The 553,075-nt window shown below is 39.7% G+C and overlaps 3 protein-coding genes, 1 long non-coding RNA gene, 1 other non-coding gene and 5 pseudogenes across 21 annotated transcripts; 6 read left to right on the top strand and 4 right to left on the bottom strand.

The window, feature by feature from the left end:
- Positions 9,504–10,645, top strand: Gm21030 (predicted gene, 21030; annotated as a pseudogene).
- Positions 38,294–42,263, top strand: Gm18474 (predicted gene, 18474; annotated as a pseudogene).
- Phkb (phosphorylase kinase beta) lies at positions 92,547–315,945 on the bottom strand. Of its 11 annotated transcripts, NM_001364411.1 has the most exons (34): positions 315,695–315,810; positions 313,686–313,794; positions 308,067–308,124; positions 281,720–281,781; positions 281,075–281,164; positions 278,550–278,688; positions 276,988–277,087; positions 260,261–260,368; positions 254,841–254,921; positions 234,556–234,671; positions 221,327–221,390; positions 215,862–215,957; positions 214,409–214,606; positions 210,689–210,746; positions 209,586–209,663; positions 199,144–199,302; positions 185,801–185,895; positions 145,726–145,781; positions 145,135–145,228; positions 139,856–139,939; positions 139,302–139,406; positions 138,247–138,329; positions 137,672–137,762; positions 135,352–135,413; positions 135,093–135,255; positions 133,979–134,060; positions 132,460–132,517; positions 130,251–130,341; positions 127,114–127,316; positions 112,954–113,088; positions 106,979–107,108; positions 100,243–100,350; positions 98,113–98,253; positions 96,156–97,493 (listed from the first exon to the last, which is right to left on the bottom strand). In NM_001364411.1, exons 6-34 carry the CDS (start codon positions 278,675–278,677, stop codon positions 97,356–97,358), a joined length of 3,105 nt encoding a protein of 1,034 aa, NP_001351340.1. In that variant the 5' UTR covers positions 278,678–278,688; positions 281,075–281,164; positions 281,720–281,781; positions 308,067–308,124; positions 313,686–313,794; positions 315,695–315,810; the 3' UTR covers positions 96,156–97,355. The 11 variants fall into 11 exon arrangements, 8 of the variants coding, with proteins under 8 accessions (XP_006530595.1, XP_006530596.1, XP_006530597.1 ...); XR_878767.3 differs by lacking the exons at positions 281,720–281,781; positions 308,067–308,124; positions 313,686–313,794 and adding an exon at positions 92,547–93,408 and having other exon boundaries at positions 93,525–97,493; positions 315,695–315,940; XM_006530532.4 differs by lacking the exons at positions 281,720–281,781; positions 308,067–308,124 and having other exon boundaries at positions 92,547–97,493; positions 313,686–313,777; positions 315,695–315,939.
- Positions 200,003–200,738, top strand: Gm19171 (predicted gene, 19171; annotated as a pseudogene).
- On the top strand, positions 302,148–305,551 carry Gm16167 (predicted gene 16167; annotated as a pseudogene).
- Positions 315,849–439,241, top strand: Itfg1 (integrin alpha FG-GAP repeat containing 1). The gene is made up of 18 exons (NM_028007.3): positions 315,849–316,264; positions 317,798–317,870; positions 320,307–320,452; positions 321,720–321,777; positions 325,541–325,615; positions 346,159–346,253; positions 376,221–376,282; positions 380,577–380,658; positions 389,746–389,840; positions 392,391–392,563; positions 416,420–416,570; positions 418,573–418,681; positions 420,630–420,673; positions 424,347–424,425; positions 430,508–430,632; positions 431,202–431,284; positions 434,050–434,167; positions 437,871–439,241. Exons 1-18 carry the CDS (start codon positions 316,060–316,062, stop codon positions 437,928–437,930), a joined length of 1,833 nt encoding a protein of 610 aa, NP_082283.2. The 5' UTR covers positions 315,849–316,059; the 3' UTR covers positions 437,931–439,241.
- Atp5k-ps1 (ATP synthase, H+ transporting, mitochondrial F1F0 complex, subunit E, pseudogene 1) lies at positions 332,195–332,501 on the bottom strand (annotated as a pseudogene).
- Gm39214 lies at positions 390,342–430,399 on the bottom strand. Its single transcript, XR_879039.3, has 5 exons — positions 425,883–430,399; positions 424,313–424,489; positions 402,123–402,294; positions 395,715–395,776; positions 390,342–392,733 (listed from the first exon to the last, which is right to left on the bottom strand). It is a non-coding gene; the product is annotated as a predicted gene, 39214 (long non-coding RNA).
- A 16,535-nt stretch (positions 439,242–455,776) lies between the features above and the next one.
- On the bottom strand, positions 455,777–455,893 carry Mir8109 (microRNA 8109). The gene has a single exon (NR_106189.1). It is a non-coding gene; the product is annotated as a microRNA 8109 (primary transcript).
- Neto2 (neuropilin (NRP) and tolloid (TLL)-like 2) lies at positions 455,846–520,080 on the top strand. 7 transcript variants are annotated; one of them, XM_030243818.1, is made up of 10 exons: positions 455,846–456,157; positions 465,781–465,963; positions 482,668–482,724; positions 486,268–486,408; positions 487,016–487,264; positions 493,367–493,411; positions 493,492–493,619; positions 508,854–509,082; positions 514,272–514,385; positions 515,682–520,080. In XM_030243818.1, the coding sequence occupies exons 2-10, from the start codon at positions 465,825–465,827 to the stop codon at positions 516,260–516,262; spliced, it is 1,683 nt and encodes a 560-aa protein (XP_030099678.1). In that variant the 5' UTR covers positions 455,846–456,157; positions 465,781–465,824; the 3' UTR covers positions 516,263–520,080. The 7 variants fall into 7 exon arrangements, 6 of the variants coding, with proteins under 6 accessions (XP_030099678.1, NP_001344216.1, NP_001344217.1 ...); XM_006531437.4 differs by having other exon boundaries at positions 456,070–456,157; positions 493,367–493,390; NR_151665.1 differs by lacking the exon at positions 455,846–456,157 and adding an exon at positions 502,051–502,228 and having other exon boundaries at positions 465,789–465,963; positions 493,367–493,390.
- Positions 520,081–553,075: the final 32,995 nt, after the last annotated feature.

Genomic DNA, 553,075 nt, shown 5'->3' with positions numbered 1-553,075 from the left:
GTTAGATATCTAAAAGAGCAGAACCATTGTACATGCTTTAAAGCCATGGACATTCTTAACATAACACTAGTCTGGAATCTGAGCCAAATGTCCCCAGCAAAGTTCTTCCAGCAGAATGGTGACAATGCCAGCAGGGTGTTCGTTGTGTGTGCTCAGAACCAAGGTTGCCATGCACTCTCTGGAGGGAACATGGGTTCATAAGCACTTGATTTTAAGTTGTTCATCGTGGTGCACACCCACAGCTGTATGTTGGGGCCCCAACTACCCCAATGCAATGCTTGTGTGAACAGAGACAAGCTTTTCCAATTAGAATTTACTCGATGCTTGGCTCCACTGTTTGTTGTTTGGGTCCACCCACACTCACGTGGTCATCAACGCTGATGATGTGGCCGCCTTCAGAGAAGGGTTAAAAACCTGGTCCCAGCTTTCTGTGTTTTGTCTTCATGCTCATATTGCCATAAGATTAGCAATGTGTGCATGTACTTCGATTTTACTTTGTTTTGTAAAAACAAGTAGACTGTTTTACATCCTTATGTCTTACTCCACACTAAGTGGCAGACAAAACCACCCCTGTAGCTCTCAATCATTCACTTTACTGACTGGCTCAGTGGAATGTTGCGTGTGTGCAGTAGAGCTTACTGGATATTTACCTGTTGATGGACACCCACTGTCATCTGGTTTTGTGCTGTTAAACACAGCACAGCAATAAACATTTTATTGTGTCAGTATGTCTATTTTGATTTCCATTGGTATTCTCAGTAGGGACCAAGTAAGGTTAAATGATACATGTGATGTGATTTTATTTTTCATAGATGTTAGATTATTTCTGCCGAAGACCATGACATGGAACACTTCTATCATTCTATGAGAGAGAGAGAGAGAGAGAGAGAGAGAGAGCAAGAGAGAGAGAGAGAGAGAGAGGGAAGGAGGGAGAGAGAGAGAGAGAGGGGTTTTCCTTTTAGTCCTAGGAGTACAAAGTGCTAGAGCTTTTTCTAATATAATAAGTATAAATTGCCCTTTGAACCTGTATTCTTCTGGCTATCAGTGACTTTAGTCATCCCTTCATATGCCTTTAGCCTTCTGAATTTGCTCCTCTGTTAGACCTCCTTAGCTGGTTTTTAAATGGTTCGGGGTATTTTCTGGTAGTTTGGACAAGTATTTTGAATATATGGATTACTTACATCTCTGTCATTCATACTACATGATATTTTTCTTGATAGTCTTGTTTTGTAATTTTAATTGTGTTTAGTCATATAAAAATAATTATCATTTCTTCCACTATGCTCTCCCCAGCTCCCCATAGTAGAGGCTAAGTCTAAGGCACTGTCAATGCTCAGTGAGCATTTTACCCCTAAGCTATATCCTCAGGCCTCCCTTTTCACTTCGTGAGACAGGTTGTCCTGAAGTTGCTCCAGCAGGCCTTGAAATCACAAATAGTGGGAATTAGAGTAATAACATCATATTCTTATTTTAGCTAAGAACTTCCTCCTGACTCTTAAATTGCAAGATTTCCTTGAGTTTGTTTGGTTTTTCAAACTATAGTACTTTGGTAATATGAAGTTTACTTTCCTCTTTTAAAATTAAGGTATTAATTGTATAAAATAAACCACCCTTTTTAAGTGCACTGTGTGATAACCTCTGATTACTGGGTAAGGTCAGGCAATCATAGTCAATTCGAAACAGTTCCAAATCAAGTGTTTTTCTTGCCCTTGTACCTCCAGCACTCAATCTAGATGATCGCCACTTTGCCTTCGGCTGCTATGGTTTCATGATTTTTCTAGAGTTTCATATAAGGGGATCACTCAGCATGCATGTGCATGTTGACTTTTTCACTTACAACATTCTTCAGATCCAAACATAATGTAGAATACATTCTTAGCCTTTGTTTCTTGTTAAAGCCAGAATTCCATGGAACAAATAAACGATCCACAATTAGTGCACTGCTTGACAATTACAAACCACTTCCCTATCAGCTTTTGTGTGTTTATCTTTGTGCAACTATTTTTATTTCTCTTGGGTAAATACATAGGGATGGAATTTTCTGGATCACAAGGTAAAAGACGCTATCATAATTTTTTTTTTAGTATTATTTTGAAATTAATTTATTCTTTGAAAATTTCACAAACATGTTGACATTGGCCCTAGTCTCTAGGTTCCCCTTGGCCATGGACCTTTGAACAGGTGCACAGTATTAAACGTAAGCTCCCTCCCCCATAGTAGGCCTTATGTCTAATAAGAAAATAGATGGTTATCTCTGTCACAGGCATCTTACTATTACATCAATAAGCAGGTTGGTGGCATAATATGCAAAAATGTAAAGCTAAGGAAATTCACTGCTAATTTTTGTCTTCCAGCTGCCAGCACAAAAAGTAACTCCGTACTGTGAAAGCTAGCCATGTTCATATTCTGCAACCAAGTTATATGGTAAAACAGGATCTTACTATCCAGTTTTGGTTGGTTATCAACATAAATGGCCTCAACTTTTATAGTGTATGGGGCTTCTGGAGCTGGAGCAACAAATCCCGGCCAACAGCTTCTACGGAGGTGCCCCACTGCTGGCATAGGATTTCTGTGTAATAACCTTGGCTTCTGGAACTGCAATTATCCACCCATGCATAGCATCTCAGTTCAAAGTCCTTTATTATGTTTTATTAGTGTATAAAGTAGTGGATTTCATGTGGCTTCTTTATCCCTCCTGTACCCAGTATTTGCCAGCATTCCTGTTTAAAGCATGCCACCCCAGGATTTCCCTCTAGTCTCAGAGCACATATGTCCTCAAAACTTCATACTCATTAGGACCTTGGCCACCCCCACGACCCCATTCTCACTTCTAGGTCTCCACAGTCATCACAACCTAAACAAACAAACCCAAAAATTCATAAAATATATTCATGTATAAGGGGTGTGAGAGTCTGACTTTCTGGGATGGAGATAACCTCACTAGGGGTAATTTTTGTAGTTCCAGCCATTTCCATGCAAATTTCACCAGGTCAGGTTTCTTTACAAGTGAATAAAATGCCATTGTGTATATGGACCACGCTTTCATTATCTGTTCATCTATATATAGGTGTGGTCTGTTTCCCAGCTATTGTGAGTAGGATGGCAAAGAATTGGGATGTGCAAGTACCTCTAGCTGATAAAGAGGTAGACACAGAGTCCTTTGAGCATCCTCAGTGGTGTTGGGGATTGCCACCTTTTCTCAGTGAAATCAGATGTGGGATTTAATAGTTGTTTCTGTGGTAAAGAGTGATGTGGAGAATTCTTCCATGACCTTTTTAGTTATCTTTACATATCTTCATTTGTACAATATTTGTTTACAAATCTGGTCCTTGTTTCACAAAGTACATTCTGGTTTTGTTGTTGAATAATTATTTTATTTTTCAGTTATAATTCTTGGTGTTTTCTAGGTCCAAGTCTGTCATCTGTTACAGGATTTCCAAAGCTTTTCTCCTACTCTACAGGTTGCCTGTTTATACGCCTGATTTTTTTTAATTCAAAAGCATTTACCCTATACAAAGTTCAAGTTTTTCTATTTTAATTTACATCTTATGCCTTTTTGTATCCTATTCACAAGATTTCCATCTATGTTTTTCTCCTCAAGTTTTATAATTTAAGTTCTTACATTGTGATTCACCTGGAGTTAATTTTGTATAGTGTGGGCAAGGGTGTTAGTTCATATTTTTACATGTGAATATACAACTGCTTTATCACCGTTTGAAAAGATTATCTCCTCTCATCTGTCTTGATACTCAACTGACTACACAAACATGGACTGTCCTGAGCTTTGTCCCATTCTGATGGTCACATGACCATCTTTATCACAAACTTCAATTGCTATGTTTTACTGTAAGTCTTTCATTCAGATACTACGGATTTTTTTAAAGATTGCTCTTGCTTTTCAAGATTATATTAGCTACTAAGTCCATTGCCTTTCAACATTAGGTTTTAACTCTGCTTAATATCTATTTAAAAGCCTATTAGTTTCCAAAAGAAAGAAACTGAGCTCTCACATACAGTGTCTGGGTGACAGAGCTCAGCACTAGGGGCATGTGCTAGTGGTGGAGTGGAAGGGAACAGATTTACCTTCTTGCCTGAAACGACTAACAATTGGACAAAACACCGTGGAAGAGCCTCAAGGTGTCAGCCTCTTGGTAGAAGGCAGGCTACGAGCAGGAGGGGCCCTACAGCTGTCCTGGGTGGTCTGGAGAGACGTTTTTTAGTAGACATGCAGGGGCAACCTGGGAAGGGTACATTTTTCTCTCTGTGCTGCAGAAATTGGAATGGAAGGGGGTGGCTTAGATTCACCAGGTAAGGTGCTAAAGGGGAGAGAGCTGTGTAGCAAAAGGAGTCCAGAGAGCTGCCAAAGTCTCAGTACTGCTGATCACACGGGAGTAAGAACCTTCAAAGAACTGTAAATAAGACTCTTACAGAGTCAAGTCTCTGTTCTCACTATCTGGAGTGGAAATCCTCATAATCCTAAGGATTTTTGCCTCATAGAGGAGAAATTTTACACTAAACCAGATGATACTCTTTTCAAACCTTAAGTCAGACCTGGCAGGACCCAATTGTTTTCAGGTAACAGAACTATACCTTCAAATGTGGCTCAAGCATATGTGAAAATATAAAAATAATGTAAAGGACCCAAGAAGGAAAATTTGAAAAAGCTTGGCAAATATTTAAAAATTAAGAAGTGAGCAAAGTAGGACACGTACAACCCATAATGAGGAAAGTCAATCAAACTGACCCAGAAATGACACTGACAATAAAGCTACTGAACAAAAGCCTTATGACTGCATTCCGAGTAGGCCAAAAAGACTGACCATACTGCAGTATGTGGACAACATTTAAAAATAAAGCATACAGATCAGCTCAGCAGGTAAAGGCACTGCTCCCAATCCTGATGACCTGTGTTCCATGCCTGGAACTCACAGGGTGGAAACAGAGAACTGACTCCCACACACAAGTTGTCCTCTGACTGACTCTCTCTCTCTCTCTCCCTCCCTCTCTCTCTCTCTCTCTCTCTCTCTCTCTCTCTCTCTCTCACACACACACACACACACACACACACACCAAATAAGTACAAGTGAATACGTGAAATATATAAGTCAAACAGTTTGCTTTCTTCCAATCTTTTTATTCCCCAATTTTTATCACTCAAGCTTAGCACTCTGTCTTCAATTTCATTTAACTCCCTTTTGCCAAATCTGTTTAGATTTTAAATCTAACCAATGATTTCTAAATATTTTATTTTTTTCAATTCTAGAAAACTCCTACTTTTATATTTCCTTGTCCATCTGAGACTTTCATTCACTGACACTCTGAATTTCACTTAAGACAAAATTATCATCATAGAATAGTCACAGATTCTTAAGATTGTGATCTGTTTTCTTGGTTCTTTTGTGATTGTTTGGGGGTGATTAGTTTATTCTTTTTGAGTAAAAATCTTCCTATAGTGATGGTGGCCAGGCTGGCCTTGAATGTTCTCTGGACTCAGACTCCAATGCAGGACTCACAGACCTACAGCACCACAAGTCATCATCTTAGTTCTCTGCATGTTACTTAATTTTTGGATTTTATCCAAAATTATTTAAATTATAGTAACAATTTTATTGTGAGCATTATAAAAACAATTCTAGATTATGTTTTTTTTCTCCTTTGTTCTTGCAGATTCTTCTTTGACTGTTTTAAAAATCCAACTTCTGGTTCTAGAGTCAGCCTTAGTCTCACTAAGTCCAGATCTCAGTCTCCATTGGTGTTGCTTTGAGTCTTCTGCATACTCATAATTTGGAAGCCAATCATAGCCACACAGAATCCTCTCCCGGATCCTCTTTAGTGTGTGGAGTAGTCCAGATTCAATTTTCTGGCTCCCTAGGCCAGAATGAAGACAGATTTGGCCACATGCACTGATCTTGTATTACTTATTTCCCTTCCTGCAAGTGGCTGCTCCCCACTAGAGTCTCATTCTCTGCTGCCTCAGGCTTTAAGGTCTTAGGTTTGCTTCCTTCAGTAGAGGGCCACTGCTTCTGTCCGTTGTCTCTTGTAAAAATCCCAAGGCTGGATACTTTATAAATAAAAGAGGTTTACTTAGCTCTGTAGGGGATCATCAGTCCTACAGATTCCACAGCCTCTCTGGTTGTGTCATAACCTAGAATATGGTATCATTACAGAAGTGCTTGACTATAGAGATTAGACACCAAGAGTGGAAGCTGGAGCAACTCCAGGGGTTAAGCTCACTCTTTATAGCATCCTCCTTTAAAACCCGTGCCTCCAATGACTTAATTATCGTGCACCAAACCCCATCTCTTAAAAGTCTCACAACCTTCCAGCATGACCCAGTACAGACTAGGCATCCAAGACATGAAGCACTAGGGGACACACTTAAACCATAGTAATGTGCAATCTAACATGACTCTATCCCATTATAACTAGAAACTTGGAAGAGCTGTGAGAATCTTATTTTTAAAGAGTATAAGAATTGATACAGATGTACAAGTATTCCAACACACTTAATAAACAGGCCATCCTCCTTGGCTCCACAGAACTAACCATTTTTGTCCTATGTCAGGTTTTCAAACACTAATATATACTTTGAAGTCTCTTTTTTTTCCTGTTGTCTATAAGTGTGGCACTGACTCACAGTGATTTTATTGCATAATATTTAGTTGTGTGTGTGTGTCTATGTGTGTTCATGCACATTCCACAATGCTCATGAGAAGATCAGAGGAAAATCTGCCAGAGTCATTTCCTGATTCCACCATGTACATTATGGAGGTAAAACTCAGGCCACCAGGTCAGGCGGCATCAGGACTTTAACCTAGTGAGCCATCTTGTCTACCCATATGAATATAATCCTAGAAGAAAAATTCTCCATCATGATTATTCTTTATGGTCTTCTAGGTTATTCCTAGAGACTTATTCTTTAACATATATTCTGAGATTCTATTTGAAGTTTCACAAAATATCTGTATTTAGAAGTTGCATAATATCCATATATTCATTTAAGAAGAGCTGACTTAAAATGAGTTCCCATTTAAGGATGAAAGATAGTTCCAATTTCACTACAGTTTTATACTTGTCATCAAATAGCTCCTGTAGCTTTAAATGTATACTTTATTCTAAACATTGTATAATTTTCTTTTTATAAATAATTTCTGCATATTTTGATGGACTTGTTTCTAGAGCAGTCTAATTTGTTTTTCTATACCTTTCCAAACTTTTGGGTTTTTTAAAATAACAATTTTTAATTGTTTCATGGTTTACAAGTAACTTTCAGCAATACAACTGTTAACTTTTCCCTCAACGTTTACATGGTTTATTTCTTGCTTTGTATTGTTGACTCTTTCTTTCTATTTTATTTTATTTTATTTTAAGATAGAGTTTCATGCTGGTTTCAAACATGTTATATAGTCAAAAATGGCCTTGAACTCTGCCTCCCAAGTACAGGGATCACAAGCCCTCAAGTCCAGTTTGTATGCTCACTCAATATTATGCCCTGGCTGTAATGGTCATTCTTTATCATTTGATTAGTTGAAATGTGTTTATTTGCTGTTTAAATTCACTTTCTACTGTTTATACCTTTGAAGCATTACTTATACTCATAATTATTTTCCCTTATTGCTTTTTTATTTATAAGTTCAACAGCTATTAAATTTTATCAAATATTTTTATATATATTGCTATGACTTTCTTCTTTGATTATTTGATTACTATTAATAAATCATACTGATAGGTGACAACACCAGTCTTTCCTTGAAAAAATCATTGCTTTGATATAAAATCCTGAACAAATTGTCAAAGGTCTAAAAATGCTTCTTTATTCATTAGTAACATTTTTAAAGCAAATTTTATGCAAAATTGTCAAAAATCAGGGTTAAAATTGCACTGACTTTATAAATTGAATGTGAAAGTTTGCATTTTTCCATGGCTTGAAATGTCTAACAAGCACTATGATAATTTATTCTTGGGGCTAGAGAGATGTCTCCAATAGTTAAGATTTGGATCCCAGCAGCCATGTAACAGGATGGGTGTCTTATCCATACTTGTAGCTTCCAAAGAGGGCAGAGACAAGACACTCACTGAGGCTTGTTAGCTTTGACTAGCTCAGGGAGAGACACTGCCTACAAGGAATAGTTATAGAAGAACTCCTCTGGCTAGTGCAGGCATAGACACCCTCACACACATGCAATTACATGCTCACAGACACATACACACAGAATGAATAAATAATTTTTAAGAGATATTTATCCTCTAGGAAATAAACTCATTTCAGCCATACTAAGCTTACCAGGATAGAATATGAAATAAAATTTTAGATTCTCCTACAGTCTTTGTTCAACTAACTGTTCCAACTCCTGGGTTATATTTAGTAACTTTATTTTTCTAAAAATTCCCTATTTCCTTAAGGCTCTGAATCTGAATGTCATAGTTACACACAATTCTTATTTGCAATTTTTCAAATGGATATAGCCTCTCGCTCATAGCAAATGTTGCCTATTTTTGTTCTTTATTGCCTTAATTAGGCTTGAAAGCTACGGTGTTTTTTCAAAGGAGCCAATTTCTCCAATTACCTTTTTTCACTTTCTGTTTCACTATTTCAATTTTCATCCCATTAATTCCCTCTTCTTAGTTACTTAGTTTATGTGGTTACTTTTCTTAATTTTAAATGCTGAGTGCTTTGCTTTTGAAGTGTTTTCGTCTTTTTTTTTCCTTTAACAATTAATGATTTTCTCCATGACTAACTCCAGTTTTTATGAAAACACAGAAAAGAAATGCCTTTTACAACTGAATGCCATAAACAGTTGATTGCAGTTACCAGGTCAAGCACATGTGATTAAGTTCCTTCTCATATTTCTGTTTTTCTTTTAAAGGCCATAGCAGAGGCCTGAGGGCCCAGCTTAGAGTTTCTAGGGACCCTAGGAGCTGTAGGTGCTCTGGAGGAAGTTCTGAGAGGCGGCCAGACATAGAGCTGAGACTGCAATACCAGGAACAGATAAGCCATTCTACATCATTTGCTCTCATCTGGCGGGTTCCTCCGGCCCCCTTTCCCGCCCCTCTCTTTCTTCCTGTTTGGCCTGTCATTTTGAAGAATTCTCCTCCCATTAGACCCGTTGTGGTAGAGTCCCATTTAACTACACCTTTAGCCCCCTTATCAGTTCAGCACCACTTCCTCCGGATCTCCCCTTTCAGAGCCCTTGGCCCCCAAGTCCCTAGGGCTTTTCCACAATGGTCTCTTTTCTAGGTTGCTTCCTTAACTTCCATAGTTCTGCCCTCAAGCCTGACCTCCAATCACAGCAGTATTTCTCCAAACTCCCACTGTTGCCTCTATTCCTGGAGACACGCCTCCAATCACCTGCTCTTCTTGCTTGCTCTTACTTGCCGGCACATCTATTGAAGCCTACTTCTACAGAAGACCAGCTTAAACAGCTAGCCTTGTGGGACTGAGCAACTACTAGATCCTTGGACTTCCAGTTTACAGCTGCCCATTGTTGGGTTAGTCGGACTACATACAGACTGGTTCAGATGATGAAGAAGAACAGAAAGTGCCTCCACCCCCAGAGCTTCCAAACCCCTTCCTCCAACTCCTGCTCCTGATGAGCATCTTGTATCCACCCCCACCCCCCCTCCCATCACTGGGAAGAAGATTCCTGCCAGCAAAATGCAAGAACACATTTGCATTGGGCTTCTTGACCCCCACTGGCTGGAGCAGCAGGATTGTTCCATCAGAGAGAAACAGGGTGATGATGAGGGTTATACACCAAGTCTGGATATTGAGAGCAGCTTAAAGACAGTTCGCTGAGCAATGTACTGACATCTTTGGGATAGAAGAGACAGCCATTGGTAAGAAGATTGGTGAACAGGAGATCTAGAAGCCAGAGGAAAATGTGACTTGGGATGGCCTTTCAGGCAGCATGGCCCTGACCCAGCAGGCTGCCCTGACCAACATCACCCTCCAGGAGCAGATCCAGCAAGAAGACCGGCCCTAGCAAGCCCAGTAAAATCCCTCAGCAGCCACCACCTTCATTGTTAGCCACCAATATCCCCAGCTCAGCAACCCCCATTGCATCAGTGCCCTGGCCACCTGCGATGCCATCTCTGGTCCCTACCATAGTACCTGCCATGCCTCCACCACCTATGGTATCTGTGGTCCGGCTGCCCCCAGGCTCACCTCTATGCTACCCAACATCCTCACGCCCAGGATCAACATGGTACCTATGCCTCCTGCAGCACCTCCCATCCTGGCCCCCCACCTATGATTGTGCCAACAGACTTTGTGCCTGCCCCCACCTATGGTTCTGGATCCAAACCCAGCTCCAATGTCTCCTGTACACCCCCTACCTCCTATGGAAGATGAGCCAAGAAACTAAAGACCAAGGACAGCTTAATGCCTAAGGAAGAGTTCCTGCATAATACGATGGAATGGAAGCTGAGTGGGCAGGGTCTGGTCTTCATTCTCCCATTCACATACCAGGTCTCTGCCATCAAAGTGAAGATTCATGAAGCCACGGGCATGCCTGCAGAGAAACAGAAACTATATTATGAAGGCATCTTCATCAAGGATTCCAACTCCCTTGATTACTACAACATGGCCATGGCCAGTGGTGCTGTCATCCACTTCACCCTCAAGAAGAGAGGCAGTCAGAAGAAGTAGCAAGAGATACCTGCAATTGGACTCCTGCCATTGTACATCTTTCCACCGCCAATTCCAGGAGTTTCCCTGGGACCTCAGGCACAGCCTGGACATTTGATTCCCTCTAAGCCACTCCATAGAATGAATTTCTTGTTTAGATTCTGGGTTGGAGGTCCTTCAAGGAAGTGCATTGAAAATTGAAAACCCAGGATTGTCTCACAGGACAGTTTCATAATGCCAAGCGATGCTTGGCTGATAGAATATGGATACTATTATTCATCATTTTGTATCATGTCTTGGTTTCCAATAAACCTGTTGAATCCAGGCATAGGACATGCATGCCTGTAATCCCAGGACCTGGGAGTTACATGCAGAAGAGTTAAAAGTTCAAAGCTAACCTCAGCTGTACAGCTTGAGGCCAGCCTGGGCCATGTACTGTGATATACTGTGTTTAAAAAAAATTATACTTAAACTAAAGCTATTAAACATAAAATAAATCTTTTTAAAAACATCACTACAGGTACATGCAGTTTTAATTTAAAGCTCTAATCCAATTTAATTCAGCGTTAGTAGAGAAAATGAAATACAATTAAGGGATTTGTTTAAAAAATTAAAACAAACAAAGAAAGCAGAGCGAGTCATGGGGACTAAGCTAATCAGCAGCATCGCTCCATAGGCTCTGCAGCATCGCTCCATAGGCTCTGCCTCCGCTCCTGACTTCATTCCTGCCAGCATCCCTCCATAGGCTCTGCCTCCGCTCCTGGCGTCAGGTTCCTGCCGGAGTTCCTGCCTTGGAGCTACAAGTGTGGAGTGAAATAAGGCTTCTCTGCCCCAAGTTCACTTTGATCAGTGATTTATCACAGCAACAGGTAACAAACTAGGAAAATTTTTAAAACAAATATAGAAAAAATTTGACCTGACTGAAAGTTTAAATTTTACATTCAAAGTTTGCTTGCAGAATGTAGCAAAAATCTGTGCCTAGGGAGAAAATGGTAATTCCAAATGCTTATTAACAGAAGGAGAATGGCCTAGATATTTTTATTTGCATTTTTGTTAGATATTTTCTTCATTTACATTTCAAATGCTATCCCGAAAGTCCCCTATACCCTCCCCCTGACCCTGCTCCCCAACCCAACCACTCCCGGTTCCTGGCCCTGGCATTCCCCTATACTGGGGTATATAATCTTCACAAGACCAAGGGCCTCTAATCCCACTGATGGCCTACTAGGCCATCCTCTGATTCATATGCAACTAGAGATACAAGCTCTGGGGGGTATTGATTAGTTCATATTGTTGTTCCTCCTATAGAGTTGCAGACCCCTTTAGCTCCTTGGGTACTTTCTCTAGCTCCTCCATTGGGGGCCCTGTGTTCCATCCAATAGATGACTGTGAGCATTCACTTCTGTATTTGCCAGGCACTGGCATATCCTCAAAAGAGACAGCTATATTAGGGTCCTGTCAGCAAAATCTTGCTGGTAAATACAATAATGTCTGAGTTTGGTGGTAATTTATGGGATGGATCCCTGGTTGAGGCAGTCTCTGGATGGTCCTTCCTTCTGTCTCAGCTCTGAACTTTGTGTCTGTAACTCCTTCCATGGGTATTTTGTTCCTCATTCTAAGAAGGAGTGAAGTATCCACACTTTGGTCTTCTTGAGTTTCATGTGTTTTGCAAATTATATCTTGGGTATTCTAAGTTTCTGGGCTAATATCCACTTATCAGTGAGTCATATCATGTGTGTTCTTTTGTGATTGGGTTACCTCACTCAGGATGATACCCTCCAGATCCAACCATTTCCTTAGGAATTTCATAAATTCATTCTTTTTAATAGCTGAGTAATTGTGTAAATGTACCACATGTTCTTTTTAATAGCTGAGTAATTGTGTAAATTACATATTCTTTCTAATAGCTGAGTAATTGTGTAAATGTACCACATGTTCTGTATTCATTCCTCTGTTGAGGGGCATCTGGGTTCTTTGCAGCTTCTGGCTATTATAAATAAGGCTGCTATGAACATAGTGGAGCAAGTGTCTTTCTTACTAGTTGGAACATCTTCTGGGTATATGCCCAGGAGAGGTATTGCTGGATCTTCCGGTAGTACTATGTCCAATTATCGAGGAACCACAAGACTGATTTCCAGAGTGGTTTTATCAGCTTGCAATCCCACCAGCAATGGAGGAGTGTTCCTCTTTCTCCACATCCTTGCCAGCATCTGCTGAGTTTTTTATCTTAGCTATTCTGACTGGTGTAAGGTGGAATCTCAGGGTTGTTTTGATTTGCATTTCCCTGATGATTAAGGATGTTGAACATTTTTTCAGGTGCTTCTCAGCCATTCAGTATTCCTCAGTTGAGAATTCTTTGTTTAGCTCTGTAGCCCATTTTTTAATAGGGTTATTTTATTTTCTGGAGTCCAGCTTCTTGAGTTCTTTGTATTAAGGAAAAGTAATTGTTGCTTCCTGTTATTTTTGTTGTTAGAGTTGGGAGGGATTCTGTTCTTGCAGCTATCTTCTTTTAGGTTTGCTGAAGGATTACTTTCTTGCTTTTTCTAGGGAGTAATTTCCCTCCTTATGTTGGAGTTCTCCCTTTAATATCCTTTGAAGGGCTGGATTCCTGGAAAGATATTTTGTGAATTTGGTTTTTTCATGGAATACTTTGGTTTTTCCATCTATGGTAATTGAGAGGTTTGCTGGGTATAGTAGACTAGGCTGGCATTTGTGTTCTCTTAGGGTCTGTATAACATCTGTACAGGATCTTCTGGATTTCATAGTCTGTGGTGAGAATTCTGGTGTAATTCTGATAGGTCTGCCTTTATATGTTACTTGACCTTTTTCCCTTACTGCTTTTAATATTCTGTCTTTATTTAGTGTATTTGTTGTTCTGATTATTATGTGTTGGGAGGAATTTCTTTTCTGGTCCAGTCTATTTGAAGTTCTGTAGGCTTCTTGTATGTTCATGGTCATCTCTTTCTTTAGGTTAGGGAAGTTTTCTTCTATAATTTTGTTGAAGATATTTACTTGCCTTTTAAGTTGGGAATCTTCACTCTCTTCTATACCTATTATCCTTAGGTTTGGTCTTCTCATTGTGTCCTGGATTTCCTGGATGTTTTGAGTTAGGATCTTTTTGCACTTTGCATTTTCTTTGATTGTGTGTCCATGTTTTCTATGGAATCCCCTGCACCTGAGATTCTCTCTTCCATCTCTTGTATTCTGTTGCTGCTGATGCTTACATCTTTGGTTCCAGATTTCTTTCCTAGGATTTATATCTCCAGAGTTGTCTCCCTTTGGGTTTTCTTTATTGTTTCTACTTCCATTTTTAGATCTTGGATGGTTTTGTTCAATTCCATCACCTGTTTGGTTGTGTTTTCCTATAGTTCTTTAAGGGATTTTTGTGCTTCCTCTTTAAGAACTTCTACCTGTTTAGCAGTGTTTTCCTTTATTTCTTTAAGTGAGTTATTAATGCCCTTCTTAAAACTCCTCTACCAACATCATGAAATATGATTTTAAATCTGAATCTTGCATGATTTTAAATCTGAATCTTGCTTTTTGAGTGTGTTGGGGGTATCCAGGACTCACTGTGGTGAAATTCTTGTTTGCCTTTTGCCATCTGGCAATCTCTGGTGTTAGATGTTCTAGCTGTCTCTGGCTAAAGCTTGTTCCTCCTGTGATTCTGTTAGCCTCTGTCAACACTCCTGGGAGTCCAACTCTCTCCTGAGTCCCAGTGGTCAGAGCACTCTCTGTGGGCAAGCTCTCCTCTGGCAGGGAAGGTGCACTGAGGTCTGGAGCTCAGCTCTGCCTCCTGGCTGAGGATGAAGGCTGAAGGGACCCTGTCCAAGAAACTGTTGCTTCTACAGTCCGTGTGCTCTCCTGCATGGACTGGTCTCTGGCATCGACCATTCTTTAGGATAAAGTTAATAGGTCTAAATAACTTTGAAAAGACTGAATGCATAAAAAGTATTTTTCTTATTGTTGTGGAAGGAAATTAGCAATAACTTGTCTTAGGATTTCATTGATATGAAGAGACAACCTCATTGAAGACAATTCTTATAAATAACAGCATTTAATTGGGGCTGGCTTACAATTTCAGAGGTTCAGTACATTCTCATCATGGTGGGAAGGATGGCAGCATGCAGACAGACTTGGTGCTAAAGAAGCAGAAAGTTCTACATCTTCATCCAAAGGAAGCCAGGAGGAGACTGTCTTTCAGGCAGCTAGGAGGGTCTCTTTCAAACTGGGTGGAATTTAAGCATAGAACCTCAAAGCCCACCCCCACAGTGACACACTTCCTTTAACAAAACCACATTTACTCCAAGAAGGCTGCACCTCCTAATAGGGCCACTTCCTATGGGCCAAGCATATTCCAAACACCACATGTCTGAAGGAAATTTGATGGATTCAAACTTGTGTGAAATAAAGGACAAAATTAAGGGTAAAAACAGAAAATACTTAGAATTGAATGAATTCACAATATGCAAAACACAATGAAAGTCAACATTTATAGTTCTGAAAAAGGATTTTAGAGCTGGAGACATGGCTCACTCAGAAAAGTGTCTGTCACACAAGAAGGCAGACATGATGTCAGATCTCCAAAAACCAGGTACAGTACCATGTACCTGTAACTCTAAGATGGATAGTAGGGAAGCAGAGATAGGAGGATTCATGCAGCCTGTCTAGTCTAGCTGACTAAATGATCTGATCTTTATGTTCAGAGAGAGATTGTGTTTCAAAAAACAAAGATGTAAAAAGATCAAGGAAAGACACTGGACATGAACCTCTGGTCTCCATGTGCTTTACACACGTCCATCCACATACATCTGCATACATCTACACTAATAAGTACATACGACATGTAAAGAAAGCACACTATGTACCCACATATACAAAATTATTTAAATCTATAATCTAACTCTCCACTTCAAAATTAGAATGTAAAGAGAAGATTAAAACCGAAACAACCAGGAAGAAGATAACGAGTGCTAAAGTTAAAATGATTAGTAATCAATTAAAGTAAAAGTTAATTTTTTGAAAAGATAAACAAAATTGAAAACTTTCAGTTAGGTTGATCAAGAAAAAGAGAGAATTCTAACTAATAAAAAAGGAAGTTAAAAAGATAATTGAAAGGGAAAAAAGAAAAGTTTTGTAAAAGAAGCTATAAACAATTACACACAACACATTGCATAATGTGTGAACAAATTTCCATAAAGATGTAAACTACCAAAGAAGAGAGGAAAACTTTGAATAGACCTATAAGAAAATGTTTAAGTTATAAATCAAAATCAAAGAGGGGGGAGAGGAAGAGGAAGAGGGACAGGGACAGGGAGAGAGAAAATCAAATAGTGTTAAGGAGGATGAGAAAGAGACAATCAAATAGTGTTGTTATTGTCTACTAAACACATAAATGTTCAGTCATGGATGAGACCTCTCTACTACACCTCCAAGCACCATGAATTTTAATGAAAGAAGGGACAGAATATAAGCTATAAGAGTTCTTTGGTAGAATTTTGGGGGTCACTTGTGTATACGATCATATCATCTGTGAATAGTGATGCTTTGACTTGTTCCTTTCCAATTTGTATTCCCTTGATCTCCTTTAGTTGTCTTATTACTCTAGCTAGAACTTCAAATACTTGAATAGGTAAGGAAAGAGTGAGGAGCCTTGTCTTGTCCCTCATTTTAGCAGAATTGCTTTACGTTTCTCGCCACTTAATTTGATGTTGGGTATTGACTTGCTGTACTGTGCTTATGTTTCTATTGTGTTTGAGTGTGCACGTTGTATCCCTGATCTCTCCAAAACTTTTAACATGAAGGGGTGCTGGATTTTGTCAAAGGCTTTTTCAGCATTTAATGAGATGATTGTGTGGTTTTTCTATTTCAGTTTTTTTATATGGTAGATTACATTGATGCATTTTTGCATATTAAACTATCTCTATATCTCTGGGATAAAGCCTACTTGATCATGGTAGATGATGTCTTTTGATGTGTTCTTAGATTTGGTTTGTGAGTATTTTACTATTTTTGCATCAATATTCATAAGGGAAGTTGGTCTGAAATTTCCTTTCTTTTTTGAGTCTTTGTGTGGTTTAGGTACCAGGGTAACTGTGACCTCATAGGATGAGTTTGGCAATGTTCCTTCTGTTTCTATTTTGTGGAACAGTTTGAGGAGTATTGGGGGTTTTGTTTGTTTGATTGGGTTTTGGTTTTTGTTTGTTGTTGTTGTTGTTGTTGGGAGACTTTTAATGACTGCTTCTTTTCCCTTAGGGCATATAGGACTACTTAAATCGTTTGCCTGATCTTGATTTAACTTTGGTAAATGGTATCTAACAAGACAATCATCCATTTCATTTAAAAGTTCCAATTTTGTGAAGTACAGGTTTTTTGATTTTTTTGGATTTCCTCAGTGTCTGTCATTATGTCCCTCTTTTCATTTCTGATTTTGTTGATTTGGATACTGTCTCTCAGCTTTTTAGTGAATTTGGCTAAGTGTTTGTCTCTCTTGTTGATTTTCTCAAAGAACAAGCTCTTGGTTTTGTTGATTCTTTCTATTGCTTTTTTTGTTTCTAATTTGTTGATTTCAGCCCTGAGTTTGATTACTTCCTGCCATCTACTCCTCTTGGGTGTGTTTACTTCTTTTTGTTCTAGAACTTTAAGGTGTGCTTTTAAACGACAAAAACATTAACTCTTAGAAGAAAGAAATCGAAGAAGATAACAAAAGATAGAAAGGTCTCCCATTTGTTAATTATGATGCTTTCCCTGTGCCTTCTAGTGAGTCTGGCTAAGGGTTTATCTATCTTGTTGATTTTCTCAAAGAACCAGCTCCTCGTTTGGTTGATTCTTTGAATAGTTCTTGTTTCCACTTGGTTGATTTCGCCCCTGAGTTTGATTATTTCCTGCTGTCTACTACTCTTGGGTGAATTTTCTTCCTTATTTTCTAGAGCTTTTGGGTGTGTTGTCAAGCTGCTAATGTGTGCTCTCTCTAGTTTCTTTTTGGAGGAATTCAGAGCTATGAGTTTCCCTCTTAGAAATGCTTTCATTGTGTCCCATAAGTTTAATGAAAAGAGAGACATAACAACAGATCCTGAAGAAATCCAAAATACCATTAGATCCTTCTACAAAAGGCTATACTCAACAAAACTGGAGAACCTGGATGAAATGGACAAGTTTCTAGACAGATACCACGTACCAAAGTTAAATCAAGACCAGGTTAATGATCTAAGCAGTCCTATGTCCCCTAAAGAAATAGAAGCAGTCATTAATAGTCTCCCAACCAAAAAAAGCCCAGGACCAGATGGGTTTAGTGCAGAGTTCTTCCACCTTCAAAGAAGAACTAATTCCAGTTCTTCACAAACTATTCCACAAAACAGAAACAGAAGGTACTCTACCCAACTCATTCTATGAAACCACGCTTACTCTGATACCTAAACCACAAAAAGACCCAACAAAGATAGAGAACTTCAGACCAATTTCCCTTATGAATATCGATGCAAAAATCCTCAATAAAGTTCTCGCTAACCGAATCCAAGAACACATCAAAACAATCATCCATCCTGACCAAGTAGGTTTCATCTCAGGGATGCAGGGATGGTTTAATATATGGAAATCCATCAATGTAATCCAGTATATAAACAAACTCAAAGACAAAAACCACATGATCATCTCCTTAGATTCGGAGAAAGCATTTGACAAAATCCAACACCGATTTATAATAAAAGTCTTGGAAAGATCAGGAATTCAAGGCCCATACCTAAACATGATAAAAGCATCCAAACGCTGACACCATTGCATACACTAGCAAGATTTTATCGAAAGGACCCAGATGTAGCTGTCTCTTGTGAGACTATGCCGGGGCCTAGCAAACACAGAAGTGGATGCTCACAGTCAGCTAATGGATGGATCACAGGGCTCCCAATGGAGGAGCTAGAGAAAGTACCCAAGGAGCTAAAGGGATCTGCAACCCTATAGGTGGAACAACATTATGAACTAACCAGTACCCCGGAGCTCTTGACTCTAGCTGCATATGTATCAAAAGATGGCCTAGTTGGCCATCACTGAAAAGAGAGGCCCATTGGACACGCAAACTTTATATGCCCCAGTACAGGGGAACGCCAGGCCCAAAAAGGGGGAGTGGGTGGGTAGGGGAGTGGGGGTGGGTGGGTATGGGGGACTTTTGGTATAGCATTGGAAATGTAAATGAGCTAAATACCTAATAAAAAATGGAAAAGGAAAAAAAAAAGACAATGTAATTAGGTGCCAGGCTCAAAAAAGTAGCTAAATATTGTAAACATTATTCTTGACGAACTATAACCCAATTAATCATAGTGATGAAATACTATGATTATTGAACTGACTTGGAAAATGGCTTTGAAATGAATACAAATAAAAATGTGTTATCCTCAAAAAAAAAAAGCAATCTACAGCAAACCAGTAGTCAACATGAAAGTAAATGGTGCGAAGCTGGAAGCAATCCCACTAAAATCAGGAACTAGACAAGGCTGTCCACTCTCTCCCTACCTATTCAACATTGTACTTGAAGTCCTAGCCAGAGCAATTCTACAACAAAAGGAGATCAAGGGGATACAAATTGGAAAAGAGGAAGTCAAAATATCACTTTTTGCAGATGATATGATAGTATATATAAGTGACCCTAAAAATTCCACCAGAGAACTCCTAAAACTGATAAACTGCTTCGGTGAGGTAGCAGGATATAAAATTAACTCAAACAAGTCAATGGCCTTTCTCTGCGCAAAGAATAAACAGGCTGAGAAAGAAATTAGGAAAACAACACCCTTCTCAATAGTCACAAATAATATAAAATACCTTGGCATGACTCTAACTAAGGAAGTGAAAGATCTGTATGATAAGAACTTCAAGTCTCTGAAGAAAGAAATTAAAGAAGATCTCAGAAGATGGAAAGATCTCCCATGCTCATGGATTGGTAGGATCAATATAGTAAAAATGGCTGTCTTGCCAAAAGCAATCTACAGATTCAATGCAATCCCCAACTCAATTCTTCAACGAATTAGAAAGGGTAATCGACAGATTCATCTGGAATAATAAAAAACCTAGGATAGCAAAAACTCTTCTCAAAAATAAAAGAACCTCTGGTGGAATCATCATGCCTGACCTAAAGCTGTACTACAGAGCAATTGTGATAAAAACTGCATGGTACTGGTATAGCAACAGACAAGTAGACCAATGGAATAGAGTTGAAGACACAGAGATGAACCCACACACCTATGGTCACTTGATCTTTGACAAGGGAGCTAAAACCATCCAGTGGAAAAAAGACAGCATTTTCAACAAATGGTGCTGGCACAACTGGCGGTTATCATGTAGAAGAATGCAAATTGATCCATTCCTATCTCCTTGTATTAAAGTCAAATCAAAGTGGATTAAGGAACTCCACATAAAACCAGAGACACTGAAACTTATAGAGGAGAAAGCAGGGAAAAGCCTCGAAGATATGGGTACAGGGGAAAAATTCCTAAATAGAACCACAATGGCTTGTGCTATAAGATCAAGAATCGATAAATGGGACCTCATAAAGTTGCAAAGCTTCTGCAAGGCAAAAGACACCATCAATAAGACAGAAAGATTACCAACAGATTGGGAAAGGATCTTTACCTATCCTAAATCAGATAGGGGAATAATATACAATATATATATATAAAGAACTCAAGAAGGTGGACTCCAGAAAATCAAATAACCCCATTAAAAAATGGGGCTCAGAGCTAAACAAAGAATTCTCACCTGAGAAATACCGAATGGCAGAGAAGCACCTGAAAAAATGTTCAACATCCTTAATCATCAGGGAAATGCAAATCAAAACAACCCTGAGATTCCACCTCACACTAGTCAGAATGGCTAAGATCAAAAATTCAGGTGACAGCAGATGCTGGCGAGGTTGTGGATAAAGAGCAACACTCCTCCATTGTTGGTGGGATTGCAAGCTTGTACAACCACTCTGGAAAGCAGTCTGGCAGTTCCTCAGAAAATTGGACATAGTTCTACCGGAGGATCTCACAATACCTCTCCTAGGCATATATCCAGAAGATGTCACAACCGGTAAGAAGGACACATGCTCCACTATGTTCATAGCAGCCTCATTTATAATAGCCAGAAGCTGGAAAGAACCCAGATGCACCTCAACAGAGGAATGGATACAGAAAATGTGGTACATTTACACAATGGAGTACTACTCAGCTATTAAAAAGAATGAATTCATGAAATTCCTAGGCAAATGGATGGACCTGGAGGGCATCATCCTGACTGAGGTAACCCAATCACAAAGGAACTCACACAATATGTACTCACTGATAAGTGGATATTAGCCCAGAAACTTAGGATACCCAAGATAAAAGATACAACTTGCTAAACACATGAAACTGAAGAACGAAGACCAAAGTGTGGACACTGTGCCCCTTCTTAGAATTGGGAACAAAACACCCATGGAAGGAGTTGCAGAGACAGATTTTGGAGCTGAGACGAAAGGATGGACCATCTAGAGGCTGCCATATCCGGGATCCATCCCATAATCAGCTTCCAAACGCTGACACCATTGCATACACTAGCAAGATTTTGCTGAAAGGACTCAGATAGAGCTGTCTCTTGTGAGACAATGCCGGGGCCTAGCAAACACAGAAGTGGATGCTCACAGTCAGCTATTGGATGGATCACAGGACCCCCAATGGAGGAGCTAGAGAAAGTACCCAAGGAGCTAAAGGGATCTGCAATCCTATAGGTGGAACAACAATATGTGTCTCTAGCTGCATATGAATCAGAAGATGGCCTAGTAGGCCATCAGTGGAAAGAGAGGCCCATTGGTCCTGCAGACTTTATATGCCTCAGTACAGGGAATGCCAGGGCCAAGAGGTGGGAGTGGGTGGGTGGGTAAGTAGGTGGTGGAGCGTGTGGGGGACTTTTGGGATAGCATTGGAAATGTAAATGAAATAAATACCCAATAAAATTAAAAAAAAAAAAGAGAAAGGTCTCCCATGCTTATGGATCATCCCGGTAAAAATGACCATTTACCAAAAGCAATATACAGATTCAATGCAATTCCCATCAAAATTCTTAAAAAATTCTTTACAGATCTTGAAAGAGCAATTCTCAAATTCATAAAAAACCAAGGTCACTGAAACAGTCCTGTACAAAAAAAGAATGTCTGGATGTATCACCATTCCAAGATGTACTACAAAGCAATAGTAATGAAAACCTCATGGTATTGGCATAAAAACAGACAGGATAATAAACAGAATCAAACCAAAGACCCAGAAATAAACCCACACCCCTACAGACACTTGATTTTTGACAAAGAATCCAAAACAATACAATGGAAAAATGAAAATATCTTCAACAAATGATGCTGGCTGGATGTTTGCATGTACAAGATGAAATAGACCCGTATCAGCCTGTACGAAACTCATATCCATTGAATCAAAGGTCTCAATATAAAATTGGATATACTAAATATAACAGAAGAGAAAGTAGGTGAATTAGTTTTGAATGCATTGGTACAGGAGACAACTTCATGAACAGAACAACAACAGTTCAGGCACCAATATCAACAGTTAATAAATGGGACCCCATGAAACCGAAAATTTTCTGTAAGGCAAAAGATACCATCAATACAACAAAACAGCAGCCTACAGAATGGAAAAGGGCCTTCATTAACCCTTCATCTGACAGAGGGCTAATATCCAAAGTATATAAAGAACTTAAAAAATTAAACCCAACAACCCAAATAACCCAATTAAAAATGGGGCACAGAGCTAAACAGAGAAGTTTCAACAGAGGAATCTCTAATGGCTGAGACACACTTAAAGAAATATTCAGTCTCCTGAGTCATCAGGGAAATGGAAATTAAAACAACTCTGAGATTCCAACTTCTACCTGTCAGAATGGCTTAAGATCAAAAACCCAAGTGACAGCATATACTGGTGAGGACGTTGAGCAAGGGGAACCCCCCCTCCATTGCTAGTGGGAGTGTAAACTTGTACAACCACTCTGGAAATCAGTCTGGAAGTTTCTCAGAAAACTGAGAATAGTTTTACCTCAAGATCCTCAATACCACTCCTGGGCATTTACCCAAAAGGTGCTCCACCATACCACAGGGACATTTGCTCAACTATGTTCATAGCAGCCTTATTCATAATAGAAAGAAACTGGAAGCAACCTCAATGGCCCTCAGCTGAAGAATGGGTAAAGAAAATGCCGTGTACTTACAAAATGGAATACTTCTTAGCTATTAAAAATAAACACATCATGAAATCTGTAGGTAAATGGATAGAACTTGAGAATATCATCCTGAGTGAGGTAATTCAGACCCAGAAAGACATGCATGGTATGTATTCACTTATGAGTGGATATTAGCCATAAAATTCAGACCCAGAAAAGCAAATAACAAGGAGGGCCCAAGGGAAGATTCTTGAATGTCACTCAGAAGGGGAAATAAAATTGACACTGGAAGTGGATTTGAAGAAGGAAACTAGGTGGGAAATGGGGTAGGAAACAGAGTAGGGAGGGGAATAGGAGCAGGGATCCGTTATGGAGAGAACAGGGGTGAGAGAGAGCTGGGAGAGAGAGAATAGAAATCGGTGGGGGACATCTCTGGGAAAGGGGAGACTCCCAGGAGTCTATAAAAGTGACCCTAGCTAAGACTCCTAGCAGCTGGGGATATAGAGACTGAAATGGTCACCTTCTATAGTCAGGCAGGACTTCCAATGGACAGAAGGAACACAACCCATTCACAAAACCTTTGATTCAGATTTTTTTTGACCTGCCTAAAAGATGTTCAGGGATAAAGACAAACCAGAAATTGAAGGAATGGATAACCAATGACTGACTGAACTTGAGACCCATCCCATGGGAGACAGCCAAACCCCGACAGTATTAATGATACTCTGCTTTGCTTTTGGACAGGAGCCTAGCATACCTGTCTCTTGAGAAGCTTCACCCAGCAGCAAATGGAAACAGATAAAGTGACTAACAGCCAAACAAGCTGGGCAGTGGTGGCACGCCTTTAATCCCAGCACTTGGGAGTCAGAGGCAGGTGGATTTCTGAGTTCGAGGCCAGACTGGTCTACAGAGGTCAGGACTATACAGAAAAACCCTGTCTCAAAACAAACAAACAAATCAAAACAAAAACAAAAAAACAGCCAAACAATAGGCAGAGCTCAGGTAGTCTTAGGGCAGAGTGAGGGACAGGATTTATGGAGCCAGAGAAGTCAAGGACATCACAAGACCTACGGAGTAAATTAACCTGGGCCCATGACAGCTCACAGAGACTGAACCACCAAATTTTTCTGAGGAGCATGGGGAAGGGTTGAAGGGAGGAGGGTAGAAGGGTGGAACTGGGAGGAGAAGACAGAGGGGGTTGTGGTCAGTCTGTAAAGTAAATAAAGTAATGGGAAAAAAGAAGAGACAGAATATAAGAGGCAAAAAGGAAAGGTATAGCAGGGAATGCTGAATGTTGGACATGCAATCCCTGTTGTGCTCCTGAATTCATATTAGCTGTTATTACCTGCACAAGACTGTGTTGGAGACTGATGCTAATGGTTTGAATCAGAGTGTCCAGATGCTGAAGGTCTTTGTGCACAATTGGTTTTTAATTTATCAATAAAGATGTCAGTGGCCAATGGCTGGGCACAGGACAGGACACTTAGAGTTGCATGGGTAGGGCACAGAGGAGATAACTATACTTGGGGAAGAAAGAATAACAGACTCAGAATTGGAGGAGGAATCTTCCAAAATGTAAGTGAGAAAGGAAAGTGGCCCACAGAAGGGCAACCCAGAAGCATCTTGGGCAGTAAAGACCAATGGATATCACAGAAGGTAACTGGGCATCAAAGTTAAAAGTACATTTGGAAGTTGTTTAGCCAAGAATATGGAGGGAAGAACTCCCTAGCTGCAGGAGACTTGAAAATGCCCAGCCACTGAGTCAACAAGGCATGTTAAAAATAAGCTAATGTGTGTGTATGTGTGTGTTTTATCAGTGAATCCAAAGAGCCCTGCTCGGGTGGCTGGTAGTGCTGCTCATAAATTCTGAATGACGTGGGAGTGAGAGATTATTTTTCAGTGGTGTAGCCCCTACTAAGGCACCTACACTCTTGACAAAAAGTCCTCACTGATGATCCTGGTAAACAACTATAATGAAACTCACTAGGCCATCAGGCATAGAGAGAGGTGGGGATGAAGGAGCACAAGATCACTGGGAAGAGGGAGGGGACTAATGGGAGTGGGAAAGGGACAAGGAAGAGTATGAGAGGCAAAAGTTACAGAGATACACTATATACATGTATGAGCTATCATAATGAAGTCATTTTATATAATTAATAAATAACATAACAACAAGAAGGAAATTTACAACAATCTTTTATAAATTCTCTCCTCCAAAAGAGAATATTTACTACCCTTATTCAAAAGTCAAACAAAGGCTTAAAATAAAATGGAAATATAGCAAAAATCCTTAGTAAAGTGCAGAAAAGTGAATCCAATTGCATACAAACAATAAAATGCCAAAGGGACCTTCATGGCCAGGTCAGATTAACTCAGATATCCATGGTTTGCTTAGCATTGGAAAATTAATCAATGTAATATACTATATGCAATGTGTCATATAAAAATAAGCTTAGACCACATGGTTGGCTCAATAGATGCAGAAAAGTGTTTTACAAAACTCCAATATCCTTTCATAGCAAACTAGAAATAGAAGGAGCTTCCCTCAAGTTAATAAATGAGAAACGACAACCAATACAAGACTGAAAGATTTCCCCAAAGATCAGGAGCAAGACATCAATTCTTATTTTTCTTGCTACATAATTTTGTTCCAGAAGTTCTAGCTAGGGCAAACTAGTCTAGAAAAAGAAATACAACCAGACTGAAAAAAAGTAAAACTTTAAATAACTATCATACACTCAAAATTGTTAGAGTGAGTTCAACAGAGTTACAAGATATAAAATCATGTTAATATTTGAATATGAAGTGTTCCACACGAGGCTTGTGTGATAAAGGCCTGACTTTCAGCTACTATGCTATTGTGAAGAATTGTGAACCCATTGATAAGCTTATCAATGAATGAGTTATCTGAAGGTCAGGCCTAGCAGGACGAAGTTAGTCGCTGACAGAGGAGTGACTTTGGAGAATATATGTAGTTAAATTCATGTGTAACCTTGTGTTGTTCTACACGAACACTTTTTCCCAGAAATAGCAACTCTCAGACTTCTTATATATGAATAACTGACTAGGCTAATAGCTTGGGCTTGTTACCAGACTAGTTTATAACTTAACTGCCCACTTATTCGATTCTAAGTCATGCCATGCGGCTGGCTATCTGGTTCTTAATGTTTATTCAACCTTCCTCCTCCATGTCTGGGAAAATCTGCCATGCCTTCTAATGTTGCCATTGGCCAAGGCTTTATTTTTTTAAATACTTTTTATTAGGTATTTTCCTCATTTACATTTCCAATGCTATCCCAAAAGTCCCCCATACCCTCCCACTCACTCCCACTTTTTGGCCCTGACGTTCCCCTGTACTGGGGCATATAAAGTTTGCAAGTCCAATGGGCCTCTCTTTCCAGTGATGGCCGACTAGGCCATCTTTTGATACATATGCAGCTAGAGGCAAGAGCTCTGGGGTACTGGTTAGTTCATAATGTTGTTCTACCTATAGGGTTGCATATCCCTTTAGCTCCTTGGGTACTTTCTCTAGCTCCTCCATTGGGGGTCCTGTGATCCATCCAATAGCTGACTGTGAGCATCCACTTCTGTGTTTGCTAGGTCCCGGCATTGTCTCACAAGAGACAGCTATATCTGAGTCCTTTCAGCAAAATCTTGCTAGTATATGCAATGGTGTCAGCGTTTGGAAGCTGATTATGGGATGGAACCCTAGATATGGCAGGCTCTAGCTGGTCCATCCTTTTGACACAGCTCCAAACTTTGTCTCTGTAACTCCTTCCATGGGTGTTTTGCTCCCAATTCTAAGAAGGAGCAAAGTGTCCACACTTTGGTCTTCGCTCTTCTTCAGTTTCATGCGTTTAGCAAATTGTATCTTATATCTTGGGTATCCTAAGTTTCTGGGCTAATATCCACTTATCAGTGAGTACATACTGTGTGAGTTCCTTTGTGATTGGGTTACCTCACTCAGGATGATACCCTCCAGGTCCATCCATTTGCCTAGGAATTTCATGAATTCATTCCTTTTAATAGCTGAGTAGTACTCCATTGTGTAAATGTACCACATTTTCTGTATCCATTTCTCTGTTGAGGGGCATCTGGGTTCTTTCCAGCTTCTGGCTATTATAAATGAGGCTGCTATGAACATAGTGGAGCATGTGTCCTCCTTACCGGTTGGAACATCTTCTGGATATATGCCCAGGAGAGGTATTTCGGGATCCTCCAGTAGTACTATGTCCAATTTTCTGAGGAACCGCCAGACTGATTTCCAGAGTGGTTGTACAAGCCTGCAATCCCACCAACAATGGAGGAGTGTTCCTCTTTCTCCACATCCTTGCCAGCATCTGCTGTCACCTGAATTTTTGATCTTAGCCATTTTGACTGGTGTGAGGTGGAATCTCAGGGTTGCTTTGATTTGCATTTCCCTGATGATTAAGGATGTTGAACATTTTTTCAGGTGCTTCTCTGCCATTCGGTATTCCTCAGGTGAGAATTCTTTGTTTAGCTCTGAGCCCCATTTTTTAATGGGGTTATTTGATTTTCTGGAGTCCACCTTCTTGAGTTCTTTATATATATTGGCCAAGGCTTTTTTATTGACAGGTGAATGTTCCAACACTTTGTACACAAGAGTCACCTCTACAAATACATCTTGCCCCTGGGCCACCTCCTGTTTGTCCACTCTGAAGTGAGCTGCTTTGTTCCATCACGTGTCATCTACTGTGATGCTCTGCCTCCACACGGGCCCAGGAGCAAAGTTTAGTGACTATGGACTAAAACTTCTGAAAGTGTGGTCCAAACTAAATCTGATGATTTTCAAAGTCATCAAAAACATGGAAACCATGAGAAACTGCTTCAGCCAAGAGAAGCCTGAGGAGCCATGTTGACTAAATGTAACGTGGTATCTCGGAAGAAACTCTGAAATAGAAAAGAACATTGGAAGAAACTAATGAAAAAAGAATAAAATGTATATTTAGTTACTATTAATTTATCAGTGTTGGTTCATTACTTATAACAAAACTACCACACTGTTGTATTATAAGATGTTAAGAGGATTCATAGGGGTTGTGTACAACCTTTACAATTTTTCTTTTATCTATAACTATTCTAAAATTATGGATATGAACTAGAGAGATAGTTCAATGGGTAAGAGCACTTGTTACTCTTACAGAAGACATGAGTTTGGTTGACTTACAAACCATCTTTAATGCCAGTTTCAGGGGATCTAATGCTCTCTTCTGACCTCCATGCATACCAGGCACATATGTGATACACAGGCATATATGTAGGTAAAACACTCACACACATTATATACATCTTTTTAAAAATTAATTTAGAAACCTGGTCCAGTGCATATCTCAGGCTTCTCTCCAACTCTGGGTGGGTGCTCTTGTTTCCTCCCTTAATGTTGAGGGACATGTGTGCCCCACAAACCCTTCATTGTCTAATTTAGCCAACTGTTCTCATGAGAGAAACGGGTCAGAAATGACACACTTTTGGGGACTTGCAGAATTTCAGAGGTAGAAAGGTTCCAATCTTCCTTTTTAAAAATAATCAAAAACAGTCTCCAAGAGACACATCACACAGCCATCCTCCTCTCTCTTCTAATCCCAAATGGCTTTTCAATAGTGGAACAGCAACTAGAACCTTGGTTCCCTGCTTCTAAAGATGGGCCTCTTTGTAGAAATTCTGATGATGTGATGGTTACCATAAATATATCTTCTTAAAAATTAGAAATAAAATAAAATTATAGAACTATAAAAATATAGTTATGTTCTAAGTTTACTTTCTATTGCTGTGATAAAACACCATAATCAGAAGCAGTTTAGAGAGGAAAGGATTTATTTCTGCTTACAGTTTTAGTCCATCATTAAGGGAAGTCAGAGCCTAGATTCAAGGCAGGAATCCAGAGGCAAGAACTAAAGCAGAGGTCCTGGAGAGATATTTTGTACTTGCTTGCTCTCCCTGGTTTGCTCAGCTTGCTTTCTTATACCACCCAGGACCACCTGCCCATGTGTGGCACCACTCCCAGGGATCTGGCTCTTCCTACATCATTAGTTAAAAAAAGGCCTCCCACATACTGGCCTACAAGCAATCTGATGGGGACATTTTTCTCAATGGAAGTTCATCTTCCCAAATAACTCTAGCTTGAGCCAAGTTACAGAAAAACAAACAAACAAACAAACAAACAAAAAAGCAACAGTAGCAACAACAACTAACCCAACAAAGTTATCTTTATCGATAATTCTTGTTGTTTAAGACAGGGTCTGTGTAACCCAAGCTGGCTGCAAACTCATAATCCTCTGGCCCTCAGCTGAGAGTATGGAAGTTAAAGTGGTACACACAACCACAGCCAATTCTGAAGGATGATTGAGATATCCACTGGTTAATTGTGATCAGCTCTCCCCGTTTCATGTGTTCAGCCTTCTGAGCTCTGTTCCACACAGATGTGATTTTCATTGCTTGAATATTGTAATTTTTAGTGTTTCTTCTTTACCTTATTTAGTGCCTTTGTCCTAAACTCCACACTAACTCTGTTAGAGATAAACCTGAAGTGAGTTAAACTGAAGAATGACTGAGGAAGAAGATTATTAAATAGCATTCCTTAATGAGGTCGAGTTATAATATCCCATCCTACCATAGGTGCAGACTATTTATAGTCAATAAAAGAAAAGCAACATACAGAAATATTCTGATTGGCTGCAGTTGACTTTTACCTTATATTGTCATAATGTGGTGTGCTGACTAGTTTTATGTCAACTTGCCATAAGTTACTGTCATCTGAGAGGAGGGAATGTCAATTGAGAAAATGTAAACATAAGATCAGGCTGCAGGCACACCTATAAGGCATTTTCTTAATTTGATTGATGGAGAAGGCCCAGCCCATGGTGGGTGGTTCTATCCTGGGCTAGTGGTTCTCAGATCTAGAAGAAGAAGAAGAAGGAGGAGGAGGAGGAGGAGGAGGAGGAGGAGGAGGAGGAGGAGGAGGAGGAGGAGGAGGAGGAGGAAGAGGAAGAGGAAGAGGAAGAGGAAGAGGAAGAAGAAAAGAAGAAGAAGAGGAAGAGGAAGAAGAGGAAGAAGAGGAAGAAGAGGAAGAAGAGGAAGAAGAAGAGGAGGAGGAAGAGGAGGAGGAAGAGGAGGAAGAAGAAGAGGAAGAGGAGGAAGAAGGGGAAGAAGAGGAAGAAGAGGAAGAAGAAAGAAGAAGAAGAAGAAGAAGAGGAGGAGGAGGAGGAGAAGGGAGAGGGGGAAGAAAAAGAAAAAAGAGAAAAAAGATAAGGCAGGCTGAGCAGCAACTCTCCCAGGCCTCTGCATCAGCTCCTGTCTCCAGGTTTCTGCCCTGTTTCATTTCCTGTCCCAACTTCATTCAATTATGAACAGTGATCTGGAAGTATAAGCCAAACAAACGCTTTCCTCCCCAACTTGCTTTGGTGACAGAGTTTCATCACATTAATGATCATAATACCTAAGACATGTGGCAACTGTTATTCTGGATTGGCCAAAGGTGTGACTGCTATGATTGGCAGAACTTCAACTACTTAGTTATTTAAGTATCCACTTTGATTAGGTTACAACTTGCCTGCAAATCAAGGTAGGTTGCTGCTCATTATATATGCAGGCAATTTTAATCCAAAGTTTATTACTTAATTGTAGAAAAAGATGAGGCCATATTAGTTAACATTTTTAACTGCCCATTTCCATGGGTCATGGCACATTGCTCATTAGCCCAGGAAAGAAGAATCTTGGAAAATTTGAGAGCTGTCCTCACTTCTTCATAACCTCATAGTCACGACAACTTTAGCAACTTTTTGGCTTCTCCCACACCTTCACCTCTCAATTCACCTCCTTCATTTCCACTCTGCTTTAAAGCCTTTGTCTTTGTTCTTTTTTCTTTCACAATGTCTACCTATTTGTATATATCTATAGGTATTTTGTTATTCATCTCTTTTTCTGGTTTTTCTTAGCCTGAGTGTGTGTGCATATATATGTGTGCATGTGTATGTGTGCATATGCGTGTGCAAATATGTATGTCTGTAGGTGCAAGCACATCCATGTGTACGTGCCTCTGTGTGTGTCCACTATTTTCTTAGTGTTCTCTTAAGGGAAAGCATTCTGGGGATATACTTAAACTTTTTCATGAAAACAAATCTTTTTAGATCCATTTTAAAACACTAAATACTTCATGAATCAAAAGGAATCTGAGGTTTATAAACTTAAGACCTCTCTTCTCTCTCTTTGCTCACAGACCCAGTTCCAGCCCCAGCTCTGCAGCAGAATGCCTATGCAGCCTTTCCTGCCCCCCCCCAATTCTCATCACCTATGATATAGGATCTCCACAGATGATCTCCTGCATATAACCTCCCTCCCCCACCTTGTCATCACTGTATCCCAAATCTAGATCATAGCAGGCACACCCCGGCTAACCCTCAGACTCTGCCTGGGAAAAACAAACAAACAAACAAACACCAGTAGTCTGCCTGTAGATCCTCTCTTCCTCTGTTCCCCAGATCCAATCCCACAGTCTCATCCTTGGCTCTGCAGAAGAACACCTGCTGTGCAGCCTTCTGCTCACATCTCCTGTGGATCCCACAGATCTGCCCCTCTTCACCTCCCTGTCCCCTTGCTGCTTTATCCCAGCCCCCAAATCCAGCAGGTATTCCATACTCACCCACAGACCACTCCTACCAAGAAAGCAGATAGACTGACTGTAGATTTTCCCCCCACGTTCTGCTCCATTAGATCTAAACCCAGAGTCTAATCCCAGAGCTATAGCAGACTCTCTGTTGTGACCTCTGTCTGTTGTGACATCTTTTCATTGGCTATCTAAACCCAATTCCACCACAGCAGGCACTGAGTATACCAAGCTGAAGCACAAAAAAAATACCTTAAAACTGCCTTATAAAGAGGATAGAGGTCCTTAAAGGGGAAAGAAAATCAGGAAAACACAGTGTAAGGAAATGAATAAAACTGTTCAAGATCTAAAAATGGAATGAAAATTAATAAAGAAAACTCAAAATGTGAGAATCCTGGAAATGAAAATTTAAGGGAAGGTGGGTCCAGTCAGGAGTGCACAGACGGCAGAAGTAGCAGAGCAGCTGGGATAGGGTTCTATGGACCTAGATCTGCACCCAGGAGATGGGGCTGTTCTGCAGCCCTATGTGCACTGGTCTTGCCAGGAGAGACCTGGTCTCCCAGGAGTGCTGACACAGGATTACAGACTCAAAGGAGAAACAAGCTCCAGCCAGAGACAGCAAGAACATCTAACACCAGAGATTACTAGATGGTGAAAGGCAAACTCAAGAATCTTAACAACAAAAACCAAGCCTACTTGGCATCATCAGGACCCAGTACTCCTACCACAGCAAGTCCTGGATACCCCAACACACTGGAAAAACAAGATTTGAATTTAAAATCACATCTCATGATGCTTGTAGAGGATTTTTAAAAGGACATAAAAAAAACTCTCCTAAAGAAATACAGGAGAACACAGCTAAACAGGTAGAAGCCCCTATAGAGGAAACACAAAAAATTCCTTAAAGAATTACAGGAGAACACAGTTAAACAGGTAGAAGACCTTAAAGAGGAAACACAAAAATTACTTAAAGAATTACAGGAAAGCAAAATCAAACAGGCAAAGGAAATGAACAAAACCATCCATGATCTAAAAATGGAAATAGAAACAATAAGGAAATCACAAAGGGATACAACCCTGGCGATAGAAAACCTAGGAAAGAGACCAGGAGACATAGATGCAAGCATCACCAACAGAATACAAGAGTTAGAAGAGAAAATCTCAGGTGGAGAAGATTCCATAGAAAACATTGACACAACAATCAAAGAAAATGCAAAATGCAAAAAGATCCTAACCCAAAACATCCAGGAAATCCAGGACACAATGAAAGACCAAACCTAAGGATAAAAGGTATAGATGAGAAGGAAGATTTCAAAATTAAAGGACCAGTAAACATCCTCAACAAAATTATAGATGAAAACTTCCCTAACCTAAAGAAAAAGGTGCCCATGAGCATACAAGAAGCCTACAGAACTCCAAATAGACTGGACCAGAAAAGAAATTCCTCCTGAAACATAATAATCAAAACACCAAATGCACACACACACAAAAAAGAAAGAATATTAAAAGCAGTAAGAGAAAAAGGTCAAGTAACATATAATTACACCAGACTTCTCACCAAAGATGATGAAAGCCAGAAGATCCCAGGCAGATGTCATACCGACCCTAAGAGAATACAAATGCCAGCCCAGGGTACTATACCCAGCAAAACTCTCAATTACCATAGATGGAGAAACCAAAGTATTCCATGACAAAACCAAATTTACACAATACCTTTCCATGAATCCAGCCCTACAGAGAATAAAAAAGAGAAAATGCCAACACACGGAGAAAAACTATTCCCTAGAAAACAGTAAGAAAGTAATCTTTCCACAAACCAAAAGGAAGATAGCCACAAGAACAGAATCCCACCTCTAACAACAAAAATAACAGGAAGCAGCAATTACTTTTCCTTAATATCACTTAATATCAGTGGACTCAATTCCCCAATTAAAAGACATAGACTAACAGACTGGATACTTAAATAGGACCCAGCATTTTGCTGCATACAGGAAACCCACCTCAGGAACAAAGATGGACACTACATCAGAGTAAAAGGTGGAAAACAAGTTTTGAAGCAAATGGTCCCAAGAAACAAGCTGGAGTAGCCATTCTACTATCAAATAAAATCTTCTTTCAACATAAAATTATCAAAAAAGACAAGGAGAGACATTTGATACTCATCAAAGGTAAAATCTACCAAGATGAACTCTCAATTCTGAGCATCTATGCTCCACATTCATGCACCCACAGTCATAAAAGAAACTTTACTAAACTTTACTAAAGATAAATGCACACTTTTAAAGCTAAATGCACACATTACACTGCATACAATAATGGTGGGAGAGTTCAACACTCCATCCACTCTCATCAATGGACAGATCATGGAAACAGAAACTAAACAGAGACACAGTGAAACTAACAGAAGATATGAAACAAATGGATTTACCATAACTATAGAACATTTTATCCTAAAATAAAAGGATATACTTTCTTCTCAGCACCTCATGGTACCTTCTCCAAAAGTAACCATAAATTTAGTCACGAAACAGGCCTCAATGGATATTTCAAAAATATTGAAATAATCCCATGCATCCTATCAGATCACCATGAACTAAGGCTGATCTTCAATGACAACATAAATAATAGGAAGCCCACATACACGTGGAAGCTGAACAGCATTCTACTCAATGATACCTTGGATAAGGAAAAAATAAAGAAATAAATTAAAGACATTTTAGAGTTTAATAAAAAATGAAGCCACATCATACCCAAGCTTATGGGACACACTAAAAGCAGTCCTAAGAGGAAAACTCATAGCTCTGAATGCCTCCAAAAAGAAAACAGAGAGAATACAAAAGCAGCTTGACAACACACCTGAAAGTTCTAGAACAAAAAGAAGCAAATTTATGCAAGAGGAATAGAAGGCAGGAAATAATCACACTCAGGACTGAAATCAACCAAATAGAAACAAAAAGCTCTATACAAAGATTAAGAAAAACAGGAGCTGGTTCTTTGAGAAAATCAACAAGATAGACAAACCCTTAGCTAGACTAACTACAGGGCACAGGGACAGTGTATTAAATAACAAACTCAGAAACGAAAGGGAGCTATAACAACAGAATCTGAGGAAATCCAAAAAAAAAAAAAAATCATCAGATCTTACTACAAAAGACTATACTCAACAAAACTGGAAAGCCTGGATGAAATATACAGTTTTCTAGACAGATACCAGGTACCAAAGTTAAATCAGGATCAGATTAATGATATAAACAGTCCCATATTCCCTAAAGTAATATAAACAATCATTAATTGTCTCCCAACCAAAAAAAGCCCAGTACCAGATGGGTTTTGTGCAGTTCTATCAGACCTTCAAAGGAGACCTAATTCCAGTTCTTCTCAAACTATTCCACAAAATAGAAACAGAAGGAATTCTACCCAATTCGTTCTATGAAGCCACAATTACTCTGATACCTATACCACACAAAGACCCAACAAAGAAAGAGAATTTCAGACCAATTTCCCTTATGAATATCGATGCAAAAATACTCAATAAAATTCTCAGGAAACTGAATCCAAGAACACATCAAAACAATCATCCAACATGATCAAGTAGGCCTTATTCCAGGCATGTAGGGATGGTTCAACATGTGGAAATCCATCAACATAATTCACTATATAAACAAACTCAAAGGCAAAAACCACATGATCATCTCATTAGATGCTGAGAAAGCATTTGACAAAATCCAAAACCCATTCATGATAAAAGTCTTGGAAAGACCAGGCATTCAAGTCCCATACCTAAACATAGTAAAAGCAATCTACAGCAAACCAGTAGTCAACATCAAACTAAATGGAGAGAAGCTGGAAGCAATCCCACTAAAATTGGGGACTAGTCAAGGCTGCCCACTCTCTCCTGACCTATTCAATATAGTACTTGAAGTCCTAGTTAGAGCAATTAGACAACAAAAGGAGATCAACAGGATATAAATTGGAAAGGAAGAAGTCAAAATATCAGTATTTGCAGACGATATTATAGTATACATAAGAGACCCCAAAAATTCCACCAGAGATCTCCTAAGCCTGATAAATAACTTCAGCGAAGAAGCTGGATATAAAATTAACTCAAACAAATCAGTGGCCTTTCTGTACACAAAGGATAAACAGGCTGAGAAAGAAATTAGGGAAACAACACCCTTCACAATAGTCACAAATAATATAAAATACCTTAGTATGAGTCTAACTAAGCATGTGAAAGATCTGTATGATAAAAACTTCAAGTCTCTGAAGAAAGAAATCAAAGAAGATTTCAGAAGATGGAAAGATCCCCCATGCTCATGGATTGTCAGAATTAATATAGTAAAAATGGCCATCTTGCCAAAAGCCATCTACAGATTCAATGCAATCCCCATCAAAATTCCAATTCAATACTTCACAGAGTTAGAAAGGGCAATTTGCAAATTTATCTGGAATAACAAAAACCCAGGATAGCAAAAACTATCCTCAACAGTAAAAGAATCTCTGGTGGAATCACCATTCCTGACCTCAAGCTGTACTACAGAGAAATCTTGATTAAAACTGCATGGTATTGGTACAGTTACAGGCAGGTAGATCAATGGAATAAAATTGAAGGCCTGGAAATGAACCCACACACCTATGGTCACTTGATCTTTGAAAAAGGAGCTAAAACCATCCAGTGGGGAAAAGACAGCATTTTCAACAAATGTTGCTGATTCAACTGGCAGTTAGCATGTAGAAGAATTCAAATCAATCCATTCTTATCTCCTTGTACAAAGTTGAAGTCCAAGTGGATAAAGGACTTCCACATAAAACCAGAGACACTGAAACTTATAGATGAGAAAGTGGGGAAGATCCTGAAACACATGGGCATAGGAGGAAATTCCTGAACAGAACACCAATGGCTTGTGCTGTAAGATCAAGAATTGACAAATGGGAACTCAGAAAATTACAAAGCTTCTGTAAGGCAAAGGACACTGGCAATAAGACAAAATGGCAACCAACAGATTGGGAAAAAATCTTTACCAATCCTAAATCCAATATAGGGCTAATATCCAATATATACAAAGAATTCCAGAAGTTAGTCTCCAGAGAACCAAATAACCCTATTAAAAACTGGGTACAGAGCTAAACAAAGAATTCTCAACTGAGAAATTCCAAATAGCTAAAAAGCACCTAAAAAAATGTTCAACATCCTTAATCATCAGGGAAATGCACATCAAAACAACCCTGAGATTCTACTTCTCAGGAGTCAGAATGGCAAAGATCAAAAACTCAGGTGACAGCCAATGCTTGCAAGGATGTGGAGAAAGAGGACCACTCCTTCATTGCTGGTGGGATTGCAAGCTGGTATAACCACTCTCAAATCAGTTTGGCAGTTTCTCAGAAAATTGGACATAGTACTACCTGAGGATCAAATTATACCACTCCTGGGCATGTCCCAGATGATGCTCCAACATGTTATAGGAATACATGCTCCACTATGTTCATAGCAGCCTTATTTACAATAGCCAGAAGCTGGAAAGAACCCAGATGTCCCTCAACAGAGGAATGGGTACTGAAAATGTGGCACATTTACCCAATGGAGTACTACTCAGCTATTAAAAACAATGAATTTATGAAATTCCTAAGCAAATGAATGGATCTGGAGGATATCATCCTGAGTGAGGTAACTCGATCACAAAAGAACACACATGATTTGCACTCAGTGATAAGTGGGTAAGTCCAGAAGCTTGGAATTCCCAAGATACAATTTGCAAAACACATGAAACTCAAGATGAAGGAAGACCAAAGAGTGGATACTTCAACCCTTCTTAGAAGTGAGAACAAAATACCCATGGAAGGAGTTACAGAGACAAACTGTGGGGCAGAGACTGAAGGAATGACAATCCAAAGACTGCCCTACCTGGGGATCCATCCCATATAAACCACCAAACCCAGACACTATTGTGGATGCCAACAAATGCTTGCTGACAGGATCCTGATATACCTGTCTTCTGAGAGGCTCTGCCAGTGCCTAACAAATACAGAAGTACATGCTCACAGCCATCCATTGGATGGAGCACAGGGTCCCCAATGAAGGAGTTAGAGAAAGTACCTAAGGAGCTGAAGGGGTTTGCAGCCCCATAGGAGGAACAACAATATGAACTAACCAGTAACCCCAGAGCTCCCTGGGACTAAACCGAAGAAAACACATGGTGGGACTCATGGCTGTAGCTGCATATGTATCAGAGGATCGCCTGATCGGTTATCAATGGGAGGAAACGCCCTTTGTCCTGTGAAGGTTCCATGCCCCAGTAAAGGGGCATTCCAGGGCCAGGAAGCAGGAGTGAGTGGGTTGGTGAGCCAGGGGGATGGGGAGGGGATAGGGGTTTTTTTGAAGGGAAACCAGGAAAGGGGATAACATTTGAAATGTAAATAAAGAAAATATCTAATAAAACAGAAGAAAAATAAAAATGTAGGAACTGGAACAGCAAGTACAGAGGTAAACTTCATGAGCAGAATACAAGACTTGTTAGATAGAATCTCAGACATTAGAGATAAGATAGTAGAAATATATAGTCTGTCAAAGAAAAGAAAATGTTGAATCAAAAAAATTCCTGACACAAAACACCCAGGAATATAAGACACTTATGAAAAAAAAAAAAACCTAAGTATTATAGGAATAGAAAAAGAACACAGCTCAAAGCCCAGAAATTTTTTCAACAAAATCAGAGAAGAAAAATTTTCCTAACCTAAAGAAGGAGATGCCTATAAAGGTAAAAATAGCATACAGAACACCAAATAGACCAGATCAGGAAAAAAATATCTTCAACACAAAATAATAAAAACATTAAATGTACGGAACAAAGAAAGAGTATTAAAAGATGCAGAGGATGAATGAGGCTGTATGCCTCACTGAGATAGGAAAATACACGTGTGTCTGTCCTCAAGACTATTCTGGTGTGAACTTTGAGCTTGGGATTGATGAATGTGGATCCCAGCCAAGTCTACATGGTGACATGTGTCAGGATGTTCTTGGGGCCTACTTCTGTGACTGTGCAACTTTCTTGGAGACCACTGTGAACTCAACTATGATGAATGTGCCAGTCAGCCATGTCTCTATGGAGGTCTATGTGTGGAAGGGGAAACAACTACACTTATTAATGCACAGGTAGTGCGTCACAGGGAATAATTGTGGGACCTCGATGCCTGTTTGTTGATCAAAGCCTTGTCACAATGATACATGTGAAGACGCTATTTTTTTTCTTTTTCCAATTTTTTTTTATTAGAAACTTTCTTCATTTACATTTCAAATGCTATTCCAAAAGTCCCCTATACCCTCCATTGATGTGTTCTTGGATTCGGTGAGTATTTTTGCATCTATATTCATAAAGGAAATTGGTCTGAAGTTCTCTATCTTTGTTAGGTCTTTCTGTGGTTTAGGTATCAGAGTAAATGTGACTTCATAGAATGAATTGGGTAGAGTGCCTTCTGTTTCTATTTTGTGGAATAGTTTGAGAAGAACTGGAATTAGATCTTCTTTGAAGGCTTGATAGAACTCTGCACTAAACCCATCTGGTCCTGGGCTTTTTTTAGTTGGGAGACTATTAATGACTGCTTCTATTTCTTTAGGGGATATAGGACTGTTTAGATCATTAACCTGATCCTGATTTAACCTTGGTACCTGGTATCTGTCTAGAAACTTGTCCATTTCATCCAGGTTTTCCTGTTTTGTTGAGTATAGCCTTTTGTAGAAGGATCTGATGGTGTTTTGGATTTCTTCAGGATCTGTTGTTATGTCTCCCTTTTCATTTCTGATTTTCTTAATTAGGATGTTGTCCCTGTGCCCTTTAGTGAGTCTGGCTAAGGGTTTATCTATCTTGTTGATTTTCTCAAAGAACCAGCTCCTCGATTGGTTGATTCTTTGAATAGTTCTTATTGTTTCCACTTGGTTGATTTCACCCCTGAGTTTGATTATTTCTTGCCATCTACTCCTCTTTGGTGAATTTGCTTCCTTTTGTTCTAGAGCTTTTAGATGTGTTGTCAAGCTGCTAGTGTGTTCTCTCTCTAGTTTCTTTTTGGAGGCACTCAGAGCTATGAATTTCCCTCTTAGAAATGCTTTCATTGTGTCCCATAAGTTTGGGTATGTTGTGGCTTCATTTTCATCAAACTCTAAAAAGTCTTTAATTTCTTTCTTTATTCCTTCCTTGACCAAGGTATCATTAAGGAGAGTGTTGTTCAGTTTCCACGTGAATGTTGGCTTTCTATTATTTGTGTTGTTATTGAAGATCAGCCTTAGTCCATGGTGATTTGATAGGATGCATGGGAGAATTTCAATATTTTTGTATCTGTTGAGGCCTGTTTTGTGACCAGTTACATGGTCAATTTTGGAGAAGGTACCATGAGGTGCTGAGAAGAAGGTATATCCTTTTGTTGTAGGATAAAATGTTCTGTAGATATCTGTTAAATCCATTTGTTTCATAACTTCTGTTAGTTTCACTGTGTCTCTGCTTAGTTTCTGTTTCCAGGGTCTGTCCACTGATGAGAGTGGGGTGTTGAAGTCTCCCACTATTATTGTGTGAGGTGCAATGTGTGCTTTGAGCTTTTCTAAAGTTTCTTTAATGAATGTGGCTGCCCTTGCATTTGGAGCATAGATATTCAGAATTGAGAGTTCATCTTGGAAGATTTTACCTTTGATGAGTATGAAGTGCCCCTCCTTGTCTTTTTTGATAACTTTGGATTGGAAGTCGATTTTATTCGATATTAGAATGGCTACTCCAGCTTGTTTCTTCAGACCATTTGCTTGGAAAATTGTTTTCCACCTTTCACTCTGAGGCAGTAATGTCTGTCTTTTTCCCTGAGATGGGTTTCCTGTAAACAGCAAAATGTTGGGTCCTGTTTGTGTATGTCTTTTTATTGGGGATTTGGGTCCATTGATATTAAGAGATATTAAGGAAAAGTAATTGTTGCATCCTGTTATTTTTGTTGTTAGAGGTGGGATTCTGTTTTTGTGGCTGTCTTCTTTGTTGAAGGATTACTTTCTTGCTTTTGCTAGGGTGCAGTTTCCATCCTTATATTGGTGTTTTTCAGTTATCCTTTGAAGGGCTGGATTCATGGAAAGATATTGTGTGAATTTGGTTTTGTCATGGAATACTTTGGTTTCTTCATCTATGGTAATTGAGAGTTTTGCTGGGTATAGTAGCCTGGGCTAGCATTTGTGTTCTCTTAGGGTCTGTATAACATCTGTCCAGAATCTTCTGGCTTTCATAGTCTCTGGTGAGAAGTCTGGAATAATTCTACTAGGCCTGCCTTTATATGTTACTTGACCTTTTTTCCCTTACTGCTTTTAATATTCTGTCTTTATTTAGTGCATTGTTGTTCTGATTATCATGTGTTGGGAGGAATTTCTTTTCTGGTCCAGTCTATTTGGAGTTCTGTAGGCTTCTTGCATGTTCATGGGCATCTCTTTCTTTAGGTTAGGAAAGTTTTCTTCTATAATTTTGTTGAAGATATTTGCTGGCCCTTTAAGTTGAAAATCTTCATTCTCTTCTATTATCCTTAGGTTTGGTCTTCTCATTATGTCCTGGATATCCTGAATGTTTTGAGTTAGGATCTTTTTGCATTTTGCATTTTCTTTGATTGTTGTGTCCATGTTCCCTATGGAATCTTCTGCACCTGAGATTCTCTCTTCCATCTCTTGTATTCTGTTGCTGATACTCGCATCTATGGTTCCTGATTTCTTTCTTAGGATTTATATCTCCAGAGTTATCTCCCTTTGGGTTTTCTTTATTGTTTCTACTTCCATTTTTAGATCCTGGATGGTTTTGTTCAATTCCATCACCTGTTTGGTAGTGTTTTTCTGTAACTCTCTAAGGGATTTTTGTGTTTCCTCTTTAAAGTCTTCTAGCTGTTTACCTGTGTTTTCCTGTATTTCCTTCTTAAAGTCCTCCATCATCATCATGAGAAGTGACTTTAGATCCATACCTTGCTTTTTTGGTGTGATAATGTATCCAGGAATTGCTATAATGGGAGAGTTTGGTTCTGATGATGCCAAGTAATCTTGGTTTCTGTTGCTTCTGTTCTTATGCTTGCCTCCTGCCTCAAGTGCTTGCTGCCCTCAATATATCTGATTGGAGCCTATCCTTCCTATAATCCCAGTTGATGCAGGACTCCTCAGAGTCCAGCTTTCTCTTTGATCCTTTGATTGTGGGCTCCTGTGAACCTGAGATTCTGGGTGTGTCAGAGTTCTTGGCAGTCAAGCTCCTCTGAGACCCTGAAATACTGGTTTGACCCAGCTCCTGTTATCCTGGGATCCTGTTGTTCTAAGATCCTGGGCGTGTTACAGTGCCTGGAAATGGTGTCTCCTTTGAGGACCGTGGAGCTGTCTGGTCTGTTTGAAACCAAGGTAAACAGAACTGATCAAAAGGAACCTGAGTGAGCCTCAGGTCAGGAAGGGCTTCAGAGTCCTTGTTCCTGCTGTCACAGGCCCATCACAACTGGATTGGAACTGATGCTGTGTTCTGCTCACCAGTGATCCTCAGAGTGCGTGGAGAGTCCTCTAGGAACTGTGGGGGTGTCCGCCGATTCTGTGCCCAAGGTGACCCAGTGCTGGCGCTGACCAGAAGGGCATGAAGACACTGTTGACAGTTATATTTGTCAGTGCTGGCCTGGATACACAGGTACCCTATGTGAGATGGACATAAATAAATACAATAGCAACCCCTGACAATTTGGGGTTGGGGGCAGAGGGAATAATGTACCAAGCTGTCCTAGGAGGATCAATAGAGACACATTGATGACCTGCCTTACTCTTTTGACTACCTTGGAGCCTCAGCCTATCTTTGTATCTGTCAACCTGGATGCACTTACAGGAGCCTAGCATAACTGTCCTCTGAGAGGCTCCACCCAACATCAGATTGAAACAGATATAGAGATCCATAGCCAAGCATTAGACCCAGTTCAGGAAGTGTTAAGAAAGAGTTAGAGGAAGGATTGAGGAACCCAGGAGGAATAGAGTCTCCACAAAAAGACCAATGAAGTCAGCTAATCCTTGGGCTTCCAAAAACTGAACCACCAAACAAAGAACATAAAAGGGCTGGACTTAGGTCCTCCTCATATATGTAGCAGATGTGCAGCTTGGTCTTCATGCAGGTCCCCCAATAACTGAAGTGGCAGTTTACCCTGAATCTGTTGCCTACCTGTGGATCCTGTTACCCTTACTGTGCTTCCTGTCGGACCTCAGTGGAAGAAGATGTACCTAGTTCTACAGTGCCCTGAGATGCCAGGCTGGGTTGGTACCCAGGGGTTACCTCCCCCTTCTCAGAGATAAAGGGAGAGGTAGGGGAAAGGCCATGTGAGGGGGAACTGGGAGGAGGGGGGATTGCAATCTGGATGCAAAGTGAATAAATTAATTTTAAAAAAGGATGCAAGGGTAAAAGACCAAATAATATATAAAGGCAGGCTAATTTTTTTAGTTCTTTTTTTCCATTTTTTATTAGATATTTAGCTCATTTACATTTCTAATGCTATACCAAAAGTCCCCCATACCCACCCACCCCCACTCCCCTACCCACCCACTTCCCCTTTTTGGCCCTGGCATTCCCCTGTACTGGGGCATATAAAGTTTGTGTGTCCAATGGGCCTCTCTTTCCAGTGATGGCTGACTAGGCCATCTTTTGATACATATGCAGCTAGAGTCAAGAGCTCCGGGGTACTGCTTAGTTCATAATGTTGTTCCACCTATAGGGTTGCAGATCCCTTTAGCTCCTTGGGTACTTTCTCTAGCTCCTCCATTGGGAGCCCTGTGATCCATCCATTAGCTGACTGTGAGCATCCACTTCTGTGTTTGCTAGGCCCCGGCATAGTCTCACAAGAGACAGCTACATCTGGGTCCTTTCGATAAAATCTTGCTAGTGTATGCAATGGTGTCAGCGTTTGGATGCTGATTATGGGATGGATCCCTGGATATGGCAGTCTCTAGATGGTCCATCCTTTCATCTCAGCTCCAAACTTTGTCTCTGTAACTCCTTCCAAGGGTGTTTTGTTCCCAATTCTAAGGAGGGGCATAGTGTCCACACTTCAGTCTTTATTTTTCTTGAGTTTCATGTGTTTAGCAAATTGTATCTTATATCTTGGGTATCCTAGGTTTTGGGCTAATATCCACTTATCAGTGAGTACATATTGTGTGAGTTCCTTTGTGAATATGTTACCTCACTCAGGATGATGCCCTCCAGGTCCATCCATTTGGCTAGGAATTTCATAAATTCATTCTTTTTTAATAGCTGAGTAGTACTCCATTGTGTAGATGTACCACATTTTCTGTATCCATTCCTCTGTTGAGGGGCATCTGGGTTCTTTTCAGCTTCTGGCTATTATAAATAAGGCTGCTATGAACATAGTGGAGCATGTGTCCTTCTTACCAGTTGGGGCATCTTCTGGATATATGCCCAGGAGAGGTATTGCTGGATCCTCCGGTAGAACTATGTCCAATTTTCTGAGGAACCGCCAGACTGATTTCCAGAGTGGTTATACAAGCCTGCAATCCCACCAACAATGGAGGAGTGTTCCTCTTTCTCCACATCCACGCCAGCATCTGCTATCACCTGAATTTTTGATCTTAGCCATTCTGACTGGTGTGAGGTGGAATCTCAGGGTTGTTTTGATTTGCATTTCCCTGATGATTAAGGATGTTGAACATTTTTTCAGGTGCTTCTCTGCCATTCGGTATTCCTCAGGTGAGAATTCTTTGTTCAGTTCTGAGCCCCATTTTTAATGGGATTATTAGATTTTCTGAAGTCCACCTTCTTGAGTTCTTGATATATGTTGGATATTAGTCCCCTATCTGATTTAGGATAGGTAAAGATCCTTTCCCAATCTGTTGGTGGTCTTTTTGTCTTATTGACGGTGTCTTTTGCCTTGCAGAAACTTTGGAGTTTCATTAGGTCCCATTTGTCAATTCTCGATCTTACAGCACAAGCCATTGCTGTTCTGTTCAGGAAATTTTCCCCTGTGCCCATATCTTCAAGACTTTTCCCCACTTTCTCCTCTATAAGTTTCAGTGTCTCTGGTTTTATGTGAAGTTCCTTGATCCACTTAGATTTGACCTTAGTACAAAGAGATAAGTATGGATCGATTCGTATTCTTCTACATGATAACAACCAGTTGTGCCAGCACCAATTGTTGAAAATGCTGTCTTTCTTCCACTGGATGGTTTTAGCTCCCTTGTCGAAGATCAAGTGACCATAGGTGTGTGGGTTCATTTCTGGGTCTTCAATTCTGTTCCATTGGTCTACTTGTCTGTCTCTATACCAGTACCATGCAGTTTTTATCACAATTGCTCTGTAGTAAAGCTTTAGGTCAGGCATGGTGATTCTTTTATCTTTGAGAAGAGTTTTTGCTATCCTAGGTTTTTTGTTATTCCAGATGAATTTGCAAATTGCTCCTTCTAATTCGTTGAAGAATTGAGTTGGAATTTTGATGGGGATTGCATTGAATCTGTAGATTGCTTTTGGCAAGATAGCCATTTTTACAATGTTGATCCTGCCAATCCATGAGCATGGGAGATCTTTCCATCTTCTGAGATCTTCTTTAATTTCTTTCTTCAGAGACTTGAAGTTTTTATCATACAGATCGTTCACTTCCTTAGTTAGAGTCACGCCGAGATATTTTATATTATTTGTGACTATTGAGAAGGGTGTTGTTTCCCTAATTTCTTTCTCAGCCTGTTTATTCTTTGTGTAGAGAAAGGCCATTGACTTGTTTCAGGTAATTTTATATCCAGCTACTTCACTGAAACTGTTTATCAGGTTTAGGAGTTCTCTGGTGGAATTTTTAGGGTCACTTATATATACTATCATATCATCTGCAAAAAGTGATATTTTGACTTCCTCTTTTCCAATTTGTATCCCCTTGATCTCCTTTTGTTGTCTAATTGCTCTGGCTAATACTTCAAGTACTATGTTTAAAAGGTAGGGAGAAAGTGGGCAGCCTTGTCTAGTCCCTGATTTTAGTGGGATTGCTTCCAGCTTCTCTCCATTTACTTTGATGTTGGCTACTGGTTTGCTGTAGATTGCTTGTATCATGTTTAGGTATGGGCCTTGAATTCCTGATCTTTCTAAGACTTTTATCATGAATGGGTGTTGGATCTTGTCAAATGCTTTTTCTGCATCTAACGAGATGATCATGTGGTTTTTGTCTTTGAGTTTGTTTATATAATAGATTACATTGATGGATTTTCGTATATTAAACCATCCCTGCATCCCTGGAATAAAACCTACTTGGTCAGGATGGATGATTGCTTTAATGTGTTCTTGGATTCGGTTAGCGAGAATTTTATTGAGGATTTTTGTATCGATATTCATAAGAGAAATTGGTCTGAAGTTCTCTATCTTTGTTGGATCTTTCTGTGGTTTAGGTATCAGAGTAATAGTGGCTTCATAAAATGAGTTGGGTAGAGTACCTTCTACTTCTATCTTGTGAAATAGTTTGTGCAGAACTGGAATTAGATCTTCCTTGAAGGTCTGATAGAACTCTGCACTAAACCCGTCTGGTCCTGGGCTTTTTTTGGCTGGGAGACTATTAATAACTGCTTCTATTTCTTTAGGTGATATGGGACTGTTTAGATGGTCAACTTGATCCTGATTCAACTTTGGTACCTGGTATCTGTCCAGAAATTTGTCCATTTCATCCAGGTTTTCCAGTTTTGTTGAGTATAGCCTTTTGTAGAAGGATCTGATGGTGTTTTGGATTTCTTCAGGATCTGTTGTTATGTCTCCCTTTTCAGTTCTGATTTTGTTAATTAGGATTTTGTCCCTGTGCCCTCTAGTGAGTCTAGCTAAGGATTTATCTATCTTGTTGATTTTCTCAAAGAACCAACTCCTCGTTTGGTTAATTCTTTGAATAGTTCTTATTGTTTCCACTTGGTTGATTTCACCCCTGAGTTTGATTATTTCCTGCCGTCTACTCCTCTTGGGTGAATTTGCTTCCTTTTTTCTAGAGCTTTTAGATGTGTTGTCAAGCTGCTAGTATGTGCTCTCTCCCGTTTCTTCTTGGAGGCACTCAGAGCTATGAATTTCCCTCTTAGAAATGCTTTCATTGTGTCCCATAGGTTTGGGTACGTTGTGGCTTCATTTTCATTAAACTCTAAAAAGTCTTTAATTTCTTTCTTTATTCCTTCCTTGACCAAGGTATCATTGAGAAGAGTGTTGTTCAGTTTCCATGTGAATGTTGGCTTTCCATTATTTATGTTGTTATTGAAGATCAGTCTTAGTCCATGGTGGTCTGATAGGATACATGGGACAATTTCAATATTTTTGTATCTGTTGAGGCCTGTTTTGTGACCAATTATATGGTCAACTTTGGAGAAGGTCCCGTGAGGTGCTGAGAAGAAGGTATATCCTTTTGTTTTAGGATAAAATGTTCTGTAGATATCTGTCAGGTCCATTTGTTTCATAACATCTGTTAGTTTCACTGTGTCCCTGTTTAGTTTCTGTTTCCACGATCTGTCCATTGATGAAAGTGGTGTGTTGAAGTCTCCCACTATTATTGTGTGAGGTGCAATGTGTGCTTTGAGCTTTACTAAAGTGTCTTTAATGAATGTGGCTGCCCTTGCATTTGGAGTGTAGATATTCAGAATTGAGAGTTCCTCTTGGAGGATTTTACCTTTGATGAGTATTAAGTGTCCCTCCTTGTCTTTTTTGATAACTTTGGGTTGGAAGTCGATTTTATTCGATATTAGAATGGCTACTCCAGCTTGTTTCTTCAGACCATTTGCTTGGAAAATTGTTTTCCAGCCTTTCACTCTGAGGTAGTGTCTGTCTTTTTCCCTGAGATGGGTTTCCTGTAAGCAGCAGAATGTTGGGTCCTGTTTGTGTAGCCAGTCTGTTAGTCTATGTCTTTTTATTGGGGAATTGAGTCCATTGATATTAAGAGATATTAAGGAAAAGTAATTGTTGTTTCCTGTTATTTTTGTTGTTAGGGTTGGCATTCTGTTCTTGTGGCTGTCTTCTTTTTGGTTTGTTGAGGGATTACTTTCTTGCTTGTTCTAGGGCATGATTTCCATCCTTGTATTGCTTCTTTTCTGTTATTATCCTTTGAAGGGCTGGATTTGTGGAAAGATATTCTGTGAATTTGGTTTTGTCGTGGAATACTTTGGTTTCTCCATCTATGGTAATTGAGAGTTTGGCCGGGTATAGTAGCCTGGGCTGGCATTTGTGTTCTCTTAGTGTCTGTATAACATCTGTCCAGGCTCTTCTGGCTTTCATAGTTTCTGGTGAAAAGTCTGGTGTAATTCTGATAGGCCTTCCTTTATATATTACTTGATATTTCTCCCTTACTGCTTTTAATATTCTATCTTTATTTAGTGCATTTGTTGTTCTGATTATTATGTGTCGGGAGGAATTTCTTTTCTGGTCCAGTCTATTTGGAGTTCTGTAGGCTTCTTGTATGATCATGGGCATCTCTTTCTTTATGTTTGGGAAGTTTTCTTCTATTATTTTGTTGAAGATATTAGCTGGCCCTTTAAGTTGAAATCTTCATTCTCATCAATTCCTATTATCCGTAGGTTTGGTCTCCTCATTGTGTCCTGGATTTCCTGGATGTTTTGAGTTAGGATCCTTTTGCATTTTGTATTTTCTTTGACTGTTGTGTCGATGTTCTCTATGGAATCTTCTGCACCTGAGATTCTCTCCTCCATTTCTTGTATTCTGTTGCTGATGCTTGCATCTATGGTTCAAGATCTCTTTCCTAGGGTTTCTATCTCCAGCGTTTTCTTGCTTTGGGTTTTCTTTATTGTGTCTACTTCCCTTTTTAGTTCTAGTATGGTTTTGTTCATTTCCATCACCTGTTTGGATGTGTTTTTCTGTTTTTCTTTAAGGACTTCTACCTGTTTGGCTGTGTTTTCCTGCTTTTCTTTAAGGGCCTGTAACTCTTTAGCAGTGCTCTCCTGTAATTCTTTAAGTGACTTATGAAAGTCCTTCTTGATGTCCTCTATCATCATCATGAGAAATGTTTTTAAATCTGGGTCTAGATTTTCGTTTGTGTTGGGGTGCCCAGGACTAGGTGGGGTGGGAGTGCTGCGTTCTGATGATGGTGAGTGGTCTTGATTTCTGTTAGTAGGGTTCTTATGTTTGCCTTTCGCCATCTGGTAATCTCTGAAGCTAGCTGTTATAGTTGTCACTGTTAAGAGCTTGCTCTTCAGGTGACTCTGTTAGCCTCTATAAGCAGACCTGGGAGGGTAGCTCTCTCCTTAGTTTCAGTGGGCAGAGTATTCTCTGCAGGCAAGCTCTCTTCTTGCAGGAAGGGTACCCAGATATCTGGTGTTCGATCCAGACTCCTGGCAGAAGTTGTGTTCCACTCACTAGTGGTCTTAGGATTCCGTGTTGAATCCTGTGTGGGCCCTTGCGGGTGTCAGGCGACTCCGCTGGCAAGGTACCCTGGGGCTCGAGTGGAGCGGAAGGGGCTTGTGCCCCAGGTCAGGCCCGGGTAGCCTGCTTCCCTATTTCCCTGCGGTCTCAGGTTCCGCGCGATTGGATTGGGGCAGGCGCTGTGTTCCACTCACCAGAGGTCTTAGGATCCCGTGGGGAATCCTGTGGGGGCCCGTGTGGGTGTCGGGCGAGTCCGCTGGCAAGGTACCCTGGGGCTTGAGTGGAGCGGAAGGGGCTTGTCAAGGCAGGCTAATTTTAATTATCCATGATTTTTCATCAGAGACTCTAAAAGCCAGAAGGTCATGGGCAGTTTTGCTGCAAACAATAAGAGTCCACAGATGCCAGCACAGAATATTATATACAGCAAAATTTTCAATCACCATAAATGAATAAAATAAAATATTCCATAATAAAGTCAAATCAATCTACAAATCCAGCCCCATAGAAGGTGCTAGAAGGAAAACTCCAACCTAAGGAGGTTAACTATACATATGAAAACATGGGGAATAAATAATCTCATGCCAGAAAAATCAAAAGAAGGGAAACACACACACATACCACCACCACCATCACTACCACCACAACCACCACCACGATTGTCACCAACAAAATAACAGAAATCAACAACCATTGGTATAGATACTGTTCAATATCAATAGTCTCAATTCCCCAGTAAAAAAAAAAAAAAAGACACAAAAATAATGGATTTGAAAACAGAATCCATCTTTCTGCTGCATGCAAGAAATATACCTCAACATCAAAGATAGACATTACTTCGGGGTAAAGGGTTGGAAAAATAATTCCAAGCAAAAGGACCTAAGAAGCAAGCTGATATAGCCATTTTAATATCTAATAAAATATGCCTTGAACCAAAATTAATCAAAAGAAATAGGGTAGGACACTACATGCTCATCAAACAAAAAGCCACTAAGATGACACTTTAATTATTTACGTCTATACCTTCAAACATAGAACACCCGAGTTTGTAAGAGAAACACTACTATAGCTTAAATCATACACTGACCCTCACACACCGACAATGGTAGGAGATTTCAGTACCCCATTCTCGCCATTGGGCAAGTCATCTAGACAAAAAAATAAACAGTGAAATGCTATACCTAACAGATGGTATAAACCAATTTGACCTTACAGATATTTACAGATCATTTTACTCAAACACAAAAAGAATGTACCTTTTACTCTGCACCTTATGAAACTTCCTCCAAACTTTACCACATACTCAGACACAAAGCAAATCTCTGCAGATATAAGAAAATTGAAATAACTCCCTGCATCCTATCAGGCCACCACAGATTAAAGCTAGATATCAACAACAACAGAAACAACAAAAAGGTTACAAACTCTTGGACACTGAGCAATGTTCTACTGAATGAAAAATATGTCACAACAAAAATAAGTAAAGAAATTAATAATAAATAATACTTTGTACAATTCAATAAAAATGAATACACAGCGCGCCCACACTTAATGGGATACAATGAAAGTCAATCTGAGAAGTAAGTTCACAGCACTAAGTGCCTACATTAAAACTGGAGAAACCTTATACTAGCAACTTAACAGCACACCTAAAAGCTCTAGAACACAAAGAAGTAATCACATCCAAGAGGAGTAAGTGTCAAAAAGTAACCAAACTAAGGGTTAAACCCAATAAAATAGAAACAAAGAAAATAATACAAAGAGCCAGTGAAATGAAAGGAATGGATAAAGAAAATGTGATATACTTACACAGTGGAGTACTGCTCAACTGCTTTAAAAAATGACATCATGAAATTTACATGCAAATGAATGGAACTAGAAAAAAGTCATTTTGAGTGAGGTAATTCAGACTCCTAAAGATAAATATGGTATATGTTTAATTATATGTAGCTATTAGACATTAAATAAACGATAACCAATCTCTAATCTGCACACCCAGAGGAGTTATATATAGAGGAATGGACTCAGGGAACACATGGACTTCCCTGACAGAGAGAAATAGAGTAGATTTTAGGGGTGGACTGGAGGGTGGGATGGGATGTGAATGGGAAGATAAGGTGGGGAGAGGAAGGGGAGATATGATTGAGGGAGGAAATGTGAAGAAAGACAAATAAAATTGAGGGGCATTTGAGGGATGGTATAGAAACTTAGAGCAGTGAAAATTCCCTAAAGTATGTCAAGATGATCCTAATGGGGTCCCCCAATAAGGGGGTGACTGAGTCACACCTGGCCCTCTCTTATCACCAAGTGAGTCTTCCAGTAGCAGGACTGGGTTACATTCAATTGAGTTTTTGGTCAAGGGACATCCCATGGAAGTCCCCAAACAACCCATTCTGTTACTAAGACAATGGGTTGCTCTCCAAAAAACTTGACTGTGGAGCCTCATTGTTGAGGATAGCACCTACTGTAGGGTTGAATTTGTCTACAACTATTGTCTAAATCTAGCTTTATTGTGGAGTACTTTATTTTATTCATCTATGGTGATTGAAAGTTTTGCTGGATATAATAATCTGTGCTGGCATCTCTGGTCTTTTATAGTCTGCAGCACAACTGCCCATGACCTTCTGGATTTTAGAGTCTCTGATGAGAAATCAGGTATAATCCTAATTGGTCTGCCTTTATATGTTACACAAAACTCATTGAATATGGAGAAGTCAAGCTGGTGCTTACATAGAGCCTTCACCCCTACACTCTAGTGTCTTTTGTTCAGGCAGGTACTCTGCAGGCTACCAAAAGAGAAACATAGACACCAACCCAGCCACAAAACCTTTGAACTACAATAAGTCCTGCCTGCAAGATATCCTAGGGCAATGGTGGCACAGAATTCATGGAAGTGGCCAACCAATGTCTGATTTGACTTAAGGTCCACTCTGTAAAATGAAACCCATAGCTGACACTGTTTGGGTGACCAAGATCCAAAGATTAGATAGCCCAGGGACATAGGGTAAAAACAAACATGACTCTGTCTTAAAAAAACAACAACAACAACAACAAAAAACAAACAAACAGTAAAATGATTCCTAATGATAGTCTGCTATACTCATAGATTAGTGCTTTATTCAGCCATCATTGGAGAGGTTTCCTCCTGCAGCAGTTGGGAATACAGAGACTAACAGTCATACTTTATACAGAAAGAAAGACCTTGGAACACATGACTCTAAATGGCTACATATAATCCTCCCCCTCAGAGCTCTGGGAACCCCACTGAAAAAGAGATGGAAAGAGTGTAAGAGCCAGAGGGGAGGCAAGACACCAAGAGAACAAGGCCTTCTGAATCAAATTAGTAAAGCACATATGAACTTACAGAGAGCAAAGCAGCAAAACCCAGAGCTTATGCAAGCTTGTACCAAGTGCTCTGAGTATGTATTATCGCTCTCAGCTTGGTATTCTTACGGGACTCCTAAGTGTGTGAACAAGTGGGTCTCTGATTCCTGTGCTTGCTCTTGGGGTTCTTACCCTATTGCCGAGTTGCCTTGTCTAGACTCGATGTATAGTTTTTGTTTTCTCGTACATTTTTGTCATGTTTCATTATTATCTGCCAGAAGCCTATTCTTTTACAATGAGAGACAGGAAAGGAATGAATCCAGAGGAGAGGGGAAGTAGGGAGGGGTTGAGAGGAGTAGAGAGAAGAGAAACTGTTACCAATATTTTATGAGAGAAGAATCTGTTTAAAATAAATGAAGAGAATAACAATGTAAGAAGTCAATAATCAAAATTCAGGGTGATTTAGTGGTCTTTACTGTCACTTGATCTCTGCAAAAGGATATTTCCTATCTTGTTTCTTACTTAATTCCTGGGGGAAAGGACAGAGGAACAGAGGGGCAACCTGGGACTGGAGCCTTCTGGTTTCCATCACCACTTATAGAAGATCCTCTGCCACAGGGTTCCATACCCCAATAGTGCTGGGAAGAAGCAAGCCCCCTAGGAGTGTGGACAGACCTAGAGTGCAGGTAAGACCACCACTGCTGCCCAGAAGAACCCTCCCGGAACCCTCAGGACACAGGAACTGTGGGGCTGCCTGGGATGGGAGTCTTTTGGTCTCTGTCTGCACACATAGCTGATCCTATACCACAGAGCTATATACCCAAATACTTCCAGAAGAGATCTGGTCTCCTAAGAGTTCCTATACTCCTACGAGCACAGGTAAGACAACCACTTCTCTTAAAAATCCTGGCCCAAGAGGGACCCTCACAGAGCCATCAGGACACAGGAACCAAGGATCAGCTGGAGACAGGATCCTTCTGTTCTCTGTCTGCACACCCAGAGCTGTCCCTGTTCCCAAATTTGATACACAAATTCCACATTGAAAGAACTCCCAGGAGTACTGACACAGAGGCTTGCAGGAGGAACAAGCCAAAGTCAGAGACAGCAAGACCAGCTAACACCAGAGATAACCAGATGTCAAAAGGCAAGTGCAAGAAAATAAGCAACAGAAACTAAGACTACTTAGCATCATCAGAACCCAGCTCTCCCACTACAGTGAACCCTGGTTACCCCAACACACCAAAAAAGCAAGACTCTGATTTAAAATCATGTCTCATTATGACAGTAGAGGAATTTAAGAAGGGCATAAATAACTACCTTAAAGAAATACAAGAGAACACAGGTAAACAGGTAAAAGACCTTAAAGAGGAAACACAAAAATCCCTTAAAGAGTGACAGGAAAACACAACAAAGCAGGTGAAGGAACTGAGCAAAACCATCCAGGATCTAAAAATGGAAATAGAAACAATAAACAAATCACAAAGGGAGAGAGATAGAACTAGAGATAGAAAAGTTAGGGAAAAGATCAGGAGTCATAGATGCAAGCATCACCAACAGAATACAAGAGATAGAAGAGAGAATTTCAGGGGCAGAAAATACCATAGAAAACATTGACACAAAATTCTAAGAAAACGCAAGATGCAAAAAAGCACCTAACCCAAAACATCCAGGAAATCCAGGACACAATGAGAAGACCAAACCTAAGGATAACAGGTATAGAAGAGAGTAAAGATTTCCAACTTAAAGGGCCAGTAAATATCTTCAACAAAATTATAGAAGAAAACTTCCCTAACCTAAAGAAAGAAGTGTCCATGAACATATAAGAAGCCTACAGAACCCCAAATACACTGGGCCAGGAAAGAAATTTCACCCATCACATAATAATCAGAACAACAAATGCACTAAATAAAGACAGAATATTAAAAGCAGTAAGGGAAAAAGATCAAGTAACATATAAAAACAGACCTGTGGGAATTACACCAGACTTCTCACCAGCAACTATGAAACATAGAAGAGCCTAGGCAGATGTCATACAGACCCTAAGAGAACACAAATGCCAACCCAGAATACTATACCCAACCAAACTCTCAATTACCATAGATGGAGAAACCAAAGTATTCCATGAAAAAACCAAATTTACACAATACCTTTCCAAAAATATCTAGCCTTACAAAGGATAATATATGGAAAATGCCAACACAAGGAGGGAAATTACACCCTAGAAAAAGCAAGGAAGTAATCTTCTTTCAACAAAACCAATAGAAGATAACCACACAAACATAAAAATAATATCAATAATAACAGCAAGCAACAATCACTATTCCCTAATACCTCTTAACATCAATGGACTCAATTCCCCAATAAAAAGATATAGACTAACAAATTGGATACATAAAAAGGACACAGCATTTTGCTGCATACAGGAAACCCACCTCAGTGACAAAGACACTTTACTATCTCAGAGTAAAGGGCTAGAAAAAAATTTCCAAGCAAATGATCCCAAGGAACAAGCAGGAGTAGCCATTCTAAATATTGGATAAAATCAACATTAAACCAAAAGTCACCAGAAAAGAAAAGGAAGGACAGTTCATACTCATCAAAGAAAAAAAGATCTACCAAGAATCCTCAATTCTGAACATCTATGCTCCAAATGCAAGGGCACACACATTCATAAAAGAAACTTTATGAAAGCTAAAAGCACACATTGCACCTCACACAATAATTGTGGGGGAGTTCAACACCACACTCTCATCAATAGGCAGATCAGGAAAAAACAAACTAAACAGAGACACAGTTAAACTAACAGAAGTTTTGCACCAAATTGATTTAAAAGATATCTATAGATCATTTCATCCTAAATCAAAAAAATATATCTTCTTCTCAGCACCTAAGTACCTTTTCTAAAACTGACCATATAATCCGTCACAAATAAGACCTCAACAGATATAAGAAGATTGAAATAATCCCATGCATCCTATCAGATCACCACACACTAAGGCCAGTCTCAAACTCCAACAAAAATGATGGAAAACACACATATACAAGGAAGCTGAACAACACTCTACTCAATGATAATTTGTTCAAGGAAGAAATAAAAAAAGAAATTAAAGACATTTTAGAGTTTAATGAAAATGAAGATACAATATACCCAAACTTATTGGACCCAGTGAAAGCAGTGGTAAGAGGAAAACTCATAGCTCTGAGTGCCTCCAAAATGAAACTGGAGAGAGCATACACTAGCAGCTTAACAGCACACCTGAAAGCTCTAGAACAAAAAGAAGCAAATACACCCAAGAGGATTAGACAGCAGGAAATAATCAAACTCAGGGCTGAAATCAACCAAGTAGAAACAAAAAGAACTACACAAAGAATCAACAAAACTAGGAGTTGGTTCTGAGAAAATCAACAAGATAAATAAACCCTTGGCCAGACTAACCAGAGGGCACAAAGTCAGTACCCAAATTAACAAAACCAGAAATGAAAAGGGAGCTATAACAACACAAACCAAAGAAATCCAAAAAATCATCAGATCCTACTGCAAAAGCCTATACTCAACAAAACTGGAAAATCTGGATGGAATGGACAATTATCTAGACAGATACCAGGTAACAAAGCTAAATCAGGATCAGATAAATGATCTAAACAATCTCATATACCCTAAAGAAATAGAAGCAGTCATTAATAGTCTCCCAACCAAAAAAAAAAAAAAAAGTTCAGAACCAGATGGGTTTAGTTCTATCAGACCTTCAAACAAGACCTAATACCAATACTCCTCAAACTATCCCACAAAACAGAAAGAAAAGGAACTCCGTTCTATGAAGCCACAATCACTCTAATCCCTAAACTACACAAAGACCCAACAAAGAAAGAGAACTTCAGACCAATTTCCCTTATGAATATCAATGCAAAAATACTCAATAAAATTCTCAAAAACTGAATCAAAGAACACATCAAAATGATCATCCAACATGAACAAGTAGGTTTCATCCCAGGGATACAGGGATAGCTCAATATATGGAAATCCAGCAATGTAAACCACTATATAAACAAACTCAAAGAGAGAAACCATATGATCATTTCATTAGATGCCAAGAAAGCATTTGACAAAAACCAACATCCCTTCATGATAAAAATCTTGAAAAGATCAGGCATTCAAGGCCCATACCTAAACACAGTAAAAGCAATACACAGCAAACCAGTAGCCAACATCAAACTAAATGGAGGGAAAATTTAAGCAATCCCACTAAAATCAGGGTCTACTCAAGGCTGCCCACTCTCTCCCTACTTATTCAATATAGTACTCCAAGTAATAGCCAGAGAAATTAGACAACAAAAGTAGGTCAAAGGGATACAAATTATAAAGGAAGAAGTCAAAATATCATGATTTGCAGATGATATGGTAGTATACTTAAGTGACCCCAAAAATTCCACCAGAGAACTCCTAAACCTGATAAACAACTTCAGCAAAGTAGCTTGATATAAAATTAACTCAAACAAATCAGTAGCCTTCCTCTACTCAAAGGATAAACAGGCTGAAAAAGAAATAATGGAAACAACAGCATTCACAATAGTCTCAAATAATATTGCAAATCTGGGTGTGACTTTAACTAAGCAAGTGAAAGATCTATATGACAAGAAGATCTCAGAAGATGGAAAGATCTCCCATGCTCATGGATTGGCAGAATTAATATAGTAAAAATAGCTATCTTGCTGAAAGCCATCTACAGATTCAGTGCAATCTCCATCAAAATTCCAACTCAATTTTTCACAGAGTTAAAAAGAGCAATTTGCAAACTCATCTGGAATAACAAAAAAACCTAGGATAGCAAAAACTATTCTCAACAATAAAAGAATTTCTGGTTTAATCACTATCCTTGATTAGTACCTCAAGCTGTATTACAGAGCAATGGTGATAAGAACTGCGTGGTATTGGTACAATGACAGGCCGGTAGATCAATGGAATAGAATTGAAGACCCAGAAATGAACCCACATACCTATGGTCACTTGATCTTTGACAAAGGAGCTAAAACCATCCAGTGGAAAAAAGACAGCATTTTCAACAAATGGTGCTAATTCAACTGGCAGTTAGCATGTAGAAGAATGTAAATTCATCCATTCTTATATGCTTGTACAAAGCTCAAGTCCAAGTGGATTAAGGACCTCCACATAAAACTAGATACACTGAAACTAATAGAAAAGAAAGTGGGGAAGAGCCTCAAGGACGTGAACACAGGGGAAATTTTCCTGAACAGAACACCAATAGCCTACACTGTTAAATCAAGAATTGACAAATGGGACCTCATAAAACTGCAAAGCTTCTGTAAGGCAAAGGACACTGTCAATAGGACAAAATGGCAACCACAAATTGGGAAAATATCTTTACAAATCCTATATCTGATTGAGGGCAAATGTCCAATATATACAAAAAACTCAAGAAGTTAGACTCCAGAGAACCAAATAACCCTATTAAAAATTGGGATACAAAGCTAAACAAAGAATTTTCAACTGAGGAATATCAAATGGCCATACTCACAGACTACATAAAGCTTAAGAAGGAAAACCAAAGTGTGGATACTTCAGTCCTTCTTGGAAGGGGGAGCAAAATACCCATGGGTAGAGTAACAGAGACAAAGTCTTGAGCAGAGACTGAAGGAAAGGCCATCCAGAGACTGCCCCACCTGGGGATCCATCCCATATACAACCACCAAACCCAGACACGCTTGTGGATGCCAACAAGTGCATGCTGACAGGAGCCTGATTTAGTTGTCTCCTGAGGGATCTACCAGTGCCTGACAAATACAGAGGTGGATGCTCTCATTCAACCATTGGACTGAGCACAGGGTCCCCAATGGAGGAACTAGAGAAAGTACCCAATGTGTTGAAGGGGTTTGAAGCCCCACAAGAGGAACAACCATATGAACCAACCAGTACCCCCAGAGCTTCCAGAGACGAATCCACCAACCAATGCATACACATGGAGGGACCCATGGCTCCAGCCACATATGTAGCAGATGATGATCTTGTAGGTTATCAATGGTAGGAGAGACCCTTTGTCCTGTGAAGGTTCTATGCTCCAGTGTAGGGGAATTCCACGGCCAGGAAATGGGAGTGGGTGTGTTTCTGAGCAGGGGGAGGGGGAGGAAATAGGGGGGTTGGAGAAGAAACTAGGAAAGGGGATAACATTTGAAATTTAAATAAAGAAAATATCTAATAAAAAAATTCTTGGGGAAAGGTGGAACTATTCTCTCCCAAGATACATTCCCAGTGTGAAAGGAGAAAGTGCAGGCTCTTACCTGCATCTGCCTGAAGCAATCAGAAAAAATTTTTTTTTTTTTTTTTTTTTTTGCTGAAGAACATAAGTAGTCTTGAAAAGTTTAGCCAGGAGATTTTTACCTCTGAACAAGTAGGTTATCCCCTCCCTACATATGATAGTCACTCTCTTGATCCCACATTCTGGCACCACTTGTCTGCGTCTCAAGGACTCCTTCTAATTTTAGTACAATTGCACTTTCTCAGGTCTCAAGGAAAAGCCCTGGAGGATATTTTTAATTACACAAGGTAGACTCAGCATTTGGGCTTGTGTAGTGTGAGACTCCTTGGTCAAAGTCAGACAGGTGAGTCCTGGGACCAGGTGGGAGCTTTCACACAGTCTGTGGATGGCAGTTCAGCTCCTCTTAGCCTCAGATGTGCCCTCGCCTCATCATTTGGATACGGTAACATCTGCACCACTGGTCTCAATTGCATCCTTTGATAGGAAGCTGTAGAAGTTGATGTCTTGGACAGTAGAGCTGTTGCATCAGGATTATCATTTCAAACAACAACAAAAAAGCATACTCCAGGATACCACATATTAAACATTTTATTTCTTCTCTTTAAAACTATCATAGCTAAATGTTTTTACAGGTAATCTGAGATCTCATTATGGAGAGTAAATGTTCACTTCTGCATTCACCTCCTCAGTAACCGGCTTTATTAACACTTAGTTCTTCTCTCCCTGTGTCTCATTTACACCATTTTTTTTAACCCACTGAAACACACGTGGAGCACCTCTGTTTGGTGTCACCTGAGCCCAAATCCAAAGACAGTTCCTATGAGCTATTTACTATTTACGACTTCCCATACAGCTTCACCCACAGCACGGAAGTTTCCTGTTAGGCTTGTCTTTATGTAATTCCCACAAGTTGCTTTGAACTGGGAAGTGGGAAGCAATCAATGCATCTAGTCACTGCTACCCTTGCCCTAACTTGAAGTATCATTATTACCGAGATACGATTGAGCCTGTAATCACTTCTTTCTTACTGTATTTATTTTTATATTTATTTAATGTATGTAATTATCTTTTCGTGCATGCATGTTTATGTACCACATATGTGGAAGAATTACAGATGGTTGTTACAGATAGCTGTGAACCTTCATGTAGATGCTGGGAACTGAACCCAGGTTCTTTGTAGGAACAACAATTTCTCTGAGCTACTCCAGCCCATATGCTCTTTTGGAAGATAAGTCACGTAGCCCAAGGGCTTGTCTCTTCTTTCCTACCTCTGAGGTAGGCTTGGGTTTAACTACCATGCTTCTTAGAACAGACAAAGGGTGTTGTGGAAAGCCCTGGGGTTAATTATATTTTATGTTAATTCTGTTCTCAGGTGAGTGGTTGTGAACAAGAAATGAGACAGCACTCAGGTGATTTCCTGTAAACCTGCTTCCCACCTTAATTTGTAAAATAAAGGACAGCTGATGATTGAGGAGATAAAAAGGAAGGTGGAACAGAAAGTAGAAAGTGAGAAGGAGAAAATGGAAGAGAGAGAGGACACAGGGGAGGAGGAAGAAGAAAAGCAGAGCAGAAGCACATGGCCTGGAGAAACCGCAATTTCTAAGAGGTCTCATAAGATGGGAAAGATAGTATAGTGGTATATCTGACCAATCTAGGTGTACAGCATATATTCATATTAACTGAGTCGTGTTTTCATTGCCGGGGCATATTTGGGAGATTTACCACAACAAAAGGGTTTTAGGATATCCTTAGCATCCTTTCAACAATACACAGTAACCATGGAACCCTCTGAAAATCATTAGCCTTTCTACCAGACTAGTTAGTATGATCTTGTCCTTGAGACCATGGTTTGGGACTTTATGGCAAGATCCTTGGCATGTGTCTTAGTCAGTATTCTATTGCTATGAAGAGGCATGACCATGACCATGACCACGGCAACTCTTACAAGGGAATACATTTAACTGGGGCTAGCTTACAGTTTCAGAGGCTTAATCCGTTATCAGCATGATAGTAAGCATGGTGGTAAGCAAGCAGACATGGTGCTGAAGAAGGAGCTGAGGGTTCTACCTCCAGATCCACAGGCAACAGGAAGAACTGTGCCTGGCTTGGACTTGCGAAACCTCAAAGACCACCCCTAGTGATACATTTCCTCCAAGGCCACACCTCCTAATCCTTTCAAATAGTGCCATTCCCTAAGCATTTAAATATATAAACTTATGGGGAAGGAGGGCATTCCTATTCAAACCACCACAGCCTGGAAACCCAGGGATTGCTGCTGACCACATATTCTGGAAAACAGAGGGAAAAAAGAGATGATGTGCTCAGAGCAGCTGAGATGAAGACAAAGAATGTCAAAATGCATCCCTGAGTTGTCATGGGTCTATGAGCCACCCCTATACATGTATATTAACTCTCCCTCATTTAGTTTTTCCTTCGAATAGCTCAGGTAGGCTTCTTGTATAACCAATAGAGTCCTTAATGAAACACATGTCTAAGTTTTCAGTCTGTGCCTCTGTCTGTGGTAATATGCATGTTGCATGTAGACATGCCAGAGTACACAGAAAATCAGAGAACCCTGTATCATATTCCTAGATAAGAAAAGAGAAGGCACTTCAGAGCAAGTCTCCCTGGTGACCGCTTTACGCTGCAGTCACTCTCCACCCTAGTCTATGTGAAAATGCAGAGCTGTGATTGTTGAATCTTTTATGATTTACCCAAAGGAAACCAAACATAAAATTTTAAAGCACTCTGTATTACTGACTCAAATCATGTTTTAAAACGTTGAAGGATCTGGATAGCACAGTGGGGCATCCCTGTAACCCGAGTACTCAGTGTCCTGAAACAGAAGGATCAGGACTTCAAGCCCATCCTCAGCTGCATATCTAATTTGAGGCTAGCCTGGGCTACATGAAACCTTATCTAAGAAAAACAGGATGATGGTGGGGGATATAGGCTCATAGGGAGTGGCAATCATAGGGAGGTGTGTCCCTGTTGGAGGAAGTCTGCCACTGGGGGCTGGGGGAAGGGCTTTGAGGTTTTTTTTTTTTTCTTTTTCCAATTTTTTATTAGGTATTTTCTTCATTCATATTTCAAATGCTATCCCAAAAGTCCCCTATACCCTCCCCCACCCTCCGCCCTGCTCCCCTACCCACCCACTCCCACTTCTTGGCCCTGGTGTTCCCCTGTATTGGAGCATATAAAATTTGCAAGACCAAGGGGCCTTTCTTCCCAATGATGGCCAACTAGGCCATCTTCTGCTACATATGCAGCTAGAGACAAGAGCTCTGGGGGTACTGGTTAGTTCATATTGTTGTTCCACCTATAGAGTTGCAGCCCCCTTCAGCTCCTTGGGTACTTTCTCTATCTCCTCCATTGGGGGTCCCGTGTTCCATCCACTGTGAGCATCCACTTCTGTGTTTGCCAGGCACTGCCTCAGAAGAGACAGCTATATCAGGGTCCTTTCAGCAAAATCTTGCTGGCGTATGCAATAGTCTCTGCATTTGGTGGCTGATTATGGGATGGATCCCCGGTGGGGCAGTCTCTGGATGGTCCATCCTTTCGTCTCAGCTTCAAACTTTGTCTCCTTCCATGGGTGTTTTGTTCCCAATTCTAAGAAGGGGCAAAGTGTCCACACTTTGGTCTTTGTTCTTCTTGAGTTTCATGTGTTTTGCAAATTGTATCTTGGATATTCTAAGTTTCTGGACTAATATCCAATTATCAGTAAGTACATATCATGTGAGTTCTTTTGTGATTGGGTTTTAGGTTGCTCAAATCAGGCCCAGGATCTCTCTCTTCTTGCTGCCTCTCCAAGATGTAAAACTCTCAGCTCCTTCTCCAGCACCATGTCTGCCTGGTTGCCACCATGCTTCCCATCATGATGACAACAGACTAAACCTCGGAAGCTGTAAAGCAGTCCCAGTTAAATGTTTTCCTTTATAAGAGTTAGTGTAGTCATGGTGTCTCCTCACAGCAATAGAAACCCTAACTAAAAAACCACCTGTCCTAATTAGGGTTATTATTGCTTTGATAAAACACTATGATCAAAATCAACTTGGGGAGGAAAGGGTTTATCTAGCTTACACTTCCATATCATAGTCCATCATTGAAAGAAGTCAGGGCAGGAATGCAAAGAGGGCAAGACCTAGAGGCAAGAACCGAGGCTGAGGCTACGGAGGACTGCTGAACACTGCCTTGCTTTCATGGTTTGGTAAACTTGCTTTCTTATAGAACCCAGAACCTCCAGCCCAGGAGTGGTGACATTCATAATGGGCTGGCCCTTACCCATCAATCACTAGTTAAGAAATGCTTTACAGAGAGATCTTACAGAGGCATTTTCTCAATTGAGGTTTCCTCTTTTCTGATGACTGTAGCTTGTGTCTAGTTGATATAAAACTAGCCAGGACATCACCCCTGTTGCCTCTTCCCCCCACTCTATATAAAGATCCTGTTCTTACTCTCCTACTTAGTTCCACCCCAGCCTGAGAGCTCCACTGTTGCTCCTTGCTATTTAAAAAAGAAAGGTGTTCAGCTGAGAATCTCAGGCCCACATCAGACACAAGGAACCTGGATCTGTATTTCAACAGTGTCCCCAGAATATTTGTTAACATACTCAAAATTAAAAAGTGCTGGATTAATTGACTTGTTACAAATTTGTATTGCACCTCAAAGTCACCTGGGGCACTTTAAAAACTATCAGTGCCTGGACCCTGCTCCCAGAGACTTTGAATATGTATAAAATGCAAAGTGCAGCCACACCGTGGTCTCTTTTTTTCTTTTTGCTTTTTCTTTTTTTAAATTGCCAAGTGATCTAAATGTGTGTTCATGAAGAACTACTGATCTACCTGTGTTTGCATGGAGCATCAAGAACTACTGGTCTACCCCAGAAACTACTCCTTCCGATTGCCTCTCGGGCAAGACACCCAGGAGGTCACTCAGATCCTTACTGCTGGCTAAACAAGAGCTGCATCTGAAATGATCTCAGGCACTGGAACATCCATCTCACTTGCAAATGTGGCTACAATAGAAGAAAGCAGCGATAGCAAAGTCACTAAAACTGAACCCTGAGGCAAGGAACACCTAAAATTCAAATGCAAAAAAAAATTCTGGTGCTTTCGCACATGTCTGGTGCACATACATGCAAGTAAATTAGACACGTAAAAATAATCTTAAAATTCTCTTGTCTCTTTGATCACCTTATAGAAGCTAAACCAAGCATCTTACTGATATCTCTGTAATGTACAATGTTCTCCTGGTGTGATAAGCCTTATTTAGGGAGAGGAATGGGACAGCAAAGAGGGAGACAATGGAGGATAATGGGAGTATATAGGGTCAGCTCACACTGCTCAGAAGTTTGAGATCATGACATCTTGTCAGTCGGGTTCTCCTATTGGGCTGCCTTGGCACTCCTTGGTTAGGCCACAGAGCTAAGCGAAAATGCCTCAGAGACCTAGTTGAAAGTTGTACATATTTAGGAAATAGGCATCTGCTCATTGCCCCTCTTACATCAATCACCTCTGCCATTCCTCCTCTATTTCTGGCCTAGTGGGTTGAGCATCTTAACCAAAGGAGAGAATTTAAATGAGAATCATGTTAAATTCTCAATAACACTAAGTAATAAAGTTTTGCCTTACGTATTTCCTAAAGCTAATGTGTTCAAGAATTCGTCCCCAGTCTTCAGTACTGTTTGGAAGTTCAGGACCTTTGGGAGGGCCAGGGGAAGGGAGTTACATCACTGGAGTGTGACCTTGAAAAGACATTGGTACCCTGGTACCCTTCCCTTCTTTTCTCACTTTCTGGCCACTGGGCACATTCATACCACATGTGCCATCACCATAATGTTCTATTGCACCACACCTCAAAATGGAGGAGTCAATGGGACTGAGGCATTTAATTCCAGGAGTCAAAATAAACTTTCCTTATTTTCAATTGCTTATCTTCGATATTTGTCACTGTAATAGAAATCTAACACACAGAATATAGGGATTCCTCATATAATAACTACTATCATCTCATAATTTTGTAAGAGAAAGGAGTATTACATACCCCAGGGTTTTCTGAAAATTTCTTAAGAATATTGAACCAACTTAAAGGAAACTCTTTTCAATAGTGTTGGAATTTCGGGAAATCACTTTAATAGGTAGTTTAAACGTGGTTCTCAACTTCCCTAATGCTGTGACCCTTTAATACAGTTCCTCATGTTGTGGTGACCCCCAACCATAAAATTATTTTGTTGCTACTTCATAACTGTACTTTTGCTATTGTTATGAATCATAATGTTAATATTTTTGGAGTTAGAGGTTTGCCAAAGGGGTTGAAACCCACTGATTTAAAAAGCCACCACATGCATCACAGACTCAGGCCTGCCTCCTTCCTGATAAATGAGTTCCATGGAAGAAGAACTTGTTCTTCATACAGCTCCCTATCAACAAACTGAAGGCTGGACTTTGGCAAACTTCTCCTTGCCTTCATAGCTGACTTAAGTTTACCCAAAAGAGAATAAGACCAACTCCATAATCCCATGCTGAAGCCAAGAGGGTTGGTAGCTGTACAAGACAAAAAAGCTTCCCTACAACTAGCAAAATTATAGAGAGATATCCTCCCACATAAGCAGAATTCTCATGTCCAGGTAAATAAAATGACTAACAAAGGAAGTTTACAAGTAGTTAAGTGCTTGGCTCTTTGATTAGAAATAAAGAAACCATCTTCCCATTGCTAGCGTTCTTCAGGAGCTGAATATGTATGGTGGGCATATCTGAGAACACAGCAGCAGAGATCAGTACTTTACACAGTCAGTGGTCCAGAGATACTAGAGCTGTTTTGCTATGAGCTAGGTAAGTTAAAGGAGGTCATGGAGAAGTCAAGAAACCAGTAGAAAGATTGAGATACCATTTATTAATTAGATACACTTTAGAAGTATGACCTGGCTGGATGACTTTATACACACACACACACACACACACACACACACACACACACACACTGTTGTATGTGCCTCAATGAACTGTCCTTGTCTTTTGGGAATCTCTAGGGAGACAGCACTATAGCCATTGCCATTTCTTCATGTTACCTTGAGCTAGAAACCACCTAGGACAGGCAGACTCCTAGAGAAAAAAATGGCCCCAACTGTTAACCATTGAGACAAGAGCATCCTATGCATGGGAATGAGGAAAAAACGGCACAAAAGCACCATAAAATCTTGTGGCATGTCCCTGTGAATAGGAGTTCTTAGAAAGCTTTGTATGAGATGCCATCTGGGTATAGCTATCACAGTGATAAAATAGTTCTTGCTCTGCCTCTATCTGTGATTATATCTTGAAATTATCTATGTTTCCAAGGTGTCTGAGCCAAGGTTTTTAAAAATTAAAGAAAACGTTATCTTTGCATACAGTTGGTTTGCGATACAATTGTAATCCATTTCCCCAAATTCCAAGAAAAGTATTTTGCATCTGAGCTAGGAAGGTGTGAACTTTTTAGGGTATTTTTTCTTCTTGCTTCCTGAACTATGCTCTCACTAATTGGATAGTGGAATTAGATTAGCTCTGTGTTCAAATAGGCGTGAGCTGAATGCAGGGAGGAGAGCTGGGAAACCTGGAAGGGAGCCACACTGATTCAAAAATGTATCACCAGATCCTTGAATTCCACACGGCGAGGATTTCTACCCTCCTCAAGACTCGGTCGCTGTCATCCAATGAGACACAATCCTCACGGGTGGAGTGAGGCGTTGGTCACTGACGATCCTCGGTGGAGGTTAAATTTAAATGCCACACTCTCATCATAACAGCACAGGCCAGTGTAGAGATGGCAATTGCCCCTTGCATGGTATTAAAAGGAGCCTCTCCCCCTTACTTTACTGAATAGACCACTGCCTGCCTAACTATGCCACAACCAAACTGAACCCTGGAGCATGTGGCTTCTAGCTGCCTCCATTAAAGTACATCAATCATGCAACTACACTGCAGGCTTCCTCACACCCCTCCAGAAATCAGACCCTAGAAAATTAGGAGAAAAATCAGATTGAAAGGAGGATTTCAACAGGCTTCACTTTGCTCTCAGGTATACAATGAGCAGCAAGGCTGTCACTCTTCTGTGGCAGGGGCTGCTCCTCAGCTGGAATGCTGCTCCACACCACTGTGTCGCTGCGTTGTTACAATTGGCTTCTCCACTCTTCCATTTCCTATAGGCTGACCTGGAGGCCTTATGTTGGCTACTAAATTATAAATCTTTGAGTGTCTATAGTGAATATCATTGACCATGTTGTTTACCAGCAAGACCATTCTTTATGCTTGATTACATGACCTGGGATCTTTTACAATTGTGCATGCAAATGTCTCTTTATAAAAAAGAAAAAGTGCCTGTGAGATAGCCTATCAGATAAAAGTGCTTTCTGCCAAGTCTGGCCTTCTTTATTTGATCCCAGAAACCCACATGGTATAAGAAAAGGACCAATTCCTAAAGTTGACTTCCATTTGCATGCCATGGCACACATAAGCATATACACACACACACTGTTAGATAAATAAAATGTAATAAGTGATTTGGTGGGGGATGTAGGGGCTAGAGAGATAGCTCATCAATTAAGAGAATTTGTTGCTCTTCCAGAGGACAAATGTTTGGTTCCCAGAATCTACACCTGTAACTCCATCTTCAAGGGACTTGACACTTCATTTTGGTCTTGGCCCTTGCATACATTTGGCATACATACACATAAATAAAAATAGAAATAAATCTTTAGAAACAGAAATATAAGTAAAACATTCTAGCACCAGGCTGGGGAGATGGCTCAGTGGTTAAGAGCACAGACTGCTTTTCCAAAAGTCCTGAGTTCAATTCCCAGAAACCACATGGCAGCTCACAACCATCTGTAATGGGATCTGATGCCCTCCTCAAGTGTGTCCAGAAACAGCTACAGTGTATGCATATAAATAAAATAAATCTTTTCAAAAAAAAATCTGGCACCACTGAGATCACTCTGAGAGCACCTAAATCACTCAATAAAGATGACCTTGTTCTGTTTTGAAGTTTTCACATTGAGACTTTGAAGTTTAGAGTCAATAATCAATGTATAAGATAATCAGAAATTCAGTCATCCTTCTTGACATAGAGAGTTTGAGACCAGCCTTGGCTGCATAACTGAAACATCTTAAAAAAAAAAAAAGAGGGCTGAGCATGGTGGGATGCACTTTTCATGCTACCATGTGAGAGACAAAGTTGGGTAGATCTCCAAGAGCTCAAAGCCAGCAGCATGTTCTAGGCTGGCTGGGGCTATGCAGTGAGACCCTGTATCAGGAAGAAAAGAAAGGAAGGGAGGAAGGGAGGAGTGGAGGAAGGGCGGAAGGAAGGAAGGAAGGAAGGGAGGGAGGGAGGGAGGGAGGGAGGGAGGAAGGAAGGAAGGAAGGAAGGAGAGAAAAAGTCAGAAAGAGAGAGAGGGAGGGAGAGAGAGAGAATACTGGCTGGAGGGATGGCCCAATGAGTAAAGCATTTGACCTAGAAGTATGAAGACCTGAGTTCAGATCCCCAGAATCCCATATAAAGCTAGAACCAGTGACACTTGTCTTTTATCCTAACATCCCTATGAGAAGATGAAAGGCCAAGACAAGAGAATCCCTAAAGTTCTCAAGTCAGTTGGTCTAGTACATGCAGCAGAGAACAATGAGAGACCTCATTTCAAACAAGGTTGAAGGCAAATACTGTACTGTCGTAGTTAGGGTTTTATTGCCATGAAGAGACACTGTAACCATGCAACTCTTATAAGGACGGCATTTAATTGGGACTGGCTTACAGTTTCAGACGTTCATTCCATTATTATCATGGCAGGAAGCATGGTAGTGGCCAGGGAAACATGGTACTAGAGGAGATGAGAGTTCTACATCTTGATCCCAAGGCAACCAGAAGAATGGCTTCTGTAGGCAGCCAGGTGGGGGCTTTCTCTTCCACAATGGGCAGAGCTTGAGCATAGGACCTCAAAGCCCACCTCCACAGTGACACACATTCCTCCAACAAGGCCACACCTACTCCAACATTGCCATACCTAATAGTGCCACTTCCCACGGGCCAAGCATATTGAAACCACTACAAATACACAAGGTTGTTTTTTAATTTCCAAGTGTGTGCTGAGCATGTACATACAACATGTATACACACAGAGACACATATGCACAGATATATGCAGGCACAACACACACACACACACCATACATACAAAAAAGAAAGATTGGTTGATTGAGGAAAGAAATCTAGATTCCACCCACTTCTTACCAAAAGACAGTGGGTGAGGTGTGGCTAGGTCCACAGATCAGCTGACAGTGCTTTCTTGCTCTCTAACCTCAACAAAGCTATTTCAACCCTGCTGAGCCATGATTTCTTCATCTCTAGGGTACAAATTAGATGAAGTAAAAAATGTATAGATAGTATCAGACACAATGAAAAGACCCAGCCAGTGCTTGCTGTTATTTCTTATACTATTTCCTTAGTTCAATCTCCTTCCAGTCTCCCAAGAGCATTAGGTAAGTGGCTTAAGACTAATTTGAGATCATTTTTCCATGGTGGTGATGTAGAGTTAATTAAATTGGAATTAGCACCCAAACTCAACCAGGCAGGAGGGATCTGGTAGAAAATCTAGCCTAGCAGAAGAGGAGCTGTGTTTATGGTGAAGCTGGAGCTGGAGGCAAAGATGTGGAGTTAGTCGGGGGTAAAGAACCTCATCAGCCACAGCTTTCATGTTGATTTTGGCTGCTTTTCCCACTGCACCCTTGAACAAGATGAACCTTGAAAGTGGGGTATGTGGCAAGAGACCCTGTTTCCATCTGCTGGCTCCCAAAGCCAGCCATCTGCCACATCTGACTGGGGAGTAGAGACAAAATTCTATTGCCCCAGCATAACTCCCTGCCTCAGTAAGAAATCTGAAGACAGCAGGCCAACATGCTATTAACTGACAGACAGTCCTATGTTTACAGAGTAGAAACAGGCAGAGCCACAGAAGTGAGAGACAGGTACCTCCCACAGCAAAGTGCATAAAAGAAACCTCTTTCCTGTTGGTATATCTCTGTTGGTATTGTCCAGGCTTTCCAAACCAGAAGTGTGCACAGCTTTCGATTTATGTATGAGGAGGAACCAGGAGTACACAAAATGACTTAACTACAAATCAGTTGCCAATAAATGTTCAGTCTGTTGCCAGCATGACACAGCCAGAGTGGAATGAAAGGGGTTCCAGGATCTGAAAGCCTCCACAGAACATAGACAGTTAGACCAGGAGCAACAAAACCTTCCTTTCTATCTGAAGGCACAATGGAACTAGTGGGGTTCTGAGAGAGACTGGTTCTGAAAGGGTGGTACTTTCTTGAGGTTGTTATCCATTTGTACTCTGTTGACACAGAAGAAAAGGACATTACAAAACAAGACCACCTGATGCTCAGAGAAAGACATGTGTTGGCTAAAGCCTCAGATACTGGGTGCCAGCCAGGTTAGTGTCTGCTTAACCATCCATGGCCGTTAAGTTCATTTTCATCCATCAGCTGCTACACTGCTGCCATTCTGACAGTGAACCTGGGAAGGGTTCTGAAGTTATCATCTGAGGCCATTGCTGATCATCTCCATGGCGGAATGAACAGAAGAGCAAATAACCTCCAGCTCAGAAAACAAGATTTGGCACCCACTCATCCTCTCTCCCAGTTGTTTTATAAGCGACAGTCATGGCTTAGGAAGGCTAGCTGACTCCTATTCAATTCTATTAAAGCAGGATCTACACAGATTTAGATGAATACGTTATTTTACAGTGAGGAAAGTTCATTGCTGGAGTGTGACTATGTGAGGTGTTTCTTTAAACCGAAGTCGTGCAAAACAGGACTGACTTTCTCACAACTGCGGCAGCCCACAAGGATCTCAAATTCCTTCCAAGCCAAGTCTTCACACTTTGAGAGGAGAATGTCAAATAGCCAGGTGAGCCCGAGCCGGGTCATCAGTCACAAATGAAGGCAGGAAGACAGGTCCTTGGAGAGTCCAGGTGGGCTGAAAGTTTATTTCAGTTTGGCTGAAATCAGAGAAATAAGAGTTTCAAATGCACAAAGAACCCTTATGGGTACTGTTGTGTGGACAGACATAGACTTCGGAATGCCACCAGAAGGGTAAGGAGAAGAATGAGAAGCAGAGGCCCATCTGGACAGAGCCACTGCTATAAGTATTACCTCATAGTAAGACAGTGAGCTAACTATTGTGTTTCCTATATTACCAAGAAATACATGGACAGCATCAAAAAAAAAAAAAAAAGCCAGTGCAATGTGCCTATAAATTTGCTCCCTGTCCCTTTTCTCAAGCCAACTAGAAATAGATTAATACGAAAATCATGATGTACATGTTAAAACAGGTCTTTTGACAAGTCTGAGCTGATGAATGGAAGAAGTAAGCAAATCCCCTGCATCTGCATCATAACCATCTCCACATGCTCAAAGGTGCTCTGCCTCTAAAGCACCTTTGCTCAGCCCTGGGCCAGTCAGAGAGTGGGACTCCCCCACCTCACCTCCTCCTCTCCACAGCAGACAGTCAGTGAGTTACAGAGTACAAGTTTCCTCAAGACATGGTTAGAGGAGTCTAGACTTCATTTTGTAAACAATGGGATACCAAGAAAGTTCCTGGGCAGAAGAGAAACCCAGGCTGAAGAAATGGCTCAGCAGTCAAGAGCATATACAAAGTTTTTGCAGAGAACCCACGCTCAGCCCCTTGCATTTATGTTGAGCATCTTGTAACCACCAGGGGGATTCAACACTTTAGGACGTCACAGATACCAGAGTCATGTGCTCATATCCACACATACATACACATATTGAAAATAAAATAAATCCAAAAAGAAGAAGAAGGAGGAGGATGAAGGAGGAGAAGGAGAAGGAGGAGGAGGAGGAGAAGGAAGAGAAGGAGAAGAAGGAGGAAGAGGGGGAGGAGGGTAAGGAGGTCGAGGAGGAGGAGGAGGAGTTCAGTTGGCTATGATGCTAAAGCATTGGAAGCTAGAGTGGAAAGAGAAAACTTGGGCTTGAAAAGCTGACGGGATGATGCACTTGTGAAAAGAGGTGGTAAAGGTGGAGGGAGGAAAAGGAGGAAGCTACCTTCAGTCCTCTTTTGGTTAGCTGGACTGTCAGCTTAATGTAACATAGAATTATGGTGGAAGGGAATCTCAACAGAAGAATTGTCTGGATCAGATTGGCCTGTGAGCATGTCTGTGGGGGATTGTTTTGACAGCTAGTATAGAAGGACCCAGCTCACTGTGGGCAGCACTATTCCCTAGAAAGGTGGTCCTGGACTGTATAAAATGGCAATTGAACATAAGCCTGCCTGTCAGCAAAGAGAATCCTCTATGGTTCCTGCCATACTTCTCTGATCCTCTGTAAGAGAAAGTGCTGTGTGGAACAGCAAACAGACCTGCTGTCAAGTTCCTGCCTCAACTTCCCTCAGTGACTCACTGTAACCTGAGATTGTAAGCCAAATAAATAAACCTCTCTGCCCCCTAAAGCTGCTTTTGTTCATGGTATTTTTTTTTCACAGAAACCATAGGACCGGCCCTACCATATATGGAACCATTAGTAATGTGCATAAATTTATCAAAAATCCAGAGATGGCTTCAGAGGACAGGGCTATTGTTTCATAAAATGGGCACCAGGATCGGAGACTAAGTATACTAGCTTGTTTCTTTGTTGCTGTGGTAGACACCATGACCAAAAGCAACTTCAGGAGGAAAGGGTTATTGAGATATCTTACAGTTTAGAGTCCATTGCTAAAGGTGGGGGGGGGGGGCAAGTCAGGAACCTGGAAGCGGGAACTGAAGGGGGCATGCAAGAAGCTGCTGCAGATGCTGCTCTCTGGCCTGCTTTCTATGACGTGCTTGGTTTGCTTTCTTATATAACCCATGACCACCTGCAGGAATTTTCTAAGCCATCTCTCTTCCCAGATGACTGCAGCTTCTGTCAAGTTGATAAAATACTAACCAACACACTGGGAAAGAGGAACTAGACGCTCTCAAACCCTAACCAATGTGTTTCTTACTTTCCTTTGCTAGGAGACTCACCATCAGAGAGAGACTTTATCAATTATATCAATCAGTGTTCCCATTTCTTTCCCCTCCTGCCAATACTCTAGTTCAGAGGTGGTAGTTAGCCTCTAAAGCTACCTTGCCGGCTCCCTGAAAAGATGGCGGAATGGTATCTTGCTTCTGTGGGGGTCATCATGAAAGCCTTTTATGATTAACACTTTATAAATGTGTAGAATAGACTTTAAAATTGTCAGCCCTATTATGAATCCCTAGGCATCACTCAGAGCTAACCCTGTGCCCTGCTTTCTCCATCCACTACAAAAATAAGAGCTGTTTAAAGATCTATTTCCTCTTCCTGCCCCCATTATTATCACGTTAACTCTTGCTGTCAAAATGCTACTGAAGAAAAACATGCTAGAATTCATTAGCAGCTTGGCAGGGCTGCTGCTGGGAGTCAATCAGTCACAAGGCAGCAAAGAATAATCAGCACCGAGATTCGTCATAAAAGCTGCACGCCCTTTGTGCACCACGACCCAGACGGTGACCCTTACTTATGAAGGACATGAAGGTTGGAGTCTGTACATCACAGGGAAATAGCACAATGGGCGCTGTTATTTTTAAGTGTCGAAATTTTCACTTCGTCCCTGCAAAAGGAACGGTGCATTTTAGAAATGATCTGACTTCTTATCTATAATCAGCAGAAAACAAAACATAATTTAGTTTACTTTCAGTAAATGGTATTTGGACCAGATTCCCAAAGTGGATGGTGTGGCTAATGGGCAATTCCCTGCCTCCGAGGACTGACAAGTGCTGCAGAAGAGCCTTGCCTGGCATTTGAAAATGTCTCTTGAAGCCATTAGGGACCTGCCCATGTCCTGACAGGGAGCCAAGGAGGAATGGCCTTTTAGAGGAGACTAGGCGGCTCCGGGAGCCTGGTGGTCTGATGGCAGTAGTTTTAAAGGCAGAAAGCTAACTCTGCAAATGTGGCCAAATAATTTTAATTAAGGCCAGAACCTCTTCATTAAAAGGAAATAGAACCTGAGTTCAGAAATCCAATATAAGTTGCCACAACAAAATCGAAAGGTCACTGGTTAAATATGGAAATGCATGTGTGCAGGACTTGGGGTGCTTTTCCTTACAGCTTGTCTCAAATGAAAAGTCAAGGGTCTAACTGGGAGCACAGGGGGAAGTTTGCTAAGAAACAGTGAGTCTAGAAAGTGATTTAGATGCTGCACAAACTCCCATTGTCCTTGGCGTGGGATGGGCTTGTCCCTCTGTTTCAGAACCCTGGCTTTAGCTCCCCAAGTTCCTTTTGCTCTAAGGCATCCACACCTCCCTCAGATGCTTAAATCCTTCCACCTGCTCTTTCAGCTAACAGATCACTAGCTAAGTCCTCACCCTCTGAGCACACACCTCCCAATCTCTGTTCACTCCACCTTAGCATCCATCGGCTCTTTTCTATTCATGAACACAGCCAGTCTGCTCCTGCCTGAGGAGTTTGGCACTATACTCCTCTATTGGGACTGGGTAGAATTTTCTCAAGAGCATGGCTAGGTCCTTCTGATTATTCAGTTCAAATATGTCCTGTTCATAGATTCCCTGGCTACATCTTGTCCCTCCATGAAGTACTAATCAGCCCTCCACTGTTGTTCTTGTTTCAGTCTCTGTCATCATTCTGTTTCTTTACTTGCCTATACTAGGGATATCACTAGATCCTTTATACCTACAACAGGGCTACCACTAGATAGTTTAGACCTATAACTGGGCTCAGTGGAAATTTTGGGATGAATGGGTTTGTTGAGAGACTCATTGTCACAATTTTGAACTTTTTATTTATGTGTACACATTCCCGCCTGAGTCTATGTGCTTCATGTCTGTCCACATGACCATTGCGGCCAGAGGTGGTCTGATCCCCTGAAAATAGAGCTACAGATGGTTGTGAGCTCCCTGATGTGGGTGCTGGGACCAAACTCTGGACCTCTGGAAACCCAGCCAGTGTTCTCTACTACTGAGTGGTCTCTCCAGCTGTTGTCACAAATGATTTGAACTCTAGAAACAAGTCACTAAAATCTCATGGCAATCTGCTGAGCACAATCAAGGTTATGCAACTGGCCACGTTATCAAGAAAGCTGTACCATTTGTACCATAGCCATCCCTGAAGCCCCAGCAACATTGTACTCCCCCTGGCTCTTACAGACGTACAGTGGACTCGGTATTCACTAGCTGGTGAATGAACAAGACAAGAACAGGGAAAACGGTTCATTGAATACACCACAAAAGGGCGACAGGCTGGAGAGTATAGAGATATAACTGGAAAGATAAGACACTTCGAGCACTGTGGAGCTTTCAACTGGGAGAAGTGGTTTTTTTATGGTTAATATAAGATTCTTTGTGGGATTTCCCGCCCATGTAGTTCATGCCATGTGAAGGTGCACAGTCCCAATTGTTTGAAATATAGACCCGGGAGGTTAGAATGGGAAACAGTGCACTTAGTTTTCAGTTGTCCAAACTCTGCTATGCAGATATGGGCCATACAAATCAGGATCATACAAATAAGAGTGGTTCTGATCAAAGCAGGAGTCTGAGAACAGAGGTAGCGGTAGCTCTGCTGCATTAGACAATAGAATCTCAGAGGCTGGCAGTTTGTAACACCTGGGCCATGCTTGTGAAGGTTCCCCAATGAGAGACTAGCTCCTTTTTCTGCTCTTGTGTTACCGGCTTTCCTCAACAAGAATTTCTAAGAAGTCATTTAGAGAAAACAAACAAAAAACCGTTCTCATTTTCACTACTCAGAGCTATTAGCATGAATTCTCCAGTGTTTGTGCCCAACGATGCATCTTGTAGCTGGCTTCTGTCTTATCATAGACCTGCCACTTGAAGACATTTGTCACTCCAAGACCAGGTCTGGCAGCCAGGAGAAATTAGGTCACACCCCCTGTAGCACTGTAGTCTCTCACTGATGGGATAAAATTAGTCCCAGTGGTCTGACTTGACCCCACATTGGGTATGATGGAGGTGAGTGATAGGTGTCAAGGAGTTAGTGTCAATTTTAAGCAACTGAGAGGTAAAGATGAGGTGGTTCTTAGGTCAGACATATCTGAAGTCTACTATGCTTGTCCTGTAGAGAATGTCCTAGCATCTCAAAAATATTTGTTCAGACTCTTTTGTTGGAAGTTGTCATACTCCAAATACATCCTCTGTGTTGTTATGTTGTTATTGAGACTGGGTCTTACAATGTAGCCCTGGCTGGCCTGTCCCTTGCTATGTAGACCAGGATGATCTCAAACTCACAGAGATCCTTCTTTTGTTTCTTTCTCAGAAGCATACCATAATAACGTTTCTGTGCTATGAAATTCTTCAAATCCATGAGACAAGAAGCAAAACCACTGGTTCTATGGATGTTGTGTGTGGCCATGAGCTTGGCACCTGAGATGAGAAAGTCTTCCTCGATTTCAAAGAACCCTACCTCTTCCTGCCTTGTCCTGTACCACGAGGGGTGGCTCAGAGCCCTTGTCTCGGGTCCTTCTCTGCCTGTCTGTCATATGTCTGTGTGTCTGTTTGTCTCATTAAACACAGATTTAGGAGAATCAGAGGCAAGCACAATCATCAGTGAGGAAGACTTTATTTGTTTTTCCTGCTCCTTTCTAAGTGATAAGTGTCTTTACCCCACACCCCAGCACAGACCTTGTTCTAAATTGAGACTTGGTTGTGCCACCCCTAGGGGGATTCCCTTGGTAGTAACTCCTTCTCCTGGACTCCCAGGGATTTCAGCCTTCTGTGACTAACTTCTTTTTTTTGTTTGTTTGGGTTTTTCTTGTTGTTGTTTTGTTTTTTGCTTGTTTGTTTGTTTTGTTTTGTTTTTGAGACAAGGTTTCTCTGTATAGCCCTGGCTGTCCTGGAACTCACTTTGTAGACCAGGCTGGCCTTGAACTCAGAAATCAGCCTGCCTCTGCCTCCCGAGTGCTGGGATTAAAGGTGTGCGCCACCACGCCTGGCTCTGTGACTAACTTCTATCCCAAGACTCTGGCCTAGCAGGTTCTGGTCTTCACTCTTAAAAGAAAAAAAAATGTAGCAAGAATTTTGACTATGTTGCTTTGGTTCCCATCTGTCTAGGAACTATTTCCAGATCCATGAATGAAACACACACACACACACACACACACACACACACACACACACCACAAGCTTATTTTTACATGCCTTGGCTATGTCAAAGGCTGGAAACTCCTAAACCTTCCCCTGCTATCCCAGGCCCAGTCAGGGAGGTGGCCAGTAGCTGGTTGGTTTTATCTCTTGTTGCTACTGCATTCCAGTCTTCTACCCCAAGTCCTGGCAAATCTCTCCCATTCCTTTCTCACCCTAGCCCATGCAACTCTAAGGGTAACACCCTGTGCCCATTGGCCGTTGGCATCTTTGTTGATTGATCAAAAACCAACTGGGGACATGGACTTGTAGCATTTGGTCATACAGATTCCTAATTGAATCAAAATATTAGAACCAATCTCTAACAGAAAAGCATCAGTAGAGGTATCCATACATTTTATACTACAGCTTTCTTTGAGACAGAGTTAAGTTGTCTGCGCTATGGCCTGACAGTAGCCCTTAACTTATGGGCCCAACCAGTATGTGGCTCCTCTATCTTCTTTATCACATACACTATGTTGAACAAAATCACATGATGTCAGGTCTTAAAGGGAAGGTTTTTCTTTCCTTTAAGTCCCCATTCTGTTTGCCCTTTCCCATACATTGTACCATTTTCTGTCTAATGGCTTCTGTCCTAGTTTGCTTTCTGTTGTGATAAATACTGAAACCGAAAGCAACTTGTGGAGGAGAGAGAGGGTTTACTTGGTTATACTTCTAGATCACAGTCCATCACTGAGGGAAGTCAGGGCAGACAAGAATTCAAGTCAGGAACCTGGAACCAGGAACCTGGAGCTGGCTCCTTAACAGAAGAGTGCTGCTTACTGGCTCCCTCCCAGACTTGTGTTCATCTAACTTTTTTTTTTAATACAGCCCAGGACTACCTGCTCAGGGATGGCACTAATTCACACCAACCATCAGTCAAGACAATTTCTCACAGACATAGCCATAGGCCAATCTGATCTGGGCAATCCTCTCCAACTGAGATCCACCCACCTAAGGATAGGCTGTGTCAAGTTGACCTTTGACAAGAACCCTCCCTCCTACCTTGAGGATCCTTGGCTGCTTCTCTCTGTGAATTCACTTCTGAATGGTAATTATGTGGCTTTTCCCTCCCTCGGACTGACTGCTGCTCCTTTGGAATTACTTTACTGTTACATATAACATCAGGATGATCGTGATGGGGTGGGGGTGGGGCGATATAGGGTTACCTTTGAAGTCTATATTGTATGTGTGGGAAGTAAGAAGAAGAGAATCGCCAGCATCATGGAGCCAAGGCTGACCTCCTTACTCAGAGGGCAGGACTGGATTTTGGATTTTGGATTTTGTTTCTATTTCCTACATAACCAGCAGAATGAAGGTGGATTCTGGGAAGAAAAGTGGTAACAGAGAAAGCAGCTGCCTCTCTGCCCATTCTGCCCTTAGGTCTCAGGAAGCCTCAGGCCTAAACCCACCATGCCCTTCCCACTCATGCTCGGGTCTGTTGCTGCACAGCCCTGACCAGCATCCAAACATAATGACAGTCGATATGCATCTCCACACAGTCAGGTGAGGTGAGGACAGAGCTGGGTGCTGCACCACACCTCCAGCAGGAAGAGAGTTTGGGTTCTGAGACTAACAGGGGATAAAGCTGTTAGCCTCAGCTGTGGAAAGATGTCAGCAGGTGACTAATACAGGGTGAATTGTTAGTGTTGGGAAGATGGGGCCAACCAGGAGGAACAGAGATTTCTGCTGGGAGATATGAGGTGACTGAAACTGGAAGACCATGTGATAGAAAAAGGCTAGTGTTGGATAGAAGCAAAATCACCATGCTTAAGTTTACATTCCAGCTGCTTGGAAAAGATGGGCCTGGGCTCACTCATTTTCTGCTTCTGGAAATGTGTTTTCTGCTGGAATCCCCACAACACCATGGCTACTAGTCTCAATGTTTACCACTAGTCTCTACTCTTGCCTTGGTCCCTAGTCACACCGTGGTCCCTAGTCACACAGTCCTTTTCCTTATTGAGGAACCAGGAGTTAAAAAGATTCTCCGGTAGGCAGAGTATGTTTTTTTTTTTTTTTTTTTTTTTTTAACATTTCAAAGAACTGTAGTGCTCAGATATAATATATAACCAAAAGGGAAGTTATTTGGACAACTATTTCTCACTAATGGTTCTCCTCTTGGTATATATATATATATATATATATATGACAAGCCTTAGCTTAATTCAGCACTGTAGTGTCTATCTGCAGCTGAGATAAACAAGTCTAGCTTCTTTTTATTTTCCCCCTTCTGTTGTGGATAGCCCTGGGGCTAATTACATTTGATGTTAATTCCGTTCTCCTGTGAGGGGCTGCAAACAAGGAATGAGTCAGCACTCAGGTGATTTCCTGTAAACCTGCTTCCCACCTTAACTTATAAAATAAAGGAGAGCTGATGATTGGGCAAATAAGAGGGAAGGTGGAGCTTAAGGTGAGGGAGAGAAGGAGAAAATGGAAGAGGTAGAGGACGCAGAGGAGGAAGAAAAAGAAGAAAAGCAGAGCAGAAGCACATGGCCTGGAGAAACCGCAAGTTCTAAGGGGTCTCATAGGTGTGGAAGATGGTAGTGGGAAGTAGGTTTACAGGAAGTCACCTGAGTGCTGACTCAGTCCTTGTTTGCAGCCCTTCACAGGAGAACGGAATTAACATCAAATATAATTAGCCCCAGGGCTATCCACAACACCCTTTCCATCTCCCTCTTGCTCCAGCCCCCGATTGCTCTGGCCTATAGGTTTTTTTTATTTGTTTCTTCAATATGGATGGTTGTAAGTCACCATGTGGTCTCTGGGGTTTGAACTCATGACCTCCAGAAGAGCAGTTAGTGCTCTTAACCGCTGAGACATCTCACCAGCCCACAAGTCTAGCTTCTTAAATACTGAAGTCAAATCTAAAAACCAAAGACCAAAACTGAAACCATTATTTACCAACTGTGGAACATTCTCTCTCTGGAAAAGTACTTCTCACAGCTGCAATGTTTCCCTTCCACCCTAATCACTATGTTCCTCAACTAAAGGAGGCTGTTGTCAAACTCACAGGTTTAAGGAAAATATTCAGGATATAGGAGCAGAATGTCAGCTTGTCAATTAGATACTGATGTCTGGTTGTGACCTCAACAAATAGAGTCTGGATTTCACTCAGGTTTGGCCCACAGTTTCCATTCCCACTGGCCATGATACCAGGTACACAAAGGACAGAGGCATCAATTGCTGGGGGAGGGCACTGCCAATGGCACAGCTATGTTAACTGACTTCTCTTATAAACTCTCCTGTCGATTGCTCCTTACACAGGAGTCTATCTTCCCAAACAGCTGATTTCACAGTTATACTTGATTTGTGAAATAAAACTCACATCAGTCTAGATATAGAGAGGACTATTTCTCTGACGTTATCCTGCTACAGGGCTCTAGCACAGTCTAGCCAGCTGCACAATTATGCTTCACCATACTAAGCCTTGTGCTAATCATAATATCAAAGAACTTTCCTCGTTAACTTTGTCTCTTAACATTCTCCGCAAGATTGTAATAGAGGAGACAGGAGGGTCGACTTTCTGAGCTTAGTAAAAAATATCATAAGTTCTTCAGCCTTCGTCAGGATTTATATCTTGTAATGGACATGTTCTTTTTCCCTAATAAAGGCAAAATGTCCCCAGCTATTTTCCTACCTATGCTCTCAGTAGGAATTATAGCAGTACTAATAATTTCACTTTCTGTGGGTTACAGGCGCTACCTCACATACATAGCATGCTCCAAGGATACAGCTATCTCCAAGTGTTTGTCTTGTGTTCTGAATCTTCATAATTATGTTCATGTTGTTGTATCACAGCAGATTAGATAGGCCCGCTTCTGAGATATTCCAGTGGCCACCCCTCATCATTCCTTCTGCCACTCAAAGAAGCTAACGTGGTCATCACCTCCAAATTTCTAGAAACGGGCGTGTGCGGAATGAAAAACTAAGAGCTAGACAGATTTCCTGCTAGGCAGACAGACAGGGAGAAAGACCATGACTAGAAAACAGAGGCGGCAAACCTCCAAGATGGTCAGCTTCTTCCTCACACTCCTGAGACAAAAGTCTGGCAGCTTACAATTAAGGTTTGGTGGGTTCTCTCACTTACCAGTAGGGTCCCATGTTGATGGGATGTCTAGACAAGTTCAAGACTCCATCAGGACATGTTTACACACACTTATAGGCTAATAAAGCATCCTGTCTTTCTTCAAATTGACCAACCCGAAATTAGGAGAAGATCCTTCAAAGACTTTAACCAAGCCCTCAAGGAGAAGCTGTCTTCCTGCTCATTGGTGCCCTCTCTGCTTTGCAGGGAGTTCTTTTCTCTGTGTGTCTTATGTATGTGTGATTCCTCATCCCTAATAAAAGGGGTATTTTACCAGCTGGTTCTGTCTGTACTTGTCTGCTGTGTTTGACATTTTCCCTGTTTGAAATTTTTCCTGCCCTTTAGTTCTTTAATTCTAAATAAACCTGATCAAGAACCTTAGATGTGCTGGTTAGTTTTCTGTCAACTTGACACACAGTGGAGTCATCTGAAAGGAGGAAACCTTAATTAAGAACATGTCTCCCTAAGATCTGGCTGTAAGGCATCTTCTCAATTAGTGATTAACTAATCACTAATTAATGGTGAGGGCCCTGTACATTGTAGGTAGTGCCATTTCTGGGCTGGTGGTCTTGGGTTCTGTAAGAAAGTAGGCTGAGCAAGCCATGAAGAACAAGTCAGGAAGCAGCACCCTCCATGGTTTCTGCATCAGCTCCTGCATCCAGATTCCTGCCCTGTTTGCGTTCTTCCAATGATGGACTATAATCTGGAAGTGTAAACCCTTTCCTCTCCACTTTGCTGTTTGTTCATGATCATGTTTCGTCACAGCACTAGATATACCCCAACTAAGATGTTAACATCGTCATGTAGGCTAAAACTTGAACTCGCCAATGTTGAAAAACGCAGAGAATGATGTTGTAAATATCCTGAGGGAACTGGAGCTGGAAATCAGGTTTTTAGGAGATTGTTTCCATGAGTCCACTGATGTGAATATGTTCTTTCAATTCTTCACTCAAGCTTCAGGTCTTGTTCTGAGAGCAGCATTTCCTGTTTCCCCAAGACAGTCACCATTGTTAACATAGCAGATATTCAGGCTCCCATTTTCACATTCATACTACCACAATGCCTGTTTGTGTGTATATTGAAAACTTGATTTCATATACTATTTAAAATTTGTGCAAACATATCTGATGCCAACAAAAGCTCAATAATTATATGGCAATGTGCCAATTAGTTGTTTTGGAATACAATTCTAGAAAAAAATAATCTCCATTTTCATCAGAGTAGTTTTGCCCGTTTACAAGAGTCCATCAGCATCAGGCCTCTTAACTATGGCATTCCTTTATAGAAGTAGATAAGGAAGTTCATTAGAATCCAGCAGCTCCTCCTAGCCATTTGTAGAACTCCTGCCTTAATTGGGCCGATGTGACCTCAAGGAGTCTTGGGAAGGGCATGGGTATGTAGAATGGGAAAGATTAATGGAGGGAGTTCCGTCAGTGGGGAAACCATACTCTATGCTTGGTGAATACATTTCAGTGAAGCTGATTTGTGGTCACCCATAAATCCTCATCCATGCTCTATAAGTAAGCAAATACATTCATTGACAGTCTCAAAGTACTCTTGGTTTGTTATTGGGACCCTAGGAGTGGGGGATAGCCCTTGTTTACATTTCCCCAGAGAAAGAATTCTTGAAGTATTCTTCAAAATACTTTCAGCACATTTTCTCATTTGTTACCCACATTTTGCTGTTCTCTGCTTGAGGATGGCAGTTTCTCATGAGGGAAGAATACATATATTTTTTCCAATTTGTAGTAAGGCAAGTTCCCAAAATAAATGCACATGGCACACTGCAAGCCTGGGTTTCTTCTTAGTTAACAAATCTAAGGAAATTTTCACTGGTACAATGTGTGTACAACAAATGGCTACCAGCCATCATCCTATAGAAGCTAGAGAACAAAAGCTGAGGAACTATGTTGATACCACCCTATATATCCCTGACAGAAAATGAATGGCGCAGTAGTTGATGCAGCTAGAACTATCTATGCTACCCTTTCTGAGGTTTAATGGGTATTGCAAGAGAGATTGCAAGGAGCAGGGGATGGGGGTGAACATAAAAGCCAGAAGGTAGGGAGATTTGAAACACAATCTTTAGGACATGCTACAGCCATTGGAATTATTATCTCATAGTAGCTATGGTCGCCTGCACTTGACCTGCACACACTAAGCCTGCCAACAGCCAATCATTGATCAAGGAGGAGCTCATGAGCCCTGTCCTCTCCTCACTAAACTTTTGACAACTAACAAATTCTAGGAGAGTCACTGCCTTCAGCTGTGTTCCAATTGTGAGCCCACCAGGCTCCAAGGGATCATTCTGAACCTATGGTCACATGGGTTGTCTTGCATAAAATCAGAGGGTCATGAAACAAATGCGAAGCACACTATTATGGATGTGGACAAGGCTCTGTAGTGAGGACATTGGGATAAAATGGATAGGAGGGAGATTCGAGTGTGTGAGTGAGATTAAACCGAAAGTACTATATACATGCACGAAACTGTCAAAGAACAAATTTAAACAATGAAAAAAGAGCTACTTCCTAGCTGCTGAATCTGCTGAATCTAGTCATTTACCTCGCAGTTCAATGGAAGTTGAAAAATCACCTATGGTATTAATTTGTGTAAAATCTCCCAACCTCAGATGTGATTCAAAAGCTATTTTTATGAAGCAAAGTTGGAATCCTCAGCTTTTTGCTTTCAAATGACTAAAGCCATTCATCAGCTGTTCTCATAAATGCCAAGTTTACATTTTTTTCCTAGATGAGATAAATATGTACAGGTTTGCTGAATTCCTCTAACAGTGCAGTCACATATAAGTCTCGGAAAACAGCCATTAGTCGCTTTCCTGCTTTGAGATGTGGTTTTCAATCATATCTCCTCTTAGAAAAGTCTCCATTCATTTTATTTATCATTTTATCTCTTTAAAAAATGCAATCAGCAAATATATATTCAGCTTCTGCTGCATGTTCAGCATGAACTGCAGGGTGCTAGATGCAGACCCCAGTTTACTTAACCTTTGTTGAGTTCTGGTCTCAGAGCTCTTACGTGTCCTATAAAGGGAAGTGGCTTTACAGAATGATGCCTGGAATAGTGGATCCCTGAGTCTACAATTGTAGGGAATGACTTGACATCTCAGTCATTTCAGGGTAGAAAGATACAGAATCTCAAGAGTTTAGAGGACAAGAGGACTTAATGATGCCTCTTTAGTAAAATCAAAGATGGTGACACATTTGAGATATGGGACCACAGCTGGAAGACTGTGACTAGCCTGAGCTGATTCACAGAGACAGATGTTAAAGACTATGGTTCATCTACAAACTAAACAAAGTGTTTACAGATATCTCATTCTGCTTCAGTGAGTGGAAGGAAATAGAGACTTGAGCCTAACCATGGATGGGCAAAGGGTAATTGTTTAGTAGTAGGGTATATTTTCTGGGTGACAAAAAGTGACCAGCTCAGCCTTTGTCTTGCTCTCCTGGGAGACCAAAAAATTCTAAAAGGATAAGCTATGAGAAGAAAGGGGAGCGAGCATAATAATTCCCAGTAGTACCAATAGGGGGGCCATTCCACTGTTCAATTACAATTAACATCAGGATCCCAATTCTCCATGAGAGCATCATCTTCTCTTCTATGGTAGTTAAAAAAAAAAAAGACTTTACAATGACTCTAGATCACTGTTCTTTTTTATGGTGTCTGAGAATGGTGGGCACAGTGAAGTGAAATAGTGTCTAATTGGAAAATAAGAAGTGACTTCTTCATGGATAGTGTGTGCTTCAGCACTGGTCCTCTGGGTTGAAAAGAACCATTTAGAAAAAGCACTACCATTGGCCCATCTAAAGTCGGCCACCTTCCCTGCTGCTTCCCTCCCTCAGGCCTCAGGCTTTTGATTCATGTTAACCTCTCTAGAATTAGTACAAGATCATCATTTGGAAAGCCCAAGATATGGTTTGAATGAGAATATCACTCAGAGGCTCATATGTTTGGATATTTGGTCTCCAGTTGGTGGCTGTTAGGGGAGAGTAGGAGGTTTAGGGGCCTTGCTGGAAAACGTACATCACTGGGATTGGGCTTTGCAGTTTCAAAGGACTTGTACCATTATTGTTAGTTCTTTCTGCCTGCTGCTTCTGGATCCAGATATTGGTTCTTAACTATTTCTGCTACTGTGTCCTTGCTCTTCCCATCATGGACTCTAGTACCATAACCCAAATTAAATGCTTTATTTTGTTAGTTGCCATGGTTGTGTTTTGACAGCAATGGAACAGTAATTAGGACAGAAACTGGTACCAGGTTATGGGTATTGCTATGACAGACATGACCATGCATTGCAAAGCAGTGTGGAAAGAGTTTGGTACTTTTAATAAGGAAAGCAGTTAAATGATTTAAGCAGAACTTAATGGGTTATTCCATTAAGAGCTTGGACGACAGTAGTGCTGAGAGCTATGCACTAGTTGGAGAGCTGCAACTCAAGAGGTTTCAGAAGAAAACAACATTAGCAATTGGGCTAGAGCACATATCTTGTGATATCTTGGCAAAAACTGTAACTGCTTTCTTTTCTTGTCCTAAGAATTTGCCTGAGGGTAAATTTAAATCATTTGTTTTTGAGGAGGATATTTCAAGGCAGAGTAATACTGACTCTGTTGCATAAATATTAATAATCACTCTTATACGGGAATACAAAGAGCAAGCTAGTAAGCAGCACCCCTCCACAGCCTCTGCTTCCAGGTTCTTGTCTTCCTTTGATGATGGACTGTGACCTGAGAAGTGTAAGCTGGGATAAACCCTTTCCTTCTCAGGTTGTTCAAGATCATGCTCTTTATCACAGCAAGTAAAAAAAAAAATATCTAAGATAACCTCCATCATATCTACTCCTGATCATGGCATGCAAACATATGGATGAACCAAATCCAGGAATTCCCTATACAGCCCAGGCTAGTCTTGAACTAAGATCTTCCTGCCTCTGATTCCTGAGTCTTAGGATTATAGGTGTGCACCAGCATGGTCGGTTAAGACCATGAATACTAATGTGCTTCTAGATAGGGAATAATATCTACAAGCCCTGCTGTCCCTATCAATCAAATGCACCAAGCACCTGGGAACTGTGGCTTTGGAAAGAATCAAACCCAAGACAACATCCACGATGCAAGACAACCAAATGTCCTGTTTCTAGGTGAGACTGTTCTTAAAGGTGCTAAGAAATGCCACTAAGAGCAAAGGAGGCCTTGAGATGCAGTGGAACTGAAACTGCAGAGACAGAAATGGAGAAACACTCCCATTTTTCCTTGTCTACAGCAAGGAATATTGTCCAGAACATCATTTCAGGATGGCTTTCTATTAGCCATGATTGTAATTTTCAAAAAGGGATGTAGATGGTGTAATGATGAACCTAAACTAGATGGCTTAAAATGGCTTAAAAGGTTAAGCCAATTAGTGAAGTTCAGAGTCCAGATCAGAATCCTACAGACTTGGTTCCAACCAGCTCTGTCCCTGTCCTCTCAGCTACACAGTTTCTTTTGTAGAAAGGAAGCAATACCACTGTCTTCATCATATCATTGATGATGCCTCAATGAGCTACATCACATAAAAAGTTAATGCTGGTGGTAGTGGTGGTGGGTAGCTCAAATTCCTAGTGTTCTTGGCAAGGAGTCCCAGGTCTGTGTTTAGCTAGACTCTGACAAAATTCCTGAAAGACACAAAAGGGGAAAGATGTGGTTCATCGATTCAGTCTATCACGATCCAGCAACTCAGCTCACAGTGGAGGAAGACTGTTGGTGAAAGGTATTTACATCGGAATTGACAGCAAGGCAGCAAACAGGAACTAGGTGTAACCTGCACAGTTCTTTTCCTGCTTATACCAGAAATGAAATGAAATGAAATGAAATGAAATGAAATGAAATGAAATGGGCAGTTACAGACAAACATGACAATGTGGATCTGGGCAACAGACAAGAGGCATATGGAAAACGTGGGAAGTTGAGGTGGCTTGGCAACTCCAGGAAAGGCTATAGAACAGGGTGGTAGGTTACAGAGCCATGTACCGCCACTGAAAAGACCTTGAAGTCAGAGCGCAGAATGTCTGCCAGGAAGAAACGAGTGCTACAAGAAAGTTATAAGACAACACTAAAAGGCATGCAAACATGGAGAGGGGAGAGTTTGTACACTCTTATTTTCACTGTGGTCTCAAAAAGAGCCAAACAAATGTGCTGTATGCTTCTGTGCTTATTTGGTGCTCTTTGGCAATTGAGCAAGATGGAACTGTGACCTGGCTTTCCTATCAGATACATCTCTGGTAATCTTTTTGCAAGAAGGACTGAATTGTCCTCCAGAGCCACCATACTGGGGTCAGACTTGAAAGGTTTCCACCAGATACCTCCATACCCAGCCTACTGTCTTCAAGAAAGCTCACGTTACAGAACAAAGCTGTTGTGAAGTGACTTAAGAGAGATGACAACAGGATCTCCCTAGCCCTATTCCAGTTTCTAGAGCAGTGGTTCTCAACCGTCCTAATACCCATTAACACAGTTTGTCATGTTGTGGTGACCCCCAACCATAAAATCATTTTCATTGCTATTTTATAACTGTAATTTTTCTACTATTCTGAATTGTAATGTAAATATCTGATATTCAGGATATCTGATATGTGATCCCTGTGAAGGAGTTGTTTGACCCCTGGAGGAGTCACAGATCACAGGTTGAGATTCACTGTTCTAGAGAAACAGATAAACTTACTTCTTTAGGAAGCCGTTTTGCTCCAATTTCATTACAAGGTTGAGAATTATCTAGCGCTAATGTGTATTTCTTATATTTAAATTTGTCTCTGCCCATGATGGCAACTTCTGAGTTCTGATTTTGTAATCTGCTCCAAAGAACCATTTAGAAACAGGTCCACTTCCCCCATATCCTTTCTTTTCTACTACCTCTTGTGGGTGGAAGGCTAGAAGGGAGCTTAAAGCATTTAAGAACTATAATTAAAAGTAGGTTTTGAAAAAATTTAAAGCTATAGGGTAGTTTCTGTTTACTGAACTCCAGCTCACCACTAGTGAGTAGGGGCAGAGTCTAGAGTAGTTACAGATTGCTCTCCAGCTGGGCACCGATTTAGTGTGTAGTTTCTATTACCCCACTTTAAGCTCTAGGAGGACCACACTACCAGCCCCTACCCAAGAGTCATCCCAGATCCAAGGATGAAGCGCACACACACACACACACACACACACACACACACACACACACACACACATTTTTATCATGCTTTTAGCTTAATTGCCAGGCTCTTCGAAGCCTCTCTTAGCTATCATGCACTTCTTTTTACTCCCAATTCAACACCTCTAAATCTTCCCTCAGCTCAGTTGCTCAGTTACCTTTAGTCCTAGTTCAGCACTCTAAATCTGCCCTCAGCTTAGCTACATTTCTAATCACCTGCCCTCTACCCCAGGCCCAGTCAGGGAAGTGGCCAATGGCCAGATCCACATGGCCGGAGGCTCTTTCTCCCTCCAAAGCATGCTAAACCAACCTTCTTTCCTTCTCCTGTGTCTGCTAGCCTGCCTGAAGGGAAACTGGATGCCCCCCTCCCCCCTTCTGCCTAGTCATTGGCCGCTAGCATCTTTGTTGACCAATCAAGAACCAATTGGAAAACTGGACCTTCAGCATTCATTTCTGATCAGAGCACCAGAACCACCCCTTATACAAGATGAAAATGGTTTGGCCATCTTCAACCCCTTCATTGTGCTGTCATTCCAGGCTGCAGGCATGGGGAAGAGCAGAAAGCAAGCATGGAGGGAGGGTTGACAGGACTAGGGGGCCACTTGGATTTCTGTTCCCATTTCACAGAATTCAGGCTAGCTGAGCAGTCAATGCTTAGCTGCAGTCCTGGCATACAGAAACAATAGTTATTCTGGCTAGTCAGCAGTTTCTACTACAGTGCTGTTCTGTATATAGATCCAGTCACATGCATTCTAGTTACAGGTTACACTATCTTTAATGCAACATCTGCTATTGAGCTACAAACTGCATTGGGTTAGGAGACGGTCATTTTTCTTTTATGTATCTTGAGCCTCTGCCTCCAGATATATTCCTGGTAATTTAAATTTTTCAATAGTATTTTTTTTCTTTTTATAGATTACATGATCATATCCACCCCTTCCCACCTTCAATTTCTTCTAAGTTCCTCTAACAAAGCTCCCTCCATAATTTGTGTCCTTTGGTTTTGGTAATGCAGAAAATCTAGTCAGTGCTGACCCTGAGTATGGGGGCCTCCACAGAAGCATGTGAACCCTACCAGTGGCCAACACATTCAAGCCGAATGATTCTCTATCCCTGGCACCTATTACCTACCAATAGCTCCTCAGGAAAGACTGGGGCCTGGAGAGCACCTACCATTTGTGCCAGAATTTTGGCTAGATCAGTGGCTAGTTCTGTACAGAAGACTGTGGCTCTAAGTTGATGAGTCTTGTCAAGTCCATTAGACTGATTTCACAGCATTCCTCCCAACCGTTATGTTCTTCTCATTTCTTCTCTAAGACATTCTCTGAGCTTTGGTGGTAGCATTGATGATGCGTGTGCATATGCATGCATGTGTGCATGAGTATGCATGCACACGAGTGTGAGTGCTTGCATGTGTTGTTAAAGACATCCTAACTTAGGGATGAGGACTCAGTCTCTTACCCTCAGCACTGTGAGTAGTTCTGTATCTCAGCATTAACTGCTGTCCACCACAGAAAGCAGCTGGAGCAATGACAGCCTATGGGTGTGAACGTGAATCTCCATAAGGTGTCTGATTTTGCTTTTTCTGCTCCTGTATGTCTTTGTTATGTTTCTACTGCTGTGATTAGCACCATGACCAAAAGCAACTGGGGAAGAAAGGATAAATCTCTTACAGCCTATAGGTCTCATTAAAGAGGATCAGGGTAGGATCCTGAAAGGCAGAACTGAAGTAGAGGCTGTGGAGGGGTGCTGCTCACTGCTTGTTCTCCATGGCTTGCTCAGCCTGCTTGCTTATAGAACCTAGGACCACCTGCCTAGAAGTAGGACCACCCACAATGGCCTGGGCCCTCCCACATCATTTCTGATCAGAGCACCAGAACCGCCCCTTATACAAGATGAAAATGGTTTGGCCATCTTCAACCCCTTCATTGTGCTGTCATTCCAGGCTGCAGGCGTGGGGAAGAGCAGAGAGCAAGCATGGAGGGAGGATTGATAGGACTAGATTCTTAAATCTCCTATTTAAGAAAATGCACATAAGCTTGCCCACAGGCCAGTCAGGTAGGGTAATTTCCTTAATTGTGGTTCTCTTTTCCCAAATAATTCTTGAGTCAAGTTGACATAAAATTAGCCAGCACACAGTGATTAACATCATGACCAAATATAACTTGGGGAAGAAAAGGATTTGTTTACTAGTGACAATGTATCTTTAAAGGAAGCTTAAGAAGTCCTTTAAGAAAGGAACCTGGGGGCAGGAATTGAAACAGAGACATGAAGGAAAGTTTCTTAAAGACTTGCTCAGCTGCCTTCTTTATACAGTCCAGCCCCACCTGCCTAGGGACGACAGTACCCACAATGAGTCTGGCCCTCCAACATTAATCAGAAATCAAAACAATGCCCCACAGATAAACATACCCACAGGCTAATCTGATAGAGGCAACTTCTCAATAGAGATCCCCTTTGTCTGTCTAGGTTTGTTTCAAGTTGACAAAAACTGTGACAGAAGGTAATTTCATAACATAACCATTTAGCAAAAAGAAAAAGCCACATGCTTCTCACCAGGATTACAGTAGCGGACATGATTCCCTTGTGAGTAGGCCTCAAATCCAACCAAATGCAGTCAATTACTTACTTTACAACAGCCATGCTATTATTATAGCAGCAGGGCATAGGTCAGTGTGATAATATGGAGGACCCAGTGCTGGAAGACCACTGATGTCTTCTTTAGCAGCCTATCCAGCACCTTACAGCGCTGTGGAAGTTAGCCAGAAGGGGGGCCTGGTCAGTTCAAGATTGCTTTCTCTTGGCTTTTAGCCAATGTGAGATGTTTGTAGCACTAGTATCTTACCATGCAGCTATGGTGGCCAAAAGCAATGGCAATCGCCTGTATGAATGTGGAGACTTCCAAGCCTACAATGGAGGACACGCCTGTGAGGAACTTTTGCTTCATTTGAAGTAGATCCACTTCTAACCCAGGTCTTTGAGGTAGGAAGACAGGCTTTTAATCCAGATCATTTGAGCTGGGAAACCCCACCTCTAATCTGGACCACACCTTCTGCTGGAAGCCCATACAAGGATGTGGAAGAAGGATGCTTTCACTCTTCACCTGTTTGCTCTGCTTCTGTATTCCTTCACTTTGCAAGTCCATTCCTTCACTGGCACTAGAGCCTGCTTCTTCAGGATTCCAGCGTATACTGAAGACCAGTAAGACATTCAGCCTTGTGGACTGAGTAACTACTGGATGTGTAGACCTTCCATTGACAGCCATCCATTGTTAGGTTAACTAGGTGTATCCTCCATCTGTAAGTCACTCTAATAAATCTATTTCTATACATAGACTCATGCTATAAGTTCTCTTACCTTAGAGAATCGTGACTGATACATGACCCTTAGGTAAGTCTTTTTGTAATGTACTAACAGACTACTTAGTTTCCATCAACCCAAAGGCAAAGACTGTTACCACATAGGACCTGAGGCTTGTGAAAGAGTGGATAAATTTCATAAATTTATTTTTATGTTATTTGTTTCGTTACTATTAAAACCAGGAAATTGTTACCTCAGTGAATCATGGTAATTTAGGGTAATCTGGCTTGCCATGGTCATTCATGTTTGGCTCCATAATAAACTCTCTTGTAACTTCTCCAAGATACCAATGCTGCTTGTTTCTTTCTCTTTTCTAGACCATTTTGGGTTCTCCTTTTCAATCTTAAAAAGAATATATGTATGAGTGTTTTGCCTGCATGTATGTAGGTATGTATATATACATGTACCACGTGCTTGTAGTGAATGGGGAGGTTAGAAGAGGGTGTTGGATATCTTGGAATTAGAGTTGCAGACAGTTGGGAGCCACCATGTGGGTGCTGGCAACCGAACCTGGTTCTCTGCAGAGCAACAGGTGCTTTTAACTGCTGAACATTCCAAGCCCATACTGGTTTATTCTTTAGAGAAAGGCTTATGGTATCCTCGACTGTGTGTATATGTGCATTGTGTGTGTGTGTGTGTGTGTGTGTGTGTGTGTGTGTGTGTGCATGTGTGTGTGTGTTGGCGAGTTTTCTCTATCCAGCATGTTTTCTTGTTGTTGAATCAAGCATGTATGCTCTGCTCCACTGTACCTTTTCCTGCCTGTGTTCATGTGATTGCCCTGCCTACTGTTTAGACACTCATTACCAGAGGCTTCTCACAGAAAAAAAAAAAAAAAAACCCTTAAATGCCTTGTAAATAAGAGTCATACAAAGCATGAACTCAAAGAATGAACCCTTAGGTGGTTGGTCAGGCAATGTTCTCTCTAAGGGCAAAGGGCAGTGTGGCTCTGGGCACTTTCAGAGAGGGGGCGTATGAAGAACGAATGATAGATGCAGCCAAGTTCACCAGGTCTGGATATAGCGTCAGCCCCAGCTTGTCTTCTGTGGAGTTACCTGGGAGGATTCTGCTTTAGGTAGAACTAGAAACTCCAGGAAAAGCCACATCTTTCCCTTAGTGCAGAAAGGGGCAGGGTAGTGGAAGTGCAGACAACCATGGTTCCACTGTAGTTCAAAGCACTTAGCATGCCAACATGTCATACTTTGAGGTATGTTTTTCTGGGCCCTGATACCCTCTTCCCACCTTATTCCTCTCAGTAGAATGTATCAATCCTTACCTTGTGTCTTTAAACCCAGGTAGAACACAAGCTCCACAGAGAACTGATGTAAAGGTCCGAAAAATCACTGAAGGAAGACCCAGACTCAGAAAGCATGCAAAAACAGAGAACATTTATTCTGCAAAAATAATCAGCATGTAGGGGTAAACTATTTTTTGACAAAGGCACACAGGCCTTCTTACAGGAAACCCAGGGAATTCTCTAGAAGGATTAGGGAATCTAAAATTTAATTGGTGGGTGTTAGAGAATCACAGGTGGCCAGTGGTCTACAACCCTATGTCATGGATGTTTAACCATAGGAGGAGATAGGGCTGCCCAGCACAGCTGGCCCATCCTGCGATAAGATATTTTCCCATTTTTGTGGTTATCCCCAGGCTGTTCTTTGGGAGGGGTTTTTACGACCTTGTTTCTGGATTTTATGGTTTCTTCCTGAAGTTGGTGTCTTATGGCCTAATTCCTAGGACTTAGGGTTTGTTCCTGGAGCTGTTGCCTATGGCCACCATTTTGAAATCAAGCTTGACCCTTAAATAGAGACAAATGGGATTTATGTTGTCTTTTCACTGATCTGTCTTTTCTTTCAGTCTCTGTACAGAACCAAGTCTGGTAGATGCTCAGCAGGCTGAATTAGCTTATGCAGGGTTTCAGCAATTCAAATGGAGCCGTGACCCTCTGAACCTCATCCTGTCTGAACCTGGCTTCTTTCCTGATGGCTACCAGCCTAGTCCTGCCACCTTGGCCATAGGACAACTGAGGAGAATGTAGCCCTCAGGAAGAAAGGGTCCATAGTAGTGGTTTGGTGCTGCTGAAGGCCAGGCATGGATTCACTCTTATCTACTCCTGTTTCTCAAGGCATGGAAGGGAGGTCCAGGCTGCTGCTTCTCTTCACTGGCGTGATGGGGGATGTGTGTGATGTTCATTGAGTGGGTCCCAATAAGGATCAGGAAGACATTTCACATTCTATTGATGGGGTAGATGAAAAGGAAGTAAGTTCAGTTTTATATGGGATAGGTGAAAACGGTGACCACAAAACATCTCCACAGAGATTTTCTAGGCAGAAACTCATCCCCACTCACCCCCATCTGTGTGGATGCACACCCTGAACCATCGTTAATGAGCCCTGGCAGAGGAAGGAGGAGGGAGTCCTGGAACTGCTGGGAGCACACTTTGTTGGAATATGCTCAGGACAATCACTCGCAGTTGGCGGAGAGTCGCTGACCTGTTAACTCTACAGCACCCACGACCAGTACCACCTCAGGTGAACCTCTGACAGCGAGGCTCTGCCAAGGAAGAAAAAGACAAAAATACCAACGTCCTAACACACAGATATGTAAGATAAAACACACACAAGGTGGCTTTCCTGAAACTAGAACTGGGTTAGTGTCAGGAAATTAAACATAGCCATCTCTAGAGATGGAGGAGAGCAGCTGGAAACCAAGCCAACCAAAGACTACAAAGCAAGCTGGGCTCAGCATCTTTCATTGCAGTTCTTTTCGTGGTTTTTCATAAGATACATCCCTTCTGCATGATTCTTAAATAAAATCGTCAGTGGAGAGTTCCTGAAGGGTTCTGATTCGATCATGTCATTTCTACAAACTAGCCTTTAAAAAGGTTTGTTGTTGTCTAAAAAACTGCTTTTCTAAACAGTTTGCTTATAATAACTTATGGATCTTGTTGGACTTTGTAACTGGACAAATGAGGACTATTAATGCTTGACATGGTAGTCTTATTTTAGTGGATGTGGAGATTCTGAAGGGAGTGTGGAGCCCCTTTCAAGCTGCCATCCAAATAGAGACAAATATCGAGCCTACAGTTGTTCCACAGTGTGTCCCATTGGGAGGCTTCTCATTCACACAAAGAATAACAACCAAATAATAACCAAAGGAGGAACCGCTTCCAATAAAACTGGAACACTGGCATTTCAGCTCTCTAGGATTCCTCTTGCAGTTTCTCTATGTTTCTCAACGGTGAGCTCTTTCCTTTTACTGAATCGATACCTATTTTAAAAAGAATAGAAACAGCACTGGGAGGAGAAAGGAAAGGTAGCTCAGGGGTACAGTGCTTTCCCCGCATGCACAGATCCCTAGGTTTGGTTCCCAGCACTGTGTAAAACAACGCCACACAACTGAGTTGGGGGAGGCTCATGCAAAGCCTACCAGCAAGTCCACACTGACACCGAGGAGCAGGGCGCAGTTTCCTCTACTAGCTGGGAGAAGAGAGATAACTTCTGGGAAAACAGAAGTGAAGGGATGGATACTCATCTGTAAGGGTGACTACGTATTACTACTAAAAAGCCACGGTTTAGTTTGTCAGAGAATATTTTAAACTGTGTGCCCTGCTCATGGCAACAAGATCTATGTCCTTGACGAAGCAAAACAAATGCAGACCTAACTAATTTCAAAGAACCTTATAGGAAAGAGAAAGAAGGGCAAGGAGTGTGATCACCAACCACATCCGCTCCTAAGGATCCACATCTTATCCTGCAGGTAACAGACACGGTGAGAGGTGCCATTTCTCAGTCTGTGTGCTGTCAGATGCCACAACTCTGGAGGGTTCACGGTCACTCTTGCTCATCTGCCTCCTCAGATAAAATGCCAAAATGCCCACTCTCAATAGTTTCCTGATCCCTGGGCAGCAAAATGGTGGTAGTCACTGGGGCAAAAACCCAGTTTATTCTGAGCTATTGTCCTAGTATGACTTAGTTGTACCTGTTCAAAGGATCGTGCATTTGGGGTCCATACAGTTCGGTGAGACTAGAAGAGGTCTTTTTCAACCCAGGGGCTGCTGCTGGGGAGTAAGTGGATGCTACAACACAGCTGCTGCGAGAAGAGCTCTCACTATTACAACAACATCCTCCATTCTTCCTTCCTGGAGTGAGCTCACACCATTCTCACCCCACTCTCTAATTGCATCAGGCTTTTTCTTCTTTTACCCATGGACCTGTCCTCATTTCTGTTCAGCTTCCGTGAGGCCAGAATATGAGGGTCATAGACAAACTCCTGCAGGCCGTTTGCTGCTTCTCTATGTTTATGTGGTGCCTGGCCCCTTCTGGGAAGGTTTCTGCTGCTTTAGGAGTCCAGCCTCCCTTGCTTCTCATTCACACGCTTAGTTTCTGACACAGGGCTCTCGCTATCCGGCTGTATACCACTATGCTGCTTCCAGACTCTTTAGTTTAGTTGGGATGGGTCTCTGCTGCCGGGGCGGTGCCCACCCCGTGGTATCTATTTAATACTTGGGGTGGTAAGTTGAATGTATTCAGTTATTCAGCAAATATTTGTTGGCACCCATAAGACATTGCAAGCTCATCGAAGATGACAGCAAGATGATCTCACATTTTGATTTTTAAAGGCTGAAATATGATTTTTTTAAAGTCATAAATAAAATGAAAGGAAGCCTGGAAAACATCATGCTTCTAACAGTGCTCTGGAAAAGCAGTTGAATTTGATATTCAGTCAGGAGTTCCAACAGACGTTGATTGTACTATAAACTTAGCACAGAGAACCTGCCAGTGTGACAGAGAAGGCTTTAGATCAGGTTTAAGGCTTGTCTTGCCTCGGTACATGTGCTAATATATCCAGTCAGCCTCTAGTGCCGCTGGTAAAACATGTGGACTCTGTAGATCAAATGGGACTTCTAAATTTCATGGGTTCTGTATTCTGATTCTTAGGATTATTTTGTTTCTCTAATTGGAAAGCAGACATTGCTTCTGATGGAGGAACATCAAGATTTATTGATCATCCCAAAATATCTTGCAGAACAATAAATTTTGCATTTCACAATTTAAAAAGCTGACGCACAGTTGCTGATTTCGAATGCTTTCAAGCAGCAGAAGAAAGCTCCAAACTTTGCATATGTAATAGGAAGCTAACTGCTCATTCAGAAACAGACTTGCAAGTGATGTCTATTTTAACTAAGACAGCGTTTCCCTTGCAACTTTGCTCAGCTAATCAAAAAATTTAATTCTTAAGGATACAAGTGTTTACTTTCTTCTGAATTTTAACAAGTTTTAAATATTTCAAGGGCTTTTCCTCCCTCTCGTTCTTTAATTTCTCTTCCCTGCCCATCAACCACCAGAAGTTACTCTTTCTGCATGGGCTTCATGACTGTTTTTTCAGGCTTAGGTTTTACAGATGGCTTCATCCGGACCATCTTATCATAACTTCTCTTAACACACTAAGACAAGTAATCTACTTCTTATCTTTGTCTAATTTTTAAGGCTGGATTGTATCATGATTCCCAGCTCTGTCTGACTGGCACTTCTGTATTCCTATATTTAACAGATGCTCAGAAAATGCTTGATATATTATATTTTAGTCCAACCCTTATATGCAGCTCAATACAAAACTACAGTCATGTTTACAAGGTAAAAACCATCTAACAGTTCTGTACAACATGGTATTATTAACAATGAAGCTTCTTAAGTTAAATACCAGGGGCTAATTTTGTTTTTCTGATGTGTGTTACACGTCTCGGTTTTGTGGTACAACAGAGGCATAGCCATCACCATCCTCCAGTACCTTGTGAGTCCCAGGACAGCATCAGCCCTTGCCAGGCTTGTTCTAATACAGGAAGGTCAAAATGAAGTCTAAAGAAGCGAAGACTCAGAATTTTGATGGAATATTTGATCACAAAACATGCAGTTGTGAATTTTCGATTCATAAACTATTTCTATGGTTCAGTGAAGATTAGAGTTGCTGGTACAAATCATGGAAACGGGTTCCGCTTGATTTCAATCATTGCTTACCATTCGAATGCCACCTGCATGCAAAGGTCCAATCATGACAAACAGAATACAGCACCCACCACACTAACACATCTGTTCACTCACTAATGGCTGTCTGGTTAATGTCAACACAAAAGGCACAGCTGGAAAACCATCACCTATGCTCCCTACAGGACCAGCCGCACTAGCTAACCAGGCAGGAGTCCTCATTGCTGGGCTTGACTTCTCCCTCGAGCAGTGAGTTCATCACAACCTTCGTCAAGTAGCTGCAGGTTCCTCTTTTTCCCAGTGGGGGCGTGTTGTAAAAGGAAGTCATATCATCCTAGAAATGAAGAGAGGAAACAAGTCCTTTGAACTGACAGGTGAAATCAGCAGCTGCCCAGGGGGGAGATAAATTTGCAGAGAGATTTCCTCATGGAAATTATGAGCTTCCTGTACTTGGCTTTTATTTTCTCGAGGCATCTTCTCAGCATATAAAACAAAAGCAGACATTTTTAGCAGCCTTCTCTTTGCTAGTAATTTTTATTTATGTAGGGAACCCTTTCACAGATGAGCATACAATATGAAGCAGGGAGCCCAGAAGGAATACATTAGACAGTACACAGCTCTGGTGATGCCTGTTCTACCCCCCATCTCCCTCTGAATTTATTTTACAGCCTTCTAGAATCAGTGGATCCTCCCTGGCAAACACATCTTAATTGTCAACCACATAAAAAAATTATCTCATCTTAGATTTCTTTTTTTTTCTTTGCCATAAGTTCCTAACTCAATTAATCAGTAATTAGCTAAAACGTAATATTAATTCATCTAGTAAGTCTGACTGCCTCTAAAGCATTCTATCTTGTGCTCTATACATATGTTTGGAAAGTGATAAGATTAGAGACTATTTCAGCAGCGGGGACATTGAGAACATTCTGCAGGGCATTGGCCTCTTGACTTACTTGTTTTTCGATTTCTTTTAGCCGACTCTCATCTTTTTGAAACTCATGAAACGCTTCTTTAACCAGTCTGTCCAGATCCACTTTGTCTTGAAACTCCAGTTCAGGGTTTCTTTCCAGCACAATGGATACGACCATTAGTAACTACAAGATATGGATATAAAAAGCCACTGACACGAACCACAACAGCAACATAGTCTGGCCAGGGTTTCATCAATGGATGTGATGGGCAGTGGATCTATGAATAGTATCCTAATTTTGAAAATTGGCAGCACACGTTCTGTTTGGAAAAATGCATGTTTATCACAGTATCCCTATAGCCATAGAGAGAGATCTTTTTAGTCACTGAAATAAAACTAATAACACAGGAAAGATAACATTTGGGGATAAAGAGGAAGCTCAGTTGGTCAAGTGTTTGTCTTCATCAACCTACTATTTGGCTGTACCATAATTTATCCCGGAAGCAATGCTCATTTTATTTTATTATTTTGATTGTATAATCACAATAATGAAACTCACAGAGATTCATCTGTGTCTGCCTCCCAAGTACTGGGATTAATGGCCTGAGTCACTATAACTGCTTATAACGCTCATTCTAGATGACAAATGTCCATGTATAGACTGTGGCTATGTATGTGGTAACTGGTAGGGGCCTTCTGAAGAACCTTATACATTGTACACTGACCAGGAAACAGAGTTCCTGATTCTACATTTAGAAATCTTACTGGGTGCATGTTATCTAAATACTGCAAGGCAAAACCTGAAGACCTAACAGTAAAGTTCAGGGGTCACAATGTGTTAGGCCCATGGGCAGGACAGTCTTTAGACAGGAGAATATGAAAGGTACCAAAGCCACCAGAGGTCAGTGAGAAGAAGCTCTAAGTCTACTATCTGTCCTGGACACTAAACACTGGACACTGGACACTAGGCATGAGAGGCCAAGAACACAGCACAAGGAAGGCATCCTTCTGATAATTCTGTCTTTCCATATCCCTTCTCCACATCCCTCTTCACACCTACTAAATGACTGGACCATACTATTCAACATGATAGGATATCAGAGATGAGCATGAATGTCACCCAGGTTTAGCTGTAGCTCCAGAAATAACGGGCTGATCAGGGGCCAAATCTAGCTTCTATGTCAACAAGACCTATAGCTTCCTTGCAAGAATAGAATGTCTGACAGAGACACTGCCAGAGAAAGAGGCAATGGGAGGATTGGCCACACACTCAGTTCTCCATTGAATTCACTGTACAACATCTCATGGAGGCAGAAGGGCAAGTGTGTGATTGTGTGTGCACAGGTGTATGACTGTGTGTGCACAGGAAGGGCAAGTGTGTGAATGTGTGTGCACAGGTGTGTGACTGTGTTGCACAAGCATGTGGCTGTGTGTGCACAGGTGTATGACTGTGTGTGTATAGGAAGGGCAAGTGTGTGAATGTGTGTGCACAGGTGTGTGACTGTGTGTGCACAGGTGTGTGAATGTGTGTGCACAGGAAGGGCAAGTATGTGACTGTATGTGCACAGGTGTGTGAATGTGTGTGCACAGGAAGGGCAATCGTGTGACTGTGTGTGCACAGGAAGGGCAAGCATGTGAATGTGTGTGCACAGGAAGGGCAAGTGTGTGAATGTGTGTGCACAGGTGTGTGACTGTGTGTGCACAGGTGCATGCACTCTAGTGTGCTACACAATGTCTTCTCTTCATAGGCTGATGTTCTGAAAGATGTCCTTCAAAACTTGAGCAGCCATGATCTCTTGCTCCCTGTATTGCTCTGAACTGTTGCAACATTCTACATTAGTACTGTATTATTTCTGTAATAGGAAAAAGCTAAAACTAAAAACTACCCCTGCTGTTGTGGCAATGCTGATGCAGTGGCTGCCTATGATGAGTGAAGCTGGGTGGCTGGTCTGTTTGGTTTTGTCACCTGATGGAGTTTAAGGTACTTGAATGGTAGGTATGCTCTGACCCAGGTCAAGGATATCCATCTTCTTGAGGACTTTATTGAAGGAGCTGACAGGTGATGGGCAGAGTTCTCAGTCTCTTGGAGGAGAGGGTAGTTTTCCATACTATTCTTCGGTGAGCAGACAGAAAGTAAGCCTTTGGTGATCTAATTTTTTTAAAAAATACAAACCTCAACTATGATCTGTCTATACTTTGGCTGGTCAATGTTTCCCAGCATATCTTCAACAAGGAGAGAAAAATTCATCTCATACATGGTCATATCCGACAAAGTTGGTTGCTGAAAAAGAAGAAAAACTCGACATTAACATGCTGAGTGTTACCCTCTGTGTCTCATTTAATAGAGGAATTTCATTTTCTAATCAATAATCTTTCCAGTTTCTATAAAACCAGAGAGAGCATTTTCACCTCTGTGATTAGGTTTTATATATGTCAAACTACTGAAGCCAGCCAGGTGACTATTGTGATAAATTAAGCTTCCCTCTTTTAGTAGTTATCTTCATTACATTAATAATTTTAGGGGAAAGGACTGTGTTAAAAGTTCATTCCATATATAAAAGTAACAGCTAAAAACTGAGACAATGAACAGAGTATATACTGCATTCAGAATTTACACGAGGGGTTACGCTTGCTGTTGACTTTAAGATCTAAGTCATTGCTACTGCATTTGTATCACTTTTCTGTTAATCTTTCCCAAGCAACCAGCAGAAAAATACTACAAATAAGCAAAAATTATATGGAGAAATGGCAGGAAACAGAAAAAAAAAGGCAAAACTAAAAGAAACTTTCTCTTCACCTTTTGTTTAAAACAAACAGCCTTTTATTCACTGTAGAACAATCAATCCCATCTAAATCAAGGCATGGAGACCATTATGCCCAACTGTGACTGGCAAGTTGGTTGAATTAAGCACACAGAGTACTAATAAGGCACAACTTTGCTTGTGTCTGTGAAGATGTTTCTAGAAAAGTGTGAGCAAAGAAGACCTACCCTAAATGTAGGAGGCTCGAGCTAGAGTCTGAATAAAAGGGAAAAGGCCTATTGTGCACAGGCATTCTGCTTCTCAGTCACCACCTTGAACCCAACTGTTCCCACTGTCATTTTTCCCTTGCCAGGATGGACTGTATTCCTCTGAACCATGTGCTACAATAAACCCTTCTTTCTGTGTTGCTTTGTGCGAGGTATTTGGTAACAATGATGAGAAATGTAAATATAATAGAGAGTAGCCCTCAAGGACAGGAGAGGAGACTCCTCGTGGTAGGACTGAGTGCCAGAAAGCAGATAAGGTCAGAAGAGTTATTCCAAGAGATGCAGAGAGAACAGGACACACTTGTTTTTGTTTCAGTATATATATATAAAGAACTCAAGAAGGTGGACTCCAGAAAATCAAATAACCCCATTAAAAAATGGGGCTCAGAGCTAAACAAAGAATTCTCACCTGAGGAATACTGAATGGCTGAGAAGCACCTGAAAAAATGTTCAGCATCCTTATTCATCAGGGAAATGCAAATCAAAACAACCCTGAGATTCCACTTCACACCAGTCAGAATGGCTAAGATCAAAAATTCAGGTGACAGCAGATGCTGGCTAGGATGTGGAGAAAGAGGAACACTCTTCCATTGCTGGTGGGATTGCAAGCTTGTACAACCACTCTGGAAATCAGTCTGGCAGTTCCTCAGAAAACTGGACATAGTACTACTGGAGGATCTCGCAATACCTTTCCTGGGCATATATCCAGAAGATGTTCCAACTGGTAATAAGGACTCATGCTCCACTATGTTCATAGCAGCCTTATTTATAATAGCCAGAAGCTGGAAAGAACCCAGATGTCCCTCAACAGAGGAATGGATACAGAAAATGTGGTACATTTACACAATGGAGTACTACTCAGCTATTAAAAAGAATGAATTTATGAAATTCCTAGGCAAATGGATGGACCTGGAGGGCATCATCCTGAGTGAGGTAACCCAATCACAAAAAAACTCACATGATATGTACTCACTGATAAGTGGATATTAGCCCAGAAACTTAGAATACCCAAGATACAAGATACAAAGCACATGAAACTCAAGAAGAACGAAGACCAAAGTATGGACACTTTGCCCCTTCTTAGAATTGGGAACAAAACTCCCATGGAAGGAGTTACAAAGTTTGGAGCTGAGATGAAAGGATGGACCATCTAGAGACTGCTGCACCCGGGGATCCATCCCATAATCAGCCTCCAAATGCAGACACCATTGCATACGCCAGCAAGATTTTGCTGAAAGGACCCTGATATAGCTGTCTCTTGTGAGGCTATGCTGGTGCCTGTCAAACACAGAAGTGGATGCTCACAGTCCGCTATTGGACGGAACACAGGGCCCCCAAAGGAGGAGCTAGAGAAAGTACCCAAGGAGCTAAAGGGGTCTGCAACCCTATAGGTGAAACAACAATATGAACTAACCAGTACCCCCAGAGCTCTTGTCTCTAGCTGCATATGTATCAGAAGATGGCCTAGTCAGCCATCATTGGGAAGAGAGGCCCCTTGGTTCTTGCAAACTCTATATGCCCCAATACAGGGGAACACCAGGGCCAAGAAGTGGGAGTGGGTGGGTAGGGGAACAGGGTGGGGGGAGGGTATAGGGAACTTTCGGGATAGCATTTAAAATATATAAAAAGAAAGTAATAAACTAAAAACATTTTTTTTAAAAAGAATTAATTTGATGGAAGGAACAGATGAAAAAACAAAAGCTAGGAAAGAACTGTCTAATAGTAAACCAACTAGAATGTCTACCAACAGCAATGCAGGAATTATACAGGAATCTACATAATAACCTTCAGTGTAAATAGCCTCAACTTACTAAGAAGGAGACACAAAGTATATGACTAGATTTAAAAATTGGACCTAATTATCTGTTGTCCCCAAGAAAGAGACCTCACTGGTACAGACACCCACAAACTAAGAATCAATGAACGGAGTCAATCTACCAGGTGAGCAGCAGCTGAGACTGAGCTGGTGTAACTATCATTACAGCTGAAAAATTACGCTCAAATCAAAATTAGAGGAGATCAATAGGTCACTATAGCAATACTAATAAAGGGAACATAAGACTATAAGACCATAGTTGCAAATGTGTATGCACCAAATGTTAGGACTCCCAATTCCACAAATAAATACTACCAAACATGAAAGGTAACAGAGTTGTAATATAATAGCAACTTCAACACCCAGTGCTCATCTTCAGTTAGGTCATGCACAACACTTCAGATTTTGTGATGGCTAGTTTTAACTATCAACTTGACATAATCCAGAACCATTTGGGAGTCTCAATGAAGGACTTTCTAGATTACGTCAGCCTGTAAGCATGTCTGTGGGGGATTATCTTGACTAGTGGGAAGACCTGTTCACTGTGGGTAGTACCTTTCCCTGGACTAAGGATTCTGGAATGTATATGAAATGGGAAAAGAGAGCTGAACACAAGCATGCACACATTAATTCATTGCTATGAGTATAATATGATTATCTGCTTCAAGTTCCTGTCCCCCAGACTTTCCTGTAATGATGGGCTATAGTAAACCCTTCTCTCTTAAGCTGCTTTTATCAGGATATTTCATCACAGCAGAAGGACGTGAAACCAAGACAGAATCAAACTATAATATAGATCAATAACTTAATAGATATGTCAGAACATTCCATCCAGGAGACATAGAATACATATTTTTTTGAGCAGCTTATGGAACTTCCTTTAAAATAGAACATATGTATGTATGTATGTATGTATGTATGTATGTATATATGTATGTATGTATGTATGTATGTATGTATGTTCTGTCACTCTGTAGAACTCTGATTAATACAATATAACTAGTTAAAATAATTTTAAAAAGTAAATGACTAAAAGATTTTAAGTAAATAAACTAATAATGCATCACAAGGCCTTAGAAAAAAGAATGTTCTAAGACCTAAAGCAATAAATACCAATAAACAATACAGAACAAGGAAGAAATTAATGAAATGAAGAGTAAAGAACAATACATAGAGCTGCCATCTCTAACAACCAATGATATTGAAGCAGTAGTCTCCAGCGCAGGAATGGACAGACTCACTGACAAATTCTCCCAAACCCTTAAAGAAGACCCAATGCTAGCATTTCATAAAATACACTTTTCTATTTTCAAATTTGTTCTAGGAAACTAGCATTACCCTTATAGCAAAACTAAAGATACAACAAAAATATATTAAAAACTGTCATAACACTTACAGCAAAATTGTTAAAACTACAAATGGTTTTGTTAAACAAGACTCAGAAAGACAAATCCTGAATAACTAAAAATAGAATAAAACAGGAATAAGGGGGGATGAGGAGAGGGGAGAAAGATGTAAGAGCCAGGGAAGCAGAGCAGGTAATGTAGCCCATGTACTGAAAAGCAGAAGGTGGAAGGAGAGGGAAGCAGCCAGGGGCACGGCTGAGTGTATGAGGGAGCGCAGCTGAGGAGAGGAACTAAGAACAAAGGATAACAATGCATGCCCCAAGATGTTGTGAAGAAACCGCTATGTGGTGTAGTAACCTAAAAATCAAAACAGGAAAAGACACAGAAAATGAAACCATGACACCTGCAGGGAAATAGAACAAAGAAGAAATGAGTTAAGGCTGACTTAGACCTCACGTGTGTATGTGTGTGCATGCCTGCACTCTCACACATAATGAAACTAGAAAGTGGATCATGAGAGGGGAGAAAGAAATCCTACCCAAGTGTGGAAATGGAGGGTGTGATAGATTACATGTGGCATAAGAGTAGAAAAGGAGTCTACTTGGGAGAAGGAGGGGAAGGGAATTAGCCAGAGAGAGCAGAAGGCATGGAAGAGGGCGCTAAGGGAAGGGAGTGAATTCAAAGTATACTGACACATATGCATGAAAATCTAATATTGAAACTCATAACTCTGTATCCTACCTTAAAATTTTAATAAAAAAATAAAGGTTTACACAGAATTATTATCAGAATTAAATGGCACTTCAGGAGTTTGTAAAATCAAACAATAAATAATGTATGTGTATGTATATATGTGTATATATACATAATGTATAATTATCTATCTATCTATCTATCTATCTATCTATCTATCTATCTATCTATCTATCTATCTATCTATCTATCTCAAAGCAAAGAGAGGCTAGTAAATGTAGCTGAGGCTATCAGAGGATCAAATGGAGTCTGGTAGGGTACTTTAGCCTTCTGATAGGTAGTTAGTAGGGTAAGGGTGGGGGTGAACTGAAACAAGTGTCAACAGGTACTAACAGGTGTCCACTGTGCACTGTCCATGCTGACAGGGATGAGGCCTAGGGGAAGCATGAGGGCCACCAGAAGAGACGATGTTATGGTTTTCAGGAGATAGGTTGGCTGGAGCAGTAGCTGCTACAGGGCATCTGAAGAAGGCTAGAATATCCATACAGGCCACTAAAGTTAACTGTGAGTACTAAGAAGAATACTGTTTTAAACTTCTGAATCAGTTTTTGAGTATGAAATAGACCTGTGACATAATCCGAACTTTGAATGGCTAAGAGGGTTTCCAATGGAGAGCTTGCAGCAGATCCTTAGACACCTCCTTCTGAGGAAAAGGACAGCACCAATTTCTGTGAGCTGCTCTACAGATGCTCTTCTGCTGACATAAGCAAAATACATACGGGTACATCTGAGACTATTTGTTTTTTCATATAAAGAGCTACCTCAAAATTAATGTAAAGTTTCAATACTAGAAGCAGATACAGTATTCTATTTCTGCCTTTGTATAAGCAGACCGAGTTGAATACTAGGACTAAATAAATGATAATCACATCAAAGAAGCAGGCTAATTTATACCATCCACACCAGTTCACCTGCACCATTAATAAGTCACAACACAAGGAACCTGAAAGTCAGCACTTCTCATCACAGTGCTTCCCATGATCCACACATCACAGGCCACTTTGCATTGCTAGGCTGGATCTATGCATGATTTTCAAGGCATCTTTCATGTTTGTGAGGCCCTAGCACCAACCCATCACTGCTCAGTGGTGAAGTACCACTAACTTGAGGTAAAGTTAATATAATCTGTGGGTTAGTTTTGGTCAACTTGGCACAGCCAGGGTAATTTGGGTTGAGGGAACATCAACTGAGGAATTGCCTCCATCAGATTGGTCTATAGGTAAGAAGTCTCTCTCTCTCTCTCTCTCTCTCTCTCTCTCTCTCTCTCTCTCTCTCTCTCTCTCTCTCTCTCTCTCTCTCTGTGTGGCGTGTGCGTGGTTTTTTTCCTGAGCAATCCCAGCTCACTGCAGGCAGTGCCACCCCTAGGCTGGTATTCCTGAGTTATGTATGAAAGCAGGCTGAGGCACCCATGGGAGCAAGGCAGTAAGCATCGCTCCCCTGTGTTTCTGTTTCAGTTCCTGCCTCCAGGTTCCTGCCTTGAGCTCCTGCCTTGACTTCACTTCATGATGGACCATAAACTGAAGACCCTTTGGTTATGGTGTTTATCACAGCAATAGAAGGCAAATTAGTACATGAAAAAAAGCCCTAAATTTGCAAATAAGTGAACAGAGCTAGGACAGCTTGCTCAATAAGAGGTTTCAGCATGTGGTATCCAGAGAGGGTTCTGGAAGCATTGTAAATACTCCAAAACAAGGACATAGATACTACTTCTCAGCAACTATACATTTGGTAAAGCTTTTTTCTGTCTACATGGACACTGAAATTTGGAAATAAAATAAACATGGGATGGATAAAAACAATTCTAAAACAAATGGCAACTCATTTTCTGGCATTTTATCCTGTCTTGAACCCCAGCTTTGAACATTCTTTTTGAACACAGGGAAGAAGAAAAGTTGTCAGTAGTGGAGAGGGAAAAAGCACCCCTCCCCTAGCCTTGGTCCTTTCTCCCAACATATGTGCACTTTACCTGTGGCAAATGCTTTCCAGCTACAACGATACCATTAGGTGTGCGTTCCAGGATCTGCCACACTCGGTCATAGAATTCCGGGGGTGTTCTATTCAATGACCCATCAATCTGACGTCTATTCAACCAACATCTGTAGACCAAAGGAAAGTCTTAGCACTGAAGATCAAGTTTGTTACTGGAAAGAGCAGGGTTAAGTGTGCCAACAGAGTGAGCAAGAGTGAGAAGTCTGTAGTGGTGTGTATCTGCATGTTTAGAGGGGTGAAGGCAGGCAGACTGACATTAGCAGGCCGAATGATGTTCTCTAGAAAGCTACAAATTGGTTACTACACCATTAGATGGCTTTCCCATATCAGAACCGGTACAACCAATCTCAGTTATTTTATATTGTTCTCACATTAATAAAATGTAAGCATTAAAAAGCCATGGAAATCCTATAGCTTGATTATATCTATAGCTCCTTCCCAGAGTGGGCTCAACAAACTGGGAAGAAATGAATAAGCTAATGTTCAGAAAAGTATTACTTTCATTGTCAACCAGATATTGAATCTTACTTATTAGAGTTATGGCCAGAGCCACAATAATAAACCCAAATTCTAGATTAGATATTACCCTAATATACCATCCACAATTGCCAAAGGTACAGAACTTGCTTTATTTTTAAAAATCACACAGTGACACAATATAATTTTGCAAAAGCTGAAAATTGTATATGTTTGTTTGTCTGTCTGTCTGTCTGTCTGTCTCTGTGTCTGTTTCCACTTGGTACTTAAAAAGACAGACTGAAAAGCACAATCATCATATGTGGAGCGTGTCAGGACCAAGCGACACTGTCCTAAGCAGGAGCATGCTATGCAGAGTAAACAGGTAAAGACACTTCTCTTTGCGGTAGAGAACCAGTGCAATCTGATACACTTAGTAATTAAGAAGAATCTTTTCTGGATGGAGTTCTGCCAGCAGACTCAATGGTGAAGACACACCACTGCCTTCAGCGTTTGCTAAAAGGCCAAGGATATACCTTGCTGTTGTTGTTGTTTTGGTAAACAAATTCCCTCTGCATTAATTTTTATCCATATCCTTTAAATGTGACAACAACACAAATACATTTCAGAGCTCTAAGAGGTTATGGCTAGCATTATCAAGGGAGCATTTGCTTAGAACATAAAAATAATATAAAAATATAATAGAGCTGGGAAATTATTTTAGATTATTATTATTATTATTATTATTATTATCATCATTATTATTAATCTGTATGGGTGACTTGCCTGTATGTATGCCTGTGTACTATGTGCATGCCTGGTGCTTGTGGAAGCCAGAAGAGGGCACTGGATCCCCTGAAACTGGAGTTACAGGTGGCTGAGCTACCACACAGTGCTGGGAATTGAAGTCATCACTGACTCATTTTTCCAAGTATACTTAAAACGCTGTCATTTTATTTTGAAAAACTTTACACTTAGAGAAACCAAAATATAATGCAAATTTCTTATGCCCTCTTCAATCATGTCCTCTCCCACTTTTACCATCCTATATAACCACAGCTTAACTATTGACACCAACAAATCAAAATAACATTAATTTCTTTTACTCTCCAATTCAGGATGGCATGTGTTATTTAGTTTCTATGTCCTGGAGGCTCCATGAATCTGTGGTATGTATTTCTTCACATTTCTTCTTCTTCCTTCCTTCCTTCCTTCCTTCCTTCCTTCCTTCCTTCCTTCCTTCCTTCCTTGCTTCCTCCTCCTCCTCTTCCTTCTTTTCTTCTGCTTTTCCTCCTTCTTCCTATTTATTAAGTTTTCATATCTTAGTAATATCTACTGTTTCATAGGATTTTTCTTGGTTTGGGTTTATGGTAGTTTCTTGTTTTAAAAAAATGCACTTTTGCCAAGAAAATTCAGAAGTGATATGCTGTCAGTGTCTATGGTACATGAAATTAAAGTCTTATTACTATTGATGCTAAACTTCATCATTTGGGTGATGGGAGTCTGAAAGGTTTTTCCTCAGCTGTTAGTAATTATGCTGAGCAGAAACACCCAGCTCCTGTGCCAGCTTTGCCCCCACGCTGCTTCTAACAGCGGTTCTTGCTGGCAGCCTCTGCTGCATTTGCTGTGGTCACTTTCTGCTCCCACCATCCGATCTGTACTGACTAGACTCTGCCTTAAGCACGACCCCCTTCTCTCCCAGTCACTGATCGCTATCAGCATGGACTCTATAATCTATTACTAGTATTTGTGTATTTCTTCTACATGAATGAGCAGGCACACACTTGGAAAAGAAAAAAACCAAAACCAAAACCAAAACCTCATCTCAATTGGAGTCCCAGGGGCCTGTTCCAATTTCTCCAGTGTCCACACCTCTGTCACATTTTGAGACTTTTGTGGGTTTTTTTTTTTTTTTTGTATTTCTGGCACAAAGATGCTCCTGGTTTTCCTTTGCATTTTTTTCCTTTCCTTTTCCTTTCCTTTTCCTTTCCTTTCCCTCTCCTTTCCCTCTTCTTTTCCTCTCCTCTCCTCTCCTCTCCCCTCCCCTCCCCTCCCCCCTCCCCTCCTCTCCTCTCCTCTCCCCTCTCTCCCCCCTCTCCCCCCTCCCCCTTTCCCCCCTCCCCTCCCCTCTCCTCTCCTTTTTCCTTTCCTTTTCCTTTTCCTTTCTTTTTCTTTCCTGCCTTCCTCTAGAGCTGATTCTTTTGTTACAGTGTTTAGAATGCAACTATTTTGGGTTTGCTCATTCTTATGGCAGTTTCACTGCTCCTGGGACATCTCAGGAGACAGATGTAGGAAACACAGATGCATATGCACAGGCACAGATCCATGTTCATTTCTCTATCTATCAACGGAAAACCATGACTTCATATTGGCTTAGCCTTTTCAATCAGCTCCCTTCTTTTCCTTAACAATGAGAAATCTGCTTTTTAGTCATAATACATTTATTCAATCTTACCGGAGACATGAAGTTCAGCTTAGATTGCTATTGAATATACACTGGTGAGAAACATGCTTTCACTAGAGATGGCATTTATGTGTGGTTGGTGTCTCTAATGGGCATGCCTTCAACAGGGGCTTTGCCTTTCCCACCCTCCCCAGTGTAGTGGTACTCATTTGTGTGAGCTGGCTTCAGCTGTTGGTTTCCACTCCACTCTGGACTCTTCCACATACAGACATGTTTTATTACATTACTTAATACTGCATGTATTCAACACTCCCACTATTTATGAGTTGGGAGCATGTGACACCCACTACTTAGGAGGAGGCGTTCCATACACTGCAGCCAGCTTGGGGAAGGCTTGCTCTGTGCCCAACTCTGTTATGCTGTATCTATCATTCACCATTTCCCATTTGTTTTTATCCTCTCTGAACAGCATACATCATACTCGTTTCTGATTTATCCCTCCTGGATTTTTTTCTACACAAGTGAATAAATACATTTAAAAAATAAGAATTCCATATAATAGACATTGTTTTGCACATTACTGTTTCATTTAATGATATAGCTTAGAAAGAATTCCCTTCTTCAAAGGTACACAGTACTCTGTTATGTGGGCACATCACATTTAGGTTATAGAAATACCATAAATGTTCGATTACAAGCAGTAATTTAGTCAGTGGTCTTATGCACGCACATTTTCATGTTGTTGGAAACATATTTTTAAAGTAGATTACTAAAAGGACCTGGCCAAAAGGAAAGAGTTCTGAGATATCAAATCCCACCAGGAAGGGCTGTACCCCTCAGTTATATATGCAATCCTTTCTTCCCACAGCCTTGGCAAATGATCCAGGTCTTGAGGCTGGAAGATACAAGTTTCTGACCTGGATCTTGGCATGGAGATCTTGAGGCACAGTGGCCATGAAAAGTTTAGATTCAGGCAAGGTAGTACATGCCTTTAATCCCAGGAGACTGAAGTAAGGAGATCTCTAAATTCAAGGTCAGCCTGGGACAAAGCAAGTCTCAGATCCAGGTGTGGTGGTATATACCTTTAATCTGGGCCACACCTTCTACTGGAGGCCTACATAAGGACATGAGAAGAAGGAAGATTCAGTCTTCTTCGTGTGCTTGCACTTACTTGCCAGGACATTTGTTAGAACCTACTTCTATAGAAGACCAGCTCAAACAACTAGCCTCATGGAACTGAGCAACTTCCCATCCACAGCTGCCCACTGTTGGGTTAGCTGGACTACAGACTCTAAGTCATCACAATAAATTCCCTCAATATAGAGAGACAGTCCATAAGTTCTGTGACTCTAGAGAACCCTGACTAATGAAATGCCCATGCATAGCTCTAATTGTATATTAATTTGAACATCTTTAGAAATATCCAAAGGGCACTTTTAATGAAATGTTCAGATTGTTCATGCTCTCTTCCAGTCTCCTCTTGGTTTTGGGTGGCTGGTTATCTTTCAGTTCTTAAGAATGCTGGGATACTAAGTCTTCAAAAAATGCATTGGTCCAGGTTCTTGGTTTTCTTTTGACATTATCTTTGCCATGAAAAAAGGTTATTTAAAATCTGATAGGCTTTATTAGTTGTTCCTTACCTTATCTTCGGTTGAATCATACTTAAGGCCTTTCCCACTCCAAGGTTAAAAAGAAATTTATCAATGTTTTCTATGTCCCATGTTTTACATGCAGATCTCTAATGTATATGGAATTGGTTCTCGTATGTCATAATGAGTGTTTGATTTTACCTTTTGCAAATAGCAATCTAGTTGTCAAAGGTATTTATTTTAAAAGCCCATTCTTGACCCAGTGACTTGGGATGGTAATATTATCATGTAGCAAATTCCTCATGTGTATTTACTGAGAGTTCATCTCTGGACTCTCTTTTCTCTCCGATGGCCTCTCTGTTAACACACCACTCTGTTTTAGTCATAGAAGCCATGGAACATGCTTTAAAACCATTGGGGAAAGTTTTCCTTTTGTTTGTCAGTTCTCTCATGTTAGTTTTTCCTCAAGAATCTCAGTATTAACTTGTCTGGCTCCAGAAGACATCGCTTGGGATGTCATTGGGATGCTGCTACATTTACAACTGACATTTGATAATGTTAACTGTTCTATAACAGGGATATGTGTAAGGCACATATTTGTAATTATATATATATATATATATATATATATATATATATGCATGCACATACATATATAACTTTATTATCTTGGGGATGCTAGGCAGAAATACACTAAATAAGTTCCTATGTAATATATATGTGTGTTATAAACACATACATACATACATACATATGTACACATGGATACACTTTTATAGACTAATCTTCTCTAGAAGATTCCAGTTAGAATCTCCTACATATATAACTTTGTTAGGGATACTAGATCCAAATACACTAAATAAGTACTTGCCTAAATAATTACACTACTCAGTGCTCATCCTGGCATTAAAAAAAAAACAATTTAAATTCAAGGCAATCCACAAACCCTTGTTTTGTTGTTATCTCTCCTAAGTGAAGTATATGGGAGGGTTTAGCTGATGCTTACTCTACAGAGACAGCATCAGGCAGCATATCTACATAATGTTACCAAACCTGATTTCTTCTGCCTAAGTGTTGGGAGGAAATGCCACACACTATAAAGTTCCATAAAGGAAATTTAGTCAAAAGTGTATGAAATGTTATATATTATATAGAATAATAAAAATGGGAAAGTGCTATAAACTATTCCTGGAGGAAGAACTCAAATCAACACAGACACATAAATTTGGACATTTCAACTTGTGACGTCATTGCTGTCTACCCGTGGCAAGGCAGCCTCGTGTTCTGCTGAAACTCCCTCTGGCCTGGTGTTCACTATGTAGCTCAGACACCTTTTTATCTCAGCCTCGAAAGTGCTGGGATTGTCGGTGTAAGCCACCATGTCTGACTTCTGAACTTTCTTATTAATATTGTAGTAAGGTCTTATCCATATCAGGTTAAAAAAAAAAGCAGATGTTTCTGTGTTTGCTGAGTGTCCTACAGGTGACGAAAGGGTCTGCTTACCTTCCACTCTGTTGAGGCTGGAGAATGTCTAGCAGCAGCTGCTTCACTTCACTGGGCGAGAGCTGGTACAAGTCCACAGCTGGCTTATCCCCGCCCCGGACCTGCAGTTCATACTCCATGGCGTGGATGATCCACCTGAAGCAAGAGCAAAGATCTCCTCAACCACCTCATGCCTCGGCAACGCCCTCCACAGGACTGACGTATCCAGGGTGAAATGAAGACAAGGTCATTTAAATGTCCTCCATCCAGACTGAAACCTGATCAGAATCTCAAGGCTGCTCTTGAACAGGTCGTTAGTTATAAAACACAGTAAAAGCTAAATACATAAGAGGTTTTTGTTTTTCCAGGTCAGATTCACTACTGCTGCATAATAGTATACGTATGCATATACATATATACTATAGCTGCTATAAGATACTCTAAGATCAAATGGCACATGAACGGTGAGCCTTAAGAGTGGGGCTGAGATGTGACATGATGTGAGATGAGACGTTTCCTTCCTGGAAATGACAAGTATGATGATGATTCTTAAAAAATGTCTTTTTACCTCCTAAGTTACTGACTTGGGGCTGGTCAGAACCATAGGTGCCCATGCTTGAAATACAAGGGCAGTTAGCTGCAAGCTAACTACAGTGGTGTGTTAGAGAAGGGTTGCTGCAGCTAGACAGAGGACTGCCTTTCCCTGGATATACTCCCTGGAAGAACAACCCATCAGGCTGCTGTATGTACAGAGGTGAAAATATAAGGCAGATACAGGTAAAAAACTCAAGCCCCCCTTTTTTTATTTTTTTGGCCAGAGATGGTTTGCAAAACAATAGTCATGCTCGCTCTTGGGAAGACTTTAATGTCTCAGTGCAAAAGATGGGAGAAAACCCTCAGAGCAGCCCAGGTGAGCTGACCAGAGGTGGAGTCAACAAGGCATAGGCCCCTTTGTTCTGGGCCAGGTCAAAGGCCACAGATTAAGAAGAGCCTCAGTGACTTCTAATCTCTGTGGTCTCAGATGAAGATCTCAGTCCTTCCCTCTCCTACTGTTGCTATTTCTGGATGTCAGGGGTTTCAGTACATGCTTTAAAATGCTCAGCTTGAGAGAAACAGGACTGCTTGTTTGGATCTAAATGCCTCCCACCCCTCAACCCTGCCCCACTGACAAGCTTGGTATGACTAAGAGATGGTTGAAACTTTAAGAGGAGGGCCTTAGAGTAGGCTTTCTGGTCACAGGGAGATGTCCACGATGGGACCTTCCCCTTTCTGCTTACTCTCTCGAGTGCCAGGAGTTTGCTCTGCCAGGTGATGCTGCTATGCTGTGCTGCTCACCTTCGGCCTAACAGCAATGGAGTCAACTGACCATGGACAAAAATCTCCAATGCTAAAACAACTTTTGTCTTTGTAAGTTGATTCTATCAAACTTTTTGTTACAGTAAGAGTAACCCACTAACACAAGGACAGGATATTAAACATATATTAAAAACTGTTACAAGGGTTGATTGTATCCACCCCAACTGTTCCCAGGCATCCCTAGCAACATTCCCACCCCACTTAAGTCCATTCCACGTTTTCCCTGGAACCTAATATGGTAAGTGCTGCCTGTGGCACTGCCAGCAGATCCCACTGGGCTTGAGTGTAGCTGCACTGAGATCCCTGTCAGACCCATAAGCTGTGTTTCACAGCTGCCTCCCCACCCCCCAGCTTCTGCTTTCTTTCTTCCCCCTCTTCCTTGACGCCCAAAGCCTTTTGATATTTCTTTAAATCAGCTGAAAACTGAAATAAGCTCATGTTTCCAGCAAAAAGTAGAATTTCTTGACATGTTCACCTCCTGTGCTAGAGACTATTTTTGCCCAAATGGTACACAAGCACAGCAGTCACAAGAACACAGTTATTTTTGGATGCTTTGATGTTAAAATTCCATATAAAATTCGTTGTTATAAACATTTTGGTTAATAAAAAACAGTACTCAATGGACCTTTCCTTTAAATAAAAATCTTGATAGGTTTAACTGAAAGTTACTTATAATTCTACTTTATTTCCCTCTCATTTTAATGCTACATTTTATATGTGTAGTAGCTTAGAGTAACGACCCATTATTGAGCCATGCAGTGGAAAATCTGTACTCTGGTCACTTAGAAAGCCAATGGAGTGAAAAGAAACATGGAGTGGAAGGCTCTCTTCTAGACTACGGGACTGCAGAGATGTACTACTATGTGTGGAAGTAAGAAGCCACTTGGGGGCTAGATATTGGATATTTGGTGGTGTTCACTTGTTATTATGATAATGGCACTGTGATCCAAACATTATGCTAGCTGAGCAGCAGCACACAACAGTACTTCTGGTGCTTAGAAGGTGGAGGCAGGAGGATCCTGACTGAGGAAAGTCTGGGCTACATGGTAAGACCATGTCTCAAACCAAATCAAAACCCAAACTATCCACTAAGCCAACAATGACAACAAAATCAGAATGTCCCTCTTTTTAATTTTCATTTTCCTTTTTCTCCAACATAGATTTTTTTTTATTGATTATTTGAGAATTTCACATCATGCACTGCAATCACACTCATTTCCTAGTTCTCCAAGGTACAAGTGGATATCTGTGGTCTGGACTGCCACTAAGGTCATATGGATGCCTGAGGCCTGTGTTGATGTCTGTAATCCGTGAAGGAAACCGCCCCTAAGTCTAATTTATATTGTTCACATACTCACTGGAGCATGGTCAAATTCCCAGTAGCTAGCCCCTTAAAGAAAACTGAGTCTGTCCCCACCTGTATCCCAGCTAGATGCCATCAACTGTGGAGAGCTACACTTTAGCATTCTTACCATGATCTTTTAGAATTCTTGTTGATGGTTTCTTGTCTAGGCTGTTATTTTTTGGGGGGATTGGGTGGGATGGGGGAATGGAAATAGGAGTTGCCATAGAAGCCTTCTAAAATCCTTTTTTTTTTTTTTAAATATCATTTGTGAATCTGCAGTCACAGATAACAAAAGTAGCTTCCTTACCCTTTACAGTCAATTGGAATGTGGATCATGGACTTCCTCATGGTCTCCAGCATCACTAAGTACCATGGACCTCTGTGTTCTCTGGTGGAGAACATAGACATCAACATAGCCCTTAGCAGCACCACAGGCAAGGGACATCAACATGGTCTCTGGGCCAACATGGGTCACAGACACCCATATGGTCCCCAGTGGCAGACTGACCCATTGACATCAACATGGACTCAGGTGGCAGCACAGCCTCCAGACATCAACATGGTTTCAGGTGTCAACACAGACCACAAACATCCACATAGCCTTTGATTGGCAACACAGAGCATAAACACCCCCCCCCCCCAGCTACAGTAGGACCACAGACCCAGACATGGCCCTTGGTGGCAGCATGAACCAAAGACATCAACATGACACAGGTCACTCACATCAACATGGCTGCTGGAGGCATCATGACCCATGAGTATCAATGAGGCTTCAGGTGGCTCAACAGACCACAAAGATCTGAGTGCCTTCAGTAGTAGCATTGATCACAAACATCAACATAGCCCTGGCTGCAGCAGGACTATGGACTCCAACACAGCCCTCAGTGCAGTACAGGCCACTCATAGCAACATGATCTCTGATAGCAGTCTGGACCATCAACACTATTATGGCCTCCTGCAGTATCACAGATGACAGACATCAACCCAGGCCTCAGGCATCCATATGACCTTAGTGGCAGTCCAGACCACAGATATCCACTTGTACCTTGGGTTTCAATGTGGCCTGGGGCAGTGGGCTATGAATTCCAACATGGCCTCCAGGGGCAACATGGACCATAGAGGTCTTTCTGGGATGTCTAATCTAGAAAATAAACATTTCTTCCTCTCAGACATGTGTTGGATGGTAAAACCATGCCAGGAAGTTTGGTAAGGTAGAGCAGGTTGAGATCCAGAGACTCAATGGGCACACACCTGGGGCTTAGGTGACTCCCAGCTCCCTGCCAGACTCCTGTCCTGGAACATGAAGAAATGCTTCCTATCGTCACATAGGTCCAAAACAGAGTTCTCCATGCTAATGAGGTACACAGAGGGGTACTTAGCCCGGAGGGGTTAGCCAATAAGCTTCCCTTCCCAGATATTCCTCTCTGTACAAGGTATTTAATCTCAGGTCTACCCTAAGAAATGGGTATGATACATTATGCATCCATTTGCCTCTCTGTGCCTCCAGCCACAACTGTCACCAAGTCTGACTCCACCAAACTAAGGACAATCACCCATGGGACAAGCCAGAACTCTGCCCGTCCCGCCATGCCCAACCCCCTTCCCCCCACTGCCCTGGGCTAGATGCTGTCCCCAGCCTGCAGGCCCTGAACTCTGTTCTCAGCTCTTGCATGACTCCCAGCAGTGCCTGGAGCCCAAGAGTCTGAGAACCCCACAGCCCAGCCTTGTCGCAGGCCCAGGGACCCCTGAACCAGCTCAGGCTTTCCCACATCTCAGACTGTGCTTTCCCATCCCTGGAGCAGTGTCTTGGCACTTCCTTCCAGTCCAGCAGCCACCCAGAGAGCCTCCCTAAGAGGCCAGGGCAGAGCTGATGTGGACCCACAGACATGCTGTTGTTACCCAGAGCATGTTGGTGACCATGCAGCTGGGTAGCTTGTTTGGGGGCTGAGTCTATACAAGCTGTTGCACACCACCCTGTCAGCAATGACATGTTCCCCATCCATGGCAGGCCCCTCTCTCTCACGCCTGACACTACCTGTGTCTCTAGTTCCTGCTCTCTCCACTGCTCATTCACTGCCCCATTCCTTCATCTTTTCCACCTCTCCATCACATTCGTTTGTCACAGCTGCACTGCAAACTACAGTGTGTCACACAGGGGACACACACACACACATACACATACTACTCAAACAGCTCAACATACAAATATTCATTGCAATGAGTTGTTGGTCTGGTTCAAGGTTTCTGGTTTCTGAAGCACCATAAAGAGAGCACCATTGCTGAGACACTGCCAAGACTTCTCTCGGATATCCTGCTGTCACCCAGAGTCAGGGTGATGTTTGTAGCTAGGTAGGGTGTCTGGGAGCTGTCTCCTGGCTGCCATAGACTTTCTTTGCACTTAGAACCTGTGGACAGTTCTGGTGCCCACACCTTCTGTCTCCCAGCAGGGCAAGCAGCGTGGGCTGTAGCTGCAGCAGCTCCATGCTGGGGACTGGCCGCTGGGCCCAGGGCCAGCCCCACTCAGTATTGACCTGTTTCTCTAGGAGCCACACAGTGTTGCACATCTCCCTGTCTTTGGTACCAGCCACCTCATGGCTCATGTCTGCAGCCTGCTGGCTGAGATTTAGCAGCAAAGGGTATAGATTTGTCATTCTCTGTCATCTTTCTTTCCAATTTCATGAGTAATTTTTTTCTACTGTGTCACCCTTTGGAGCCTCCATGGGTCTCTCAGATTCCTTTGTTCTCTCCCTCTCCCCCTCCCCTTGTCCTCCCTCTCCCCTCCCCCTCCCCCTCTCCCTCTCATCTGAGGTTGGCATTGAACTTGTGGGGATCCTTCTGCCTCACGGTTACATGCACTTGGATGACAGGTGTGGGCTACAAACCTTTCCTAAAAGATTGCACCTGCTCTCTAAGCTACTCAGGAATCAAAGTCCAAACACAGAGAACCTGCTTTATGCCTCTGACCCAACAGACTATAACAGCATGGCGGATGTGATGCCAGCCACGTGCACATGCTAAGAGGCACACTGGATTTTATTTAGCTACAAAGTAAAATGAAATTCTGACATTCTGAGGAAAACCGATAGTGCCGGGAGATACAGCAAGCAAAGTAGGCTCAGGCCCAGAGAGGCAAACGTGACATGATCATTCTCATCTGCAGATCCTGCCTCTGAACTCCGAGACGTGCATGTTCAATTCAAGTGCATGTAGAGGCCAGGGAGCCTGGAAGGGCCACTAGAGAGGAAGCCTTAAGGGAAGGGAACATAGGACACACAGAATATGGAAGTAGTTGGGGAAGGGAGAGATGGGGTCTGGGGAGAGGGCAGAGAGAAGGCAGCAAGGAAGGGTTAACCAAAACTAAGCATGCATGGAAATGCCCTTATGTAAGCCTATCATTTTAGAGGTAAGCTGGTTAAAAGAATACTGTTTACAAAGTTTAAACAGAAGCACCCTGAATGGGTAGGTACTGCTCTTCCCAGAAGCCACAGGCTACTAAATGAAAACCCCAGTGCGGGCTGAGGCTTTCCTCCATACAAGTTGTTGGTATCCAGGATTTTGGATACCCTGGAGGCTTCCAAAATAACACAGGCACACAGGCTACTGTCACTGTGCCTGGTTGCCCACTTGAGCTAGGTGGTAGGATACAGTTGCTGAAGACACTTCAGTTGCAGGGCAGAGCAGAGAGAAGTCACACTGGGACTGAGCTCCAAGTCTCCACTCGGCTGGCTGGATTTTATGATACCTGGGGTGCTGTGGGGGCTCCTGGGGAAGAAGAGGCACCAGCAGTCCTTACACCGTTGTGGCCTTCGTGGCCACACCACTAATCTACCAAGCAAGATGTACCCACTGATGCTGTGGCATGACTACTGAGAGAATTGGTGGCAAGCCACTTTTGGGTTGCATATGAAGCTTGTTCTACCTGAGGAGAGCCATGCCGCCTGCTACTGTAAACCTGGTCTAGCACCCAAGGCAGCGCAGATCACAACCCTCAGGGAGAACTTAACTACTTAACAAAAGTTTGATTTGATCTAAGAGCTGGAGGGTGGGGAGGAGCGCTATGGAAGGCTGTTTTCCAGGCATGGTGACACAGCTGTTGTAATGATGAACTTACTGCAGCATGGTTTCCTGTACAAGACCCACACAAGACTGGGCCTGTCAGCATTTTATCCCAACTGGGAGAGCAGCTCAGGAGGCCCCATCCCTCCTGAGGGACTACTGACAGTTAGTGGGTGCTAGGTTGTACTTTTTCTCTTTTTCTCTTCTCTTCTCTTCTCTTCTCTTCTCTTCTCTTCTCTTCTCTTCTCTTCTCTTCTCTTCTCTTCTCTTCTCTTCTCTTCTCTCTCTTCTCTTCTCTTCTCTTCTCTTTTCTTTTCCTTTCCTCTTTCTCTCTTTCTTCCTTTTTTTCCTTCCTTTCCTTTTCTTTCTTTCTTTTTTGAGACAGGGTCTCACTATGTAGACCAGGCTAGCCTCAAATTCAGAGACCTGACTGCTTCAGCCCGATTTGCCTGTGAATGTCGGTATTAAAGGTGTGCAAAACCATACTAGTAAGGGGTGTGTCACTTTCTTCAGTCTTTGCTGTTGCTAAGTTGCCCATGATTCAGCAAATCTCCCACCAATGCTCAGAGAGGCACCCTAACTAAACTCAGTAGTGGAAGAAAAGGAGGAGGAGGAAGAGGAAGGCATGAAAGTGGAACTGAGGCTGGTCAAGAAGATGTCAGCAGGAGGGATGGGGCTGAAAGAATGTATGGCTGTAGGAGGGGAAGTGACCAAAATCCATCATATACGTGTGAAACTGTCAAAGAATCAAAAATAAGTAAGTTGTAAAAACACAGCTCCAGTTACACAGGGAAGAACCAGCCCCAGCCCGTACCCATTGTGCCCCACTGCAGAGCTCCTTTTAAATGGGGACATAACTATTTCTCATCTAACACACTACACTGAAGAATAAATACGGCCATATACATTTAAAAAGGTCCTTTCAAAGTCTAGAGAATTACAAAAATGTTAGTAAAAGCTAATTTTCTTATATCGAGAAACTTTTGCAAGACCAAAACAAAAACAAAAGAGCACCTTATGTATAAAGTACTAAAGAAGGTGTCGGAGACTCAGAGAAAGCAGACTTGGTGACAAGCAGAAAATGTCCTGTGATCCAGACCTAGTGTGATAATCATATCCCAATGGAAGAGAGAAGATCAAAGGAGCTCAGTAAAAAAAAGAAAACCAAAACACACACCTAGGACTACAATCCTTCAAAAGTCCACTGGACAACTCTCACTTCACACCTTCGTTCCGATCACCAAGGTCACAAACTTGATGTGACAACTCCAATAGAAAAGCCTTTAATTCCCAAAATGAGGGAAAGAGAGAGAAAAAAGGAAGAGAAAGGAAGAATTGTGGGAGGTCAGGAGAATGATGACTACCTTAGACCAAAGTCAGATGAACAAGAGTGAAGAGACACTCAGTTTCCCAGTGAGCAAAGGATACACACAAGTGACTGATCCCAGGCTGGGCTGGAGGATACAATGTCCCCTCGGGACAGCTGGAGGGGTACCCCAGAACAGTCAGCTAACACCACCACCACCACCCCCCGAGAATGCCTGAGATGAGGTTAGCAAGAACACCGTGTTATATGTCAGCATTTTATTTAATAGCATGCCCTCATCAAGGAGGGTGAGAGGAAAGAAGTCAAGTAACTGACACCACTCACGACATCCAGCTGACACTTGATGAGAACACAAGCCATAAATAATAGTCCTGATCCTGGGCAAGAAATGATTTTCAGAATCATTTTCACATTACTTCAAGAGAATAAAGACTGATATTTGTAGTTAATATTAACAACTCAATAAGGGACTGTCATATAACCAGCTCTTCACTAAGCTGTAATACTACACTTTCCAAATTCCTGTCTTGAAGCCCTGGCCCCATGGGAGAGCATCTGAAGCAGGGCCTTTGGAAGGTATGAGGGTAAGCCGAGGTCACAGTAACCTTAGTGAGAGAGCAGCTGTCCACAGGGACGACTCTCCACCACAGCCAAATCAGCTGATACCAGGACCTTAAACTTGCAGACGGTGAGAACATAAAGTTCAATTATTTAAGTTGGTTATCTATGAGATTTTACTATGGCAGTCCGAGATGTCCGAGACACCATTTAACAGGAAGTGAAAGGTGCAAGGGAGAAGTTTTGGTCTGATAAACATTAACACAGAAAATGTAAGAGTTTGATGAGACAACTGAACTTGGAGTTCTGAAACTAGAGCACTGTGCCTCACCCCCCTTCCTCCAGACCTAATCAACAGAATGGAGGAGAGACAGATAAGGACACTTCACTTCCTCATCTCCCATCAAAGGCTCTTCAAAACAATGATTTTGGAAAGTGCCAACATGATGCTAATGAACTTGTCGTAATCACCAACTCTTCAGTATTGTCACAGCAATGCTAAAGTCTGTACCTCTAACACCCATGACCTTCTCTGAGTACTAAATATACATATCTATATCTATGTCCATCTCTACAGACATACATCTGAACCCAACAAATCTCAAAGGCCATCTAGGGCATCAGAAGACAGGATTCATCTGGGTCATAGTGGCTCACAGAGGCCAAAGCAACATTAAAGGCCGAGCTGAGGAAGGCCTGATAGCACACCTTCCCAAGGGTTTTCTCCTATTAAAGTCTGACTGACAGGCCTACAGAAGAAGGCAGTTGATTGTAGGTCTTTACAGTAATGGCCTGTCAGGAACTTGATCTATTTCAACATGAAAGCTGGCACACAGATCAATAATGAGACAGCAAATCAAATCATTACAAGGCTAGGATAGCACCCCTGTAGCAGGCTGACTGCTCAGTGAAGTTGAAGACACTGCACTGGCAGGATTAGCCTTGGAGAGAAGAGAAGACACTGTGCTGCGGGCTTAGAGAGGAGCTGGAGCAATGTGTGATGCAAATCAAGAAACCTTGAAAAAGACTCAGGAAGGTTAAAGCACAGATAAAAGTGTAGGCAGCACGTGGGAATTAAGATGTATTGTGATTGTGCTTAAAGCACAAGCATTCAGCCTAGCCAAGTGAATGCTGGCATTTCAAGAAGAATGTGACAAAAATCGGACCAGTCAATGTTTGATCATGATTAGCACTAAAAGAAAACAGTAATTGAAAAAAATCCATATAAGAAAGAATACTCACCTGACATGCTGGCATCGTGTAAAGAAGCAAGCAAGCAAACAAACAAACAAACAAACAAGTACGTTCTCTAAATCTCCCAACTTAAAAAAAAAAACACACACACACAATAAGTGAGTGTCTTAGAAGCAGTGATAGATAGGTTCAACAATTTATAAAGAATTTGGCCTTTAAAAACCGTATTGAATAATTAAAAATGTTCCATGGACTGATTCAAGGCAACCCTTTATAAAGAAACATACTGAGTATATGTTTGCTGCTGCCAATAATAAAGGTGTGCATACAAGGGGCAGTGGGGTTGCCTTAAGGACCTTAGTAAAAACTTACTAAGCATGAGGTAAATGTAATCAGAGCACGGGAAAAGAGACAAAACTGTGTAACTGCAGTCCCGGGGAGGTAAAGTCACCGCCAGGCTGACTGACTAAGGCTTCCTCACATGGCAGTTAGATTTTGAAGATCCAGAGCCACAGGACCTTGCGTTATTTATTCACTGTCCACAGCTCTCCCTGACTTAGCAGCCCTCTTTAGCAACCATTCTTTTTGTTGTTTTTGTTTTGAGAATAGGGCCTCACTGTGCATCTCTGGCTGGCCTGGAACTCACAGAGATCTTCCTGCCTTTGACTCCTGTGGGCTGAGACTAAAGGAAAGCACCACCACCACACTCAGCCTCGGCATCCATTCTTGACAGACCAATCACTTCCACCAATCCATGAACTAAGAGTACCATCAGCTGCCGCCTGCCACCTACAGTAGAGTGTTCCAAGCCTTGCTGTCACCTGTCTACTTTGTGCCTGTCCTCTAGGTCTAGACGGGAGGAGCCTTGTGCTCTCATTGGAGACATGTACCCTGGAAGAGGAGTCCTTTTGGGCTGTATTTGGAACTATATAGATTTATGACTTTGTTTTGTTCTAAAGAAAGCTAACACACTTCCTTCCTTAGTGCTGACTCAGGCAACCTGAACCCACCTTCCTAGATCACAGTCACACTTATTTTGACTTAGAATAAACTCTTACTTGTTTTGAGGTTGAGAGCTGTGTTGTGCCGTATCTGTAGTCTTTTCCTCTTCCGAGGGGGTTTGACAAGGTCCACTGACTGAATACTACTTGATGCCTATAGCTACCTACTACAGAAATGGTATTCTAAAACCTGTGTATGAACGTCATGAACAATAACCGTGGGCACAGGGTTGGGGGAGCCTTCAGGATTTGACATACGCTTTGTAAGATTCAATTAGGAAACGGGAGGTGAAATCATGCCAAATAAAGCAGATAACCGTGTTGGGATTTTGAGTTTCCGTATGTAATACTTTGGGGATCATTCCTGTGGACCCTAAAAGAGGACCAGTCTAGGCTAAAAGGGGTGGCTCTTCCAGGATGTGTCTCCATCAAGAGCTCGATCAAGAGGACCTATGTGTGCAATGTGTTTGAGCAAGAGACATCTGGGGATGTTTTGCCTTTGGACTTTTGGGATTTGTGGGAATTCCCCAGAGGAACTGTTTTCTAAATGTCACAAGGAGAGTACCTCACATATCAAATGTTAACCATGATGCTTCAAACTACACTCAAACTCTTTTTCCAGAGTGAGCAGAACAAAACGTGACTCTGAGGAATGAATCTACACTAGCTTCCAATCCTGAATCTTGATTCTATGACCATGGGCACTATTAATTTCACTATTTCTGCTGGCTTGTCTGTAAGCTGGAGGTTTTCAAATGTTCTCATATCTATCCCAGGGGCTCTATCTAGTATTCAGAGTTCTGTTCTCTAAGAACAAGGAAGAGTAACGTATGTGTCCAAGTCAGTCTCATGACATGGCCGCAGACCTAGGACTAAGGTTCAAGTCTTCCTGCATGACACTGAGTTGCTATCTAGAGAGGTGAAGCAGATGGTAGGAGCAGCCTGAGTGCAGGGAATGTAGGGGTTCCTTAGGAGAGATGAATAGCAACTCTCTACTTATCTGTACCCCATCATTTCCCCGTGCCGACTTACTAAATGGGCCCCATAGGTCCAGTGTGGATCCACTAAGCAGGAATTTGGGCATCTACCCTATGTGTACAGAGAAAAAGATAAAGGGTCGTTTCCTGAAAATTATTGCTTCAAACTGCAAATAGTGACCTTGAAAGTATGAACAGGTAAGTCATTTATAAGCTCTTCTTGACTAAGCCAGACTGATCTATCAACAAGTAGAAAGATGTATACTTTACAGCTTCTTAATGTGTGGGTAACATGATGAAACTCTCCACGTTAGAAGTAATTTCCAGTATCACAAGGAGTGAAAAGCTTGCTCTTAGATCTCCAACTTTTCAAAGCACCTTACTCTATCTCCTAGAGTATAGAGGAGACTTAGAACTAGTTTCAAATCATACCATTTCTTGTCACATATCAAGTAAAGGTATAAAATCCCATTTTGTATGTTTCCTTATAACCTTGGACATTCTTAATTTATAGCTTCAGGATAGTGTGAAATTAACATGAGTTTAATGGCAACCATACTTCAAATTTTGAATTTTGGTGGTTGTCTGGACTAGTGATGTGTAAAATCAAACTTTCTCATGGTTCTGGGTAGCAGTGGTGAACTATAGGTCCCAGCTAATGACAGAATCACAGGCAAAGAATTGATAACTTACAATGTACTCATAGCTTGTGGTGCATACTCACGGTTTGCAGTGCGTACTCCTGGCTTGCAGTGCTCACTCATAGCTTATAGTGCATACACATGGCTCACAGTGCTCACTCATGGTTTATAGTGCACACTCATGATTTACAGTGTGCACTCCTAGCTTACAATGTACACCAACGGCTTACAGTGTACACTCCTGTCTTACAGTGTACACCATGGCTTACAGTGCACACTCACGGCTTGCAGTGCACACTTATGGCATGCAGTGCTCACTCATAGCTTACAGTGCATACACATGGCTTACAATGTGCACTTATGGTTTATAGTGCCCACTCATGATTTACAGTGTGCACTCATGATTTACAGTGTAGACTCCTGACTTACAGTGTGCACTCCTGGCTTACAGTGTGCACTCCTGGCTTGTAGTGTACACTATGGCTTACAATGTGCTCTCCTGGCTTAGAGTGTGCACTCCTGGCTTATAGTGTACACTATGGCTTACAATATGCACTCCTGGCTTACAGTGTGCACTCCTGGCTTATAGTGTGCACTGCTGGCTTACAGTGTGCACTCATGGTGTTGCAGACAGTATGGACAAGTAGCTATTATCACATAAGCATCTGAAATAAAAATTAAAAAGTTGGAAATCAACAAATGAACATATATTAATAAAGGCACTTGCCATCATGCCTGACAACTTCAGCTCAATCTGAGACCCACAGGGTGGAATGGGGAAATTATTCCCCTAGTTGTCCTTTGACCTCTACACGTGTGCTATAATGCAACAGTGTCAGCAATGCCTTCTGTTACCTCGCCTGCACTAGGTCTCCAAGCATTGCTTCTGCAGTGCCCTCCCACTTGCAAGTTTCCAGTTACACACACTCTCTCTAAAGGTAAAAAAAAAATTGCTTAAATCTAGGAGGAATTGATATGAGAAACTGTAAAGTTTTTTTAATCATTCATCCATCAGCAAGTAGAGTAGAAACTGTATTTATTCATAATTACACACCCATGCATCTGCAGCAAACAAATAATAACTGTATATTCAACAAATAATAACTGTATATTCTTCCCAACAGTTTGTTACTCTTTATGCTCAGAAGTCAACCAGAGTGTTTTGGATTAGGGCATATTTATATGCCACTTGTAATATGCTTTCTGGGTTGCCCTAGCCTTTGAAGTATTCCCTTCTCACTTGGAGTACTGAGCCACCCAGGGCGAAAGAACACTAAGGAGCAGCACCACAGAGCTTGTCACACTCCTCGTCCTTCTCCATGAAACCCTTGGTTAGGGATGTTTGGACAACTGGCACCTTTCAATTTCTTGCCCAAACCTAGAAGAGTGACAATTCAAAACTAGATTTTGGTACAAAACAGATGTAGAATATTCTTAAAATGTCAATTTCTAATTGAATTGTGTTCCCTGAAATTTTTTTTTCATGGCTCACCCATTTTATTTTTAAGAATTTTGATTTTTCTGCTATGCCTCACTTGGGAAGTGAATACAGGTATGGCTGCTTTTTGGCCACTGGCCTTCATTTCTTCACACCAGCAGAGGTGGAAGCACCACAGCATGGAAGAAAGAGGCACAGCTCCCTGAACACGCAGACGTGGCTTTACCCGTGAAGGAGATCCCTACTGAGGACCACTTGACCACATCCCTATGCACACAGAGCACTTACCCAATGCGTATTTTCAGCATGCCGCTGAACAACTCAGGGCTGTTGGAGATGATCCAGCCGATGTGGATGACCAGTTCTTGCTGAATGACTGCCTCCCTCTCATCGTGGGTATTGCACTTATAATAGATTATGTTCTTAATCACTCTTGGAGACAGTGGGTTAGAGATGACCTCCTCTTCATGTCCAAAGGCACCTAGAGTTACCTATAAGTACCAGAATTTTACTGTTAAAAAAAAAAATTCTGAGTTACAAAAAAATAAAAAATAAAAAAAATAAAAATCAAGGCTCAGGATGACTGGCAGGCTGAAATTGCTCTATGTAAGCTAGGGAGTTAGTCAGAATAATTGTTCCTGATATTTATTAAAATGGCTTTCAAAGTATGACTCCCACTGGGGTCCATGATGGTTGAGTCTGGTCTAAAATGTAAGGGCTGGTGAGGGTCTCAGGGAAGTGAAGGTGAGTAGACATAAATAACTATTAATTTGGAGGGAAGGGGGTTAGTACTAGAAAGTCCCAGGGGAACCAGAACACATTCAGTGACTGTATTTTACTACACAGTTCAGCATTTGGGAGATCTATTTTTACAGTTTTTCGAGTAGAACCGTCTGCTCTTGAATAACACTGTAACCCTTCCAAAGTCAGGAGGAAGGCCATGTAGTTCCTGTGTAGCCCCCACTTATCCTGATCATGTTAGGTATACATGGAGGGTTGTGATCCATGGCATTGGATGGCTCACCTATAGAATGAATGGGACGGCTGGCTGCCCACAAGCCTGCGAAAGGAAAGAGCTCAGAAAACAAAGCAGGAAGTGCTGACAGAGCTGGCAAGAGAAGGTTTAGGCTCTCCTCCCTGCTTGGCCAGCTGCTTCTCAGAGTGCCTGCTGCTCTTGCTTCCTCCTCATCAACACTTCCTATCTCTTTTGGATGCAGCTCATAACTGTTCGAGGCAGGAAAAACAGCACCTCAAAGACGTGCTTTCCCAGAGATGAGGGCTAAGAACTTAAACAGCCTTTCCAGTTCTGGAAGGGCTCAGAGTAAGAACTGTGTTGGAAGCTGAGGCAGGAGGATTAGGAGTCTTGGCCAGCCTGGGCTACAGTGTGTGTGTGTGTGTGTGTGTGTGTGTGTGTGTGTGTCTCAACAGAAAACAGAAGGTACATAATTAGCTCCTGGAGATAATAGCAAATAAACTACTTTTATCCAAAAGCTTGAGAGAATTTACAAGTCTGAGCAAATCACACCACTTCAGGCTGGAACAGATCTTCTGAAATAGTAAATGCACACTTTGATCTATTTCCATTTCTTGGTCTGTGAAGGGATAGGAACCAGTGGATGAAGAAACTCCTGCCTTCGGTCATTAGGCTGAACCATTGGCATCTGGTTTCCTTATCCTTTGCAGTCAGGGAATGTTTCCCTGGGAAATGTACTGGCCTGATGGATAACAGTCCAGCCATAGCTGGAGGGCAGGCTCTAAGGCTTCTAGAGTGTGGGAGCAGGGTGGCTACAGCCTATGGATATTGTTCAGAATGGATAAGACAAATTCAAGCCCACATTCCTAGTGTCAGGCCAGTGACCCTCAAGCTCTAAAACCTATGACCAGAGGTAGTGGAATCAGCTATACTTCAGTGCTTTGGGGACTAAATGCACGGAGAAACATGTTTCCCAAAGCCTGGCTAACTTTCACAGTGGTAATGGCTGTGAAAGACTCTGGCACAGATAAAGATTCTGGTAATAAAGGGTACAGGGCAAATGACTTCCTGTCCCTTGATTTACTAAACCATTGACAGTGGTTTGACGTTTACCTCCTAATATGGAGCATGGAGAAACTTCATAGAAAGTAACTTTTTCTTAGTAACTTCTTATGGGTATAATTATTTTAAATTGTTAAACAACATCATAGGAGAAGGTAAATAACATTATTCTAACATTCCCAAAGCTAGATATCTGAATGAAATTATTTTAATCTTAATTAAGATCCCTGAAATATGAGCAATTAGTTGATGGTATTGAGGAAGTTAGAAAACTTCATTATTATTAAAGCTTACTATATTCCTAGATTAGCTGTCAGGAACACACAATAAACACATACATTCCAAAGGAGAGACAGAAAGCAACTAGATTTTTTTCACTGTAATCAAACAATAAATCAGCTACATGATTAGAGATTACAGAAAATGAGCAGCAGCAGCCAACACCACATGCACAGCTCAACCCAACCCATTTACCATCAAGGATTGTAGAAAGAGACACAGGACTGGAGAGGGAGGAGAGCAGAAAAGACAAAGAGGAAAGGAGGGAGGGAAGAAGGAATGGGGGAAGAAAGGAAGAAAGAGGGAGGGAGGGCGGGGGGGGGAATGAGGGCTGGAGGGAAGGAGGGAGAGAGAAAAGTGAGAAAGGGAAAGAGAGAGAGAACAGAGGAGAGAGACACGAGGGAAGGAGGGAAGGAAAGAGGAAAGATAGGGACTGAGGAAAGGAAAGGAAAGGAAAGGGAGAGAAGGGGGGAGACAGGAGAGAGAACAGAGGAGAAAGGGAGGGAGAGGGAGATGGAGATGGAGAGGGAGAGGGAGAGGGAGAGGGGAGAGGGGAGAGGGAGAGAATGAGAATATGAACTGTAGATGGCCCTGTGAGCAGGAGTGGCAGATTGACCGGGTGGGTAGGAAGCAGCTCTGGGAAGAGATGGCCTGAAGGGTGAGGAATGGAGGAGCAGGGCAGGCATGTCGATTCTGCCTCTTCCTGAACATTAATGAGTTTCTTAGGAGTGGTAAGGGAGCAATCAGGTGGAGTGGAAGCTTAATGTGTTCTCTGCTATGGACCTAGCTTTTCTCTGCCCATCACAAAGCTGTCTGAATGCCCCAGAAGGTGCATTTTCTACACTAGAATCTGCACTGAACTCAAGCAAACTTGGGGACTGAAGTTATAGTCCCAGGGTATAGGACAAAAGTGAGATGGCCCACTAAGTACTCTGCAGCTCTCAGACTGTACACGCTATTGTTTTTGCAGGAGGAAAGAGACTTTTGAAGAAATTCCCAAACCACTCACTGGTAATCTCTTTGTGGGCAGTCTATGACACCGACCTATACCAGATGTAAGTGTCCTAACTAGAAATTGTTGTGTCTGTGAGTGTGAAAAGCAGATACTTACCTGTTTGCCCTGCACTAAAACATTAGTAATGGATGGGGCCAGGCTGTCCACTACTTTATTTAAAAGACTTGCTGCACGGCGTACAACCGACCTGAGGGCAAAGAAGAAAGCAGGCCAGATCTTCACAAACAGAAAGACGGTGAATAAATGGTGCCCTTGATGGGGAACCGTACAATGTATGCAGTCAGGTCCTCCCATGATAGAGAGAAGCAGTGAACTGCCATTAGACCTGACCCTTGAAAGAAGACCATCTATAATTAGGGAAAGTCATGTCTCACACTCACCTCAGCCACCAAACTGTGGCAAAGGGCATCAGTGATGCCAAGATCAATTTCAAAAAAATAAGGGAAAGAAAAAGCAGAGTCTCTAGCTACTCTTTTAATTGGGATGGGAGAGGAAGGAATTAAGAGGGTACTCTGCTTCATATTAAAAAACACATAAAAAGGATCATGTGCCTGTGACTGATGACTGATTCCCATATCAATTTATACTATGCTTCTCTGTACAATATTATTTTTTAACTACATGTGTGAGTGACTGTGTATAGGTGAATGTGTGTGTGTGTGTGTGTGTGTGTGTGTGTGTGTATAAGCATGTGAGTGCAGGTGCCTGTGCAGACTGGAGCCAGAGTTATCAGCAGTTCTTAGCTGCTAGATGTGAGGAACCAAACCTCGGTCCTCTGGAAGAGCAGTGTGTGCTCTTAACTGGGCCATCTCTCTGAAGCCTTGAGTTATGTTTCTTTTGGTCCTGAATAATTGGATGCCTGGATTAGGGAACTCTACTGAGTTTCAGAAATGAATTACCCTCACTTTCTTTCTTGATAAAGACAGAATGTTGGGGGAAGGAATTCACACTTCTATTTTTACATTTCTGAAAAAGTCTTAGAATGTAGAAAGAACAGATTTATACCCCCCAAATTACACCACATGCAATATATAAGACATTTCCCCTCAAAAGTAAAAATTTATGTGAACATTTAGAGAGAATAAAATCAAAATGTAGGTTTGAAAGTACCATTTTTTAAAATTTCAGCATAACCACAGAAATTGGCCTATAACAAGCATTTATATTTCTTAATTACAACATGAAAGGACTAGTAGACAATCAAGCCAGTAGCTGACCGAGTTAGTGAAACAAATACTTCCCAGTTCTAGAGAGACACTTTTATCTGAACACCAAAAGATGCATATAACCCTTGGAACACAGATAAACCCACACATATCAAGCAACTGGAGTTTCCCAAACTCTGTGCATGTTACCTGTTTCCCATGTACCAGAAAGGTGGTAATGTGCGGGGCTATAGAGGAGGAAAATTTCTGGGTAAATGCAGCCCCGTACCGCACAGCCAGCCTGGGGGCAGTGGAAAGCCATAAAAGGGAGAATAGAATAAATTAAGCTTCCAGGGTTCTATTTGTTTAAATATAACAGTCAGCATTTCTAAATGTTTGCAACTTAGTGCTTTATCAAAGTCATAAGTATTATGCAGAAGCAAGAATTGGTTTTGCTTAGCCTAAACAATACTATAGGTACAGCAAAACACACTGCCTATAAGAACATCTACTGATTACTGTACTGAGAACTTACAGTGGAAATTTGAGATATGTGAACTGGATGGTCATTGTTTCTCTGGGCAGCGAGAGTATATTTGTCATAAAGTAGAGATGAAGCACTATTTAGAAAATTTGTCCAGTCCCTTATTTCAGAGAATAGAAACATGAGGTTTACGGAGATTGGGCCTCATAAGAAACTACTTGAGACGTAATTCCGTCAAAATGCAGAGCTGTATATTTGGGCATACTCTCCTCACTGTGACTGTAAATAGCTTTACTCATGGCTCCTTCAACTTAAGTGATGAGATAATTGCCTTTCATTATTTCTGCTTACAATCAAATGGTCTTTTAGGGCCTTCAAAAGGTTTTCTAAACAAGATGAAGTGATGGGTGATGCAGAAAAGCTGAATCATGATGCTGTCACCCCAGTGGGGGCTTTCTAGGCTCAATCCTGGGGGAGGCTTTTGTTTCTAGTTATTTTTCTTTAGTCTCCTGTGACATACGAATACTCTTCAAAAGTATGAAGTCAGGGTGCCATAACTTTAGAGTTTCAATGTCAAAATGATGATGAGTAACATCTGTAAGAATCAAATGTTGTCTTTAAGCTACTGAATACAACAGTACGACAACTATAACGTGACAAGGAAACTAATACAAACCAAAGCTTTTTGCTGCCAGCTCTTCTATACACTCTCTCAATGTGATCAGACACAGTTCCTAGACAGAGAATAAGAAAAGTCTTCACTGAAGAAAGTTTTTAATTAAATGTACAACATTTATTTCCTCTTCAAAAACAAGAGAAAACATCCTTGTATTGAACCGACCAGTTTAAATCTGCAACCCAAATGAGATTGTGTGTTCCCAGCACCTTTGCTACATGGTACAGTTTTCAAAATTCTAATTTTTTTAATATATGTGCTGCTGAAGCGAGCACCAAAATTCTATTTTTTAACTGATATGTAACTTTTTGTAAGTTTTTAAGCAAATAAAAGTATTATTTTACCTTTCAACATGAAACAGAACACATTAAAATTAGTCAACTGAGTAAAAGCCTACTTTTTAAATGGAAGTCCCTACGTCTCTGGTAAGTGTGTGAGGCTATGATCATTCTAATACTCTGGTTAGCACAGCCCTAGCATTCACACTTTGGCCATGTCTCACACGTGCTCTGCACTCTTGCTGGTTTTGTCAGTAAGAAACAGTGTGATATAATTGAGTGCCAAAAGTTAGCAAGGATAAGGAAAAAGATCTTTACATTTTTCTCCTCACTTATTTTTACAGTCTTAATTTAGATTAAATGATACCCTGGTCCCATAGATGCCTGCAAAAGCTGGGCCTGTTGGTACATGCTGTATTCCAGGCTACGGAGCAGGCTGAGGTGGGAGTGCTGCAAATGCAGAGCTTGCCTGGGCCAGAGAGGGTCAGAGGAGAGTGAGGGCAACTTAGTAAGAACACTTCAAAATAAAGAGCAATAGCGCGGGTGGAGATGCAGCTCGGTGCAGAGCATTTCTGCTTTGAGTCAGCACTGTTGGAATGCCAGTGGTTAGTGCATCTCCACTTTAACCAAATCAGCATGTACTGCTAGACAGGGGTTTGAGATAATCCAAAAAGTCCGATGACTGGAAATATATGTTTCAACATATCCTATATTCTTCTGTACTATAAAATGCCAGAAAAAGGTCATGATGTAGAACTTAAGGATTCCCCACAGCAACGACTGCATACAAATGTGGATTTCAAGGATCACCAGGTCTCCTCCACAGGGCAGTGTGGCCACAGACACACTTAGAAATGATTTACTTTTATAGATCACTTTCAGAGCAAAATTCTGTTCCAAACGACTACCACAAACCATCAAGAAGCCAGTTTCCATAAATATAACTATTCAATACTATTCTTGAGAAATTACAGGAAATAAAGCAGGAAACAGAAATGTCAACAAGCAACTAAGGAGTGAACAGAAGTTCAGGGTCCCAGGCGGAATCCAGGCTCTATGCTGAGCAGAGAAGCAAGGCACTGCCTGAGGGCAAGGGTGAAGGAGGCTTTCCATGTGAGAGGGTGGGAGATTTAATAGAAGATGAAATAACTCAGAGCAGTGGGCACTGTTATGTATGACTGATAGATATTCACATTACAGAGCCCCTTTTATAGATATGCCCCCTGCTCATTTACTCTTACCTTCCATTGTGATAAAGTTAGGGCCCTCTCTTTTGAGCAGTATACCCAGCAGGATGGTTTGACCAGCCAGACAACCGCAGTCCTGAAACATCAATTGGCATAAGGAACTCAGATAAAATGAGTTTTGATGACCATAGGACTCAAGTAATAATAAGCTCATGCTGCAAAGAGGGACCAGACTGATATGGAATGAAAGAAAGACACGATGTCACTGATACAGTAAATGAGATGGCGTTACAGACCTTGGTCTGAGATGCCTTGAAGGCAGAGAGGGCACACAAGTCAGTTTCTGGATATAGCAGGATTTAATGATCAAATGCTCCAATAAGCAAATAACTGAAGAATAGACTCTGTACTGTGTATGAATATTAATGCATCACCATCTGAGACTTGGCTAAGTCACTCTCCTCTTAATTTTACTTATTTATAAATGGGAGACCATTCTATTATCAGTAGAGATGGAGAGACACAGGAAGGGACACAAATAGAATTATATTATATTATATTATATTATATTATATTATATTATATTATATTTCAGGACACTGTGTATGTGCTTTGTGACTGCTATATGATATTGTTGTTTATATGGATTAATACGAAGTTAGCCGTGACTGTAAAGAAAGTATCTAGTTGACATGCTCAAATCTGTCTGGCCAAACGTGACTCAGAGTTTACAGCTCTACCAGTAAGGTTTCATTTCTTTTTTTATAAATCTGAATAATATCAGGACAGAGTAATACATCTCTAAACACTCATGTCGGTACAGTAAGAGGACTATGTGCCTCAGTGACTGGAAAGACAGAGCAGTCATTGGAGCTAACCTCTGGGGCAGGAGAGCTGTGGATGGGGCAGAGAGAGAAAAGAGAGCCGAAAGAACAATCTGAAGAACACAGAGGTAGCATCAGTGCTCATAGTCTAAGCTCCCATCTACAAAGTCTTGCCATCTTCACTCTTTATACATCCATACTGACTTTGGCCCAAGAGGACACCTTTTCACTACCTGACCTGGCCAGCCACCCATTTCTCTCAGAGGACACGAAGGCACACAGCCTGACTGAGAGGTCCTGTTCTGGCAGCCCCTCAGGGCTAGGTGTGATCATCTCTTGCTTACATTCAGCTTCTGAAGGATTTCGTGGGTGGATTTGTTTTTCCACTCGGTAATGGTGATGCCTGGCTCGTGTTGCGCCTCAGGAGCATCTGCGGTACTGCTCTGCCGTTTGACTTTTGAATGCTTAGGAAATTCTAGTTCTTCAAAGCTCTTAAATTCTGGAAGCCTGGAAATCAAAATAAAACATTTAAGATTTCCTGCATTCCTAATATAGTTGCAAGAAATGAGAAAAACTAAGTATAAGTAATTCAAGGGGCCTTACTTTTCTGTGTCACTAATTCGTAGAAAGTCAAGCTGCTCTACTACAGCTCCGGATATCAATGTCTGCAATGTGATGATTCAAAATGTTTACATCTGTCAAGCTAAACTCTCTGCTCATACTCTTCTATATGTTCACTTACATATAATTTTGAAGTAATTTCCTAAATGACCATTCTAAAATCAGAGATCTCTATATGTAACAAATTAAAACAGAATACAAACACCTATAAATAGACTGGATACATCAAACAACAAATTCATGAGTCATATTAAATAGGAAAGTCACCATGAGATGGTCTCTCTGTTCTTTGAATTACAGGCATGTGTTTATTTATTACAGTGCTGGGGATTGAGTCAAAGTCTCCATGATTGTTTAAACCACCATCTATATGTCTTTACTTTAAAGTGGGTACTAAAATGTTTTAGCATTTATTAAATGTTTAGAAAATAAGATGTTAAGATTTTTGGGGGGAAAGGCAGTAGAAAATTGAACCTTAGATCCTAATACTGTAATATTAATATATTTCAGGGCCATCCAGTGATGTAACAAACAAATCTCTTACAAGATCATGAAGGCTGTAATTGTTGAGGTTTGGTGTTTTGTTATCTACTGTAATGCTAAGTCGGTCCCCAGGACCTGGTTGTCCCAGAGTCAGTGTCCACATGCAGACCTTGCTTCTGAATGGTAAGTAAAGATGCCAACAGCAAATAGCTGGGCAGAGGAGATATAGGCGGGGTCTAGATTTCCCAGGCTTGGGGTCAGAGGAGAATCATGAGGAGGAGAAGAAGTTGCAGAAGGAAGGAGAAGCTGCCAAGGGTTAGGTGAGACATAAAAATATGGCCCCGAGAACTAGCAGATTGGAGTTAAGAGCAGTCCAGATGGAACTCAGTAAGTAATAACTCCGGGTTTTTGAAAGAAAACTAGATTCTAATAGCATGGAGGGTAGGTATCTGCCCAGCTCTTGTGCTGTTTATGGCTTATTGTAAACTTAAAGACTGTGTGTGTCTTTTATCCAGGAACTAAAGGGTCAAAGGCAGGGTAAAAACCCTAGGTTGGGATTAAATAATTTCTACAACAATAAATATCTAAGCTATTGTTTCTCTGCATTCTGGCATGTGGCAGCCCACATTTGGTCAGTCTATATTCCATTTCTTCTCAATTATATGTTCAGCAGACTAAATGAGTCTAAATTCAAACACCGTTTTTGTTTGTCAGTGGTTCGTGGTGAGTAGCGAGAATGGGTGAGAATAAACACTGGCTTTTTACCTATCTCTTCTGTTACTCAGAGAACAGTTAGAAACAAGTTGTAAGTTATTATTCTAAATTAGGTATTCTTATTAAAATTATCATATATGCAACATTTTCTCTCTGTTTGTTTCAAATATGAAGAAGCTGTGGGTAGGCGACACTGCTTTTGGTGGCAAATGAATCCATCATTTGTCTAGTAGAGACAATGATACAGGAATGACACATGACACCAATCTTCCTTGCAAAGCATAGATGAGAAAGCCAAATGTGCAACCCTGGTGCACACACCCCAATGAGCCCAGCTATAAGCAGACTGCTGTTAGATTATGCTGTTAGGGTAGGATCTTTATCTGCATGTATTGAATGGTGTTTTTTTTCTTCTTCTTTTTTATTTTATTTTTATTTCTTGAATGGTGTTTCTAACATACAAGCTCATACCTTAAAGCCGATAACCAATACTGGAAACACAAAAATAACTTATTTAACATTTTATATTTATATAGCTTACTCGTCCTTATTGGCTATTTCTGATCATAAGTAAATGTTTAGCTTAAGTTCACTGAAAATGCCAAATACTATCAATACTCTCTAGATTTCAATTTTAAAACATCACTTGGTATCAGAGGATATTAAACTAGTTGCAAATGCTTGACTTTTCTGGAAGAGGTGTATAAAGGAGGCGCCAGTGCTCTCGCTGGGGACCTATGGGTGCTCCCGTTTAGGAGTTGTGCTGGAAATGGATAGAACACAGCTTTCTCCTGGTTGGATGTTACAGTTCAGTGAACAAAACAGCATATGGCCAAGAGACAACCAAAATGCCTGTAGAAGCCCAAGATTGTCATTAGTCTATGATGGACTTGTTCCTACAAATACCAAAATAAAATTAAGCTACCAAGGTCTAAAATTCTGTTAAGCAGCAGCCACTGTTCAAGCCCCTGATGAGGACAATTGGGCAAACCGAGGCAGGACAACAGGAGTGAGAAGGTAGGCACAGAATGAAACTGTAAATCACATTAAGAAGCATAGCAGATTAACTGTCCTGAACCAGAAACATTGAAGTTTAGAAGGCTACCTGTAAACGATCAACATGAACTTTGACTCCTCCAATTATTCCCTTTTTAAAGGCTGCCAGCATGTCTAATATTGGGTTGAATCTGCTACCTCTAGAATAAAGAAGATAAACAAAATAGTCTTATTAGCAATATAAAGTGAAATTAACAAAGAAATATTTGCTATATATGCAAAATAACTTGCAACGTGCTAAGAATAGCAAAATACCAGGAGGCTCAGCCTTCAAGTTTTCTGAATTAATGCCACAAAGCAAGTGAGGCTTAATTTATTTTCTTTCTTTCTTTTTTTCTTTCTTTCTTTCTTTCTTTCTTTCTTTCTTTCTTTCTTTCTTTCATTCTTTCTTTTTTTTTTAAAGAGAAGCATTTTATTTTTAATTCTGTGATGTGTATGGGCATGCATGTGAATGCAGAATCCATAGGTGAGCATGGGATCCCCTGGAGCTGGAGCTGGAGGCCATTGTGAGCCACCTGGCATGAGTACTGGGAAGTGAACTCGGGTTCCCTGCAAAAGCTGTGTGGGCCCTTAACTGTGGAGCCATTTCCTCAGTCCCATGGCCTACTTTTTGAATCAACCTACCTTATGTTGTCTTCTCGGATGAGAACAAGAAAAAGTGGGCGTCCATGCATTTTCCAATATTGCTTAATGAACTGTAGTGCGTTCTATCAAAGAAAATAGATTGAGGTAGGATGTCATAGAATAGTGTCTGAGATCAATGGGATCCTTAACTGAGAGGCAAAGAGCCTATAACAGTTTTAATAGTTTATAATCAAACTCTGGGTAATTTAGGCTACTTAGAAGCAAAGTATCATTTTCATTTTAAACCTTGCACTATGTTGTGAGGCTCATATTTATACATGCCTTTCTCTTTTCCCTCTTGTCACGTCTCTTTCTGGCCTTAGCAAAGTACAGCTCATAAGTGAATTGAGGAACAACTACTCCCATGCTCTATCATTTAGAAGACTGTCACCACTTTTCAGTGTGGATTCGTACAAAGAAGGGGAAGAAAATGAACCGTATCTGTAGAAACCATCAGTGATGTGTGGAGAGTGCTGTGATTGCTAAGGAGTCTCATCACCATCACGTAACTTTCCACCATTCATCTGACACTTTTTGACTGTTTTACATGTATTCATTCATTGATTACAGGGCACAGCCCTTTTATTATCTGGTTTTACAGATTAAAAATCAGAAGTGTAAAAGAGCTAAATGACTTGCCTGAAAACATACAGCTGGTAAATACAGTAAAAAAATTGAACAGACACAGTTTGGCTCCAGGTGTTATGAGCACATCTTCCTTCTCTTCTCACAGAGTAGAGTGGAACAGATCTTAACCAGTTATGGGTTAGGTGGAACGCTACTAGACAATCTTCACAAGTAAAATTACTCTAATTCAATTTTTTTCTCAAAGGGAGATGAACTACTAGTATCATACAATCACAGTTTTAAACAGTATCACTTCTATAAGAGTGTAGTTTTATTTTAGTGTAGCTAGAATTCCAAACTCTACAAAGACACTATTTATTTTCAATTTCTACTTGGTGTAACCTAGCATCATGGACACCCAGGAATCCTCCATCTAAAGACACCTGTCAGAAACCAGTGTGAACAAGGTCACCTCTGCTCAGCACTACCTTTATGTCATCTATGAGCAGCAGAACGTCCTGAGACATGTAGAAATCACTCAGGTCAAAGATGATAGGGTAACAAACCACAGTCTTTCCTAGAATGCGATAAATCTGCAATAGGAAACAGAAAGCAAACATACAAAATACAAGGCATAGTGTCCCATAGCTCAACAATAATTAATACTGATACTTATTTCTGAATAGGCAAATAATAGCTCACAAAGTCCATAAAGAATTAATTTTAAAGTTTTTTGCTTGAGTCAGTATGTCAGTAAATTTAAAGTAGAACATTTCTAATAAGACTGAAAAACCCTATGCTTGAGTAAATATTATAAATGTTTTACAAAGCTTGGCAATAACATAGCAGTGAGATGTTCATTTATTCCCAGAAAGCTTCAATAATACGACACACAGTAAGTAAGATTTATGTGCAGAAAATTGTAATTCAGATAACTGCCTCAAGTACATAATGAAATGTGACAGGGATGGCCAGAGGCCAAGCATGATTCTGCATGCAGAATTACTTTGAGAAAGGCACTCCATGAGAAAAGCACACTCACCTTTGATGTACCAAGGCAGCCAATGGGCCTATCTGGCCTTCCAGACAGACCCAACTTTTCATTGATTCCCAGGTGGAAATAAGCCTGTAAGACACAAGTGACTTGGCTTTGTAACGATAGTCCTAGAGAAATGGTGCCAGGGAGGCCCAGCTAGAACCAACAAACCAGCCAGGTAATTCTGGATTGGGGGTTACTGAGTTTTCCAAAGCAAAACTTTCTAGATTCAAATAGCAACCTTCTAAACTGTAACACTGTTATATTGGTGGAAGTGTACAACCTGCTTGGCTTTGATTCTTAAAGCAATTCAAGAGACAAAGGCGCTCTCTCTCTCTCTCTCTCTCTCATATCTCCATCCACTTAAAGTTATTTAAAAAAATCAGGGCCACACATCTCCCACTGTGTGTCTACTTTCAAATATATTTTATCAAAATGAAATCATTTTTACTGATTTGTTTTCTGATTACATGAATTTCAAGTCTTGCAACACAAAATGTTGGTCTTGCTTATTCTCATACCTTATACAACAATTATTTGATTCTGGTATATTTTGAAAGGGGTCTGTAAGTTACTGTGTAAGCCTAGAGAAGCATCAAAAGATTCTTAAAGGCCACAAATTAAATATACACCCACAATATAGACAAGGATTAATGAGCACACATTTGCATAAATGTGTATTCCTATAATACATAATCCTTTTGTTTCCTGGTTATTGAGTTTATCATGGAGGTGTTTCAGTTTCAGACAAGATGTACAAACAGATGCATAAGAACAGTGCCACAGTGGAATAGCAGTCACTGGATCTGCTAGGAGTTCAAAAACATCCAACCAGGAAGCCCTTTACCTCTGTAGCTTCTACCTCCTGATGAAATTTGTTTCTAAATATTTGTTATTTAAAAAAAAAGAATCAAGTAATATCTTTGGATATTACTTGCAATTATATCTACAAGATAATTTTTTAGGCTTGCTTGACCAAACAGACTGCACTTTCTTTTTGAAATGTTAACACCTAGCTTTTCACCCTCTCCTTTCCCCCTCTCTGCATGTGTGTCTGTCTGTCTGTCTATCTATCTATCTATCTATCTATCTATCTATCTATCTACCTACCTACCTACCTATCTATCTAGATATAGAGATAAAATTTACATGGGTTTTTATGTCAGTCTTTTGGGTTGAAATGATATTTCATTTTACTTTCACACTCCTATATTCAAATATTTTGGGGTAATTTTTCCAGGATACTAAATGTTCATGATTTCGACTTTTTATGTTCCCCTTTCTGCCGAGTATTTGTCCTTCTTTTTGTAAGATAGAGAGCCTTACCCTTTGAATTAATGTTTATTCAGGTTTCAATGTGAGAAAATCTGAGAACTACACCATAGAGAGAATCTCTTATAAGTATCACCTGTTTTTAAAAAGCTGATGGCCAATGACATGAGGTAGGAAAAAGGAGGCGGGACACTGGCAGGAAGGGAGAGGATTCTGGGAAATAGCATGAGAATAAAAAGAGCCACAGGGAGAGCTTCGAGAAGACAGACAGTAGAGACCTGAGGAGATGGGAAGGAAGAAGCATCCCAGGACTGAAGGAGAGGTGACTAAGCAAATGGCAGACAGAGAGTAGTTTAAATAGGTTAGGCAAATTATGAGCTATTCAGGGATGAGCCAAAGCTTATGGCCTAGGCATTTAATAATAAAGAATTAGTCTCAGAGTCATTGCTGTTGGGAACTAAGTGGCCAGGAGGAAAGATGAAATTATAAAAAAATAGTTTTTACGTTACATAGTAGGTGACACATCACTTGAGTGAGTGGTGTTCCAATAGTGATATTATTTTTGACTAGAGAATTTCACATTCAGGTTTGATATTATCAGGTTTGTATGCCTTATTTAGTGACATTTGCCAGTCATCTTCTAAACTGCTTTTTTGGTGCTGGTGTTGTAAGTGTGGCCTTTCTGCCTCCGTAAGCTATAAAAACATATTCCTCAGTCATTTCTTCTAATTGATTTAATACTTAAATCACTTTAAAATATTAAAGTGGGATTGGCAAGATGGCTCAATAGGTGAGGGCACCTGCCTCCAAGCCTAAGCAAGTAAGCAAGGCTTTGCTTCCCTGAGTAGAAGGAGAGAGCTGACAGCTCAGGTGGCTCTCTGGCTACCACATGCGTGCTTTAAATTACTTCAATGTTTACTTTGCCTAGAATGAATTTGGTTTTGCAGTTGGTGACATGAAAAACCCTAAATTTTTCCATATGCATAATCAAACTCTTTCTATACAATTGTTTGTGATTTGAAGTATTTGCAAATAACATCATCATATTCAAAGCCAATGTAATGGGCTCTCTCTACCACCACTGAGCTCCTGGGTTGTTTCTCCTTTTGAATTGTGCATTAGCTGGTGAGCAAGCTAATAGGAATGACCTGTGGGTATCAGGAACTTTAAAGAACCTAGATTGCAGCACACAACAGTAGATTTGATATGCCTTCCCACAAGTATTTTTACATTTTCTGAAATAACAGTATGACTAAATTACATTATATTTCTTTTGGGCAGGAAGTAAAATTAACCAATCATGAACAAGCTAAAATCAGCTTACTTTGGGACTGTTACTCTTTAGCATAGTAAAAGGTTCTTCTTTATTTTCTGAACCATGGCAAGGGAGCTTTGACAGTTAAGTAGGTGGTGCCTGGTACCCATGTAACTAGTGTGCCGAAACATGTGGAAGTGCGCACACCACTTAGGAACACAGACATGCTTCATACTAAGTTCATACTGTATTCAGATCAGCACTCATCACATTGCAAGTTTCCAGCGTACAGGCAGAAGCCCTGCTCCCAGTTGTCTGTCCCTATACCCTCATTAGTGTATTGAAACAGGATGCAGCTTATCAGAAGAAAGGGAGCAGTGACTGCCACCAAGATGTGTGCATCAAAATATAATTTGTGAGAATACCTTTTTTTTTTTTTCTGTTAAAAGGCAGACTTACAATGCGTGGTTTTAAACAACATATCCTAGGGGAGGAAGCCCACATAGCAGCTGGTTTGGAAGACAGGATGTTCCCACAATCAACATACACTCTTCCATCTTCACACAAGCACAGAGAAGCAGGGCTCTTGGTCACAAATTTGTCTTAAGTCATATTCCACCACCAAAGTATATATCATTTGCTAAGATCATGTTTACAACAATGAAATGTAAGTCAGGACAAGCCTGACTCAGATACTTGGAATGCTTTCCATTGTCTCTGTGATCCCACAGCACTTGGCACAAACACCTATTGTAGCTATCATCAGAGTGGACTATAATTAACTGTGTTGTTGTTGTTGTTGTTGTTGTTGTTGCTTATACCATACACATCAGTAGACTCAGAGGTCATTTAAGTGACCCATAGTGCTTCATATGCCACATGATTGCTGAAGAATAGATAAAAGCAACTTTCAAGTGGTTTGTTATTTATGCTGACTGACCTTTTACATTTGAATTGCATGTCATCAAATAGAAGATTACCTACCACTAAAACTGTACTCATTCTAATTAGACTTGAAGAATGAGGTTTGGGTTAATTTGTTTTAAGGCCATGCTTATCAGGACTACCCTTCCTTTCTATTCTGTAGTACTATCGGTGTAGTACTATCTCAGCTGATAGATAGTCTGTGCCTAACAGTACACAATGGGAAGCTTTGAATTCTCGTATTCCTTTCTCCCATTTTAGGTCACCTTTTCTCCTTGCAACTCCTCAGGTCCTGGTCTCGTTTATCATAAAACAAACCAACACAGCACAACAACAACAACAACAACAACAACAACAACAACATACAAAATTACATCCATCATGGGGTTTTCCACTCAGGAGTGTGATTTCATTTCAAGTGTTACCTGTTCTAAGAATCCTAACGTTACATCCTGCTGTGTGGTGAGTGGCTGGGAAGAGGAGGGAAGCACATAAAATTTTAACACATTTAAACTTTGTTGATTGTGTGTGTGCGCACATGGGCCACAGCATGTGTGTGAAGGTCAGAAGACACCTTGTCTTCCCTAATGTGGGTTCTGGGGATCTCAGTCATGAGTGTGGTGTAGTGGGCCTCACCTTTAGGCCCATCTCACTGGCTCAAAGGCTTATGCCTTTTAAAGAAGGATAGTGATTCTCTAAGAGCTAGTACTCTTGGTGCCCTGAAACCTAGGTTTTCTTTCCTGCTATCTTTTTGGTAAGTCCAGTCCGATGACCATGGCTATGGGCCACTGCATTTCCCTATTTAACACCATACACCTTACTTCTCTCAGCCTTCATTCTTAAATAACATTCAAGGCCATGGCCTCTGTCCTTTATATCAACTTAACCTTAATTAGTTGAGAGGTATTATAAAAACTTCTGTCAAGCAGTGGGTAGCTTCTTTCTGGACTTTTGAAACCAATTATTAAATAAAACGAGGCTGTAAGTAACTAGTGGGGTTTATAATTCCATCTCCAAAAGCAGGAGCACCCACACACATGGCACCTCTGCATCCATCGTCAGACTGGCACACTTGAAAGCAGGAGCACCCACACACATGGCACCTCTGCATCCATTGTCAGACTGATGCACTTGAAAGCAGGAGCACCACCACACATGGCCCCTCTGCATCCATCGTCAGACTGGCACACTTGAAAGCAGGAGCACCCCCACACATGGCACCTCTGCACCCCTCCTCAGACTGGTGCACTTGAAAGGTTCCAAGTCAATTTTTAGTCTCAGCCCCAAACAGGCATATGACCATATCAAAGCCAGACATTATCATTTAATTTCTTTAGACTCAACAAACCAAACATATAAGAATGATTTCACTTTCCAAAAAGTAAAGTGTGGGGGCTGGGGGGAGGAGGGGGAATGGAGGGGGGCAGTGATTACCAGAAAAAATTTACTTAAAACACTGAGGTTTCAAGGTAATATGAGGGAAAATAAAACAGAACTATAAACGATAATTTTACACATGACAACTAAAATTGAGACTGATTTGTTATTGAAAGTGTTTAGCCAAGGCCAGGAACTGATTTTAACAGGAAAAGAAATCAACCTGTTGATTATAATGTACAACCCATGAATATAATGTACAAATACACACAATGAAGGATTTTGCTCATTTTGTTTTTTGTTAACATTTGATAAAGTGGACTAGTCAACTTAATTACCAACTTTAAGACAGTGCTCTCCTCTCAGGATTTAAATTTAACTATGCATTTTCCCTTTGAATTAAGTCCAACAATTTTGTCCTAATACCTCTGCAAGGGAGAAAGACACGGGCACTTACTTTTACAAGCTCCTGCTGAGGCCAGATCTGAATGGGTTCCACCTGCTGAGGAGTTTGGGTTTGAATACCATATGTATTGAGAAAAACTTGAAGGCTAAATAGAGATTAGAGAGATGAGGTAGAGAGGGAAGAAGAGAGAGCTATTTTTAGACAACGCATTTATAATTCAGGAAATTTGAATGAAGGAGGTAAAAGGCACAGGCAGGGCTAGCTTGGGACATATGGTAACTCTGTCACTATCTGCAGTACATCATGTATCCCAGAATTCATAGCTCTCAAAGGCTTCTTCCCCAAAGTATTGGGAGCCTTGGGGAGCGGGGACAGTCAGAAATGCAGGCAATGATTTTAGTAAGCTCTGTAATCTATGGGCACTAACTTCTCAAATTAACATCCATGCTTAAACATGAAAAGTATACTTCATGACATGTAAGGTCACACTGATGATATCCCAGAAACTGCCAAGTTTTATTGCTAATGCCACCCTCAACATGGTAGACATGAGGCAGCACCCCCTCCACCCTCAACATGGTAGACATGAGGCAGCACCTCTCCCTTTCCCACAGAAAAATACACCACTCATCTGCATCTCACCGTTGGCTTTCTGCTACAAGTGCTACATGAACCACCAAGTCATTTTCCAGTGGGCCCTGCAAGGGAGAAAAAGAGCAAGGAGAAACATTGAAAAAAGATTTGGTCATGCCAGCTATAATGAGAATCAAGGACAATATTAACTATCTCTGAGCAGTTCATTAAAGTGATGGACACCAGCTAGATCTAAGCACTGCCTTTCTTTTCTCCCCCACCACTGCCTACTAATCAATTTGATGGTGTAGACAGAGTAACGGAAGACCGAGGAGGTAAAGTCATAAATCTCCTCACGTCTAGAGAGGCTAGCTTGTCAGGGAGGTTTTGAATGATGCATAACAGTAGTTTGGGGACTGAGAGTAATTTTCCATCATCTAACTCTGAAAGGAAGATGAGGAACTAAAAATAAAAAGTTCAATTTATGTGCTCTCCATAAAAAATGACTGTGAGTTAATACTTCATTTGACATCTTAACCATATATAAGATTATTCCCTTTGCTGTTAGCCAATTTCCCTTTGTACTTGATGTATGTGTGTATGTATATCAAATAGCTTTTTTCTAATATAAAACTCCTACATATTTGGCTATATAACATTATGATCACTAAATATTAGCTGTTGGATTAAGTGGTTATAATCAAAAATCGTATTGGGTATTTGTTACTCTTGTGGGAAGAGTCACTATAATACATTTAATATATATATAATTAAAATATATGCTAAAATAAACCCAATTTCAAGCCTGTATAAATTAATAGTATTAGGAAGTTCTGAAAGTACTGATGAAAAATAACCACTTCCCAGGAACAAGTCCAGCATCCCCAGCAGTATGCTGTAAGAGAGGATGCTGAAAAATCAAGCACACCTTACAATGTTATAACTGTTACTTAATAAAACCTTGCAAATGACTGTTTTTCAAAACAAAGAGAAAAATTACTCAGAGTCTCATCAAGATTTCCAACAACAAGTACAATCGTTAAGCTGACGAGAACTAGTAGTTACTTCATCTCTAGATGAAGATGTTTGAGTTTCTTAGTAAACAGAACATCAGTATATACACCTCGTCAACAATAAAACAGTCACAGACTGACTGTTCAGCCGCTATCTTCTTTCTGAATCACACATGGCTTTGGGTTAACACTGTTGCCACTGGGATGACTGTGTTCAGAACTAAAACAGCCTTTATACCTTGAATCACAGTACTTAGTTAGGACTGAAGAAATCTTAATAGAACTGAAAATCAGCATATGACAGAGTTGGAATTCACTGTCACCTACCATGTGGGGCTGGGCTCTGCACCTCCAGCAGGACACACTCCCAGTCCACTCCACAAGCAGAAAGCACTCAGCAGGGGTGGTCTCACTACAACTCCATTCCTTTTGCTACCCAACTCAGAACCATTTTCTTTAAAAACCAATTGCGATCTAAAGATTGCAATTTTGCTGTGACATTTTTCTTATTAAAAGAGAAGGTAATTAGTACTTTCTGAGTGATAATTTCTCTAACAATGTAATATTTCACCTTGTAAACATTTCTTTCTCCCTGTCTCCTTCCTGCAGTCCTATGGTACTATTATCCTCTGACTTCCTCATTCATTCACAAACTCACTTGACCAAGCACATCACAGTGATTCTCATTTTCTGATAAGAAAGCTGAGGCAGAGACTGTTTTTAAAACAAAACAAAACAAAACAAAACAAAACAAAACAAAACAAAACAAAACAAAACAAAACAATACACCAGGGGCTGGTGGAAGAGCACATGCCTTGAATGAATGAGGCCCCTGTGTTTGATCCCACCAGCACAAAAACAACATTTATACAACCAAGTTAAAGTCAGCTAGTGACAAGGTTGGTATTCAAACCAGTCTAGATAATTTCTTATACCATTACAGTGTACTATATGCCTCTCTAACATGGTGCTAACTCAATACTTGCCCCCTCATCACCCCACACCGTAAACACAGCACATCTCTCCATCTGTACAGCAGTGGTATCCTATTAGAAGACGCCATGATCTTGTACTTAGTGGTCAACTAACTGCTCTATCCACTTCAACCTCAATTCTGTCTATCCATAGCCTCCATCCTACAAACATGTATTAAAAAGCCATAGAAATGACCCCTGAAAGTCTAGCCTTCAGACAGGTATTTAAAAACTGTAAGTCTATCCTTCATCATTGATTCCCCACCTCACCCCACATGCATACCAGACTCCCCAATGCTTTCCCGTCACGTGTAGGACAACAACCAAACTGCTTCTCATGGCTTTAAGGTCCTGCTCTAGTTCCTGCCCACCTCATCTCCCTCTTATTTCCCACCATGTTCTAGTGACACTGAGTTCTCTCTGCCCTTTGAACAGCTGAGTTCCCATTACAGGGCTTTTTCAGTGGCAAGAATTACTTAGTATGCTTTTTCTACAGATTATTGAATGAAGGTCTTCTCATCACATGGGTCTCAATCATGATCCCTTCCTCTGGAGTCTTCTCTTTTCTACTGTGGGCTTGCTGTTCCCAGGACTCTCCAGCTACTTCAGGTTTACCTTATAAATCATGTCAGCTCCAGAAATTGTGTTATATTATTTATTATTATTCAATCAACAGAAAGTAACTCTTACAAAAATATTAAATCCATTTTTCCTTCCAGACCCTGCTCTCAGAATGACTACTCTAAGATTAATTATTTATTAATAAATGTCAAAGCCAAAAGCTTTGGCTCATTTCCTCACCAGTTTGAAACTCATTTAAAAGATTCTCTCTACATTTCCCCTTTTTGTCCAATAAAAGGCTCTGTCTCTTCCATCATTAAATTATACACAATACGAACACTTATGAAAAGCATTAGATAAGAATGACTTTCACAACATCTAATCCATTTGTATTTTGCAACTTTGGAGAAAGTGCTCTCTATTATCTAGCCTGTCTTGTTGAGTTAGTTTTATACATAAATCACTTTCCATCATAATTTGTATTTTTAAACCTAAGATTATTTTTTCAGACCTTAAAACATTTTCTTAATCCTAAACAACTTAAGGTTAATTGTGAGACTATCTAGTCTTCAAAACATCAGAGACCTGAGGAGGAATAAATATTTTTTGAGTATGCAGGAAGTGTAAAGTAAACAGCTTCCAAAACTATTGAAATGACAGAGGTTTTTGGCTACCTGGGCAGAATTGTCTCTGTAACATTGGAGCATCTATCGTGAGCCTTCTGGCCCAGAATATGACAGACTTTCCTGTTAAGTAGGAATTATGAAGGATTTGTCTACCTTGTCCTTGCAAACCTCAAGTCAACTTCCCTGTGTCTAGTCTGTTCAGTTTGGACAGTATTCTGTCTGCAACTGAAGCAAAGGCATTTTCTTGCCCAGTGGCAAGTTTGCCACATTGGAAGCAAACTCCATAAAGAGGTTCTTTGATGTTCCTCATCTTCACTGAAGTAGAATGAGGGTGCTGCCAGGAGCAGACCTGTCTCACTGTCAAAAAAGATCTTTTCATAATAAAACCTCTTTAAATGCCATAATCTGTAGATCTCTGGGATTTTTGAAGACTATCTATCTATAGTATATCTGAATTGTTTGTTGCTAGCTATTTACCATTTGTTCAATTTTGAAAAAATATCTCTGTAATAAACTAGACTAGCATCTAACATGACCATATGTTTGATCAACTATTAACCTGTATTTCTTATCTAAAACAGTTTGTAATATTACACAGATTTCAAATGGAATAGAACTTAACATTACATTTTTAAGAATTAGATAGGTATTAGAATTTGATATTTAGTATGCTAAAACCAAATATAACCTTAATTTTTTTTATCAATATACAAAGATCTATACCAATGTAAGGTTTTTGGCTTGCTAGTACTCTTTGGTCTAAGAGTAGTTTCAATAATCTATACTTTTTTCCTATTATTTCTACATTATTCCTATATCCTCCCATTTTTCATTTCTGCTTCTGCCCCCTTCTCCCCTATTACTAGGTAGGAGAGAAAGAATAGAGGAAAGAAAAATGAAGAGAAAAAGAAATTCTTCAATCTAATCTCTCTTATTTTGTTTCCTTCCTGATCGAAGACCATTAGAATTTGTTACCAACCCCTTAAATGACAACAAACATTCATCATCCATAGAATGACCATAAACCATCCATCCCACCTCTTGGAAATAGGGCATAGTTCTCTCAAAATTGCTTCCTGCTGATTTAGGGAATTGCTTTTCTTTTGGGGGTAACAAGAAATTTGGGGAAATGGTCAAGTCTTAATAAGGAAGCTAGCTGTATCAGTTATTGTCTAGTCTTCATGCTGAGAAAGTTCCAGCTTAAGTAATGTCCTGGATCAGTCAGTGAGGCTGGGCAGTTGAGGTCATCTGGGGTCATCAGCTTTTGTTGAAGCTGTCCTGGAAGCAAGTTCTGATGAAATAGTTGTTAAGGCAGTCTGAAATAGGATCAGGAAGGATGCTGGAACAATGTGACTCAGCATCTCAACATCACTGAGAGTGAATCATGTCAGGGCTGTCTTCTGGTTTGGTTTTTTGTTTTTGTTTTTGTTTTGTTTGTTTTTAATTTTCTGTGAACATATAAGCTTTCAGTGGTAATACACATTTCTGTGTATATATATATATATATATATATATATATATATATATATATATATATGCATATATATGTGTGTATATGTATACACATATATGGAACGTGCAATGTGCACAATTTAGTTAAAGATGTTTCTTTGCTCTCTGAATAGGTGAGGCATCTGTCTTTTTGTATATAAAATTTCACGGCAATAGATGTCAGATTTGTACTTAATAAATTTGAGGGATGTTATTGTTTGCAAACACATTTAAAGTTGTATAATATGTAATGCATTATCTCAGAAATATGTATCAATTCATGGTATGAAGTGCTTTTGTCAAACTTTTCACATTTCCTTAGCATCAGTATCTACACTAGAGCCAAGATATATTATATCATATATTAAAAGACATATATTAAATTCCAAGTTTTCCTTTCACAGCTCCAGCTCCCCGATTGATGACTTTGAGTGAGGCTAATTATTTATTATTAAATGTGTTCACAAGCTTTGGCTCACACCCTAACTATTCTATGTCTCCCACTTGGTTAGTTACCTCTTTTCAGTCCTGGCCCCTTCTTCCTTCGTGTCTCCTCAGCATCTCCCTGAGTATATTTACCTGATGGTTTATGTCCATCTCCCAATGGCTCTCTTAAATCTCTCTCTAGTCTTCTTTTATTCTCCCACTCTCTCCTCCAGAATCCTCTCTGTGTGCCAGTGTCTGACCTCGTATTTCCTGCCTCATTTCTAATGGCTTTTTTATTGGCAGGTGATACTTATAAGTGATTCTGTCTACAACTTCCTTCTTAGCAAGGACTATGAGCTATACCTTGTTTCTATTGTTCTGCCTCATTGCTATTACTGTTTGATAAGTGACTGCCCAGGCAAGTCTCTCAATTCAGTGTTTATCTGTAATATGGGAATATCAGGCTTACCAGACATGGAGGTTCAGAATAAAAAGGAGGCCATGTAAAGTCTTCACAAACTTTTATTTATGACACAATGATATTTATACTATGGTTTTTCATGTGTCTCTGTTGCACTTGTCAATTAATCCTGCTCAAATCACCCAATGGTGATGGTGCAAGTTCCTCACTACCTGCCCCAATGTTCTGGGCTCCTGAATGAAGGACACACACATGTATGTAATCTTACATTTTAATATGTCTTAAATAGCTCAATGGCTGTGCCACTCCCAAACTTTAGAGTGTTACAAGTAACATGATTTTCTGATTCCTCCATATGCAAACAGCTCTGTAACTGACTTAGACATAAAAATGTCTCAAGCCAAAACTTTAGCAAAAATTAGACAATAAATCTTGTTGGTTATAGAATTCTCAAGGTTCATCATGTTATCCTTCACATGGTATGAATGAAGATTTATTACAATTAGTTATTGATCAGATTAACTTATAAAAAGGATAGTTGTCTTTTACTTGCTCAAACAAGGAGCAAAAATTCATCCTTAACTGATCTGTGCACCTTGTACAATCCATATGTATATCTTAATATTCATCCTCAGGGACACTGAAATGACCAACTGTTCCAGCTCCCTGCCTCCTGAAGCTGTTTTCAGAGACTTTCTCCCAGAACAGCTTCAGGAATAGCTGGTGATTCCTAGTGATGTTGGTTCATCCAACCCTTCAGACATATCTAGTCAGAACTTCAGGCAAGCCCTGATGCTTCTAAATATATATAGAAAGACTGGATGAAAGATGTAAAAGTTAGCTTTCTTAAGTCTACCTGATTTTTCCAATTTTTCGACCTCTCTCCACCTCTTTAAAAAGAATACACACACACACACACACACACACACACACACACACACATATATATATATATATATATATGTATTCTTTTATATATATATATAGATGGCTATACAGACATACACACACACACACACACACACACATACACCCCACACACACACATACACATTGCTCCAATTCAACAGGAAGAAGGCATGGAGAATTGTCATGCCTATTCCTTGGGATTGAGTATCTGGTTATGATTATTCTATAAATTATAGATAGGTTGTCATTTTAACGGATGATTTGGAAATGGTCATAATTTTGAATAGGGAAAAAAAACTAAATAGAGAACTTAGGCTTGGGGATTTCTGCTTTTCTCTTGCTCTTCTCTATCCTTTATTTCCTAGGTAAAAGGAAGGAGGTTAAAGGGGAAAAGGAAAATAGACTAATATTATAAGAAATTAGATATATGAGAGAGATTAGTAAATTTATTCTTAAAACATTGTATAGTCATAATCTTACATTGGTAGAAATCTTATAATGGATCCAAAATTGGAAATATAATTTCTTACATTGGGACAGAATTTATATATTGATACAGGATTGAGGATTTCATTGGTATAAATCTTTATATATTGATACAAAATTTAAAAGTAATTTGTTACTCTTAGATAGGCCATGTGCCTATGCAACTCATTTAAGAATACAAGGCTTAGACCCAGTCCTTCTACTAGCTGCTATTACAAACTGTTTAGGATGATTGAGTAATGCAAGTTAAGGGCCAGATAGAAAACTCATGGTTATATTCGATTCTGATTTAATTACAATAAAGTGTTTTCAATATTATTCAAATAGAAATAGCTAAGAGTAGTCAAGGTTTAACAGTTCACATATAATATATATATATATATATATATATATATATATACATACAGAGAGAGAGAAGGGAGAGAGAGAGAGAGAGAGAGAGAGAGAGAGAGAGAGAGAGAGAGAGAGAGAGAGAAATAGTCTTCAAAAGCATCAGAAACCCATAGAATGACATTTAAATTCATTTCATTATTAATAGATTTTTTTTTTGACTAGAAGATATGTGTACTCCTGACTACCTCCTTCCCAGTTCAAAGAAGATATTGAGCATCATAACCTCTGTATAGAGTTCCTCCAATTGTGGCAAGGTTGGAGGACAAGAATTTCCCTAATTCATCTACAAACAAACAAACAAACAAAAGTACTGTTCAAAAAGGGCACATGATATGAGATAGTCGACAGCTTAGCTCTGCCAAGTCGAGGTAAGCTAGTCCTTCATAATTCCTGCTTTATTCAATGTCTCTCAGATGGTTCTGGGTCAGAAGGCTAAAGAGACATGTTCCAACGTTTTGAGGAATAGGGGACTGTCCAAGTAGTCAGCTGTCTCTATAATTGTTTAAGTTTTAGAAGCTATGTTTTGTGCTTCCTATACATTTAGGTAATATTTAATCCATTCTTGGATCTCTGATGGGGTGGAAGACCAGTTATTGTCTCATAATCAATCTTAAATTATTTAACATTAAGGAAGAAGATCTAGATTTTAAAGGATGGTTTTCAGATGGTAATACAAGTTAAAATCAAAACATAATTCAGCTATAAAATTGTAAACTCTTTAAGTTAAGATAGATGTTATAGTAATGTACCTAAACTAACAAAATGGATGAACTGGACACTGTTAGTATATATCATACCTTATAGATTGCATAAGTGTTATAATTATGTTCAATGTATATCTGAGAGAAAAAGGCCTTTTTAATGGATGAGAAGAGGTAAATATTGTAGATTTGGTCTAATACTTTTATATTATGCTAATTGGGCCCCCAATATTACATGAAAATCCACAATTTCAGCACATAAGACACTGAGGGTCCCTGCCCCCAGTTGGTTTTGATTGGTAAATAAAGTTGCCAGTGGCCAATGGCTGGGCAGAGAGACAGAGGTAGCACTTTTAGGAGTCCCAGGCAGAGAAAGGAGAGGAAGGGAGTTAGCTGCTTTGCTAAGAAAGAAGTAGCTGCCATGGCTGAGAAGTAAAGGATAGAGAGACAGCCAACATATAATAGCTGGGGAAGAGCAGCCCCAGCCCTCCCTACCCCCAATTGCATCTAGGGCAACAACAATAGAATATAGATTTTAGTAAGCAATAAGTCAGGAATATTGGAGGGGAGGTGTTAGCCATGTGGAGGTTTGGGAGTAACCCAGTCATTGAGCTGTTTAAGATATTTTAAAATATAAGGCTGTGTGTGTGTGTGTGTGTGTGTGTGTGTGTGTGTGTGTGTGTCTTTCATTCAGGAACCCAGAACATTGGGATAGGTGGTGAGGAACTCGTGCCACCACCACTGGGGCGATTTGAGCAGGATTAATTGATAACTGCAACATGTATCCTCAAGCCACCTTTGTCTCAATCAACCTTTGCTTACTAATCTATACACTGGAAATAATGAAGTCTACTTTAAGATTGGGGATATAGCCCATTAGTAGAGCATCTGCCCAGCATATACATGACCAGAGACCCAATCTCCAGTGCTAGGGGGAAAAAAAAAACAGAAAAAACTAAAACAAAATATCTACTGTATATAATTATGATGGCCCCATGCATTTAACACTGGAATTGAAGACCACAAACCCCACTACACATCTGGCATCATCCAACAGCTTCCTTGGTTTTCTGCTGCACACTGGCCTCTGACAGTCTTCTGTATAAAAATGGTAGTTAAGAGAATGGACATTCCTATGTAGTGTTTAGAACATCTGCCCTCTTTTCCAAACTAGCGTCTGCCAAATAAAGCCATAACTTCTAAAGGACTTCTAATAACTAGATGCAACTTTCTCTCCCTGTTTATGTTAGAACACTTCACTACAAAGCACAGTCACTCTCAACCATCTCAAGTTTCTGCCTGCTGTCTGTCATGTTAGAACTGCAATTATTCTCTCTGTCTATACACATCCTGACTCTTTTGAGTCGGTCTCCTCTAAATATGGCTCCAAACATCAGAATGCTTGAATATCTTCCATTTCTGCTAGCAAGAGCAGGTTCCTATAACAGTCACTGGGTGAATGGGGGTTTGATTTGTGCTTATATGGGAATTCATATGTCTGCAGTAGGACCCTGCCAACAGTTGGTTTCTTGACTGGTCAATAAAAGAACCAGCAGCCACTGTCTGGGCAGGGGGATAGAGACGGGACTTTTAGGATTCCCAGGCAAGAAACATAGAGACAGGAAGAGGGAGTTAGACATGAGAGGGTCACAGGACAGACCACACCACTGTGAAGGAGCAGGAGGGTAAGATGGCTGAAATGTAGGTACAAAGGAAGAGCAGCCCCATGGGAGATCTACCCAGAAAGAAACAGGCAGCAAAGATAAAAAATAGATTTAGAAAGTGTTAACTAAGGAATAACAGAGGGGAGTGTGTGCTACCCGTGGAGAGGTTTAGAAGTGCCCAACCACTAAGCTAGTTATGGCAGATTAAATATAAAGGTTGCATGTGTGTGTCTTTCATTTGTGAATCCAGAGCCCTTGGGTGGGTGCAGAGCCACAGGCACGCCCTGCTGGGATCCTAGAGCAAACTTTTAAATAATTACCACAACTGGGCATTCATTATAGAATACTTTAGGACATTGTGGGGAGAACTATCAGTTTCTGAAATGTTTATGAATGCTTTATATAATGACAGACTAGAAGGACCCTTGTTACGCTAGGAATGGACAATGGTACCTTGGTAATCATTCGATAGTTTGGAAGAAAAACATGTTTTAGTATTCCTGATTACAATATATGAATCTTAAATATACACAGAAAATGTTTGCAAATATAAACACAGTTATTTTTAACAATAGGAAATAATCATACTAAATTTCTATAAACAGTATAACACATCATGTTAATCATGATAATTAATGTTAACCCATAGTTGAAAATATTTCCATTAAAATTTTTCATGTCTATAAATAAAATCAGACTGCTATTTTTATATCAGTCATCATGATAACAAACACATTTAACATTAATTTACAATATTAACTATTTTTAAGTAGATAGAAGAACATTTACAGAATGCCTTTCCTATCAGCTGGGTAGTACCTAGATTAAAATTACAACTCATCTTACTCAGAATTTGAGATGATAATTAAGGCACTGCATGCACATCTGTCTAGATTCAAGTTTTTAAATTACTCAAATCAGGCCAAAGTAGTAGCAGGAGAATATCTGCACCTGGGAACTATAAATAAACCATGTAATAAAGTTTCAAGGGTATTCAGAGAAACCTTAATGCGGGTGTTTCCTTAGAGTTTTCTCTTCCTTGTTCTTTTTTTTTTTTTTTTTTTTTTTTTTCCATTTTTTATTAGGTATTTCGCTCATTTACATTTGCAATGCTATACCAAAAGTCCCCCATAGCCACCCACCCCCTCTCCCCTACCCACCCACTCCCCTTTTATGGCCCTGGCGTTCCCCTGTACTGGGGCATATAAAGTTTGCGTGTCCAATGGGCCTCTCTTTCGAGTGATGGCCGACTAGGCCATCTTTTGATGCATATGCAGCTAGAGTCAAGAGCTCCGGGGTACTGGTTAGTTCATAATGTTGTTCCACCTATAGGGTTGCAGATCCCTTTAGCTTCTTTGGTACTTTCTCTAGCTCCTTCATTGGGGGCCATGTGATCCATCCAATAGCCGACTGTGAGCATCCACTTCTATGTTTGCTAGGCCCAGGCATACTCTGACAAGAGACAGCTATATCAGGGTCCTTTCAGCATAATCTTGCTAGTGTATGCAATGGTGTCAGCATTTTCTTCCTTGTTCTTTCATTTAATCTAATACTTTTCAATAGGCAATTCACCGTAAGACACAAAAATTTTTAATTTTATAGCATTTTCAGTAGATGTCTCCCAATCACAACTCCATTCACGTAGTTTACCAGCATCTCACAAACAGAAAATTGCAATGATTATTCAGACCTCTGTCTAGAGTTGTCCCATCCACCCATCCACCCATCCACCCATCCATCCTCATTTCTTACACATCTATGGAAAGCACAGCATACTTCTGATGCTTTCTTTCTTTTAATGATTATAATTCATGGTGTTCTTTTCACATGTGGCACACAGAAAATAGGCTATATCTTCATATTTATTTCATAGATGTCTCATGATGATTAATACTTTCCCCCCACATTTTTAGCCACTTAAGAGAAGCCAACTTACTAAACCAAAATCACTGAAATAATTGTGCTTACATAGTGGCACTATTAAGTATCAAGTGTTTAATTTTACTTTTGAGAGCTAAACGTCCCACCTAACTCATTCAAGGCACTGGATTATGCGAGTCTTGAGAAAACTCTTCTGAGAAGAGACTTTGAGACAGAGGCAATGGGAGGAGTATGGCTCTTATTTCAAGGTGATGGCATGGAAAACTACACAGATGTTCAGCAATTTATTCATAGGAAGTAACGCTTCCTGATAAGACTTATCTCCTTGTTTTATGGCTTATTTTTGTCATCTGCTCTCATTTTAGAATGTATGTCTCAAGAGCCTGCTACATGCAATGCTATTCAGCACTCTGTTGTACACGTGTTACTAGAATGTCAGTATGTGTTGCACACGTATTATTAGAATGTTAGTATGTCTCAAGAGCCTGCTACATGCCATGTGTTATTGAGCACTCTGTTGTACATTCTCATGACAATATTCGTTTTAAAAATTAGGAAAATGGCACTGAGAGGGAGGCTGTGGCACTTCTCCAAAGCCACACATCTCAGTAGCAGAACGGCACGTGGCTGCATTCATAGAAGGGCTGAAGTCGAAACAGTGTGGGTTGTAGTATATGCTTCACACGTGATGTGTTGCTGCTGCTGCTGTATTTTATCCTAGGCAGAGTTATCCAGAGATTCAGACCTCACATGCACATCCACATGGAGAGGAGCAGACACAGCGAGGAGGGTGTCATTACAAGGAAGTAGCTCACAGATTAGGAAACGGGATAAATTACAAGATGTACGGAGTTGGTGGGAAGCTGTTGACTTGAATGGTTCCTCATCAACTTGACACAAGCTACAGTGATTTGGGAACAAACTTTCTCAGTTGTGAGAAATGCTTTCCTAAGACTGGCCTATGGGCAAATCTGTCAGGCACATTATGGATTAATGACTGATGTGAGAAGGCCTAGCTCACTATTGGGGATGCCACTCTAAAAGTAACTTTTATTCTCCTGATGTGATTGTTGTCTGGAAGGCTTACTCCTTCCGTTTGCTAACCTAGCCCTAGTCCTGGAAGCTTCTAGCCTCCATAAAATCTAATCTAGGCCTAGAATGTTTTCAGCCCCTGAGAGTTCCTGCTGAATAAACTCACCCTTTCTAGCTCTTTCTGATCCCGGGCTGGCTGATTCAACTCAGTTGCTCTGGCTCAAACTCTTCTTCCAGTTGACTTATTAAATCTGGCTTTTCTCTGGGCCTCTGAATTGCTCTGCTTAGCCTCAAACTGACTCTAACAATCTTTTCTAATCTCCTGGCTCCTTCTCATTCTCTTGCTCGTTCTGTCTTTACTTGTGTCTAGCTTGTTCTCTCTTCAATCCGTCTCTGTAAAATTCTCCAGGTAAAATTGCTTCCTTCTCCCTCTTAACTCCATTGCCCTGTTCTCCATGGACTCTCCTGTATCCTGTACTGTACTCCCTTCTCCTGTGCCTTCTGTCTCCCTTAAGTACCTTCCCTTTCCTTCTCTTCTCGTGAGAGCTGGGCATATCCTATTCTGTCAAATCTTTCTCTGATTTATCACTTTTTCTGCCACTCCATTTGACATCACTTTCAAACAGGCACTTCCTTCTACAAACTAACTTTATCATCATTTGGGATTAAAGGTAAGTACTGAGGGCAGGTCTGTATTCCAGCAAGAGGGATTAAAGGGGTATGCTAAGGTCTGAGCCACACCCTAACTGGAAACAGGTTCAAATATCTTGTAAGAGGCCACTCCTAGGGAGGTGGCCCTGAGTTGTATGAGGAAGCAGTCTGAGCAGGTCAGTAGGAGCAATCCAGTAAACTGTTCTTCCATACCTCTGTCTCAGTTTTCTGATCTAGCTTCTTGCTCTCATTCCTTCCTAAATTGTTTTCAGCTATGTTTATCACAGCAATAGAAGCCCTAATAAGACAGCTGGACTCAGGAGACAGTATCTACAGTTCTACTCTGAATCTGAAGTAATGATATATTTCCAATCCAAAGGCAAGAAGACCCAGTAATCAGAAACAGCCTAGAGGCAAGAAAAAAGCTAATGCCCCAGGTAGTTCCACCAGGAGAACCTTCCTCTTAGGTTAGCTTTCTTCTGTTGAGTTCTTCAACAGATGGGATATGGTCTAGCCACAATAAGAGAGACAATTATCAAGTTTACTTAGTGTTTGGGCTGAAATACTAATTTCACCCAGAAATACCTCAGAAAATCACTCAGAATAATTATCTAAATATCTGAGCATTGTGTTCTAGTCCCCTCCTTCTTTCTTTTTCTATTTTATTTATTTATTTATTTATTTATTTATTTATTTATTTATTTATTGTTAGATATTTTCTTTATATACATTTCAAATGCTATCCCAAAAGTTCCCTATACCCTCCCTCCGCCCTGCTCCCCTACCCAACCACTCCCATTTCTTGGCCCTGGCATTCCCCTGTATTGGGGTATATAAAGCTTACAATACCAAGGGGCCTCTCTTCCCAGTGATGGCTGACTAGGCCATCTTCTGCTACATATGCAGCTAGAGATACGAGCTCTGGGGGTACTGGTTAGTTCATATTGTTGTTCCACCTATAGGGTTGCAGCCCTTCAGCTCCTTGGGTGCTTTCTCTAGCTTCTCCATTGGGAGCCCTGTGTTCCATCTTATAGATGACTGTGAGCATCCATTTCTGTACTTGCCAGGCACTGGCATAGCCTCATATGAGACAGCTATAACAGGGTCGCTTCAGCAAAATTTTTCTGGCATTGTGCAACAGTGTCTGGGTTTGGTGGCTGATTATGGGATGGATCCCCAAGTGGGGTAGTCTCTGGATAGTCCATCCTTTCGTCTTAGCTCCAAACTTTGTCTCTGTAACTCCTTTCATGGGTATTTTGTTCCCAATCTAAGGAGGAATGAAGTATCCACCCATTGGTCTTCCTTCTTCTTGATTTTCTTATAAAACACACTCTTTTTAAAATCTGCTTTTGAGAGAACATAATTTAGTGCTTGTCAATTAAATTAAAAATCAATTCTACTAAATAATGTATACAGTACAGGAAACTCAATTCTGATTTCTGCAACACTGTCCTGAGCTGTGTTCTAATTTGCTTCATTCTTAAAATGCCTTATACTGCATAAATATTCTTCTGGGGCTGACCTTTTACTAAAAGAAAGACAAGAAGGGAGAAAGAGGAGGAAAAAAAAAAAAAACCAAGAAAGTCCAAGGCCAGTTTTGATACCAGGGCAGTGAATTCACAATGCCTGGCCTCTCTGCCTGAGGACTGCAGACATCCATCTGTGCTCATTAGCCTTCATCAGTGGGGCTTGCAAGCACTAGGCAGTTATCATTATGGGCAGTTTTCCGCAAAACCTCATTATCTGAAGAAACCAAGCAGATGCTTTGTCCATGTCAATTCTACAGGAGACATTGAACCACAGTGTTAACCCTTAGGAACTAAGGAGCTAAGGACCACCCAGCAAATGGGAACACCCAGACTGGGATGAAGGGCATCTTGTTCTGCTATTTCCAGCTAGGCCAAGACAACAAAATGGAATGACAAATAGAAAGAGGAGAAACAATAGCATGTTTGAAAGACTAAAACTGGCTCAAGAATACAGTTAGGCAGGTAGAAATAACCCAAAGGGTTCATATATTTATCTACTAGATTAGTGATTCTGTACACTTTCATTTAAAAGTGAAAAATGAAATTTAAAAAGTATCCATGGATCTCAGATGCAGTTTCCAATGTCCAAATGAACAGAGCAGGCAAAGCAAACAACACTTCTTCCAGTGACTGCAATTATCTTACAGAAGAATGACACGCACAAAATAAAACAGCTTCTACCTCTTTCAAAAGCACTTACTGTCACTTGATGCATCTATATACTTATCTTAAAGAAATGACAAAGCTAAAGGTCCTGCTTCCTTCCTGGAAACAACAATAAAGCAGTTATAAAAGCCCAGGCTAGAGAGTCCAGCCATGGTCCTCACAACTCTGATTAAACCTAAGGGAAGGCAAATATTGCAAAACCAGTAGACAAGAATGGAAGGACCGACCTCAGGAGACATCTGTAAATGAGAGATGAGTGGTGGCAGCAGACAGGGGAAGGGCCAGCTTCCTAAAGCACAGTCATTTCACTCTTGGGTTTCTGTGTCATGTAAAAGGACTTCATGTTGTGGGTCACACCAAAGAAAGATTTCTAATGGTAAGTGGGGGGAACCAGAGGTTAGATGTAAGTACAAGAAGCAGGCTTCTTTTGAGGGTTTCTCCTTTGGGTGCTTGTACTGACTAGATTAGTCCTCTAGTGTCTGAATTTAAAATGTTAGGTCCTCTAGTAGCAGAAGTGGAAGAGGTGAGTGAGGTCTGTGTAACATACAGGTTGACAGGCCTCTATCTCAGCCAGAATCCCAACTTTTAACTTTAACATGTTGAAATCCTACCTAAAATTCCTTCTGGAATAGATATGAACATGATAAATCAGCAGTCAACTTGATGGATGAAGAAACTGAGACCTAGAAATGGGAAATAGCTGAGCAACCATCACCGCTGAAGGTGGAAGGCCCAGAGGCAGGAGAGATTAGGGTTCTCTGTCCTGACCTGTCTGTCCTGGAGTTTCCTGAGTCAGATTACTGCTTGGTCAGAACTAATAAACTCATGTGTATATGTGTATGTATGTGCATGTGTGTGTTTGTGTGTGTGCAGGTGTGTATGTGTGATTAAATCAGAGGCTTTCATTACAAAAAGGACTTTGCTAAGGAAAGTTCTCGTGAAGACCATGTTAGGTGGAAAGGGCACAATGGGAAAGGCACTGAGGCAGAAAGGTTGAAGTATTTGAGGAGAACAGTATGTCTAGAGAACAACAGAGTTGTGAATTTGTCGCCTGTGTGACCTGAGAGATGCCATCTCTCTCTCAGTTTCAATGTCAACTTCCTGCCTTATAAAATGAAAGGCACAAAACAAGGACTAAGACTAACACGCTATAATGTGATACAGGCACTGAGCCTAATGCATGATTTTGCATTTTCTTCATTTAAGGAGAAAAATACTTGCATGCCTGTTACAGAGATGAGTAGCTCAATGGCTTCTACAGGTGTTTCAAAAGAGGAGGAAAACAAAACCACATTTGCAGCCGGAGGTCTGAGACAATAGATGTTTCCCCAGAATGACTTTCTACATAACAATACATTTCAACTGTTTTATAATCTCTTGCCTTGTTTTCATTAGCTATATACTATAAAATATTTTTATTTAGGAATAGCAGAGGATTATGTAAATAGAAATGATCTAATGAAGAGCAAGTCACATTAATAGATTTAAATGTGATGCCAGCATTTTACAGCAATAAACATCAGAGTATGGTCAGCTGCTATTAGGACCAATGTCTAGAGTAAAAATGATTAGCGATTATCTGGTAAAGCACACCTTATGCTGACCGTGTTTCCAGAGAGTTTTAAGTGGTGGCGCACACCTTTGATCCCAGCACTCGGGAGGCAGAGGCAGGCGGATTTCTGAGTTCAAGGCCAGCTTGGTCTACAAAGTGAGTTCCAGGACAGCCAGGGATATACAGAGAAACCCTGTCTAAAAACCAAAAAAAAAAAAAAAAAAAAAAAAAAGAAAGGAAGGAAGGAAGGAAGATCCACCCTGACTGTGTGCAACACCATCAGATAGGCTGGAGTTCAGGACAAAGAAGAAGAAAATTGAAAAAAGGAAGCTGAAATTAGCCTCCATCTGTTTCCTCTTCATGAGTGCAAATGAAATGGGACCAGGTTTCTGACAGGATGCCCACAGCTAGAGAGGTCTCTCAGCCACACTCCCTCCTTGGATGAACAGTACCCTTAATCTGTGAGCCAAAAGAAACTTTCTTTCCTTCCTTAAACTGTTTCTCTGTTACTTTGTCATAAAAACACAAAAAGTAACCACTGCTCTTGCTAAGGAGACAAATGAAGAGGTATACACAGACACATGAAGAATTTTAGAAAGATAATGTAGCATGTCATTGAGCATTAAGAATATGTCAACGACTATAAAAACGTGGATACCAATGAGGCTATAACACAAGACAAGAAAGCTTCCATATGCCTACGTATTTGTAAACTGTTTCAGGATGTGTGATCACACTGTGAACCCTGATATTGTGTTGTTTACTGGGAAAACCTGTTTCTAGTTGTGGTGTGGCTCAGCCCTAGCACACACCTTTAATACAAGAGCTTTCTGCTTATTGTAAACAGGATTAAATGAAGGCAACCATAGGTAGAGGCCGACTAATTGCCAATTGATAGGGAGTGGACATAAAAAAAAAAACACCATAGAGTGTAAGAGGAAGTCAGGAGGGAGGATAGAGACACACAGGAAGTAGAGAGTTGGGGCATTCAGTTTGAGGGCCTTTTTAGATTATATAAACAAAGAGCCTCTTTGTGGGACATCAGCTGTGGAAGATCAGCTGGGTTGCTATCTCTGCCACTCATGAGTTAGCAGGCTTTCACTCCAGTATCTAGCTCCCTAATATTCTTTGGTAAAATTAAACTGTTGTAATTTCCTTAAAAACAATAGTAAATTTATCATTTTCTCCTAGACTGATGATTTTTTCTCAGTTCTTAAGTATGCAATTTGAAATAAAATGAAAAATAATATTTATTGAGCTCTTAAAATGTATGACACATTAAACTCAAGAGAAAGAAGACCAAAGTGTGGACACTTTGCCCCTTCTTAGAATAGGAAACAAAACACCCATGGAAGGAGTTACAGAGACAAAATTTGGAAGTGTGACGAAAGGATGGACCATCTAGTGATTGCCATATCCAGAGATCCATCCCATAATCAGCTTCCAAACACTGACACCATTGCATACACTAGCAAGATTTTGCTGAAAGGACCCAGATATAGCTGTCTCTTGTGAGACTATGCCAGGGCCTAGCAAACACAGAAGTGGATGCTCACAGTCAGCTATTGAATGGACCACAGGGCCCCCAATGGAGGAACTAGAGAAAGCACCCAAGGAACTAAAGGGAACTGCAACCCTATAGGTGGAACAACATTATGAACTAACCAGTACCCCGGAGCTCTTGTCTCTAGCTGCATATGTATCAAAAGATGGCCTAGTCGGCCATCACTGCAAAGAGAGGTCCATTGGACTTGCAAACTTTATATGCCCCAGTACAGGGGAACACCAGGGCCAAAAAGGGGGAGTGGGTGGGTAGGGGAGTGGGGGGGGTGGGTATGGGGAACTTTTGGTATAGCATTGGAAATGTAAATGAGCTAAATACCTAATTAAAAAAATGTATGACACATTTTCATTTGTGACACTGTAGTCCAAAGTTGCCATTTCTATATAATAGACAAGGAAAGGCTTAAAGTGATTAAATTGTTTAAGGCCATAGTTGAAGTTAAAGAGGCAGGCTAGATTTTTATGATGTAAAGACCACACTGCACCACTTCCTCAAAGACACACACACACACACACACACACACACACACACACAGAGTACTTAATCTTCAGGAAGAAAATTTCTAGAGAATTTATTTTTATTTTTTGAAACAAAATAATAGTTTGCACATAATAGAATTAACTCCAAAAGTAATAGAAAGAAAAGACAGACAGACAGACTGACTGACTGAAAGCAAGCCAGCCAGCCAGCATGTCAGGGTGCTAGCCTTTCCCTTTGGTTTTTTACTTAACCAAGAGCAAGTCCATATTTGAGTTCTCCACTTCATGCTCCCCATGTCTTTGATCCTCTGCATGTTGAGTGTATGAGTCTGAATTTGCTCTTGCCTGAGGCTGCCTTGTGAATCAATCAATCAATCAATCAATCAATCTCTCTCTCTCTCTCTCTCTCTCTCTCTCTCTCTCTCTCCCCTCCCTCCCTCCCCCCCTCTGTGTTTGTTTGTGTGTGGTGTGTATCACTAACAAAGGGCTTTATCTTGTCTTTGTGAACAGCACAGAATCATATGAGGAAGGATTGGGAGACTCAGAAATCTTTAACAGAGTGTTACGAGGTATTAAGTTACTGACTCCAAAGTACCCAGATAACAAATAGTATTATAAGAATCATTGTTTATCAAACTACCCAAATGTGTTCAACACTATGCATTTATGGTAGATATTCAGTCATTTGGGAAGGTTGCTATCAATGTCTGTATTTTCTGCTTTCAAAAAATGATACATTCATTTGGGATGTGTCAGGTGCACGGAAGGATGCATAATTTAAGATTACAGTTGTGCATTAGCTTAGGTTGTAAATGCTGATGGCAAGGGAAATCCAAGGCAAGTAAGGTGGATTGTTGCATTGTCCCCTTAAGGCAGGCTAAAGGAACAGGTTGAGGCTGGGCATGGTGGGCACATGTCTTTAGTCCCAGGACTCTCGAGGCAGAGGGAGGCAGTTCTCTGAGTTTGAAGACAGCCTGGTCTACAGAGTAAGTTCCAGGACAGCCAGGGATGTATGGAGAGATCTTGTCTCAAAAAACAAATGAACAAGAAAGAAAGAGAAAAACTGTTTGAACACACAGTATGATAATAGTCTTAAACTGTGACTCCAAGTTCTATTATTAACTCTGGCTGTGACATCCAGTGAAAGTTTTAGTCTCTTCGAAAGTAGGAGATATTTTCATAATAGTCAATCACCACACGAGGTCTCACATGTAGCGCTGGCTGCCCATAATTTGACAGCAAGACCAGAGTCACCTTGAACTCACTAAGCTCTGCCTGACTCAGCCTCTGTCTTTGCTGGGATTAAAAGCATGTGCCACCATGACTGTCCTCATACAGAATTTTACATATTTATATTTTAAGAAAACAAATCAGGAATCACCCTTCCCCCGTGAATGAAAAAATGAACAAGTATATATTTTCACCCAGACTATGGTAGGTTTGACCTCCCTCCCTAATCATGAAATTAAGAGCCTAGAAATTAGCTCACATGACTAAAATATATTTGGAGTACTGGCCTTCTTCACAAGATCAAAAGAGCAGATGAGCACACCTTAACTGTCACTTTTTTTTAATTAGATATTTTCTTTATTTATATTTCAAATGTTATTCCCTTTCCTAGTTTCCCCTATGAAAATCCCCTATCCTCTCCACCCTCTCTCTGCTCCCCAACCCACCCATTCCTGCTTCCTGGCTCAGCATTCCCCTATACTGGGGCACAGAACCTTCACAGGACCTAGGGTCTCTCCTCCCATTGATGACCAAAAAGGCCATCCACTGCTACATATGCAGCTAGAACCACGAGTCCCTCCATGTGTTTTCTTTGATTGCTGGTTTAGTCCCAGGGAGCTCTGGGGTTACTGGTTCATACTGTTGTTCCTCCTAGGGGGCTGGAAAACCCTTCAGCTCTTTGGGTACTTTCTTTAGGTACTTCATTGGGGACCCTGTGCTCCGCGTAATGGATGACTGTGAGTATCCACTTCTGTATTTGTCAGGCACTGGCAGAGCCTCTCATGGGACTGCTATATCAGGCTCCTGTCAGCAAGCTCTTGTTGGCATCTGCAATAGTGTCTGGGTTTGGTGGTTGTTTATGGGATGGATCCCCAGGTGGGGCTGGATATCATTTTCAGCCTCTGGATGGTCATTCCTTCAGTCTCTGCTCCAAAATTTGTATCTGTAACTCCTTCCATGGGTGTTTTGTTCCCTCTTCTAAGACGAACAGTACCCACATTTTGGTCTTCATTCTTCTTGAGTTTCATGTATTTTGCAAACTGTATCTTGGACATTCTAAGCTTCTAGGCTAATGTCCACTTATCAGTGAGTGCATATCATGTGTGTTCTTTTGTGATTGGGTTACCTCACTTAGGACAATATCCTCCAGATCCATCCATTTGTCTAGAAATTTCATAAATTCATTGTTTTAATAGCTGAGTAGTACTCCATTGTGTAAATGTACCACATTTTCTGTATCCATTCCTCTGTTGAGGGACATCTGGGTTCTTTCCAGCTTCTGGCTATTATAAATAAGGCTGCTATGAACATAGTGGAGCATGTGACCTTATTACAAGTTGGAGCATCTTCTGGGTATATGCCCAGGTTAGGTATTGCTGGATCATCCAGTAGAACTATGTCCAATTTTTTGAGGAACCACCAAACTGATTTCCAGAGTAGTTTTACGAGCTTGCAATCCCACCAGCAATGGAGGAGTGTTCCTCTTTCTCCACATCCTTGCCAGCATCGGCTGTCATCTGAGTTTTTGATCTTAGCCATTCTGACTGGTGTGAGATGGAATCTCAGGGTTGTTTTGATTTGCATTTTCCTGATGATTAAGGATGTTGAACACTTTTTTAGATGCTTCTCAGCCATTTGGTACACGTCAGTTGAGAATTCTATGTTTAGCTCTGTACCCCATTTTTCTTTATAGGTTATTTGGTTTTCTGAAGTCCAACTTCTTGAGTTCTATAAATATATTGGATATTAGCCCCCTATCAGATTTAGGATTTGTAAAGATCTTTTCCCAATCTGTTGGTGGCTGTTTTGTCTTATTGACAGTGTCCTTTGCCTTACAGAAGCTTTGCAATTTTATGAGGTCCCATTTGTCAATTCTTGATCTTACAGCACAAGCCATTGCTATTTTGTTTTGGAATTTTTCCCCTGTGCCCATATCTTCGAGGCTTTTGCCCATTTTCTCCTCTGTAAGTTTCAGCGTCTCTGGTTTTATGTGGGGTTCCTTGATCCACTTAGACTTGAGCTTTGTACAAGGAGATAAGAATGGATCAATTCCCATTCTTTTACGTGATAACTGCCAATTGTGCCAGCACCATTTGTTGAAAATGCAATCTCCTTTGCAGTGGATGGTTTCAGCTCCTTTGTCAAAGATGAAGTGACCATAGGTGTGTGGGTTCATTTCTGGGTCTTCAATTCTATTCCTTTGATCTACCTGTCTGTTGCTGTACCAGTACCATGCAGTTTTTTATCACAATTGATCTGTAGTACAGCTTGAGGTAAGGGATGGTGATTCCACCAGAGGTTCATTTATTGTTGAGAATAGTTTTTGTTATCCTAGATTTTTTATTATTCTAGATGAATTTGCAAATTGCCCTTTCTAACTTTGTGAAGAATTGAGTTGGAATTCTGATGGGGATTGCATTGAATCTGTAGATTGCTTTTGGTGAGATAGCCATTCTGACCATGTTAATCCCGCCAATCCATGAGCATGGGAGATCTATCCATCTTCTGAGATCTTTTTCGATTTCCTTCTTCAGAGACTTGAAGTTCTTATCATACAGATCTTTCACTTCCTTAGTTAGAGTCACACCAAGGTATTTTATATTATTTTTGACCATTGTTAAGGGTGTTGTTTCCCTAATTTCTTTCTCAGCCTGTTTATCCTTTGTGTACAGAAAGGCCACTGATTTTTTTAATTTTATATCTAGCTACTTCACTGAAGTTGTTTATCAGGTTTACGAGTTCTCTAGTGAAATTTTGGGTCACAGTATACTGTCATATAATCTGCAAATAGTGATATTTTGACTTCTTCCTATCCAATTTTTATTCCTTTTATCTCCTTTTGTTGTTTAAATGTTCTGGCTGGGACTTCAAGTACTATATTGAATAGGTAGGGAGAGAGTGTGCAGCCTTGTGATTTTAGTGGGATTGCTTCAAGTTTATTTCCATTTAGTTTGATGTTGACTACTGGTTTGCTGTAGATTGCTTTCATTATGTTTAGGTATGGCCTTGAATTTCTGATCTTTCCAAGACTTTTATCATGAATGGGTGTTGGATTTTTTTCAAATACTTTCTCAGCATCTAATGAAAAGATCATGTGTTTTTGGTCCTTGACTTTGTTTATATAGTTGATGGATTTCTGTATATTGAACCATCCTTGCATCCCTTGGATGAAACCTACTTGATCATGATGAATGATAGTTTTGATGTGTTCTTGGATTCGGTTTGTGAGAACTTTATTCTTTTTGCATCGATATTCATAAAGGAAATTGGTCTAAAGTTCTTTTACTTTGTTGGGTCTTTGTGTGGTTTAGGTATCAGAGTAAATGTGGCTTCATTGAATGAATTGCATAGAGTACATCTGTTCCTATTTTGTGGGATAGTTAGTGGAGTACTGGTATTAGGTCCTCTTTGAAGTTCTGATAGAACTCTGTACTAAACCCATCAGGTCCTGCGATTTTTCAGTTGGGAGACTATTATTAACTGCTTCTATTTCTTTAGGGGATATGGAACTGTTTAGATCATTAATCTGATCCTGATTTAATTTTGGTACCTGGTATCTATCTAGAAAATTGTCCATTTCTTCCAGATTTTCCAGTTGTGTTGATAAAGGCTTTTGTAGTAGGATCTCATGATTTTCTTGATTTCCTCAGATTCTGTTGTTATGTCTCACTTTTCATTTCTGATTTTGTTAATTAGGATACTGTCCCTATGCCCTCTAGTTAGTCTGGCTAAGGATTTATCTATCTTGTTGATTTTCTCAAAAAACAAACAAACAAACAAAAAACAGCTCCTAGTTTGGTTGATTCATTGCATAGTTCTTTTTGTTTCTATTTGGTTTGTTTTGGCCCTAAGTTTGATTATTTCCTGCTGTCTATTCTTGGGTGTATTTACTTCTTTTTGTTCTAGAGCTTATAGGTGTGCTGTCAAGCTGCTCATGTATGCTCTTTCCAAATTCTTTTTGGCAGCACTCAGAACTATGAGTTTTCCTCTTCAGACTGCTTTCATTGTTTCCCATAAGTTTGGATATGTTCTGGCTTCATTTTCATTAATGTTTGAAAAGTTTTTAATTTCTTCCTTTATTTCTTCCTTGACCAAGTTATTGAGTAGAGTGTTGTTCAGCTTCCATGTCTATGTAGGTTTTCTATCACTTATGTTATTATTGAAGATCAGCCTTAGTCCATGGTGATCTGATAGGATGCCTGGGATAATTTTAATATATTTTTTTTTTTTATCTGTTGAGGCCTGTTTTGTGACCAATTATATGGTCAATTTTGGAGAGGGTACCATGAGGTGCTGAGAAGAAGTTACATTCTTTTGTTTTAGGATAAAATGTTCTATAGATATATGTTAAATATATTTGTTTCATAACTTTTGTTAGTTTCACTGTATCTCTGTTTAGTTTCTGTTTCCAGAATCTCTCCATTGATGAGAGTGGGGTATTAAAGTCTCCCACTATTATTGTATGCGGTGCAATGTGTGTTTTGAGCTTTACTAAAGTTTCTTTAATGAACATGGATGTCCTTGCATTTGGAGCATAGATGTTCATAATTGAGAGTTCATCTTTGTAAATTTTACCTTTAATGAAGTGTCCCTCCTTATCTTTTTTGATAACTTTAGGTTGAAAGTCAATTTTATTCATATTAGAATGGCTACTCTAGCTTATTTGCTTGGAAAATTGTTTTCTACTCTTTTACTCTAAAGTAGTGCCTGTCTTTGTCACTGAGGTCTGTTTCTTGTATGCAGCAAAATGTTGGGTCCTGTTTATATAACCAGTCTGATAGTCCATGTCTTTTTATTTGGGAATTAAGCCCATTGTTATTAAGAGATATTAAGGAAAAGTCGTTGTTGCTTCCTATTTTTTTTAAATTGGAGTCAGAATTTTGTTCATGTGTGAAATTGTTTTTGTTGGAAATTGTTATCTTCTTTTAGGTTTGTTGAAAGATTACTTTCTTGCTTTTTTTAGGGCATAGTTCCCCTCCTTGTGTTGGAGTTTCCCCTTTATTATCCTTTGAAGGGCTGGATTTGTGGAAAGATATTGTGTAAATTTGGTTTTGTCATGGAATACCTTGGTTTCTCTGGCTATGGTAATGGATAGTTTTGCTGGGTATAGTAGCCTGGGCTGCCATTTGTACTCTCTTAGGGTCTGTATGATATCTGACCAGGATATTCTACCTTTCATAATCTCTGCTGAGAAGTCTGGTGTAATTCTGATAGGTCTGCCTTTATATGTTACTTGACCTTTTTCCCTTACTGCTTTTAATATTCTTTGTTTAGTTCATTTGTTGTTTGGTCTTTTTATTATTATGTGTTCGGAGGAATTTCTTTTTTTGGTCCAGTCTATTGGTGTTCTGTAGGCTTCTTGTATGTTCATGGGCATCTCTTTCTTTAAGTTGGGGAAGTTTTCTTCTATAACTTTGTTCAAGATATTTACTGGCCCTTTAAGTTGAAAATATTCTTTCTTCTCTTATACCTAGTATCCTTAGGTTTGGTCTTCTCATTGTGTCCTGGATTTCCTGGATGTTTTTGGTTTGCATTTCACATTTTCTTTAATTGTTGTGTCAGTGTTTTCTATGGTATCTTCTGCACCTGAGATTCTCTCTTCTATCTCTTGTATTCTGTTATAGTTGCATCAATAGCTCCTGACTTCTTTCCTCGGTTTTCTATCTCTAGAGTTGTCTCCCTTTGTGATTTCTTTACTGTTTCTACTTCCATTTTTAGCTCCTGGATGATTTGATTCAATTCTTTCACCTGTTTGGATGTGTTCTCTTGTATTTCTTTAAGGGAGTTATTTATGTCCTTCTTATAGTCCTCCATCATCATCATGAGAAGTGAGATTAGATCCATATCTTGCTTTTTTGGTGTGATGGTGTATCCAGTACTTGCTATGGTAGGAGAGTAGGGTTCTGATGATGCCAAGTAACCTTGGTTTCTCTTGCTTCTGTTTTTAAGCTTGCTTCCTGCCATCTGATTTTCTCACAAGTGCTCCCTGACCTCGATATATCTGATTGGAGCCTGTCCTTCCTGTAATCCCAGTTGAGGTAGTACTTCTCAGAGTCCAGCTTTCTTTGTGATCCTGTGATTCTGGTATCCTGTGATGCTGAGATCCTGGTGTGACCAAGCACCTGGGAACCTGGGATCCTAAGATCCTGGGTGTGATAGAATGCCTGGAAGTGGTACCTCTTCTGGGGACTGTGGGGTTGTCCTCTAAGTTCGAAACCAAAGTAGACCAGCGCTGACCAGAAGGAACCTGAGCCAATGGTTAGGCGGGGTTTCTGTGTCCCTGCTTCAACTGTCCCCAGGCACCCCCAGTTCTGCTGGAACAGATATCGTGTTCCACTCACCAGTGATCCTAAGATCCTGGGTGTGCTAGGGTGCCTGTGGGGTGGAGAGTCTTCACTGTGGGACTGTCTACTGAGTTCTGGCCTAAGGTGGCCCAGCACTCCTTTCATGTCACATTAACTGTGCTGATCTATATCTCAGATTGAGAGCTGTAACACGGCACTCGAAACTGAATTCTCTCAAGAATCTCTCAGCATATGTGATCAGCTCTACCATAACTATGCCACAGTGATGAAATACTGCCTCAAAGAACTCATCACATACACATTTTATTCACCAAAATAGGGGCCCAAAACACCTTGAAGCAAAGGAACTCATGAAATAGAAATTACTCCTCAGGGAAGCAGAGGTTCTCCACTCCATGGTACTGGAGAGGACAATGTCACACATAATGTATGCAGTAAACTAAGGTACATACACAGTGGGATTTGCTGGTGCCTGCCAATAGTGGCAGCATTTAGGACTCTGATAGCTAGACATAAGAGGATCAGATCTTCAAGGTCATCTCCTGCTACTGAACCAGTATAAGGCAACCCAAGCTACACGAGACCCTATCTCTTCTAAAAAGAAAGAAAGAAAAAAAGAAGAAAGAAGGAAAGAAGGAAAGAGAGAGGGAGAGAAAGAAAGAAAGAAAGAAAGAAAGAAAGAAAGAAAGAAAGAAAGGAAGAAAAGATAAAAATAAAGAGGGTCAGGTAGAGGAAGATTCAAGGTAAAGCCAATACATTTACTTATGAGGACACTCAGTGTTTTTCTTCCTCAGAGTTAGATGTCAAGAACAATTATTTACACAGTAGCAGACCCCACTACTCACTATATATTTTTACTTTAGACCATAAATCTTACTTGCTTATTTAGATCTATTTAACTTCTATTTCATCCATGAGTAGCAAATCTTCATCTTACAGATGAAATATTTTATTCTATAACATGCTTATTGCTGAGACTTAATAAGTTCAGCAGGTTAATTAGAATGATGCCATTAAAAGTTCTCTTTGAACATGCAATTCAACTTTCTTAGTTCTGAATTTTTTGATCAAGGTATTTAATTTTTTAATAGGCTCTGGTACAAACAGTGTTGATAAGAGATTCACATGTCCTTTGAGACTACAGAGAGAATTATCTGAGGCCAACGTTGGCATAGCCGTGACACAGTCAGGCTAGGTTTTCAGAAACATTTTGCGTGCCTTGACTACTTTAGTCTGTTTTATTATAAGAATCATAAGAATTGCTATGCTCTATTAAACTTTACAACCACACACATAGGTAAATAAATTTAGCTTTTCCATCCCATATGAACAACATATCTTTTGTCAAGCTAACGGAGCTAGTTTGTTTTGTTTCTTTGAAGTAGAAATTATATCTAAAACTGGTTAACTATTTGAGGTCATATTGATAAACCAAGCCAAATAAAACTGATCCACGTGCAAATGTCCTTAGAGCATCCAAGATGAATAAACCTTTTAATACTGAATAGACTTTGTAGAAAAATTTAGAGGAGGGGAAGAGCTATAAATCCAGTTGGAGGACTCCGCAGAACTTAGGAAATTAATCTGAACAGGTGAGAGGGTGAGCCACAGAACCGGACAGCTTCTGGGACAGGCGGAGGCACAGAGCCGCTGAGGCAGCACCCTTTGCAGGCCACAGACAGCCGGCCACCGTCCGGACCAGAGGACAGGTGTCCGCCTGGCTCGGGAGGCAGCCTTAGCCTAAGGAGCAGCGGGCGTCATCTTGGTTCCGGGACTCCGCAGAACTTAGGAAATTGGTCTGCACAGGTGAGAGTCTGCATCACAGAAGCTGACAGCTTCTGGGACCTGCCAAAGCAACACAGCTTCTGAGAAAGATCCTGTTTTGGGCCTTCTTCTTCGGCCAGGAGGAGGTCCAAACACAAGATATCTGCGCACCTTCCCTGTAAGAGAGCTTGCCAGCAGAGAGTGCTCTGAGCACTGAAACTCAGAGGAGAGAATCTGTCTCCCAGGTCTGCTGATAGACGGTAACAGAATCACCAGAAGAACAATCTCTAAACAGAGTCAACTATAACTACTAACTCCAGAGATTACCAGACGGCGAAAGGTAAACGTAGGAATCTTACTAACAGGAACCAAGACCACTCACCATCATCAGAACCCAGCACTCCCACTTCGCCCAGTCCAGGGCACCCCAACACACTCGAAAACCTAGACCCAGATTTAAAAGCATATCTCATGATGATGGTAGAGGACATCAAGAAGGACTTTAATAACTCACTTAAAGAAATACAGGAGAACACTGCTAAAGAGTTACAAGTCCTTAAAGAAAAACAGGAAAACACAATCAAACAGGTAGAAGTCCTTACAGAAAAAGAGGAAAAAACATACAAACAGGTGATGGAAATGAACAAAACCATACTAGACCTAAAAAGGGAAGTAGACACAATAAAGAAAACTCAAAGTGAGGCAACACTGGAGATAGAAACCCTAGGAAAGAAATCTGGAACCATAGATTTGAGCATCAGCAACAGAATACAAGAGATGGAAGAGAGAATCTCAGGTGCAGAAGATTCCATAGAGAGCATCGGCACAACAATCAAAGAAAATGGAAAGTGCAAAAAGATCCTAACTCAAAACATCCAGGAAATCCAGGACACAATGAGAAGACCAAACCTACGGATAATAGGAGTGGATGAGAATGAAGATTTTCAACTCAAAGGACCAGCAAACATCTTCAACAAAATTATTGAAGAAAACTTCCCAAATCTAAAGAAAGAGATGCCCATGAACATACAAGAAGCCTACAGAACTCCAAATAGACTGGACCAGAAAAGAAATTCCTCCCGACACATAATAATCAGAACATCAAATGCACTAAATAAAGATAGAATACTAAAAGCAGTAAGGGAAAAAGGTCAAGTAACATATAAAGGCAAGCCTATCAGAATTACACCAGATTTTTCACCAGAGACTATGAAAGCCAGAAGAGCCTGTACAGATGTTATACAGACACTAAGAGAACACAAATTCCAGCCCAGGCTACTATACCCAGCCAAACTCTCAATTACCATAGATGGAGAAACCAAAGTATTCCACGACAAAACCAAATTCACACATTATCTCTCCACGAATCCAGCCCTTCAAAGGATAATAACAGAAAAAAAAACAATACAAGAACTGGAACAACGCCCTAGAAAAAACAAGAAGGTAATCCCTCAACAAACCTAAAAGAAGACAGCCACAAGAACAGAATGCCAACTTTAACAACAAAAATAACAGGAAGCAACAATTACTTTTCCTTAACATCTCTTAATATCAATGGTCTCAACTCCCCAATAAAAAGACATAGACTAACAAACTGGCTACACAAACAAGACCCAACATTTTGTTGCTTACAGGAAACTCATCTCAGAGAAAAAGATAGACACTACCTCAGAATGAAAGGCTGGAAAACAATTTTCCAAGCAAATGGTATGAAGAAACAAGCTGGAGTAGCCATCCTAATATCTGATAAGATTGACTTCCAACCCAAAGTCATCAAAAAAGACAAAGAGGGGCACTTCATTCTCATCAAAGGTAAAATCCTCCAAGAGGAAATCTCAATTCTGAATATCTATGCTCCAAATGCAAGGGCAGCCACATTCATTAAAGAAACTTTAGTAAAGCTGAAAACACACATTGCCCCTCACACAATAATAGTGGGAGACTTCAACACACCACTTTCACCAATGGACAGATCATGGAAACAGAAACTAAACACGGACACAGTGAAACTAACAGAAGTGATGAAACAAATGGATTTAACAGATATCTACAGAACATTTTATCCTAAAACAAAAGGATATACCTTCTTCTCAGCACCTCATGGTACCTTCTCCAAAATTGACCACATAACAGGTCACAAAACAGGCCTCAACAGATTCAAAAATATTGAAATTGTCCCATGTATCCTATCAGATCACCATGCACTAAGGCTGATCTTCAATAACAAAATAAATAATAGAAAACCAACATTCACGTGGAAACTGAACAACACTCTTCTCAATGATACCTTGGTCAAGGAAGGAATAAAGAAAGAAATTAAGGACTTCTTAGAGTTCAATGAAAATGAAGCCACTTCATACCCAAACTTATGGGACACAATGAAAGCATTTCTAAGAGGAAAACTCATAGCTCTGAGTGCCTCCAAAAAGAAACTAGAGAGAGCATACATTAGCAGCTTGACAACACACCTAAAAGCTCTAAAACAAAAGGAAGCAAATTCACCCAAGAGGAGTAGACGGCAGGAAATAATCAAACTCAGGGGTGAAATCAACCAAGTGGAAACAAGAAGAACTATTCAGAGAATCAACCAATCGAGGAGCTGGTTCTTTGAGAAAATCAACAAGATAGACAAACCATTAGCCAGACTCACTAGAGGGCACAGGGAAAGCATTCTAATTAACAAAATCAGAAATGAAAAGGGAGGCATAACAACAGATCCCGAAGAAATCCAAAACACCATCAGATCCTTCTACAAAAGGCTATACTCAACAAAACTGGAGAACCTGGATGAAATGGACAAGTTTCTAGACAGATACCAGGTACCAAAGTTGAATCAAGATCAGGTTAATGATCTAAACAGCCCAATATCCCCCAAAGAAATAGAAGCAGTCATTAATAGTCTCCCAAACAAAAGAAGCGCAGGACCAGATGGGTTTAGTGCAGAGTTCTATCAGACCTTCAAAGAAGATCTAATCCCAGTTCTTCACAAACTATTCCACAAAATAGAAACAGAAGGTACTCTACCCAACTCATTCTATGAAGCCACAATTACTCTGATACCTAAACCACAAAAAGACCCAACAAAGATAGAGAACTTCAGACCAATATCCCTTATGAATATTGATGCAAAAATCCTCAATAAAGTTCTTGCTAACCGAATCCAAGAACACATCAAAACAATCATCCATCCTGACTAAGTAGGTTTCATTCCAGGGATGCAGGGATGGTTCAATATACGGAAATCCATCAACGTAATCCAGTATATAAATAAACTCAAAGACAAAAACCACATGATCATCTCGTTAGATGCCGAGAAAGCATTTGACAAAATCCAACACCCATTCATGATAAAAGTCTTGGAAAGATCAGGAATTCAAGGCCCATACCTAAACATGATAAAAGCAATCTACAGCAAACCAGTAGTCAGCATCAAAGTAAATGGTGAGAAGCTTGAAGCAATTCCACTAAAATCAGGGACTAGACAAGGCTGTCCACTCTCTCCCTACCTATTCAACATTGTACTTGAAGTCCTAGCCAGAGCAATTAGACAACAAAAGGAGATCAAGAGGATACAAATTGGAAAGGAAGAAGTCAAATTATCACTTTTTGCAGATGATATGATAGTATATATAAGTGACCCTAAAATTTCCACCAGAGAACTCCTAAGCCTGATAAACAGCTTCAGTGAAGTAGCTGGATATAAAATTAACTCAAACAAGTCAATGGCCTTTCTCTACACAAAGGACAAACAGGCTGAGAAAGAAATTAGGGAAACAACACCCTTCTCAATAGTCACAAATAATATAAAATACCTAGGCGTGACTCTAACTAAGGAAGTGAAAGATCTCTATGACAAGAACTTCAAGTCTCTGAAGAAAGAAATTAAAGAAGATCTCAGAAGATGTAAAGATCTCCCATGCTCATGGATCGGCAGGATCAATATAGTAAAAATGGCTATCTTGCCAAAAGCAATCTACAGATTCAATGCAATCCCCATCAAAATTCCAACTCAATTCTTCAACGAATTAGAAAGAGCAATCGGCAGATTCATCTGGAATAACAAAAAACCTAGGATAGCAAAAACTCTTCTCAAGGATAGAAGAACCTCTGGTGGAATCATCATGCCTGACCTAAAGCTGTAGTACAGAGCAATTGTGATAAAAACTGCATGGTACTGGTATAGAGTCAGACAAGTAGACCAATGGAATAGAATTGAAGACCGAGAAATGAACCCACACACCTATGGTCACTTGATCTTCGACAAGGGAGCTAAAACCATCCAGTGGAAGAAAGACAGCATTTTCAACAATTGGTACTGGCACAACTGGTTGTTATCATGTAGAAGAATGCGAATCGATCCATACTTATCTCCTTGTACTAAGGTCAAATCTAAGTGGATCAAGGAACTTCATATAAAACCAGAGACACTGAAACTTATAGAGGAGAAAGTGGGGAAAAGCCTTGAAGATATGGGCACAGGGGAAAAATTCCTGAACAGAAGAGCAATGGCTTGTGCTGTAAGATCGAGAATTGAAGAATGGGACCTAATGAAACTCCAAAGTTTCTGCAAGGCAAAAGACACCGTCAATAAGACAAAAAGACCACCAACAGATTGGGAAAGGATCTTTACCTATCCTAAATCAGATAGGGGACTAATATCCAACATATATAAAGAACTCAAGAAGGTGGACTTCAGAAAATCAAATAACCCCATTAAAAAATGGGGCTCAGAACTGAACAAAGAATTCTCACCTGAGGAATACCGAATGGCAGAGAAGCACCTGAAAAAATGTTCAACATCCTTAATCATCAGGGAAATGCAAATCAAACCTAGACCATTGAGCACAGAAATGCTAGAAGGAGGATTCCCATGTCAAATCTTCCAACCAATCTAGATTTGCTGGTTACACCTCTGTGATGCTGGCCTGAAGGCTGACCCCTAGGTGGCCCTGGAGAGTCACTTTGTAGGTACAACAAGGTGTAGGTAGAAGGAGCTGAGAATGGCAGAGAAGGACTGAGTAAAGGTTGGGGGAGTGGCTCTAAAAGCGAAGGTCAGCTGTACAGCAGGATTTGGGTTGCATAATATTAAGCAAACAGTCTTATACTGCCTGCACCCCAGATAGAAGCTCATCAAAGAGCACGCTTCATGCTCTAGCACTTGTCAAGGGCAGAGTGATGTGTATCGGAATTGCTTCCTACCAGAGATTTAGGTACCAGTGACTGAGGCTAGCCAGAAAATAACCCTCCCAGTCATAGTTTTCACTTCTTACTGGGAAGAAGACTATTTAATATTCTGAGAATAATCAGCACATCTATTATACATTTATTATATTATAAACAACCAGATAATGAATCACTTCAGGCACATAGAAAATAACTGCCAGGAAGAAACGGGAACACCACATTAATGAAAATATACAAAATTATTCCAGAAATTATGCTTAATGATATGATCAAGATACAGAGGAATGACTATTGTGTGATTCTGCCTACATTATTTGCAAATTCAAAGACAGAAAATATAACAGTGTTTACCAGGGGGTGGAGGAAGAGAGAGCAGTCATTAAATGAGTTTGGTTTTTGTGGAAGATGGAGATTATTACAGAGTTTTTAGTATGGACAATGGTGATGGCTACAAAATATTTTGAACATATTTAAACCAACAGACTATTCACTTTGAATGGCTAAAGTAATGAATATTGTATATATTTAGTCTATTTAGAAACTTATGCTAGAAGTTGCTGTTAAGATTCAGCAAATGATGACAACTGCAGATAAACATGCAAAGAAATAAGTTGGGTTCCTCCATCACACCTGATATAAAGACTGAGTAAAAGTGGACCCGACACCTATATTCAGGGCAAATACTGCTAAGTTCTTAGGAGAAAAGGTAAGCAAAGAAAAGTCACAAACTTTTAGTTTTGGACTAGGCTTTTAGACATGACTAAAAGCAAAAATAATTGAAGAAAAATCATGCCTCATCAAAATTTAAAACTTCTGTGCTTCAAACATCTCAAAGAAAGTGGGATGATAGAGAGTTCACTGCATGGGAGAAACTGTTTGCAGTCAGATAAGGAATCATTCAGTACAAGTGAAGGACGTGTGTAACTCAACTACCAGCACACATATGAAAGTGTGATCGGTTTCTGTAACTAAGGGAATGTGAATGAAACACAGTTAGATATGACTTTACCATCCCCAACACCCTAAAGTCCAGGAAATAAGTGCCAGTAAGAATGCAGAAAAATGGAAACCCTAGTACACTGGATGAAGTGCAAAATAGTGTTATAATGGAAGAAAGGCGAGCAGGTTGAAATTAATGAACTAAAAGGCAAAAAAAATCAATAGAGAATATTAAATCAAAGCCAGGCTTATGAAAAGCTAAAAGAACACACTGATGAATACCCAAGATATAATTTGCAAAACACATGAAACTCAAGAAGGAAGACCAAAGTGTGGATACTTCATTCCTTCTTAAAAGGGGAAACAAAATACCTGTGGAAGGAGTTACAGAGACAATGTTCAGAGCAGAGACTGAAGGAATGACCATCCAGAGACTGAAAAATGACATCCAGCCCCACCTGGGGATCCATCCCATAAACAACCACCAAACCCAGACACTATTGCAGATGCCAACAAGAGCTTGCTGACAGGAGCCTGATATAGCAGTCCCATGAGAGGCTCTGCCAGTGCCTGACAAATACAGAAGTGTATGCTTACAGCCATCCATTGGATGGAGCACAGGGTCCCCAGTGAAAGAGCTAGAGAAAGTACCCAAAGAGCTGAAGGGGTTTGCAATCCCCTAGGAGGAACAACAATATGAACCAACCAGGACCCCCAGAGCTCCCTGGGACTAAACCAGCAATCAAAGAAAACACATGGTGGGACTCATGGCTCTACTTGCATATGTTGCAGAGGTTGGCCTAGTCAGTCATCAATGGGAGGAGAGGTCCTTGGTCCTGTGAAGGTTCTATACCCCAGCATAGGGGAATGCCAGGACCAGGAAGCAGGAGTGGGTGAGTTGGGGAGCAGGGGGAGGTTGGGAGGGGATAGGAGATTCTCGGAGAGGAAACTAGGAAAGGGGAGAACATTTGAAATGTAAATAAAGAAAATATCTAATAAATAAAAAAGAAAACAACACTGAGGAGAATGCTAGTCATGAAATACTACAGATTATACAAGTAGGCAAACTATACAGACACAGTTGTTGAGGGCACATAGTGAACAACACTGAGAAAGAAGAGTGACTAAAAGTGTAGGGTTTCTTTTTTTTCTTTCTGAAAGATAAAAAAGTAAAATTGACTTTAGAAAATATATTGTAAAAATTGTTGAATTGTGTCATTTAAAGTAGTGAATTATATAAGATACAAATTATATGGATGCTATTGTACAAATATTTAAATACTTATAAAGTCAAAGGACACAAAACCCTTTTTTACTGATTAAAAGACTTATAAATTATTCATTAAAAAATCCTAAAAGTAGGAACTAGGGACCCTAGACAGGTATTTCTAAAGGGCTCTGAAGTGGGTCTGAAAGGTGACAGGCTGTACTGCCTAGACATCTCAGAGTCCAAATAATGGTAGCAAAGTGGGATTCTGAGGCCTGGCAAAAGCCAAGGGAACAAAAGAAAGCTTTCTCTTTTACTATAGTAGCAGGGCACAAAAGCACAACAGAGACCACTATGCAGAGTCCAGTCCCAGCTTCTCAACTGAGGCAACAGTTGGCCACCCACAGTTTTGTACAACTTGGTATTTGAGGGCAGCTCAATATACCTACAATGGCTTCAGAGAGTTGCAGATCTATCCAACCCTGCTCCATCAGTAGAGAGCCACAAATAAGGTAGATTGATCTATCAGCTGGGCTTTGTGGTATAAGGAGGCTTAGCACAGAGACAAAGGGTGCACACAGATTTGAGCCAACAGAATTTTCCATCTGAAATTATGGAGGCGATCAATCAGGAATCCTATCCAAAACCCCTCCACTTTAGGACCAAAAGCAACAAAAAAATATTCTCTGACAAAGGAAAACTATAAAATTGGTTGCTGGAAGATGTATCCATAGATAATGTAAAGGGAGCTCTTGAAATAGAAAATCACACCAGAAGGAGAAGACAGTGAGAAGACAATGCATTAAGCACAGCACATCATTTTCACCTTAATCAAGCTTTAAATCAAATTTATAAGCGGAATATGAATGATCACAATCAGATTGGTATTCAGTGACCACAGGGAATATAGTTGAGAATCCACAAAACTCACAGCCTGTCCTTTACAAGGCAATAGGAAAATAAACTACACTACAGTCATCACATTGAGTACAATTCAGTCATATAAAGGGTATACAGACACATGTAACAACTGGATGGCTTTACAGAAGTGTTAAATGCTAGCCATATTCAATTATATAACACTCTTAACTGAAAACTTATAAATCATAAAAGAGAAAATGCATTGGTGGTTGCCAGGAGCTAGTGCTGAAGCAAAAGGAGAAGCATGGTTCTAAGATGAAAGTGTTGGTGCACGGCCATGATGCTGAGCTCCATGTGATAAAGTCGCTGCAGCATGCACATGCGCACCTCCTGAAGCGAGAGCTGCATCAGGGCTAGATTTCTGCCTTTCACTGATTAATAACAATGCACAGCACCATATAACAATAACAATGCACAGCACCATAGGAGGTGGAAGGCAGATTCCTGGGAACTCCATGTTCTCTATAATTTCTTGTTGGAGGTTGAGGAGGCATTCCTAGAAACTCTGACTTTCTCTGTAATTTACTGTGGCTATATTTCCCCATATTTCCTTCAAAATAAAGAGTTAATTTTTTTATCAATTAATAGCTAAAAGTTTTGACTGAGATTTAAAAAGATTTTTACAATTAAAAAATTTTAAATAAGTCTGTCAAAAACAGTGAAAATGAACTAGTATAATTTAAAGCATGACTGAAAGAATACTTGGAGGAAAAAGGTAAGGAGTACTTGAAACAGTAACATAGTGCAGCAAAAATATACTCGAGGACAAATAAGTAAAATTCTAATTTTATTCAAATGTTATTAATAATGAAAATTCCAAACGTATGAAAAATGTTTGCGAAAATGTAAAAGACTATGGAGGAAGAGTGTTTACCTGAACTGGAGCCCTTGGTGACAGTTCACCTGCCTCCTTAGACCATCTGTGATTTATACTTAACACCTGGGTTTCCCCGGAGGCACCAGACCAGCTCATGCCTACAAGACTGACACTCACTAAGAGTCAGGATAATCATGCTGTACATTGCTGGGTCACTAAGCACATTTCTGGGTCTTCACAGGAACAGATGCTCAGCTTGCATTTCACAAGTGGAACTTGCTCCAAGAGCCTCTCCATTTAACGGCCATACTCAGCATGTTTTCCCCACACAGAACTCTACCTGTGTATTGTAGTGACAATTTCAGAGCTTTGGTTTCTTTAAAAGACACAGAAATATTATGGGGATATGTTTTCATTTTGATCCCAGGTGTGGGCATATGGAGCTGTTTTGGACTGTCAGCTGTTTTGGACTGACTATGATTTGCCTTGTGCTCTAGTAGGGGAGTGATTTTACCAGGTGCAGAGAGTTTCTGTGGTTGTGTAATGTTTGGAACGCTGTGCACTTTTCAAAGGGTATATAAATCCTAGGGCTCTGAGAGGCAGGGTGGGGTGTTGTTGTTTGTTTGTTGATTGTTGTTAGTTGCAGTTAGTCCTAAGCAAAGAAGAAACAACAAAAAGAAACTGGATATTCTGACAGCAAGATCAAACTTGCCCCAAGGAACTTGGAAGTCTGTAGTCAGCAGAATGTTACTCTCTTTCTGACCCCTGACTTTATTCAGAGATCGCTTTCCTTCCCCCTCTACCCTTTTTTCTCTCTTATCTAGTGTTAGGGGGTTGAAAGGATGAAAGAAAAGGGTAGAGAAGGGTGGAAGAACAAGAACCCACAAAAGAACCAAAAAAAAAACTGGCCAGTTTGTTTAGCAAGTTTCCAAGTTCTGTGGCCTCTAGTGACCCATGAAGGCCAGATGTGGATCTGAGGTCTTCTGACACAACTTCCTTGAAAGGTAGATTTCTCCTTTTATGCATCATTAGCATTTAAGTACTCTGTTAGCTTTTGCAACATCTGGCAGAATGTAGAACACTTGGTCGATTCGAAAGAGACCCTTTACTCACAAAGTTCAACATGGCCAGTCACAGCCCGGCTACAATGCCAACACTTCAGCCAAAGAAAGGGCTGCATATTGGGTGTTATTTCTCGCTTATATTTCACCAGCTCACTGTGCTCAGCTATAACAATGGTTCTAGGCATGTCAAGCATGTTCAATGGCTGAGAAAGCAGCAAGTGGACCTTATTTTACAGCCAGGCTGCCGGGGAGAGGGCAATCCCAGTTCCCAGCAGTTTTCTGTTGGGGATCCTCACCCTCCCTCTCAGAGGCTCTGTTTAGGGCTGTGCAGGTACACCCTGCTCATGCTGCTGGAGAGGAACCCAGTCTTCTGCCCAGAGCACTTCTCCTAGCTAAGAATTGGCTGCTTCTAGAAGGCTTGCCATACATATGAACAGTTAGCAGGAGATTCCCTCTACAGTTTACACTCACCGTTCTATGCCCCAAATAGACTTTCTTGAGTAGGAAAGAGCTGCAAGTATATTGAGTCCTATGAATCGCAGATAGCCTACAACCTGCCTTACATATGTCAAGCAGGAAAAATGAGTCATTTTGTTAGCCACATAGCTATGACATACTTTGTAGCTCTTTCTTCTGCTCCTATATTTCAACTTGAGAAAAGGTTTAATATATCCTCTAGGACCCTAGAGAACTAGGTTAAGCACATAAAATACCATGTAAATGACAGTGTGAATGAACATACAGTCTGTACATAACTGAGTCCTGGAGTTGAGTAATATAGAATTAAATAGACTTCTCATTTTATATTTCTTAAGTAAACCTGAACACCTCCATGGGTACAGGTACACATTGACATAACACACTGGCCTAAGAGAAAGGCCATATCCTTATCTTACAGAGGCCAGTAAAATTTTCTTATTGCATATTAACACATAGAATTTTTGTTCTTTTTAAAACTTTAATATTCATTCATTCATTCATTCATTTTTTATGTCTGTATGCATGTGGGTGCATGTGTGCATTTTTTAAAACAAAGGAAGAGTTTGGATTTGCAAGCATATGAATTTCAAGTGCTGATGCCACTTTTATTAAATGCAGTCTAACTGCTTGGAAACCCAGGCACACACAGGCTCATTTCCTTTCTCCTCAGGCAGGTTCCACGATCGACAACATTTTCATTTTAACAGTCCTCATTACTGGTATCATTTAATAGTTGAGGGTTTGCTCAAGTCAACATCAATCTTGCTGATACTGCAAACACTTTAGAGTGTGTTGACACAACACAGTCTAAACCCATAGCTAGGAAACGTAAGAATTTAAAAACCATTCCCTCCCGGATCATGTCACAATGTGCGAAGAACATCTCTCTCCAGTTATACAGTCCTGTTAGGAAGACACAGGGCTCTTAACCATGACCTCCTAATCCCTTCTATAACATGTCATCTGTCCTCCTGCACATCACCTGCACGGTGTCCATGGCATCAGAAATCACCTAATTCTGGAAAAATTTATCCGGAAGACACGTTTCTAATCCCTTATCTACAAATAGTCCTTTATCACAACTTCATCTTAAGTAAAAAGAAGTCTTTTCCACAGAAGAAGCAAGAAAAACACACTGTGAATAAAATTCCCCTTTAATCAACTTTTAAATGTCTTTGGATAAATCGAAATTACAAATGAAAGTATCTCTTTACCTGATTGGAGTATCTCATGCTCACGTTACGTTGATTCTGAAGTGGGACAAAGCGCTGGACAGGGTCAATGTCTTTAGGGCTGATTAACTCATCAGCTGCAAAAAGAAAAAAGAAATGAAGGGACATCATCAATAAAGCAGAACATACCAAACACAAACAACTCTGTGAGCCGTTTCACTCAACAAGAGGAAAATATCCATTCTTCTCCCAGCATATTCTCTGAGAAACAAGATACGGTAGGGCATAAGATAAATGCAAGGATTGAAACAGTAGAAAGTATATTCTTTCACTATAATGAAATAAAACAAGAAGCTAGTGACAAAGGAAATTCACAAATCAATGAACATAAGGAAATTCAGTGACCTTCTCATAAATAACCAATGGTCAAGTGGAAAAATCAAAGCAAAATGAGAAAGTCCTTCTAGGGCCGGGTTATAGAGCTTTTGCTAGCATACACATGGTTCTACTCCCAAAGCCACTCAGGCCAAACAAGAGGTAGAGGATGCAGAAGGAGCACCGCTCATGGTGAAATCATCACCATTTGTGTACATATTAAATAGAGCCAAATATAAAAGCAATACCCTAGTTCCTATCTGCAGATGGAAATTTCAGGAGAAGATTAAATAAAAGACAGAAGAATGGAAATGATTAAGGTTGAAATTAATGAACTAAAAGGCAAAAAAATCACTAGAGAATATTAAATCAAAGCTAGGCTCATGAAAAGCTAAAAGAACACACTGATGAATGGCTAAATTGATCTGAAGATACAAACAAGAACAAAGAGTGACAGAAAACATCCAAACACTTAGGTGGGAACACTCTGTCCGACCTAAGTGTGCTCAGAGAACAATACGTGTATGACCACGAGCTAGGCAACCTGGGTGAGATGGTAAATCCTGGAAAGACACAAACTCTGGAAAGGAGCTCAAGAAGAATACACAGAAAGAATTGAGCACATTTATAAAAAGTAAAGGGATTAAGGCTTTAAACTCTCACACACATTCATACACATCCTACTTTATACACACATATGAAACACACACACTCATACACACAAACACATACATACACACACCGTGCACACACATACACACACACACGCACATGTGTACACGTACACACACCTGCACATACACACTCATACATGTACAAAAACAACCAGTTTAAGGTTTCATTGGTGATGTTAAACAAATAGTTAAAAGAAGAATTAAAATCAATTGTTCATAAACTTTTGCACAGATAAAAGGGTAAACATTTTCTAGTTCACAATTGCCAAGTTATACGGAAACTATAAACCCAAAATTCCTATGAATATACATGCATAATTTTTTTTTTCGAAAAAGGTTTCTTTGTGTAGGCTTGGCTGTCCTAGAACTCACTCTGTACACTAGGCTGGCCTTGAAATTACAGAGATCCGCCTACCTCTGCCTCCAAGTGCTACACACAAACTCTTAACAAAGTGTTAGGAATTAACATTTAAAAGGAATTATATACCAAGATCACATAGGATTTACCAAATGCAAAGACAGTTTAATTACAAAATATCAATTATTATATTACAACATATCAATATAAAATTCTTGTTTGTATATGTTGTTCCCTGGACAGTTTTGAAACTCAGGGAGAGACTACATATACAAAGTAAAATAAGAAGCCACATGTAAGTGCTAAACTGTAAGCCTGTTAGAAGTACGTTCTGTTGACTTACATTTCATAAATGTTTTATCCTTTTATTCTTCAAAAAACACTATTGATAAAGTGAAATGATAGCCCAGTGAATGGTAGAAAATAATATCAAATTGTGTTCCTAAAGGGACCTATATTTAGAATATATAATAAACTCTTATAAGTCAACAATGACAAAACTTCAACTTAAAAGTAGCCACATATCTGAATTCCTCCAAAGAAATTACCAATAAACATACGAAAAATTGCTTAGCAACATTAATAATTTGGAGAATGTTAAAAAATACCCAGATGAGATACCAATTCACACCTATCAGGATAGATATATTATTGATAACAACAATTTAAAATAGTTAAGAACAAAACTTGGTAAGGATGTAAAGAATGTAGAACCTCAGAATTTGTTGGCAGGAAAGCAAAAGCATGCCATTGAGTTGGAAAGAATCTAGAAAAGTTGCTCAAAATGTGAAGACATAAAAGCTAGCTTATGACTAATATCCTTTACTACATGTACATCTCATAGGAATGAAAAATGTCAAATAATTTATATGTGAAAGTTACAAGTAACATTATTTATGATAGTTTCCAAATGGAAACAACCCAAATGTTGAAGCAGAACAGCTGTGACTGGTGGCCACACCTTTAATCCCAGCAGAGCAAGGGGGCAAGGGGGCAGAGGGGGCAGAGGGGGCAGAGGGGGCAGAGGGGGCAGAGGGGGCAGAGGCAGAGGCAGAGAAGTCTTTGTTGAGTTTAAGGCCCACCTGGTAGCATACAAGTTCCAGGCTAGCCAGGGCTAATATAGCAAGACCCCGTCTCCCAAAACAAACAACAGATGAGGTGGGCCAAGACATGATGGCTTATCCTAAGGTCAGACTACAGCACTGTATGCGGTCTGCTGTGTGTAAAAGGATAACACCAGTCATAATGTAAGATTAAGTTTCAAAAATTCAAATTATTATTCAATCAATTAATTAAATGAGGCTGTATTTATGTAAAGGGATGTTCTCTGCCATAAAAGAGAATAAAATTCTGATACAGGATTCAAAATAGATGAGTCTTGAAAACAATATGCTAAGCTGGAGAAGTCAGACTTTTATGTCTGACTTCTATATGTGACTGAGCTTATGGGATGTTCAGGAGATTCGTGATGGCCAAGTACAGGTGGGTCTGGCTAGCAGGTCAGTGGTTGGAGAAAAGTATGTGATGAAAATGTTTTGAAACCGAACATGGTGACAAACAAACAACTCTGGGAATAAACTAAAACAACTAAGTTCCCAGTAGGTAAAATGCACACACAGCACAAGAATTATACAGCAACAAAGGTATTCTAAAACATGCTCATGTGACCACGGGAAGAAGCACTTCTGTCCCGTACTGTCACACAGACATTCACCGGATATAAAACTCTAGAACGATGCTAGGAAATGGCATTTCCAAAAAGCACCGGTGAGCAGGCATCCCCGGCCTCAATCACAGTGCACCCGGAAGCCCCTTCCATGTGGAGTCCTTGGGGGAACTTGTGATAAGATCTAGGCAGTGAGGGAGTCGGGGTCTAGATGGAAGGGTCAGGGTCAGGCATGTGGGGAAGAAGGCCACAGTCAGTCAGTGTTCCTCTGGTGTTTTGTAGAGCACACCTGGATGATGGCCACCATCACTGAGGCACACTGTAGCGAGGTTTCTGCAGGAGCTTGGAGGCACTGTGTTGGAGCGAGGTTGCAACAGGTAAACACTCCTGAAACGAGATTCTGCATAACTTCCTGGAATTCAGGTTGGAAGATACCATGCAAGTTTGTAGTGAGCACCACCTCCAGTACAGTCATGCTTACATTTGCACACTATCTTGTCTCTTTACATTTGTGTATCATACATGTTTATATTTGCATATTATCTTACATGTTTACATGTGCACATTATCTTTCTTATGTCCACACACCTATACATGATTAGTTAACTTTAAAAAATGAAAGTAAAGCCGGGCGGTGGTGGCGCATGCCTTTAATCCCAGCAGTTGGGAGGCAGAGGCAGGCGAATTTCTGAGTTCGAGGCCAGCCTGGTCTACAAAGTGAGTCCTAGGACAGCCAGGGCTACACAGAGAAACTCTGTCTCGAAAAAAAAAAAAAAACAAAACAAAAACAAACAAACAAAAAAAAACCCAATATGTACTCACTGATAAGTGGATATTAGCCCAGAAACTTAGAATAACCAAGATATAAGATACAATTTGCTAAACGCATGAAACTCAAGAAGATCGAAGACCAAAGTGTGGACACTTTGCCCCTTCTTAGAATTGGGAACAAAACACCCATGGAAGGAGGTACAGAGACAAAGTTTGGAGCTGTGACAAAAGGATGGACCATCTAGAGACTGCCATATCCAGGGATCCATCCCATAATCAGCTTACAAATGCTGACACCATTGCATACACTAGCAAGATTTTGCTGAAAGGACCCAGGATATAGCTGTCTCTTGTGAGACTATGCCAGGGCCTAGCAAACACATAAGTGGATGCTCACAGTCAGCTATTGGATGGATCATAGGGCCCCCAATGGAGGAGCTAGAGAAAGTACCCAAGGAGCTAAAGGGATCTGCAACCCTATAGGTAGAACAACATTATGAACTAACCAGTACCCCAGAGCTCTTGACTCTAGCTGCATATGTATCAAAAGATGGCCTAGTCGGCCAACACTGGAAAGAGAGGCCCATTGGACTTGCAAACTTTATATGCCCCAGTACAGGGGAACGCCAGGGTCAAAAAGTGGGAGTGGGTGGGTAGGGGAGTGGGGGGGAGGGTATGGGGGACTTTTGGAATAGCATTGGAAATGTAAATGAGGAAAATACCTAATAAAAATATTTAAAAAAAAGAAAAGAAAAAAAAAGAAATTAACTTCTACTAAAATGCATAGGCACACGCTATATTACACTCAGCCTATAGAATATGTGCATTAAATTTTTCATCTTTAGTTCTACTGTGATCATATAAAAACAACACCTGCTGAGTTTGCTATCAATGTGTTTATATCCACAGATCCTTGATTTATTTTATTTTATTTTTTAAAAGGACATTTCATTTTCCACAATTCTTTAGGTACTGCACTTTTAGTTAATGAATACTTCTGAAAAACAGACCAGGGAGGTAATGATGGTAAAATGCTCTGAAGCTTTGGAAATATTTTTCTATTATAGCTCTATTTTGTGATAACTCCCAAGCATGACTGTAATGTTGTCCAAGAAACAAAATCACCAAAGGATATTTTAGTAACTCCTGGAAATTCTTAATAATAATATGAAAATACTCCTAACAGCAGAAAAAAACAACAAGGGTAAAAACCCTTAAAAGATGAGTACTAAGTTCTTAGTGTTATCTGAACACTGAGCATCTATTAATTCTAACAACCTGTTCATTTTACAGAACACAAATACTTAAGCAAATTGCTCATAGCTAACATATAGCAGATGCACTTTTATTTAGAAAAAAAATTGTTTTCAAAATCCAAACCAAACACAAGCTTCATTGCAGCAGACATTTACATGTTAAGAATTTATTGATTTCAGTTTGGCTTATGATGCAGGGTTGATCTGTATATTGATCTCCTAAAAGAGCAAACCATTTGCTTAGTTCATTAATATCATCACTACGTTAAAAAAAAAAGTTCCACAACTGATAAGCACTATATAATATTTCGCTGTTATTATACAGAAATAAAATTCTTTTATTTTTTATTTCTAAATGATGACAGATCAATTAAGAAAAGCTATATCCTTAGGAAGCATAAATGCTAATCTACTAAAATAGATAATAAATCATCCGGTTAGTCAAGTCCTTGAGAGAATTATTTGCATTTTTTCAGGAATTACTGCTACTGCTATGTGTATCTGTGCATTCTAATTTATACAATGTGCATCCAGAATACCACAGGCTGTGTACTTTTTCCTCATGCCTACATCCCCAGTACCTGGCACAGTGCCTTTACCCCCAAAAGTAGAACCTCCTTAGACTGACTCACTAAATAAAACAAACTGATGGCATTAGCATGCATTAAAACACTAACTGTTGTCATTGCATTAATTTCCATAGTGGTAAGAGTGACAACACATGCACACGCACACACGCACACACACACACACACACACAAAATCATGACTTTTGTCCCTCAGGAAACAGAGGTACGGGTCCTTAGTGTGCAAGTTCAATGGCATACATTTTCTCATGAACAGAGATGAGCATGAAGAAAAGGTAAATGGTCAATGACTGAATATTTAGCATTACAATGAACAACAGACAAAAGAGGGATAGCTTTCTATAATAACAACACATTGCCCATCCTCAAAGGATCAAGTATTTCCAGGATAGGATTGTAAGTGAGGATGTAGTAAACAGCTGCCCTAGACCACTTGGTGAACAGAAAGAGAGGTGATTTGGTAATCATACTGCTGGGGCTGTCTAGGGGCGGGCTGGGGCAGAGAGTAGCAACTGTTGGGAAAAGCATTGCCAGGTTTATGGTCATGGGGTGCTGCTGATGGTATAGTGGTGTGAGGTGGTATGCATGAGCCTGAACCACTAGGGATCAAGAGCAGGGAGAGAGAATGGACCAGAGCAGCCGAGTAGCTAGCATTGGGGATTCTGAACTGCAGTTAACTCCTTTGGGTTAATCAGAAACTAGATGCCCATTGCCAGAATTAGCTAGCTATAGGTGATGGAAAGGGCAGTCATGTTTTTTTGTTTTGTTTTGTTTTTTGTTTTGTTTTGTTGGTTTTTTTTTTTTTTTTTCTTTTTCATGATAAACAGAAACTGGCTTCACAAGATTTCTGAGGAATGCTGAGTTTTGTTTCTCATTTCTTCTGCTTACCTGGTCAAAGTCTAGCCTAAGCTGAGCCCAGATTGTCATTTAGGACATTGTCAGTAGCACTGCCATTTAGGAAGGCAAGGTCCTAAATGGTCCTAACAAGGTCCAAAACGCAAAGTCCTTAAAATATAAAGGTTAAACTAGTCTTTGCATTTTGCAAGCAAAAAAGAGTTTGTAAAATATACCTTGACATTACCTCAGTTAGTTTTGAGTATTAAAATGCAAAACCAAAAAGTATTAAGATATACAACAGAGGCTAGAAAAGAGCTTCCCGTGCAGGCATGGGGACCTTGGTGTGATCCCTGGAATCAATATTTAAAAAGCCTGGCATGGTAGCATGTGCTTGCAATCCCAATGCTGGTAAGGCAGGGACAGAAAGATACCTGGAGTTTGAAAACTGCCATTCCAGTCTGATTCTCCTACACCAGACCTATGAAGGACAGTATCACAAAACAAAACAAAACAAAACAAAACAAAACAAAACAAAACAAAACAACAAAAACTAAGGTGGAGGACTTCTGGGGACTGGCACCCAAGGTGGACATCTGGTCTCCACAAGCAGGCCCTTGGTACAGTCTCCTGTGGAACACCTATGTAGCTCTGCTGAGTCAGCCTGGTTGTCTGAGTCTTGACTCAGAAGGAAGTCTATCTTTTCCTTCTATCTCTTTCACTCTGAGGCGGACCAAAGCCTAGGCAAGTTTCATCCAACACTTTGGTCTATCCCTCTCCCCATCTTCCTCTCTGTCCTCCCTTCCACCACCAAAGTTCCTTTCATCCTTGACATTCAGCTGATAATACTCTGCCATGGGGCTGCTTGTTGACCCTCTGTTGCTGAACATAACTCAGAGCACAGGGTCTTCCACCTGAGTCTCCAATCCCCTTCTACGGCCCAATGTCTGTTTTTCCTAACCCTAATAAAATTACCCTCAAACTTTCTTCTGAGTAAGTTCTTCATTTCTTTTATTGATAAGAACCGCAAAAGGGATCCTAATTTCCTTGGTAACACTATTATACCAAAATGGAATCAATTTTTTAAAATGGCTCAGCATCTAAAAGTACTCTCACAACAGACTAGTTTGGTTTTCAGCACCTATGTGAGGCAGGTCCACAAGGCAAGCTGTCTTTCACAGTCAGCGTATAAATGAAAACAAGACACAAGTTAGCCTTATTACGTACACAGAATGTTTGTTTGTTTTTTTTTTTTTTTCAGAATAACAAGACCACAAAGGATACAGATATAAGAAGCACTCAGCAGACTTGGGAATACACCCTCAGTTATAAATTGTTGTCACTCTGGGTAAGTTGCTTTCCCAGAGAAGCAATGAGAATTACTTAGGGTAATAATTGTGAAATTATAGTGAATTATGGATTATTGTGGAACACTGCCCAGGTTCAAGGCATATAGCTTTCTTTACATTACAATTTAGTAATTAATACACTTGAGATTCATAATAGTTAATTTTTATTGTCAACTTGATCAGATTAGGAAACACTGAGAGCACTGGGGCATACGTTTGACTGAGAGGACATTTCCAGTGGAGATTAATTTGGAAGAAGGCCTATCCTAAGTGTGGGTGGCACCATCCCGTAGGCACTCATCCTGTACTGAACAAGGTGGGGAAAGGAGAGCACAGGCGAGACACCAGGCCCACTGCCATGTGGGCATGCAGCTTCACGCTCACATGGCCACGATACTACTCCCACCATGATGAACAGGAAGTCCGTGAGCCAAAGTGAACCCCTCATCCTCCAAGGTGCTTCTCATAAGGTCACAGAAATTAGCAAAATTTCTACTTTTTGATAATTTTAATGAAAAATGTCTAGCCCTAGTAACAATTAAATAAAATGTTTTGGTTTTTTAAGAAAACCACTCATCTGTACAACAATGTGCTTATAATACCTGTGGTACACCTCAGGTAACTGCAGCCTGGTAGACACCCCAGGTAGAATGGCCACCATTAAGAAAACAAAAGACAGCAGAAGCTGGCCAGGATGTGGAAAGAGTAATCCTATGCACTGTTTATAGGAGTGTAAACTGTGCAACCACTACAGACATCAGTGTGGGGTCCTCAAAAAGTGAGAAATACCATGTGACATCTACACTACTCCTGAGCATATATCCAAAGAACTCTACAGACCACAGAGATACTTGCTCATCCACACTCCATGTTGTTCTATTTACAATAGCTCTGAACAAATCAACCTAGATGCCCAACAACTGATGAATGCACAGTGAAAATTATACATACATATATATATGAGTAACCCAGGCCCAGAAAGACAAGCACTGCATGTTCTTTCATCTGCAGATGCTAGCTTTGAGTTTTCAGGTTTGTATGTTCAATCTGGAGTGTCTGTAGAGGCCAGCAGGTCAGAAGATGCAAGGGAGAGTGAAGGTGAAGGCCATAGGAGGGCAGGTAATAGAACATATACAATAAGGATATAGGGGAGGAACACAGCATGGGAAGGTTTACGCCAAGATGGAGGTAAGAGGGAACCTTAATCCAAACCAAGAATATATGAGAAAGCTTTATGGAAACCTATCTACTGTCTAAGCTGTGTAAAAAATATAATTAAAAAGGAAAACTGAGGCTGGGTGTGGTACATGTCTATAATAACACCATTTGAGAGGCAGAGGTAGGCAGATCTCTGTGAGTTTGAGGCCAGCATGATCTATACAGCAAGTTCCAAGCTACCCAGAGCTACAAAGTAACATCCTGTCTCAAAAGAACAAGCCAAACTAAACCAGCAAATAAAAAACAATCAAACCTTTTCATGGATGGGTAATCAGCATGGGTAATCCTGCTCCCATAATCCACAAATTATTAAACAAAATTCCCAGTGCAAGTAGAGAAACCATTTTATGAGTTGGTCAATGTAGTCCCAGAGGCTCCCATAGGCCACTGCCATTGCTGCTGGCTGCTCACTAGAAATTACTAAAGACATCTATTACTATTACTAAAGATCATATTATGAATGATAATGATACCACATATGTCATTTAACAGAGAAAAAATGTTGGAACTGACCTGAAAGCTTCCTCCTTGCTCACAAGCTTTGGTAATACTGGGAAGTGCTATCCAGGGCAGGGGATGGGGGGGGGGGGGGCGCGTCAAAATGTCATCACCAGGTTACCCAGTATTACCTGTGTTTTACACTACCAGTCTGCCAGGTAAGCTGTATTAAGAGAAACAGGCATGGCTATATTGGGGGTAGCAAACAACTTGCTGACTTAACGTGAGGCCTGATCTACAGGATGGAATTCATGCTTAGTGTTATAAACCTGGTCAAAAGCCCATGACTGGGGGCTTCCTTCAGGAATCCTGTGTGCTGGAGGAATGGCAGACATGAAACTGTGAGCAGTGTAAGAGCAGAGGTTGAGGTCAAGAGGCACACCCCCCCCACACACACAAGGTGTTTACAGTTAAAGAAAAGATACCACATAGCCAACATTTGAAAGGAGCACACAGTAAAATTTATTTCTTAAAGACAAAAGAAGAAAAGCTATTAGGTGGGGACAGTTCCTCATAATAGACAAATAATATAGACAGCTTGGCAAGGATGTTTGGAGGATGGGAATTTGCAGTTTGCTGATGAAACAGCCATGATAAGAGTAACGAAAGATTGGTCAAGACTGAGTCACACTTTCGGTAATCTTTGGATTCAGCTTTTATAGGGGGTTAGACATGAAAATGTAAAAATATGTACTTGTATCCAATGACAAATACTGCAACCATAGGACTGAGTCCTGAAGATCTTCTCTTATGTGTGATGGTGACTGGATATGATCCTATAAGACTAGACATTAATTAAAAACTGATTTTGGAGCTGGACATAGTGGCACACACCTTTAACTCAGTACTAGAAGCAGAGGCAAGCAGGATCTTTGAGTTCAACATTAGCCTAGTCTATAATAGTGAATTCTAGGCTAGCCAGGGCTACACAGAGAAATTCCATCTAAAAAGCAACAAACTCTACTTGTACTTGACACAATATAATCATTATGAGAGCTGGTGTTTTGTTGGTTTTATTATTTGAAGAGACCATGACTCGAGAGAACCTACTACTAAGCTTATCTTGGTAAATGGACATGCTGCCAATGCCCTCTTCATAGTGTTTATATGTACACCCATAGATTAGTGTTGCTTCCAACCTTAGTCAGCAAAGCTGCTTTCTATAGTGGACAGTGGTTAAACAGTGACCTATAACCAGTCAAAAGAAGTGACTCAGTCATAAAAGAGACATCTCTATCACTCTCTCACCTGCCTGCCGCCTCAGTGCTCAGGGTATATGTACAAAGCGGGACAGAAAGAGTGGGAGGATGGCGAGGAGTATTTCACATGTCATTTGGGCCATTGCACTCAGGAATGCACATAAGCTGTGGATACACACACAAGACCTGCTCAAGACTGAGTGCAAGATCAGACCTATCAACACTTCTAGGTGGGTGGGAGGGAGGGGGGTGACTAGGGGTTATTGGCAATTAAGAACTGCAGGGGAGGGACAGGTATTTTTCTTTAGTGATATAACCACTGTAAAGTTGCCTATGCATCAGGAAATGAGCCCGGGCCCACACCAACAACCATGATTAAACCCAGTGGGTCATAGAGAATGAAATCATGACAGAAGCTGGACTAGCTGGGAAGAAGAAGGGCTCTAGATACTGTGGGAGGGAAGAATAGAAAGTAATGGAAGTAAATACGATCAGAATAAATTACATATTGTATGAAACTGTCAAAGAATAAATAAAAATATCAGGAGAAGGCTTAACTAAAACCAAGGAAGTATAAAAAAGCCTTACAGAAACCCACTACTTCATTAGCTACCTTAAAAAGAACTCTGTACTCTATAGCACAGTCTTACCTGATGGGTGTTAAAGTTTCCAATTTAAACAAGAGCTGAAATCACTACAGATGACAAGTCAAGTAGATCTTAAAATATATCATGTGATTTAAAATACACATTTATAATTTATTAAATAGAAATTCTGACTTTCTAGAAGTTCATTTTCTAAGAAAAAGAATATATTGTAAAAAAAATAATCATTTTCAAAAAATCATTTTGTGAATTCAGAAAACAGCATACATATTATCTTTCTTGATCACTACAATAAAAGGCAATAGCTCTGTTGCATAAAATTCATTTAGGGATACACATAGCATAGCATCCTCAGTAGATTCAGTAGGATAAAAACTGACCTGAACTAGTGAAAGTCAGAGTATTTCTAAAGATTCACTTTGCTATAAATCTCATGTAAAAATACTAACTCCAGTTAACTGCTTATAAAATATCATTGTGAAGGTATGAAGCTGAGGTTCCTTTAATGAATAAATACAACTTTATTAGTAAATATGGTATCTAGAATCTTATGACCATCCATGGACATTTGATGGGTTATAAAGAATTAGGGCAACAGTTAAATAACCCAGCTTGTAAATTCTCACCCTGCGCACACATTAGGATGATATGGCTAGGCCATCATGGTGGGGTACAACACAGCTTTTTCTCCTCCCAGAAGAAAATCTGCATATGGCTTCATGAAATGTGCCCCCTGTGTGCTCTCTAACGTGTTTCAGAACTTTGGTAGGAAGAGAGTCTTCTTTTAAGGTGGTTCAGAGCATTTCTTGATTGTTTTGGCCACTAAATAGAAATGGAAGCATGATTTTTACATTCCTGTGCACAAGAAAATGCTGCCTATGTTAACAACCTGCACACATCCAGCACTTTGATTTGGAGTGAGAATTGTCATGATTTTTCTGCTGAGGGAGAGCATTCTTAACTTCCTCCTCTTTAAAGATCAGTTTTACATGACCATGGGGAATGTAGCCAATTCTGGTTCCTGGTTTATCAGCTTTCGCCAGGGCATTTTTGAGGGGTTACCAGTCTTTCCAAATGCAACAACTCCAACCTCACTTGGTCACATGGTACAGGAGACTTGGAAAACACATAGAAAAGAAGAGAACTGAAAAGAGCATTGGTTTGAGTTGTTTCCCTGGTTTTTGTTTGCTCTTGTGTAACGTGTACAAAAACCTCAAACTGAACTCTGAGAATTTGGCCTCTGAAACCTTCATCCCTCAAGGATGATGAAAAGTAGCCAAAGATGATCCCTCTTCCAGCACAAACACACATTTAAATATAAATATTCAAAATTACAAAGACAATAGTATTGCATACAGTGAGAAGATTGGTCTTTTAGTCAGCTTGGTTCATTATCTGTCACATAGGGATTCTGACTCTAAAATGACAAACTTTTTGATAAAAATGTTATTAATACTAGACATTTTATAGAAGTATGGGATAGGAAGAAGCAGAGAAAGCTGATTGTCTTTGTTAAATTTGTTCATGCATATTCTGATTCAGTTGTAGAAATAGGTAAATAATTATTATTCAAATAATTGTAAATAAAGAGTTTTATTAAGCTAGTAGGTGAGAAAGAAAATTACCAACATATATTTACTGGAGAAAAAGAGGACTTTCAAAGATGACCATGTGGTTTACTGAAGCAATGGTCAAACATGCCTGTTAGAGTAAGTCAGAAACACACTCATAGCACACAAAATCAACCATAGTTTTCATAGCCTTCTGCTAGAAGCTCCAAGTGGAGTACAGACACAGTCATGCTGTGCTTGGCTTTCTGGAACTGTTGGACACCGTTGAGACCTTTCCAATGTAGACACTCCCCAAAGAACTAACTGTGCGAAGTTCCACCCAAATCCAATTCCACCCAAAGGAAAAACATAACCCCAAGGTATATTTATTCCTAACAACTTGATGACAGAGAAAGAAAATAAGTTCCAAAACTTCTCCACTTACCTAGGAGTTTTGCAATGATATAAAGAGCTTGTCCCCAAAGAAACAACTTCCCATCACGGCCACAGTTACTTGGAAACCGCTTCTGACTACCAGGGTTTCTTTTTTCACATTCTACAAAGTCAGCTGGCACATAATAGTACTTTGGCACAACAGGATATCCTATAGAATTAAAAACAAAACAAAATTAAAACAAAGCAGTGCTCTTTCCAAATTTCTCCTTGAAGAATCCTTGAGGACAGGGCAGCAAGGACAGGGGTGGCTTGTTGAGGATCAGATCTAGTGAACTATGGAGAAGTGTGACACTCTGATCCTCTCAGATATTGTTAAAATATATAAAACATATGAAGAAGACTTTCTTGACTTTAGAATGAATCCAATAGTATATTAGGCTTTAGGTAGCTATGTATGCGTATCTCCTCTAACAGCAAACAACTTTAGTGATCTCTCTCTCTCTCTCTCTCTCTCTCTCTCTCCCTCCCCCCCCCTCTCTATGTATGTGTGTGTGTGTGTGTGTGCGCGCGCACGTGTGAATATATATGTATATATAGTATATAGATATATAGATATTCAAAGCCATAAGAGAAGTTATTTTAAATAGGATTAGCCTATAGAAGCACTGTAAATGATATTATTTAATCTTTAATGAAGAATTATAATTCTGAGCCTTCTGTTGGTACAAATAAATACCTATTTATATATTAAGCCCATATTCTACTGTTCAGTATCGCTGAACAAAAGACAAAACAATCTTTTCTTACAACATTTTGCCGCCCTCCCTCCCTCCCTCCCTCCCTCCCTCCCTCCCTCCCTCCCTCCCTCCCTCCCTCCCACCTTTTCTGAGTGACAGTCCCTTCTCCCAGTAAGTACCAAGTGCATCTGGGAAGTGATAAAATAGGGAATCAGAGTGCCCAGAAGATGAAGGCTACAAGGTCATTCTGACACCCTGGCTACTCCACAAAGACCCACATCAAGGACATCACGCTTGTGAAGATGGATAAGCCAGGCAAGATGTCATCCAAAGTGCAGAAAGTCTCACTTCCTATACTCTGTGAACCCCCAGGGATATCATGCACTGTCTGGATGAGGCACCACAGCCAGCCCAGATGTGACCTTTCCCTCGGATCTTATGTGCTTGGATATGAAGTTCATCTCCTCTAAGAAGTGCAACAAGGTATACAAGGACCTGCTGGGGGAAACCATTCTGTGTGCTGGCGTTCCTGAATCTAAGACCAGCACGTGTGCAATGATGACTCAGGGGGTCCAGGGTGTGCAATGATACCCTTCAAGGTCGGGTGTCCTAGGGAACCTACCTGTGTGGCCAGCCCAACGCCCCAGGCATCTACACTCAAGTGTGCAAGTATAAATGGTGGCTAGATGAAACCATGAAAACCTATCGCTAATGTGCCAGGAGTTGAGCTGCGAGCCCCCAAGGTTGTGTTCATGGAGTAAGGACATTGTGGCAGCCCTGTAAAGTCCTGTCTGGCTTTACCTTTCCACCAAGACATAGCCAAACCTCAACACTGTGTTAAGTTTATAAACCAATCAGAACCCCAGAGACCTAAAAGCAAATCAAGACAAGAGACTAAGAAACCTGAGGGCTGTGGAAGATGCCAGAAGACTAAAGCTTTCCAATTCAAGAGCTGGGGATTCCTACAGTCCTTTATTGGAAAGTATCTTGGAACTGTGAGACCTTCATGCACTGCCTTTGACTCAGGCCATCCTTTTCTAGAGAGTTCTTTAAAAAAAATAGAACTAAGCTTGGATTATTGTAGAGGAAGAAAAGTATGGAAACTGTTAACATGTTCAAAATAGTAAACTATTTAAAAGGGAGTTCAATTTCTCTCATGATGAAGTTGTGAGAAATAATGCCTAAGGTGTAATGTTTAGCTTTATGCAAGAGAGACTGTTGTTGAATGATGTTTAATGGGGACTACATGCCAAATGAACACTGATGAGACAGAATAAAATCTAAGTGATACTGAGAAAAAAGAAAAAAAAAACTTTGAAAACTACACCTTTCAGAAATTAAATCTTTATTTAAGAGATGCCATGCAAGGTGCGGCAGACAGTTATTTTGTAACAGCAATCCGCAGTAAACTTATTTTTGTAATAAAATTAAACAAGAGCTTTGAAACTAGGCTGCCTTCTTCATGCATGAATCGATAGTGATATAGGTGTCTACAATCAGAGAAAGGGGTTATGGTCTATGAGGAATACTGTGAACAGAACTCTGAACATGAAGCCATAGAGTATGATAGGTAACCACTTTCATGTGTCCATGATCCCTTCCTGAATACTAAAAGGCCTGATTCCAGAAATTTCAAATATTTCATTATTGTATAATTACTTAAGGAGACAAGTACATATTGAAAACACAACTCCTTTGAAAATTTAGTATTAATTTTTAATTTAAAAATCTTCATCCATGAAGATATTATAACTTTTAACATTACAAGCACTGAAAGGGTAAAACAAAATATGAAGTATTTAATTAAAGTATTCCTGGAATCCTGCGTGTGCAGGCACACACATGCACAGGAACACAGAGTCACAAAGTTCATGTGCAACAGGAATGGGGCCCAGTACTGTGAATGACAGTTCATGCATCATGCCCATCAGACTATGTATATGCTTTGTTTTTTTTTTTTTTCTTTCCATTTTTTATTAGGTATTTAGCTCATTTACATTTCCAATGCTATACCAAAAGTCCCCCATACCCACCCACCCCCACTCCCCTACCCGCCCACTCCCCCTTTTTGGCCCTGGCGTTCCCCTGTTCTGGGGCATATAAAGTTTGCAAGTCCAATGGGCCTCTCTTTCCAGTGATGGCCGACTAGGCCATCTTTTGATACATATGCAGCTAGAGTCAAGAGCTCCGGGGTACTGGTTAGTTCATAATGTTGATCCACCTATAGGGTTGCAGATCCCTTTAGCTCCTTGGGTACTTTCTCTAGCTCCTCCATTGGGAGCCCTGTGATCCATCCATTAGCTGACTGTGGGCATCCACTTCTGTGTTTGCTAGGCCCCGGCATAGTCTCACAAGAGACAGCTACATCTGGGTCCTTTCGATAAAATCTTGCTAGTGTATGCAATGGTGTCAGCGTTTGGATGCTGATTATGGGGTGGTTCCCTGGATAAGGCAGTCTCTACATGGTCCATCCTTTCATCTCAGCTCCAAACTTTGTCTCTGTAACTCCTTCCAAGGGTGTTTTGTTCCCACTTCTAAGGAGGGGCATAGTGTCCACACTTCAGTCTTCATTTTTCTTGAGTTTCATGTGTTTAGGAAATTGTATCTTATATCTTGGGTATCCTAGGTTTTGGGCTAATATCCACTTATCAGTGAGTACATATTGTGTGAGTTCCTTTGTGAATGTGTTACCTCACTCAGGATGATGCCCTCCAGGTCCATCCATTTGGCTAGGAATTTCATAAATTCATTCTTTTTAATAGCTGAGTATTACTCCATTGTGTAGATGTACCACATTTTCTGTATCCATTCCTCTGTTGAGGGGCATCTGGGTTCTTTCCAGCTTCTGGCTATTATAAATAAGGCTGCTATGAACATAGTGGAGGATGTGTCCTTCTTACCAGTTGGGGCATCTTCTGGATATATGCCCAGGAGAGGTATTGCTGGATCCTCCGGTAGTACTATGTCCAATTTTCTGAGGAACCGCCAGACGGATTTCCAGAGAGGTTGTACAAGCCTGCAATCCCACCAACAATGGAGGAGTGTTCCTCTTTCTCCACATCCTCGCCAGCATCTGCTTTCACCTGAATTTTTGATCTTAGACATTCTGACTGGTGTGAGGTGGAATCTCAGGGTTGTTTTGATTTGCATTTCCCTGATGATTAAGGATGTTGAACATTTTTTCAGGTGCTTCTCTGCCATTCGGTATTCCTCAGGTGAGAATTCTTTGTTCAGTTCTGAGCCCCATTTTTTAATGGGGTTATTTGATTTTCTGAAGTCCACCTTCTTGAGTTCTTTATATATGTTGGATATTAGTCCCCTATCTGATTTAGGATAGGTAAAGATCCTTTCCCAATCTGTTGGTGGTCTCTTTGTCTTATTGACGGTGTCTTTTGCCTTGCAGAAACTTTGGAGTTTCATTAGGTCCCATTTGTCAATTCTCGATCTTACAGCACAAGCCATTGCTGTTCTGTTCAGGAATTTTTCCCCTGTGCCCATATCTTCAAGGCTTTTCCCCACTTTCTCCTCTATAAGTTTCAGTGTCTCTGGTTTTATGTGAAGTTCTTTGATCCATTTAGATTTGACCTTAGTACAAGTAGATAAGTATGGATCGATTCGCATTCTTCTACATGATAACAACCAGTTGTGCCAGCACCATTTGTTGAAAATGCTGTCTTTCTTCCACTGCATGGTTTTAGCTCCCTTGTCGAAGATCAAGTGACCATAGGTGTGTGGGTTCATTTCTGGGTCTTCAATTCTATTCCATTGGTCTACTTGTCTGTCTCTATACCAGTACCATGCAGTTTTTACCACAATTGCTCTGTAGTAAAGCTTTAGGTCAGGCATGGTGATTCCACCAGAGGTTCTTTTATTCTTGAGAAGAGTTTTTGCTATCCTAGGTTTTTTGTTATTCCAGATGAATTTGAAAATTGCTCCTTCTAATTCGTTGAAGAATTGAGTTGGAATTTTGATGGGGATTGCATTGAATCTGTAGATTGCTTTTGGCAAGATAGCCATTTATACAATATTGATCCTGCCAATCCATGAGCATGGGAGATCTTTCCATCTTCTGAGATCTTCTTTAATTTCTTTCTTCAGAGACTTGAAGTTTTTATCATACAGATCTTTCACTTCCTTAGTTAGAGTCACGCCGAGATATTTTATATTATTTGTGACTATTGAGAAGGGTGTTGTTTCCCTAATTTCTTTCTCAGCCTGTTTATTCTTTGTGTAGAGAAAGGCCATTGACTTGTTTGAGTTAATTTTATATCCAGCTACTTCACCGAAGCTGTTTATCAGGTTTAGGAGTTCTCTGGTGGAATTTTTAGGGTCACTTATATATACTATCATATCATCTGCAAAAAGTGATATTTTGACTTCCTCCTTTCCAATTTGTATCCCCTTGATCTCCTTTTGTTGTCGAATTGCTCTGGCTAATACTTCAAGTACTATGTTGAAAAGGTAGGGAGAAAGTGGGCAGCCTTGTCTAGTCCCTGATTTTAGTGGGATTGCTTCCAGCTTCTCTCCATTTACTTTGATGTTGGCTACTGGTTTGCTGTAGATTGCTTTTATCATGTTTAGGTATGGGCCTTGAATTCCTGATCTTTCCAGAACTTTTATCATGAATGGGTGTTGGATCTTGTCAAATGCTTTTTCTGCATCCAACGAGATGATCATGTGGTTTTTGTCTTTGAGTTTGTTTATATAGTGGATTACATTGATGGATCTTCGTATATTAAACCATCCCTGCATTCCTGGAATAAAACCTACTTGGTCAGGATGGATGATTGCTTTAATGTGTTCTTGGATTCGGTTAGCGAGAACTTTATTGAGGATTTTTGCATCGATATTCATAAGAGAAATTGGTCTGAAGTTCTCTATCTTTGTTGGATCTTTCTGTGGTTTAGGTATCAGAGTAATAGTGGCTTCATAAAATGAGTTGGGTAGAGTACTTTCTACTTCTATCTTGTGAAAAAGTTTGTGCAGAACTGGAATTAGATCTTCTTTGAAGGTCTGATAGAACTCTGCACTAAACCCGTCTGGTCCTGGGCTTTTTTTGGCTGGGAGACTATTTATAACTGCTTCTATTTCTTTAGGGGATATGGGACTGTTTAGAAGGTCAACTTGATCCTGATTCAACTTTGGTACCTGGTATCTGTCCAGAAATTTGTCCATTTCGTCCAGGTTTTCCAGTTTTGTTGAGTGTAGCCTTTTGTAGAAGGATCTGATGGTGTTTTGGATTTCTTCAGGATCTGTTGTTATGTCTCCCTTTTCAGTTCTGATTTTGTTAATTAGGATTTTGTCTCTGTGCCCTCTAGTGAGTCTAGCTAAGGGTTTATCTATCTTGTTGATTTTCTCAAAGAACCAACTCCTCGTTTGGTTAATTCTTTGAATAGTTCTTCTTGTTTCCACTTGGTTGATTTCACCCCTGAGTTTGATTATTTCCTGCCGTCTACTCCTCTTGGGTGAATTTGCTTCCTTTTTTTCTAGAGCATTTAGATGTGTTGTCAAGCTGCTCGTATGTGCTCTCTCCCGTTTCTTCATGGAGGCACTCAGAGCTATGAGTTTCCCTCTTAGAAATGCTTTCATTGTGTCCCAAAGGTTTGGGTACGTTGTGGCTTCATTTTCATTAAACTCTAAAAAGTCTTTAATTTCTTTCTTTATTCCTTCCTTGACCAAGGTATCATTGAGAAGAGTGTTGTTCAGTTTCCACGTGAGTGTTGGCTTTCTGTTTTTTTTTTTTTTTTGTTATTGAAGATCAGCCTTAGTGCATGGTGATCTGATAGGATACATGGGACAATTTCAATATTTTTGAATCTGTTGAGGCCTGTTTTGTGACCTATTATGTGGTCAATTTTGGAGAAGGTACCATGAGGTGCTGAGAAGAAGGTATATCCTTTTGTTTTAGGATAAAATGTTCTGTAGATATCTGTCAGATCCATTTGTTTCATCACTTCTGTTAGTTTCAGTGTGTCCCTGTTTAGTTTCTGTTTCCATGATCTGTCCATTGGTGAAAGTGGTGTGTTGAATCTCCCACTATTATTGTGTGAGGTGCAATGTGTGCTTTGAGCTTTACTAAAGTTTCTTTAATGAATGTGGCTGCCCTTGTATTTGGCGCATAGATATTCAGAATTGAGAGTTCCTCTTGGAGGATTTTACCTTTGATGAGAACAAAGTGCCCCTCCTTGTCTTTTTTGATGACTTTGGGTTGGAAGTCAATCTTATCAGATATTAGGATGGCTACTCCAGCTTGTTTCTTCATACCATTTGCTTGGAAAAATGTTTTCCAGCCTTTTATTCTGAGGTAGTGTCTATCTTTTTCTCTGAGATGTGTCTCCTGTAAACAGCAAAATGTTGGGTCTTGTTTGTGTAGCCAGTTTGTTAGTCTATGTCTTTTTATTGGGGAGTTGAGACCATTGATGTTAAGAGATATTAAGGAAAAGTAATTGTTGCTTCCTGTTATTTTTGTTGTTAAAGTTGGCATTCTGTTCTTGTGGCTATCTTCTTTTAGGTTTGTTGAGGGATTACCTTCTTGTTTTTTCTAGGGCATTGTTCCCGTTCTTGTATTGGTTTTTTTCTGTTATTAACCTTTGAAGGGCTGGATTCGTGGAGAGATAATGTGTGAATTTGGTTTTGTCATGGAATACTTTGGTTTCTCCATCTATGGTAATTGAGAGTTTGGCTGGGTATAGTAGCCTGGGCTGGAATTTGTGTTCTCTTAGTGTCTGTATAACATCTGTCCAGGCTCTTCTGGCTTTCATAGTCTCTGGTGAAAAATCTGGTGTAATTCTGATAGGCTTGCCTTTGTATGTTACTTGACCTTTTTCCCTTACCGCTTTTAGTATTCTATCTTTATTTAGTGCATTTGTTGTTCTGATTATTATGTGTCGGGAGGAATTTCTTTTCTGGTCCAGTCTATTTGGAGTTCTGTAGGCTTCTTGTATGTTCATAGGTATCTCTTTCTTTATATTTGGGAAGTTTTCTTCAATAATTTTGTTGAAGATGTTTGCTGGTCCTTTGAGTTGAAAATCTTCATTCTCATCCACTCCTATTATCCGTAGGTTTGGTCTTCTCATTGTGTCCTGGATTTCCTGGATATTTTGAGTTAGGATCTTTTTGCACTTTCCATTTTCTTTGATTGTTGTGCCGATGTTCTCTATGGAATCTTCTGCACCTGAGATTCTCTCTTCCATCTCTTGTATTCTGTTGCTGATGCTCAAATCTATGGTTCCAGATTTCTTTCCTAGGGTTTCTATCTCCAGTGTTGCCTCACTTTGAGTTTTCTTTATTGTTTCTACTTCCCTTTTTAGGTCTAGTATGGTTTTGTTCATTTCCATCACCTGTTTGTATGTTTTTTCCTCTTTTTCTGTAAGGACTTCTACCTGTTTGATTGTGTTTTCCTGTTTTTCTTTAAGGACTTGTAACTCTTTAGCAGTGTTCTCCTGTATTTCTTTAAGTGAGTTATTAAAGTCCTTCTTGATGTCCTCTACCATCATCATGAGATATGCTTTTAAATCTAGGTCTAGGTTTTCGGGTGTGTTGGGGTGCCCTGGACTGGGCGAAGTGGGAGTGCTGGGTTCTGATGATGGTGAGTGGTCTTGGTTCCTGTTAGTAGGATTCCTACGTTTACCTTTCGCCATCTGGTAATCTCTGGAGTTAGTAGTTATAGTTGACTCTGCTTAGAGATTGTTCTTCTGGTGATTCTGTTACCGTCTCTCAGCAGACCTGGGAGACAGATTCTCTCCTCTGAGTTTCAGTGCTCAGAGCACTCTCTGCTGGCAAGCTCTCTTACAGGGAAGGTGCGCAGATATCTTGTTTTTGGACCTCCTCCTGGTCGAAGAAGAAGGCCCAAAACAGGGCCTCTCTCAGAAGCTGTGTTGCTTTGGCAGTTCCCAGAAGCTGTCAGCTTCTGTGGTGCAGACTCTCACCTGTGCAGACTAAAATCCTAAGTTCCAGGGAGTCCTGGAACCAAGATGGTGACCGCTGCTCCTGAGGCTGAGGCCGTCTCCCGAGCCAGGCGGACACCTGTCCTCTGGTCCGGATGGTGGCCGGCTGTCTGCGGCCCGCCAAGAGTGCTGCCTCAGCGGCTCTGTGCTTCTGCCCGTCCCAGAAGCTGTCCGGTTCTCTGGCGCACCCTCTAACCTGTTCAGACTAATTTCCTAAGTTCTGCTGAGTCCCGGAACCAAGATGGCGACCGCTGCTGCTGAGGCTGAGGCCGCCTCCCAAGCCAGGCGGACACCTGTCCTCTGGTCCAGATGGTGGCCGGTTGTCTGCGGCCCGCCCAGGCTGCTGCCTCAGCGGCTCTGTGCTTCCGCCCGTCCCAGAAGCTGTCCGGTTCTCTGGCGCACCCTCTAACCTGTTCAGACTAATTTCCTAGGTCCCGCGGAGTCCCGGAACCCAGATGGCGACCGCTGCTGCTGAGGCTGAGGCCGCCTCCCAAGCCAGGCGGACACCTGTCCTCTGGTCCAGATGGTGGCTGGTTGTCTGCGGCCCGCCCAGGCTGCTGCCTCAGCAGCTCTGTGCTTCTGCCCGTCCCAGAAGCTGTCCGGTTCTCTGGCGCACCCTCTAACCTGTTCAGACTAATTTCCTAAGTTCTGCTGAGTCTATGTATATGTTTTGACTAGCACATTAAAATTTAACTTACATACAATTTCCAAAGCTATTCCCATGAGACTCTAATTCTGTTAATATTTCCAAACCCCAAAGATATCTAGAATACTGCCCTTGAATTTCTTTGGGTATTCCACAATTATGCGTTTTTATAGGCCCTGCTGGTGCTTTAAGCCAAAATATTCTTACTCCTAAGATTTGGCATTTTGACTATTTCTAAAACATTAAATCCCTCTTCCAAGAATGACATCTCAGTACAAGAGCAAACATCAAAATATAATGCTAAAAGCCCCAGATGCATCTCCAAAGAGGAGTCTAGAATGCCCAATGTTCCTGCCTTCAGCCAAGAAAAGTCTTTTCATGCTGCCCTCTGAAGGTCTGCAGCTTCATTCACTATGTTGGCTCATCTTATGTCAACTAGATAAGACAAACTAGAGGCACCCGCAAGAAGGGACTTCAAATGAGAAAATGCCTCCATAGACGGAGCTATAAGGAGCTTTTTCATTAGTGATGGGGAAGGGTCCAGTCCATTGTTCTGTCCCTGGGCTGGAGGTCCTATATTCTATAAGAAAGCCAGCTGAGCAAGCTAGGGAAGTGAGCCTTCTCTCCGTGGCCTCAGCATAAGCTCCTCCCTTCAGGTTTCTGCCCTGCTTGAGTTCCTGTCCTGATTTCTTTGGATGATGAATAGTAATATGGAAGTGTAAGTCAAATAAACCTTTTCATCCCCAACTTGCTTTTTGGTCATGGTGTTTCATTACAGCAATAGAAACTCTAACTAAAACACTCACCTAGCCATACAATTTTGATGGCTTCCCTAAAAACTGTACTGTACACTACACAGAGTAACAGGACTATACCCTGAACTCATCCAATACTGTCCATGTGCAAACTACCTCAGTACCATCACAGCCATGACCACCTACATTCATGACCACCTACATTCATGACCACCCCTGTCATGCCTAATGAACTGCTTTTATAAAACACACTTGTTAAGCTAAATTAATAAAAATTATTCTGATTTCAGATGTGGACTCATTTATTTTTCAGTCTAATTCAGATAAATCTTATGAAGGGCCCATGAACACATTTCAAATGAACAAGGAAACACTGATGGAAAGAATTCTTGATAAAAGAACTATACCTTCTGTGGTCTGATGAAGCAAAGGTGTCAAAAGGTCCTGATATTCCTTGACTTGTTCAAGATTGCCTCTAAAAACACCTAAAACATAAAATACAAAACCCAACACTGGCTATGCTTAATAAGCAAAGATTTTCCCTTATAAAAAATTTCTACGCCCTTTTAAAATTATTGTGCCAAAGTTTATGTAAATGAAAACATAAAACTAAAGATAAATGCAAATGTTTATGACATTTATATAGCAATTGATTTTGAAAGTCATGTTAGCATTTAGAATTAAATGTTGAATTAATTGAAACTTCACTAATACTTAAATATAAAAAGCATAGATAGTCAATATCATGATCATAGAATTCATGACTTCTATGATAAGCTTTTCTTTTAAGTATGAGCAAGATACTGGCATCAGCATTAATGACTTGTAGGTGGTGGAAGAAATTCTTTAAGCACATGGATGGTAAGGACAGAAATCTAAGGTTGTCCTCTGACTTCCAATCGTGTGCTATGGCATGTGTGCCCCTGTACTCACAGGAATTCATGTGCATACATCATAAACACATACACATACACCATATGCACATACACATGATATTTTTAAAAATTCTATTAAAAGTTGACATTCACTCAAAAGCAGAACAACATAAAAATACAGAGTTGTTACCATCACTGAAGTTTAATTTATAGCTAGATGAATGGAATCATTCATTTCAGCTATTTTATTACTTCTATTTAGTGTGTTTGTGTGAGCATGTTTATGCGAATGCTCAGGTGAATATTCATGTGTATATTAGTGTGTGGAAGCCAGAGATCGACAGTGGGTGTCTTCCTTAATCCCTCTTCAACACTATGAGACAGGGTATCTGAACTGAGCCTAGAGCTCATTCATCTGGTTAATCTGGTTGTCTAGTGGCTTCAAAGACCCACCTATCTCTGCCCCAGCACTGACATTTCAGCCATGTGCTTTCCAGGCAGGTGCTGGCAATTAGAGCCAGGTTCTCATGCTTGCATAGCAAACACTTCACCCATGAAGCCATCTGCCCAACCCTCTGCTATTCTTTATGCCACTCATATTCTGCACCTTAAGTTTTAGGAAGAAGTTCACTTACCATCGATCATCATGTAAAGGAAGAATATGGGAAATTCACATTCAATGCCATCAAACAGCTAAAAAAGAAAGTAAAACATTAAGATTTCTATTAACAAACTATAGCGACTACATTTTAGGTTATATGCAAGGGGCTTATTTACAGTAATAAATTCAACTTGAGACCAATTGTCCTTTATGTATTTTTCAGAACTTTCATTCAAAAGCTCATTCGACTCATTAACTAGGAGTCACTAAGGGAATATGTACTAAGTACTCACTAACACCCAGCACTAACTAGAGCAGTGATCTTTAAACTCCCTAATGCTGCAACCCTTTAACACAGCCCCACATGTTGTGGTGACTTCCAATCATAAAATTATTTCACTGTTACTTCATAACCGTAACTTTGCTACTGTTATGAATTGTAATGTAAGTATTCAGTATATTTAATAATGTGATCCCCAAAGGGGTCAGATCATCAGCCACAAGCTGAGAACCACAAGCCACACAGAATACTGGAGAGAAAGTTAGATATTTTGCCCCAAGAGGACCACAGACCAGTGAAGAAGCTGGCAAATGAATAAATAACCACTGCACAGCATACACTGTCCATACACACACTGTCCACACACACACTGTCCACACACACACACTGTCCACACACACACACTGTCCACACACACACTGTCCATACACACACTGTCCATACACACACTGTCCATATACACACTGTCCATATACACAGTTTGCACTGTCCATATACACAGTATACACTGTCCATACACAGCCCATCAGGAACAGAGATTAAGAAATATTTAATTCTGTCATGAGCATCAGGGAAGGGTTATATGGTGAGAAAGCAGCTAAAATGATGCACAAAGCAAAGAGTAGAAAGGACAGTTTCATGGGGAGAAAGCATGTTAAAGAAGCTATCACAATTCAGTAATTCTAGAATGCACAGGCAGAAGCAGGAAAAGCTGAAGCCTGGTAGGTGGGCAGGAAGATGCTCAAGACCTCCACAGCCAGGAGACTTGAAGGCCAGTGAACCAGTGGACACCAAGAATGATCAGAGTCTTTCTTACACTGACGCTCAGGCTGGGCGGTTGGCAATACTTAGGAGTTATGGCGCAAGAAATGAGGAAATCAACTCAAAGCCCTAAGAGAAAAAAAGACAGGCCAGATCCATGAGTCTCAATTTGGGCAAAGTAACTCATGTGCGACCCAGGCTATATTGTACCATACCCAACCTCCACTGACCTGATGCCAACTCAAGCAATAATCTGAAATCTACAGATGCTATCCAGTGTCGACTTGGGTGACAAAATGGTCCCATGTTAACAACTACTAGGTTAAGCCAATACAGAAAAGGGGGGGGGGTATGATTTGTAAAGAGGATAAGTCAGTCACATTTTGTGAATGATAAAAGTGGTTAAGTAGTTGGGGATGGCAAGATGGTCCTATGGGAGAGACTGACACTTGCTGTTAAGTCTGAGGACCTTAGCTCCATCCCTGGGATCCACATGGTGGAAGAAGAGAACTAAATCATACGAGACAGCCCTCTGATCTCCATATGCTCATCATGGCACACTCATACAAATGGTCATGTGCATGCACATGCATAACACACACACAAGTAAAATGTAATTTAAAAAAAAAAAAAAGATGGTTGAGTGGTAAGGAGATGCCTAAAGGAACTCAGATATGGGCTGAGGCAGAGGAGTACGAGCTAGATGAAGGCAGATTGAACTAAAGATGTGTGCCTAGCAGCAGGTGCACACATAGGGAGGACACTTTAAGGCACACTCTGAGTCAGGAATAGAGTATATTACTAGCTACAATAGCAGTGAAAGCTTGGTAGGAAGAAAAGTACAATGAGGATGGATCGCAGAAGTAGAAAGAGATGGAGATTGACAGGGGGAGGAGAGGGGAGGGGAGGGGGGAGGACGGGGGAAGGGAAGGGAGTGGAGGGGAGGGGAGGGGAGGGGAAGGGAGGGGAGGGGAGGGGAAGGGAGGGGAGGAGGAGAGGAGAGGAGAGGAGAGGGGAGGGGAGGGGAGGGGAGGGGAGGGGAGGGGAGGGGAGGGGAGGGGAGGGGAGGGGAGGAGAGGAGAGGAGAGGGGAGGAGAGGAGAGGAGAGGGGAGGAGAGGAGAGGAGAGGAGGGGCAAATGTGGTCACAGAAAATAGAATACATCAAAACAGAGAGCACAGTTAATACAGACACCAAGAGATTCAGCAAAATTCAGTGAGCAAAGCATTCACTTTAACCTAGCCACTGAAACTGCCTGAAACCAGCCCAGGGCCTGCAGGAGGCAAACAAGGTGTCCCCTGCCAGTGCTACGATTTTGAAAGCTTGTGAGAACTTGCTGAGGTAAGGCTGGGCTGGCAGGTGACAGAGCAAGGCACTAGAGGTTGGCTTTAAGAATTATGACTCAGATAGTTTGGGCCTTCAGCTTGACTGCCCATGAGATACACATAGTTCACTCTGCCAGAGATGTCAGCCACTCAAAAAGACATGCCTTCCCTATCTTGGTGGACTGTATTCCCTGAGCTATGAGCCAGACATAAAAAGCAAGCACTATACTGGGTCTACACAAAAACATAGACATGCTGTTCAGGGTCAAGGCTCCAGACAAAAGATGGGCGCTGAACAGGACCAAAAGGTGAGTGAGGGTTTTGTTCGTATCTTGAGTAATGGGCACTAATGTGTTTATGACAAAGGAAAAAGTTGGGGAAAGCAAAGGGAAGGAGGAATAGAAAAGATAAGGAACAGAGACTCATGTCTTATTAGAGAAGAAAATGCTCAGTGGGATCCCCCCAAAAAAGTAGAAACATAGGACACACATACACAGAGGTGCACATGTGCATATTTATATCTGTAGATTTCTCCATATGGAATACTTCAAGAAAGAGAGGCAGCATCTTCTATGAGAGAAGACACAGTATTAAGTGTCACTGAAAGAGGAAGGTGCAGTGGACACCAACCAGAAACGAAAGGTAACTGGGAGGAACAGGGCAGAGAGCTGAGATCCTGTGTCCAAGGTTGTCTGTAGGGGAAGTTCCTACAGGATCACACAGCAGAACTGAGGAGAAGTGAGAGAGTGACAGGCACTGACCAACCAGTGCACACCAGAGTTTAGATGGCATGTGTTCAGTCTGTGGCTTTCTCTAGCGTTCTTCAACAGATGAAGGAAGGAGTGGGTGAAGGACCACAAGGTATTTTGTTTTGTGGTAGGGTCTCCCTATATATCCCTGGCTGGCCTGGAACTCTATAGACCAGGTTGACCTCAAACTCACAGAGCTCTGTGGGCCTCTGCAACTAAGTGCTGACATTAAATGCAGAAACCACTATCTTCAGCTCTGGATATTAGTTTTAATGAAATAATTTACTGAATAACATAAACACAGATGATAAATAGAAACAAAGTCATGTAAGAGAAATAAGCAAAAGACTAAAAATGCTAAAAATACTGTTTAACCAATGAATCTATGTGGCCACTTTGGTAAGAAGAGTTAATACTTATTGATCAGTTACTACCTATCAACCCAGTTCTAAGCATTGATATATAATAGCAGTCAATCCCGAGAAAAAGCTCATGGTATAGGAGCTATTACTTTTAGTAATATATAATGTTACCACAGACAGGTGGAGCAGGAACTGAAATTAAGAAGTCAGTCTCCTCCTGGGTCAGCGCTTGCTGCCACTTGCATGTGCTACCAGCAAGATACCAGCTGAATGGTACCTTAATCTCTGCTGGTTTGTAATAGCGTCTGTTGGGATCTTCCAATGGCGTTCTGTACCCATCTCGCAAGAAACGCTTAAATCCATATTTTCCTTTCAATTTTCTTATCACTTTATCAAGTGTCTGGCTGAACAGTGCTTCATCATCCAAGGCAAACGCAGGGTAACTGATGCACGGGAGCAGGGCAGCATCTGTGTTCTGGGGTCATTGCAACAAGGAGACTATAAATGTCTGCAGTGATATGAACAACAACAGTCCAAAAAAATTCATGACAAATTAAAGCCACGAAGCTTATCAGATGACAAGGATCTTATGACAGACATTCCTATGGTGTGGTTTGTAAACTTGACAAAATCGGTAGCACTTTACTCACAACTGAAAGGATTTTCAAACGTTAATATCAGGCTGGAACTTAAAATTATAGCTGAACATAATGTAAAAAAATTAATACTTACAGCCGCAACTTAGTTAACAGAGCAATTTGCCCATAATAATGAAAAGGAGAAAACAAAAGGCCCAATAGCTGAGTAATTATCATCCATTGGAATTTATAATGCAGAAGCAATTAGAATTTCTACTGTAGAAATTTGTTTATTGATTGGAAACATGCTTGTTCATAGGAAAACACTATTCTAGTTTCTTAAAACAAAGTCACGTTCACTAAAAAAAAATATGTCAGGATGTTGCCAAAGAAGATTTAAGTGGTAGACTAGATGGCTAGAACATCATTTAAAAAACAAATACTTTGTTACTGGTTTTGTATTCACTACAATCTGGTACGAATCATGTAGAAGAGTAAAGTATTCTATTTGGGGTAGTTTTTGTAGGATGAAATCATAAACAATCCCTGGAAAAATGTGCAGTCAGGTACAGAAAATATACAGAAGTTCATCAGACAAAGAGGAGACTCAGGTATGCCCCACTTCTGTGCTTAGATGATATATATTTTCCGAAGCCCCCATTTAAAAAATACTGTTCCTTTTGTTTAGGCTACTTTTGCTAATTTCTCCAAAAGAGAAATAATATCTATTTCTCTGTTGTCTAACCAAAGGCTTAAAGGACAGGACAGCTTCGCCTATCACTGTTTACTTCCTGCATGAGCCCTGGAGGCTGAAGGACAGAAGCAGATCTATTTTACATCTTCTTATCCTGCAGGAACTCCACACTGTAGTGTGCTTTCTTGAAGAGTGTGTAAAGCAAAATAAAAACTGTAAATGAAGCTGAGCATGGTGCACCTTTAATCCCAGCACTCGGGAGGCATAGGTAGGCGGATTTCTGAGTTCGAGGCCAGCCTGGTCTACAAAGTGAGTCCCAGGACAGCCAGGGCTATACAGAGAAACCCTGTCTTGAAAAAACAAAACAAACAAAAAAAAAAAACAAGAAAAACAAAAAAAACAAAACAAAACAACAACAAAAAAAGAATTTGTTTCAGTGTGCTGTAACATCATCTCACATGAGAGCGTGATTCTCTGGGTAACAGTGAGCACAATGTCTGCCTGTTGCGGTTGTGAGCATCGAGATCCACAAATATAACTGACCAGGAACACCCCTGGAAATAGAAAAAGAAATACATTTCAGAGAATTGTAAACCATATGGCATTCTTTTTATGAGACAAGGCAACCCAAAAACTTTCCATTACTGAATGCAATGTGTAAGAGATTATTAAAGACCTTAGTTTTCGCTAAATATTTGTTTTATAGATAAATGGATTTGTGTTTGTACACCACATGCATACCTGGTATCCATGAAGAGGCCATCAGATCCCCTGGAACTGTGGACTTCCAGACAGTTGTGAGCCTCTACGTGGTTGCTGAGAACTAGACTTGAGTTCTCTAGACGAGCAGTCAGTGCTCTTGACCACTGAGCCATCTTTCTCACCCCCTTACTTTTCTTTCTTTATGTTTTTAATATTTTCTGAACTTTTTGAAATAATTTTATAATAATCATTAAATATTATGTTTATATGTTCCTCTTTTCTTATAAATCATGTTTTGATTTTATAAGATGTCTAATAAAGTACATCCATTTTAATGAAGAAACAAACAGTTTAGCTAGTATGATATGAGATAAAGGAAGAAACTATTTTGATTCATAAATCTGAGTTGTAAACCCACCTAAATAATTTTAATTACATGATAAAACTAAACAAATTTAGGTATCAATCTAGAATTGGGTAGAATAATTTTCTAGTATAAGCCTTCATTAACATTATCTAGTAAAACAGAATGATTCGTCATTCAAATCACCATCTTTAATAAATCTTTAACCCTCACAAAAAAACTTGGTAACAGGGAATGAGCGAAGATCTCTCAGCAGCTACACTGGGGTGAGACAGAGAGTCCTAGGTCCTACATTTCGACTGACTGTAGAGCGTACCCTAAAGTATCTTGCCCATCAGAGTACAGCATACTTCACTTTGAGGAAAAACAAGAATGAATTTGAACACTGCTCTAGAACACACAGCTGACCCAGATATTAGATACATAGTAATGTATGAAAACCTCACACCTGGCTCAGATGGACATTGGCACTAAATCCAGATCAGCTGGGAAGGAGAAGACCAAAGCCAGAGCCTAGAGTCTGGTGGAAGCAGCAGCAAGCAGACTGTTAGAAAGAATGGCAGAAAAATAAGTGGGTTGGGGGGGGGGGGGTCTGTGAATACACAAGAGGACAGGAACTACAATGTATCTGTAGGCCAATAACGGTCTAAAATTGCACCAGATAGATAGATAGATGATAGATGGATGGATGGATAGATAGATAGATAGATAGATAGATAGATAGATAGATAGATAAATTTGTAACTAAAAAGGCAAATTTGGCAACTCTCTCCATCATATGATAGTAAAACTACTATTTTCAAGGCAGAAATAAATAACTTTAGTTCAGTAAAGTCCTCAAGTATTTATAGAGGCCCCAATTTTCAGTTGCTAGCCTTTAAGATGCATGCCTAACAGAAAATAATCTCATAAGGTGACTTCCTCCTAAAACAGAGATACAATACTAATCTCTGTATAAAAATATATGTCATCCTATAGGCATTATAGCTCAGGCTTCCAGGAGGGGAAACAACAACAACAACAACAACAACAACAAACCCTCAAAACCAAACAAGGACACAGACAGCTAATACCCATTTAGAAGCAAGTCTTTAACATTATAGAGGAAAGCCCACAGAGAATTATCACCTGCTTGAAATCTTTTTTGAACTGCTTGAGTGCACTTTTAGGCCTACAGATTTCAAAGGAAAGCAAACGTCTGCTCTGCTCTGAACACTTTGCAGAACATGAGCAGTCTGTCATCACCAATTACAGACTTTGACCTCAGTGAATTTGTCAGTCTCTTGCCTTCCACAACTAAAGGCAAGGATGTGTTATAGGAATTACTTGAAAAAAGCCTATTAACTTTGGCTGTTTGATACTTATTTTATAAGTGTTTTACTTACATATATGTCTGTGCCTCACATATGTGCCTGGTACCCATAGAACCCAGAATAGGATGCCAAGTCTCCTACGACTGCAGTTGTAGATGGCTGTGAGCTTTCACGTGGGTGCTGGGAACAGAAGCCAGGCCCTCTGAAAGAGCTCTTACCCAGCAGCCATCTCTCCAGTATCCAGATTGATTTTTATCTTCCACTTTCTAAACCCACAACTCCGTATAATGTGCTGACTCTGCCCAGAGCCTCTTTATAGCTAAGAGCTCAAACTGTTCTGCCCAACTTAGTATCTGTCATTGCTTATTCTAATACATGTTCAAGATGATAGTCCTTGATCATTACCATGAGGACGTGAGTTTTAGAAGTACAGAAGGCTGTCCTCTCCCCTTTAGCCTCATGACCAGAACAAATATTTCCGACACAGTCTCAAAGGCCAAAGGTATTATCTATGACCCTTATATATTGCTAGCATCAACAGTCTCTGTAAGTGAAATGAGGCTGAGTTGGGGCCAGTGTTGGCACATGCGTCACTAGTGCTATTATTTTGGGGGCAAGCTCCATGCCTCTGGAGAGTGAGTAGACATTCACAGTGTCTTCTGACCTTGTGGATGCCATCAGGAGTTTCTCACATGTTTTGCACAGCTTTGAAAGATGTTCTCAGAAAGGTAGTTTCCCTGGCTGGTCCTAGGCTAATTGACTTTGGAGAGAAACAAGGGCTTCTCATAAAGATGGCAGATTAGTAGCTATATCAGTCATCAAGCCATCAAGAAAAAGAATGAGGGTAAAATTGGATAGACTCATTCCTAGGACAGAAACAGCCTAAGAGGAGCAAAAAACAGAAAGCAATTAAAAGGATAGAAGAAAAGTATGAAAAAAGTAAATAAGCCCAGGTGAGATCTAGAAAGACCCTAGAAAGAAGCAAGCAGAGCAGCAACCAGCCGGTGCTCAGCTGCAGTCCACACAGGGCAGTGCAAGCAGGAGGTGCAGGAGCTGCAGGAGCTGCAGGAGGTGCAGGAGCTGCAGGAGGTGCAGGAGCTGCAGGAGGTGCAGGAGCTGCCAAGGGGATGCTGCTTCCTCTTGAGCACGAGATTGTCGGTTTGGTGAACTGAAAAGAGGCTGACTTGGATACACTGAGTGAGGGTGGAGTGATGGCAGAACAGGGCTAGGCACAGAAACTATAACACAAGTGTACAGTAGAAACCAAAGCTGTGATTCTCCAAGAAGATGTGACTAGACAGAAGACTGTAGGAAGCACTAGGGAAGCCACGTTCTGAGTGAGCACAGCTTGGGAGTAAGACAAGTGTGACAAGTCCCGTGCAGTCCTGGTAGGAGTTAGAGTAGTTCTGACAAGATGGATGGGAAACAACAACAAACCAAGCAAAAACCAGCCAAGATCAACACGGGAAGGATTACCCACTGATCCGTAATAGCATGTGATGGCTGAGGGTAAACAGGGGGCCTGTGCTCCAGAAAGCTAGCAAGAAAAGCACTAGCATATCAGACATGTGTGCAGGGCATTAAATCGGGGAATTCTTACGGAGAGTGGAGTCCCACACAGACATCTCAGCAAGGAGAGCACACCCATTAACGTGTGTGAATTTATGACATTGGACTCCTTCCTTTACCACACAACTGCTAAAAAGACAGCTCTGAGTAAGAAATAACACTGATCCTAACCAGGAAGGAGTATTGCTTACCTGATAGTTTCTGGGTTTGTTTGGTGTTTTGTTTTTTGCTTTTTGGGTTTTGTTTTTGTTTTTTGTTTTTTCGAGACAGGGTTTCTCTGTATAGCCCTAGCTGTCCTGGAACTCACTTTGTAGGCTAGACTGGCCTTGAACTCAGAAATTTGCCTGCCTCTGACTCCCGAGTGCCACCACGCCCGGCCTTTTTTTTTTTTTTACTTTTTCATGTATGCTTTGGTATGTCAACTGGTTGACTGGTTGGTTGGTTGTAGGTTGTGCCTCATCTGAAGAGGCATTTGTGACTGTCCTTTCTTTTTCCATACCTATTCCCATTACTTCTGTGTGGCTACAAGAAATGACCAATTTTGTTTCCATTTCTACCTGAACTAATAAATGACCAATATCCATTTAGTAACATTCAGCACAGAGTTATGTTAAAAACAGCTACGCTCTTGGCCGCACTTTAGAATTTTCTGAGCATTAAAACTCTAAGGGGATAACTAAACTCTAAACAGCGCCTTTTATACTAGGTCAGGAAGGTGCTTATGTGTCATGAGTGACTGCTTTCAGAATTCCTCTGAGCCCAATGTACACGTAAGATTCAAAAACACGCTAAGAAATCATACTGGCAGAACATTTATACCTAAGATTGAAATGCCTGCTTAGGCAGGTCAGATTCCAGAAGAGTAAAGCTTCAACAAGCAGCAAGGCAGCAGTCACAGTGGACTGTGAGTGAGTGTGCTCTATGGAGTGTGCATAGAAAAGAGGGGTTCGCTGTTAAATAGTAGGCATGGCCTCAGGTACTTCAAAGGAAGCAACGCCATGACAAAAACCAAGCCAATCACTACCAGCATCACAGCAGACCTGGAGAGTCAGTGCCACTCCCTTTTCTCCTTTGCAGCTTAGGAAGATCTAGCCGGTCCAAGCTGCTTTAGTCCAGGATGCCTGGCAGTCTTCTTGAGAAACACTAGAAGACTTACAACCTACCCCAATTTGTTAACTTCCTTATTGGGCTTCCTTTTCTTATCGTTTTGGCCGAACCCACTGTCTGCACCATACCTCTGTGACTAAGAACACTAGTAACCAGTTGTTAGCCACAATCACATACAATGTCACATTGCTCTGTCGCATTTCAGGAATCTTCAAATGTTCCTGAAGAAAATGAGTCCAGTGCTTGGCCCACAATGCTGAGCTTTCTCTTACTCATTCTCTTCCAAAAATAATGGAATCCACTGTCAGCTCTTAGATTCTGTAAGTGCAAAAAGTGCTTAATGATCTCATGAAAATCTAAGGTAACTTTTCTGGGCTCCAATTTATCCAGAGAGAGGTGGAGAGGGAGGGAGGGAAGATCGGGAGGGGAGGGAAGGGAAGGAGGGAGGAAGGGAAGGGGAGGTGGAAGGAAGGTGGAAAGGGAGGGAGAGTTATACTAGGCCCACAACTTCCCATCCCTACTGCAGACATTATAAAAATTCCCTCTCTGCATGAAATGAATAAAATTGAAACCAACATGAGCACTGACATGTCAACTTTATGGTGCACAATGCCAGGAACACATAGAAAAAATGTGAAACTCCTCAGAAACAGCTTAGAGAGTAGAGAGCTTACCCAACAACCAAAATCAGACTTACCAGGACCCTAGTACCAACAACCAATGAAAGGTGAACTTCAAGGGGTTAATCACTTCCAAGCAAAATTGCTCAAGCATAGGATGCCACAAATAGTTCAGGTAGTCACAGGTTTTAAATAAATGACTTTGATAGACATGCAAATAATTAGTTGTTTGTTTGTTTTTAAGTTACCTGGTTTCCAAAGAGGTTAAATCCATTAATTGCTTCTAAGGCTGCTTTTGCTAAACCAACAGAGCTAGAAAGAAGGGAAGACATTACTATTGACATCCAATGGGCAAGTTTCTTTATGAACATTCATAACAATACACACAGGAGAAAAACACCATCCCCACATTCCATTATTTTAGTTTCATTTTTCATACTAATCACCCACAAAAACTATTTCTAGGTTCACCTTGACCTGGATTCTACCAGTGAACAGAGCAGTTTTATTTCTGTACATGAACTCAAAAAGAACAGGGTGAGCCCTGTGCAGTCACTGCCCGCTCGGGCATCATTACTCATAGCAATGAAACAGGCTTTTCTGGTGTCAATTTGAAGCCTTAAAGAAGATTTTGTATGTCATATACTTGTTACAGAATGTAATATAGTATAGCCACTCAAATCTGGTCTTTTTAGAATCCAATAAAATTGGCATTACTTTATGTTCACAGCATTCCTGATCACCATGTCTCTCAATTCTCTGTAATAAAATGAGTGTTATTTCCATCACTGTCCTGCTCCTTTGGCCTCTTCGATGCTACATATAACAGTGCTAAAAATGACTTATTTCAGTAAAAATGCAACATTCTGTGCAAGTGCTCCAAGCAGAGTGAACTTTCATCCTTGTTTAGCTCATGCCCGATACTGCTACACTTCAGTGAGCTTATTTAACTCATGGCACATTAGTATTTGTTTACTCAGCCCAACTGCATACATTGCTCATGTGTATCACTGAAACTCAAGAACATGACATCACATCAGTATGTCTCAAATGCAGTCCCAAAGAAGCAGCAGCAGCACTAGGAACATGTTAGGAATGCCAGTTTTCACTCTTCTCTGGGAGGAGGTCTGGATAAACAAGTGTTTGCATGAATGTTACATTTCAGAATCATTAGCTGAATGTGTAGCCGTGTTGTAGGACACTGTCCTCAGGGTACAGCATGGTAGTTACTATCTTAATCACAGCATGTTCAAAGGGGCTTCCGCTCTTCCCTTAGAAAAGGAGGGATGAGGGTCACTGTACCCTCATTTGAAATTCCAGCTATCCTCCCAGCAGATCTTGTTTTAATCGACTGCATGTGGTCTGTGGAGGTGCTCAAGTATGGAGTGTAGAAGCTGAGGTGAAGTGGGCTGAGAAGAATCAATCCAACTATGCAGCATTGAAGTCATCGTCAACACTGGGGTGGTATGGTCTGGTAAAACAGTTTCTGTGCTCACCAATGTTGCTCTAAGCACTCTGTAGCTTGCTGTAAGTACAGCAAGGTCACTGTTTTACCAGGTTAAACGTGGATGCAGCTGTTCCCTTGCTCTGTTGTCAGGGCCCTGCCTGGGTAAACCAGTACTTATTCACATCTTTTCCCAGGAAGAATTAACCCAACAAGCTCTGTGGTGGGATGCTTCTGACCATTCATAAAGCCCTGGACTCTGCCAAGACCCATCAGAAACTGAACAAGTGAAAGAATAAATTAGAACCACCACACTAAACTATTAATTACTGCCTCATCAACATCTTGAGAGGTTTAAACAAACTGTTCTCACTAATTTACTATAGGATTATAAGTGGTAAGACACATTAAAATCTATGTGGCTGGGAGAGTGACTTTGGAAACAGGAATTGGAAGATTCAAGGTTGATCTGACCCAAACTCTCCCTTCCTGTGGACTAGCCTTCATAGTCCCAGAAGATGCTATACAAGTTGCTAAGGGAAGAACACAATCAATAGTCCTACCTAGCTGAGACTCACACCTATGAATCACAGCAATGATGAGCAGGCTTAAAGGTATAATAGTATCTGATGGCAATCAAAAGTTGTCTACTGGGTCTTAAAGCCTGGTGATCAAGAAAGAATTCATGCTTAGTATCTAGCCAACCTACTGGGGTCATGGATCATAGTAGAACCTTCAGTTCTACCTTCCTGTGGGCATTCTAAATATCTATCCTTATACTCACAGAGAGGCATAGGTCTCATCCTCCATCAAAGAAACTTCTTTCTGCAGTAGATGGAGACCATAACAGAATGCCACACTGGTCAAAAATGCAGATAGCAACTGACCTGACCATGGGGCTGTCCAGCCCCAGTTAATACATTTACAACAGAACTCCTACACCAACTCTCAAGGAACATTGTAGGAAAAAAAAAAAAGAGAGAAGAAATAGTATAAGACTTAGAGGATCCGAAAGTCTGCTGTGGACTTGGTCTTATGGCAGAGAAACTACACACATGAAACAATATAGCTCATTAAGCAAAACCTGACCAATGACAATGGCAGATAACATGCCAACTTAGGGGAAATCTAGTGGACCACCCTTAGATGAAGAGTGTAGGCCATTAACAACTGCTGAGCGATAGAGAATGAGTCATCTCCAGGGATAAGCCCCCTAAATGGTTACCATACCAAGTAGTCAGCCCTAAAATAATCTATGTACAAGCAACACTAAACAGAATGAGTATGTTGTATTTATATTTATATATTCACTTATGTATGTAATAACAGTAATACAAAAAAAGAATCCACAAACTACAGAGGGAATGGAAGGCCTGAGAGGTGTTGGAGCAAGAGTGTATAATGATGTAATATTTTAATTAGAGTAAAAAGAGAAAGAAAAATGGACAAGACAAAATCTAGAGGACTTAAGGATTTCACTAGATTTCTATGAAATATTTAAATTAAATAATAATTGAACACAATTTTCCCATGAAAAATTTCCATTATGAAGCAAGCATTACCTGGCCACTAAAAGATATACATAAGAAATAAAATGAAATCTATAGATTCCTATGTCCTATACAGCTCTTCTGAGCATACACATTGAAATCCTCAACATCATTTAACAAGGTTTGACATCAACATTCATTACAAATAAGTGGGATTTACTTCAGGAATAACTAACTGCCTAGCTCGATAATGAAAAGGTCAATCAATGTAATCTATTGTAGCCACACTCTAAAAACATATGGTTGTATCAAACAATGGAGAAAGGGTATCTAGAAAAAAGTCACTTGTATAAGAAAATCCTGCTAAGAAAAATCGTCAAGAGACTAGCAACAGACAAGTAGACCAGTGGAATAGAATTGAAGACCCAGAAATGAACCCACACACCTATGGTCACTTGACCTTTGACAAGGGAGCTAAAACCATCCAATGGAAAAAAAGACATCATTTTCAACAAATGGTGCTTGCACAACTGGCGGTTATCATGTAGAAGAATGCGATTTGATCCATTCCTATCTCCTTGTACTAAGGTCAAATCTAAGTGGATCAAGGAACTCCACATAAAACTAGAGACACTGAAACTTATAGAGGGGAAAGTAAAGAAAAGCCTCAAAGATATGGGTACAGGGGAAAAAATCCTGAATAGAACAGCAATGGCTTGTGCTGTAAGATCAAGAATCGACAAATGGGACCTCATAAAATTGCAAAGCTTCTGTAAGGCAAAAGACACCATCAATAAGACAAAAAGGCCACCAACAGATTGGGAAAGGATCTTTACCTATCCTAAATCAGATAGGGGACTAATATCCAACATATATAAAGAACTCAAGAAGGTGGACTCCAGAAAATCAAATAACCCCATTAAAAATGGGGCTCAGAGATAAACAAAGAATTCTCACCTGAGGAATACTGAATGGCTGAGAAGGATCTGAAAAAATGTTCAGCATCCTTAATCATCAGGGAAATGCAAATCAAAACAACCCTGAGATTCCACCTCACACCAGTCAGAATGGCTAAGATCAAAAATTCAGGTGACAGCAGATGCTGGCGAGGATGTGGAGAAAGAGGAACACTCCTCCATTGTTGGTGGGATTGCAAGCTTGTACAACCACTCTGGAAATCAGTCTGGCGGTTCCTCAGAAAATTGGACATAGTACTACTGGAGGATCCTGCAATACCTCTCCTGGGCATATATCCAGAAGATGTTCCAACTGGTAAGAAGAACACATGCTCCACTATGTTCATAGCAGCCTTATTTATAATAGCCAGAAGCTGAAAAGAACCCAGATGCCCCTCAACAGAGGAATGGATACAGAAAATGTGGTACATTTAAACAATGGAGTACTACTCAGCTATTAAAAAGAATGAATTTATGAAATTCCTAGGCAAATGGGGGGACCTGGAGGGCATCATCCTGAGTGAGGTAACCCAATCACAAAAGAACTCAAATGATATGTTCTCACTGAGAAGTGGATATTAGCCCAGAAACTTAGAATACCCAAGATATAAGATACAATTTTCGAAACACATGATACTCAAGAAGAACGAAGACCAAAGTGTGGACACTTTGCCTTTTCTTAGAATTGGGAACCCCATGGAAGGAGTTACAGAGACAAAGTTTGGAGCTGAGGCGAAAGGATGGACTATCTAGAGACTGCCATATCTGGGGATTCATCCCATAATCAGCTTCCAAACATTGACACCATTGCATACACTAGCAAATTTTGCTAAAAGGACCCTGATATAGCTGTCTCTTGTGAGACTATTCAGGGGCCTAGCAAACACAGAAGTGGAAGCTCACAGTCAGCTATTGGATGGATCACAGGGCCCCCAATGGAGGAGCTAGAGAAAGTACCTAAGGAGCTAAAGGGATCTGCAACCCTATAGGTGGAACAACAATATGAACTAACCAGTACCCCCGGAGCTCATGTCTCTAGCTGCATATGTATCAGAGGATGGCCTGTTTGGCCATCAGTGGAAAGAGAGGCCCATTTGTCGTGCAGACTTTATATGCCTCAGTGCAGGGGAATGCCAGGGCCGGGAAGTGGGAGTGGGTGGGTGTGGGAGTTGGGGGGAGGGTGTGGGGGACTTTTGGGATAGCACTGGAGATGTGATTGAAGAAAATACCTAATTAAAAAAAAAAGAAAGAAAGAAAAGAAGAAACTAAGAGTGGAATTTGATCTACAGAAACCTTAGAGCCGGTCTGCAGTTCCAAACAGCGTGAATAAGAGAGCAGTATAGTAAAGAAGGAGGTCAAAGTTCAAAATCCCAACAAGATTTTGTAGATATTGACAAGATTACTCTACATTTATATTGAAATGTTAAAAATAATTTGAAAGCAAAGAATAAAGCAGAGAAATCAGGCTATTCCATTTCAAAAGTATTATACTGTTGTCTAAGTATATACTGAAGTCCATGTAGAACTCATATAAGACATATACCCTACTCAGAAATAGATATGACATCTTAAGCTGTCTCCTGAGAGGCTCTGCCAGAGCCTGACAAATACAGAGGCAGATGTGTGCAGCCAATCATTGGACTGAGCATGGGGTCCCCAATGGAGGAATTGGAGAAAGGACTGAAGGAGCTGAAGGAGTTTGCAACCCCACAGGAAGAACAACAATATCAACCAACCAGAACTCCAGAGCTCCCAGGGACTAAACCACCAACCAAAGAGTACACATGGAGCGACCGATGGCTCCAGCCACATATGTAGCTGAGGATGGTCTTCTAGGCATCAATGGGAGGAGAGGCCCTTGGTTCTTGTGAAGGCTCTATGCCCCAGTGGAGGAGAATGCTAGAGTGGAGAGGCAGGAGTGGGTAGATGGGGGAGCACCCTCATAGAAGCAGGGGGGCAGGGGATGGGATAGAGGGTTTCCTGAAGGGAAACCAGGGAAGAGGATAACATTTGAAATGTAAGTAAATAAAATATCCAATTTTTTAAAAAAGTAAAAAAATTATCATAAATAATTTGTTCATACATGGGTATTGTATATATATTGTGTGTATATGTGTGTGTGTGTGTGTGTGTGTGTACGAACATAGATATCACTGTGTACCATACATGTCTACATATGTAATGTGTACCATGGCACTCTGTGATAGGAGAGAACAACTTTTGTTAGCTCTTCCTTTGTATTGTAGCTTCTAGAGATTGATCAGAGGTCGTCAGGTTGCATGGCAAGCACATTGACTTGCTGTGCTATCCTGCCAGGCCAATGCCCATGTCAGCAGTCAAGTAATTGAATTTATTTATTTATTTATTTATTTATATATTTGCTAGTGTTCAAACTCTAGGCCTTGAGTTTATTAGGCAAGTGATCCACTGAGCTACACTACGTCACTGTATTTTTAAGAGTGAGAAAAGTGTTTCAGTGAAGACAGTCTGTAACAAATGTTGCTGGGAGCTCAGTATCTAGACAGGCAAATAAAGAGAAAGTCTCTCAATCTCAACCTAAGCTTCACACTTTATATCAAATTACCTGAAAGTGGATCATGAATGTAAAACTATGAAACTGGGGGGGGGGGGGGAAGGGTGGGGGGGAAGGGGCGGAAATCTCCAGCAAAGACTAGGCAAAAGTTATAAAACACAAATAAAGCATCAAACATAAAATAAAGAATGGCTGAACTGGTTTTCACCGGAATTAAAAATGTTTCCTTTACAAAAGCCTCTATTAGTATTAGAACAAGCAGGGTGGAGAGATGACTCAGCAGCACAGACTGCTCTTCCAGAAAGTTTGGTTCCCAGAACATACATGGCAGCCCCAACCATCTGTAACTCCAGTGCCATGGAACCCAAAGCCTTGTCTGACCTCTGCAGGCTCTTGTATGCAGGTCGCACAAACACATATATATAACATTTTTTAAAGATTAGGATATAAGCTGTGGGTATAACTCATGCCAATGTACATGAGGTCCTAGGTTCAATCCCTATTACCTCAATAAATAAATAAAGAAGTACTGGCATATAGAGTATATATAAAGGACTCTCAAGATTTGGAAAAAAAAATCTAACTAAAGCATTGACAAAAATATAGAGAGAAATATTTTTACCAAAAGGGATATATAGGCCACAAATAAACACATAAAAGCTGTCAACATTATCAGCCAATAGGAAATCAAAATAAGATCAGAATTAGGCATCATTATAAGCCAGCCAGAGAAGCTAAAATAGAAACTACTGATGATACCAAGACAGAAACAAACTGCATCATTCTTGCTGGTGTAAATGCAAGTTCATATAGGCATTCTAGAAAAATTTGGAATTTTCTGAACAAAAACTGTATAACTATAATATGCATATATTACATATAATGCATATAATAACTAAGCAAATAATGTCCAATACTATGCATTAAACCCAGAAAAATTTCACTGCAGATAAAAACCTATATGAAACATTGTCTCCTTTTGTGATGCTTGTGTTTTAAGCCCCAGACTTAAGAACCACCATGTAATCCTATATCACAAGTGCCCCACTTAGCTTCTTTCTAACCATCGACAGTAGTTCCTATTAAGTAAGGTCCCTGAACTACATCGAGTTTATTTCTGCACATAGTATGAGGTGAGATACAGATCTATTGGTTTACATGTGGATATCCATTGGTTCCAGGACTCCACACTGAAAAGACTGTTTTTAATTGGGTCATTGTACTATCAAAATGAATTGACCCCATATGAATGGATTTATTTCTGGACTGTTAATTCTATTGATCTCAATGTTTGTTTGTATAGACAAATCATACAATCTTAAATTACTGTAGCTTTGTAACTAGTCTTGTTTTCATGGGGGGGTGGATTTTATCTTTTTATTTTTTTGACTTAGGGTCAAATGCACCCCAAGCTAGCCTTAAATTCACTATGTAGCCATGGTCTTGAACTCTTAGTCCTCCACACAAGTGGACGAGGGGTGGGTGGGGACAGGAACAGGAGGCATCAAGTTCAGGGAGGCGAGATAGAGAGTGTATACTACAAGAGACTACTGTAATTGGTTATCTCAGGGACAAGCTAGAAACCTAGTGTAATGGAAACTCCCAGGTACCTCTAGCTAAGACTCCTAGCAATAGGGGATATGGAGCCCGAATAGGAATTTGGACACCAACCCAGCCACAAAACCTTCAAGCTACAATTTGGTAAGATGTGCTGGGGTAAAGGTGATGCAGAAATTGTGAAAGTGGCCAACAATGACTGGTCTAGCTTGAGACCCATGCCATGAGAGGGTGTTCAACCCTGACATTGCTAGGACCCAGAGGTCAGATAGCCCAACTGTTATCAAGGAGGCTTTATCCAGCAAAGATGGAAGCAGATGCAGAGATTTATAGCCAAACATTAGGCAGAGCTCAAAGAATCCTGTGGGAGAGGGAGAAGAAGGATTGTAGACACCAGAGACATCAAGGACACCACAGGAAATCTCACAGAATCAACCAACCTGGGCTGTTATGGGTTGAGACTGAACTGACAACCAAGAAACCTGCATGAGTCTGACCTAGGCTTTCTGCATATTTATTACAGTTGTATAGCTTGGTCTTCCTGTGGGATTCCTAACAGTGGGAACAAGGGCCTTTGAGACACTTTCCTCCTACTGGGAAGGTGCATCCTCTTATTGCAACTCGGTATGCCATGTCTGGTTGATCTCCATGGGAGGCCTGCCCTTTCCTGAAGAGAATAGCAGGAAGAATAGATGGGGTGTGGAAGTGTGGAGGAGGAACTGGGAGGACAGGAAGGAGGGGAAACCGCAATCTGGATATAATATCTGAGAGAAGAATAAAATAATAATTAATAATAATAATAGAATCAAAAAGAAAGAAAGAAAAAATACCAAGCAGTTGCCTTAAACAATGAATGCCATAGGAATAACACGGTCACTAAAGGAATCTTAAACTGCTACATATCTAATATTTTACTGTTTTTTACTTTACTAAAAAACAAGGAGAACACAATATAAACAATATAAACCTTAAAAAGTAAATATCAATTTTAATTGTTTTACTTTTCATTCATCCTTAATCTCAAACACCAGAATTACTGATGAAGCAAGGTGAGGATTTGGTCGAACATAAGAGTCTATTTATAAGTTAATGCTCAGAAAACTTTTCCCCAAGGTTAGGCCTTAGGATTCAACGGATACTTTATAAGTAAAACTTGAATCTTCACCAAAATGAAGAAGTTATAGGTTTAAATGCAACCCCAGAGGCAATGTGAAATTAGCTGGATGTGTAACTGGGAGTTGAGAACTGCCGTGGCTATAAATAGATACTGAAGTGCTCTTTGAGCATTTAATACAGGCCTTGGAGAATGATCAGCAGAGAGAGAGAGAGAGAAAGAACATAGTCTAGTATCACCCTAGTTGTCCCAGGAGATGCTGAAAGAACTGCTCAGACCTAAAAAAAGCCAAATCAGTGAAAAAGCACAGGGAACTAGCCTGGGCCCAGCCAACAGTTACTTAGGCAACACTTGAAGAGAAGTGGTGAATTTGGAGTGATTAATAGAGCCTTCTGCGGAAGCCCGGAAAGGGTGAGGCTGTGCTTAGACTAAAACAACAACAATCTGGGCTTTATCTAAAAAATATTAAGTGAGTTTAGCCTATAGAGGAGTTGAATGTCAAGATGTGAACAAAAATAACCTCGGAGCCACAGTCTAGTGGGGTTTATTTTTCACCCTGATGTTCTTAACCTGGAATCTAGTTCTGACTCTATCATTAAGTTAAGAGGGAAAAATCATACACCCCTCCAAGTTTGTTTCCCTCTGTAAAGGAACTGATGCTTCTAGGTGATTTAAATATATACTCTATAGCTCTTCAGTACCACAGACTGCAACTGTTAAAGGACTGGCCAAGAGTAGATGTCAAAGAGTAGGACTGTAGTTTCTGAACACCAGAAAGGTGTGTTTTTGTGGTTCAGGGATAGCAGTCTTCCTGCATACAAAGTACAACTTAGAGGAGTGTTACCCAGTGTGCCAACAGAAAGGAGAGCCAAAGTTCTAAGGCAACAGTCATAGGCTCCATCCCCAATCCTTCTGCTATAGCAACTGGAAAGCACAGACATAGAGGGAATGGCAAAGAGTCAAAAAAAGAAGGAAAGTATAAATACTTACCACATGGATTACAGAAAGATAGATCCCTGACTCAAGAGAATCGCAGTGACCAGGAGTTGACAGCAATGTTTTTTGGGTTTTTTTTTAGAGAGGCCCTCCCTCCCACAAGCCTGAACCTTGCCAAGTCTACCAGGTCTGACGAGCAAGCCCCAAGGATGTACACACCTTTGCCTCCCCAGTGTACCACCATATCCTACACTTTAACATGAGAGGCAGTTATCAAAACAGGTTCAAATAATTCTAAGGCAAATGAGCAATCTCCCCAAACCCAGCAAGAGATCTTCTTACTGAAACCCTATCTAGAAAAGCTAAGGATGTGATCTCAATGGGAGTCAGATAAATGGTTAAATCATCAGGTAGGACTTAAGTAGTTGTGGTGGGTTGAATGAGAATGGCTCCCATGGGCTTAAATGTTTGAATGCTTAGTCATCAAAGAATGATAATGTTTGGGAAAGCTTATGAGTTGTGGCCTTGGAGGATTTATGTCCTTGGGGTTGGCCTTTGAAGTTTCAAAAGCCTAAGCCAGGGCCCTCTCCCCCACTCCACCCTGTTGCCTGAGGATCAGGAATTTAAAGTTCTCAGCTACTGCTCCAGAGCCATGCTTCCCACCAAAATAATGGATTAAAGCTCTGAAACTGAATGCAAGTTCCAATTAAATGCTTTCCTTTATGAGGGTTTCCTTGGTCATAGTGTCTTCACAGCAATAGAACAGTGACCAAGACACTAGTATTTTTTTTTTTACAGTGATATAAAAGAAACAGCAATTCAGTAGAAAACATACTTAAAATTTTTATCTTTTCTCAGGCTAGAAATATGTGGTACAATTAGATTCTTGTGGTACTAAACAGCTCCCAGTCAGCAACGTCATTTTATGAGAATAAACAGCTGATAATCCACAAAGTACTACAATGCAAAACTATGACATTCAGTAGGGTAAGTATATTAAACACATTTTCTCCTTATGGTCTGTTCGATCTACGATACTTTTATCCAGAAGCATCCAGAAACAGAACACCTGAATTCAATTCAAAGCAATCTAAAATTATGAGAAAAGCTTGCAGATATAGAAAGGCTGGTACACTAGGTGGGAGTGAACAGATATAAGCAGGCTCACATAATCTGGAGGTATCCTAATTCAGAAATCAATGAAGGGTCACGACTTGACTGCTAGCTGGAATTAGCTCTATATTTTACTACATAGGACAGAAGATACTGGTTGCCTGCCACTAACAACATCACTGGGTCCACGAACACCATGAGATACAGTTGCCTTACTATTTCAAAATGTATTCTTTCAGCATGAGAGATGATACACCAAACACAGGCATATGTGAATAATAATTCGGGATCACTGTAGAGGTGGAGGGTGTATAAGAAAAAATAAAATTCTCTGGGCAGATTATAAATTCTTATACAATGAACAATAAGGTTAATGTTAATATATATATAACCTATCATATAACCTCAAATGGCAAACTTCATTACTTATCCAGTTGAATAAAACTGGCTGACTACAGTTAAATTTAATTTTTATGGCAAGGATAGCAGAGAGCATCACATGATAATTTTTTAATACTTAAATTAAAGTCTGGCATCTGAGTTACAAGAAGAGCAGTTGAAGTTTCTATGTGTTCATGAGTGATATCTTAAGATGTCCACTTTTAATAGGGATTTTCACCTGGAGTTCTTTCCAAGTTTAAGATAGTCTTTGTGTATGGAAAGAGTTTAGTTCTAATATTTCAGGATGAAAATAATACAGAGAAATCAGACTGGCATATTCTTAAGTGGTTACTAAAAAGCACAGAAGGGACGAATATACTAAAAGGAAAAATGATAACTAACACTACCTAAGCAGATCCATCTTCTCCCATAGGATTCAACTGCTCTCTGGATGTTGGAGACTTAATTTAGAGGCTGGCCAAAAGAAAACGTATTACAATGTTTAGTATTCATCAGATTTGATGTCTAAATGGAGCTTTTCCACAACATTCCTCTACTTACCCAAGTTCAATGACTGCTATTATTCTGCTGTACATGTAATAATGTTCCATGTGAATAAATATCTATAGAGAATGCTCTGTAATAATACCAGCCTTTTGGGGTTAACCTGACAGTGCTTTTAATTTCAGTCTTTTGTACTGAAATGTTCTTCAATGAGTGACATATCAGGATTCTAGGTCACACTAACACCAGGCATTCAAGGCATACAGCACACTAGAATTATTGTAGTGACTCTGTAAAGTAACTGCTATCAGCTTTGTTTTAAGATCAACAGACGCATACAAAGATGACGTAACTTATTCAAGTTTACACAGCTAGGATCTGGATGTCATTTTAAAATAAGTCTGTTACACTGGCTTAATTTGTTATAGAATATTAGTCATTGATCAAAACATACAACGTTGTAGATACTTTATTTTATTATTTTCAATTATGTCTGTGTGCCTAATTGGGTTCATTTGCACATAAGTGTAGGTGCCTGGAGGACATTGGACCCTGGAACTCGAATTATAAGAGGCTGTGAGCCACCAGACAATGGATGCTAGGAAGGGGTCTCTGGTCCTCTCTGTAAGACCAGTGCATGCTCTTAACTGCTGAGCCATCTCTCCAGCTCCAGAGATGCAGATTCATTTACCAGTATTTTCTAGACTTGGTTTCTATTCTTCATCCAAGTCCCAGCAATTCAAACTGATCTCTAGTGATAAATTTTGCTTAAATTCTTTCAGTGCACCACCTACCTTTCAGAAAAAGAGCAGAACCCAGGGACTCAGACTGTTTTTTAATCAGCTAAAGGATAGCTTCCAGTGCATGAAGTTAGGATAAATCAAAGGTGTCATCGGTTGTTAAAGCTATTTCTTCAACAACAAATAGAGAGAATGTGTAAATTACCAAACTCAGTCATTAGCTATCATTGCTGATTCAAACACAGGTTATAGCTCAACATGGTGAAGGCAGTCAGACCAAAGAATGCTAACCTTTACTGATAAGTATGAGAGCCTGTGGTCCAGGTAAAAATTATTTCTGTAACATGGAAAGGAATCTCACAGGCACTGCATACATAGCTGATATTTGGACATTTTGACGTACTTGATATTTTAAATAATGCAATTAAAGAGGAAAAGATACAAAATGGTTGACCAGAAAGGCCAAGCTATGACTAAAGAGAAAGTTGAACTGTGGGTGAGATGTGGGAGACAGGCCTTGCTCCTTTCAGACATTGGTTTGTATTGTTTTTATTGTAAGTGAATCCTACTTGGATTACAAACAGGAAAACAAGCTGTACTAGAATCAACAGAGACAACAGATCCAGCCGCATGCTTTGGATTCTTAGTTTCATATTTAAATCTATACCTATAGACAACAATGAGACCATCCTCAAAACTGGGCAAATACCTTGAGTGCAGTTCGGTACTACCATTGTTATATTTGCTTCCTCTTTCCCAGACACCAAAGTCAGGAACACGGTAAACTCTCTCTACACAAAATACAAGGTTTTGAATAAAAGAAACCTAAAAGAAAGGAAAAGAAATAAGATATAAGAAGACTCGCAACGGTGAGAAGAATAATTACACAACATCTGAAATCACAGTATGAACTTACCTCCCAGAGAAAACTGTCTTCCATGCTTTTACTTAAGACATGACCTCGTACTCCAGGCTGACCTCTAACACTATGTAACCAAAGATGACCTTGAACTTCTGGTCTTCCTTCTTAGTGCTAGGTGTGTGCTACACCTAGTTTGGGGGATGCTGGAGATGGAACTCAGGGCTTTGTGCATTCTAAGCACTCTCCCAACTAAAGCTATATCCCCAGACCCCAAAGTACTTTATTAACATGTTGAATTCTTGTCATTATTACATTACGATGAGTCCTCTGCTATACTTAGTTTTTCAAATACAAGTCTTATGTGAGGACCTAATTAGTATTATACAATAGAGAAATAAAATTTAAATCCTTTCAGTGTTCCAATTATAACTCTTCAATGAGGTAATATTATTGTTTCTGAGGGCTATGTATCATAGGAACTAAGTAAAACATAGAATGTATTTTATATTGGGTAATATTTAGAAACTAAAATGACTCTATAAAATACACAATGTAACTGTAAAGCTTTAAAGAGTAAAAGTATAACCTTTTAAAAAGTAAAAAGAATCTTCCTTTTCTGAAAAATTCTGATCCCATGTTGATCAACCTGAAGTTTTGAATCCACACTTCTGGAAGGTTAATTTTTCTCCCTGTCATCTCTGTAACTATAGCTCCTGATTATGAACACAGCCCACAGTTGGAAGCTGTGCCGGACGAGAGAGACTAAAGAGAACTGCACCAACATAAAGGAAGCCACCTGGGTGTACTCCTCCCTCTCCACTTCATTCTCACAAACACAGAGACCTGGGGACAATCAGTCTGAGTTTTGTTCCATTCCTCCTTTCTTCAATCCTTTTCTGACAATAAAGCTAATTTCTTCGGCACAGGTCCTGAGTGGTCCTTTCAACACAGTTGGAGGTGATATTCTCTAATTCCCCAACTGATAATGACAGCAATCAGATGTTAGCTACATCTGGTATATGTTAACAGTGCTGTGTCTTCTTTCATTTCTTACCTTGTTCCATCACTGCAGTCAGTCATTTTTTGCATCATTTAGTCAAAACTGTTTTATGAATCCTGTTCAGTGTTCTGATTTCATGGTATGCATTTAAGCCCTTCTTCATCTACCAATGCTTCCCACAGAGCTCTGGGTATTAAACTAACCTCTGACTGGGTGCCTTGGTTTGCAAGTGGTTCATTCATGTTAGGCTTGTTCATTTACAAATAAAATGCTTTTTTTTTAAAAAAAAATGAATTTTCCATCAACGTCAATTCAAAAGGATGCAATAGTTAACAGCTCCCGTTCTTAAAGCCACACACACAGTACATTACCTTTTTGTTTCATATGTCGCCCTCCACTACCTCTAATTAGTATACAGATCTGTCTTCTCTTGTCTGTAGTTATTAAATACCACCAGCTCTCAAATCCATTTTTCCTTAACTCATTCTTCAGCAAAACCAGAAACTGAGATGAGTTTTTTGCCTATATATTCCATTTATGTGAAGATCCACATTATTAGAAAAATATTGACAAGTCCCTTCCGCTCGACTCGAGACTCGAGCCCCGGGCTACCTTGCCAGCAGAGTCTTGCCCAACACCCTCAAGGGCCCACACGGGACTTCACACGGGACCCTAAGACCTCTGGTGAGTGGAACACAGCGCCTGCCCCAATCCAATCGCGCGGAACTTGAGACTGCGGTACATAGGGAAGCAGGCTACCCGGGCTTGATCTGGGGCACAAGTCCCTTCCGCTCGACTCGAGACTCGAGCCCCGGGCTACCTTGCCAGCAGAGTCTTGCCCAACACCTGCAAGGGCCCACACGGGACTCCCCACGGGACCCTAAGACCTCTGGTGAGTGGAACACAGCGCCTGCCCCAATCCAATCGCGCGGAACCTGAGACTGCGGTACATAGGGAAGCAGGCTACCCGGGCCTGATCTGGGGCACAAGTCCCTTCCGCTCGACTCGAGACTCGAGCCCCGGGCTACCTTGCCAGCAGAGTCTTGCCCAACACCCTCAAGGGCCCACACGGGACTTCACACGGGACCCTAAGACCTCTGGTGAGTGGAACACAGCGCCTGCCCCAATCCAATCGCGCGGAACTTGAGACTGCGGTACATAGGGAAGCAGGCTACCCGGGCTTGATCTGGGGCACAAACCCCTTCCACTCCACTCGAGCCCCGGGCTACCTTGCCAGCTGAGTCGCCTGACACCCGCAAGGGCCCACACAGGATTCCACACGTGATCCTAAGACCTCTAGTGAGTGGAACACAACTTCTGCCAGGAGTCTGGTTCGAACACCAGATATCTGGGTACCTGCCTTGCAAGAAGAGAGCTTGCCTGCAGAGAATACTCTGCCCACTGAAACTAAGGAGAGTGCTACCCTCCAGGTCTGCTCATAGAGGCTAACAGAGTCACCTGAAGAACAAGCTCTTAACAGTGACAACTAAAACAGCTAGCTTCAGAGATTACCAGATGGCGAAAGGCAAACGTAAGAATCCTACTAACAGAAATCAAGACCACTCACCATCATCAGAACGCAGCACTCCCACCCCACCTAGTCCTGGGCACCCCAACACAACCGAAAATCTAGGCCCAGATTTAAAAACATTTTTCATGATGATGATAGAGGACATCAAGAAGGACTTTCATAAGTCACTTAAAGAATTACAGGAGAGCACTGCTAAAGAGTTACAGGCCCTTAAAGAAAAGCAGGAAAACACAGCCAAACAGGTAGAAATCATTAAAGAAAAACAGGAAAACACATCCAAACAGGTGATGGAAATGAACAAAATCATACTAGAACTAAAAGGGGAAGTAGACACAATAAAGAAAACCCAAAGCGAGGCAACGCTGGAGATAGAAACCCTAGGAAAGAGATCTGGAACCATAGATGCGAGCATCAGCAACAGAATACAAGAAATGGAAGAGAGAATCTCAGGTGCAGAAGATTCCATAGAGAACATCGACACAACAGTCAAAGAAAATACAAAATGCAAAAGGATCCTAACTCAAAACATCCAGGTAATCCAGGACACAATGAGAAGACCAAACCTACGGATAATAGGAATTGATGAGAATGAAGATTTTCAACTTAAAGGTCCAGCTAATATCTTCAACAAAATAATAGAAGAAAACCTCCCGAACATAAAAAAAGAGATGCCCATGATCATACAAGAAGCCTACAGAACTCCAAATAGACTGGACCAGAAAAGAAATTCCTCCCGACACATAATAATCAGAACAACAAATGCACTAAATAAAGATAGAATATTAAAAGCAGTAAGGGAGAAAGGTCAAGTAACATATAAAGGAAGGCCTATCAGAATTACACCAGACTTTTCACCAGAGACTATGAAAGCCAGAAGAGCCGGAACAGATGTTATACAGACACTAAGAGAACACAAATGCCAGCCCAGGCTACTATACCCGGCCAAACTCTCAATTACCATAGATGGAGAAACCAAAGTATTCCACGACAAAAACAAATTCACACAATATCTTTCCACGAATCCAGCCCTTCAAAGGATAATAACAGAAAAGAAGCAATACAAGGATGGAAATCACACCCTAGAACAACCAAGAAAGTAACCATTCAACAAACCAAAAAGAAGACAGCCACAAGAACAGAATGCCAACTCTAACAACAAAAATAAAAGGGAGCAACAATTACTTTTCCTTAATATCTCTTAATATCAATGGACTCAATTCCCCAATAAAAAGACATAGACTAACAGACTGGCTACACAAACAGGACCCAACATTCTGCTGCTTACAGGAAACCCATCTCAGGGAAAAAGACAGACACTACCTCAGAGTGAAAGGCTGGAAAACAATTTTCCAAGCAAATGGACTGAAGAAACAAGCTGGAGTAGCCATTTTAATATCAGATAAAATCGACTTCCAACCCAAAGTTATCAAAAAAGACAAGGAGGGACACTTCATACTCATCAAAGGTAAAATCCTCCAAGAGGAACTCTCAATTCTGAATATCTACGCACCAAATGCAAGGGCAGCCACATTCATCAGAGACACTTTAGTAAAGCTCAAAGCATACATTGCACCTCACACAATAATAGTGGGAGACTTCAACACACCACTTTCTTCAAAGGACAGATCGTGGAAACAGAAACTAAACAGGGACACAGTGAAACTAACAGAAGTTATGAAACAAATGGACCTGACAGATATCTACAGAACATTTTATCCTAAAACAAAAGGATATACCTTCTTCTCAGCACCTCACGGGACCTTCTCCAAAACTGACCATATAATTGGTCACAAAACAGGCCTCAATAGATACAAAAATATTGAAATTGTCCCATGTATCCTATCAGACCACCATGGCCTAAGACTGATCTTCAATAACAACATAAATAATGGAAAGCCAACATTCACGTGGAAACTGAATAACACTCTTCTCAATGATACCTTGGTCAAGGAAGGAATAAAGAAAGAAATTAAAGACTTTTTAGAGTTTAATGAAAATGAAGCCACAACGTACCCAAACCTATGGGACACAATGAAAGCATTTCTAAGAGGGAAACTCATAGCTCTGAGTGCCTCCAAGAAGAAACGGGAGACAGCACATACTAGCAGCTTGACAACACATCTAAAAGCCCTAGAAAAAAAGGAAGCAAATTCACCCAAGAGGAGTAGACGGCAGGAAATAATCAAACTCAGGGGTGAAATCAACCAAGTGGAAACAAGAAGAACTATTCAAAGAATTAACCAAACGAGGAGTTGGTTCTTTGAGAAAATCAACAAGATAGATAAACCCTTAGCTAGACTCACTAAAGGGCACAGGGACAAAATCCTAATTAACAAAATCAGAAATGAAAAGGGAGACATAACAACAGATCCTGAAGAAATCCAAAACACCATCAGATCCTTCTACAAAAGGCTATACTCAACAAAACTGGAAAACCTGGACGAAATGGACAAATTTCTGGACAGATACCAGGTACCAAAGTTGAATCAGGATCAAGTTGACCATCTAAACAGTCCCATATCCCCTAAAGAAATAGAAGCAGTTATTAATAGTCTCCCAACCAAAAAAAGCCCAGGACCAGATGGGTTTAGTGCAGAGTTCTATCAGACCTTCAAAGAAGATCTAATTCCAATTCTGCACAAACTATTTCACAAAATAGAAGTAGAAGGTACTCTACCCAACTCATTTTATGAAGCCACTATTACTCTGATACCTAAACCACAGAAAGATCCAACAAAGATAGAGAACTTCAGACCAATTTCTCTTATGAATATCGATGCAAAAATCCTCAATAAAATTCTCGCTAACCGAATCCAAGAACACATTAAAGCAATCATCCATCCTGACCAAGTAGGTTTTATTCCAGGGATGCAGGGATGGTTTAATATACGAAAATCCATCAATGTAATCCATTTTATAAACAAACTCAAAGACAAAAACCACATGATCATCTCGTTGGATGCAGAAAAAGCATTTGACAAGATCCAACACCCATTCATGATAAAAGTTTTGGAAAGATCAGGAATTCAAGGCCCATACCTAAACATGATAAAAGCAATCTACAGCAAACCAGTAGCCAACATCAAAGTAAATGGAGAGAAGCTGGAAGCAATCCCACTAAAATCAGGGACTAGACAAGGCTGCCCACTTTCTCCCTACCTTTTCAACATAGTACTTGAAGTATTAGCCAGAGCAATTCGACAACAAAAGGAGATCAAGGGGATACAAATTGGAAAAGAGGAAGTCAAAATATCACTTTTTGCAGATGATATGATAGTATATATAAGTGACCCTAAAAATTCTACCAGAGAACTCCTAAACCTGATAAACAGCTTCGGTGAAGTAGCTGGATATAAAATAAACTCAAACAAGTCAATGGCCTTTCTCTATACAAAGAATAAACAGGCTAAGAAAGAAATTAGGGAAACAACACCCTTCTCAATAGTCACAAATAATATAAAATATCTTGGCGTGACTCTAACTAAGGAAGTGAAAGATCTGTATGATAAAAACTTCAAATCTCTGAAGAAAGACATTAAGGAAGATCTCAGAAGATGGAAAGATCTCCCATGCTCATGGATTGGCAGGATCAACATTGTAAAAATGGCTATCTTGCCAAAAGCAATCTACAGATTCAATGCAATCCCCATCAAAATTCCAACTCAATTCTTCAACGAATTGGAAGGAGCAATTTGCAAATTTGTCTGGAATAACAAAAAACCTAGGATAGCAAAAAGTCTTCTCAAGGATAAAAGTACCTCTGGTGGAATCACCATGCCAGACCTAAAGCTTTACTACAGAGCAATTGTGATAAAAACTGCATGGTACTGGTATAGAGACAGACAAGTAGACCAATGGAATAGAATTGAAGACCCAGAAATGAACCCACACACCTATGGTCACTTGATCTTCGACAAGGGAGCTAAAACCATCCAGTGGAAGAAAGACAGCATTTTCAACAATTGGTGCTGGCACAACTGGTTGTTATCGTGTAGAAGAATGTGAATCGATCCATACTTATCTCCTTGTACTAAGGTCAAATCTAAGTGGATCAAGGAACTTCACATAAAACCAGAGACACTGAAACTTATAGAGGAGAAAGTGGGGAAAAGCCTTGAAGATATGGGTACAGGGGAAAAATTCCTGAACAGAACAGCAATGGCTTGTGCTGTAAGATCGAGAATTGACAAATGGGACCTAATGAAACTCCAAAGTTTCTGCAAGGCAAAAGACACCGTCAATAAGACAAAAAGACCACCAACAGATTGGGAAAGGATCTTTACCTATCCTAAATCAGATAGGGGACTAATATCCAACATATATAAAGAACTCAAGAAGGTGGACTTCAGAAAATCAAATAACCCCATTAAAAAATGGGGCTCAGAACTGAACAAAGAATTCTCACCAGAGGAATACCGAATGGCAGAGAAGCACTTGAAAAAATGTTCAACATCCTTAATCATCAGGGAAATGCAAATCAAAACAACCCTGAGATTCCACCTCACACCAGTCAGAATAGCTAAGATCAAAAATTCAGGTGACAGCAGATGCTGGCGTGGATGTGGAGAAAGAGGAACACTCCTCCATTGTTGGTGGGAGTGCAGGCTTGTACAACCACTCTGGAAATCAGTCTGGCGGTTCCTCAGAAAACTGGACATAGTACTACCGGAGGATCCAGCAATACCTCTCCTGGGCATATATCCAGAAGATGCCCCAACAGGTAAGAAGGACACATGCTCCACTATGTTCATAGCAGCCTTATTTATAATAGCCAGAAGCTGGAAAGAACCTAGATGCCCCTCAACAGAGGAATGGATACAGAAAATGTGGTACATCTACACAATGGAGTACTACTCAGCTATTAAAAAGAATGAATTTATGAAATTCCTAGCCAAATGGATGGACCTGGAGGGCATCATCCTGAGTGAGGTAACACATTCACAAAGAAACTCACACAATATGTATTCACTGATAAGTGGATATTAGCCCCAAACCTAGGATACCCAAGATATAAGATATAATTTGCTAAACACATGAAACTCAAGAAGAATGAAGACTGAAGTGTGGACACTATGCCCCTCCTTAGATTTGGGAACAAAACACCCATGGAAGGAGTTACAGAGACAAAGTTTGGAGCTGAGATGAAAGGATGGACCATGTAGAGACTGCCATATCCAGGGATCCACCCCATCATCAGCATCCAAACGCTGACACCATTGCATACACTAGCAAGATTTTATTGAAAGGACCCAGATGTAGCTATCTCTTGTGAGACTATGCCGGGGCCTAGCAAACACAGAAGTGGATGCTCACAGTCAGCTAATGGATGGATCATAGGGCTCTCAATGGAGGAGCTAGAGAAAGTAGCCAAGGAGCTAAAGGGATCTGCAACCCTATAGGTGCAACAACATTATGAACTAACCAGTACCCCGGAGCTCTTGACTCTAGCTGCATATATATCAAAAGATGGCCTAGTCGGCCATCACTGGAAAGAGAGGCCCATTGGACTTGCAAACTTTATATGCCCCAGTACAGGGGAACACCAGGGCCAAAAAGGGGGAGTGGGTGGGCAGGGGAGTGGGGGTGGGTGGATATGGGGGACTTTTGGTATAGCATTGGAAATGTAAATGAGTTAAATACCTAATAAAAAATGGAAAAAAAAAAAAAGAAAAATATTAATGTGATTATTATGAAGTTTTATATTAAGCCTTGCTAGAATATTATATATCTGAATAGTATTGCTTTTAAAATTACATTGATTTATTTGTGCATATGTATATATGTGTGTATGCATGAGTACATATGTATTATGAATATATGTGGATGAGTTTTTGTGAATGTGTGTGTGTGACAAAAAGAAGCTAATATTCCTCTCCCGCTTTTAATCAACTTTTCTGCTAATCACCTTTTTTTTTTTTTTTAAGCAGCTTGGGATGACAATACAAATCAAATGCCAACTCTCCTCAGTCATCTTGTTATATGGCAAAAGTAAATAATTTTTATATGACTGAAGCATATAAAAAACATGAGTTAACCTAATATGTCATGATTAAGCATAATTTATGAGCTAGGTAGAAATGCAAAGTACAGCTTTTAAAAATATGATAAAACTAACATATCCAACAAAAATTACAAAAGTAATATTTTAAAGTCTGAACTCAGCTTTTTAAAAAAGAACCAAATATACTGATTTAGATTAATCATAAAGCCATTGCTTGATCATAAAATTAACAAAATGACAGCAATGTCAAGATAAGAGCTTGATTTTAGAAATTCAAGTATCCTACTAAAAACAGGAATAAATATTCATCAGAAGATCATTTATAGCAGCATTAATGTGTGTGTGTGTGTGTGTGTGTGTGTGTGTGTGTGTGTGTGTGTGATCACAGGAAGCTGAAAAGCTCTGTAATAGGTCTGGCACATTCAGAGTCACTGAATTCTTGAGGACTACTCTATAGTAGACATTTGTTTGCAGAGTTCTGACAGGTAGTACAGTCTCAGCTAGCCATTAATGCATTTAGTGAAAACTAAGTCATGTGCTACCTATGTAAGCTTCCAAATTATTCCCCCCCAAAATACAGAGGACTTCTGCAAGGGCAAGGAGACAAATGGACAGGAAGACAAGGAAATTAAAGTGACAGAAGAAAAGAGCTCACCAGAAAGCAAGAATTCTGGCACACTTAGCATTTGTGGGGCCAGCAAGATGACTAAGCAAATAAAGGTACTTGCTGCTAAACCTTAAAACTAGGGTTTTATCCCTGAACCCAAATTGTGAAATTCAACTCCTACATGTTGTCCTTTGACCTCTAGAGGGGTATCATGGCACTCACATGCTGCCCTGTGAATGCAAAATAATTATTCAGGGTTATTATTCCTTTCCTGTGTAGGTATTTTATGTCAAAGTAGCAATGACCCAGGCTTAAAGTCTGACTGTATATGACCTTGGGTAGTCTCATTCCTTTTCCCAGACATTGACTAAGAATTGTAACAGAACTGTGAATATTCAATACCCTGCACCCTAACTTCCAGTGTCTCCGTGGTATGGACATTCACCTTGTCAATTTTGAACCTCCAAGGTACCCCCTCAGGAATCACCCCGTGATAAAACAGTAACTTCAATCTCCACCATGGTTCCACATCTGACTGCTGTAAAAACATTAACCCATCGACCTCACCTGAGGAACCTTCGCCCACGTTTAGGTAGGCTTTACTTTCTTCTGAGTGCTCACTTCTCTGCTAATTATCATGCGCAATGAAATCTCCAAGTCTGCTTCATACACTGGCTAGTCCTGAATTTGGCCTGACTCTAAATACCTAAACTTGAGGCCTCATCAGGTTACCGAGAATAGCAGTGGGGAGATGTGCCTGGACCCAGCCCCAACACACAGACAAATCATTTAATCATAAGTTCAGTCATTAATTAATCATCAATTAACACAGCAAAACCATCAAGGTCCATAACTTACAAACAACACAGACTGCAGAGAAAAACGGAAAGATACAAACAAACCGCACCACAGACACAGACATCAGCACCATCATTTCTATGACAAGAAACCTGATCCCTGCGATGCTTGAATATATTAGTTAAATATTAGTTAAATTGCCCACTTTCTTTACCTTTGTCTCAATAGTACCAAAATACAATGAACAAAACAAAACCCTGATGCAAGACCAGGCATTAAAAAAAAAAAATCATAGATGCCACAAATTATCAGGTTCAAGAATCAAGGAGGGAAAGCCATTGGAGAGCATATGAGTGTGAAATGAGAAGGAATATTATAGAGAAATTTATGCTATATAGTTAAGGCTTACAAGTGGAAGACTATATGCCTTGTGAAATGTGAACGCCTAAATCTCACAAAGAATATGATCAGTACTGTAAACAGGAGTTGAAGAAAGGAAAATGGACCTTTAGTTCCATTTGGAAGTTTGCATTTTGCATTTAAACCATAAGATGTGATTTGATACTTGGAACAGAACAGAAAAGAACAGTCACATAGTAGATGAGTTTATATTTTTTTAAAGATATCTTTTTGTGTGTTTAAGTGTTTTGCCTGCATATACACCCTCACAGGTGTGAAGTACCTGTGAAGGCTAGAAGAAGGTACCTGATCCCTTGCAACTGCCTTTCCAGGCAGTTGTGGGCTGTCATGTGGTGCTGGGAAGAGAACATAACCACTGAGCCACCTCTCTAGCCACAGATTTACAGTAATTTATTTTCAGATTTATAAAATTATGCGAGATAGTATCTTAAAAATGGGGGAGCATGTGGGGGACTTTTGGGATAGCATTGGAAATGTAAACGAAATAAATACCCAATTAAAAAAAGAAGAAATTGAATAAAACAGTTGAAGACCCTAAGATGCCAAGATAACTGAGATGTATTAATTTTCTGAAGAAATGTTAAAAAATAAACTCAGAAAAACTACATAGTCTCACAGTAAAATGACATCATTTTCATTGCATATTGATGACTAGCGAACTCTGTTATAGTCCTCAATTCCTAGAGTTTCCCATACATTAGGAGTTATCATATCGTTTTTCCTTTGGGGTTAGAACAAACAAAATGTGATGACACTGATTCTTGTCAGGGACTCTTCCATTTTCTGATTAGCCTATTTCAAAAGCTCAAAGAATGATACTAAAATATTTAATCATCTATGTACATAAGCTATAAAAATTCTGTAATTAAGATGACTAATACATGATATTCTTTCACAAAGAGGACTAAGGCATAATTTATTAAGCCACATTGGTGTTTAATGTCCCTAAACTGCTTATGCAAACAATATCTTTGCATAAATAGGTGTTAAGATAAACAACTTATTTCCTTCAGGGATGTTGAAATTAGAATGTAACTAAGCAGAGGATATATGTATGATCAGCCTCAAAGAAAAATTCAGCAATGTGTCTTCAGACAACTTGGTAGGTAAGTTCCACACCTGTTCTCAAGCAGATGCTAGAGGAACCAAGCATGCTTCCTACGTCCACTTGCATGCTGATCCTGTGGTTCCTGTTCACACACACACACACACACACACAAACTTGTGTGTTCTTGTTCCATTCCTCTTCCTGGTATCCCTTCACTGTAAATCACAGGCATGACTTCACATGTTGACTCCTCTGAGTTCTCTCACACAAGCACTGAGACTCTGCACACAGTGCTACTCATTTGTGTAATGGTACAAGAAAGAAAATTTCAAATAACTTATGGACCTGACTAAAGGATGTGAAAATTCCTTTTAAGTAAATTTAAAAGTAATATAATAAATGAGTGATTCCTTCTAGATAACAAACCATTCACTTGGGAAAATTAATTTGTGATGTAGTTGTGGCATAAATTCCACATTATTAATTAAATGCAAATAATGAATAATAAAGTCACATGATGGAAATTAGTTATTTAAAGTGGTACTTGGAATTCTTTCTCAAGATAACCACAAGACTATGTGACTTATCCATCCTTTCTGCAATCTCTAGTGGCCCAGAGGATTTCCTGCCTAACTGACATCTTGGTTCCTATTTAATAAAGAAAATAAAATCAGACAAGGCTCATTCTTTGCTTTTAGAATGTTACAGTTTGAACCACTAGATTTGCAAACTAAAAATGATCCTCCATCTGTGCACTTTACCTCATCCTATTCAAGCTAATCAAGACCTTTGTTCATTCAGTTCCAAATGAGTAAAGTTTTGCATCTGTACTGAATCTTTCCCATTACGTACTCTCCTGTTTCCTTCATGTGGGTCAGCAAAGTGTGTCTTAGGGTCCTAAGGAAGTGGGACAAGCACTGGCCATCATCGAGCTGCATCCCCGACTCACTACCATCACGCTGCTATGGTCCTTGTCGAGAATACTTCTCAAAGGGTTCTTCCCGTCCCAAAAGACATTGGTCTCACTGAAATCCCTCCCAACAATCTCAAAGATGTCTTCAGTGAGGCATAAGCTTGATTTGTCTGCTATCCTCAAATATTTGAATATATTGTCCCCCTTTCACTCTTAAAAGTATTCTGACATGGAGATGAAGTACATGGTTATCATCAAGACAATGGTGCAAAAACACTGGTAAAACTTCAGGCCACACCATTGATCTCTTGCTATGGCTGCGGAGGTGACTACTCCTTCTTTACAGTTACTTCCTTTAGCTTATACTTTGTTCCCCTTCACTAGCTCTTCCTCTTTAACATTCTACTGATATGATGGGGATTCAACTCTTTTCCAGTTACATTCATGCTCCAGGTAACATGTAGTTCCATGATTTAAATGTCCTGTAGAATTAACACCAGACTTCTCATCATCAGTCAAGCCATCTCTCCTAAAGTTCCAACAACCACCTGTGTGGCCCCTTGCCTTCAAGGTTTAACAGATACACTGAGCTTAAAATTTGCAGAGCTCACCTCTTAACTGTTACATGTAACTCTTCTCTTAACATTATTTATATGTCAATTAACAATCCTGGCCATCTATGCCAGATTACAAAGTTGATATAATTGTGATATCTATCTCTCTTCAACTACTCATCCATTCATAAATTAAATGTACTGATTTTTATCTGTTATTATATCTTAAATAAAATATCCTCTGCTAAAACACAAATCTGAGCTACAGTTTTTCTCCCTTGATGATTAAAAGAACAGATTTCTCCTATTCCAAATCCAACCTCTTGCAACTGAGTCTTTACACAATGATGAGACCAACTTAAGACATGTTCCTACCTCAAACTCCCCTGACAACTCATCACCCTAGGAATAAAATTGCAGATACTTAGCATGAGAGAGCCTCTGACCTCTCAGAAGTGATATACCATGCTCTGACCATCTACCACAATCCAGTTGTGAATTCATGGCAGGAACACACAATGCAGCAAACTTTATACTTTCTGTCCCTCTGTCTGAAGCCTTCTCCGGACGTTTGTGTAATTTGTTTATTTCATCTAGGATTTTGAATAAATACTTCTTCAACCAATGACTGTTCTAATGCCCTCCACTTATTGCAGTTATCTCTTTGATATCTTTCCCCAGTTCTCCGATATCAGTGTATATCATGACAAATTCCCCATAATATTTATTAAATAATTACATATGGCCATTCATATATAAATAAATCTGAACATATTGGGTTTCACTGGCAGAGTCCAGGGCTCAAACAGTACATTCTCAGATGACAGGTGTATCTCATATCTCTGCAAGTGAAATAAGCACATAACACTAAAAATATAGAGAATAAAATCTTTAGCCAGACCGTTCAGTTCCAATGCTAGCATCACTACTGCATGTGCAACCTTGAAGCCACCTAGTAACACTATACATTACTTTGTTCATTTGTAACATAAAAATACCTCCCTGTCTGAGTATTCTAAATATTGAATAAGTTGAGAATATAAAAACCAGCTTAAACAATGACAGCTGCAAGAGGAAAGGACTCAGACATGTGTAAAGGTGAGGCCCACCTTCTGATCCACCTTCTGATGCCAGAAGTTAGATCAGATTAGCTGAACTTGATTATTCTACCAAGCAAAACTGTCCATGATAAAAACAGACAAAAAGCAATGCGCACATGCACGCATGCACACATACACACACACACACACACACACACACACACAGAGCATGAAGCTACAAGGGAAAAATAAACAATACCAAAGCAACTAATCAAAGCAGTCTAGGGGAAAAGTATAAAATGAAGAAAAGAACAAGAACACACACATCTGTTAAAACAACTCTGAATATTAATTGTCTCAAGTCACCAGTAAAAATATACATCCTAAAAGAATGGATTAACAAACAGGACACATATTTTTGCTGCCTCTCAGAACACTACCTTAACATCATGTACAGTACCATCTTATGGTAGGAAGGTATTACAAACAAATGAAAATAGAAAAGACCTGGTTTAGGTTTGCTTTTACTGAAAATTTTTATTTAAAAAACATTTTTTTGAGGATGTAGTTAAACATCTTTAATTAATGTATGAAGATATTATCAAGAGAGGGAAGATATGACCCCCCACAAAGAAACAGAAAAATGGACCCTGACAATAAATTTGGTGGAAGCATGATTGTTTCTTTAAAAAAAAATTGGCTTTAGTAGCTACTCACATAACAGAAATCCTTGCACTGCTGTTTTGCCTTTATTCTAAATTGTCACTCTTCTTTTTTTTTTTCTTCCATTTTTTATTAGGTATTTAGCTCATTTACATTTCCAATGCTATACCAAAAGTCCCCCATACCCACCCACCCCCACTCCCCTACCCACCCACTCCCCCTTTTTGGCCCTGGCGTTCCCCTGTACTGGGGCATATAAAGTTTGCGTGTCCGATGGGCCTCTTTTTCCAGTGATGGCCGACTAGGCCATCTTTTGATACATATGCAGCTAGAGTCAAGAGCTCCGGGGTACTGGTTAGTTCATAATGTTGTTCCGCCTATAGGGTTGCAGATCCCTTTAGCTCCTTGGCTACTTTCTCTAGCTCCTCCATTGGGAGCCCTGTGATCTATCCATTAGCTGACTGTGAGCATCCACTTCTGTGTTTGCTAGGCCCCGGCATAGTCTCACAAGAGACAGCTACATCTGGGTCCTTTCGATAAAATCTTGCTAGTGTATGCAATGGTGTCAGCGTTTGGATGCTGATTATGGGGTGGATCCCTGGATATGGAAGTCTCTACATGGACCATCCTTTCATCTCAGCTCCAAACTTTGTCTCTGTAACTCCTTCCAAGGGTGTTTTGTTCCCACTTCTAAGGAGGGGCATAGTGTCCACACTTCAGTCTTCATTTTTCTTGACATTTATTTATTTTAAAAAACCTATTTCTGTAGTGTGTGCATGTGATATGTGATAGCCAGAGTGCACATGTGGAGGATATAAGGAAGCCTGTGAAAGCCACTTATCCCCTTCAACCATGTGGTCCTGGGGATCCAACACGGGTCACAGAAGGAAGGAGTTTTACCCACTGAAGCCTTCACTGACCTCTGACTAGCAACTCTGATATCTGACAAAATGTGTCTGAAACCATGTCATAACTAAGGAAACATTCCATCAAAAGCATATTGCATTTCTAAATACACATTCACCAAGTATAGGTAAACGAAATTTTATAAAGCAAACACTCAAAGATCTAAAGCTACAGATAATTTCTAACACAGTTATGCCAGAAATCATCAACATTCCACACTCACCAAGAGAAAGGTCACCCAGACAAAAAACAAAGAGAAATTTTGGAGTTAAACAACACTATACATCAGATGGATCTAAGAGAGATTTACAGAATGTTCCACTCAATGCCAGAGAGGATACAATTTTAGTTAGCAGGAGCATGGAACTTTCTCCAAAACGGGTCATATATTAACAGACAAATCAAGCCTCAACAAATATAAGAGAGCTGAATTCCATCCTGTATTCTATCTGAACTCAATGAAATAAAGCTAGGTAACAAGAAAGACTTCAGAAACTACACAGACCCAGAAAGATTACACCATATGCTGCTGACTGTTAAAAATAAAGTCACTAAAAAATTCCAGAGGGAAATAGAAAACATTGCTACAAATGAAGGAAAATGAAAACACAACATGCAAAGTCTCTGGGACAATGAAGGCAGCCAGGAGAGGAAGCTAAGCAGTTCTCAACATCATACCAAAAGTCAGAAAGAAGCAAAACAAAAACATGTACACATCTACTTTCAGGTTTGGGGAAAATGAGAACTGAGCCAACTCTAAAGCAGTATACAGGGAGAAATAATAATGATCAAGATAGAAATTAATGAAATAGAAACAAACAATTATGGATCAAAGTTTTCAACATAAGACCTGATGACCTAAAGCTACCAGAGGAAGGAAATACAGAAAACATGTCAACATGTGCATGTGGGTGAGGAGTTTTTGGATGGAGTCCTGCACCAAAGGTAAAAAGAATGACAACTGATAGACTGGTTCTCATGAAACTACAGAGCCTTATGGCATGGGAAACCATAAGCAAAGAGGCAGCCTACAAAATAGGAGTGTATGTCTTTAATCCCAGCAGAGGCAGGGCCAGACCCACATGGCAGAACTGACTTCTACAGGCTCTATTTTTGAGTTTGAGAGCAGCCTGGTCTACAGAGTGAGCTTCAGGACAGCCAGGGCTACATAAAGAAGCCATGCCTCAAAAAGCCAAAATAGAAAAAAAGAAAGGAAGAAAGAAAAAAAGAGAAAATAAGAAAGAGAAAGAGAGAAAAATCATTGTCCATTTTATTTCTGACAGGATTAGCATTTTAGAATATATAAGAAACTAAAACTATGAATTATCAAGAAAATAATTCAATTAAAAATTAGACCATGGTTCTTTTTTACAAGAAAAAATACAAATAGCCAGAAAATACTTCACAAGGTTCTCTCCATACTTAGCTTTCAGGGAAATGCAGATTAAAGCTACCACAGCACTCTAGCTCACCCCAGTCTAAATGGTTATCATCAAGAATACAACTAAACAAATACTCATGTAGAAGTGAGGAATGGTACCCTTTTAGACTATTGTGAGGGTGTAAGCTAAATAGTCCACTTTGGGAATGAGACCCAAGGTTTCTTAAATAATAATAAAAAAAATCAGATATAAAAACACAATCTGGCCCAGCTCTCACTCCAGGCTAAACAAATCCGCATGCTACTTCAGCACTTACACATGCACATTCAGTGCATCATATTCATGACAGCTCGTATAATAGCCTAGAAACCACCAACTGATTAATGGATACGGAAAATGTGGTACATACACACAAAGAAAGCCTTTATGGCTATAAAGAAAACAAAAGTAGATTTTTTTTTTCTCTCCGGTGACTCTCTAAGGCAGGTTGCGCAGGCTGCAGAAGGGGCAGAGCAGCTGGGACAGGCTCCTATGGGCCTGCATCTGCAGCCAGGAGGTGGGGCTGATCCTCAGCCCTCTGTGCACCTTCCCTGTCAGAGGAGAGCTGCCTTCAGGGGGTGCTCTGAACCTGGGGCACAGGTGAGATCTCCATTTTCTCTCCAGCGACTCTCTAAGATGGGTCCACTCAGGAGCTCACAGGCCACAGAAGCTGCAGAGCAGCTGGGACAGGGTCCTATGTGACTACATCTGCACCCAAGAGATGGGGCTGTTCCACAGCCCTCTGTGCACTGATCTTGCCAGAAGAGAGCTGGTCTCCCAGGAGTACTGACACAGGCTTACAGACTCACAGGAGGGACAAGCTCCAGCCAGAGACAGTTAGAACATCTAACACCAGAGATTACCAGTTGGCGAAAGGCTAATACAAGAATCTTACTCCAACCACAGCAAGTCCTGGATACCCCAACACACCGGAAAAGCAAGGTATGGAGTTAAAACCATATCTCATGATGCTGGTAGATAATTTGAAGGACATTAATAACTCCCTCAAAGAAATACAGGAGAACACAGGTATAAGCCCTTAAAGAGGAAACACAAAAATCAACCAACAGCTTCCTCGAATGTGAACCTGTGTGCTTCCTCACATGTGAACCTGTGTGCTTCCTCACATGTGAGCCTCTGTGCTTCCTCACATGTGTGCCTGTGTGCTTCCTCACATGTGTGCCTGTGTGCTTCCTCACATGTGAACCTGTGTGCTTCCTCACATGTGAGCCTCTGTGCTTCCTCACATGTGTGCCTGTGTGCTTCCTCACATGTGTGCCTGTGTGCTTCATCACATGTGTGCCTGTGTGCTTCCTCACATGTGTGCCTGTGTGCTTCCTCACATGTGAACCTATGTTCTTCCTCACATGTGACCCTGTGTGCTTCCTCGCATGTGTGCCTGTGTGCTTCATCACATGTGAGCCAGTGTGCTTCCTCACATGTGAGCCTGTGTGCTTCCTCACATGTGAACCTGTGTGCTTCCTCACATATGTGCCTGTGTGCTTCCTCACATGTGTGCCTGTGTGCTTCCTCCCATGTGAGCCAGTGTGCTTCCTCACATGTGTGCCTGTGTGCTTCCTCACATGTGTGCCTGTGTGCTTCCTCACATGTGTGCCTGTGTGCTTCCTCACATGTGTGCCTGTGTGCTTCCTCACATATGTGCCTGTGTGCTTCCTCACATGTGAGCCTGTGTGCTTCCTCACATGTGAGCCAGTGTGCTTCCTCACATGTGAGCCTGTATGCTTCCTCACATGTGAGCCTGTGTGCTTCCTCACATATTGATGCCTGTCAAAAGAAAGCTTCATATCCCTGAAATGTAAGTCCTTAACAGTTAGTCCCTTACAGCTTTCCCAATGAGACTAAGAACATTTTGTAAGGTCCTACAAATAAAAGTAGTAAGATATGATGAAAGGTCATTTGTTTGTTTGACATTTTAACGGATGAATTATAAAAAGCAATGATGTGAAAAAAAAATGCTGAGAAAAGTCTGTGAAAGCTATTTCATCTTCACTGTTACTAAAACTTCCTGAAAGCTGCATCCTTCTATTCAGATGATCTGAGGCAGAGCATTCACTCAGGTTCTCTCACCTGCTTCTTACTATGCTTGCTTTTCAATTGTCTGCGTCTTTTGTAGAAAACAGATGGAATTGAGATCATCATATTAAACCAAATACATTAAGCTGATAAAGGCAAAGATCACATGATTTCATGTTATGCTGGCTAGCCATATGTCACCTTGACACACAGACTAGAGTTATATGGAAAGAGGATTCTTAATTAAGAAAATTACTCCATAAGATCTAGTTGTAAAGCATTTTCTTACTTATTCATGGAGGTCCCAGCCCATTGCAGGTAGAGTCAACCCTGGGCTGTGGGCCTGGGTTCTATAAGAAAGCAGGTTGAGAAGCCATGATGAGCAAGCCAGTAAGCAGCACCCTCCATGGCCTCTGCACGAGCTCCTGCCTCCTGGTTCCTGCCTTGTTGGAGATCCTGTCCTGACTTCCTTCAATGATGAACAATCTGGTGGGAGAACAAGTGGAATAAACCCTTTCCTCCTAACTTTCTTGTTGGTCATAGTGTTTTGTCAAGCAATAGCAATCATAACTAAGAAACATATGAAAACTCTGTGTGTGTGTGTGTGTGTACACATTCCTGCAAATGCAGGGCTGGAGAGATAGCGCAGCGGTTAAGAGTACGGACTGTTCTTCCAGAGGTCCTGAGTTCAATTCCCAGCAACCTCATGGTAGCTCACAACCATCTGAAATGGGGTCTGGTGTACTCTTCTAGTGTGTGTCTGAAGATAGTTACAATGTACTCATATAAATAAAAATAAATATGCATTTAATATGCATACATGACACATAGAAGTAACAGAGGGACTATGAACAAAGGAAGTCAAAGAAAGAGAGGGGAGTAAGAGTCTAATACGTAGAAAGAGGAGGAGGGATAAGAATTGAAGCAATATGAGGGAAGTAAAATAGTATCTATCTAAATGTATACATGTATACATATATATGTGTATATAATGAAACCATTCATTTCATACACCAAAAAATTAACACAAAAATATTTTAATAAAGATAATTTCATAATTAATCCAAAATCTAATATCTAATTATATGAATTTAAAACATTCATCTTTTATCAAACTAAAATTACATTTTTAAGAAAGGAAAAATCAGATATCTCTACATGAAGTTCAGTAACAGAAAATGTAGGAAAAATCATACCTCATCCGTGTTATAGATTATCTGGAGGCCTGAGGAAATCATTTCTACCAGGTAAAGGAGAAAGAGTGAGACTGCATTTATCTGAAAACAAAGAGCAACATTGAGAGGTTAAAGGAAAAAATGAAAATTTTATGCTATGAAATTGAATATACATGCTATCATTTTCTCCAATAGTGTCAGATAAAAATACTTTCTTCGCTATCACTAAATTAAAAAGAAATGAACCTAATGGAAGCCAGCATTTTATATGAAATGCTAGAATTCCAAATTCACTGCGCTGGTTTACACATGACTGGGTCTAAGAAGGCTCTAAGGAGAATTCTTAGCATGGTTTCTGTAACATTTCTTTCCTTCAATTTTCAAATTAGGAGTCTAAAGTACTTCTTTTTGGAATACTTTTGCCCCTGAGGAAGTAATATAATGGCATCCATTTGAAATATATGTAAATGAAAAAGCTATTTAAGAAGCAAGACATCATACCTCCACACACACACTGTAAACAGGAGGGAGCACATCTCACAAACAGTCTCACTGGACAAAAATGCATTCACGCAGACAAAGGAACATGCTACCTACAGTCGTTGATATGCTGTGTAATTTAAAAGTAATTATAAGGAAGTGTTATAAACACATGAAACTATTAATCTATTAAATATATGTTTTATATGATCTAAACAAAAAAAAAAAACAATGATTCCTAATATAACCAGAAAAGATTATGATAGAATATATAAGTATCTCACATAAAGAGCTGGGAAAGTACAGTCTCCAATATGGACTCCTTTTGAGTGGTGATTAATTTTCAGTGTCAGCTTGACTACACACAAGGCCTGGATAGCTAGTGAAACACTGTCTCCAGACGTGGAACAAAAAGGCAGAGGAAGTACAAATCCTTGCTTTCTCTGCCAGAGCCAGGACACTCATCTTCTGCTTCTCAATTTGGGAGTTCCAGGGCTCACACATCACACAATCTCTCCCAGCTTTGGTCCTTTAGCCTCTAACTGAGAACCATAATGTCAGACATAGAATGGACTTCACTACTGGAATCCTTGCAGTCCTTGCAGATAGTCTGTTGTGGGTCTTAGCATCAATAATCATGTGACCAGCCAAGTGGAATGGTGTCTGCCTGTAATTCCACCACTCAGAAGGCTAAGATCAGTTATCCAGTGAGTTGTACCTAGTGAGACCTTATTTCTCAAAAGAAATTTTAAAAGTTAAATGTGCCATTTCCCCAAATAATACCAACAAACACTCAACTTGAACATGCCTGGTCTCAAATATGTTTATCCTTCTTGCCCTTCCTCCTCATGATGCCTTAGCTCTGAAACCGTTTGATAATCAAAGAAGCCAGTAACAAAAGATTATCAAACACCCTCTTTATATGACTGCATTTAAAGTTGAAATGTGAAGAACAGGCTGTCCATAGAGGTATAAAATAAAATATAGGTTGCTTAGGAAACTTCAAGAAAAATGCAGAGGAGCTAATTTTGCTTTGAGTTTGAGAATGAAAAATAGTTCTAAACTTGAATATGGTAATGTTGTCCAACTCAGAATACACTAAAAACACATAATGGTAATCTCAAATAAATAAACTACATGGTATTTTAATTATATCTCAATAAAACTGCTATTCAATAAATAAAATTTAAGAAAAATTATGTCAGGATACTGCAAACCAGAGTTAAAAATTAAAAGTAAGCAAGGTATACTTTGTGTTTACATGTGAAAGTTACTACTCCCTAAGGCATTGGTGCTTTGGGTTCCCCTAACTTACCTCTAGTTTTCATTGAATAACAAGAAGTTGGGGCAGGGAATTACTAGTGCCTTTCAAATCCTTGGAAAAAAGAAGTGTTGCGCTAGTAGGACTCTGTGCTGTGAAAATGGGGATAAAGAGGATGGCTAGCTGGCTCAGGGTGTAACTGAACAGGAGGAATAACTTTAAATGTTCTTAACATACCAGGTTAGCTATTGTTGACAAAAAGGGAGGGACCTTAGATGAAATAAATGCCAGACAGTAGGAAGAGGGAACTTATAGAGCCCACCTCCAGCAGGAAGACAGGACATCAAGTGAGGGATGGGGTTGCCATACCACAGTAAAAAACTCTGATCCAGAATTGTTTCTGTCTGAAAGAACTACAGGGACAAAAATGGAGAAAAGCCTGAGGAAAAGAAAGTCCAGCAACAGGCCCAAAGTGGGATCCAGCTCATGGGGAGGTCCCAAGGCCTGACACTATTAATGAGGCTATGGAGTGTTCAAAAGGGACCTAGCATGATTGCCTTCCGAAAGACCCAACAAACAACTCAAAGAGTCAGATACAGATATTTACACCCAACCCATGGACAGAAGCAGCTGACCCCTGTTGTTGAATTAGGGAAGGCTGAAAGAAGCTGAGGAGAAGGGCAATCCTGTAGGAGGACCAGCATTCTCGATTAATCTTGACCCCTGAGATCTCTCAAACATTGAACAATCAAACAGGCAGCATACACCAGCTGATATGACGCCCCCAACACACATACAGTAGAGGTCTTCTGGGTCTGTGTTCATTCAGAGATGATGCACCTAACCCTCAAGAGACTGGAGTCCACAAGGAATTTAGAGGTCAGGTGGGGTATGGGGTGGGGACATCATGAGGAGACAGGGGGATGGAGAGGAGTTATGAGGTGTATAACAGTCGGAGGTTGGATTGGGGGGTTGGACTAAAATATGGAGTGTAAAAAAATAAAAATAAAAAATAAATGCCCTTAAAAAATAATTATTAAGAAAGACTTTGAATATCTGATACACCAAGAAATTTTAAATGTCTAAGATGATTGATATGCCAATTATCTTAATCTAATCATAACTATTTGTTGATATTACATACCCCATGAATATGTAGAATACCTATCAATTAATAATATTTTCATTATACATATTCCCACCCAAGAGTTAAAATCATAAATATGAACAAAAAGAAAAAACTATAATTCTATTCTTTAGAGGGACTATGTTTTTGATGTAAGCTCCTTGAGACTTTTAAAGCCTTCTTAAAATGTTAGTAATCCTGAGGATTTAAAATTTATTACATTTCAGTTCTTTGTCCATATGCATGCACATACAGCATGGTACTTGAGCGGAGGTCAGATTTTTGGAGCTAGATCAATCCTTCCCAGGTCATCAGGTTGGAGGGAAGGTACCTTTATCCACTAAGCCATCTCAAGATTTTATCGAAAGGACCCAGATGTAGCTGTCTCTTGTGAGACTATGCCGGGGCCTAGCAAACACAGAAGTGGATGCTCACAGTCAGCTAATGGATGGATCACAGGGCTCCCAATGGAGGAGCTAGAGAAAGTACCCAAGGAGCTAAAGGGATCTTCAACCCTATAGGTGGAACAACATTATGAACTAACCAGTACCCCTGAGCTCTTGACTCTAGCTGCATATGTATCAAAAGATGGCCTAGTCGGCCATCACTGGAAAGAGAGGCCCATTGGACACGCAGACTTTGTGTGCCCCGGTACAGGGGAACGCCAGGGCCAAAGGGGGGGAGTGGGTGGGTAGGGGAGTGGGGGTGGGTGGGTAAGGGGGACTTTTGGTATAGCATTGGAAATGTAAATGAGCTAAATACCTAATAAAAAATGGAAAAAAAAAAAAAAGATAAAATTGAAATAAAAATACTAAGAAATTGAATTTAAAAAAAAAAAAAAAAGAAAATTAAAGTTGTACACCTTTTATTTTGATTTTAATAATCTATAATAAAGGTTTTAGAAAAATTCATGTAACTCAATCATTACAAACAAAGAAACATAAGTCTCTGCTATTTAGAAATAGGGTAAAATTTTTTCTGTGTTTGGAGATAACATACTAAAGTCTGGATTTATAAACAAGCTTTGTTTCTGTAGGTATGTTTCTACCTTCTACGTAGAAATAATAATACAATTCACTCAACTGATTCATTAATTCAGTAAGATATTTCCAAAAGGGTAGAGAACTATTAAAAGGAGAAACTCCAACTGGAAAGATGGCTCAATAGGTAAAGTGCTTGCCATGCGCGAGGATATAATGATCTCCAGAACCCAAGCTGGGTGTGGTGGTACCCTCTTATCAATGCTAGTGTTGGGAGACACAAGATAGACAAGATTCCTGGGACTCACTAGCTAGCCAACCTCATCTAATTACTTACCACTAAACCACTATCTCAAAATAAGTTGGACAGTGTCCAAGTAACTACATTGGAGGTTATTTTCTGGCCTCTATATGCACTCATGTACATGTAAACACACACACACTCCACATATATGTATGTGTATATATATATATATATATATATATATATATATATATATATATATATATATTCGTTATACATATGCACACCCATAAAGCACAGTATATGAGTGGGGGTCAGAGGCTGTATTTCTGGAGTATATATATACACACACATACACACACACACAAACACATATATGTGTATATATATATATATATATATATATATATACACACACACACATACATACACACACACACATATATATATGTACACACACACACATATATATATATGTACACACACATATATATGTATATGTATATATACACAAACATATATATACTTGTATACATATATACACACATACATATATATACATATACATATGCATGAGCCTGCACACATATAAGTGTATGTATACTTACACACATACAGAAAAAACACTTATATTTAGTAAGAAATATATGATTAATGAGATTTTATTTCAAAATAGCAAAACACACAGGTAAACAAAAAGAAAATCTACTAAGAATAAATAGTGTATATAATATTTATATTTTACAAACAAGTCATAAGATATCCAGCTTAAAATTCTAAATGTATGGAAGATAGTAAAAATTAAAACAAAAACTCTATAGTACGTTCTTATACGTAAAGAACTTAACAAAACATGAAATTGTTGTGTCTCAAAAATGTTTGTGATATTCCCACAGAAGTGTTTAGCCTTATTAAAGATATTAAAAAAAAAAGACCCACCAAACCTTCTAAATAATTGTTATACTCCTGTTTGCCTTTTGTTTCCAAGTGTAGAAATTCTTTTAAACAAGCTATATAAACAAGCTTTAATTACTGAAGGAAGAGTAGACATCCACCTTCTAAAGAGAATAACCATTATTCCATGACATGGTCCATTTTATATCCCATGACAATAATTTCTTCAGCCTTACCAGTTACTAATGAACTTTCTTTTCCATTTCTGAGTCCATTTACACTATTTTGAAGCAAGTGGTGAAATTTACTTTAAAAAGTATAAGATCTGGGAGGGGGGACCAGAAAAGAGACAACATTTGTAATGTAAATAATTTTTAAAATAAGTGTAAGCCCCCCAAATATGCCAGGATATGGAATGTAAATAGTAGAAAAATAAATCTTGAGCTTTTCTTTTACCTGAAGATGGCCATATTCTTCATAGCTGAGCAACTCATCCCCAGTGTGCACACTGAAAACAGAGTGAAGACATGTTGTGGGCCGGGGATCTTGTTTAAACTGTTGGACCTAGAACCAGAGACAGTGTGAATGATGGTCAGTCACATATTCATCTAACATAGAGACAGGTTCTTTTCAATAAATTCTTTTCATAAGGAAAACTAAAGCTCTTGATGCCCAACTTACTAGACGGAACACAACTGTCAAGTGACATTCACAGCACTGAGTTCTAGTGGAGTAGGGAGTGTGTCATTATGGGAGAAATATTTTATGGCAAAGTAGTGAAAATTACTAGACTGAAAGTTTTTTTTTAACATTTCATTTATTTATAGTGTGTGTGCATATGCATGTGTATATATGTGTGAGTATGTATACATGTACCACACATGATATTGAAGGCTAGAAGACAACTTGTGGGAGGCAGTTCTCTCCCTCTCATGTGTGGCCCAGGGACTGACATTAGGTCATCAAGCTTGGTGGCAGGCCCTTTTACATGCTGAGTCACCTTGCCAGCCTACTTTATTTAATTATGAATGAAATATATATTTCCTATGTGTAACAGGGTTCTAATGACTATACTTAACTATACAGTTAACTGGAAATGCTTAACATGACAGTGTAATTGAAAAGTATTTTAGACTATACTCTAATACAGTTCAGTACCCAAAATTCAGATTCTCTCCTCTTCTCTGAAGATAACACATTTTACCTATGGTACTGTAAATGTTTTCATTTTTCCTACATACAAAAATTACTGAAGTAACAATTTTATGAGATACAGAGCATATTTTTATTTACTCATTACATATATTTTCTTTTTCCTTTTCTTTCCTTTTCTTTTCTTTTCTTTTCTTTTCTTTTCTTTTCAGTTGGCTCTCTCTTGCTATGTTGGCCAATCTGGTCTCAAAGAGCTGAGTGAATATCCATCCTCTTTCAGGGCCTGCTCAACTGAACTCGAGTAGCAGTTACTGATGCCAATGATGTGCCAAATATAAGAAAAGAATAATGAAAACCAACAGAATGGCATATAGCAAGAGTTATCTTTTATTTCCAAGGAGTGATGGTAATACAGATAAGTTTATGTTCTGACCTTAGCCAATTCAGCTGAGGACACATGATCATATTCTTATCTCTTTCAAAATTCTCATCTTTTAAAAACTCATCTGTGCTAAATGTAGTGGCATATACCTTTGATCCCAGCTCTTAGGAGTTAGAGGCTAGTAGATTGTGAGTTTAAGACCATCCTGGTCTACATAGTGAGTTCCAAGAGAGCCAAGGTTAGATAGTAAGATTCATTATCAAAACAAATAGCCAACCAAAGAACTAACCAAATAACCAACAGACAGCCAAAACCCCTATATGCTAGATCAGAAGAGCTGGCCCTATTCTTCATCTACTGCAACACATGGGCAAGCAGGTCCTCCACCTTACCTGGACAGCATAGTAGTTCTAGACCTGACTATGAGGGTTGCAGGTGAGCCAGCTAGCTCCAAGGGTGCGAGTGTAGGAGAACTGGCCCCACAAATTGTCTGTCATGTGGCTATGTGGGCAAGGGAGAGATTCCCTCCAGCATACTCATCGCTTACCACCTACCTAGGATCATGAGAGTAGGAGCCATCCCTGCCCATCACCAAGCTAGCATAAGAGCTGGCCTTGATTGTAGGAGTTGCAGATGAGCTAGCCCTGAGGGTATGAGAGCAGAAGACCCAGCTCAGATATCTTTCAGGTCTAGATCCAGGGCTTTGAATTGGCCCACCCCAACATCTAACACATTGATGAACTGCTGGAGTGCATCAAGGGCCTGGTCCTACAGATCCAAAACTACAGGATCTCCATGACATGGGGCAACAACAGGATAGTGAGAGGCGTCCCAGTGAGGTTCTAGTTCTGAAGCCAGAAGCCTCAGATCAGATGAGAGTCATTGCAATGAACGTTTGCAGACAAAATGGTAAACTATGCCACACTGCAGCTCCCAGAATAAGGGTTTTGTTTGCTTGTTTGTTTTTCTGTCTTGTGGGGAGGTTGAGGGTGAATACAAGAGAGGAAGGTGAGTAGGATTGGGGTGCTTGACACAAAACTGTCAAAGAAATAATAAAAACTTAAAAACAAAACAAAATGTAAAAGAAAACAAAAATAAGAATCCTATCTGCTAACCCAATCTACATGAAGGGTAAAAAAGAGTCTTCCCCTGGGAAAAGGACAGTAATTAGTGTCATAGCAAATGGCCAGTCTGAAAACATACATACAAGTAACATAATACAGTCTGAACAGGCAGTTCTTGTGTATTTATAGATATACATGTGAGGTCTCAGACTGTTCAAATATCCAGATATTAGCTCAAACTAGACTACAGGAGGATTTGGGGCAGTTAGTTAGATAAAAGCCAGCATTCCTCAGGAACTTGTAAAACTGGTTCCCATCTGCCAAAAGGAGTCCCTTCCCTAGCCTCTGTCAGCAGGAACACAGGGTCAGTTCCATTGGCTTATACCTGTGTTTGCACATCAAAGCTGATCCTGGACCCCAAGCTTGCTCAGTCCCTACCCACAAGTACCCTTTATACACCTCATAGCCTCCACACTGGCATGGTGGCTTCTGACATCCCCAGGCTTCCCTCCTCCCAGATGCACATTTGTTCTCTTTATAAGGACAAGTTTATTCTCCCTATTCTCTCCTCCCTCTTTTTCTCTCCCTTTCCTTCTCTCTCCCTCAGTTCCCCTCCTGCCTCCTCTCTCTACATCCCTCCCCAGCTCCAACTTTTACTCCCACTTAATCTGTCTCTTTATTGTACTCTCTCTTTCTATTCTCTATCTCTTGCTATTTCACTGTATCCACTAGTCTCATGCTTCCCTAGTCCTGGCCTTGTGCAGTCTGTGGGCCATGTGCAATCTAATTTTTCCTCTCTCTACACTGGATGCTTCCAGATGCTTCTGGATCTTTTCCCTCTTCTACCACAGTAAAAACCTTCCTCTTAATGGAGTGATCAGGTTGGTATATATATATATATATGTATATATGTATATAAGTATGTAACAGTAATTAATGAAAACTGGAGTCATGGATCTGAAAGACAGCAAGGAAGGGTAGATAGGAGGATTTGGAGAAAGGAGCTAGAAACAGAAGAGGATGAAATTATAGTTAGATGTCAACAACATAAAAGAAATTGAGAAGGCTAGGCTGACTTCATGACAAGATTAATTGGCAGTTCAGGATTGGGCAAGTCTAGGCAAATTCAGGCCTCAGAGGCTGCCCTGCCACCTGGCCTGAGGCAAGGACAATGGGTCAGCAACAGTTTCCAGATTTCAGCTACTTCCTCAGCAACAGTTTCCAGGCCTCAATTTCCTGCCCCCACACCCCAGTAATGGAATGTCCCTAGAGATGGAGCAAGATAAAGGTCACCTGCCCCAGAATCCCCTAATGTGCTTTAAATTAGGCCTTTGAGTTCTCTTGGGTGTCTATTTTGGTAATGGGAGACCCCAGAATGCTGGACTTCTGCAGAATAAAACACTCTGTGTTTACATATTATTTGAGTCCAGGGTATCATGTTTTCAGCGAATCATGGACCCATACAAAATACCCTTTAAAATAAACTATATGAAAGGGGCATTTTTGTAATTTCAATCCCCCACCCTGGATTTCTGTAGTTAGTGTGGTTACTTTCAGTAGCTTCTGTCTTATAATTCTGTCTGATGCTTGCTGTGAAACTAAAACAAACATTCTCTTTCTCTTCCAGCTCCTGGATCCTCAGGTATTCCTTATGACACAAGAGAGAGGAGCATTTTCCTGTTGCTCATAATAAGTCCCTTTCAAAGACATCTGAGATGGCTTTTCAGTCCCATAAATTCTCTACTGGGAAAGGCCAAGAACAGTTGGAGATGAAGTTAAAACCAATGGCCAGTGATTTCCTAAATCTTATGTTCCTACTCCCTAGTAAACCTCTTGCATTAGATCTGTTGCCTGGCATAATCACTGAGTGGCACATGTTGGCCCAGACCTCCCAAAGCACCTTTGTCCATTTAATCCTAACACCAGTGTTCTCTGAAGTCACAGGCAGTTTTAAAGTGCTGAGCCTTCAGCCTTTGGAATCTACAGTAATCCAGATAGTTGTTGGTAGAATTGAGTTAGACAGCAGAATGCTGGATATCTCAAAATGAATGTTTGCTTGGTGTGAAGCACGCATCACTTAGTATGAGAAATGATGCAAATAAAGAAGAGCTCTCTCTCCTTTGTTCATGTTAGAAGCTATGTTGTTCAAGATGGTAGCCACTTTTTACATTGACTAATCAAATTATAATGTATTAAAAATCACATAATCTTATAGATTCAGTTAAGGAAACCACTTTCTGATCATATTTCAATTGCTCCAGAGCCACATGATGCAAATGTATATACTCGATATGCACACAGAACATTTCTATCATGACAGAAAGTTCTGTTCCAGGATTGAGAGCCCTGGTGCCATGCCGCTGTACAAATACAACTAAAGTCAACAAAACATAAATCAGGGTCAATCAGGAAGATATCATGAGGGGTATGCTAGGAAACGCAGTCTCTTGGTCATGACATGGCCACTGCTCTTATGAATTCTCAGCATAAGAACAAGCCAGTCAAAATCCCCACTAACTGGACTCAAGGGTTAAAAAAAGAAAGAAAGAAAAAGAAATATGGAAAAGGAAGTAAATGGGCCGAGAAAGATGTCTGAGGGGCTAAGTGCACTGGCTTCAATCCCAGCACACACTATCTATAACACAAAACCACAGAATCCAACACTCTCTTCTGACCTCAAAAAGAACATTAGGCACACATGTGGTACATGAACATGTATGCGGACAAAACACCCATACAGATAAAATTAATAAGGCTTTCAGGGAGAGGAAATGGAATAGGGGTGAGCATGTTGGAGTAGATATGATCAGAACACATTCTATGTACAAAACTGTAAAAGACTAAGAGAGAGTCTGTTAAAAAAAATAACAAAATAAGATGATTGGGGAGTCTACTTTCCATTTACAAAGTATCTGAGAAAATCAGAAAAGGTGGCCATTGTGTTCTCACACAACAGAAGCAATAGCCTGGAACCACACAACCAAAAGTCACACCTTTCTTACTGCCATGATTATTACCTCAAAGAATTGAACGTTACTATAGAGTGCTAACCAAAAATATGGCTTTAGTGAAACAAAATTCATGTTCCCTTCTGTCTCAGTTTTTTCCGTTCCTAAACCTAAGGGAGCACTTCTCAGATGTCCCTCGCTGCATCTATTCTTCTCTCAGCCACAGCTGAGTTTTCAGCCCTGACAGTCAGTATTTAAAGCATACTAAGTTTCACATTGCCAATTTCTTAGTTTATATATATCACAGGAACAACCCCTTGAGAGTCTTCAAGGAACTCTCAAACTTCCCTATAAAATTCACAAGCCAGGGAGACATCTTGGTTCCTGGATCCCTCCAAGACTAGTCTGCAGAGGTGAGATTGTGGACTACAGAAGCTAACAGCTTCTGGGACAGGCCCTGTTTCTGGACTTCATCTTCTGCCAGGAGGCAAATCCGATCAACAAATATCTGTGCACCTTCTCTGCAAGAGAGCTTGCCTGCAGAGAGTGCTCTAACCACTGAAACTCAGGACAGAGCTAGTCTTCCAGGTCTGCTGGTAGAGGCTAACAGAATCACGAAAGGAAGAAGCTCTAACCAGAGACAACTATAACAACTGACTCCAGAGATTACCAGATGGCAAAAGGCAGACATAAGAATCTTACTAACAGAAAACAAGACCACTCACCTTCATCAGAACCCAGCACTCCCACCTCAGCCAGTCCTGGGTACCCCAACACACCCGAAAATCTAGACCCGGATTTAAAGGCAAATCTCATGATGATGGTAGAGGACATCAAGAAGGATTTTGATAACTCACTTAAAGAAATACAGGAGAACACTGCTAAAGAGTTACAAGTCCTTAAAAAAAAACGGGGGAAAACGCATCCAAAAAGGTGATGGAAATGAACAAAACCATACTAGACCTAAAAAGGGAAGTAGACACAATAAAGAAAACCCAAAGTGAAGCAACACTGGAGATAGAAACCCTGGGAAAGAAATCTGGAACCACAGATGCGAGCATCAGCAACAGAATACAAGAGATGGAAGAGAGAATCTCAGGTGCAGAAGATTCCATAGAGATACTGGATAGATGTTATACAGACACTAAGAGAACACAAATGCCAGCCTAGACTACTATACCCAGCCAAACTTTCAATTACCATAGATGGAGAAACCAACGTATTCCACTACAAAACCAAATTCACACGTTATCTTTCCACAAATACAGCCTTTCAAAGGATAATAACAGAAAAAAAAAAAAAAAAAAAAAAAAAAAACAAGGACAGAAACCACGTCCTACAAAAAGCAAGAAAGTAATCCTTCAACAAACCTAAAAAAAGACAGCCACGAGAACAGAATGCCAACTCTAACAACAAAAATAATAGGAAGCAAAAGTTAGTTTTCCTTAATATCTCTTAATATCAATGGACTCAATTCCCCAATAAGAAGACATAGACTAACAGAGTGGCTACACAAACAGGACCCAACCTTCTGCTGCTTACAGGAAAACCATCTCAGGAATAAAGACAGAAAATAACTCAAAATGAAAGGCTGGAAAATAATTTTCCATGCAAATGGTCTGAAGAAACAAGCTGGAGTAGCAATTCTAATATCTAATAAAATTGACTTCCAACCCAAAGTAATCAAAAAAGACAAGGAGGGGCACTTCATACTCATCAAAGGTAAAATCTTCCAAGAGGAACTCTCAATTCTGAATATCTATGCTCCAAATATAAGGGCAGCCACATGCATTAAAGAAACTTTAGTAAAGATCAAAGTATATATAGCACCTCACGCAATAATAGTGGGAGACTACAACACACCACTTTCATCAATGGACAGATCGTGGAAACAGAAAGTAACAGGGACACAGTGAAACTAACAGAAGTTATGAAACAAATGGACTTAACAAATATCTACAGAACATTTTATCCTAAAACAAAAGGATATACATTCTTCTCAGCACCTCATGGTACCTTCTCCAAAACTGACCATATAATTGGTCACAAAACAGGCCTCAACAGATACAAAAATATTGAAATTGTCCCATGCATCCTATCAGATCACCATGGACTAAGGCTGATCTTCAATAACAACATAAATAATAGAAAGCCAACATTCACATGGAAAATAAACAACACTCTTCTCAATGATACCTTGGTCAAGGAAGGAATAAAAAAATAAATTAAAGACTTTTTAGAGTTTAATGAAAATGAAGCCACAACAGACCCAAACCTATGGGACACAATGAAAGCATTTCTAAGAGGAAAACTTATAGCTCTGAGTGCCTCCAAAAAGAAACTAGAGAGAGCACACACTAGCAGCTTGACAACACACGTAAAAGCTCTAGAACAAAAGGAAGCAAATATACCCAAGAGGAGTAGACAGCAGGAAATAATCAAACTCAGGGGTGAAATCAACCAAGTGGAAACAATAAGAACTATTCAAAGAATCAACCAATCGAGGAGCTGGTTCTTTGAGAAAATCAACAAGATAGATGAACCCTTAGCCAGACTCACTAGAGGGCACAGGGACAGCATCCTAATTAACAAAATCAAAAATGAAAAGGGAAACATAACAACAGATCCTGAAGAAATCCAAAACACCATCAGATCCTTCTACAAAAGGCTATACTCAACAAAACTGGAAAACCTGGATGAAATGGACAAATTTCTAGATAGATAACAAGTACCAAGTTATATCAGGATCAGGTTAATGATCTAAACAGTCCTATATCCCCTAAAGAAATAGGAGCAGTCATTAATAATTTCCCAACTAAAAAGAGCCCAGAACCAGATGGTTTAGTGCAGAGTTCTATCAGACCTTCAAAGAAGATCTAATTCCAGTTCTTCACAAAATATTTCACAAAATAGAAGCAGAAGGTACTCTACCCAACTCATTCTATGAAGCCACAATTACTCTGATCCCTAAACCACAGAAAGACCCAACAAAGATAGAGAACTTCAGACCAATTTCCCTTATGAATATCGATGCAAAAATCCTCAATAAAATTCTCAATAACCGAATCAAAGAAGACATCAAAACAATCATCCATCCTGACCAACTAGGTTTCATTCCAGGGATGCAGGGATGGTTTAATATATGGAAATCCATCAACTTAATCCATTATATAAACAAACTCAAAGACAAAAACCACATAATCACTCGACAAATGCTGAGAAAGCATTTGACAAAATCTAACACCCATTCATGATAAATGTCTTGGAAAGATCAGGAATTCAAGGTCCATACCTTAACATAATAAAAGCAATCTACAGCAAACCAGTAGCCAACATCAAAGTAAATGGTGAGAAGCTGGAGCAATCCCACTAAAATCAGGAACTAGACAAGGCTGCCCACTTTCTCCCTACCTATTCAACATTGTACTTGAAGTCCTAGACAGAACAATTCGACAACAAAAGGAGATCAAGGGGATACAAATTGGAAAAGATGAAGTCAAAATATCACTTTTTGCAGATGACATGATAGTATATATAAGTGACCCTAAACATTCCACCAGAGAACTCCTAAACCTGATAAACAGCTTCGGTGAAGTAGCTGGATATAAAATAAACTCAAACAAGTCAATGGTCTTTCTGTACACAAAGGATAAACAGGCTGAGAAAGAAATTAGGGAAACGACACCCTTCTCAATAGTCACAAATAATATAAAATACCTTGGCATGGCTCTAACTAAGGAAGTGAAAGATCTGTATGATAAGAACTTCAAGTCTCTAAAGAAAGAAATTAAGGAAGATCTCAGAAGATGGAAAGATCTCCAATGCTCATGGATTGGCAGGAACAATATAGTAAAAATGGCTATCTTGCCACAAGCAATCTACAGATTTAATGCAATCCCCATCAAAATTCCAACTCAATTCTTCAACGAATTAGAAAGGGCAATCACCAAATTTATCTGGAATAACAAAAAAACAAAGCTATCAAAAACTCTTCTCCAGGATAAAAGAACCTCTGAAGGAATCACCATGCCTGACCTAAAGCTTTACTACAGAGCAATTGTGATAAAAACTGCATAGTACTGGTATAGCGATAGACAAGTAGACCAATACAATAGAATTGAAGACCCAGAAATGAACCCACACACCTATGGTCACTTGATCTTTGACAAGGGAGCTAAAACCATCCAGTGGAAAAAAGACAGCATTTTCAACAAATGGTCCTGGCACAATGTGAATTGATCCTTTCCTATCTCCTTGTACTAAGGTCAAATCTAAGTGGATTAAGGAACTCCACATAAAACCAGAGACACTGAAACTTATAGAGGAGAAAGTGGGGAAAAGCCTCGAAGATATGGGCACAGGGGAAAAATTCCTGAATAGAACAGCAATGGCTTGTGCTGTAAAATTAAGAATTGACAGATGGGCCCTCATAAAATTGCAAAGCAAGGCAAAAGACACCATCAATAAGACAAAAGGTCACCAACATATTGGGAAAGGATCTTTACCTATCCTAAATCAGATAGGGGTATATATATATATATATATATATATATATATATATAGAACTCAAGAAGGTGGACTCCAGAAAATCAAATAACCCCATTAAAAAAATGGGGCTCAGAGATAAACAAAGAATTCTCACCTGATGAATACTGAATGACTGAGAAGCACCTAAAAAAATGTTCAGCATCCTTAATCATCTGGGAAATGAAAATTAAAACAACCCTGAGATTCCACCTCATACCAGTCAGAATGGCTAAGATCAAAAATTCAGGTGACAGCAGATGCTGGCAAGGATGTGGAGAAAGAGGAACACTCTTCCATTTTTGGTGGGATTGCAAACTCGTACACCCACTCTGGAAATCACTCTCGTTGTTCCTCAGAAATTGGACATAGTACTACTGGAGGATCCAGCAATACGTCTCCTGGGCATATATCCAGAAGATGTTCCAACTAGTAAGAAAGACACATGCTCCACTATGTTCATAGCACCCTTATTTATAATAGCCAGAAGCTGGAAAGAACCCAGATGCCCCTCAACAGAGGAATGGATACAGAAAATGTGGTACATTTACACAATGGAGTACTACTCAGCTATTAAAAAGAATGAATTTATGAAATTCCTAGGCAAATGGATGGACCTGGAGAGCATCATCCTGAGTGAGGTAACTCAATCACAAAAGAACTCACATGATATGTACTCACTGATAAGTTGATATTAGCTCAGAAACTTAGAATACCCAAGATATAAGATACAATTTGTGAAACAAAGGAAGCTCGGGAAGAAAGAAGACCAAGGTGTGGATACTTTGCCCCTTCTTGGAATTGGGACAAGGCACCCATGGAAGGAGCTACAGAGACAGAGTTTGGAGCTGAGATGAAAGGATGGACCATCTAGAGGCTGCCATACCTGGGGATCCATCCCATAATCAGCCTCCAAACGCTGACACCATTGCATACACTAGCAAGATTTTGCTGAAAGGACCCTGATATAGCTGTCTCTTGTGAGACTATGCCGGGGCCTAGCAAACACATAAGTGGATGCTCACAGTCAGCTATTGGATGGATCACAGGGCCCCCATTGGAGGATCTGGAGGAAGTACCCAGGGAGCTGGGGGGATCTGCAATCCTATGGTGGAACAACAATATGAACTAACCAGTACTCTCCCTCCTGCCCCCCAGAGCTTTTGTCCCTAGCTGCATATTATCAGAAGATGGCCTGTTTGGCCATCAGTGGAAAGAGAGGCCCATTAGTCGTGCCGACTTTACATGCCTCAGTACAGGGGAACGCTAGGGCCAAGAGGTGGGAGTGGGTGGGTGGGGAAGTTGGTGTGGGAGGGTGTGGGGTACTTTTGGGATAGCATTGGAAATGTAAATGAAGTAAATACTCAATAATAATAATAATAATAATAATAATAATAATAATAATAATAATAATAAAAAGATTCAAAATCCAGGCTCCCATAATCCACATTTCTCTCAATACTTTTGTCTTCCAGTCCCTCAAAGAACAGCCCATTAAACCCTGAGCACTCAGTAGCTTTGCCAGCCAAAAGCTCCAAATTATTACACAGCCCTCTCTTAAACATGGTCAAGTGTGACACATCAATAACCCGACTCTCTGGTAACTATTTCTGACCTCGTTTGTTCCTGTGGTACTCTAGTAGAACATGACATAAACCAAGTTGGTGGAGGGGAGATGGGTTTATTTACCTTACAGGTTATAGTCCAACACTGAAAAAAGTCAGGACAGGAAACATGAAGCAAAAATTAAAGCATAGACCATGAAGGAATTAGTGTTCAGCCCCGGCTTTCCGTAGCTTGCTCAGCTTGCATTCTTACATAGCCAAAGACAACATCCCCAGGTGTGATGACGCCCACAGTGGGCTAGGCTCTACCACATTAATCATTAAACACAGACCAAACTGATGTACACAATTCAATCCCTCAATAGAGGCTCCTTCATGCCAAGTGATTGTATTTGTGTCAAGCTGACAACTAACCAGTACATCCATTTAATAGGGATCTAACAGGACAAGGTTTTGTCAGGTTAATGAAGTCACCACTACAGCTGACAAGATGATGCTTGTCATTTGTCTTCAAGACATGCAAGAACCCAGCAGGAAAGTATATTTCTAACCACTATGTCAGGGGAGAACTAACAGCTAGATGATTAAAGATGTTCACATGGGGAATTATATAATGGCTTTGAATTTCAAAGCTGTTAAAAGACAAGCAATTTAAGATTTCAGAAAAAAATATTCAGATTCTGTAAGCTTTGAAAATTAATGGGGTATGTTGTATGTCAACTTCAAACAAAATATACTCTTGAAAACAGTCAAGAAACAAACTACATTAATTAGTATTTTATAGGCTACTTAGCATTTGCCAAGTAAAGATCAAGGAAATTATTAGAGGAAATTTTTCTAAACTATATCTATCAGAATTTTATTTTACTTGTGTTGTGAGTAAATTGCTTATTTGGGATAGTTAGTTTGTCATCCATTCTTAATTTATAACCTTAAAATATGCATCTAGAGGAAAATAAGCATCCCATCCTTTCTACTGTTCTGGAAGAACAAATTCTACAAAGTTTCAGTGTATTTCTAATTGAATAGAAACTACTAAGCAGCATTTTAAATGAAATGAAGACAAAGCATAATCACCATAAAGACCTCCAAGCTAAATTACTGCATGTCAGCTGTGAAGCTCTGTGTGTGGTCTCCACAAGAATGATGAAAAAGAAGCTGTCTATGGGGCTTCTACTGTGATGATGAAACACCATGACGTCAAGCAACTTGAGGAGAAAAGGGTTTATTTCACTTACACTTCACATCTCAGTCAATGGCAAATCAGGAAAAGGAACCTGGACACAAGAGCTGATGCAGAGACCATGGAGGGATGCTGTTTATGGCTTGCTCCTTGTGGCTTGCTCAGCCTGCTTTCTCAAAGAACCCAGGACCACCAGCCCAGAGTGGCACCAACCTCAGTGGGCTAAGTTCTCCCACACCAGTCACTAACTAAGAAAATGTACCATAGACTTGCCTACAGGCCAATCTGATGGGAGCACTTTCATAATTGTGGTTCCTCTTCCCAAATAATTCTAGCTGTGTCAACCTGACATAAAACTAGCCAGGACAAGAGCAAATAGAATATTAGAAGACATTAGAAGAATAACCAAGAAGAATAACCAATAGCCCAGACAAGATAATAAAACACAAAATGATACTGTTTCATATCCTACAAATCAAGGACAATTCCATGCAATCATGTCAACTTCTGAATAAATGTAAAACCTTTTATCTAGCGTTTTTACAAGAACACCAAGAAGCATGGTCCAATGAAAGTAGAAAAGCTCAGACTTTCTAGATTATAAATTTACTGCAGAAGATGAAGAACATAAAGCTTGAGGCCAAACAACAAAATCATCTACAAATATGCTTTTGTTTAATGGGGAAAAAAATGTAAAGAGAGAATTATTTCACCATTTAAAGGCCTAAAAATGTAAAGAGAGAATTATTTCACCATTTAAAGGCCTAAAAATATGGCTTGCCACCAAGCCAGACCCTGAATCATGGTGGAAGGTGAGAACTGATTCTGGTCAGGTGTCTTCTGTCCTCTACATATGCACCAGGGTACATTCTCTCTCTCTCTCTCTCTCTCTCTCTCTCTCTCTCTCTCTCTCTCTCTCTCCCTCTCCCTCTCTCTCTCTCTCTCACACACACACACACACACACACACACACACACACACACACACTAATAAACATATGCTCATAGTAGAAGAGAGAGCTCAGCACGTAAAGGTACATTGGCTAAGCAACCTGAGTTCCATTCCTGTGTCCCATTTGGTGGAAAGTAAGGACTTCTGCAAGTTGTGCTCTGACTTTCACACATGTGTACCAGCACACATATGTAATAAAACAATATTCACAGTTCTATAGATTCATGAAGAAATGGCTCATTCAACAGGAAGAGAAATAAGAAGCATGACGGTTTAGATTACTTTTCTCCTACTCTTACCACTCACTATGCTGGTTTCAAACTGAAAAGAAAACATAGGATCTTTTGTCAAGAGCCTTAATGAAGAAATACCTACATCAGGCTGGCCTTTGGGTGTTGAGGCCTGCCCCACCAGCACAGCTGTAGACATTTTGTCCCATGCCTACCAGCTATCTCATATTGTTGCTGTATTATGCCTACTAGACATTGACACAGAAAAATAACTTGATTCAGAGCAGGGTTATGCTGACCACATAGCCTGTTATGTTCTGTGAGTTATGAAGTTTGTTAATCTTAAGAAATTCCACAACCACAAGCTTCACTTAGGACCCATCAAGTTAAAGATCAATAAAAACTTTTATTCTAAAATGGCTTGAGTCCGGGCTGACCGACCATTCAGCAGAGCTTCCTGCACTGGCATATAATAAGCTCATTGTGTTTTTTGAGGTGTTAGCCTTTATAAGCTGGCCCTGAGAAATGTTTGGCACACAGCTTTCAGCTCCCAAGTCTGCAGCTGTCAGTCTTATGGTGTGTGTTCAATAAACCATCTCTGTCTGACTGACATCAGTGTTTGTATGGTTTGTGGAGAGGCTCCAGAACCCCAACAGTGGGACTATCTGTAGGGGACTGCCTTGTTTCCTAATTGCAGGAGGAAGACTCAGCACATTGGGGGCAGCACCATCCCTTAGACAGAGGTCTGAACAGCATGAGAAAGCTATCTGTGTGGGACCAATAGGCAAGGGAGTGAGTATTCTCTTTGCTCCTGACAGTGGGTGTGGTTTGACTTGTTGCTTGACTTTCTGCCTTGACAGTCCCCAAATAATGGGCTATAATTTAGAACTGACAGCCAAACAAACCCTTTTCTCCTCCAAGTGGCTTTTGTCAGGATATTTTATCACAGAAACATACATAAAACTAAAACAACTACCTTCATCAGAACGTCAGTGCCTACCTGAAACAGACATGTAAGATCCACCCTGTTTCTGGGCTTTGTGGCCCACACTTTTAATCCCAGCACTTGGGAGGTTTGTACAGGTGGATCTCTGTGAGTTGGAGGCCAGCCTGGTCTACAGAGTGGGTTCCAGGATAAGCACAGTACAACAGAGAAACCCTGTCTCTAAACAAAAAGCAAATAAACAACAACAACAAAAAGAAGACCCAAGATCCAGCCTGTTGCCTTTTCCTCTTAGGAGGAGAGTTATTTAACCCTCAACTGAGATCTCTGTCCCTCCATTGTACATCTCCCTCACAGTAAGTATGCCTGGTCTGTATGTGGTCTGTGGCCTAAGCTGACAGTGGAATACATAAACTATAGAAGGTTAACTGAAGAATAGTTCTGTCTCTGTAGCTATAAGTTAGTTGTCATCCATGATGAAGTAAGACTTTTCTTTGGTGGTATGGCTGATTTGGAGTCACCTATGCTGTTGTGCAACTTTTCATCCATGGAAAGCACAGAAAAGTCACAGATTTGCCAAGTTGGACTTTTGTAGGATTATACTTTGTTCTGCTGTTTATATCCTTTCTGGGGAAGCAGATGTCTGTTCATATCTCTTCAGCAAAAGTCCATGGAACATATGGTAAGAGACACTAATCTAGGTAATCAATCTCAGAATGAATGAGTCCCTCATACTCCATGTGGATTACAGTAATATATTCTACTTTCCTACTCCAAAACAATGTAGGTATCAGGAAAGGTTATGGCAATAAGAATACTTGAAACTGACGTAATTGTGGTATAGATAGTGTTGTCCAGGCCCATACTCTGAGCCACCATCTTCATGAGCTTAAAAGTGCCAGCTTAGAAAAGATCATCACAGCTGAGCTTGTTGACTGTTGACATCCAATCACTGAAGTAGGTACAAGGAGAAAAGAGGCATGTGATCCCTATCCAAGCATTTAACTCCAAATCTCAGCCAGCTAGTTCTATGAATTCTACCCTGATTGCAAATGGACTCAGAATATATAGGCTGGGAGGACTAGGAAGAGGCTCCATCTATGTGGCCAAGGGAGAGTCATCGTTCATGTTGGTGCAGACCTTCTAACATAGCTTCTTTAGGGCCACATATACCAGTCTGTAACCCCTCACCCACTGCTCTGTAGGTTAATCTAATAAACCCACGGGTTCCCCACAGTAAGCTTTCCTGGAGTATTTTAGTTTGTCATCAGGACTCTAGAAAGAGAGATAGACATTGTTCATGTCTCCTACAGAGAAGAAATTTTAGCAAGATAAAATTCCAAAATGATTCAACTCACCATTTATTTTAATGGTCTATATTAATAACAGAATTATGTTAATGAATTAATAAAATTAATGAAAATCATTTTAATTCTTTATAATTTGACAGATGTTAGTTCTTTATAATTGAGTAGTTTAAGTTAAACTCAAGCTGTACTTAAAAGAAAATCTAATTGTGGTAACTATTTAGTAAAAGTGAAGAATATTTATAAAGTGCCATTACCTACCAGCTAATCATGCCACAACGTGGGAAAGAAAACTTTACATCCTTGTGTCACTGCCTTCCATTTGTCTCCTAAAGCTGTAATTCCTGGCTTCTTTGAATGCGAATGAATGAGACGTTATACTTTTTGTCTTTTTGAAACATGGTTTTGCTGTGTAGCCCTGACAGTCCTAGAACTACCTCTGTAGACCTGGATGAACCAGAATGTAGAGTTCCACCTACCTCTGACTCCCAAGTGCTGGGATTAAAGGTGTGTACCAGCACACCTGACTGGGACATTATACTTTTAAAATTCCCTTTTGCCATAGAAATTCACACATCCAAAATTAAGGCTGACAACGGTATTCTTTAAATAATAAGTTATTTAGAACGATGAATATTTGTTAGCCTCGATATTCTTTGATAAAGAATATGGATCTTTATCAAAGAGACAACAAATCTAGAATACAAACTTGAATCTGAACAAACATTTTCAATTATTCCACACTTGATGATGTTACGACAGTTTCAGGATTTCAAAGGCTTGGACTGGGAAGGGAGAGGCCGATCTGAACTATAGAGACCATCCTAGGATGTAGCTTTACCTTTTCAAAGTACATTCTTCAGAAGAGGGTTCTGCAGTACTGTGCAAATTAATCCTTTAGAAGGATATGAGCATTTCAGCCCACGTGCTTTACCTTATCAGCCTGCCGCATGTAGCAGTAGAGAATTCCTCTCATACACTTTATGGCCGAGTGCTCCAGCTCATGGGTCCGTCCCTTGTCATCATCAATGCGCCTGGGTGAGAGAGATAACTCAGGAAACAAATTGGAATTGCATTTGAAAAGGGAGTAGAGCTTTTGATAATTAAGTATTTGACTAACTGGCTAATCCTCTGTTCTGGTGACATCTACCAATTCTGTCAGTGAAATTTCATCTTCCCCGCAGATATAAAATACTGCAATTAAAAGTCTCATGCTAAAGTTTGTATGGATTTTCCCTTGCTTTGCAGGAGAGTCAATTTTTGGGGAAGGGAGTTTTCTAAAATGATCTGGCTGAAATTTAAAGTTTATTTGTATATTAGAAAAAAAATCACGCACAATCATTTTAAATTCGCTGTTACAAAATGCAGACAACCTATCTCTTTATGATCTATAACTCCCAGTTGGATTCAAAAAAGCAAATATTAAATTTGGCACACAGTTCATTTGTTGTACTCTACATATTAGTCTTTAAAGATTCCCTCAAGTAGACACATACCCATCGAATGACATATATGGCATACTCTGCCATGAAGTGTCATAGGCTCAGGTTTTCATTTAAAAATGAATTGGTCATATTTTACCTCTCTTGCTTTAAAAAGATAACAGTTAAAATCTAACCATTAAACTAGATTAAGATATTTTTTCTAGGCCAAAAAAAAAAAAAAAAAGTCTTTTAATTATGAATTACCTTAAAAGGTAGATGAGATAACCAGAAATAACCACAGCTAAAACGTAAGTATGACACACATTCATTGTTTCGTTTACAGGAAGTGTCTGCAGATCATCACCACTTATTAAAAATGTATCCCATGCCTCACTAAATAAAGTATATGAAATTTTATTTCTGTAGACTTCATATACATAGGATGATGAATGTCAGAAAAAGTAAATTATTCAAGACTGTCACTCATTGAGCCTGTTTAATGTGGGCATTAAAGCGAACACATCATGCATTTGTCCTGACTCTCTTGACTTCCCTGAGATCTGTACGGATGATGTATGGAAGACGCGGCTCTCTCCTGAGGGCTTTGGGAAAGCCTGGTGCCTGACTTCCATCCCTCTGTTTCATATACTTTTTTTAAAAGCAATTTTCTGCCCCTTGGCTATTTCAAATGTGCAAAAAAGTTAAGGTAATACTGTAATGAATAACCATTTATTCTTTACCTAGATTCACCAATTATTAATATTATCTTGTTTTATATTCCAGAGCTAAGAATAATTTTTCTTCACAAGTTGAAGGCTACAAACTTCATGAGTATTTACCTGTTAGAAGTATCTCGAGAGAGAGAAAAAGGCCATTCTCTTAAATAACATAACTAATAATAACACTAATTATATTCCACACTTAAAAGAGTTGATGGTATGTTATGTAATATACAGTCTATACTCAAATATATCAAATGATCTCCAAAATATACTTTGTAGTGTTCTTTTAAAGCACTAATTCTATAAAACTCGTCCACGTGGAGTTAGCAGGAGAACAGACGGCAGCCCACCTGTATGCTAGCGCCAAGGCCCAGGCACCCGCAGCACAGTACAGACTCTCGTGCACTTTGGACTTCTCTTCTCCACCACATGTTTTAGTAGGAAAGAGACCGGTAGTTGGACTTTGATACATCAGCATCGTTGACTTGACTACAACCACAAAGAATGAGTGCACAGTCAGTCCTTTCTCTTGGTTTATTCATCCTATTCTTGAAAGTTTTATTATTTCTAAACTTAACTTTAGCATGAAATTTTTGAAGATGTTAAACTGCTTCATGTAACTCTAGCCCACTGCAAATCCATACTGCACAAAGTTGTCTTTATACATGCGAAGAAAGCCTCCAACTACTTAGAGCATTAAAAGTCTGGATTTATGCTGTTTAATGCTAACATATGATACTGATCTTATTAAGATAATCATACAAGGAGCAGAAAAGCTTAACCAAAAAATAGGACTATAATATTTTTGGTAAACTAGGTTAAATAGGAAACTTAAAGCAAATGTACAATAAATGGCTTTCTTTTAAGGCCAGTTCTTCTGGGTTTTGAAAATTAAGTGATCCACAAGTCAGGAAGAAAAAAGGAAGACCACAAACAGGCCAGAGCCCTGTACTGACAACTGCCATTTGCCAAAGGGAGTTCCCATACTTACTGAACTGTACAGGTTAGGAATATGTTTACATTTCAAAAGTAAAATTCCATTTTTATATAGCAAGGGTGGCAATGGGTAAATGAGTGTGGACATAGCATAGGTCTGAAATCAATGCTTTCCTCTCTGTGACATAGTCACATACCAGGAAAATTAATACACAACACTACATTGTTAGAGTTCCTACAGTATATTTTATTTCTGTCAGATTTTAGACAAACACTTTTCCTAAAATACATTCAATCAATACAATCTAGATTAAGATATAACATCTTCTTCTTTTCTTATCTTTTTTCATTTAAACAATGTAAAGGCATACATGTTAGTTATATATAATGGGTTCATTATGATATTTTGATGTATACACGTACTATATTTTTATCATGTTCAACATTACCTTCTCCCAACTAGCGTCCTTCTCCTTTATGTCTCCCTCACCCAGTCATTAAAGTTTCTTACAGGAATAAAGGTGAGGGTTTGCTTGTACGAGCCTCAGTACCTGACCAGACTGAAATGTCTCTCCTTCCCCTATCAACCAAGCACAAATCCTGAGGCAGGGGTGGGGTCTCACAAGGCCCACTGCATTCCATGTCAGGCTGTTAAATGTCCAATCTTATACAGCTCTTTTAAGTTCTAGAGTGCAATAGCTACGCTAGGCCTGGAAGGAAGTGTTCAGTTCTGCTCCCCACCGCTCCCTTTCTGCAGCTCTGACATTCTTAACACACTGTTGCTTTGTGCTTTGTTTGTTTCTTTCCTAAGACAAGGCCTTACTACATAGCTAGTCTGCGATTCACAATCTTTCTATCTCCATCTCCTAGATGCTGAGATCAGGTATGCCACACTACACTCAGTATTTTCAGACTGAACAAATATTCTCCACAACATTTCTTATCTTTCTCATGGTAAAGAATTGGCCCCCAACAGGGCAACAGTAACCACTGGCTATTTCTTTTAAAACTACAATTAGTCCTCTTCAGACTGTTATTACTATAAAGATAACAGCAAGTACAATAAAAGAGTACAGACCAAAATCCTGGTGGAAAATAAGCTGAAATAAAGCTTACATGAGATTGAAAAGACAAAAAAGAAAATCATATTTTGGGAGATGAATGAAATTGGATATTCTTTACCATAATAGGACAAGAAGAAGCAAGGTTACCAGAAAAACAAAACAAAACAAACAAACAAACAAAAAAACAATGGACAACGCAATTCATGGTCTGATAAAAAAGAAAGATTCCATTCATATATACCTCAAAGTTGCTTACTCACATTGGCCACATTGATCATAGATAAACATAACTTAAAATCAAACCAACCAACAACCAAACCCACTGGAGGAACTGATCCTGTTAGTGGGAGCAATAATCTGAGAGTGTATCTTTTGCTTCAGTGAGTTAGAAACTGACCATATGTAAACAATCAGGCTTACACTCATATGAAACATTTATTCATTAACCAAAACAAAAACATACTCAAGTTCTAGAGCCTATTAAAGTTGTTGTGGTGGTATACACCTTTAAGCCCAATACTCAAGAAGTAGAGACAGGAAGACTTCTGTCAGTTTGAGTCAACCTGGTCTGCATAGAGTTTCAGGACAGCCAGGACTACACAGAGATGCTGTCTGAAAATACCTAAATAAATAAATGAATAAATACAATATATTAATACTTAGGAAAGTTAAAATATTAAAAGATAGTGGTAACAAAATTATTCATGGGCCAGGTATGACCTGTGGATTCCCTTTAACAGTCCAGTATAAATACACAACTAGAATATTCAGGTACTTACACAGAGAAACTACCCCATCTTCAAATTATAGAATAATAACTCAACAAAACATGAAATATGACTATGGAACATTGAATACTAGTAATCGGTGCTTACCAATTCTGTAATAATGATCCAACTTATCCCATAGAGTTTCATTATCAGGTCTTGGAAGATTAATGCTTTTAAGAGGTTCATAAACTGAGCCTAAAAGAAAAAGGAAACTCATCAAATTAAGTCATTCTCACCCAGAAAAATGATGAAAATTTCTAAATAAGTGAAGATGCAATAACCAACAATGAAATTTTCAGTTTCATTTCTGAATGACCCTATTGATTCCTGGTCAAAATTTCAGTACGAGAAGAGCAGAAAAGATCTTAGCAATCATAGAAGAGCCCTAAATGCTGTCTTCCACCCACCAAGGTGCAGTGAATACAAGGTCTAACAACCCACTACTCTTAACGCTCTCGAGTGATCAGGAGCTCAACTACTTTCCAATGAGAAACAGATCTAAGTTCTTAAGTCTAGACCATGTTACTTATGCTAATACTTAGAAGGTGGAATGATCACACTTCAAATACCTCAAACAAGAAAGATAAGGCTCACACACCCCAGAGCCATACAATATAAAGAAACCCAGCTATGTTTCAGTATCTCACACACCCCAAAGCCATTCACTCTACATTCAGTTATGTCTCATACTGAAAAATTTAAACTCCCAAGTTCTCTTGCATTATTATCTTGACAACAAGCAAAACTCACTTCTTATATTTCTCAGTCATGGAAACCATCCTAAGGCATTAGCAAAGCACACTGCTCAAAGGCTACAAAATACACAAAAATCACAAAATGAGTACAAAAATTCGACACTTGATTATGCACTTTCTCAGTTGCTGCACAAAAGGGAGACATCTGAACTAAGTACTAAGTCCTAGCTCCATTCTTGTTAAAAGCTCTAAGAAATCATAACATCTCAAGTTCATAATTAACTCATCCCTAAAATTCAGATACTATGAACCAGATATTTTTAAAGAAGTCAGTATAAAAATTAACTTATATTTACCCAATTTGGATAAATGATATTGACATACATTAAGAGTCTATTTTTAAATTAAATAAAAATCATTTATACTCATAAAATTAATATATTTGATATGTTGATTTAAAGCCAGGTAAGGGCTGAGAGATTTCTCACCAGGTAAGGGTTCCTGTCCTCACACTTAACTGAGTCTCAACTACGGACTCACGCAGTAGGAGAAGACTGACTCTCACCTGTCCTCCACGTGGGCAGCATGAGCCACTCCCCTCAAACAGAGAGAAAACTGAAGCACTATGCTTTAAGTTAAGACATTTTCTAAAGGCGATTAGTAATGGTACCAACTGCAATGGCTCCATAGTAAGGAATGGAGACCTTTGCAAACATACACAGATCATTAGAACAACTTTCCTTCAGCTACGCAGAGAATAAGAGCATCCTTCTGACCTCTGCCATAGCTAAAGGCAGATATAAACATAAGCAAAGTTTGTCAGCTGGGATAGAACAGCAGGGCCACTGTTAATTAGCATGTTATTAAAGTTTTGGGAAACTATACATTCCTAGTGAAGTTCATCTACTAAGATACACTGGATGCAAATGATCACAACCTGTAAGCATGAATGTGTAACCTAAGGACAGTATTGCTTAGAGGAAAAGATTATGAGCAAATAATATCTTTGTTTTTACTTACATCTTCACTACTAGTAAAGGTAATATTTTACCTTATATGGGAAAAAGAAAATTATCAAAATTTGAATATATAGGGATCTTGGGAGAAGTCTCAGATGGTAAAGTAGTTGACACATAACCATAAGGACCTGGCATGGGATACAAAAACCCAAGGGAACAAAGAGGATGTGGCAGTGCATTTAAGTAATCCCAGAGCTGGGTGTGGCACTGCATCTAAGTAATCCCAGAGCTGGGTGTGGCAGTGCATTTAAGTAATCCCAGAGCTGGGTGTGGCACTGCATTTAAGTAGTCCCAGAGCTGGGTGTGGCACTGCATCTATGTAATCCCAGTGCTGGTGAGGAGATGATGGGCCAATCCTTAGACCTCTCTGACCAGCCAATCCAGCTGAGTCTGTAAACTCCAAGTTCAATGAAATATTACTCTTAAAAATTAACAAGTGCCAAAATTGTGAAGTCAAAGGAGAAGGAATCAGTAGTAGCATTTTATTTCGCTTTTAAAATGGGATTTCACCCAGCATCCACAATATGTAGTTCACAAGTCCCTGTAACTCTAGTACCAAGGATATCTGAAATTTCTGCAGGTACCTGCATTCAAATGTACACACATATACACACAATTAGAATAAAATGAACATATTTTAAAATAAACATATGAAAGAAGCCAGTTGGTAAAGAACTGGAAACCCTTCAAACCTGGACTCTATGCAAGAACAGGACAGGATGTACAAACATGGGGTAAGCAGGTGCTATAGAGATGGCTTTAGCTTCCTGAACCTTTGGTCCAGTGCTTTCAGCATTTGCATTCACCCAGCTTCCTAGTAAGCTGTCTCGATTTCTATCTATTATTATCTATTCAATGAGTACGGTCCAAATTCTGAAATGTGCTTATAGAAACAGAGTACAACCTTAAAAAGGTAGGCACAAAATCTCCCTTCCTTAAACAAAGGATGCAGTCTATGACTATTTCCTCAGTCTCCCGCACTTGGGAACTGTGAACAGGCTCCAGCAGAGAAGGGAGGTGTAGGAAACCTCTCCCCTTCTGACTGTTTTGTCTGCAGCTTCAGTGGCTAGGACTGGGGGTGTGTATAGAACCTCTCCTCTGTACTACAGGGTATGAAATGAATTTGTTGGGGCAAAAAAACTGCATACAGCAGCAATGGTTGCCAATTCCAGACTTAAGATTGGCAAGCAGTTGCCACTGAGGATCTACATTAAGTCTGTGAGAAGCACACATTTTGCTTGAAATTTTATGCTCTGGCTGTAAAGATGTCAATGTTCTTATAGAACTGTTCACTGATCACAGTTGAAGACAAGGAAAGATGGCAAAATCCAAGTGATTACCCAAATCTGTTGAGTTCTCAAAGCACTACCATAACCCTGGTATTTCCCACATCACTGGCATTTGTTCCTGCTCAATCTTCCTTCCAGTTTCTCAGACACCTGCCAGCAGCTCCAACGTTAGCTGCCACTGCACGTCCAACCCTGCCGCCCATAGCGTCCTCCTGCTCACTGTCCTAGTTAGCTTGGTCCACTGCTTTTTACCACTGCGGTTTACTTCTGCTTTTACTCTAACTGCACTCAGCTCCTCCCTGTCCATTTGCTGTAAGCAATGCTACTTTCCAAGGTATGGAAATAATTCCCTGGGTTACAAAGATGCTCCTAAAGCATGAGGGCAGAGGAAAGCACCATCCATTTCAATTTTTAACCTGAATGGTGACTCAATACACCAAAGGCCTGAGACATTCATAAAAGGAGATCTCATCTCTGAAGTTAACAGGTTACCAGTACAGTAAAATAGTTAGTCCATTAGTGTACACTGCAGTACTCCCAATGAGACGGACCTAATTCTACAGTGGTAAAACATAGCACCGGAAATGCTCATAGCAGGGAACTTAGTTCTAGACCAGAGACAGTACAGGCTGTTGCCTGAAACCTCTGCGAGGGAAAGGCAAGCATAGGCTAGTGTTTCCGGTGCTTCTGAGGCCATGCTCAGACAGGCCCAATGAACCAAGGCTCACATGACAGAGAGAAGGACATTCTAATCTTTTGGGAGCCAAGAAGACCCAAGGATTTCCCAGAGGCATTGATGAAAAGACAAAAGGAACAAAAGTTTTGTATCCTTAACTAGGGACAGATGTGGCAAGGTCTGTTCTGGAGCGAGGGCCAGGGCCTCAAAGTTTTGGTTCCTGGGAAGCTGGCTTTCCCCCCCGTGAAGGGCTATGGTTTAAAGTCCTAAGGCAGCTCTGTCTAAAGTATGTTGCATTCTCTTGCCAACAATGACTTAGCTCTCTGCTGATCTTGGCTCATTTCCCTACTGCAAACAACATAGAAGATTGTGTATTTCTTAATAAGCTTGCTTGTGAGAAGCCATGAGTTATGAGTTACCAGCTTTCCTCAGCCCCAGTCCTCCCCTCAGGAACTTGTCATACAAGAAGGACTTGTTGGCTGGTCCAGGGCACTAACCCATCTGAGAGCAGAAGGAACTGAGCCTTGGTATGGCCACCTTACATTAAAGAATAGGGAGTTTCTAATGAAATAGACTGGCAGAAAATCAAAAGGCAGCCTGAAAGATCACCTAAGACTTCCTTCTGAAGATAGACACACACTTACATGTTGTTGATGCAGCTGTGCTAGGTGTGTTCACAACTGTGTCCATGCGGCTGCTTGTACGCCATTCTATGTTAAGACAGAATGGAGTAAAACAGAATCTGACCTTGAGTTCCCTCAAATAACTGATAAAACCTTTGGGTGCTCTGATTCTTTTTAAATAATTTTTTGTTTATGCTATTGTTATTTTTATTTTTAATCCTTTTCTTTTTGGCATGCCTAATTTAACAATGTGTATGTGTATATTGTGTGGATTCTACTTACTGGGAGACATACTAGTAGGCCTAGTAAGTACATATTTATTACCTTAAATACTATTATTTCCTTAAAATGTATTGAAATGGTATTTAGGACTCTATTAAATGTTTCAAAAACCGTTAAAATGCAACTTGTTTATAGACAATAACATTCAAAGGAGGCATTAAAGCATTGTTAAACTAACAAATTGTACACTAGATACATGGGCTTCGTTAATGATTTTCTTCTAAAAAAGGTTCTGGAAGAAATAATCTGTTTTTTAATCAAAGGTAAGAGGAAAATTACATAAAATGCTTTATGTTAGCCTGGAGATGCTCAGTGGGTAATGTACTTATCATCCAAGGATGACAACTTGACTCTGGATCTTCAGGACCCAAATAAGTACACAGTAGCATCTGCAGTCCTCACTCTTCCAGAGACTGGAGTCAGGAACAGGAGGATCCCTCCCAGCCATTGGCAGGCTAGACTAGCAAGTGCAGCTTTGAATAACAAGAGTCCCACTTCAAAAATGGTAGAAGGCTAGGAACAATGCCCTAGAGCGTCCTCTGACCACACTAACAGCACATACTCACATGGGCATACATGTATGTGTCCAAACGCACCTACATACTCACATGTGCATGCATATACATGCACAAACACACCCAATCACATGTGCATGCATGTATGTGCACAAACACACCCACATACTCACATGTATGTGCACAAAAACAGCCACACATGTACATATTTACCTCTAAGTACTATACACTTAAATCATCTTATTAGACTAATTATAATACATTTCTTCTTCAGGACTTTCTTAATACTTAAGTATTACATATATTTAAAAAATCTACGATGCATGTTAAATGATGAATGGATATGTCTATAAAAGTTTTAAATTTGGGGCTCATAATGAAAATTAAAGTAGATAAAACTCCAATAAATAGTAAAATTCTAAATCTATGTTTTCACTCAATAAAAATAGCTATGTTATTAAGTTTGAAATATTAATATATCTTATGCTCGCACTTACACATTCATAGAATCAAATGTTTGAAGTAAGAAGAATCTGAAGTATTATAATGATATATAGTATTCCACATGTAGCTGGACCCTAAATTACAAAAATAGGATTAAAAACTAAACATATAATGTCTTCAACTGCACATGCATAAAGATAACTGAGTACTTCTAAAAGTCTAGAAAGATATAACAAATGGTTAAATGACTGCCCCTAGGGAGACAGGTATACTTTTATACCATAAAGCTCTTATTATCTAAAAAGCTAGGTATTTATTTACCACTTGTATAGTTTCTTAAAATAGAAATCAAAATTTGAATGTCTAACCAAAATATATCATATAGAGAGTTCATATGGCCATCCAGTCTCAAACTCCTGTCAAAGCTATGAGGATGATATTAAACCGGGATTAGATGATGTAAATTTCAACACAGAACTCTTTCAAGATGGAGCAGGTTATGCTCCCTTGTCCTTGTCACAGTCTCCTGAAACAACGCTTTACTAAGTCTGATCCTTAAGCCTGGCCTTCACTAGCTGCTTTGCCTAACACACTGTTCGAAACCATCTCCTGTGCACGTGTGTGCTCTGAGGCACTACTGGAGATCAACTGAACTTCCACATTTATATGTGTCACCATAGGAAAATTGGTAAGAAACATTTGAAAAAAAAAACCTGTTAAATGAGGAATATGACTGTATAAGAAGAACTATATAAGAAGTAACTACTGCTTATACTTATTGCAACTATAGTGCTTCGTCACCTAATCCAAAGAAGATGTGAAGAGGCAGGGTGCCGCTCACACTTTGTTTTTAATAAAAAGATATTAAGTTCTTCCAGTGCCCTTCAGATAAGAAGCGGGACATGTAAAATACAATTAAGGACACTACTCCTATGTTTTATGTATTGCCTGAAGAATACCAAGTGTTCATTTCGTGATTCTGTTTTCCTCTTTGTATTTACAGTCTAGAATTAGAGTACCTTGCCAAAAAGAATTATGATATTATGTAATTTCTGCAACATCCAAGGTGATTCAAACAAGTTTAATGTTCCTAATATTTTTTAAAATATATTTTACCCTTTTATTAGTAGATAAGTGTTTTTTGCCACATTTATGTATGTGGTTCACGAGCACGCATGGTGAATCAACAATCATAAATGGGTGTAGGATCCCCTGAAACTGGAATTACAGGTGGTTGTGAGTCCTTGCTCCTCTGCAAGAGCAACAAGTTCTCTGACCTACTGAGCCATCTTGCCTGCCCCGTTCCTTTTAAATTACAATCATTAAAAAAAGGTGTGGGGGGGGGGGGTATTTACAAGTCTAACATACTAAATGTGCTCCTGATTAGTACATTCACTGCAGTAATCTTAGTACCAACATAGTCTGAAATACAATGGTACTTAATAAATAGTTATTAACTAAATGAAGTCATATTCCTCTAATGTCTTCACTTTGCCAAAGTTATTTAGTGTGGCTGCAGTAAATGGAGTGATTTGAGACAGATGAACTCAAGTGTGACTCACATAATGTGACCACAGAGTAACTCAACTTGCTCAGTTATGGTCTATAATGTTTTTCTGTTCTTATAAAGATGGGTATGAATGAGACCACAAGTGAATAATTAAAAATAATATGAGAAAGCACTAGATTATGGATGTAGCTTTTTTTGCCAGTTCTTTTTTAGTTTTAATTGTAGGATATGCTGTGAAGTTGCTGCTTTCTAATAAAAACAAGATTTTCAAAACTCACCATGTTCAAAACTCATTATTATATTCAACACCTGTCCATGGGCAGGTTGTCATTATTCACAATGAATTACATCAATAAATTCATAAACAATAATAAATTAATATATTTTTATTTTTCATTAATAACTTTATTTTTTCACTTTATATCACAGTATCAGCCCCCTCTCCACCCAGTAGCAGAAGTGGAGGAGGAACAGGGTGAGGGGTACTGGATGTAGCCTTTTTAATTGAATTGTTTTATAGAGGATAGCACTAAACCTGGACATAGATGATTTCTTAAGAAAAATTCAGGACCACTATTCCACACATGAAATTTAAATTTCATATTTATAAGATTTAAATTAATCTCTTATCCCAGCACTAAGTGAATTATATACAAGAGAAAACCCATTCTATAGCATTCTGTCTTCATAATTAAGATTTATTATTTCTCTTGTTAGCATATTAATCTTACCAATATTACACAGGATGTTTAACCCAAAAATTAGTAGCACTAATTTAACATTTTCCCAGTTTATTTTATATAACAGGAATAGAAGTCTTCAACATTAAATAAAATCACAATAAGCAATGAATTATTAAAAGAGCTTCATTTGCAACATTTACTAACCATAAATAAAAATATTTATAATCAAAATGATATTAGACATACTTCTGAATGAGAGCATAGAGTTTGTATATGTATCGTAAAAATGTCACGGTGACATAAATTTATCTTTTTCAGAAATAATACATTTAAATGGAGAAACAGTTTTTATTTCAGTTCAACTTCTTCCTGGTAATCCCCATATCACAAAGATTCTACAAACTCCCAATAGTACCAGGGACTAGTGATTGCTTAAGCCTGTAACACATGGGCCTTTGGAGAGCATTAAAGATCCTAACTGTATCACTAGGTAATGAATGCTAGTCAATTTTTCCCCATCCAGTGACAATTAATTTTAGAATATTAGCTATATAAAGGGAATATGACGTTAATTAATTTCTCCATTTTCTGCTTAGTTTTTTTCTGGATGACCCATGTGTGGGTGAGAGTGGAGTACAGAGTCATCTACTATACCTGTGTGAGTGTCGCTATGTGATGTTAGCTGTAGTAGTAATTCTTATGTGAACCTACATGCTCTTTTGTTTGGTGCATAAATGTTTGAGTATGTAGTATCCTTTCCTATCTCTTCTGATTAGTTTTCTCAGATATTAAAATACCTATAGCCTGCTTGCTTCTTGGGTCTGTTTGCTTGGAATACAATTTTGCATCCTTTCACTCTGAGGTGCTTTGTATCCTTGATAGTCAGGTATGCTTCTTGAATGCAGCAAAGGATATATACTGTTTTCTAATCCAATTTGTTAGTGTGTGTTTTTTATTGGGAAATTGAGACCATTAATATTGATGAGTTATCAATAAGCAGCACTTAATGATTCCTATTATTTTCTTGTGATGGTGTGGGTTTTGCTCCCCCCTTTTAATTTGCTGCTCTGAGATTACTTATTCCTTGTTTATTCTGGGTACAGTTGACCTTTTCAGACTGAAGTCTTCCTTCTAATGTGTTCTGTATAACTTGGCTGGTAGGTAGATACCACTTACATTCGGTTTTATTGTGAAATCTTTTTCTTTCTCCCTCTATTATGTTTGATAGTTTTACAGTGCAGTCTGGCACCTGTAGACTTTGAATTTGAAGAACATCTGTCCAGACCCTGCTTACTTGCAGTGTCTCCATTGAGAAGTCTGGTGTTACTCTAATGAGTCTGCCTATATATGTTACTTGGTCTTTTCCCTTCCAGTCTTCAGTATTCTTTCTTATTCTGTATGTTTAGTGGTTTTATTATGATGTATCATGTAGCATTTGTGGTTCTCTCAATTCAGTGTTCTCTATACTTCTTGTACCTTCATGAGTGAATACCCTTCTATGGGTCATGAATTTTTTTTTCCTATGACTTTCTTGAAAATATTTTCTGTGTCTTTGACCTGAGTTTCTTCTCCTTCCTCTATTCCTATTATTTAAGTATTTGATCTTTTTTGAGTGTCCCCAGTTTCTTAGATGTTTTATACTTGGATGTTATTAGATTTCACGGTTTCTTTGTCTGAAATATACATTTCTTCTATCTTGTCTTCAACATCTGAGATTCTCTGTTCCATACCTTGAACTGCATTGAGGAGATTTATCACCAAGGTCTGCATTTGACTTCCTAAGTTTTTCATTCCAGTCTTATTTCCACTTGGATTTTCTTTATTTCATCCTATTTTTTAATCATATCTATTTTTATTATTTCATTCACTGTTTATATTTTCACAGACATCATTAAAGAATTTTTTCATATCCTCTCTAAGGTCCTTGCAATATTCTTAATTGCTATTTTAAAGTTCTTGTCTTGTGCTTCAGCTATATGACCTTTTTCAGGGCCTGCTGTAGGAGAGTTACTGGATTCTGGGGGAGACAATTGTCTTGGCTGCTGTTTATGGTTTTGCACTGGTGTCTACACATCTGGGCTTGGGAAATTAAGGTGATTCTAGGTGTTGATATCTGGCCCTGTTTTGTTGGGTTGTTCTGTCCCTTGGTTTCTGTTGCCCTCTCTGAATTGAATTTTAGGAAAGTGTGGTCCCTGAGGGTTTCCTAGTAGTGAGCACTTCAGCAGGTCAGTGGGTAGCAGGAAATAGAGGTGGGCTAGGAGAAATGGCTGAGAGGGGATATGGAAAGAGCTAAGGACATCCTATCTACACAAAGAGTCGAGGTCCCCAAAGAGCTGGGGTACAGTCGAAGAAGTAGGTTAAAAAAAGACACAGAAAAATGTGGAGAGATGGATATGAAGGGGGGTTCCGGGACATTACCAAGAGTTCAACTCTCCAGTGAATGAAGCTGAGGTGGGAGGAGGGACACCTGCAAGCAGGTTAGTACAGGATTGAGGATGACAATGGAAAGATTTTAATAGAGGGCGGGAAGATAGTGAGAAATGCCTACTTGTGTGCCACCAAGGTATGTTCACTGGGTCCAAGGTAAAAAGTCTTTATAGGTATTAGGGACCAAGACACAAAGGAATTGGGGTGGACATAAAAAGAGGACTGAAATTGTCCACAAGAAGAAAAAAATTAGTGTCATACTAAAGTTCTCCTGATAAAACTTAAAAGATTTAAAAGTTAGGGATTGTAAGATCTCTCAGCAAATGAAAACACTTGCCTGCAAGCCTGATGTAACATGAATTTAATCTGTGGATCCATGCGTTGGAAGGAAAGAACAGAGTCCTGCAAGGAGTCCTCTGATCTCCATACTCATGCCATTTCAGACATATGTGTGTTCAAACACATGTACATGCACACTAATAATTAAATTATTAAAGTTTAAGAAGATAGAAATACCAGTACTGATTTAAAAATTATACAATATACACATATCAAATTATTATACTATACTTCATTAAATATATAAATTAAGAATATTTTAAAGGAAGATATTAAAATATAAATTAGGTATACATCTAAAATTATAGAACTAGAATACTAAACTAGGAGCTTATCAAGTTCAAATTCATTATACTTACTCAAAACTACATTTTGACTTAAATTTTCTCATGTCCATTCTAAGCATACCATAGCATACATATTTTAAACTGTAAGAGTGTTTTGTTTTTACTTTTATATAATATAAAACTAAAAGAATGTGATTTTGTCAGAGGGGTTAGAAGACACCAAGAGAGCATGTTCCTCTGAATCAACCGAATAAGAAGCATATGGCGCACAGCAGCAAGCACAAGGCCTGCATAAATCTATAGCAGACCCTCTATGCATATATATATATGTATATATATATGTCTGTTTGTTTGTTTGTTTGTTTGTTTATTTATTTATTTATTTCTCTTCTGGGTCTCCTGACTGTGAAAACGACTGAGCCTCTGACTTTTGCCTGCACCTGGGATTCTTTTCCTCCTGTTGAGCTATCATGCCCAACATCAATATGAAAGGTTTTGCTTCATCTTACTATATTTTATTTTGTTATATTTGGTTGTTATTTCTCAGAAGCCTGTTCTTGTCTAATAAGAGACAAAAATGGAGTGGATCTGGAGGGGATGGTAGGTGAAGAGGAACTGGGAGGGTAGAGGGAGGGGAAACTATAATCAGGATATATTGTATGAGAAAAGGATCTATTTTTAATAAAAGGATAAAAAGAGAATGTGACTCTGATGAACATTAAGCTTATTAAAATATGCATTAAAATTCAATTATAGGAGTTTCATGGGGACAAAAACTGAAAATAAAAGCAGAAGACTAGACAATGGATATTTTAAGTATACAATGTAAAGTGCTATGAATGAAACTGGGCTATTTCTGTGCTTCAAATACGAACATAAATCAGCCTTTAACTCATTAGTTGTCCATGCTTCTCTAAGTAACTCTAGACCCAGACTTCTCTGTAAGTAACTTCAATAAAATCCCTAGTTCATCAAGCTGTAGGCTGGTGGAGCTGTTTCTTTGCTCCATCATTGTTTCTGCCTAAGGTAATGTATTATATTATTGTTGTTGTTGTTATGATTTATTATATTACTCTTAAAAAAGGTCAAACAACAGTGAGCCAATGTTAAGCAGAGCTGGAGGCTGTGAAGAGACATTTTGAGTCTAGATCCTAAGCACATGGGTTAAGAGAGGTTAGGACACTCATGCAAAAAACAATACATACCCAAACCCAAGAACTGTATGATTTTGGTGGTTCTAAAGCTATATTACCACACCAAACCCTCACTGAAGAATACTGCTCAGACACGTTAATTTGCAGGGTTAAAAACTTTAACTTTTAAACAACATTAAAGAAAGTTGTAAGGAGAGTCTATGAGGGGCATTGTTTAGACTTAGGAATGAGAGAAGAGGGCTAGAAACTCATCATCGACCACCATGAGGAAGCATCATTTGTTTGCTTTGACAAGATGTCTTTGGGAAAATCTATATTGTCTCCATGGTCAATTTGGGCTTAATCACTGGTAGCTAAGGGTTTGGCTTTATCAACCAAAAAAGCAGATCATACTCAGGATGAAACAAAGATGAAGAGTCTTATCTGTCTCTTCCAGTTTTAATTCCCATGTCACTATAATTTCCCTGTTTATCTTGGCTCAGATACAGACCCGGTAAATTTAGGCCAGAAATTGTGGTCAACAGGAGTTGGAGGAACCAACAGAAGCAATGAAAAGTGGTCAGAAAAAGAGCTAGTCCTACCAACAGCAGTAGGGCTGTGCCAGCAAAGAAGGAGAATGCAGATGATGACATAATAATCCCAGACTAAGTTCGAGATTAGGAACGGGAGGATGCTTCTTTGAGGCATCAAAATCATCACTCCAAATTATAAGACACTGACGAGATGAGGCCATCAGGAAAGACTTCACAACAAATACGGATCACAGGCAGACTTTTGATTCTCAAAGTGCAGGCCATGAAACTATATTCTAAAAAGAACAGCCCCCCTTTTGCTATGAGACCAGTGTGCTCCCAAGAAACTGGAACTGCCCATGGAAACAAGCTGGGAAAGAGAAAAGGCTGAAGCTCTGTGCCAGAAGGGAATTTGTCTCCTAGAAAGATAGTCACATATGGCTGGTGACTGGTCTCAGGACCTTACAGAGAGAACGGAGCCAGTGGTGACAGGCTTGTCTAGAACTGCATGGGCAAGCACACCTCTATCCATCTACTTACAATTAAACCTCAGTCAAGACCCAGAACATGGGGCAGGTGGCATGAGATTTCTTTGCTCCTCTTCCCAGTGTGGTCACATTAAATAAATTCTTTCCTGCTTTTCACAATTAATTTGGCTGTTTAACTTTCAGGACAGGTGGCCAAGCCTGTCTGTTTAGTATACCCAGAACACAAGCTCTGCTCTAATGATGCCAGTAATATTAGCAAAGGCTTTGCCTGGAGCTTGCTAGTACTGCAGAATCTTGGGTCTTACCCAAGACCTGCTGAATCATAATCTATATTTTAAGAATACTCAGTCCTCTACGGGGGTAGTATTCCTATCTTACAAAAGAATCAGAGAAGAAGGGAAAAGGAAGGAGAAAGAATGTAAACAGCCAAGGGGCCAACAGCAAAGTAGACTTGTTTTTCCTCAGGGAGATCTAGCTGTGAACCAAGCAAACAGCTTACATACCAAGATTGACATGCCTTGATGAAAGTGTACTAAAGTTTAAAAGAACACTGCAGACTCATGCTAAGAGATCGGGTTCTATGGCCTTACCAAACCAACTCTACACAACCACCACCTTTTCTGTCTTGCAAGCCTTAAAAGTAACCCAACCAAGGCCCTAAAACCCTAGTCAGTATTCTTCCCTGATTCCCCTGACAGTCAAGCACTGAGTGTGATATTTTAAGGCAGAAAGGGTCTAAGCCCCTTGCTTTATGGAATAAATCCACATGTTACTCAAGAATGTAGAGCTAATGAAGGGGAACACCAATACCAAAACCAAGATCTCCAGGTTCACTTTTTTTGAGTTTGATGTAGTTTTTGTAAGTTTGTTCATTGTTTTAGACTCTTTATCCTGAACAAGAACATTAGTCTAGCTATCAATATACTCAGAACATCATGCTTATCAATATTAAACACTCTAGACAGAAAACAAACACAATTTGAATTTTGGTTAAAAAGCTGAAAAGGCAGATTTAGCTGACAGGACCCTGATATAGCTGTCTCTTGAGAGGCTATGCCAGTGCCTGGCAAATACAGAAGTGGATGCTCACAGTCATCCATTGGATGGAACACAGGGCGCCTAATGAAGGAGCTAGAGAAAGTACCCAAGGAGCTAAAAGGGTCTGCAACCCTATAGGAGTATCAACAATATGAACTAACCAGTACCCCTTAGAGCTGTGTCTCTAGCTGCATATGTAGCAGAGGATGGCCTAGTTGTCCATCAATGGGAGAAAAGGCCCTTGGGCTTGAGAAGATCATATGCCCCAGTACAGGGGAATGCCAGGGCCAGGAAGCCAGAGTGGGTGGGTTGGGGAGCAGGATGGGGGGCGGGGGAGGGGGCAGGGTATGGGGGACTTTCAGGATAGTATTTGAAATGTAAATGAAGAAAATATCTAATAAAAAAATAATCAAACTATAAAACACAAAATAATAAAAAAATATTTCTTATTTTAAAAAAGCTGGAAAGGCAAAGAATAATATAATAATACCATCACTGTCAGTGCTTCAGGGACAAAGACATGGCTAATGTGATCATCGGTAGCCTGAGGAGTTCACTCCCTCTTCAGTGACCTTTACTAAGGCAAAACTGTTTGTTCACTATGGAAAAGAATGTCAGGGCAAGCCAATAGGACGCAGAGTTGGAACTTATTAATGATCTTTACATAGACCTTAAGCATGGAAGTTAACTGAAAGAGGAATAGGTTAAAGCACAGTCAAGTGTAGACGTGGACTTATACAAGGCAGATCACTCATACATGTGTTTACAATGAGCACACGTAGAATTCTGGTGGCTAACTCCTGCTTCTTCTTCTTCTTTTTTTTTTTTTTTTTTTTTTTTAATTGCCCAAAGAGTGTATTTTAAAGGCAAACTTTAAAGATTAAAAGGTTCTGAGGGTGTTGCCAGAACTGATGGATGAGAGAGCCGGGTCAAGATCCATCAGTCTGGGCAGAGGAGTCACATATAGCTTTAGCAATCTGAGAAGAGTGTTACAGCTAAAAGGTCACAAGTCATTCTGGTTCTACGTGCACACAGATGGCTTTCAAAATCTGAGATCACTGCTAAACCTTAAAGGTCATAAGTCAGTCTGGCCCTGAGCAAACATGGAGAGGTCTAGAAAGACAGTTTCCGTGGGCAGTTTTCCTCTCTGAGGTGTTTGAACATTCTTGGTTCTGTGACTCCTTCAACGGGACACTTAAGCTGGATCCAGGCCTCCGTTTTTGTCCCATGTCCCTTGATTTTCCATTATTTTTATCCAGCCTTATTGCAATTAGTATCATACTAAAGATAAATAACATTGGTTGAGCATTTACCATAAGTAAAATATTGCATTAAGAGCTTTGTAATTTTGGTTTCATTTAATCCTTTTATAATCCTAATAACTAGATACTATTATTTCCATTTTAGAGACTGACAGTGAAGGTTTGGGGAATTTTTCAAAGTCCTACTGCTAGCAGGTGGAACAGCTACAACTTAAACATTGGAACATGGCTTATTCCTCTGTTTTCAGTAAAAGATAAATGAAGATGAATAAAGCCACCATTTCTGTCTTCTGAAAGTGTCCTATTTGTAATTATAAAAATAATCAAATCATAATGCAAGAAACTTTTTTTTTTCTGTTAAAGACTAGCCTTTCAACCTTTCACAAATTTCGTAAACTTCTCTACCTTACATTACCCTCACCTGCATGCCTGCTGCATAGCCCTGGGCACTTCTGACGCGTCACTCTCAAACCCTTCCCCTTCATGCCAGTATACATGAACAGAGACACAGTGACAGCTGCATCGGAATAAAAACTGAGGGCACTTCCCATCCCAGTGTGCCTGCTGCTCGGGTGTGAATGAAAGAGCTTCATTTACCAAAAACAAAAACAAAAACAAAAAATACAATAAAACAAAAAGAAACAAATAAACAACAACAACAACAAACCCAATAGCTTGCTAGGTTACTTTTGTTCTGTGACTGCGTTTCTTTTAACACTAGAAATTTTATTTTCTAACACCAGCCAGTAATATATAGCCTGCTTCCAGGGCAGCACTGCTCTTACAATTATCCTCAAAGTAGTAAAGTATTTTCTCAACCGATTCTGGTCTTACAAGTTGTTTTTGCTCCCATTTTACTTGACGGGCCTCACCTTTACTGAGATTTTAATTCATGTCATTTCCATTTCAGAAAAATTAAGGAACAACATACAAAAATAAGAGCTGCCTTTCAGAAGTTAAATATAAAAGGATTCTAAAGTCAGATTTGAAGAAGTCTAACATGAACACCCCCACACCGCTCTTCTCTCTCCACGTAGCATTTACTTAGCACTGTGCCTGAGGCTTTTCCAGAAGCAGAGCTCACGTAATAGCACGTTTCAGGATGAGGTGAGGTGAGGTGCACCTGTGTAGATCACAAGATTTAGGGTGCTAATTTTCCCCACTTCACTGAAGAGTATCATTTCATTTCCTTCAATAAAGGAGTCCTTATATTAAAATGTCATGTGCAAATTCCTTGTTATTTTATGGAAAGTCTGCACTAAGCCAGACAAGGCCTATCAAATAGTTCTGGCCTCTTTATGAAACAAAAATGCTACTAGTGTCTTAAGTTTTGATAACAATGTTAATAACTAATCTAAGGATTCTTGTACTTTCCTTTTTAGGGAAACAAAACAAAACATACATGATTGTTTAACATTTTAAGCAAGGGATAAAAGACATGACAGCCATACAGTTTGGCCTCGGTGGTGTTATCAATATATTTACTTTGTATTTTTCTGTCATTGGGAGGGCATTGTGTGTATGATATATGTGTTCATGTGGGTTGGTAGGTGAGTTTTAATGACTGCACATGCATATGTACCAGCACATGTGTGGGAGGCCAGAGATGGATAGTGTAGACAGATACTGTCTCTATCAACTACTCTCTGTCAAGTTCCAGACAGGGTTGCTCACTGAACACGGACTTCGTGGATTCAGCTACGATGGCTAGCAGTGAGCTCCAGGGTTCCAGGTGTCTCCTACTGATCAGCACTGGTGTCACAGGGACACAGCACTGACTTCAGCTTTTATGTGGGTACTAGGGACCTTTGTAAATCACACACTTTATTCAGTGACACATCCCATAACCCCTATATGTCTTTTTTTAAACCTGACTTTTGAACCTTTTTTGAACATCACTAGTGGGAAAAATATACTTTTACTTAGGATACATTTTCCTACTCGAACCTAAAAAAAACAAAAAACAAAAACTAAACTCAGCAAATAAAAAGGTTACAAGATTATGTATACATTATTGATACAAAATGTGTAAGGGCTCTATGCCCTAAGCCTAAAGGATTTCACAGCCTAGTAACCATGAAGCTCATTACCTAAAAACAATGTAATGACAACAAATATAACAGGATCATGGAAACAAGTCAAAACTGAAACCAGGGTGTGGAGAACATTTTACCAAGACATATGGGAAGCAAACCATTGGAACAGAAGAAAAGATTATGGTGTGTACCAAACTAACAGAGGAAGGCAATTTAATACACAAGGAACCTCATGATAAAGGGGCAGAAGCCAAAGGAGAAAATACTGGGAACACATCTGGAAGTCTAAGACCTGAAAACACTAAGCATCAGGTTACAAGTTCACATTTTGTCCTTTAACTAATAGAGAGCCAGTGTGCTGAATGAGAAAAAGAGAAAAAAACTGTTGGGCTGGTGAGAAGGTCCAGAGTTCAAATCCCAGCAACCACATGGTGGCTCACAACCATCCTTAACAAGATCTGACTCCCTCTTCTGGTGTGTCTGAAGACAGCTACAGTGTACTTACATATAATAATAAATAAATCTTTTTTTTAAAAAAAGAGAGAAAACTGTTGGCAGTAAAAGATGACAAGAAAAACTGAGTCCTCGAAATAAACGCCCATTTTTGATCGGAATAATCTTGAATTAAGATAATGACATCATAGAAGCAAAGAAAAGGGAAAAGCTTAGAAAAATACTTAAAAAGTAAAGAGAAGGAGGAGGAGAGGAAGAGGAAAAGGAAGAGGAAGGAGAGAAGAAGAAGAAAGAGAAGGAGAAGGAGGAGGAGGAGGAGGAGGAGGAGGAGGAGGAGGAGGAGGAGGAGACGACTTACGGGATCATAGTTTCTAACAGCTTAGAGGGTAGATATCTGCCCAGCTCTAGTGCTGACTAAGGCTTATTATAAATACAAAGGTTGTGCCTTTTATCTGGGAACTGAATGATCAAAGGTGGGGTAAAAACCCTGGATTGAGATTAAATAATTACTACAACACAGAATGGTTTGCTGAAAAAATTCTAAGCTTTAAATCACGTTTTATTCTTTGAAATTATATTGACTAACCTCACATTTGCTAGGAGTTTTTATAACTCTGCAGTCATTCAATGTAGTCTCCCCTCCCCCAGTCTGAAACCTGCTTGCTCAGGGGTGGAGCTTCCTGCTCATTCGTTCTGCCACGCCCACTGCTGGAACCTGCGGAGCCACACACACACGTGCACCTTTCTACTGGACCAGAGATTATTCAGCGGGAATCGGGTCCCCTCCCCCTTCCTTCATAACTAGTGTCGCAACAATATAATTTGAGCCTTGATCAGAGTAACTGTCTTGGCTACATTCCTTTCTCTCGCCACCTAGCCCCTCTTCTCTTCCAGGTTTCCAAAATGCCTTTCCAGGCTAGAACCCAGGTTGTGGTCTGCTGGCCGGACACAACAATTCAACACACAAGTATATTCAAAGCTGAATGTCTATTGAAAATTAGAATCAAGTAGATAACTAATGGGACTTCACTATATATTTTCATGAAAATAAAATTATGTAACCTGGAGAATTAAAAAAAAATTAACAACAATAAAAAGATTTAAAATTCCCATAAAAAGTCCACAAAGCAAAGACATTTATCCTCACAAGTATTTAAACTAGAAAAATAAGTTCAAACTTTAAATATCTCTATATTAATAAGGTTTAACATGAAACATCTTTGAACCACTTAAAAGCAATTTAACACAAATAAAAAGTAAAGGCCTTAACATGTAAAAATGAATGCACTTAAACAAACTATGTTTCAGGGGAGTCAGATTTGAACTTAAAAATTGGAAAAGCAGAAACAACTGATAATCTCTTATCAATACTTACCAGAATACCAAAAAAAAAATTATGCTTAAGTAAGATTTTAAAATTTCAAAGTAAGATACAGTTTAAAGCACTGCAAGATAAAGCATCAATGTACAGGTTTAAGAGAAATGTCAGCCTACAGGCATGCGTGTATTTCCTGTAGCCACCAAGCCTTGTGATTCACAGAAGATTTTCTCTAGATCCTGAGCTTTCTCCGGATGAAGCATAACAAAATCTATAGCGCTGGACCTCTAAGTCCAACTAGGTTACTTAGTGTTCTTAGGGTCACACATTACTTTTTGTTTAAGAAGGAAGGAAACAGAGCTGGAGGTGGCTCACCATAAGAGGCTAGACTCACAGTCAACAAAGCAAGAAGGAAGAAGACAAGCAAATCACCTACATTAAGACGGCAAGGCCAGTTATATACCTGTCAGGCAAAGGCTACTGCTTGAATATGGCAAATTTTCTATTCTTAAAAAATATCAATAAACATATCAAAACATTTGAAATTAACAATTGCATTAAATTTAGAATCTCTTATCTTAATTTCAAAAATGTTATTGTGCACGTATGCATATGTGTGCAGACATAAGTGCCACAGCAAATGTGTGGAGGTCAGAAGACAACTCCGCAAAGCCAGGTCTCTCCTTCCACTCTTAAATGGTTCCGAGGATGGAGTTCAGGTCTCTAGCTTGTGCAGCAAGACCCACTGCGCTATTCGGGAGACTCCTTAACTATCAAAGTGTCAAAACTGCCATTTAGTTATTCAGATGAAAATATGTGCACAAAACAGTTACACAGCAGAGAAAAATTAGACTTAAATCAGATATTTAAACTTCCGATGTGAATTACAGAAAACGGTAAATTGGCCTAAAAGCTGAAACCCTAATTTTAAAACACCCTCTAGACGGAAATCAGAAACATCAACCTAGGTTCATGCTTTTTGATGGTCTAGTGAGCTACAACTACAACCATCAGTGTTCTCGCCTAAGACATCTGCACTGTCAGTTCTGAGTGACGGAATGTAAGTGTAGAAAGCAGAAGTAAAAGAACATCAGGGAGCAGCTAGGAGCAGGGAAGAACAGAATATCCTCAAGGAGTTTACAATATCCAGGCAGGACTCGGAAACCCAATGGCTGCCCTAGTCACTGCTCTACTGTTGTGAAGGGATAGCAGGACCAAGCCAACTTTTTTTTTATTGGTTATTTAATTTATTTACATTTCAAATGTTATCCCCCTTCTCAGTTTCCCCTCCAAAAGCCCCCTAGCTCCTCCTCCCTCCCCGCTGCCTCTATGAGGGTGCTCCCGCACCAGCCCACCCACTCCTGCCTCAGCACCTCAGTGTTCCCCTATTCTGGGTCATCAAGCCTCCACAGGACAAAGAGGCTCCCCTCCCAGGGATGCCAGATAAGGCAATCTTCTGCTACATTTCCAGCTGGAGCCATGGGTACCCCCTGTGTACTCTTTGGTTGGTGGTTTGGTCCTTGGGAGCTCTGGGGATAGGACGGGAGAGGGTCTGGTTGGTTGATATTGTTGTTCTTACTATAAGATTGCAAACCCCTTCAGCTACTGCAGTCCTTGCCCTAACTTCTCCATTGGGGTTCCCCATGCTCAGTCTAGTGTTTTATAAAAGAAAACATTTGATTGGGGCTGCCTTGAAGCTTCAGAGGTTTAACTCATCATAGCAAGGCTGCACACAGACACAGATAGTGCTACAGAAGTATCTGAGAGTTCTACATCCTGATCAGCAGGGAACAGGGAAGAGAGCCTAAGCCTGGCATTGGGCTTTTCAAACCTCAAAGCCCCACCCCCAGTGACACACTTCCTCCAAGGCCACACCTCCTAATCCTTCTAACCCTTTCAAACAGTGACACTCCCTAGTGACTATGCATTCAGATATATAAACCTATGGGAAACATTCTTATTCAAACTACTACAGAGACAAAATGTCAGATGAAGGTCTTAACAAGCATGCAGCAGAAATCAACTGTGGAAGTTAAGACAATGAGCCAGAGGTTCCCATGGAGCCTTTTCTCCACGGATGAGGGGAAGCTCTCTTTTCCACCACAGGCATGTTTATACTGTGAGAACTGAGGCAGCCAGGTCAGACCAACGACTAACTGTAGGCGCGGCAGTCGTTAGACTCTTGGAGGGCAGCACAGGACATCCTAACTGTACGCAGGCCCTTGGCTTCTAGAACCTGCCGGCAGCCCATCTCCTCATGTCAGGCACTGCTTGGCTATAGCTATTCAGGACTCCGCCCACCTGCATACCCGAAGCTGCGCCCACCGCCCAGAGCCAGAGGGGTGGTGGTAGTCACCAGGCAGGTGCCAGACAGCCGTCACTCAGACGGTGCCATGTCCGGCTCCAAAGCCAAAGCCGACTTCCTGGAGCTGGCCACTCCTACGGCCACGCAAGCAGGGCACGGACTGCCCCTGCTGCCCCAGGAGGAAAAGGACACACCTGAATGGACCAGACCAATTCTCACCCAGGTGCCATTATGCAGCGAACAATCTCCATTACCACTGGGGGTAATTTCATTTGCTAAATGGACAGAGTGAGTGGTAGAGGATTTGGGGCCAAGAAAGTAGTGTAAGCAAGGACATACTGGAGATAAATTCAGAAAAATTGGAGAAGGGCAATGTTTCCTGAGTTCGTCCTCCTTAACATTGGAGGGGCTCACTTTACCACGTGATAGTCTACTCTGCAGCACTATGAAGACACATGCTGGCTGTCATGTTTAGAGGGCGGCATTACATCCCTACAGACTCCAAGGATTGGTACTTCATCAACAGAGACAGCACACACTTTGGAGATGCGCTGAACTTCCTGCATTCAGGGGACCTGCCACCCGGGGAGCAAGTGCGAGCTGTGCACAAAGAGGTCCAGTACTATGCCATTGGACCCCTCCTGGAGCAGCTGGAGAACATGCAGCCACCGAAGGGTGAGAAGGTGCGCCAGACCTTCCTGGGGCTCATGTCCATTACAAGGACCATTTGGAGCGGATAGTGGCGATTGCCCAGCTTCATACGATACAGCGGAAGGCCCGCTTTGCCAAGCTGAAAGTCTATGTCTTCAAGGAACAGATGCCCGTCACCCTCATGAGTGTCTACTCCTTAACGCCCTCTGCCCCTCCGCTTTGAGCGGAGAGTGATGGACAGCTTTTTGAGCACCACTACTAAGTGGACATGCCTTTTGGGCCCTGGGAGTCGTGGCTCATGTGTACGACCTCTTACACTGCCTGGTCGCTGACCTCTCAGCCCAGGGCCTCACGGTGGACCACCAGTGTATCAAGGTGTGTGACAAGCACCTTGTCAACCACTACTACTGCAAGTACCCCATCTATGAGCTCAAAATCACGTGGTGGTGAGTCGTCCTGGGACGAAAGAATCCCACGAAGGAGGATGTCCATCCTCTTGGGTGGGTCTGGGAGTCTGATCCCCACAGAGGCTGCTGAAGTGAGGACAGAGCACAAGGCTCAGATTCAGAGAGGCCTGGGAGCTTGCTGCAGTCTCCCTGGTTCGTGGAGCTTGCTTTCACCTGGTCATCTCTTCAAGGCCTGGCAATCTTCACTGGAAGCCAAAGATCTAGCAAGGATGTCACTGGGAGTCCAGAGAGCTTTTGATACCTTCTTGATGCCCTGCAGGAAAGCTCCTGCCCATCCCTGATGGAGATACCATACTGCCTCAGCTGTTCCAACCTTGCCATGGTCAGTGTGCCAGGCGGGATAAGGAGTGAGCTAGGGGATTTACCCAAAAGCATCTGCCCTGTCTCCTCCCAGTGAGCTCCTTGCTCTTCCAATGACTTGCAGTACTTGTCTTAGAATGCAGAAAGATATGCCCCGTGCTCCCAGAACATGCCTGTCACCATCTCTTGGAGATTAACCACAGGTGCCAAAGCTATGTATCAAGTTGGGCCTTAGAATAACCACGTTTACAGCCCTGCCCTGGAGCTTTGGCTCCTCCCTTCTTTGCAATGGTTACCCTCTCACAGGGCTGGAATGTTAAGTTCTAAAGGTTCTTTCTGAAGATTCCCCAAGGCAGGCAGACAAGAAGCCTGGGTCCTCTTGGTATGTAGGATCCCTCTCAGATGCCAACAACACAGGGCCTTGCTGCTGAGTCTTGTGTCGGGAGCCAGAGTGGTGAACCTCTCTGGAAAGGATGCTCTCTTTCTCTGATAGTTTTTATTTAGGGTGGTGGGGACTTGCTCATCAGTCAGGGGCAACTAAGACAGGGTAAAGCATGTACCCCCTAAAGAGAACTGTATAGCATTCCTCTGAGAGCAATGCATGTCCAGGTGCACTATGGGTTCTAAGTAGACATGGGTGTCCTTGACCATTCCTGGATAATTTTTTTATGAACCTTTTTTTAATGCAAGGAATTGTTAAGGGTAGCATTGCCAAGCTCAGTCCTGTAGAATCAGAGTGGTGCAGTCAGACAGGTGGAGGCTAAAGGCATCCATGTGCTTCTGAGAAATAGAAAGCCCTGAGCTAAACACCTCTGTGCAGCCGGAGGGCAGTGACTTTCCTGGGCTCTTGTGGAAACACACAGTTTTGAACTTGTGTCTCACTGGGAGTGTAACAGAGCTAGAGACTGAGGTCCATGAGGGGATAAGGGTCAGTCATCTTCCAGGACACCGGCTCTCTCTCTCTGTTCTCCTTAGCAACCAATCTCATCTTCTGAGTGCTGATGCCACTGCTCAGCACTGTGGCTCTGACCTTGTTTCAGCAAAGATGTTCCTTATTTCAACCGATTTTATTTTTATTTTTATCTTTCAGACAGGGTCGCCCAGGCTGGCCTCATGTTAGCTGCAGTGCTAAGGGTGACCTTATACTCTTGCCCTTCCTGCTTCTACCTCCGAGGCTCTGGGGGACACAGGCATGTCCTGCCTCCCCATTGTCTGGAGAGCTAGTGAAGTACACAGTTCAGAATGAAGTCCATGTGGGTAGAAAGCAGACAGTTAAACCCGGGGCACTTAGTAATCAAACCTGGGGCTCTTTTCTTCCTGTCCTGGAACACTGCAATGCTTGAAAAGTTAAGAGTCCACAAACCAGGCCCAGACTGCTTGCTTAAGGTTACAAGATGCTGGGTAAAGATGTTGTCTTTGTGACTTGCTAGAGACACTGGTTTTCTGTCACCTTTTTTATTCTCGGGATGATAAGGTTTCTGCCATTGTGGCAAGAAAACGCTCTAGGCTGCAGCAGCAGGCAGAGGAGCAACAACACATCATAGCCAGCTCAGAAATCCCTCTTTTTTTAGATAGTTGGCTTGATATTTATGGTGTTAGGGGGCAAACCATGTACTGAATCTTCTTGTGTGGGGTTTTATTTTTTTAATGACAAAACTCTTTGCATTTTTAAGCCAGCGACTTGTACACCATCTTGTAGCATAGAAACTTTTCTTTGTACTACAAAATATACAAAATATATTTATTATAATTCTAATTCTCCCTTGACTAGTAAAATAGAAATATGAAATAAAGCAATATATATTGGGAAAAAACCAATTATAACTTCCTGGAAATTGTTTACATTCTTGTTATTCTCAATGACACAGTGTTTTTAATCTTGGGCTATTATTAAGTTCTTCTCTTTCCCTACTAAGGAGCTAGTCTGTTTCCTGGCAGAGGGATCTTGGAGGACACTTTGAGACAAGCATGCTTATATCTGAAATGGGGAAGGAGGAGAAGCAACATCATTTGCCAAGCCAGCCTCTTTTTTTTTTTTTTTTTTTTTGGTTTTTCAAGACAGGGTTTCTCTGTATAGCCCTGGCTGTCCTGGAACTCACTTTATAGACCAGGCTGGCCTCGAACTCAGAAATCCACCTGCCTCTACCTCCCGAGTGCTGGGATTAAAGGCGTGTGCCACCACGCCTGGCACCAAGCCAGCTTCTTAACATAAAGAAACCATGGCAATTTACCAATGGAATGTACAATCATTTATTTAGAACCAATCTAACTTATGTTATAACTGCCAGAAAAATTGTATCAAAATTCATATAAAGTTCTTCAGTGATTCAACTGCTAGAAGAAAGCATAAAGAAATATAGCAAGAACAGTAACCACTTGGGAGGAATATGTTTTCAATATATACCAAGAAGCTAAAATATTTATGATAAAGGTCAACTTCCTAGTGTAGTCTCTACTCTAACTTGAGTGATAAATCTTGATATATAATACAAATAACAGTATGTTTATCTCTACAAACAAGCTCAGTGTATTTGCAAAATTTATTCCTGAGCTAAAACTTGAATTGTTAAAGGCGGACTAGAAGTATTGTATGAAAAAAAGAGGGCTACAAATGTTGTATAGAGTTACTAATAACAGGAGGAAAAGCTTTTACTAAATTAAAAAAAAATGATCTATATTTTTGAAAGATTAAAATGGCATTATATCAAAATGAGGACGGTTTTAATTATACCCTTAAGATACTGTAGTTTTTAAAAGTGACAAGATTTAGTTGGCACTGCTATTCATCTGAAAAAGCAGGTAAAAAGACACTCACATTCCTGCAGTGCCCACTTGCCAGCCTTGCGTGCTAGATCTTGCTATTTGTAGAAGTAGGTATTCAGTCTCCAAAGCCTGCCAAACTGCCCACAGACTCTACTGTGGCCTTGAGAAGCATCTAGACCACTCATAAGGAGCACATTAGCCTCTTCAGTTACTAAAAAAAAAAAAAAACTAGGAAGTGCCCTCACCCCTACCTAAAGGACCAGATCAACTAGAGAGTCTTTCCTGGGAAACTTGGCTATGGAGATACACAATCTCACACAGCCCTTACATAGTGATAGGGTCTTAACTGAGGTCCCTCAAACTATGACAGAAACACTGTCATTCCTACTAGCCTGCCGCATATTGCTATTGTGGCCTGGCCCCTACACAGTCCTTAGAAACTGACAGAAATCCTGCCCCCACTGCCACCTCAGATGCGCCTTTCTTAACCTGGTCCTTCTCAGTATCTGACATAATGATTACAAAACTGATGAGATAAGCACTAAAAGACTCCCAGGAACCCCCTTCACCTAAAAGAGCTACATCTTAGCTAGCAGGCAATCCCACAAACTTGCAGTGTAGACAAATAAGGCAAACAATGCCCAAAAGGGACATTGACAACTTTGATTATACCTGAAGAATCCACACACATTCCAACTAGGATCTAAACCTAGTGTAACTGATACCTAATATACTCCCTAAGGGATTACAAAGAGAAATGTCTCTTTTACTGCATAAGTCACTCGTAAAATTACAAGAAGAGGCCACTGCAAAAACCCACGAATGTGAAGCCAGAGTTGCCGTGGAGGCCCTTGGATATTGTAGATGTCAATAAGTCAGAGAGACAGAAAACTGTGGGTATATAAGAAGGAAAGAAACCTCTCATGCTAGGGTCTGATTGAAGACTCCCACCAGCAGCAAAATGGGAATTGATCCATCATGAATAGCAACTGTATAAGCGTTTACCTTTCTAACCAATAAATGTATGCTTTTCTTGTAATGTCACTGCAAAGTCTATTTACACGGGAAGGACATATAATGAACCCTTTGAGCATCTTTAGTAGCTTCCTGCTTCACCCCACCAGGTTAAGGTTCTACCTCTGTGGCTAGATTTTGTCACTGTGATCGAGGACACAGTCACCTATGGAGCAGGAGCTTCAGTTGAGGCTATGCTTCCTGATTCACTCTGGCCACTTTGTAGGTATTTTCTTGATTAATGATTGGTGTAGGAGGCCCAGCCCACTGTGGACAGTGACATCCTTGAGCAGGTCGGTGATCCTGGGTTCTATAAGAAAAGCAGGCAAAGCAAGCCATGGGGAGCAAACCAGTAAGCCCCATTCTTCTACTTCTTCCAGTTCAGTTCCTATGTCCGGATTTCTGCCCTGCTTGACCTCTCTCAGTGACATACAAGATGAAATAAACCCTTTGCTCCCCACATTGCATTCACCCCCCCATGACAGCAATAGGAGGCAAACTAAGATACCATCTAAGACATTTTGAGCCATCTTGTAGTCTTACTCACCAGGAGAGAAAAGGAGAACATACGTTGATCAGAAACTTTGGGACACATGACTTGAGACCTATCAAAATTGAATACAAAGCCAAATGCTAAGGTAATTAATTCCAACTCTCCCTTGAGAAGCCAGCCCCTACACTTGGATATACTTTACTTTCTGTGACTTTTTCATGATGAATTCCTACCCACACTTTGATATGTCTTTCTCTCTGAAACATTTCCTTGAGGAGCCCATACCTACAACTGAGGTGAGTCTTTGTGACCCTCCCTTGAAAAGCCCACCCCCACATTCAGATATGTCTTACTTTCTGCCTCTGCACCACCCCCACCCCAGAGCCCATGTCCATGCCCTTGGGTATGTCTTCTTCCCTTCCTTGAGCCCCTCCCACTTCTCTTACCTTCATGCTTAAACTCTATATTAAATTGCCTGTAAAAAATCTTCAACTTTCGCTTTAAACTATCAAGGCCTGAAGTTCTTTCCTTTATCAATGCCATAAATTTTAGTTTAGTCTGACTTAAAAATCCCTAATAGAATAAGGAAACTCCTAAATTTTTGAGATTGACACCATGGAACTGTGTTTATGTCCCCAATTCAGGACTGTAAGAACTCCCCAGAGAGAAGCTGAGGGAATGGAGAGAAGCTTGCCTAGGAGAGGGGCTATGAGTGTTATATACAATAGAACAGGAAGAGTGAGACTAACAAACCACTCAGAGTGCAGACGATTCCAACACAAAACAGAGATATTAGATCTGAGGCTGCAGAATTTGGTGTTTCCCTCCTTAGGGGATGCTTCACTCAGATTATTAATATAAACATACAATAAAAATTCAAAACATTGCAAAAACAATGTCCATTGAAATATGTAAATGTATAAAGCACATAATTTCCAGTACAAATGCTGGATCTAAATGAATAAATTATAGATGTAAATTTATTGTGATATTATTCTAACAAATAAATTGCCATGTACTTCTTTATAGCCTTGTAAATTTTGGTGAGATGAACCTATCAAAATGCAAATATTCAAAGTAATAGTGAAGAAATTACTGTAAAATGGTTAATACTTAAGTTTATTTATTTATTTTTTTTTTTACTTTGCTTCTTGATGTATTTGATTTTTTAAAAAAAGTTTCTGGTCTGCGACCTTCAAATACTGAGTAATGTAAAAGCTACTTCCTTAGCATTCTATGTACCCTGAAATAATGAGTAAATTTAGTCATCAAAAGGTTTCACTCTTTAGTAGGAAAGCCAAGATAGCCAACAGAAACTATTGCTTAAAAATTAAGACAAACAAAAGAACCCTCAATGAGCAAAGGACAAAAGAGCCGGGGTCAATGAGCCTGTTCAGAGGACAAGGGCACTTGCTGTGCTCAGTCCCAGAAACCCACAGGAAGGAGAAAGGAGATTCCACGTAGTTGTTGTGACCTCCATAGGAACACTGGGGCAAGCACAACCCCACCTCCAACACATCACACATACATATACACACCCTGGCTGAAGAGGGTAGTTCAACAGTTAGTGCATACTGCTCTTGCAGATGACCCAAACTTGATGTAAAACTTTCCCTCCACTCTAACTGGCTCTTCCATCCTTACAGCCTTTTCAGCTGGCGCTGTGTAAGCATCCCGGGCAGAACCCAGTAAGGCAGCTTCCTTACCTGGTCCTCCCTCCCCGCCCTCCTCCAGGGCTCCCATTTCTAGGCTCTGACTCAGTAGGCTAAATACAAAAGCAAAAGACACAACCATGTTACACCAGAAGTATGTCTCATCAGAAAAAACAAAAGCAACACATATGTGCATTCACACACACACACACAAACACACATGACAATATGCTTCTCACAAAAATTACCAATATCATAGTATTGGTCCCCAAAGAGAACAAGTAAGACAAGATCAAACACAAAGAATTAAAAGAACAATTACAAGCAGTTCAAAGAATTGAAAGAGGTTACTAACATCTGAACAAATTAAGAGAGAACAAGAGAAAACTGATTGAAATCCAAGATAACACAAATAGGTAAGATGAAATAAAAAAGACAATTAAGGAGATGAAATCTGAATTCAGCAGATAACAGAATTGCTGAAGAAAACCCAAAAAAAATGAAAAATTTCAAACTGTCAAAAAGTTCAGTGGAAAGCATCGTGGACAGAATGAAGGGAGACAGAACACAGTAACTAAAGGATTAGGAAGAGGACTCAATCATCCTCTCATGGGAAATGATCAGTTGTTAAATGCATAAGTGGGGAAGCATGCTCTGGGATACCATCAAAGAACTGAATCTACAAATTTGGGCACAGAAGGAAAAAAACTGGAAGACAAAGACATAGAAAACACTTTCAATAACATTATAGAGGATGGCTTCCTAACTCTTGACAAAGAGATGCCTTAAAAACACAAGAGACTCACAGAGAAATAACAGGAACAGAAAAGAGATTCCCCATGACATGCAATAGTTAAGACACTAAAGACAAAAAAATGAAGAAAGGATACTGAAAGCTACAAGACACAAGGGCCAGGAGACATGAAAAGGCAGGCCCACTAGAGGACAGCTGACTACCTATTATAACTGTTTAAAGCCAAAAAGATATATTCTAAGTTCTGAAAGATTACAGCCAGCTGCCAGCCTAGAATGCTATACTCAGCAAGGTTATCATTTATGAGTGACAGAGCAATAAAACTTTCCATGATAAAAGCAAACTAAAAGAATATATGACCACTAAGGCAGCTCTGGAGGGAAAAGAGGAAGGTGTAAGTGAAACAAGAGAAGAATAAACACACCAAAGAGGCCACAAGGACAAATAAATATGAGAGCAGGTGATCAGAGGCTTAGGGAAAAACAACAAATCATCAACATGACAGGAACACACATCTTTCAAAAACAACTGAATATTAACAGTGGTCTCAATTCCTCCCTGAGAAGACAGACTAATACACTGGATTAAGAAACAAGATCTATCATTTTTATGAATCCAAGTTAACATCATACTTCCAATGATAGAGACAACCTTGGAATAAAATGACAGAAAAAGGGTATTCTATGCAAATGAAATTTGAAATACAAAGTAATCCTTCACAATTATAGGAAAGGTGCAATAACATCCTTATATAACATGATCCCAGTGAATTAAGTTGATAATCCAAAGCTAGGGAAAATGCACAAAGCATACAAACATAGAGGTATTAAGCCACACAGTACTGAATGCTAAATCAGTCACTGCAGAAATTAAGCAATGAATTTAAAATTTTTCTTTTGTAAATGAAATAAACTTGAAAACAAGATATTTCAAAAATTATGCAACACAATAAGTACAGTTCTAATACCTGCCTCAAAATATGAGAGTTCTCAAATAAATAACTTAATGATGCACTGTCAGGCATTAGGAGGGAAAAATAACATGTCAAATCCAAAAGCAGTAGATAGAAATAATTAAGATCAGGGTAAAAATTAATGAAAGGAGCTGAGGGTGGTGGTGCAAGCCTCTGATCTCACCAGTTGAGGGACAGAAGCAGGCAGATATCTGTGAATTCAAGGTCAGTATGTTCTACATAGTGACTTGTAGGACATCCAGGAATACATAGTAAGACCCTTTCTGGGGGAGGGGGTGGGGAAATCAATGAAAGAAAAGACTGATTCTTTCAAAAGATAAAAAGACTGACAAACCCTTGTTTAACAAGAAGATAGAAAACAATCCAAATTAAGAAAATGGATAAAGATGGAGACATCATAACAAATGACAATAAAATTCATAAAACCATAAGAAAAAAACCTAAATTTCTATATTCTTCCAAATCAGGTAATCTAAAAGAAATGAATAAATTACATATATATCTATATATATATCTATAGATAGATATATATATATACATATGAATCACCAAAATTAAACCAAGATTGAAATAAACAATATAAACATATACAACCAATGAGTTTGAAGCAATAAGGTATTTTCCAGAGGGGGTTGGTTGTGGAGAGCGGGGGGAACAGAATCTGATTAACTCACTGCAGAATTTGTTCAGTCTTTCAAAGAACACTAATACTACTCAAGCTATTTCACAAAATAACCTCTCAATAAAATACTTGCAAACAGAGCTGGTGACATGGTTTAGCAGCTAAAGTACATTGATTATTCTTCCAGAGGAGCTGGGTTCAATTCCCAGCATCCACATGATGGCTCATTACTATCTGTAATTCTATGTGCAGGGGATTCAACGCCCTCTCTGACCTCTGACACAGAAAAGGCTTTCAAGGAAATCTAATATCTCTTCATGATAAAAGATGAGAAAAGGCTAGAGATGGAGAGAGCATATCCCAACAAAATTAAGGCTATATACTGCAAACTTACATCAAGCATCATAGTAAAGAGAGAAAAACTTAAAGCACTCCTACTACCATAAGGGACAAGTGAAGGATGTCTACTATCTAAATACCATATAAACTTAAATTTAATATAGTGGTGGAAATCTACCTAGAACAATAAGTCAAGAAAAAGAAGAGGCAATCAAAGCCTTAGAAGTCCCCACAACCATAGCTACCTGATTTTTCACTAAAAGCCAAATATATATTAGACAAAAACAGTGTCTTAAACAAATGATGGTTAGGAAACCTGGGCATTACCACGTCGATGAATGAAACTAGACTCCTATATCTCACCCAGCACAAAACTAAATTCCAAATCTTTTAAAGACTTCAATATAAGACCTAATATCACAAAACTGCTAGATAAAAGAACACCAAATACATTTCAACATACAGATAAGAGTTTTCAGAACAGCATAGGAAATAATACCAACAATGGTTCAATAGGATCTCATGAAATTAAAAGGCTTTCTGTACAACCAAATAAACAGTTGGGTAAAGAGAATTAGTAACTAGAAAGTATAAAAACTTAAAAACACTAAACTCCAAAAAAATAAAATAAAATAAAACATAGGCTAAGGAACCAAAACAAGAATAGAGCTCTTAAAAGAAGAATTACAAATGTCTAAGAAACGCTTTTAAAAGGCATCAACAACCTTGGAAATCAGGAAACATAGAATGAAACAACTCTGAGATTCCATTCCACCCAGTTAGAATGGAGTGGAATTATGAATGACAAAAAAACGGTGCCATCAATGTGAATAAAGGGAACTGTTCTAAATTGCTAATGGGGGTATAAACTAATAAAACCACTTTGAAAATAGGGCTTAAGGACTGTCAAAAACCTAAAAATAAACATACCATCTGGGCATGTACCCAGAGGAATTTATACCATATTACAGAGGCATTTGCACATTCATGTACACTATAGCTCAATTTACAATACCTAAAAAATGGGCAAAAATCATTTTAAAAATTAACTGGACTTGTCAGTTTGACAGTTGCAGTTCCTAAGCACTAATGCCGGCTTTTGGTCAAATAGCTTGTAATTGTCCTGAGAGGCCTCCACCCTTTGCCTTCCTGGGGTACCACAAGATACATTCAAAACTCAATGGGCACAAGCTAACTTGAACTGAAATGGTACACACAGTTGGGTCCACCAAAGGGGACATAAAAGAAACAAAAAATACCATATAGTAACATTAACCTTGAAAACAACAAATATAAAATTGTCGGTTGACCCTTTTGGGGTCTATACACTTACCAGACCTTAACAAAGCAGGTGAAGAGAAGGCTGCATCAGGTGAGTTGGCCATTTCAAACTGTTGATTCTTATCATAAGCGTTGCACGCTAAACTACACCAATTTTAAAACTGTTTAGTGAAGGTTAGAAGCAATCAGCATTAGATTAATGTATGAGCAGTTATTAGCATGATGCAATGTGCAAAAGACAATTAAAGATCATTATATAATTTTAGTTTGTCTTTTATGACTCAAGAATTTGATTTCCTTTATTTGGTAAATTAAGTTTGCATACATGAAAAGACAGAAACATAATATCCACTTACTAAGACACATTCAATTAATAGTATCCTTTATTGTTCTTTAAGTTGTTAATGCTACTATGTAACAATGCTTATAACTCCAAAGAGGAGCCTGTCCCAGAAACAGGTCAATTCATGTTTCAAACAAGGCTGTTTACACAGTTAAAAGTTGTAAACAGAATCAAGTTAACACTTTATAATAAGCAGGAAGTAAATAATATGGCTCAAGGTTTAGTGTCTGTATTTTTCGGAATCAAAAATAGTAGAAACTGCAAACATAACTACTAAGATTTGCCTCAACTACTATCTTTTTTTTTTTCCACTTCTATCTGCACTTTACTCTTATGTAAACATACAGTAAATTTGGATAGTATCTACTATGGCTGAGACTAGGTTTAAGAAACTGCATTCAACAATAGTTAAGCAGAATTTACCCTATTAAGAAAAATACGGTTTTCAACACTTGCTGTTGTGACATATATTTGAGTAAAATAAAGACTTGAAGAGAAAATAGACCCTATAGGATTACTATGTTGCAAAACTGTGTTGCAAAAATACATGTTGGGGGTTGAGAGGACGGTTAAAGACCCTGGCAAAAGACTAGTTATTCTCTTTGCCCAGAACAACCTAATAGCACTTTTTCTATTCCCACAGCAACAGTGTTAATAACCAACTCAAAATTTCTATATGACACAATAAAAGAAAATATAAGCAACAAATATCCCTACAACTGTTTCAAATAATTCTACTGACTCTGAACTTGAGTCAACTGCTTTCTAAAAATTTCTCTTACTTTTCATGTGTTTGTTCCATTACAACCCTAAGTCCTAAGTAAATAAACACACAAAAATTTTAAGATTTCAAATGGAATGAAATTGGCAATACTTTAACAAATACAGTACTTTTCTACAATCTTTCGTCAATCTTTGACAAGGGAAAGGTTCTTGGTTGAACATTTCTTGTCCCCCACCTCTCGTGTTTAAGGACACATTTTTTCCCCCAAGATTGTATCCAATTTCAAAAGTGGCAGTTTCACTGCTGGCTCTCTGGAAAGTTATTAATCAGGAGTACTAACTTTTAAAACGCCAGTGTGACTTTGCAATTTGAACAAGTCAGTTCAGGACACTCGGACTGCTGGCTTTTTAATCTCCGTGGTTGGGAACCACAACTAGAAGCTACAGGTGGTGGGACCATTTGGCTAGGGAAGGGGCCAATTTCATTCTGAGTCATAACTGTACACTAACTTAACTTGTGGCACAAACCGTCTTCCTCAATTTCTGACACACAGAACTGGCTGCAGCTAAAAATTACTGAGGAATGTGAAGGGGGCATATGAGACAAAAGTAGTCGCCAGCTCTTTAGGACCTCACTAAAAATGGAGGTCTACTTTTTGCAGAGCAAGAGCGTTCAGGTTCCAAAGAACTTGTCACTAGCTGACTTACTCGGCAAAGTTTCTGGAGAAGTCAGCTTATCACTAACTTTGGAGAGGAAATAACTTGGGGGAGAAAGACAGACGTTATCTAAATGGGGGAAGTGCAGGGATTGGGGAATGGGGACCAAGATGGACAAGAGCAGGGCAGCAAGAGAAACCTATTGCTTTCTGGAGCCAACTTAAGGAAGCAAGTTGATCCCCAGGACAGATCCCACCTGCCTCCCTCCAGGGGACTTGCGGAGGAGCACCACCCCCTGTACCCAGGAGGGGGAAGGTTGTGGTCACAGGCAGTCAAACCTGAGCGCTTGGCCCGGGCTCTTCGTTCCAAGAGCTTCCAGCTTACTTCAGCCATGAGTCCCTCAGCCCCCGCCATCGCACAGTGCCCACCACCCCAGCTGCCAGTCAGCGAGGCCGGCCCGGCCCCGCCCCCTCGCGCGACACTGTCGGGAGGCACGACAGCCGGAAGTGAGTTCCCGGGCAGACGCCGCCCTAGCTCCTCGGCGTCTTGGTCGTCGGAGAAACAGCCCCAGGGCAGCGTGAGAGTGCAGCGAGGGGCTGCCCGTGAGGCCGCACCCCGAGTCTTTTCTCGGTCGGCCGGTCAGTCGCACGGTGCTTTGCGGCTGCCGTCAAGCGCGGCGGAGGCCGGCCGGGCCGAAGGCGCCATGGCGGCAGGCCGGCTTCCTAGCGCCAGGGCGGTGCTGGCCCCGCTGTTCTTGGGGCTCGCGCTGCTGAGCGTTGGGCCTGCCCCGGCGCGGGCTCTGCACAACGTCACGGCCGAGCTCTTTGGGGCTGAGGCCTGGGGCACCCTGGCGGCCTTCGGTGACCTCAACTCCGACAAACAGACGGACCTCTTCGTGCTGCGGGAAAGTCAGTGCTTGCCGGCCCTCCTCTGTCTGCCCCTCCCGGTGTACCCACGCCCCCTGATTCCTGTTACCCTACCTCTTGCATTTCCCAGTCTTCTGGCTCTCCCTTTATCTTCAGCACAGGGACAGCTTTCCCCTGTTTTTATCAACCCTCGGTCCTAACTCAGTAACCCCGCGGCTTGACCATCAGCCCAACCCTTAAGAACACACCAACCTCCCTTCATCTAGAAACCTCTAGCCTTCATATGGCGAATGATCACCTGCCTGCCAAAGGTCTTCCAGATTTCTAAGAACCTTGGTTTCTGGTCTAAGCATTTGCTTTCCCGTCTTTTTTCCAATCTTCCACCCCCTTTGATGAGAAAACATGCAAGCTGACAGTTTCTTGTGAGAGATGTTCTGCCTTCACCTCCTACTAATTCTGCCCTTCCTTGTGTTAAGATCTTTAAAGGCACTGTGCCTTCCTCAGGCACCAAATTCTCCACCACTCACACCAGCCTCTGTTGTTGTTAACTGCTGATAAACGCAGTGCCTCCTTGGTCATACATTCTCAAACTTCAGACTTCTCCAGCATAAGGTGCCTTAGCTTAGTGTACATCTGGCCCCTCCTCATCTTGAGTACTGCTATAGTCTTCATCCAACTTGCCATTGAAAGTTCATTAACCACATTAAGCCTTAAAAGAAAAAATGTCTGATGCTGACCAAGTGCATCGGTTGGTGGTTAAGGACCAAGGCCATGAATAAAGTTTAAAGCCCCTACAAAGCTGACTGGCAGGATCCTGACAAGGTCTTTTGAGTGCTCTTTCCAGGACCCCAGAACCTCTTATAAGACCTGGATGGTTTTTCCTCTATTTGAATGATTACCCACATTGCAAGAATACTCAAAGTCTGTAGCTAATCTATCCAAACTAGATACAGAGACATTGAAGATATCCTGTGCTTGATTAAGCGTTTCTGAAAGTCTGTCCCAATGAACATTAATTGACCCATCCATGTGGAAGCAAAGGGGGAAGTGTGGAGGGCTCTGCTTTTTCTGCTTATGTGTTGACTTATATCCTTGTAACTTGTGAGTAGATGTTTTAGTAGGAATTCCTGGATCCTTGGTATGATGATAACAGCCTATGAGGGAGACCTGATTGGATGTGGAAAACACAAGACTTAACAGTAGCACAGTATAAATAAGGGTGTGTGTGGGGGGGGGGGGGTGTTTTCTGTATTGCTGCAGATCAAACTTGGGTCTCATACTCAGTATACAACAGTATAGTTTAAGGTGTGCTCTTTATATGGATGCTTCTTTTGAATTATGCCACCTGGCCCTTAATTGAATCCCATGGCGTCACATTGCCTTGAACAAGTATCCTTTTCCATACTTTTCTTTTCCATGTTCCATTAGATTTGTATGAGTATTCTTGGCAGTGCTGTCTGACTAGGTCAGAGTAAAAGCTTTCTTATAGAAACAGTACCCAGGAAGTTTTTAAGCACTGATCGAATGATTTTCCAAAAACCATTTTTTCTAAAATAACTTATTTGTTTCTTTTAGGAAATGACTTAATTGTCTTCTTGGCAGATCAGAGTGCACCCTATTTTAAACCCAAGGTAAAGGTATCCCTGAAGTAAGTATATAATATTCTTCTTATTATATGAATATGCAGTCGTGTGGGTTGTATTTGAGATCAGTCGTGTTCAGCTGTGGTTTGTGACACAAAATTCCTAGTTCTGAGGTCTGCGTAGAAAACAGTGTTTTGAAACTAAATAAATTAATTAATTAAACCTGGGAGGCCTGGTGAGTTGGCACCTAAATCCAAGTCTCATAACCTAAGGTAGATACCCAGAATCCTCATGGTGGAAGAAGAAAACCGACTTCTATAAACTGTCCTCTCACCTCCATTTACACACTGTGGTATCAGCCTGAACACACACATACCCCACTAACATACAATTAAAATATAATTTTAAAAAAGGAAATATTGAAAATAAAATTTAAAAATACCCCCCTTAATAAAAATACCTTTTGTTGGCTCCGGGTCTGTTCTATATAAACATTCTACAGTCCCTTGCAATCTAATATGCTTTCTCGAATGTACTATGTCTCGTCCTGATTGTTCCCGTGGAAGCAGATCACTCATAAAAATCTCATCATCTTAAAGATGTTTTACATATGGGAGAAAGATCAATGACCTCTGTCCTGTTTGTTTGTTTTCTCTTTTGATCAAATGGTGAGGTTTTTTAAATACTGATCTTGACAATTGTAATCAAGCTGCCTTAGTTAGAGTTTCATTGCTGTGAAGAGACATTATGACCATGGCAACTCTTATAAAGAAAACAGTTGGGGCTGGCTTACAGTTTCAGAGGTTAAGTCCATTATCATCATGGCAGGAAGCATGGCAGCATGCAGGCAGACAAGGTACTGGAGGAGCTGAGAGTTCTACATCTTGATCCCCAGGCATCAGAAAGAGACTGTGAGCTACATAGGACATAACTTAAGCATCAGGGACTTCAAAACCTGCAAGGTCATGCCTCCTAATAGTGCCTCTCCCTATGGGCCAAGCATTCAAACACATGAGGCTATGGGGGCATACTTATTCAAACTACCACACAAGATTTTCAAATTAAAATTTTAATGTAATTTAAATAATAGTCCTTATTGCTTATGGTTGGCAATACATGAAACATTGCCCCCAATGATAGTGAACCAATATGATTTGCAAATTTGAGGAAGCAAGTTGAATGCTTGCTCTAAGCTAAAGGAGAAAGGGATGGGTCAGTGCAAACCAAAATTGCAGCTTCCATATACTCATGGAATTGGAGCTTAACTGCATAGCTTGAATAAAATTTACTTGATAATGTTTAAGTTTGAGTACACATTAGAAAGATGGCAGTGAAAATAACATTTTGTGACAGAGTGAAAGGATTTACTTTACAGAAAAGTAGGTACCCCTGGAAGAATTATAGTCTGGGAAAAGACAATCAGAACAGACTAGGATCCTTCCAAAGTAATAAAAACATTTGGACTCAGTTATATAAGAAGAGATGAGTTACACAAAACAGATTATGAAAAATGTACTTATATTGGCTTACTTGGTATTCACATACAGTATGAATTAGAATCACATACTAAATAAACTATTTTTTAATCACTGTGGAGTAGATGGGAAGATTGACTCAGTAAAGTATTCTTAAAATGTAGAAATTGCTGTTTCAACTTTTTTAACGTGTGTGTCTGTGTCTGTGTGTCTGTGTATCTATGTCTGTCTGTATGTGTATCTGTATGCTCTGGAGTAACGTGTTTGTGAGTTGCCTTCCTTTCATAGTACGGGAACCAAACTCCTGTTTTTTGCAAAAGCAGTACATTCTCTTAATCACTGAACCATTTCTTCAGTCCTCTGTTTTTTAAAATAAAAGTAATTGTACTTTTCCTTCTGCAGTCTAGGGCTTTCTCTTGGATTCAAAGATTTTAACCCTTAGTGTTTATTTCAATGTTTTCAAATAGATTTTTACACTGTGGTTTTGTTTTTATTCTCTTAAATATTTTTTATATGTATGTGTACGTACCTGAGTGTCTGAATATGTACCACATACATGCAGTTCTCAGAGGTCAGAAAGGGAATTGGCTCCCCCTGGAACTAAAGTTATAGTTGTGAACCACCTTGTGGGTGCTGGAATGGAGCTCATGTCTTCTGGAAGAGCAGAAACCATCTCTCCAGCCTTTTGCTTATGTGTGAGTGATACTGGAAGTCAAACCCAAAGCCTGACTTATACTACACAAGCAGTCTCCCGCTGAGCCAGGGCTTGAGCAGAACAGGATTTTTCTATTGATATAGTTCCGGTTTATGGTACTATATAAAGCTATTCTTACATTCTATTCATTATGAATTCTTCTATAGCCCAGAAAGATCTAGACACACAAGAAGTCATTAAATACAAAAGACATATTATATTCAATTATTTCTATTAAATCTTGAGTTTTTGAGTTGAAAATATCTTGCATAATGAAGATTCCCTTTTCTGCTGTAACTTTTCTGAAATTTTTAAATCCTTGTTTCCTTTAGGACTTTGAGTGCGTTGGTAACAAGTGTGGTCCCTGGTGATTATGATGGGGATTCACAAATGGATGTCCTGCTCACATACTTTCCCCAAAATCATACCAACAGTGAACTAGGAGCTGTTATCTTTTGGGGACAAAATCAAACATTAGGTGAGTTTTAATTTATTATTGGCTGATATTCTTAATAAAAATGTAATAGTTATATTCTCAAAACAATTAAATGTTCTGTTCTTGGATACTAGTAAAAATTTCTTGACACTTCATTTTCTTTTCCAAAATAAACTAGTCCTTTTCAGACAACAAATTCCATTCTTGATCACTTGTAAAAGAGATATTGTAAGCTTTTAGATTTGTTGGAGTGACTAAAAAATTAACTTCAAGGCTAGTATGAGGGCACTTGGGAGATAGACAGGTGGATCTCTCTGAGTTCCATGTCTGCCAGGATTAAATGTGAGACTTTATCTCATAAAACAAAAAGAGCAAACTTCAGAGCTTTGGGTAGAACAGTCCTCGGTGACCCTAAGGCACTGTCCTTTAGCTATGAGAATTGGCCAGATGCACAGCAGCTGCTGCATAGGATGCTAGTTCTGCTAAAAGCCTCATCAGCAAAATGGATGTGCACTTGGCCTCTTAATACTGCCAAATATAGAGTGCAAACACAAAGATGGATGCAGAAGACGTAAAGACATTGCCTCACCCCACATGCCTGTGAAAACCAGTCAACCTGGCTATCACAGCCTCACAGTTAGCTTAGCATTGCAGATGCCAGGATAACTGGCAATCCCTCCTTTTTGCTTTCAAGTTTTCCCATTCCAGAAAAATACAAAAAGTGTAAGTTGTGAGTCAATCTGCTATACCAATCCATTCATGGATTTGAAGTCCTATCTGAAAAGGCAAATGATAATCCTGACATAGACAGCAAATGCCAGTATGCTTTCTGTCAACATTTGTAAATTCAAACAATCTTAGCACATACACTTGTCCTTTAAATATTTACAAGAATACTATGTGCAGGTGCTGCTTATTAAAAAAAAAAAAAAAAACATGGATAAGGCAGAGTTGGGATGATCATGGACATGATATTTTATTTGTCTGCACTAAAATCTTGTTGATTACCAATTTGTACAGAAAAATATTCAGCTAAAAGATATTTATAAGGGAACCTCAAATGAAACTATGAATTGAATCTTCCCTATAGAGTGAATTCTCTCAATGTCGTATCATTAAATGAAGCTTTTGATGTCTCCTTAGTGATAGCTATTGCAGGAAATTAGAGATGAATCTTGTAAAAAATAAAAGAGTACTTGGAGAAGAAGAAAAATAATATTAAATGCCCAACACTTCATATTGTGTTTCTCTGTGTGAGTATGTCTACACACACACACATATACACATATATCCTTTTTTTTTTTCACAGATCCTAAAAACATGACCATACTCAATAGGACTTTTCATGACCAACCACTGATTATGGAGTAAGTATGTGCTTGCTTTACTTTTACAATTTAAAACTTACAAATGTAAAATAAAATCTTTTATCCAGAAAGCTACTTTGATAAGTAGGATTGACACTAAATTCACTCCTTAAGATTATAGGAACCTGAGGGGAGGCCCTTGGTTCTGTGAAGACTTGATGCCCCAGTATAGGTAAAGGAATGCTAAGGCGGGGAGGCAGGAGTGGGTGGGTGGGTGGAGGAGCACCCTCATAGAAGCAAGGTAAGGGGGGATGGAATAGGGGGTTTGCAGAAGGGAAACCTGGAAAGGGGATAACATTTGAAATGTAAATAAATAAAATATCCAATTTTTAAAAATCTTGGCACTTAAGGAGTTAAAAAAAAAGAATTATAGGAACCTATATGCAGGATTACATAGTGAACATATTTGCTATGAGGGAGTGAGACACCAATGAAAGAGAAAATTGATTATCCTGAAGAAAAGAAGATATGGATTTTTTGTTTTGTTAACTTCATATTTGTTCCTTGTAGATCTATAGGGATGTATAGTCATACATCATTCTTTGATTCAAATAGCAATTTTTGAGTTGAAAATGTTGATTGACAGATATAAAGAATATAAGGTTTCTTCCAGAAATGGAGAAAAATTTACACTTTAAGAAGAAAATATGGTCCGGGCAGTGGTGGTGCACGCCTTTAATCCCAGCACTTGGGAGGCAGAAGCAGGTGGATTTCTGAGTTCGAGGCCAGCTGATCTACAGAGTGAGTTCCAGGACAGCCAGGGCTACACAGAGAAACCCTGTCTCGGGAAAAAAAAAAAAAAGAAATGAAAATATGGTCCTTTAAAATAATCTTTCTTTATGTTATTTATTTCTTCAAAATATACAACTATGACTAAATGTAAATTTTGAGGTGAGGTAATACTGGCAGTGTGATGAAGGTGGTTCCTGGAACATGAAGTGTGTTCACGTTCTAGTTTTCAGTGAGCCTGCATACACTTAGTGAAACCATTCCCACAGCCGCAGCAACAGGGACTCCAGGCCTGAGGTAGAAACCCATAGTTTCTACTTTTTGGTTTGATATTTGTGGAGGTTTTTTCATTGTTATGATAAAAGTCAACCTCAGGTATGAATAGCAACTAGGGATTGTTTTATGGATTATTTCTAAGTCTAAAGGTTCTTGGAATTAGTACTGTCTCCTTCACTGTTGGGAGAGACAAGAGCAGGGCATCTTAATGTTTTTCTTCTTCTAAACCCTCTCTACCCTTTCCACGTGACTCTGCTATATAGGTGTATTATTATATAATAGAGGTATGTTGGTCAAACATGTGCTGATTGTGATTCATTCAAACATTTATCTTAAAATAATAGGGTTTTTTTATATATATAATTCTACTGTTAAGATTAGTCAACTTTACCTGCGAAGAGGAGAAAATTCTTTTTACCATTATATAAGGAACTAGATCTTGATTGAAAATTTCATAGTGCAGGATGTATAGCATCTTTATTGTTTTCTAAAGACAATCAATATTATGTTTTGGATATCACTGCTGAGAGTGCCACTTCATATGAATACATAATTATTTGATTGTTAGATGTTTGCTTAGAATTTCAAAGATTATTGGAAAGTCTGCCTAACTACAAGCCATTGTTCAATGAATTTTTTAATAAAATTTAAGAGAACACCTTAAAAATTAATTTTAAAAATCAATCAAACTAACAACACAATATAAATAGTTGTTAATTTTTTACTTGCATGCTAAAGAATAACAATAGGAAAATACCTGTTTTCTCCCTGTAATTAAACCAATATTCCATAGCAGCAAGACCTCCATATACTCAGAGCATTGCAGTCCGTACCATGGAATAGTGCTGGCGTGAGCCAGGGGTTTCAGGCAGCAGTGCATTGATTGCCTTTGGGTGGTGCACAGTGGTTGTTTTGTATTTATAACCAAAGCCAGTGCAGTTATGTAATGCAACACAGGTGAGGATTACCAAAAATACCTCAGATTCATCATGTTTTTTACTTTAAATTAATTTTTGGTTGTTACAAATTCAAAAAACATTTCACTGTTGCTAAATAAATATATTGCAACTCATAATTCAATTATTAAATCCCACTTGATGTCACAACCAGTCCTTTAAGAAGCCATGCCCTATGTTATGTGGAGTTCATAGATAAACCCAAAAGGTTGCAAAGCAACACTAATTCCTGCTTTAAGATGCATCCAGTGCAGGTCGGCAAGATGCTTTCCTTTATGCTACTGCTCAGAAAACTCAAGCTGTCAGAACCCCTCTGTAGGTTTCTTTCTTTTCTTTTTTTCAGTTTATATTATAATTGTATCATTTTCCCCTTCATTTCCCCCATTTAAACCATCCCATATATACCCTTTTGATTGGTTTCTTTTATTCATTAATTATGGTTACATAAAATTCATGGATATGGCTAATCCTGATTGCAAAAATATAGCCAGTTTAGTTGGTATAATGTTATGTGTGTGTTTCCAGGCTGACCGTTTGATACTGGATAAACAGTTGGTATATTCTTCCCTGGAGGAGACTATTTCTCCTACTCTCAGCCTTCCTTAGTTGTCTATAGTTGTATGTGGAAGGTTGAGGTCTCCTGGGTTCGCCCACATCCACTTTAGCATGTCTGATGTCGTCCTTGTTCAGCTCATGTTGATGAGGTTTTATAGGGCTAAACATTTTTAAGAGACACAATCTCACAGCAAATGGTGAGAGCCCATCTTTTCTGTCCCCTGTGCTATAGTGATTCCTAAGCCTTGGCCTCAAGAAATATGTTGTAGATGTATCAGTTGGGAATGAATGATATCCACTGTGGTAATGAGAATGAAAAGAGAAGTATCTTCGGTGAAGCATGTGGACTATATTTATGTATGCATATGAGGACAGATATTTAGAATGCAGTAGAGTATGTGCTGGCTTAGTAAACTGGAAGTTGTTAGCTTCTCCAAGATCTATGACTTTACCACCTAGGGTAATTGGCTAGGTTTTCAGTATCAGATATGATTTTTCCATTGATGAGAGGGTCTTAGGTTCAATTAAAGAGCTAATGCATACCACTTCTGTACCCTTAGGGTTATTGTACAGTGCTGGATGTTGTTATGGCTCATAGGAATCGTAGCTGGATAAGACTTTTGATTGTTTTCCTTCTTTGGAAGTTATCATTGTAACCTCTGTTACCATGAAAGGTGTTCCTCAGGAAGAAGATGTTCAGATGAGTTCCAGCTCAGGGACCTTTGTGCGCTATGTCTGAAGCACATGGTCTCTTCAGCAACAGGGACCTACCTTCCAACACTGGCAGGCAAGCAAGGGAAATAGCAATAGAATGTAATGTTTGGAGAGTATCTTGGACAGCTCTAACCAACAACTCAAAAGAAAGCTTGTATGCCTGGTATTGGGATTTTTCTAAAATGGTCTTTGACACTTGCAGAAAACATTATCATCCAGGTGAGGAATTTTCTTTAAGTTCTATATCTATATTTATTCACCGACTTAACTTGTATTGTATGAATTTTTTGGTAGATAGCTAATAGTATGATTCCTCTTAATGCAAATCTAGTTTTTACTGTTGCTGCAGCAAGCTTATTGCAGCTGGTACATTCATTAGCAAAACTAAAAGCCTTTGGTCTAGAAGGGGCAACCTGCTTCATTGACCACAAATGGACGTTGTTGCATATGGTAATGCTCCACACTCCTGGAAGCTAAGTTAAAAGTGACATTTTAATAAAACAGCTGCCTAATTTTAAAAATATTTCTTTCAGCTTCAATGGTGATCTAATTCCTGATGTGTTTGGTATCACAAATGAATCCAGCCAACCGCAGATACTGCTAGGAGGGTGAGTGAGTAGGAACTGTGTAACTGTGTAGTTAATCATATGGATTCTTGCTGCTGCCAGGGCTGCATGGGAACATTTGCTTTAATCTTTGAAGAGAAGTCAACTTACTGAAAATGCTTGTTTAAAAAAATTCTTTTGAGAGTATTTGGTCTTCTAAAAGAGTTTTAATTTGATCTGTAATCATTTTGTATGTAGAGCTATCTTCATTCATCCTAGAAGTAGACATACAGTCTTTGCTGATCTCCATGTGAATAGCGGTGCATTATGCTTTAAACTTTAAACAAGATGAATGGCTAGTCTACCAGGGCCGTCATTGTCTCATTAGCTCCCATACTGTAGTTCAGAAGTGTTGCTTCTTTATTTCATTTGTAAAGTAAACAATTAATGAATACTCCCCCCAAAATTTAAGCACCCCCTTTAGTTTTGGAAACTTTTCAATGTGAACTTTTTCATTGATCAAAATGGATGGATGGATGGATGGATGGATGGATGGACGGGTGGATGGAAAGATGGACAGGCAGACAGACCATGCAAGGGTATATACCTCAGTTCCTCTACATTTCAATACAACTCTCCTCCTAAGTCAGGACTAGAGATGCCATGGTACCTTTCATAAGGGACCTTCAATCAGCTTAATTTTTTTTCTGTACCTGTTAAGGCAAACTTTTGTTCGTGTATAGAGGGCATATTTGTTTTGCTTGTTTGGACTTTGAGGAATTGCAGTGAATTACCCTCCAACAAATTTGTCTGTTTTTGAGACATGCTTTTATGATTGTTTCCTAATGTGACTTACAGTTAGACATAAGTAAATTGTGCTTAAGGTATATTGTGGCAAAATGCTTAGATGGTCTGTCATATTTTATAAAAAATGTTTCACAAAGAATATAAATGTTTGGGTATTTATAATGATGAAGTTTTAAAGAATTGTTGTGAATCTTGAATCAGAAACCTGTTTTCCCTTCTTCCATCTTTACCAAAAATCTGAAACCAGTCATGCTGTAGAGATAACTTGGAAGCAGACTCTCATTTGGTTTAGGGCCATTTCTAAAAGGAACAACATGAGGAACAAGATAATGTTATCCCTGTCCCTGCTGCAACAGGTTGGGACTCTTCAGGGAGCCCACAGTCAACTGTGATTGAGAGCATGCAGGTGACTGTGGCAGTTATTTCATGGCCTCTTGGTGTACATCACTGAAATAGCACCACTGTGTTTTTTCATTTGACAAATGCTTTTTATTTGCAACATTTCTGTTTGCAAGGTACTTTTATAGATTCTCCGTTTTCTTGCCACACTTTCCCACTATGAAGTTGCTCAGTATATTATTCACATCTTCATACACTGTGTTACTTTCTTAACCAGTCCTGAATTGATTTTCTTACTTCATTCATCTTCTACTACTTGAGTCCTCTGATCCCTGCTGCTTTTGGAAAGTAGGACTGTAAGATCTTCCTTTTTGTTAGTGTCCAGGACTGAGGAGTTGGAAGATTGTGGTGGTGTCATACCTCTGGCCTCCTCATACCTTTCACTTTTTGTTGTGTTTTATACATTTAAATGGATGTGTCTTTTTGTTAGACATTGAAGATTATTTACCCACTAGTTTATTTATATGTCTTCCTCATCAGGTGTCTGGGGAGTTGTTTACTACTGCTAAGTAAGAGGGGAAGCCAACTGTAGGGATGGAAGCAATGATTTGACTCCACTCCCGATATAAACATGCAGTAAAACTACTGTCTACTTCCTGCAGTCAGGAAGAGACAGAAGCACTAGGACTGTTGGGAAATGTAGTCTATCTCTTTTTAGAGCTAAGGGTACTAATAGTAACAGACAAAGGGGAGAGAAAGAAGAAAAGGAAGGTAATTTTATGAAGGGGGGGGCGAATATATGGACTAAAACTATGAGACGTTATAGAGAAGACTCATGAAAAGAAAGGAGGGCCAGCAAGATGGCCCAGCACATGTAAGTGCTTACCACCAAACTTGACAGCATGACTTTGATCCCCAGTACATGGTAGAGGGAGAGAATCACCTCCCCCAAGTTGCCCTCTGACTTCCACAAGCATGCTATGGCATACAAACCCTCCCAAAATAAGTAAATATGTGTAAGAATTAAAAGAGAACAGTTATAAAAAAAATCTATTCAGATAAGATAAAAGCTATAACAAAACAAAAAAGAAAATACAAAACTATAAATTTCAAGATAAGAAATGAAATAGGAACTATTATGTTATTGGTCAATATTTTTTCCTAATTAGGATGGTTTTCCCCAGCTCTTTGGTTCATTCTTTGTAGCTGGCTCTGTAGATCAAGAATACCCAATCTCCATAACTCAATGAAATTAGATGTGTATTTCACCCCTGGCAGGAGCTTCTGTGTCAGCCTTCCTGACTGTCTTTGTAGAGGCCTGCTTTCATTCTGTAGTGTACTGGCGATTGCACTCACCTGGTGGGATTTTATATAACCCAGGCTCTGTGGTACAAGCCCGTGCTTGATTTTACCTGGATGTTTTCAGCTTGCCAGAATCCTACCAAATCCATATATGTCCATTGCAGAGAACTTCTGATTCCACGTGTTATTTGTGTGTCATATTATGTCTCACCTAAGCTGCCTTTCCTGTATTCTTAAGACCTGTCATTACAGGGCATTTGTATATAATCCCAGCTTCAGGTTTACACACTACACTTCTGCAACAACCAGCACTATCTACCATCTCTCAACCCACTAGTGCCCAGCATGTGATCTTGTATATGCAGAGCCCGTCCATCTTCATTGAAATGGCCATCATCTTATTTGACATTGAAAATGAAAATTTATATTTTAAAAATATATACATTTTAATTTTATTTTGATTAAAATAAATAAATTTATAAAATCAAAACTAAAATAATAGTTCAAAAGGGAAAATGCCAATATCTCTATGGACTTTGTATCACTTGAAAATATCCTATAAATGTGCCATGGCTTATTTATTTTGATTTCTATGTTTGGTTTTCTCTAAAATTTCTTTCAGTAGTATAAGATTTTAAAAGTTATTCTGCCTAAATATGTGTTCCTTTTGTCTGTTATATACTATATTCTTATATGTAACACATTAAACTAATACCCTGTTATATTATATCTCTCATTCAAACATCAGTCACAGATTAAAAAGTAGTAGCCAACTTTCCCCTAAGTGATTTATTCTGAAAGTAACTTAATGAATTTTTTAAAGATTTATTTTATTTTTAATTTGTATGTGTATGTGTGATACCCAGTGTTATTCAGTTCCCTAGAGTTGGAATTACAGGCATTTGTGAACTGCCCGACATGGATGTTAGAAATCAAACTTGCTGTGATAGCAATACTCACCCATACAAAATCCGCCTGCCACTGCCTCCCAAGTCTAAGATGTATGAATAGTGCAGAAAACCCTAAGTCAATCCTCTCCTGTACAGAGATGCCTGTGTCCACACATATACATACATGCTTTTTGTCAATACCATTGTGGCATACCTTTATGGTGGTTTGTATGTTTGGCCGAGAGAGTGGCACTATTAGGAGGTGTGGCCTTCTTCGGATAGGTATGGCATTGTTGAAGTATGTCACTGTGGGGGTGATCTTTGAGACCCTTCTCCTAGCTGCCTGGAAGAGACAGTCTTCTTCTGGTTCCCTTTGGAACAGGATATAAAACTCTCAACTCTTCCTGCAGTGCCATGTCTGCCTGTGTCCTGCCATGCTTTCCACCTTGATGTTAATGGGCTAAACCTCTGAACCTGTAAGTCAGCCCCAATTAAATGTTGTCCTTTATAAGAGTTGCCTTGGTCATGATGTCTCTTCAAAGCAATGGAAACCCTAACTAAGACACTGTAGATAAGAAAAAGTTGAGTGTATACCTGGGAGAACAGCATTAGTCTGTTACTAATGTTCTGTTGGGTTTCTTCCAGCAAGGGTCCACATCCCAAAGGTTCCATAACCCCCAAACACTGCTCAGATGTGGGATGAAGCATTAAATATATGAACCTATAGGAGACATTCCTCATTTACACCGCCATATATGTATCAGTGTATAAGCGAAAAAAAAAAAACAAAAAACAAAACAAAACCCTCAAAAGAAGTCCCACACTTTAGGACTTAGATTAGCAGCCCAGTCTTACTCATCAGCGATCAACCTAATTTTTGCAACCCAAGGGTTATGCAGTATGGATATGTCAACTCCTGGGTTTCTTCTATTTAAATTTGACTAGCAACATAGATTAATAGAAAACTTGCAAAGACTATTACACAGAGTACCAAGAGCTTTCATAACATTGTGCTGAGAATGCATTGGGCTATAACCTGGCCCTGTACTTTCTTCGACATAAGGGGATGCCCAGAGTAAAAGTAACAGAATCACTTTGGCTACTGTTACAGTGAGTGTGGTCAGTTTAGACAGTTAGTGAACCCTGTGTTTTTGTTCAAGAGGAAGTTATCTGACAGTGTGATGATAAAGCTAATAAGACAGAGGAGATACATGCATCATGTTAAATGTCAAATGTGAAGCTTCAGTTGTGTCTCAAATTCACTTTATTCTAAATTGAAACCACATAATAATTTATCACATTGCTAAGTAATAACACCTAGCTATGAAGTGTGGAAGAGTATCTTCCACAGTTAATTGAGCTTATCATTAATAGGCATTTTTTATAAAAGAATAATTGAAACTGATGTTGTATAAGTGTTCGGAATAACATTAGTACTCAGAGAAAATATGTTCAGGTGAGTTCCAGCTCAAGGACCTCTGAGCCCTTTTTCTGAAGCACAGGTGTCTTCAACTGTAGGAACTTACCTCTGAGTAACCAAGGAAACATAGCAATAGCATCTAATATTTGTGTAGTCTTTTGGTCTACCCTGACAGACAATTCAAAAACAGGCTTTACATGCCTAGTGCTGGGGGTTTTGTTAAATGGCCTTTGGCTCTTTGAGGGAATATTGTCAGCCCAAATGAAAAAATTTAAACTATACATTCATGTATGGTTACATACCTACTTATGTTTATTATAGTTATTAACATAGGTAGTTAATCGTTGCTACCTTGTCACACCTACCTCGTCCAGCAAGGAAAACGCAACAGGGTCGGATTCTTCTCAACAGCTTTATTGCAGGAACGCCTTGATGCTACGGGAACCCCGGGAACTTAGGGAGGACTGCTTATATACACCCCAGCACTGGGGAGGGCTATGTGTCCTCCTGGGATTGGTCGGCCTGTCGACACTTCATTAGCATGCACCCGCTCTGGAGGGGTTGGCGCCAGATTCGGGCTAGCGCCTGCGCAGTGGTGTTGTGGTGTTGTTTACGGCCACGGTGTACCGGAAACCGGTGCCATCTTTTAGGTGCCGGCTGCCTATAATACCTTATGGCTTTTCCACGCATTCTCACTGTTATTTTACCTTCCTTTTTCTTTCTCTGTTATCTCCCTCCCCATTTCCTAACTAAAGCCCTTCATGGTTTTCCCATTTACCCCATTAGATCACTTCTACTCTGCTATTCTTCACAATTGACCCTGTGGTGTGTTGAGTGAGACTGGCCCCCCTAGACTCATATGTGTGAATACTTGGTCCCCCATTGTTGGGATTATGAAAAGGATTTGGAAGTGTAATCTTATTGAAAAAGTGTGTCACTGGCAGCGGGCTTTAAGATTTCAAAAGCCTAAGACAATACCATAAAGCTCTCTCTCTGATGCTTGGTTGCTGTCTCGAGATGTGAGCTTTTAGTTATAGTTATATGTTGCATGCCTTTCTGCTGTCATACTTTCAACTAAAATAGTTATGGACTATTAACTTTCTGAAACTTTAAGTCCCTACCTGATAAATTCTTTCTCCTATAAGTTATCATGGCCATGGTGTCTTAACATAGCAATATAAAAGTTCTGAGACACCTCCCAAGGCCCCCATTCCAACAGTGGTCCTCTCTTACGTTTCTGGTTTCTTCAATTACCCCAGTGTATGTACTATGAAGATTTGAAATTAGAGCATTTGTTTCTCTAAGTCTTGGTTACATTACTCAGTATAATCTTTACATCTTGCCTACTTCAGTCCATTTACCTGTAAAGTTTGTGATTTTGAATTTTTTTTATATCTGAATAGTATTCCATAGTATATATGAACCACATTTCCTTATCCACACATTAGTTGAAAGACATTTAAACTCATTCCATTCCCTAGCTAGTGTGAATAGTTTAGCAGTGAACATAGCTGACCAAGTATAGGTAGAGTAGAATGCCAGGTGCTTTAGGTATATATCAAGGAGTGCTATGGCTGGATCATGTGTTAGATTTAATTTGAGCTTTGTGTTAGATTTAATTTTGAGAATTATCTGTACTGATTTCCACAATTTTTGTGCCAGATTTCAATCCCAATCCCACCAATAATGAATAAGGGTTTTCTTTTTGCTAGATCTCATCTAGCTTTTTGTTGTTGTTTGTTGGTTGGTTGGTTGGTTGGTTTTTGGTTTTTTGGTCTCTTTCTTTATTGATCTTTGTCATTCTCACTAGGGTATAATGAAATCTCAAAGTTATATTGATTTGCACTTGTCTAATTACTAGTAAAAATGAACAATTTTTTTTTCCACACAATGAAGCTTTATTCGTCCTCAACGACTAGAGAAAAGCAAGCTCGCTGACGCCTCACTTGAGAATGCTGTCATCTTGAGCTTCTGCCAGTTCTCTCTCAATCCGTTTCAATTCATCTAGTCTCTTCTTTTCCTCTGCTGCTATTCTCCTCTCCTCCTCTGCCAGGGGTTTTAGGTAACTGTAGCGCTTGGCACCCTATGCCATGCCAAGGATCAGAGCGGAGTACCGGCCGAACTTGATGAGTGGAGAGACCTGAACCAGGGGCACCATTTTGTCCGTGACCTTCGTGCCAGAAGCTCAACTCACAATTTTTATATAGTTCTTGTGTGTGTGTGTGTGTGTGTGTGTGTGTGTACACTTCAGAACTCTATCAGGTCCAGTCCCATTTTAAAATGGGTCATTTGGTTTTTAACTCTGTTTTGTGTTCTTTATTTGTTCTAGATATTAACCCTTTATCAGATAAATAGCTGGCAAAGATTATCTCCCACTTTATGGGCTTCCTCTTCATCTGGTTTATTGTTTCTTTAGCTGTACAGGCATCTTTTAATTTTATAAGATGCCACATGTCAATTGTTGGACTTAATTCTTGGACAAATGGAGTCCTATTCAGAAAGCTTATATTATGGAGAGTACTTTGTGTGTTTTCTTCTACAAACTTCAGTGTTTCAGGTTTCACTTTTAAGTCATGAGGGTGGTAGATACAAGTCTTATTTCATTCTGCTGCATAAGGACATCCAGTTTTCCCAGCACCATCTGATAAAGATACTTTGTTTCCTCCAGCTTATGACTTTGGCATCTTTGTCAAATATTAAATGGCTATTATTATGTACTCATGTATGGGTCTTCACTTTTGTTGCATTGGTCTACAAGGCAGTCCAGACTTTATCCCCCTCCTGGTCCACCCTCCCACTGTTCCACATTCAATACCTCTCACTCCTCCCCCCATCTCTGAGAGAATGTCCCCCATGCATCCCCCACACCACCAGACCTCCCCACTCCCTGGGGCTTCCAGTCTCTTGAGGGCTAGGTGGATCTTCTCTGAGTTTAGACCAGGCAGTCCTCTGCTGTATATGTGTTGGGGGCCTTGTATCAGATGGTGTATGCTGACTGGTTGGTGACTCAGTGTCTGAGAGATTCTGGAGGTCCAGGTTAGTTGAGACTGCTGGTCTTCCTATAGGGTCTCCCTCTTCCTCAGCTTCTTCCAGCTTTTCCCTAATTCAACCACAGGGGCCACCAGCTTCTGTCCATTGGTTGGGTATAAATATCTGCATCTGACTCTCTCAGCTGCATGTTGGGCCTTTCATAGGTCAGTCATGATAGGCCCCTGTTTGTAAACACACCATAGCATCAGTAATAGTGTCAGCCCTTGGGGCCTCCCTTTGAGCTGGATCCCAATTTGAGCCTGTCACTGGACCTCTTTTCCCTCAGGCTCTTCTCCAGTTTTGTCCCCGCAGTTCTTTGAACAATTCTGGTCAGAGTTTTTGACTATGGAATGACAACCCCATCCCTCCACTTGATGCCATGTCTTTCTACTGAAGGTGGACTCTACAAGTTTCCTCTCCACACTGTACAGCATTTCATCTAAGGTCCCTCCCTTTGAGTCCTGGGAGTCAATAAAATTCTCACAAACTGAATCCAAGAACACATCAAAACCATCATTCACTACAATCAAGAAGACTTCATCCCAGGAATGCAAGGTTGGCTCAATATATGAAAATCCATTAATGTAATTCATTAAGAAAAAAATATAAACTCAAAAAAAATCACATAATTATCTCCATACAACACCCCTTTATGTTAAAAAAGTATTGAAGAGATCATAAATTTAAGGCTCTAACCTAAACATAGTAAAAGCACTTTATAGCAAACCAACAGCCAATATCAAATTAAATGGAGAGATTCGTGAAGCAATCTCACTAAAATCAGGGACAAGATAAGGATGCCCACTCTCCCCATATCTGTTCAATATAATACTCGAAGTTCTAGCTAGAGCAATAAGAAAACAAAAGGAGATCAAGGGGATACAAATTGGCAAAGAAGAAATCAAGGTATCACTATTTGCAGATGGTATAATAAATATTCTAAATAAGCGACCCCAAAAATTCTACCAGAGAACTCCTACAACTGATAAACACAATCAGCAAAGTAGCTGGATACAAAATTAACTCAAATCAGTAGCCTTCCTTTATAGAAATGATAAATGGGCTGAGAAAGAAATTAGAGAAACAACACCCTTCACAATAGTCACAAATAATATAAAATATCTTGGGGTAACTGTAACCAGACAAATGAAAGATCCTTTTGACAAGAATTTCAAGTCTCTCAAGAAAGAAACCGAAAGCCAGGCGTGGTGGCGCACGCCTTTAATCCCAGCACTTGGGGGGCAGAGGCAGGCAGATTTCTGAGTTCAAGGCCAGCCTGGTCTACAAAGTGAGTTCCAGGACAGCCAGGGCTACACAGAGAAACCCTGTCTCGAAAAAAAAAAAAAAAAAGAAAGAAAGAAAGAAAGAAAAGAAAAAAGAAAAGAAAAAAGAAAGAAACAAAGAAAGAAACAAAGAAAGAAACAAAGAAAGAAAGAAATTGAAGAAGATTTTAGAATATGTTTTTAATTTATGGAGAAGAAAGAGAATTTGATTGGGATTGCACGAAATCTGTACGGAGCTTTTCAGAAGCTTTTCAGATGGGTGTTTTCACTCTGCCACTCCAGGAGCATGAAATGTCTTTCCATTCTCTAGTGTCTTTATCTCTTTCTTCTGAGGCTTAAAAAGTGTTCCTTGTAGAGATCCTTCACTTCCTTGGTTAGGTTTATTTCTAGATTTTTTTTTTCTCAAGGCTATTGTGAATGGTCTCCATGATCTCTTTCCTGTATAGTTTGTTGGTATATAGAAAAGCTGTTGATTGTACAGGTTGACTTTGTGACTTTGTATACCACCACATTGATGGAATCTGTGCACCATTTCCAGGAGTTTCCTGGTAGAATTTTTGGAATCTCCTATGTTTAATGTCATGTCATCTGCAGATTGATTATTTTGATTTCTTTCCCTATTTGTATCCCTTCAATTTTCTTCTCTGGCCTCATTGGTCCAACCAGCGATTCAAATGCTCTATTGAAAAGGAAGAGGTCTAGTGCAGGGCCCTGACTGTTCTTGGCATTAGTGAAATTGCTTCAAGTTTTTCTCCACTTAGGATGATCTTGGCTATAGGTCTTCCATACATGGCTTTTATTGTGTTGAGGTATGTTCCATGTAGTCCTACATTATCTATGACTTTATCGTGAAAGTATGTTGTATTTTATCAATGCTATTTCTGAATCTATTGAAATGATAAAATTGTTTTTTGTCTTTAAGTCCACTTATATGGTTTATTACATTTATTGACTTGCATATATCGAATCTTCTCTGGATTTCTGGGATAAAGCTAACTTGGTCATAGTAGATACATTTTTGATGTATGTCTATATTCAATTTGTGGGTATTTGAGCGTTTTTTAACCTATGTTCATCAGGAATACTGACCCATAGTTTTCCTATTTTCATTGTCTTTCCCTGTTTTGGGTATTAAAGTAATACTGGGCTTGTAAAAAGAGTTTGGAGGTTTCTAATTTTTCTAATACTTTAAGAAGGGCTAACTATGGGTGTTTTTTGAAAGTCTAATAGAGGTTTTCTGTGAATCCATCTAATCCTGAACTTTTTTTATTAAAAGAATTTTGTTTCTATTTCTGTGCATTTGTTACATGTCAGATTCTGTTACTAAAATCTTCCTGGTTAAAATTTGATAGTTTGGCTGAATCTAATAATTTGTGCATTTCTTTTAGGTTTTCAAAATTAATGGACTATAAGATTTTAATATCCCTTATGATATTCTGAATGGGGACGGGGCAGAATTTGTTGAAATTTCTTCCTCTTCATTTTGTTGTTGTTGTTTAGTGAGGCCCAGTGTCTGTGAGTCTTGTTTGTCTTCTTGAAGATCCAGGCCTTAAATTGTTGGTCCTTTATGTGGTGGTGGTGTTTCTGTTTCATTCATTTCTGCTTATTATTTGATTTGGATTTGGCTGTTTCTGTTTTTTTTGTTGTTGTTGTTTTGTTTTTTTTTTTTTTTTTTTTGTTGTTTCTCCTTCAAGTCCTTTTTTTTCCATTTTTCTTTTTTTTTTTTTTTAATTAGTGTATTAGTTAGGGTTTTACTGCTGTGAACAGACACCATGACCAAGGCAAGTCTTATAAAAAACAACATTTACTTGGGGCTGGCTTACAGGTTCAGAGGTTCAGTCCATTATCATCAAGGTGAGAGCATGGCAGTATCCAGGCAGGCATGGCGCAGGAGGAACTGAGAGTTCTATGTCTTAATCCAAAGACTGCTAGTGGTAGACTGACTTCCAGGCAACTAGCATGAGGATCTTATACCCACACCCACAGTGATACACCCATTTCAACCAGGTCACACCTATTCCAACAAGGCCACACCTTCAGATGGTGCCACTCCCTGGTCTAAGGATATACAAACCATCACAATTAGTTATTTTCTTCATTTACATTTCCAGTGCTATCCCAAAAGTCCCCCATACCCTCCCACCCCACTCCCCTACCCACTCACTCCCACTTCTTGGCCCTGGTGTTCCCCTATACTGAGGCATATAAAGTTTGTACGACCAATGGGCCTTTCTTTCCACTGATGGCCTACTAGGCCATCTTCTGATACATATGCAGCTAGAGACACAAGCTCCAGGGGGTACTGGTTAGTTCATATTGTTGTTCCACCTATAGGGTTGCAGATCTCTTCAGCTCCTTGTTTGAGTTACATTCATTGTGTCATTTATCTGTGTTCATTCTGATTTTTTTAATCTACGTACTTAGAACTATAAATTTTCCTGGAGACTGCTTTCAATGTATCTCAGAATTTTTATTGTATTTTCATTTTAATTTAGTTCAGGAATTTTTTTCATTTCTTTCTTGAATTCTTCGTTGACCTATTTGCATTCAGTAACGAGTTGTTCAGTCCACGTGAATTTGCGCATTTACCATAGATTTGTTTCCTGTTGAGTGTAAGTTTTATTACATGGTAGTCAGATAGGATGTACTGAGTTACTTCAGTCTCTTTGAATATGGGTCTATTTTAGTGTAGCTTCAGTGTCCTCCTCAGCCAAGTGTATATTCTTTGGTGTTTGGGTAGAATATTCTGTTGATATCTGCTAAGACCATATAGTGTATGATGTCATTTGGTTATTATGTTTTCCTGTTCTTTTTCAATATATAACCTGTCTATTAGATATAGAGAAGTATTAAAATTACTATTATTAGATTGATGTTAATCCCTGTCTTTAATTATATTAGTACATTTTTTATGATACTGATTGCACTAGATTCTGGTACATACATGCTTAAGAAGTAAAGTTTTCTTGATAAATTGTTCCCTTGATGAGAATTAAGTGTACCACTTTTTTCTTTTGATTACCTTTAGTTTGGAATCTATTTTATTAGATAATATGATAGCACCTGCTTGCTAACTGGTCCTCTTTGATTGAAGTAGTTTTCTCCATCTTCTACTCTAAGGCAGTGCCTATCTTTGAAGCTATGGTGTGTTTCTTGAAGACTACAGATACATGGATTTGTTTCTTGATCCATTCAGTTAGCCTGTTTCTTTTGATTGGGGAAGTGAGGCCACGAATATGTAAAGTTATTATTCAAATGTGTGGTGATTGGAGTCATCTGTTATTGATTTGCCATGGTGACAGACAAGTAGACCAATGCAATAGAATTGAAGACCCAGAAATGAACCCACACACCTATGGTCACTTGATCTTCGACAAGGGAGCTAAAACCATCCAGTGGAAAAAAGACAGCTTTTTCAACAAATGGTGCTGGCACAACTGGTGGTTATCATATAGAAGAATGCGAATTGATCCATTCCTATCTCCTTGTACTAAGATCAAATCTAACTGGATCAAGGATCTCCACATAAAACCAGAGACACTGAAATTTATAAAGGAGAAAGTAGGGAAAAGCCTCAAAGACATTGGCACAGGGGAAGTTTTCCTGAATAGAAGAGCAATAGCTTGTGCTGTAACATCGAGAATTCACAAATGGGACCTCATGAAACTGCAAAGCTTCTGTAAGGCAAAAGACTCCCTCAATAAGACAAAAAGGCCACCAACAGATTGGGAAAGGATCTTTACCTATCCTAAATCAGATAGGGGACCTAATATCCAATATATATAAAGAACTCAAGAAGTAGACTCCAGAAAATCAAATAACCCCATTAAAAAATGGGGCTCAGAGCTAAACAAAGAATTCTCACCTGAGGAATACTGAATGGCTGAGAAACACCTGGAAAAAATGTTCATCATCCTTAATCATCAGGGAAATGCAAATCAAAACAACCCTGAGATTCCATCTCACACCAGTCAGAATGGCTAAGATCAAAAATTCAGGTGACAGCAGATGCTGGCGAGGATGTGGAGAAAGAGGAACACTCCTCCATTGTTGATGGGATTGCAAGCTTGTACAACCACTCTGGAAATCGGTCTGGCAATTCCTCAGAAAATTGGACATAGTACTACCGGCGGATCTCACAATTCCTCTCCTGGGCATATATCCAGAAGATGTTCCAACTAGTAAGAAAGACACTTGCTCCTCTATGTTCATAGCAGCCTTATTTATAATAGCCAGAAGCTGGAAAGAACCCAGATGTCCCTCAACAGAGGAATGGATACAGAAAATGTGGTACATTTACACAATGGAGTACTACTCAGCTATTAAGAAGAATGAATTTATGAAATTCCTAGGCAGATGGATGGACCTGGAGGGCATCATCCCGAGTAAGGTAACCCAATCACAAAAGAACTCAAATGATATATACTCACTGATAAGTGGATATTAGCCCAGAAACTTAGAATACTCAAGATATAAGATACAATTTGCAAAACACATGAAACTCAAGAACAATGAAGACCAAAGTGTGGATACTTTGCCCCTTCTTAGAATTGGGAACAAAACACCCATGGAAGGAGTTACAGAGACAAAGTTTGGAGCTGAGACAAAGGATGGACCATCTAGAGACTGCCAAACCCTTGGATCCATCGCATAATCACCTTCCAAACACTTACACCATTGCATACACAAGCAAGATTTTGCTGAAAGGACCCTGATATAGCTGTCTCTTGTGAGACTATGCCGGGGCCTAGCAAACACAGAGGAGGGTGCTCACAATCAGCTATTGAATGGATCACAGGGCCCCCAATGGAGGAGCTAGAGAAAGTACCCAAGGAACTAGGGGGATCTGCAACCCTATAGGTGGAACAACAATATGAACTAACCAGTACCCCCCGGACCTCGTGTCTCTAGCTGCATATGTATCAGAAGATGGCCTAGTCGGCCATCAGTTTGAAAGAGGCCCATTGGTCGTGCAAACTTTATATGCCTCAATACAGGGGAACGCCAGGGCCAAGAAGTGGGAGTGAGTGGTTGGGGGAGTCGGTGGGTGAGGGTGTGGGGGACTTTTGGGATAGCATTAGAAATTTAAATTAAATAAATACCTAATTTTTTTTAAAAAAGAAATTAATTTTTTAATTTTTAAACAACTTTTCACGGTATATTCATTTCTTTTATTACAGTCACAAGTTTAAGTTTTGTGTTTAATGAAATGAGAAAATGCTATTTTTATACTCATTTAATTGTTGTATTCTGAAAGCAAGACCACTCTGTCTTTTATTATACTTGTTAAGTGAATTATTACATTGAATTCCAAAGAAAGACAGACAGACAAACAGACTAACAGACAGAAATATCTGAAGCTCTCTGCATGTTCTCTTTTGTACCAAACACTACCTCTTACTATGTGCTTGGCCCTGAAGTTCTTGAACAGTTAGCATTCGGTGTTGAGGTGATCATTGATAAGTGGGCAAACCAGAAGTCATTTCAAATAGCTGTTACCATAGGCAACCAAAAGCTACCTTGGCACTAATTACATGTAAATCTATCCTTTGATAAATGCTATTCTTTGAGATAAAAGGTGATGATGCCCACAAATTAGAACACTTTGACATCATTATGTTTTCTGTGGGGGAAGTTAATTGAAATCTGCAAAGGTCAAGAAGTGTTAGTGAGTAAACTTAATACCAGCTTGCAAATCTCCATTTTATTTTCATCTCTACCCTTCCTTCCTTTTTAATCAGCAGTGTGTGACATTAACCTTCAAGAGCAGCTGAACACTTACATGAGATTACAGTTTATATCTGTTCACTTGCCTGCATAATATGCAGCCTGCTTCTTATTTCCGAAAGGCTGTGATATAAATTGAGCAATTTCAAAGATGAAAGAAGTAAATTTTATTGTCCCTATAGATTTCAGTAATTTAATTACGATTGAGCCATCCTAAAATGCACTGCCAAAATAAACAGCATCTTATCCCTGTCTCCTTCGTCAGCTGTCAAAATAATGCCAGCATAAAAACAGCAGGGCATACTCAAGTAGAAACTGTAAAGCACTATGAGAAATTGAATGTTGGTTTGAAGTAAGAGTAGAATTAGTGCTGTTTAGGAGTTTCACATTTAGACATTAAGAGGGACTCAGAAAAAGAGAGGAAATGTTTGGGATTGGGACTGTCTCTGGCAGCCCAAACAGCAACAGCCCCATCTGACAAAAGCCACTGGCCGCCTGGTTCGTTATGCTTCAAAAGAAGGCAGAAAGCTAGACTTTGTGCAGAATCTGATAGGTTAAGGGTTTGGGTAGTTTTGTTATTTATAACCACAGTGAGCTTAGGACAATTTAGGAGCTATGGAATGTCAAAGAAGGTTATAAAGAGACTATTTCTTTCTTTAGGGAGAGAAATTTGTCACTTGATAAATACTTTTTCTTTTACCATATTCAACCTTCTAAGAATGAATTATTTTGTTCCATGTTTTTGCTTTCCAAAAATATCAAAATCAGCCACAGATAAAACCTTGTTGCCTGGTGGACTCACCAGTTGATATAGATCTGAAGACAGTGACTTCCCTCTCCTAGAATCCCACCATCAGGGAGGTGTTGTGCCTCAAGAGTCCCTCCCCAATCTATGACTGGCTGTAGGTAGGTTCTGTCTTGTGTAAACAGCGTTATCTTTAGCACCTTGGACAGCCAAGTCTGTGCTCACTCACTGCCACCCATTGTAAAGAGAAGTTTCCTGAACTAATACCAAAAGCAATGTACAGTCACCATTCTGGTAAAGTGTGTCTTTACTCGTGGTGTCTCTAATTTGCATTTTCCTGTTGACCAGTGGTGGTGTACACTATCAATGTATGAAGTAGCTAATTTTTTGTCTTCCTTATTGTTGGTTTGTTATTTTAAGATTTATTATTCTTATTATTTTAAATTTTATGTATGTGTTGTGCCTGTGATTGCTGGTATCCACAAAGACAAGAGGCACAGGATTTCTTGGAGCTAGAATTATGAGCAGTTGTGAGTTGTCTGATGTGGGTGCTGAGAACCAGACGAGGGTCCTCTGCAGGAGCAGTACACTCCTTTGTTAACTACAAATCCCTGTCTCCAGCCCCTTGGCTTAGTTTCTCTATTTTAGTTGATGGGTTGTGGGTTTTGGTGGGGTGTTTTTCTTTTCATTTGTTTTGGAATTTTGAGCCTGGCCAGGAGGTCATAATGTTACACAGGCTGACCTCAAGTTCATTACCCTTCTGCCTAAGTCTCCTGAGTGCTCAAATTAGAGGCATTTATCACCATACCCAGCACTTGGAAGTCTTTGGAACAGTTTCTAGTCCTTTGCCCAATTTAAAAATAGATTGTGGGGTGGTTAGATGGATGACTGGGTAAAGCATATCCCATGTGAGCTAAGAACAGTAGATCCCTAGATCTCACACAAAAACCAAGTGGGCACAGTGGCCACCTATAATAATCCCAGAAAGTAGAAGATAGAAAAAGAATCTCCTGGCTAGGCAGACTATATGAGTGAAAAATTATAAAAGACCACTTCCATTGTTAACCTGTGCCTCCACATACACCCACAACATGCACGCATATGCAGTAGCTTGTGTCAAGTTAACATGAACACCAGCCAGAACAAATTGACTCATCATCAACTTGACATCACTATTCAACCTTTCTTTTATTGTCCATGTCAAGATCTCAATAGCAACATTATAATATAAAACACAGAAATAACTTACAAACTCCCAGTCTTTACAAAATCCCAAGTCTCTTGAAAATTCCCAAGTCTCTACCTGTGGGCTCTTGTAAAATCAAAACTTAGTTAAATATGATTTTGCTCAACAATAAAGAACCAAGCACAGTTACATTCAAATCAAAGCTTTGTACAACTGTATAAATCTCAGTGTCAGACTTCTGAGGCTCACGGTCTTCTAGGCACCAAAAAGCATGGCCACACGACCCATAGCTCATGTCAAAGGCTCAGGGTAGCTCTGCTCCACGGCTGCTGCTGTTCTTAGCAGTTGTGCCATGGTATTGACATCCCTAAAATGCTGACATATTCAATGTAGCTAGGACGCACCTTCACCAGGAGCCTCTCCTGGGCTTTCTTCTGGGACTCTGAGTCTACCATATAGTCCTTGCCTTCTTCCCATAATCCCTTCTGTCATGGGGCTTCTATGTCAACTAAAGCTGTATCTTTACCAACAGCCACTCCTAGTCTCTCACAGTGCAAACCTCTACTGCTCTGCTTGACACCTTAATTCCTTCAAATCCAGTACCACCTGGGAAACTCCTACATATTGCCAAGCTTACTGCCAGCACAAGGTATAGTCTTGACCCTTATGAATCATAGTTTCTTTGTGCTGACTCAGCAGCAACACTTACCAGTAGATTTTGCCTCAGTGGTACTAGTTAGTATCTTCTTAGTTACAACTGATTTTTCAGGCCCCATCTGGCCAGTATCAGTTATCCCAGAAAAGCAAAGGTTTCATGTTAGTGGTTCTTAATTCAAAGTATTGGAGGGAGTTTGAAAGGTCCCTCTGAAAGTTTATAGTCCAGGCCTCCATCTCAGCATCATATCTAAGTGTTCCCACAACAGCTCATTGCACTCTAAACTCTCTGGCTTTTCTGGCTCAAAGTTCCAGAGTCCTTCTATAATCTTTCCTAAAACATGTCACATAGTAATACCCCAACTCCTAATAATAATCTTAGTTACTTTTCTATTGCTGTGATAAAAACAGCATGACCAAAAGCAGCATGGGCAGGAATGGGATTATTTCATCTTACAGGTTGTCATGATTCCAGAAAGTCGGGGCAGAAACTGAAACAGAAGCCACAAGAGAATATGCTTACTAGCTTAATCCTTCATGGCTTGATCAGCATGTTTTCTTATAGCACCCAGAACTACCTGGGGCGGGGGGGGGGGCTGGTTGAGGGCACCACTCACTGAGCACTGGTCTCTTTCACATCCACCATAAATCAAGAAAATGCACCTGCAAGCAGTGTGATGGGGCAATTTTAGTTGTGGTTCTTTTCTTCTTGTATAATTCTAATCTTGGTAAGTTGACATAAAAACTTATCAGCACATACTGTTTTCACCATCTTTGATGCACAGTCATTTAATTTCTAATGGTGTAGCTTACCTATTTGCTTTTTCAAATGATTTGTTAATTTATTTTAGTATTTGAATATATGTTAGTGTATCACATGCATGCCTAGTGCTTGAGGAGTTCAGAATAGGTAATTGAATCCCCTATAGTTATGGCTTGATATGAACTGCCAGATGGGTTCTGGGAATCAAAGCCCAGCCCTCTGCAAGAGTAACTCTTCCAAACCACTCAGCTAACTCTCCAGCACCCGTTCATTTGCTGTGTGTGTCATGTGGGGACAAGGGAGACAAGATTTATAAATTCTTTGCCAAGGGTATGATGTCACATATTTTTAATCCCTGCACTGAGGAGGCAAAGACAGGTAGATGTCTGTGGTTTCTATGCCAGCCTTGGATACATATTGAGACTCTGTCTCAGGAAAAAAAGAAAAAAAAAAAAAAAAAAAAAAAAAAACAACTTTTTTTTAATTACCATATCCAAAGCCGTTATTGTTTCCCTTGCATTTCCTTGTAGGAATATTGTAGTTTAAGCTTTGGGTACACTTAATATTATGCACATAGTGTGCACATAGACAGATGACAGATCCATTCTCAGGCTCCAGGAAATCATTGTCCTTTAAACCACTGTGTGGGAAAAAACATTGCTTGCTAGGCCACTATGAGCTAACACGAAATGTCTTTTAGACGACAGCAGGAAAACCGTTATGACCTTGTAGTACTAAAAGAATAGGTACTAAAATGAAAAGAGAAGGAGCGGGCTGTATCAACACCCAAAACTGGTTTTCTGAGATCACCATCAGGAAACTGAAAAACAGCCCTGAGACTGGGAGACAGACTAAAAGATAGCTAATATCCAAAGAACGCATATGAATCAATAATAAAGCAATAAAAGTACAATTTAAATATCAGCAGATGATTTGAAAAGTTATTTCCCCAGTGAAAAACTACAAATGGTCAAGAAATGTTTGTAATTGCGCTGGAAGTTCTTTGATTGTTAAGAATTGTTTTGGCTGTTCTGGGTTCTTTCCTTTTCTAGATGACTTTGAGAATTGCTGTTTCCGTGTCTTTGAAGAACTGTCTTGGGGTTGATGGGGACTGCTCTGAGTTTGTAGATTGTTTTTGGTAGGATGGCCATTTTTACTATGTTAATTCTGCCAATCCATGAGCACAGGAAATCTCTCGTGAGAATTCTTTGTTCAGCTCTGAGCCCCATTTTTAATGGGGTTATTTGATTTTCTGGAGTCCACCTTCTTGAGTTCTTTATATATATTGGATTTTGACTAATATCTGATTTAGGATGGGTAAAGATCCTTTCCCAATCTGTTGGTGGCCTTTTTGTCTTATTGGCAGTGTCTTTTGCCTTACAGAAGCTTTGCAATTTCATTAGGTCCCATTTGTCGATTCTCGATCTTACAACACAAGCCATTGCTGTTCTGTTCAGGAATTTTTCCCCTGTGCCCATATCTTCGAGGCTCTACTCCACTTTCTCCTCTATAAGTTTTAGTGTCTCAGGTTTATGTGGAGTTGCTTGATCCACTTAGACTTGAGCTTTGTACAAGGAGATAAGAATGGATCCATTTGCATTCTTCTACATGATAACCACCAGTTGAGCCAGCACCATTTGTTGAAAAGGCTGTCTTTTTTCCACTGGAAGATCAAGTGACCATAGGAGTGCGGGTTCACTTCTGGGTCTTCAATTCTATTCCATTGATCTACCTGTCTGTTGCTGTACCAATACCATGCAGTTTTTACCACAATTGCTCTGTAGTACAGCTTGAGGTCAGGCATGGTGATTACCCCAGAGACTTTTATTGTTGAGAAGAGTTTTTGCTATCCTAGGTTTTCTGTTATTCCAGATGAATTTGCAAATTACCCTTTCTAACTTCGTGAAGAATTGAGTTAGAATTTTAGTTTTGGTTTTTAAGACAGGGTCCAACTGAGTAGCACTGACTGGCCTGGTACTCACTATGTAGACCAAGCTGGACTTCAACTCAGAGACCTATCTCTGCCTCCCAAATACAGTCATGACCAATCTAACAATGTGGTTCTGATGAATGCGTGTTTCCTTTTGAATGAACTTGTAATGAGAGAGGCTGTATGTAAAGTACTGAATGCTGTGTGTACATTTATATGACATGACCTGAACTGCAAAATACTAAGGTGCCAAATTTGTGGTTGCCAAAGGAAGGGAATGAGGAGTGACTAATACATTTGAAAATTTCTTTTTCAGAAGAAAATGTTTAGGATTTTGAGAGAAGCAATGATTTTACACTGTGAACACACTAAAACCCATTGGATTATATACACTAAAAATGTCGATTTAATAGTATGTAATATATAGCCTAATAAAAATATTTAAAAATTATTATATAGCCAATATTTTATACTTTAAAACAATATTTATATAATACTCATCCTAAAAAAATTGTGGCTTTTTATTTTAGAGATTTATCATGGCATCCTGCCTTGACCACTAAGAGTAAAATGCGAGATCCACATTCCCATGCATTTATTGATCTGACTGAAGATTTTACAGCAGGTGAGTTGCACAGAAATGAAATATTCGCTTTGATCTGCCTAAAACTTATGGAATTTTATATCATCTTAAGAATCATTTTTTAATTCTTATATGCTATGAACAAGCTTTTAAAAGTTATTATATAAAATAAGTAGCAAAAGTTTGACATACTGAATAAGAGGTAGTATTTAGTGTGATAAATATGACCTCAGCTCTTACAGCCTTTGTGTGTTAAGCACCTTACAATTACGTCCCCACTGATTAGAAATTTTTGATAATTTGAATATATGTTGCTCAATATTTCTTTCCCTTTAAATTTAAATATTTTTAATAGTAAATTAATGGTTGAAAAACATTTAGCTTGTAGACTGAGAACTGGCATGTATGAACCTTTGTTGAATGGAGTACACTTGCTGGTCAGTACACTACCACTGAGCTGCTTCTTCAGGTCTGAAAATTTTTTATTACAGAAAATTTTAAAACATAAAATACTATAATATGTACACATTTAACCATCACCTATCTTTAATAATTATAAATGCTGCACATATACCACCCATATGTCCTTTTACCCCAGAAAACTTTTTAAAAAAAATTACAAACTTATCATTTCATTTGAGAGTACTTGAATGTGTATTTCTAAATGATAAGATGGGTCTTTTTAAAGGCTGATTTCTTTTTATTTTGTATGTATAAGAGTTTTCTCTACATGTGTGTCATGCACCTAATGCATACACCTGAGGCTAGAAGAGAGCACTGGAACCTGAGGCTGAGATGATTGTAAGCCACCATCTGGACCTGAACCCTGGTTCTCTGAAAGAGCAGCAAGTGCTGTTGACCAGTTGAGCCATGTCTTCAGTCCCAAGAATATTTTTTTCTGTATTTCCATCGATAGATTATTCTGAAATCAAAATGTTTTATAATGATTTAGTATCAAATATGTAGTCATTATGCAGAATATCCCTATATACTTCTAAATTTTACTCTTTATCAAATTTGGAACTTAACAGAATACTACACAGACAAAAAAGAAATGCTATCGGTTTGCAGAAATATCTCTATTCTATCCCCATGGTATTACTTTCTATGTTACTCTGTTCTTATGTCTCCGTAGTTAGATTTGGATTCCTGACCATATCCTGGCTGTAGTCTGTGTTTTAGCTCATTAAGAAGATGAATACTTTTTCCTCTATTCTGATGTTAAAAATGAACACTGTTTTCAACTCTTCTGAGCACAGATTATTATAATCCTGTCATGGTTCTAAGGAATCATGATGGTCATTGTCAAAGCCATTGTTTCTGTAGGTGTATTAGTCAGGGTTCTTTAGAGTCGCAGAACTTAAAGAATGTCTTTATATTAAAGGAGTTTATTGTAATGACTTATAGTCTACAGTTCAACTAACCCAACAATGGACAGCTGTGAATGGGAAGTCCAATAATGTAGTAGTTGCTCAGTTCCACTTGGCAAGTTGTTTCAGCCAGTCTTCTGTATAAGCTGGAGCCCTGAAGAAGTAGGTTTCAACAGATGTGCTGGCAAGTAAGTTACAAGCAGGCAAAGAAGAGTGACTCTTCCTTCTTCCAATGTCCTTATGCCTTATGTAGGCCTCCAGCAGAAGGTGTGGTCCAGGTTAAAGATATGTACCACCATGCCAGGATTTGGAATTTGCTCCATCCCAGGTTGGCCTTGAACTCAAAGATCTGCTTGCCCCAGTCTCCTGAGATTAAAGCCATGTATTACCTTGCCTTGGCCTAAGCTTTTCTTGGCCACTATGCCTCAATATCTGGATCAAAAGCCTGTGTCATCCCATGTCAAGATCTGGGTCAGAATCTGTGTCTTCCAGTGTCAAAATCTGGATCCATTATAGATGTCAACCAGGAACAGCCATCACAGTAGGAGGTAACAACCAGGAATAGCCATCACAGGAGAAGTGGCACTATTGACTTTGTCTTCTGCTCCACTTCGTAGTTGGGATTGTTTTTTAATAAAAAGATGCTGCCTTATCTCTTTAGTCAACTGAAGTATAACTGAGACAGGCAATAAATGACTAAAGGTGTTTGTCCCATCAATTTTTGGGCAATCAAAGACACATAATTCAAATTTCCAATAATATCGTAATTTAGGAATCAAGTTGCAAATTATTAAATCATGCCTGGATACTGCTAACAATAAATAGCTTCTTTTAAAAGTATTGTGTAGCCAGGTGTGCTAATGTTTGCTTATAACCCTAGCATATAGCCAGGGCAGGAAGAGTTAACGAGTTCCAGGCTTTCTTGGACTTTACAGACTTTCTCAAAAAGCCAAATCAAGAATTTCATGGCTGGCAATAAAGCACACCAGTTAAAGGCACCTGCAGCCAAGTGTGACCTGAGTTCAATCCCTAGGACTCAAATTCTCAGCAGACCTCCCCATGCTTGCCATGGCACATGCAATACACACAGGATATAGAAGCTTGTGGTTATTTAATGAGCTATATATTATTCCAGTACCTTGTTCTATGTACAGTTCTCACAAGTTCCTCAGTAAGAATTCCTGAAAAGGAAATGCATGGTAACCAAGTGTATGCATCTCCAAGGAGGCAAATGCTGTTGTGTTGTCATGTAGCAAGGCTCCTGGGAGCTCAAGTTTCCAACTTTGTTATTGCTGTGACTTTTGTTGAATTATTGCCAGTTTGGTATGTAAAAATAGATTGATTTATTTTTATTTTCACATACATATCTCAGATTATCATCATCTTATTATTGATGATCTGTTGAATTAATGATCAAACTTGAATAGCAGAATGGTACCTAAACAGGCTAGCATATTACATTTTCAAGTGCTTTTTTTTGATAGTCTCATGGTCTATCCATACATATATAACAGAAATGCTGTCATTTGCTTGTACATCAACTTATTGCAGCAAAAGAAATCAGCCTTGCCATCTACTTAGCTCCTGCCTTCATACAAGAGTAGTGTCAGAATCTAGGCCCATGTCTACCACATGACCTATTATTTCTCCAGATAATCTTGATTTGGGGGTTTGATTTTACAGTGAAAATATCTGAGGCAATAAATATACATGCATACATGGGAGAATGTATTTTCAGTTTGGCCTTATAGCTTGAGAATAAGCTTAGAATTGTCATAAGGTACCACTACATTTATTATTCTACATTCAGAAATTTAAATTTGACATTTTAATGTGCTAATTTATAACTTAAATATTTTAAAACGCAACAGCATTTCTAGTCATAGAGTCTCTTCATTTTTCCTCTTACATACTTGATGGTCGTATGCTTTAAATATTATCTATATATTAATACTGCCATGCCCTGATACAAAACTGATAAATTTTCACAATGGTCTGTTCTGTGAATTCAATAACATCATGTATATCTGTCTGAGAGCCAAGTCTACCTCTGTGTGTGTCTGATACACTCTGTTTTTCAAACTCCATTCCTGATCTTTCCTCCTAAGCCTGCATGGTCTCAAACCTTCATATCCCATTAACAGCAGCTCTGCAGAACACTGAAGTCATATTAGCTGTCTCGGTCTATAAACCTGATGCTAATAGTGTTAGGAAATTCTCTTCATACAGCCTTTAAGTATTTACAAGCTGGTCACTTCTCACTGCCTCCATAATACCCATCTAGGCCCAAGGCTCCATCTTTCTACTCTGATATATCCCACTAACATACTTTCCCATGCATGACTGTTTTCCACAAACTACTGTAATCCACTTAAGAGTATAAATCAGGTCATGGCATTCTTCTCAAAATCTTCCAGGGACCGTACATCATTCACAGAAATAGAAAAGGTCATATAAATTCTCTCCTCAGCCTCTTTTGCATCTCTAAGTCTATTTTATTCTTTTCCCACCTCATGACTACACTGGCCATGTTTGTTCCTAACTTGCTGTTCACGGTCCCTCTCCCTTATTTTTTATTGAAAATAGATTTTTTCATACAATATATTCTGATAACAGTTCCCATCTCCCAGATCCTCTTTTCCCCCATGTCCTTGCCTAGACATGGGACTGAAGGTAGTGCCTCCTGCAAGCACACTGTCAACTGAGCTGTACCCTGCCCCAGTACACACACAAAACACACACACTTTTTTTTAAAACATTTTGTTGTGGTGGTGGTGGTTGTGGTTGTTGGGACAAGTTCTCAATGAGTTCTCAAAATACTCTTCATCTTCCTAATATTTTATTGGGATTGTCTTTATCTCCAGTGATGCCTGCTCTATTTAGATCCTCCATAGCTGCCCCCTTCCCCTGCCATGTTTCAGTCCTCTCCTGGGTCCTGTTCTGCTTACTTCTTTCCCCAAAGTCCTACCACCTGCTAAAATGTCAAGTATTAAGGTTGGTAAGGGCAGAGGCTTTGGCTTGTCCTATTCTCTATTATTTTTCAAGAGACTACAGCAGATCCTACACCAAATGGGGACTTGATGGGTATCTGTTGAATTAATGATCACACTTGGGAAGCAAAATGGTACCTAAACAGGCTAGCATATTACATTTTCAAGTGCTTAATCTATTCCTGAGAAGTTTATCTTTCACCTGCTGATTTAGATAAAGCAAAGGCAAATTCTTAATAAAATTATTATATATTTGCAGAAGTTTAAGCATTGTTTTTTGATGTTGTTCTTTGTTTTGGTTGGGTTAAGTTTTGTATGATTTTGGTGTGTAGTGTGGTGTGGGATTTTGATATAGGTGTCAGTGCCTTCAAACTGCAAAAATGATCTTGCTTTTCTTTCTTCCTACTGGATTCCAGATGGGCATCACTGTGCCTAGTTAAGCATTCAGAAAGGATTTCTCAGAAACGTATAAAAAGCTTAGAAAGTTTGGCTGTGTTAGACCTATCTAAGCATATATTAAAAATGATGAGGATCTTTTTGATTATTGTTTTTCTTTTTTAATACAAATTAAGCCTCTCTAACCTTATGATACTATGCGGTGGCAATCTGATTCACTGTGAAATACATTCTCTTTGAAATAACTCCAATTCTGTTGTAAATAAAAGGTGATTTTTATCAGCAAAGATGAAGAGACCTGTTTACTAAAAGCTGCACCTCTTTCTATTATTGTCGTTTATGTTCTTTGATAAGGATGGGACACCAGAAAAACAAAGTAATAGAGAATGTTTTATTACAAGTATGTTATCACTTTCCTAATGCCAACAGATGTTTTTTACTAAACATTTTAAAGAGAAATTATATAAAGATGTTATTCTTTTGTGGCAGTATTTTTTATTGAAAATAGTTTTTTTCATACAATATATTCTGATAATAGTTCCCGTCTCCCAGATCTTCCATGACCCTCCACCTACCCAAAACCATGCCCTTTCATTTTTTTCTCATTAGTGTACTAACAGGCATCTAAATATAATAATAAAATGAGATCAAATAAAGCCAAATAGACCGGAATAAAGTAAAGCAAACAAACTACCAAGAGAAAAAAAGAGAGGAAGCAAAGGCTGAGAAGCACCCCGCCCTGGTAGGGCCTGTGCATACTGTGTGTACGAGATCGTATGTATGTGCATACTGTCTGTATGAGATCGTATGTATGGTAGGCCTTGTGGGTTTAGAAGGCCTTGTTACTTGGTGTCCTTCCTCCCCTCTGGCTCTTAAAATCTTTCCACCTCTCCTTCTGAACAGTTTGCTGAGCCCTGAAGGAGGAAAGATTTGATGGAGACATCCCATTTGGGACTGAGTGAGATTCTGAGAGATCTCACTCTCCTCACTTTGTTCCCTTGTGGGTCTCTGTGTTTGTTTCCATTTACTGCCAGAAAAAGGTTTTCTGATGATGGCTCATTGAGACACTGATCTATGGGAATAGCAGACTATCACTAGTAGTCATATTATTGCTATGTTCCCTAAACAGAACAATAAGTAGTATTTAGATTTCCCTGATGTCTCAGGCATATCTCATCTCAGATTCTTAGCCACTCAAGCAATGTCAGGCATGGATTCTGTCTCCTGAACTGGGCCTTAAACCTAATATATAGATCTACAAATCTACTATATAGATCTATATTTTAAAAATTAACTCTGGTATATAGATCTATATATTAAATAGTAAATCTAATATAGACGTTTATAAATCTAACCTGGTATTGGCTGGTTACAATATTCTGCCACTATTGCACCAGAGTAGCAAGCCGGCAGGTCTCCATTGTCGATCAGAAGGTTTGTAGCTGGACTGATGTTTACCTTGCTCCTCTGGCCCTGTGCAAAGTACCTTCCAGCACCATGAACACAAGTCAGTAGGGATGAAAACTCTAGGTAGGCACCAAGTTAACTTCTCTATGTTCACTGAATTAAATAGGTTTGTATTCAGCAATAGGGGCTTATCATTTTGTTGAGAGCAACCCATGGCCTTGGAAATACCTTGATTGTTTAAGGTTGTCTCCGGAGTCCTTTGGCCAACAACTCCATTAGATATAACCTTTTCCTGGAACTAGAGGTTTCATTTAGTGAAGAGAGATGTCTAATTGAGGCTTTGTCTCACTCATTATTTGGTTTATTCCATTTAGATTTCTTTTGGAAGCTTCTACTGTGTTTGGTTTCCATACAACCTCTCAAGAGGCTCTTAGTTTTAGCTATCCCTCCCCATATTCTCTCCCTCACTTCCTCTTCCCTCCCCATCCCTGTATTTCCTTCCTCACCTCCATCTGCCTCCCTCATTGATCCTTTTGTTCTAGTACTGCTCACCCCTAGGCCCATATCCATCTATAACTATATGTTCTACTTCTGCCTTCCTAAGAAAATCCATCTCTCCCCACTAGTCCCTTACTCTATACTAACCTCTGTGATTGTAGCCTGCTTTGATTATAGACTACTTATCAAAAGATTCAACTAACGTAGTGGCAGTATTATAATGACTACGTTATCTAGCAAGTAAAGGTCTTCGAAAGCATTTAATTTACTACTGCCCTTTTAGTCTTTCCCTTAAATATTTTGGTGTTTTGAAAAAGAATGGCCCCATAGGTTTATATATTTGAATTCTTAGTCACTAGAGAGTTCCACTATTTGAGAAGGATTTGGAGGTTTATCTTTGTTGGAGTAAATATGTCACTGGGAGTGGGCTTTGACATTTCAAAAACCTTATTACATGTTGGAGCATCTTCGGGGTATATGCCCAAGAGTGGTATAGCTGGATCTTCTGGTAGAACTATGTCCAATTATGAACCACCAAACTGATTTCCAGAGTGGTTGGACCAGCTTGCAACCCCACCAGCAATGGAGGAGTGTTCCTCTTTCTCCACATCCTTGACAGCATCTGCTGTCACCTGGGTTCTTGATCTTAGCCATTCTGACTGGTGTGAGGTGGCATCTCAGGGTTGTTTTGATTTTCATTTCCCTGATGATTAAGGATGTTGAACATTTTTTAGGTGCTTCTCAGCCATTTGGTATTCCTCAGTTGAGAATTCTTTTTCTAGCTTTATATCTCATTTCTAAATAGGGTTATTTGGTTTACTGGAGTCTAACTTCGTGAGTTCTTTGTATATATTGGATATTAGCCCTCTATTAGATATAGGATAGGTAAAGATCTTTTACCAATCTGTTGGTTGCCATTTTGTCCTATTGACAGTGTCCTTTGCCTTACAGAAGCTTTGCAATTTTGTGAGGTCTCATTTGTCGATTCTTGGTCTTACAGCACAAGCTGTTGGTGTTCTGTTCAGGAATTTTTCCCCTGTGCCCATATGTTTGAGGCTCTTCCCCACTTTCTCCTAATACCAGTCCCAGTCTTAACACAAAGACATTAAGTATCTTTCTCTGTAGGCATATCTTAGCTGTCTACTTCAAATGTTCAATTACTTCTTTTTAAATATGTATTTGTTTGTTTCTTTTATATGTATGTGTGTATATGTGCATCACATTCATGCCTGGAGACCAAGGGCTAATAATATATTCTTGGACAGATTATTTAGCCTAAATTTGAAGCACTTTATCTCTTAAAGTAGGGGTGTTGAAGTGTTTACCTTGAAGGATAAGGAATCAAATGAGAGAACATACCCAGTGTCCTGCACATTGCCAGTTGTATCATCAGTATATGGAAAGATAGAACCAAAAAGTCATGCCATTTTTACTGTTTATTTGCTGGTAAAAGCATGCATACTTAGATAAGTATGTTCTGGTCTACTGAGAAAGACAGCCTGACTACTATTGAGTAATGATAAAGCATGGGGCCCTCCCATGAATTCCCAGTTGGACAAAAATATAATTATCCAATGACTTGAAACAGAGTTTCCATAGGGAACCACAAAGCTAGCTATGTTATGTTTAAAATGCACCTTATAAATTTATATATGCTTCATGGTATGGAGAGTGTACTGTAGTGAATTATAGACAGAAAAATAATAGTCAATTTCTCAGTTTTCTCTCATGGAAACTGCTTCCTCTAAAACTATGTCTGTCTTCGTCATTATTTTTTTTTTTCAAGAGGATAAGGCCTAGTTTGGGATAGGGTCTTGCTGGATATGTCAGGGTGGTCTCGAATTAATGATTCTCCTGCCTCGAGTATCTAAGGGCTGATATTTCCAGTGTGGGCTACTCACTTGGCTTCCTTCCTTTTGTTGTTGTTGTTTTGTTTTGTTTTGTTTTGTTTTGTTTTGTTTTGTTTAAAGCTGGCATAGACTCAGGGCCTCTCCATCCAAGGCAAGCACTGTGCCTCTGAACTATAAGCCCAGCATTTTAAGTGTTCTTTTTGATTCTTCTGTTTTTATGTTTTATTTATGTGTTTGGTGCCTGTGGAAGACAGGAGAAAGTGACTGATCCTGTGACTTTGGACATAGAGTGGTTGTGAGCCACCCCATGTGGGTACTGGGAGTTGAACTTAGGCCCTTTGGAAGAGAAGCAAGTACTCCTAACCACTGAGCCATTTCTCCAGCACCCTTGTTTTTGTTATTTTGGATGTATGAGTGTTGTTCCTGCTTGTGTGTATGCTTACCATGTGTGTGCAGGGCGTGTAGAGGCCAGATAAGGGTAGCAGATCTTGAACTTGAGTTCAAGTTTTCAGCTGCCATGTGGGTATGGGGAACTGAACCTGGTTCTCTGCAGGAGTAGGGAGTCCTTTTACCCATTGAGCTGTCTGTCCAGTTCCTCATTAAGCATTACTAAGGAAGAAAATAAAATATTGCTGTTTGTGAAATCATATTTAATAGTTTTGGGTTCTTTACATTTTTTGTTTGTTAAAACAGCACTTCATACTAGCTTGAACTGGCCCTGCACTTGTACCTATCCTCCTGCCTCAGCGTTTTAAATGCTGGGGATTATAGTGTGAGCCATCTGGCTAAACTTCATCTAAGAGTGTTTCTTCATTCATCCTTTACCTCATTTTCACTGAATGTATTTTCCATTAACAGTTGGTATCAGTTGGTTTATTTGTATCTTGGTAGCAGTTCTTTGACTCTCTGCAGCCTGTCTGAATGTCCCTTGCTCTCTAACATGGCCCTGCAATGAGAGTTCTACCTAGTTCTTTGCTGATAGAAAATGTTTCACGTTCTAGGTTGTATTGAGCCTAATCCATGTGCATAATGTGGACTACTAGGTTTGTCTCTGATAAGCGTTCACTGAAGCATTATCTGATTCATAAGCTGCACCTGCACATAACAGGAATGTTGAAGTTGTATTAGCTCACTGATGTCACCAGGGCTCCATTTAGTACCCGGGAAAAAGAATAAATGACACTTTGGGATTGTGGTTATCGTTTCGAATGGAATGCCTACCAGCAGATCAAATTCTTCTGCTGTCAGAAAGGATCTGATTCATTTGAGGATGTTACTGCCTTTGTGGCCTTATCTGCTAGCTTCATTTATTTTCAGGGAGCAGAGTAGAAAAGACAATATTCTCTTCTTAGGAGCAGATTGCCTCAATTACATCCAGGTTTTTATAAGTCTACATCATTACAGAAAGTAAGTGCTAACTGAAGTGAGCCAAGCCAGCTTACCGACAGCTAAGCACTGTACCAGCTCAGCCGGAGCTGATTCATACATGAAGCTGAGCTGATACATGAAGCCGGAGCTGATTCATACATGAAGAGGGCTATAGTGACTGAAGAAGGGCAGTGCCTCAGGCCGGGGCTGTCTGAACATTCCAACAGCCAGCAGCACAGTCTGTGCTCAGTCTTCCAGAAACAGCTTGGACTCTCTCACATCAGGTCAGACCTTGTCTCTTCCTTTCCTTTTTCTGTGTCATGCTTCTCAACATATCACTGTTCCTAGTCACTTCTCAGTCCACACTGAAACTGAAGAAAGGGGAAGTTACACTTTTCCATATGTACTGTTTTCAGAAGTTGAATGGGGTACATGATAGGTTATATAAATGAAAAACAGCTTGTGGATTGGAAGAATATTTGTAAGTCCTATCTGTGATAAAAGATTAATATGAAAATTATAACAAACTTATATAACTTAATTGAATTATAAATGGTCATATAACATGAAAGTACAATGTAGAATAGGCAGCCAGTATAAGAAAAGGCACTCAGTATGACTAATCATCAAACATAGAGAAAAAATTATTTACTCTGTTTATGGGAATGTAGATTGGTATAGTCATTATGAAAAAAACTGTATGGAAATTTATTTTAAAACTAAAAATAGAATGCTGCATAATCTAGTCCTCTAAGTTACGCTGTAGAGGGCTTTACATTATTGTAGTGTCAGTGGGACCTGTCTTAGTTAGGATTTTATTGCTGTGAAGAGACACCATGACCACAGCAACTCTTCTAAGGAAAACATTTAATTGGGACTGACTTACATTTTCACTAGTTTAGTCCATAAATCATCATACTGGGAAGCATGGCAGCGTGCAGGAGCGTGTTGCTGGAGAAGTTCTACATTGTAATCTATAGACAGCAAGAAGAGACTGCTTTGAGCATCTGTGATCTCAACCCCCATCCCATGACAATGCACTGCTTCCAACAAAGCTACACTTATTCCAACTCCTATGGACCTATGGGGACCATTTTGATTCAAACCACCACAATACCAAGATTGTTAATTTTGTTGTAATATTAGTTACAACAGGCAGGATATGAACTCTCTGGAGGCATTCGTCAACCTATGAATAGAAGATGATACTGTGAATTATGGAAGTTGTATGTGTAGAAGGTGTGTGCACACATATAGTGGAATGTTTTTCAGACTTAAAATGAGATCTTATCTTTGACATTACATAGATGGGCCAAAAAACATCAGACTGGAGATGGCTCAGTGGTTAAGAGCACAGACTGCTCTTCTAGAGGTCCTCCTGAGTTCAATTCTCCATCTGTAATAGAATCTGATGCCCTCATCTGGTGTGTCTGAAGACAGCTACAGTGTACTCATATACATAAAATAATAAGTAAATCTTTAAAAAAAAAAAGTAACTGGCTTGTGTGACAGGAAGTCACAGGAAGAAAAAGGAACACTTTGAAAAGAGATTTTAGTATTTATTTCTAAGTTGTAAAATGTTTCCTATGAAAGCTGTCTAAGTCAACATTGTAAAAATGGCTATCTTGCCAAAAGCAATCTACAGATTCAATGCAATCCCCATTAAAATTCCAACTCAATTCTTCAACGAATTAGAAAGGGCAATTGGCAGATTCATCTGGAATAACGAGAAACCGAGGATAGCAAAAACTCTTCTCAAGGATAAAAGAACCTCTGGTGGAATCTCCATGCCGGACCTAAAACTGTACTACAGAGCAATTGTGATCAAAACTGCATGGTACTGGTATAGTGACAGACAAGTAGACCAATGGAACAGAATTGAAGACCCAGAGATGAACCCACACACCTATGGTCACTTGATCTTTGACAAGGGAGCTAAAACCATCCAGTGGAAAAAAGACAGCATTTTCAACAAATGGTGCTGGCACAACTGGCGGTTATCATGTAGAAGAATGCGAATTGATCCATTTCTATCTCCTTGTACTAAGGTCAAATCTAAGTGGATTAAGGAACTCCACATAAAACCAGAGACACTGAAACTTATAGAGGAGAAAGTAGGGAAAAGCCTTGAAGATATGGGTACAGGGGGGAAATTCCTGAATAGAACAACAATGGCTTGTGCTGTAAGATCAAGAATCGATAAATGGGACCTCATAAAATTGCAAAGCTTCTGCAAAGCAAAAGACACCGTCAATAAGACAAAAAGGCCACCAACAGATTGGGAAAGGATCTTTACCTATCCCAAATCGGATAGGGGACTAATATCCAATATATATCAAGAACTCAAGAAGGTGGACTCCAGAAAATCAAATAACCCCATTAAAAAATGGGGCTCAGAGCTGAACAAAGAATTCTCACCTGAGGAATACCGAATGGCAGAGAAGCACCTGAAAAAATGTTCAGCATCCTTAATCATCAGGGAAATGCAAATCAAAACAACACTGAGATTCCACTTCACTCCAGTCAGAATGGCTAAGATCAAAAACTCAGGTGACAGCAGATGCTGGCGAGGATGTGGAGAAAGGGGAACACTCCTCCATTGTTGGTGGGATTGCAAGCTTGTACAACCACTCTGGAAATCAGTCTGGCAGTTCCTCAGAAAATTGGACATAGTACTACCGGAGGATCCCGCAATACCTCTCCTGGGCATATATCCAGAAGATGTCCCAACCAATAAGAAGAACACATGCTCTACTATGTTCATAGCAGCCTTGTTTATAATAGCCAGAAGCTAGAAAGAACCCAGATGCCCCTCAACAGAGGAATGGATACAGAAAATGTGGTACATTTACACAATGGAATACTACTCAGCTATTTAAAAAAATGAATTTATGAAATTCCTAGGCAAATGGATGGACCTGGAGGGTATCATCCTGAGTGAAGTAACCCAATCACAAAGGAACTCGCACAATATGTACTCACTGATAAGTGGATATTAGCCCAGAAACTTAGGATACCCAAGATATAAGATACAACTTGCCAAACGCATGAAATTCAAGAAGAACGAAGACCAAAGTGTGGACACTTCACCCTTTCTTAGAAATGGGAACAAAACACCCATGGAAGGAGTTACAGAGACAAAATTTGGAGCTGTGACGAAAGGATAGACCATCTAGTGATTGCCATATGCAGGGATCCATCCCATAATCAGCTTCCAAATGCTGACACCATTGCATACACTAGCAAGTTTTGCTGAAAGGACCCAAATATAGCTCTCTCTTGTGAGACTATGCCGGGGCCTAGCAAACACAGAAGTGGATGATCACAGTCAGCTATTGGATGGGTCACACGGCCCCCAATGGAGGAGCTAGAGAAATTACCCAAGGAGCTAAAGGGAACTGCAACCCTATAGGTGGAACAACATTATGAACTAACCAGTACCCCGGAGCTCTTGACTCTAGCTGCATATGTATCAAAAGATGGCCTAGTCAGCCATCACTGCAAAGAGAGGCCCATTGGACTTGCAAACTTTATATGCCCCAGTACAGGGGAACGCCAGGGCCAAAAAGGGGGAGTGGGTGGGTAGGGGATTGGGGGAGGTGGGTATGGGGGACTTTTGGGATAGCATTGAAAATGTAAACGAGGAAAATACCTAATAAAAAAAAAGAAAAAAAATTTTTTAAAAAATTTAAAAAAAAAGAAAGCTGTCTAAGAAAAAGGGGGAAAACTGAATGAACAAAAAGGGGGGATAAGGGAAAAAAATTCTTCCTTCCTCTCTTTGTCCTCAGTACTTCTTTTCAGAATATGTGATCACATGGTAAAAAGTTCATCACAAGTTCACACATAAAATCAAATCATAAATTAAAAAAGTTTACAGCAGAGAATGTTTACACGCATATCCATTAGGAGTAATTATCCCGCTAAACATTCATCACCTGTCACAGTTCCTCAGGTTCTTTGAGAGTTAAAAAAACATAACTAAGTTATTAGTGAAGTTTTATATAGATAAACCTAGTCAATACTTTATCTTCTGTCCTAGCACCTATAATAAATCATTAGTTCCCTTTGTATGACCTTTGGTTAATGGTTTTACAACCTCTTGGAATATGCTCTGGTAGTAGAAAGTCTGATTCCTATCTAGAAGCAATTAACTGGTGACACAATGGGAGACTGGCAGAGTTCTCATTGCAGTTTTGACTATCAGAAGAGACCTAATAGCAATCCCACTATAAAAGAGCTTAATAAATACTTATATATTTTTAGAAATTCTTATAGGATCATCATAAACAATTAAGTTGTCTATTTCTCTATATAGCACCTCTACAAGATCTTCAGAGATCTGCTCAAAAGGGTGGGCTAATACCTCATGACTGTTGTATATTTTTAATAATAACAGGAAAAGCATATTAGTAGCAGGGATCTTTACTAAAATGTTTTTGTTCTGGGCCTTGCCTATGGTAGCAAATCTGTCATGGGTTATTATAATCTGAGGCAAACCATCTCAGGAAGATCACGTACTCGTTATTAGCTTATTGGCTCCTGAAACACATCCACAGACAAGAGCAGAGAGACCCTAATAGATCCTTTGCCTGTTCATGTTGTTTATGCTTAGCTCAATTTCTTTACTTCCAGAGTCCAGGGCCCAACCCATGAAACAATGCAACTCACATTCAGGCTGGGTCTTTTTACATCAATTAACCACCAAGATAACCACACAAAGACATGTCATATGGCAGTTTGATCTATGTTATCCTCCAGTTGGGACTTCCTTCTCTGGTAATTCTAAGAAGTTCCAAGTTGACAACTAAAACTAACCAGTACAATGTAAATATATTTTATGTACACATATATAAAGCAGAGAGAAAAAGATTAAAATGGTTGTCATAGGCAAAAGAAGAACGAAGGAACATGGAGGCTCAAATAAAAGGGTACAGAGGAAGAGTTGTGTGGAAGTTGAATGATTAATACATGATAAGGGCTGGAGAGATTGCTCAGCAATTAAGAGCACTGACTGCTCTTCCTGAGGTCCTGAGTTCAAGTCCCAGCAACCACATGGTGGCTCACAACCATAATGGGATCTGATGCCCTCTTCTGGTGTGTCTGAAGACAGCTACAGTGTACTCATATACATAAGATAAATAAACCTAAAAAAAAAAAAATGGCATGACATGGCATGAACCACTGCTAGAAATAAGGCCATCATAGATGAGTTTGCCACAAAGAAATGGGCAATGTGATTGAGGTGGTGACATCAACTTGTTTAACCACAACCTTTTTCTCCTTACTTGTTATTATGCATCTCATAGTATATGGTATTCTTAAATGTACGCAATAATTATTTTTAAACTCATCTATCTTGAAATCTGAATTTCCGGCCTGATTACTGTGTATACCTGGTCCATCATCTATTACATGGAGCCTTACAATTCAGTAAAGGAAATGCGACTTCCATTGAGAACCAAAAAGTGATTTAAGGGTACTTACTAACAGATTACCAACTTTCCAATCAAAAAGCCTTTCCCCTCAGTGATTTTGGATCATTCATTTGCTCTAAATCATGTGACTCCTTTTACTCTCCTATAAGAGCATCTCCTTTACTAACATCTACTAAAGTTCCCTGGCCATCTTCCAAGTTTGTCTCGTGTTCTCTGCTAGTAACAAATGCTTCCATCAAACCAGGCTCTACTTTTTCTTAAATGTCCTCTGATTTTTCTCACTGTCTCTGCTGTTTCCTCTGCCTTGAAGTCTCCCTCATGTGGCACTATTGACAGTTTGAGTTAGATCTTTATGGCGCTCCATGCACATTGTAAGATGTTTGACAGCATCCTTAACTTTTACTCCCTTTTCCAAATTCTTTGATGTCTATATTTATTTTGTGTAGGGGAGGTGTGGAAGTCAGAGGACAACTTACAGGGGTCATCTCTTTCTTTCTACTCAAGCTCGGCAGGTGCCAAGCCAGATTTCTACTTTTTGAGTACCAGTAGCAACCATAAATGTCTCTAGACATTTCCCAGTGTCCCATAGAAGGCAACATGAGCCTGCTGAGAAGCAGCGCTGCTCTGAGAGGACTGTCAAGCTTCATCTGAGATGCTATTGGTGTCTGATTTCTTCCTGTTTTCTCTGCTCCCATGTCTCCTGACTTATTCCAATGCCTGTTAAGGGGAACCATGCACTTAAGCTCTGTAAATTCCCCATCTTATCCTTGCTGACCGCTGGGCTATCCTCTGTACTTCTATTCTTTTTGTCTTATTATGGGGAGATCAGTGATCAGCATTCTCAAGAACTCTTTCTGCTTTCTACAGTGTTTCTTACACAATTAAATAAAGCATGCCTTCTAACTGTCTCAAATAGAATATGGTGCAACTCATGCTCTGGTTTTAGGAAAACATCTTTAATCCCCAGCACTAATTGTACAAATTTCCTTGGAAGCTTCTGCCTTCTAGCTATCCCACTGGTCTTCCACTTTCCTTTCTCACATCAACAAATTTGCTACTTTATTGGAGACATAAATTCCTACACATAGTGTTGTAACTGTTGTATTATTTCAAGTTACATCAGAATCCACAGAGACACAGCACAGCACTATTACCTCCCTCTCAGTGTCTTGTAGGCACTGGAAAACTTACTCTCCTCCAAACCACTACTCTATTGGCTGATAACGTGTCTTGCTTCCTATACCTTTTGAAATTCTTTGGGCTCTACCTTAAGGCTTAGATTTTTCTAAACCTACTTTATTTAGAGTTCTAGAATACTTCAACCTCCTTTCTATCTCATTGACCAGAGGTAGTGGAGAAAGAAGGATAATAGGAAAATGGGGTTGTAGACCTTTTTAGAAGTAGTTCTTTGGGGCCATTCCAGTCTTTGTTGTGAGGATATCAGCAGTCCAGCCAAAAAGCAAACACCAAACACAAATCAGTAGCAGTGGCTCTAACCAACAGAAACTGCAAGGTTACCCTGAACTGGCACGAGTCTGCAGAAGCAGCAAGAATCAGCCAGAATACCAAGAGAAGTTCTCTGGTGTGTTTCTCCCTATGGAGTGACCAGCAAAGAGCAGTGAAATGTTGTATGGCTTAGCAATGCAAGAGCATCCTTTCACTGTCTGTGTGGTTCTACTCTTTCTAAACATCATGTGCCCTCTTAAACGCTAGCAAAACATCACTGCCCTCTGTCTTAGGGTTTTACTGCTGTGAACAGATACTATGACCAAGGCAACTTGTTTTTTAATATTTTCTTTTTCTTTTTTTCAAAGAGTTATTTATCTTGTGTATGTGAGTACACTGTCACTATTTTCAGACACACCAGAAGAGGGGATCAGATCCCATTACAGATGGTTGTGAGCCACCATGCAGTTGCTGGGAATTGAACTCAGGACCTCTCGAAGAGCAGTCAGTGCTCTTATCCATTGAGCCCTCTCTCCAGCAAGGCAACTCTTATAAGGACAACATTTAATTGGAGCTTACAGGTTCAGTCCATTATCATCAAGGTGGGAACTTGGCAGTATCTAGGCAAGCACGGTTCAGGAGGAGCTGAGAGCTCTCCATCTTCATCTAAAGGCTGCCATACTTGATTTCAGGCAGCTAGGAGGAGGGTCTTAAAGCCTACACCCACAGTGACACACCTACTCCAAATAGGCTACACCTTCTCAAACAGAGCCACACCTTCTAATAGTGCCTCTCCCTGGGCCAAGCATATACAAACCATCACACCCTCTCAGGTGTGTGCTTCAGAAAAACAACATCACATGACACAACTGAGTTTCCAAAGAATCCAGAAATTTCCATATCACTACCACCCCCAATCTGCATTTCTTCTGTCTGTCTTAGTAGCCTTCTTACAAAAAGACCTTTTTTACCCGATGTTCCTAGATGCAGACCCTCTAATCCTGGGTATATCCAACAAACTATAGTCTGTCCCCAAGAAAACACATTATAATCTTTGTAGGGAAGCTATGATTAGACTTATAAAGCCCTTTAGTACCTTATAAAGCTCTCTTATAGTCACAGAACTCTTCCTGCACTTCAGTCAAAGTTTGAATTCGATTCATCTTTCTCAACCAGATAAGTGGCAGACTTTTAATCTGGCCACCTTTGCCTGCTTCCCCCACCTCCCCTGGTTCCTTCCACTTTGATGGTGCACTTAGGAAAAATAGCGGCACACTTTTTTAGGCATTTAGCAATGCTTATACTCTAGGTAGCTACAGAAGCAAATATGGCATTTCTTCCTGTGTGCTTCTCAACCCTTAGATACTTAGTTTTGCTGCTGCTAAATAAACATAAGTATTCTGTGAATAACTGAGTCATCGGATATGGAAACATTAAGCAGCCTCTCTTTACCAAGAGGCTGATACATTTAATAGCATATTTATTAAATGATTTGATATTTCTTCATGTCTGCTTTCTGAATATAGGTATGTTCTTTATCTGTAAAGGTTGTGGGGTGGGTCAGAAGCCATGTGAGTACTACTGTGAAGAAGACACAGGGAGACCAACTGCAGGGAGGTCGATCAACTTTACTGTAGGTGACCCAAGGCTTATATAATTTGGGGGACTTTGGGTAGCAACATATGAAGACATAGGGTACTAAAATGCCTCATTAGCATGAGGAAGCATTTCAGGAACCTTAGGTGCTAACTGATTAAGTTTTTATGGGATAAAGAAAGTTAAACATGTAATCTAACTAAGGCTATGTGACATTCTGCAGTTAGAGACATGTATGGAAGCTTTTGAATTTCGCAGACAAGCTCAGAGAGGGGAAAGCCCTGCCAATGAAGAAAGTCCTCCACTACACGCCGAGCTATCTGGACAGCGTAGACTTTGACCTTAATTAGCAGAGTTTTCCCAAATATAGAGTAGTATATACCAAATATATAGTAGTAAGAAATGTTCTTTTTAGCATATTAAATAGAATTGTGCATTTTACTACTGCAAAACAATGGTTTCCCCTGTGGTTCTTAATTGTTTTTACTCATAATTGACAGGTTTATGCTACTGCCTTAATTTAACCTTTAAAATGTTAACTTTCTATGTATAGGTGGTCTTCTGCCTTTTCAGAGTTGGGTCTCACGTGACTTTAATTAAATTTATTCTTATTGAGACAGTCTCAGTAAATAGCCAAGGTTGGCCATCAACTCATGATCCTTCTGCCCTAGTCTCCCAAGCACTGTACAAACTACTACATCTGGCAGAGCACTTAAACATTTGCCCCTGCATTTTTACGAATAAAGAAGTAAAACGTGCCATGTTGCATAATCCAGGCCAGCTAGCCCACTAAGTCCCTTCCTTGTTCAAGTTGTTGATATTTTCTGATTGAGTTGGGTGCAGTACCTCAAGGAGACAAAAGCTTACACAACACCTTAATACAGAGCACTATTACCACTGTATAAATTGCCCATTTCTTCCTTTGCCATTAGACCAGAAATCAACTTAGTAGAAACAAATTAGCTAAGTATAGAGCAGAGGCCCATAATCATCCAGCTAATAACTGGCAGAGCTGACTTTTACATCTCAAAACATGTGTGCTCTTTGCAATTCCAACTACATTATGTGAAACTAAGTCCTTAGTGTGGCCAACAGGGCCTGATATCACATGCTATTTTTCCTTGCTTCAACCACACACATCTAGGTAGCATCATTCCTGCAGACATGCTTTCGCCCCTGTTTCAACCCTGCTAAAACTTTTGCAGACCATTGTCCATGCCCTCATCTTTAGGTCTTCATTCACTGGTGTTTCTAAGTGGCCTTACCCAGTCCAACCCCACCCAGCTATTCCTTGATATCCACTCTCCGTGCTTTGCTCTTCTCCTGCCCATGGCATGTTTTACTTCTTTAGTAAATGTTTCATAAATTTCAAACACTGCTCTGGAGACTAGATCAGGAGAATCGTGAGTTGATGACCAACCTGGGCTACTTAGTGAGACTGTCTCAAAAATGATTAATTTAATTAAAAATTTAAGCACTCAGTAAATATTCCATGAAAAAGTTCTTGAAATTCCTTGGAAAATGAAAAGGTGGGTGAATATGTACATATGCACATGCTTGTATTGAAACAATTCCAAGAATATCAGTGGTCAGCCCTGACTCAAATGAGACTGCCAGAATAGACAGAAAACAGTCCATGAGCAAATCCTTTAGCAACCTAGCAACACACACACACACATTTCTTATGTTTTCAAAGAAGTATCACACATGGATCCACATAGATAAGCTTTTTTAAATAAATGTACTAGTGGATAAAGTTGAGGGCATGATCTTAAGGTTTAGTTTAGGCATTAATAAGACATTTCTCTGAGCAGCCTGATCTGAGTACTTGGTTCTGTGTGGTCTTGACTTTTACCTTGTACCACTGTATTCACTCTGAGCCACATTTCACAGCCAGGGGAAATCCCTGAAAGAGCTTGGTTACCAAGAATTTCTGCAGGGCTCTGATGTACTTTATTGAACATCTCTCCAGGTGGGATGTTCATGCGCTTCATTTGTAGCTTCTATATGATACCTTTATAAAATTTTTATTGTATTATTTGTGTGTGTGTATGTGTGTGTCCGTGTCCATGTGGATGCATGCCACAGCACACATAGAAGCTCAGAGGACAACTTGCAGGAGGTGGTTATCTCTTAAGTTCAGGGATCAGCTCAAGTCATCAGGTTTTCAGACAAGTGCATTTCCCTGCTAAGTGGACTCACCTTTTGACCTTAATCTTACATTATTTTTTGTGCACATGTCTGATCTCCTATGAACTTTGGTTGTTGGTAAGTATGGTATATTATATGTAGTTAGAGTCATTAAATATATGTTAAAACAACAAACATACTTCATTACTCAATTCTTGAGGTAATACTTACAAATTTTAGGCACATTTTTATAATAATAAGCACAATGATACCTTGTTTTAGTCTGAAATTATTTCAGGTGATTTAACCTATTCTAGCATTCATCTGTTTGTCTTCTGTCTTTGATGTCAATTGAAAACCTATTTGCGAATAAAGCTTAAAGACTTAAAAACCTCACAATAAACATTCACCTGCCAATGCTCACTAGGTGTATATGCTTATGTGAGTATCGTTCCTAATCCTCGATGGTACCTCCATCTGAAATGGTATTCGCCATCCATTTAGTCAGTTGAATAGGTGGACTGGTAGTTTGCTTCTGTGTACAGATCTCGTTCCTCTCCTGTCTTCACTGCAGGTGTCTCTTCTCACCATTCCTGAGAACTACTTACTTGAAGGAAAGTAATAGTTTATTGCTCTTGGCAAATGAGGCTTTTCCACATTGGCCCTTATCTGAAGTCTCTACTTCAGATGTGCACTAGCATAATTCCAGTGAGCCATAGACCTCTTACTCTGACATAGCTGCATTAACTCTTTTGTTATACAGAGTACATCTGCTACATACTCATCTGTAATTGTTACAGTTATTAACTGTGTCTCTTAACCATAAACAATATCAGTTTGTATATACTAATATCATATTAACCTTAGTTTCTGATTTTTTTTCTTTCCTATGAATTCAATTTACTGTCTTGTGTGACTTTTTCAATCTAATACATCTTGTCCTACTCTTCTTAGTGTTGTGATGTGCTGATATGTTAAGTTCTGTATATTATAGGATCAGTTGAATATAAAATATACAAAATTATCTCCACAGGTGTTTGTTTGAATCTGGTTCCCAGCTGCTGGGAGACTATAACATTTAAGAAATGCTTGGCCACGCAGTGGTGGCACAGCCTTTAATCCCAACACTCGGGAGGCAGAAGCACGAGGACCTCTGAATTTCAGAGCCAGCCTGGGCTACAGAGTGAGTTCCAGGACAGCCAGGGATATACAGAGAAATTTTGTCTCAGAACTCTAACCCCAAATTCTGAAAGAAAGAAAGAAAGAGAGAGAGAGAGAGAGAGAGGGAGGGAGGGAGGGAGGGAGGGAGGGAGGGAGGAAGGAAGGAAGGAAGAAAGAAAGAAAGAAAGAAAAAGAAAGAAAGAAAGAAAGAAAGAAAGAAAGAAAGAAAGAAAGAAAGAAAGAAAGAAAGAAAGAAAGAACACGTAGTACTTCTTGACTAGAGGATGTGAGTGCTAAGAAATGTATTCTGACCCCAGTTCCAGCTTGTGCCTCTCCGCCTGCCCTCTCTGCCCTCTCTGCTTCCTAGGTATTACCTCATAAACAAGCACTCACCACAGTCTCCCACCATTAGGGTCAGATCTGCTCTCACCATGCCATATTTTCTCAACTATAAGCCAAAAGAAGTCTTCTTATTTGAATTGCTGGTGTTAGGTATTACGTCACAGCCACTAGGAAAGTAACTGATGCAGTTCTAAATAGAATGTTTTACACAACTATATCTTTTGGAAAGGACAAGGGATGTGTCTTTGCATTTGGAACCAGGGTCACAGTGGTAGGGCAAATACGCCTAGCTTGTAAGAGGCTCTAGGTTTGATCCACCAAAAAGAAAGAAAAACCCCTACTTTCTCTCTCTCTCTCTCTCTCTCTCTCTCTCTCTCTCTCTCTCTCTCTCTCTCCTTCCCGCCCCCGCCGTGTGTGTGTGTGTGTGTGTGTGTGTGTGTTCATTTTTAACAGTGGTTATCCTCAGGAAGGTTCCTTGGTAGTCAGTAAAGCCGTTATTCTGACACAGGAACTTGGCCAACAGCCTTGTAACCAGTCTTCTGGTCTTCTGCTTTTTTGGTGGGGAGTCTGATATTCCATCTTTTTAATATCTTTATAATTTCATCTCACTGTGGCTTATGTGTTGGGAAGTAGAAACACAGTATGGCTCATGAATGGAGGTGAGAGGACAATTTTCCTAAGTCTGTCCTTTCCTTCTACCATGTGGGCCCAGGTATCAAACTCAAATCATCATCAGGCTTGGCAGCAAGTGCCTTCATGTACTGAGCCATCTCACCTACCCACCTTTTAATTATAACAGTATTTCTCCTGATCTTCTTAAGACTTTTCTTACTTTCTTTACTTTTTGATGTTTCTGCTGCAATCTGTCTTGACATGGACATATTTGTGTTTATTCTGTTTAGATTACTGAGCTTCTGAGATGCTGATTCCCATCAAATTTCAGAATCTGTCAGCAATCACTTCTTGAATTACATGGTTTTCTTTTTCTTCTTTCCCTTCACACCTGTGGACACTAATGTGCTTATTTCTGTACTTTTTGTCGTGTCGCTTTACTCTAAGGCTCTGTTGATTCCCTTCATGAATTCTGTTGCTGGTATGACCGTTGCTGGTATTTCTGCCTGTTCGTTTGGCTCCTGATACAGCTTAGCATAGTTTACAGATGTGCTTTGCTTTGACTGTGAGTACATTTGTAACAGCTCCTTGAAGGATTTGTCTGTTTCCTTGGTTATCTAGTCACATTTGCAGTCTCTTGCAGCACAGTTTTTATTTCCTACATATGGATACATGTTTCTCTTTTTTTGTGTCTCACAACTTCCTTTTTGTAAGTTAGATGTTTTAATCATTGTGACCATCCTGCAAAAGAATCATTGACACATGTCTCTCAAACTTTGGTCCAGAAGTTGAAAGTAATGATACTACAACTATTATCGGGGCCTGAAGCCATTCATTACTCGGCAAAGACACTCTCTGGTTGGCACGATGGATCTGACTCTCTGATCTGGAAAGTTTGAAAGATCGTGGAGATGAAGCTGCCATGGAGGGCTTGTATTTATTTTGGAGGTAGGGCCTAGGTGACATATTTTGAGCTTCTTCCTGACCTTTGACCAGTGGCACCTAGATTTTTTGTATCAGCTTGCACAGATATGAAACACTAGAGGAAGGGTATAGTAAGAATTCTGGAGTTTTTGTTTCTTTAATTAAAAAAAAAAGAAATACATAAGAATGTGTTTTCATTATAATCTCAGGCGTGGGCTATGGGACTGCTTCAGACTGCCTGCAGCAGCTGATGTGACTTGCCTCATGCTCTCAGAGGCATGATTCTGCCAGGTGCAGATAATTTCTACAATTGTGTGACGTTTGGAATTTTGGGAACTTTTCAGAGGATACATAAATGCTTGGGCCCTGAGAAGTAGTATGAGTGGCTGTTGATCATTCAGGAAGATTCGGTTGCAGTTGGTTAGTGCCTGTGGTCAAAGAGGATTCAAGAAAGAAATTAGATTCAGGGAGCTCTCTGTTTCTGTCTCTCTTTCTCTCTCTTTCTCTCTTTTCCTTCTCTATCCTTCCTTCTCTCCTTTCTAGTGATAGGGTGAAACCAGGAGGATAAAGGGTGGGCAAAAGAAGAACACACAAAGTCACAAAGACCCAACTACAGACAAAGGATAAAGTTTAAAACCTGTCAGCAATTAAACATCAGAGAAATGGTGTCAGTTCTGATTTGCAGTAAAACAGCGTCTCTGAGCCCATCCCTAAAGCTTGTTACAGTTGTTTCCTTGTGACACACGTTGGGCTGCCTTTGACATGAAATGTTTTCCCTATATGCGAAGACTGTTCCTCAGAGGCTGTAGCTTTGGATGTCTCTCCAGTACTCTGGAATGCCCATGCGTTTAACAGGCCTCTGTCTCTCCCGGCATACTCAGCTCTCAAGCTCTGTTAGGTGCCAACTGATTGTTCTGTTGTTGTTTCTGACAATGCACTAGGTGTGTGTGTAGGTGTGTGTGTGTGTGTGTGTGTGTGTGTATACACATTGCTTCTTGGTTTAATAATTGTGTGTAGATTCCTTTGCAAATTATTTTAGGCCAGTTTTATAGGCTCATTCATGCTCTGTGAATATTCTTAACAGTTATTTCAATGGTTCTTTCTTGGTAAAGCAGCTGGTCTGTGGTGTAGGTAAACTTGATACTCTGCTTCTGTTTCCACCAAATCTCTATTTGCTGCGAGCACACACTTAAGTTTGAACTTCCCCACATGCTCTTTTGGATCAAGTGAGCTTTTTTTAAAGCACAGCTTTGTAGTTGTCTGTGTTGCAGCCTGCCTTTCCTGCATGGCATAATCTTGAGCCATGAAGATGTCCTTCTGAATGGCACCACTGTTTTACAGAAAAGTGGTCATGTTCCTTATTCTGGAGAGAAATGAATAAACATCTATTCATCCCAAATCAGACACTAATGAACAAGGATGTGATTCTGTCCAAGCCCAGCTTAGGGAACAATGGGTTTATTGGGCTTACAAGAGGGAGGAATGAGGGAGGAAGTACTTACAGGAGCAGTGTTAACCCCCAAACATCTATGTCACTGACAAGTTGCACCCCAGCAGAGGTAACAACCTTCCCAGAAGCTGCAGAGGAATCCCCTTTTTAGACTTGTGCGTGTTGTATATACCATGCCACCAGCAGAGGTCACATGCACCAGAGGTCACATGCAGGGCTACTTATAGCTAGGGGCAGGGCTTCAGAATGGAGTGAGGGGCTAAAATCTCAGGGAAGGCCACACAACTCTGTCTTGGGGGAATGTTAAAACAGTCTACATTTCATGCTGGTTTTTGGTAAACACAGCTGCTAAGTTTCATGATGGCCATATCGTCTTGAAGCCAGGTAAATCCTTCATTCCTAGGAGGTGATGTGGGAGTGTCCATCAGCATTACCTTAGGTGTATTTCCTTTCATTCTGTCCTGTGACTCACTCTTAGCCATCAGAGGTAGTGAGACTTTGTAGTCTTAACAACCAAGCTTTTTCTTTATTCTTACGGGTATTTATTATATGTGTGTTGAGGTGCCAAGGGGATTATACTATACCCTGTGGAAGTCAGAGAACAATTTACTAGAACTTCTTTACCACAGCTGCTTCTACCATGGATGATCTTCAACTCAAACTCAGGTTTCAGGTTTGGCAGCCAGCATCTTTAGCCACTGAGCAATCTTGTAGGTCTCTAATGTTTCATTATTTGTTTTCTAGAATTTTGTACATGAAAACTATTAACATCATTTCCCCCCCCCTTCCTTTTCCCCTTTCCAACTCTTCTCATGTCTTCTCAACTACCTTTCAAATTCATCTATTTATATGTGCATATATATATATATATATATATATATATATATATATTCACACACATTATATGTGAATACAACCTTCTGAGTCCATCTTGTGTGTTTCATATGTATATTTGTTTAAGGCTAACGACATGGTTGACCTGTGACCTATCAGTTATCAGCTTGTCCCTGGAGAAGACTGATTCCAGTATTTATATATGTACATATACACACACACACACATAAGTACACAGATACAACTATCTGTGTCCATTTAGTATTGTTTATATCAAAATGTGTTTAGGGCTGACTACAGAATTGTCTATCAGGGTTATCAGGTTTGTCCCTGGAAAAGACTGGCTCTTCCTCTGAGCAGATATCAGTTGCCTTAGTGCTTCATTTAGGGATATGGCCTTGTAAGAGTTGTATCCACCTTGGCATATCAGCTGATGTTATATTGTATGGGTTATTGTTGCCATCTCATGTCATGCAGCTTCCCTGTCAAGCATAGAAGACACTGCCTTGTCTTGATGTCCTAAAGGCTTTTTCTAGCAGATTACTACTTTTTCAAATCATTTAAAAGCATAATCATGTGTGTATATATGTGTCTAAAATGGGATCCATTAGTATCATTTATAAGCCATGGTCCAGCTAGTCCAACAATGACTGCCTATGAATAGAATTTCCAGTAATCCAGTAGTTGCTCAATTCATGAGGGTGGATGTCTCAACTGGTCTTCAGTATATGCCAGAATCTCAAAGAAGTAGGCTCTAATGCTAGTGAAGGCGTGTTCTTGCTAGTGAGGTCAAGAACAAGCAGGCAGAAAATCAAAAGCTTTCTTCTTCCATGTCCTTTTATATTGGCTTCCAGCAGAAGGTATGGACCTTTCCACCTCAAAAGATGTGGATTAAAGATGTGTCTTCCCACCTCAAAGATCTGGATTCAAAGTGAATCTTTCACTTGAAATTATTTAACCAAGCAAAAATACTTCATAGGTGTGTCAAGCCATTTGGGAGTGACATTCAGAATGTCACCATGGAGTAACAATGGAGAAAATGCTATACCTCAAGGAAAAATCTGAGAGGAAAGGGAGGAGACATTTGAGCCTATTTTGGAGAATCCATTTACAAGGTGGTTCTGAAGGAGAAGAGTGTCTTAGCTAGGACTATTATTGCTGTGATGAAACATCACAACCCCAAGCAGCTTGGGGAGGAAAGGGTTTGCTTGGCTTGGCTTAAGTATCCTGAGGTGCAGTCCACTGAATAAAGCCAAGGCAGGAAGTATACTAGGCAAGAACCTGGAGGCAAAAACTGATGCAGGGGCCATTGAGCAGTGCTTGTTATGGGCCTGATCGTCATGGCTTGCTCAGCCTGCTTTCTTACAGCACCAGGACCACCAGCCCAGAAAGGTACTACTCACAATAGGCTGGGTGATCCCACACCAATTATTCATTAAGAAAACGTTCTACAGGCTTGCCTACATCCCAGTCTTATGAAAGCATTTTCTCAGTTGAGAGTCTCTCCTCTCAGGTGACAATAACCTGTGTCAAGGTGGGATAAAACTAACCAGCACAAGGGCAAGTACAGGTGGAATGCTCATGTAGATGCAAGTAGGTGGGGGCAGTATGGAAACCTGATGGCAACTGCTCTGTTAGAATATGCCTGTGTGAGCAGTAGGGATGGAGTGGGCAAACATGCAATAAGGCTTTCCCATGGAGGTGAGGAGTGTTCCACCGTCTGAATAAAAAATAAGAAAGAAATAAATGCATAAAGGAAGGCAACTTTGTATGTTTGTTAATTGTCCTAAGTGCAATGTGAAGGATGCACAGCTGAATGAAAGGAGATTGCTGGTACATATATCATCACCCATATCCCAGACATTGCCAGATCACTGTGAAAGTGAATGCATCACCCAGAGTAAGCTTGTGGCAGTAAAGCTATCAGTCACCTTCATCAAACACTATAATTCTCTGTTCAGTCTGATAGTAGAAATGCTGAGGTATTTGCTATGTAGATATCAAATTATTCTACTTAGAGTTAGGAGTCTGAGTACAACTAATTATAAGAGTGAACAAATTACTCAGCATTTTTAACACAGCTATAATAATTACATATACTCCCTTTATACACTTGTATAAAACTTGACACAAAATAATAAAATGTGAATGTTAGTTTTCTAGGCATCATGTTGGGAAAAAGCATTTCTTTAAAATATTCATTATTTCATGTCACACTACATAATTGCCATTTTAGAGCATATGAGAATGAAACCACTTTAATATTCCAAGAGTTACCTCTTAAGCATCAGACCTTTAATATTCACTAGCAAAATTTGGTATTATACAAATAATAAATTCTTTAAGTAGGTGCTCATTCACCTAGCCTTTATATTAATTTGATGTTTGATGTCACCATCAACCTATTGTTTTCCAAAGACATTTTATTCACGCACTTTGCAATCACTTTCTGTAATAAGGATTTATAAAGACAAATCTTCCATTAGTCAGAATCATAAACCTGATTTCTTTGACTTCCAAGGTTCCAGGTGTTGAGATGCTGTGATTGAACATGATGCTGGACTTCCTGTGATAGACAGGTGTAGCTTTAAGGGTGAAAATGTAAAATGTGATTGGGGTCAAAATGGTACCTTGAATCTTGAAATAAAGGAAGATTTAAGAGGTAGGCAGTGATGGCACATGCCTTTAATCACAGCACACAAGAGACAGAGGCAGACAGATCTCTGTGAGTTCAAGGCCAGCCTAGTTTACATAATGAGTGCCAGTATAGCCAGGACTACTTAGAGAGACTCGTCTCAATAATAATAATAATAATAATAATAATAATAGTGATAATAATAATTAACTATATAGCTTTTACTTTTTTTATTTACTATTTTCAGTTTTGTTGTTGTGCCCCAATCCCACTCATCTCTCCCTCTCCTCATACCTGCCCTCCACCCTTGCAATCTCCCCCCAACAAAGAAAGGAAAACTCTTAATGTGGAAGCTGTAGTGTGTCACAGTGTGTCACATTCTTTGCTTGCAGAAGTTTATTGCAATGACTCTTTGGTCTGGTATTAGGCCCCTGGCTTCTGCTACTCTGTCAATACAGGAACCTCACTGGGACTCCTTTCAGATATCCTGCTGTGTCATGGAGATCCTGTAGTTCTGCATCTGTAGCGCAGGCCCCTTTATGCACTCCAGCAGTTCATCAATGGGGTAGATATTAGGGTGGGCCAATTCAAAACCCTGGATCTGGGCCTTAGAGGTATCTGAGATGTCATCTCTCCAGTTCTCTCAATCTCATGCCCTCAGGACTAGCTCATGGGCAATCCCTGCAGCTAGGGCCAGCTCTACTCTGTTGCAGGCAAGGTGCAGGGCCTGCCCTTGTGAGTGCTACAGCTGATGAGAGATATAGCCAGTTCTCCCACTTTCATGACCCTGAGGCCAGCTCTCCTGTCTGCTGTAGGTGTCAAGGGATGAGACCTGGGGTCATCTCTGCCTCCCCCATGTCACTACATGGCAAACAAGTTGCAGGGCCAGCTTCCCTGTACCCACCATCAAGGTCAGCTCTACTGTGCTAGGCAGGTGAGGAGCCAGGCCTGCTCTCCCAAATGCTGCAGCAGATGAGAGAGGGGCCAGCTCTCTCACTCTCATAACCCTGCCAGGGCCAACTCTCGGGCCAGCTGCCAGTGAGGGGCAAAGTGAGGGGACAGGATCTCCCTCTAAGGGCACGTATAATTTTAAAAGATAGGATGAGGCTTGTAGGTAAGAGATAGTGTTTGACTGACATGTAAGGACCTGAATTCCATCCTCATCATCACAAAAAGGAACGTAAAAGAATATGGGAGGGTATGGGGGACTTTTGGAATAGCATTGGAAATGTAAATGAGGAAAATACCTAGTAAAAAATTTTTAAAAACTAATAAAAAAAAAAGAATATGCTGGGAACAACTGTTTCTGACAATACACATTTCTTTTGAAGGTCTCATCACAAGTATACTCTTAACAATGAAAAGTACGTTTTCCTTAATTGTTCTAATTCAGGTTCATCTGCTTTTTCAAAATTCAGTCAAACTTGTTAAAATGTGATCAGATATAACTTATGTTTAGGTAGAATTATTTTAACAATTATTCTATGTATTGTACTTCTTTCTGCTTTTAAGTGTGCATATCAGTACGACTGCAAAGTTTTACATCCCTGTTTGTTTTCTTGTAGATTTATTCCTCACGACATTGACTGCCTCTAATGCCTTCCAGTTTGAGATATGGGAAAATTTGGTAAGAAATCACTTCTCTGAAGAATTTTTAAATTCCCCATAAGGGCATACAACTTATAAAATAAGATTACATGATCAGTCTGTTGGCTTCAGTAATGAACAGAACAACACTAAAAGCCATTGGTTGCATTGCTGCGCCCACGCTGCTGAATGCTGAAGTGCTAGTTAAGCATCAGGTCCACTGCAGGTTTTTAGGCATGACTGCCAATTAAAGCAATAAGCCTGCTCTGATGGAGATGTTAACAGGACCCCTGCTGGGCTGTCAGCCATTGAAAGAGGGTACTGACATTTAATTTTTCAGCTTGGTGATTCATGAACATATTTTTTTTCTTTTTTTTTTTTAATTAGGTATTTTCCTCGTTTACATTTTCAATGCTATCCCAAAGGTCCCCCATATACACCCCCCCAATCCCCTACCCACCCACTGCCCCTTTTTGGCCCTGGTGTTCCCCTGTACTGGGGCATATAAAGTTTGCAAGTTCAATGGGCCTCTCTTTGCAGTGATGACCGACTAGGCCATCTTTTGATACATATGCAGCTAAAGACAAGAGCTCCCGGGTACTGGTTAGTTCATATTGTTGTTCCACCAGTAGGGTTGCAGTTCCCTTTAGCTCCTTGGGTAATTTCTCTAGCTCCTCCATAAGGGGCCGTGTGACCCATGAACATATTTTTAAAAAGTAATTTTTTTTCTTCTCACCTTTAGGCCTACTTAATTACACACAAAAATAAATAAATAAATAATTGGGAGAGGCAAGAGAAGTTGTGTGCATAATCAAAATACATTATATACATTTATGAAAGTGTCAAAAAACAAAACTAATTTTAAAGGAATAATTAATATCAACTGATACTGAATTCACTGACAGATTGATTAAGGGACCTTTTCCCATAGGTGTTTTCTTCTTTTTTAAGACTTAATAAAAGAATTTCAAGGCAGATCATGATTTGATTTTTAGCGTGATATATATAACATGAAAGATAAATTAATGAAGAACAAACCACCAGAAATATCAAAGCTCAATTCCAGGCTGCATAATGGAAACAGAATTCTAAGTCAGTAGAAGTGGCCAACTCAGTGACCTTTGTCACATGTTAGTCAAGCATGAAAGTGTCCTCATGGAAACTGGGCTAATAGTCTGCTTGGTAGAATGTGTGAGAAGGAAGCAGATTGATGCACAGTAGGTACCACAGTTTATTTTTAAATCTTTTAATTTCCCACTTAATTACTCCAGATTATCTGATTATCTTTTCTATAGTCCAAATTAAAGCCCTTTAGATTTTATAAAAATTCTATAAAAATTTAGATTTTTATAAAAAGAGACCCTAATAGATTCTATAAAAATTGTAATAAATAATGAGTTCTAACAAATGTACATCACAAACAAGTGGGGCAAGATTGCTGGAAAGTTATCTCTTACAGAAGGGCCAGTGATGTTGTTGACACAGGAAACTAAGGATCTGTTTAAATAAGACCAGAGCCTCTGAATGCTTCTTGTCGATGGCAGTTGGGTTTTCCTTGATGCATCAAGGAAAAGAGGAAGAGGCTGAAGTACAAAGAGGAATCTTGTTCATTGACCTGTTTTTAAAAACATAGCTGCATTTTTGTTTCTGATGATAACAAATCTTGTTAATATTTTTTTATATTTGACACAAAGATTCCCACTGCTAGAAAATACTTGTTTGGAGATGGCCTTTCATTCCTACCTCAAGTAAATCTTGAGCTTAGACTAGCCCAAAATTCATATTTAATTAGTTTATCATGGGGATGGGAGGGGCAAGCCTCAATGCAAATAAGTAGAATTTGTAAATGAGATTATGAAGTGCTTTTACATGCATAGGACCCCTCCCCTCCTAGCCTGATTTGCAGGTAATCAAGCATAGCATAACAGTGTCATGAAGCATGCAGATTCTTGATTGAGATCTTTTTACTTGAATAGGTTTTTCCTACAAAGAAAACAAATATTTTTATTAACTGAAACTAAGTTGTTTCAATAAACTGGCAGGTTCAGTGAGTAATCATTGAAGTAAACGTTTTTCAAACACTTGGATAAAAAGCCTAGGCATGGTGACACATGTCTTTAATCCTAGCACTAGAGAAGTTGAGGCACACAGATCTCTGTGAGTTGAGGCCAGCCTGCTCTACATGGCACATTCCAGACCAGCCAATGCTATATAATAAGACCTTGCCTCAAGTAAAAATCAAAAATAACACAAACAAAATAACCAGGGGGGCTAGAGAGATCACTCCATAGTTAACAGCACTAGATGTTCTTCCAATGACACTAGGTTTGAGTCCAAGTCTCAGCACCCATATGGTGGCTCACACGTCCAGTCCTAAGGGATCCAGTGCTACCTTCTGGCCTCCAAAAGCCCTGCATGCATATGATACATAGACATACATGCAGGCAGAACACACATACACACAAAATAAAAGTAAAAGTTAACATGTTGTTCAAAAACAAAACAATTTTTTTCTACCACTAAGCACTTGCTAAAGATGGTAAGATAGGTTTGATTTAGAGAGACTGTTTCCAGTAGGGCTTTTGATAGAGAGATGAGAGTTAGGGCTCAACTGCAAATACAACAACAGCAAAGTGAAATTTTTATTGTCAAGAAACAAAAGAAATTAACTAAGAGGAAAAATGATCTTTGTTTGAACTCACCTAACAGGATCCTAGCTCAGGACAGGACAGAGCTAGTGATTAACTGAAGGAAGAGGCATTCTGACCACCGTCATTTAGTTACAGTTTTGTAGGTCTATAAGGATGGAAATGAAAGGCCAAGTTTGGGCTTAGCAGAATTCTTATAAGAGCTTAACAGAAGTTAAATCAAAGAGAGATTTTTGGGTCATTACTCACAGTAACACTGGGTGTATCATTAATATAAACGAAGGGAAAACATATATATATATATATATAGTAACTCAATCAGATAACAGTATTCTCAATATAGCTGACCATTTTCAGTGAAAGACTGGTCAAATACTTTGCATCAATATATCAATTGACCAAATAGAATCTTAAATGTATAAAACCACATTAGCTAGTAGAACATCAGAACTCCAACAGATCTTTTCTAGGTATTTTGCATGCTCAGCTCAGTGATCAAACTCTGGAAAATCTAGATGTATGGGCCAAGAGGATGGCCAAGACTGTTATGCCAGTGACTCCTCATAGGAAATGTGATGAGAGATATAAACCTTACATTACAGAGACCAAAACATGGGAACAGTTGTTGCTCTCTGCTCCACCCAGGATTGTCAGTGAAGACTTGGAGAAACATTTGACATTTGAAATGGCTAGTAGAGTTTTAATGGTGGGAAGTCAGAGAAGAAGAGACAGTCAAGAAGTGAAGTGTACAGAAATCACCAAATGTACTCAGATTAGAAGCCAATTTGATCCAGATGATCAAAGAAATGTTGGAAAGTAAGATTAGAAAAACTGGGACTGGAGAAATGGTTCAGCGGTTAAGAACACTAACTGCTCTTCCAGAGGTCCTCAGTTCAATTTCCAGCAACCACATGGTGGCTTACCAGCCATATGTAATGGGATCTGATACCCTCTTCTGGTGTGTCTGAAGAGAGCAACAGTGTACTCACACACATAAAATAAATAAAAATAAATCTTTTTTAAAAGGATTAGAAAAACTACTGTAGACAATGTTACTATGGTCTGACTTGTAAACTAAGTAATTTGATCTTTAGAACTTTATTAAGAAGCTGTCAAATGATTTCAGATTGAGAGGCAGATAAGTAGAGCTTCGTTACCCCAGTTACTGATACCCCGTATCAAATAGTTTGATTAAAAAAGAACAAACTGGAAGTGGTACAGTAGTGTGAGTAGGATTTACAGTAACCTAGGGAAAAGATGAATTACTTAAAGTAAATATTGGAAGTGGATGAAGAGAGACAGCTATGAGAGGGGAAAATTAATGTAATTAATGTGATGATAACTTGTATTTTGTTCGAATGACCTACCACAGAAATAGAAAGGGTGAAGAAAATAACTAATATGGGGGGGAGGGGGGGAACCACATAATTTAGGAGAGTCATTCACAGAACTGGTGAGAGATGCAGAGCTGCAGTGTAAGGATGACAAGCATCATGGGACATCCTGGAGAACAAGCATGTCACACCGTGTTGTCTTGAACTTGCTGGTTTCTTTGGTAATAGAAGTGGGACGGAGGTTGGGATGCTCTTAGAATAAATAACAAAGAGCTAAATTATTCTTCTAAGTTTTTCACTTGACAAATGACTATGTATAGTGGCCTAATTCAGACTATTTTGGCTTTAACAGGGTGGAAACTTCTCTATCCATAGTGTCTTTGAAAAACCTAAAAATCTGGTGGTGGTTGGACAGTCAGCATTTGCAGACTTTGGTAAGACTGGTTTTGTCTCTTAATGCTCTCACAAGTACAGAGTCAAAGCACAACAGTGGCTAGAAATGATCACATAGTATGTTATTTCATTCTTCTTTTCTCTTATGTGCTTGTGTAGTTAAATTAGTAGTGAACAAGTTGTTGAATGATAAAGAAGAAACTAAAGTAAGGATTTATTTCTTAGTAAAGTTATTTTAACAAAATAGTTGTGAGAATCTTTGTCACAGAATTTTTTAGTTTGTATAAAATTGATTCTATCTTCAGTTACACGGACAAATCCATTGGAAAAGTTCATATAATTTTATAATTTTAGAAAAATGCCACTTTAAGATAACCTTATGTAATTCTTATAATGCTTAATAAAAATGTTGTTGTAATTTCAGGTTAACCATGGTCAACCAGAAATTATTATATCAAAACTACACCTAGAACACTCAAATTCCACTTGATTATAGATAGATTATTTAGTAACAATCTAACAAATTTAAATTTTTGTTGTTTCTTGATTAGGAAAGGAATAAGATGTCAAATAAGCCATGTGTAGAGGTTTCAACTTTGTATTTAATCTGTGTATTATTTAGCATCTGGATATTTTTATTCTCTCTTATGAAAGAATTTTAAAAATCAGGTACTCTGTAGCATCATGCCTCTCCAAAACTATTGTTGTAACTTTGTCCAGCTAACTGGCCTTATGTTTACAAGTACTCCCTCCTGCACCCATTTACCCTGCCTCATCCCTCTATAAAATGCTCTCCCTTTAGATATTCCCTTATTCACTGTGCCACCACCCTCTGATTTCACTGAACGGTCACCATCTGGAGGTCTTCCTTGTCCCCTGTGTTTAGAATTGTATGCCATACCCCCAACACTGGACCCTCTTTTCCATACCTAGTTTCTCCATCTAACATGCTAAACATCCTACCTATGAAACCCACAAAAATGCTTTCTTACTGTTTCTGTCATGCCTGGACCAATGCTACTTATAAATACTATTTTTTGAGATTATAATTACACCATAGTCCCATTCCTTTCCTTCCCTCTAAGCCTCCCCATATCCTCCTCTTTGCTCTTTCAAATTCATGTCCTCATTTTTTTTATTTAATTTTATTTTTTACTTACATTGCATCTCACTCACTGCCCCTCTCCCAGTCACCTCATCCCCTTCTCCTCTGAGCAGGTGGGCCCCCTAGGTATCCCCACCACCACCTTGGCACTACAAGTCTAGGTGCTTCCTCTCCCACTGAGGCCAGACAAGGCAGCCCAGCTAGAAGAACATATCCGACATACAGGCAAAAGCTTTTGGGATAGCTCCCACTCCAGTTGTTCAGGACCCACATAAAGATCAAGCTCTGCTACATATGTGAGAGAAAGCCTAGGTCCAACCCACATTATGTTCTTTGGTTGGCGGTTCAGACTCTGAGAGCCCCAAGAGTCCAAAACTGTTGGTCTTCCTGTGGAGTTCCTATCCCCTTAAGGGCCCGCAGTCCTTCCTCCTGTTTTTTCATAAGAGTCCCCAAGCTCCATGTACTGATTGACTGTGGGTGTCTGCCTCTGTCTTAGTCAGCTTCTAGGTGGAGCCTCCCAGAGGACAGCCATGCTAGACTCCTGTCTGCAAGCATAACCGAGTATCATTAATAGTGGCAGGGATTAGTGTTTTCCCCATGCTGTGTATATGTGTGTGGGGGGCGGGGGGAGACAGAGAGACCCTAAATACACAAATACAGTCAGCTCAGTCTGTATAACGCTACCTGTATGTCCGTTTTAAGACTGACCATTTAGTATCAGATAAACAGTTGACGCGCTCCTCCCTAAGGAAGACTCTCCTGATGCCCCATGTTCCCCGTTTGCTCGTAGTTGTTCGTGTAGAGCTGAAGCTTCCTGAGTCTCCCCATCTTGTTCAGATCATGATGAATCTATCATGTTGGTGAGACTTTGTACTAGTCAGGGCTCCCCACGGTAACAGAACTTAAAGAATGACTCTATGTATAGAAAGGAGATTTGTTAGAATGGCTCACGGGCTGCAGTCCAGCTAATGCAACACTGGCTGGCTATGAACAGAAAGTCCAAGGAGCCTGTAGTTCCTCAGTCCATGGGGTTGTGTATTTTAGGTAGATAGTTAATAGGATGATTCCTTATGACTTGTCAAACATCTTTAATGTTATTTTACCCTTCTCACTCCTCCTGTATTTATTTCCCTTCTTCCTCCCTAATTAGAGACCCTGGTTTTTCCTACTCTCTTCAGATCACTTGTACCCTGCTATTCCCCTCTCCATTGCTCCCCAACCCCCAACAATGTTCCTGTTTCACTTTTCTGGTTTCTCCAGTTATTCCTGGTTGTGTACTCACCTATGAAGATGTAGATCTAGGAGGCTCAGAAGAGAGAGAACATGGGCTTCTTGTCTTTCTGGGTCTGGGTTTTCTCAACCAATGTGATTTCTAGTTCAGTCCATTCACCTGACAAGATCCTGGAGAAGAGTGTGTCTTACATAATTTTCATTAATTATCTTAAGTAAATGGAAACAAGTGCATTAACTTCTGACTTTTAAGAATCAAGCTCAAATTTAGTTCAGAAATGTTTTCAAATAACATCCTAGAGCAAAACTTTGAATATCATCCATAGAGAAAGAGTAATGTATTAGTACTAGTGGTTGTTTTTGTTAAAGTTAACTGACTGAACTAAAACTATTTAGAATCTCAGTTGGTGATGATTTCAATATGAGACAACCTGGAACCAAAAATATTATATCTTATGCTCTTTATATTTTCATTTTTCTTATTCCTGAGTTCTGACCACTGAAAATATTTGATGGGAGACAATGCTTATACAGCGCCTCAGTGTCCCTTTCTATCTTTACACTGACAATTTTGTTTTGATGTAATTCTAGTAAAAACAACAGATTTAAACATGTCTCCCTCTACCACTCCAGATGTTCTACTAAAACATTCCACTTGTACATATGGCCATGTGGCATATACTATGCTAAGGTATTCTAAGTCTGCTAATGCTGCAGACTGTTTGAAACAAATATAATTCATCAATATTTCCATTCCATGTCACTTTGTAGATTGTAGCCTCAGATCTCTCATAATAGACATGATTAGTCCCAGAATTTCTATCTACTTTATAGCAAAACGTTGTATAAGATGTCTATCGTGATGTCAGAGATGCCAGATGTAGTTCTGATAAATACTTTGAATGTTTGATATTGGAAATAGTAATTGTGATGGTTAACATTAATTGTTGACTTGACAAAATCTAGAAACATCTAGAAGCTGGGTCTCTGAGCTTGCGTATGGAGAATTGTCTTGATTTTGTTCATTGATAAGGGACAACATGTTTTTTAGCAGTGTAGCAGAGAATCCTAAACTGTATAAACATGGTGAAGCCAGCTGAGCATAGGTACACACGCCCTCATTCCTCCCTGTTCTGAATAGGATGTGATGTGCCAGCTTCCTCTAGCTCCTGCTGACGTGACATCCCGACTCTGGTGGACTATAACCTGGAACTATGAACTGAAATGAACCCTTTCTCTCCTGAGTTGCTTTTGGCTAGGTGTTTAATGATAATAACAGGAAGAGATTCTAAGAGAAATTTATATAAAATTTATAAAATTGCTCCTTTAGATTCCTGATTTTTATATATATATACTCAGCATTTACATTGGTTAGATATGATAAATTCTTAACTTATGCATGAGGTTTTTATAAAACTGTACCTCAGACTTAATTACAGTCTCAAAACTACTGCATATTTAACCTGTTTAACAATGTCTGTAAGTGTGAAAGCAAAATTACCCCCTTTGAATATAGAATTTCTATAGAATAATGATATCTTTTACACCGTTGTATATATCATTTCATAATTTAATAGATATCTTCAATATTTAGTAGTATAACACTACTTAATTGTGAATGTATCACTATAATTCTGCTCTGATTAGTAGAACAACCCATTTCAGTGCCCTGTGAACTTTACAGTCTCTTCATTCTTTGATTGCTACAGCACTATAATAGTGACAACTGAAGACACCTTGTCTATTCTTAGATCTAATAGAGTCATACATCTAAGAAGATGGTAAAATGTATTTCTGTCTCGCAAGTTATACCTGAAAAGAATCCCCTGGTGTCAGACAGAGGAATGCAGAAGACTGAATGTTATGAGGGGACTAAATAGCCTGTGCTGTTTTTCAAACAAGTCTGGCTGTTTGTTAATACACCTTTTCTTCAGTGTAAACTCTGCAGTTTTTGCTCTGTACAAATGCCGAATCCAATGATTAGGAAAATCTTAGCTATGTTGTTTCTTGGATGTAAATGAGTGCATAAGTCCTCTGTGTTTCACCACCGAAGCACTGAACAGAGGATTACGTAGGTAGGTAAATTGGATTAATACTGAGATTAGTGAATAGTGAAAATGCTGTTTGCTCCTTTCCCCTGAGCATTGTATTCCATTAGCAGCTTCCACAGGTCATTCTTTGTCTCTATTCCCTTCCAGAGTAGCACACATAGAGACAAATGGACATTATATGTATTTAATCTGCTCTGACCTACCATCACATTACCCCTTAATTCTAGTAGTCTCAACTTAATTGGTAGGAATTTTTTAAGTTTTTTAATATCAGTAACATGGAAAGGATCTAGAAATTAGGATATGCAAGTGTTTACTTTTCTTTCATATTAATAATAACTTTCATATCAAGAATTATTTTTATAAGAATGTTTTTATAAGCCAGGCAGAGTAATGAATTCTATTAGGCAACCTCATAGAAGGCTGAGTACCTTCCTTTTTGCCCCCTTCCCTTCTCCTCTGAGAGAGTGGAGGCCTCCCTGGGTGTCCCCCAACCCTGGCACATCAAGTCTCTACGGGGCTAGATGTATCTTCTTCCACTGAGTCCAGCAAGGCAGCCCTGTTAGGGGAGCATATTCCATAGGCAGGCAACAGCTTTAGAGGCAGCCTCTGCTCCAGTTGTTGGGGGACCCACATGAAGACTGAGCTATACATCTGCTACGTATGTGCAGAGGAGCCTACGTCCACCTCATGCATGTTCTTTGGTTGGTGGTTCAGTTAGAAAAGATTTTATACTATATGACCATTTTCCTAAATTATCCATTTCAAAACCATACACGTGTAGTTCTTGAAGGTATGTATATTTGTTTATAGATTTGGGGAGCAGAGGGGGGGAGTCATAATCAAACAGAAATAAATCTGTTACAAAATTCACTAAATGTTGATTTGTCTTGGCATGAGATTGCTGTTTTGAAAGATTTTATTACTTTCTCATCAAAGTAACTTCAGCCCATTATTAAGTTTCTACTACGTATTGTGAGCCTCCTAAAAAGAAATTCCTTAGTTTCCCTTTGAATTCAGTCAGTTTTTTTAGCTATGGCTCACTTCTAAATTGTTGTTCCTCATTTAGGACCAGGATCTAACTTTATCTGAATACTCTTTTTAAATATTAAGTAACAAATACACAGAATTTCTTAGCCTTGCTCATCAAGATGGGGGGCGGTGGGGGCAGGATTACGGTAACCCTGTTTTTCTCCTTTGAGTTAAGAGTCTACATGTGAAGCATCTATTGTTATCTCTCTCATATGTCAACTAGGTGTCCTGTGTCACCATGCCTAGCTCTTACATGGTACCTGCAGTTGAGCTCTGCTTCTCCTGCATTCACAGCAAGCCTTCACCAGCAGGGCAGCCTGTGTCCTGTGATGAGCAAATACATCATCCTGTCTTCTATCCCCAGGGTTTCTGATGAGAATGAGCAATTTAAGTATTCCGTGTTCGTGATAGTTGCTTCTCTCTCTCGATTCACTAACTAGTGCCTCACAGGACCTTTGAGGTCTGTTCACCTGACTTCATTCTTTTTCTTTCTGCTCATCATCGTTAATGCTGTCTTCCGGTGTTTGTCCTGTCTCTGCCACTGACTCTTAAGGGTCAAAACAAAACATAATGTAACTAAAAACAAGCTATGACCACCAAATGTTCTGGCCTTTCAGGCTGTCCCTGTGCTAAAGTGTTCTTGGTCATTTGTGCTGAGACTAGTGAGCAGCTGTAGGAGGGCCAGCAAGCAGTGTCCTCCATGATGTCCCCTTCAGTTCAGCTTGAGCCCCTGCCCCAGCTTCCTTCATTGATGGGCTGTGACCTGTAAACTGAAATAAGTCCTTCTCTTCCTGGGCTGTTTTTGGTCACAGTCTTTGTCAGCAATGAAGTCAAATTAGAACAGTGTTTATAAGTTTTTCTCTGTATGTTAATTTTCCTGACATTTTGATGTACTGCTGAGAGTTTTGTTCTAAAGCTGTCAGGACCTCTTGATTATAGAATTACATCATCTGCATAGAGGACTGCTTTGACTTCCTGCATGCCTAGTTATGTCCCTTGACTTCCCTCATCTTCTTGCCCTGGCTAATATTCCCAGTGTTATGTTGGATAAGAGTGGAGAAAGTAGAAAGTCTTATTTTTTTTGTGATTTTTGAAAATGTTTCCAATTGTAATATAATATATGAGATAAAGGTTTGTTGGGTATGCCTTTATTATACTGAGATATGTTCCTTCCATATATGTGCACTTATATGAGCATAGGAATATACCACACAGAGCTGCCCATACACATTACTTATTTATTTATCATTCATTCATCTTTCTCTCATATATTACATCATGACCACAGTTCCTCTTCCTCCTCTCCTAGTCTCCACTCTTCCATTTCCCCTTTTCCCCAAATCCAGTCTTCCTCCATTTCCCTTCAGAAGAGAGCAGGCCTCCCAGAGATTTCAACCAAACATGTATAACAAGTTACAGTAAAACTAGGCACATATCAAGCATATACATAATTTTAAAATTTTTAAACATTTTAAAATATAGACATAGTAGATCAAATTTTCAAGGTAGCCAAACTGTACAGCATACACTGCAAAGCACATACTACATGTATTTATATAAGGAGACTCAGGAAACTGTCCCAGTGGCCACCCCTGTAGAAGAGAACACAGAGGAGCAGGAAGAAGGTGCCTTCTAATACTTAGTACCTCTCGAATTGTTTTAAAAATACTGCAACAGTCAGCTATTGGATGGATCACAGGGCTCCCAATGGAGGAGCTAGAGAAAGTACCCAAGGAGCTTAAGGGGTCTGCAACCCTATAGTTGGACAACAATATGAACTAACCAGTACCCCCCGGAGCTCTTGTCTCTAGCTGCATATGTATCAAAAGATGGCCTAGTTGGCCATCATTGGAAAGAAAGGCCCCTTGGTCTTGCAAACTTTATATGCCCCAGTACAGGGGAATGCCAGGGCCAGGAAGTGGGAGGGGTGGGTACGGGAGCAGGGTGGGGGGAGGGTATGGGGGACTTTGGGATAGCATTGGAAATGTAAATGAAGAAAATATCTAATAAATTAAAAATAAATAAGTAAAACCACAGCCAAGTTTTTGCAGTGAAATAAACCAACACTGTGGAAACAGTGAGCTCATTGGGTATTAGGGCTCACTACTAAGTTTCAGCACCTGAGAGGCTGCGGCATGAGGATTGGGAGTTGGAAGGCAGTCTAAGCTACATCGCAAGATTCTGTCCCAAACAAACAAATGAAAAACACCTAGCTTATTCAGCCATTACCTATTGAATTTGAATCATATGTAGGAAATTTTATGAGAAGAAATTGAATTTAAAGCTAAAATGTAGTAGTCAGAAGAGCTTTAATTATACAATTAGATGCAACAATTTGTATTTTACTAATTCTTTAGCTTACACTAGACATATATAAAGATAAAATAAGGCTTATCTGACTAGATAAAAGCAATGTTCAGAAATAATTCATTTCCAAATCCATTTCTTTGCTTGGCAAATAAAGATGTTTTTGGCCCACTCCAAAAAAAAAAAAAACTGCAAGTGATCTGGAAAACATACTTTATATTAAGGTCAGACTCCATTGGCTAAATCTATATTCTGTAAAGCCTGTTTAAATGAATTATTGAGGTATTATAAACTTATTTTAGTCATATACTTCTCTTTATATATCTCTGTACTGTGAGGACTATATCTGTATTGATAATCCTTTGACTTCCATCCAGCTGTAAATACTATATTGGGCCCAAGTGAAATGACAGAGTAAATCAGTGATTAAAAAAGCTCAAAAGATGCCCTGAATTTAAGGGTTAAATTACTATCTCATCACAGAAACACTTAGCTCTAGGCCCTCAGGCCTTCTAACAGTGGGGTCCTCATATATAAGGGGCATCAAAAGAGGTGATCTCAGAACCCTTGAGATATGATATTTTAAATATAGAAAGAAATAGCTACATATATATTATATCTGTCTCAGAAGGTAGGTACAGAGCAGTAGCACTCTTGCAGAAAATCTAGTCAGATGTAAAGAACCCTTGCCAGGCAGCCTGATGTAACCTATAAAGTTGCCAGTCAAAACTGCAACGAATATGTACCCTTCATTTGTGTCCTTGTTGGTGAAAATATGTGGGTGTTTTGAGAAGCCAAAGTATAGAAAACTCTGTAACTCATATGGTGAAGTTTATGCTGAATAAAAGGCACTTAAGCTACTTAAAAGTCCACCACATTTAAAATTGGCTATATAATGTGTTACTGCGTGCATACACGTGCTTCTTCTCTCTCAACAGAGTTAATTATGTAACATAACCTAGAACTACCTCTAAAATATTTTGGCTATTTGGGGCTGGCCTTGTAGCTCAGGGGTAGAAGCACTTGTCCAATATGTACAAGCACCTGAGTTCATTCCCCAAAATGAAATAACAGAAATAAATACTAATAATTCTAAGTAAGTTCTAAAATGATTTAAAATCAGGCTTAATTTCAATAATTATATATAAAACAACATCTAGCCACAAAGAAGTTTGCAATTTAAAACAAGACTCAGAAATAACACAAAGCAAGATACAGTCTAGGTAATAAGTGACCACGACCTGAGTAATGTTTTAAATGACTCACCTTCATTATTCAGCCCTGTGTCAAGTTGTTTGGTGTTATCCAGACTGATGGATTCACTTAACAAATAGGAACCTTAGCTATCACACATGCACACTTTATTCTGCACTGTTATGGACTCCGGATGTTTCCCTTGGCAGATGGAGATGGACACATGGATCACTTGCTGCCAGGCTGTGAAGATAAGGACTGTCAGAAAAGTGCCATATATTTAATGAGATCTGGAACAGGACAGGTATGCCTGCTTTGGAGATGCTATGAATGGTGTTATAGGCTTGAAAAATCTTGAAAGCTAAAAAATATCTTTAAGGGAGCAGAACAGAGTGAAATTTAAAATTATATTCTATAATGTAATTACTATTAATGAGATATATAACAATATAGTAAAATACATTTAAATCTTTTGTGCTACTGAGGTAGAAAATGCAGCTGTGTTGATTTTTGGTGAAGAGAACCATGCTAGATCCATAGTTAAATGGAATGTAGCATTTTAGATGCCAGTACTATAGAAAGGACACTGTACGTAATAAGATGTATGTGGCAGATGCTCCATTCTCAGAGCTAAGTCTGTCCGTGTCTATGTGTGCAGACTCATGTTAGTTTCATGCTGACTTTTTGCCTGGTGCTTGATAATTTAGAATCATTGAGAGGCGTGATGGAGGATTAATATGGAAATAATAGGTCATGACACTTTGAGTTCATCACCTTTATTTTCTTGTCGGGGGGGGGGGGGGGGAGTTAGTAAAAGATAGGATATCATGCTGACCTTTATAGCCCTTAGGAGCCTTATAAGTAGAAAACAGCACATTTATATTCACTTAATAAAAGAAATCTTTATGCATTTAGCATTTTAAAAATAATTGAAGTATCATGTTTTATTATCTTTGTATAGTTGTATATTTGTGAATCGTTTAAACATTAGGTCAAGAAACTTCCCATCATTAGTTCATAGGTATAAAATTTTATTTATAACTCAATCTGTTAAGTGATAGACCACAATGGGAATACTTAAAAGTTATATATATATAGTTTCCTATCTCTAGGAAGACCAATGTATTGTTCTTTGATGAGTGTTACAGATACCACATTAAGTGAAAAATTCTTTGTTAAAACATAATATGCCAGGCAGTGGTGGCACACGCCGTTAATCCCAGCACTCGGGAAGCAGAGGCAGGTGGATTTCTGAGTTTAAGGCCAGCCTGGCCTACAGAGTGAGTTCCAGGACAGCCAGGCTACAGAAAAACCCTGTCTCGAAAAACCAAAAAAAAAAAAAAAAAAAAAAAAACCTTAATGGAAACACTTGATCTGCCATGGATTTACCCCTCATTCAGACTGTTGACTGCTTCAGAATTTAGAAAATCTTTTTCTTTTTCCAGTTTAGCTTATTTTAGGATTTTGTTGTGTGTTTGTTTTTGTGGGTTGGTTTTGGGTTTTTTTGGTTTGGTTTGGTTTGGTTTTGGTTTAGAGGTTTTGTTTTTCAGGTAGGATCCCTCTGTATCTGTCTGTTCTGGAACTCACTATGTAGACCAGGTTGGCCTTGAACTCATGGAAATCCACCTACCTCTGCCTCCTGAACATGAGGATGTAAAGGCGTGCAATCCTACAGTGATCATTGCTTTAGAATATTGTGCCAACTTAGCATTTTGTGAAATTTCCAGTATTTTTCAGCATGCAACAGTAGCAGTTTTGTTTTCTTTTGTTTTTTCAAAATTAGGTAAAAATTTTTAAATGTTTGTTTAGGGTGTTTTGTTTGTCTGTCCCTCCTCCCCACAACAGAGTTTCTCTGTGTCGCCTAGGCTATTGTAGGACGAGCTCTGAAGAACAAGCTGTCCGCAAAGGCAGAGACTTACTTGCCCCTCCCTGCCTCCCGGATATTGTGATTGAAGGCATGCACTACCACTGCACAGTCTAAATGTTTGTTTTTTAAAGTTCACAAGATAGAAAGTAATACTTTTTCCTTAAGTAAATTTATTCAATGTTTTATCACTAAGGGTCCGCCCAACCCCCACAATGGCAAATTAAACTTTCTTAGGAAAACTTACAAAATTTTAGAGATAGTCTTTTTTTTCCCTAGACCTTTTATTTTTAATCATTTTTAATATACTTTAGTTTGCAGCAATCAAGGTTAACCATTTGCTTGTGAGGGGGAAAAAATGCATGTGTGGGCATGTTTGGCTACTTGCCAATTGAAGTATACCTGCTTCCACTTAAGACATGTCTAGGATCAATGCTAACATAATGATTCCTAAGGGAGTGTGACACAGCTGTAATGTTAATGCTATGATCTCTACTCTTCAGATTCTAGTTTTATATTAATTTATCAAAGCATGAGGAGACCTGTGCAAATCAGAAGAGGGAAGAAGCTCACTTTACAGTCAAGCTAATCTTTTCTATTCTCTTCCTTGTAATCATTATAGACCATGAAGATTTACTAAAACTTTTGCTTCCATCTATTTTGGTGTCATAGTAGATTCCCCTTGTCTGTGCGATGCCTGTCAGGTGAGGACAGAGCTTGTTCATTCCTACGGTTGCATGTATGTGTGAGGACCCTGTGGCTCTGTGTGCTGTTCAAGCAAAGATGCTCAGGACAAAGCCTATGGAAGACCAGTCCTCCCAGGGTCTCACACGTACATCAGAATAAATGATCATGCCGGCCATTCTGTGAAAATGAAATAAAATGATGACTGTCTTCAGCACTTTGGATGGATCGTTCCTTTTGCAAATGGTGACTATTTCCCTAAAGTGATTATAAATACTCTTTTTTTTTTTTTTTCTTTATCCTTAGTGGGTTCCTGTGCTTCAGGATTTTAGCAATAAGGGTACACTCTGGGGCTTTGTGCCATTTGTGCATGAAGAACAACCAACCACAATACCAATCCCACTCACACTTCACATTGGAGACTACAACATGGACGGCTACCCAGATGCTCTGGCTATATTGAAGAATACATCTGGAAGGTAGGGGGTAAACTGCATGGCAGACACTTGCAAAATGTCTTCTCACAGCTACTTGTGACTGACAGTACTTAATCTGGTACAGTCTCTCCCAGGAGGAGTCAATGGGGTCAGCTTATAGTTTCTTGTGTAATCGGTGAACTCATCCCATGGCTTTTTTATAGATTCATTTTCTGTAGAGGAAAAAAAAAAAGAACATTCACTGTAAAATAAAGTTATTTTTCATTCATCAAAAGTTGATATTTAAAACATTTTTTTTTCTAAAGATGAATGACAGAACATTTTTGAGACTAAATATTGGTGGTTAAAATCTGATCCTAGACTTCAGGTTCAACCCAGCACTGTGTGACCTGGGACAGATCGCCTAAACTGACAAAGTAAGAAAAGCGAGTAATGAATATACCTCTGCATGAGTGAAGTACAGCAAATGAACGAGCCATGTCGAGAACACTCTGCACAGAGTGATGCTGTTCTGAGTAAATATTTCCTTATGATTACTTGTTTTCTAAAAGCATCAGAATTTCCAACATGATTATTGATATAATTTATCTATATATGAGGTATGTAAGTATATTCATAACATAACCAGTGACTTTGATACTGTGGCAACTTTAAAAAAAAAATCTGAAGATAAGCTGAAATTTGTATTTAATTCAGTGTCACCAGACTCCACAAATGTGGCTACCCCTAAGTTTCTCTTGTTTTTTTCATCTTACATCCTGTTGTATTCTTTGAGAGGTCATCTTTCCTGTTCTACTCACCCACATGTTCTGAACATTATTTCATTGTTTACTTAGAAACACCATGAGTGGGTACTTCTAAAATAGTTTTAGAAAATTAAGAGTAATCTGAACTTAAATTCACCTATGAACTTTAATTTTATGTGTTTGGCCTAAAAAAGGACAAATGAACCATGAGTTAATCACTCTTTTACAATACTGTCAGAGTAGCCTGGACTGTATAATGAGACCTATCCTTTTACAAGGGAAGAACAAAAACTATAAAGTCTTATAAAGAAACATAAAATTGCTTTATTATGGGTATAAACTGTATTTGCAAAAATAATATTCCTTAAATTTATTTAAGCCTGATTTCTCTTCCTTAGAAGAGCATCCAAATAATTTTTATTTTTGCTTTAAATTTCTTTGCGAATTTTTTTTAAACTTTCAAATATTTAAACAGTATACTTTAACTTTTGGTTTGTAATGATGGTATCTACAGCTGATCAGCAGACTCACATTGAATTTATAGCAAGAAATCCTAATTTCCAAGGCAGTCATAGGAATTTATTTTGTTTTGATCTGTCTTGTTTTTAGATCTAATCCAGGCATTGTGGTGCACACTATAAACCCAAGAGGCTGAGTAGGTAGACTTTGAATAGGGAGATCCCGTCTCTAAAAATAAAAAAAAAAAAAGTTAGATCGTTTTATAAATACAACTATTAGGAGTTTAGAGTCTCATCTGTTACTTTAGCATAGGTGAGACTTAACAGGTAAATGTTATCATATCTCAGTGTCAGTTGAGTGGCTAGCTGAGAAGCATCTGAATTCTGCACTAGAAAGTCTTGGAAGTACAGAATCAGGAAAAACATGGTGTGTATTTGGATCATATCCTACATGCATTTACTTTTGTTTAAAAGTTGTTTACAATGTCCCTGGTTTCAGGATTGGCAGTGTTGTGAGCATCAGTGCTAGTGTAAGTCCCCGAAGCTGGGCCTCCACTCAAGTCCCGGGATGAGCGGGCCAGCACCCCAATGACCCGAGAGAAAACCACACCTGATGCAAGCTGCAAGAGGTTTTATTATCAGCTAGCTGAGGACAAACTCCTCATACCTTGCAGGGCAGGGGAGTTCGACCCCAAGCGGTAACAGTAGGGGGCTTTTAACAGCTGGCTGAGGAATTGGGAGGTGTTGGGAGGAGAGTTGACTACAGCTCCTTTCTGGCGAGGGGGGGAGTGAGCTGCAGCCTCCTCTCTGGTGTCTATCTCCATGTCCTTGTAGGTCTTCCTACAATTATCGCATCTCTGGCTATAAGGCACAGAAACAAAAAGGCTTTTTGCTGGCTATAGAGAACAAAGAGCTTCTTTCTGGCTGTATTTTTAGAGATCAGGGAAAACAGGCTTGGGGACCATCTAGGGGCTTTACCTTCCAGGGAGAAACACTCTAAGTCGGGGTCTCACACTAGGTGGCATGTCTAAATTTCCAAGGATGGCCACAGAGTACAGATTTTCTTTTTCCTGTAAATTGGATCAGGAACACCAAAGTAGATGAGTTTCAGAAAACATATTTTGAGACCATGGTTCAGTTTATTTTGTGCTTTTTATTGTTTTTGTCTTAAGAACAAGGTTGGCCAGGTGGTAGTGGTACATATCTTTAATCCTAACTCTTAGGTAACAGAGGCAGGCAGATCTCTGTGAGTTTGACACCAGCCTGCTCTACAGAGAGAGAGAAAAAGGGGAGGTGTGAATTCCAGGACAGCCAGCGCTACACAGAGAAACCTTGTCTTGGAAAACTATTTTAAAAAATAAAAAGAGCGAGATTGCTTACCAGCAATACACAACACAGGTATGGTGATGCTGGCCTGCAATCCCCGCACTCAGGAGGTGGAGTCAGGAAGATCAGGGCTCAGGACCATCATAGCTACCCAGTGAGTTTGAGGCTAGCCTATAAACATGAGATTTTTGTCCTCCAAACCAACCAAACAAACAAACAAAAATCTTCTGACAATTTCTTATCACTGTTATAGGATTTAAAAAGTTTTATTGTCTAATTAATTAAAACATTGTAGAAAGCTTCCTAGACCTTATTAAGCTTTTATAGGAAAACAAAATGTGGAAGTAAAAAAGAAAGCAAAATCTAAGATCCAACCGTGAGAACATCTATAGTAAACAAGTGGTCAGAATATATTGCCTGGGAGCCAGCCAGTAAAAGTGCTGCCTCCAAGTCTGGTGACCATTGTGAGTCCTGGGAAGTGAAAAATGGAAACATAACAACTAGAAACTGAGACTTTGTCAGGAGGCGATTACTGGCAACTTCTGGTGACAGTGTTGGCTAATTAACTATCGAGTTGTAATCTGCATTTTCATCTGCCTCCTCAGTCTTATTAATTAATTGAGCTTTATGTTGATAAACCTATCTCAAGATAAAGAAACTTACCTTAGATTCCAGATGCTCTGTTTTGAAGGTCAAGGAGGTTCATACCATAGGGTCCTACAGTCCTATGAAGGAAATGTTTTTCATTGTCACTATGAAAAATATCAGCCTTTTTTTTCTTTCATCATTTAAGATACTATCACATTTCTAATTTTAAATTTAGTAATGCAAATAACTCATTATACTCCCTGTTTGAAGTAATAGTTTTCTGTTTTTCAATGAATATGAGAAATGTACAAGCTTCCTAACCTGCAACAAGAGATTGCACAAGAAAATTTGCATTTCATGAATATTCTTCCTAGGAATGTTTACTAGTTGTTTGGCAAAATTAATCATGGTTAACTATGTCACATACCATTTTAGTGTTTCTACCTGCTCAAAGGTTATTAAAAAGTATAGTCTGTTTTTAATATTAACTCTTTGTTACTGTAATCATACAACACAAAGTTATTTGTAAGGAACTATTGAAATTACAATCAGAGTCAAGAGCTATCTCAGCTCTTCACCCACGAGTCACTCACAATCACAGCATTCACTCACTGACTGATTTTCCCACTCTGTTGCTACGATTGTTTGTGTGTCTTTTGTTATGAAGTGTGCCTTTTACTCTTTTTAAATTTATGTTATTTTTCTAAGAAAGGAAGGCTGGAGATGTGGCTGAGCAGCTAAGAGCACTTGCTGTTCACTGAGAGGACTGGGTTTGGTTCCAGAAACCCACATGGTAGCTCATAACTGCCTATAACTCTAATTCTAGTGCTCTCTTCTAGACTCCATGGGTGCTAGGCATGTAATATACATACATATATACAATCAAATATATATATGTATATACATAAAAAGAATAAATCTTTAAATAGTTTTTATGTTATTTTTCTTTTCTTTTTTTTAATTTTGTTTTATTTTTTTACACTCCATATTCCATTTCCCACCCGCCCCCATCCACCCTTCAACTACTCCACATCCCACACCTCCTCTCCACCTGACCCTGTCTCTACATGGATGCCCCCACTGCTAACCTCACCTGACCTCTAAACTCCCTGGGGCCTCCAGTCTCTTGAGGGTTAGGTACATCATCTCTGAATGAACACAGAAAGTCCAGAAGTCCTCTACTGTATGTGTTGGGGGCCTTATGTCAGCTGGTGTATGCTGTCTGTTTGGTGGTCCAGTGTTTTAGAGATCTCGGGGTTCCAGATTCATTGAGACTGCTGGTTCTCCTACAGAATTGCCCTTCTCCTCAGCTTCTTTCAGCCTTCCCTAATTCAACAACAGGTGTCAACTGCTTCTGTCCATTGGTTGGGTACAAATGTCTGCATCTGACTCTTTCAGCTGCTTGTTAGGTCTTTCAAGGGCAGTCATGATAGATCCCTTTTTGTGAGTGCACCATAGATTCAGTAATAGTCTCAGGCCTTGGGACCTCCTCTTGAGCTGAATCTTACTTTGGCCTGTCACTGGACCTTCTTTTCCTCAGGCTTCTCTCCATTTCCATCCCTGTAATTCTTTCAGACAGGAACAATTATGGGTCAGAGATGTGACCCAAAAAAATGTGTGATGGCAACCCCATCCCTCATTTGATGTCCTGTCTTCCTGCTGGTGGTGGGCTCTATAAGTTCCCTCTCGCTATTGTCAGGCATTTCATCTAAGGTCCTTCCCTTTGAGTCCTGGGAGTCTCTCACCTCCCAGGTCTCTGATGCATTCTTGGGGGTACCCCCAACCTCCTATTTCCTGAGGTTGCCTGTTTACATTCTTTCTGCTGGCCCTCGGGCTTCAGTCCTTTTCCCTCACTCAATACCTGATCAGGTTCCCCTCTCTGGCTGGATTCTCAAGTAGCTTCCTAGAAAAGTCTCCATTGTCTGAGATCTTCCCAGTCTTAAAAGTGGTTTTACTTTTCTTAAAGTCGATTCACCATCAATTCTTAACACACATTTTCTAGTAGAAAATTTCATGCTGACCCAGAACTCTGACCAGATCACCTGTGTCTTCTGTCTGAGATCCAGAACTGGTGCTTCACCTAGGAGTTGTCAAGGTTATTGTGTTGAGTTCAATTGTATCTCATAACAATATCTTTTTTAGAAAGGCTCTTGTTCCATTTTCCTTAAGGTGAAATTAGAAAGGGCTTCTTGATCTTTTTGGCTTTTCTCTGACCCTCCCTTTTGACATTATTTGTCATTTTTATTTTTTCACTGTTTTCTTAGGGGTCCATTGCTATAAAAAGACACCATGACCAAGGCAACTCTTATAAAGAAAAACATTTCATTGGGACTGGCTTACAGTTTCAGAGGTCCAGTCCATTATCATCATGGCAGGAAACATAGCAGCATGCAGGCAGTCCTCCAAGCCCAGCCCCACAGTGACACACTTCCTCCAACAAGGCCACACCTATTAACAGGGCCACTTCCCATGGGCCAAGCATATTCAAAAACATGAGTCTATGGGGCCAAACCTATTCAAACCACAACTACTATGTTCTAGAAAAGTAGCTTTCCACAAATGAATAACAATTTTATTACAAAACTGAGTAAGACAAAACTGGGATTTATTCTCTTGTGTGCAGTGGATAGAACTTTTGATTCTTTTTTTTTTTAATGTTTGTAGAACATGATTTTAATATTTTCAATTGTTAATATTCAACAAACAGAATAATTATTTTAAGATATATTTCATTGTTGTGTCTCTCTTTTCATTTCTGATTTTATTAATTTGGATTTTGTCTAAGTGCCCTCTAGTTAGTCTGGCTAAAGGTTTATCTATTTTGTTGATTTTCTCAAAGAACCAGCTCCTGATTTTGTTGATTCTTTGTACAACTCTTTTTGTTTCTGTTCACTTTATTTCAGCCCTGAGTTTGCTTATTTCTTGCCATCTACTTCTCTTGTGTGCATTTGCTTCTTTTTGTTCTAGAGCTTTCAGGTGTGCTGTAAAGCTGTAAATGTAAGCTCTTTTCAGTTTCATTTTGGAGGCACTTGGAGCTATGAGTTTTCCTCTTACCACTGATTTCATTGTGTCCCATAAGTTTTAGTATGATATGTCCTCATTTTCATTAAATTCTAAAAAGACTTTAATTTCTTTATTTCTTCCTTGAACAAGTTATCATTGGGATTATTTCAATTTCCTTCAATAGTGTTGAGGCCTGTTTTGTGACCAATTATATGGTCAGCTTTGGAGAAGGTACCATGAGGTGCTGAAGAAGAAGGAATTCTTTTGCTTTAGGATGAAATGTTCTATAAATATCTGTTAGATCCATTTGGTTCATAACTTCTGTTAGTTTCACTGTGTCTCTGTTTAGTTTATGTTTCCCTTATCTGTCCACAGGTGAGAGTGGAGTGTTGAAGTCCTCCACAATTAGTGAAGTGCAATGTGTGCTTTGAGCTTTAGTAAAGTTTCTTTTATAAATGTGGGTGCCCTTGCATTTGGAGCAGAGATATTCAGAATTGAGAGTTCATCTTAGTAGATTTTTCCTTTGACCAGTATAAAGTGTCCTTCCTTATCTTCTTTGATAACTTTAGGTTGAAAGTTGATTTTTATTCGATATTAGAATGGCTACTCCAGCTTGTTTCTTGGGATCATTTGCTTGGAAAATTGTTTTCCAACCTTTTACTCTGAGGTACTGTCTGTCTTTGTTCCTGAGGTGTGTTTCCTGTATGCATCAAAATGCTGGGTCCTGTTTACATATCCAGTCTGTTAGTCTATGTCTTTTTTGGGAAATTGAGTCCATTGATGTTAAGAGATATTAAGGAAAAGTAATTGTTACTTCCTATTATTTTTGTTATTGGAGGTTGAATTATGTTTCTGTGGCTATCTTCATTTGGGTTTGTTGAAAGATTACTTTCTTGCTTTTTCTAGGGTGTAGTTTCCTTCCTTGTGTTGGTGTTTTCCACCTATTATCCTTTGTAGGGCTGGATTTATGGGAAGATACTGTGTAAATTTGGTTTTGCCATGGAATATCTTGGTTTCTCCCTCTAGTATAATTGAGAGTTTTGCTAGGTATAGTAGCCTGGGCTGGCATTTGTGTTCTCTTAGGGTCTGTATGACATCTGCCCAGCATCTTCTAGTTTTCATAGTCTCTGGTGAGAAGTCTGGTGTAATTCTGATAGGTCTGCCTTTATATGTTACTTGACCTTTTTCCCTTACTGCTTTTAATATTCTTTCTTTGATTAGTGCATTTGGTGTTTTGATTATTATGTGATGGGAGAAATTTCTTTCCTGATCTAGTCTATTTGGAGTTCTGTAGGCTTCTTATATGTTCATGGGCATCTCTTTCTTTAGGTTAGGGAAGTTTTCTTCTATAATTTTGTTGAAGATATTTACTAGCCCTTTAAGTTGGGAATCTTTGCTTTCTTCTATACCTATTATCCTTAGGTTTGGTCTTCTCATTGTGTCCTGAATTTCCTGGGTTAGGAGCTCTTTGCTTTTTGCATTTTCTTTGACTATTGTCAATGTTTCTTATGGTAACTTCTGTACCTGAGATTCTCTCTTCTATCTCTTGTATTCTGTTGGTGATGCTTGCATCTATGACTCTTGATCTTTTTCCTAGGTTTTCTAACTCCAGGGTTGTCTCCCTTTGTGATTTCTTCATTGTTTCTATTTCCATTTTTAGATCTTGGATGGTTTTGTTCATTTCCTTCACCTGTTTGATTTTGTTTTCCTTTAATTCTTCAAGGGGTTTTTGTGTTTCCTCCTTAAGGGCTTCTAGCTGCTTACCTGTGTTCTCTTGTATTTCTTTAAGTGAGTTATTTATGTCCTTCTTAATGTCCTCTACCACCATCATGAGAAGTGATTTTAAATCTGAATCTTGTTTTTCTGGTGTGTTGGTGTATCCAGTACATGCCAAGTGACCTTGGTTTCTGTTGCTTATGTTCTTACACTCCAGCCATCTGATTATCTCTAGTGCTACCTGCCCTCGATATATCTGGCTAGAGCCTGTTCTCCCTGTGATCCTGATTGTGTCAGAACTCCTCAGAGCTCAGCTGTCTCTGTGAACCTGTGATTCTGGGATCCTGTGATCCTGAGATCCTGGGTGTGTCAGAGCTCCTGGAAGTCAAGCTTCCTCTAGGACCCTGAGATCCTGGTGTGACCAAGCTCCTGTGATCCTGTGATCCTGTGATTCTGTGGTCCTGGGTGTGTTAGAGTGCCTGGGAGTGGAGTTTCTGGACTGGCTGCAGAGCTCAGAACTTCTGATTCTTAGACCCACACACTTTCCTGACCAACCCCTTCTCAGCCCTCTTTTCTTTCTTCTTCTTCCCCCTCCCTCTTCCTTGTCTCTTCTTTTTTTGGTCTATGCTGAAGATGAAACCTACAAAATTCTTAAACTACTAAATTTCATCCCAAGTTCATAACACCTCTTAAAGTGCCGTGTATCAAACCTGAACTTCATAAAATAAAGGCAGCAGCTGGTGTGTTTTTGTTTGCCTCAGTGGGCCTGTGATGGTTGGTTTTAAGTGTCACAACCTAGAATCATCTGAGAAGGGACTGTCAGCTAAGGAACTATCTAGGTCAGGTTGGTCTGTGAGCAAATCTGTGAAGAATTGATTAGGAAGACCCAGCCCACTGGGCTGCACTGTTCATAGGTAGAGGGACCCTGCCTGTGTAACTAAGGATAGTTCCCTGAAAGTGAACAGGCAACATCGATCCCTGTTTCTCTGCTCTTGACTGTGATGTCATGTTAATAGTGGCTTGAGTTCCTGCTTAACTTCCCTTTAATGCTGTATCTGGAATTGTAAGGTAGATTAAACCCTTTGCTTACCTAAGGTACCTTTTGTTATGGAATTTTATCACAACAAAAGAAATATAAATAGAATAGGTCCAATTTTTAGTAGATTTTTTTTCATACAATATAATGATTACATGTTCCTCTCCCCCAACTCCTCCCAGATCCACCCCACTTCCCCATCCACCTAATTTTTTTCTTTTTTCTCTCTCATTAGGATACAAATAGGTATCTAAAATAACAATAATAATAAGATAAATAAAAAACAAACCAGAATAGGACAAAACAAACAAACCTTGTATTGGGTGGGGGGAAACCAAAGAAAAAGCACAAGAAATACATACAGATGCTGAGATATACACAGTCACGTAAACAGATACAACATAAAAACAAAATTGAAACCATAAATATAAGCAAAAGATACATAGGCTAAAAGGAAGAATAGGAAAGGAAAGGAAAGGAAAGGAAAGGAAAGGAAAGGAAAGGAAAGGAAAGGAAAGGAAAGGAAAGGAAAGGAAAGGAAAGGAAGCGCAGATAACACATTATGATACCAAAAAAAATGGGGTTTGCTCTTAAATCTTCTTTGTATACCTAGTGAGACTCCATTGGAGAAAAACAACTTTTACTTTGTGAGCAGTTATAATTTGGAGATGATGTCTAGGCTAAGGATAGGGTTTTGTGTCTACTTCTCTTTCAACACTGGAACTCACCTTAGATCTCTGCATGCTGCCACAGTCTCTGTGGTCAGATGTGTGTCAGTCCTGTTGTGTTTAGAAGGCCTCGTTTCCTTAGTGTCTTCCATTCCCACTGACTCTTACAATCTTTCTGGCCCACACTTTTGAACAACTGTGTATAGTTGATAAGCATTCACTGAAGGCAACTCTATGAAATTTTAAGGTAATAGAACATAGGTGTTGAAAGCCAATCACATTATTTGTGAAAAATTTTAATGTCTCACAGCCATAGTAGCCTCATAAGCACAACAGAAATAATATTCTGTACCTCATAAGATTGTAAGAATGAAACCAAACAAGGTATCTTTGTTCTATACCCTACAAATAGTACATAAGCAGTCTAGTGAGTGAGGGGCTACCCAGAACATAGTATCAAAACCTATAAGAACGTGCCCATCTGCCAGCACTCATATACTAACATTGTCTGGGAACATCTCTGCACCTAGTCAGTGCAGGATCTAGCCTTGCATCCTGCTTGGGCTCTGAGGAGCCACCCAAATTCAGAGCCCCTGCAGAGTAGCTGGAGCCTATCTATATTAAGACTGAATCACAGTCAGAATGTTCCCTCTACCTACCCTGCTTCCTAGTCTTCCTCAGATACAGTGGTCCTGAGAATCCAACCTAAAAACTGTCCTGTCTTCATAATCTTCATGTTATTCCCCCTCCTTGGAAGCCAAACATGCAGAAATCATTCTTGAACACCATTTTAAATGCATGGGTCTCACACTCATGCAGCATGCTATGTTCCTTTTCTCAACTAACCAACAGGAGCCGAAGGTCTAGAAAGGCTTGGATGACCTGATATGTTAGTAGATCTGTGAAGAATCAGAAATAACTCGGGTATGTTGGCGCATTTCTTTAATCTTACTAGTATTTGGAAGACAAAGGGTCAGGTATTCAGGATCGTTCCCAGCTACCTAACATGTTTGAGACCCTGTCTCAAAATAAAAAAGAAACAAAGAAAAGAAATAACTTATCTTTGAATAAAACATATGGTTGTACTACAGCAGAAGAAATTTACCAAGGCCCAGACAGATTGTCTCTGGCAGAAGGTACATAAAGAAAATTGTAAGAAATACATTGTATGACATATCTGAAATTTGGCAAAATAGTTACTGTTGTTTTTCTGACACTTTTTAATGGGACAGCAATACTTGACCTTTTAGGTCACTTTTAACTTTGGTTCTAAATAAGCTCCTATCACATATAATGGTTTTGACAATTTTCCATAGTTTTATTTCTTCAAGATAAATATTTCACTGATTCCTTGAAATGCATATATGATTGAAGAAAATTGTAGAATCTTGTGTGTCCATTTCTGGATTTAATAACACATTAGTGAAATCACCTTTCCCAACAAGTAAGAAATACTTCCCTGGGAATTTTGTTGGTGAGATGTTATAATTACTATGTAGTTTCAGAAACAAAATTATCCTTCCATGAATTACATCAAGCACATGGTGTTTTTCAAAGATGTATATCAAAAATAGCACACTCATTCCTTTTTTGAATCTCCAGGGAGCACATAGTTTTCCTGAGGTTGACTCTGGGGAAGGCAAGTATATTGACTTAGGGCTTAACCAACAAGTAGTTGAAGAATGCGCTGAAGTACTACTAGGGGTTTGGCTAATTTATGACAGTAATCAAGTGTGATCAAGTGTGAGCAAAGTATTTTCTAAGGTTACTATGTAATAACACACTATCTGCTTAGGTAAGCTATATATACTCATAACTAGATGTTCCAACTACTAAGAAAGAAACATGCTCCACTATGTTCATAGCAGCCTTATTTATAATAGCCAGAAGCTGGAAAGAACCCAGATGCCCCTCAACAAAGGAATGGATACAAAAAATGTGGTACATTTACACAATGGAGTACTACTCAGCTATTAAAAAGAATGAATTTATGAAATTCCTAGGCAAATGGATGGACCTGGAGGGCATCATCCTGAGTGAGGTAACCCAATCACAAAAGAACTCACATGATATGTACTCACTGATAAGTGGATATTAGCCCAAAACTTAGTATACCCGAGATATAAGATACAATTTGCAAAACACATGAAACTGAAGAGGAACGAAGACCAAAGTGTGGACATTTTGCCCCTTCTTAGAATTGGTAACAATCACCCATGGAAGGAGTTACAGAGACAAAGTTTGGAGCTGAGACAAAAGGATGGACCATCTAGAGACTGCCATATCCTGGGATCCATCCCAAAATCAGCCTCCAAACTCTGACACCATTGCATACACTAGCAAGCGTTTGCTGAAAGGACCCTGATATAGCTGTCTCTTGTGAGACTAGGCAGGGGCCTAGCAAACACAGAAGTGGATGCTCACAGTCAGCTATTGGATGGAGCACAGGGCCCCCAATGGAGGAGCTAGAGAAAGTATCCAAGGAGCTAAAGAGATCTGCAACCCTGTAGGTACAACAACATTATGAACTAACCAGTACCCCGGAGCTCTTGACTCAGCTGCATATGTCGGCCATCACTGGAAAGAGAGGCCCATTGGACACGCAAACTTTATATGCCCAGTACAGGGGAACGCCAGGACCAAAAAATGGGAATGGGTGGGTAGGGAAGTGTGGGGGAGGGTATGGGGGACTTTTGGAATAGCATTCTAAATATAATTGAAGAAAATACGTAATAATAAAAAATATTTAAAAAAAGAAAAATACATAGTATTCTTTATACTATAACTTTTAATAATTTTCTAGTTTATTGATATTTTATAATATATAATTGTTTAACAATTTTCTTTTTGTTTTTTGTTTTTGTTTTTGTTTTGTTTTGTTTTTTGAGACAGAATTTCTCTGTGTAGCCCTGGTTGCCCTGGAACTCACTCTGTAGACCAGGCTGGCCTCAAACTCAGAAATCCGCCTGCCTCTGCCTCCCGAGTGCTGGGATTAAAGGCATGCGCCACCACTGCCTGGCTAACAATTTTATTTATGTAGATATACATACCATAAAATGCATGCATTGAAAATATGAGGTGTATAATTTAATGGTCTTTGTCACATTTATATATTTTTTATAGTCAACAAATTTTTTTTAATTTTTAATATTTTTATTACGTATTTTCCTCAATTACATTTCCAATGCTATCCCAAAAGTCCCCCATACCCTCCCCCACACTTCCCTACCCAACCATTCCCATATTTTTGGCCCTGGTGTTCCCCTGTACTGGGGCATATAAAGTTTGTGTGTCCAATGGGCCTCTCTTTCCAGTGATGGCCGACTAGGCCATCTTTTGATACATATGCAGCTAGAGTCAAGAGCTCCGGGGTACTGCTTAGATCATAATGTTGTTCCACCTATAGGGTTGCAGATCCCTTTAGCTCCTTGGCTACTTTCTCTAGCTCCTCCATTGGAAGCCCTGTGATCCATCCAATAGCTGACTGTGAGCATCTACTTCTGTGTTTGCTAGGCCCAGCATAGTCTCACAAGAGACAGCTATATCTGGGTCCTTTCAGCAAGATCTTGCTAGTGTATGCAATGGTGTCAGCGTTTGGAAGCTGGTTATGGGATGGATCCCTGGATATGGCAGTCTCTAGATGGTCCATCCTTTCGTCACAACTCCAAACTTTGTCTCTGTAACTCCTTCCATGGGTGTTTTTTTCCCAATTCTAAGAAGGGCACAGTGTCCACACTTCGGTCTTCATTCTTCTTGAGTTTCATGCGTTTAGCAAATTGTATCTTATATCTTGGGTATCCTAAGTTTTGGGCTAATATCCACTTATCAGTGAATACATATTGTTGTCTTTGTCACATTTATAAATTTGCATCCATCCCTTATTTAGTTGTAAGACTTACCTATTACCCACAAAAGAACATTCTATTCCTTAAGCCCTTATTTTTTAAATAGCAGGACCCAGTCGTCGTCCCCCCCCAAAACTAACTGTCTCTATATACTTGCCTATTTGAAGTAAATGGAATCATAAAATAAGTGACCTTTTATTGTAGTTCACTATGTAGGATAACATCAAATTATGTATTTGTTTCCTAATGCCATAGTCACAAGTTGCTAAGAATAGAGTATCTTTTTAGAGTGTGTATTTATTCTTTTACAATTCAGGAAGCTCAGAGATCCAGAATGACTTTCACTGAAATAAATACAATAATGGTTTCCCAGGAGGTTATAAGCCCCTCAAATCCCTTGAGGTTGCCATTTCCTGATTTGCATCCTTCCTTTTATGTTCAAAACATAACGTCTTGGTAAGAGACTTTCCGAAAACAAAAACTACAGGAAGAGTAAAGTAGATGACACTGCAAGGACCAACACTATACTGTCAACACTCCACATCTCTAAGACCTAGAGTCAGCAAGGCAGAGATCCAAGACAGTCAGGTCCAAAGGACAGTGTCATTGTGAGTTCTATTTCAAAGTCCCATCGGCTCTAGAACCCTGAAGAATCAAAGTATCAACTCAAATTTGAAGCCAAAAAAAAAAAAAAAAGAATCAAGCAGGAGGGCAGGGCATCCCATTTACACGTTTTGTCCTGTTTGGCTTTTTTTAATTGATAAAACATATTTTCTTCAATGTCTGGATATGCCAGACATGGACCTTATCCAGAAACACTCACAGAGATATACCCAGAGCAAAGTTTCACTAAATGTCTGGGTACTCTATGGCCCTGTCATATTGATACAGAAAGTAATCATCAGTCTTTATGACGCTGCTTACCCCTTGCTTTGCACTCCATCCACCCTCTGTTCTCTGTCTCTCTCTGTCTTCCCTTTCTTCCTCACTCCCAGCCCCTCCCCTATTGACCTACTTTACTTCATGAGGATTCCTATGGTCATCTATGAGGAAACATTTTTTAGGCTACTAGAACCACCCTCTGGCTTCCAAAAGATCAGTACTTATCCTGTCTGTGAAGTATACCTACTTTCTGAGTAGAACGGCATACACCTCAAATCTCAGCATTTGGGATGGTGAGGTAAGAGAATTATGAGTTCAAAGGCAACCTGGGCTATAGAGTGAGACCCGGTCTCAAAAAAATATTTTTCTTAATTTCTGCACGATGGCCATGACAACTTTTATAATGAAGAACATTTAATTTGGGCTGGCTTACAGATTCAAAGGGTTCATTCATTATCTTTGTGGCAGGAAGCCTGGCAGCATACAGACAGGGTGCTAGAGAAGGAACCAAGGGTTTTATATGTGGATTAGCAGGCAGAAGGAAGAAAGACTTCTTGGCTTGAACTTCTAAAACCTCAAAGCCCACCCATAGTGACACACATCCTCCAACAAGGCCACACCTCCTAATAGTGCCATTCCCTGAGTCTATGGGGGCCGATTTCATCCAAACCTCCACATGCCCCAAATTATCAGTTCATTTTATTAGCTGAAATCACATCATCCAAATATTACCAGCTGAAAAAGCCAAGTTTCACCTACACTATATGTATAGGGCTCAGATTATAACAGAAGCTTCAACATTTCTTAGGAAATACATACTCCATCTGTGGACCTCCTACATTGTAGTAAGACAAATTGGTGTTGTTTCACAGCACTAAGCTTGTTTGCTAGTGTCACAGGTCCATAGATGGAGGCTTAGGTTATGCAGCCTTGCTGAGATATGTATATCCTTGGAGGTGGGCTTTGGTGGGTATTTTATCACTTTCAGTTCTCTCTCTCTCTCCTTTCCTCCCCCTCCCTCCCTCTCCTTCTCCATTTCCCTCTCTCTCCTTGTCCCATCTCCCCCCTCCTTCTTTCTCTCCCCTTTCTCCCTGCTGAGAACATGAACTTAATTTCCTATTCCTCCTACTATGCCTCCCTCCCATGGTTTGATGTTAACCCTCTAAAACCATATGCCAAAACCAACTCTTTTTTCCTCCAGTTGCCTTTTGTCATGGTGATTTATCACAGCAACATAATAGTAGCAAAAGGATGACCTTGGATGCATTAGCGAATTCACTTTGGAAGAATCTTTGTTTCTTACACTTTTGCAGAACTGGGTAATATTGTCTAACATCAGTTTATACATGTACATCAGTTCTTAGTATCTCCTGTTTATTATTTAAATGTTTGTAAGATATATAGTTATAATCCTGTTTTTCACTTGTTAGTAGCAATTCCTGTGTTCCTGTTTTATGGATATGCTCAAAATAATAAGCTTTGTTAAATTTGTATAGTTTACATTTTCTATTTTAAGTTTATTAAATTATTTATCAATTCTGTAGTGCCTTCTGCTTGCATTGAGTAATGTCTTAATCACTGTTCTGTTGTTGTGAAGAGACACTCTTAGAAACTAAAGCATTTAGTTGGGGTTTGCTTACAGTTTCAGAGGTTTAGTCCATTATTGTCATGGTGGGGATCATGGCAACACACAGGCAGACTTGGTGCTGGGGAAGTATCTGAGATCTACATCTAGATCTGCTAGCAGCAGGAAGAGGACGCTACTGGGCTTGGCTTGGGCTCTTGAAATCTCAAATCTGTGGCACACTTCCTCCAACAAGAACACCCCTACCCCAACAAGGACACGCTTCCTAATACTTCTAAGTAGTGCCACTCCTGATGATTCAGTATTCAAATATATGAGCCTTGAGGACCCATTTTTATTCAAACTAGCACATTCCCCTCCCTGGAATCCATAGGCTTGTAGCCATATCATAGTGCAAAAAAAAAAAAAAGAAAAAAGTGTATTCAATTGAACTTTAAAGATCTTCAGTCTTTCAGTCTCAAGACTGCTTAAAGTCTAAAGTCTCTTCTGAGACCCAAGGAAATCTCTTAACAATAAAACCCTATAAAATCGAACTCAAAAAGCAGATCCCATACTTGAAACATACAATGACACAGAATATACATTGCCAATCTAAAAGGGAAGAAAGGATCATAGTAGGAAACACTGGATCAAAACAAGATCAAAAAATACTTAGCAAAGGCCAAACTCTGCATCTCATGTCTGACATCAAAGCACTCCTCAGATCTCCAATTCCTTTCAGCTTTGTTGACTACAACACACTTCTCTCTCAGGCTAAGTCCAGACCAGATCTACAGCTTTCCTCACCAAGTATCCCATGACCCCTCCATCACCAGCATCTTGGAGTCTCCAACACCATCTAGGCTTTACCTTCACAGCTTCACACAGTGACCTCTCTGGGCCTCCATGCACAGACACACACCCTTGGCATGGACGCAGCCTCAACAGTCTCCTCAGCTTGGAAGGAAGATTCCACAACCCCTTCCTTGTATCCTTGATGCTAAATCCAGAATAATGTGGCCAAAGCTGCCAAGTTTCTCTGCCTACTACAGCTGACACTTGACCCCTTCTTACAAATACATTTTCAGCTTTCTATCAAAGTTTCCATTGAAAAATCAGCAGGATCTAATGGATTTTCCTTTATAAATGACTTATTTTTTCTCTTGAAGCTTTCAATACACTTTATTATGTATGCTTAGTGTTTTAACTATGATATGCTGTGGAGATGTTCATTTCTGGTCTTGTCTGTTTGGTGCTCTGTGTGCTTCTTATATATGTCTGGTTGTGTCTTTCCTTAGTTTGAGGAAGTTGTTTTCTGTGACCTTGTTGAAGATCCAGCCTATGCCTTTGATAGATCTCCCTTACCAACAACCCCTGTAATTCAAAGGTTTGGTCTTCTCATGGTGTGTTACATTTCCTGTATGTTTTTCTTTCCAGTGTGCTTAAAGTTTTCCATATCCCTGGTTTATTTTGTCTAACTCCTACTTTTCTTCAAACTGTGATATTCTGTCTTCTGCTTGATTCGTTTTACTCGCAAGGTTTTCCTTTGAGTTGCCTAGTTGGGCCATTGGGTCTTTCAGTGGCATCTTCATTTCAGATGACTCCTCTTCTATGCTTCTCTTGATGGATCCTGTTCCTAAGTCCTGTCTTCATCATGGCCTTCAGCTTTATGCTTGTGTTTTCTTGGGTATCATTCAGGCATTTAGTCTAAGCTCTCTCTCTTTAATTTCATTGAGCTGTTTCTGTGTGTCTTCTTTGAATTTGAATTTTTTGTTAAAATTCATGAATGTTCTTTTAAATTCTGTGTCATGGGCCTCATCCAGGTAATTGTCATCAGATATTTCTGCAGGACTGGTGGATTTGGGGAGTAAATACTGTCTTTATCTTTCTTCTTGTCTGTATTTTTGCAATGAGATCTGGATATATGTGCTTCTTTTATTCTGTGTCTGATTTAGAGAGAGTAGATTGAGGCAGAATACAGGATATGTATGTCAGGTTGGACCTAGAGGTTGGATATGACTGGGTAAAATAAAGTCTGATGGATGCATGGGACTGGGATGGTGTACAGAATGTATATCTTGGTCCAAGTCTGGAGTGTGAGATGTAGATCTTGCTAATTCTAGAAGTTGAATTTGTCATTGGAGGGGCCTGTGGGTTGAGGGTAGGGATGGAGTGTCCTGGTGGAAGCTTGGAAATTGATAGAGACACTTTCAGGGTGACTAGAGTATGCTGGGGCACTGCATGTGAAGCCTAGTCTAGATCTTGAGGTAGAGAAAGGTTCTTGGAGGAAAGGTCCATACAGGCTCCCCTAGCTAATACCTATGGAAGAACATGCAGGATCTGCCAAGAGCCATTTTTAATCTACATGGAAAAATAAATTCTACATCTTTCCAGGAAGGCCTTCAAATATCAGGCTACCATTTTGTTTTTATTATTTGTCTGTCTCAGATGCTTGGGTAGAAGGTTTGGTATCCAGTCTTTCCTAGCTCCTTCCCTGATCCTAGTAAGCTGGTCCACCTGTCCTCAGAGGGAAGGGATGCCCTTGAATCCCAAGTTTCCATAAAGAAGTGAATAAAGGCATGAATATTAATCATTTTACATCTGTTAAAAGATGTGAAAACAGCATAAGTGTGTTCACTTAACCTTCTCTAGATACCTTATAATCCTCCCCCTCCCCTCCCAAAAAAAAAAAAAAATCAAATGGAATCATTTTATAGCCAGAGAGAAACTAAAGGTCAATTTCTTATTTCTTTGTAGAACTGAGATGCAAATTTGCCTGTCAAAGTATTAGCAAGTTACATTTATCTGATCCTCCGGCCTGTTTTCTTTATAACAGTTCAGACTACAAGACTAACTACCCACCAATAGTGTCAGACTCTGCATTTGTCATGATTCAGTTCTCCAAGACTACTCTCACTTCAGACTACTATCATAAGTCCTAGCTGTAAGCTGCTCCAGTTTCTGTTCAAAAATTACAAATAGTAAACCAAGTAACGAGGTACATTAAAGCAGATGGAGGGTCTCAGAAAGACTATCGGAAGAGCTTCCCACCTTCACAGTCCACATGTAATAACTCAGATGGTGTCTGAACCTAGTCATGTAATATTTAGGGAGGCTTCAATACATAGGTATAGTCAATTAAATGATATCTGTTGGTAACTGGACTTCAACTCCTACTACTGTATGTTTCCTGCAGATAACAGACCATTTCCAAAAGTTGCCACCCTATAATGTAAGCTTGGTGTCCTAATAACCAGCTGCTACTCTAACTATGTAAGGGCTTGCCTCATTAGATTTATTCTATTTATTTCATTATTCATGTGTGTGTCCATATGTCTGAGCTGTGTGTCTGCCATGTGTGTGTGTGTGTGTGTGTGTGTGTAAGCATGCACCAGTGTAGAATGGAAGAGGTTGTCAGATCCCCAGGAGCTGGAGTTCACGTTTTAGTATATTTAAGAATATTAGATATAATATATTATAATGGCTTATAGTTCACAGACTGAACCTGGGACCTCAAGCATAATAAACATGCACATAGCTGCTATCTGTGTCCTCTATGGTATTTATTAAATGTTTTTCTAATACAAATCATGGAAGTTTTGTTCATATAAATAAAAAATAAATGAAAATCTCCCATAGTCTTACCACTCAGAGTTGATCAGTGTTTCCATTTGGTACATAAAAGAATTACAAATAAGAGTTTGGATTAATCTAAAATACCAAAATTATTTTTTAATCTATTCATTTCTTCTCAAATTGAAATATACATGTGTTTGTATAATCATCTGTCTTTTGTGACATGCAATAGAGAACAATACATACAAAAGCAAAATTATCTGTTCTTTTGATGTTAATAATTACAAATTATGTATTGATCTCTTATAGTCTACCAAGCATTAAACATTAGTCTAATTTAGATGTGAAGTAACTCTAATACTTGCATGCTTTTCACTGCACTGATGTGAAAACCTTTCTTACATAAGATGTAACTTCTATTAAAATGTACTGTATTCTATATAACTATACCTTACACATGCCTACTCTTATGTGCTTATGTACTATCATTTTTTGGCCCATAATTGACATTTTATTTTATATGTCAAAATATAAGTGCATTGCACTACAAAAATAGCAGGTGAAAAAGTTCTAAGAAGAGAACAGGCCAGCAACCTCACATTCTGAGAGGATGTGTTAGTGACCTGCATCCTTTCAGGACTCTGTAAGTGTCAACCAAAGATATGAAAATAAATAAGAGAGAAGGAAGGAAGAAATCATGCATAATCAAGAACTTTTAAAAATATAATCCAAGCAGAAAACTTCACCCCTTTTCCACACATGTGAAACCAAGTAGGCAGTGGAGGTGAGGACAGAAGGTGTCATTTTCCACACAGTGGACTTTGAAATACAGCTGTAAAGAGACATAAAAGTGAAAAGGCACCTCTGGGCAGGAGATGGGAGAAGATGGGGGAGGAAGGGTTGTTGTTTGAAAATGTCATAATAAAACATAATACTTGGCATGCTAATTTCCAGTCTTTAAAAGAAAACAGAAGAACTGAAAGAGGAATCATAGCCCTGCTTGGAAAGCCACAGCATTAAACAGTGTTGCTCTTCTGTTGTGTGTTATAAGTTGACAGTCTGTTGTTTTCAATTGTTTCTGAGTGATGGTGAAATGTGTCTGTGGGTCGCCCAGTGGGACTGGATGAGGGAAACTCTTGAGTAGTTCAGAGGAACCAATGCTGTTGCATTTGCTTTTCTTTCAACCAAGTTTTAGTCAGTTATCTACATGTTTTGTCCTATGCTTAATAAAGGGTTTAAAAGGTGATTCTATACCTTCCTGGTTTAATCTCATTTTAATACGTTTCCATTGGTCTGATAATCCTTTTAAGAGACACATAATTAACTTAACTCAGCATGTTTTGAGGCTTTTTCCAAGAACATAATATTGAATCTTAAATTTGGGTAAGTTTTATATTCTTTTATTAATTTTTAAAGATACCATATAAAGTAATGGGTTTTCTTGTGGCATTTTTATACAAATCTTGTTCTTATTGTTTTCTTAACTTACCTTTGCCAGCCTCATGTGTCCCTCTTAATTAATGGTCTACTTCCTTTCCCTAATAACCCCGTTAAGGGGTGGCAGCAAGAGACTTGGCCCAAGCAGTATAGTTATATGAAGTAAGCTATGTTGGTTCCTAAGAAAGACATTAAAGTGATTAACTTGGAGTTTGATACACCCAAGTCTTATGCTGTTGCTTGAATCAACCTTTGGAACCACTGACCCACAGAAACTCAGAAACTCCCTCAATTGATACTCGGAGCTGCATCTCTCCTGCAGGGTGAATAATAGTGAACTTTTGGAGTAGAAAGTAGACAGATAGAGGTCTCACTGTATAGGCCGCACTGTGCTGTTTGCCTCCTCCTGTCCAAAACCATTTGAGAGACACTCCACAGCTAGAACAGTGGCCACCCCAGAATGGACAAAATTAAGAGTTTTGGGAAAGGAAGGTGGGTGGATCTGGCCAGCCCACAGACTAAAAAGTATGATGTCATAAATTCAGCTCTCAAACAAGTAATAATTGACCAGTACATTCTTCCATTTTATTGGTTGCTAGGTTTTTGTTCATGGATCTTTTATCATGACTTGTAATTTTTAACCTTTTTTTTTTACTTTATTTTTTTAGATTTCTTATAAACAAGCTATTTGAGTCTTAGTTACTTTAAACCAATCTAACATTCTGTAAGCCTTTTATATTTCATACCAATGTTGATTTGGTTAAAGTCTACCATCTTACTTTTTTCTTTAATGTTTTTTCCTACTGTGATTTTAATTTAAATATTGTTTTCATGATTTAATTTTGTACTTTTTGTTTTCCTACTATAAATATTACTTTAGTGCATGTCTAAGATATTTTAAGAACACCTTTAAATTTTGTCTTCAACAATACATTTTAATGATAGATCTAGAAATTTATGTCTGGCCTCTTCCAGCCTTGTACAATTTCATCATACATTTTTCACTTGCTGACATTATTGACATTGTACTTGAGGTTTTTTTAATTAATCCTTCTTAAAGAGATGTGATATGCATAGACATTTCATATTTGCCTGCACACTTGACCTTGTATGAGCTCATGTTCTCCACTGCCTTGTATAGATCTAGATAGTTACCTGGTACTGTCTTTAGTCTGCTTGATGGACTCCCTTTAATATTTCTTAGATGTTCTTTAGTATTCATTAGGATGCCATAAATACTGACATGACTATATAAATATTTATAAAACTCTTGGTGAGGGACAATAGACACAGTTTTTTTTTTAAAGATAAGAAGAAGTGCTAGCAAAATGTCCAAGTCTCAACAGTAAATAATCCCAAAAATTGAGAAATGGAATTATGTGAACTTACAAAGCTGCTTCGCAACAAGAAAAGTATTCACCATAGTGAAAAAACAGCCTGTTGGATAGAAATAAATCTTTCCCAATTACTCATCACACAGGGATTCATATCTAGAATATATAAAGAACAGCAAAAACTAGCCCTCCAAATTCATAATTATCCAATCAGTAAATAGGCTGATGGCTGGAGAGATGGCTACTCTTAGCTACTCTTTCACAGTAGTTCCCAGCACCCACCCCAGGTGGCTCGTAACTCTAACTCCAGTTCCAGCAGATCTGATGTATTCTCCTAGCCTCTGATCTAGTAAAGAGTGGGTAGAGATGTTCCTCTAAGATCCATGACCTCACTATAGTGACTCTGGGTAGTTGGATGTTAAAATGAATGACATTGAAAGTCAGGAGAATGAGAGATAAGCACAATACAATGTCTATAGAGGGAGTTTTCAATGAGTGTCCAAACTCTGTCTTCCATCAAATTATATGCATTTTCTCTACAAGAATTCTATATTGCGTAAAGGAGGGGGCGGTTAGAATATGTGTAACAGAACCCAAGTAGGTTTGGTAGTTTTGTGTTGTGGAAATACAGATACTTGCACATCCAGGTTTACTACTGTCTTATTCTCAATGTACTTTCATGCTTATATATGCCTAGAAGTCTTAGAAAGATGCACACCAATGTATTTATGGTAGTTATCTGTGAAATTTTTTAACTTCTTAAATGTTTCTATTGCCTGAATTTTACAATAATTCCATAATCATTTAGAAGTAAAACATTTTAAAAATTATACATTATATTTAGTTGCCAAAAATAGAGAGAAACTGAATCAAGACCAGTGATTTAGAAACAATTTTTTTTCCTGTGAGGCTTAAATAAAATTTTATGTTTAAAAGTAAAATGCTGGCTCTATCCATATGAAACTTAAAGTAAGAATAGTGTTTTAAATTGTATAAATTCACTAAAGATTTCTGTTGTAAACTACCAGTTTACACTGGAAATTTTGAACAGCATGATTTACAGAACTTTGTGAAATCAAGAGACTCCAATTCAAATTCACATATTCATTGATTATTAATACACATTGTATGGGACTTAAAAAGATAACAGCAAAGATCTGTTCATTCTGTAAAGAGCACTGATCAGACCAAAGAAACATGTCTGTCTTGGTGAAACAGTGACTTTATTGGGGTTACTTAGAGGGTAGGTGAGTGGGTGACTAACTGCAGCAAGTTCTACTTTAGCACCAAATAGCCCACCCACAATGGGGAAGGATTCACATGAGCTGCATCTATGGAGCCTCCTGCAGACAGCTCTGCTGATTGTTGGGTCCCTCTCCCTGGCAGGTTTTCCCTTTTTATAGCCTTCAAGATCTTTCTAACCTATGTAAGTTGCATTCACTTACCAAGTCTTATAGGTCTCCAAGAAAGAATGATTAAATTCTGAGAGGATAGCTACACACCTAAAGTGTTACTTCAATAACTTAAAGCGCAAGGCAGAGGGGAATAACAGTGGAAATGGGGGAAGGATGGACATAGAAACTCAACATAAAAGGGGACAGAGTGTTTCTCCTCTCAACCCAATAATCCCAGAATTTTACATATACTGGCTGGAAGATACAGCACAGCTGATGCTTCATAGCACTGATTTTAACTGAATACCTCTTGTCTGTCACACAGCAATCAGCAAGCCTTTTTACTGGAGAACGTCCCATGCAATAATGCGAGCTGCGAAGAAGTGCATCGGATGTTTAAAGTCTACTGGGACCTAGCAGGCCTAAATCTAATCAAAGACGCCATAGTTGCCACCTTTTTTGATATTTATGAAGATGTGAGTCCAGAGCCATCCTGTATTTGAGTTTAACTGTGATGTTAAACTCTCGTCTCACTGTAGCTTCATGTTTTTCTTACCAGAAAGTGGAATGAGAGTGAAAGTAGATGAATTCATTAACAAAAACCTCTTAGTGTTAAATATGGGCATAGTCCAACTAATACTAGTACTAGGTATCTCTATAGTTGAATATGAAAATGTTATCTGTTTTTGTGCTTATTTGGAATAAACTGCCACAGAAGTATGTTTTAAGAGCAGCAAATTTACATGCTGACCAAAAGCAGAGCCAACAGGTACCTGCACAGAATGGCAGAAGAGTGGGGTCACTTAGACTTGTGAACTAGAGCAAGGCATCTATCTCTGCCTTCTATGGTTCCATCACTGGTTGCCGGATAATGTGGTGGAAGGCTCTACTGGTACCTGGCATCCACCTCAATAGAGAAAACTTTAGAATAAAGAAGAGACTGCTGAAGTGTATAAAGTTAGTTTATCCTTGCAGGGTGGCTTACTGTGGACTTAACTCCTGTCAGGATGTTTATGTCTTCAGTAGCCTTCTCATTTTGTAGTTCTCTTTGAGTTTAAGAGGCTTGTACTCAATGATGACTTATCAATATCTGCATTTCCTTCTGCTCTTCCTACTGCCAAATCTCACTTCCTTTCATTTTTCATTAACGGTTTTCAACCATAAAAGTAATTAGTAGAAATATTACAAGGGAAAAATCAACAAAATTGCCTACAAATCAATTTTTAATTTCTGTACATCAAAAAATATAACAAATGAAATTTTAAATTATTTTTAAATATGGGAAATAGAATGCTTCAAATAAGTGAAATCCTTCATGTCCTTAATGTTCCTAAACTCTTCATAGGAACTGCTGCCCCAGCTTCTGTGACTAATAGAAAAATAGAATATAGTCAATATACAGGAAAAATATGTTGGTAGTATTTATAAATGAAAATCGAGTAGAATCATGAATGTAAAAGAATGTCAGCTTTAAGTGAATATATGGTTTTTCTTCAATAAAATGAACTGAATTTCTGCCTTATAAAAGGAAGAAGAAAGGGTAGGGCCAGTACTGCAAAGGCCTCCAACAGTAACTTGGCTGTATTTGCAGAGGGTCTGAAAGTTCCTGCGCAGATCAGTGAGCTGTCTCAGCCTGTAAAAAGCATGTGCTACAAAGGCCTGGAAACCTGAGTTGGAGCCCCAAATCTTCCCTACTGTGGGAAGAACCAGTTCCTGAATGTTGTCCTTGACTTCACATTACACCCCCACCCCACCCCACACACAGTAATGAGTCTAAAAATGAAAGGCTGGGTGTGTTGATGCACACCTTTAATCGCAGTACTCTTGTAGCAGTGGATCAGTCTGAGGCTAACCTGGTCTATAAACTTGGCTAGCCAGTTTCAGGCCAGTCAATGCTACATAATGAGCCCTTATCTCAAAAAAAAAAAAAAAAAAAAAAAAAAGTCACAGTTCATGGACATACAACCAGAAAGGAATATACCAAAATGCTAACAATTATTTCCCAGGACTATTTTCTTCTTGATTACTGTTTAAGTTGTATGCACACATTTTCAGTAAGCTGATTTCAAACAACTTCCTAAGGCATGTACTTAAATAGTAATCAGGTGATAGTCAGCTCTCTACAAGGGGCAAGCTAGCTGAGAAAATTAACTCAGAAGGACGGAGGGTTTCAGCCCACAGTCACTGGATCTGGTGCTTTTGGCCTGTATAGCACAGTACATCATGGCAGGAGCACATGGAAGAGGCAGTCCACAGTTAGAAAGAGACAGGAAGATGCTAAAGTCATGATACCTCTTCAGGAACATCAGGGACATACCATGAGTGGGCCCTACCTCCAAAAGTACCACCAGCTCCCACATGCTGCCAACCAGGTCTTTAATGTATAAGCCTCTGGGGTAACAGAGCACACACTACAGCACAAGTCACATGGTGTTCTTTTTCCCTCACTGAGTAGTTTTACAATATTTGTTTTTTCAGGGAATCTTGGACATTATAGTCCTCAGTAAAGGATACACCAAGAATGATGTTGCCATCCATACACTCAAAAATAACTTTGAGGCAGATGCTTACTTTGTTAAAGTCATTGGTGAGTATTTTAGACGTCAGCATTCATCATTTTCCCTTCCTCCTTTCCTCTCTCTCTCTGTACTCATTTCATGGTCTAAGTGCACACTCCTGTGTAATGTATTCACAGCCCTGCAGATCAGGAAATAAACTTGAGCAGCACATTGTGCTGACTGTGACAGGCCCGGTTCAAACACCAGCTGTCCCAACAGTGACACCCTTTCCCTCTGGCTTAGTATTCTGCCCAGGATATCGGTTGAATTTGTCACATTTCTCTAGACTTCCTCAACCTAAAACACTTTTTCAGTCGTTTTCTATTTTTGACTTCATTGGTTCTAAAGAATTTTATATTGTTAGATAATCCTATTTCCTCACTATCTAACTTGGGTCACCCATTTTTGGCAAACTTGCACAGTGAGGAGTTACAGATCAGAGGCTCTCCACTGGCAGGCCCTGAGAGCACACTACTCACCCGCTCACAGAGATGAACACTTTGGATCTTGTGTGTGTGTGTGTGTGTGTGTGTGTGTGTGTGTGTGTGTGTGTGTGTGTGTGTGTGTTTCCTGCATGGAAATATATGTGCCACATGCATGCCTTGTGCAATCAGAGATCAGAAGAGGGTTGGATTGCCTTGAAAGACTGTTGTGAGCCACCATGTTGATATTGGGAACAGAACCCTGGTCCTTTTGAAGGACGGGTGCTTATAACCACTGAGTTGTCTCTCCAACCCTGAGATGACCAGTTTCTTGTTGTTCTTTTCTTTTTTCCTTTTCTCTTCCTTAAGTGTATTGGTATTTTGCCTGCACCCATGTCTGTGTGAAGGTGTCAGGTCCCCTGTAATTAAAGTTTCAGTGTGAGCTGCCATGTGAGTGCTGGGAATTGAACCTGAGGCATCTGAAAGAGTGTATAAAATCCAGGCAGGCTCTGGGTGCTTGGTATACCTGTTAGTAGTGCTTTGTCCTCTCTTCCAGGTTCCTTATGGACAAAGTAGGAAAATGGGAGGCAGGCTTCACATGCATACACGTCTAGTCACATGTATGATAAAGTGATGGATTCCTGCCACTACTTCCATTTCCCACACAACACAAGACTTCCCCATTTTTGCTTGTCTCTCCATGTGCATCTTCTGTAGCAATGAGAATTTGGGCTCTCATTTCCATGTTGTTTTCTTTACTGCAACCAGTTGCCTGCAGGTGCCTGTCCCACGGGCAGCTGTGCTCGTAAAGGCCTTGTGTATTTTATTGTGTGTATGCCTGCATTCTCTGGAAAGACTTCAAATACTGCTGCTTTTAATTTGATTTCTACATGGTTGTTTTTAGTACGTGGCAATACTGCAGCCTCATTGGACTTACTGATTCTTGGAAGGTTTTTTTAAAAATAGTTGTTTGGGGGAAATTTTCTTTACAGACAACCATTCACAAGGAGGAACAATTTTTTTTCTTTTTCTTTCTCTTATGCCCATGCCTTTTATGTCTTTATTGTGGTACTTACAGAGAGAAAGAGTGGGCATCTTTGCCTCCTTTCCATCGTGAGCATTGCGTTCTCACCAGTGGCTATAGGAACTGTACGAGGCCTTCTCCTGGTGTCATATTTAAAAAGTCCACCACTCTCATCCTCATTTACTGATAATTTTGTCAGTTACTGTTGAAAGATAGCTACTTTGTTTTTACTACTTACAGTTGATCTCTGACCTCTACATATACACCATGTCACAAATGGATCCATAACCACACACATAAATATACACAGATTTTAAATTTTTTTAATTAATTTTTAAAGATATATAGGTATATAGTGAACAGGAATTTAATTTGCTCAGAAGTTGAACTGGTTCATATTGGAGATCATGAGTCAGTGGATGCATTAATAGACTTGGGAGCTGCGGGGGGGGGGGGGGTGCAGGGAGAGATAGATCTTATTTTTAATTTAAGCTCAACAGTAATAATAGGCTGTTCTTTATCTTTCCACAGTTCTTAGTGGTCTATGTTCTAATGACTGTCCTCGTAAGATAACAGTAAGTAAATGTAATTCTTCATTGCAAATACTTTTGTGAAAAAATTTTAAGGGGCCTAGAGGTGGCTCAGTGGTTAAGAGCATTTCCTACTATTGCAGAAGACCCATGTTTAGTTCTCAGCACCTATACAGAAGTTAGCAACCATCTGTATTCCATTTCTAGGGATCTGATTCCCTCTTGTGGATTACTCAGGAACTGTATACACATGGTGCACATACATACATTCAGGCAAACACTCATATACATAAAATTGATACACTTATTAGCATTCTCTTCAGGATAAATAAATATACACAAAATAGTCAAGATAGGTTACAAAATTGTTAATAGTGTTTGGTAGTCAGTAGAATTACTGTCTTACTCAAGGAAATTGCTAGAATTTGGTACCTCTCCATAAAAAGTCATTACTATACAACTGAGAATGTAGCTTAATTAGTAGATGGCTTTCTAACTAGCACAGGCCTTGAGTTTGATCTTCACTACATAAAACCAGGGCCGGTGCTACGTGTCTATAATCCCAGTACATAGTAGGTAAAGCCAGGTGTCTCAGAGTTCAAGATCATCTTCAGATGGATAGCAAGTGTGAGGCCAACCTCTGATAAGGAAGACTGAACTTTAAAACAAGCCAAAACAGAAAACACACTTTTGTTTGAGGATCACTACCTTTATGACATACTCCATTGCTTCACACTTAGTTTTTTTGATTAGATGAGTACAGTAGAGCACATCCCTAAAGAACAGTGTTGCTCATCTTTGTATAAGTGATAGAGAGACCAGAATCAAGCACATTCATGTGTGTGCTGAGAGGGAAGGCATATATGGAAGTCTGAGGACAACCTCCAGAGTCTTCACCTTCCCATCTGGTTTGAGAGTTGGTCTCTTGTGTTGTGTGCCACTCTGCCACATACTCCAGGCTACCTGGCCCACATGCTTCTAGGGATTCACCTGGCTCTGCCTCCCAGCTTGCCATAGGAATACTGGAATTATAGATAGATAGATAGATAGATAGATAGATAGATAGATAGATAGATAGATAGATAGATAGATAATAGACAGATGTGTGTGTGAGAGAGAGAAAAATGATAGATAGACAGATGATAGATAGACAGATGGACAGTCACTGCATCCAGCTATTATAGGAGTCTGACTCAAGTCTTAAGGTTTGAAAGGCTTTCATCCACTTAGCAATCTCCCCAGCCTCAAAAACAGCATTAGTCACCATTTTTCTATTTAAAAGAAAAAAAAAAAAAAAAACCTAAGCCTCAGAGAGGTTGAATGTTCCCAAATCTTGGGGTCAGTGAGAAATTTCCACACAAAATATTTTGATTATAGTCACAAATCCTTTTAATCCAGTTGAAGCACTACAATGCCAATACTTTTATATATAGTTGAGAAACTTCCTATAGTTGAGACATCCTGACTCTACTTGGGAACAATGACTCTGAAGTAGTGAGGAAAGCAGGGTTGGCAAGAAGAGAGAGGTTGGTTTACAGTGCATGGAGAGCCCTAAAGCTGAGTGATTCTCATCACACCCTCAACTGAGGCAGAGGGGCCAGGGCTTCTCTATGCCTAAATTACTCAGATATTGCACTTAGACATGGGACACAACTTTTTTTTAGCTGAGAAGAGCTGCCAATTAGGATCCAGCTGTGAACTAGCAATGGTCAACACTTGGGACAATCCAGGATGTATTTAGTCCTAAAATGTAGGCCTAAATGATGCATCACTACATCCTCTGCCAATACCAATGCATTTCTAGAAGCTAAGGGATATACAAATTCAACAGTAGGTTTAAACTTTAAAAATAGATTAATGAAGAAGCTGCATCTCTTGGACTAGATGCTGTTGCTGAATTCCCAGCAAGTCTGTGATTAACAAGTGCTTGAAAAATTCTTGATTTGTCATCAGTAGAACCTACATTCATAAGAATACAAAGGGTGTATCAGAGATTAAAACACAGGAGAGACTCCACCTTCTCTTCCTCCTCTTCTTCCTCCTCTTCTTCTTCTTCCTCCTCCTTCTTCCTTCTTCTCTCCCCCTTCCTCTCACTTCCCCCCTCTCCTCCCTCTTACTTCTTCATTGTTCTCTTCTTTCTCTCTCTTCACTCACTCCTCCACTACCACCTCCTCTCCTCCTTTTACTCTACCTCCTCCTTCTCCTCTTCTTCCTCATTCTTTCCCTGCCTTACCTCTCCTCTCAATAATGTCTCATGTACTTATGCTGGCCTTGAACCTCTGAACTTCCAGTCTCCACTGTCTGTGTGCTAGCATTACAGGTATGCACCACCATGCTGTTTATGTGGTGCCAGGAAGCAAATCCAGGACTATCTGCATAGTAGGCAAACATTCTACTAACTAATTACAGCCCCAGCTCAAGCTTTCGCCTTCATTTTTGAAGGACAGTTTTCCTAAGCTCACTAAAATTTTATTTTTGTGGCAATTATTCAAACAAAAATTTCTCAAGTGCTTATCTTTTAACATATGTTCATTACAATCTGCAGGTTATGTCCTTTTCAATTAGAGTTGATTTCAAAGAGAGGAAATGTATCATCTTATTTAAAGTTTAAAGACAGTTCTATAAATAGAATTGTGATAAACTATCAATCTGATTAGGATCTGTAAGTTTCTCAGGAAAATCTGGAAAGTAATATTTCTTAATGCATAAACAATTATGAGATAGAACTAAAAGTCAATATTTTCATTTAATTGTAATTATTATAAACAAATTTTGACATTCATTTATGTTACTAAGAAATTGTAGCATATGTCCAACTCAGTATACAACATGGTGGATGTGGTGGTGAGGCGAGGGCAGGCAGATCTGAGCACAAGGCCAGCCTTGTCTACATAGTGAGTTCCAGGACAGCCAGGGCTATGTAGAAAGACGCTGTCTCAAAAACCCAAAAAAGAAAGGAAGAAAAGACAAGGAAGGAAAGCAAAGATAAAATTGTTGTCATGTTTGAGGTGAGGCCTGAGATTTTCTTAGTACTGGCAGTCAAACTCAGAGTAGTTCAATAACTCTCTAGCACAACTGAACTTTATAAATGCAACCATCAAGTGATATAAGGTATTAGGAATTTTGCACTGGGGTGAGTGAGATAGCTCGCATGTAAAGCCAAGCCTGGTGACATTAGTTTGATCTTCAGGATCCACATAGTAGAAAGGAGAACCAACTCCTGCAGGTGTCCTCTAATCTCCACACATGTTCTATTGCACCCAGTACTTACACACATACACAAATAAATAAATAATTGAATAAATAGTTGTAATTTTAATAATTTTCTACTAACCAGGTTTAATTTGAACTAATATCTACTTATGGAAATGTTCTCTTAAATAGCTAACAATTTCTTAAGTTATATAGTTAAATACATAACTGTGTTCTGGTAGATTCACCGCCTCCCCCAACATACACACACATGTATAAGTATGCAGCACTAAATTTGGACTTATTGGGCTATTTTTTAAAAAAGACATGAAAGTAGTGTGAGGTTTTGGAGCTAGGAGTTTAGAGCCAGGTTGGCTATGATCAAAATACTGTGTATAAATGTATGAATTTTCAAAAAAATAATTAAATATTCTTTGGGGTTTTTTTTTTACTATATAATAAATTTTCCTGAAATTCAAATTATTCACTTACTTCTCAAGGCCAACTATTTCCTTTCTTCCTGCAGCCTTTTGGAGTAAATCAGCCTGGACCTTATATCATGTACACAACAGTAGATGCAAATGGATATCTGAAAAACGGCTCAGGTAAGCCCAGGTGGGATGTCCACAGCATGTCAGTCACTTTCCTTCAATATACTAGAGACGGAAGCTGCAGTCAAAAATCACCATATGTCACAATATGAATAAAATTTTCTTGCACTTTTCTGTAGGTGTACATAAACAAATTTCAAGAGATTTCAGAACAAAAATATTAACATTTATTTCTTCATCTATTACTATTATGAACCAAACCCAGTATCCTTATTTTTCAGCTGAAATAGCAGACATTGAGAGGTAATTTGAGTTATCTTAAAGATTGAAATGGTAAGTCATATAAATTAAGCTCATTTTAGGAGAAGTAGAAGCTAGTAATGCAATTAATAGTGTAATCTAAACCAGTCCTGTAATTTCAAACGTGGCATAAGAAGTCTAAGATTTAGAAAGAGGTTTATGATGTATGTTAATAGAAGTACAATTTACTTGTACATTGCAACAAATATTATAACATAATTACATTAGGACAAAAAGGAAAATGACTGAAGGATGTGTGCATGTGACCAATAGCAGATTACAGTAGGTCTAACTGCCTGCACGAAGAATACATCCTAAAATAATATTCTTTCTCGAAAATCCTAGAGTCTTGCCCATGAAATAGTATCAACAGACTTGCTGTAATAACCATAAAGAATGTATTAGTGGACAACTTTGTAGTATATAATGGTCTTACATAAATTAATTGCACTACAATGAGCTTATTTTTTAGCTTACTATAAGCATTAAGAATTCATCATGCTGGGTGTGGTGGCACATGCCTTTAATCTCAGTATTCATGGGGCAAAGGCAGGCAGGAAGATCTCTGTGAGTTCCAGGCCAGCTTAGTCTACATAGTGAGCTCCACATCAGCCAGGCCATGCAGAGAAACGCTATCTCAAAAAAAAAAAAAATCAATATATAAGCATTCTGTAAACAAAAATATTCTAAAACTTTTAAGGAAAATTCTAAAATTCTAACAAGAATATTATACTCATATTTTTATATATCACTACAAGAAAGAAATCATTTAAGTCTTAATTTCTATACATACTATATTTTTATTGTCTGTTAATTCTTTCTTAAGATGCAAATAGTTTCACTGCTAAGGAAATGTTCTAAAACTTATTTAACAATGCTGGTTAAAAAAATAAAATAAAAAATAAAAATTAAAAAAGACAAACAATGGTGGTAAACTCAGGCATACTACTCAGGCATTTGCTCCAAACCCAAAACTTATCTCCATGAGTGAATAATCATTAAAACTCAAATATACACTTTAGCAACTTAAATGCAATTCTACTTCAAAAAATATTCATTTCACACCATCAAAAGGTTATTGTCTCGGGATTGTGTTATTAATTTTGAAGTGAGAAATCTTATACTTATCAAAGCTATATACCAATATCTTAAAGTCCTATATTATCTTACATTTTTCTTAAAAATCATATGCTCTATAAACTTTTATATACCTGTTCACAAAGAGGCTCTGATTTCCTCTGGGCTTTTTGTTCTGGAGCTACCATAGCTATGCTGGCTGGCCCTCCACTGTGTTTGCTTCTTTAATACACTGAAACAGTGCAACAGTGAACATCTACTGGGAGAGAGAGGAAAGCACACGTGATAAAGAACTAAACATAGAAGAACAACTAAAGACATATGAATGCAGTGTCCAGTCAGTAGAAATGCACTAGCAAGCAGGCACTGTCACAAGTACAGTGCATGAGCACAATTTGAGACTGCTCCCCAGCTTCAAAATGAAGTATTTAAATACTAACAGCACAAGCACTGCCATAATAAGAACGTTCTTGGTGTGTTGCCTAGAAAGTACCGTGTATAGTGCAAACCAGGATTGCAGTCACTGCACACACCACTGTGTTACACTGAAGACATTCTCACAAATACAAGTGCACACTGAGCATCTTCCTGTTGTCCTCCCCATTACTCTCCATATGATATCAGGATTGCTTCTGCTTTCATGGCCTAAAGGGAGAGAAAATGTGGATATGTGTCTTTCGCAGACAGGCTTACTTCCCGTGATAAGATTCTCTTCACTTATTTCTACTTGAAGTTAACTCCACGGCTAGAAGAAATTCCATTGTACATAAATAGCATATTTTCTTTATCTGTTGTTGGACATTTTGGTTGGTTCCATAGTTTATCTCTTGTGAAAAGATCTGTAGTAAACATTCATATGCAGTAAGTGTACTGTGATGTATTGACTTAGAGTTCTTTGTATAAATAAATGCACAGGAGTGCTAGACCCAGGCTATATTGTAGTTTTAGTTTTTTGAGGAACTTCCATACTGATTTCCATAGTGACTGGACTAGTTACATTTCCACCAACAGACTAAGTGTTATCTTTTGTCCAAGTCGTCAGCAGAGCATCTGTTGTTTTGCTTTTCAGTTATGACATGATTTGCTGGGTGTAGTAGTCTGAGTTTGCATTCCTTGCCTTTTAGAGCTTGGAAAACAGAATTCCAAGCCCTCCTGACTTTGAAAGTTTCTGCTGTGAAATGTAGTGTTACTCCAATGAGACTGTCTTTATATTATGTAATTTACTTCATTTACTTGTTTCTCTTACAGCTTTCAAAACATGTCCTTTGTTTTGTAGACTTAATATTTAGCTATGATGTGGGGAGGTTTTACTCTGGTGGTCTTTGGTGTTCTGAATTCCTCCTGTACTAGAATGGACACTTCTTCCCCTAGATTTGGGAGATCTGCTATCGTTTTACTGAAAAACAGTTTCTCCCATCAAAGTATAGCAATGCTGGGAGGGTGGGACGGCTATAACTTGATGTTTTCCATGCCATTAGCATGAAATTCTCTTTGTATGCCTGCGAATCATATGTTTGATCTTTTACAGTTTTCCATAGATCTTTAATATTCTACTCATAGTTTCTTATCTTTGCTATCATGTAAATGTTCATTCCTTCTACCGTGAAGTTCTTGCCTACTTTATGATTCAAATCTTGACTCTGAGAACTTCTTTTCTGTCTCCATAATGCCTGTCACACTCCTAAGTAGTCCTTTGTAAAAGACTGGTCACAGATGTTGATTCGACGAGTGGGAAGTTTTTTATAGGCCATTCATACCTCTCGTCTGGCCATGAATACTGTACCACTCCTGGGACGTCCTTCAGGATGTTAGGGGTGCCACTTGAAACCCATCTATATTGCCTTACAGACTCTTAACTTCAACCAGGTTTCCACTTTGCTGAATACTGGTGTGCAGTGCTAAATCAGAGTTTCTCCTGCATAGCCTAGAGGTAGGATGGCTCCCCGGGTGCATCAGCCCCTCCAGGATGGACACTAAATTTTTTCCCTTGCTCTGTTTTGTAAAATTCCTATTATACTTTGCTATTAAAGTAGAGATTTAGGAGCATTGCTCACCTTTTTATGGATGTTTTCCAACTTTCCCCAGTGTATTCTCTGAAGACTCTAGCAAATCATGCCTTCTTGTTATCTGCCATTTTCCAAAGCAGTCCTTGAGGCTTACTTCTAGTAAAATATTTACAATCAATATAGTGTCTACTGCTGAAAGAATACTGTCACATAACATCTTTGGGAATGAGGGGTGAGAAGAGGAATATTATCTATTCTAGACTCTCTGCTAGAAATACATTTTTCTGTATACTCTGCGGTAATAATTTCTCTAGTCTGTAAGTATGTTTAGTGTGAAAACTGATTACATCTCACATTGCTCAGTAACACTGCTGGTATATTCCTTTTTGTTGTAGTTCATGATTTGCCTATTATCGACAAACCATGCAAAGCAACTATGTGCTACAGTACAGCTTGAAACTCACAGATATAATGATGTCTAGAACTACCTGAGAAATAGGAAGCACTCAGCACACATGGGGATGAGGTTATTCTTTCCTGTAGGTAGCTGAGGTAACACAATATAAAGAATCATTTCCCATAAACTGAACTTAAAAAGTAGAATAGGGTAATATAGTACCAAAAAAAAAATCCCCCATCAACTTTATTTTTTTTCCATTTTTTATTAGGTATTTAGCTCATTTACATTTCCAATGCTATACCAAAAGTCCCCCATACCCACCCACTCCCCCCTTTTGGCCCTGGCGTTCCCCTGTACTGGGGCATATAAAGTTTGCGTGTCCAATGGGCCTCTCTTTCCAGTGATGGCCAACTAGGCCATCTTTTGACACATATGCAGCTAGAGATTTATTTTTAACCTTTATCTCAAGTTTATTAGAAGCAGAGTATTGTAGTTATATGAAGTAATCAAATAAATTTAAAAACACATAAAATACAGGAAGTTACTAATTGAATTGTATTGTTCATTGTCTGACTCATGGGCATCTGAGTTTTGAATTTGTCTCTACCCTGAGCACTTTCTGCATTTTACTCCTTTATTCATTGTGCATTATAAACTTCACAGTAAATATACAGATCAATGCAAGCAAAGGAAGCAGAGGCAGAACAAAACCCCACAATACAGACTTGTTCACTGTGCCTACATAGCATAATGCCTATAGTTCCCTTCCTAACCCATGTACTGACCAAATCATGGATCCTGTATTTTCTCATGTCCCTACAACCTCTAGCCTAGTCCACTATAAAAGTTCCCATTTAATCTCCAATATCAGAGATTACCATTCAGATTATTGAAATATCCTAGAAACTTAGTTATAGAAATTAATCTTTCTAATGCAAGCTCAGTTCATATTCAAGTGCCTTCCTCCTCCCTGAGAACTGTAACCTGCATTCCTTACCCTCCATGTTTATTTCTGTTCCCTGTGTGTATGTTACACATGTCCAGCTTGATTTCTGACTATCCAGTCCATCACGCTTTTCATCTTTCAACTCTCAATTATTTTTCCATCCCTGAACCTCAATACTTTTAAAACCTTACTCTCCAAGCTGGAAATAAACTCCACAATCAAACTTTATCTTGAACTTTCCTATGGTATCTGCCATAGGGTAGAGAGAGACCCTAGCAGTTCTCTATCTCCCATGAGGTAAGATAGAGACTCACTGAGGACTGGCTTTAAATTTTAATTTGGTTCTTATCTATTCAAAAACACCCAAGTATTTGTTGAATGCGTTTTTAATGACTTTTAGGTAGTATTCTTTGCTGTCAGTGTTGGACATGTATATGTGGTGGTTTGAACAAGAATGGCCCTATAGGCTCATAATTTGATGCTTAGTAATCAGGAAGTGGCGCTTTTTGGAAGGATTATGAGGTGTGGTAGGTATAGCCTTGTCAAAGAAAGTATTTCATTTGGATTGGGCTGTGAGGTTTCAAAAGCCCAAGCCAACCCTAGGGGCTCTCTCTCTTCCTGATCTCTGTAGATCCAGGTGTAGAACTCTCACCTCCTTTTCCAGCACAATGTCTACCTACATGCCAACATGCTTCCTGCCATGCTGATAACAAACTAAACTCTGAAACTGCAAAGCTTATGTAAGGCAAAGGACACTATCAATAGGACAAAACAGATTAAACTCTTAAGAAATACTGCTCCCAGCTAGCAAGATGGTGACTGCAAGTGTTCACTAGGATGTGGGAACTTTGAACCTTACATGAGTATGAAATTGGACAGGTATACACTACATTGAATTGATACATCAAAACTTAACTGTGCATATTATTGGGTATGATGTGACATTTCAGGTCATGTATATAATGTATAATGATGATACTGGAATAACTGGCATATCTAACACTCTAACATCTATAATGTCTTCATGTTGCTGTTGGCGTAGGCAGATTGGTAGAAAAGACAGAAGGCAGATGAGAGATACTGCCTTCAGCTGGGAGTGTAGCATTGCTGACAAGAGGACCAGCCTTGGGTATTGAGTTTTTCAAGTGATTAAAATGTCCTAAAATTCCATTGTACTCACTGAGGTGACCTCTTAGGATATTCTCAAAACCATTTCACTATATGTGGATATGGAAATTGTATCTCAAAATATTTTTTAAGTTATTGATCATAAATATTAATTAACTGAATATTCATTCATCTCATATTTTATACCTGGATTTAACATTTTAGAACTTTAAGACTTGATGAATGCAGTGTTTTCAAAGGTGTTTTTATTTGTTTGTTTGTTTGTCTTCATAAATCTAGCTGGACAGCTCAGCCAGTCAGCACACTTAGCTCTTCAGCTACCTTACAATGTACTTGGCTTAGGCCGAAGTGCCAATTTCCTGGATCATCTTTTTGTTGGTATTCCCCGTCCATCTGGAGAGAAGGCAAGTAAACATTTAGTTTGTTTGCAATCTGTTTTAACACCACTTAAACATTTAAGTCTAGTAATTTGAATATAATTGAATTTGAATTCAGATATTTAATAAGGTAGCCTTTAAATAATTTAATATTTAAATAATCAAATAATTTAAAAATTGATTCATAGTAACGTGTCTAAGCTTATTTTAGAGTGTACCATGATTTGATATCATATAGTTTTTCCATTTCTTCATGACTTCTTATCCTCTTAACCTGCTATCTCTTAATACTTTTATCACTTAGAGCATAAGTAGTATCTGTTAACATAAAAAGTAGTAGTATTGTACTCACACAAATTCCTGACTTGAATTTTAGCTCCAATCAGCATTTACACATATTACTTTGAATAATGCCTGCTAAAACTGTCTGATAAGTATTTGTCGAGTGAATGGATTTATAACAAACAAATATAACACTCCTTTCCTAGAATTTCATATTCTCAAAATTTTTAGTGTTATTTTTCCATATTTAAACTAATAATTGGGGTTTTATATGTATTGTCTGCTAAGTAAGTGTTCTTAAATTCTCTTTTCAGTCTATAAGAAAACAAGAGTGGACAGCAATCATTCCAAATTCCCAGCTGATTGTCATTCCATATCCTCACAATGTCCCTCGAAGGTAATATCCTTCCTTTATTGAACTCAATTTGGTAGATATCCAGTAGCATATTTTGATAAAATTTCATATTTATTGCCTACCCTGAGTACCCAACACGTAATTTACCTAGTCAATTTTAAATTATTAAACACACCTACCTGATGTTTCATAAGGAATAAATTCATTCCTATCAGGACAAAAAGCAGCCTAATTAGTAATTTGTACATATAGTATACGTTTAATTTTCATTAGTTGTAAATAATATTGTTTTGAGATGCTGGGAATTGAACCCATAGCTTTGTGTATGTCAAGCAAGCATTTCAGCAGTGAGCTCCTCTTAGCTCTAGCCTTTTTTATTAAAACCTTACATGAGCTGCATTCATGCAGTAGTACTTTAGAACCAGTGCATGTCATGTCATGAGCTGACTGTGTCTACATTTTTCTGTCTTTATTCCATAAAGTCTTATTAAAATCTGTTTTGGGGAGAGAGTTTACCCCATGAAAACTAATAAATGTCATAAACCATGTTTACCTACACTGCTGGACAACTAACTGGCCAACATATCACTGTACATTTAAGATCGCATTATTAAAAACAGTTACTTGCCTGATGGAGGGTTGGATTGGGTTGAGGCTTTGCTTTGTTTTTGTGATAGTCTCACCTAACTGCCTAGGCTCCAGCAAATCTCTCCCTCAGCCTCCTGAGTACCTACCATGCCTGGCTCTGATCTGGTTGGTTGGTTGGTTGGTTGGTTGGTTTGGTTTGGTTTGGTTTGGTTTTTAATGATGCAGTGTTATATATTTGTGATACCTTTTCCCAAATTAAGTTGACAACAAACTATAAAGTCTGAATGAGTTCCAGAGAAACTAGAGAACAGAAAGTGTAGCACTGACAGAGTGTACTCTACTAACTCACTTATATTTACTACCATGGACATAGGAAAGTATATAATAAGAGGAAGAGAAAGGAACCAAGCAGGATGGAGATTTTATATATACATATGTACATACATACATACATACATACATACATACATACATACATACATACAATTAACTTATTTAAAAGAAGATGTCTGTATCTATATGTTTATAGATGTTATCTCTAACAGGAATGCACATGAAATCTCTTGAGTAGGCAACTGAAGATTGATGATGTGTTTTCTTTTAACCAAAATGGCATATATCTTGAGCTTTGAAAAAAGATCTATTTTAAAAATTGAACTAAAAAAAACTCAAGAGAAAAAAACTAAAAAGTTTTATGGGCTAAAGAGATGGATCCATGATAAAGAGCAATTGCTGCTCTTGCAGAGGACCTCAGTTCATTTCTCAACACCCACATCAGGTGGCTCACAGCTACCTATAATTCCAGCTCCAAGGAATCTGAGTTCCTCTTGTGACCTCCATAGGCACCTACCGATATGTATGTGCATCACACACACACACACACACACACACACACAGACGGAGGGAGGGAGAGAGAATAGGCAAATAAAAATTTCTAATGGTTTATTAAAAACTGGTTTTATTCTAAGCATAGTGTCCTACACCTGTAACCTCAGTACCCAGAAGGCTGAGTCAGGATGAAACAACCTCAAGGATATATCAGGCTGTATAGGAAGACCCTGTCTCAAAAAAAAAAAAAAAAAAAAAAAAAAAAGTTTTGTTTTCTATTGTAAGGTACTTAACAATACTCATTTTCTTAATGTTTATTCTTCTGAATTTCTGAAAAGTTCTGCCATAGCTTTCTTCCATAGTCAGAATATTTTTCATGTTTCTTTTGCTCTTTACAAAGAAATGTCCTTTTCAAATTTATGTACATAATAAAAACCCTAATTGATTTTTGTTTGAGGTGTATTCTGAGATTTAGTGACTAAAGACTTAACTTATGGATCAATAAATTTTAATTGTGTCAAAGTAAATCAATAGCTATTTGCTGTTTATTAGAATGCTCTTACCCTTATTAATCTTTTAAAATGAGAACACAGTCATTTCCTGTTTCCAGGTAGAACATGAAGCTCGGTGTGCATAACTGCCCACAGAGTTAGCTATAAAAACCCCAAACTTAGGCTTTGCAGTGTTTACAGGTGCTGCACTGTGCATAGTGTTTTAAGAGAGAAGACCTAATTTTGCTAGTGACATTGTCTATATATTAACAGAGAGGCTAAGTGACTTTATAAGTCTCATCATAAAGGTTATTGTAGTAACTTCAAACATCCATCATTACACACTAATGGTGCAAGTTTTCTGCAGCTATCAAAACCCACCCACTCAGACATATGACTGCTTTACTTGTACTGCATGTAACGGTAGGGGTCACATAGGTTTAGTGAAATAATGTCACTTAGAGAGGCTTTAGAGTTGAAAGTTTCAAATTCAACAGATTTTTTTTTCAAAAGACATCTTTGATTGTCTTAAGTACTATTGGTAAGTTTACTTAATTCCAAGGATCAAAATCAGATATAAATGCATATTAAATATCAACAATTCTACTTCAGAGAGATGTTACATAGCCTTCACTTGTAAAGTGTTTGCCCTGCACACATCAGGCCTTGGGTTTAATTCCCAAAATCATACATGAAAAAGAAAATTTTAGTTCAGTTTTTAATAAACCGTGAGCACCTTAGAATCATCAATATTCTTCAACTTATCTAAATTAATTTCTTTTGTTAGATGAGTGAATGATTTAACAAATGAACTTTTATAAGTTGCTTTGCTCTCTCTTCTCAATTTAATCTTGTTATCATGTTAAAATTTAGTTTTAATTGTTGTTTTTTTATCTACAGCTGGAGTGCCAAATTGTACCTGACACCAAGTAACATTGTCCTGCTGACTGCGGTAGCCCTCATTGGAGTCTGCATTTTTATCCTGGCAATAATCGCCATTTTACATTGGCAGGAAAAGGTTTGTTTTTCAATACAAACTTTGGTTCATTTATTATGGTAGTATTTTGTTCTTCAAAACTGAAAAGCTGGGATATAGCTCATTGGTCAAGGGTATAGGTTTATTCCCTAGCTCCACACAAAGAAGAAAAGAAAGTAATATCAAATACTTAGCTGGTAGGTGCTAACAATGCCTTCTTTTTTCTTTGGACTATTGTGAATCATGCTTTGCTAACTAAAATAACTATTTTATCTTGGCTGCTCTTTTGACTTATGAGAAAGACATGTTGATTATTCTGATAAATATCCATAGATTTGTTACTAGGAAGAAAGGTTACTCTACCAAAAATAATAACCAAAAATTATATATTGAGTTAACTTCAAGATTGTTGAGTGGCTATATACTCTAAAAGCAATATATACTAAGATACTCTGTATCTCCTGGCCTGTGAAAGGAAACTAAGTCCTTGTTCTGTCACCAGGTCTGATATGGTAGAAGCATGGGTAACAGCAGCTAGGATGCAGTGGCTAAACCTGAGTGCCCAGCCGTGCACACACTGTCACTTGTGACTCGGGGTCCTCTAGTGCTTTAGCCATCCTCTCGCTTCTGCTGGCTGCTGCTATTTTCCATTCTCCCCATTCAAGTTTTCTACATCATCTGTCAAAGACCCTCTCCGTCTACATTTCCCTGCAAATTTCATCTAAAATCAACTATTCTTATTTCAAAATGTTTTCTCTTTACCTCTCTCAATGTTTCTTTCTCATTTCCAGTTGCTCAATGATCTCTACCAAGATTGCTTAGCTCAAAGCCAAAATTAAAGCTCCCTTTCTCTCCTTTCATATTCACCTTCAGTATTATTCAGCCACCTTATTGATTCTTATCTTCCTGAGAATCTCTGTAGCTGATCCTGCATCTGCCTCTCTACTGCCACTTCTTTACCTCAGTCCTTAAACCCTGGGTGGTCTTCTGACTTCAGCTTCTCCCCTTTCTATAGTACTAGACCCATTACAGTCATGGAGTGAAGCCTCATGTTACTCTCCATCTCTGGCTCACTTCAGGTGACAAGCCACTGTCTAAATGTATACATGTTCCTTACCCAGGCCCTCATACCCCTTCCATATCATAGCACTCCACGATAGGCCTGCTATCTTTGTGAGATATTTCCTTTCATATGCTCCACCTCCTTCCGCACTCACCGGGCTTCCCTGCCAAGAGCCAGCCCTAGCAGGTGATGGGTTTTCAAGAGGAGATAAGGAGTCAACAAGAAGAGAGTCAGGTGTAGTGGTCAGAGGAATCTTGCAGCTCTGATTGACAAGCAATTTGGTTGCTTCTTTCTTTATACAGAATTCAGAAAACAAAAACAGACTAATGATTATCCAAGAACTATAGATGACATCATTTTGTGTCCGGACATGTGTTTGATTTTTCATTACATGTCCAGGTTTACAAGTTCAGTCACAATTAGAAAGTACAAATAGAACAGATTTAATTTTTATTGTCAGCCCTATAACTCCAGTTCAAAGAATCTAAAGAATGTCTCTGCCAATGCAAATATGACAGCCTACTTTTAAGCTGGCAGTATTTGCAGTTTTAAAGTGCTCCAGACAAATAGAAAATATCTGAATCAGACTTTCTATGAATAGCAAATATCTAACTCCTTTTATTTATATCCTTTTATCATCTATGCTATTAAGTAGGAGAAATTATTTTAGTAACTTTATCTTGGGTACCGAGTTCTGACTCTTCAAGGATGTACCATGTCCAATCCCCCATCTTTAAACTATATTTTCACAGAGCTCTAAGCGTATTGGGGGGGGAAAGACCTTGATATCTGTTACCAATTCTCATGGCTAGTAGGAGTTGTCAACTGTCTCTAATTTTAGCCTGTTCCAGTTATACTGTTTGAGTTCGCTTAGGGGCAGAGGATACCCCAAGAAGATCCCTGGAGTCATAGCCTCACAAAGAAATATCTAGTGTCTTTGTGCTTATCTGTGCTTATCATAATCTCCAGGACATAAAGAAGACTTCCAATAAGGCCAGACAAAGTTGTTTCCCTAAAAGCAGAAGAGATAGTAAGTTTAGGACATTCATAAAAAGACCAGACATAATTATATAAGACATAAAATGAATCGTAATGCAGAAACTTCCCAGGAATATAGAATGAGAGACCAAAACCTAAAAGCGAGAGGCAGGAGGACAGAGAGTGTGAGAGGCAGGAGGACAGGGAGTGTGAGAGGCAGGAGGACAGAGAGTGTGAGAGGCAGGAGGACAGAGAGTGTGAGAGGCAGGAGGACAGGGAGTGTGAGAGGCAGGAGGACAGAGAGTGTGAGAGGCAGGAGGACAGAGAGTGTGAGAGACAGGAGGACAGGGAGTGTGAGAGACAGGAGGACAGGGAGTGTGAGAGACAGGAGGACAGAGAGTGTGAGAGGCAGGAGGACAGAGAGTGTGAGAGACAGGAGGACAGAGAGTGTGAGAGACAGGAGGACAGGGAGTGTGAGAGGCAGGAGAACATTGAGTGTGAGAGACAGGAGGACAGGGAATGTGAGAGACAGGAGGACAGAGAGTGTGAGAGACAGGAGGACAGAGAGTGTGAGAGACAGGAGGACAGGGAGTGTGAGAGGCAGGAGAACATTGAGTGTGAGAGACAGGAGGACAGAGAGTGTGAGAGACAGGAGGACAGAGAGTGTGAGAGGCAGGAGGACAGAGAGTGTGAGAGACAGGAGGACAGGGAGTGTGAGAGACAGGAGGACAGAGAGTGTGAGAGACAGGAGGACAGAGAGTGTGAGAGACAGGAGGACAGGGAGTGTGAGAGACAGGAGGACAGAGAGTGTGAGAGGCAGGAGAACATTGAGTGTGAGAGGCAGGAGGACAGAGAGTGTGAGAGACAGGAGAACATTGAGTGTGAGAGACAGGAAGACAGGGAGTGTGAGAGACAGGAGGACAGAGAGTGTGAGAGGCAGGAGAACATTGAATGTGAGAGGCAGGAGGACAGAGAGTGTGAGAGACAGGAGGACAGAGAGTGTGAGAGGCAGGAGGACAGAGAGTGTGAGAGGCAGGAGTACAGTGTGATAGCAGCATTCGGCTCAGCTATGCTGGAGCTGTGTCAGACAGCTGTGCTGGCTTCATGACGTCCACTGTTTCCAGTGGATATGGCTGGGCCACTTCCTCATGCTAAAACTCCCAGCTTGAAATAAATGCCTCTTCCCATTTTCATAAATAATATTTTCAAAGCTTGCCCTTTTCTCATTCAAACCCAAAAACAATCTCTCAAAAGTGGCATAATTAGGGTCAATCCTGATGTAGGTTTTTTTTTAATCCTTTCTAGGTTTTAAAGTTCTTAAAGAACAAAATAGAAAAGTAATTTTTACAATGCCTATAAAAGAAACAGTCAATAAATATATCCTAAATCAAAAGGTTAGCTAGAAAATAATCATCTTAATATAATTAGTTTAGACTGGTTTGTTAGCATCAGTGTTAATAGCGATTCTGTTCTTCTAGCATCTAATGTTTACTCTCACCTTCAAGTTGGTTATAAATGATAGTAATGTAAGTTACAAAACTTTTCTTCTTGATTGTTAAAATCAATTAATATATCCTTAATTTTAAAATAGCTATACTATTTTAAATACACTATAAATATTATACCTGTTATATACTAAACTGGTATCAGAAGTGAATCTTACTATTTTCTTAGCACTTAAACTACTTTACAATTGTCTTTCAGAAAGCCGATGACAGAGAAAAACGACAGGAAGCACATCGGTTTCATTTTGATGCTATGTGACTTTGCTGAAGTAGTACATCCTGGAAATCACTTGATTAGTGAAACATTAAATTTTGACTCCTAGTTTAAAAAAAATGATGGATCTGAGATATTTATAAATTATGCCTTCCTTGTCAATTATTGGAAAATACTGAAATAAATATGGCCTGAATATCTCATAAAGTCTGTTTTAAGCACTTTGTATATAATAATTTAGGTTCTTAATTTAGCAGCACTGAGCATTTGTGTTCCTTTGTGGAATGTGTTGCATGTACTTGGTGTATCTGTGTTTACAATGTTGTTAGACTGAGGATGGTGAAAGGACGTGTAAATAAAAACTATTTAAATGACCTGTGGCCAGGGCGTTGTTCTGCCTAAATTGATCTTGTTTTTATCTTTAAAATGCATACTTTCACAAATATGTGCCAGATAAAGTTATTCAAGTAACATTCTTCACTGCAGATCAGACTGCTCATGCGTGGCACAGAATGAAACTAAATAGCCAGGCTTTGGAATCATAGGAGGACAGCTTGCCTTAGATGCCTGGTTCTACAACTTAGAGTTATCTGAATATGGCTGCTGCTTAGCGTCTCCGTAAGCCTCAGTTTTGTTTGTATGATGAGGCTAATATGCTTGTTCACTTGAGTTGTCATGAGCATACATTGTATGATGTACATGATGTACTTAGCTCAGTGTCTGAGCATACAGAAAGCACTCGTCAAGCAGCTGCTGTCATGATTGCTACTGTAGGTGATCTTATTCTACTACTGTATACAATGGATTGTCACCGAAGACATAAGGACTCTTTGGAAAACTTAAATTATTGGTGGTACATATCTTACATAGTTAACTTGTTTAACTAGCTCTAATACTATCCAAGAGTAAATGTATCCTGAAAGCTGGTATTTGAATACTAATCCTTGCACAGTAACATAAATGATTTGCTCTCTTGAAAGAAAGCTGATAGAGGCAAACTCTTCAGGTGCCAGCATGCCATACAGTTCTGTCTCAAAAGACGGGAAAGGTCTGTCCCATTTCTACAGACCTCAGGTTTCATGTTAGAAACTTCACATTGCCAACATTTACTTTAAAATTATTTAAATCTAGATTTCAGGAGAGAGGTGATAAAATTATTATCAAAGCTAACAATATGCTGATTGTTAAGACATGCTGTGGCTGTAAAATATAAAATTCCTCTGGAACAGTTTTGTTTGTGTTATTTTCCTCACTGCGATTCACTGGAGGGCATGTGCTCCTTTTTATTTCTATCTAAGCATGTTAATATACCTTCTTAATAAATACTCCTTACTGAATAAAAACGCTGTGGCAAGCAACTGGATAATTACTTTGGAGCTTTAGAGGATGACAAGTGTGAACCCTGTGGATGAGGACTGAGGTGGCAGGACCGGCCTCTTCCCTCTGAGTCACACACAGGACTCAAGCTGCCCAAAAGGATCAACCCTGACCTTTACAAACACAGTGATGCTTCCTATCTGGCAGCTGGTAAAACGTGAATTCTAAAACTTGGGGTCAGAATCTGTAAGGAATAGTGCGATAGATAAAAGGTTAGTGACAATTAAAATATGCTGACAATATTTCTGTATTACCAAACTCAACTTTTATATCATTTACTAGATATAGCAGGGGATTTTTAAAAAGTGTCACTACACTGAGCTTCAACAGAGTTTTTTGTGTTAATTTTACATGTTGTGTTGGAAGGAGCAAACGTAACTAGCATCAGAGCCCACACTAACTTTATGACTTTTAATTAGTCATGTCTTGTCAAGCTTTGGTTTCTTCATCAGTCAAACAAGGATAATAAGAAACACCTGTTGTTGGAGAGCACTGCTATAAAGGTCACGGTCCACCATATCTGGATAGCTCTCCCAGCTTGGCGCTAAGTGGAGGATTCCCCTTGCCCATGGGGCTTCCCTTTCTCTCTGTGGCTGAGAACGTCTCTGCGCACAGGTGCCTGACCTTGTTTGGAGGATGACCATGTGCAGAGCTCTATGCAAGTGCTGCATGACTCAGCTTACAGGTCCTGCTCTAGCTTATTGCACACATGACCAATCAGCCTTCTCCACCCATACCCCTTAGAGCCCTCATCTACCCTACCCCTCAAGCAATAAAGTACACTTGTCTCACTGAAGCTGTCTCCAAAGTTCTTCTGGTGGTTCAAACCCTGCTCACCACTTCTCCCTCAGCCCTTGTGCCAGTGGCAGGAGGAGGGAACCCCACAGCACATGGAGTTTGTGAGTATCCCCCCTAGAGAGTGATGGCATTTTGCCTAGCCATCCCACCTGTGGATTGTCTGTCTCCTTTCCTTTCTTTGTTTTACCTTCAGTTTGCACCTTTGCATAGGGTCCAGATACAGTTTGTGGTGCTGAAGCCTCTCAGTCAAGGCAACTCCCCAAGATTAAAAAAAAACTTGTCACACAGCAACCAGTTAGAAGTCTTAGGGACAGTTATTAGTCTCTTAGATCTGGGGACAGGCTTGTGATCATTGGAGTGAATTCAATCCCCCATTTGCAAAATTGCCTGGAAACATTGATCACTGTCGACACTTCCACTGTTTTCTATAATGGAAAACTCAACATCACATTAGAGGGACTTACTCTTAATCAAGAGGACTTAAACTCTTCCAAACAACAGAGAACCTAGAATTCTGGAATGGGTACTTCAGTTTGCACCACGGGCCCTGAAAAGCAGATTATTTCTGACCCTGGTGTCTGGACCCATGTAGCCTACCTGGTTCATAAAAAGGAAGTCCAGGAAGGTTATCTTTTCCCCTCTCTTTCCTCCCCATGATACCTGTCATCAAGAAATGCATAGGGAAAATACCCAAGCCTAAGAATAACCCATTAGAAGAAAAGTACAGGAGGATACTGGGGAGACTCATGAGTAAGAAGACCCTGAGGATTGTCTAGTGGCTGATTTAGCTGCTCTAGAAAAGCAAATGATTTAATTAGGCAGAAATTACTACCTAGCCCACAACCCTCCTCCACCCTTATGAGCCCTTACTATAATGCTAGAGGACAAAGACCCAGAACAACAGACAAGCCCTATGAGGAAATACAGTGAAGAAGACACATGACTGGGCACACAAGTCCCACTGGAGCTTCCCACGTTATGTATATGATAATTGGGCACTTGGTTATGACCAATCATCCCTCTCTACCCATACCCCTTAGAGCACCTATATACCCTACTCCTGGAGCAATAAAGTAAAGCTGTCTCACTGAAGCGGTCTTCAGAAGTCCTTCTGACACACGGCCATCTGAACCCTCCTCACCAATTCTGCTTCCTCCACCCTCATGTCCCCTGAGGAGAATGAGACCCACAATCTGCCGTGAAGAACATTTTTTAGAGCCTAAGATTAGCAGTGTGTAAAGCGAAGGCACTAGGAACGTGTAGCCTCTTCCCTTCTGGCTCCTGGTATAGTGACCAGTCATCACTTCCTGCTGGTCTCTGTACTGATTCTATTTCAATGGCCCTCCGCCTTTGAGGAGGAGATTGACAGAAGACAACTGACTTAAGATTTACAATTAGGGTGGATAGATGACTCCGTAGTAAAGAGCACTGGCTGCTCTTCCAGAAACCCAGGTTCAATTCCCAGTACCCACATGGTGGCTCACAACCACCTGTAATTCTAGTTCCAGGGGATCCTACATTCTGTTCTGACCTCCACAGGCTGCAGATACAAATGTGCATAGACATACACGTGAGCAAAACATTCAGACACATAAAATAAGAGACTTAACAATCACTTGGAAAATACTGTAAACACATTGCCAAACCACTGTTGATTGGGATTAGTCCCTCACATTCCCTCTCATTCTTACAAATACAATGGAAATGCAAAAGTTAAATTATGTTCTTGGTGGTAAAACAGTCCTTGTAAATGACTTGCACCCTGGCTGTCCACGTTCCTGGTTCTTTTTAAGCTTGAAAAATAAATAATAGACAAGGAGATGCTCTTGACCAACAGCTACCCCAAAAGTAAGGAAGAGACAGCCTGGAAATGGAGATAGGATGCTCTCTGAACAAGCACTCCAAGATGAGATGGCCTGCTCTCTCAAACAGTCACAACAAGGACAAAGCCTGGACTTTATACCCAAAAGTAATCCATTAGATCAAACGCCTCTTATCAAGAAAGAGGAGCAAAGAAACAATATAATACACTGTGAATTGAAAAAGATAGCACAATAAAAAGTACATTTTAAAATAATGTTTAAAGGGAAATTTTTATACCAGTGAATTTAAAAGTTTATACAAATTTGATTCTTAAGAAAATATCGCCAAAATGGACTCCAAAAGAAAAATATGGAATACTCCTTCTAGTTGATTCTGTGATATCTAGCAGGAGTAACAAATTTATAGGAAGTAAGTAAAGAGAATGATGAAGTGTACAAGACAGGAGACTAGAAGAGGAAGACCAGCAAGAAGCAGGGAAATGGATTGAGGGAGGACGGTTGGGGTGAGGAAGTGCTGAATAAGGACAAAGTATAATCACGCATACACAAAGACTCCATGAGGAAACCCCGTACTTCGCTACCTTGAATATAAAATTTTAAAAACGCAGGACTTATTTTGATGTCTGAAAGTACCAACAGCATTCTGCTCTCAGCCTCATCTAAATGGTTGCTGTGGGAAGGATGGCATTCTCTTCAGGATTTAGCCACTCTTAACTTGAGTCTGTAAATAATCCTCGCCATAATATATGCAACCCTAATTTACAATGTGCTACCCAAAAAGGACAAAGCCATGAACATGGAAGGGGCCCTAATGGGAAGAGGAAAGAGATCATTGGAACTGGGAGGGGAGTAGAATCAGAATACATTTTGTTCATGTATAAACCTGTCAAAATCCTAAGTGTGCATAAGCTAAATATATAAAGTAAAAACTGGCAGACCTAGAAGGAAAATAGATAAATATACCATACCATTTAAATCAACAGCATCAACATTTCTCTGTAATTACTGATTAAAAAAAAAAGTGAACTGTGAAAGCTGTGTGGTGGGGATGGCTGCAATGGGGCTTCCCACCCAAGCCTGGAAACCAGAGAACAACCCAAGAGAGCTGACTCGACAAAGTCTTCCTCTAGTTTCCGCATGTGCACCATGGCACATGCACACATCATGCACACATACCACTTACACACAATATAGTAAGTGTTTGTAAAAAGTCAACCTAAACTACTAGATATTTATATAATATTCTACACAAAAAAAAAAAACAGGAAATGTGATTAAAACACAAATGAATGAAATATAAACTCGACTCATTCTTTTTTTTAATTTTAAAAAGAAAAAATTTACTTAGATATTTATATCACTCCTTTTTCCCAAGTATGTTCCCAATATAACCCCCACTTCAGCTTTTCTTTCTGTTATGTGTTTTTCATAATACATCCTCTTTTTTTAAGACTTTTAAAAATATCTTCATTATTTTTTTAATATTTTTATTAAGCATTTTCCTCATTTACATTTCCAATGCTATCCCAAAAGTCCTCCACACGCTCCCCCCCACTCCCACTTTTTGGCCCTGGCGTTCCCCTGTACTGGGGCATATAAAGTTTGCAAATCCAATGGGCCTCTCTTTCCAGTGATGGCCGACTAGGCCATCTTTTGATACATATGCAGCTAGAGGCAAGAGCTCCGGGGTACTGGTTGGTTCATAATGTTGTTCCACCTATAGGGTTGCAGATCCCTTTAGCTCCTTGGGTACTTTCTCTAGCTCCTCCATTGGGGGCCCTGTGATCCATCCAATAGCTGACTGTGAGCATCCACTTATGTGTTTGCTAGGCCCCGGCATAGTCTCACAAGAGACAGCTATATCTGGGTCCTTTCAGCAAAATCTTGCTAGTGTATGCAATGGTGTCAGCGTTTGGAGGCTGATTATGGGATGGATCCCCGGATATGGCAGTCTCTAGATGGTCCATCCTTTCGTCACAGCTCCAAACTTTGTCTCTGTAACTCCTTCCATGGGTGTTTTGTTCCCAATTCTAAGAAGGGGCAAAATATCCACACTTTGGTCTTCGTTCTTCTTGAGTTTCATGCGTTTAGCAAATTGTATCTTATATCTTGGGTATCCTAAGTTTCTGGGCTAATATCCACTTATCAGTGAGTACATATTGTGTGAGTTCCTTTGTGATTGGGTTACCTCACTCAGGATGATGCCCTCCAGGTCCCACCATTTGCCTAGGAATTTCATAAATTCATTCTTTTTAATAGATGAGTAGTACTCCATTGTGTAAATGTACCACATTTTCTGTATCCATTCCTCTGTTGAGGGGCATCTGGGTTCTTTCCAGCTTCTGGCTATTATAAATAAGGCTGCTATGAACATAGTGGAGCATGTGTCCTTATTACCGGTTGGAACATCTTCTGGATATATGCCCAGAAGAGGTATTGTGGGATCCTCCGGTAGTACTATGTCCAATTTTCTGAGGAACTGCCAGACTGATTTCCAGAGTGGTTGTACAAGCTTGCAATCCCACCAACAATGGAGGAGTGTTCCTCTTTCTCCACATCCTCGCCAGCATCTGCTGTCACCTGAATTTTTGATCTTAGCCATTCTGACTGGTGTAAGGTGGAATCTCAGGGTTGTTTTGATTTGCATTTCCCTGATGATTAAGGATGTTGAACATTTTTTCAGGTGCTTCTTTGCCATTCAGTATTCCTCAGGTGAGAATTTTTTGTTCAGCTCTGAGCCCCATTTTTAATGGGGTTATTTGATTTTCTGGAGTCCACCTCCTTGAGTTCTTTATATATATTGGATATTAGTCCCCTATTTGATTTAGGATAGGTAAAGATCCTTTCCCAATCTGTTGGTGGAAGTCGACTCATTCTTTAAAAGCCAATACATTGGGAAAATATTATGGTCAAGCTAGTCAGGAAAAAAAAGATGAATTGCCATAATAATGAAAAAAAAGAAGGCATCACTGCTACTCCTATAGACAGTAAAGGAGTACGGAAGGAGTCCTAGGAACAAATCTATGCCCAGGCATCAGTAATTTAATGTAGCTAATTTGTTCTTTGAAAGATAACAAGTTATTAAGTCATCTAAAAGAAATCAATACTTTCTAATTGTGGTTTTAGGCTTAAAAGAAAGAAAACTTTACAAAGCAAACTAAGGGAGAATTAACTCACTGGTAAACATTTAAGGAGGAAATACTATCTTATACATTCCTTTGAGAGAAATAAGGAATACTGAAAACTCCTCATATGAGGCCTGTAATTCGCAATATGAAAACTAATTACAGGTACTACAAGAAAATAAAATTTCAGGTTGTTATCCCTCATCACACAGACACACACACACAAAACAATTTCAATAAATAATAGAAAGCTATTCATAAATAGATTAAAAGATGGATCATAGCCAAGGTCTCACCCTACAAATTCAAGAGTGATTCCGTTTTTGAAAAACAAAAGCAGTTGATTCATCCCATAAAAATTTTAAAAATCCTTTCAATGAATAAAGCCATCCCTAATTTTTATAATAATCTAAAAATTTTCCTTTGGATAAAGACATGCATTTAAAAATATTTGGCTAAAACTGTAAGAAACAATGACCTCCCCCTAAGATTAGGAACAAAGTAAGGATGTCTCTTTACTATTTTAAAAATAATACTATAAGTCTTGACCAGTGTTAATATGCTGGGGGAGGGAGGACTCACACAAGTTGTGATGTAATTGTATTCCATTGTAAAAATGTCATGGTTGGGATATAGTTCAGTGGTAGGGTGTTTGCCTAGCATGTGTGAGGCCTTCAGTTTGATCTTAGATGTGCACAAACACATATATGTCATATATGCATGGATAGGGGAAAGGAGCAGTCAGGGATCTCAGATATGCACAAACATATACACATCATATATACATGGAGAAAGGGGAAAGGAGGAGGGCAAAGTTCTTGGAAATTATACTGGTTGGTTTTGTATGTCAACTTGACACAAGCTAGAGTAACAGGAGAGGAAGAAGACTCAGTTGAGGAAATGCCTCCATGAGATCCAGTTATAAGGCATTTTCTCAATTACTGATCAATAGGGTAGAGCCCAGACCATGATGAGTGGTACTATCCCTGGGCTGGTAGCCATGAGTTCTGTAAGAAAGCGGGCTTAAAAAGTCACGAGGAGAAAGCCAGTAAGCAGTACTCCTCCATGGCCTCTGCATCAGCTCCTGCCTTGTTTGAGTTCCTGTCCTAACTTCCTTCAATGATGAATAGTCTGGTGGGAATGTAAGCTGAATAAGCCTTTTCCTCCCAACTTGCTTTTCGGTCATGCTGTTTCATCATAGCGATAGAAGCCCTAACTATGACAGAAATAATATCAAAAATATGATCCACAAAAGAAAAAAATGATAAACTTTATTTCATCAAAATTAAAAATGTTTGTTTTGCTAAAGATCCTTTCAAGAGTGACTAAACAAGATAGAGGCAAAAAAAATATTCACAAATCATAATCCTAACAGTTGACTAGTATCCAAAATATAGAATATTCAAATCTCAAAACAAAAAAATTCAAAGCTCAACAACACAAAAATAGCTCAATTTAAGAATGAGTATGTATGACCATGTTAAGAAGCCCATACCCACCATTCTTCATGTGTGAAGCTATCTTTTCTGACCCGCTACATGAAACCCTATAGAGTTTATATCTATGCCCCTTTCTTGGAGGCTTAAGAGATGGCTCAACTCAGAGTGCTTCACAAACATTAGGACTGGGGTTTGGATCCCAGCATGCATATCAAAGTAAGCTCCATATTCTAAACCTTTGGGTTCAGTGAGAAGACCTGCCTCAAAGGAACAGGAAGAGTGACAGAGGAAAACGGTTCACCTTCTCATCTCACCTATCACACACACTCACACACACACTCACACACACACACACACACACACACTCACACACACACACACACACACACACACACACACCACAAAATCTATAAATTCAACATCGACAAAAAATAAAACTTTGAAATACAAACTTTGCAAAGACTAGAGGGCTGGGGACATGGCAATGATTGCCAATTCCAAGCACCCACATGAAAAGACACAAACAGGATCAGCAGGATGGCTGAGCAGGCAAAGATAGCCACCACGGCTGGCGACCTGAGTGTGATCTCCAGACCCCTCAGGAGAAAAGGAGATCACCCCTTCATATAAGCTATTCTTGGTCTCCACATGTGTATTGTGACATCCACACAGGAGTGCACATGGACACAAATAATTTTAAAATTTGGAGTGGAGGGCTGTAAAGATGGCTGCAGTTAAGTGTACTGCCTTCTCTTCCAGGGGACCAGCACTTAATTCCCAGAGCCCACATGGTGGACTCCAGGGGATCCTGAGCCCTTTTCTGGCCATGGACTCTGAACACACATAATGCCTAGGATTACATGTAGGCAAAATACTCCTAAAATATTAAATTTTAAAAATATTTTTATAATGTGGCCAGGATGGTTGCACATGCCTGTAACCCCAGAAGTAAAGGGCTGAGATAGGCAGCTCCCAGAATCTCCCAGGCCATGGAGCCCAGACTAGTTTGGACTACTCTATACATCAGTGATTATTAGTTAGGATCATCTGGGAAGAGCTAATATCAAACTGAAAAAATAACCTCCATCAGACTGGCCCATAAGCAAGTCTATGGGGCATTTTCTTAATGAAAGATGTGGGAGGGCCAGCCACAGAGGTCTGTATCAGTTACTGCCTTGAGATTCCTGCCTTGCGTTCCTGAGCTAACTTCCCTGGATGATGGACTACAAGCTGTAAGAATAAGGAAACCCTTCCCTCCTCAAGTTGCTTTTGGTCATTGATGTTAATCACAGCAATAGAAATCCTAAGACAGTAACCCACCAGGCTGGCCTTTGGCTTTTCAGTCCTCTCTTCCTAGGCCTCTTACATGCTAAGATTACAGGCATGTTAGAAAAAAATCAAACACATACAAAAGTAATACTAATCAAGGATCTAGGAATAAATATAACACTATGCACCCTCTGTGGAGTAACTTATCAAACTTTATTGATAGATACTAATAAAAATCCTAAACAAATGCACACCCTACTTATAAGAATCAAAATTACAGTTACCAAATGCTTCCCAACTCTATTCAGTATTCCAAGTGTGGCCATAGCTACTGTCATTATTGTTGTTACTCCTGAAACTTTCTGTGGTTTGTTTGTTTTGTTTTGTTTTTAGAAAAAGGATTTCTCTATGTAGGCCAGGCTGGTCTCAAAAGTCCAATATTCACTACCTGATTCTACACCCAAGTGCTGGGATTAAAGGTATGTGCCACTATGCTGGGACCTGCTATGCCTAAAATATATTCAGAAATACAAAGGACCAAAAGTTGATGATAACACTGAAAAAGAACGAGGACTTGTTTTACCATATATCAAATTACAGTGATTAATAACATGTGGATCTGGTGTTATGGGTCTGTGATTGCTCAAAGATTCACCATAATCACAAAGACATTTCAACAAAAGAGGCATTTTATTTAGGTACTGGTGTCCACTGTGAACCACAGCTAAGAGCACTCCAAGATAGACTCTAGCCATATCAGCCTGAGACTTATAAAGGCAAAAACCACAAGATTGCATGTATTCTGTCTACATGTAGAAATGGTCTAATTTTAACATGTCTCACAGTTGCCCTCGTGATCCTTTAAACAGAGTAAACAAGTTTGATTCAGAAAGCAAAAATAACAGTCTTATGATCTACTATCTTGCTTAAACAACAAATCTTACAAGATTGATCGATTTCAAAATAGCCTTCAATGCCTAAAATAAAAACATGGTTCTGCTAGGGTACACCCTATACAAGTTAGGGGCTTACATGTTAAACATTTTTGGTTTTGTTTGTTTGTTTGTTTGTTTGCCTTTTCATCTCTGAAGCACACCAAGCCTAAACTTTAAATGTAATATTAACCATCACACTGGTAAACAGCATAAGAAGTTTTAAGAGTAAATGAGGCTAAGACAAGTTACATGAAGACTAAAAATTAGTAATATGCCTAGCTCTCAGAAATATAAACCCTAAGAGTGCTGAAAGTAAGTGGGACATGTAAATTCATAAGCATTTAGATCTTTGGGGGCTGGGGGAGGGGGGTTGAATTGGCTTGGTTTTTGTTTTTTTTTTTTTTAAACAGTCACCAGGCTGGCTTTGAACTCGTGATCTTGTTGGTATTACCACACTCAGCTAAGTATTTTCTACTTGGGTAACTTAATAATCCTGGAGAATCTGGGTTCCAAGTCAAAAGAGGCAATAATCAGCCAGATACAGTGGGAGGCTGTAGCAGGAGGAGCTAAAGCTCAAGGCCTGTCTGAGCCATACAGCAAGGCCACTAGCTCAAATCAACAACAACCAAAACAAGAAAAGCACTGGTCAGTAGGCATTTATTTGTCTTAGTTAGGGTTTTATTGCTGTGAAGAGACACCATGACCAAGGCAACTCTTACAAAAGAACACATTTAATTGGGGCTGGCTTACAGTTTCAGAAGTTCAATCCATTATCATCATGGCAGGAAGCATGGCAGCATGCAGGTAGACACAGTACTGGAGAAAGAGCTGAGAGTTCTACATCTTGATCTACAGATAGCCAGGAGGAGAATGTCTTCTGCAGGCAGCCAGGAGTAGGGTCTCTTTCCACACTGGGCAGAATTTGAGCATAGAGACCTCAAAGCCCAGCCCCACAGCGACACACTTCCCCTATCAAGGTCCCACTTCCTCCAATAATGCCATACCTCCTGATAGTGCCACTTCCCATGGGCCAGGCATATTCAAACCACCACAGCTTTCTTTAACGTATTGGAATGTACTAACATCAATAACCACCATTCATCACAAGCACTTTATAAAATAGATGAAGACACAAAATGAGGAAAAATAGTTTCAGTGCATCAGCTGGCTGGTAACCAAGATATAGAAATTAGACTAGAATGGTTTTTAAAGAAAGGTATATAAAGATTTTTAAGGGGCTGGTGAGATGGCTCAGTGGATAAGAGCACCCGACTGCTCTTCCGAAGGTCCAGAGTTCAAATCCCAGCAACCACATGGTGGCTCACAACCATCCGTAATGAGATCTGACTCCCTCTTCTGGAGTGTGTGAAGACAGCTACAGTGTATTTACATAAAATAATAAAATAAACCTTTAAAAAAAAAAGATTTTTAAAAATCTTGAACAAAAGATGGACAGTCTTACAGCTGACAACAGTCAGATGCTGGTGTAGAGGTAGAGAAAGGAGTCTGGTGCCCTCTGAGGGCTTGGTCAGTCATAGAACCACTTTGTAAACAAGGGATGCTTTTACCTTTGTTAAAGGTTTTCTGTAAATTCAAATCTCTGTCTTCCTCTAGAGAGATGAACCCTAAGACACATAACATGCTTCATCCCCTTGTCCCCTGCAGTTTGGGGCACTGAACCCAAATATTCCAGGAAAATGGGATATCAGTAGAGCTACAGCCAAAGCCCTAAATATGTCAAAACATTTTCTCAAAGTTCTCTTTTTAGATAAATATATCTAGAAATGAGCTTCACTGCAAGTCCTAAGTTATATATTTTACAGCACGAAATAGTTTCAGAAATTTGGGTTAATAACTTTATACACTTTCCATACATGCATAATGAGTTGTAGAATTCACTACTATGAAGTTATCATATATTATTAAACAATATAAATATTTCCACAAGTACAGATATTCATTCACAGTTCATCAAGTCCTTAAACTGAATTTCCAAAAAATTACTATTGCCTAACAAATACTTGGAGCTGGAGAGATAGCTGAGTAGTTAGAAGTACCTTCTGTTCTTTCAGAGTACCCAGGTTTGTTTCCAAACATCCTCGTGTTGTCTCAAAAGTTTCCATAACTCCAGTTCCAGATGATCCAATGCCCTCTCCTAGCTTCCAAGGGTACATGCACACAAAATAAATGTATCTTTTTAAAAGTATGTTTTAAGGCTTGAATATAGTGTAGTGATAAATTGCTCTCCTGGCATGCATGTGCCCCTGGGTTAGATCCTCACTATAGAAATTGGCAGGGGTCAAAGAAGAAGAGAGAAGAAAGAAAAGAAAATGCTTAAATCCAGGTATGGTGGTATATGCCTATAAGCCCAGCACTCAGGAGAGAAGCTGAGCCAGAAGGAATGTTGCAAGTGTGAGGCTAGCCTGGGCTACATAGTGAGTTCTAGATACCATCCAAGACAACAAAAGACTCTGTCTCAAAAAAAAATTTTTGTTTTACTTTAATGCTATAGTTAGATATAGTGGTAGATAGAAACCTTGCCTGGCATCCTCAGAGCCCTGGATTCAATTCCCAGAACCACAAAAGAAGGGGAGGGAAAAGGGGAGGAGAGGAGAGGAGGGGAGAGGGAGGGCAGAAAACAGAAAAAGGGAAAAAGAAGAAAGACCATTGTTTCATATTACCTGGAGAAGTGGGCATTTAGTATCAGCTAACAATGGCTTTAAATAGGAAATAAACAGACATTTCAAGATGGGATTTTAGCTTTAAAGGGAAGGATACCATGGAGTTAGCAATTTTATTCTAATGAATATAACTGGAGTCTTTCTCAGTCTTTCATAAAGTGAAAGTAAGTGGTGGTCAAGAATCTTCCTGATACTTTGAAATTTTCCTGATAAAGTAACAGAAAAATTACTATTACAGAAGGAAATATTTCTTAAAATCTTTTCCTAATTTGCAATTTTATTAAGCAAAAAATAGGGAACAAATTTTACTGATAGTTTTACCAAAAGAACTACTTTTGCTTCCCTGGCTGTTCTCTGGTGCCATTAACAAATTCATGTGCCTTATGATCTGAAGTGTACGCCACTAACTTGTAAATTTATATGTTAGAACCCTAATACCTCCTGGAGACACTGAGGACAGGGACTCTAGAGACCTACTTATTATTAAATAAGATCATATGCTTTGTCCCTTAGCTAATCAACTGGTGTCCTTACAAGCAAAGGAAGAGACAGGAGGAATATAGAATAAAACCCCATGTGGAGGGTGGGTGGTGGTCTTGGAGGCAGAAGCAAGACCACGATAAAAGTCTAGCCTGTTAGTGCCTTTCTCTCAGCCTTCCAGCCTCCCTGACACCCATGGCATGGGATCCTAGCTACAGGAAACATTTTAAAACAGTTGTAATTCTCCCCTTTTCTTCCCTAAACCTCCCTGGACCATAGCTGTATAACAGTTGAAATCTTCTCTCAGTGATATCCTACATAATTTTGGTATTTCACTAAATTACATCATTACTATAGCTGGACTGGCACACTACTGAAGGGCAGTTTGAGATACATATATTATTAATACAAATAGACTTTCTGTATATCAGAGTTTGGTAAGTTAATCCCTTTGTCTCCCTTAGCTGTGTTTCTGTATTAGTCGGTTTGGGCTGTCACAAAATACTGTAGACTAAGTGGCTTAAACAGTGGCTGGCATTTTCTCACAGAGCTGGAGGCAGGCGTCCCATATCAAGGCACCGGCCAGTTCAGCTTATGAGGATTCTCTTTCTGTCTTGTCCTCACATGGCCTTTCCTTGGTGACAGTGTGATGAGAACAAGCTTTCTTCCCTCTTTCAGGGACACTCATTTCACCAGTTCAGAGTCCTGAACCTCAATCAACCTCAGTATTTATTGAGTTCCCCATCACAAAATACATTCACACTTCAGGTTAGGGTTTTAACTTATGAGTTATAAAAAACATAAGCATTCCTTCACTAACCATCTTTAGCCATAGCAACAGCCTTTACAGACTGTTAATAAACTGTTAAAGCTCCCAAACTACACACAAAGAAACAACCAAATCCACTAAGTATACAAATGTTCAGATAAAATAGTGCTGCTTCCATCTCAATCCTCTGCCAGGTGCTGGGTTTATAGGCATGTCCTAACATACCTGTTAATTTTTAATGTTTCATAAGTAAGTCAGTCATAACATTAGTAAGTCCATGGCATACCCCTCTTTTGTTTGATTGGAGTTTTTTTTTTTTTGGTTGTTGTTGATGTTGTGGGGTTTTTGGTTTATTTATTTTTTGTTTGTTTGTTTGTTTCCTTGTTTTGCAAGGTCTTTGTAGCCTTGGCCTGAGACTCGCTGTGTAGATCAGGTTGACCTGAACTCAAAGAAATCCACCTGCCTCTGCTGGGATTAAAGGTGTGTTCCATCCAGTACAGCCTAGACAACATGATTAAAATGTTACATGTGACTTGGTGAGAGAAAGCCAGATCTGAACTTCAGGAATAATCCTGTGAGAATCTGCAGAGACTGTGTATATGTCTAAGACTGGCGGTGATACTAGAGAAACAAGAGTCCTCAGGTAATGTGACTGGCTGCTTGCTACTGGGTGTTCTCAGAAAATAATAATTCAGCTCAGAGAAGGCAGGCAAAGTGCTCTCCTTCTGACTTAGCTAACATATGCAACAAGGTGGTCTCTGCTATGCTCTGGGCTTTACTACCTTCCTTGAAATTTTCACTACAATACATCTAAAAGACAGCTGTCTGAAGGCACAGAGAGAGGAGCACCAAATCAGCGTTCTCAACTGAAGTCTACTCCCAAGGCGAGACAGCAGTCTGAGATTCCATCAACATGATGCTATCAGCATACACTACAAAGCTTAGCGAGTACCAAGCATCCACCTTATGAATTACCATGGTTTCTCTAACCTATCCCCTCAGCCACCAGATTGATCTTCACAGGACTCCATGACTCCACTAAAAAAAATGATTGCCCTGGACTAAGAACCAAACTACAACCTCCATGCCTGACATTCAAACAAGTCCAGTCAACCCTCCGAATCCTGACCTCTCAGCATCCAAAGGTTCAACCAGTACTGGAACAAGCAACCTTCTCTAAGTGTCTGTATGGAATACGTGCAGATCTTCCTCCTACTGTTATCCCCCAACCAAATACTGTATAATCACTGTGCTCAGTATTGTAGTTAATCTAGAGGTGATTGAAAGCCTGAAGGAGGATATGCGTAGCTTACATGCTCACGGTTTCCTATTGTAGTGGCTATTTCTGGTTGTCAACTTGACAATATTTGGAATGAACTACTATCCGGAATTGGAAGGCTCACCAGTGACCCTTATCTGGAGGCTTGGAGATCCTTATCTGGATCTTGGTTTGAAGATCTTGAGCCATAGTGGCTATGGATTCCAGAAGATTGAATCTCCGTGTTTAAGGAACACACCTTTAATCTGGGCTACGCCTTTCATCTGGGATTAAAGGTGTGGCGGAACACACCTTTAATCTGGGCTACACCTTCTGCTGGAGACAATATAAGGACATTGGAAGAAGGGAGTCTTGCTCTTGCTCCTGCTCCTTCGCCTGCTTGCTACGTGAGACTGAGTAACTGCTAGATCCTTGGACTTCCATTCACAGCTGCGACTGAACAATTGTTGGGAATTGAGCTGCCGACTGTAAGTCATCAATAAATTCCTTTATTATCTAGAGACTATCCATACGTTCTGTGACTCTAGAGAACCCTGACTAATACACCTATGAAGACCTTGACATGTGTCAGGAGGATTAAGAGACAGACATCCTAAAACCAATGGAGAGATGAGTGCATCTCCACATTCAAAGTCCACATTCTCTTTAATCTTTAGTTTCTGATGACACTTGTCCCAAATTCCCTGCTCACACTTGCATCTTACCTGACACTTGACAATCATGACTACACCCCTCCTCTTCACTTGCCATCCAAACATTTTCCATCTTCTTTCTCCCCTTTTTCATGGAGCGTTCTCTGATGACATCATACAGGCTGTTTTTTGTTTTTTGGGTTTTTTTTCTTTTCCTCCATCAACAACTATGCATTGTTGATCCAGAAACTCAAAGGGCTTCCCAGTTTCTTTATCCACTCTTGCCCAGGACTTAAACTGAATTATTAACTGCTGTCCCCATTTATCATTATTTTATTTGTGGAAAAGGTTCTAAAATGCCTTATTCACTGGTTCCTGGGTGCAATTTTAATTTAACTGCAGGTGATCACCTTATAAGCCCCAAATCACACATCTTTCATAACCACTGAAGCACACAGCAAAGGGCTAAACAACTTTATGCTAATAGGTGTTAATTGGTTTTATTTATAAACTTGTTAATTGCTTATACTTCTGTGACTTTCTTAGAGCGATCCAAGAAAAGAAAGAATGTGACACCCTTGGAATATTTTGTTCAGTTGCTGGACGTTCTAATTAGCCATAATTTGCTAGATAAACATTTATATATCAGATCAATTACGGTAGGGACTTAATATTGGTAGGCCCCCCAATACCAGTCATTGTTATATGCACATAACTCAAACCAATAAATGACTGTAGCCCGCCTGCATTCAAGTCATTTCTATTTCAGTAGGATGAAGCAGCTCTGCCAGCAAGACAATTTCAATGCACAAGAGCTGGAGGAAGACGAGATCATGCACAAACTATCCAAGGCACATATAATTCCTTTCCGGTGGCGCTCAGCGGTCCGTCTGTACGGCTGTGGTTAGGGGTGGCCTTGGGGAGACCCAGTCTGCATTCAGTCGCGCCTGTCTCTGCAGCTAGAACAAAGTTTCACTTTTCTGGCTGGCGTGGAGCTTTCAGCCCACTGTGGCGAGGACTGGGAGTGAGGATTCCTCAAGCAGCGCTGTGCCTGGCAACTGTTGGAGAAGGTTCAGTAGGTGCAACAACCCTTACTGCTGGCCGGGGGAACTCACCCGGGCACCTCCAGGGCCCCCGCGGGGGTCTCCCTTCCACCGAGATCAGCAAGGCTGAGCAGACGTTTTCAAGCACCTGAGCTTGAGGTCCTCCGAGAGGGGATGGAAAAATCGGACCTGGGGAGCTCAAGGCTTCGAGAAGACACCGGCAGGGAGGGGTGGGCCGCGCGCGAGGCCCGGGAAGCGAGTGGCGGGCGGGGCACGCGGGAGGGCGGGGCTGCGCGTGCGCAGTGGCCCCGCGGCCGGCACGCGGCGCTGCGCTCGCTGCTTAAATGAGCCGGGGCTCCCGGCGCGCGCCACTTCAAGGGAGCCCGCCGCGGGAGCGTCCGCCGCTGGCTTTCCTCAGCCCGCCGAGAGGCGGCGGCCGTCGGGGACCCGGCACGGCGGGCCGAGGCGCTGCGCCCGCTGCTAGGAAGCGGCGGCGGCCGGCGATGGGGACGGAGCGAAGCTACCCCGCCGGGCCGTGACCACCGCGCCGCCGCCTCGGGCGCTCTCGGAGCGCCGACGCTGAGGAACATGGCCCTGGAGCAGCTCTGCGCGGTCCTCAAAGGTAAGCGCGGGTGCGGGCAGCGCCCCCTTGCGGGCCAGGCCGCGCTCCGCTCCGCTCCGCCGCCGCCTTCGCGCCCTTTGTCTGGGCCAGGCCGCCCGCCGCCGCTGCGAGCTCGCTCCGGGGGACGCCGGCGACTCCGCGCCTTGCAAAGTGTGCGAAGCGAAGGCCGGTGGCCCCAGGTTGCCACCGCAGAAAGTGGTAGCACACAAACCACGAAAGCCCCAACTCCGACGCGCCGCAGCGGTTTCGGAGAAGCCCCCAATGTCCGCGCCTCCCGCGGGTCCCACCTGCTGCGGCCGGGAGGCTGCGGCACCACTGCGGGCTCGGGGCTGCGCGGCGGCCCTGCATGCCCCCCGCGCCCCGCGCCCCGCGCTGCCTTCCCGGGATCGCCGAGTCCCGCTGCCTCATGAGTCCTGTGCGGAGGATGCACGGGTCGGCAGCGGCCGGCGAGCTGACAGCATCGAGCTCCTAAAGCCACTGAGAGGCTGCCTCTCCGCGGAGGTGCTGTTTCAGATAAATATTTCTAGATGGTTTACATTGAGAGGCAAAGTTTATTCCAGAACTCGTCCTGGATTGATCCTTTCATAAATCTCAAGAAAAAGCACCGCCTTTCAGCAAATGACTTCCTTTTCCCCAAATGATTTAATTGCAAATGAATAATATCTGAATGGGTTTTTTTTTTTAAATCCTCTTATATTAAGAGAGAAAGTATGACAGTGTTAAAATACTGGCGCTTACATTTTTAGCACTGAATCCTGATATTTGCACAATTACACATTTTGGTGTTTTCCTGGTACGTGTTAACACCTTATTTTCAAATTTGTTTTGTTAGAAAGTTCAGTGGAACTTTTTGTTGTTCTTGAACTAACAACGTTTTAGACAAACTTCATAATTGGACAAATATTCATAAATTACTAATTGACGTTACAGCCATTTAATTTAAATATTTACCTACCTAACTATATGCATATCAATACTTTTATGTTCAGACTGTGCCAAGATAACCACTAACCTTCTAGCCAGTGAATATTTATTTCAGTTAATCCATAAATTCTTAATAATTTTATTATATAAAAACAAATAAAAAATTCTGTAGCTGCTTTAACTCCTGATTATGTAGTTATTTCCTTGGAAATTAACATTTTGTTTCACTCTTTAATAATAAATGAACCACATGCACAAATGGATTTCTGCTGCTTTAGAGGAATTCTCTTCATTCTAATTGTGAACCCACCATAGTAGGGTTGCCAGCATCATAATGACACGACTATATGAGAGTAGCCTCCCGCAACACTCAGTTGGATCTGTTACACAGCTTTACCTGCAGAACTCAAGGAAACTGAATTGGATAGGGCAATCTCCAGAGGTACTCAAGGAATTGCAGCTCCGCTGCCTGTGCCTTTTCAGTGGGTACACACTGCCCTCTCTGGCCAGTGTGGATTATTGCGCCTATCCAGAAACTCCGTGCTGATGACTGAGCTCCAGTGAAAACAGTGTAGTATCTGGCTTTTATTTTATTTTTTCAAATATTATTCAACCTGAACTATTTTTACATGCTGAAGTATTTTTACAGCTCGAGAAAAATTGTGATGTGGGCTTGCTAAGAAGAGAGCAATCTATTTTTAATTCTATACTGTGCTTTGTAAGCATTAGAATTTGGTCAAGAAAGACTAAAAGAAAAACATTTTGAACCTGAGAAGGCGATCTGGAGGCTGAAAGAAAAAGGGATAGCCTGGATTTTACTGCACATATTAAATCATTTGCTTTTCAAATCAAATGCATATTTTCCTACACAAAATATTATTAAAATGTACCTTAAGACAACTACTCCTTTTCAGTGCTACTATTCATTTGTGTTCCAAGGCATGAAAAAGCATCCCTCAAGTGTATTATAAGTGAATTTTTCCACATCAAGAGGTTCTTCTCTTAAGTAGCCATTTAACACTTGTATAATTATAGATGCTACTTACTTAAATCCTTGTTTTGAAATATAATGGACACTTTCCAGTTAAATACCAGAAATGACTATGAGGTTTTGAGTGGAAAGTACTTTTTAAATTATGGAATTATGAACCAATTGCTTCTTTCTCAAATATTGTACATTTGCTCCAGAAAAATCCTATTAGACCCATTGATATTCAAAGCTATATAATCTGAGGTTAAGTTTATGACATAATGGAGCTTAACTATGCCTTAGCCATCTGTATTTAAAAATCTTGTCTCAACTGAGTATTAACTTCTGTTCTTTAGTCTTAAACCTATCCAGGAAAGATATAGGGGGAAGCTGTCTCTTTAACAGTAAAGCTTCTTTTTAACTCAGCCCTCGTAATACTTCACCACCACACACACACAAACACAGAGGGGAGGAGAAGGAGGAGATGGAAAAATTGTGTAATTATCAACTGAAAATTCATATTGAACAATGAATGGTTTTATTACAATGAATCTTGAACTAAAAGCCAATCTAAATTTTTAAACCAGTGTTCCATAAAGGAAAAGAATGTGTACATTACAAAGCCAGTTTAAATCAAAGCCACTTTCAGTCCTTTGGGAATAAGATAAGAAAATAATAGACTATAAATTTCATGCCTGTTTTTCAAGCAATATTTCAAATTTTAGAGGCTGTACATGATCAACATAATATATCATCCTTTTATTTATTCTTTTTTAAAATAATTATTGATGTTTTAAGTGTGTTTCTGGAGTACTTTAAGGTTGAATTAGAAAAGAGGCTCTTAGGTGGTGGCTCAACCTTAATAACAGACATCCTTCAGAGGCAAGAACAATTAAGAGGAGGGCTGCTATCATTGTGGTAGGAAGCCACCCACTTTTCAACATGTTCAGAATATTTCCTATGACAGAGTACCAATCACTAACTGAAAATTTAATTTTGTTCTGCTTAAACTAGGTTGAGTAGTATATTAGAAATTACAACACTAGATGATAGCAATTATTCTTTCAAATGTTGTTTGATCATATGAAAGTTTGATGACAGTTTCTATAGATGTGGAGAGTTGACTCCTTTGATCAAGATGAAGCATACAAACTGCCCTTGAAGCACTAACAGCCTAGTGTCCCATTGTGCAAGAAAGAGAAAGCACTTCTGCTGTAGTCACTTTCTTATTAATGTGCCTGGCAGGATGATCACCGTGTATAGGCTGCAGTGATCTAATGTTTACCAACTATCTTCATTCTCCATTAATAATATATGAGATTTAAGATTGGGAATGTTTTTGTGCTTTGGAATATAGTCAGTTAAAAAAAAAGATTCTGTCATCTTGTGTTAGATTTAACAAACCTTACATTTACTGCTTAGTACTGCTTAGATGCTTACAATAGAAAGACCTAGAAAGAGACATGTTTAATTCCTAGCAAAGATAAGTTGAGCCAAGTTGATAAACCAAGAGTAGTATCTGGTATCTGAACAGAATGAACAAAAAAAATAGTTTGTTCTTTTCTTATCCTCCCTTATTTATGCACAAATAAAAAGCTGGGCCATGTACATGCTCCTTTTTACAGAAGTGTGAATTTGTCAATTAGTACACCTCTCTCAGTACTATGTGCAATCAGATTCCTGCTTAGTCACTTCATGCATTCATCTCATTTGTATTGAGTGCTATTATGGGCCAGGCTAGTCTTCAAGGCAGTGAAGATATATCAGTGAACCAGAAAAACATGGCCCATCTTTTTAGTAAGAAGAAACTAAATAAGCACAAATACACACATGAAAAAAATCACATACATATCATATATAAGTAAGACAAATAATAGTGGCAATTGAGTAAGATGATAAAGAAGACAGCTTATTTAGAAATTGGAGAAGCCTCACAAAATCAGTAAGAATGAAGAAATCAGCCATGCAGAGACTAATTCTAGACATACAACATGGGCTAATCCCTAAGACCAGAAGAACTTGACATTGAATAATGGGAGGAAGATCTGTGGACCTGTAGATAGCAATCAGGAGATTGCAGAAGTCATCAGGTGCCAGATTGCACAAGACCTCAAAAGAGTATGGCTGATGGATTTATTTTACACAAAATGGGAGACTTTTAGAAGATTTTATGAAAAGCTATGGTGTGATCTGAATTACATTTTTAAAAGATAACTGATTTATGCACAGTGATCCACAGAGTACTATAGTACAAAACTTTTGATTGTCACCACATAGCAATTTTACTCTTAAGTAATTCTCTGAAGTTTAGTTTAAAACACAGTTACTCATAATGAATATTGTTCCCAGAGTCTTTTAGGGTTAGGTATGATCATGTGACTCTGTCTAGCTGGTAGGTATGAATATACAATGATGTGTGCATCTTAAGGAAACTGTTACTTTGTTATTTATAATATACTTTTTGTTTTAATATAATTTTAGATTCTGGGTAAGTTTTTTGTTTTTAAAAGAAAGGAGAATCTTCTATGCTATGGCTTCCTGTATGATGAGTATGATGCAGTCATGGTAAATCTGGAAGCTGTAGTGGCTGGCAACCTAATATCCACATTGAGTCATGAATGACCTTGGAAATAGAAAGTATAACTGAATAAGATAGAATGGTTTGGGGGTCTCTGATAACAGTCTTCACTTTGCTTTGACTGTTTGTCTCTCCTTTGTTTACATAATCAGTATATGACAGTTTAAACTATTCATCTTATTATTTCTGCTACATATTCCAGTCCTAATGCTAATATACAAATGTATAAAATCAATGAAAGTAACAAACTCAGATTGTTGGAAAGCTAGTAAATAGTCATATAGTAAAAATGAGAATTTTGTCAAGTAAACTTAATTTGGAAAAGGTTCTTAGAAGGAGCTTTTAGACATTGTAGAGGTGATTTTTCTGAATGCAAACATTCATAGCAAGTGATGTTAGTCAGAAACTATAGAAATGTTTGTAAGGGGCATAAGAAAACAGAATAAAGCAATTTACCTGATAAACATTACAAGAACCAATTCAAGTTACCTCCTACCCCATGAATTATTGGTCCAGACTTGTCTCTGTCCGTATCAAAGAAGTAAAAAGCAAGCTATCTGTTTCTTTCAGGATAATATGATCATCCTCACAGTATGGCCTCGGGTTCAGCAGCATCCACATCAATAGGTAACTGGTGAAGATACAGATTCCTAAGACCTACTATAAACCTCTAGACAGCTAAAAATAAACCCCATTCACCCACCACTATTTGATCTGATAACTTTGGAGGTGACATTAAACTTTGAAAAGTACTACCTCACTAATTTCTTTCTCAGACCTGAAATAGAATGACAAGGTAGGACCTGCTCATTCTTTTAAACTATAGCATCAGATATAACATCCAAAAAGTTGTGCCACTCCACAATCTAATAGAAGAATATAATATATCCTTCCTAATATCCTTAGCAACACTTGGGTAAACCTACTAAAAATCTAATTATTGTTGAAGGATCCCAGTAGGATAACTGAACTTAAATTCAAAGTGGATCTGGTAACCATTTGCTGGCAAGTATAGGGTACTCACTTTTATTCTATTCTGAGAAGAACCACAAGCTGAATTTTATGAACATTGCCTGAGTATGTTCCTATTTCAACTGTCAAGATAAATAACCCAGAGCTACAGAGATGGCTCAGTGATTAAGAGCACTTGTTCTTGCAGAGGACTTGGGTTCAGTTACTAGAACCCACGTGATGGCTCACAAACATCTGCATATCTAGTTCCAGGGGACTTGATGAGGACACCAAGCGTGTACGTGGTATACATGTATGCATAAAGGCAAAACACATAAAATAAGTAATTTTTTAAAAAAAACCCTAAATTAAGTCTTATTTTTGTTTTACCAGGACTAACCAATTAACTGTGACTGAAAAAAAAAGTTTAAATATCAGCCAGTCAAACCTAGTACTTCCTTCATGCTGCTATTCATCATCTGTATAGTGCTAGAGCCAAAGCTTTATCTTTACCAGCTAGCTAGCTAGCTAGTGCTCTCTCTCTCTCTCTCTCTCTTTCTCTCTCTCTCTCTCTCTCTCTCTGTTCTTTAAAATCACACTTGGATTTTGTACCAAAGACTGTTGTTTCCTCAGTTTGCAAAATATTAAAATACAACCTCCTTATAGGCTTGAAATCTTTGTTAGCAAATTTGTATCGACATTCAGTGTTACCAGAATTGAGATCCTAAGGACTCTTCCAGTTTTCATACAATATTCTGGACCAACACATGTGCAACAAAACAAGGCACAAGTTTAGTTGTCTGCTTAGTTGTACCAGGCACAGTGCGTAAGTTCCTTTTGTTTCATAACTGCTCTGATTTATGGAGAGGTGTTAAGCTGCACACACAAAAAAAAGACATCTTCTTACACAAAAGGAGTAAGGCAGGGTTTAAGCCATTAAAGATGAACTATTGTTATGGTTTGGATATAAACCCAGGGTCTAATAGAATGGTTTGATGAGTACTATGCTTGCTATATAAGGCACAGTGAAGTATATCTACAATCCTGGCACTGAAAAGGCAGAGAAGGTAGGGTTGTTGGGGCTTCCTGGTCAGCTAATCTAATGAAATTGACTACCTCCAGATTGAGAGAACTTCTCTCAAAAAGTAACGTAAACAACGTATTTATTGGTAAGTCATGGCACTGAAGAAAAGTGGTATTTCCTTGTCAGCACCCGTTAACTTCCTAAAGTTCCTCAGTAAGGGAGGTCTTCATGAACCTTTCCCCCATGCACGATGAATAGTGATAGATAGGCCCAGTCTTATGCAGGTTACCATGGCTGTGGTGAGTTCATGAGTACAGTGGCCATGGCCAGAAGATACTCTTACATGGTACTCCTTCCTAACTTCAGGCTCTTCTGTTCTTTGGACATCCTTTTCCATGATGTTCCCTAAGTGTTGAAGGAAGCAATACAAATGTTCTGGTTAGACGAAAACATTCTACAGTTGCTTATTTTCCACGGTTTGGCCAGTTGTGAGTCACTGCATTAATTATTTAGAAGGCAATTTATCACAACCCCCTACTCATGCTTTTACAAACAACGATAATTAACCTCCATGGGTCAGGGGGAAAAAGAGAAAGGAAGGAAGAAGAGATCACAGTAGAAGGAGGCTTATTAGGAGAACTGGGGTTTCAGCAAGGTGTTATATGAGTGTGTGAGACTAATGGGGGATGTAAAAATGACCCAAAATTTAGTGTGTGTGTGTGTATGTATATATATGTGTGTGTGTGTGTGTGTGTGTGTGTGTGTGTATATAATAACATGTATATATATGTGTGTGAATATATATGTATATATACATATATGTGTGTATATATATGTATGAATATGAATATGAGAGTGATTGAGAATGACACCTGACATCAACCTCTATCTTACACATGAATTTAAATGAAGATAAAGTGTACTCCTACACACACAAAAATATATGGCACTCTTGAGAGGTAATTGAATAATAAAGTGTCTTAGGGTTTTATCACTGTGAAGGTACACCATGACTGTGGCAAGGAAATGATTTCCAGATAAAGGAAAACATTTAATTGAGGCTAGCTTACAGTTTCAGAGGTTTAGTTATTATTATCATGACAGGAAACATGGCACAGGAAGGCAGACATGGCGCTGGAGAAGGAACTAAGAGCTTACATCTTTTTTTTTTAATTGAATATTTTCTTTATTTTCATTTCAAATGTTATCCCCTTTCCCTGCCCCACCCCTGCTCCTGGAAACCCCCTATCCCATCTTCCCTCCCCCTGCTTCTATGAGAGTGTTCCTCCACTCATCCACCCACACCCACATCCCCACCCTCCATTCCCCTACACTGGGGCATCTATCGAGCCTTCATAGGACCAAGGACCTCTCCTCCCATTGATGCCTGTTAAGGCTACCATCTGCTACATATGCAGCTGGAGCCACGTGTACTCCTTGGTTGATGGCTTAGTCCCTGGGAGCTCTGGGGGGTCTGGTTGTTCTTCCTATGTTCCTCTTCAACTCCTTCAGTCCTTTCTCTAACTCCTCTATTATTATTATTAACGCTCAGTCGAATGGTTAGCTGCGAGCATCTGCCTCTGTATTTGTAAGGCTCTAGCAGGGCCTCTCAGGAGACAGCTAGCTATATCAGGAAGAGCTTGCATCTTGATCTAAAGGCAGCAAGGAGAGATTGTGTCCACACTGGTTGTATCTTGAGCATATAAGTCCTCAAAGCCTGCCTCCACAATGGCATGCTCCCTCTAACAAGGCCACACCTATTCTAACAAGGCCACACCTCCTAATAGTGCCACTCCCTATGGACAAACATTAAAACATGTAAGTCTGTGTGGGGCATTTCTCTTCAAACCACCACATAAAGACATTAATTTTACTAATAAGTTACTTATTTACTAAGCTTATTCTAAATGAGCTATCGAGAAAATAGTGCCTGGGTAGTACCTGGATGAAGGATGGAGGCCACTGGAGTTCAACACTGAGGAATTTATTTTGTCTTAGCCCCTTCTGCTCTTTCTGCTTCCTGGCTGCTATGAGGTGAGCAGTTCTACTCTACCACACCCCCTCTACCATTATATGCACCCTCAGTCCAAAAGCAATGGAGCAGTCTCCCCATGGACTAAAATCATTGAAACTATGAGCCAAAATAAATCTTCCCTTTTTTCCCCCCTCTCAGGTATTTGTCATAGTGACAAAAAGGGAGGAAAAAAAAAACCTATCACAGCTAATCAGATCGATGTTTGACATGGTCTCTTAGTTACTGTTCTATTTCTTTGAAGAGACACCATGACCAAGGCAGCTTATAGAAGGAAGCATTTAATTGGGTCCTCCATAGGTTAGCCCCTGATTATCATGGTGGAGAGTGTGGCAGCAGACAGGCAGGCATAGTGCTGGAGCAGTAACTGAGGGATGATAATCTGATCCATAAGCTCCATGCTTAGAGAGAAAGACTGAGCCTGGTGTGGGTTTTGAAACCTTACAGCCCATTTTCTGTGACATAATTCCTCCAACAAGGCCACACTTCTTAATTCTTCCTAAACAGACTACCAACTGGAAATCAAACATGCAAATATGTGAGCTTGTGGGACCATTCTCATTCAAACCATAACACATGGTATATTCTATTCCTTATTAACCTTGACACTTTCATTTCTCTTGCTGAGAGTTCCAAGCTTCTTCAAATGGTTGGGATTGTTACCCAACCCACGATAGTTTCCAAATCTCAACATTTTTCTTTGTAATAATGCTCCTTCCTGGAAAGTTGCAATGCCGCTTATTGATTGCTACAACCCCCATGTGTCTTTAGGGAGAAATTTTATAGGTATATAATCAAGCTCTTTCTTTCCAAAGGGAGAAAGAGTAATATAATTAATCCCACCAGAAAGCTATGTTCCTATAATACCATACCCACCTACATCTCAGTATTTGACCAAGACCCTCTGGACTCATCCATTACTAATAATATTGGTCATAACCATTCAGCAATATCTGGTTAAAATTCAAGTGGATCCCAAAACCTTAGACCCACAGTTGGACCTGCCCACAAGATGTGTGAGGGTAAAGATGTAGCAGAAATTGAGGAAATGGCCAACCAAGGACTAGACCAGCTTGAGACCCATACCATGAGAGAGAGCCCACCCCTAACATTATTGATATTCTGCTATTGATATTGCAAACAGGTGCCTAACATAACTGTCATCTGAGAAGCTTCATCCAGCAACTGATGGGAACAAATGCAGTGACCCACAGCCAAACATTAGGCAGAGCTTGGGGAATCCTGTGGAAGAATAAGGATGGAATGAGCCAGAATGATCAAGGACACCATAAGAAAACATACAGAATTAACTTACCTGGACCCATAGGTAAGTTGTGGCTTCTCAGGGGAAACACTGGACAACAGAGTATGAAAGCCAGCAACCACTGATTGTTGAGGAATAACTAGTTGATAGCTATCAGATCTTGACAAAATCTCCCATCCTTTTCCATTAGGTTAATGGATAGGTAGGATAAAAATACTCCACCAGAGTATTGGATTGCCAACCAGAGAACATGCATGGGATGGAACCTAGGCCCTCTGCATATATGTAACAGTTGTACAGCTCAATCTTCATGTGGGATTCCTAATAGCAGGAGTGGGGACTGTCTCTGACTCTGTTGCCTGCCTTTATATCCCTTTCCCCTAACTAGGCTGCCTTGCCTAGCCACAATAGAAGATTCACCTAGTCCTACTGCAAGTTGATATACATGGAGGCCTCCCCTTTTCATAGGAGAAAGGAAGGATGGGGGAGGGAGGGGAAGCTATAATCTGGATATAAAGTAAATAAATTTTTAAAAATTCAAGTGGATCCTAACAAATTTATCCCCAGTGTTGAGCAATAGTCATTAAGTCTCTTAGTGGCATATAACTCACAGTAAATGACTTCACACGTAAGCAATGTGTTCCTTCTACCTGCATTTGGGTGATTTTGTCAAGATCTGGTAGCTATTAACTAATTATTCCTCAACAGCCAGTGGTTGCTGGCTTTCATACTCTGTTGTCCAGTGTTTCCCCTGAGAAGCCATTGGCTTCTGTTTTGCTTTTTTTTTTTTTTTTAATCTCTCATTAACATGAAAATCAGCAGTTTACCTGGGAAGGTATACTGAAAGTCCCACTATTTCAGGACCTTCTGAGGACCCACCAGCAGTATAAATAATGACATAAAGGCTTCTGTTATAGTATAAAGCTTAGGCCTTTTGCTTGGGTGGTCTACCAGCTAGATCATCTAACTTAATGCAACTTTCTAGCCTATGACCCACATGTGGCTTGCTCTTTACCTTACTGTTCTACTGTGGTTCATGTCTATTCCTTTCTATGTCCACTCTTGAATCCCCACTTCTATCTTCTTATGTTACTCCTCCACCTGCCCAAGCTGTTGGCCATCAGATCTTTACTATAACCTATCAGTAGCAAGACAACTTCTGATTCATTTCTACATTGCCTTTAGGAAGGATGAATATTTACAAAATAGAAAACCCAGTTGTGATGGTTTGTATATGCTTGGCCCAGGGAGTGGCACTATTGGGAGGTGTGGCCTTGTTGGAGTAGGTATGTTACTGTGGGTGTGGGCTTTAAGACCCTCATCCTGGAAGCCAGTCTTCTCTTGTTTGCCTTTGGAACAAGATGTTGAACTCTAAGCTCCTCCTACACCATGCCTGCCTGGACACTGCCATGCCCCTGTGTTGATAATGATGGACTGAACCTCTGAAGCCAGCCCCAATTAAATGTTATCCTTACAAGAGTTGCCTTGGTCATAGTGTTTGTTCACAGAAGTAAAACCCTAACTAAGACAGAAGCTGGTACCAGGGACTAGGGTATTGCTGTGATAAGCCTGACCATGCTTTTGTTTGGAAGAATGTGGATTTTGGGACTTTGGATTTAAAATGCAGTGGAATCCTTTGAGTGGAGCTTAATGGCCATCCTGGTCGGAATATGGAAGACTTTGTTGCTGAGAGTAATTTGAACTGTGCAGACCTGGCCCAAGAGGTTTCAGTGGAGAAGAATTTCAGTGTGTGGCATAGAGACTGCTATTGTGGTATTTTGGTGAAGATTGTGCCTGCTTTTTGCCATTGTCAGAAGAATCTGCCTAAGGCTAAGGTAAAAGATTTAGATTAATTGTACTGACAAAGGAAGTCTCAAAAAAGCCCAGCAAAGGCCTAGCAAACACAGAAGTAGATGCTCACAGTCAACTATGGATGGATCACAGGGCCCCCAATGGAGCAGCTAGAGAAAGTACCCAAGGAGCTAAAGGGATCTGCATCCCTCTGGGTAGAACAACATTATGAACTAACCAGTACCCTGGAGCTCTTGCCTCTAGCTGCATATGTATCAAAAGATGGCCTAGTCGGCTATCATTGGAAAGAGAGGCCCATTGGACTTGTAAACTTTATATGCCCCAATACAGGGGAACGCCAGGGCCAAAAAGTGGGAGTGGGTGGGAGGGTATGGGAGACTTTTGGGATAGCATTGGAAATGTAAATGAGGAAAATACCTAATAAAAAGTATTAAAAAAAAAAAAGCCCAGCAGAGACCTTTGTTCTCTGATTAAGTCTCCTGAAGAGCATTTTGAACAAATATAGCAAACTTAGAAAGGAAAAATATAAAATACTTGGTTGAAGTATGAAAGGTGCACCAGGAAGTAAAATGAAGCTAAATCCTGTGTTCAAGGATGTTAAATTAAGGGAGTGATGACCTTGGGGCAAGATCCCATCCAGCTAAATTTAAATCCTTGCATGGTAGTACAAGCCTTTAATCTCAAGAGGTAAAGATAAGCAGATCTCTGAATTCAAGATGAGCCTGGTACAGAGTAAATTTCCAGTAGAGAAAAAATGTAAATCTTGGCATGGTGGACCACACCTTAATCCAGCACTTAGGAGACAGGTATGCAGATCTCTGAGTTCAGTCTACAGAGCACGTTCCAGGACAACCAAGTTTAGGCAGTAAAGAAGTTGGAAAACTGCTGTTGAAAATGTAATATAACGAGGGGGCAATGTTCTAGCCCCAGCAAGTAGCAGATCTCAACAGCTTTAGCCATTTGGCTCTGACTTTATAGTCAAGAGGAGAAAAAAGACTACTGGGACAATTGAGGCTGGCTAGCTGGAGCCAAGAAATTAGTGGCGATTAAGAAGAGACCAGCATCACTGAAGTGAAATCTTCTGGGAAGTGTTTTCTGAGAGCACAAAGAAGCTGTGTTTTAGAGATGATAAGGTTGTACCTCATGCTGCAGTTGCACTTAGTAATGTGTAAGAGTCATTCTGATGGCACTGGTTTGGAAGACATGAAGGAATCATCATGAATTGCAGCTGAGGCTTGGCACTATGAGAGGCCATGGAAAGCCATTGGTAAATGTGCAGCCTCAAGTTGCAGTTGAAAGCCAGAACTGAAGGGATCATGGAAAGAATTAGAGGCTTGGCACCATGAAGAGAGCCTATGAGAGGCTATTGGTGAAGCCTAGTTGCAATAGAAAACCCCAGAATACTGGAGATGCTATAGTTCTCCCTAGGTCATTTAGTAGTTACTGTCACATAGCACTGTGGTATCCAGGGACGGGCAACTTTCCTCATGCACAGATTAACCTAAGATATGGGGCCCAGTGGCGATAGGGTTACCCTATGACGGGAAAGACTGTGACATTAGAGGAACGACCTAAGACAGGAGCCACAGGGGATGGACATAATTACACAGACCTAGTCCAGCCTCATTTTAATAAAACAAAAAGGGGGAGATGTGGAGAGCCGTGCCGCAAGCAATCGCCATTATAAGATGGTGCTGGCTTCTGCTGTGCCTAACTAGTAAACAAGCCTTGTGCGGAAGTGTGAGAATGAACTCACGCCTAGTCACTGCCCATCTCGGGGTGTAGTAATGGGGTGATGGGCGAGCAACAAATCAGGAGCTGACATGCCACATCAGGTGCTGAAACACCACGCTGAGGTCTATATAAGCAGCACCATTTTCCGGGGTCTGGGTCTTCCCTCCTTAAGAAGCAATAAACCTTGCCGCAGAAGAATCCCGTTGTCCGAGTGTGTTCTTGCCGGCGAGAACGATAGCTCGGGACACTTTTACAATGGGATGACCCCAAGAACAGCAGCAGCAGAAGCAGTGGAATGGAGTCAGTCAGCCTAGAGTGCTACAGAAAGCAAGCTCTTTGGAGAAGCCCAGAAGATCATGTGTGAATCTCAGACACTGGAACAACAAGAAGTTGCCTTGGAGCCGCCAAGATGCTAAAGATGCTAGAGCCACGGGATTCTTGCCAAGGAAAGCTGCTAATGGAGTGGAACCAGCCTAGGAGAAAGAAGTTTGTTGGAGTCTATAAAGATGAAAAGGAGTTGGAGATTCGAAGACTGCCTTGACCTCAGACATGGGGATGCAGAGTTTAGAGTTTGCCCAGCTGATTTCCTGCCTTGCTTTAGGGATCGAAGTTAAGTGATTGGATGAATCTCAGAAGAGACTTTTACTTTTAACATTGTTGAGACTGCTATAGACTGTGGGGACTTTGGAAGTGGACTGAATGTATTTTTTTTATTATGCTGTGGTTAGGTATGGCCCCCCATAAACTCATGTGCTTGGACAAGCCTATGGGGCCAGTGATTAGAATGTGATAGTTTGTATATGGTCGTCCCAGGGAGTGGCATGGTTAGGAAGTGTGGCCTTGTCGGAGTAGGTGTGGTCTTGTTGGAGTAGGTGTGTCACTGAGTGTGGGTTTTAAGACCCTTGTCCTAGCTTCCTGGAAGCCAGTCTTCTGTTTGCCTTCAGAAAAAGATGTAGAACCCTTAGCTCCTCCTGCATCATGCCTGCCTGGATGCTGCCATGCTCCTACCTTGATTGATGATAATGGACTGAACCTCAGGACCAATAAGCCAGACCCAATTAAATGCTGTCCTTATAAGAGTTGCCTTAGTGTCTGTTCACAGCAATAAAACCCTAAGATAAGAGTGATGAGCCAAACAAATGATCATTCCAAAATCTTGCCAACACTTAGTTCTCTGCTGGTACAAATTAACAATTGAAAATATAGACAGTTTGAAGATTACTCCAACACTCCATTAAATTCTTGTAGATAATTTAGGCTGGCTTAGCAAATATATCCTTCTAATGTGGTTCATATTTCCTCTATTAGAATAATCTGGTTTTGTTAAGGCCTAGGTAGAATGTTAAGGTCTAGGTAACTATTACCTGTGTAGTCTGCCATTTTGCAGTTACTAATGTCATAAGAAAACTTTTTCAAATGCTGTTACTGCTGTTACTAGGATATTCTGTGCTTTGGTGTTCTTGGAAACTAATCACAACAATAGTTAATTAGAACTGCTTTGTATAGTTAGCTTGAACCTGAACCAACTACCCAACAGCACTTCCTACACCTCTGTATGAGCTTTTATGGTATTTGCTTTTAGTTGTCCCTGGGAATGACTCCAACATAAGAGAAACACCTGCACCAATATAAGAAACTATTTGGAATAAGACTTCTATTTTGAGTAAGGGTCAAATAAAATTTAATTCCTAAAGCCTCCCTGGGAATTGATACCCTGCTTGGCAGAAAGAGACATGTAGGTGGGTAATTGACATCCTAGTTGGCAAGTTAAGACATTAATACTAGGAAAGGCAAGTCCCCTGCAATAGTTGAATACCCCCAACCAAAGGGAACAGGATGAATGTACAACAAAGACGTATACTTAAGGAAATACCGTATCCCTAAATCCTGATTGGTGGAATAACTTGGCACAGATGTTTGTAGATCTCAGGCATAAGAAGCCCTATAGCATCTTGACTCAGTGTCACAGTCACCTCCCAAGTCTGACATGCGTCCTTGATTGATCAGTCCTGAGGCTTATGCTCAATAAACTATCCCTGTCTGACTGAGATCAGTGTTCGTGTGGCTTGTGAGCTAACTCCTAGACCCCCAACAACTTTTACATGACTCATACCAAGAAGTCTGTACTGCAAGCCTCCATTTCTGTCATAAGCCTGTCCTCTAGAAAGTATAAGGACTTCAATTCTGTCAAACTTCTGTCATATTTATGTAAAAGTAACTTTTATTTGCCTGAAGCAATTGTTGTCTTGGAGGCTTACAGCCTTTGTCTGATAACCTAGGCCTAGTTCTGGAAGCTTCTAGCCTCTGTAAAATCTTATCTAGACATAAAATGTTTTCTACCTCTGAGACATACTGCTGAATAAGCTCACCCTTTGTAGTTCTTTCTGATCTCTGGCTGGCTGGATCAATTCAGCTGTTCTGGTTCAAAACTCCACAATGACTGGTTCAATCTGGCTTCTTTCAGCTTCTGACTGAATTGTTCTGCTTGGCCTCATACTAACTTTGGCAATATGTTCTAATCTTCTGGCTTCTTTTGTCTTCACCTGTGTCTAGTTTGTTCTCTTTCTACAACCAGGCTCTGTAAAACTGTCCTGGTACAACTGTGTCCTTCTTCTCCTGCATTGCTCTTTCTGTTGCCTCTTTTTCTCTCTAGTCTCATGAGAGTAGGGCATATCCTATTCTGTCAAATTGTTCTCTGATTTGTCACTTTGTCTGCCTCTCAATTAGATATCATTTTGAAACATGTGTGCTTCCTTCTACAAACTAAATTTACCTTCATTGTTTGGGATTGAAGGTGTGTACTAAGGGCATGTCTGCATTTCAGCCAGATCAGAGAAACCTAGAATATGGATGTGATCAGAGCAGCCATGTTGCTGCATTAAAATTCCTCTAAATATTTGGGGTTATTTCTTGATACATAAGGATCTGAATCTTACCTTTAATACCCTTAAGACATTCAACTTCTCCTCTTCCTCCCTGCACTAAAAGACATTTCTGGGGACTTTTAGAACTTTCAAGTTACAGAACTGGCCACCAGATTTATCTTTGGTGTTCTAATCTCTCTACAATTTACTGAAAATTTTCTCTCCTAATCCTACTCAGTGGTTCTACAATGGGAAACAGTTCCTCAAAGATGTCAGAGAATGAACGACACTAACCCTCACTTTGTGATTTCCCAGTTACATCCCTTCTTTCCATATTTTTTATGGTTTTTTTTTCTTTTTTTTCCAATTTTTTATTAGGTATTTTCTTCATTTACATTTCAAATGCTATCCCAAAAGTCCCCCATACCCTCCCCCCTCCCCCACTCCCCTACCTACCCACTCCCACTTCTTGGCCCTGGTGTTCCACTGTACTGGGACATATAAAGTTTGCAAGACCAAGGGGCCTCTCTTCCCAGTGATGGCCAACTAGGCCATCTTCTGCTACATATGCAGCTAGAGACACGAGCTCTGGGGGTACTGGTTAGTTTATGTTGTTGTTCCACCTATAGAGTTGCAGACCCTTTTAGCTCCTTGGATACTTTCTCTAGCTCCTCCATTGGGGGCCCTCTGATCCATCCAATAGCTGACTGTGAGCATCCACTTCTGTGTTTGACAGGCACCGGCATAGTCTCACAAGAGACAGCTATGACAGAGTCCTTTCAGCAAAATCTTGCTGGCATATGCAATGGTGTCTCCATTTGGAGGCTGATTATGGGATGGATCCCCTGGTGCGGCAGTCTCTAGATGGTCCATCCTTTCGTCTCAGCTCCAGCCTTTGTCTATGTAACTCCTTCCATGGGTGTTTTGTTCCCAATTCTAAGAAGGGGCAAAGTGTCCACACTTTGGTCTTCGTTCTTCTTGAGTTTCATATATTTTGCAAATTGTATTTTGTATCTTGGGTATTCTAAGTTTCTGGGCTAATATCCATTTATCAGTGAGTACATATCATGTGAGTTCTTTTGTGATTGGGTTACCTCACTCAGGATGATACCCTCTAGGTCCATCCATTTGCCTAGGAATTTCATAAATTCATTCTTTTTAATAGCTGAGTAGTACTCCATTGTGTAAATGTACCACATTTTCTGTATCCATTCCTCTGTTGAGGGACATCTGGGTTCTTTCCAGCTTCTGGCTATTATAAATAAGGCTGCTATGAACATAGTAGAGCATGTGTTCTTATTACAAATTGGAACATCCTCTGGATATATGCCCAGGAGACGTATTGCGAGATCCTCCGGTAGTACTATGTCCAATTTTCTGAGGAACTGCCAGAATGATTTCCAGAGTGGTGTACAAGCTTGCAATCCCAACAACAATGGAGGAGTGTTCCTCTTTCTCCACATCCTCGCCAGCATCTGCTGTCACCTGAATTTTTGATCTTAGCCATTCTGACTGGTGTGAGGTGGAATCCCAGGGTTGTTTTGATTTGCATTTCCCTGATGATTAAGGATGCTGAGCATTTTTTCAGGTGCTTCTCAGCCATTTGGTATTCCTCAGGTGAGAATTCTTTGTTTATCTCTGAGCCCCATTTTTTAATGGGGTTATTTGAATTTCTGGAGTCCACCTTCTTGAGTTCTTTATATATATTGGATATTAGTCCCCTATCTGATTTAGGATAGGTAAAGATCCTTTCCCAATCTGTTGGTGGCCTTTTTGTCTTATTGACAGTGTCTTTTGCCTTACAGAAGCTTTGCAATTTTATGAGGTCCCATTTGTCGATTCTTGATCTTACAACATAAGCAATTGCTGTTCTATTCAGGAATTTTTTCCCCTGTGCCCATATCTTCGAGGCTTTATGGAAGAGACCCTAAGAATCCTGCCTCAGTTCAAAGAAGGTGAAATAGACCATTCAGTTAGTACAGACAGCAGCTAGACCTACTGGCCTAAAGTCTGTTCTGTATGTATGAAGTTGCTGTCTCACTGAACAGTTATCATGGGATCTTCTTTCATCTGTGTCCCTCTCTCTATTTAAGCTATTTTCAACTCTCACTATACCCAATACCTCTACTAGCAGTCCACATATGAAATTCTTTTCCTCCTCAACTCATCTCACTATCACTTGTAACATTTCTGATGTTCTGCTTCCTCTTTCAGACTGTGGTGTCCCTTCTGAACTTTTGCCTTAACTCATCATTTTCTCCTCCCTGACTAGGTGCACAAGAAACTCCTTTGTGGATCACATATTACTACAGTTAGTTTTCGAAAGATTTTATCTCTGATGCTCCAAATCAGATTAACTATAGTTTCCCTTCATAAGATAATATAATCTAAACCTTTTTCTAAAACTAGAGCTATAATGGGTTGATCTTGGGCTACTGTGTATTCAAATGCTAAATACTGTATCTCAAGACCTGGTTGCTCCAAGATGAGCAGATCCTCACATATACCAGCTTTTGTTGTGTAAACCTTGCACCCAAATTATCCCTGATTGGCTAGCAAAGATGCCTGTTGCCTGAGCTAGGCAGAAGAGGGTGAGTGGTTGTGAAGGTTCCCGGACTTGGGGTCTCAGTCAGGGACCACAAGGGAAGAGGACAGGATGAGAAGGAAGAAATCACTATAGACTAGGTAAAACCTGAGTGCATGGCCATGTGGGCCAGCCTGATGGAGTAGGAGTAGCCCAGGAGGAACATGGCAAGTGATATTTCGGGGTTATTGACAGGGAAGTAGACAAAATAGCATAGAGGATAGATATCTATCAGCTCTAGTGCTTTAAGGCTTTTTACAAATATAAAGGTTTGCATCCTTTATTTGGGAACTAAATGATCTAAGGTGAGGTAGAAAGCCCCAAATAATATTTACCACAACATAGATTTCCTTTCACTGATTATAGCAACTTTATACAGTCAATAGATACATTTTGAGGGTCACATATAACCTGAGTGTATTCTGTAAAGGCAGAGAATTTTTACTTGCTTAGGACAACCAATGAAAGTAAGGACCATATCCTTGGGTGTTATTAAGACTCCAAGAGTTCAAACAAAAGTACATGAACTTAGATGACAGTCTTTCAAGAAACAAGCATATCAATGTCATAGTGACACTAAGCTGCGTGGTGTCCTTACCAACCTTAGGTTTGTGCCACCAACTAATAAAGGATCAAGATATTTTCTGCATGAACAGGAGTGGGAAATGGGAACAGGGAGGACAGGAGCATCATTTGATTTAAGTAACATCTTTGGATGGATCTTAATTGTCATCCCATCCTGCACAATTAATTTTTATCTTTTGTGTCTTAACTTCCTAGGATATTGACAAAGTAGTCAAATAGAAAAAGCAACATTACTGGAAGCCCTTATTCATCACTCTCATTAAGTATATTGACTTTGTATATATGTCCCTAGAACAACCCTGGAAAGACAAATTATGCTTCCAGAGTCATCTCCCACTGTCTAATGGTCCATTTGAAGTCTGATGACATTTATTCACCTTTCCACCTCACAGGATGTATTGGCTATGGCTGGCATGTGTTCACACTGGGTTGAAGCTTTCCCTTAGCACTAGTCTAGAACCATGGAAACCATAGAACCTCAGTAGGAGGATCCCCTAGGAACTTTGTATTCCTGAAAGGATTCATTATACTAGACGATTTATTCAGATTGTAAAATCAGCCTGTCAGTATCTCTTAACATCCTCAGTCATTTAGGTAAGTCGCACAGACCAATGGAAGGACATAGTAAGAATTCATAAAATATTTAGTTTGCCATTGCCCAAGGCCCTTCCCTCAGTTCACCTCAACTCTCCACTCCTGCAGGAAGACATTTTTTATCTCCTTTTGGAATCATTACTGTCTGCTCAATACATTTAGCATCTAAGTGTCAGACAAATTGCCTCATCAGCCTGTGCTCATTAGAGGATATGTATAATACTGCAAAGGGTTGCTTAACACCCTACAGTGTACTGCTACCTTTGTTAAATATTACTTCAACTGCCTATTCCCAGGATTTCAAACTCTTATGTCCCAAAGCCTAGAGAGTGTATTAGAAAAAATATTAGCTTAGGTTCCCTCTAGCCCCAACTAAAGGGATTCCATAAATACTATTAACTAACTTATGTCTTTCCCAACATGGAAACTTTTTTCAACTTGTGTACACCTAAGCTAAAGAGTATAGATGTAGGGTTCATTTCTAGGGTTGTACCATTTACAGCAGCCTCCTGACTCTTTTGATCTCAACTAATGAATCTCAATACCTGCCACTAGTACCAAAATCAAGTTTTTTTAAAAAGCCTACATTCCACAAGAAATAAGATGACAATATGAGAAAACAGCTTCTCCTCTCGCAAGAACAAGAATAGTGCAACTTCAAAATGAATTTGCGTCAGCTGGAAACTTGTAGATTTTCTTTACACTTTTTTTCTGTGATATATTTTCTTTCTTCATAGTCCTGCAACACCAATGTCTCTTTGTTTATCATATAAAGTGACAACCATACCAATTCTTTAATCCTCTTCTAACAGACTTCTCTAAAGGTCTTCACTTGGCTAGTTTGACCCACCATGAGAGGGAATCATAACCTCTAGCAACTCCCTGGTCCTTATGTCTTTCCCACTCAGCTTCTCTGCCATTGAAATCTAATAGTGAGTTTCATGATTACTCTGGCTATCCTAGTCATCCCTACCGCCCTGCACAGAGCCTTCCTTAACTTAACCTTATTTCTGCCTCTAGATTTGTATCTAGAGCAATTCTTTAAAATAAAAAATAATAATAATAAAAATTTTAAAAAGCTAACCTCCATTGTTCCAACATGAACCTTCCACCTTGTCCTGGTCAGCTGGGAAACCTACCCTCTCCCATCACAAGCCCGTGAACCACTGCCTGCTTTTCTTCCTCACTGACTTGCTGTTCTTTCCTTCTTACCTCCCTCTCCACTGAAAGTCATCTTAACCTTAAAAACATGCCAGGGCTCACTTGTGTCTTTGTTGGGATTATTTTCATTTGTGCTACTAGAACAGGTCTTGGCAATTAGAAATTGGAGGTACCTACCTCTTAGATATCTGGCCATGTAAATCCATATTACAAATAGACTACTATACTCACCTCAGACATCACAGTGTAAAGACAGGCTTTTTAATTATTTCAGATTAATCACCCTGATGCCAGCCCTTCATTATAATAACAGCTGGGGGCATAAGGGTATGATTTACCAAGAGGAATTATCCTGGTGGTTGAGCTAGACATGGAAGAAATACTAGGAACTTTGCTAGAAATTGGTACTCCCTAGAATGAATACATAATTGGAAACTTTTCTGGGTTTTTAATGTTTCTTATTATTTTTGTGTATGAGTGAGGACATACACGTGCAAAAACATACACATGGAGATCAGAGAACACCTCTAAAGAGTCTGTTCTAGGAATTGAACTTAGCCTTATTCAGAAAGTGCTTTTACACCAGTCATCACACTGGTCCTTTCTGTGCTGTTAAAACAGTCACCAGTTCCACTGCCAAAGACCATGAAGCCCCACCAGAGCTCCTTAGACCCCTGTGCTCAAATTCAAATACTTCTAAATAAAAGTCCTTGTTGCATAGGGCCATGTTTGTCCTATTGCAAGTTCCTCAATTTCTACCTGAATATTTTAGGCCAGATTCAATTGGAAACTTTAAAACTCTTAAAGTTGGCTAAATCTCCAAAGTGCCTTATCTGGCACTGGTCCCCTCTTGGAGTTTTCCCTACCACTTCCAATGATTCTCTTTATACTAGAAATGTCATTTGACTTTCTCTTTAAGAGCACCATAACCTGTTTTAACAGGTTAAAACAAAAGCTCTCTAACCAAACTCAGTGTAATGTTAAAACTTTTTAAGATTCTGAATTTATTTCAACAAGAAGCCAAAACCTGCTTAACCAAAGAGGTTTTGGAGATCTCATAGTTATGCTCTCACTGACATTTAGTTCCAAAAAGAGTACCATGCGACTGGCTACATTCAAAATAAAGTCTGGTAACAATTTACTGACAGAGGGGTGGGTTGGTGCCACATATGTACTTTTTTATGGAGAAACCACAAGCTGAATTTTGGGGGTCCTCTACTTACAAATTCCTATTTCACTGCCAAGATAAACAAACCTAACTAATGAGCTATTTGACTTACAGTAAGCTATGTTTTGTTTTGTTTGGTGGTTTGGTTTGATTTTGAGACAGGGTTTCACTGTGCAGTCCTAGATACCCTAGAACTCACTGTGTAGCCCTAGATGTCCTGGAACTCACTATGTAGACCAGGCTGGCATGGAACTCACAGAAACCCACCTGTCTTTACCTCCTGAGTACTGGAGTTACATGTGTATACCCCAGCCAGCCTTAAACTTTAAATATCAACCAGTAAGCACTGAACACTTGGGCCAAGCAGCTAGAGAACCTAACTAGTAACCTAGGCAGTAACTTTATGTAAGCCAGACCTTCTTTATTGCTTTCGATCACACTAACAATTTATGCCAATGGCTCTGTCTCCCCAGTTTGCATATTACTTGATGGAAGTCTGTCTTTTTGCCTTAAATTTTTTCTTAGTGATAAATTTTTTGTTTTTATTAAATCTAAATTTTTGTAGAATATGATTTTAATATTTTCAGTTGTTAATATTCAAACAGAATAATTATTTTAAGATATATTTCATTGTTATGTCTCCCTTTTAATTTCTAATTTTATTAATTTGGATACTGTCTCTGTACCCTCTGGTTACTCTGGCAAAAGGCTTATCTATCTTGTTGATTTTCTCAAAGAACCAGCTCCTGGTTTTGTTGATTCTTGGTATAGTTCTTTTTGTTTCTATTTGGTTGGTTTCAGCCCTGAGTTTGATTATTTCCTGCCATCTGCTCCTCTTGGGTGTATTTGCTTCTTTTTGTTCTAGAGCTTTCAGGTGTGCTGTTAAGCTGCTAGTGTAAGTTCTCCAGTTTCTTTTTTTCTGACATAGGTTTTTGGTTTTTTCTTTTTATCATAGTTGTACTATTGGTTTCTTGGCTTCTGTGGTTAATGTCTTTTTTTTAAAAAAAGATTATTTGCTTTTATTGAAATAAAATGTATGAATGTTTTACCTGCAGGTGTGTACCACGTGTGGGCCTGGTATCCTTGGAAGCCAGAGAGGGCATTGGATCCACTGGAACTGGAGTTACAGGTGGATTTTAGCACCATGTGGGTGCTGGGACCTGAACCCCAGTCCTCTACAAGAACATTATGTGCTCTTAATCCCTGAAACATCTTTCCAGTCCATATTTGTTGATTTCTTACCTTGTCTACTGGCTTTGTGGCACTAGCTTTTAAACTATGTCATAAATTTGAAAACATGAAAAAATTTTATATATATCATTCTGTAAGGAAAAGAAAAGGAACAAAAATTTTTGACTAGTTATGTTCATCTGCATGATACCCCATAGGAGACAGTTTCCTCTGATGTTTTACTTCAGTTCCTAATATTTTGAAGTTGGGAGTATGTTTTATTTTGTTTTGTTTTAATCATAAATCTTCTTGGGGGCTGGAGAAATGGTTCAGCAGTTAAGAGCACTGACTGCTCTTCCAAAGGTCCTGAGTTCAATTCCCAGCAACCACATGGTGGCTCACAACCATCTGTAATGAGATCCGATGCCCTCTTCTGGGGTGTCTGAAGATAGCTACAGTGTACTTACATATAATAAATAAATCTTTTTTCAAAAAAGTCTTTATTTTGTTGTAGTTGTTTTTAAGTTGCAGGCTCTGTTCCTCTAACTCAGTCCCAGTATAAAGATGGGAAGTGTTTTGGGTTTAGTTTTGTTTTGTTTTATTTTGAGATAAGATCTCACCATGTAACTCTAACTGTTCTAGAACTCACTGAGACCCTCTGCTTCTTGAGTTTTGAGATTAAAGACATGTGCCACCACACCTAAAATGGGAATTTAAAAAAAAAAAGGATTTTTCATTCCTGCATGAGATCTTTAATATTGTCTGCAACCAACAAAAGAGAAAGGCAGTTAATATAGTTGAAAGAAGACAAAGGTTAATATGGATCCAAGAAACCAAAGATGAAGAGGTTAAATATTTAGGTATTAAGATGTAAAATAAGTAACAAGAACTTTATTTTTGTACATTGAGGACCTTGTTAATAACTGAAGGCATGCTATTAAATAAATAAACCTATGCTGTTTCTCTCTCTCTCTCTTTCTCTCTCTCTCTCTCCCTCCCTCCCTCCCTCCCTCCGTCCCTCATTTGACAAAGTCTCCCTCTCCCTAGTTGACCCTGCATCTTAATTATGTCATTCATCTCTCTCCCTTCCAATTCCACAATCATTTCTCTGCTTCAGTAAGTCACCATTGCTTCTCAAATGTCTTTTTATAAGTTTAGCCTCCACATAACTATTAAGATATTTGTTTGAAACTTATATGATGTATACTCTTGGTTTAAGAATCGAGTGACTAGGTGTAGTGGTGCACACTTTTAATCCCAACAGATCTCTGAATTCTAGGCCAGCCTGGTCTACCTAGCAGTTCCAGGCCAGCCAAGGCTACAAAAAAAACAAAAATGTAAATAAAAATATAAACTTATAGTGAGGAACTAGACATGTAGTTAAATGTTACTGCACTTGGCTAGCATGCACAAGGCTATGGGTTCATTCCCTAGCACCACAAATTAATTAATACCTACAGTGGTTGTTGTAATTGAAAGTCCAAATCCATCAACATGGTATTTAAGAGTTTTTACTCTCCAATCTTAATCTTCCTTTTTCTAACCTACTATATCACTGTATTTCTTCCACATGGGTCCAAGTCCAATAAGGTCTGGCAGAATATCTCTCTCTTTCCAATGTTTTCCTCATTCTATTCTTTTACTTCCAAAAAAGAAATGAATATCAGTTCCACTCTCTATGCTTCCATTATATAATCTGTAAACGTCTCTTTTGTCTATGACAGCTGACTCTCTGAAGATTCTAATTGCCCTAATATCTACCATTAATTTAGCAGAATGCTGGTGTATTTGATATGATATGCACATCAGTAAGAATAGACACTTAATACTAGTACATCTTCCTGATTTTGAAAGTAAGCAAAATAAACTAAAAAGGCTTCAGAGCTAGTACAGTGGTATAAGGCCAAGTCTAAGCTCTTATATTCACCTAATTCCTGACGTCCATCCTGTTAGGCATTTTGCTGATTTGTCTAGCCATACCTTTGCCTTCCCAGAACTTGCCCTTCATAAGTGATATTGATTAAATGAATACCCACTCCAGGTCACATAGTAGTTTGGTCAGGCTGATAGTATGTTTCCACTCAATGGAAAAGGCACCGTTCATAAAAATATCTTTAAAATCTCCAAAACATACACACATACAGAAAAAAGAAATATACTGTTGGTTGGGCCTCTAATATTGGAGGAGAGGAATAAAATAGCTTTAATGTTTAAATATGGCCTTTTGCTATGGCATAAACCACGGCACAATGGTGCACAATAGCAGTTTCAGTTGACTTTTAAAAGTCAGGTTATCCAGTTGACCTTTGGTAGAACATGCCACAAAGCCAGCCAAATGCATAAACACTCTCCAGGTAGAGTAAATAGAATAGTTAAGCTTAGCAAAATCCTGCACAACACATATATGTGAGCTTGCTTTCATATTGAAAAAATTGTTTTAAATGTTTTAAATAGTATTTATTAGTGCTAATATAAACAAGTACAAAATCAGTTATATCTTTTCTTTGGTTGTAGTAGGGATCAAATAATAAATAGAATATAGCATTTACTTGTTTACATTGTGAATATGTGCAAATTCATTTATTTACATTGTAAATATGTGTGCATATGTGTTCATATGTTCTTATTTATTTATTTACATTGTGAATATGTGCAAATTCATTTATTTACATTGTGAATATGTGAGTGTATGCATATGTGTTCATATGTTCACACACTCCCACCATGGTAGTCATGGGAACTTTCAGGAGTTCTTCTACCATGCAGATTCCAGAGATCAAACTCAAGAGTATCAGGCTCACTGACAAGCACCTTTACCCAGCTATCTCACCAGCCCAAGGATGTAATGTTTAGTGTATTAAAGACTCAATAGTGAATGCTGGTGAGGACTGGTGATTTTTAAGCCAAGTGTCGTGGCACATTTTTATAATCTAGCACTTGGGAGATAAAGGAAGGAAGATTTTGAGTTCAAAGCCAGCTTCACCTCTATAACACTACCCATCTAATAATAAGTGCAATCAGATTTTCATTATAGATTAGTAAAAATGTAATATCAATTCAACTTTTTAACTACTTTTTTTCTGTTCTTTCTTTAGTGTTGCTGATAACAGTACTTGTCGTGGAAGGGATTGCTGTGGCCCAAAAAACCCAAGGTAAAGTATAGACAGTGGCACATGTCATGTTCAGAGCAGTTTGAAAAAATTACAACTTTAGAATGCTATGTCATAATCATTTCTTAGTTTGATCTCAAACCATGTGATAAAATATAATGACCAAAAACAGCCTGGGAGAAGAAAGGAATTACTTGGCAGTCTCACATTGTACAGCCTCACACTGTAGTCCCTCATGAAAAGAAGCCGGAACAGGAACCAGGTGGAGCAGGAGCCTAGAAACAAGAACTGGAGCAGAGCCTTATGGAGGAGCACTGTTCACTGCCTTACACCTCATGGCTTCCTCAGCCAGAATCAACTGCCCAGGATGACCCTACCTGGAGTGGGCCATCCCACATCAATCATTCGTCAAGACAATGTCCCATGAACTGGCCTACAGGCCAATCTTCTGAAATCTTTTTTCAATTTAGGTACCCTCTCAGATGACTCTAGCTTAGTTGACAAAAAAAAAAAAAATATATATATATATATATATATATATATATATTAACCAACACATTGTTCTTGAATATTGCAATGACCTAAAGCTTTCTGTCAACCTATAGACCTCAGTTTAGACCTCAGTTTAGCCAAAATCAGCTACAGTTAACTAAATTGTCTACAAAAAGCTTGCCCTGATAAACTTTTTTAAAGCCAAAATCACTGGTAGCTTTTAGTACACTGTTAACTACATCTAAAATTAAATGAAATTCACAGTTCTATCACTTAGAAAAATAAAAGTGTCTTTTCAAGTGTGAACAAGTAAAGTCTTTCAGTACAGTCTTCAAAGCCAGTTTGGTCCTACTGTAATGGCTAGTGTGGGTTTTTCTTGAAGCAAATTTTATATCAGCATTTAGTGCATTTTCTGTACAACTTTATTTTTTAAATTCATCAAAGTTATATGTTTAAGTGATAAAACTCGAATTATAAACTTTATTTTGTGTGGAAAAAGATGGACACATATGCCACAGTGCCCATCTGTAGAGTCGACCAGCTTTGGGGAGTGGGTTCTTTCCTCCTGCTTCCTGAGTTATGGTGGCAGAAGCCGTGATCACCACTTGTGTTTCATCACTGGCCCTTTTGACAAACCTCTGTCTCCAAAAATATTTACATTATGATTCATAACAGTAGCAAAATTATAGTTATGAAAAAGCAATGAAAATAATTTTATGGTTGGGGGTCACCACAACATGAGGAACTGTATTAAAGGGTCACAGAATTGGGAAAGTTGAGACCCACTGCTCTAAACCATCTTAACCCACAAATAACTGCTTTTTTTTAAATTTTAGAATCTTTATATAGCATACTTTAAATAGCTGCTGCTTTTTTGTCATTTCAGTTTTAAAGATTGGCTACTGATTTCTTGCCATGAAACATGAGATGTTGGTGTATTGACATACCTACTGTCCACCCCTTTACATATTATAAGCATTCTCTTTATTTCTGTTGAACTGTCCTTATAGATATAACTGCATCATAATTCAGGATAAATCAGCATTCAGAACTAGGCCTTGTGGTGCATGCCTTTAATCCATGCTACTTGTGAGACTGAGGGAGGAAGTTAAAAATTCAAAGCTGACCTGACCTTGTCTGGGTAACATTTCAAAACCTATCTTACCAATAAATAAATCAACAAACAAACATAAGACTCTGTACTCAGAATTTAAGCCACTAGTCAAAGTGTTTCAATATGAATTTTTTCTTTGAGTTTAGGAATATTTTGGTTCAGTTCAATTTTTTAAATTTCCTCCATTTTCTCTGTTATGTTTTTTCAGGAATTCATATTATTTACTTATAGCCTTCTTGGGTTTTATTACTTATCTTAGTTAGGGTTTTACTTCCGTGAACAAACACTATGACCAAGGCAACTCTTAAAAGGATAACATTTAATTGAGGCTGGCTTACATGTACAGAGATTCAGTCCATCACCATCAACATGGGAGCATGGCAGTGTCCAGGCAGGCTGGGAGCATGGCAGTGTCCAGGCAGGCATGGTGCAGGAGGAACTGAGAGTTCAACATCTTGTTCCAAAGCAAACAGGAGAAGACTGGCTTCCAGGCAGCAAGGATGAGGGTCTTAAAGCCCATACCCACAGTAACACACCTACTCTAACAAGGCCACACCTCCCAATAGTGCCACCCCCCTGGGCCAAGCATATACAAACCAACACATTACTGTTATACAAAGTGGTGGGTTTATTATGAAATTTAATAATGAATTAAATATAAAATTTAATTTCTATATAGTTTCACACATACTTTTGCCCAATAGTCTCTCTGAGCCTGTCTGAAACAGTGATCCAGCTCTTTTGATGTGTGAAATCAACTCACTGAGCAATTGAAGGGCACTGGTACAGTTCAGTAAAGTTTAACACACACCCACAGGCATCCTATCTCTGCCTTAAACTTGCTGAGTTTTTTCATTTTCTCTATTTGGTGAAGCTTAATTCTTTTAATCTTTTTTTTTAGAATGTGCTTCTTAGCCAGGTGGTGGTAGCACATTTTAATCTCAGCACTTAGGAGGCAGAGGCAGGCAGATCTCTGTGAGTTCGAGGCCAGCCTGGTTTACAGAGCAAGTTCCAAGATAACCAGGATATACAGAGAAACCCTGTCTCAAAAAAAAGTACTTTTGTTTTATGAATATATTTGCTTTCCTATCTCTGGGGAAATTACATGAAACCCTGTTGTTACTGGTTGGTTGGTTGGTTGGTTGGTTGGTTGATAGCGTAGGTTTATTGTTTATTTTAATTTTATTGCATGGGCTGTCTATACTTAGGGTTGCTTTATTCTGTTTTCTGATCTATTTTTCATACTAGAAGCTTTCTTCAAATTCCTAGTTATCCTTTTATGTACTTATATTTTAACTTGTATATATACACTTATATATGTGTTTATATTTTAATATGTATTATATTTTAACAGGAGCACGACAACTGATCTTGAGTTGTCTGTAGGTATAGGTAGGATGGTTCTTACCTTGGATTTGAACTGACATTTGGGACTCTCTTTTCTGTCTTATTAAACCTTTCTTAAATAAATATTGGAGTCCTCAAAAATAAATCTGTTTCCTCTCAAAGTCTGTTACTTCAAGAGACCAAATTGGAGAAACCTAGGACTATCATTGAGTTTGTTAACATTTGCCAACCTCCAAATTTTCAAGTTGCCATTTTCAACCTCAGCTGCTCCTGGTTGTCCTCAGTCCATTAATCCTACTTTACCTTCACCAAAGAAATGTGCCATTGCACATGTGGGTGGAGGTCAGAGGACAGCTTGCAGGTTCTCCCTTCCACTATGTGGGTTCTGGGGGTCAAACTCAGGTTGTCAAATTTGGTGGCAAACTTATGCTCTTCTGTCAAACTTTCAAAATACGTATAATATATAAAAGCTTTCTGGTACTTCTGCTGTACTCAGTTGGTTATACTTAGTTTGGCAGTGGTTCTTATGACGTTATATATGCAACAGAGTAGGCAATTGTTTTAGAGTGTTGGAGGAAAGAAAAGAATGCTTATTATATTTTGCTGTAATGATATTTGAAATTCTGTTCAAGATGGACAAAATATTGGAATCAAGCACATTCCTGCAACCCAGTGTGGTATTTGGGTTCGAACCAGCAATGGAGGTCATTTTGCTTCACCAAATTATCCTGACTCATATCCACCAAACAAGGAGTGTATCTATATTTTGGAAGGTATTTGACAAATCTTTTTCTTTTGTCAGATGAACTTTAATTCTCTGTAAAACTGAACACATTAGCAAAATGCCCTGTTTAAACAAGTTGGAACAAAAATTGGATGTGTTTGAGTTAAATAAAAACAAAGATTTATAAATATTGAATACATTAACAAAATGATAGTTAAATATTAATGGGAATTTTTAATTGTTTTCAACTAAGAGAGTAACTATATATGAGAAACGTCTCTGATAAGGGATGTCTAAGTTCACTGATGTACTTACTGGGCCTTTGCACATGGTGATGAGCTCTTTGGTTTTTCTCTACTCATATATGGTACATTATGTTTTATAAAGTAAGCAAGTATTAGCCTTTCACCTCTCCTAATTTTAGTCAGCAAAGTATATTTACCTGATTTAATAAATGTCATATACCACAGGGAGATGTTACTGTAATTCTACAACATAGCATGAAAGAGTTTTATTATGGCTTCTACATTCATAGTTAGTTCCCAGTGTAATTCTCTGATATGAATGAAGCACTAAAGAGGTGGATTTGTTTATCTTATCTGTCCACACATATATGTCTCCTTCATCCTGCCCTGTTTGCTTACTCTTCTTTATAGCTGCTCCTCGTCAACGAATAGAGCTGACCTTTGATGAACGCTATTATATAGAGCCATCATTCGAATGTCGGTTTGATCACTTGGAAATTCGAGACGGGCCATTTGGTTTTTCTCCTCTTATAGATCGTTACTGTGGCATGAAAAGCCCTGCATTAATTAGGTCAACGGGAAGATTCATGTGGATTAAATTTAGTTCTGATGAAGAACTTGAAGGACTAGGATTTCGAGCAAAATACTCATTCATCCCAGGTAACAAATTAAGTGTCCTTAAAAAATAATTTACCTTTCAGTATATCACTGATTTTAGAATCTAAAGGTTAGAAAAGGATAATTTGGGCTGGAGAGATAGCTCAGCAATTAAGCAGTTAAGTTGGCTGCTCTTTCAGAGGTCCTGAGTTCAATTCCCAGTAACTACATTGTGGCTCACAACCATCCATAGTGGAATCTGATGTCCTCTGCTGTCATGCAGGCACACATGCAAATAGAGCACTTATATACATAAATAAATAAATATTTTTAAAAGAGCAAAGAATAATTTGATCAAGGTAATTACACTAAGACTAAAGAAATTGTTACAGTCAAAAAAATCAGTCGAGGAACAAATGAAGAAAAAAATTTAATAAGGAACAATAGGCCATATACCATTCTAATTTTGTGGTTTATCAGATAAAGTTGTATTTCCTTCTTAAATATCTTTTAGGGAACAATTTAAGACCAACAACATAAAAATAAATATATTTTTCTAAAAAAATAATTCAATCCATTCTTTTCACAATTTCCAAAATTTATTTTGAAGATTATTTTAATTGTACTTATTTATTAACTATCTATAAATACTTTAGATACTATTTAACAATAAAATTAATACTGTACCTGCATTTAGAGGGCTAAATCTGGGATTTAGCCTTCTCTACCATCCAACAGCTATACACTTAAGCACAAAGTTGTGCCCAAGACTTGGCAATAGTAAAGCAGTTATACCTTCTGTATGTGTTTCCTGGGGTTGACATAACTAATTAATATAAATCTGGTAACTTAAAGAAAGATAAAACAACTTGTTGTAGTTCTAGAGGCCAAAAATGCCAAAATCCAATAAAGCCTCACTCCCTCTAGGAGCAATGTTTAATTTTGTTGGGAAGGAGCAGGATTGAGGAGGACAGTCTCTCTATGTAGCCCTAAATTGTCCTAGAAATCTCTGCAGATGGTGCTAGCCGTGAACACTGCCTAGCTCTGCTGAGATTAAAGGCGTGTGCCTCCACAACCAGCTAGGATCTGTTCTTTATCTCCTCCATTTCTGAAGACTATCTCAGCGTCTCTGTGTTTGTGACCATATTCCTCTAACTTCTGACTTTACTTTTTTTGTCTTAAAATGCTTTTTCTTATTTATTTATTTACTTACTTATTTCTGTGTCTGTATCTGCATGTACATATATGCACAGGGTGCCCACAGAGGCCAGAAGAGGGCATCATGTCCCCTGAAGCGAGTTACAGGTGATGTGAGCTGCCCTGTGGGTGCTAGGAACAGTCCATTTTCCCTGAATAGAGCAGCAAGTGTTCTTAGATGCTGGTCCATTTCTTCAAACCCAGGCTTCTTAAAATTCTTACTGAGGTATTTTGTGTTGTAATACAATATCCAATTTTTTTTATAACCATGTCAAGTAAAATTCACAGGGATTTGGATGTGGATATATCTGGGCACTATTACACTGTCAGCCTACTATATGTAGGTCTTGCCTACACCTGATAAGCACCCTGATCAAATGCTATGAGAATTCGAAAGCCCCATCCAGTGAAAAGTACCCATAGTCTAACCTGGAAACTCAGAAATCAGAATGTTATTGTGCCCAAGGAGCTTACAAACTTTTTTAAAAAGATTTATTTGTTTATTTTATGTGAGAACACTCTTGCTGCCTTCAGGCCCACCAGAAGAGGGCATTGGATCCCATTACAGATGGTTGTGAGCCACCATGTGATTGCTGTTAATTGAACTCAGGACCTCTGGAAGAGCAGCCAGTGCTCTTAACCACTGAGCCATCTCTCCAGCCCGGAGCTTACAAACTTAACAGAACGAAAAAATAACCTCATGCAGCAAGTGTATAATTGCTTTTGTTTCATTTTTTCTGAGAGAAATTTGTTAATTGAAAAATACACAAATGAAACTAATTATCTTGTCACTTTATGCTTAAAATCATGAAAATTTGGTAGTTATCTCTTAAGATGGATTTCTTTATTCAGTAGGCTTCTTACAAAACTGGTCATGCTATTACTGGTCAAGCTCTATTACTAGCTTTTTTTTTTTTCCTTAAAAATAAAACTACTTTGTATCTGAATCAATAAGCATTATGTAAGTTATTTGCATTACTGCTATCTACATTTTCAAACAGGAAAACTTGTTTAATGGACTTCAATAGCAATTTTAAGATCACAACAAAATTGAGCCGGAAGTGGTTATCAGATACATCCCTCCACTCCTGTATATCCACATCTTGCCAAAAGTGGTATCAGTACATCACCATGAGTACATCATAATTACCCAAAGTTGTTAGCTTACACTATAATATAGTTCACCCTTGGTATTATATATCTGATGATAAGTATATATGATAAATATCATATATCAACTGTTATTTTGCAGAGCAGTTTCTCTGCCTAAAAACTTCATATGTTCCACTGCATATCTCTCCCTCACCCTAAATTTCTGGCAACCATTGGGCCATCTTTTTCCATTTCTATATCATATACAGTTAGGATCATATAGTATGTTGACTCTTCAGGTTGACTTCCTTCGCTTAGTTATATAAACATAAGGTTTTTCCATGATTTGATAGGTGATAGAGGGTGTGTGTGTATGTATGTGTGTGTGAGTGTATCACATTTACTGTATATATGTTTGCCACTGTACGTGGGCAGAACTTAGTAGATAACTGGTAGGAATCAACTCTCTCTACTATGTAGACTCCAAAATGAATTGAGATATGTGCTAGAGAAAATTAGAAACAAAAGGCAAAGGTTGTATAAATCCATTTGTATAAGTTACCTAAAGTTGCTCACCACTCTAGTTGGCAAGATGAACCTGGGAGAGTGGGGCCTAAAAAATGAGGTTGATTAAAGTCTCATGTGATAGCCAACTTTATTCAGAGCGTCAGGCAATTTATACTCTGGGTACTAAGAAGAATCATGAGTAAAGTGTTCAGTTACATGGACAATCCACACATGACAAAAACATGTTTTTCCGAAGAGGCATCTGAATAACAACAGCTAAAATAATCTCACTCCTATCAGCTACACCTGGGAGGAGCATAAAAACACATTACTGGAACAGTTATATGTTTTGAAGAAACCGAGGTCACTTGTTTCCTTGTTTCCTCACAAGTGCTCAGACTTCTCATACGACTCATTCTTGGACTGTGTTCCAACACCAAGTGATAAAACTTATGAAGAAAGTAGAAATTAGTATTTTAATGTGTATAGACTTTCCTTCTTGATGATGAAAACTAGTTTTGAAAATAAAAAAGTGATTATTGAACAACGATGTCAACATACTAAAACTGACCTCTACCCTAGGAAATGGTTAGCATAGATAGGAATGTGCCACAGGTACTTACAATCCCAGCTGCTGAGGAGGCTGAGAGAGGAAGATGACACATTTGAGGGCAGACTAGGCTAGATGCAAGGTTTTATCTCAAAAACAAACAAACCATAGTTCATATGCTATGCTTTGTCTAGAATTTATTACAACTAAAATAGGGTGACTTGCTTTGTTTTTCTCAAAATGACTGATGTAAGGAAGATGACTGCGTAAACACAAAATACTCACCTTTGTGAACCAGTTCACCGAAATTTGTAACAAAATAAGCAATCTGTTTAACTGGTCAGGTATTTAATGTTTACTGCCTAAAATTAGCAGAAATAATTGATGTTTTACTGTCATAAAATGCGATTACAAAATGTATATGTGAGTCACATTTTCACAAATTTAGAGTTCTTGAAACAAAAGAAATAGACAATAAATAGATGTTTTTCAGGACCTGGGAAGATGGTCCAGTGGTTTAACTGCTTGCTGTGCACATGAAGGCCTACGCTCCCAAGTAAAAATGAAAACCTGTGTGTGGCAGCACACACCTGTGACCCCAGCACTGGGAGGCAGAGACCAAGAAGATCCTAGAGGCCTGACCCACTCAAAATCTTCAGACTCTAGGTTCAGTGAGAGATTAACTAAATTCGATTAGAGATCCTGTTTCTAATTTTCAAAAAAAAAAAAAAGTGGAGCATGATATGGGAAGATACACAATTAAATCTCTGACCTCTTTTAAATATTTTCAAAAAATATGTTTAAAATAAATAACCAAATTTGGGCTGAAAATGTGGCTCAGCCAGTAGAAAAAAGCATTTGCACATAGACCAGGCAACCTGAATTTAATCCTCAGATTCCCACAAGGTGGCAGGAGAGAACTAATTTCTGCAAGTTGTCTTGACCTCCACACACAACTAATTAACTTAAAATCAACCAACTTTTATGTGTAAAGATACTCACTTTGAATGAAAGTAGTTTTGTTTTTTGGTTTTTTTTTAACCTATGATGAGAAATTTCTATACTCTTTATAGGTAAAGTACAGATAAGTTGTAAAATGCTTAGAATTTCTGGAATATTTTATTTTTGTACCTTATAGGACTTCTTGTATTACCTTCAATAACTTTGGTATACACTTATGGAAGTTTCATAAATGTTAAATAATGTATATTTTATAGATGAGGAAGCTTAATAATTAAGTACTTTTATTATATAGTAGCAAATCTAGGACTATATTGAGTTTCCTGGGTTATTTTTCTATTTTGTCATATTCTTTTTTTCTGTTAGATAGTAATTCCCCAGTTTTTTAATCTCTAAGAAAAACAACTCATCTCAATAAATATGTGATATATATAATGGGCTAAAATATGACTGTTTCTGCTGTTATTTAAAGGCATATTTCCAGTTATACACTATATAGCACATTTAAGGCCAGCCTATATGCACTTATAATAGCAAAGTAGATCTCTTCTAAGTTCAAAGTCAGTCAGGTCCACAGAGTAAGTTCCAGGACAGACGGACCTATGAATAAAAAAACCTATCCAAAAATAATAATAATAAAAAATAAATTTAAAAAAATAAAGACCCAAGGAGCTGAAGGGGTTTGCAGCCCTATAGGAGGAACAACAGTATGAACTAACTAGTTCCCCCCAGAGCTTCCTGGGACTAAACCACCAATCAAAGAAAACACATGGTGGGACTCATGGCTCTATCTGCATATGTAGCAGAGGATGGTCTAGTAGGCCATCAATGGGAGGAGAGGCCCTTGGTCTGTGAAGTTTCTATGTCCCAGTATAGGGGAATGCCAGGGCCAGGAAGCAGAAGTGGATGGGTTGGGGAACAGGGGGAAAGGAGAGGGGGTAGGGGATTTTCGGAGAGGAAACTAGGAAAGGGGATAACATTTGAAATGTAAACAAAGAAAATATCTAATAAAAAAAAGATTTAAAAAAAGAAAGAAAAAATTTTTGATTAATTTTCAAAAACTTTTCCTCAGTACATTTTAAGATTATAATTCTGCTTTGAGTCTTTTTTTTTTCTGTGAAAGAGCTGGTGTCTACTAGTTGACTCATTAAAAAAGAGTAAGTTTAGTTATACTTTAAAAAGAACAGTCACTGAAATGTGTTTGAAATTAAGATAATAGTTTACTTCATTTTCCAATCTGTAATTTGGAGACTTTCTAAAGTATCTTCAATTAATCTCAGTATTAATAGGAATTAAGTGTCCTCTTATTTGGAGTAAACCACATATATGAAATAGGTTTTCCAGATAATGTATATAGTTACTCTTATATTTACGGTTCCTATTTTAATTGAGAAATAATTTTTGAGGCATCTGTAAAATATTTCTGAAAAAAACATTTGACTAATTAAATATGAATATTTATAATTGTATTTTTATATTTGCAAATTCAACACTACTCATTGAAGCAGACATTTTAGAAAACAATATAGCTCAACACAAAGGAAATATATTACTTTTAAGGCTAAATAGTATTCCATTGTATTAAATATACCATATTTTATTCATCTGTTCATGTGATAGTGAACTAACTACTACATTTGACAGTTAATGTTTTCAATGACAATAAAACATTCATGATGAAATAAAAATATACAAATTTTCATTAAATGTTAATCCCATAAGCATTGTCTTAAATGACGAGTGATTTACAGCATCTGTCAATGAGAATGCCCCTTATGTTGATAGGTAATGGTGCTTTACACAGTAAGTTAGGTCTGAAAAGCTCAGTACCAATGACTTTCTCCTCTCTTTTGTTACAGATCCAGACTTTACTTACCTTGGAGGTATTTTAAATCCCATTCCAGGTTTAGTATATTACCTCTTTCTTTGTGTGACATTTTTTGTTAGTTTTATTTTTCTTTGAATATCTTTTTTCCCCCCCCAGATTGCCAGTTTGAGCTCTCTGGAGCTGATGGAATAGTACGGTCTAGCCAAGTAGAGCAAGAAGAGAAAACAAAGCCTGGCCAAGCAGTTGATTGCATATGGACAATTAAAGCTACTCCAAAAGCTAAGGTACTGTCGTTGTATATTGACTCACTTCAGAGAAGAACATTAAAAGGTGTGATTTCTATAATGTATTGTTTGATTCATGTAAATATTTGTGACTCTTTAAGTTCTTTTGTTTCCTTTACTGTATTGGGCACCTATGAAGATTATAGTGTTTTTGTAGTTAAATAAAATGAGATTGAAATAATTTAAAATATTATATGTATGTGTGTATACATATATGTATATATATATTAAAGGTTTCTTTTTAAATTTTTAAGTGTGTGAATGCACAAAGGCACACAGCACACCTGTGAGAGTCATAGGACAACTTCATGGCATTGACTTTCTCCTTGTGGGGGTGAATTCAGGTCACTGGGATTGCACAGTACGTTTGTTTTACTTGCTGAGCCATCTCATCAACCTCATATTAAGATTCTTAATCTTGAAAGATTATGGTTTTAAAAATCTATGGAGTCCTAACTGGTAAATGTAAGTATTGATCAAACACTTGTTGGTTTTTGAGGGGGTGTTTTGTTTTGTTTTATTTTGTAGGGGTTGTGTGTGTGTGTGTGTGTGTGTGTGTGTGTGTGTGGTGTGGTCTTGTGGTTGTTTTGTTTATGTACTTTAGGGTCTGGGAAGGTGGCATGGTGAATAAAGTACTCACTGTGTAGGCGTGAAGCCCTGAGCTCAGATGCCCAGCATCCACATAACCCAGGCCCCTTTGTGGTAGAGCGTGCACTTCTGTAACATCAGCGCAGGAAATGGGGAGACAGGCAGATCCCAGAGGTTTGCTGCTCAGCTGCCCAGCTCAAGTGGGGAATTCAAGGTTCCGTGAGAACCCCTGCCTCAAACACTAATTAGTTAGCAAGCAAGAGAAGCTATTTCCTGTCCACCTCTGGCCTACACGTGTACACGCACAAATACACACACACACACACACACACACACACACACACACACACACACCCTCTCTCTCTGATGAGGAACAGATGTCTAGCCTGCAAGAAGTTACTATGTTATAGAGGGTTGGTCACATCAGAAAAAATAAAACCTAGAATCACGGTTCATTGTTGTCACTGTGCTGCCCCCTGCTGACCATGTGACACTTACGGACAGTGCTGTACAAAAGAATGCCTTTAAATAACTCTGAGACTGGTTGCTGACTACTTTTGCTTTTTGTTTTTAATTTACACTTCTAGGAATATCAACAGACATAAAACTAGACTTACTTTATGTATTTGTTTAAAAAGGAAAAGAATGAAAGAAGCGCTAAAAGAACATATGATTTGGGGGCAAACCTAGGCTACGTTGTAACTGAGACCTTGACCCTCCCACAAAAAAAAACAAAAAAAAAAAAAAACATGAAAATGAGATTTATATTTGGAAAATGATGGGTAACCTGAAAACCCTTTAATAGTTTATTTATTTATTTTTTATGTGCATTGGTGTTTTGACTGAACGTGTGTCTGCATGAAGGTGTCAGATACTGGCGTTACAGACAGTTGTGAGCTGCCATGTGGGTACTGGGAATTGAACCTGGGTTCTCTAGCAGAATACTCAATGCTCTTAACCACTGAACCATCTCTCCACATCCCCCACCCCCTGAAAACATGTCAAAAACACTCATAAATTTTGGGCAAATTTTGCCAGGTATTCCTCAAAGAACAAATATAAGTTCAAAATAAAGCCAGTAATTTTTTTGGTTTGTTTGTTTTTCGAGACAGGGTTTCTCTGTGTAGCTGTCCTGGAACTCACATTGTAGACCAGGCTGGCCTTGAACTCAGAAATCCACCTGCCTCTGTCTCCTGAGTGCTGGGATTAAAGGCGTGCACCACCACGGCCAGCTCTGAAAATAAATCAAGCCTAGGGTTTGTGTGGTTATTGTGAGGCCCTTGTAAACCTTAGAGAGTGACGACTAAACATGAAAGGGTAAACAAGGAAACATGCTGTAGGGCTTCTTCTCTGGTGAGGTGAGGGTAGGATCTCTCCTGTGATTTCGTACCTAGAAAATTATCTCTGCGCTTGGGATGAATTAATAATCCCTGGTCAATCCAGGAAGCAAAAATCACAAAAATTAAAAGGGGCCATGTCTTAAGCTCCCAACAACTTTAAGGCACTTGTCAAAAATTAATCCATAATAAACCAAACATACTACAGAACTTTTATCTATAAAACCTCATTGAATGTTACCTCCCAATCCCACATTAGGTGACCGTTCTGCTCGTAGTTCATCTAGAGGTAAGAACAGACAAAACAAAAAGTTCAGTCTCCTAGATTTTAGATTTCCAAGAGGTAAGGAAAGAAAAATGACCAGGTAGATTTTTTTAACTTTTTTAAAAGTTATATAGTACTTCAATAATAAAACGAATTATTACTCAAAGAGCTGAGGAAATTTACTAATAGGCACATGTAGCAGCATTTTAAGGAATTTTTTTCAAGAATTGATGAAAGCTATAAGAACAGTGGCTCCCCCATCCCCATGTCCCAAAAAATATATATAGCTTAAATGATGTATAGGTTGAACCCACAGACAGAAAAAAAATTAAACAACTTGAGAATAAGAAGATTGCCTTAAAAGAGATATTTATTCATTTATTGATGACATGTATTTATTACATATGTGAGGCAATATACATAATTTACATAGTACATGAATGTTATAGCATACATGTAGAGCACAGAAGATAACATGCGAGAGTCATTTCTTTCATTTCTTGGGACCCATGAATCAAACTAAGGTTATCAGGCTTCACAGTAGGTGCCTGTACCTACTGAGCCATCTTGCTTGCCTGATGCTATTTAGATTGACTCTAAAAACCTCCCATAGTGAAATAGAATCTCAAAGACATAGATATATTAAAAGTAGGGGAAAAAAGAGCTGGTAGACTATATTTCTATATCTGAACTGATCTAAGAAGGCAAAGCTAAAGGATTTCTGGGTAAAAATAATAAATGAACTGAATGCTACATTTAAAAACCAAGGAATTTCTGTTTGTAGGATAACTATATATAAATATTTAAAAAAGAAAGTAAGAAATGTGACTGGGGAGTTGGCTCAGTAGATAAAGTGTTTTCTATATGAGCACTAGGAACCAAGTCAGCATCAGGAGGCAGGAAACTGGAACCTCAGGTCATCCCCGCAGATGAATCTTGTCAGAGCTGTACATTCTGTAGTATATGAACCAAAATTTTAGTACTATTAGATATTTGTATGTATTGTGCAAGGTGCACAGATCAGTTAAGGATGAATTTTTGTTCCTTGTTTGAGCAGGTTAAAGACAACTATACTTTTATGAGTTAATTTGATCAATAACCAATTGTAATAGATCTTCATTCATAGCATGTGAAGGATGGCATGATGAATCTTAAGGATTTTATAACCAACAAGAAATATTATCTAATTTTAGCTGAAGTTTTGTCTAGAGACACGTTTATGTCTGAGCCAATTATAGAGCTATTCCCGTGTGGAGGGATCAGTAAATTATATTACCTGTCCTGTTTGATCTGCTTGAATTTTTCTTTTCTGACTTTAGCCAAGATCTATAGGGGATCTTCCCCTATCATATCTGATCCATATCACCTTGGAAGGGGTCCAAAGCCTTTTGTTCTTTCCTATTAACACAAATATAGAGCCTCTCTCCCAAAATAGTCTGTCCTTGGTCCAGTAAACCCAATCTATGAAGATTAGTATTATTCTGTGTGTATGTAAATACATGTATATTATATAGTTTGAATTAACATCCTTTCCTATGTATTTAGCTTTAATTGAATTCCGTTCTACTTACTGTATAAGCCTATTACTAGCCTATTAATTTGTCATACCAGGCTAAGCAATCTCAGTATTCCTGTGGAACCCATGTTCAAAGAACCCAAGTGCCTTCCCTGGCATAAACGTTTTCAAGTTTCTTTTGAATCATTTTTCTTGTTCATTCTCCATTCTATGGAGATTATTTGTTGATTCTTATTATTCATTGAAATAGGGTTTCTCTCTATCTCCATGTCTTTGGTTTTTATATTTGAGATCAAAGGCCTGGATTTCTATATTCCATGTATACTTTAAACAATTACCACTGTATCTCTATCTTTTATTTATGTGATAGCAAGTAACCTCTACCATCTGTCTGTCTCTGTCTTCTGAGCAACCTGTCATTTTGTACAGTAAGTGCTCCCAATACCTCTGAGTTTAAACTCTATGAAGCACCTAGAAGCCTTTGAGAAGAGCCCAGGGTAAATACCCACCACCTAGCTATGTCTAGGTCAGCTTGGGGGACTTAACTGTATCACAGCTCACTCCATGAACCCCAGAATTATGTATGCCAATTTAGTATGACTTTTGTCCTAGCGCCAAACCCATAGGGCTTGTAGAGGAACCATGTGGCTCAGGCAAAAGCCACAACTCTGCTAAGAAACCAGTTTTCCCCACCTCCTAATTTCACATCATAGTGTGTTTTCCGTTTGAGAATCTCCAATTAATTTATTTTATTCAGTATTTTTAATTATTCTTACCAGTGAAATGAAGTAATTATTTCATTGAATTAGAAACACTGTTTTAGTTTTGGGAATTTAGGTGAACATATATCAACCAGCAAAGTAAATAAAAGATGATGGCTATTAAATGAATCTTATTTTGATGACTGTATTTAAAAAGTAATCACTATGGCCGGTTATGGTGGCACACGATGGTAGGATTTGCTGAAGGAGGCAGAGGCAGGAGGATCACAAGTTCGAGGCCAGCCTGGGCTACATATTAAAAAAAAAGTAATCATGAAGTCTACATGATATCCCAAATTATCTATTGATGCACATGAAAAATTCTAGCCTATTAGAACCATAGACATCAGAAATGTGGGGAGGTTGGTCAGGGCAATTTAGGGGATTAAGTCTGTCCTACATCTAATAGATATCTACAGAACATTTTATCCTAAAACAAAAAGATATACCTTCTTCTCAGCACCATATGGTACCTCCTCCAAAATTGGCCATATAATCGGACACAAAACAGGCCTCAATAGATACAAAAATATTGAAATTATCCCATGTCTCCTATCAGATCACCACGGACAAAGGCTGATCTTCAGTAACAGCATAAATAGTAGAAAGCCAACATTCACGTGGAAACTGTACAACACTCTACTTAATGACACCTTGGTCAAGGATGAAATAAAGAAAGAATGTGTTATTGGAGATGATAGTATGTGTGTGCAGTTCTCTTTTGGGTTTGTGGTGAGATGATTAGTTTCTTGTCTTTTCTTGGGTGTAGTTACTCCCCTTGTGTCAGAGTTTTCCTTCTAGGATCCTCTGTAAGGCTGTATTAGTAAAAAAGATATTGTTTAAATTTGGTTTGTTGTGGAATATCTTGGTTTCTCCATCTATAGTGATTGAGAGTTTTGCTAGATATAGTAGCCTGGACTGGCATCTGTGATCTCTTAGGGTCTGCAAGACATCTGTCCAGGATCTTCTGGTTTTAGAGTCCTCTTGAGAAGTTTGGTATAATGATGATATGTCTGCCTTCATATGTTACTTGGCCTCTATCCCTTATAACTTTTAATTTTCTTTCTTTGTTCTGTACATCTAGTGTTTTGAATATTATGTGACAGGAGAATATTCTTTTCTGGTCCAGTCTTTTTGCTGTTCTGTAGGCTTCTGGTACATTTATAGCCATCTCTTTCTTTAGGTTAGGAAAGTTTTCTTCTATGATTTTGTTGAAAATATTTTCTGGCCATTTGTACTGGGAATTTTCACTCTCTTCTATTCCTATTTTTCTTAGGTTTGGTCTTTTCATAGTGTCCCAAATTTCCTGAATGTTTTGAATGTGAAACATTTTACATTAGGCATTTTCTTTGATCAGTGTATCCATTTCTTCTATGGTATCTTCTGAGATTCTTCTATCTCTTTTATTCTGCCGGTGAGGTTTGTGTCTGTAGTTCCAATTTTTCCACCCTAGGTTTTCCTCCATAGTTGCCTCCACTTGTGTTTTCTTTATTGCTTCTATTTCCATTTTTAGGTCTTGGACAATTTTATTGATTATGTTGATTTCCTTCACCTGTTTGTGTTTTCCTGTATTTCTTTAAGGGAATTATTTATATTCTCTTTAAAGGCCTCTATCACCTTCAGGAGATGGGATTTAAGGTCAGAATCTTGGTCTTCAGGTATTGTTAGAATATCCAGGGCTTTCTATAGTAGGAGAGCTGGGTTCTGATGATGCCAAACTGCATTAGTTTCTCTTGATTATTTTCTTAGGCTTGCCTTTGGCCATCTGATTATCTCTGGTGCTAACTGGCCTGGATGTCCCAGATTGGAGCAGGCCACCTTCTGTGCCCCTAGTTAGAGCACGCCTCCTGAAAGACAGGCAGAGTTGGGGGAAGGGAGGTAGGCGCATAGATTGGCCATAAGTGCAGCTGGAGGGAGGACCAGAAGGGAGGGCAGGACAGAGCCTTTGTCTGCTAGTCTCCATGAGGTCCCAGGTGGCATGGAGGTTAGGATGGGGGTCTCACCCGTGTCCCTGGTTAGAGCAGTCCTCCTGGGAGATAGGCAGGTCCGTGGGGGGAGGGGGCAGTCACACTGATCTGTCTCAAGAATAATTTTAAAAGCAGAAATAAGATAAAACCTAATATCCTGGTTAACCAAAATTGTCAACTTGACACAGCCTGAGTGATCTTAGAGAAGAAGTGCCGTTTGAGGAATTGCCTACATCTGGCTGGTCTGTAGGCATGTCTGAAAGAATGTCTTAACTGTTTTATTGATGTAGAAAGGCTCAGCCCACTGTGAATGGGCACATTCCTCATGGAGATGGCACTGGACTGTATTTAAAAATTTTTTAAATAAAAGATAGCCAAGCCGGTCGTGATGGTGCACGCCTTTAATCCCTTAATCAGGTGGATTTCTGAGTTCGAGGCCAGCCTGGTCTACAAATGAGTTCCAGGACAGCCAAAGCTACACAGAGAAACCCTGTCTCGAAAAACCAAAAAAAAAAAAAAAAAAATAGCCAAGAGAGATGGTGCACATTAATAGTACACACTGCTCTTTCAGAGGACCCAGGTTCAATTCCCAGCCCCACACTGGGCTTCAATTCCAGGGCCTCTGGCCTCCCTGAGCACCAGCATGCATGTGGTACATAGACATACACTCAGGCAAAATGCTCATGCAGAAAATAAAACAAATGCATCTTGGGGGTGGGGGAGTTGGAGGGGAGAAGTAGCTAAGCATGAGCAAAAGCAAGCCAGTCAGAGAATGAGCCTGTAAGCAGCATTTCTCCATGGGTTCAGTTCCTGCCTTGCTTTCCCTCAGTGGTGGATTATGAACTAGAAATGTAAGCCAAATCATTTTCTCAAGTTGATTTTGGTCAGTGTGGGATTACAGCAACAGACTGATGCTAAGACAACCCAGGAACAGCCATGGGTGACAGACACCAATAATTCCAGCTTACTTAAGAATTTGAAGCAGAATAAGTTTGAATTTCAGGGCAGGCTAGGAGGCCTTAAAAAAATTGTTTTTCACCCAAAAGGCATAAGTCAAGTAGAGCAAATTTTTTAGACTCTTATGAGAAAGAACTAAAGTAATAAAAGTAAATATACAATTATCTTTTAAAAGGTCAACAAATATCTGGGGAGATAGTTCAGTCATTCCCACAAGACCTTAGGACCTAGGTGCAATCCCTAGAACTCACATGAAAAGATCGGTGTGTAATAAACTTATAATCTCAACACTAGGAAAACAAAAACACACCCTTGGAGCTTGCCAGCCTAATCTATCTGCAAATTCCAGAACCCAGTGAGAAGTGTTATCTCAAAACCCAAAGCAGATGACTCTTGAGTAATGACACCGAAGGTAACCTCTAACCTGTGCATCTACATTGCGACTGTCCCCCACCATAGGGGAGGGGACGTTGTCTAGGGAGATGGGTCAGTCACTGAAATGCTTGCTACACAAGGATGAGAACCTGGGTGTAATTGCTATCCCCAACAAAAGCTAGATATACCAGTATACCCAGAAATCCCAGCACTGGAGAGGCAGATAATAACCTCATGCTTGCTAACCAGCCAGTCTAACTAAATTGGTAAGATTCAGTGGCAAACCCTGTCTCAAAAATAATGTGAAGAGTGATTAGGAAGATAGCCAATGCTATCTGGCAAAGTCATGCATACGTGCATCTTTTTTATTACCTTTTCTTGTTGTGCTTTCTAAATGTCACACTATACTCACTTACAGACATCTATACATTGTGGGCTAGTGGCTTTTATGGAAACTGTCAAAAGAAACCATATGAATGCATATCAAACAAAATAAAATCAAAAAGATAAAACTAACTTATACAGACCCATTATATAAGCAATGAAATTGAGAGCTATAATCAAAAATTCCCCTCAATAACCCAGGAACAGACAAATTCATCACTGAATTCTATCAAACTTACCAAGAAAAGTTTCATACCAATTATTCTGACCTTATTCCACAGAATACAAAGTAAAGGAAGATTACAACATTCATTCTATGATGCCAGTATTATTTTGATACAAAAACCAGGTAAAGACAACAAGAAAACTATAAACAAATTTCTTTGATAAATATAGATTCTGAACTTCTCAGCAAAATACTTGGAAACAGAATTCAGGAACACATTATATTCTTACCAGGTGAGTGAGTTCCATCTCCACAAGGCAAGGTTGGTTCAACATATGAAAATCAATAAATGTAATGAGCCATATAAACAGACTTAAGGACAAAACTACATAACCATCTTGATTGATCCCACAGAAGCACTCAACAGGTGCAACATGCCTTCATGATAAAAATTTTTGAGATGTTAGAATAGGTGAAATACACCTCAAAATAGTAAAGACTATAGACCATAAGCATATAGTCCATCATCTTTTTTTTAAGATTTATTTATTTATTTATTTAATTTATATGAGTATTCTGTAGCTATCTTCAGACACACCAGAAGGCATCTGATTTCCATTACAGATGGTTGTTAACCACCATTTGGTTGCTGGGAATTGAACTCAGGACTTCTGGAAGAGCAGTCAGTGCTCTTAACCGCCAAGCCATCTCTCCATCTTCTATTAAATGAAGACAAACTGAGAGTTTTTCCTCTAAAATCAAGAATGAGACAAAGATGCCCATTCTACACTCTCTTATTTGCTATAGTGTTAAGGTATGAGCAATAGCAAGAGAAAGGTATAAAGGGAGTGAAAATAGGAATGAAGTCAAATGATCTCTATTTGCAGGTGACATGATTATGCACTTAAAATATCCTATAGAATCTACTAGAAAACTAGATTTAATAAGTAAATAAATATTTTTTAAACAGTAGCTTTCATACATAACAACAAAGAACTTAGGAAAAATAAACAATTCAAAATAGTTCCAAAAACTTGAAGTGCCCAGGAATACTCCTAACAAAAAAAAGAAAAATCACTACAGTGAAAACTTCCAAGATAATGAAAAGGGAAATCAAAAAAGACAAGACCATGGAAAGCCCTTACATGTTCCTGGGTTGGCAGAATTCATATTGTGAAATGGCTACACTAACAAAACTTGTCATTAAATTAACAGATTTAGTGCAATCCCTACCAAAATTCCAATGCCATGTTCCATAGAGCTAGAAAAAAATAATTCAAGAATCCTTTTGGAACCACAAAAGACCTCAAATAAATACAGCTGGAGGTATTACAATACTCAGTCTCAAATTATACTAAAGAGCTACAGTGATAAAAGCAGCCTTGTACTAGTACAGACAGGTCAATCAGTGAAGCAGAATAGAGAACCAAGGAATAAACTAGCAAAGCTATGCATACCTAATCCTTGACAAAGGAAATAGAAACATACACCTTAAAAAAAATTTTAAAGCCTATTTGGTAAATGGTGCTAGCAAAAATATGTCTATCTGCTGAAGAATGAAATTAAATTTGTATTATCCATGTTGTACAAAAAAAAATCAATGTAAAATAGATTAAAAACCTTAATTTAAAATCTGGAGCATTGAAACTTTTAGTTGAAACCATAGGGAAGGGATCCTCTTTAAGACCCTGCAGTAGGTTCTGGAACTTTCCAAAAAGTACTTCAGTAGTACAGGAAGTAGCTCCAAGTGTCAGTAAGTGGGTCTACATGAAAAATGTTGCTGCACAGCAAAGAAAACCATCAGTAGACCACACAGTCTACAGAATGGGAGGAATCTTTACCTCAGATAGCTAATATGCAAAACAGAACTGCAGAAATACTAAGTCAGCAATTGGGCAGAACAGAATAGACAAGTGTTCAAAGAAGTACAAATGGCCAGTAACTATTTTCTAAAATGTTCAGCCTCCCTAGTCATCAGGTAAATGCAGTTTAAAACTGCTCTTAAGATGCTACCTCTCCCAGTTAGGAGAGATATCAATACATTTGACAAATGTTGGAAAAGATATAGAGAAAGGAACTCTACATGGTTCATCTGAGTGCAAATTAATACAACCACTATGGTAACGAGTTTGGATATTCCTGGAAATGAAATCTACAGATAGGACTGCCATCTGACCCAGCTATTCCACTCCTGAACATAGATAGCCCCAGAGAGCGCTGTACTTGCTACAGAGATGTTTGCATCCCAGTGTTTACTACTGCTCTTTTCACTATGCAAGGCAATAGAACTAACCTAGTTGCCCAGCAACACATGAATTGATAAGGAAAATATAGTACACGTTTCATTATGTAAAATGGAGTATTCAGTCTAAAAGAAATATGAAATCACAAAATTTGAAGGAAAATGGGTAGACTGAGAACATATAATCTTAATTACATGCTCTGAGAACAAGTCCTCATGATCCCCTCATTTACAGGCCCTTGTTTATAATGTACACATGTATGTAAGTAAACAAATTACATGTTATAAAAAGTAAAAATGCTTACCGATGAGTTTATTTATAGGGTATACTTTGTATAAGTCTTTTTAATGCTATCTCAAGGTATAACAAAATTTCAGTGCAAAAATAAGTCCTTAAATGGCACTATTGATATGTGTGATTTCATGAGGGGCTATTATTGAGAGACCTAAACTTTGTTTTTCTTGAATATTCCTCTAAAATGTAGTTCTTTGTAACCACTATGTTTAGTTGTTTGATCTTCAAACAAAAATTTTAGCTATTCAAATTATGAAGGTTGCTAGGCATATGTTTAAAGTCATAATTTTGAAAGCACTGGAAATACCTGGGAATACTGATTGTCAGAGAGTCATAAGCCAGGTATTTGTTCTTTTCACTCTGTGCTATAGTTCTAAATTGTGTCATTATTGATGAATTATATACTTTGAGGGTTTTTTATTAAAAAGAAAGCATACAAATGACCTAGAGATTTGAAAAACAGCTAAGCATCACTATTAATCACAAAAACATAAATCAAAATTTGACCAATTAGAATGGCTCTCACCTAAAAGTCAGTAGCAAATACTGAGGAGGCTGAAGAAAGGGGAACTCCTACACCTTGTTTATGGAAATGTATATTAGTTGTAGCCACCATGGTAGACTCTCCTCAGGAACACTAGAAGTAGGACTGCCATGGATTTAGCTCCTCTGTTACCAGATAGAGCCCAAGGGAACGTAAATCAGTGATCAAGTAGATGCTTGCCCTTCATGTTTATCCCAGTTCTGATCACGCCAGCCAAACAGTGAAATCAACAGATACTTGAATGGTCAGAAAGGCTATATATACACACACTAGAATGTTACTCAACTGTGAAAATGAAGTACTGTCTTTCTTAGCCTAGAGGAGATTATGTCAAGTATGTCAGATATAGACAAGTGCCACATGTTCTCACTTAAAATGAGGAAGCCAAAACCAGCTGATTTCCTCAGAAAGTAGAAAAGTGATCAGTACAGGCTGGGAAGCAGGGGAAGAGGAAGGGACAGAAGGAGTAACAAGTACAGGTAGTTTGTTATACTTAGTTGATAATTATCTGTATTGCAGCAAAAGTGATACGAAGGATTTTTCAATATTTCTAACACAATAGTACATGTTTAAAGTAATAGCTATATGCTTATCAGCTTTATCTACTCATTACATAGTACAGTATGTATTGAACATTTACTATGCCAATTAAAAATAAAAATAAGCTAGCTGGATTGTGGTGGTGTTGCATGCTTATAAATGCAAAATGCAGGGGACAGTGACAAGAAAATGACAAGTTCAAGGCCACCTTCAACAAATTTAAGCCATACAGGCCTACATAGTAAAATTATATCTTTTAAAAATTCAGTAAAAATTAAATATAGTAAAGTCTTTTTAATTTTATGTGTATTTGTCTACATTTATGTATATAAGTATATTACATGCATGTTTGGTGCCCTCAGAAGTCAGAAGAGGGCATCAGATCCCCGGAAGCTAGAGTTAGACAGTTGTAAGCAGCCATGTGGCTACTGGGAACAAAATCCAGGTCTTCTGGAAAGGCAGCCAGTGCTCTTAACCTCTGAGCCATATCTCCAGCCCCCTAAATAAAGATACATCTTTAACTATTATAAGATAAACCAATCATGAAGTATAACAGATAAACCATGCACATAAAACTGGGAGAACCACTGGATTAAAAGATAGTAAATACACTGAACTCATAGGATTAAACAAAACATAAAAGAAAATGATTCCTGATACTAAAAGATGATTGGAAATTTGAATGCTAATGTATTTGATAATAGCAGTTTACTTATTTGTTTTGACTGTGGTGTGGGATACAAGTTGTACGTGTACACATGTGTGCATCTGCATGTGGAGGCCAGAAGTCAGCCTCAAGTCTGGCTCTTCAATAGCCATCCGCTTTGCTTTTGGAGGCAGGATCTCTCACTGGTCTGTGGATCACCAGCTAGACTGGGCAAGCTGGCCCCAACAAACCTGGAGAGCTACCTAATCCACCTCCCTAGCGCTAGTGCTACAAGCCCACTATACCCAGCCTTTTCACTTTAGTAGAAAGTAAAGCAGATACTTTATTGGCTGAGCCATCTTTCCACCATTTTTTTTTTAAATAATGCATTAGAACCATTTACAAATGGAATACTGTCTGGTCTTTGTCTCTAATAGGGGCAGAAGTAATGAAAGACAAAGATAAAACAGGATTAGCTGAATTGATTGTTAGTGAATTTTAGGACATGGTTTTATGGGTATATTATATATTTTGTCTGCTTTTACATGTTTAAAGTTCTCCAGTTGTGAGCTATTAGATTATCATAAGAATATCAGAAAAAATCTTTATTAATAGGTTGATAAGTAGTCCATTGTGGTGTCTGGAATATAGAATCTTCCCATTTCCTCTCTGTGCCTCTTTCTGTCCTGTCTTTCTTCTCATAACACCTTAGGATACTAAAGCTGAGGACTCTTTTTATTCTTGCCAATAAAACTGGGGGAAAGGGAACACTGTCAAGTCATCTAGACAAGAGATACTAAGAGATACTGCTTGCCTGGCTAGAAGATGGGGAGTGCAGGACACTGACACTACCCGCAGGCTGCAAGCACAAGTGAGCCTCAGGGCAGAAGACATCAAGGGTAGGGAGGTGTGTAGCCACCTGGACCTCCCATAGAACCTGCCCCCAGCTGCCCTGCCTAACTACATCACCCTGACTCTGGGCAACAGCAGGATACCCAAGACAAATCTTAGCAATGGTCCACTTTTTATGGCTCTTCAGAAACCAAAACAACAGCAACTTGCAATGAATATTTGCATGTAAAACTATTTGGGAAAAAAATATATGTACTGTGTGACACTGCAGTTTCTGATGCTACTACCACAAATGACTATATAATGGAGAGGACAGAATGGTGAGTGTGAGGTAGAGAGGCAGTGCAAAGACAGAACCACATGGACGTCCATGATCCATGCTCTCGTTGAAGTTAAAGGACAAGGAAGCTACTTTTACAGTGGTGACTGCAGGCTCAGTCTTGAGACTTGAGAAAGAGGGACATAGAAGGCTTCTGTGACAACCCTTGCCTCCACCAAAGCCCCTCAATAAAAAGTAAGAGGCTAGAAAGAAAACCTTCAAAGAAAATTGCTAACGATTTTATCAAGGATGATCGCCACAATGATGGCTCTGGCAGGAGTGCAGTGGAGGGGAGTAAGCCATTGAGAGTATAATATGGGCAACACAATCTGGACAATTTGCTTTTGTCTTTTTTCTTTTTTTTTTTTTCTTTTCTTTTTCTAGTGAGGAGAGAGGTCTCAAGGGTGGGGGTGGACCTAGGAAGACTGGGAAGTGAGTATCATTGTGGCACATGATGTGAAATTCCCAAATAAATTATGTAATAAAATTATACTTTGTATTATATTTCAACTTTTCACTTGGAAAAAGTTCCATGTGGCTGCCCTTTGCATGTCTAAAGTGCCAAACCATTGTTCTCATAGTTTGCAAGCACTGTGCTATAAAGTAAGGACCATGACTAAGTGCTGTGATACACTGACAGTTGATAACTGAGAAGACAATGAGTAATGTGTGATTAACATATAAAGTGATGGCATATACACTTAAGAGAGGGATGACTAATTCCAGGCATGATGCAGTGGCCTAGTGTGAAGTGTAATTTGGAACTGATGGTTTGTTTATTTCTTTTCACTCATTATGTTAAGATTACAGGAAATTACAGCTATTAAAACTTTGGAAAATTAAATGCATATTATCAGACTATAGTTTTGACCATTTTCATATTATCTATATAGATCCGTTTTATGTTTTAGAAGACTTCCATGCTATATATACAGTGAGGAATTGAGCAACTAGGCAGAGTAATAAGAAAAAGAAAGAAAAGACAAACCAACCAGACTTAACAGATGTCTGTATAACTATATTTCTCTCTCTACTTTTGTCAATTATTACACTTTCCTAGTGGTTAAGCACTTTAATTATAATAAATGTGTTTATGATGAGTAAAAAAAAAAGGGGGGTGCAGGTTAGCTGCCAAGGTTTATAAGCATACAGCTAAGTGTGGAAAGAGGAGGGTCAGAAGCCTGAAGTTATCTTTAGTTAGATGGTGAATTCAAGTTCAAAAGCAACCTAAGCTACATAAACTGCTGCCTTGAAGAAAGATAAGTATTGAATACAGAAAAACTGAAAACACCAACATTGACTATTAGGATAATACAGCCATAAGCAACTCTTTTATTTCCTTTACCTGTTAATACCATGGGATTATTATTATAATGAGATTATATTATATAGGAATATAAACACCTCTTATAAATAAAATATAAAATAGAAAATTATTAAGTATCTTTAAAAAAAAACCTCTTGTGTTCTGATATTACAGATTTATTTGAGGTTCCTAGATTACCAAATGGAACACTCAAATGAATGCAAAAGAAATTTTGTGGCAGTCTATGATGGAAGCAGTGCTATCGAAAATCTGAAGGCCAAGTTCTGCAGCACTGTGGCTAATGATGTCATGTTGAAAACAGGAGTCGGAGTGATCCGGATGTGGGCAGACGAAGGCAGTCGGCTTAGCAGGTTTAGGATGCTCTTCACTTCCTTTGTGGAACGTAAGTAAATAATTTAAGTCCATTACATAATGTTCACTCATTCACAATATGCTTACTGAATACCTACCTTTTGACAGAAAAAGTACTTTATTTTATAACATCATTTTGTAAACTGTCACACTTCACTTTTTAACTTAACAGGAACATTATTTTTCTCCCCCTGGCTTAGAGCAAACCTTACACCAAGTCTGTGAGTTAATACAAGAGTGAAGATGGTCAGGACAGAATCTGGGAGTCAAATTACAGCACACAAGACAAATAATGAGGGCTGGAGAGATGGCTCAGTGGTTAAGAGCACTGACTGCTCTTCCAAAGGTCCTGAGTTCAAATCCCACCAACCACATGGTGGCTCACAACCATCTGTAATGAGATCGGATGCCCTCTTTTGGTGTGTCTGAAGACAGCAACAGTGTACTTACATATAATAAATGTAAATAAATAAACAGACAGACAAATAATGATCTATAACACAGACTTACATGCCATAAAAACACTAATTTATGCTTATAGACATATAGTGAACATGTTTATTTAAAAAGCATCAACATTAATTTTATCACAAACCAGTGAATTATCCTGAGAAGTCATATTTAACTCTTAGATATTAGTGCTTTGTTCACATAAATGTACCTGCAGAGGTCAGAAGAGGGTGTGGAAACTGGAGTTAAGGATGGTTGTGAGCTACCACATGGGTGCTGGGAATTGGACTTGACTCCCCTCAAGAACAAGCGTTCCTAACCCCCAAACCATCTCTATTCCCAAAGTAATTCTTATCAGCATGAATAACCATGTGTCCAAAAACATGTTGAAAGGACTGAGATATGATTCCCATCTTTAAAATTTTGACTGGTAGGCAGGGAAAAAAAGTGTTGGCATGTAAATAGCATCATTGGGTCTATATGAAGAGATTGCAGACACTGGGGGCTTCTCTAGGGATTTTCTAGTTTAAAATAGTTACCAGGCAGGGAATGGTGGTACACACCTTTAATACCAGCACTCCAAAGACATAAACAGACAGATATTGAACTCATAGGCTTGTGATTTCAAGACCAGTCTAGTCTACAGAAGAGTTTCAAGACAGCCCAAACTGCATAATAGATGCTATGTCAAAAAAATCAAAAACAAAAAGGGAAAGGAAAGTTATCAGCTTAGCTATTATTGACTTCTGCAAACCATGGATACCAAGAATAGTGTTTTATGTACTATGTTGAAGATTTTGGGATTTTTTTAACTGTTATTTTTAAGTAGTTTTGAATTTACAGAGATTTACAAAAATAGTAAAAAAAATTTACGTCTATTCAGATTTTCCTATTGTTAACATCTTCAAAAAAAGGTGAAAATTAGCATTGATATACTATTAGCCAATCTATAGACCTTCACATATCATTAAATTTGCCCTTAATGGCTTTTTTCCTTTTTCTTTAATGTCTTTTTTGATGATCTAGTTTCCCACATTGCTTTCAGTTGCCAAGTATCCTTGATTTTCTCCTTCTCAGACACCCAGTCTTTATATGAGAGGAATACTAGTTAGTGTTTTAATAAACTGTCCACACATTTGGGCTTATGTGATGTTTTCCAAATGATTCATGGAGAGCATGAATTTCATCTAAAATACTAATGTGCCTCCTCCTTGTGTCATGTCAGTGAAGTGTGGGTATGGAGTGCTAACTGTCTTAGTAATGCTGATTGGCTACAATATTGACTCCACCATTTTCCTAATGGTATGCCAGCTTTCCCCACTTACAGAATTATTCCTTTTCTTTACTAGTCTTTTGGGGACTGTGAAAATATCTTTTCACAACTAATTTTAGCATCCATTGAAGTTTTCTGTCTGTAACTTGCAACAGTTATTTGTTCAGTGTTTACCTAATGACAACTTTCAATTTCCATCATTCCTTCTTCATATTCTAATTAGATATTTGCTGTGAGAAGAAACCCAGTCTAGTCTTTCCCTCAAGTATATATTGTTATTGTGTGGACTATTCTTAGGAAGACATAAACAAATGTCTGTTCATGCCAAATTAAAAATCAATGATAGAACAAAGTCAAGATGCTACCAAAACCCAAATTTATGAACCAATGATACTTGCAAGACTCACCTTGTAATATCACCTTGGATACTTGTAACTTTATCACCTTGGATACTTACAAGACTCAATCAAAGACAGCTGCATCAGGAAAGGCCACTCCACTATGAGTGACAGCTCACAAAGCTGGAAACCTGAAGCACATTGCACAACTTGAAGGCAGCAAAACTAGTTGGAAAGCAGCTCAGCCGGCCTATGTCTCTCAGCAGTCCTTACTACTTACATAACTTTGGGGAGGGAAGGGACTAGTGTATCTGTTTAGTTTCAAGGACTTACTCAAGTCTTTGAGATGTTTACTCTTCTTATCCCTAGAGATTTTATCCCAGAAGAAATTGCTATACACCAATTGAATATATACCAGTGATCTTATATGTATTTATTCTATTTTTATATTGTGGGAAATATTACCAAACCATCCAAGCTACTGCCAGCACCAGTGGACAGTCAGACCTACTCTCAGTCTGGCAGACAGGCCGACCTGTTCTTAGTCCAGCAGACTCTCTGACTCAGAGCTCCGAAATCTCTCCACCCAGCTCATGAAGTTCCCATGGCAGGCTGCTGCCATACATGCCCCACTCTTCCAAATTCCCATGGGTGGCTGGGTACACAATCTTAATTTAGAATCAACAGGTAACACAATCGTTGGACACAGCAACTAGCATCCTAATTTGTAAGCTATTCTAAGTTATAAATCTGCCACCTGAACCAGAGCCTCCCCTACCTACATTGTGTCCTCCATGATCTCTCCTGTCCAAAAGAAAGTATCTTTCTCCTGCCTCCCTTACTCCTCTCTCTGACCTGGAAGTCCCGCTTACCCCTCGCCTAGTAACTGGTCCCCTGAAATCTTTACTCATTAGGCGAAGATTCTGCCGCATTGATATATTACCATTATTATTATTCTAGAATCCTGGGATTTTGTTACATAAAGTCCCAGCTTCAACCCCATGAGTCTCTGAGTTTGCCTCCTCTCTCCCTCAGTTGTCTAACCACTACTCTTTTATTTTGTTTTGTTTTGTTTTGTTTTGTTTTGTTTTGTTTTGTTTTGTTTTTCAAGACAGGGTTTCTCTGTATAGCCCTGGCTGACCTGGAACTCACTCTGTAGAACAGGCTGGCCTCAAACTCAGAAATCCGCCTGCCTCTGCCTCCCGAGTGCTGGGATTAAAAGCATGTACCACCACTGACCAGCCAGTCATTACTTGTAATACTACACTTAATGATATTACTTGGTAAAACAGGCCCACTGTATTTTCCCAACCCTAGAACTAACCATACTTCTAGGGACACACTTTTATTCCTTTTATTAATGTGAAAAACATGTCTAGATTTCCAAGTGCATTGATTTCTTTAACCCCAATATACACATAATTTCAAAAATACTACTACATACATTATCTATGCAAGGAATATCCTAATAGAGTATTTTATTTGCGTGTAGTTCTTTTTTTATATATTATAGTAAAATACACACCAACCAGTTCTACATGTTTATGCAAATTAGTGGTGCTTAACATTCAAGTTATATACAATTATGACCATTGTCTTAATCACTGTTTTATTCCTGTGAAGAGACATCATGACTAAGGCAACTCTTATAGAAGAAGCCATTTAATTGAGGGCTTGCTTACAATTTCAAGGGGTTATGTCATTATAATCCTGGCAACCATGACAACACACATGGTGCTAAAGCAGTAGCTTAGAGAGACCTATATCCTGATTCACAAAGTAAGAGAGAAACCTGGGCCTGGCATGGGCTTTTGAAACTTCGAAGCCCAACCCCAGAGACACACCTCCTCCAACAAGACCACACCTCCTAATCCTGCTAATCCTTCTCAAATATTGCCACCTCCTGATAACTAAATATATAAGCCTATGGGGGTTGTTCTTATTCAAAGTATCATGCCACACCATTGTCTCTACAATGCCCTGCAATTTATGTTAGTTTCTTGAAACATGAACTATAGTTCATGATAATTAACCTGGAATTAATTACCAGCTGCACAGGAATTTTAGTGAATGATGTTTTATAGAGTACTCAGGCTTAATAGCAAAGAAGATTGGGATAGTTTCCATTCAGCAATACTTCCATATTTCGCTTAGGGCTTCCTGAGAGCCCACTAACTTTCTGTTTCCCCAACCCATACTGAGTGAGAGTCAGTAGAGGCAATAAGATACCAGTTATATTGCTGATACTGTGCATGAGTTGACCATAGCCTGGCTTTCCAAAATCACCCAAAACTAATTCTTTAGAGGAAAATATTTACAGTCCTGGCTATATTTTAATGAGGTTTATTGTATACTTACTAACAAAGACATTAATTGGAAAGAAATTTATTAGTCCAATACATTTTTTTAGATCTTTCACCTTGAAAAGAAACTTTGGGATTTTGGTTTGGTTTGGTTTGGTTTGGTTTTGGTTTTTCAAGATAGGGTTTCTCTGTGTATCCCTCTGTGTCCTGGAACTCACTCTGTAGATCACACTGGTCTCAAACTCAAGACTTCCACTTGCCGATGTCTCCTGAATGCTGGGATTAAAGACATGTACCACCAAAGACCAGCTGAAAAAAAAACTTTTAAGATATATATATTGTGTCTCTGTCTGACTGTCTGTCTTTACTCTGGATCACATGCTCAGTTTTGTCTGCAGTGTAGAATTTTATCTTAGCAGAAGCAAGCACACTATATCATCATCCAGCATAAAAAAGTATTCACCTGTGCATAGGAAATAGGAACATAAAACATTGCAGAAACACACTGAAGGGATTAAACCCTTGAGATAATTAAGGCCATTTTTCATAGATGAGAAAGCACTAAAAGTGTTCTTGAACTAGGAACCTGTAATGTCAACTCTTGGGAGATTGAGGCAGGAGGATTGCAAGTTAGAGATCAACCTAGGCTATTGGTTGAGACTTTGTCTCAGAAAACCAATAAGAAAATAAAATTATCTTGAAAACCAAAAAGCATTTAAGAAAAGTAGACATTCCCACCTGGAAGAACTACCTCCACCCAGCTAAAGTCAGATTCTAAAGTACAAAATTAATGAAGATGGGTTTGTGGTCAACATGTTACTGTATTTAGCAACATTAGTTTTCTTTTTTCCTACAGCTCCCTGTACAAGCAGCACTTTCTTTTGCCATAGCAACATGTGCATCAACAATTCTTTAGTCTGTAATGGTGTTCAAAACTGTGCATACCCTTGGGATGAGAATCACTGTAAAGGTAAGTCCAATGCAAAGGCAGCCTTTCTATGAGGAGTGGGGTCCTTTCATAAGAAAGGGCCTAAAGTTCCCTTTCTACAGGTGTGCCTACCATAGTGCTCTAGCAGAGCTACACACATAGTAACATTTTTACAGGATAACTTACTTCTTGGATGTTATAAAAGAAATATTTAAAAAAGCGTTTCTTTGTAGAGTTTATTTTCAAGTTATTCAGAAGTTTGCCTCCATATTTTATGCCCTGTTTTACATTATTGTTGAACTTTGTATTATAAATACCCTGCATGTAGTTACCAAATAGTTTAGAGGGTAGCCTCAAAAACAAATGGGCTAACCTGAGCAACTAATAGGTTCTTACAGTGAGTATGGAAGCACTGTCTAATAACACCAGCTAATAGATTATTACAGTGATGTAAAAGCACTACATTAGAAAATGGGCTTTTTTCTTTTTTCTCTACATCAAGTTATTTCTATTTTTTTAAGACTTATTTATTTATTTTATTTTACACTGTAACTTTCTTCAGATACACCAGAAGAGAGCTTTGGATCCCATTATAGATGATTGTAAGCCACCAATGTAGTTGCTGGGAATTGAACTCAGGACCTCTGGAAGAACAGTTAGTGCTCTTAACCACTGAGCCATCTCTCTAGCCCAAGTTATTTTTATTTCTAACATATATTTTGAAAGGCAAATAGGCATTGGATACCTATAACTTGGTTGTCACTTGAGTTGGAAAAATAAAATTTATCCATCTTTCATCTTTCAAAGAGTTGAATAAACAAGTTCAAACAAGCACCTTACTGTGGGAAGCTGATGTATAATCTGATAGCCATATTAACTACTTGACATACAAGTGTTTTATCATTTCAAAACAGTAGACCATGGTGGTACATCTGGATTGTTAATCTGATTCCACAGATATGAATCAACACAGTAGTTTGTTGAATCTGCCTTATGGCAGAAACTTAATAGGTCAAGAGTATTTGTTTTTTAAATTTTCCATATTAGTGTAATTTGCAAATTGTAGGCCCTTGTGAACCTTTTGTGTAAGGGAACCAAGTACTTTAGTTTTTCTTTGCCCTAGCTAGCTATATCATTATTTGTTACTTGACTCAGAAATCATGGGAATAATATTTTCTATTTGTTTAAAAACCAGGTTTTTAGGGTCTGGTATATTTGACCCAAATCTCCTATTTCGTCTAAAAATAACTAGCCAATCTATATTGGAACTCCTATAAGTGAATTTTGGGGAAAAAAAAAAAAAAAAAAAAAAAAAACCTCAACATTTCTTTCTTACAGAAAAGAAAAAAGCTGGACTATTTGAACAAATCACTAAAACTCATGGGACAATTATTGGCATTACATCAGGAATTGTCTTGGTCCTTCTCATTATTTCTATTTTAGTACAAGTGAAACAGCCCCGGAAAAAGGTTATGGCTTGCAAAACTGCATTTAATAAAACTGGGTTCCAGGAAGTATTTGATCCTCCTCATTATGAACTATTTTCACTAAGAGAGAAAGAGATTTCTGCAGATCTGGCAGATTTGTCAGAAGAACTTGACAACTACCAGAAGTTGCGGCGCTCCTCCACGGCCTCCCGGTGCATTCACGACCACCACTGTGGATCACAAGCATCCAGTGTGAAACAAAGCAGGACCAACCTCAGTTCCATGGAACTTCCCTTCCGAAATGATTTTGCACAACCACAGCCAATGAAAACATTTAATAGCACCTTCAAAAAAAGCAGCTACACTTTCAAACAAGCTCATGAGTGCCCTGAACAGGCTCTAGAGGACAGAGTGATGGAGGAGATTCCCTGTGAAATTTATGTCAGAGGGCGAGACGATTCTGCACAAGCATCCATATCCATCGACTTTTAATTGCTGACTAAAGGCATTATTGTTAAGTGTGTATGCAGCCTACACCAACACTCATTCTATCTCCGCATCCAATCTTGTTCTATCAAATTTAGAAAGCCCTTCATAACTTATCATAATGCTGATGATTTTATTATCTCAGGCAATCTATATATGTGAAACCAACTAAGAAACTTAAATGTATTCAGTGGAAAGAAGGCATCATCTGTTGCTGGTATCTTAACCTGTAAAACACCACCAGTGCAATAGCAGCTGAGGAGCAGGTCATGCATGTTAAGTCAGGCAGAGCAGCCCGGTGCTGTGAACACCAGGCACTGTGCGTGTCTGCACAGCCCCATCAACTTGATCTCACAGTAAATTTAAAAGTTTTTTCTTTATATTCCTTTTGTCCTTCTTTTTTCTGTTATGTTTTCTTTGCCTGTGGTTTTACCATTTCAGTTTCCTGCAGACGGGGATAATATGTCACTCAATTCAGCATGGCCATGCATTTGCTCCTAAATGAGTGTAATACGGCTAGTACTGTAATAAGTGGCAGTTTAAGATGCAGTCATATTTCATTTCTTCCTGACTGATTTCTACACTGTTGTCTTTAATAACTGCATCTTTAGTTCTGCTTTTCTATGGGAAGTAGGACTTATCACCTTTAATCATGTTTCATCTTAGTTATACTAAAAAAGTAAGAATCCTAGGGTATATTATTACCAGATACACATGAACAGAATTTTGAGAAAGATTAAAAACTTGTAGCAACCTCTGAAGTTTTCCCCACTGGGTCTCAATTCAGTGACAGTAATCAGGGTCCTAGAACTCACCTGTGAGCAGACCTTTAATTATGGCTCCATGCAGAGCTTCTCAGATCTTATTCCCTATCATCTTTCAAAACGATTTCTTTGTTCTCTTGGTATTGGTTTGTCTTGGACATGGCCATGGTTGGTGGAAGCTTAAAGAAATTCTCAGAGAAACTGTGTTAGCCTTTACATAGCTTCTGCTTGAAACAGTGCATTTTTCTACCCATTATCGAGAAGAGCAATTTCAACTTTTTTTTTAAGCTGCACTTTTAACCTTATGTTTTTTAAAGTATATAAAACAATAATTTATAAACACGGTATCAAAACTCATTGTGTTTTTTTAGACTTTTGATATTATTTGATATTGTATAAACTTTATTAGATCAAGATTTAAGACATACAAGACAATTTCTTTAAGTCTTCACAGTAGTGACTTTATATAGAAGAATACTGTGATGGGACTGTACTGTAATTTATTATAAAGACCTTGCTCATGGTGATATGTACATACATTTTTCTTTCTTTTGCTGCTGTGTTAGTTGGTAATAAGTTTTTCACTGTGTGGTATTTATTGTTCTAAATCACAACAGAAATCTTATATTAGAGTATACATTAATTCATGATCCTTCAATTATATTATTTATAGCAGGAATCCTTTGAATAAGATATAGATGAGGAAGAATTCATATATTTAATGATAACCAATAGAGATAATGCCATTTTAAAGAAGTAAATTCTCATTTTCTATATTGAACTAAATTTCCAATGAATGAAAAGTTGAGGTTTCACTAGATTTCATTTATTTTTTTAAGTACTACATAAATCTGATTTCTCAGATTACTAAAAACTTTGACCTTTAGTGTGATGTACTTTCTGACCAAAGTGTGTTTTCTGTATGACATTTTTTTTATTTTTAAAAAGGAAATTATATCAAGAATATTGGGAAAACTTACCCTTGGCATAAGCATGACTTAATTTTTTAAGTCAGTAGATGTTCCTGCTTTGTAAAATAGAACTTGGAAAAGTAAAAGGAATCTCAAAACATAGTAATCACTGAACTATCCAGAGAAAAATTAAATGTTCTTTCAGTAACTATAAGCATTTTATTATGTGACTTAGACCAGCCACCACTCCAACACCATAGTAAATACTTAAATTGATAGCTATGATACCATAGTGAAATAAAAATTAACAATTTTATAAATTATATCCACTATAAAAATAGTTGTCATATTCATCATTAATTTTAAGATTATAGTTTATAGTATGCCTTCATACATCATGATCACTTGTAGGTGTATTTTTATTTTTAACACTATTCTATTTTAAAGGAATTTGAAGGGATTTACAAAACAGTTGTTTGTACAAAATACTGAACATTCCAACCATGTAAATTTGCATGATCTCATGCATCAGCAAGAGAAACTCGGGTGATCATTTGGTTCTAAATTCTCTAACTAGAAAGTTGATCCTTTTCACAGTAGAAAACACTTATATTCAGAGGCTAAAGTGAAAGCCATAAACTTAAGCAGTAACAAATATGAAGTTAAGCTGTCTTATGTGAGTTATTATACCCTACAAAGTACCTGTGTTAAACACACCCTTCAGTGAAAAATGCAAAGCCAGAGGATAGTAAAAATCTCCAGTGCAAGAAAGTACTAAGTACAAACTATATGATACCAACACATTGCTGTCGTTCATCCCAAGTTCACTACAAGCTGTCAGCTCCCAAGTAGCCACAGACTGCAACCTACACATCCCACTGTCTCAAAGACATGGGAATAAACTGTTATTTGTTTGCAGAAGAGAGTTATCAATATAAATATTGAACAAAAACCAAAGGATGTTTACATTTCACATCATGGATCTGAAAGGCTCCCTTAGCTTTGCTTTAGGAGAGTCTTTGTCACTCTCCTACATGCGTTTTGTATCATTGCTAAGCATTAAGGAACTGCAGTCTGCACTGAACATTTCTATACTTTGGATACTACCTAATGATGGTACTTGCTTGGGTCAGGAACATATCAGCTAAGATGAGAAAAGGCTGCTTGTAGTTCCAGGAATAATTAACATTCAGAGATTACACTTTGTTGCAAAATGATGTCTGCCATATGCCCACTTTTATTTACTACAAGTGTTAAGAGAAATGTGCCTGAATCACATTGATTGTGGACAGAAGGAACTTTATTTTGTTCTGTTTAAAGATCCAAGAGAGATGATCTAGTCTAGTTTTGTCAATGAGAAGACAAAACCCTGATGGTGAAGTAGCTCCCCATGGCTCCATCCTCCTAGCCCAGTAACCTTCCTTGGCTTCTTCTCTCCCTGCTTAGCTTTTAAAAGTCACATAATTCCAAACATCAGCCTAGATGTTCCATGCAAAACTTGTTAGTTATGCTTACTTAAAATGTAATGCTGTAATTTTGTATACAAAGGGGGTTTCACCCTCCCTTTTTAATTTATATAACACTGTTATCCCATCAGTTTTGTTACCAGACTTCCTTGGCACCTGCAGAATATGTAATTACTGTGAATTCTTAGTAAACAGTGCTGGTTAGCAGCACATAGGCTGATGCCAGAAAGAAAGCTCTGTGCTTTCACGTTTGTAATTTTTTTAGTTAAAATTAACAATGTACATTATAGAAATTAAATATTGGGTACTGTATCTTGAGTTTTGAGAATTATTTGAGTCTGAACCACTGTAAGAGAACAAGCTGACCTGGGATATCCTTTTAGCTTCCTACACCATCTGTTACCTGTTATGTATCTTTCCTAGTAGTATGTTCTTCTTCACTCGGCTTTTTAAGATACTTTTGACTATATTTCTGAGATTGGTTTACTGGCTCAAAAAGCCTCCAAGCTAATGATGAGGGTGCACGTATAGTGAGTACTACCTAAACTTGTTTTTTTAAGGAGTAGATTTCTATTAGAGACAAACTTCCAGATCATGTAAGAATTCTCATTGCTTAATCCAGATTTGGCACTTTAAAGTACTTAACCCTTGAAATGCAAATAAAAATTCCTCTTTTGATTTTCTTCCTTGCCTCAATTCTGAAGCGTGTAAAAGTAGAACATTTAGCTACTTTGGACATTTATAGGCCCTTCCTAAAACAGTACGAATTCCTATTTGCTGCATTCCAAATAAAATAGTCAGGGTTTATTTGTTAAAGCAACTGTGGATGATTATTATACTTAAAAAGCATATTTTACTTTTAAATTAACAGAAGATGGACTTTTAAAATAAAAACGTTATAGGATGGTTAGCTGACGAGATGGGTCAGGCGTAAAGAGCACTGACCAAGCTTCCAGAAGACCAGGGTTTAATTCTCAGCACCCACATGGCAGCTTGCAACCGCCTTTAACTCTAGTTGCAGAGGATTTATCTCCCTCTTCTGGCCACTGTGGGTTCCATGCATGCCTGTGATATATGCAGACAAAACAGTTGTCTGTGTGTGTGTGTGTGTGTGTGAGAGAGAGGGGGGGGGGGAGGGAGAGAGAGAGAGAGAGAGAGAGAGAGAGAGAGAGAGAGAGAGAGAGAGATTGATTTGATATTCATAGCTCTCAAATTGCACTTAAGGCCCACTCAGCAGGAGGGATCATGCCTAATTCTAGAAACCTAGCCAACTACCCAGGGCTAGTAAAATCATAGGTCTTGGAGGAAAACCCACAACTGCATTTTACTAAACCAGCACAATCCTTAACTACATAATAAACATTTATCCTTATACCCACACATAAGTGTAGTCCTCACCCCACATCAAGTAGATTTCTTATTGTAATGGAAGGAGTCCATTACAGAAAGCCACAACTGATCAAACTACAGAGTTCTAAGCCGAATCCCAACTGATATTTCTACAACACAAATCCTGTTCTTAAAACTTGAGGTCTGTGTGAGGATGATTATGTCTCAAAGCCTCCAGGAGGCCTGTGCATGCAGGCAACTGTTCTGCTGCAAACAGATCCACAGACTCCACAGTGTGAAGGCCTCCCAGGTGAACAGCTACATACAGGGCAACAGCTTAACTGCTCCTCTTAAGACCCAACATTCTGAAGGCCTCCCAGGAGATCTGCTACAACCAGGGCAACAAATCAGCAACTTGTCTACCCCTCTGAAGACCCCACAATCTGAAGGACACACAGGAGTTTTCTATAGCCGGGGCCACAGGCCTACCAAGAGACCAGCAGCAACCCAGCGACGCAAGAGATAGGTACCAGACTAGCTAACACCATGGATAACCAGATGGCAAGAGGCACGTGCAAGACCATAAGCAACAGAAGCCAATATGCTTTGGCATCACCAGAACCCAGTTCTCCCATCACAGTTCAGGAAGCAGACCTAAAATCCAACCTCATGAAGAAAATAGAATCCTTTAAAGACAATATTAAAAACTCACTGAAAGAAACACAGAAAAATACAGGTAAACAAATAGAAATCCCTTAAAGAAATACAGGAAAGATATCCTCCAGGTCCATCCATTTGTCTAGGAATTTCATAAATTCATTCTTTTTAATAGATGAGTAGTACTCCATTGTGTAAATGTACCACATTTTCTGTATCCATTTCTCTGTTGAGGGGCATCTGGGTTCTTTCCAGCTTCTGGCTATTACAAATAAGGCTGCTATGAACATAGTAGAGCATGTGTCCTTCTTACAAGTTGGAACATCTTCTGGGTATAAGCCCAGGAGATTTATTGCTGGATGCTCCAGTAGTACTATGTCCAATTTTCTGAGGAACCACCAGACTGATTTCCAGAGTGGTTGTAAAAGTTTGCAATCCCACCAGCAATGGAGGAGTGTTCCTCTTTCTCCACATCCTCGCCAGCATCTGCTGTCAACTGAATTTTTGATCTTAGCCATTCTGGCTGATGTGAGGTGGAATCCCAGGGTTGTTTTGATTTGCATTTCCCTGCTGATTAAGGATGTTGAACATTTTTTCAGGTGCTCCTCAGCCATTCGGTATTCCTCAGTTGAGAATTCTTTGTTTAGCTCTGTGCCGCATTTTTTTATAGGGTTATTTGATTTTCTGGAGTCCAGCTTCTTGAGTTTTTTGTATATGTTGGATATTAGTCCCCTATCGTATTTAGGATTAGTAAAGGTCTTTTCCCAACGTGTTGGTGGCCTTTTTGTCTTATTGACAATATCTTTTGCCTTACAGGAGCTTTGCAATTTTATGAGGTCCCATTTGTCGATTCTCGATCTTAAAGCACCAGCCATTGTGTTCTGCTCAGGAATTTTTCCCCTGTGCCCATATCTTCGAGGCTCTACTCCACTTTCTCCTCTATAAGTTTTAGTGTCTCTGGTTTATGTGGAGTTGCTTGATCCACTTAGACTTGAGCTTTGTACAAGGAGATAAGAATAGATCAATTTGAATTCTTCTACACCATAACCACCAGTTGAGCCGGCACCATTTGTTGAAAATGCTGTCTTTTTTTCCACTGGATGGTTTTAGCTCCTTTGTCAAAGATCAAGTGACCATAGGCATGTGGATTCATTTCTGGGTCTTCAGTTCTATTCCATTGTTCTACCTGTCTGTCACTGTACTAGTACCATGCAGTTTTTAAGACAATTGCTCTGTAGTACAGCTTGAGGTCAGGCATAGTGATTCCCCCAGAGGATCTTTTATTGTTGAGAATAGTTTTTGCTATCCTAGGTTTTTTGTTATTCCAGATGAATTTGCAAATTGCCCTTTCTAACTCAGTGAAGAATTGAGTTGGAGTTTTGATGGGGATTGCATTGAATCTGTAGATTGCTTTCAGCAAGATAGCCATTTTTACTATATTAATCCTGCCAATCCATGAGCATAGCATAGGAGATCTTTCCATCTTCTGAGATGATCTTCGATTTCTTTTTTCAGAGACTTGAAGTTCTTATCATACAGATCTTTCACTTCTTTAGTTAGAGTCACACCAAGGTAATTTATATTATTTGTGAGGATGGTGAAGGGTGGTGTTTCCCTAATTCTCAGCCTATTTATCCTTTGTGTAGAGAAAGGCCACTGACTTGTTTGAGTTAATTTTATATCCAGCTACTACAATGAAGCTGTTTATCAGGTTTAGGAGTTCTCTGGTGGAATTTTTAGGGTCACTTATATATACTATAATGTCATCTGCAAATAGCGATGTTTTGACTTCTTCCTTTCCAATTTGTATTCCTTTGATCTCCTTTTTTGTCGAATTGCTCTTCAAGTACTATATTGAATAGGTAGGGAGAAAGTGGATAGCCTTGTCTAGTCCCTGATTTTAGTGGGATTGTTTCAAGTTTCTCTCCATTTAGTTTGCTGTTGTCTGCTGGTTTGCTGTATATTGCTTTTATTATGTTTTGGTATGGGCCTTGAATTCCTGATCTTTCCAAGACTTTTATCATGAATGGGTGCTGGATTTTGTCAAATGCTTTCTCAGCATCTAACAAGATGATCATGTGATTTTTGTCTTTTAGTTTGTTTATATAATGGATCCTGTATATTAAATCATCCCTGCTTTCGTGGAATGAAGCCTACTTGATCATGATGGATGATTGTTTTGATGTGTTCTTGGATTTGGTTTGTGAGAATATTTCTTTGTTGTTTGTTTGTTTATTTTGGTTTCCAAGAATTTTATTGAGTATTTTTCATCAATATTCATAAGGGAAATTGGTCTGAAGTTCTCTTTCTTTGTTGGGTCTTTATGTGGTTTAGGTATCAGAGTAATTGTGGCTTCATTGAATGAATTGGGTAGAGTACCTTCTGTTTCTATCTTGTGGAATAGTTTGAGGAGAATTGGAATTAGGTCTTCTTTGAAGGTCTGATAGAACTCTATAACTGCTTCTATTTCTTTAGGGGATATGGGACAGTTTAGATGATTTATCTGATCCTGATTTAACTTTGGTACCTGGTATCTGTTTAGAAATTTGTCCATTTCATCCAGGATATCTAGTTTTGTTGAGTATAGGCTTTTGTAGTAGGATCTGATGATGTTTTGGATTTTCTCAGATCCTATTGTTATGTCTCCCTTTTCATTTCTGATTTTGTTAATTAGGATACTGTCCCTGTGCCTTCTAGTGAGTCTGGCTAAGGGTTTATCTATCATGTTGATTTTCTCAAAGAACCAGTTCATCGTTTGGTTAATTCTTTGAATAGTTCTTTTTGTTTCCACTTGATTAATTTCAGCCCTGAGTTTGATTATTTCCTGCCATCTACTCCTCTTTGGTGAATTTGCTTCCTTTTGTTCTAGAACTTTTAGATGTGCTGTCAAGCTGCTAGTGTATGCTCTCTCTAGTTTCTTTTTGGCAGCACTCAGAGCTATAAGTTTTCCTCTTAGGACTGCTTTCATTGTGTCCTTTAAGTTTGGATATGTTGTGGCTTCATTTTCATTAAACTCTAAAAAGTCTTTAATTTCTTTATTTCTTCCTTGACCAAGTTATCATTGAATTGAGTGTTGTTCAGCTTCCACATGAATGTTGGCTTTCTATTATTTACGTTGTTATTCAAGATCAGCCTTAGTCCATGGTGATCTGATAGGATGCATGGGATAATTTCAATATTTTTGTATCTGCTGAAACCTGTTTTGTGACCAATTATATGGTCAATTTTGAAGAACATACCATGAGGTGCTGAGAAGAAGGTATATCCTTTTATTTTAGGATGAAAATGTTCTGTAGATATCTGTTAAATCCATTTCTTTCATAACTTCTGTTAGTTTCAATGAGTCTCTGTTTAGTTTCTGTTTCCAAGATCTGTCCATTGATGAGAGTGGGGTGTTAAAGTATCCCACTATTATTTTGTGAGGTACAATGTGTACTTTGAGCTTTACTAAAGTTTCCTTAATGAATGTGGATGCCCTTAGATTTAGGACATAGATATTCAGAATTGAGAGTTCATCTTGGAAGATTTTACCTTTGATGAGTATGAAGTGCCCCCTCCTTGTCTTTTTTGATAACTTTGGGTTGGAAATCAATTTTATTCGATATTAGGATGGCTAGTCCAGCTTGTTTCTTTTGATCATTTGCTTGGAATTTTTTTTCCAGCCTTTTACTCTGAGGTAGTGTCTGTCTTTGTCCCTGAGGTGGGTTTCCTGTATGCAGCAAAATGTTGGGTCCTGTTTATGTAGCCAGTTTGTTAGTCTATGTCTTTTAATTGGGGAATTGAGTCCATTGATATTAAGAGGTATTAAGGAAAAGTACTTGTTGCTTCCTGTTATTTTTGTTGTTAGAGTTGGGATTCTGTTCTTGAGGCTATCTTCTTTTAGGTTTGTTGAAGGATTACTTTCCTGCTTTTTCTAGGGCATAATTTCCCTCATTGTGTTGGGAACTTTATTATCCTTTGAAGGGCTGGATTCATGGAAAGATATTGTGTGATTCATGGAAAGATATTGTGTGAATTTGATTTTGTCATGGAATACTTTGGTTTCTCCATCTATGGTAATTGAGAGTTTTGCTGGGTATAGTGGGCTGGACTGGCATTTATGTTCTCTTAGGGTCTGTATAACATCTGTCCAGAATCTTCTGGCTTTCATAGTCTCTGGTGAGAAGTCTGGTGTAATTCGAATATGTCTACCTGTATATGTTTTTGACCTTTTCCCCTTACTGCTTTTAATATTCTTTCTTTGTTTTGTGCATTTGGTGTTTTGATTATTATGTGATGGGAGGAATTTCTTTTCTGGTCCAGTCTATTTGGAGTTCTGTGGGCTTCTTGTATGTTCATGGGCATCTCTTTCTTTAGGTTAGGGAAGTTTTCTTCTATAATTTTGTTGAAGCTATTTACTGGCCTTTTAAGTTGAAAATCTTCATTCTCATCTATACCTATTATCCTTAGGTTTGGTCTTCTCATTGTGTCCTGGATTTCCTGGATGTTTTGAGTTAGGATCTTTTTGCATTTAACAATTTCTTTGATTGTTGTGTCCATGTTTTCTATGGAATCTTCTGCACCTGAGATTCTCTCTTCCATCTCTTGCATTCTGTTACTGATGCTCGAATCTATGGCTCCTGATTTCCTTCCTAGGATTTCTATCTCCAGAGTTGTCTCCCTTTGGGTTTTCTTTTATTGTTTCTACTTCCATTTTTAGATCTTGGGTGGTTTTGTTCAATTCCATCACCTGTTTGGTTGTGTTTTCCCTGTAATTTTTTAGGGGATTTTTGTGTTTCCTCTTTAAGGACTTCTACCTGTTTACCAGTATTTTCCCGTAATTCTTTGAGGGATTTTTGTGCTTCTTTAAGGACTTCTACCTGTTTAGCAGTATTTTCCTGTATTTCTTTAAGTGGGTTATTAATGTCCTTCTTTTAAAATCCTCTACCAGCGTCATGAGATATGATTTTAAATCTGAATCTTGCTTTTTGGGTGTGTTGGGGTATCCAGGACTTGCTGTGGTGGGAGTCCTGGGTTCTGATGATGTCAAGTGGTCTGGGTTTCTGTTAGTAAGGTTCTTACATTTGCCTTTTGCCATCTGGTTATCTCTAGTGTTAGATGTTCTAGCTGTCTCTGGGTGGAGCTTGTTCTTCCTGTGATTCTGTTAGCCTCTGTCAGTACTCCTCGGAGTCCAACTCTCTCCTGAGTCCCAGTGATCAGAGCCCTCTCTGGAGGCAGACTCTCCTTTTGATCCTAAGATCCTGGATGTTGTTGAGCACCTGCAGCGTGGAGAGTCCTCTGGGAACCGTGGGACTGTCTGCCAAGTTCACACCCAAGGTGGCCCGGGGCTGGTGCTGACCGGAATGAACCTCCTTATTTCTTATACTGCCTTTTAAAATAAAACAGGAAATGTTTTCTGCCCCAATAGCTGTATCCACTTTAGCACAAAGAAAAGTAAGGATGCTAAATATGTGTATCCTTTATCAAACAGTGATTGACACAACTGTCAAAGAAAATTCAAATCATAAAAAACTCCTAAACCAAAACATCCAGGAAGTCTAGGACACAATGAAATGACCAAATCTAAGAATAATAGGAATAGAGGAGAGTGAAGATTCCCAGCTCAAAGGACCCAAAAACATCTTCAACAAAATCCTAGAAGAAAACATCCCCAACCTAAAAAAGAGATGGCCAAAAACTTATAAGAAGCCTATAGAACAACAAATAGATTGGACCAGAAAAGAAAATCCTCTCATCACATAATAATCAAAAACCTAAATGTGCAGAACAAAGAAAGAGTATTAAAAGTTGCAAGGGGAAAAGGCCAAGTCACATATAAAGGCAGACTTATCAGAATGCACCAGTCTTCTCAACAGAGGTACTAAAAGCCAGAAGAGCCTGGACAGAAGTCATGCAGACCATAAGAGAACACAAATGCCAGCCCAGGCTACTATGCCCAGCAAAACAATCAACATAGATGAAGAAACCAAAATATTCCGGGACAAAACCAGATTCAAACAATATCTATCTACCAATCCAGCCCTACAGAGGATTCTAGAAGGAAAACTCCAACACAAGGAGGGTACCTACACCAAAGAAAAAACAAGATATTAGTCATCTTACAACAAAGCCAATAGGAGTAAATCACATGCACATAATGCCACCTACAACAACAAACATAACAGGAACTAATAATCATCTGCCTTCAATATCTCTCAATATCAATAGACTCAATTACCCTTTAAAAAGACATACGCTAACAGACTGGATACACAAACAGGATCCAGCATTTACTGCATACAAGAAACATACCTAAATAACAAAGACAGACACTACCTCAGAGTAAAAGGCTAGAAAAAAGTCTTCCAAGCAATTGGTGAGAAACAAGAAGCAATCTAGAATTGCCATTGTTTATATCCAATAAAATAGACTTTCAACCAAAAGTCATCAAGGGAGATGACTAAGGACACATCATGTTCATCAAAGGAAAAATTGACCAAGAGAAAGTTTCAATTCTAAACATCTATGCCCAAATGCAAGGGCACCCACATTCATAAAACAAACTTTACTAAAACTCAAAACACATTGAACCCCACACAATAAGAGTGGGAGATTTCAACACCCTACTCTCACTAATGGACAGGACATTGAAACAGAAACTAGAGACACAGTGAATCTAATAGGTTATGAACCAAATGGATTTAACAGACATCTATAGAACATGTCACCTTAAAAAAAAAGAATAGACCTTCTTCTCAGCACCTCATGGTACCTTTTCCAAAATTGACCATATAATCAGTCACAAAACAAGCCTCAACCAATACAAGAAGGTTGAAGTAATCCCATGCATGTTATCATATCACCATGGACTAAGACTGGTCTTTATAACAACAAAAACAACAGAAAACCCACATACCCATGGAAACTGAACTCTACTCAGTGATAACTTGGTCAGGGAAAAAATAAAAGAAGACCCTAGGGCCTGGAGAGGTGGCTTAGCAGTTAAGAGCACTGACTGCTCTTCCAAAGATCCTGAGTTCAAATCCCAGCAACCACATGGTGGGTCACAACCATCCATAATGACATCTGATACCCTCTTTTGGTGTGTCTGAAAACAGCTACAGTGTACTTACACATAATAATAAATAAATCTTTGGGCCGAAGCAAACAGGGTCAGAGCAAGTAGAGGTCCTGAGTTCAATTCCCAGCAACCATATGATGGCTCACAGCTACAGTGTACTCACATACATAAAATAAATAAATCTGTAAAAAAAAAAAAAAGAAATTAAAGACTTCCTGGAATTCAATGAAAATAAAGACACAGCATAACCAAACTTATGGGACACAATGAAAGCAGTGCTAAGAGGAAAATTCATAGCACTATGTGTCCTGGTAAAGAAATTGGAGAGATCCTACACTAGCAACTTAGCAGCACACCTGAGAGATCTAGAACAAAAAGAAGCAAACACACCCAAGAGGAGTAGAAGGCAGGAAATAGTCAATCTTAGAGCTGAAATCAAACAAATAGAAACAAAGAGAACTATACAAAGAATCAACAAAACCAAAAGCTGGGTTGGTTTTTTTTGGTTTTTTTTTTTGTTTTGTTTTGTTTTGTTTTGTTTTTGTTTTTGTTTTTTGAGAAAATCAAGAAGATAGATAAACAAGATAGATAAATCCCTAGCCAAAATAACCTAAAGAGCCTATCAGATCCTACTACAAAACCCTATACTCACCAAAACTGGAAAATCTAGATGAAATGGGTGATGTTTTAATCAGATACCACATATCAACGTTAAATGAAGAGCAGATAAACTATCTAAATAGGCCCATATTTCCTAAGGAAATAAAAGAAGTCATTAAAAACCTCCCAACCAAAAGCACAGGACAAGATGGGCTTAGTGCAGAATTCTACCAGACCTTCAAAGAAGACCGAGCACCAATATTCCTCAAACTATTCACATAAAATAGAAAAAAGAAGGAACACTACCTAACTCATTCTATGAATCCACAAATACTATGATACCTAAACCACACAAGGACACACAAAGAAAAGAGAACTTCAGACCAATTTCACTTATGAATATCAATGCAAAAAACACTCAATAAAACTCTTGCAAACTGAATCCAAAAACACATCAAAACCATCATCCACAGTGATCAAGTAAGCTGCATCCCAGGGATGCAAGATTGGTTCAATATACAAAACTCCATTAATGTAATTCACTATATAAACAAATTCAAAGAAAAAAATCACATGATCATCTCCTTGGATGCTGAAAAAGCATTTGACAAAACACCCCTTCATGTTAAAAGTATTAGAGAGATTAGGAATTCAAGGGCCACACCTAAACATAATAAAAGCAATGTACAGCAAACAACAGCCAATATTAAATTAAATGGAGAGATACTTGAAGCAATCCCACTAAAATCAGGGACAAGACAAGGATGCCCACTTTCCCCATATCTAGTCAATACAGTACTTGAAATTCTACCTAGAGCAATAAGACAAGAAGAAGAGATCAAGGGGATACAAAGTGGCAAAAAAAGAAGTCAATGTAGCACTATTTGCAAATGATATGATAGTATACATATGCAATCCCAAAAATTCTACCAGAGAACTTCTATAGCTGATAACTTCAGCAAAGTGGATGGATATAAAACTAACTCAAATAAATGAGTAGCTTTTCTTTATACTGAGAAAGAAATTAGAAAAACAATACCCTTCACAATAGTCACAAATACTATAAAATATCTTAGGATAACTCTAACCAAGCAAATGAGATATTAAAGAGATATTTAGGAAAAAATATTGTTGCTTCCTGTTAATTTTGTTGTTAAAGATGGAATTATGTTTTGTTTTGTTTTTTGTGGTTATCTTCCTTTTGGTTTGTTAAAAGAAGTTTGTTATTTTCTTGCTTTTTCTAGGGTGTAGTTTCCCTCCTTATGTTGGAGATTTCCATTCATTATCCTTTGAAGGGCTGGATTTGTGGAGAAATATTCTGTAAATTTGTTTTTGTCGTAGCATATCTTTGTTTCTCCATCTATGGTTATTGAGAGTTTTACTGGGTATAGTAGCCTGGACTGGCATTTGTGTTCTCTTGGGGTCTATATGACATATGCCCAGGATATTCTGGCTTTAATAGTTTCTGGAGAGAAGTCTGGTGTAATTTGAATATTTCTGCCTGTATATGTTTTTGACCTTTTTCCCTTACTGCTTTTAATATTCTTTCTTTATTTTGTGCATTTGGTGTTTTGATTATTATGTGATGGGAGGAATTTCTTTTCTGATCCAATCTATTTGATGTGCTGTAGGCTTCTTGTATGTTCATGGGCATATCTTTCTTTAGGTTAGGGAAGTTTTCTTCTATAATTTTGTTAAAGATATTACTGGACCATTAAGTTGGGAATCTTCAGTCTCTTCTATACCTATTATCCGTAGGTTTGGTCTTCTCATTGTGTATTGGATTTCCTGGATGTTTTGAGTTATGAACCTTTTGCATTTTGCATTTTCTTTGATTGCTGTATCCATGTTTTCTATAGTATCTTCTGCGCCTGAGGTTCTCTCTTCCATTTCTTGTGTTCTGTTGGTGATGCTTAGATCTATGGCTCCTGATCTCTTTCCTAGGTTTTCTATCTCCAGAGTTGTCTACCTTTGTGATTTCTTTATTGTTTCTATTTCCATTTTTAGATCCTGGATAGTTTTGTTCAATTCCTTCACCTGTTTGGATGTGTTTTCCTGTAATTCTTTAAAGGATTTTTGTGTTTCCTCTTTAAGGGCTTCTGTTTACCTGTGTTCTCCTGTATTTCTTTAAGGGAGTTATTTATGTTCTTCTTAAAATCCTCTGTCAGTATCCTGTGATATGGTTTTAAATCCACATCTTGCTTTTCCAGTTTGCTGGGGAATCGAGGACTTGCTGTGGTTGGAGAAGTGGGTTCTGATGGTGCCAAATAATCTTGGTTTCTGTTGGTAAAATTCTTGTGTTTGCCTTTCACCATCTGGTGTTAGATGTTCTTGCTGTCTCTGGCTGGAGCTTATTCCTCCTGTGGATCTATAGCCTGTGTCAGCACTCCTGGAAGACCAGCTCTTTCCTGGTGGGACCCGTGCACAGGGGGCTGTGGAACAGCCTCAGCTCATAGGTGCAGATGGAGGACCAGAAAGGTCCTGTCCTAGCTGCTCCACTGATCTTGCACCCTGTGTGCTCCTGGCTGGCCCCATTCCACACAGTTAATGGAGAAAAGGAGCTGTCTCACCTTCAAGCCCAGGAGTAAAAACACTCCTAGGAGGACAGGTCTTTCCTCCAGAGTCTCTCTTTTAAGTTACATATTTGTTGTAAATTTCAAGCGTGGTTTAATATTCCCATAATACTCTCTAACTCATTATGTTCCAAAGGATATCCAAATTCACTTTATGTCTTGCTAGAGATGGAACCCAGGGCATTATGCTCTACCCACTGAGGTATATCCCCAGCTTAAGCTGTTATTTTGAGGTACAGAGTGAATTTCTCACACCATCACTTAATGAAAATGAATGAGTAGATTTTAAGAAGGTGTATGTACACTTGAGTGGGGGCCAAGGAAAGCAATTCCTTTCTTCTAACTATTACGGTCATCAGACATACCTAGCAACAAAGGAAGGAACAGGGGAAGTTAAAGCTGGCTCACTAGTAGTTACAAAGCAGTTGAACTTCCTGTTTTATCATTTGTAAGCACTCTCGTCTTCCAGTCTTTACTATCCTCTGTCTTCAATGCTGTCATCCAATACGCTCAGTCTTCTGAGCTAGCTAGTGTATCGTTGAAACATTGCTTTTTTTTTCTTTTCTGAGACTAGATTGATGGAAGGGATTTTCATCAGAAACCATGCTTTCTGTTCATATCTTCTGTTCTCCATCAATAACACTGTGGTAACGTGTAATGTGGTATTTCAGAGAATTACCATCAGATTTTGAAAGCACACGCACAAAAGGAAGAGGAGGGGGTTGTCACTCTCTTATTTGCACACCTCATGAGATAATTTAGCTCAACTCTAAAGCCAAGCCTTTTAAATTCAGTTACATTAGCTTTTAATGTACAAAAGCACTTACAGTTGGAAACTTCTAAGATGAGATAATTTTCTATGATGGTGGTGACCTGTCTGCTGGTATTCAGCTCTTCTGTCATCTTCCGTCCTTCGTCCTTCGGTAGGACCTAGCCATCAGTGTCCTTTCAGAGATAAGGTGACATACCAATCTCTAGATGCCTTGAGCAGTCTTATTGTTGGGCTTCCTGCTCAAGGAAACCAATTGCAATGTTTGTGAGAGAAGCCTGTATAATAATAAATGGAAATTATTGTCCAGCACCTAAAGTGGAACTGAGTCCCTCGCTGCCATACTCTGTAAAGAATGGAATCCGTGTCCTGGTGTGGTGACACACAACTTTACCCCAGCCTTCAGGGAGGCAGAGGCAGGCAGATCTCTATGAGTTCAAAGCCATCCTGAGCTATATATATCAAGTTCCAGGCTAGCCAAAGTTGCATAGTGAGAACCTGTCTCAAAATGAGGAGAAGAAAAAAAAGAGAAGGAAGAAAGAAGAGGAAGAAAGACAAAGAAGGAGGGAAAAGAAGGAAGAGGAAGAAAGAATTATGGAATCTGAAACCATGAAGGGGCTATAGCCGATACCTTACTTGCAGGTTTGTAAGAGGCTAAACTTCACCCTGGAGGAGTGCCACTTACTGGCTTGTTCCTCATAGTGCTCTCACCCTACTTTCTTACAGAACCCAGAACCACCAGCCCAGGGATGACACCAGATACAATGGGCTGGGCCCTCCCCCATCAGTCACTAGTTAAGAAAATGCCCTATAGCCAGATCTTATGGAAGCATTTCCTCAATTAAGTTTCCCTCCTTTCAGATGACTCCAGCTTGTGTCAAGTTGGCGTAAAGCTAGCCACCACCCCATTGCTGTTTTTGTGGCTTTGTTGTTTTTTAGGGGGCTGGCCTCAAACTCCCAGCAATACCACTTGAGTCTCTACTATGCTGATGCTACACGCAGCAGTGGCTGTGTTCCTGACGTATGTCAGTGCTACACGCAGCAGTGGCTGTGTTCCTGACGTATGTCAGTTTGTTTTATACAGAGTTGGAAGAATGCCCTCTAGTCAGAATCACCTGAGTGCTGTCATGTTTAAAAATCTGGTTTGGTTTCTTTTTCTCTCACCACTCAGACTCCACATAAACCAGGTTTTCTCAAGAGACAGGCCTGTTGTGTGGAAAAAAGAAGGAACTGACAGATGGGGCTGGTCAGCAGTAGGCCGAGGCCATAAAGAGAAATTAGCTTTACCAATGGCCACTTCTTAAAAGACTGTGCGAGCTGAGCGGTGGTGGCACACGCCTTTAATCCCAGCACTTGGGAGGCAGAGGCAGGTGGATTTCTGAGTTCGAGGCCAGCCTGGTCTACAGAGTGAGTTCCAGGACAGCCTGGGCTACACAGAGAAACCCTGTCTCAAAAAAAAAAAAAAAAAAAAAAAAGAAAGAAAGAAAGAAAGAAAAAAAGACTGTGTGAAAGGATGTTTCATCCTTACCTCTCCATCCTTAGAAAAGAAATAAGCTTTCTGCTCTTCACTTACCAATTAGGTAGGTGCTTTAATTGGAGGTTTACATAAACTAACATTTGAGAGCACTGACTTATTGAACTATAATCACAGTCCAAGTGTGTAAGATGGAAAGTTAATCGTGACATCACAGCAGCAGCTGCAGAGTGTAGTCCACTATAGAGCACCAACGTGCTTCAGTTAGAAAGCACAGCTGCTTCTCTCCCTTTCCCTTTCATCCTCTCCCTGAACAGAGGGAGGCTGGAGGCATCTGGCTGTCCATGGGGCTTTACCTCACAAGAGAGCCCAACCAGAAGCAACTCAACAATTGGTTTCTGCATCCACTACTTAGCAAAATACCAAGATTCCTGTTGTTTAGTGCAATGCCAATGGACAGGTCTGGCTCCTTACACATGCTGGGCAAGTGCTTAGCACTAGCTGTGGTTATAGATGTACATCTCTATACTGATGCAAAGGTTAATTTTAAATGCTTTAAGATATGCTTCCTGTTCACTGTAGTATTTTTCCTGATTTGTCAGGCATCTTTCTTTTTTTATTAGATATTTTCTTTATTTACATTTCAAATGCTATCCCGAAAGTTCCCTATACCCTCCCCCCTGCCCTGCTTCCCTACCCACCCATTCCCACTTCTTGGCCCTGGCATTCCCCTGTACTGGTGCATATAAAGTTTGCAAGACCAAGGGGCCTCTCTTCTCAATGATGACCATCTAGGCCATCTTCTGCTACATATGTAGCTAGAGACAGGAGCTCTGGGGCTACTGGTTAGTTCATATTGTTATCAGTTTGGTAACTTATTAATAAGAGGTGTTTTAGTTAGGGCCTCGAACCTGTGACAAAACACCATGACCAAAAAGCAAGTTGGGGAGAAAGGGTTTATTTTTGGCTTATGCTTCTATTTTGCTGTTCATCATTAAAGGAACCCAAACAAAAAGGATCCTGGAGGCAAGAGCTGATGCAGAGGCCATAGATGGATGCTACTTACAGACTCACTCCCCCTGGCTTGTTCAGCCTGCTTTCTTATAGAACCCAGGACCACCAGCCCAGGGATGGCACAACCCACAATGGGCTGGGACCTCCATAGATCACTATTTGAGAAACTGCCTCACAGATGGATCTAATGGCATCATTTCCTCATCTGTATCTCCTTCCTCCTTGATGACTCTAGCTTGTGTCAAGTTGACACAAACCAGCCAGTTACCGGAAGGTAGCTTATAGGGGTACACTGCACAGTTAGACAAAATATGTTCTAAGTTGGGCTATTACTCTGACTGCAGCAGAGTGTTTATGAATACAACTCTAGAAATGGGGTACTACTATATGTAGAAATTGAACACACTTTCTAAAAAAGATTTCACGTGTGTGTATGTGTACACATTTGTGGAAGTGAGTGTCAGGTGACCTGGAGCAGTTTTCAGGCAGTTGTGAGCTCCCCAATGTGGGTGCTGGAAGCCTAACTTTGGCCCTTTGGAAGAACAGCAAGTACTCTTACAGGCTGCACCATCTCTCCAGCCCCTTAAGCACACTCCTGACCAAAGAACTAAGAAGTCAAGAGGGAAACTGAAAAGTATCTTGAGACATTTGAAGTTGAAAACACAACAAACCAAAACTTACAGTAAAGGCCATGGGACGTCTGTCATGGTCAACATCTCCATTCAAAAGAAAATAAAGATTTCAAATCAATTACCTAACTTGAATCAACTAGAAAGAAAATAGGGAGCTAAGCCCTACCTCACCAGAGGAAAGCAAATATTTGAGCAGAGAGAACTCCATAAAATCTAGAAGTTCGTTACGAGTTTCATGAGATGAAAACCCCAAATGGATCACAACCTCTAAGCCTACTGCTCTCCTAGAGCTTTCCCTCCCTCTTTCCTTCCATGATCTTTTAAAAGAAAATCGAGGCCTGGACTGTTACCTCCTCCCACACTGTAGGATAAGTCTACTGGCAGTTCACATAAATAGAAGAACATGTGAAAAGTGGTGAACTAGGCACCGTGGGGCATGCCTGTAAGCCCCACCATGGTGAGGCAGTAAGGTCTCTGCAAGTGAGTCTAGCCTGGTTTGGGTAGTGAGTGCAAGCAAGCCAGGGCTATAGAACATGATGCTGTCATTTAAAAAAAAAAAATTAGTGGGGAGTGGGAAGCCAAGCCAAGCCAGGAGGCTTGCCAGAAATTTGAAAATAGCCTGGGCTACAAAGTGAGACCTTGTTTCTGAAATAAAACACGAAGGAAAAATTGAATAATGAGCTAACTGCCTCCCTGTCATCACCACCTCCCCACCCCCCAAAAAAGCAAGAAGACTTTCGAAAAGTTCTGAAAACTTTTCTGAGGACAGACTGGCAATAAGGTAAGCAGACTCCCAAACAATATATCAGGGGAGGGATTCCACGAGGAACCATAATTTGGGATCTGTGTTGTCTCTGAATAAAAATGGCCACCCTTTTTCTCACCCTGACCAGACACAGATAATGTGTGGCTTAAAAGAGGCAAGGCTGGGTAATTGGGTAATTAGGCTGCCAGGCCCTTTCAACTCATGCCTGGAGAGAGGGGAGAGGGCCTTCCAAAATAAGAGGGAGTGAGAAGGAACACATGCTAGGACTGCACACCTCTAATCCTGTAACCCCAGCTACTCAGAGGCTGCAGCATCAAGACTGTGAGTGTCAGGCCAGCCTGAGGGATACACTGAGGCACTGTCTCAAAAAACCAAAGTCAGTAAAGAGCTGAGGGGCTCTAGCCAGAAAGGGAGAGCATACATGACCAGTCAGCTACATCCCAACATGATGGTTTATCTGCCTTTTTAAAAGTTACATTTGCTTATTTATTTGCATGTTTATGGACACAGGGAGCCACTGGCTATACCTGGGGAGGTCAAAGGGCACTTCTGGGAGTCAGCTCTTTCCTTTCACTGTGTGTGTCCTGGCTTGGTGGCCACTGCTTTGAGCTACTAAGCCATCTTGCTGGCCTTCATTTTCTTTGAAAGACTTTAATCCTTCTCGTACTTCTACCCAACTTGCTCTGTACAACCTCCTACATTTGAGCTCTGCTCTGGAGAATAGACTGAATAAAAATTACTTTTGACAGGTGTAGTAACACAAGCTTTTAATCTCAGCACTTGGGAGGCAGAGACAGGTGTAGGACCGTCAAAGGCAGCCTGGTTGAGCTAAGGCTAGAAACCCCAGTGACCCTAAAGGAACAGAAGGTGTTTTGTCCAGCTCCCAGGGACACCAGGCTCATGGCATGAAGCCACAGCCCTCCACAGATTTGTGGCCATCAGTCATATAAGGGCAAAGCCCCAAGCCCCTTCACAGGTAGAGGACATGACTTTTGGTCACGTACCCTCAAGACAAATCTCATTTAATGAGGTACCTAAAGGCCTGGAGGGCTTAGCCAATAAACTCTCCTCAGGCACTCCTCCCTGCAAAAGGTACTAACCTCAGGCTCACTCTGAGAAGTGGGGTATGGTATTACTCATCCATTTTCTGCCATGACACTAAATGCCTTAAAACCATGGACTGCCTCTTTTCATGCCTGCTACCAAGACCAAGACCAAGCCAGACCACCGACAAGCCGAGGACTCTCCCGGTGGGACCAGACAGAGCTCCCTTCATTTCCCCTTCCACCCTAGGCTAGATTCAGCCCATGGGCCCCCACTTTGTTCTCAGCCCTTCTGCAGCATCCAGAGGTATCTGAGAGCCTGAGAACCAGAAGACACTGGCTTTCTTACAGGTCCAGGGAACCCCAAGCCAGCTCTAGCTGTCTCCAGCCTCAGACTGCACTCCTCCACCCCCAGAGCAGTGTTCCTGGGGCTACTCTACAGCCCAGCACCTGCCCAGTAACAACATGAGGTAAGTGCGACCAAACTCCCACATCCTGCCTCCCCAACAGCCTGAGTGCTGGGGTGGGGCAGACATAGGACCCACAACCCTACAACTGGTGCTACCAATATGGGACAAACCCAGCTAAAGCGTACTCCCAGCTGGTGACCCACAAAGACGCACATCAGAACTCCAGATTACTTAAGACCATGAGTAACTCCTGACCTAGTAAGAAAGACTAGGCCTTCCTCTGATGTGTGTGTCTCTCTGTGTATCTGTATCTCCCCCACCCCCCCCCCCACCCCCGTGTGTTTCTGGCCAGTTCCCCTATTTTACTCTTAGCTACACTTTCCAAATGTTATTTTGGACTTAACTTGCCCTACTAGGTGGTGACTAGCCTCCACTCTTTGCCCCTCCCCCAGCCCCACAGTAAGGGCTCCTACATAGCTAATGAAGCTGCCTTTCAGATGGCAGCAAATGCCCCGAGCTCTCTGCTTCCTGTCTGCCAGCCAGGCCCATCCCAAGGCTCCCTGTTGTTCTCTACAGGCCAAAAGGTCAGAGCCATACTCTCCCTCTCACACTGGCCAGAGGGCTACTGCCACTATGGCTAGAAACACAGACAGAACCCAACTATGGGTGCTGCCTCTCACTCCCTCTGGCACTAACTTTGCTATGAAGACTCTATTCTTATTCCTTTGAGCTTTTCTTCAAGGTTCACCTTTCTCCTTCTGCTCTGCATTTAGGATATACCATACAAGAAAAAGACAAATGAAAAACACAAGGGGACCTGTCAGCTAGAGCACACAGCCTCAGCATGGCAGAGCAGACCCTTCCCCCTGCACCTAGACCCCACCAAAGACAATTAAAAAATACCTGAAACTCAGAAGTTTTCAGGCTTTGTTTAAATGCTTTTTCTTCATAACAGGAACACCTGAAACAATGTTCATGCTTTTTAAACCAAAATCTTCATGATTCTTAGTTAAATGTTTATTTTCTTACCCTAGCACTTGTGACTTATGTCCAAAAAATTTTCAACTTGCTTAAGATTTCTTTTGCCGGGTGTGGTGGCACACATCTTTAATCCCAGCACTCGGGAGGCAGAGGTAGGCAGATTTATGAGTTCGAGGCCAGCCTGGTCTACAGAGTGAGTTCCAGGACAGAGAAACCCTGTCTCAAAAAAAAAAAAAAAAAAAAAAAAAAAGATTTCTATTAAGGTGCAAAAGTCATCTAATCTATTTCCATAGGTCAAACCAACTATACTGATTACCATTATTTAATCCTTAATTAACAACCAGTTTCCTTTTACAGACAAACTGTTACTGCCTGTCCCAGATGCATAATTAACGTGATATTTTCTTCCTCAGCCATCTAGAACTGACTTAAAGGATCCTTCCAGGACTAAATTCCTCAAACACACTTGCTTTTCTAGAATCATAACAACAGACCATGATGTCTCCCAAACAAATCATTATAGGCTTAAAACACACTACCCAGCAGGAGAACCAGTGGCTGTAGCGACCACAGTGGGAGCAAGCAAATGAGGGAGGAGGGTGGGGGAAGCCAATGAAAGAAAATTAAATTCAAGGTCCATGACTCATGTGACTTGCTAGTTAGGAGGGCTTTTTGGAACAAGGACAAAGAACAAAGGCTGTTGCTGTTAAGTCATTCCAGGAACTGGCTAGCCATAAAGTTAGGAGAGACCTGTAAAGGCATCAGGACTATCTCAGCTGAGTCATAAACACCTGCCCCTCAAAATTGCTGTTACCTTGCTCTGCACGTACAATTTGCTGATGTTTAAACTGTCCAATTGTGTGTAACTGTGCCAATTCCTCCCCTGTCCCCAACTTTTTGTATATAAACCCCTAGCTTCTGAGCCTCGTGGTCGATTCCTCTGTCTCCTATATAAGACATGTGTTGGCCCGGAGCTCCATCATTAAACTAGCTCGTGTGTTTGCATCAAGGCAGTCTCTTGTGATTCCTTGGGCGTACGCGCCATCTGGGGACTTGAATGGGGGTCTCCTCACTGAGGTCTTTCACCTACACTATGGATCACTAGTTTAGTGGCCATGTACAGATATTGCTTTCTGCTTATTGTGAATTAGACCAAGACATCTCAGTAAGTAGGGACAAGGAGGCAAAAACAGACCCATAGGTGAAAGAATAGGTTTATTTACTGCCCCTACCAGAGTCCTGAGGATATTATCAATAACCAGAGAGATTCTAGCACAGGCCAGACCAACAGGTAGTCAAATGATGAGCTGGAGCTACACTTGGAGCCAGTGCCCCTGAGCTATAGAGAGCAGTTTACTCAGGCCCTGGGAATTTCTCTACAATGAGAAAGAAACTGTCTCAAAGGAGAGAGGAAAATCTCACTCGAGGGGAAAAGTCCTAGAGCAAGGGTCAGTGAAAAGACTGAATGTCTCCATCCTGAAGGGCAGCACAGAGGTAGCTCTGAGCTCAAGAACTCTCCTCTGGGACCATGGAGATGTTTACTCTGACCAGTAGGGAGAGGGGCTTTACCAGTTCTTTGAAGTTTAGGCTAGCAAGATTGGATCTCCATGTGATAGCAGGAGAGATGCAAACCTGCAGAGTTTCTAAATCTGAGTCACAGCACCGTATATGTGTTTATAAAAGGATAAAGAGAGGGGGGATATGATCTATGGAGGTGTGGAGAGGTATGGGGGGAGTCCATTGGCAGGTCCATGTGAAAGATCCTGGCAGAATGTAAAAGGTCACAGAAGCCCTGAAATTGGCGAGATAGATGTCACTGTTAGCAGAACTAGCTTCACTGATTTAGAAAAATAGAGGCACACAATGCTCTGGCCACTCCTTGAACCCGTGTATCTGCCAATGTTTTGACCGTTCCTTGAACCCATGTGTGTGCCCACTGAAAAAGCCCATTGCCAGGTGTTTGTGATATTGGTTGCTGAGAAAGAGTCAGAAAATCTCCCCAGCAACCACAGCCCGGCCAATCCGGAGTTGCTACACCTGCACCAGACTCTTTCCTTGTACCCCTCCCATACCCATTTCTTGAGAATAGACATTGTTTAGATCTGGAAATCCCCTACTCCCCCCCTTCTCCTTTCCCCGCTGAGGACCTATAAAAACTGGGAACTCTTTCCCCTCGAGGTCGACTCCTCTACCCCTGCGTGGGATATGAGTCGTCCCCTGAGTTCTGGCTTTCCCCTAATAAAGCCTCATGTGGTTTGCAACAAGCTCGGTCTCTCGTGAGTTCTTGGGTGTTCACTATTGTCCTGAGGCCTGAGTGAAGGACTCCTTTCGGAGTCTTTCACATGCTAAGGCATCCCTCCCCCCCCCCCCAAGAGACCAGCCACATGGCAGTATAGAATAGAGTTTATTCAGGACATGGGGAGGGGAGTTAAGAGAATAATCGAGGGGGAGAAAGACAGAGAGAGCAGAGAGAGAGGAGAGAGGAGAGGAGAGGAGAGGAGAGGAGAGGAGAGGAGAGGAGAGGAGAGGAGAGGAGAGGAGAGGAGAGGAGAGGAGAGGAGAGGAGAAGAGAAGAGAAGAGAAGAGAAGAGAAGAGAAGAGAAGAGAAGAGAAGAGAAGAGAAGAGAAGAGAAGAGAAGAGAAGAGAAGAGAAGAGAAGAGAAGAAAGTAGAGGCTGACCATGAGCATGTGAAGGGGGGTGGGAAGGGAATGGGGAGAAAGCAGGAACAGGAAGGCAAGAGCAAGAGAGGAGCAAGAGAGAGAGGAGGGGGCAAGCAGCCCCTTTTATAGTGACTCAGACATACCTGGCTATTGTCAGGTAACTGTGGGGTGGAGCTTAGACAGAATGTTAACACACAACCTTGGTTTAAGCCAGTGGTTCTCAACCTTCCTAATGCTGTGACCCTTTAATAAGGTTTCTCATGTTCTGGTGACCCCCCCAACCATAAAATTATTTTTGTTGCTACTTCATAACTAATTTTGCTGCTGTTATGAAGAGTAATGTAAATAAATATTTCTATTAGAGATAAAAGTTTGCCAAAAGGGGTTTTGACCCACCGGTTGAGAACTGCTTCAAACAATTTCACCTTACTTGTTATAGTTCTTACTGGGAACCTTCAGTCAAAAGCCCGCTCCATGCTGGGGAAGGTGCCAGAACACTGAGGGTAGATGAGCAGACTCTTCCAGAGGAGGGGAGTATGGGGGGGAGCAGGGGGGGGGGGAACAGGTGTCTCAACAAATCCTTGCATTCTCAGGTGCCTGAATTCTGTGAACTGGTTTGTTCTAGTCCCTGCAAAACTGCTTCCTTTGTGCATCTAGTTAAGCACTTAGTTACATCAGCCAAAGGCAGTTCTGCTACAACCAGAACCCTAGTAGCCACGGTGCTCTTTCTCTGGCTGCATAATGTCTCTGTTCTTTAGATTTTAAGCTCAATAACCATTTGTTGAGTACTGCTGAGTACTGCCATGGGAGTTAATAGAGAAAATCCAGGGTGCAGAGTACTGACTCGGCACACATCAGACCTTCCTGGTGTTACTTCAGTGGGCCTGACTAAGAGGGAGCCTAGTGTCAGAATGGAGTCTTCTTAGGAATCAGCCCAGGTCCCAGAATTCAGTGTTTGTTGGGGTGGGCTGTGTGACACTGCCTCCACACCTAGACAGGACTGCCTCTGCCCCTCATTCAGTCTATAGCTTGTGGCCTCAGGCCTGTGCTTTAGGTTGCTGCTCTTCTGATGCAGACTCCATTTGTGACCGAATTCTCATCCCACCATTCATTCTACAAGTATGTGGGGCTTTGTTTTGTTTTGTTGGCACTGGGGTTAAGGCCAAAGCCTTGTGAGTGCTCCACCACTTATACCTTTATATATATATTTGCGTGTGTGTGTATGTGTGTGCATGTGTCTTTGTCCCATGAGCATGCCTGGTATCCTTGGAGGCCAGAAGACAGCACTGAATTCCCCTGGAACTCTAGTTCCTGGTGGCTGTGATCTGTCATGTGGATGCTGGGAACTAAGCATGGCCCTTTGGAAGAACAATCAGTGCTCTTAACTGCTTAGCCATCTCTCCAGCCTGTATTTTTATTTTGAGATGAGTCTCAATAAATGGCCCAGATTGTGCTTGAACTCACTTAGTAGCTTTGGCAGACCTTGAACTTGTACTCATCCTACCTCATGCTCCCCAGTAGCTGGGATTAGAGATTAGAACCCTGGGCCACAAGGCCCAGTTTATTGGGTATCACAACTGTCAATCGTCAAAGAACCCATACAATACAAGGTAGACTAATCCCTGTCTCATCTATTTATACACTATAGTAGTCTGTTTTCATTAATATAAAAAAAATGCATGAAGTAAGCTAAAAGAAGAAAAAAGATTTGAGACAGTTGTGTACCCTGGACTGAACTCAAACTGTAGGACTCCTGATCCTCCTGCTTCCAATTCCAGTGTATGGAGGATTATAAGTGTGTGCCACTACACTCATTTTTAACCTTTCTATAGACAGAGGTTTATGTAGCTCACAGCTCCAGAGATCAGAGGCAAAATCCAGGGTGTCTTGGAGGACCTTGTAGCAAATGGCAGAAATACACAAGAGGAAGAGGTGACAATTTGAAACAAACCAGGGAGAACCAAGGCTAGTACAGTCCTGGCAAGGGTACCCCACTTACCCAATTCAATTTTCACCACACCCTACCTTGTGAAGATCTTATCTCCAAACATCACACTGAGGACCAGGCTCCCAAGCAGGAATCTTCAGGGGACAAAAAAGCTTAAGACACACCAATTAAGCAGTTAGAGCCAGGTGTGGTAGGAGGGAGAGAAGGCAGATCTCTGTGAGTTCAAGGCCTCCCTGGTCTGCAAAGCCAGTTCTAGCCTAACCAGGACAATACACCTCATCTTAAAAATAATAGTAATGAAATTAATATGAAGCCATATAGTAGTGTGCACTTAAAATCCAGCACTCAAAGGGCAGAGGTAAGAGTCACAAGAACAAGACCCAGGTGAATCTAGGACATATACCTAGATCTTGCATAAAGACAGTTAAAGAGGAAGGCAAACTACAGCTGCAGAGATAGCTCGGTCAGTATAGATAGCGCTTCCCGTGTAACCACAAGGGTCCAAGTTCAGATCACCAGAACCCAATAGAAAGCTAAGCTAGGTGTAATAGCACAACCTGTGATAGCATCAGTGGCTGAGAGGAGAGGGTTGTTGGTCAGCTATCCTAGCTCGTGTGACAAAATTCCAGGTCATCTTGAAATCCATGTCGATAAGTAGAAAGCACCACAGGTGCCCTCTGATACACACACACACACACACACACACATACACAAACACACACATACTCACACCTATACTCTCACATTATTATACACATAAAAAATGACAATTAATAAAACAGGAAGCTGGGCAGTGGTGGTGCACACCTTTAATCCCAGCACTTGGGAGACAGAGGCAGGCTGATTTCTGAGTTCGAGGCCAGCCTGGTCTACAGAGTGAGCTCCAGGACAGCCAGAGCTACACAGAGAAATCCTGTCTTGAAAAACAAATAAGTAAATTAAAAAAAAAAAAAAAAACAGGAGTTTTGTGGTAGAATTAGAACCTCTGAGACATGTGGCTAGACCCTTCCCTCAGCATGGTGCTAGGAATCTCCTCAAGCAGATTGGTTTGGAGGACACTTATCAGGTTCCAGGGAGCACACAGTGCACAGACATACACAGGTAGCCATCCTAGGCTTTGAATTGCACGGGCTTCTGCTCTGAGTCCAGCCTAGTTCCGGGGACCACAACACAGACTTAACAGAGCTCACCCTCGCTATGTTAAACCTGACTGAAGCAGACAAACTGAGGTTCGCCATCAAGAGTATCCAAACCAGCTAAAGAGGTGAGAGGGGCATCTGTTCATCAAGAGAAGACCTAGAAAGCAGCGTGGAGTATGAATTTTTAATTCATCCCAGCATGGGTTCCCTACCTACCTCTGACCATTTGTGTTCCCGAATGAAAGATACACACACAGCCTTATATCTTAACATGCCGTAAGCAGCTCAATAGCTGGGCAGATGCTTATCCTCCATGCTGTTAGGATCTACCTCCTATTGATAACTTCGAGTTACTGCTTACTACTTTCTATGTCCTATCTTGGATGCTCTTAACTCCAACTAGTCAGCCCTCTGGGCCACGTTCCCTTGGCCCAGAGCCCAGGGTACTTTCCTTGATTCTCTGTGCCATGGCAGCTCTTGTCTCTCTCCTGCACACTCTTCTAAGGCATGATGGTTCTTTCTCCTTCCTTGTGGTCCCAAGCCCAGGAAACCTAAACTGCCCCCCACCACGTCTCTTCTCCCCAGCTACTGTCTGCTGGGGTCTTTTATTTACCAATCAAGATTAACTGGAGACAGGTTTCCTTGGTGTCTATGTGTGGACTCTCTCATGCAAACAGTTTTGAGAGACCCAAATTAACACTAGAATACAAGAAGAATTAGGCCAAACCCACAACAGCAGCACCTCATGTTAGAGCTGGCAGAGAAATTGTCACTCCACCAACTTGCCGAGCATAAGGACACAAGTCATTGTTCGCAGAGTTAGACCATGACAGGTATTCTTTTTTTCTAGCTCCTCCATTAGGGGCCCTGTGTTCCATCCAATAGATGACTGTGAGCATCCACTTCTGTATTTGCCAGGCACTGGCATAGCCTCAGAAGAGACAGCTATATCAAGGTCCTTTCAGCAAAATCTTGCTGGCATATGAAATAGTGTCTGCGTTTGGTGGCTGATTATGGGATGGATCCCCGGGTAGGGTAGTCTCTGGATGGTCCATCCTTTCGTCTTAGCTCCAAACTTTGTCTCTGTAACTCCTTCCATGGGTAGTTTGTTCCCTATTCTAAGGAGGAATGAAGTATCTACACGTTGGTCTTCCTTCTTCTTGATTTTCTTGTGTTTTGCAAATTGTATCTTGGATATTCTAAGTTTCTGGGCTAATATCCACTTATCAGTGAGTGCATATTAAGTGACTTCTTTTGTGATTGGGTTACCTCACTCAGGATGATATCCTCCAGGTCCATCCATTTGCCCAAGAATTTCTTAAATTCATTGTATTGTATTTAATAGCTGAGTAGTACTCCATTGTGTATATGTACCACATTTTCTGTATCCACTCCTCTGTTGAGGGGCATCTGGGTTCTTTCCAGCTTTTGGCTATTATAAATAAGGCTGCTATGAACATAGTGGAGCATGTGTCCTTATTACCAGTTGGAACATCTTCTGGGTATATGTCCAGGAGAGGAATTACTGGATCTTCCAGTAGTACTATGTCCAATTTTCTGAGGAACCGCCAGACTGATTGTACAAGCTTGCAATCCCACCAACAATGGAGGAGTGTTCCTCTTTCTCCACATCCTCGCCAGCATCTGTTGTCAGCTGAATTTTTGATCTTAGCCATTCTGACTGGTGTAAGGTGGAATCTCAGGGTTGTTTTGATTTGCATTTCCCTGATGATTAAGGATGCTGAACATTTTTTCAGGTGCTTCTCAGGCCTTCGGTATTCCTCAGTTGAGAAGTCTTTGTTTAGCTCTGTACCCCATTTTTAATGGGGTTATTTGAATTTCTGGAGTCCAGTTTCTTGAGCTCTTTGTATATATTATATATTAGTCCCCTATTAGATTTAGGATTGGTAAAAATCCTTTCCCAATCTGTTGGTGGCCTCTTCATAACAGGTATTCTTAACTGAGTGGCCTAAACCAGAGGTGTGCCATCCTCAAACAGCTCTGGGACAAAGAAAAGAGCGAGAAGAGAAGAAAGGTTTAAGGCAACAGTGGAAGGCCTCATGACCTCAGCCACTTCTATCCTTATCCTGCCCTGGCTCAGATTCTGGTCTTCAGTATCACTGTCTACCACCCCGGTTTTGTTTGTTCAGTCTTTGTTCTTCTTAATGAAAGTCTGACTCTTCATTCACCTGGTTCCTTGTCTTGTGAGGGTTGGGGACAAGTCTTGCTATGTAGCCCTGCCTGCCTCTGCCTCCCAAATGCTGCTTCTGGTTCTTCTATTTTTTTTTTTAAGATTTATTTATTTATTATTATATCTAAGTACACTGCAGCTGTCTTCAGATGCACCAGAAGAGGGCATCAGATCTCATTACGGATGGTTGTGAGCCACCATGTGGTTGCTGGGATTTGAACTCAGGACCTTCAGAAGAGCAGTCAGTGCTCTAAACCACTGAGCCATCTCAGTTCTTCCTATGTGGTCCTCCCCTGGGCCGCCATGAGGACTTCTCATTAGATGAGTGCTGTCCTACAGTCACGTAAGCCTCCAAGTTAAGACTCCAGCCTCAGGTGGTAGTCTCTCAAAAGGGTTTGAGTCTCCTGCTCTTCTAGACACTTACTGGGACTGTGTTCAAGCATGTTGAACCTGCAACGTACAGGCTGAATGTCCCAAGATAACTGTGAATGTAACCCAAGACATTAGGAAATTACAGTGTTGTAGTAGTATCAAAAGACTGGACACCCTTGAAATGCAGTCTTTCCCTCAGACTGAATATTGCTGAGAAAACTTCTGCAGACTGAGCAATGTAATAAAAGGGAACAGGCTTTTATTTGTTTGGTTTTTGTTTTAAGCTTACAAAAGTGAAAGGCCTGGACTGGAGAGATAGCTCATTAGTTAAGAGCACTGGCTGCTCTTCCAGAAAACCCGATTTCAATTCCCAGCACTCACATGGCAGCTCATAACTGTCTCTAACTGCAGTTCCAGAGGATCCTACATCTTCACACGGACACACATGCAGGCAAACCACCACTGCACATAAAATTAAATGAATTTTTTTAAATAAACAGTCTCAGGTGTGGGGTTTAGTGGGGTCATTGAGGTGACTATCCTTTGGGGTAAGTTTATTAGAAGAGTCACTAGGCCAGGGACAGACAGAAGTATGGCAGGGGCTCTAGGGAGAGTGTTGGGCCTTGAGGTTAGGGGGGCGGGGTCTCTTACAAGTCTCAAAGGAAGTTTTCACAGTATGAGCCCAAGCCAGGCTGTCTCTGATTCCCAGGGAGCAGCCAAAGGGAGAGAGTTAAAGGGAAACTTCCAGTTGAGGTGTGGAGGTGGATGTATTTGCCACAGTGGGTTTTTTTTTCCCAAGACACAGTTGCTCTGTGAAGCTCTGGCTGTCCTGGAACTTGCCCTGTAGATCAGAGTGGCCTTGAACTGAGCAAGTGCTCAGGATTACAAGAGTGGGACACTTAAGTGGGCAGTTTGTGGAGCCATTCTAACAACGGGGACTTATACCTGCATTGAGCTATACACATACCCCTCTCCAAACAAGACAACTAGTAACTGCCCCTAAATCCCTAGTTTACTAAGTCCCCTGGTGTACTCAAACACACCTGGAACATATCCTAGAACAAGAGGCAGTGGATTGGTCCACCCTGGACTAGTTTAAGGAAAATGTGCAGTAAGACAAACTGTCTCCTCAGGTTAAACTTTGGGGGGGGGGGGGTAGAAAGGTATCTCAGTGGTTAAGAGCATATGCTACTCTTACAGAGGACACACATCAGGCAGCTTACAACTGCCTGTGACTCCAGCTTCAAGGTGATCCATCACCTCTGTCCTCTGAAGGCACTGAGTTCAAATTCACATACTACACATACACAATAATAATAATAATTAAATATTCAAAGTTTCTGTGCAATAGACAGTGATTAATGCAAAAGCTCACAGCTGTTCACAATACAGAAATTAAGTGTCAATGAGTCCTCAGCCACAAATGGAACATTAGTGCACATACCCACAATTGGAAGCAGAAAGATTGACAAATGGAACATTAGCACACACACCCACAATTGGAAGCAGAAAGATTGACAAATGGAACATTAGTGCACACACCCACAATTGGAAGCAGAAAGGTTGTTAAGGTTAAGGAATACCAGAGCAAAATTGTGTCTTCTGAGCATGTCAGGAGCTCTGCACTCATGAGCTTGAGAGACCAAATCTTTTGGGTTTAGACTCCATCTTGGAGAACCTGACTGAAGTTTGAACTCAAACTAACAGGCCAGTACCTAGCATCAGTTTCCAGTTTATTCCTCAAACAAATCTGCACCCTCAGGTTACAAATCTGCCCTTGCACAACCAATTATGCACAACCCTTGCATAACCTCATCAATTATGAGGAAAGCAGAAGTTAAATTTGTAGTTGGCCTTCCAGCACCAGCCAATTATGTTAAAGGCCACAGTAGCCCCCAATTATATGTTTGCCAGGCTAGAAACACTTACCTCTAGCTTGCCAATTTCTATAAAGCCTTGTCCCAATAAGTTTGGGGCTTCTCCACCAAAACTGTCCTATGGGTCAGTGGTGATCAAGCCCAAGCTCAAGCATGTGAATAAAGACCCTTGTGTGATTGCATCGGGCCAGCTCCTGATTGGTCTTTTGGGATTCATGAACACTTCCCGGTACTATAAGCTCACAATAGCTGTGCGTGGCCTGCACAAGGTCAAGCTAGTCAGCATGGAGTGGGAAGAGCCCCTACCCCCGAGTAGCTGTGGCCACTTGATGGCTCCCAGGAGAAGAAGAAGCAATTTTCTTTAAGTGTGAAGCTCCTGGTTAGATCAGCCATTCTCCAGTGGATGGCCCCTTGCCCAGGAGTAAATGGGCCACACTGATTAGAGTCCATGGAGAGAGAGAGAGACAGAGAGAGAGAGAGAGAGAGAGAGCAAAAAGTTGAGGGGAAGGGTGGAGTAGGCCTGGAAGCGGTGAGAGAGAAGAGAGGGGGTAAATATGAGCAAAATACTGTAGAGAGAATCTCTTATAAACAATACCTGCCAATAAAAAAACCTGTGGCCAATGAGCTGAGACAGGAAATAGGAGGTGGGACACCAGCAGGAAGAGAGAGGATTCTGGGAATTAGAGGCCAGTAAGACTCCCCTGGAAATATCATGGAAGGCAGAAGCAAGGGAGCTGAGAAGAGGTAACTAAGCCACATAGGTAGGATAAGGGGGAGATTCGGGCTGGAACACTGAGCAGACAGCCATAAACCAGCAGGTAGCTGATCTCAGAATAAAGCAGAGATTCACCTGGGACTTGGATGCATTAAGCTGAGGAGAGGTAATTAACCATGTGGAAGACAGAACAGTTTGAATGGGTTGGATAAGTTATGAGCTAGTCAGGGAATGAGCCAAAGCTTATAGCCAAGGCGTTTATTAATAAATAATTAATCTCACAGTCATTATTGTTGGGAACTGAGGCTGGGGAAGGAAAATAGATTTTTTTTATTTTTACAAAATACAGTGTATGAAGTTCTCCAATTAATAAAAATGTGTATAGTGAACAGAGCCTAGATAACCCGAGCCTGTCAATCAAGATAGGAAATGATGCAACTCTACCCGCTTGCAGCCAACATCTCCCTGTCTTGAACCATCAAAGGAAGATGCAAACACTAACCCTAGCTCTTGAGAAAACCTTGCTCAGGCCTACTGTTCTCTGGCAGAATATCTACTTTAAACCTTGCTTTGCCTTTGAAGGAGACTGCTTGCTGCTTGGTTATTTCTATGGACTTCTCCAAATCTCTGAACAAAGTTCTGAGAACCTGGAATACCTGGTTCCGACGTCTACTGCAGGTAACAGCGCTGCACACAGCTTTCCACCCAAAGTCTGCCACACAAACATCCTAGGAAGATGGGGGTGGGCACAGGCAGTGGCCCTCTGCTTACACTTTGTATAGAGATTTGGGAGGCCCAGAAAGGCGTGCAACCCAATAGCTACTTTGGCCTGGCCACTTCAGCATATCCTAGAGAGAATGGAAGACTTCAGGGAGTGGCATGGAAGGGAGACTATCGTACTATCTGAAAGGAGCCTGTGAGGAGCTGTCAAATCGGTCCATGCCTGGGGTTTGGTCCTGTTGAGACAGTTCTGAGACACAAGCTACGACCCTACCCAAGGGCCATGTCCAGTCCTCAGCAGAGCAATCCTGGGATCCATCTCCCTCCCCCGCCTGCAGTGTGCCCCTTCATCCTCTGCCTCCCACATCTTCTCTTTCTCATTTTATTTTATTCTCTCCTCACTTATTCTCCCTCCCTCCCTTTATTCCTTTCTCTTCCTCTTTGATGGCTTTGTCTACGAGGCTGTGGACAAACTTTAAAAAACAAATTAAGTGTATTATGTACACACCTGTAATCCCAGTATTTAGGTATTTACACAGTGAAGGCGGGGGGGGGGGGTCTGCTTTGGGGGATAGCCTGGACAAAATGGCCTTAACTCATAGAGAGCCACCTGTTCTACCTCCTGAGTACTGGGACTAAAGGTTTGTGCCACCACAGCCTGGCTAAGATGTTTTAAAAAAAAAAAAAAAAATAACGACCACAAACATTTTAGACAGATGCTCCTCACAAGACAAGTTCTCTCGATAGATAGATAGATAGATAGATAGATAGATAGATAGATAGATAGATATGTATATTTCATGCTTACCATCTACAGGATCCCAAAACCAACATTCATGTGTCCTAGTGACTCCAGAAAAGGGTGGGAGAGTAGAGCCTTAGAGACCAGCTTTGCCTGCCATCCTCTGGAGAATGGGAAGAAGAAAGCACCTGGAATCAAGACTAAACAGGTCAGCCAGGACGAAGAACAAATCTGGCTCTTTTCCTAGCCTGTTCCTTTTAAGGGCTCTAGTAAGGGATAAAACCAGGAGAAAGCTTAGTTATGCCAGTCCTCGGGATGAGAGCTGGAGCAGGAAGCATTTCTACTCTCCCCCGCCCTAAGCAGACTTCCTTCTAGAAAATAATAATAAAAAAAAAAAAAGGTAGAAGCCAAGGGCAGAGTGGGGAAGACACACTTGCCATATCCCATGGCCGACCTCCCTCTGCCTTGAATCTGGACCAATTCTCATTCTCAGATGTTGTCTGAAACCTTCCACAGCTCTACCAAAGTTGAACTGGGAGACATTTTGGCCAGATGGACCAGGAAGGACCTCTGGGGCTAGCTGGGGACATCAGTGACTCTTAATTTTCACTATAATAAACTGCACAATCCCAAGGTATCTAAAATATCAAGCTTGTTACAGGACATTCAAAGAGTTGTATATTTTTATGTTACCCACAACCTGAAGGTCAGAAGGTCCCATAGAAGTAGTCATTGACAATTAATTACCATCTTGGAGTTGTTTTTACAGATAAAATATAAATGAATGTGAAATTTGTGTTTCACATCCACAGAAACTCCCTCTCACGCCCAAGCCTTTCTTTCTACACAAAGACCAGCAGCATGAGAGCTGAGCAGCACTGAAGATGCAGCCAATCAGTGCAGACAACCTGGTAGCTGAAGAGACTGCTCAGCCTTCCCACAAGCAGTCTCCTGGGTTCTGCCACAGTCAGAGCCCTGGCTCAGACAGCCCATCCACCTTCTCCAATGATGTGACCTTAACAAGGTCACCAGACTCCCTGAGTACCTGCCTCATGCTATGAGAATTAAGTAATAACCTGTATAGAGGACTTGACAGAGACCCCTGATACACAGAAGACACAAAATAATTAAAGCCATGCTTATTATCTCCTCAAAAGATGGATGAACTGGGCTGGTAGTTAGCTCTGTGGTAGACCACTAGCCTAGCAGCAGCCCAAGGTTTAATAACCAGACCACAAAGCCATACAAAACGCCCTTTATAGCCTTGGGGTCAGAGTGTGCTGGGCCTTCTCATCCCACTGAGGGACACCGTACCTGCTCCTGGTTTTCAGTTTGTTCATTCAGTAAACAAGACTGTTCCATTTGGGAAGAGGCAGTGCTAACCCCTCATTACGAAATCACTGTGGCGGCCTTGGTACCACTGAACCTTGCTTCCTATCTCCAAAACTGAGGAAAAAAAAATATTTCTGCCACTTTAGAAATGTAGAAGTCAAAATAGAAAACTGCCATTAAACTGCTTTGCAACTGTGGTGCCATGCCAAAGCAAGAAGGGCGGTGGCCATGATGGAATAGTGCCTCCCAGGACAGCAGAAACTGAGGGTCCACAGATGTGTGTTGAATTAGGAATGAATCACCTCATCTGAAGAAATGTTTAAAAAGCCTAGATTTCCTAGTGTGTTTGACAAGAGGAGAGGGAGAGGTCAGAGCCCTCCAGAGAATGTGTTCCTGTCTTCCCTGCTCTCTCCCTTTCTGCAGTCTTCCCACTCTTTGACTGAACCCCTAAATTTTTAAGAGGAGCATGGGTGTCAGTCATGCTGATTAAGCCCCCTATTGACAGAGGCCACTGAAGAGATGAAGTGGACTTCAGAGATGTGAAAATGGGGCTCAAATGTGATTGTGGTATCTCTCCACGGTCTCACAGGACACCGTGGAGTCTGTACTGCCTGCCCTACATCATTTTCTCATCCTGCTCTCTTGCCATCTACCAGGACTCTGACCTCTCCAT

Source organism: Mus musculus, chromosome 8 (assembly GCF_000001635.26).
Source record: "Mus musculus strain C57BL/6J chromosome 8, GRCm38.p6 C57BL/6J".
Lineage (NCBI taxonomy): Eukaryota > Metazoa > Chordata > Mammalia > Rodentia > Muridae > Mus > Mus musculus.
Note: the sequence above shows the minus strand (reverse complement) of the source record. Positions and strands in the feature narration are given on the sequence as shown.

Bases quoted from the DNA above. Each gene is read 5' to 3' on its own strand.
- Phkb (XM_006530531.4), bottom strand. From the start codon at position 315,770: ATGGCGGGGGCTGAGGGACTCATGGCTGAAGTAAGCTGGAAGCTCTTG. The intron at 199,303-209,585 runs GTATAGTTCTTT...TTAATTCTATAG, and splicing joins GCTTCATCAGACCACAGAAG to GATATCCTGTTGTGCCAAAG. The intron at 185,896-199,143 runs GTAAGTGGAGAA...TTCTTTTTGCAG, and splicing joins TATCATTGCAAAACTCCTAG to CTGATGAGTTAATCAGCCCT.
- Itfg1 (NM_028007.3), top strand. From the start codon at position 316,060: ATGGCGGCAGGCCGGCTTCCTAGCGCCAGGGCGGTGCTGGCCCCGCTG. The intron at 320,453-321,719 runs GTGAGTTTTAAT...TTTTTTTCACAG, and splicing joins GGGACAAAATCAAACATTAG to ATCCTAAAAACATGACCATA. The intron at 431,285-434,049 runs GTAATATCCTTC...TTTTATCTACAG, and splicing joins CCTCACAATGTCCCTCGAAG to CTGGAGTGCCAAATTGTACC.
- Neto2 (XM_030243818.1), top strand. From the start codon at position 465,825: ATGGGAACAAATGCAGTGACCCACAGCCAAACATTAGGCAGAGCTTGG. The intron at 482,725-486,267 runs GTAAAGTATAGA...ATTCTGTTCAAG, and splicing joins TGTGGCCCAAAAAACCCAAG to ATGGACAAAATATTGGAATC. The intron at 493,412-493,491 runs GTTTAGTATATT...TTCCCCCCCCAG, and splicing joins TATTTTAAATCCCATTCCAG to ATTGCCAGTTTGAGCTCTCT.